Source organism: Mirounga angustirostris, unplaced genomic scaffold, assembly GCF_029215605.1.
Source record: "Mirounga angustirostris isolate CCGP_5_RB_7025 unplaced genomic scaffold, mMirAng1.0.hap1 SCAF_15, whole genome shotgun sequence".
NCBI lineage: Eukaryota > Metazoa > Chordata > Mammalia > Carnivora > Phocidae > Mirounga > Mirounga angustirostris.
This window is the reverse complement of record NW_026991723.1, coordinates 86,872,640-87,430,315: the sequence shown is the minus strand read 5'-3', so window position 1 is coordinate 87,430,315 and position 557,676 is coordinate 86,872,640. Positions and strand designations below refer to the sequence as shown.

Here is a 557,676-nt window from a genome sequence, read left to right as displayed (position 1 = left end):
TCGCTCGAGCCGGTCTCCGTGGCAACGGGCTCGCGGGGGGGAGGGGCCGGGCGGCGTGGGCTGCGGCGGCTGCTATTTCTGCCGCTTCCTGTTCCTCGCGGCCACGTCGCCATGGCAACGGTGTTACTCACCGCGGCCGCTTCCCGGCTCGGCTGGCGCGCGTGACCCCGGCCGCCCGCGCCCCCTCGTCTCTCACTTGCTGCGCTGCCGCTCCCCCCCCCCCGCCCCCCGGCGGCGTCCTCCTCCGGCACCCCGGTCCATCCCGCGCGCCCCGGCGCCCCATCCTTCCCCCTGCTCCCCGCCCCTCTCCGCCGGTGCCCGCGGCCCGGGAGGGAGGGCGGAGGGAGAGGCAGATTGATGGGGGACGCTTATTAAAAAACATTGTAACCGTTTCCGTTTTTATTACGTTGACAAGGGAGCGTTATTTACTGTTATTGTTTGCCGAGCGGGCCGCGCCGGAGCGCGGGCGGCCTCCCGGGAGCTCACCTTTCGGGCGGGCCCGGGGAAGTCGCGGGTGGGAGCGGGAGGCGGGGGCGGCGAGGGGGCGGCCCCCCGGAGGTCCTGCCCCTCGCCCTTTCCCCGGCAGCCCGGCCGACCCCCGCCGCGGGGCGTGTGTGCGCGCGGGGAGAGACTGCAGAGGCCGGGTGACTCGTGCTGAAGGAGAAAGGCAACAAAAAATAAAAAAGGAACAGATGACTTCATTCTCGGGAAGGCTCCGTCCTACGTGGACCAATTTCCTGGGGACACAGCTCGGCTGCCGTTGGAAGCACTTAAAACTAAACCAGATAAAGACCAGAAAATTCTCAGCATTGCCTGAGCCGATCAAGGGCAGGTTGGTGGCGCGTGAGCCCTGGGTGTGCAGGGAGGAGGGTCGCATTCCTCCACCGCCCCTGGGGCTTCGCTTCCAACACACACCTCCCCGCCTCCCCACCCATACTCCCTCCGCTACCCCGAGAGGGTGAGCAACTGCCCCAAGGTCACACAGCCAGTTTTTTATTCTGCTTGGACACCCGCAGGGACAAAACCCGGCGGAGGCTGGGGAACGAAAGCCAGTGGCTGGCCTGGGAGGCTTGGAAGAGGGTGAGGCTCAGCTGGAGGCCCAGCAAGGGAAGATTAACTCGGCAGGTCTAAGCTCTGGCAGGCCTGGCTCCTGCTTACCACACTGGAGCCTTCAGCTGGGGGGTTTGTGGGAGGTGTGTCCCCAGGGATCTGAGGGGCCTGAAGGATGCCCCCACCCCCCAAGCCCCTGCTGGGATGCTAATCTCATCCTGCTAATTAAAGTTTGCAATTCTGTCCCTAACTCAGCTCCCCACTCTTGAACGTTATTAGCTGAAAGGCAAACAATTGGTGCTCCAGACAGAAGCCAGAGGAAAAAGGCCTCTGCAGTTCACATTATAAAAAGGATTTTAAAAAAGATGTTTATACTTATAAACAAATGACTCCTAATGAACAGACCAGGTTTGGGAAACTTAATTTTCAGAGCACACCCCACCCCCAACCTATTTTGTGTTTTTATCCCCCTTCCAAGGACACGAGGCTTGGGATTTGGTCGCCGCAGCCTCTCCTGGTCTCTTGGCCTTAGATGATCGACCACGGCTTTTCCGGGCCCAGGATCGCCTCTCCAGACTCCCTGGAGTCTAAAGCGACAAGCCGCTTCCCGATTAAGGCCTCTGGGTCTGGGGCAGCACTGCAAGATAAAGTTATCTTCAGCTCTGTTCCCAGCAACCACCAGTTCTCAGCTTTGGAACCCTTCCTGAATGCATGAATCAAAAGTCTTGGGTTCCAAGAAAAGAGAGCCCCCAACCCCCAATCCTTCCCCAGTCCTTTGCTGCCAGCTCCATGATATGGGAAGGTAGCACCGCCCTCCACTCCTCCCCCTGCCCTGGCCTTCCAAGCAAAACTCATCTCTGGCCACAGGTTTAGAGTTTAGCTGATGTGAGAGTCCTGCCCCTGGGCATTGTGTGAATAGGACTGAGATGACAGATGACACCCAGCATCATCCAGAGGTAGGAGGACCTTGGAGATTATGCAGACCAACCACTCCTGCTTCCCTATTTTACAGGTGGGCAAAGTGAGGCCCAGAGAGAAGAGACCTGACCGAGATCTGCCACTGGTTAGAGGTGTTTTTGCCTTCCATTAGGGTGCTTCACTACCCCACTCTGATCCTTCTGTGGAATTATCTGTACGGATCATAAGTTCAGGAGCTGGGGGGCAGAAGGCTCTGAAGTCAGACTGCCTAAGTTCAAGTACTTACTTCCAAGTGAGACCTGGGACAAATGAATTCTTCTCTCTGAGCCCCCACAGTTAAGTGGGGTTGACAGCACCAGCCCTGGGTTGTCTTAAGGAATAAAGGTGGTCCAGGAAAAGTCCTGGGACTAACACCAGTACATACTAATACTTAGCTAATGTTGGCAATGATGCCGATGGTGGGGGGAGGGGGGATGCTGGTAGTTGTAGTGGGTTGAATGGTGGCCCCCTCCCCAAAAGATATGTCCACATCCTCCTCCCTGGAACCTGTGGAATGTGACCTGATTTGGAAAAAGGGTCTGTGTAGATGTCATGAGGTTAAGGATATTGACATGAGATCATCCTAGATTACCCAAGTGGGGCCTCAGCGACATCACAAGTGTCCTTATATGAGACAGAAGAGAAGAGCGGGACACCCAAGGGGAGAAGGTCAAGTGCAGACTGAGGCAGAGAGGAGAGGAATGCAGCCACAAGCCAAGGAACACCTGGAGCCACCTGAAACAGGAAGAAACAAGGAAGGATTCTTCCCAGGGTCTTGGGAAGGGGCACAGCCCCGAGGACCCCTTGATTTTGGCCTCCTGGCCTCCAGAAGTCTGAGAATAATCTTGGTTTCAGCTACCAAGGTTGTGGTCATTTGTTATGCAGCCCCAGGAAGCCAATACAGTGGGGATGCTGGCCAGGAGGCTGGAGTGGTGGCCGTGGTGACAGTGGCCGTGATGACGGCGGGGCTGGTGACACAGGAGGTGGCTGCATTCATTTCCTGGGGCTGCCTAACAATGTACAAACCGTGCGGCTTAAAGCAACTGGAATGTATTGTCTGAGAGTTCTGGAGACCAGAAATCCAAAATACGATGTCAGCAGGGCTGTGTTCCCTCAAACGTGCTGGGGAAGGAACTGCTCCGGGCCTCTCTCGGGGCTTCTTCAAAGGTGTCCACACTGCCCCTTTCTAGAAGGACGCCAGTCATATTGGATGAGGGCCCGCCCTGATGACCTCATCTTAATTTGATCACCTCTGTAGAGACCCTGTCTCCAAATAAGGTCACATTCTCAGGTGGGGTGGGGGGTAGGACTTCGACATATCTTTTTAAGGAGACACAATTTACCCCCGAACAGTGGTGCTGGTAGAGGGGTGTTGGGGTGGGGGTGGTGGTGACAGATGGGAGAGATAGAAATGGTGATGGTGATGGGATGAGGCCTTGGCCCTGGACCCCCAAACTCTGCAGGAGCTTCCTGGGATAGACCTGGTTGCTGAGAGTTGTATTCTGGGGCACTTCAGGCCTAGGGGAGGTCAGGGGGAGCAGGGGGCGAGGAAGGGGGGCTCCCTCTGCTTCTGCCTCCTCCCTCTCACAGAAGAGCAAGAGCCGAGTCAGGCCGGCCTGGCCTTTCTGCGGGAGCCCCTAGCAGAGGCAGACCCAGCCCCGAGCCCAGAAAGCCAACTGGTCTCCGGCAGAAGACAGGCAGGGTTAGGCCACTGGTGTTTTCCTTACCAGACACAATTACATTGCCTCCCTTCTCAGCCTGGCTCTCTCTGGCTTTCGAAGAGGAAGACTGATAATGGCCATAGCCCTCACTCATACTTCCGTGTGTCCACTTGTGAGCGTCAGGGAACACAAGCTCTTGCCACCGTCCCGTGCGCCGGGAGGCGGTGGGCAGCAGGACCGGCTTCCCACGTTTGCGCTGCTCACATTCTAGGGAAGAGAACGACAAAGAGCAAAGAGACAGGCCCATCCCAGGATCCAGGGAGGAAAGGAAAGCAGGGTGAGGAGCTGGTCTGGAGTTCCAAAACAGGGCTCACTGAGGTGAGGAGGTGACCATGGACCCGGTGCAGTGAGGGAGTGAGCCCCGGGAGAGGTCGGCAGCAGGGGGGGCAGCAAGTGCAAAGGCCCTGAGGTGGCGCATCCTGAGCCCTAAGACGGGGAGCAGAGTGCTCAGGTCACCTTGAAATCTCAGATTTTTTTCTAGGTAGGCCTAGAAGCCAATGCAGGGTAGAAGGCAAGAGCGAGCCCAGGGCTAATTTGTGTGGGGTTTTTTTGTTTTTTTTAAAGATTTTATTTATTTATTTGACAGAGAGAGAGCACAAACAGGGGGAGAGGCAGGCAGAGGGAGAGAGAGAAGCAGGCTCCCCGCCAAGCAGGGAGCCCAACATGGGGCTTGATCCCAGGGCCCTGGGATCATGACCTGAGCCAAAGGCAGACGCCCAACCTACTGAGCCACCCAGGTGCCCCTGATTTGTGTTTTTAAAGAATTTCTGGTTTCCACGAGCAGAACACAGACTACAGGGGCTGGAGAGAAGCTGATAGAGTCCAGGCAAGAGATGGTGGTGGCCGGGGACAGCAGCGGTGGGGAGATAAAAATGGCTGGATGTGGGGTGTATTTTAAGAAAAGCCGTCAGGATTTGCCAAAGGATGGGCCGTGGGTGTGGAAGGAAGAAGAGTCGAGGATGACTGCGTCATCGTGAACAGTGGGAGGTACCATTTCCGGAGATGAAGAGCAGTGGGGGTGTGGTGGGGAATTGAGAGTTTGCATTTCTGAAAAGCTTGTCTGATACTCCTAGAACGCACACTTAGGGCTCTCACACACTGCTGCTTGATCCACATAACCCCCGAGAGGCAGACTCTACGAGTAGCCCCCTTTCTCAGATGAAGAAACTGAGGCCCAGAGAAGCTAAGTAATTGGCCCAAGCGTGGGAGCTGGTAAGGATACCATCCAGGTAGTCCAATTCCAAAGCTCATTTTCTTTTTTTTTTTTTTTAAAGATTTTATTTATTTATTTGAGAGAGAGAGAGAATGAGAGAGAACACATGAGAGGGGGGAGGGTCAGAGGGAGAAGCAGACTCCCTGCCGAGCAGGGAGCCCGATGTGGGACTCGATCCGGGGACTCCAGGATCGTGACCTGAGCCGAAGGCAGTCGCTTAACCAACTGAGCCACCCAGGCGCCCTCAAAGCTCATTTTCTCATTTGTTCAAGTGTTCCTTCATCTGCTCATTCATTCATTCATTCATTCACTATTGTGGGTACTATATGCTAAGCCTTGTTCTAGGCTCTGATAATGCAGCGATTCTTTCAAGCCATGCACTGGGGAAGCACTGGGGAGGCACTGGGGAGGTGATGGTAAGCAAGCCAGATGCAGGCCCGACCTGCGTGGAGCTGACTTTCTATGGAAGAGATAGGCGGGTGAGGAGCAGAGAGAAGCGCGGTGACAAGATGCTCACAGATGGTGCTAAGCGCCGTTGCGGAGAGTGACCATGTGCTGATTCAAGGCCAGGAGACGGGCACACACTGCAGAGAGCTTGGGGCTGCCTGGGAGGAATGGAGACAGGTCAGGAGGAACGGTGTTCCCAGCAGAGGGAAAGGCAAATGCGAAGGATCTCTTGGTGGGAGAGTCAGGAGGGGAGAGGGCCAGGGAGTAGCCAGGGGGCTGAGAGACCAGCCACCGGGAGGAGGCCTCCTGGTCCAGAGGCAAGTGAATGGGGAAGAAAACCAAAGCAGAGGGGTGAGCAGGGCTGGCCCCACAAAGCAAGCAGCCCTGGGACTCTAGGAAGGACATGGAGGGAGCATTGACTGCCAAACCAGAAACGTGTGTGTGCAGGCCATGACCCCAGGGGAGACCAGGAGAGGGATGGCCCAGCCCCCAAAAGGGTGAGGCACACCCCCCAAGACTGAGCCCGGGTCAAGTCATTCACTTGCTCGCTCACTCATCAGACAACTAGTAACACCTCAGTGCATCCTACCCATCCTGGGATGCAGCAGGGAAAAAGCCCAGGTCCCTTCCACGAGGAGGGTGAAGATTTGTAAATACATGTAAAGTCAGAGAGAGGTATGGGTGCCATGGGGAGCGAGGAGGCACCGCCAGCCCAAGGAAGAACGGGTTTCCCTGTCGGAGCTAGAACAGTAACTCCAGCTTTGGGGACCGAGCCCTGTTGAATGCTCCTTAAGTCTTGGGGTCCTCCTAGCTCCTGCAGTCGTGGGCAGGCCCCTAGTGAGGAGGGTTCGCAGAGCCTTTGTCCCCCTACCCGCTCGTTCCCACACTCAGCCCTTCCTCCTAGCCCTTGGCCCTCCTTTCCTTGGTCAGCTGCCCATCGGGGGGCAAAGCCAGATCCGCAAGCAGAGCAACCTCCCAATGCCCAGGGGCTGTGTCAGAGCCAGGGAGAGGTTTAAGGTACCTGCCCCCAGCCATAGTCGGGGGAAGGCTTAGCTCCTGCAGGCCCTATCCCTCTCTCCTCCCCACTACCCCATCTTCTGTCCAGGCACACAAAGGGTTGGGGGGACAGGGCCCAGGAGCTCCAGGCCCCGGAGGCTGAACACTTCTTGTGGGGCAGAGGGCAGGGCTGCATATTTAAAAACACACTCCCGGCAGATAAAACAAAACAGCTAAGAACAACCACTCCCGTTGACGCCCTCAGCTGAGCTAGTATTCCCAGATGATCTCAGCACTGCTGCATCCCCATTGGGGTTACTCTCATTAGCCCCCTTTTATGGGGGAGGAAACAGAGGCTCTGTGGGTCCGGTGACTTGCTGGGGGGGCAGAGCAGGACTCCGGGCCGATGACACGCAGCTGGGGTTGGTGGAATAATGGGGAAACGGGGGCGTCAGGTGGATGGGCCCAGCAGCTCCCACAGATGCCCTCACAGCGGCCCTCGGGGCAGGCAACTGCGTTAGCCCCACGCTAAAGCAGAGCCCTGGGCAGGGGGCGGCGGGGGGGTCAGTTACCCCCGGTGTTGCACAACTAGTGAGAGGGGGTGAGATTCGAACCCAGAGCTGTCGGACTCCAGGGCCCCGGGAACCTAGAACAGAAGGGACGAGTGAGGTGATCGGCAGGCCTCACCATGTCCCCATGGTGCCTAGGTGCCCACAGGGCGTGGAGGACCAGGCACCTCCCTGGCTGCCCCGGTGGCCAGCACGGCTCCTCTCTCTTCACACCTTTTCACTGTAACAATCTATGCTACCCCAGCCTGGACCAACTGCCCTGCCCTCAGGGCTGCCCTCGATGGCCCTCGATGGCCGGTCCCTCCACTATGATGACCACCAGGAGGGCACTCTGCGGATACCGGCCTTCCAGGAGCACTGGCCTGTGCGGGGGTGCCCCTTGCCCCAAGGCCTCAGAAAAAGCAGCTGCCAAACCCCGGAGCCTACCAGGCCTAGGCTCCCACGCTACCCTGGCCTTAGCTTAGGCTGAGCCAGGAGGCGCCTCCAGGGGTGGGGACCCAGGGAAGGGGTATAGGGTCCCCTCCCACCACCTGCTCCTGGGGACAGCCCTCACCTGCATCACTGCTACAGTGAGGATGGGCTGCGGCCTTTGTGCGCGTTAGGGTGGGCAGGGTGGGCAGAAACAGCAGGATGGGAAAGGGAGGACGGGAAGGAGAGAAAGGAGAGAGAGATGGAAGAATGAGAAAGCTGGAAATCGGGAAATGCCGCTGGGCAGAGGGCCTCAGAGGGAGGGGAGACAACAGGGAAGAGGGGCACCAGGGAGGGGCCGGCTGGGGAAGGAGGATCCTGAAGGCAGAGCCCCAGGAGCAGAATGGGGAGAGAAAAGGCCAAGGAGAAGGGAGAAAAGAGGAGGGGAGGGGAGGAGGGTCATGTGCCCAGAGTAGAGCTGGGGGCCCTGAGAGGGGGCTGGGGGCTGAGGCTGGGGGGTCTTAGGGGGCCCAGATGGACAAGGCCAGCACATTGGCCACATAACATCCCTGGGGCAGCCCCCCTGGGGCTGGGGGGAGGCAGGTGGCCAAAGGTGGCTCCATCAGCACCACCCCCTCCTCCCCAACTGAGCCGGGGAGAGGACTGGCTCTAGAAGGGGGATAGCCAAGAAGGACATAGTGGGGGTCCCTCAGGGCCTCAAGCTCCCCGCCCTTGAGTCCCGAAAGCCCCAAACCACTCTTCCCCTGCACCAGCCTGGGCTGTGTGACGTTGGGCAGGGAATTTGCCTCTCTGCAAGGCCCTGCAAAGGTGCGGAGCTCAGTGTGGAGGCAAGTGCTCAGGAGTTGCAGGGGTGAGACCCGGATAGGCCTGGGAGCCGCTTAGAGCCGGTGGGCTGTCCGTGCCCGAGGTGCCTGGCCTCTCCGGGCCCCACAGTGTGGGATGATAGAATAGGGTCTGCAGCGCTCAGCTGCAGGGACGATGAACAGAGAGATGTGTAAACTGTAAAGTGCGGAGGACAATGGTTTGCTTATCTTAAATGGTCATCCACAAAGGTAAGTTTAGGTTTGTGCCAAATTGAAGGGGGAGGGAGGTGTGTTGAGAAGAAGCCCCTGAGGGACCCAGACCACCTGGGTCAGGAGGCCTCTGCAGCCTGGACCCATGAAGGGCAGGCTGTCCTGGGGGCTCCCGCTGGGCACAGGGGGTCCCACTGGGGCCAGGTTGGCCGCTAGTGAGTCGTGGAAAGGCATGAGCATGCAGGTGGGCCCCGGTGCAGGTTAACCTTGGAGACAGGGCCTCCAGGAACCCCCTAAACCCCAGGATCCCCTCACAAACCCCCACTCCTGTTGTCCAAGGACAGAAGGACGTAGGGACGGGGAGGAGGCTGAGGTCCCTGGTCCACCGGGGATTTTTCCCTTTTGCTCAAGGCAAGGAGGGGTGAGGGGAGAGGAGAGAAAGCCGTGGCAGGGAAGAGATGGAGCAGGGAGGCAGGGAAGGAGAGGAACAAGGAGAGAGGGGTTGGAACCTTGAGAGAAGCAGCCCAAGGAAAGGAGTAATGAGAAGAGAAGGAGGGAGCAGAAGCAAGAGGTGGCTCAGCCTCCCGCAGCCCATCTTCCAGAGACAAAGGCCCCCGGGGGCCGAGGAGGGGAGGGGGGGTGCAGGGAGAGGGAGGGAGGGCACGCTGCGCCTGGGCTCCAAACCACCGAGACCCTGCCCCTCATCCAGCTGAGGCTCTGACCCGGGGGAGAGGGAGAGCGCTCCAAACTTAAGAGGGAAAAAGTCTACCAGCTGCCCCTGGGGCTGTCACAACAGATAAAACCTCACCAAGCCTCCAGCGGGAGCGCCCCTGCACACTAATGCACAGCAGCGAGCTAAAAATACTGGCTTGAGTGGGGAGGAGGGTGAACAGGGAGGAGGGGGCGGTAGGATGGAGGAAGGAGGGAGGAAGATGGGGAGGAGGGAGGAAGGTGGGGAGGAGGGAGGAGGATGGGGAGGAGGTTGAGAAGGAGGGAGGAAGGTGGGGAGGAGGGAGGAGGATGGGGAGGAGGATGAGAAGGAGGGAGGAAGGTGGGGAGGAGGGAGGAGGATGGGGAGGAGGGTGAGAAGGAGGGAGGAAGATGGGGAGGAGGGAGGAGAATGGGAAGGAGGGAAGAGGGAGAAGGATGGGGGTGAAGGAGGAGGAGGAAGGAGGATAGGGAAAAGGAAGGATGGAGAAGAGAGAGGTGGGGGGAGGAGGGAGAGGATGGGGAGGAAGGCGGAGAGCAGGGCTGCAGGTCTGGGCTCAGGCAGCCCCGGTTTTCCCGAGTGTCCTAATGACCCAGATGTGCAGCATCAGGGAGATGCCTGCTTTGGGAGCTGCAAATCGCTGCCCCCAGCTGCCCCTCCCTGGGACAGGGTGAGGTGGGGAGGAGAAAACGGGAGAGGCAGGGAGCAGAGAAAGATAGGAGAGCTGAACTCTGAAGGGCTGGGGTAGGGGGGAACCGGGAGGTTGTGGGAGGGAAGGAGGGAGGGAGGGAAGGAAAGAGGAAGGAAGGAAGACAAGGAAGTGGAGTGTCCCTGGGGCTCTGGGGCACAGACCTCCAAGGGACCACACGCACCAAATCTCCGCCCTGTTCTTTGCTCCAGATACTGGGGAGCTTGGCTCTGGGTATCTGGGTTGATCAGGTGGGCCTGCCCCCAGCCCTGCTTCTGGTAGACCCCTCTCCTTTGGTTGCCTGAAGAACGTCCCTGGTCTGGCTCCTTGAAGAAGACCTGCTAGTGATGTAACCGGGGCCCAGAGCCCGGCCCCAACTAAGCCTTGACATCTGGTACCCAGAACATTCTAGAGAGGGAGGGACCCATGTTGTCCCCATTGGACAGACTCGCTCATTCATGCAACAACATCTAACGAGCACCTTCTCTGGGCTGCCATGTGCTGGATGCTGGGGGTACAGGGGAAAACAAGACAGAAAAGTGCCTGTCCCACATGGACAAAGAAATCCTTAGGCCCATAAACATGCAAGGAAGGGAGAGAGAGAACATCAGCAGGGCAATGACGGGGGAGGGTGGTCACGGAGCCCCTCCCAGGAGGTAACCCGGACCCACAACCTGAGTGGTAAGGGGGATACGGCCTAGCAAAAATCCAGAAAGAGGGGCGCCTGGGTGGCTCAGTCGGTTGAGCATCTGACTCTTGGTTTCTGCTCATGTCATGATCTCAGGGTGGTGGTCTCGGGGTCGTGGGATCGAGCCCTGCATCAGGCTTTGCACTGGGCATGGAGTCTGCTTGAGATTCTCTCTCTCCCTTTCCCTCTGCCTCTCCCCCAGCTTGTGAGCTCCCTCTCTCAAATAAATAAATAATTAAAATCTTAAAAAAAAAAAAAATCCAGGAGGAAACTGAGGCTGAGAGACACAGAGAGGTCGCTAGTACCAGGCGGGTTAACAACAAAGCCGGATTCAAACTCAGGCCCAGCTGACCCCAACCCACACTGGTAACCCCGGGCTCTCCTGCAGCTCCCGAGCCAGTGTCACTAAGGGCTGGTGGATGGGGAGCCAGGGAGGCCAAGGGACCCAGGGCCCAGGAGTCGTGGGAAGCAAGACCTCCCTCTCCTTGGTTCCTGAGCAACCTGGAGGTCTCATCCCCGTGCATGAAGCACAATCCCAGCACGCCACCATCTTCAGAGCTGTCCCTGTGGCAGTGGGCAGATGTCCCCGCACTGGGACAAACAGACACCACCAGGCCTTGAAGGGTCGGGTGATATTGGGAAAACCACCTCAACTCTCTGCGAAGCAAAGCCTCTTTGCTTGAATTCGCTGATCTTTTTTTTTTCATTCTGAGCTGCGTCCCCAGTGCTAGGAACTGTCCTGTGCCTTGTGTGGGCAGGGCGACATGGTGGTGGCCCCAGGAACTCAGGCCTGTCCCCTAACTTCTATGTGCCTCAGTCTCTTGTTCTCAAAAATGGGCTCCTGTGAGGCGTGGATGAGATGCGTGTATGTAAAGCCAGGCATCAGCCCAGAGAACACACACAGTCGGGGTTTGGCGGGGGCGGGGTGTGTATGGGCAGCTCAGCTCAGACACCCCCTCCCCAGAAATGCCTGTCCTGACCACCCTCACTCTGCCTCCTTGCTCAGTTCCTCAACAAAGCCTCCAGCTGCGAGGTTTACATGCAGGGAGCCTTGGGCAGGGACCTAACGGTCTAGGCCTCAGTTTCCCCATATGCAAAAGGAGAGGGCAGTGACTGCCTCGTGGGACCATGGTGAGGGGAGCTGCCTGGCACGAGGGGAATGCCCTTAGGCCCCGGGGCATCCTCACTCTCCACAGCCTCTCGCCTCCCCTGGGGGTGCCCGTCTCCTGAGCACCGGGCCTCCGGCGCCCTGGCCGGTGCTCAGCTGCTAAGTGTCCCAGTGGTGCTCGCTGAGCAAACGGCGGCTGGAGCTTCTCCCCCTTGCCTCGCGCGCTTCTTCTGGTTTCTCTGAATTCACATCGCTGACAGAGCGCACAGCCCAAGACCCTGCCCTGGACAACACAGTAGGACGCCAGCCTTCTTGCCCTCTCCTGCTTGCCCAGCAGCAACGGCCCAAGCCCCTCCTGTGCCCTCATCCTTCTCCGAACCTTCCAGGTCCCCTCTTCTGCCGCTGCCTGGGGCTCTGCCTCCCTCCCCCCTTGGACCCCTCTGGGTCCCCAGCAGGACAGCGACCCCTTGCAGCTGGGGTCCCCTCGCACACACAAAACACAGAGCAAGGGAGTGACCTGAAGAGGAACAGAAGGAAGGAGGAGGAGACAGAGGGTCAGAGAGAGACCCGAACATGATTTCCAGCAGACTCGGCAGCTGGACTTCAGTTATATTTAAGTTCTACATATCTGGCCTTTCCTTGGATTTGTATCCTACTGTCTTGCTAACCTTTTAATGCAGCCCCTGATTCTAAGAGTTTTCCCACCTTCCCTGTCCCCCTGGGCGGCCATGCTCCTCCTGCAACTGCAGCTGGGTGCGTGCATGCGTGCATGCGTGTGCGTGCATGCATGTGTGTGCACGTGTGTGTGTGTGTGCGTGCATGTGTCTGTGTGTACGCCTGGGGCCGGGGAGTCGAGGACAGCCCGAGCTTCTTCTGGGGGCCGGAGGCAAGGAGGCGTTGGCCCCACAGCTGAGCAGAGCCAGACAAGCGCCCCCTGTCCCCAGCACCCAGGGCCCAGCGGGGTTTTGCCAAGGTGACAGGCGACTGGCAGGCTGTGGCGGCTGTTTGTTTGATTTCCCCCTATTTCCAAACTAGTTGAAATTACACACCAAGCATCCATTTAATTAAGTTTTCCGGTGTGTGGCATAATTAGTCAGACACATGACTGGTACAGGGTGGGCGGTCCCAACCCGGCTCTTTGCCTGTTAGAATTCGCAGCCCTCGGGCCACAAAATATGGCAAGTTGTAATCTGGGGGCTGGAGGCGGCAAGCGAGCCAGCCAGAGCTGCCACCTTCCTCCCTCAGCAGGCTCCTGCCTCCGCGGGAGGGGAGCTGGGCAGGTGGCGTTGGCAGAGACCGAGCTCAGATGGGAGTCTGGGAGACCTTCACCTTCACGGGGGCCCCAGAGTCGGGCAGAGTCCGGCAGTACGGAGCCAGGAGACGGACTTTGCCCCTGCTATAGAAGCAGTGAGTTATCCATAACGGCCCATTTCCAGGACCTAGTCACCCAGGGCTTAATTGCCACCAGGGCTGCCCAGCCTCTTGGCCACAGCTGAATCCCAGATGCACAGGGACATAGGCACTGAGTCCTGTCGTGGGCAGTAGGGTGCTCCCTTCCTGTAGACCCCAGTTCCTCCATCTCTCCCACACATGCTGGCTGGACCTCGGGAGGACAGGCCTGTGGCCTGGCTGGCACTTCTCCATCCCTGACAGCAGAGGCAGGCCACAATGGCAGGCTCCCTCCCCATGGAGGAGAAAGTTCTCCCGCCTACTTGGATGAGGTTCGGCCATGGCCTGGTGGCCTGGTTACCGACTGAGCAAGCGAGAGACTGTCAGAGAATCTGCCCTATTTAAAAGCGCCTTCTATGGCCGCCTGGTCCAGCCCCTCACTCCCAGGCATGGACCACAGCTGTCCCCCTCACCCCGGCTCCTGGCTTCACCCCTCCTTCCAGCACTGGCACCCCCTGGAGCTGAGTGAGCTTCCATGGCTGCCAAGGCACTAGCCCTGTCCCGAGTGCCCTATGATACAGGCCCCGAGCCCCACCCCTAACTCACCACCCTCCCCGTTTTCCCCCTTCTCCCTCCCAGCTCAGGCCACCCACCGACCCTGCTCTGTCCCTCCTGAGGGGCAGGATTGATCACCTTGCTCAGGGCACTCTGAGCCCCTGAGGGTAGCCCCAGCATGTAACTTAACCACCATGGAAGACTGAGTTCAGGACACGGGATGAAATAATAGAGCAAACCTTTATTAAGCTCTTACAGTGTGCCAGGCTTTGTCCTGCCCAACGTGCTTTGCTTAATGTGCGAGTCCCAGTTTACGGCTCCTTGCACTGCCCCCCACCCCCCGCCAGCCTCCTATCTGGGGAAGTAGCTGGGATTGGAATCCCTGGGTCCATCATCAGAGCACACGGGCTTGACCACCACGTAAACAGCCTCCCCGCCATCCTGCCAGCCAGCCTCCTGTCCCGTCTTTATCCAGTCTGTTGGTCTTCCCAACCATCTCTCGTCCAGCTTCCTCTAACCTCCCATCACCCTCACGTCCATCCTCCCTGCTATTCCCCTGGCCAACCACCCAACTTTATCCCACCCGTCCTCCCAGCCTCCCGAGCCCCGAGCCTTCACTCAGGCTTTGTCATGTCCCCAAGCCTGCACTGGGGCTGTCCCCTCAGCCAGGCACACCCCTCCTGCCCTCCATGGCCTGGCCACTCACGCCCGCAAGGAGCTTTCCCTGATCTGCCCGGCACCCCCCACCCCTGCGCCTGGCCCTGCCCTGCAGCGCTGGCCCTTCTGCACCGCCCGGGGAGGGCACCTTGGTGCCACCACCGAGCCGGCCCCCAATTAGGAGCCCGAGGGCGTCGCTGGCCTGCCATCTCGCTGGGTCCTGCTCTCCGCAGTGGCGGGAGCAATGCCACCTCAGGGCGCATACAATGGGATGCGCCTTGGGGGACACAACTAATTTTAACAACAGCCTTAGGAAAAGACAAATCTGTCCCTTCTTCCCTCCTTGGGGAAAAGAGATGTATGTGTGTGCACACATGTGTTTATGCACACGTGATCCAGAGCATCACACACCAGAAGGCCGAGGCTCGGGCACCACCCAGCCAACATTGGCTGTAGCCCACGTGCGGACTCTTGGCACCCAGGGCTCCCCGGGCGTGTGCTCGGACACCCCAACTCCTGGCAGTGCTCGGGCGGGCCCAGCAGTGTCTCGGTGGTTCCTGACCCACCGGGGGAGGCAGCTGAGCAGAAAGGGGTGCAGGAGAGCCTGGCCACTGGCAAGCCAGGCGCCCTCGAGCCAGCTGGCGACCCCCAGGGACCTCAGCCACCGCCCCTGTCAACCGAGAAGGAGGCCAGACAAGGCAGGGAGCCCCCTGGGCACCCCGCTGGTGCCCCCCCCCAGCCTGTGTTCCTTCTCTCCACACACAGCTGGCTCCCCAGCCCAGGCCAGCTGATGGACACACAAAGGAGGGCACGCGGCCCAGTCTGCTCTGCCTGGACCCACCTTGGAGCTTGGGGTCTTCGCGGGGCTAAGAGGCATTTGGAAACTCTCCCCCGCCCCATCCTTCTCCCTTCCAAAGCAGGATCCGGCCTCTTGAAATTCTGCACACTAATAAAATTGTAACTAATTTACATCCGAGATGGGGAGTGAGTGGCAGCCGTTGTCATGGAGACCATCTCCAGGGCCCTGGCCGCCTCCGCCTCTTGGTGCAGATGAGAGATCAAGAGATCCTCGCTCCGGCTCTGCAGCTGGGGCCAGTCCTCCAGCCCCCCGGGCACCCTGGCCTCCTTCCCCCACCCTGGGCAGGCCCCGAGGGAACGGGATGGGGGCCGGCACCCTCAAACACACCCGCCAGAGTTGCAGACAGTTCTAAGCCAGGGCTGAGCATCCGGCCCACCCCGGCTTCTCTCACCCTGTGGGGCCCGCCGGCTTCTCGCACTTCAGCTGGAGGCCCCCAGAGGGACAGGAGGCCCTTTCCCTGAGCACAGTAAACAATGGCATTCAGAGTGGGGACAGTTTCCGGGGACAGAGGGCAGAGCAGCAGAGCCCTGAGCTAACCACAGACCCGTCCTCCACTTTGGGAGAGGTCCCATCCCGGACCCCGAGGGTCCAAAGATGAGGAGATGCACTCCCTGGTCTCACAGAGCCTGTCTGCCAGAAGGAAAGATGTCAAAATAATGAAGTGTGAACTCATTTAAACTTCAAGGCAACCCAACGCAGAGGAAAATATGTTAACCCTCAGCTTACCAATAATGAAAAGTTCTCGGAGAGGGGGGTGGACAACACCCAAGTCCAGGCCCCGGGGAAGCATGGGAATCAGAGGGAAAGCCACACTTTCTGATTCTAAAACCATGATAGTAAAGATTATAAACTGCCTCCAAGGAAGCAACTGAACAAAATAATTATGACCAAGCAGGGTACATGCAACCAAAGAAGCGGTGAGGGCACAGAGGGGCCCTGAGGAATCATGGAATCTAAACCAGGTTTTGAGGGATGAATAGGAGTTCTCCAAGGAGCTATGTGGGAGAAGAACATTCAGGCGGAGGGAACGTGTACAGAAGGTACAGAAGCGAGGACTTGCCTGGGACATTCAGAGACCAGAGGCTGGATTCAGGAGGGTCATGTGGAGAAGGGAGGGGGTCCTCAGGGGCCCAAGAGGAAGGGGGTCCTGAGGGGCTTTGCTCACCAAGCTAGGCCCCTCGGAGCTTATCCTACAGTTGAGGAAATAAAGCACTGAGGTCCAAGCAGGTCTACCCTGGCAGGTGTGGGACCCTGGGCAAGAGTACAAATGGAGGGGTGCCTGGGTGGCTCAGTCAGTTAAGCATCAGACTCTTGGTTTCAGCTCAGGGTATGATCCCAGGGTCATGAGATCGAGCCCCATGTCGGGCTCCATGCTGGGCATGGAGTCTGCTTAAGATTCTCTCTCTCTCTAGGGACGCCTGGCTGGCTCAGTCAGTTAAGTGTCTGCCTTGGGCTCAGGTCATGATCTTGGGGTCCTGGGATCAAGCCCCGCATCCGGCTCTGTGCTCAGCAGGAGCCTGCTTCTCCCTCTCCCTCTGCCCCTCCCCTTGCCTGTGCTCTCTCTGTCTCTCTCTCAGATAAATAAATAAGATCTTTAAAAAAAAAAAGAGAACAAATAGAGGTACACATACCAAATGTCTAGAACTTGACAAGGTTAGTGATCTGGCGAGAAAAGTGTGAACTGGAAACCTGGGTTCTGGCCACCCTCCTTGATAACCCTCTTTGATCACCCACCTTTGCACTGTTCTGGAAGGCCAGGTTCAACATTCATATCCTTGTGTCTCAGGAGTTTTGAGCCAGAACATGAGAATGCAAGTAGAGAGCCAGGCTCTGGGCCCCTGGCCCCAGCCCCAAAGGGGGACTTGGGAAATGTAGGTTCCTAGGCGCCCCCTCCAGACCCAGGAAACCATACTCTTGAGGCATGGGTCCCCATATGGTGACATTTGAACAGGTTCCCCAGGTGATAATTATATAGAAAACGCTGGAGAAGCCCCTGTTGAAGGTAGTAGGAGTCTCTAGGAGGGGGCGGGTAGCACGATCAGATGAATGTTCTAGAAAGAGAGCCCCAGCTGCCAGGCAAGAGAGGAGAGGCGGGAGGAGCAGGAAGGGGTGGTGGGAGCGGCATCCAGGGGAGAGAGGTCAGAGGCTGGGGCCAGGGCAGGCACAGTGGCAGGTTGGAGCTGCAGAGCGGGTTGGAAATTCAGGGCCTGGTGCTCATGAGGTTTAGGGGTGAGCAAAGATCCAGGGTGGCTCCTTTGGGAGCAGAAAATCTAATCAGGCTGCAGAAGGTCTGGACAGACTTCATTAGGCAAGAGGCTGCTCCCCTCTGCCTGACCCCAACCTCTCTGGGGCCCTTCGGTGTTGCACTGAGGGTCAACTCAAGGCTATGAGGGGGGATAAGAATTCCAAGCTGTCCCCCCAAGCCTGTGGCCCTGGAGGGGAGGCTGGAGTGAGCCGCACTGAGCCTCAGGCCACCAGCAGGGCACGGGGCCGGTGTTCCAGGTGGGGGTTCCAGGGTCAGGGTAGAAAGGAGGGGAGCTTCCTGCCGAGGGAGGACTGGCTTCTCTGTGGAGAATAGCAGACCCTCTCACCTTCCGTAGCCGGTGACACTGCTCCAGAGAGCGTCTTGGGAATGAGAATAATAGCCATGAAAACAATGCAGCAATTCTTGCCCCGATGGAGCATTTACAGCATGTGCCAGACAGAGTCACACAGCAAGAAAGTGGCAGAAGTGGGCCTGTTGGCCCCTGAGCCATGGGCTGCAAGCCAGACAGAGAGGGGATTTAAATTTAGCCCCTGCCCTCAGAGTGCTCCCAACCCATTTGGGGCTGAGACTGCTCTAGAGGCATCCCTGGGTGCATCTAGAAGGCTCTAGAAAGTCCATGCATCTCTAGGAGGCTCTGTTGCCAAATGCCAGCTTTTCAGACCATATGGGCCTAGACTGTATTTATCAGCAGCAGGAAGAGGAAGAGCTCATAGGAGCTGCTGGGGAGGCATGACTTGAGCTGGTTGCTGACACAGTCATCACATTTGAGCAAGTGAGAAGTGGAGAGGGTCTCCTGGGCAAAGGTGTGGGGGTGGGAATGCACTAGGAACATGGATAAGGTCAACGGGCTGGAATGACCAGTTATGGGAGGCAGGGACCCCAAGTGCAGGGCCAAAGACAGACACGTATCAGCCCAGGCTGGACACGTACCTTCATGCGTGTGCACTGTCAGGAGGATATAATAATGGGACACAGAGGCATTCATCATCATCAGGCCCAGATGGCTCCCCACTGTTGGGGATAGGTTCAATGACTTCCCAAGAACAAGAACTATCCAGGAGGAGGCATCATCATAAGAGGGACTGAGCTGAGGCTCTTGGGAGAACGGAGGCCTCTGATCCTTCCAGAATCCTAGGAGAAAAGCTCACATGCCCCGCACCCACCCCAACCAAGATCAACAATGTAGAGCCAGCCATTAGTTTGGGCCGACTGTCCCCCGCCTGTCTCTAGGAGAGGTTGGTAACCTAGGTTCAAATCTTCTTCTCTCCTTCACTGTGTGACCTTTGGCAAGTTTCTCAACCTCTCTGAGCTCAATTTCCTTACCCATAGGGTGGGCATCAAAACACCAACTTCTAAAAGTTTGTTGATTGGTTTTAGGAATAAATGAGACAATGCAAAGAAAGCACTTAGTGGAATGCTCAGTGCAGAGTTGACATGTGATGAGTGCTGGTTCCCTTACTCCCATCCTCAAACCCCAGACAGGTCAGGTATGACCACACAAGGCTCCGACTTGACTTACCGTTCACGCTTGCATATCTCACCACTTCTGTGTCATCCAACAGTGGGGCCAGATCATATGACATAGATGTGGTCACTGGTGGCCTTTCCATTTCAATTTAAATTTATGATCCATTGTGAGTTAATTTTTGTATAAGATAGGAGTTTGAGGTTCATTTTTTATCAAACAAATGTCCAACTGTTCTAACATCATTTGTTGAAAAGAGTATCCTTTTTCCATTGAATTGTATACAGTCTTGGCCTCCCCCACTTTGCTAGCCTTCCAACCTGCTCCTTTGTGCCTTTCATTCACTCATTTAATAAATACTGAGGGACAACTGGACATCCATATACAAGAAGAAGAAAGAGGAGGAGGAGGAGGGGAAGAGGATGGAGAAGGACAAAAAGGAAAAGGAGAAGAAGGTTGACTCTTACCTCATACCACATACAAAAAATCAACTCACAGTGGATCATAGCTCTAAATGTAAGATCTATAACTCCACAACTTTTAGAAAACAGAGGGGAAAATCTCTGGAACTCAGAATTAGTCAAGGAGTTCTTAGACATAATAATAAAGCACCATCCATAAAAGAAAAAACTGATAAATTTAACTTCACCAAAATTTTAAAAACTTCTGCTCTGCAAAGGACACTCTTAAAAGAATGGAAAGACCAGGGGGGCCTGGGTGGCTCTGTCAGTTAAGCATCTGCCTTCGGCTCAGGTCATGATCCCAGGGTCCTGGGATCAAACCCCACATCAGGCTCCTTGCTCAGAGGTGAGTGTGCTTCTCCTTCTCCCTCTGTCTGCCACTTCCCCAGCTTGTGCTCTCACTGTCTCTCTCTCTGTCCAGTAAATACATAAAATCTTTAAAAAAAAGGAATGGAAAGACCAACTGCAGGTTGCGAGGAAACATTTGCAAATCATACATCTGAGAAAGGACTTGTATCCAGAATATATAAAGAACTATGGAAATTTGACCATTAAAAAGCAATCCAACTTAAAAATGGGCAAAAGACTTGAACAGACAGTTGGTCAGAGAGGATACACAGATGACAACACATGAAAACACACTCAGCATCATTAGCCATCAGGGACGTGAAAGTCAAAACTGCAATGAGATCCCACTCCACACTCATTAGGATGGCTAAATAAAAAAATCCTGACGGTACCAAGTGCCGAGAAGCACGCAGAGCAACTGAAACCCTGTGGATGAGAATGCAGAATGGTAATGGTCCAGCCATTCTGGAAAACAGTTGGGCAGGTTCTTAAAAAGTTAATCCGATCTTTGCCATATGATGCAGCTGTTCTACTCCTGGACACGTATCCCAGAGAAATGAACACTTAGGTCCATGCAAAGACATGTGTGTTCAAAGACACAGAGACATGAATGTTCACAGCCGCTTTATTTGTAGCAACCCCAATCTAGAAACTACCAAATGTCCTTGGATGGGTGAATGGATAAACAAACTTAGTGTATCCATGCCGTGGACCATTACTCAGCAATACAAAGGAACAGACTACTGATACACACAACAGCTTGGATGGATCTCAAGGCCACTATGGAGAGTGGAAAAGGCCAATCTTCAAAGAGAGTCTACTGCATGATTCTGTTTTCTAAAAGACGAGATTAGAATGATGGAGAACAGATCAGTGGCTGTCAGGGCTTGGAGCAAGAGGACGTGACTACAAAAGCGTAGCATGAAGGAGTTTTTTTGGGTGACAGAACTGTTTTGTATCCTGCTTGGGGTAGGACTTACCCAAATTAATGCATATGATAGAATCCCTAGAACTGGACCCCAAAAGGAAGCCAATAAAAATGCAATTAAAAAAAAGACTATGGGGGTGCCTGGGTGGCTCAGCTGGTTCATCGTCGACTCTTGATCTCAGTTGAGGCTGGATCTCAAGGTCATGAATTCAAGCCCCATGTTGGGCTCCACACTGGGCATGGAGCCTACTTAAAAGAAAAAGACATGGATGTCCTCAGGTTCTCAGATAGCTTCTTTCTGCAACCCACACAGGCCACAGCCCTCCTTTATGGCTCCTTTGAATGGGTCCTAAGAGGCTGTATGGAATGCAGCCTGAGCAGAGCCCTCAGTTTTGCAAGTGGGGCGCTGGCTGAATTGCAGCCCCACTGGCCCCCGGAGCAGTAGCATTGTACAGTGAACAACCTATACAAATGTTCATGTGGGCCCAGAACCTTCTCGCCTGTTTCCTTCTTGGCTTCTGTTCTCTCCCCTACCCAAGGACAGAGCTTTGACAGGCAGCCCCCAGGGAGTAGGGGCGAGGGGCGGGCTGTGCATTAGCCCTGACTAGCCAGGCTGGGGCCTCTTGCTAATGGTTGCGAATGCACTTAGTGCTGAGGCTGCAGGCCGCTGCTTTCGGGCCTGGCACTTAATGGCTCACCTGCCAGGGGGAAAGAAGGATGGCCAGTTAGCCAGACACAGAGCAAGGCTCAGATGGACGGAGGGGGTGGGGGGACTCGCCCCAGCCTGGGAACTCCCTCAGACATGCTGGGTGGGTTGTGAGCAGGTGCAGGAAGAAGGACCTTGCTGGAGAGGCCAGGTTTGCCTGAGCTCGGGTCCCGGCAAAGCCTATCCCACAACATGCTTTCCTTGCTCATTGATGGTGGATGTATCACTCCGTTGGGCAGGTGGACTTCAGGTGGACCCAGCCATGCCTGCTCTGCCCCAGGGAGCTGGGGATGATTGGTCGGGGTCCTGACCATTCTTTCTGAGCACCTGCTGGGTTCCTGGCACAGTGCTAAGGGGTCTACCAAAGTGGCCATAATAACAAAGTCATCAATAGCAAGAACATGAATAACAAGTCATGTTCACTAAATGCAAAGGAGGGTGGGGCCTTGACCCTCCTAATCACCCCACAGGCTGGATACTGTCTTTATCTTACAGTGAGTAAGCTGAGGCTCGGGGAGACAGAGCCAGGGGCTCTGACCAGATGTCTGCCAAGTGGGACTGGACCCCTTGACCCATTGTTCACCCTGTGGGCTGTTTCAGCCTCTTCAATCCCATGACTGAACTGTTCTGAGCCTCGAGATTCAGTAGAGGTAAGAGGGCACTTTGCTTTCTCAGTTCTTTAAGATCAGTTCAGGCCCCATCTCCTCCAGGAAATCTTCCTTGGTCCCCTCCAGGCTGGGTCAGAACAAGTCTGAGAAATAAGATTCCTCACTCTTCCTCGGGAACCGAGAACAAGCTGGTCTCACCTCTGCTAGTGCAGGATGAGGATAGAATCTGGGACCCCACCAGCCATTGCTGCTACCCTCACTCGACCAGCTGACACCACGAGAAGGGCCGAGGGAAAAGAACTGCGGAGAAGCCAACGCAGAGCCTCCACATCATGAACCTCTGGATCAAACCATGCCTGAAACCCACAACCACTGCTGCATTGTTCTATCCCATGAGCGCATAATTCCTATTTCGATTGGATTTTCTATCTGTTGTCACTGAGAGAGTTCAAACCGATACAGAAGCTCACCAAACATGGATACTATTTCTGGGAGGCAAATAGCAAGGGGATTTTTAGTCTCTACTGTACATGTTTTCTATTGTCTGCAGCTTTACAATAAGCACGTGGCAAAATCAACGCTAGTTTCCAGCTTGAGCAAACAAGTTGGCTCTGAGCTCGTGGCTTGAAGAACCAGATGGGGGACAGCATCAGGGACAAAGGAGTGAACTGGGGGGAGAGATGGGAGGTTTGGACATGGGGCGTGGGAGGCCTCTGTGGAGCCCCCCTCATTAGGATTTCCAGGAGCTGGGGCTCAGGAGGGAGAAACTGGGGTGAAGGAAAGTCAAGGTGGGGGCCAGGTGGCAGGGCTGAGGAAGGTCACATGCCACAGCCCATGGCCAAGGCCTCACTCATCAGCGGAGGTGATGATGCTTCTTCCCCCGCAAAATACTCCCTTTGGGGGCTGTCACGGTGATTCAAGTACCCCCATTGTTAAAAGTGATGAATAAGGCCAGCTCTGAGCAGCAGAAGCCATCAAGCTGTACATTTGTTGGAAGTGGCCTTCCAGCTACCTCCTACTAGCGCAGGTGGCAGGGACCGCTCGGATCCAGTTGACAAGTTGATTCCTGAAGCCTGAGTCGAGGCTCTGAGGATGGGGATAAATCACAGCAGCAACACGCTTTCGTATGTGGCTTTCGCTGCTCAGAACGACGCCTCTCCCGCAATCGATGCCATCCTCCAAGGGCCCTGAGATGTAGGCCAGGCAGCCTTCTGCCTCCGTTTCACAGAGAAAGAGGCTTAAGCACGGGGTGGTCAAGCCACTCGTTCACAATTACACAGGGAGGCCGAATTTGCTGGAATTTGGACCCAGATCTCCTGCCTCCAGCAGTGGTGGAGCACGGAATTGTTTGGGATGAAGGTCAGCCAATGAGGCCTTGAAGAGACCTTGGGAGGGACAAGGGAGGTGGGAGCAAAGAGGCCCTTTGAAGGAGTGAGGGGAGAGACCCCAGGCAGGGGAACCTTCTGCCCAGTCCTCACATCGGCCCTGGGCCCACCACATGTATCCTCAGCGCCCAGTTTCATGCACTACATTGATCATCATCTTGAACCCTCAAATATCCTATTATGAGCCCATATTCCAGGCAAGGAAATGGAGGGTCAGAAAAATTAAATAATTTGCCCAAGGTCACTAACTTATTGAGGAGCCCAGAGCCTGTGCAAAGGTCCTGAGGTGGGACCCAGGAAAAGGGTGCACTTTAAGGCAGCCAGATGGCTGTGGCCAGGGGAAAAGGGGAGGAGGCCCCAGCCAAATCTTACTTTCTCAAACAAAAGGCTGGGGCCTCTGCAGGATGTGGCCTCCCGCTCAGGGGGGCGCGGCTTTCCCACTCGGGCGGGGGTGGGGGGGTGCAAAAGAGAGGCCTCTGGAGTCAGGAGAAGTAGCAGCGGCTTCAGGGGCGAATTGTTGTCTTTTTAATGACCCAAAATGCAAAGAAGTAGGCGGGGGCTGAAGGGGAATGCCTGCTCCCCGGGGCCTTTTCTCCTCGCAGATCCACCCAGGACCCGCATCTCCCGGAGCCACGCGGCCTGGGGTGCAAGCCAGGGTGTCGTCGGGGCGAAGGGGCAGGCAGCGCAGGGCGGGGCAGGCCGGAGCGCCCCCACCTCACGCTGCTCCAGGGCGCGGGGTGGCTGGGCAGTGTCGCGCCTGACGCCAGGGTTCGGGGACCCGAGAGCCCGTCCCGCGGGCTGGGGGCGGGATTGCTGGGAGCGGGCGGACACGCGCGCGCGGACACACACGCACACACGCGCGCGCGCGCGCTCCCGGGGCCGGCGGAGGAGCCGAAGGAACCAAGAAGTGACAGTGAGCAACCTCTAGTGAAAGAAACAGACATGCACAGACAGCCCGGGAACTGCTGCGCGTGCGGCGAGCTGGGCACGCCCGGGAGGCACACGCGGCGCGCTCCCGGCGGCCGGGCGCGTGCTCGGCGGTCCCCGCGGGCTGTCACTAGGCTCGCGGGCGTCCCCGAGGCCCTGCGGCGACAAGGCTCCCGCCGCCCCTGGTTCCTGCCCGCCCCCCGCCCCAGGCGCCTGGCCAAGTCGTGCTGCCCGGTCTGGGCGTTAACCTTGCGCCCAAGGGCCCTTTGGCGTTTGGGTCCCTCGGCCTCTCCTCTCCCCACCCGTCAGCACGAACTGTTCCTTCCCAGGGGTCCCAGGAGCGCCAAGACCCTGCGGTGGTCGTTGCTCACGTGGCCAGGGAAGGAACCTCCAAGCGACAGCCCTGGGAGGCCAAGGGCCAGCGGCGGATGGGAAGACATCCCTGGCAGTGGCCCTGGGGCCTCGGAAGCCCCCGCCGCCGCCACCCACCCCATCCCTTGCTGCCCAGAACCAGCTTTTCCAGCTCGGCAGCATGGTCTGGGTTCTGGCGGGTGTGGATTGTTTTCTACCCCTGGGGCCTGGGTGGGAAGAGTGAAGACAGGCTGGTGCCCACAGAGTGTTCTGGCATTCCCTCACCCCCTCCTCCAGAGGCACCCCAGGGCCCCCTCCCTGCTGAAATATACAAACCAGACCCTTCGCCACAAAAAAGGCACAGATGCCAGGGTTCATTCAAATAGGGCCTTTTGGACAAAGCTCAGGTGGAAGCCAGGAAGAGCTTTGTGAGTGTTGCTGAAGCTGGCAGCCCTTGGCAGAGAACAGCACCAGCGGTTCTCAAGACACAGGAAAGGCTGGGCCTCTTCCCCGTGGTGAGCAGATCGGTGGGAGAGTGGGAAGACCCATCCCAGACCCAGACTCGGGCCTGCAGGGTGTCCCCCACTAAGCTAGGATGCTGGGAGGAAATATCCCGTCCCAGCCTAATGGGAGACAGAGAAGTAAACATTCATGGGGTGGTGAGAGCTCTCCAGCTCCAGAAGAGGCCCAAGCCAGGGAGGCATCTCAGAGGAGGTGACATCCCTGCGGGGCCAGGGATGTGGGGGGCAGGGCAGGCTCAGGAGGCTGCAGAGCCAGAGAGTGCCAAGTTGCAGAAAGCCCGGGATACCATCCCATCAAAATGAAGGTGAGAATCCCTCAGAGACCTGGGCTGCCTTTCACTCTAAAGAGGGAGAAACTGGGGGTCAGGGAGACGGAGCAAGCTGCCCAAGGTCACCCAGCTAGCTGGAATTGGGGCTGGGCCCTTGCACACAGTAAGTGCTAAATAAATGGGACTGTGAGGCTTGAAATCCAGGCAGCCAGATCCATGTCCACCGCCCTTCCCTCGCTTTCTTACAGATCTGTATTGAGTACTTTCCACGTGGTGATTAAGACACAGAGAGCCCCATAAACAAAAGTGGTAAGATCATTGTAGCTATTGCTAAGTGGTGTGACAGTGAGTGACGGGGAATTCTTGAGAGAGCGTAGTTAGCAAGGGCCTCTCTGATGAGGGTGCCTCTGAGCTGAAGGAGGAGCCAGAGCCAGCCATAAGATGATGTGGGGAGGGGCAGGCAGGCAGAGGGAATGGCAAACGCAAAGGTCCGGGGGCAGGAACAGGCCTGGTGTGTGAGAACAGAAAGAGAGCGGGTGTGGCAGGAGCAGAGGGAGGGAGGGGCGCGCAGGCCTCGGAGAGGAGTTTGGGTTTGATTTCGAATGCATACCTCACACTCAACCAGCGTGGAGAGGCCAGAGGCAGCTCCGGGATAAGCACTTGGACTGAACATCTGCTCTTCACACCCCTGACTCCTACAGCCGCAGCATTTTCTGGAAGCCCCGTGACCAGGAGGGGGTGGTTATAGTCATCCACCCAGGGCAGAGTGCTGCTTTGGTTTGCCTCCCCAGTGACTCCGAACCCTGTGTCCTCTGGGTCACCCTGCTTTGCTGCCCCCGGAGGACAATCGCCACCGTATTGCGGTGGACAGCACCGTGGTGGCACCCTCACCATGGACCATGGACCAAGCCCTTTCTGTGTGTCTGTGAGCTCGGGGCCCACTTTACAGATGAGAAGACCGAGAGAGGCAAAGGCATCCGGCCAAGACTGCACGCTTGATGTGCTCTTGAGTCAGATTCAAGCTCCAGGAGGCGTCTGGGCCCTGAGTGCAGCTGGCTGGAACGGCATGACGGAAGCCTCGCTGGACTTAGAGTCTTTTGTGGGGGGCCCTGTAGGGGCTGGAGGGCTGGGGACGGGGGTTGGAGGACGCAGCAAGCCAAAAGCTGAGAGGCAGGCTGCAGGTCCAGGAGAGAGGGTAGACATGCGAGAAAGCTAGGTGGGCTCTTCCAACCCTGAGCGAGAAGCGGCGTGTGCACTCGGCACAGATGAGCGCACACGGGCGTAGACCGGCGTCTGGGAAAGCCTGCGCACACCCAGCACCCGGAACCCGCATTGCACCCACGACCGGGCACACAGGCCCGCACGCGCACCCCCCGCGTGGGTGCACATGTAAGCGCACCTCAGCGCACATGCACGCGGGCACAGAACCTCCTAGCAGACCATCTGCACAGTTCTCTCCTTAGCAATTAGCATGGTTCAGTCACTCACGCAACAAACATATGTTGAGCCATTTTCGGGGCCTGGCCAGGGGGGTGGGCACTGCAGACCCAGCCAAAAGGACCCACTGTCCCACCCCGACTGTCCCAGAGCTCCCAGTCTAGGCGGGGAGAAGATAGTCAGTAAACAGTGGACTCAAATCTTGCAGGACGTTTGTCCCTGGTGCAGGACAGGGGGCTGGGGTCCGGGCGGGTCTGGAGAGCCGGTTTGGGGGGACTGCCCAGAGGAGGCATGTTTCCATGTGTGAGGGGACCAGGGTTTGGTGAAATGACAGGTCAGAAAGGAGTTTGGCTGGGAAGGAAGAGGCTAGTGTGCTGGGGGTGGGGGTGGTGGAGAGGCCCAGGCAGGCCTGAAGGCATGGGTTGGGGGTCTGCGGAACCAGGGAGGCCAGCCTCAGGCCCAGGAGGGCCCCCACACTGACTCCCTTTCCATGGGAGCTCCCAAGGGTGGGGCCATGGTGGTCTCCAGTCTGTGCCCCACTCAGCACCCAGCACAGGGGCGTGCCCAGTCCCTTCATACAGGGTCCTGGCTTGCCTGCAGTCAGCAGCGAGGGGAAGGAGGGGAGATCAGGGGAGTGACCACAAGCAACACCCTATCTCTCCCTCCCCTTCCCTTCTCTCCTCCCCCTCTTCCTCTCCCCCCGCTTCCCCCATCCTCTCCCTTCCTCCTTCCCTCCCTCTTTCTCACACACACAGCCCTCAGTTTCTCTATGTGGGCAACTGGGTGGGTCCAGCACCTTCCTCACAGAGCTGGGGGGAATTGGCGGGAGACTGCTTCACAGAGGGGGCTTGGGCCGCTGCCCTTCATCTAGGCAAGGATCAGCCTGTACCTCACAATACCCTCACACCCTTACCCTGCACCCTATCATGCCCCATCGCATACCACACACACACACACAGCCCCGCACACCCCCTACAGCACTCCCCACGCCATGGACCACACGCCCCCCCCCCACACACACTTGGCCACCTTGGGCAGCCGGGCCAGTCACACCCTCTCCACCAGCCGACCTCCCCATCAAGATCTGGGCCCGTGACAAGTGCATGGCCTGCGGACCCCCCTGACCCCGGCTGCAGGGCTCTGCTCATTGATCCAAAGATGTTCTTTCCTTTCCCTCAGGCGCTTCTCTGAAGGATGGAAAAATCGATGCCCACAGAAGAGCGGGTGCAGGGAAGGTACAGCAGCGCTGGAGAGAAGACCGAGGGCAGGGGGTACGTGGGGCGCCTGGGGGTCCCCGCCGCTGGGGTACTGCTCCCCATCTCCCGGAACAGACTCGGAGGCGGGCGTGGTCAGCACAGGCCTGAGTGGTGTGGTTTGGTTTTGTAATATTTTGTTCTGATGACAAAAGCTACATGTATTCATTGTAAGAAATAAAAATCAGCCAATCCCTCCCCAGAGGTAACCTCCCTGTTAACGCACACAGTAAATCCTTCCAGCCTTTTTTCTCTGCACATTGGATGCACTTTTTATTTTTGCAAAACTAGGCTGTGCTCAACTGCTCTTTTTCACCAGCACGCTCCTGTGCCATTCCGGGTCATGGCATCATTGTGTCTGATGGCTGTGCCCGGAGCCGTCTCGTCTGATGGTGGAGGCACTGCTCAGGGCCTGGGGTCAGAATCTTGGCCCGTTGGCTATGTGACCTCAGGTAGGTGGTCTACACCCTCTGACCTGACCTTGGTCCTCTCTGTGTGGCTGCTGATGCCTGCCAAGAATCACATGAGAGAAGAGGCAGAACACACTCGTTCCACGCAAGCACATCGAAACGTTCCATCAGCTGGGGGTGGTGCTATTTTTTATCTTATTACACAGCCAACCCCTCATTATTTAGCCAATCCTCTGTTACTGACCATTGTGGTTGTTGATTCAATGTCCCTTAAAGAAGAGGCTTCAGTGAATATCCTTGCTAAGGAATCTTTGACAAATCCACAAGTATTAATTCCTGAGTAATTTCTAGGAGGAAAGTTATATACGTTTTAGGACCTGTGTTCCACATTTGCCCCACTGCCCTCCAGGAACCTTCTGGTGACACTCTTGTATGAGTTTCGTAGGGTGACAAATGACCACAACCTTGGTAGCTTAAAATCGCAGAAGTGTATTCTGTCACAGTTCTAGGGGCTCGAAGTTCAAAATCAGGTGTTGAGGGCAGGGCTACGCTCCCGCTGAGGACTCCAGGGGAGCTTGTGTCAGCTGCTTGCGCCCCTTGACGTGGGGCCTCTTCACTCCAACTTCTACCCCTGGTCTCCTCCTCTGTCTGTCTTCTCCCCTGTGTGTCTCTTACAAGGACACCATCCCGTAATCTGGCATGATCTCCTCATCGCAAGATCCTTAATTTAGGGATGGCTGGGTGGCTCAGTCATTAAGCATCTGCCTTTGGCTCAGGTCATGATCCCAGGGTCTTGGGATCGAGCCCCCCATTGGGCTCCCTGCTCCATGGGGGGCCTGCTTCTCCCTCTCCCACTCCCCCTGCTTGTGTTCCCTCTCTCGCTGTGTCTCTCTCTGTCAAATAAATAAATAAAATCTTTTTAAAAAAAGATCCTTAATGTAATGACATTGGCAATTTTCCCAAATAAGATAACATTCCCAGGTTCTGGGGATTGGGACATGGTCATATCTTTTAGGGGGCTACCATTCAACCAACTACACACTCCTACTGAGGAATGAAGGTTGTGTAGAATTCTCTTTCCCCTCACCATACAGGACATTCCCATCTTTTTGAAATGTTTGGCCAATTTAGTAGGATAAGCAAACAAACAAACAAACAAACAACAGAACCTTCATTTAAAGTGTCTTCCTTTGCTATTAATGAAGGGGAACCTGTTTTCAGAGGCCTTTGTTGGTCATTTGTATTTCTTATTTTCTTACTGATTCAGGTCCTTGGCCCAATTCCCTATTGGGTATTAGTGATGAAAGAAAATATTTGCCAACTTAAGCTGTCTTTCAGCTAAACTATCTTTCAAGACTAAGAGCAAAATAAAGACAGTTCAAAGACTAAGAAACTACCACTCACAGAGCTTTGCTGAAAGAACAAATGGAAGATCACCTAAGGAAGATGGAAACCAAGCCCTGTATCAAGTATGTAATGAGCCATGAGCAAAGATGTTAAAACGTGGGTAAAATCTAAATAAGAATTTACCATTAAAATCAATAATATTAATGACAAATATAGGCTCAAAACAAGTTCAATCCAAAATATGGGCAATCGTACATGGTGATTGGAAGGTATGGCTGGAGTTAAATCACTCTGAGACCTTTACTGTCTAGGACGAGGGTGGGCAGTATTGATTTAGATCATGTTGAGTCAATTATACATGCTAGAAATTTAAAGATAACCTCTAACAGGCAGAAATGGAATGTATAACTTTCACACCAATACAGGGAAAAAGAAAATAAAGAAAACATGACCAGTCTAACAGAAGGCAAAAAAGAGGAGGGGGGGGGAAGAACACTATTGATTTTTTGCATTTTTGTAGGATTATATGTTATTATTTAATAGTTTTTATCTGCTCCCCTTGGGTTTTCAAGTAGACAATTACATGCTCCAAAAATAAGGATAATTTTGTCTCCTTTTTAGTTGTTGTTCTTTATGTTTCTTGTCTTATTGCATTGTCTAAAAGTTTCAGAGCTATGTAAAATTATAGAGGCATCATTAAGCATCCTCACCTTATTCTGGACATTACTAAGAATGCTCCCGGTACATTACCATTAAATGTGATGTGGGCTCCTGGCTTGAGACAGATATTCTTTGTCATTGAATCAGTCAGGATAAGTTAGATTCGGCTGCAATAACAAATAATGTCACAACCCCATGGCTTGAGAGGGGTTTATTTCTTGTTCATATTAAGTCAGCTGCAGGTCCAGGCAACTCTCTCTCAGTTACAGCTGTGATTGGCTCAGCATCGTACCTCCACATCATCAAATGCTCACATCCTTGCTGCGGCAAGAGAAAGAGACTTCGAGAGTCTTGTACAAGCAGTGACGTGTTTCTACCTAGAAATGACACTGATTACCTCAGCACATGGCCCTGCCTAATAGTCCACTGGAAAGTGCAATCCCAGACAGGAAAGCATCGTAGATGTCACCATAAGCATATTAAGGAAGCATCCTTTCATTGCTGCTTTTATCCTTGGGACCCTGAAAGTCCACCTGAAAAGTCACCAGGTCTTGGCCGTGTCATGAGTAGCACTGGGGGCTGGTATAAAAAGGAAGTTGAAGTCATGCCTTCACAGGCTCTGACAATTCATGTCTCTGTCCGAGCCTGGCTGCATGTGTGACCCTTCAGTTCTGTGAAGTCTCCGAATCCTCATACCCCATCTCCCCTTTTTCCCGAGGTCGTTTGAGTGGATTTTGGTTTCTTACGACCCGCACAATGTTACCGGGATTATTGGCTGATGTTTTGTTTGGAATTTCTTTTTATTTTTTTTAAAGATTTTATTTATTTGAGAGAGAGAGAGAATGGGAGACAGGGAGCATGAGAGGGAGGAGGGTCAGAGGGAGAAGCAGACTCCGAGCTGAGCAGGGAGCCCGATGTGGGACCCGATCCCGGGACTCCAGGATCATGACCCGAGCCCAAGGCAGTTGCTTAACCAACTGAGCCACCCAGGTGCCCTTGTTTGGAATTTCTATCATATTCCTAAGCAAGACTGGTCTGTAGTTATCTGCCAACTCTTCGCGTTAGGGTTATCCTACATTCTTAAGATGGCTTAGGGAAGATTTCCATCTTTCCTGTGTCCCAAAACGGAATATTTGAAATATGTGAATAGTTGCTAGTGAAAGTATCGGGACCCCACACTTCTCTAGAAGTAGCTCTTTCCCTACCTTTTCAATTCACTCTGTAGTAATAGATTTTTTGGTTTTCTTCTACTTGTTGAATTGGTTTGGGTTATACATATTTTCCAATAAAACTATCTGCTTATTCATATTTTCAAATTTATTATCATAAGGCTTCACTTAATGTAATTTGATTTTTAAAATATTTTTGCTCCTATTGTGCATTCATTTCTCTCTGCTTATTATCTTTGGATCTGCCAGAAGTTTACCTAATTTATTAGACTTTCGAAAAGAACAAGCCATTGATTTATCTTTTATTTCTGGTGGGGTTTTTTTCTCTTCTCTAATTTATGGAACTCTGCTTTTTATTTTTATTGACTTCCACCCTTTCTTATTTAAGAAATTCACAACACTGAGCTATGAATTTTCCTCCTTATAACATTTTAACCACCTTCCCATCTGTTTAGATATGTGGTATTTGCAGTGCTATTTTTTTTAAATAGTTTATCATGTAGGTTCTACTTAGAGTTACCTACAAAAGTGGTGTTTAATTTTCAAATGGTTGGCTTTTTAATTTAAACTTTTGTTAATAATTTCTAGCTTAATTGCACGGTGGTCAAACAATGAGGCTTTTGCTATATCTGCTTTGGGGGTTATATTGAATTTTTCTTTATGGCCTAATATATGATCAATTTTCATAAATGTTTGATGGGGTCTGGCACACAAATGAGTATCTTTTATTTGTAAGGTACAAAGTTCAGTTATTAAATCAACCTCATTAATTCTATTCTTCCAATCCCACACAAATGTGTTGGGGGGATATGATTTAAAGATATCAAAGACAGAAGTGTGTTAAGTCTCATCTGGAGGGTTTTTTTGTTTTTCGTTCTATGTGTGTCTAAGTTATTTCTCCCCTGGTTGGGTCTAATGCTGTATAGGATGTAAAAGTTTGTGATGACCAGATCTTTATTCTGACTTGTACTCTTTATCAATACAAATGACCTTCTGTCTCATGTCCGGATTTTTGCCTCTGATTCTTTCTCTGCTATAAATATTACTGTTTGTCTCATTTGACTTGAACTTGCCTCGGATAACTTTGCTCCAGTCTTTGATTTTTCACCTTTCCGTGTCCCTTGGTTTGAAGCTTATTTCTGGTAAGCACCGTAGAGTTGGCTTTCCATCTTAGTTTTTGTTTTAATCAATCCAAGAGTCTTTGGTATTTTACTAGGAAAACATCACGCATTTATATTTGTAATTAACATCGACCTGGTGGCTGTGGGGCTTGTTTTGGCGAGAAAGCTGGTCTCAGCCTGATTCCTTCATCCCAGTGGCTGCTTCCCTTTGATTCCTGCATTTTGTTTTATCATTCTGAATCTTCCCTTTAGTCTTCTCCAGACTTTGGTCAGTAGATATTTTGTTTCTCATTGTGCTAGAAAGTTACCTCTATCTTGAAAAAGCCTCATTTGTAGCTGCCAGCTCATCTGAACACAACTGGAAAGGGCGCTTGGTGAATTCCTCTTATTTAGGGTGTCTTGGAGGGTCCCCGCCTGCCTTGGATCCATGTTGATATGACTTAAAGCTTCAGATCCAGATGGTTCGATTATTATTTTTCCATTCTATGATTTGTCATTTAACAATACCTTTTGACATTTGTATTTTGTCTGGAGACGATATTTACAATAATTCTTCCAACTTGCTGCTTTTTAACCAGTTTCAGTGCTAATGCCCAGACTTTTTAAGCCACGGGGTTATCATTCTTAGACTCCCAGCTGATGGGAGCGTATTTCTCCTTAATAAATGCTTCAGTATTTCCCCCAAACCTCATAAACAGGGCTTCCTTATCACTTAGCATCCAGTATAACACAATCTAAACCGGCTTGGGTTTATTCTTTCCTTCCTGGAGGCATGTACAAGTTGTTCTTATTTGCATAAGTCACACACTGAACATGCCTCGATAGAAGTCTCCATTTATTTTCCCCGGAATGCAGTGAACCTTTCCAGTCTGCACAGTCAGATCTTTTTCGTTTTATTTATTTATTTATTTATTTTTTAATCTTTTTTTTTTTTTATTCATTTGAGACACAGAGATACAGAGAGAGAGAGAGAGAGAAAGCATGAGCAGGGAGAGAGGCAGAGGGAGAGGAAGAAGCAGGCTCCTCGCTGAGCCAGGAGCCCATTGTGGGGCTCGATCCCAGGACCCTGGGATCATGACCTGAACTGAAGGCAGACGCTTAACCATCTGAGCCACCCAGGCGCCCCGATCTTTTTCGTTTTAAAGCACCGGTGAGTTTCCATTCATTATATTTCTCAGTCATCTCCTACTCTGGTCTTTTCTTCAAGTACCCCAGTTGTGTGTTCACTGCCTCTTCATCCCCGTGAACTTCTCATGCTTTGTTTTCGGCTCTCGTCTGCTGTCACACTTTTTAGAAGTGTCTCTAAGTTGGCCTCTCCATCCCTGATTGTGTTTTCTGTATTACAATTTCTGCTTTTTAATGCCTCCGTGTGGATCTGAATTCTGCTTCTGTGCTTTTTCCCTTCCTTGAGTCCTTCCTCACCCCATCTGCACCCGATTCCTAGGGCTGCTGTACCAGTTACCACAACTGGGTGGCTTGCAACAACAGAAATTCATTCTCTTGCAGTTCTAGCGGCCGTAAGTCTGAAATCAAGGTGCTGGCAGGTTTGGTTCCTTTGGGAGGTTCTGAGGGTGAACCTGTTCCATGCCCCTCACCTAGTTTCCAGAGGCTGCCAGAATTGCTTGGTGTTCCTTGGCTCATAGCCACACCACTCTCGTCTCTGCCTCGAATCTCCACGTGGCCTCCTCCCTGCATTTCTCGCTTTCTCTCTGTGTCTTCTCTTCTTAGATGGACACTTACCATTGGATTTAGCGCCCACCCAGTTAATCTACGGTGATCTCATCTTGAGATTGCTAATTATATCTGCAAAGACCCTTGCCCAGATAAGGTCACATTCATAGCCACCAAGGGTTAGGACTTGGAGGAATCTTTCTGGGACCACGGTTCAACGCAGTACACCATCCGCGCCCCTTCTCATATCCTGCGCTGCCTTTCTCGATTTGTCCGGGCTGCCCTGTGGTTCCTGCTCCTGTCTGGCAAGGCATGTCTTTCCATTAAAGTTGCCACACTGTTTCCTGACGTTTCCTTCTGGTTCCTTCGGGAAGCCTCTGCCCGATCTTCCGTGTTTCAGATGGCTGCTTCCTTTTCCACGTTCTGCACGTTTCGTCCACCATCTTTTATTGGTGGTGCCTTTTCTTCTGGATCGTCCCTCAAATACAGTTAACATAATCCTCACTCGGAGACTGTAAGTCGACGGGTGTGTGTACGTTGCCCATGTTCCTGTTCTCTTACCGCTTGGTGATGGCTAATTCCCATCCTCAGTGTTTGGTCTGGGCAACAGAATCAGGTGGGCTTTGCTCAGTCCATTTCCCCGCTCCCTACAGGTTTCTGCTAACTGCAACTCTGCTGAGCAAAGGCAGTATCTGCTCCTGCCCGGCTGTCCGCTTCTAGGCTATTCTGGACGGATGAAACAAGCAGAAGTCCCAGCATGCACTGCTACTGGGGGGGGAGAGGTTCCTGCTGCTCCCCCCGCCCCCCACATTCACGTTTGCTTCCCAGAATACCATGCACCATGACAGCCGCCTGCCCTGCCCACCTTCTCTGAAAGACATTACTCCAATAGCATCTGTGGGAGAGGGACAACTGTCCAGTTGTCAGACTGGCTCAGATTCCAGGTCTCGGAGTGGGGGACAAATGATGGAGGAGGTCTGAGCACCTTCACACATTTGTCCCCGATCTCTGTGTCCCTTGGTTTCTCTCCAGTACGGCTCCTCCCAGATGCTCGCACGAAGTTGGCAGCTATTCCCCACGCTGAATGGGGTTCTGTCTTTCTCTCTGCCTTCATGAGAATTTAATGGAAGAATAAGAACAGCTGTATCAGGGGGTTTCTCGTTAGATGCCATTTTATATGGAAGGCCACAGATTTTGTGTGTGTGTGTGTGTGTTTTTTTAAACCCAGACTCACTCATTCATTTACATTTATTTATTCCCAAAAAAGTGCCTTCACTGCTTGGCTTCATAGTGGATGTCAGGATAAATCAGCCAATAACCCAGAAGAGTTTTTGCAAAGATGCAGGAATCAAGGAAAGGCCCCGGCCCTCACCCCTTCCTCCCTCTGCTCAGCAAAGCTGACCTCCCCAGCAGCCCTTCCAACTCGGAGGCCTCATTCTTGTGCCCCCAGATCAGCAGTCTGTGAAATCAAACACATTTATTGAGCACCTAATTTGCTCCAGGCACCGAGTGGTTCTAGGGGAGAGGAAGAGAGAATCACCGGGTTCCTGCCCTGCAGTGCACGGATTCCTTCTTCCTGTTTTAGAGCATGGTATCCATTTGTTACGATGCTTTGTGATGGTTATTTGATTAAGGACTTCACTTGAGCCCTGCCAGACTTGCACCCCACGCGGACAGGGACAGCGTCCTTATCCTTGGTAGTTAAGCACAGCTAGGACGGGGACAGGGTTGCCGGGAGGAGAGACCATCGGAGCTAGGCTTTGAAGTGTAGATAGGAGTTCGGTGAAGATCAGGCAGGATGGGGGCAGGAAAGAGGGCTGAAATCTCTCTCTGGGGTCTCCTCAGTCCAAACCTGGCACTCCCTCTTGGCCTTGTTCTCACTGTGGTTTCTGCTGCTAAACAGAGAAGATGCTTCTCTGGATCTTCTGAGAGGCTGAACAGCCCTGGGATCTGGGTGGCACTGGGGGTGGGTGGGGTGGGCACGTGGGGAGGATGAGGTTGATGTTTGCTTCCTCTGGGTTCCCTTTCTTTGGCTTGCTTCCTCTTCTTTATCTTTTTTAAGCAGATAAAAGTGGTGCCCGCCCCACCGAGGAAGCCTCGGGGTTGTCATTACTTTTCCAACAGGCACGTTCATGGCTGGGTCTCTTGGACGTGAACCAAAAGCCATTTGCTTCAGAGGCAAGATTTGAGTCAGGCCCAGCTGGGTTTTCCCATCCTTTATTTGCCCGATCCTATTAATAATTAATGGTACAGTAATGAGAATTGCTTTTAATAGAATCTGCTGCCATCACTGCATTCTGTTCCCCGCCAAGGGTTTCCCCCAAAAGGATTCATGCTCACAAGGCTGAGTTTCCTGCCATGGGCACCCCTGGGAAGCAGAAGGTCCCCTGCTGTTGTCCTTCCCAGCCTCTCCTCTCTTCTGGGCCTGAGCCCCACTCCCACCGCCAACCTGGAAGCCCCTCTCGCTCCTCTACCATTTCCTATCCCCCTCCCTGAAGCCCCGCCCACCATCCCCTGGAGGTTCCCACAGCGGAGCAAGCCTGCCCCATCCAGCCCAGCCAAGCATGGCACTGTCACGCCTCATCTGTCACCAGGGCAAACTGGTCCCATTAGGCAGGGACAAGGCAGGCTGGAAGCTGCTGAGCACCCGGCCCAGGGCGGGCATGAGACCCACACTGTGCACACAGAAGCCTACATTCTGGACGAGAAAGCCCACCTCTAGCAAAGGCCAGTGGGATGGGTATGGGGGAAAGGTTGGGTCCTGGCTTGGCCACTGTTTGTGGCACCAGGGGACAGTGTTGTAGACCTTGCCCCAAGTCTCCACTTATTCATCTGCAGAACAAGGATGTAGATGGTCCCTACCCCTCACCCCCCACCCCCACAGAATGTTCTGGGGGGAGAAAGGGAGCAAATGTGGGGGAAGCAGAGTTCAGGGGAGCTCCTTAATATTCACGCCAGGAAAATATCCATGATGTGCCCAGGGCTTTAGCTATTCATGATGCTATTCATTGTGGTGTTATTTACGATATCACAACTGGGAAACCACGTCCATGTTCAGTAATAGAGGACCGGCTTAGGAAGTGTGAGCATAGCTACACAACAGGGCATAGGGCTGCCTTTGGAAAGGGGGGCCTTGGGACTGCTCCCCAAACTGTACCATGTGGAGGAACCCCCAGGAATGCTGGGAAAATGCATGTTCTGGGGGTTGGGGCTGAGATCCTGCACCTCTAACAGCTGCTGGTCCGGGAGCACCCTTTGAGTACCGAGGGGGCAGACTCTGGGTGTAGACGTTTGGGTCCTGCTAGTGGATGGAAGAGCCAGGTTGCAAAACAGAGCGTGTTCTGTGGTCCCCTCGCTGGGCTGAAAGCAGAGCCCATGCTTCACATTCATTATCAAGTCTGGAGGCTAGAAGCTCAAGCGCTCAAAGTGCTTCTAGATGGGTGATAAATTATAGATAATTTAAAATTTTCTCTTTGGTTTATCTTAATTTCAAAATTATCCACAATTAACATGTATTACTTTAGTAAATGGAGAAAAATATTATTATTATTTTTTAAAAGAACAAATGTTCTCTTCCCTTCCCTACAACACAATCAGGGTAATATTCAGCCTGGAACGATGGAAACCCTGAGAAGACGAGGATTCTGGCCTCGCTCCGGAGTTGGCGTATAGGGCTGTGGGCTAGACCAAGCAGGCCACCAGGCTCGGGTGGCCCCTCCTCAAGCGCTCAGCACATGCCTGACGCACCCATTGTCCCCCTGTCCCCCCACAACCCCTGGGAGGGGGCCATCACCATAGGGGCTGGTATTATGAGTGCCACTTTGCAGCCGAGGGAGCCAGCGGCCCTGGGAGGTAAGTGAGCCACCCCGGGTCACCCAGCTCCCCGTGGGGGACATGGGGGGAGCAGGGAGTGAGGGGCCAGCTGGAAGGAACCCTCTTCCACCTCAAATGCCTTTTTGGGCCACTAGTCAGGACAGCTTCACCAGAAAATCCAGACAGACAGGTGCTGAAGAGCTCTGGAAATTAGCTGGAGTTTTTATGTCCCAGGAGAGGCAACGGGGAGCCAGTGAATATTCCGCGTGAAGACGAAGTGGTTCAGTCATGAGCAGCTGGGTGCAGAGGGCTGCAGGGGAGACCCAGCCGCAGGCTCGGGGTGATCACAACAGGCCAGGCTGGGGGATGCCCAGCAGCAGCAACAAAGCCAACAGTGGACACTCTGTGAACTCCTATGCCGTCCAAGGACGTGAAATCACTCCTCACTGAATCCTTATACAGCCCTCGGATGGCCCTGCTGTCATTCTCCCCATTCCGCAGATGGGAGAACTGAGGCTCAGCACCACGAGGCGGCAAGGCAGGGTGGGCTCCCAGGTCTGTGCGATTTCAAAGTGGGTGCTCTTGATACAGTGCTCCGCTGCAGAGAGAACTGAGGGCCGGAAAGGAGCGGGGTGTGGGCAGGAGGGGGTGGATGGAGCCACTCTTCGCTGGCAACCCCAGTCCCTGGTCAGGACTTGGGGACCTGCAGGCCAGGGCCGCGGAAGAGGCTGGAGCAGCAAGCACTCCGGGCGGGGGGCGGGGGGCGTTGAAGGAGGAGCAGACAGGGCTGCGGGCAGGGGTGCGGCGCCTGTGGCAGAAGAGTGGCTGTGGCCGGGGGAAGTGAGAGAAGGAGAGGAAGCAAGGTGGCCAGGAGCCTCCGGTGGGCGAAGGCTTCCCGGATGGACAGTGAAGTGTGGGGCTTCACCGTCTGTGGGCAGCACGGAGGGGCTGGTGTCGGAGACCCGCCCAGGCACCCCCCTCTCTCCAGGGCGCCCTGGTGTCCCATACCCCAGCTTCGGCTGCCGGGAGAACTGGACCTGCCCCCCAGCTCCCACCCACGGGGCTCTGGCTGCGGTCCCTGACGGGGTGGAAGGCGCCTGCCCACACCATGTTGGAGCTTCCTGCAGCTGAGGCAGGGGCAGCATCTCACACAAGCCTCCCGCCAGCCACTCAAGGCAAGAGCATCACTGGGGTCCGAAAGAGGGGGAAACTGAGGCCTGTGTCCTGTGCCCAAGCTGGAGGGTGGTGGGATCCATCGGAGAGACTTAGAGACTGGCCCGACGACGACGACGGGCGGTTTGGCTGGTCCAGGCCAGGGAGGGAGGGGAAGCAGCCAGCTGAGTGGGGAAGGGGACAAAGCAGACCGCGGAGCTCATTGGCGGCACTCCCCTGGTCCCCCGGAAGGTCTGCAGACAGCCCACCCTGCACAGGTCATGCAGGCACTAGACTCGGCCAAAACTGTGTCCCACCCACTGGGTCCCTGCTGCCAGCAGCCAGGACTAGGCCACCCCTAGACCTTTGCGGTCGAGACCTTTGGGCTGGGTCTCCATCTCTTTTTTTTTTTTTTTTTTTAAGATTTTATTTATTTATTTGACAGAGACAGAGATAGTGAGAGCTGGAACACAAGCAGCGGGAGTGGGAGAGGGAGAAGCAGGCTTCCCCCCGGGGGAGGGAGCCCGATGTGGGACTCGATCCCAGGACTCTGGGATCATGACCTGAGCCGAAGGCAGACGCTTAACGACTGAGCCACCCAGGCGCCCTGGGTCTCCATCTCTTAATTCCATGCCTGGTACCCAGCTACTCCTCACCGAACCTTATGCGGTGGGTACCATTACGATCCCCATTTTACAGAGGGGGACACTGAGGCCCAGAGAGAACGACATGAGCCAGAGCCTGAAACTTGCTGGGTACAGGGCCTGCCTCCCCAGTAGACCTCCAGTGAAGACTGGCCCCTGGAGAAGTGTCTTCACACACAGCTGCTGAGAGGGGCCTTCATCGCTCTACATGAGTGAGCTGGAAACAGGCTCAGCTTCGGTGGAGACTGGGGCAAGGTCACACACTCAGGCAGCGAGGCCCCTTCACCTGCCCCCGACTAGGCCTCCACAGAGGGGAGTGCTGGGAGGCCCAAGGGAGGAAGCCCCTTTCTTCAGGGTCAGGAAGGAAGAAGAGAAGGGGGGGTGGTGATCCGAGGCTGTGGTCACCTGAGCTGGTGCGACCAGGCCCAGCCTGCCAGGGGAGATATAACCCTGGCTGGCAGGTGTCCCAGGAGGGTGCCAACAGCCACAGACAGACCCAGCTTCATCTCACCATATCCATGCATGGTACTCTGGAGGCCAGATCTGAAAGTTCTGGAGCAGTGTTGCCCAGAGTGGGGTGCTCAGAAGGAGCCTCAGGCCCCAAGCCTCCTATCTCCCACCCAAGATGTGACCCCCTTGGCCGTCAAACCAAAACTGGGTGGGAACTTCTGCAAGCTCCTTCCCTATATTGGAGCTGGGCATCCACATCAGCATGTGAACGCTCTGAGAAGTCCTGCAGGACAGAACCCTACTTGACTTTGCTTAATCCAGCCTTTCCTACAACATATTTAGCCAGGAACTCCACTTTTTCTGTGAAGTACGTATTAGCGTCTGGGGCAGGTCTAACAGGGCCACAAATTCTCTGCACTCCCATCATGGAGAGGTGGGACCTCCCTTCTCTCTGGCTGGGTCATGAGGCTCATGGAGCCTGGAGAAAGCAACACAGGAGCAGTTCCTTAACTGGCCTGGCAGCTTCACCTCCTGCTTCTCAGAACCTTGAGCTTTGACATAAGAAATCAGTCTAGGCTGCTGAAAAGGGTAGAGGAGACCCCGAGATGAGGCCATCTTGGGCACCCGGCCCAGTGGAGCCTTCAGATGACCCCATCTGACTGCAGCCGCAGGAGAGACCCCAGGCAAGAACCTCCCAGCTGAGCCCTGTCAACCCCAGCATCACAAGAGAGACAGAGGAACTATTGTTAGAAGCCACTGAGTTGGGGGCGGTTTGTCACACAGCAGCGGATCCCAGCCGATAACTGGAATAGCGTCCTGCAGGACCCCTCTGGGTGGACAGGAGGTGTCCGCCCCATCCTCACTGCCCGCCACCCCACACCAGGCCTTCAGGCCTAACGGCATTCAGGCACTCCCACGCTTCACCATGCCCCTGTTCAGGATACGTATGCCCTCGACCTGGAGTGTCCTCGGCCTCCTTTTCCACTTGGGAAGATCCTTCTAGAGTCAGCTCCTAAGAGGCCTCCACTTTAAAGACTTTTCTAATAGCCATCAAGGCAGCCGCATCAACCCAAGCCTGGGATCTGCCGGGGCTCACACTTGCCCGCTGCACGAACTCGGATGGGTGCCCGCCTCTATGGTCCCCAGCTTCTCACGTGCAAAGTGGGGATAACACTGCTAACAACTGCATGAGGCTTCTGCGCAGGATAAACAGCAACAGGGCTAGAGCAGAATAGATGGTGCTGAATAAATGGTGGCCATTACTAGCTGTTCCGGGCCTCCCTGGCCACAGCGTCTAGAGCTGGGGGTGGGTCATTGCACTCTGGCTCCCCCGAGACCAGGCCCACGCTCCCGCCAGAGTGGGGCCCCTCTACCCCCACGGCTCACCGCCCACTGCACCCAAGCACAGCCTTCGTGAGGTTACTGAGTTACAAGAGAGGTTTGGTGGAGGATGAAAAGACTCAGAGAATCCTCGACTATTCTACTTGGAAGGATCCTCAGAAAATAGGGAACACAGCCCCCTTATTTTGACTGAGGTCCAGAGAGGGAGAGGGCCTTGCCCGAGGTCACACAGCTCACCCTGGAACTGCATCCCAGGCTTCGGCTTCCGACCCCGTGCCTTGTTTGACAAGGGGAGCTCCGAGTCTCAGGGACAGGTCCTCTCTGACTCCCCTAAAATCTCTTGTGCCCTCCCTGCCCTTGGAGCGGCCTGGGATTCAAGTTGCTCCACAGTCTAATCTCTGGCTATGCCGTGGGACCCACTCACTGGAGAAGGCACAGCCTGACCAAGGGTCCTCCTCGCCTCGCTCTTCTCTCGCTTCTCTCCCATAGAGGCAGTCAGAGGCGTAAGCTGTCCTGCAACCCCCTAAGGCCTGGGGGAAACCCCAAACCAACATTAGGGAAAAGACGGTGGGATGTGTTCAAATGGCCCAGCCTGCAATGTAATAAAAGGGACCAGCACGGAAGGTCAGCCCCACGGGCAAGTGCTCCTGAGCCCACCCATTGTACAGATGGGAGACCTGAGGCTGGTGAGGTACGTGGAGCCTGGGCCCCAGAGATTTGACTCAAAGCTCAGCCACTCCTCTTGGTAGCTAGGGAATCTTGGGTGTGTTACGTCTCCCAGCCCCACCTTCCCCATCTGGGAAACGGGAGTGAGAACACTTCCACCAGGGACGAGCTCAAGCATGGCGAACCCTGGGCCACATTGGGCATCTAGACCCACTCCCCTCCTTCAACACCTGACAACCGCTCACCACCACATTTTCACCCTTTCTTCTGGTCAGTTTCTAGGTCAGTCTGGGTTCTAAACACACTTGGGGAGTCCTGGGGGCTCTGAGGGTATGTGGCAAGGAGCCTAGAACCTTTGAAGAGGGCCACAGGGTTCTGGAGAAATCCTTCCTGCAGAACAGCCGGAGTGGGCAGGCCAGGCCTCGGGTTAGGGGCCTGCAGGCTTCAGACACACAATGTGGTCCATGTGGGAGTGTTGGGGGAGACAGGATGAATTTCTGTGTTTGTTGCACAAAATGGTGTGTGTGTGTGTGTGTGTGGTGCATTTGCCCAGTATGGGGGGCCTGGGGACAGGGAGGGGTGGCCCTGCAGCTGTCCCCAGCCCTGGGAGAGCTCTGCAGGCCACGCCTGTCCCCACCACTGGAGCAACCCCAGGACCCTGATTTGGAAGGGTTCTGCTGCCGGATTAGAGCTACCAGCTTCAGACCCAGCAGCAGCCCCGGCAGTGAGGCTTAAAGGGGCCGCTGCAATTATCCAGAGCCACCTCGGTGGTGACTTGCCTGTCCTTCCTGGCGGGAGCATTCCTCCAGCCCCTTCACCATCTTCCAGTCCACCCACCAGCCAGCTTCAGGAGGGAGGCGCTGGGCAGAGCAGAGCTGGTGCTTGGAAGAGGCTTGTGCTCCCACCAACAAACAGGAGTTCACATATTAAATAACACACTTGGTTTGAAGTTGCAGGGAGTGGGGATGTGTCTCAAGGCCCCTTCCTGCGGGTGACCCTGAGGACGCTACCTGAGGATTCCTCCATTATTAACGAACATGCTTCCCTCTCCCCACCTCTCTGGAGCTGATGTGTCAGGCTCAGAAACAGCTTAAGCGGAGGAGGGTCTGGCATCCAACTCCCGGGTCTAGGCAACCACGCCATCCAGCTGGCTTCTCTGGGACTCAGTTTCCCCACACCTGGAGGAGAGGAGATAAAGGGAGCAGGTGATACAACACAAACCCAGGACCCCTTCGGGTGGGACGCTGAGTCAGGTGCTGTCAAGGGCGGGGTCACCTCTAGTCCAGGTCCCGCTCACGGAAAGCAGGCCCAAGCAAGGAAATTTTGTCGAGCTTGTTAAATGGCAGGTGACCCTCCCAGGTCCCTCTGTGACCTACAGGGGTTTCCCGTCTCAGGGCCTCCCTTTTCCATCTGCGAATGAAAGGGACGGACGGGGTGACAGTGACCGGCCCGGAGGGCGAGCGCTGCAGGCGGGGTGCAGGGACCTACTCGCTCAGGGACGCAGCGCTAGGACGAGGCCCAGGGGGGGATTAGAACTCAGTTTCCCCTCATTCCACACCCCCAGCTCTTAACTTCCGTTCTGTGGACCTGACTGCCCCACCGACTGATTAACTGATTGGTTAACTGATCGACCGATTACCTCCCGGCCGGACTCCCCAAAACCCCCTTTCGCCCCCATCGCCCCGGCAAGAGTCTCCGAAATGCCACCTCAGGTGCGCCCCCGCAGCCGAGCAGGGGGCGTGGCTGGGGCGTGTCCGGGGCGTGGCTCCCGCCGTTCCCCGCCCCCGCCCGCCGGAGTCGGCTCGTTAATCCGTCGCGGCTCCGCCAATCGGCCGCCGGTTGCCGGGGAAACGACCTCTCCCCTCGGAGCCTTCAAAGGGTTTCGCCCCCTCCCCACGAGGGTTCCCCTCGACCCCGCGGCCTCCTGCCCCGGGAGGGGCGGGGGCTGGGCTCCCGGAGCGGAAGAGACGCCCACCGACCCAGAGACAGCGAGAGACGGAGAGACAGAGCGAGAGACAGGGCTTAGAGACGCACGCAGGCAGGGGAGACTCAGGCAGCAAAGGACGGAGGTGGAGAACAGAGAGGCAGCCGCGAAAGCACACCCCCGCCCCCACCCCAGGCGCAGAGGCCGAGAGGGCGAGACTGGGAGAGACAGTCACGGCCACGGACAGAGACAGCGAGGGCGATCGTGGGAGAGACGGAGACAGCGCGGAGGTGGGGGGAGGTGGAGGCCCCCCCCAAAAGAAAAGACCAGGGCCAGAAAGGGGGGAGAGCGTCGGGAGGGGGCGAACTTGTGAAAATAAATATTTATAAATTGAGAGTTTCTAAATTCTTTTTGCATTTCTGTAGTAAATTATTCATCTGTGTATCTCCCTCCCTCCTCCTATCTGCTTGGGGAGCTGCCAAGGGGGGTGTTCCTTTCTGTGCTATTCCTCCCCCTCTCCCCCTCCTCTCCTTCCTGCCCCTTTCTGCCCTCCTACTCCCTCTTTGCCCCACTCCGTGTTCTATTCCCCCTCTCCCCGCTCCCCGCCTCCCTCTCCTACCCCCTCCGACCCTCTCCGTGTCCTCCCCTTCTCCATCCTGCTCCTCCTCCTCCTCCTCCTTCTCGGTGCCTCCCCCCCTTTTCCTCCCCCTGCTTCCCGTCTCCCCCCCTCCCTTTCCTGCTCCAGCCCGGGCTGGAGCTGGGCACCGGAGGCAGGCGAGGACGGGCCGCCGCCCGGAGGTGACCGGCTGCCACGCTCTGGCATTTTGTCCCTGCCTTAAATAAGAATAATCCTTTAAGTCAGCCGGGCTGGGATTAAAAAAACACTCGTCACTGGCAGTCTGGCACCCCCAACCGGGACCACGGAAATCTTCCTCCAGAGGACTGGGGCACTGGAGTTGGGGGAGAAGGTGGGAGCTGGGCCTAGGGGGTCTGCTGTCCCAGGAGGGCCTGGGCTGGAGTCAGAGGCCACACTGCTGCCCCTAGGGACCGCGACAAGTCCCTCAGCTGGCTGGGCCTCGCTTTCCCCCTCTGTAAGATGGGCCCAGGGACTGACCTCCTGTTCCCTAGGGCTAAAACCACTCTCAAATCTGTTTGGGAGTCCGGAAGATTTCAAGGCCCCTCTGACAAATCCCCACAGCTTATGAGGCACAAATGAGGAATGGGGAACTTGTCATAAAGGTGTGATGCCAGTTCTAAAAATCAGGCAGGGGTGGGGGGGAAATAGTCAGGGTCTCCAGTCATAGTGCGCTGTATGCAGCCCATATCCTGTCTGTGGCCTTGAGCAGAGTGCCTCAATTTCCTCATCTGGAAACTGGGCCAGTGATGCCTCCCTCCCCTCATCCAAGGACAAGGGGCTTCCCCATACTCCCTGCTACACACGGTGCCTAGGTCAGTGTCTCAGTGGCACTGTTCCCTGATCTAGCTCACCGATGCCGACTGTCCCTGCCTCCACCCCGGGTAGCCTCCTGGTGGCGCACAATACAGTGCAGCAGGAACTTCTCTCGGGGCAGGGAGTGGTCAGCACCAAAGAGCTCCCCTGCCCCTGTGACCAGCCCAGAAGTCGCTGGCAAGCCTCTGCAGGGGATCTGTATCCTTTCTTTCCATGCGATGCTGTAGGTAGAAGGTGGCCTCCACTCAACTAGCCTTCCCCTTCAGGGCACGGAGCCCTCGGCTTTGGGGCCTGAGTTCTGACCCTGCTGTTTGACCTTAGCCCAGTCCTTTCCCCTTCTGGGGTGAGGGTTCTAGATTCCTTTCAGCCCTCATTTGGGACCGCCCTTGCGACTGCTACTAACAAGTGCTAAGATCCGTTATTTACCAGGAGCCTTGCTCAGGGCCCCACGGCTCCTCTCACCGCCCCCCCCATGCCCCTCTCATCCGGGGCCCCATTTTACAGATGAGGAAGCTGAGGCTCAGAGCGGGGACTTGCTGCAGGTCAGGCAGCTGGAAGTGAGCTGATGGGGGTTCTGGCTGGGTCTGGTTTTGGCAAGGCAGAGGGGCGTGTCCTCACCCAGCTCCCCTGTACTTCCCATAAGAACTTTCTAGGCCATGTCAGTGCTGCTGGAGGGGAGATGGACCCTTGGAGTCAGGGCTGCCCAGCCGGTCCCAGCCCGGTGACCTCAGAAACACCCATCTCTCATCCAAAGACTTCCCTGACTTCTGTGGTCTTTTTACAGAAGCACAATGAGAAATGCTTTGGGAAAATGACCCCCTTCTGGGAATCTATCGGCCACTCTACTTCTGTGGCCAGTGATACTCTTGTTGGCCTAAAGCAGTTGTTTTCAAGCCTTTCAGAGACCCTTGGGGGCATTGGGACTGCGGGCAAAGAAAGCCAGGTCAGTGGGCTCTCAGCCCTGACCCCTGCTTCGTTGGGTAGCGATCACTTGGATAAGATTTATTTTGAGAAGGAATAAAGCACAAGGTTGAGACTGGAAAGTGGGGGTAAAAGCCCACTTTTGTAAATAACTAGGAGCCCTTTGGGACAGAGAATCATGGCTTCCTGAGGTCCCCCCGCTGATGTAACTCAGCGCCCCCCAATCCACCGCCCCAGGGGTGAGCAGACAAAACCACAACTCTAACTTCAGTGTTGGGAGGCCTCCCTGAGGACTCGCAGGGCCCAGAACATTGGACAAAGTCATTGTGTTCAGTCCCTACTCTGGGCCCACCGAAGTGGGGGCTCTTGTGCCCGGTGTGGATGAGAAATTGGAGCTCCAGGTTGTACAGCCAGTCCAGGCTCAACTAGGTCACCCAGATCTGTCTGACCCCAAAACCCATGCCCCCGACGCTGATGGCCCTCCCCTAAAGCGGTAGCAGAGTCACCCCTGCGTGCCATTGGCTCTTACCCTTGTCCTGCTCATGGTCATTGTCAAGCCGCCCCCAAGGGTTTCTGTGGGCCTCAGGAAGGACTCACAGACGTTAATGAGACAACTGTGGCCCCGGGCAGAGCACCTCTCCTGCGGGCACTGTCACACCATCCACATACCCACCCCTCAGCCAGGGGCACCTGCGTCCCCACTGGGGGTGACAGCCACATTTGCCACTCCCCGGTGGATGTTGTTGCCAAAGTGTCAGACCCTTTGTGCCTCCAAGAGGCCCCAGAGCTTGGCTGCTCAGGTCCCCCTGCACCTGTTTTCCTTACTCTCTCTCCCCATCCCATCTGTATTGGACTGGGTTCCAGAGCCACCACCACCATGCTGCCCTAAATCCGGGCTCCTCCCAGAGCAATAAGGCCAGGCCCCGGTCCTTAGCTGCGGCCCCTTCTTCCCTAGAGTGAAGGTCCTCCCAAGAGGGAGGTCTGACCGAAACAGCCTGGGGGCGGCCCACCCTCTCCCTTGCCAGAGAGACCCTGCCAGGGAGGACCACCCAAGCCCCAGCTGGGGCCTGGAGTGGGAGGCAGGACAACAAAGCAGAGAGAGAGCGCCTTGCCTTTCCACAAGGGAAAGACACAGAGGGGGCTGGGTGTCAGCCTCTTGCTGTCTGGAAGGTGAGGGACCGAAATCCCCTGCTCCCGGGGTGTGGAGGGGATGGAGCTCTCTTTGGAAGTTGCCCCCAAAGGAAAGAGAATTTAAAAATCAACAAGACCGAGCCTTGTAAGTAGCCATTCCCTCTTGCAAAGAGATGAAGCGGATAAGAAAACAAGGAAGGGGAAAAGGAACAGGCTGATGGGTCTGCAGCCGAGGAGCCATAGAACTAAACCCTCCCTGCGAGTCCCTGAGGAAGTGAAGATGAGTTTCAGAAACTTCCCAAAAGAAAGCTCTTGGGGGATATGAGTGTCTTTGAGAGGAGCCAGTAAAGAAAGGATCCGGGAGGTCTCCAGCGTGGAGCTGGGATCTTGGAACCAAGAGAACTCAGCCCAGGCTGGGACCGTGGCTCAAATGCTGCTCCCTGGGTGGCTGCGGGCAGGTGACTCAACTTCTCTAGAACTCAGTGGTCGCTATCTGTGAAATGGGCATGGCAGAGCACCGGTATTAGAACTGGGATCACAGAGTCAAGATGGAAAGGGCTTCCCCTCTTCCTGCTTCCCCTCCTCAGTGGCCCATCTGGAAACTCCTCCCCAGGACGGAGAACTCAGCCTGGTCCCCGGAACTCACTGGGCTCCATCAGCCACTATTCTTAAAAGCTCCTCCTGACCCCGGAGGCAGCACCTGCTGCCAGAGAGTTGTCAGATTGTTCAATGCACTTGCCCTTTGACCTAGCGATTCCATTTTTAGAATTTATATCACAGAAACGCTCACATGGATGACAAGGGAAGATGCACAGGAAATCCATTGCATCACTGTTGATAATAGCAGAACTTTAGAAACCACCTAGACACCCATCCAGGGAGACTGATTATATAAATGTGAAGGCGCTGCCCGATGCAAGAGCAAGAGGCCATGACAAACACCTGCCTGCTTCTTCAAGGAGGGAGAAAGAATAATAAGGCTTCCTTTGTATTTCAGGAGGGGCACCTCTATACACACTCTACTTGCAAACTCACGGAATCCACAGGGTAAGCGTGGTTGTTCCAAGAAGGGAGCTGGGGGCTCAGGTTGGGGAAGGAATCATTCCAGCTTTAAACCCTTTTCTCTTTGACTCAGTTTACCTGTGAGCATGAACTCCCACTGGCCTTCATCCCACTAGGATGGTGAGTAGTAACCCACAGCCATTTCCCTCCTCCTCGGGACCTCCCACCCTTGTGGAGGGGGAGGCGATGCGGCCAGTGCTGGCCAGTGAATTGAGGGAGGAAGTGATGGGATGATGCTGTTTTCCCTGCCTCAGTGACCCGGAGATGGAGGTACCGCAAAACAGAGGCAGCCTGGAACCCTGGGCTTTCACCTGGAGGGCAACTGCCCTGGAGAACCCCTTGGACTCATAGCAGACTGTGCTGGATACAAAATAAACTTGCGTTGTGTTGAGACACTTTGATATGGAGCTCCTTTGTTACCGCAGCATAACCTAGCCTTGCTAACCGATACAGATTTGGAAAACCACATTCTGGTTCCAGGGATGCCAACAGACCTTCGACAAGTCCCTTGACTCCTCCAGGCCTCAATTTCCCCACGTGCAGGGTGGGGCAAGCGGTCTTATTTCCACTGACCAGGGCCCGTGCTGCTCATATTCCCAAACCCCAAAGGCCTGAGGAGTATTTGCCAGCTCTAAGGGCTGCTGGGTGTAAAGTGCTCACTGAACACCGGCCACTGGGAGGATCATCTCGGGGGCATCATGGAATATCATGGAATCCTCAGTGATCCCAGGAGGGAGGCAACATCATTATCCACATGGCCCCATGAGGAAAAGTGAGGCTCAGAGAGGTGAAGTCACTTGCCCAGGAACACCAGCATCTGTGACTCTTAACTGCTTCAAAGACAACCCCCATCTAGTAGTTTAATTTTTTTCTTATAAATGCAGCTAAAAAGAAAGCCCACCGGTGACAACATGAAAGAACTTAGACTAGGGATTCTTTTTATTTATTTATTTATTTATTTATTTTAAAGATTTTATTTATTTATTTGGAAGAGAGACATAGCGAGAGAGGGAACACAAGCCGGGGGGGGGGGGTATGGGTGGGAGAGGGAGAAGCAGGCTTCCCGTGGAGCAGGGAGCCCGATGCGGAGCTCGATCCCAGGACCCCGAGATCATGACCCAAGGCGAAGGCAGACGCTTAACGACTGAGCCACCCAGGTGCCCTAGGGATTCTTTTTAAAGATTGTATTTATTTATTTGAGAGAGAGAGAGAGAGACAGCATGAGCAGGAGGGGCAGAGGGGGAAGGAGGGAGAGAATCTCAAGCCGACTCCACGCTGAGTTCAGAGCCAGATGCGGGGCTGGATCCCAGGACCCTGAGATCACAACCTGAGCCCAAACCAAGAGTCAGACACTTAACCGACTGAGCCACCCGGGCGCCCCAGGATTTTTTCTAAATTTGCCATCTTTGAAGCGTGCAGTTCAATAGTCATAAGTACATTCACCATCTTGTGCAGGCTTCACCCCCATCCATCTCCAGAATGCTTGTTAGGTTGCTGAACTCTGTCCCCATTAAGCACTCGCTCCCCACTCCCCCCAACCCAGGCACTGGGCCTCCACCATTCTACCCTCTGACTCTCTGAATTCACCCCTTCTAGGGACCCAGTACACGCGGAATCACACCGTATTTGTCCTTTGGTGTCTGGCTTATTTCACGTAGCATTATGCCCTCCAGGTTCATCCATACCGAAGCAGGTGCTAGAACTGCCTTCCTTTTTAAGGCTGAGTGATATTCCATCACATGGGCCGACCACAGTTTGTTTACCCGTTTGTCTGCGGAGGGACACTCGGGTCGTCTCTCCCTTTCGGCTCTGGTGCATAACCCTGATGTGAACACGCGTGGACATATATCTGCTTGAGCCCCTGCTTTCGATTTTTTTGGGTCTGTGCCCAGAAGTGGGATTGCTGGATCGTATGCTAATTCTATTTTTAATTTCTTGAAAAAACACCACACCGTCCTCCACAGTGGCTGCACCATCCTCCGTTCCCACCATCGTGGCACGAGGTTCCAGTTTCTCCACGTCCTCATCAACCCTGGTGAGCTTCTGTGAAGTAGTATCTCGTGTGCTTTTGATTTTCATTTCTCTGACAATCCCCGGGGGAATAAGAATTGTTTAAATGCAAAAAAAAAAAAAAAATGCCGCTGGTGAGTCCATAGTGGTCCAATCCTCTGGACCCGCTTCCACGGGAAGAGGAAGCAGGGGATTGGGGTGCTGCCCCATTCCTGGGGATACTGTAGCCGCGTCTCGAAGTCCTCAGCTCTGGAACAGGTGAGTGAGGCTCTGCTCCTGGGGATGCAGCGTGCCCTGCACCCCAGTGAACAGGCTACGACGGAGGCCCTACCCCCCTGGGGTCCCGACTTCTCCAGAACTCTGCCTCTAATGTTGTAACCTCTACTTCCCCCCTGCTGGGCCTGACGGGAACTGAGCTGGGCCTTTCCAGCGCTGGCTAACTCTGTGACCTGGAGTCTCCACCCTGGCCTGGGACACGGAGCAGAGTGGAGGAAACACCACAGCCAGGCATGGGGCAAGGAGGGGACAGGTATCATCTGCATGTCTCTTGGCCTTTCACATCCAGACAGGGGCAGCTTTGGGTGTGGGATAAGAGCAGGGCCTTTGGAGCCAGACAGACTCAGTCTGGGTCCATCTCTGCCATGCACCAGCTGCGTGACCTTGGATGAGTCACTTCCCCTTTCCCCCTCCAGCCCTCACTTTCTCCTCTGGAAAGTGGCTGAAATGGTGCTTGGCACACAGTAAGCACTCACTAAGGACTTTCTAGAATTGCCAGCATCATCCTTGTTGTCACAACATCCACACGAATGGTCAGGTCACGCCTGTGTCAAACATTTCATGGCTTCCCAGTGCCGGCAGGAGAAAGTCCACCACGCTCATGGACTGGTGGGCACTGCCTGGACTGACCCTGGCTGACATCTCCAACCTCCTCTACCCCTCACTCATCACATTCCAGCCACCTAGGCCGCCCTCCTGGCCCTCCGACCCCCAGCATTCCTTTCTGCCACAGGCCCTTTGCATGTGCTCTTCCTCCTGCCTGAAAAGTGTTTCCCCCACCCAATTCCACTCCCATCCCTTCAACAACAAACCTAAAAGACCCTGTCTCACTTCAAACATCACTTCTTCAGAGAACTCTTCCTGGACACCCCCCACCCCCATCCACTTGGGACCGCTTGCCCCACCCCCGACCGCATAGCATTTCCCACATGTGACTTGTGCAATTACTGGAGGAACGTCAGCCACCCCACAGGAGTTCCATGAGGCCAGGATCATGCCTGTTTTGTTCGTTGCTATAACGGAAGCTCCAGCAACAGGGTTGACCCGAGTGCCCCCCCAAATATCAGTCAAATTGAATTATTAATTTCCAGAATCTCCCTGACTTTGGAAACTCGGATTCTTTTCAACAAAGACAATCCATTCCCTACATAGCTAAATAAGCTTTAACTTTCATACCTTTGATGAGACAAATGTGAGAAAACCCTCAGCTACATCCTGTGTCCTAATTTCTCAGCTCAGAAAAATATGGTCACTGCACTCAGATCAGCTGCTCACAGTTCCTGCCGTGCCTCCTCCCAGTCCTGCCTCCAGCCACCCCTTCCTCCGAACACAGGGGAGGCTTCGGGCTGCTCTGCGGGTCAGCCCTTGCTTGGGGATAAATGCCAACCATGAGGAATGGCGGGTCGCAGGGGGAGATGCAGATGCATTTTCAGCCCCGTCAGCAAGATCAGCGAGAGTCTCGGTGGCCCCTTGCCCGGGGTGAAGGCCTGACTCAGCTGGTCCACACACAGCAGCCCCCCAACCAGCTGGAGAGTGAGGCGCGGACCCCAAGGGGGCCACAGGGCAGAAGCCCTTGTGTTGCCAAAACCCACGCGTGCACTGACTGGTCCATCCTCACACTTGTCTGTTGTGCAGCCACAACCAGGAGCCGGGTGCTCTGGGAGAGGCCCTGGTGAAGACCTAGGTCCCGCCCTCCTCTAGCAGGAGAAAGACCTCAACCTCAACAGGCCATTGCACAAACACACGAATTACTTCTCGGGGAGGCCGGGGCTCCACCTCTTTCCCCAGGCTCGCTACCCTTGCTTCTCTGGGCTTCCCCGAGCCTATGGGTGGCAGGGCTGGCTTTACAGGATGCTTCGGAAGGCCCCCAGGGAAGGAGGTGTTCAGACACAGGCAGTGTGCATGTCCATTCAAAACGCTCTCAGTGAAAGAACTTCCTTGACTCTGAGATGCAAACTAGTGCCATGTAACAATCCCCGTTGGCACCACAGTGCTGATGGTGGTTAGGGCCAGCTCAGGGAAGGGACATCCGCCCTGAGGAGACCTGGAAGAAGGGCGGGGTGTCTCAAGACAAAGGTACGTTGAGGGAGGTCTGGGGTCACTGCCTGGTTGGGCTCCGTGGTGAGGCCTGGGGGTGAAGGAGGCCCACCCACAGGGCAGACCGGGCCTGGAGGAAGGAGCTTGGCCTGGGGGTGTGGGGTGGGAGAGGGAGGAGGGCAGGAAAACCGGGATTGTCCTATTCCCCCGCTCACCCATACTCGCACACGCGTAGGCACACGCACAGACCCACAGAGGACTTCCTGCCCGGGGTTCCCAGGCTTACCCATCAGGCAGCAGACTCTGCCCATCCCCCCAGGGATCAAAGTCCTCAGCCAGGCAGAGCTTCGGGGGCGCTCAGCCTTTCTGGACCCTCGCCCCCTCATTCCTCCTGGCTGCCTGGCTCCGTGTCCTACCCCGGCATTCTGCAGCTGGGGCCACAGAGGCTTTCTCTGGAAAGGGGAGCAGATTCGGGTAGGGATGGAGAGGCAAGAAGCTGCATTTCCCGAGAAGGGAGGCCTAAGCCACGGGGAGATGGAAACCCTCAGGGAAACTGGCACCCCAGCTGCTTGCAGCCCAAAGACAAGAGTTCTCAGCCGCCGTCACATGGAGACACACACACATGCACACCGACACACATGTGCCCACACACGGTCCTCCCCTCGCACTAAGCACACACTGGCATGCAGAGGACACCCTGACACACCGACACAAAGCACCAAGGCCGACATGCGCGCGCGCGCACACCCACGCACACGTAACACTGTCAGTCGGTGTGCGGTCTGCTCCGGAACAGCCCCCTCTGCGAACCGCTCTTGTGTTCCCATGATCCTCCAGGCTGCCCCCCAGCTGCCGCATCGCCTGAAATCCTGAGAAATTAGGGAAGATTCTTTTGAATCTCATACCTCGAATCTTAGGCTTAAACAATATTTTGAAAAATTGGGGCTCAGTTCTCAGGCTCAGTCGGAGGTGATCTTGTGTTACCAGGCAGGAGGGGGCTGGTAGGAGGGAGGCTGGGGCGGGGTTGGGGGAGTGGAGAGCAACGGGGTGGGGGGGAGTGGAGAGCAACGGGGTGGGGGGGAGGGCGGCGGCAGACTCCATGGTTGGGGGGCAAAGGCCATGGAGCAAAAGATGGCTGAGGGTCATGGGGGTCAAGGACACGGGGGCCTGAGAATCCCAATCTGCTCCCCACTGCATTCACTCTGCAGTCCTTCCCAAAGCGCTTCTCTCCACAGAGCCTCAGTTTCCCCATCTGTACAATGGGTGCGACCTACCCCATGGGGCTAGTGCGAGAATTAAAGGACATCATACCTGCAAAGTGCTAAGCTTTGGAAGCCCCAGAAAAGAAAGTGGGGGTGGGATGGGAAAACCTCGCCCCAGTTCCCCCCCCTTCCCTCCGGCGAAACCAGGCTGAAAATAACCAGCATTTTACTTTTCACTGCGGCTGAAGCAGCGCTTCCCGTAGGACTGTGCCTGCTTATCAGGAGCAAAGCCGCTCTCTCCGCCAGAAGGTGACTGTGGGGGCTCCGGCTCCCCGTCCAGCCTCCAGCCCGACTCCCACGGAGGAAACGCTGCATTTTCTCCCGCGTTCAGGTTTCTCCCCCACCAACCCCCAAACAATTTTGCATATATTTAAATCTCCTCTGCTGTTTCCAGTCTGAGCCGCTCCCCCCCCGCCCCCCGAAAAAGAGAAAAAGAAATTACAAAGCCCGTCATTTGTCTCCGTCCCCGCACCCCATCTATCAGGGCCCGAGCCCGTCGCCTGGAAGGAGGCGCGCGCCCGGACGGCCGCTTTAATGGGGCGCCGCGTGTGACTGTGCGGCCGGGCGGGCGCAGCCGGCCGGCATTTGCATACATATTAAACGGAGCAGTAAAAAATGCAGACATGCAAACCATTTGGACGGGCTCCTCGGCGCAGAGCCTGCCAGGAAATCAATCTTCTGGTTTCTTAAAGGAAACCTGCTCGGGAGGAGGTGGCGAAGCCACGCAGCCCGCAGGCCCTGGGAGGGGGCGGCCGTCATCTGTCCATCTGTCCGCTGGAGCCCAGCCGGCTGTGGGGGTCCTTGCCCGCTGGGGCCCCGGGACAGGGAGCAGGGAGGGACGCGGAGCCCCCATCAGCCTGGGCGTGGGGCCTGGCTCGGCTGGCTGTGCGCCCTATGGAGCAAGAGGCTTGGCCCCTCTGAGCTCCCCTCACCCTCACCCCGCGGCAGTGATCCTTTAGCACAGCGCCTCCCCACCCCCAGTGGGTGCTGAAGATTCTTCCCTCACTTTGTGACTCTGGAGCTTAAGCGACTCAGCCAAGTGGCCCAGCCCTCTATGCAGGGCCAGGTTCCCAAGCCAGGTGTGAAGATTGGCCAAGAGCACAGGCTCTGGAGGCAGGTGGCCTGAATTCAAAGTCAGGCTCCACTCCTTCCAAGCTGTGTGACCCTGGGCGAGTGCATCAACCTCTCTGTTTCCTGGGGGGAAGAAAAATGAGGCTCAATCTACCTCTCTCTTAAGCATGTTGTTGGATTAAAGTAGGTCAGCCATTGCCTGGCATGAAGTAAGGAATCCATAAATGATGGCAGAACACAGTGTAGGAGGGTCCTTGGTGTTACTGGTGTGGTTTTCCGGGTTAAAATCCCTCTCTACGTCTGCATGGCCTGGCCGGTCACTGCTCTCTGGAGCCTCCTTACCTGTAAACAGGGTGTTTGATTCTCATAGGAATGTCTAGCTCACACAGATCACCTACCCTGCCCTCCAGACATGTATGGTCCCAGTACCTCCACTGCTGTTTCCACCAGATGTGGCCAAGGCAGCACCTCGGAGGGCTGCCGAGCCCATCATCCTCTGGCAGCTTAGGCAAAGCCCAGGGCCTGGATGGGGGCGGGGGGGGGGAACACCCTGAGCAAGCCCCAAACGGATTGAATGTCTGTGGGACCGGGAAAGGCAAGTGGCCCAGAGCCTTAGCGGAAACAGCCTGCTGCTGACCATTTCACCCACCTCTCCTTTAATTCCCTTAATTCCACTTTACAGAGAAGGAAACTGAGGCTCAGTAAGAGGTGCCACGGCTACGAAGTTGGAAGGAGGTGGGAGCTGGGATTCAAATGTGGTCTGAATGACTATAGAGGCCGCCTCCCCAGATGGTCCCTTGTAAATACTGTCAGCGGACGGAGCTCATTCTGGGGTGCCGGGGCTCATTCTGGGGTGCCGGGGCTCATTCTGGGGTGCCGGGAAATGCTGCGTCTCCCAAAGAAGGTGTGTGCTCGTGGAGAAAGAAATCCATTTTTGTGCCTGGGCGGTACCCGTGAAGGTCCTTCCTTGAAAGGGATGGGAATAAGGAAGAAAAGGGGGCTTTCGAGAACCAGCTCAAGTTTGCCCTCCATCCGTTCACTCCACACTCCCGGAGGTGAGGAATGGAGGTGACCAGTGTCCCCAGGACAGGCTAAGCAGTGGGCAATGCTAGAGCGGTGACGGGGGTGGGGGGTGCACCCAGGCCAGTGAAAGCCACCTTCCTCTCTGAGCCCCTAGGGCTTGAGTGAAGAGCCAGGCCAGGGCTGGGGTTGGGGGGCGGTCTTTGCCTTCAGTGGAGACAGCGTCCCATCTGAGTCGCATGGTGACCTCCATGCTGCATGGAGCTGTAGCCTGGTGCCATGGGGAAAAAAAGGCTGAATCCAGAGTGTGGTCCGGTTCAGTGGGGCCTCCCTGTGTGACCCTGGGCAAAGGCCCTGCCCTCTCTGGACCAAGGTGGCTGCGCTAACCATACTCCTTCTCTGTCTCTCCTTGGAAGCCCCTCCCTTTCGCCCCTGGCCTCCCAGCTCCCTGGGCCTCTGGCCCTCCACCTCCCTCGGCCGCTCCCGCTCCTGAGCACAGGCCGCCCCCACTGCCCGGCAGTTGCGGGTGGAGGAAGCCGGCAAGGCGGGAAAAGGCGGGAGGGGCAGGAGTTACAGGAACCGGCTGGGGCCCCAGCGATTGCTCAACTGGGGAGCCTGGCCCGGCCAGCCTCCACAGGCCTCCACCTCCACCAGCCCGCCCTCCCTTCTAGCTCCGCATTGCAAACATTCCTCGCCAACCTCGGTTGCTGCAGCCCTGGAAGAGGGAACTGCCTGCTGCAGACACAGCACGAGGCGGCCAGAAACACTTAACCCCTTCTGTCCTTGCAGGCGGAGCCTTCAGGCGGGAGGATGGAGCGGGGTGGCCACCGGGGTGCCCAGGGTCTGAGTGAGCTGGTCAGGTGAATCGCTGGCAGCCCTGGCTGGCCCTGGGTTACGAACCTTAATCAACAGGCTGTCTCCAGTCATGGATTCACTCAGCAGACATTTGCAGAGCTCTCCTGGGCACTGGACCTGGGTAATCAGACAGGGAGGTCCTCACGGAGCCCATGTTCTGGTATGGCGGGGAAGGGAAGAGGGGTCGTCAAATAAAGAGGAGTTTTTTTAGATCATTACAATGATGAGTGCTACAAAGGAGAAGTACAGGGTGAGCCTGCGCATGAACTGAAGTGGCTCAATGAGGCAGGGAGGGCTTCCTGGAGGACATGACATTTCGGGAGCCATGGAAGAGGAGAGGGAGTGTTCTAGGCAGAGGATGCAGCCCGGATGAGGCCCTAGAGAGAAGAGGGAAGGAGAGGTGGGCATGTTCTAGTCTGTGTGTCTGAAGGAGAGAGGGTAAAGGGGTGGAGAGCCCTCAGATGGGAGGGCTTGGCCTATGCCAGGTTCCAGAAGGCCTTAGGGCCACTCCCAGCCTTAGATGGTCTTCGGAAGGCAGTGAGAAGCCATGGATGGGTTCTACCTGGGGAATCATCCAGCTCCAGGCCCTATGATTCCCTCGAGTGAAAAACAGAATCTTCACAGAGAGAGGGAGCTAACATGTTTTCAAGTACAAACCAAATACACTCTAAGACCAGAACACCTGAACCACGCCAAAGTGCCACCAACAGGAGACATTTCAAATGGCAGCCTGGCAGCCGGGCCTGGCACTGGATTCTCCTGGGGCCTGGGTGGCCACTCCGAGCCGTGCTGTCCCCAGGCTGTCCAGAGACCACAAGCGCAGGCTGGCTCCTCCTACCAGGATGGTAGTTGGCCCCTTCCACGCCCTGGACACGGCTCTGCAGACAGCTGGACCTCAATAAATGCAGCAATTAGAGTGTCGAAGTTAAGAGGAGCTGAGAGATCATCCAGGTCCACAGCCTCGTCACTTCCCAGGTGAAGGAACAGACCCATGGGCAGCTTCCGTGAGAGGCAGGTGTGGCGGAGCTGGGCCGGCCGTGGTGGGTGTGCGCCGGGCCCAGGGGTGGAGGGGCAGGCATGCCCACAGCATATGTCCAGGGAGGAGACCAGCCTGCCCATGACCTTGGCACCCACAGAGGAGACCCCCAAACCCAGGAAACCGAGAACCGTTTGGAAATGGGCAGTCACTAAACCCAGCTCATGGAAGAGTCTACTCCTCTGCTCCCATAGAGCTTGAAGGAATGAGCCAGAGGACAGAGTAAGCTGGTAGGAAACTTCTGGACCGTATTGTTTTCACTGTGGACATGTTTTCTTTTCTTCTTTTTCCTTCTTCTTCTTTTTAATGAAGTACTACTTAGAACACTGACATACCAAGGAGATGAAAATGGGAGTTGCCCTGATTGGAGAGGAAGGGGGGGGTCCTTGGACTTAGCCCGTGCACACCCACGTGGGCTCTGTCTTCCTGGCCAGCCCCAGGCTCTTCAGAATGGACCGCGGGCCAGCAGGGGAGTCCATCCCCAGACTTTAGGGATGGAGAAACTGAGGTCCAGAGAGGCTGAGGCACTTGCCCAGAGTCACACAGCCCCAAGGGATGGAGCCAAGGTGCTCCCAGGTCAGCCTGACCCAGGCCTAGGCTGAGGGATCAGGAACCAGTGCCCGCATTTCGTTTCTCGAGAGTCCATGCCTGGTCTATTTGCTGGCACAGAACATGTAGCCAGAGCTCCCCAGGTCCTGCTCAGCGGGTTGAGATTTCTGGGGGGAAAACACACCCAGGATGCTCCCTCTGTTAAAATCATGCCCCAACAGGACAGGAAGGGGCTGGGCAGGCGCCACGCCTGCACATGCCCCAAACGGAAGGAGAGGCTGAGTTCCTTCCAGCCCTCTGAGGTTACCCAAACAACGGCTGATGTCTGTTTTGGGGCTCTGGGTCCACTCTCGGTCACAGAGCAGGGCTCCTTCCAGGCAGTGATGCTTCTGTAAGTGTTCTTTGAACCTGGGGAGCCACCAGCTTTGTCAGGGTAAACTAATCCAGAGCCCTCATGCTGGGCCAAGGATCATCTCTCAGAATCAATACAACCTGAGGGGTTCACCAGCATCACCCCGCTTTGCAGAGGGGAAACTGAGGACCCTGAAGTCACTTGCCTGGGGTCGCACAGCAAATAGCAGATGGGCAGGCCTGGGATGCAGGCATCTCAGGCACCCGGGTCCACGCTCCTGACCCCTCAGCCTCCCTGCCTCCCAGCCTGGAGATGGGACCGCTTCTCACAGCAGTGAGGCTCCGGTAAACCCAAGATTCCCCTGGCTCGTCTTGACCCTGCACCTTGTTCATGTACATGAAAGCAAGACTTTATCTCACCTCTTATTATCCATTTATCCATCCTAAGTTTACTCTCCACTCTTCTCCACATGGGTTCACCGGGGTCTCTGAACTTCCAGAAGGTAGACCCGCTTGTGTTACTATAGCCCTCATCACAAAATCATCTCATTTTAGGCACATCATAGAAAGGAGTGGCCTAATCTGGGGACACTAGTGGCACTTACCACTTAGGGACAAGGATTGCACAGTGCCATGATGCCCATGACACGCCCAGCACACGGAGAACGCTCAAGAAATGGGGCTGGATGAATACGGAGCTGTCGCTGTGTTGGTTGGTTGCTGTGCTCTTCCCTTCCCTAGATCACAGGTTAGCAGGTTCACCTGTCAGAGTTACTAATCGGCACTCAATGGTAAGACCCCAACTGTGTGAAGGAGACATGCTTCCTGGCCTTCTTGTACTGAAGTGATGGCGACTGGGCAGTCAGCCTTCAAGATGGTCACCAGACGATTCCTACCTCCTGCTGTTCACGCCTCCGTAGGCCCTTCCCACGGCGAATAAGGCTGCCCTGGGTGACCAACAGGATGCAGCAGAAATGACCCAAGGTTAGGTCCTAAAAGGCGCCATGGCTTCAGTCTTGCTCTCTGGGGTCGCTCAGCCTGGGGGAAGCCAGCCACCATGTTGTAAGGGCACTCAAGCAACCCTACAGGGAAGGAACTGTGGCAAGGAACTGAGCTCTCCACCTTGCCAGCCCTGTGAGTGCGCCATCTTAGGAGCCCATTGTCCAGCCCCGGTCAAGCTGTCAGATGATGCAGCCCCACCAGCACCTTGGCAGCCACCTCAAAAGTGACCACGAACCGGAATCATCTGGCTAACCCACTTCTCAATGCCTTACCCACAGAAACTTTGAGGATAAATGCTTATGGTCTTCAGCCCCTAAGTTTGGGGTGATTTGTTATGCAGCTGTAGGTAACTAATACAGGAACAGGGAGACTTGTTAGTTATGAGAGCCTTTCATTGACTTGCTTCCCGCAGTGTGCTCTATGGAGTACTGATCCCAGACTAGGCTCCGGAAAAACACAGTCTGTCCATTGTGGGCAGACCATGACTTGAGTCTCTTATTTGAGATTCCCAGTGCTCCTTGGCATATCCCAGCAGACCCCTCTGGGCAAGGAGACCTAGCCTTCTCCTAACCCTGCATTTCTCAGGAGTCTTTGTGGAACTCTGGCCTCAGAGCTTCAGAGCGCTCTTTGGGAAACACAGCCGAATTGTCACGACAGCAAGTTCCTTGAGTACATTAAAGGATTGTGCCCAGCGTAAAAACAAAACACCCCCAGCCTGACATTCAGAGTGTGGCCTATGGTATTCTACACAAAGACATGGTGGCCGGCGTGTCATGACAGACAGCCTGTCCGGGCCCCTTTCCCAGTTGAGGGGCTGGTTTGCCCTGGGTCCCGCCGGTCCCACCAGCCTAACACTCTGTGGTATTGGTCAGGGGTGCCAGGCCAGTGTCTGGCATGGACCTCAGACCATTAGGGGACCATTGAGGGCTCAGATTTAGTTCCCAAACTCTGCAGCGCCAGCTCTCCTGGGTTCCGTAGCCCCCCCGGCACGCGGGCCTGCTGTGCCCTCCCCACCCCTCAAGTGGGCAAGGGTCGAATCCTCAATGCCAAGGCCTCAGAGTTGGAGATTTCTCAGTGGGAATGCTACCCTGGTCTTAAAACACGAACTGCTGGAAAATAGCATTTGATATAGAAAAATTCATTTTACAGGCAACTTTTTAAAAGCGAATCCACCCCCTTCAGCGAGGGAAGCTGTGCTGAGAAAACCGCATTCTTTCGGGCCCCTGGGGCTGCATGGGGGTGGGAAGAGAGATCTTTCTACATGGTAGGAGGCAGAGGGCTTTTCTTTTGTTGAAAACATAATTTTACCCTCATGTTGCATTGTCTTTCCAGGCATGGACATTCTGGGGCTCTCAGGCCTTTCTGGAGCCATCTCTCCCAGATACCAGTGGCCTGGCCTCCTCCTTGGGCCAGAATGCAGCCCCAGCAGCTGCCTCACCTGGGAGCCCCTGCCCAGGCCTGCTGCATCCGAACCTGCATTCGTACAAGATCCCCAGGTGATCTGGGGCATATTAAAGTTGGGGAGTGCTCAGATGCTTCCCAGAACTACCATGTCCAGGTGCCCCCAGCCTGCCCGCTCCTGGGCTCCTCCCTCCCCTTCCAGGCTCTCCATCCCATCACAGATGGCTTCTCAGAAGGGCTCCAGGTGACTTCTACCCCTCTGCACCCGCTTTCGTCACAGATATCCAGTGACATGGTCAGGGCATGAGGGGTGGGAAGTCAGGAGACCTGAACAAGAGGTTAGGACAACAGTAAAGACACCCAGGCCTTATGGACCACTCACAACCCAGGAGGGAGGCAGTGAGACCCAGAAACTCAGAGAGGGAAAGCCATCTACCCAACGTCACACAGCCAAATACCAGCACAGTCACGATGCCCTGCTGCGTGAGGACTCCCTCCATGGGGAAGTGGGAGTGGCTGTGGGATTGTCAAAGAGTTACGCCTCCATCCTAGCTGGCTTAGCCCCACGGTTCCCAAACTGGGTTCCCTGGGGGGCCCTCAAAAGCTGTCTGCGGGGGCGCTCCATGCTGTTTACAGCTTCTTGCAATTTCCCATGGTCACCATGGCTTTACTGATGACCAGGCCACTGCGAGCTACACACGCACCATCCCGTTTCTTCACTTTGGGTGGGATTCTATCAACCCACCATGTTCAGACAGATGTTTGGACAGAGTCATTCAGACTCTCCAGGGGCGGGGGGGGGGGGGGTGCGGAAATGATGGGATTTGAACAGGCATCCTTGTTGCACCTGATTAACCTAAAATGTGAAAGGCTTCCCAAATGCAGTTTGCTTGTTGGACAAACATGGGCCTTGGGGCAAATAACAGCAGGAGGGACTTTTCTGGAGGGAGTGTAGAGAGCAAGAGGAATTCATTTAGAACTTTGAGTTACCGAAGAGAGGGCAAGTGTCTCCATTTCTTTGTTCAGCAGCGGCACCTGCTTTCCCATATTTTCTTTAAAACGAGGTGGGGGCCTCCCAGCCCCCTCCCAGCCCTGCCGGTCCTGGGGTGCTGGGGTGTAGGGACAGCCCCCATGGGCGGCAGCGCTGGGCCGCCTCAGGCTGCCCCAGGAAGCAAAGGACAATGGGGCGGGGCCAACCGTGCGCACATCCCAGGTCCTCGCTGGATGCTCTTCAGACCAAGTTCTCAGCGAAAGCTGTCCTTGAGGATGATGTGCAGGCTCTTGTTTGCAGGTTTTCAAGGGAGCATATTGGAAATCACCCACAGAGGAACGTGAATTTCTTGTAGAAAGCTGCAAGATGGGGCACGGACCTCTCAGTGCGGCTTCCCTCCACCCGGCACCTTCCTTCCCATCTTGGGCACGTGGGTCTGGGCTGGTGCTTCTCCTGCTCTTTCTAGGCTGACCCTTGCCCTCCATCCCCCATCCCCCACCTCCACCCCATACCCAGAGAAGGTGTGAGGCCTTGTAGGTACTAGCCAGGAGCACTCAGAGGTTGAAGACCCAGGGCTCTGAAGTCTGGTGGATGCAGAGGACTCGCAATCAACTGACAATCTCACCTTGCGGCCCGTTGCCAAGACCGGCTTCCCCCATCTGAAGATGTCTTGGTGGTGGGGGGGACCCCAGAGCTCAGGGCCACTGAAAGGTGTCCTTCCATCTGAGACTTCGGGCACAGGATAGGGAGGGGGAGGGGCACAGTGATTTCATAAAAATGATTGTCACATGTCTGAGTAACAGAAGCTGGAGACCTTAGTTCAAGACCACGGACTAGAACACTTGAGTGAATGCCAAGCAAACTGGGCTTCTCTCTCTCTTTTTTTTGTTTTTAAAGAAAAAAAAAGATTTTACCTATGCATTTGAGAGAGAGAGAGAGCAAGCAGGAAGGAGGGGCAGAGGGAGGGGGAGAAGCAGGCTCCCCGCGGAGCAGGGAGCCCGACACGGGGCTTGATCCCAGGACCCTAGGATCATGACCTGAGCCGAAGACAGCTGTCCAACCAACGGAGCCACCCAGGCGCCCCCAAACTGGGTTTCAAATACAACACAAGAGGAGTCTGTTTTGCGATATAAAAAATGCACCGTCGGCCTCAGCCACAGCAAAGGGCCTAGAACTCTGATGTCGATGCACCAACGAGGGGGCTTTTTAAAGCAAGGTCCCATGGGAGTTTTCCCAGTGGTTCTTTCTGGGATGGATCAGTAACCCAGGCTTGTGTGCCCCCTGGTCCGCCAGGTGTTTTCATTGGTCTGTCCTAGGAGATGTAGCTCCTCTAAGGCAGGGACCATCTCTGGTTCATCTTTATGCCCTAAAAGCCTGGTGCCCTACAGTCAGCACTCAAAGTCCTGAGGGTGTGTCTCCCCCACCAAACTGAGCCCCTGTTGGAAGCGGGGCTCTGTTTTATTCATTAAGAGCAAAGTGCCCGGGTGCCTGGGTGGCTCAGTTGGTTAAGCGACTGCCTTCGGCTCAGGTCATGATCCTGGAGTCCCTGGATCGAGTCCCGCATCAGGCTCCCTGCTCGGCGGGGAGTCTGCTTCTCCCTCTGACCCTCCCCCCTCTCATGTGCTTGCTCTCTCTCATTCTCTCTCTCTCAAATAAATAAATAAAATCTTAAAAAAAAAAAAAAAAGAGCAAAGTGCCCACATCCAAAGCCTGGCCTCTCAGTTTCTCCCAGCGGGATCTTCAACAAGTCACTTCCCCTCTCTGGGCCTCTGTCTCCTCACCCAGGAAAAGGTCATCCCGGGGGTTGTGTTAGGGTGGCCTGAGCAGGTGAAGACTTCCTTCACTCGTGCCTAGCATGCATGACACGCCCTCAAGTGGGATATCACCATCCAGTCTTCCAAGGGCCCAGTGCAATGCTGGGCACACAGCAGGGGCTCAGACATGTTCGGACAGATTTTTTTAACCAACATTTCTTAAAGTATAGGGATAAAAATTTTATGCTGTTTGTGGAAATTGCGGGGGGGGAGGGGCAGAGGGAAAGGGAGAGAGAGAATCTCAAGCAGGCTCCATGCCCAGTGCAGAGCCTGACACGGGGCTCGATCCCACAACCCCGAGATTATGACCTGAGCAGAAATCAAGAGTTCAACCCTTAACCAACTGAGCCACCCAGGTGCCCTGAAAATGTTTTTGGTTTTTTTTTTAAAGAGAGAGCTTGACCTCTTTCTCCCCACCTACAGACAGGCATGAAGATTGACACATGCACGTCCCCATTTTACAGATGAGGAAGCCAAGGCTCAGAGAGGTCAGATGAGGTTCCCAAGGTCACTCAGTGGTAGAGTCAAGCTCTTAACTATTAGCATCTTGGGTTTCTAACCCCTGGCCTCTCTGAGATGCTTGCTTAAACCCCCCAGAACCAGGGGCCCCATCCCAGAGATAAGCAACAGTGACCAACTGCACATATGAATTAACCTGGCCAGTAATCATATAGGAAGGCCAAATCCACTTCAAAGATTTCTCTGAGTGGGAACCAAAAGGACAAAGAAGGAAGGTTTGAATCAGGTCACACACAAAAACCACCAACTCTGGAAGAGTGCAAATTCCCTAAGACCGAGCTACCTCCGGCCAACTTCTGTCTGCTTCCTTAGGAAGCAAGGAAAAGGTGGGGAAGGGGCAGATTCAGTTTAGAAGGCTCCTGGGTTTCAGTACGAGACCTGAGAACAGTTGGTGGAGGGTGGGGGGTGGGAGGATCCGTGCTCTGTAGCTTTCCCGAAGGGTCTTTCAAGCAGCTGGGTGAGCTGGTGATGAGAATCCGGGCTCTCAAGCCACAGAAACGTGGGGGTCCCTCCTGGCAAGCTATGGGACCTCCCTGACCTTCAGTCTCTTCATCTGAAATGAGTCCAGCAAAGCTTTCCTGTCCTACTGCATCTTGTGGAGCTAGTCTGGGCGCTGGGGTCTCAGCAATATATGTCCATTGAGCAGGTGCCAAACACTCAGTCGGTGAAAGCAGCTCTGGTCGCTGGGGTTGCTGTTATGATCCCTGTAACCTGAATAAAACCGGGTGGCCTCGGGGCCCAGTCTCATCACCGCGGGGGTGGGGGGTCGTTCAAAAGAAACACCACTCTGACATTCCCAATCATTGGAAAGCGGTCTAAATGCTCCTAATCTCTCACAGAGACCCCAACGGAGAATTCCTAGGCACACCACCCACAAAATCATCCTCAAGACTCTCTGCTCCAATAACCTCAGTTTCCTCATCTGCAAAATGTAAACAACAATAGTCCTGCCTTCAAGGAGTCCTCATGGGCGCTCCGTGAGTTATGCCTTGGAGTGTCTCAGATGGGCAGACACAGCCAGGCTGGGAAGTATGAGTGCAAACCATGACAATCTCCTTCTCCTGCCCTCCCCCACCTGCCCTTTGCGTCCCACCCCAGTTAGGAGCTCTGGGCAGGGTCTCCTGCCGGGGAGTCTGGGCTGCCCAGGTCCTAGCACCCAGGCAGCTCCACCCACTGCCGCACAGAGCTCAGGAAAAGGACCCGTGCCTGCGTAGGCAAACTCTGAGGAGGGGGCAGCAAGGGCCAGGGCCCTGACATTAAGGTGGCATTCCCCCTCCCCTCCCTCCTGCGCGGAAGCAGCATCCCCTGGGTGTCACCTCAAATGTCAGTGCTCAGAGGGCCAGGCCAGGGGTTCCCCAGGCATTTGGGGCCTGCTGAGACAGGGGAGAAAGATGGCTCCCCACCGACCAAGGCCACTGATTGCCCTAAGCCTGGGCGGTGTGGCCCAAGGTGGCTGCCAGGGCCACAGGGTAGGCCCCACATCAGGGACCTGTAGGTCTCCCTTCTCGAGGGGCCCTGAACAGAAGGTGAGACCCCCAGGTGCGGCACAAGAGGACCAGCCAGGGCGTCAGGGAGGGCTTCCCAGAGGAAAGGCACAGAAGGGAAGGGTTGGAGGGGAAGGAAGGGAGTTCCAGGCAGAGGCCCTGGAGAGAGAAAGTGGTGGGCTCCAGGAACAGAATGAAGCTCTCTCCTACCATCACCTCCAGCGTCACCTCTACTCTCACCTCCGCCAGCCCATTTGGAGACCGTGCCCCCTTGGGAGGTCAGGGGACCAGAGCTCTTACTCTCAATTCACAGATGGGGAGACCAGTCCTAAGAGAGAAAGGGATCAACCCCGGCTGGGACTAGAGCCTGTGTCTCCTGGCTCCCAGCTCAGGCGAGAATCAAGACGCAAGCCTGGGCCCCACGCACCCCTGGATCTGCCACGGGGTCAGTGGGCCTGCTACCATCACCCCCATTTTACTGGTGAAGAAACTGAGGCTTAGGGACGCATCCCAACATCCCTCTAGTCCTGCCGTCTTTGTCTATCTCCGGGGATCTAGGACAAGCCGGAGGTGCCCAGATGCCCTCCCCAGGTGGGGCAGGAAACAGCCCCGAGTGGGTGACTCGGGGTGAGGATGGAGGGAGCCCCCCATGGGTTGCAGAAACCAACACCAAGCCTGGGAAAGGCTGAGGAATGTGGGTGGGGATGGGGTGGGCCTCCACAGGAGGCCGGTCTGAGAGGGGCCCAGGGCCCGAGGCAACCCCCTCACTCAGTCCCGGGTGAGACCCCGGCTTCGCGAAAGACACCACCCCCAGCTGGGCGGGGAGAAGGACCACCGCCTCCAGGCCGCCCAATCAGATGCACTCCCAGTCTGAGGGAGGAGGCAGCCAGGGCGGAGGGCTGCCGGGGCCTTCCCGGAGGAGCCCCCGGGACCTCCCCCGGACTCGGCGGCCCCCCGCGCCCCCGCCCACCCCCAGCCTCATTAGCGCCGACGCCCGTCGTCCTCCCCTCGGCTTCCGGTGGCTCCAGAATGTAAAGGTTAAATCCTAACCTCCTCTCAGCAGTTTCTCCCGGCTTTGCCTACCCAGAGCCAGTTGCTGGTAATTATATGCATCTCCGAGCAGCCAATCAGCTGTCAGACTGACAGATACTGATCTTTTCGTTTTATTTTTAGCTCTGTGCTTCCCCCTCTAGTTGCAAAAAAAAATTCTGTTTGTTCTGTTTGCTGCTGCCTGGTCCCAGCTCTGCAGCCGGCTCTCATCTCCGCCAGCCGGGCGGGAGCAGGAAGCCGCAGGGGCTGGAGCCTCCTGTCCTTCCAGAAATGGGGGAACAAAACATACCGGCTGCCCCCCAGCTGCGGACCCCGGGCTGCGATGGGGAAGGGAGGAGGCCGGGTGCTGCGCGCAGAGGCGCCCTCGGAGGCTGAGGGAGCCCGAGAGGCTCTGCACTTGGCGTGTGGCCTTGCACGGGAGGAAAGCAAGTCCTTACCTGCAGGCTGGGGGCTAGCAGAGAGAGGCAGACACAGAGCTAGACTGAGAAGGGGAAAGGGAGGGCAGTGGAAGGGAAAAGACAGGCTCTCACCCCCTGGAAATACTCTCCCCCCCTCCCCCAGAACTGAACAGAAGGGGGCAGGAATGGCTGCCGGCCTGCGAGCACTGGAATGGGAGTCAGGAGGTGGCTTTCCAGCCAGGCCTGCAGGGCACAGGCAGGGGGTGGGAGTGGGGGTACCTGGGCCGCCTCTCCCGGGCCTGGGTGCCTCATCTGCTTCTTGAAGGGCAAGTGAAGTGCTCTGCAGAGTCTGTTTGTGGGTCATTCTGAAAGGTTCTGTGGACCCCCCTGGGGGCACCAGGAAGCTGGCAAGTGTAGGCCGGCCAGCAGGAGGCCCCTATTCACATGGGGTCTCTGGAAGGAGAGAAGGAATCTGAGGGCCAGGCAAGCTCTTAGGTCCCAGAGTCACCCAGACTCTAGTCAAGGGCCTTGATCCAGGAGAGTGTCAGGGGGCTCCTCTTCTCCCCCATAGTTAGCCTCCGGCTGCAGTGACCCAGGGGCCGGGGGCCTGGCCAGGATCACCTCTGCTCTGATTGGCCTGTGGGGAGGGGAGGCAGTGTAGTCTAATGGTTTGGTCTTTGGGGCACAATCACTCAAGTGCAAGCCCCAGGGCTCCCTGTTTACCAGCTCTGTGAGCCTGAGTGAATGCCCCAAGCTCTCTGGGCCTCTGGGCCTCAACATCCCCATCAGGAAAGGGAACCCCAGGGCCACCCCCCACTTCACAGGATTGCTCTGCAGGGTGAGGGCACATCATATGGGTACTCACGGCCCTAGCATCCTTGTGAACGGGTATTATTAGCGTCTCTGTTGTGCGGATGGGGAAACTGAGGTTCATGTGACTCATAATTGGCAGAACAGGGACTAGAATCCCCCCCCCCACCTTGGCTTCCTTTTCTCTGACACCACAGATGGTGTGCTGAGAAAAAAGAGAAAGGAGAGCGGGAGAAGGGAATTAGGAGCCTGAGAGAGATGGAGGGGAGGCAGCGGCACCGTGATCAATTACTTGGGCTATAAATTTCTGCGGTTTTGCAAAGTGAGCACACAGCCTCGGAGAAGCCACGCTCGCTGGGTCTGCTCACGAGAAACGGAACAGCCAAGCCCACGGCAGACGCTTCTGATGGTGGGAGCCAGAGAGGGAGTGGGGCCGAGCTCCAGGGTGGGGTCCAACTGGCTGGTGGCGTTGGCAGAGGACGAGGACCCACGGAGAGGAGAAAGGAGGGGAGGGGCAGAGCGGAACCAGAGCGCCAGGCGAGCGTGGGAGCTGCCCCCGGGTGTCCCCTTGAGGCGGGGGGGGGGGTCACCTTCTTCGTCTCTTCCCAGCATCCCCCCCCCGCCATCCCCACCCCGGCTGGGCAGCCCTGTCCACCAAAACACACCTGGCCGGCCAGCCCGCTAACGCTGCTTTCTCTGCTGGTCTGGGGCTGCTGGGACAGCAGCTCGCCGAACTTCAACTTCCTCATCTGTAAAATGGAGACAGTGTGGCATCTGTCCTGTCCCTGGGAGTGAGGGATCAGGGTGGTCTAGGATGTCGATGGCTTAGCCTGGGACCTGATGCATACACAGCAAGTCGAGTTAATGCTGCTATTACTAGAAAGATAACCAAGGGCTTAGGTGGTTTGGAGGCCCACTGAAGTATTGAGAAGGTGGAGCCAGTCGTCCCTCTGAGGAACGGGGTGGAAAGGGTTGCCCACAGTGGGGATGTGACGGGCCCTGACCTGTCCCTCCATCTCCCAGCATGTAGGGGCCAAGGGCGGGGGCTGGGGTGCACTTTGTGCTTGGGAAATGGACCCAGATTCCCAGCCTCCACCTTCCTGGAGCCTTGCTGAGTCCATTTAGGAAATGAGACATAGGCAGAGTCCAGCGAACCCCTCTGGAATCCAGGTGCTCCAGGAAAATGGGATGCCAGGAACAAGCTCTCAGGCCTTCCACACTGTGGACTTGCAAAGACCGCAGCATTTCAGAAGCACCCCCTGCGTGCTCGTCTTCTGCTGTAGGCATGAGGAAATTCAGCAGCAAAGCATCTGGGCCCTGCCTTCAAAGAGTCAGTTTTCAGGGAGAAAAACAGATACAGCAGACCCTGAACCCTAGTCTTTGGACCCCAGACAATGGCCAAAGTAATGGGAGGCCATGGATGGAACAAGAAGACCATAGACTACAGACACAGTGAAATGAGCAAGGGTAGGGTGGAGGGCCTGAGGGCAAGGGGTAAAGGCCACACAGATGGTAAATCAGGGTCCTGATTTCAGGGGGGGGCACTGGGCACAGGACCAGTGGTCCATACTCTCCAGCCTCGGAGATTCCAGGCTGAAGGTGGTGGAGAAGCTTGCTGTTTTAAAGGAAACCTAAGATGGATGCCTTTAAAATGAAGAGAAGATCCTCTGGATGAGGATAATAAAAATGTTGTATCAGTCAGGTTGGGCTAACAGATGTAACAAAGAGCCCCCAAATAGTAAAAGTTTTTTCTTGCTCACATTAGTCTGCTGTGAGCTGGTGGAGGGTGGGGGGGCGGGGTTCTGCTCACTCAGGGGCCCAGGCTCCTTCATCTCCTGTCTCATCATTTTCTAGGGCCTTGTCCTCCTCTGCAATAATCTCGTGGAAGGGGAAAGAGAGTGTGGAGGATGGCAAAGGAGGAATTTTATGGCCCAGGGCGATGGTGGGGACGCATCACTTCAACTCACATGCTATTGGCCAGAGCTTAGTCATGTGGCCACAACGAACTGCAAGGGAGGCTGGGAAATGTAGTCCAGCTGCATGCCCAAGAGGTAAAGAATGAAGCAGGATTTAGTGAAAACATAGCGATGTGTACCACAAATGTTATCCTGTTTAGGTGGATGAACGGGTGCTCACAAAGCACCTCGTTGTAGGGCCCGGCCCCTGACTTGGGTGCCAAAGCTGGTCATTTGTCCTATAAATCCAGAGGCTGCTCTCCTAAGGGTCAGGCCAGGCATTTGAAGGCTGTTCCTCAGGAAACTGTGCATTAAAACCTCTCTCTCTCTCTCTCTCTCTCTCTGTGTGTGAGAGAGAGACAGGCAGACAGAGAGACAGACAAGAGATGGAAACAGAGACAGAGGGAGAGAGAGAAAGAGAAAGAAGAGACATGGATGGAGAGTTTTCTGGTTTAAGGGAGTATCCAGAGCTTTCACCAGATTCTCAAAAATTTGAGGCATAATGGTTTAAAGAGAGACAGACCACTCTGGTATTAAAGCAGCAGCTTAGCTGTGCAGTGCTGACTATGTTTGGGACTTAGCAGGGCCTCGGTACCAGGTGCATTGATCCTTCTGCCCCCCCCCCCCCACACACACACAGTAGGAGGAAGAACAAGGATTCTCCAGCCAGCATCTCCCCTCCCCCAAGCATGCCCCAGAGACCCCAGGGCCACGGCAGAGAAGGCCTCAGCTGAGCCATGACAGTGGAAGTGGTGCTCCCAGTCAGCTGCAGCGCCCAGATCAGCCATGGGGTCACAGGATGTCAGCACTGAGACAGGCAGGTGGAGGGACTGAGGCTCAGAGAGGGGACATCTGGCTCAGGGTCACACAGTGAGTTGGGGCAGAGCCCTTCAATTCCAGGCAGTCAGGTTTCTGTGATCGTAAGCCACAGCATCGGGCTGTTCACCTTGAGCGGAGAAGGGCTCAGTTGCCAGACTGAGGAGGAGCTCAGAACGGAAGGAGACGCAGGAGAGGCAAGCAGTCCCCAGTGAGGACACACAATAGCGGGCATCTTGGGGAGCAGGGGAGACTCAGTGACCACCCTCAGGGACTGGCCATCAGGATGAGCAGTGAGTCCCGCCTCCTCAGGGAAGGAGGGCTAACGACCTAGCCAGGGCTGCAGACCCGCCCCTTGGCAGGGAAGGACAGGGGCATCTGGACTGACAGCCCACTCCCCAGGCTGCGCACATGAGGCGAATTCCCCGTGAGGCAACCGGGGGGCTTTTGCCAGAAAGAGGGGCGTGGGTCCTGGACCGGCCAAAACAGCAGATGTCCGCTCCGGCCTCCCAAGCCAGAATTGTGCAATCGAAACAAAACAATCACGGGGCTGGTTTCCTGCAGCCCAGAGCTGCGACCTAAGCGGGGAATCCAGCCCAGAGCATGGCTGCAGGGCCCGCAAAACCCAAGCAGCCAGTGGGCTGGTGTTCCGGGCTCTGCTCGCTGCCCCAGGAGGCTGGTGGCTCCCTGAGGGCAGCGAGGCGAGCTGCTTGCTCCACGCCAGGCTGGGCTCATGTGGGGCTTGCCCAGGCTGGTGAAGGGACATTTCACAAGCAAGGGACATGCAGCTGGAGGAGGAGCTGGGGCCAAGGGCTGAGGGTCCAGGTGAGAATTCACTGCAGGAGAGCTGGGAGGGCTGCCAACCTCACCCCACCCTGGCAGAAGGAACTAGAAACCACAGACAGAGGAGGGATGGTGTGATGTCAGGATCAACACAGTCCCCAGTTCCTCAATCAAACGCTCATCTCTGTGTCGCCCGGAAGGTTCCATGTAGATGTGATTACAGCCCATAATCGGTTGCCCTGAAGTGAGGGAGGTTGTTCCAGACATTCTGGGTGGGCCCGCCTCCATCGCTTGGAAGACCTAGGGCAGAGCTGAGCCTCCACTGATGGGGAAGGAGTTCTGCCTGTGGGAGCTCAGCAGCGGCAGCCCAGGTCTCCCTGATCCCCCTGGGCCCCCCAGCTCCCCCAGCCCTGCCTTCTCTTCAGGTTCCCCCACTTGTCCGCCGCCCCGCCCCCAGCTGCATAGCCAGCGCCTTGCAATCAGTCTCTTCACACAGATCTGCTCGTTCTGTTTCTCCCGCTGAAGGCTGACTAAGGCCGATGGGGAGGGCAGGGTGCAGGGCTGTGAGCGGAGGTTCCCAGGCCAATCTCTGGATGGGGGAGGGACCCTCACCCCTACAGACAAGCGCTGATGGGGTCGTGTCCCTAATATAGCTGGGGAGCAAGGAAGTGCCCCCTGTAGGGGCCACACAGCCCCTTGGGGTCGGTGTTCAGAAAGATGGCTCAGAGTTCTGGTGCTGCTGGGACAGCCCTGTCCTCCTGTCCCCTTGTCCCTCTGACCCTCTGTCCCCCAGTCCCCCTATCCCCTTGTCCCCTTGTTCCCCGTCCCCCTGTCCCCTTGTGTAGCAGACTTATCACTGAGCTCTGGGCTGCAGAAGTCTGACACTGATTTCTCAGACTTCGAGAACCTGGAGGGCAGGGAGGAAGCACCGTCTCCTAGGAAATGAAGAGATGGGCCCAGATCACTGGTCTGGGGGCTCAGATGGTCACTGGGGTTAATGCTCTGTTTGGCATACCCTCCCCCAGACAAGGTGGGGACACAGGGGGAGAGGAGAGAAGGGGAGACGCCCCTGACTTGAACCACAGGCCTGCAGGCATTCGAGGCACACCCACGGGTGGGCAGGACATTTATTCATTGATGAAACATGAATATGGAGCCCATCACCCCAGGCTCTGGTCCAAGCCCCCGTGGTTGTTCTTTTCATCCTCACCAGCTCCCTGAGAGGTGGAGGAGCTGTTATCTCCACCATGCTCATTTTACAGAAGGGGAGACTGAGGCACAGGGAGGTTGACTTGTTACCCAAGGGCCCACAGCAAGCTCTGTTGCCCTCAAGCCCAGCCCCACTCTCTGATCCTGAGACCCGGCCCCACTCTCCTTTGTCTCTAGGCCTCTGGATAAACCTCCCCTAGGAGGCCTTCCCTCCCCTGGCACTGGCTAAAAACACCGAGTCAAGAGGATTCTGTCTGACTCCCATGATAGCACATGCCCGGCCCTGTCCCCTTCTCTTTCATCATGATGTTGGTTTGGTCTTTTGGGCTCCCGCCCCCCATTATCCAAGCAATAAACACTCAGATGGAGAGCTTAGAGACCTCACACCATGGTGTAATTGATCTGTCCCACGTCTGCAGGTCCCCTCCAGACCTACATACAGGGTCTATGTCATACTCGTGGCTGCTTCCGGGGGGTGGGGGTCCAGCCCAGAGCGAGGAGTGCCTCTGCCACCCACCAGGGCTTTGCAAATCTTGGGTTGGTTTGTTAACCCCATGCCTGGTGACATCCATCACAGTTGTCATCTGGGGCGTCTGTTGTGTGCCAGGACCAGGCTGAGTGCCTGGCGCCCTTCGTCCTCCCAGCCTTCGGACATGCTGTGGTCCCCACCCCTACTCTTCCGATGGGGAAACTGAGGCTCAGAGAGGCTGGGCCATTTGTCCAGGGTCTTGTGTCTGTGGCTCAGAACTGGAGCTTCGCAGCAGCCCCTGCCTCCCACGGAGAGGCATCCAGGGCCCCGTTAGTTACCTACCACCAGGCTTAGCGCAGACATGTTCTGCCCAAGACCTCACAATGCTAAGACAGAAACAAGAGGCTGCATTGAGCAACATCCACTCGCTACGTTAAACAGCCACAGGTGAGAGCCCCTGCCGCTTAATGCACAGGGCTGAGGCTGAAAAGCATTTTTACCTTAGCCGTGCTTCCAGAGGTTCTCATCAACCTCGTTTGCCTAAAGCCAGGGAAGCAGGGATTAACTGAGTCTGGGCGGTTTCCATGGAGCCCAGATGGTGCAAAAACGACATTTAGCCTCTCCGGGGGTGGGGGTGGGGGATCGCACCTTGGGCTGGGGAGGGAGTCACCTGGTCCCCCGAGAAGACACCTGGAAGATCACCCTGCTGCCGACCACCAGCATCAACAAGAAGATGTCTGGGTCCATGGACAATCCCAGCAAGTGACACAGGGGCTATTGGACACCATCCACATTTTCTGACACTTCCCCTTGCCCCAAAGAACACATTTTTCCTAGCACTCTGGCCCCTGCCCTTCCCAGGCTTGGCTGCAGCAGCTCTGCCCAGCACCCTGTTTCCCAAGTCCTGTCTGGGACCAGGAGACACCAAGGAGACAGAATGTCACTGTCAAGCAAGGAATCCCAATACAGTTATTCATCCATCCATCCATCGATTCATTCATTCCATGTATTCACTGCAAAAGCCTTAATCATTAGATCCTTTCTCGTCAGCACCTAGAGGGTTGGGAGCAGTCATCTCTCTCTCCCCAAATCCCCCCAACCATCACTGACCTTCCATACGCCAGGTTCACTGGCACTGGGCTGAATGGATGACATGAATCGCAGGAAACGACACCTTCTCTGGGCACCAGATTTGATTAGACAGTTCCTTCAGTAATAATAACAGGAACTGGTACAGAGCTCCTTACATGGGCTCAGGACGCCATACGTTATCCCATCCCAATGGCCCTAAGATGCAGGTGCTGGTATCGTAAGACGCTCTATTCATTATTGCAAGATAATGTATTCATTCATTAATTCTTCCAACAGATTCTTCTTGAGCCTGGACTCCACCCCCGACCCCTGCCCAGAGGGCCCAGGGAGACCCAAGGTGAATAAGGCAGGGCTGCTCTGAAGGAGCTTAAGGCCCTGGCAGCCAGCTTCCAAGATGGCCCCTCTGGGTATTCCCGCCTTTGTTTCGTGACCAATAAAGCCGAACGGAGCTGACCGTATGTGACAATACGTGACTTCCAAGGCTAAGTCGCAGCGGGTACTGTGCCTTCCGCCTCGCTCCCTTGGATTGCTCACTCCGGAGGAAGGTAGCCACCATGCTGGGAGGACCCTCAGGCAGCCCTGGGCAAGGCCAAGGGCTTGCCAGGCCTGCACTCGAGCCTCGCTGGATGGAGCTACTCTGGAGAAGGCTCATCAAGCCTTCCCCGACTGCTGTCCCTGCTGACACCTGACTGCAATCTTCGAAGAGACTCCACGCCAAAACCACCCGGTTAAACTGCTTCCAAATGTCTGACCCACACAAACAGTGAGATAATAAATGTTTGTTGTTGTTTTCAGCTACTGTGTGTTTGGGGGTTGTTATGTAGCAACAGATGAATACAGTGGTGTGTATGTGTGTGCGTGCGTGTGTGTCAGACTTGTAAGCAAATGAATCAAGTGCTAACAGAATGTAGGGGCTGGCCAGGGAAGGAAGGATGCGTGCTAGCTGGGGGAGGTATTCCCGGTGCTGCCCTTGGAAGTCCAGCAGAGGACACAGACAGTACGATAGTGATCCACGAACCATTCATTCATTCAAAAAACACAACTGTGCACTTGCTCTGGGCTCAAGAGGACTCCTGCCAGGGCTTCCGTGGGAAAAACACAGACTTAATGCCAGCCGTGATAAAGCTCTCATCCTGGTAGGGGAGACTTACCAGGTGAGGTCGTAAATAAACACAGAATCCCAAAGGAGATGGGGGCCAGAAGAGACAGGGCAGGCCTCCCTTAGAGCCATGCAAACTGAGACCAAAAGCATCTACACAAGTTGGCCAGGTGATGCTGGGAGGCGCAGGGAGACAGCACATGCCAAGGCCCCCAGGGGGAGACGAGCCTGGTGAGTCAGAAGAAAAAACTCCCAAGTCAGTATTGTGGGAACAGAGAGAGCAAAGGGAAGAGGGAGATGAGGTATGGCTGGCAAAGTTAGGCACAGGCTTGGGGGTCGGGCTAAGGCTTTTAGTCCTTGAGCTATGTTGGATGGAGAGTTGTTGATGGTTTTGGTAGAAGAATAGGTGTGCACTTGAACACTTTTGTTGCTACCCATAACAGAACACCTGACTCTGAGTGGCTTGAATCATAAAGTTTATTCAAGAACTACTGGGATGGGGCGCCTGTGTGGCTCAGTCGTTAAGCGTCTGCCTTTGGCTCAGGTCATGATCCCAGGGTCCTGGGATCGAGCCCCGCATCGGGTTCTCTGCTCCATGGGAAGCCTGCTTCTCTCTCTCCCACTCCCCCTGCTTGTGTTCCTTCTCTTGCTGTGTCTCTCTCTGTCAAATAAATAAAATCTTAAAAAAAAAAAAAAAAGAACTACTGGGATAAGGGGCACCTGGGTGGCTCAGTCATTTGAGTGTCAAACTCTAGATTTTGGCTCAGGTCTTGATCTCATGGCTCCTGGGATTGAGCCCCATGTCAGGCTCTGAGTTCAGCAGGGAGTCGGCTTGAGGATTCTCTCCCTCTGCCCCTCCCCCCTCTCAAATAAATAAATAAATCATTAAAAAAATTCCTGGGATAAGAAGTAGTACTGGGTCGGTCCAGTGGCTTAAGAGTGCAAGATTACCAATTTTTTTAGAGGGGGGAGGGGCAGAGGCAGAGGGAAAGAGAGAGAATCTTAAGCAGCCTCCACACTTAGCACAGAGCCTGACCTGGGGCTTGATCTCACAACCCTGAGATCATGATCTGAGCCGAAATCAAGAGTCACCCCTTAACCGACTGAGCCACCCAGGCTCCTCAAGAGTCAAGATTAAGACTTTTAACTTAATCACATCTTCAAAATTGCTTTGCCACATAGACTGACATATCAACTGGTGCTTTCTGCCCTTTAACTCTATTGTCCCTGAGGTTTTTTTAATCTCACAATTGTCACCTCATTATTGCAAGGAAGCTGCCACAGTTCCAGGCATCACATCCTCACCCACCAGCATCCAGAACAGCTCTCTATGAGTGTGAGGTTGGGGGAGAGGGGAGGGAATCTTCCCCAAAGCGCCCAGCAGACTTGGGTCACATGCTCACTCCATCCCATCATTAAAAATGGGGAACAGGATTGCCATGAATGGTTTGGACTGACAGTGATTGATCTCCTGGGGCTGGCCTCAGTGTCATCAAACAAGACTGGGATTCTGAGCAAGCGGAAGTGATAGGATTATGTAATTGTGGCAAGTGCTTTGAAAGAGGAGTACCAGACCTCTTCCTAAATCCTGCGCATGTTTGTCCAGCAAGGGCTGTGCCCGACGCCGACGCTGGGCGAGAGCGACACGAAGCTGAGCGAGGTCCTGCATCCGGGAGCCTGCATGAGGACGGAGGTTGTGAGCTGCCTGCAGGAACAAATGAGTCCTTAGAACCGTGTCCGCCTCCGAGCAGTTTCGGACCCTCGATCTCCCAGCTGGCTTCTGCAGCCATTGACGCCAGGCTCTCCCTCCTATTGTAGGACAGGAGTTCAGGGTCCCCAGCGACAGCTGCACTCCCTCTGTTCTCCCAGGTGACACCTGTCTCCCACCCCTGTTTCCCCAGCCCCCAAGGAAGCTTGGTGTTTCTGTGGGACATGGAGAGCTACAGGGTTTCCGAGGAAAGGAAAGGGATGGAGTGCTTCCTGAAAAGACTCATGGGTTGGCTAAACAAGGAAAAGGCATTCGTGGGAGAGGAAAGCCAAGAAGCTGAGATGCTCGCGAGCCATGCAGGTGGCAGGGCGAGGCTCCTGTGGGCTCTCCCATCCCGCCCGCTTGGACAGCCTGAATGCGGGCAGCGCACTCAGGCTGGGTGACTTCTCTGGGGGGAAGGTGTGCCAGCAGGCGCGGTGCCTTTGTTTCATGTGCAAGAGAGAAGCTGCGATTCTCAGGGGGAGGGGAAACCCAGACCCTACTGACAGCCCAGTGGAGGCGAGATGCCACCATCTCACCGCACAGCCCTGGGTCAGGTTGCTGTTCCTTCTGGTGCCTCAGTCTCCCCATCCTGTAAATGAGGGTGCTCTACGGGCGATCATTGGCGCATTTTAATACAATGAAACTCTGCATAAGTACAAAGCGGTCCACCTGGAATGACACTTTTGCCCTCTGGATTTTATTTTTACTTAAAAGTGCAGCAGAATTTTATCACTGTATGCAGGTGCCCGACTCACGATAAACAAAGGCTTCTTCTTTAGAGGAGCTCACGGAATTGTCATGTGCTGGTTGCCCAATTACTCTGTGTGCAAGCAGACATTCATCTCCAGAGCTACCTTCCTCTAAGGCAAAGAAGATTCCAGAAGTATTGGCCCATCACCTTCTAACCCATCATGGATAATCTGCTTATTATATATCGGGCTTATTGTTGAAGTCAGCGTTTTTGTTTCTTTTCTTTTTTTTTTTTTTTAAGATTTTATTTATTTATTTGAGACAGAGAGAATGAGAGACAGAGAGCATGAGAGGGAGGAGGGTCAGAGGGAGAAGCAGACTCCCCACTGAGCAGGGAGCCCGATGCAGGACTCGATCCCGGGACTCCAGGACCATGACCTGAGCCGAAGGCAGTCGCCCAACCAACTGAGCCACCCAGGCGCCCCAGCGTTTTTGTTTCTTACGGCTGCAGTAACAAATTCCAACCAACTCCATGGCCTGAAACAACACAAATTCATGATCTTGTAACTCTGGGAGGCTGTCTGAAATGGGTCCACTGGCCTAAAATCAGGTGTGGGCAGGGCTGTCCCAAGAACCTAAAACAGGGCCTGGCGCGTGGTTGGGGCTCAATGAATATTTGGTGGCTCATGAACGGACGTGCTCCGATTCTCGCAGGGAAAGGGCCACAAAGCTGTGACTAGAACCAAGGCGCCCCGTTTCCAGCCCAGTTCTGACTGGGGGGAGGGGGGAGCAGGCCAGCGGCTTCTCACCTGCTGGGGCCTGAAGGTGCCCAGGGAGAGGGTGACCGGGAAGTAACGTTGGGCTTTGGTAACGGAGGAAGGTTCATCCTCGGATCCCAGCTGCTGAGAGGCAAAGCATGGCTCTGGCAGGTGCCACGGGCCAGTGGCCACCGCAGGTGGGAGAACTTGGCCTCTTCCAGCAGGTACAGGGAGTGCAGCGAAGAACTCTGCCCCAGCCAGGCGTGAGGGTGGCCAAGAAGAGGGAACCAACCAACTGTGGGTTCTTTGCATACCTGGGGGACGTGTCCGCGGGGGCTGTGATTCTGCCGTAATGCCTGCTGACCGGTTTAGTGTCCTTTTGAATCTTCGTTTGTTTACAGTTCAGGGTGTTTTAAGGTAAAATGGACACATGGTGAAATGCATAAATCTCATGTGTACAATTTTATGCGTTTTGACCACCGCGGACACCTATGTAACCCACACCCTTATCAAGCCGTAGAAACTTTCCATCATCCCCCGAAGTACCTTTGTGTCTTCCCAGACGATCCTGCAGCCCCAAAGGCAACCAATATTCTGATTTTAACCGCGGAATATTTCTGGGCCTGTTCCAGAACTTCCTATAAATAGAATCATACAGTTTGTGCTTTTCGGTGTCTGGCTTTTTTCATTCAGCGTAATGTCTGTGTGAGTTCTCTGTGTTGTGTGCTGATAGTTCATTCCCATCTTACTGATGAGTAGTATCCCATAGTATTCTCCATTACATACAAATTGTGTTTGGACATTTGGGCTGTTAATGGACATTTGGGTTGTTTCCAGTTGTGGGGGGGTATTAAAGAGCTGCTATAAACATTCCCATACAAATCTTTTTGTGAACATATGCACTTATTTCTTTCGAGAAAATATCTAAAACTGGAATTGCTGGATTATAGGGTAGGTGTATGTTTTACTTTATAGAAAACCAGGGAAACTCTTCCAGAGTACTTGTAACATTTTGTGTCCCCATCAGCAATTTCTGAGAGCTGGTTGTTCCGTGTCCTTCCCAATATTTGGTGTTGTCCATCATTTAAAATGTTAACCATAAACTCTCCTAATCATGAAATGCCATAGTAGTATCTCATGGACTTTAATTTGCATTTCCCAAATAACAAAGGATGCTGAGCACTTTTAAATGTGTTCACTGGGGGCGCCTGGATGGCTCAGTTGATTAAGCGTCTGCTTTGGGCTCAGGTCATGATCCCGGGGTCCTGGGATCACTTAGTGGGGAGTCTGCTTCTCCCTCTGCCTCTACTTTCCCCCTGCTTGTGCTCTCTCCCGCTCTCTCTCTCAAATAAATAAATAAAATCTTTAAAAAAAAATGTGCTCACTGGCCTTCTGCATACATACTTTTGTGAAGTGTCTGTTCAAATCTTTTGACCATTTTTAATTGGGCATGTGCCCTTTGATTAGACTTATCTATATAATCCAGATACCAGCCCTTTATCAGATATATATTTTGCAATGTTTTCTCCAAGTATGTGGTTTCCCTCTTCATTTCCTTTTTTTAAATAACTATTTATTTACTTATTTAATTTTCTTTTTAAAGTAGGCTCCATGCCCAACATGGGTCTCGAACTCACGACCCCGAGATCAAGAGTTGCATACCCCACTGACTGAAACAGCCAGGCATGCCCCCCTTCATTTTCTTAACAGTAAGCAGAAGTTTTCAATTGTGAGGAAGGGAAATTGTCGATATCATTTATGGCTAATGCTTTCTGGGTCCCACCTAAGAAATTCTGGCCAGCTCACAGGTTATGAAGATTTTTTTTCCCTATGTTTTCTTCTAGAGGCTTTATAGTTTTGGTTTTTACATGTAGATCTATGATCCATCTTGAGTTAAATGTTGTGTATAATGTGAAGCAAGGATCAAGTCTCATTTTTCTCAATGTGGACATCCAGTTGTTCTGGCACCATTGGTCCAAAAGACTTCTTTTCCCCATTGAAATGCTTTGGCCCCTTTGTCAAAAATCAACATGCTGTGTAAGCATGGGTCTGCTGCTGGACTCACTAAGAGTTACATTAATCTGTTTGTTTTGCCTTGATCCCTTAGTCTTGAAACCAAAGAATGTGAGTTCCCCAGCTCACAGCAAGTTTTTGGCTCCTTTATGTCCTTTAAATTTCTTTTTTTTAAAAGATTTTATTTATTTATTTTTGAGAGAGAGAGAGAACGAGCAGGGGTGGGGGCGAGAGGCAGAGGGAGAAGCAGACTCCCCGCTGAGCAGGGAGCCCTATGCGGGGCTTGATCCCAGGACCCCGAGATCAGACGCTTACCCGACTGAGCCACCCAAGCCCCCTAAATTTCTATATAAATATTAGAATCAGTTTGACAATGTATGTGCTTCCCAAGGCTGCTGGGATTATAATTGGGATTGTGCTAAATCTACAGGTCAATGGAAGGGAACTGACCTCTTCACAACACTGAATTTTCCGACCCATGAACATACTCTTTCTTTCCATTATCTTAGGACTTCTTTAATTGCATTGTTTTAGTAAGTTTACTACCAAGCATTTTATGCTTTTTGTGTTATCATAAATGGAATTTGTAAACATTTCATTTTTACCCCTCCGCACCTATTGGAATGGCCCAAATCCAGAACATTCACACCAAATGCTGGCGAGGATGCGGAGCAGCAGGAACTCCCATTCATCGCTGGTGGGAATTTAGAATGGTACAGTCACTTTGGGAAACAGTTTGCAGGTTTCTTACAAAACTAAACACATTTTTGGGGCGCCTGGGTGGCTCAGTTGGTTAAGCGACTGCCTTCGGCTCAGGTCATGATCCCGGAGTCCCGAGATCGAGTCCCGCATCAGGCTCCCTGCTCGGCAGGGAGTCTGCTTCTCCCTCTGACCCTCCCCCTTCTCATGTGCTCTCTCATTCTCTCTCTCTCAAATAAATAAATAAAATCTTAAAAAAAAAAAAACTAAACACATTTTTATCATGTGATACAGCAATCGTGCTCCTTGGTATTTATCCAAAGGAGTTGAAAGCTTACAGTCCACACAGAACGTGCACATAGATGTTTATGGCAGCCTCATTCATACTTGCCAAGACTTGGAAGCAACCAAGATGCCCCTCGGTAGGTGAATGGATAAATAAACTGTGGTACATTCAGACAATGGAATATTATTTCAGTGGTTAAAAAAAAAAAATGTGAGCCATCAAACCATGAAAAGACATGGATGCCATAAAAGAAGGGAACACTTCCAATTCATTTTGTGAGTGCAGTGTTACCCTGATACCAAACCCAGACCAAGACGGAGCAAAAAAGGAAGACTACAGACCAATATCCATAATGAACAGAGATGCAAAAATCCTTAACAAAATATAAGCAAACAGAATTTGGGAAGACATAAAAAGAATTATATATCACAATCCAGTGGGGCTTATTCTAGAGATGTAAGACTGGTTCAGTATTTGAAATCACTGCAATCCAGTGTATATAACAGGCTAAAGAAGACAAATCGCATGAGCATAGTAATTAATGCAGAAAAAAACGCTTGACAGAATCCAACACCCATGAGAAAACTCAAAGAAAACTAGGAGTAGAGGGGGGCTTTCCCCACTCAATAAAGAATATCTCTCAAAAAATCTACAACTAACATTATACTTAATGGTGAAAGAGTAGGGCACCTGGGTGGCTCAGATGGTTAAGCGTCTGCCTTCAGCTCAGGTCATGATCCCAGGGTCCTGGGATCGAGCCCCACGTCGGGCTCCTGGCTCAGCAGGGAGTCTGCTTCTCCCTCTCCCACTCTGCCTGCTTGTTCACTCTCTCTGTGTCTCAAATGAATAAATAAAATCTTTTTTAAAAATGGTGAAAGAGTAAATGCTTTCCCCCTCTGGCTGGGAACAAGGAAAGGATGCCCAATACCAAAATCTATGCTTAGTGCTAGAAGCTCTAGCCAGAGCAATAACGTATGAAAAGAAAATAAGAGGCATACAGATCAGGAGGCAAGAAATAAAAATGTCCCAATTCGCAGATGACATGATTGTCTATGTAGAAAATCTCAAAAAAGCTACAAAAAAAAAAATCTCCCAGAACTAATAAATGAATTCATCCAGGTCACAGAGTATAAGATCAAGACACAAAAAATCAATCATACATCTATATGTGAGCATTGAACACATGGAAACTGAAATGTAAAATATAACACCATTTATAATCATTCCAAAAAAATGAAATCCTTAGCTATAAATAACAAAACATGTACAGAACTTATATGTTGAAAGCTACAAAACACTGATGAAGGAAGTTTTTAAAAATTTGTTGTTGTTGTTGTTTTAAATAGCTTCCACACCCAGCACAGAGCCCAATGCAGGGCTTGAACTCGTGACCCTGAGACCAAGACCTGAGCTGAGATCAAGAGTAAGATGTTTAACCAACTGAGCCATGCAGGTGCCCCTTAAAAATCTAAATAAGTGGAGGGAGAATTCTTGTTCATGGATTGGAAGAATCAGCACAGTAAAAAGTGTCAGTCGTCCCCAAATTGGTATGTAAGTTTAACACAATTCCCATCCAAAGCCAAGCACGATATTTTAAAAATATAGGCAATATTGTTATAAAATTTATATGGAAAATCAAAGGAATTAGGATACCTAAAACAATTTTGAAAAAGAAGTGAGAAGAATCACCCTCCCCCACTTTTAAAACAATATCAGCTACCATGATCAAGACTGTAGTGCTCGTGGAGGAAAAGACGCATAGGTCAGTGGAACAGAACAGAGAATCAGCAAAAGACTCACACAAATACATCCAAATGATTTTTTTTACAAAGGTGCAAACTAATCCAGTGGAAGATGGTTAGCCTTTCAACAAAGGGTGCGGGAGAAATTGGATAGCCACAGATGAAAAAAAAAAGAGAAAGAAAAACTGAACCTCACATGTTATACAAAAACTAAGTCTGAATGGATTGCAGACCCACACGTAAAATTATAAGACTTTTTTTAAAAAGGAGACCATAGGAGATAATGTCCAGTATCTAGGGCTACACAAGGAGTTCTTAGATTTATCACAAAAAGCATAAACTGTCATAGAAAAAGAATTGGTAAATCGGACTTAATCAAAATTTAAAACGCTTGCTCTGCCAAAGACCTTGTTAAGAGGATGAAAAGACAAGCTACAGACATGGAGAAAATGTTTGCAAATCAGCTCTCTAACCAAGAACCTGTATCTAGATCGTACAAAGGATTCTCAAAACTTAATAGCAAAAAAAAAAATCACAAACAACCCAAGTAGAAAATGGGCAGAACACCGAGGATATATTTCACTGAAGAAGATATATGAATGGCAAGAAGGCACATAGAAAAGATGTGCTATATCATTAGTCGTTAGGGAAACACAAATTTAGGCTACTATGAGATGTCACTACACACCTACTAGAACAGCCTAAATTAAAACAAAAAAAAACCCCCAGAAAACAAAATAGTGACAACATCAAAAACTGGTGAGGATGCTGAGAAACTAGGTCATTCCCGCATGGGTGGTGGGAATGAAATATAGTACAACCACTCTGCAACAGAGTTGGTAGTTTTTTTCAAAAAAACTAAGCACGCGCGGACTCTACAACCTAGTGATCAAGCTTCTGGGCCTTTAGCCCAGAGAAATGGAAACTTCTATCCACACTAATTCCTGCATGTGAATGTTCATGGAAGTTTTATTGGTAATAGCTCCAAACTGGAACTGACCAGAACACCTGTCAGTGGGCAGATGGTTAAACAAATAATGGAATAGTACTCAGCAAGAAAAAAGGAACACACCGCAGGCTGGATGGATCCCAAGGGCATCATGCTGAGTGAAAAAGGCATTTTGAAAAGATCACATGCTGTATAGATTCAGTTACATCACATTCTCTAAATGACAAAAGTCATTTAGAGATAGAGTGGTTGCCAGGGGACGGGGTGGGGGGCAGGGGTCGTGTGTGTCAAGGAAGGGGACTATGAGGGGGAATCTTTGTGGCGATGGAATGTCCTGTGTCTTGATTTCCATGGCAGTCACAGGAGTCTGTGTGTGTGAACTACATACTCGCGTCGTGCTTGGCGTACTTGGTTTTGCTATTGTACGACTCACATATCGCTATTGGGGGAAACTAACTGGGGGGACCCAGATCTCGCCATGCTATTTTTGGAACTGCCTGTGAATCTGTAATTATTTCAAAATACAAAGTTGTTTTTTTTTTTAAAGAGGAAGGAAAAAATTATTTCAACCCAAGAATTCTATATCTAGTAAAAAATACCCTCTAAGAAGAAAGGTAAAATAGTCATTTTCAGATTTAATTTTATAAAAATTTTAAAGGAGGAGGCTTTTTGACCAGAAGCCATGGAGCACAGGCAGTGAGGGCTAAGAGGGAAAGGGAAACTGCTTTCGTAGGCTGGCTTCCGGCCAGATCCAGGGATTCGGGCAATGTTTGCTGAGTTCCTCCAGGCAACACGGTATTTACTGAGCACGTACTGTGTGCCAGGCTTTTTCCAGGCCCTGGGGCTACCACAGTGAACAAAACAGACCCAGACCCTCCCCTGAAGGAGTTTACATTCTGAAGATGGGTTGGGGAGGGAGAGGTGGGGAGCGACAGTAATCAGTAAACATCATAAAAAATAAATAATAGTTTGTTAGAAGAAAAAGTGCTACGGGGAAACCAAGCGGAGCAGGGTAGGGGGTGGGGGCATGCAGGGGTGGAGCCGGAAGGGGTAGAGGGAGCAGGGGTGGAGCTAGCAGGAGTGAGGCACACAGGGTGGGGAGTGCGGGGGTGGGGTGGGCAGGGATGGGGCTGGGCAGGACTGGAGCATACAGGTGTGGGGTGGGGCGGGGGTGGCCCCATGCAGGGGTGGGGCTGGGCAGGTTGCTCTGGGTATAGAATTCTTGAAGAAGTGATGTTTGTGCCAAGCCTTGAAGGAGCAGGGGAGTGAGCCACCCTGATGTGTGGGGAGGGAGGAACTCCAGGCAGAGATAACCCCAGGAACAGCATGGGGTTGAGGGGTGTCTCCAGGGCCACCTGGGTTCAGGGAAGGGTAAGCATCACCCCCAAAGGCCACGCCCGGGCTCCGTCCTTCAGCTGTGGACGTGCAGGTGATCCGCCAGGTGAACCTGAGGCCCTCCCCCGTGGCTGAAGTCTCCCTCTGGCAGGATTTGTTGGGGAATCTGCTCCCCTCCGGCCCTGCTGTCAGAGCCCACCCCCTGCCTTTCCCCAAACCCAGGACCCTGGAACACACCCCCTAAGGGGCCCCCCCCGCCCAATGGCTTTGGAAAAAGTTTACTCCAGGTCTCATCTTTGGACACTTTGTTCCCACACCCTCCCTGTAGCCGTCAAATGGCCGCACAAGTCTTGGCCAGGCCTCCGATGCATCCAAACCCAGTTGTCCCTCCTTGTCACTCTCCCATCCCAGCAGAGCCCTGCCTGGGTACTGGACAGCCCTCACGGAGTCACCTTCTTCCTCGCCTGCTCATGTCCCTCCGGAGACCCCCTCCCACACACCTCCAGTGCCCACCTGATCCCCTGTCCCCCTTTGGCTGGTATTAGCAAGCCCCATTAAGGAGCATGCCGTATTTTACAGGTATTTGATATTCCAAATAAAATCTCGGCAGCCCCCGTGAACCATCTTAACTGTCGAAATGCCCACAGGACTTGGGATTAGAAGCTCTACAGCACATGCGAAATGAGGGGATTTTATTTAGTGTTTAGGATTTATACATGTATATGTGTGTGTGGAGGGGTGCCCAAATATGTATTTAAATCAAGTAACTTAATCCACGGAGTTCAAGGCTAAAACCACCACAGGAAAAGGGTATTTGCATATATTAATCTCTTAACATCCACAAAGGAGACTGTGCGGGAGAAAGCCCAGCGACCTGGAATTGGAGGGCCCCCGAGAACGTGCCAGGTGGTGTTGGCTTTCTGTTCTCACCTGCTCGGCGCCGGCCCAGCCCCGCCCACCCTCAGCCCACCCCTCGCACACCTGGCTGGACACAGGACGCAAGAGGGTGGGGGCCGTGTCCCTGGCGACACTGCCCTCCCCAGTGGTTCGTCGTGGGGTTTGTGAAGGAACGAATGAATGGACGAATGTGTGCCCTGGAAAGGGACACGCTAAACAAAAATGAGTTTCATGACGCAGCCCACTTACTGCTTCTTCCAGCAGACCCTGAGGGCAGGATGGAGGAGGTGCCATTCTGCCTGGGCGTAACAGGGAGCTGGGGACACCTCTCAGAGGACAGGGGAAGGGGGAGGAGGAAGCGGCCGCAGGGGAGAGGGAGCTCAGGTGGAGGGCACAGCCCTGGCGAGGGCGGGGGATGGAGGACAGGTGGGCACAGGGGCAGGGGCCAGCCTGGGGGCACCTCGGGAGCCGTGGGGAACTGCGTACTTCCTTCCAAGCACTTGTGAGGGACAGTGGTGACAGCCGGGAGAGCCGCCTTGCTGGAGACAGGACAGCCAGTCTTTCCTAGTCAGGTGATGAACTGAAAACATGGGGGGGCCCAGACTGCCGTCCCCCCTCCTTATCATGTATACCACACGCTCACACGTTCACACACTCACACACACACACACTCACACTCACTCACACCACACACGCTCAGTTGCAGCCTGGAAGGCAGGAGGGAGCCTCCAGCCTCGATACGGAGGCAGGTCAGAGGGAGGCCCAGCCTCTGCCTGACAGAGACCGAGGGGCCCTGGGCCCGAGTCACGGGCGGTGTTCCCTTCTCAGCGGTTCCCCACAGAGGAACCAGAGCCGACGTGCTGCCTCCGGGCACAGGGCTCCCCTCCCCGTGCCCTGTCCCTAATCAGCTCCAGTGGCAGCAGCGGGCACTTCATGGCGCTTTGGGGGGGGGTCCGAGGTCATTAAACTCCCTCTTTAGAGAGGTGCCCCTTCACCAATTACCGGCCACCTCTCTGCCTCACCAGGACTTAACTCAGCAGAGTGACATTCATTCAGAGCTCCTTAAGGCTGAATTCCTGAGAGGAGGAGAGTCTCCTTTGCACCAAACCTGGGGGACACAGGGTTTACCATGCACACACAAGGCTGATGGGAACTGGTTAACCTGGGAGGACAGATGGCTCCCACACTTCAGGGGGCGCATAAGCGGTCCCACAGTCAGGGCCCACCAGCAAAGGTCTCCATAAAGCAGCCCGTGCCTCTACGGTCCCGGTTCACACAGCCGGGGAGGCGCTGGGCGGCACCACCTGGGCCTGGCTGAAGAAAGACCTACGTGGGCTCCCGGCTGTGTGACCTGGGGCCAGGTACAACCCCTCTCTGAACCTCAGTTTCCCATTGAAAGCCTACATAAGAATGGCTTCCCCACAGAGCTGTTGTGATGTGTGTAAACACAGTGTGAGGCTTGGTGCCCGGCAGGTGCTCAGGAACGCACAGCTGCTTTACAATAATTAAAAAGTACATCTCGGTTTCCCCACTAATTTGCACTGGTCTTCACAGAAATCGATGAGAGTTCTGCACACAGTTCTCCCACCTGGCTCGGGGTAGGTTCCCCCGCACTCATCCATGGGTGTTTACTTGCCCAGCACCTGCTTCGTGTCAGGTTCTCTGCTGAGGGCTAGGCATCCAGCCGTGGCCTAGACAGACAAGATCCCTGCCCGTAGGGGCTCACGGTCTAGCTATTAAAAGTGCCTGACAAGGGGGCTAAGAGGCACAGGAGGTGGGAGGGTTGCCAGATGAAATATAAGATGCCAAGTTAGATTTGAGCTTGACATAGACAACACATTTTCAGTATAAGTATATCCCATTCAATGTTTGGGACATACTTATATTCAAAAGTTATTTCTGGCTTATTTTATTTCTGAAATTCATATTTAACTAAGTGTACTACATTTTTTTTACTTGCAAAATCTGGCAACCCTACAAAGCAGATCTTCTAGCATTTAGCAGCTCCTGAGCACCTTCTACAGAAGTCCCCCTCCCAAACGACCAGAACTGTGGGCTTCGGGATAAACAGAGGGACAAGCCCACAAGATAAGCACAGAGTGTGGTCTGGGAGGCCCCTCAACAAAGTGACCTTTGAGCTTAAGACCTGAAGCATGGAAAGGAAAAGAAAAGAATTCACATCCTAGGAAGAGGAGGAGGAGGTCGGAGGCATGGGTGAAGCATGGCCAGGAGCCACCAGCTTGGAGGACAGAGTAGGGGCTTGGAGGGGAAGAGATGGCAGGCTCCATGGGGGAGGCAGAATGGAACCGGACAGAAGGTAGCTGGACAGAAAGGAGGGGTACCGAAGGGCCCCAATTTGGGAAAGGGATGGTCTCCCCTCCCTGGTAACCCCGGCAGGAGGTCCCTGAGGGGCTCCATCAGCAAGGGCCTTTTGCACACAACAGGATGTTCAGTGAAAAGTACAAGATACAAGGGTGCCTGGGTGGCTCAGTTGGTTAAGCGACTGCCTTCGGCTCAGGTCATGATCCTGGAGTCCCGGGATCGAGTCCCGCATCGGGCTCCCTGCTCGGCAGGGAGCCTGCTTCTCCCTCTGACCCTCCTCCCTCTCATGCTCTCTGTCTCTCATTGTCTCTCTCTCAAATAAATAAATAAAATCTTTAAAAAAAAAAAAAAGTACAAGATACAAAACAGACAGCGGCTGTGGTGTCGCAGGGCTTGACCTGGACCAGCTGACCTAGGGTGTAGTAGGCGCTCAGGTAAGCGTGGGGTCAATTGAACCATAGTTTTCCTATTTGCAGACAAACTCAGGTAAGTAGAGGCATCGCAAGCCTTTTCATTCCGTTTTGAGAGTATTTTACGGAATGAATGAATGAATACATTGAGCAGACGTGAGGTTAATAGAACTCCATCCAGAAACCACTGGGCCCAGACTTAGAAGGTAATAAAACAAGACAAAAAGCCAGAACCTGTCTCCTGGTCCCCAGTGGGAGCCATGGCTCTGGAGTCCGTGATAATTAGTGCCTTTGCGAGTTCCTGCTCTCTCCTCAACCTGCTAGGGCTGTGAAGCCTCCTGCCAAGCTCAGCAGGAGAGATCGCCTCCCCGGCTTCCAACACTCCAGCCCTCCTCATGTTCTCAGCCCGCTGGGCCTGCAGAAGGTGTAAACTCCTGGCTCACTAAGAAGGGGGGAGCTGAGGCAGGGGGCATCCCGCACGTCCTGGAGGTCTCGCGCACCACTGTCCTCCTCTGTGTCCTTGGGGAAGTGGTTTCGCCTCTCTGAGCTTCCGTGCCCCCCTGCTCCGACCCCGTGAAGCAGGGATGGATGACAGTGATGCCACCGTTCACTGATGCACACGGGTTTGGGGAGAACCAGTTCCAGGCTGGGCGCTACACCGGGGTGAAGCTACGGAGCAAGGTCTTGGGACTCCTGGCTCCTGTTCTCCCGTGAACATCGGACACCGAACGAGGAAGGGCACAGCCCCCGAGATGAGCACGTGGGTGGTCTGGGGAAGGCCCTGGGACAGGCTGGCCTTGGAGCTTAGACCTGAAGCCTGGGAGGGAAGAGAAAAGGCAGGATCCCTCCTTTGCAGGCTGCTGTGCAGAGGGTTCCAGGCACCCAGCTCCCCACCCGAAGAGCCAGCTGTCGTGTTTAAAGGGCCCCTCCAGACCCCTCCAGCTTTTTAAGCACTTTATTATTAACAGTAACACATGGCTAATGTTTACGGAGCACTTCCTATGGGTCAGCCTCGGTGCTTTGAGGGGTGAGTGTGCCCAGACCACACAGCGAGACAGTGGGGACACGCGCCAGGGCAGCGCGCAGCATGAAGCGGGCACGCCCCGTGTGGTGCTGGCGCCTCGGGGGCCGCTCTTGAACAGAGCCGGTGGTGGGGGGACACGGTCCGGAGCCCAGGACAGTGGGGGCCCTTCCCACCGCCTCCCCACCCCATCAGACCACCGAAGCCCCTGCAGACACCAGGTCTCACCCTCCCCTTTACGAAGGAGAAGCTGAGGTGCCCCCGGAGACTCAGGTCTCCCCCCTCCTACTCCAGTGCTCTTCCCAAGCACCTAGGCCATTGGTCAGGCCGCCCCTGCCCAGCAAAGGTCTCCACAGCCAGGCCCAGGATGGCAGTGCGGTGTATATGTGTGGGTGTGGGGGAGGAGAGGGGCCCAAAGCTCTGCTCTGAGGCCCGAAGCGGGGCCTGGGTGCTCAGAGCCCCTCTAGGCCCACCCGGGAGTGTCTGGCCAGTGGGGGCTGATGCTGAGCACAGTGGCCTCTCCCTCCATGCCCCACCCCCACCCCAAGGTGTCCCGTTCAAAGCCATGTGTACCCCGGGGGCAGCGGTAGGAGGGGGCCACTGGGTCAAAGGGTGCCCCTGCAGAATGCAGTCGTGGGTGGACATCAGATCCAGTGACGGTGGGATCCCCAGGTTCCAGGCTCCCCCCAGTGACCTGGAGTGACTGCTCCTTCTAACGCACACACACACTGCCCAGACTCCTGGGCCTCTTTCTGTCCCCCAGTCCCTCCCCACCACACATTCCCATTGCTCCACACCCTCCCCCTCCTGAATGACCAGGATGAGGTAACCAGAAGCACCCCCACAACTGCTAGACCCCTGGCCAGGTGAGGTGAAGTTAGGCCTGCTCCTGGACTTGCTGGCTGTGTGACCTTGAGCAGGTCACTTGCCCTCTCTGAGCCTCTGCTTCTTCGCCTATAAAATGGGGGTCACATCAGCCCCTGCCTTATAGGACTCTGATGGGGGGAGGGTCCCAGAAGATGGACTCAGCATGGACCCAGAACCAAGTGCCTACATTCACTTGAGCACCACCCTGTGCCAGGCCCTTCTCTGGGCACTGCAAGGGCAAATGGGTATTTTCATGGCACACCATGAAAATACCCATCTGCTTAGGTCCTGCTTCCTTCCTGCAGGGGCTGAGGTGGCTCCTAAGGGTGAGGAAGACGTGGCCTCTGCCACCGTCTGTCTGTCTGTGTACATCAGCAATTCTCAAAGTGTGGTCCCAGAGCCAGCAGCATGAACACTACCCAGGCTCTTGCTCAGGCCTATGAACCAGAAACTCTGTGTGACCCTCGGTCTGTTTTAACAAGGCCCCCGGGTGATAGGTGCACACTCGGGTTTGAGAAGCACTGGTGTAGACCACGAGATCCTGGGAGGGAGGGTAACCCCTCTTACCCCCCAACCCTTACCCCAACTCTGAGCACAGTCCCACCAGTACCATGCTCTCCTAAATCCAGCCTCTCATCAGCTAGTCAACAGTCTGGGGACCCAGGTCCCTCAAAGCGTGGCCCTCAGAGCACCCGCACCAGAACCACTGGCAGCTTGACAAAATGCAAGCCCGGGTCCCACCCGAAACCAGAGTGTGACTCTTTAAGGGGGCCCAGGAGTTTGCCTTTGACCCCCTCCCGGCCTGATCCTAAGGCAGCCAGCAGTCCAAGAACGGTGTAGAAATAAGATGGGGGTGCACCTTGGTGGCGCAGTTGGTTGAGCGTTCGACTCTTCTGTTTGGCTCAGGTCATGACCTCAGGGTCATGGGATCAGGCCCCACGCTGGGCTCCGTGCTGGGCGTGGAGTTGGCGTAAGATTCTCCCTCTTCCTCGGCCCCTCGCCTGTGCATGCTCTCTCTCTCTCTCTCTCTCTAAAATAAATCTTTAAAATAAATAAATAAATCTTTTTAGAAGAAGAAGGAGGAGGAGGAGGAGAAGGGGCAGAAGCAGAAGAAGGGGAAGAAGGAGAAGGAGGAGGAGGGGGAGGAGGAGAAGGAGAAGAAGAATAGCAGAGAAGGCCAAGCCCTGAGGCGAGGTGGACGGGCAGGGACGCCAGGCTCTCCAGGAGTGCATGCAGGGTCCTGGATGCTTCCCAGACTCACCACAAACAGGACCCATAACAAGAGGGTCTGGGAGCCCCACCCTGGGCAGTGCATCGGTGGGTGGGCACCATTTGCGGGGCCAAGGATGAAATTTTGTGGGGAAAAAAAACACCATTCCCTGTTCTTTTTTTTTTTTTTTAAGATTTTATTTATTTATTTGACAGAGAGCACAAGCAGGGGGAGTGGCAGGCAGAGGGAAGGGGAGAAGCAGGCTTCCCGCGGAGCAGGGAGCCCGATGCGGGGCTCGATCCCAGGACCCTGGGACCATGACCTGAGCCAAAGGCAGACACCCAAAGACTGAGCCTCCCAGGCACTGCACCATTCCCTGTTCTAACCCCGACGGAACCTAGGAAAGACGGGGCTGGAACCCAGGGCAGCCGTGAGCAGGGAAGCTGAAGCGCCGTGACTCAAGCCCAGCCGGCCCCTCCCCACACCCATCCCGCGATTCCAAATACCTTTCCTTCCACCAGTGGCACGTTGGTGGACTTCAAAGTCCCCAGGCCTCGAGACCGCCAGGGGGCAGGTGGTGGCAGGTGGCAAGCAGCTCCTGAGACCCTTTGGCTGGAGGGTGGGGTGGCCCCAGGCAGAGAGAAGAAAGGCAACAGCCAGCCATGCCCTGGGCCTGCAGCCAGGCGGGGAGCCTGGCCTTTCCCAGTGACCGCTGACCGTGAGCCCACCACAGTGCCCCCAAGCCCGCCCCATACCTAGGTCCTCCCAGGTTGGGACAGGCACAGGGTGAGGACACCAGGAGAACCCCAGCCTGATCCATGTCCTGCCAAGGAGGCTGCCCAAGGCGCACCAAGAGAATAGTGGGCTGGGGAGCTGGGGGTGGGGGGACAGGGGGAGGTGTGTGCTACAAGGAAGGAAGCCTGCAGAAGGAAAAGTCTGGAATAATGTGGCCCTGGGGCCTTCCTGATAGGACCTAGGACTTTTGGGGGGAAAGCTACCTCAAAAGCCGACTCTCACTTGGAGACTTCTGCCTCCGTCTAGGGTTCCATTATGGACAGCAGGTCCTGGACAGGTTTGACAGGGGAGGGAGGGGGCCAAGGAAGAGTGGACAGGGCCCAAATCTCTCCCTGCCAAACATGTTACCACCTATACTTCCCTTTTCCATCAGAGCAAACCTCACAAAAAGAAATATCAAATCCTGAATCACAAAAGAGCAAAACCATCCATGGGTCTATCTGGCACCTGGTCTTGACCCAGCCCCTCAGGCACCAACTTCACCACATTTTGCCATCTGTATTTTACCCATTTTATTATTTGCTTAATATTTTTCTTTAAAAGAATTCGCTATTTTTACTTAAATCGATGTATCTAGCAGGGAACTGTATATGACCACTGCATGTGGAAAACTGAGATCACAGTGCCATAAATAGAAGATAAAAGTAAAAATAAATTACAATGAAAATAAAACAATGTTATTAAATTCTATCTGGCTTATTGCCGCCTGCCAACAGCTTTGTTATAGAAGGGTTGGGGAGTGTGAGCTTCTCCGGGAAACCAGATGGGCCAAGAGAGTGGAGAAGGGGATCACCCTCGTGTGGTGTGAGTCTGTGTGGCTTCTGAAATCTTTCCTCTCCTAGGTCACCAGGACTGCCCACCGTGCACTTGGGAAATCACAGCCAGCAGGTGAAACCCCAAGGCCACTGAACCAGGAGACGGGGCTCCCTGCAAGGTAGGGACCTCATCTCATTTAATACTGACAGGTGTTCTTACCTCTGGCGCGAGGCAAGCACCGCGATGGTCCCGTTACAGGTGAGGGCACCTGAGCCCCGGAGTGGGGGTGGGGGTTCGGTCTAGCCCATGGCCTCCTATCGGAAGTGCACAGACCACAGCCCTCAGCCCTCAGCTCCCTGCATGGCCAAATCTGTTCGCTACATATGCTCTGCATTTTTCCTGGTGCTCCTCTCTGCTGGTGCTCCTTGTTCAAACCCCCTCACCGAGAGGTCCCCTCTTCCAGCCCACAGTGGCATCTCCCTGAGCATCATGGTGTCTGCAAGGTTACTCTGCCATTTGGGACCCAGAACTCTGGGCAGGTGGCAAGCAGCTCCTGAGACCCTTTGGCTGGAGGGTGGGGTGGCCCCAGGCAGAGAGAAGAAAGGCAACAGCCAGCCATGCCCTGGGCCTGCAGCCAGGCGGGGAGCCTGGCCTTTCCCAGGTCAGAATCCTCTGACCATCGCCCCCCAGATGCAGCCTAGAGCTTTGGCCAGAGATGGAGGGGAAGGAGGCCACACCCCAAATCCTCACAAACCACCCCCTGATCTCCAAGTGAAGCAGGTAAGTTGGATCAAAATCATCCCATATGCTAACAATTTCCTCTATGAGAAATGCAATTATAAGTCGCAGAAAGGAATGTGTGAATTCAAATGGGCCGTGGTGAAGAAGGCGGGGAGAAACCCATGAGGGTGCCAGGACGGTCCCCAAACAATCCTCTGGGCGGGAGGCCAGCAAGGATGGAGGTGATGTTTCAGCCTCGAAAGGACTAGCAACTCTTTGTCACATCGACACGAAATAATGGTGAAGGCAGGCTGGTAGCCTGTCACAGGCAGTAAGTCTCACCTCCAACATCCCTTACTCTGGCCCCTGTCAGGACAGCAGCCTGGACGCTCTGATCAGGCCCAGGACACTGGGAGACCCCAGAGCCCCTCCATAAAGTGTGATGAGCCCTGCGTGGGGAGAAGGTGACACGGGGAGGTCTCAGAAGCAGTGACCAAGTCCTGCTGGGCTGGGGGCTCTCAATCTCAGCCCACGGGGGTGGGATGTCTGATCTTAGATCCAATCTGCAGAATGATTTCAGAGGTGAGCCCAGTCCTTTGCAGCCCAGAACAGGTGACTCTGGAAGTGAGGGTCTGGTCAGGGGCTATGGGCAGATCTTTGCATGCATGCAGACCCCTCCCCACATACATGTGCACCTGACAAACACTAAGTCCCAGAACCCACCCCCCACACACCGCCACCACCTCCACCCCCCGGTCCTCAGAGCCACTCTGCTCTGGTCAGGAAGCAGGAAAAGCAAGAGGGGCCCATAGTTGGCAGGGGCAGTCCCCAAGCATCCCACCCCACCCCTCAAGTCACCCTGAGGTAGGACCACCTTGACTCCTCTAGGTCTTCGCCCCAAGGTCATATCCAGGCAAGCGAAACAGGAGTCCTCCCCCCCCGCCAAAAAAGGGCTACCTAAGGCCAGAATGCATGAAAAGCAAAGGCAAGCTCCATGGCCAGATGGAAATTGGAAAGCATTTTTCTAAAATATCTAAGTGCTCTGATGCCATCAAGGAGAAGGGGATGGGGGGCGGGTGGTGGGTAGAGCAGGGGCTTGAGTGAGACCGGGACCTGGGTTCGAATCTCAGCTTCACCCTGTGCCAGCTGTGTGACTTTGAGCAAGTGACTTCCTCTCTGAGCCATTTCCTCCTCTGCAAATAGGCGTGAGAATAGCACCAGCCAAACGCAGGTTTTCTGTGAATTTCCATACATTCGTATGGAAAGCGCATGATGCTTGAGACATATAGATAAAGTTTGTCTAGGTGACAGCAATTATCAGTACTGAATGTCACATACAGACAAATATTGGCAAGCGTTAAACGTATAAGAAAATTTTAAGTAAAGAAACTTAAAACTGAGAATTTCTGAGCATTTATTCAATTCAGTCTGCAGATTGGAACAGATCCCTGCAGTTCTATTTCTGTTCAGCTCCTGGTGCAATGTCGTGTCAGAAGTGAGAAGCAGGGCTTGCGGCTATCTGGGGGAAGCACGTGCTGAACGGGCGCCGGAGTCCTGCCCACCGGCTGGGAGTTTGAATCCTGATACCTCAGCTCCCTGACTGGGACAAGTGGCCTCCCCTTCCTCAAAGCAGGGGCGAGGAGCCGGAGGACCTACTCGGGGCCTCCGGCTCCCCCTGCCAATCTCGGCTTTCGGCCGCGCGGTTGGTTAGAAGAGGGGCGTGGCCACAACGGGGCGTGGCCCTGGCTCTCTCGGCCACGCCCACCGGTGAGGGAGGAGAGGGGAGGGACCTAGGAGTGTGACTAGGACGGCGAGAGGAGATTCACAAGGATCTGGGGGCACGACAAAACCTTTGTCCCCGAAGCACCCCCTTTGCTGAGCAGAGTTGGCAACCAGAAGGAACAGCTCTTGAGGTTGCACATCTGGCCAAGGGCAAGGGGCAGGGGGCCAGGGGCAGGGCCCAGAGCAGGCAGGGACGGGAAGAGGCTGGGGGGCTCCAGTGCAATGTGGCACCTCCAAGGGAAGGTGTGGTCACCTGTCCTCACTCTCATCAGATTTGTACTGGTGGGTGGCCTGGGTGCGGGTCACCATTTGAGGGGAGACACGGGGCTGCCCTGCCCTCACGGGGCTCAAAAAGGGTCCACCAGGTGAGGGAGAAGCGGGATCAGGTCGGGCCTGGTGGGCCACAGCCAGGACTTTGGATCTTACTCTTCCTGCGATGAGAAGCCACCAGAGGATTCCCAGCTGGCAAGAGATAAGATTTCACTTGCATTTTGAAAGGATGGTTTGCTCTTCAGGGTGGAGAACGGACTGAAGGGGAACAGGGTGTCACAGGGAGACAGTCAGTTAATACAGAGGAGCGGAATGGTGCTGGCCTGCAGGTCCCAGGAGACCTGGAGAAGGGGCCAGGTTCCTGGTGTGTTTCCAGAGTTATCTGGAAAGATAACCCCAAGAGTTGTTTGTTTGTTTGTTTTAAGATTTTATTTATTTATTTAACAGAGCACAAGCAGGGGAAGCAGCAGGCAGAGGGAGAGGGAGAAGCAGGCTCCCTGCTGAACAGAGAGCCTGATGCGGGGCTCGATCCCAGGACCCCGGGATCATGACCTGAGCTGAAGGCAGCTGCTTAATCGACTGAGCCACCCAGGCGCCCCAACCCCAGGAGTTTGACCTGAGAAAATGAAAGCACGAAGTTTCCATTTACTGCTAGAAGAGCACGTTTGGGGTAGCAGGTGGAGGAGACACAGTTTGGGACAGGTTAAATGTGAGGAGCCATGAGCCATCCCCTTGGGAGGTGTTGGGGAAACCTGGAGTTCAGGGGAGGGGACAGGCTCCCCTGAGGCCAGGGGAGGCAGGGGGTATCCCCGCAAAGCTGGCTCTTAGCCCCATGAAACCAAGAGACCACCCAGGGAGAGGGCGACAGATGGGAGAAACAGAGCAGTCGGCACTGGCCGCCACGAGCTGTGCTTGGGTGGTGGCCAGAGCGAAAGCCTGACTGCAGTGGGCTTAGGAGATCACGGGAGGGAGGCGTGGAGAGAGACCATTTCAATGACACTTGCCAGGAAGCACGGCTGGAAGGGGGTCAGATAAATGGGGCAGAAGCTGGAGGGGATGGTAGGGTCAAGGGGTGGCTTTATGAAATATGGGAGACATTCCTGCATATTTATTGCATGTTGATGGTGACAGTCCAGGTAAGGAACGGGCCGCCGATGATGTGGGAGAGATGCAAACGGGGCAAAGTGGCAGAGACACTCTGAGAAGGTGCACAGGGGCCCCTGAACAGGACGAGACAGCTGATCCACTGATGGCCGTGAGGGCAGGAAGGCCAGTGGGTGGTCCAGCAGGGAGGATGGTGAAGGTAGGGCTGGTGTTAACCAGCCCCATTACTAGCTGATTGCTAGTGTTTTTTCAGAAATAAGAAGCAACAATGGTCTGGAAGCTTCCCTTGAGGCCGAGGTCATGAGGTGAAGTCCGTGGTCACGCTGGGTGGTTCCTCTGCTTGGGTGCTGGAGCATGAGAGGTAGCAAGCCGCGCTCAGCCAGGACAGCGAATGGGAGGAAAGAAGGGCCGGGGACCGAGGGTGTAGAGATTAGACTGTGACCGGGTGAGGAGAGGAGGTGGGGGAGGGAAAGGACAAGGAAAGAGGGGTCAAGGATCTCAGGGGGCAAAGAATTATGGGTGTCAAGGTCGCAGGGGGAGTGTGCAAAAAGACAGGAGGTGGGAGAATGGGAGGCTAGAGATGGAAGTTACACGGACCGGGGGATCTGGGGCAAAGCCAAGATCCAGCTGTGGCTGTTGGGGTGGGGGGGGCTCTGCCTGCTCAGTGGTGGGGAGTCGGGTGGGGGAGGTGGGAATGTTCCTGGGGGCCTGGCTCAGGCAGCAAACCAGAGGCTGCCTGGGGCCTCCGTGAAGACTGTCCTCGGTCCGGCTGAGCAAGGACATCCCTAGATGGTGACTTCTGGCAAAGACAGTCTTCAAAGGCGTTTTTTGTTTTTTTTGTGTTTTTTTTTTTTTTTTTTTTTTTCATAAAAAACAAACACATGGGGCGCCTGGGTGGCTCAGTCGTTAAGCATCTGCCTTCGGCTCAGGTCATGATCCCAGGGTCCTGGGATCGAGCCCCGCATCGGGCTCCCTGCTCAGCGGGAAGCCTGCTTCTCCCTCTCCCACTCCCCCTGCTTGTGTTCCCTCTCTCGCTGTGTCTCTCTCTGTCAAATAAATAAAATCTTTAAAAAAAAAAAACCAAAAAAACCCACATAATTTACCATCTTAACCTTCTTACTTGTTTATTTATTTATTTAATAACTGGAAGTTTGTGCCTCTTAACCCTCCTTCTTAACCATTTTTAAGTGTTACGGCTCAGCAGTGTTAAGTCCATTCACAATGTTGTGAACCAATCTCTAGAACTCCGCTCATCTTCCCCAAATGAGTCTCTGTACCTATTACACACTAACTCCCCACTCCCCCTTCCCCCAGCCCCTGGCACCCCCCCCCCCCACCCCCGCCTTCTACTTTCCATGTCTATGACCTTGATGACTCTAGGGTCCCGCATCTAAGTGGAACCATACAGTATTTGTCTTTTTGTGTCTGGCTTATTTCACTCAGCGTGATGTCCTCCAGGTTCAGCCACGTTGTAGCAGGTGTTCCTTTCTGAGGCTGGAATCATGCTCCGTGTGCGTGGCACATTTTGTCTCTCCATCCGTGGATGGCCACTTGGGCTGTTTCCACCTTTTGGCAATTGCGGATAATGCTGCTGTGAGCACGGGTGCCCACACATCTCTTCAAGACCCTGCTTTGAATTCTTTGGGCTACGTTCCCAGAAGTAGGATTCCTGGGTCCTGTGGCAATCCTCTGTTTGGTTTTCTGAGGAACCACCATATTGTTGCTACAGCCGCTGAGCCATCTTACTTTCTCACCAGCTGCGCACAAGGGCTCCCCCTCCTCCACATGCCGGCCAACACTTGCTAGCCATCCGTCATCCCAGTTTGTTGAGAAACATTGTCTCATTTGGTGAGGTAAGGGCATCCCAGGTGGAGAGGGACAGCCCGAGCGAAGCAAGGAGCCTGGCAACTGGGGGGCAGGGGGCACATCTGTGTGGTCAGCACAGGAGTGTGGTCAGAGGCGAGGCTAGAAATGCGGCTGGGGGAGGCCAACCTCGGAGACCCTCCGGTGCCCAGGGAGGAGCCTGGATGCCACTTGATGAGGAGCCCCTGCAGGGCTCTGAGCAGGAAGTGAAGGGACCACAGACAAGAACGCTGATGAATCCGAGGGTGAGGGGACAGGGTGGCTGGAGGGGAAGAAATAGGAGGTTGGGAAGCCATGAAAGAGATTCTTAGAACAGCCTAGAACAGCTCTGACTGCCGTGAAGTCTCACAGGGGCCCAGCCCCAAGTCAAGCAAGTCCTTTGCCGTCATCTTGGCATACCTGGTCAGGTGGGTATGTGGTCGCCCCAGTTTATAGATGAGGAGACTGAGGCTCCGAGAGCATAAGTAACTTTTTTTTTTTTAAGATTTTTTTTTAATTTTTTGACGGAGAGGGAACAAAAGCAAGGGGGAGTGGGAGAGGGAGAAGCAGGCTTCCCACCGAGCAGGGAGCCCGATGCGGGGCTCGATCCCAGGACCCTGGGATCATGACCTGAGCCGAAGGCAGACGCTTAACGACTGAGCCACCCAGGCGCCCCGAGAGCATAAGTAACTTGCCCAAGGTCTCAAAGTCAGTAAGTGGTAGAGCTGTGACTCAAACTCCAGTCTGTTTCTCATAATTCCACAAGGATTTATTGAGCACCTACCGTGTACCAAGCCCACTCTTTCAACAGCTCCTCAGCACTGGCTCAAACGGTGGCCAACCTCCAAGCTGCTCTAAGACGAGACACAAGAAGGTAACTCACCAGGGGGTGGAGAACCTGGAGAACAATTGGAAATGGGAAAAATCGGCTAACCCACCCAGGCTGTATTAAAACACACACGTGCACCCACCCATCGCAGAATCTGCCGGGCCCTGGAGGGTTGGTGGCCAACAGAAGAGAGGAGGGGGGTCCTAGAAAATTACAGACCATGCCCAGCCGCCCCTCCCCAACAGATGAGTGGATCATCACCTAGTAAAGGGGGTCTCACAAAAAGCAGAGTTTGGGAGGGCCCCAACCACAGGCAACTGTGATTCTTATAGGCAAGTCCATACGTTCAACCCAATACAAAATGATGTTGTATCACTTACCCGGGCTTTCAATCCTTCATTCAACATTTAATGAGTTCCCTCCAACGAAGTGCCAACAGAGGGAACACAGAGAGGAACAATACAGGTGTGGCTCCTGTCCTCATGGACCTGTGGCCACTGAGGACCACAGGTGTGATACACAAAGTCACCAGAGCACTGGGTGTAGGCAGGGCTTACTGGCAGCCTGTCGGGGATGGGGGGAGATAGGTGTCTGGGGCACCGGGGTCAGCTTCCCCAACGAAGTGCTGTGACCCAACGCATGGGTAGGAATTGCCCCAGCAAGGAAGCAGGAGGAAAGAGTCCCAGCAAAAGAAAACAAGGCCCAGGGCGCATTGAGGGAATGGACAGGGAAGTAGAACCAGGGCTCTCTGAAGGAGTAGACTGGCTGGCAGATAAAGGGAGACCAGGGTTTTCATCTGTTTAGACTTTCAAAGGTCAAGACAAATAGGGCTTTAACATCAAAAACATTTTAACAGGCGTAGAATCTTTGAAACGTTTCCTGCTGTGTTCTCCTTTTTGATAATTCAATATTTTTTCTCTCTGTCTAGCATCGCCACCACCATGAAACTTAAACCATGAGGCTTTTGCCCCATGAAGGGATGGTGGATAACATCTGTAGCACAGAGAAGGGAGGAAGAGGGCTCCGACAGGAGGCGAGTCCTGGTAGACAGTTCGGGAGAGTGGAGGACCCTTTCAAGGGAGGAGAAGACGTAGAGGAGGAAGGCCAGACCTGAGGGTCCCGGAGTAGTAGAACGATTCATGTAGGTTTAGGGGATGCGAGGACATCCAAGATGGTGCCTGTGCTCCCCAGGATGTGTCCATGTTGGGCCTGACACTGCACCCCACATGGTAAGGCTGCCACAGAGTGGAAATGGCTAAGGGTCCCCAGGCAGATGGGACTGAGGACAATCTCATAGAGACCTTTGCTACAGCTGACTGGAGGAAGCGCCCAGGAGCTGAAAGGATCCAGGGGTGGCATTATGGATTGAATTATATCCCCCCAAAAAGATATGTTGAAGTCCCATCCATGTGTATGTGACCTTATTTGGAAATAGTGTCTTCGAAGATGTGATCAAGTTAAGGTGAGGTCATTAGCGTGGGCCCTAATTCCATACGTCTGGTGTCCTTATACAAAGAGGAGAGAATGCAGGCTGAGGCTGGAATGATACTTCTACAAGCCTGAGGCCATCAGAACCTGGCAGAGGCAAGGAAGGAACCTCCCCCAGGGTCTTCAGAGGAAGCATGGCGCTGGCAACACCTTGATCTCAGACTTCTAGACTCCAGAACTGTAACAAATTTCTGTTGGCTTAACCACCCGACTTGGGGCACTGGGTTACAGCAGCCATAGCAAACCAACACAGAGGGGAAGAGGCTTGACTCTGAGATGAGAAGTTCAGCGCAAAACAAAGTCCACAGTCAACATCGGTGAATGCCTCCATGATGTCCAGAGACCTATGCCCACCAAACTGCTGCACCTGAGCAGGTACAGCGACAGCAAGTGGGACAAGACATCCCTCCTAACCCCTTAAAGCCACATAAGCTTCTCCACAAAGCCAGGCACCACCTGCAAAAGAAAACAGGAGAGAGACACCCTGTATGCAGAGGAACCCACCTTACAAGGTGTCAGGGCTTGAACTGACCAGATATTTGCTGGCTTTCAGTTTTATGGCCCCTGCCTCCTCCACCACCACAACATCAGGAGGAAAGGGAGCACAGGGCGCAATGAGATCACTTATAGAAAATCCAGGTTTTTCGCACAACGTACATTTCATCCCACTGCGCTCATTTTTACAAATGGGCTCTGTGGAATTGGGGCACCTCTTTAAGCCCAGATGGAGGACAGGCTCAGAGGCAGGAAACTGAGGTGGGGTGAATTGGTGCATCTCCAGATGGGGTGACCTGATTTACCATGAGGATGTTTGCTGGAGCATGATTTACAAAAGCAAAATGTTGGAAGCAACCTAAATAGCCAACCATATGGGATTGGATAAATACATAATTATAATGAGCTACCATGAAAATCATGGTAAGATTGTTTAACTAATATTGAAGAAAGTTATGATAAATGCTAAGTAGTAGTAGTAATGATAATAATAACAATAAGCCTAAAAACTGTACCTACAGTAGGACTCCAATGTTTATAGGATGTTACTCTACCAGGCCCACTGCAAACAACTCCCAGAGTTCAAAGACTTAACGCAATGAAGGCTTAGTTCATCCTCATGAAACTATCGTGAGGAGGTAGGGTCTCTACTGGGTCATTCGAGAACCCAGGCACATCCCGCCTAGTGGTTTGGCTGCCCCCTGGGTTCTTGGAGTCCTTCACTGAGTCCTTCCCACCTGTGAACAGCAAGAGAAGAAAAAGATGGATAAACAAGATGTGGTATATATATACAATGGAATATTATGCAGCCATCAAAAGGAATGAGATCTTGCCATTTGCAACAACGTGGTTGGAACTGGAGGGTATTATGTTGAGTGAAATAAGTCAAACAGAGAAAGACATGTATCATATGATCTCACTGATATGAGGAATTCTTAATCGCAGGAAACAAACTGAGTGTTGTTGGAGTGGGGGGTGGGGTGGGAGGGATGGGGTGACTGGGTGATAGACACTGGGGAGGGTATGTGCTCTGGTAAGCGCTGTGAATTGTGCAAGACTGTTGAATCTCAGATCTGTACCTCTGAAACAAATAATGCAATATATGTTAAGAAAAAAAAAAGAAGAAGAAGAAGGTAGTGGGAGAGGAAGAATGAAGCGGGGGAAATCGGAGGGGTAGACGAACCATGAGAGACGATGGACTCTGAAAAACAAACAGGGTTCTAGAGGGGAGGGTGGTGGGAGGATGGGTTAGCCTGATGGTGGGTATTGAGGAGGGCATATTCTGCATGGAGCACTGGGTGTTATGCACAAACAATGAATCATGGAACACTTCATCTAAAACTAATGATGTAATGTATGGGGATTAACATAAGAATTAAAAAAAAAATGAATAGAAAAAAAAAAGAGAGAGAAGAAAAAGAGCATGGAGGATCAGAAGATTGAATGGGCCAGACCCAGAAGTAGGTGACACCATTTCCTCCCATATCTCATTGGTCAAACTCAGTCACGTGCCACCCTACCTGCAGGGGTGGCTGGGAAATGTAGTCTAGCCGCATGCAGGAAGAGAAGGGAAATAGGATTATTTGCTGAACACATGAAATCTGCCACAACTAATATGCCTTGAAAAAAACACTGCAAAGAAATCATCAGATTTTCACAGTAATTATTTCTGGGTGGTGAAATTAAAGGCGTTTAAAATTGTTTCATATTTATGTTACTTGGAATTTTTCAAATTTTCTAAAATAAACATTTAGTGCTCTTACAGAGAGGGGGGAAATTGTGTAATTTAATAATTGACAAAATAGTCCCCAGGCTTCCTTTGGGATTTGGACAGGCTTGTTTAGTGATCAGGCTTTAGGGTCAGACTTACAGCTTACATGATCTAAGGAACATTACATCACCTTCCTAAGCCGTAAAGTCTCCATATTTGTAAAAGGGAAAATAGAAATATATGTCACATAGAGTTGTTGGGAAATTGAATGAGAACACAGGCACCTGTTATTCTTTCTGGCGCTCAGGCTTCCCTTCCCAATCCATTCACTCGCCCCTCTCCTAGATTACTGTTCTGTGCCTTCTCCCCACCCCCAGGCCATCAGCTGTCTCCCCTGACTCTCTCACCTGATGACCTGCCTTTCGTTTCAGAGGGACAGAACAATAAGAAGATTGCGGGACTGCCACCACCACTCCTGTCCCCCCGCACTTGACCTGCTCCCACTGCCCCCTCCTGCTTCTAGAGATGCCCACCCCTGCCCTCAAGGCCATGCCCCAGCCACCCCCTCTGTGTCCTGCATCATCAGATTTCCAGATTTCCCCTCCCTGCTGGATCCTTCTCATCCGCATAAAAAGGAGCTCTAGCTGCTCTCATCTTTACAACCTCTGACTGCACGTCTCTTTCTGGCTATCACCCCATTTCTCTGCTCCCTTTTATTACAAAATTTATCAAAGGAGTTGCCTGCTCTGACTGCTTCTACCCATCCCAGTCTCCCAGAACTTACTCCAAATGGGCTTCACCCCTCTGCCTCTCTGACATTGCTCTTCACGGTGACCTCCCAGTCGCTAACCCAATGGTCAGTCCCCGTCCTCCTCTGATTTGACCTGAACCAGCCCCGGCACTGACCATCACTCTCTCCTTGATCCTGATGACATGTTCTCCTGATTTCCCTCCCACCACCCCCGCTACTCTTCCCCAACCTTCTTTGCTGGCTCCTCCTCAGGTCTTTGGCCTCTTAACGTTGAAATGATGACTAAGATTCAGTCCTCTGGCCCTGGTAATGGATGGAATTGCATCTTCCAGAAAGATGCTTGGAGGAATATTGCCCAGCCTTCAAAGGGGAGGAGATTCTGACACCTGCTACAACATGGAGGAATCTGGCGGACATTATACTAAGTGAAATAAGCCCATCGCAAAAGATAAATACTTTATGATTCTGCTTGTTTGAGGAGTCAAGGTCATAGAGACAGACAGTAGGTTGTTGGTGCCGGGGCTGGAAAGAAGGAAAGAGTGTTAAATAGGGAGTCAGTGTTTAAGAGGTACAGATTCATTTTGCAAAATGAAAAAGTTCTGCAGGTGGATGGTGGTAATGAGAGCATAAAAATGTGAGGGTGTGGGCGCCTGGGTGGCTCAGTCGGTTAAGCGACTGCCTTCGGCTCAGGTCATGATCCTGGAGTCCCGGGATCGAGTCCCGCATCGGGCTCCCTGCTCGGCGGGGAGCCTGCTTCTCCCTCTGACCCTCCCCCCTCTCATGTGCTTGCTCTCTCTCATTCTCTCTCAAATAAAAAAAAAAAAATCTTTAAAAAAAAATGTGAGGGTATTTAATGCCACAGAACAGTACACTTAAAAATGGTTAGAATGGTACATTTTATATCTCATGTATTTTTCCACAATATTTTCGAAAGTTCATCTAAGACCATTTTAAATAAAATGTTTTTTGGGTTTTTTTAATTTAATTTAATTTTATTTAAATTCAACTAATTGACATATAGTGTATTATTAATTTCAGAGGTAGAGTTCAGTGATTCATCAGTTGCATATAACACCCAGTCCTCATTACATCACGTGCCCTCCTTAATGTCTGTCACCCAGTTACTCTAATTCCCCTGCCCCTCTTCGCTCCCGCAACCCTCAGTTTATTTCCTATGGTTAAGAGTCTCTTATGGTTTGTCTCCCTCTCTGATTTCATCTTGTTTCATTTTTCCCTCCCTTCTCCTATGCTCCTCTGTTTCGTCTCTTAAATTCCATATATGAGTGAAATCATATGATAATTGTCCTTCTGATTGACTTATTTCGCTTAGCATAATACCCTCTAGTTCCATCCACGTTTTGTTGCAAATGGCAAGATCTAAATTTTTTGATGGCTGAGTAATATTCCGTTGTGTGTGTGTGTGTGTTTCACATCTTCTTTATCCATTCATCTGTCAATGGACATCTGGGCTCTTTCCATAGTTTGGCTATTGTGGACATTGCTGCTGTAAACACTGGGGTGTACGTGCCCCCTCGGATCACCACATTTGTATCTTTGGGGTAAATACCAAAGTAGTACAATTGCTGGGTCATAGGGTAGTTCTATTTTTAACTTTTTGAGGAACCTCCATGCTGTTTTCCAAAGTGGCTGCACCAGCTTGCATTCCCACCAACAGGGTAAGAGGGTTCCCGTTTCTCTGCATCCTGACCAACATCTGTCATTTCCTGAGTGGTTAATTTTAGCCATTCTGACTGGTGTGAAGATATCTCGTTGTGGTTTTGATTTGTATTTCCCTGATGCCGAGTGATGTGGAGTATTTTTTCATGTGTCTGTTGGCCATTTGGATGTCTTCTTTGGAGAAATGTCTGTTCATGTCTTCTGCCCATTTCTTTTTTTTTTTTTTAAAGATTTTATTTATTTATTTAATTGACAGAGAGAGAGAGAGACAGCGTGAGGGGGAACACAAGTAGGGGGAGTGGGCGAGGGAGAAGCAGGCTTCCAGCTGAGCAGGGAGCCCGATGCGGGGCTCGATCCCAGGACCCTGGGATCATGACCTGAGCCGAAGGCAGTCGCTTAACCAACTGAGCCACCCAGGCACCCCCCTCTTCTACCCATTTCTTGATTGGATTATTTGTTCTTTGGGTGTTGAGTTTGATAAGTTCTTTATAGATTTTGGATTTTTTTTGTTTTTTAAAAATATTTTATTTATTTATTTGAAAGAGAGAGAGCACGAGCAGTGAGGAGGGGCAAAGGGAGAAGCAGACTCCCCACTGAGTGGGGAGCACAACTCGGGGCTCCATCCCAGGACCCTGAGATCATGACCTGAGCTGAAGGCAGACGCCAACCGACTGATCCACCCAGGCGCCCCTTAATAAAATGTTTTTTTTAAAGATATACTGATTCCTACCCCCCAGTACTTGAGAATGTGAACTCATTTGGAAATATGGTCTTTTCAGATGTGATTGGTGAGATTAGGTCATACGTGAGTAGGGTGGGTCTTTATCCAATATGACTGGTGTCCTTATAAGAGAAGGACAGAGGGGCGCCTGGGTGGCTCAGTCGCTAAGCATCTGCCTTCGGCTCAGGTCATGATCCCAGGGTCCTGGGATGGAGCCCCGCGTTGGGCTCCCTGCTTCTCCCTCTCCCACTCCCCCTGCTTGTGTTCCCTCTCTCGCTGTGTCTCTCTCTCTGTCAGATAAATAAATAAAATCTTAAAAAAAAAAAAAAAAGGAGGACGAGCCACACAGAGGATGCCAGATGACCCCAGAGGCAGGGCTCAGAGCGGCAGCTGCAAGCCAAGGATTGCCGGCCCCCAGCAGAAGCTGGGGAGAGGCAAGGAAGGCGGCCAGCCCCAGTCCCGAATCCTGAGGAAGCGTGGCCCTGCTAGTGCCCTCGTCTCAGACATGTGGTCTCTGAACTGTGACAGAACGCGTTTCTGTCGCCTACAACTTGTTATCTCGCCTTAGTTAATGGCTCCCCCTCGAGCAGATGACCCTGGCCAAAGCCTCTGGAGTCACTCCTGACTCCACCTCTTCTCAAAAGCCCCCGTCCAAAGCATCAGCTAATGCTGGCAGCTCCACCTTCCAAATCAAATCCCAAACCCAGTTCCTTCGCCTCTGCAGGCTCCCACCCCTGCTGGAGCACCTGCATCTCTCTGATGCCCCCCTGCTGTCCTCAAAAAGCCCAGTATGCTCAGTATGTGCTCAGTATGCCCAGCAGCCAGGAGGGTGCTTTTAAAATGTAAATCAGATTATGTTCTGCTCAAAATCCTCCCAGGGCGCTCCCCACCTCTCTCCTGGTAAAAGCCAAAGTCCCCAACTGGCTGATGGGGCCCCCACATACGCCTCTCTCCTCAGCCTCCCGAAGTCATTGCTCACCCACCCCCCACACACTCTGGCCACCGAGCTGCCTTGCTGTCCCTCAGGTCCCCCCTAGGAGACTTTGCACTTACTCTTCCCTCTGCTGGACACTCTTCCCCCAGATACATACGTACTTTGCCCTCATCATCCTCCACCCAAGCCTTGGCTCCAGGGACTCCTAATTTCACATCATAGACCACCTCCATCACTCCAGCCCTCCCCACCTTGTTTTTCTCCATAGCATCAATCACCTCGGATAAAGTGTATTTCTTGCTTACATCCACCTCCCTCCACTAGAATTTAAGCCCCGTGATGGCAGGATCTTTTGTCCTTTCCCCCACCCCGCTGAATCCTAGTGCCTGGAACAGTGTCTGGCACAGAGTACTGCTTAGCAGAGGATGGATGGGTGGATGGATAGATGGATGGATGGATGATTTTCTGAATAATGCTCACATTTTTTCATTGTCAATTTTAACTCCCGAAGGGGGCTGGTTGAGATGGAGGAGAAAGGAGGCTCCTTTTCTAGCTTGAAAGCTGAATTTAGATTTTTCCCCGTAGGATTTAGGGTCATCTCAGAGCCCACTGAACTGCCTCCCCTGCCTGATGTTTGCTCTTCCCCAGTCCCATTTCACACACCCTCCTCTCAGCGTGGGGCCACCACTTCCCCACCACGTGACCTTGGGCACAGCTTTCTCGAGCCTCAGTGTCTCCATCTGTAAAATGGCAGATCAGTGCTTCCTACTTGGTTCTAAGATGAAAACGAGATCTGACTGTCTGAGGCGTATGTGGGGGCCCCATCAGCCAGTTGGGGACTTTGGCTTTTACCAGGAGAGAGGTGGGGAGCGCCCTGTGAGGATTTTGAGCATTCATTTGAGATTCAGTGATCACCCAATAAGCGCCACCTTGTTTTTTTCAATTATTATCATAATGAACAAGTCTTTCAAGATGTTTATCCTTCCACACCCAACACCTATGAAAGTCCCATTAAGGTTTTTAATACTTACTAGTAATAATGGTGACCACAGGGCCCGGTTCCCCTTTACTAACCACTCCTGTGCCCAGCGCCCACCTCGCGACACCTGTCATCTCCCAGACCTCCTGGCTGCTCCAGCCCGCCTGCCTTGCCCTGCCCTGCACATGTTCTTCCTGTAGGGTCTATTCTTTGGAATCTCCTTCCTTCCTCTTTTCTTGCCCCCAACATCCAGGATGCCGACTAGGACTGTGGGATTTCCAAGGAGCTTCCTGTGGGCCCAGCCCTGCGGAGATGGTAGAAGATCCAGGAAAAATGAAGCTTGTCCCTGAGATCCTGAAACTGACGCGTAGGTGGAGTGTTGGGGGGCAAGTGTGCACCCAGAATGGCCGGGTAACAACTCAAGCCAAGGGCAGGAACGGGACAGAATTCACACTGGAGATGGCAAAGTTCCTGCTGATGATTCTGTCCGTCCCCAGCCTGGGCGTGGGGCAGATCCAAGAATTCTGTTGCCTTCCTCTTCCTCTCCCTCTTGCCTGGGGGTTAAATGCTCCTGAGAAGATTAGAGGGCAAAAGTGGAATTGCAGACCTGCCCCGCCCTTCTGCCAGAAGGATTCTGATTATGAAGGTGTCCAGGCTATGGGTGAAGCCCCAGAAAACCAGAATAGAAAGAGTCTTGCAGACCTTACGCCCCACCCAACTTTACAGAGGGAAACCTGAGGCCCGGGAAAGGGAGGGGACTGCCCCAAGGTCACAGAGGAAGTCAGTATCAGGGCTGCAGAGGGTGTCCACTGCCCACTGTAGCACCGAGAGGGAACATCAGCAGACTGGAGGGAATTTGGTTTTTGATGGTGGCCAAAATGCTAAATCCTCCCAATATTATCTCACCAAATGCTGTCACTGAACTGGAGGGGGCACTATCATTGTCCCCAGTTGTCTGAAGGGGACAGTCAGCAGCGGGAAGCATTTGCCCAAGGCTGGGGGGCAGTCGGGAGCAGAGCCCATTTTGAGCCCAAACTCCTAACGCTGGCCACCCTGCACTTTCCACCTGGAGGCGGATGGGGTTGAAACGCAGCCTCTCTACTTCCAGCCTCCGCGCCTCAGTCTATTCACCTGCAAAAGGGGTGGCCACCACTCTCCTGGACATTGTTTCCCCAGTGAAATGAGCATGCGTGTGGCCTGGCCCCTGGGAGCGTTGGGAAATGACAAGTGTACAACGGGCAGCTGATCTTCAAAAATTCAGCAAACGTCTTCTATTGCAGTACAATACACATCATATAAAAGCTACCATTTTAGCCATTTTTAAGTGCACAGTTCAAGGGCACGAAGCACATTCCCACCGTTGTGCAACCACCTACCATCAATCTCCAGAACTCTCTCATCTCCCCCAACTGAAACGCTGTCTTCCCCCTCCCCCCCCCCACCATGAACACTAACTCCCTCTGCCCCCTCCTTTACTTTTGAAAATGAGCCTCCTGGGGCGCCTGGGTGGCTCAGCCGTTAAGCATCTGCCTTCGGCTCAGGTCATGATCCCAGGGTCCTGGGATCGAGCCCCACATTGGGCTCCTCCCTTGCTCAGCGGGAAGCCTGCTTCTCCCTCTCCCACTCCCCCTGCTTGTGTTCCCTCTCTCACTGTGTCTCTCTCTATCAAATAAATAAATAAAATCTTTAAAAAAGAAAAAGAAAATGAGCCTCCTGCCTACACATCCTGGTGGGACAGGCCAGGGAGGGGAGGAGATGACAATAGGCTGGCAAACAACAAGGAAAAGGAAATCGGAAGGGAGAGGAAAGAAGAGGCTCCAGGGAAGCGCATCCAGGAAGCTGCTTCCGAGGGGCCGGCTAACCCCACCCGAGGCAGGGCCAGCCACAGCCCCCCTGCCCAAGGAGGGGCCGCCCCTCCATTGAAATAAGGAATGGGCAGATGACCACCAGACCACCACCCCCTCCCTTCCACACAGAAGCCAGGCCACCCTCCTGGCCTGGGGTCTCTCCAGGAGCCCGCTCTTGGTTAACCTCGGGAGCCTCAGGGTCTTCATCTATAAAATGGGGTTGCAGATGATGGTTGGTATGTCCCCAGACTGTTGTGAGAATTGGTTGACAAGTCCATAGTAAAGCACGGAGCAGATGCCTGGCATGGATCAGTCTTCAGTGTTGGCCACCTCGTCGTTGCTGTTCTAGTTTTCCACCCCACCCGTCAGAAGCAGGGCAAAGGTCCTTGTGCACCATGAGAGAATGGGCTTTTTCCACCCAACTTTTCCTTTGTTCCCAGAATGACCCAACTGGTCTCCTCACCATCCCCCAGACCGAGTCGCTGGACCATCCTGTGCTGGGCAGTGTGGCCAAAGTAGCTAGCCAGATGCTGCGTCCACCCTAGAGGGCTTGTTGGGGGAGCAGAGGTGGGGGGACACAGGGAGGCACACACGGGTCTGGATCTCTTGAGGCAAGGTGGTCAGTGATGAGCACATTTAGGTTCTGGGGAAGGATAATGAAAGGACCCTGAACTGGACCCAAAGGTCAAGGAAGGCTTCCTGGAGGAGACAAATAAAGATGGGTGGATGGTCCAGAGAGCTGAAACCACACAGGCAAAGGTCAGGAGGTGTCAACTACCCTGGAGTACAAAGAGAACCAGAAGTGATTCTGTATTACAGGAGCAAAGTGTGTGAGGTGGAGGGGGAAGGGGGGGAATGGGTCTGCAGGAGCCAGTCGGGTGGAGTGGGTGGGGGGCAGGTGGAGGGCCTATGTGCCCAAGTACAGAGTTTGGACCCTCACCCACAGGCGACGGGGGCCATGGAAGAGGCAGTGTCTGTATTTTGGAACATTCTCCCTGGAGACTGTGAACACAGCGAGCAAGAGAGATGAGCACAATAGACAGGAGACTACCGTGGGCATCTTGGGAGAGTTTTGGGGGGGCAGCCAGAAAGGGAGCCACAGGAGGAACGGAGAGGAGGACCTGGACCACAGAAAGATTTCCGAGGTGAAACTGTCAGGACCAGTGTGGTTGGCAGAATAATGTCCCCCAAAGATATCCACATCCTAACTCCCAAACATGAGACTATTTTATGTTACACGCAGGGAGAATAAAGGTTGCTGATGGAATTAAGATTGTTTCTCAGCTAACTTTGAGATGGAGAGATTATTCTGGATTATCTGGGTGGCAATTGTAATCACAAGCACTCTTACATATGGAAAAGGGAAGAAGAGTCAGTATCACAGAGGAGGAAAGACTCAGTTGGCCACTCTTGGCTTTGAAGATGAAAGGGGGGCACGAGCCAAGCAGCACAGGCAGCCTCTACACCTGGAAATACAAGGAAATGATTCTCCCCCTTGAGCTCCAGAAGGAATGCAGCCCAGGAGACCGCTGCCTCGGCTTTAGCCCAGGGAGACCCGTGTCAGACATCTGACCCATAAACTGTAAGAGAGTCGATTTGTGTTGTTTCAAGCCCCTGAGTTTGTGGGGAGGTATCACAGCGTCACAGGTGCATCTGGAGACGGAGTGGGGGCTGGGAGAGGGGGCCTTAAGGGCATCTGGCTTGGGGACTGGAAAGATGGCAATGCCACCAACCACAAGAGGCCACAAGACAATAAATACATGGGCACAGGAGGAGTCTGTCTGCTGCCCTGACCTGAGAAGCCCGGCCCAGGCCCTCGCTGGGCGCAGAGCCCGGGGACCCAGTGAAGAGCTAGCGGGGATGTGCCCTTACATCATCGCTATTGGAGGGAAGTAGCTATTGTAGGATGAACGATGGCAAGATCCCCCACAATTCCTTGGATTTCATTTCTCAAGCATCACAACAACCACACCGTTAGGCTTTCGCTTCCTCAACATGCCAGAGAAAGAGAATTTAAACCTCAAGGACAGAGGTCAAGGTGGGGTGACAAGCCCAGGGCTGGGTAGCGTAAGTAATGACGCTGTGGGTTCTCCGGGTGTAAATGATGCTGCGTACCCGGCTTTCCCCGGAGGAGGGAGAGCAGGTCGGACTGACTGGAACCCTCTCCCTCCTCGCTTTCCACAGCAATTCTTTTTTATTTTTTCTTTCCTTCAAAATACGAGAAGGCGGAGTTGGGGGGGGGGGGCGGGATGCTCCTGCTCGAGGGAGGAACACGGAGCTCATCCCTGCCCCGCCGCGCCGGCCTCTCCACGGGCTTCGTTCCCCGCCTCCCCCGGCCCTTTGTTTGGCTCCCGCGCTGCCGCGCACATGGTCCCCTGTCAAATTCCGGGCGGCTCCGGGGGACACGTGTAGGGAAGTCTGCAGCTCCACCGGCCCCGCGTAACCATGGAAACGGCGGCCAATGGGAAGCCCGCGCTGCCCGCGGGGGCGGAGCCGAGTGCGACCGGAGCGGGCGGGGCGGGGGCGGGGCGGGGGCGGGGCCTAGGCGAAGGAAATGAGGGCGGGGCCCGGGTCACACCTGCCAGACCCTGGGCGGTCGGTCTGACCTGCGCAGGACGCGCACCCGGGTTATCTGCACCCCGCAGTTTTGGTAACATCTCTACAGCGTTTCCTCGGCACTTCTGGGATTTTTTTTTTTTTCTGCCTTGAAGTAGAAGGTTAAGATCCTAGATTTCAGTTGATCTGGGTTCAGATCCTACCAGCAACACCTAACGAGCTGTGTGCCTTGCGCAAGTGACTGAACCTTTCTGTGTCAGTTTCTTCATCTGGTAAATCGAGTAATTGGAAACCTATAGAGAGATAACAAACAATTCCTGGCTGGCACCAGTGTGTGCTCGATAAACAGCAGTGACCCTTAAGACTGACGTCCTTCTCCTGACCCTCCAGAAAGGAAGATCCCATCTGAATGTGAAAAATCCACCCTCTCAGTCTGGGGCTCCCTGGGTGCTGACTTCTGACTCATTTGCCCAAGGCAGGTTCCAACAATGGTTTCAACGCGCCTGTCAACGAAGTGGAAAGATGAGCCTGGGGTCTGTCAGGGACCCCTTGGCAGCAGCCAGGCTGCCAAGTCCCTGGAGGCTGACACAGGGCTGAGCACCTCCAGGTGGGGGGTGGGAAAGAGGCAGAAAGAAAGAAAGGTTCAATGCCAAGGGCTGGGGGCCAGGAAACGATTTGGGCACTGCCGCTGACCAACCGGATGACCCACACAAGTGTTTTTACCTCTCTGGGCAAAAGCATCTTGTAAAACAGTGAGGATGGTACTTGCCAACCTCCCCCTCAGTGTGGTGGAGAATCTGCAATGAGGAAATGGATTCTCAAAAAAACAACAACAAAAAAAACCAAACCCTCTGTTTGTTTCCAAGTGAGCCTGGAAGAGTCCAACAGAAGCAGAAGTGGATGGCAAACTGCACGGGGAGAGACCCAGCCCCTCTCTCCTGGCTTCCCCGGGCTCAGCCCAGAGCGTGGGACAAACATCCCTGGCCAGGAGCTTCAGTTAGCAGGAATCTTTCTTTCACTTTTAGAAAGAAGTGGAAAATGCACGCGTGCCTTCGCGCGCTCGTCCGTTCATTCAATTGTTTGTTCAACGATGTTTTCTGCGGGGGGCTGCCGTGTGCCACGGGCTATGCTAGGTACTGGGGCTAGAGCAGTGAACAAAACTGTCCCTGCCCTGAAAGAGGTCACTGTCTGGCTGGGGAGACAGACATTATAGAAATAAACATGCAAATTAAACACATGGCCACAAACATCCATAAATGCCCTAAAAGAAATGCACAGGAGCCATGAGCACAAAGGAAATAAAAAACTAGTCTGGGGGAGAGAGCAGTCAGGGTGGGCCTCCCTGAGGAGGTGCCATTTCAAAGGGGCCTGAAGACTGAGCGAGAGTTGGCCTGGTGAGGAGGGAAGAAAGGTATTCCAAGCAAAGGGAACAGTGTGTGGTGCCTTGAGGCCAGAGAGAGCTCAAGGCCAGAGAGAGCTGAGGTGTTAGGGGAAGGAGAGCATCTCCGTGGCCCAGGGGCCAGCGGCTGGGGGCAGGGAGGGGGGTGGTCAGCAGGCACTGGCTGAGTCAGGCACGGTCACTCTAAGGATGTGAACTTCAGAACTTCAGAAAATGGCCACAGCATAAATTCACGGGGATTGACATTAAAATATACCTTGTTTTTCAGAGTCATCCCCTGGATTCAGCTGGTGTTCAACCTGGTCTCACCTGCCTTCTGCCTTTTCCAGTCTGAAGGCACTGGATGATTCAGAATCAGATGAGTTTCATTATTACTCAGCACACTTCACTGACTACGCCAGAAGAGGAGACGCATTTATGGAAAGATGTTTAACACGAAGGTTAGAATGAGGGCTGGGGTTGGGCTTTGGTTAAAGGTAGGGTTGTTACAGGGTTTGGGCTAGAATCGGGTTGGGGTCAGGATTAGGGTTGGGTTGGGGTTGGGTCAGGGTTCGGACTGTAAATTTGAGTTCTGTTACATATACTTCTATCACTAGCACCCAGTCGAAAATCTGGGACATAATAAGGGCCCAGTGGGTATTTTTGATGAATTAATTGCTGTGGTTTACTGTAAACCAGAAAGACAAAGTGGCCAGGCAGCCTCATTCCCTGGATATCCTGGTTATTTGCCTGTGTATTGTGAACAGACTGGTAAAACTCACCTGCACGCTAATTTTCTATTCTTCTAAGACAGCACCCAAAAATCATTCCCTTGTATGAAACAGGGAGGAAATGGTCTGTGCATGTTGATCTGGTGACCCAGGCAGGGGAACAGAGAGCCCAGGAGACCAGATCCTTCAAAAAAGCCCAGGGGTGGAGGAGGAAGTGGGTTTCTGCAGAAGTCCCAGCCAGGCTGAGGGGGAGTCAAGGAACTAGATTCGGGCCGGAAGATGGGGTTTGGATGAGGAGTTGGGAGAGGGAAAAGGTGAAGAGAGGAGCAGTAAAGTTAAGAAGGTAGGCAGATGGCAGAGCGTATGTATGTAACCCGTGTAGTTCTGGGGCCCCTTGTGGCCTGGGCCCTATAGAGTCTCCTTCAGGAAAGCTTGAGGCAGTAGTAACATATTACTCATGGGGGTTTGTAATATTTTTCGTCTCGCAAAGAAAATCAAGGAGGGTCCGACTTCTACCCCTCAGCCACACTGCTCAGTCCCATCACCTCTTCTTCCTCCAGGGCTCTTGTATCATGTTCTACTCCAGAACCCCTCACTGCAGCCCCCCCAAATGTGGCTTTCCTGCCCTCTCTGTGCTCACCCAGTTCATCTTTATACAGTTCAACTCAGCCTCAGGGACTTCTGCTCTTTGTTCTCTTTCTGTTCCCCCCACCTCACAGAGTCCCCAGGAAAGAAGAGCAAGTGCACACCCCTCCCCGGCTCCCCTGCTTGGCACTCCCACATCTCTCTGGAACCAGACGGGCAAGGATAGAGCTCTCCGAAGAGGGCAGAAGGAAGCGCTGAAACAGGCAAGGTCAAGATTCTCTTTTATGAGGCCTAGGTGAGTGGGGAACGTTCCTGGGACTTGTCATAGTATAAAGATTGCACCATCTCCACTGGGCCCTGGGGAGCCAGGGGAGGGTTTTGAGCCAGAGAAGAAAGCAGTCAGATTTGTGAGCAAATCTTCCGTGGAAGCGGGGCTCTGTGTGTGTTGTGGGTGATCGTCCACGAGCACCTGGGAGATCCTGGTTAAATATGTGACAAGGGAAGAAGTCAGTGATGAGTGAATGATGAATGAATGGATGAATGAATGAATGAACGAATGGAATATTGGGCTTCCTGAGCGTTCTGGATTTTCATGCAGGCCTCAAGGACCCCAGGACGATTGTGCCCCCATCACGGCTTCTGAAGTCCTTGTTCTTCACCTTTATGCCAACCAGCTGGGAGCTCCTGACAATGACCTCCAGGCTCACAGGGGAGAGGAGGCCAGGCTCCCCCTCCCACACGGTGGAGAATCTGGACTGGCTCCACCAGTCTGCTGGGAATGGCCCATGATCCCCTGGGCAAGACCCGCGACGCACGGGAAACCTCCCAGTGCTTTTGGCTCTGGCTGTAATTCTGGTTTCCAGCAACATATAAAAATAGCTTCAAGGACACGCAGGGGGCGGGAGGGGCGAGACCTGGTCCCTGACTTCCAGAAGAACCAGATACACACTCCCATCTCTCACTGTCTAAGGGCCCCCTGCCGCCCATATTAATCTGGATTTGAACCTGGGCCTGTATCTGTGGACCTCAGGCCTCAACTTGCCGAGTTCCTCAGTCAGCGGCCCCCATCACCCAGCTTGGGGCAGGGAGAGGCAGACGAAGGAAGAAAAGCGTCTGCAATCCCTCCCACTGACAGCTCAGGGCAGAACTCCTGCAGGGCCCTGATGCATGGCTGGAGACGGCAGAGGCTACAGGAACAGAGCCTGGGGGCACCGGGGAGCCTGGCTAGGGTGGGAGGGGAGGGGGCTGCCCAGCTGCAGGGGCTCTCGCGAGCCTCTTCCAGCTGCCAGTGTTGGAGTCCCCAGACAGTGGTGAGGCAAACGTGGGCTCACGCCCTGCAGAGCCCATCCTGAGGCCAGGCAAGAGCGCAGCAGGAGGAAAAGCCCCAGCCGAGGATGGGGGGACGTGGTCGTGTTTTAGGAACAGGTACATTTATGAGCACAGCCTATTCCAGAGGATGGGCATGCATCACCTGGAATCCTTACAGCCCCAGAGGGACTTACCATGATTTGTCCCCATGATACAGATGAGCAAAGCGAGGCTCCGAGAGGCACCGGACCAACCACACAGCTAGCTGGGACAGAGCCAGGATTTGAACCCAGGGGGACTCAGGAGCCTAGGCTCCTGCTTCTGCACTAAAGGAATGAGCTAAAGGTGGAAGCTAAGGGTGGGGGTCAATTTTCTTCCTTGCCTCCCCAAAGCCCCAAAATAGACCTGCTTTCCTGATGAAGGTCTCCTCCCCTCAGCTCCACAAATACCCATGTTCCCAGGCCGAACCCAGGGCGGGAGCCCACAGGAGCTCGCGCCCAGCAGGACCTATTTCTGGCTGCACAAACGGCCTTCTGTCGTGGCCTCAGCCACAGCCCACAGCCACGGCCCAGGCCCTGGCCAGGCCTCCAAAGGGCCCATTGTCCGGCTGCCTGGGCCGCCGAGCCTGGCTCCTGGACATCCGGAGCGGGGGGCAGAGGGTGACCTGGGCCCAGTGGACTGAGGGGCCTGTGTGCGAGCCGCAGCCGACTCGAATGACATCCTAGACTCCACCTTGGGATGGCCTCGGGCTGGCCTCAGAGAGGCCCTGAGGTCACACACACACATACCCCCCAGAGGTGACAACTGCAGACAACAGCCACCACCATTTCAGGGAACAAGAAGATAAGAGCCAGGGATTTAGAGCCGGGTGAGCTGGGATTGTAATATCAGCCGGCTGTGAGGCCTGGGCAGGTCATGCCCGCTCTCTGAGCCTCAGTCTCCTCATCTGTGAAATGGGACACACATGCGCCTATTTTACAGATGTGCAAACCCAGCTTCAGAACAGTGGCTTGCCTGAGTCTACCCCAGCAGGAGTTTTCCATATATACATATATATTAAAAAGGTTTTCGGGGAGCCTCACCGGCTCAGTCAGTGGAGACTGCTACTCTTGATCTCGGGGTTGTGAGTTTGAGCCCCACATTGGGTGTAGGGCTGACTTAAAAATAAAATCTAGGAAAAAAAACGGTTTTCATTAGGAGCATTTTCAAAAATACACAAAAGTACAGAGTATGATAAATCCTCACATCCCACCCTTCAGATTCAAAATTATCGAGATGTTACCACACCTGCTCTATCAACTCCTTTTGATTAATTTGCTGTTGTTGCTTGAAGTAAATTGAAAGCCAATCCTGGACACGTCCTTCCATCCTGACCCACTTCAGCGTTCCTCTAAATATGTGAGCAGGTTTTCATATAAACATAATGCTGCCCTCACACCTGGCAAAATTAAGAGCAATTCCGTGGCATCGTCTCCTACCCGGGGCATAACGGGGTTTTCCTGATATTCTCATCAATGTCAGGTTCCAGGTGATTTGCTCGAATTAAGATCCAGGCAAGGTCTACACGGGGCATTCGGTTGTTACGTCCCATGACTTTTTTAGGAAATTGATTTTTTTTTTTTTTTTGTCACTGGCTTATTGAAGAAACTGAGTCCGTTGTCCTGTTGAATGTCCACACCCCGAATGTATCTGTTTTCTTCTTCACGGTGTCATTTAACTTGTTTCTCTGTCCCTCTATTTTCTGTGAACTAGGAAGTTGCTCCCCTTCCTCTTTAACTGGCTGTTTTATGGAGATGTAATTCACACACCATAAAATTCACCCTCTTAAAGTGGACAATTTAATGGTTTTTAGTATATTCACATGCAACCACCACCATATCCAACTTCAGGACGCTTTCGTGAGGCCAGAAAGAAACCACATCCCCATTAGCAGTCACTCCCCGTTGTGCCCTCCTGGCAACCGCCAATCTACTTTCTCTCTCTATGGATCTGTCATATAAATGGAATCAGAAAACACGTAGCTTTTTGTGACTGGCCGCTTAGCATGATATTTTCAAGGTTCATCATGTTAGACCACGTATCGGTACTTTGTCCTTTTTTATCAACAAATAATATTCCATTGTATGAAGAGAGCATATTTTGTTTATCCGTTTATCCATTTATCCAATGATGAGCGTTGGGCTTCTTCCTCTTCTTGGCTCTTATGAATACTGCTGCTACAAACATCCATATGTGCTTGTGTAAATATATGTTTTCCATTCTCTTGGGTGTTGATACCTAGGAGTGGAATTCCCAGGTCATACATCACTCTATGGTTAATATTTTGAAGAACCACCACACTGTTTTCCAAAGGAACTAGGCCAGTTCATCAGCACACAAGCAATGCTCAAAGCTCCAACTTCTCCACATCTTTGCCAACACTTGCGATTGCCCATCTTTTTTTTTCTTTTTAAAGATTTTATTTATTTATTTGAGAGAGAGAGAATGAGAGACAGAGAGCACGAGAGGGAAGAGGGTCAGAGGGAGAAGCAGACCCCCTGCCGAGCAGGGAGCCCGATGCGGGACTCGATCCCGGGACTCCAGGATCATGACCTGAGCCGAAAGCAGTCGCTTAACCGACTGAGCCACCCAGGCGCCCGCGATTGCCCATCTTTTTTATTTTAGTCATCCTAGTGGGGGTGAAGTAGTATCTCGTGGTTTTGATGACAAATGGTGTTGAGCATCTTTTCATGTGTTTATTGTAATTTGTATGTCCTCCTTGGAAGAATGTCTATTCGAATCTTTTGCACATTTTTAAATTGTGTTGTCTTTTATTATTGAGTTGTAAGAGCTCTCTACATCTTCTGGACACAGGTCCCTTATCAGATACACGATCGACAAAATTTTACTGTCATTCTGTGGGTTATTTTTTCACTTTCTTGGTGTCCTTTGAAGCACAAAGTTTTAAATTTTGGCGAAGCCCTATTTATCTAGTTATTCTTTTGTCCCTGTGCTTTCAGTATCATATGCCTAATCCATGGTCATGAAGGTTTACTCCCGCATCTTATTCCAAGAGGTTTGTAGTTTTAGCTCTTACATTTAAGTTTATGATCCAGTTAGAGTTGACTTTTGCGTACAGTGTGAGGTAGGGATCCAACTTCATTCTTTTGATGTGGGTATCCAGGTGTCCCTACCGTTTGTTGAAAAGACTATTCTTCCCCTATTGAATGGTCCCATACCCTCGTCAAATATCAACTGAACATAAATGTATGGGTTTATTTCTGGACTCTCAATTCTATCCCATTGATCTATAGTCTATCCTTATGCCAATGCCACACAGTCTTGATTCTTGTAGCTGGGTAATAACTATTAAAATCAGAAGGTGTGAGTTCTCCAATTTCGTTCTTCTTTTTCAAGATCATTTGGCTTTCTGGGTCTTTCACATTTCTGTATAAATTTTAAGATGAGCTTGTCAATTTGTTGGCAAAAAAGCCAACTGGAATTTTGATAGGAATTGCATTAACTTGATAGATCTGTTTGTTGGACTTGCCAACTCTAAATTTAAACTTTGAATTGGATTGGACCCCAGTGATCTATAGTTCTGACCCCAAGCCTCCACAAAGACCCTGCCCTGAGCAGGTCTCAAGGGCTGAGGGGCCCATACTATTCTGGAGCCAACCCAAGACCCCCTGAGCTTCCAGGCAACCTGCTGTTAGGTCCCATCTACCCCCATCCTTCAATTGACTTTAGGAGTCAAAAATGCAGAAGTTAACATTTCCTTATGTCAAACTCCTTTTGTAAGTTCTGGATACCAGGGGAAGTCTTCGTGAATCTTAATTCTGCCCAGACAGGGAACCAGCACCTCCCCCAGCTGAGGCCCTACAGAGCCATAGGCCTCACAAGCCCTTCTCCCCGTCTGCCCACAGCAGAGACTGTTCTACTTTCTGGGTCATTCAGTCCTTGTTCTTCACCCACAAAGTCACTCACGTCTGAGGGGCGGGGGTGGGGGTTCCTAGGCAACAAAACCATCGATGCCTAACCTTTATTTCTCTGTCGAGTAAAACTCTCATTCAAGCATTCAGCAGGTCTATGACTGAGCTGTGCTAGGCACCGTGGGGACGGAAGACTCAGGTCCCTGCATCCAGAAGCTCCCAGGCCAGGGAGGTGACAAGAGTCACCATCTTTTTTTTTTTATTAAAGATTTTATTTATTTATTTGAGAGAGAGAGAATGAGAGAGAGCACGTGAGAGGGGGGAGGGCCAGAGGGAGAAGCAGACTCCCTGCCGAGCAGGGAGCCCGATGCGGGACTCGATCCAGGGACTCCAGGATCATGACCTGAGCCGAAGGCAGTCGCTTAACCAACTGAGCCACCCAGGCGCCCCAAGAGTCACCATCTTGACGCCTCTACTCTGTGCCTGGAACCATGTGCCCGGTTCCCCTGAAAGCTCAGTACAGCCCCACGAAGCATGTGTTGTCACTACTTCATGGATGAGGGTATATCTTTAACCAAAAAAATATTAATCGAGCAGCTGCTCAGTGCCTGGCCTGTGCAAGGGGATGGATGTTCAATGCTGACAAAGATTCCCCAGGTCCCCGCCTCCTTGGAAATGCTCCCCACTAGGAGAGACAGATGTAGAACGAGAAAGACAAGGAAGGGAAGGAAGGGGGGGGTGGTCACAACATGCAGTTAACACCACGGGTGACAAAACAGAAGAGAAAAGTAACAGGAAGGACCTACTGCAAGTATGTTCATTGGGGAAGGACCCTCTGAGGAGGCCATATTCACACCAAGACCTCAAGGATGAGAAGGAGCCAGACATGTGGAACGCGTGGAAAACCATTTCTGGTCGTGGAACCACCAGCACAGAACCCTGAGGTGGAGGCTGGACAAAAGGCTGGGGTGGCCGAGGGACAGTGAGCGGGGGTGTGGGTCAGGGGCGATGAGACCAGGAGGGTCAGGCCAGATCATGCTGGTGGTGGAGGCTATGCCAAAAGTAGGAAGGCGGACAGAGGCTATCGGGGGTTTAAGCAGGGGCATGACATGCTCTGTTTTGTGTTTAAGGCAATCACACAAGCCCCTCTATGGAATCTTCCAGAGGGAGATGATGATGACCTTCCTGGGTGGTGGTCATGGGGGTGGAGAGAGTTGTGGATTGACATGGATAGAGCCAATTGGCTGCGGTTGGATGTACATAGAGAGGAAAACAGAGGAAGCAGAGATGCCATCAGGCCTCTGTCCAGAGTGACGGCTGAATCCTAGAACAGACTTCCTGGCTCCAATCTTGTCTACTTCTTCCCGGGCCAGAGAGGCTTCTGGAACTTTAGGCCATGTCCACGCACGACAAGGAAGGTGGGCCAGCTCAAGAGGCAGGCAAACCCTCCCCTCCTCCTTCTCTCTCTCCTGCTGCCCCACTTGGCAGGGGACGTGGGGAGGAAACAGGGCCTCCAGTCCACCAACTAGCTGTGTGGCCTTGGGCAGTCACAGTCCTTCACTGGACTCAGGTCATTAAATGATCGGCCCCACCGTGTCCTCCGTAACTGACACCAGGTATAGAATGTAGAAGCAACTAATCTACTTTAGAGCACATTACAAAGTGCAAGAATGTTACCATCATCCTGCAGATCCCAGTAGGAAAGTGTGCCTCTCTGTCATACTCCGTCCCCAGTGGACTTCTCTGGGCCATCAGGATCCTCCCAGTGCCTAGCGGGGGCCCCATCACGTTCTCTTCTGTTGAAGGGGAACGGAGGCACCATGATCAGCCTGAAATCTCACCAAAATCGGGGTGGAGGAGTAGCCTCCCCCCGCCTCCATGCCACTACCAGCAGTCACCACGGAGCCCTCTCTGTGTCCAGCTCTGGGCCAGGGTCCCACACGGAGTGCCGTATGTCACCCCCATCACAGCCTGCCGGGAAGGCTTTATGGCCACTTGCTCTGTTTCTGGGGAGGTGGGTGGTCAGCAGCCATTCACGGCCCTCAGCTTAGACACAGAAAGAAGCAGAAGGTCCCGGAGCTGGAAGGAAGACTCGCGGGGAATCATTCATTCATTCAGTTCCTGCGGAGCCCCATCACGGGCCAGCATGTCCCCGGCATGAGGAAGCAGGCACAAACTCCCGCCCGCGTGGGGCACGCTCCGGAGTGCGGAGTTGACAGCAAATGAGAAAAACCCACCGTGCGGTAGACGCCAAGGAGAACAAGCTACAGAGATCTTGCTCCAAGCACCACGTGGTTGGGACAGAAAGAGCCGACTGTTGCTACAGGGCAATCAGGGTCATCCCCGTCTCCTGCTTCGTCTTCCCTCTGGCCAGGATTGTCCAGGTTCCCAAGACATGCAGAGAAACTGAGGCAGCCCGGAATGCCAAGGGGCTCCATCCACCATGGCTGCCGGGCGGGGCGGGTGTGGGAAGCAGAGGTGGGCCTGGGAGCTCTCCCACAGGCCCATGCCGTGCCTCCCTCGTCCCAGAGTAAGCATGTGATTAAGTAATCTTATTATGAAAAGTCCCACATGATCAGACACCCGGGCTACACTTTGAATGAAATTAATTCCAAGGTTCAACCAAGTCCCTGGGCATTTTCCTTCCAGGGAAGGTGGTGGGAGGGAAATGAGGTCTGTGTGTTCCAGAACCCCAAGGAACAGGCCCCAAGTCCCGATGCTGCTGGAGGCCCGGGGCAGGGGGGAGGGGGAAAAGGAGAGAGGTTCAACTAGTCATCGCTCACCCCCAAATCCCAGCCACTTTAGTGCACGTTCCCACTCAGATGCCCCAAATGTGCCTTGGCCAAAACTGGATTCCTCGTTGCCCTGTCCTCTGGGGTTCTTCCTCCAGGGCCCCTTGCTCTGCAAACAATTCCATCCTCTCGGCTATCCCCTCGGGGCCACGCTGCCCCGCAGCCCCCTCGTCCAACCTGTTGTCAGGTCCACCTGACCTCCAGATGCTCCTCAAATATCTCCCCTTGTCTCCATTCCTACCGCCTCCTCCTCAGCCCCAGCTCTGCCACCTCAAGCTTCCTTGCAGACGGTGCCACTTCCTGCTGCAAACTCTTCCTGGCCTCCCCCTGCATTTGGAATGGTCCCCCTTCCGATCCCCCAGGCCGGATCCCAAGCTGGACACAGGGGAGAACACATCTCCAGTCCTCAAAAGCTACCCCTGCCCTGCAGCCTCAGCAGGTGGGATTCCTAGGGGGAAAGGGACATGCCACATACACCCTACCTGAGTCCCAGCACCCTCCTCCAAGGGACAGCCAGGTATCGGGGGAGATGGGGACCACCACGAGACCAGACAGGCAAACAGCTTTTATAAGAGCCCTCATTCTCGGGGCGCCTGGGTGGCTCAGTGGTTAAGTGTCTGCCTTCGGCTCAGGTCATGATCCTGGGGTCCCGGGATCGAGTCCCACATCGGGCTCCCTGCTCGGCGGGAAGCCTGCTTCTCCCTCTCCCACTCCCCCTGCTTGTGTTCCTGCTCTCGTTATCTCTCTCTGTCAAATAAATAAAATCTTTAAAAAAAAAAAAAAGAGCCCTCGTTCTGCTGATGAGTCTGGGACACAGCCCAAGAACAAGAGAATGGGGCTTGCAATTCTTACTCATCGCTGTACACAGGAGGTGCTCAAGCAATGCTCTAAATGAATGTGGATATGCTCCACCCCATCCAGTGGCTCACATCGTGGAGGGTGATGCCAGCAAAGGCCTGCATGGATAAAAGGGGTCAGCATGAGCTCCCTGGCCTCGCAGGACAAGGCAGGTGTGACTTGTCTGGCAAGGGAGAGGGCATTCTGGAAAGGGGCACAGAGTCAGCAAAGACAGCAGGCAGGAAGGAACATGGATAGGACCTATTGAGAATGCCCCATCTGCCTGGCCCCTCGTCAGTGCTCTGAGATAAATAATACGGCCTCCTCTATCGTACAGATGGGTAGAATAAATGGTTAAATTCTTTCCTCCAGGTCCTACAGTCAGAAATTCTAACCTGCGTCAGAGACCCAGAGCCCTTGGATCATCACTGAACTGAACACCTCCCCACCTGGCTTTCTCTTAGCAGTGGGTTTTAGAATTTGCATGCACAGGAATGAACTTTACATGAAATAGGGTTTCCTGTAGTTTGAATTAAAACTTCCCCCTCTGGTATATTCTCCTATTACTGGGACGTACAGCCCCAATTTTTGATCTCGGGGCCAGGGAGAGAGGAGCTGAGCATCAAGGGAAGTGTGTGCTAGAAGGAGCCTGGGGCCATTCTGTGCAGAGGACTGGGCAGGTGAGGTGGAGGGAGAATGAAGAAAGGACAGTCCTTCTGTCCAGGTGCACTACCAGTTCAGTTGGGGGTAGGCGATAGGTCCCCAAAGAGCTGGAATTGACAATGACAGGGCAGGAGTGAGAAGTTATCCATCCATCCATCCATCCAACAAATATCGACTGAGCCCACAGTCAATGAAGTGACAAACAGGGCAGCAGGTAATTACAATCCAGTGTGGTCAGTGCTGTGATGGGGGATGTACAGGGCACTGGGGGAGTCCAGAGGAGGCACTAATCTAGCAAAAGGTTGTGGTGGAGAATCAGGGAAGGCTTCCTGGAAGAGGTGATGTCTAACCTGAGACTTCAAGGGCAAGCAGGACTTAGCCAGGCCAAGAGGTGGGAAACAGCAGGTCAGCCTGAAGGAACCAAACAGCACCTACCTATACTCAGAGGTGAGTGGCCTTTGGGGACCAGAACAACTCAGTGTGGCTGACGCAGAGGGCAGGGGGGCACGGGTGTGGCAGAGTGAGGAAGCATACATTTTCAGAGGAGGGTGTCTGGGGCCAGATCTGCCAGGACCTTGGGAGACACAGTTAAGAGTAGGATCTTTACTGAAGGGGAACAGGAACCTGTCAATGCTTCTTAACAGAGGAGACATGTGGCCAGATTTCCTGTTTAGAAAGATAACTCGGGCTTCTGATGAGAGAAGTCTGGGTTATCCTGACTGGTCTTCCAAGGTAACTTAACGTGAAATATCTATACCTAATATAGAGATACAGATATATTTGCAAAAGCATTAAACATTTACAAAAGAAGGAGAAATTTCCAAACCAAACCTAAAGGGAAAATAGGACCTCAGAGCAGGGAGTATACATGGTGGCTTCTTCTGCCTAAGGAAATTTTCCAAGCTCAGGGAAGCCTTCCCTTTGCCAGCTGAAAAAAAAAAAAAAAAAAAAGGAGGGGGGGAGGATGGAAACAAAAGCCCAGGGCCACAGTCTAACAAAAGACTCTTTCCCACAGTTAGCTGGGCCCCCCAGGGCCACATCCTCGGTGAGAGGGCAATCAGAAGCAGACCAGTCCTTCCGAGGAAATACAGCTGGGTTTGAATGACTCAGGCATTTCAAGCTTGGGTTAGGTGGACTCCGACAGGTAGGACTTCCAAGTGTGTGGTTGAGGCAAACAAAATCCTCTAGGAAGGCAAGTAACTTCATCCCATGCTCTAGACCATCCCTGTGCTTCATTTTTCAAATACTATGATCAATACACAAAGAAAACTAGGCATCCAAGGAAATAAGACACCATAAGAAAACAAATGGATGAAAACACTTAGAAACATGCCTGCAAAGTTTTCAGATGTTGGAATTAACATAAAACAACTGTGTTTACTATATTTAAAAAAAATTAGAAGACAAGCATGAAACATCACGGGAGAACATAAAACTATCAGAAGCAACATAGCTAACTGACCAAAGAACCAAACAGAAGCCCTAGGAATGAACATTATGATAACTGAAATTTAGAACTCAGAAATGTTAGGGGCGCCTGGCTGGTTCAGTTGGTAGAGAATGTGACTCTTGACCTCGGGGTCGTGAGTTCGAGCCCCACAATGGCTGTAGAGATGACTCAAAAAAAAAAAAAAAATCCGAGGCTTTATTTCTTGAACCTGTTGGTCATGGTCTCATACACATTGGTTTCCCATCATTCATTAAATTGTACGTTTGTTTTTCACTGTACCGCAAAGCTGTATGTTTATAATTTATGCATTTCATGCACATGTGCTATATTTTGAACTAGTGAGGCATAGAAAGCACTGGATGGATGGGTTTAAGAATGGATTCAAGGCAGCCAAAGAAAGAATTAGGTCAAAAGAAAGTATCCCAAATGCACTGCAGAGAGACGCAGAGATGGGCAAAAGGAGAGGGTAAGAGCGGAGAGGATAGGCAAGACAGAGTTTGATCAGAGCCCTAGAAGAGAGAGAAAGGAGCAGAGACAATGTTTACGAGACAGTGGCTGATAATTTCCAGAACTAATAAAAGACACCAGACCATAGGGGCACCTGGGTGGCTCAGTCCATTAAGCATGTGACTCTTGATTTCAGCTCAGGTTATGATCTCAGGGTCGTGAGATCGAGCCCTGCGTCAGGCTCTGCACTCAGGGGGGAGTCTGCTTGAAATTCTCTCGCCCTCTCCCTTTGCCCCTCCCCCTGCTAGCACGCTCTCTCTCTTTAAAATAAATAAGTGCATCTTTAAAAAAAAAAAAAAAAGACACCAAACCACAGATTCAAGACACCCAAAAAGTCCCCAGAGAGATAAAAAGAATCCATACTTCCATCCATCAGAGCGAAACTGCAGGAACCCAAAGGTAAGGAGAGAACATACCTAGCAGCAGTCAGAGGGAAAAAGCCAGACTCACCTTCCAAGGAAGGCTGGTTAGACTGACAGCCGACTTCTCCACAGCAATCATGGAAGTCGGGAGCCCTGGAGTCTTCAATGCAACGAAAGGGCACTCTGGTCTCTGGTTGCTGAGAGGAGGATGAGGTGCGGGGGCCAGACCAGAGGCTGGAAACCAGCCGGAAGCTGGAACAATGGTGGCCAGGACCAGATCAGCAGCAAGGGGGAAGGAGAAGAGTGGACAGATCTGGGAGAAGCTGAGGAGGCAGAACTGGGGTGACTTGGTGATGACTTTTTGTGATGGAGGAGGGCCAGGAGGAGGCAGGATGAAGGTCAAGTCTGGCTGGAGGGGCTGCTTGGCTGGAAGGGCCCCACTGCCCTGAGATGAAACAGGAGGACCAGGTTTGTGGGGTGGATGGGCTTAGTTTGGGAGGTGGTCGCCCCAGAAAATCAAGGCCGTTGGTACCCAAAGGAAGGGAGTCTCCTGAGCAGGAGACAGGAAGGATTCCCAGATGAAGAGGTGGTGCAATCAGCTCTTGAGGGCGGGTGGCAGGAAGGGGCAGCCTGCAGAGCTCCAGAATGTAGCGAGGGTGACGGGAGGCCGCGGAAGAGGGCAAGGCTGGGCAGGGAGGCAGAGCGGGCAGGCTGTTCCCTCCCGAAGCACCAGCAACCAGCAGAGCTTGGTTCGTAACAGGTGCTCAGCCCACACTCGCTGAAAAAGCCAAGTGATGGAGGCCGGCACATGGTCAGCCGTTGTGGTTGCTGTCAATGGTGAGGCCAGCACTTAGCCGATTTCCCTTTTCCGTCCTGGGCCAGAAAGCCACACCTGCTCCCCTTCAGCTGGGATTCCCAAACCGTAATTATGTCTCCTGCAAACGCCAGTATGCGTAGCACCAAGTGGGGAAACTGAGGCAGTCCCAAGCAAAGATTGCTTGGCAAGGTTGGGGCTTTTGGGGGTCTTTTTTGGTGGGTGGAGAAACCAAATACCCAGCCCCTCCTGCCTGGCTCCCTACCACCCCCACCACCTCGCACCCTGCAAAGGCCTTCCGTGGAGAGAGATGCATACTTTCCCTCTGTCACACACAGGAAAGCATCAGCTCAGCCTGGCTGCCATCCTCAGGGGTCCCACCTCCAGAGCTAAATGCACAGCCCCCCAAAGCCTGTGAGAGAGTGAGAACTGAAACTTCCCGGAGCCCTCCTGCTCCCGCCTGCCTCGCGGCTGCTCATTTCCACAGAATCTGTGGGCTGAGACTCTGGCGTGTGACTCACCTCGCTCCCCTCCTCTCCCTGAGTAAATGTCAAGTAACATTAGCTATCCCATCTCCCTCAGCAGCACCCCCCATTTTTGGTGGTGCTGTTTACCTCGGCTGGATCAATCAGCGTTCGGGGAGAAAATAGAAACCCTTTTAGATCCAATTAATGAAAATCAGGCCGCAGGAATGTGCCTGTTTAAAATTTCACCACCTGGGCAGGGAAAGGACTGGAGAGGCAGGGAGGAGGGCGAGAAGCCGGCTGGGCCCCACTGCCAAGCCCGGGCCTTCCTAGCATTCGGAAGAGAAACCCCAATTTCTTTTTTTTTTTTTTTAAGATTTTATTTATTTATTTGAGACAGAGAGAATGAGAGAGAGAGAGCACATGAGAGGGGGAGGGTCAGAGGCAGAAGCAGGCTCCCTGCCGAGCAGGGAGCCCGATGCGGGACTCGATCCCGGGACTCCAGGATCATGACCTGAGCCGAAGGCAGTCGCTTAACCAACTGAGCCACCCAGGCGCCCAGAGAAACCCCAATTTCTGAGGGGGGCTGGCAGCACCCCCAAACTGGGTCCCGGTCAAACACTGCCCTTGTGGGCACAGAGCCAGAAGCAGCCTCTTTGCTGCTTCTTTGGAGGGCAGGTGGGGAAGCGAGGAAAGAGACGGAGGGAGGTGGTTTCCACCTCAGATGAGAGCCAGGGATGCGGAGTGAAAGCCCTTGGGGGAGTCTTGGGGCCCTCCAGCTGCATGAGCAGCTCACACACAAGCCTGGCTTGGGGGGACCCTGCCTTCCTCTTGCCACCAGGACCCCAACTCCAAGGAGATACAGCTTCATTCCTAATCCCCCGTGTCCCAGGAATCATGCTGGGTGCTGGGGCCTCCAACCCCGGGCTCGCGGGCGCATCTGCCGCATGATGGTCAAGGGCAGACAGACCTGGCTCTAACCCCGGCTGAGCCACAGCCAGCTGCATGACCTTGGGCAAATGGCTGAGCCTACTGAGCCTTACACTTTCCATCTGTAAAATGGGGTCATATTGCACGCTTCATAGGGAGCTCCTTGTTCTTGGGGCATCTGTGACCTAGCTCGTGGGACCCTCCCCAAAAGACAGCCAAGGCTGTGACTTGCCTGTTATTGAGGCAGGAGTTCACACGGTTCGGCCCGACCCCTGAGCAGGGCCACCCAGAGCTTTGAGGATCACGAGGACTCAGCAATCCCCCTCGCAGGACCCAAAGCCACTGGGCAAGGATTCTCCTTCATTGTATTATGTCCCGTGGGCGGCAATGGACCCAGAGCAGGTGCACTGGCGATGTGGTTTGGAAGGACGAAAGGGTGAGTTTTACAGTCTTCCCAAGTGCTTACACATCCTTTAGGTGACAGTAGGAAGCACACAAGCGACATCTCTGGGCCGAGTTTGTCTGTCAAGTGGGAACTGAATCAGATGCCTCTTGGACCCACTTCGCATTCCTCCAGCTTCAGCTCTGCCCCAGGTGAGCTCCAGGTGGCGACAGGTGCAGGCAGGCTTAGACTCCGCACGTGGACCCTGTGGCCGCGGTGGGTCCTTCAGTTCTCTCCTGTACCCCCTAACCCAGCAGCGTAGGGCACCAGGGGGAGCCCTCCCAAAGGCATGCATAGCAGGAGTGCAGGGAACTCCCTACCCCCCTGGGCAACCCTCCATCAGTGATCGAGTAGAAGGTGCTGGGTAGCTTCTCATACGCCCATCAGAGGGCCCAGCAGGATAGAGGCCCAGCGCCTGTAGGGGTGATCGGCCCTGTAACCCCCAGCCCTGTGTGGGCTTCTCTGGGTCAGCTCCCTCTCCTGCCCCCTCCTGCAGACCCCTTGGAGAGCTTCACAGCAAATGATGCGCACCCGGGTCCTCACAGCCCAGGCTCAGACAGAGGCAAAAGCTCCCAGCAGCCTTACAAGCATATGTGGAGACCACGTGAGCAGTTTGGGACACACAGGGAGCCCAAGCACAGCAGAGGTGACAGGCCCAGCGTGTAGCAGGTGCTCAATTAACAGGTGCGGCTTCCCAGGGCCGGGGCAGGGGAGGGGGGGCAGGGGGCCTCCATTCATCCACTCCAGGCACTGTTGAGAGAGCACCCGTCCCGTGCGGAGCCAGGGCTCAGCTCAGAAATGGCACAGTCCCTACCCGCGAGGGCCTCCGTCTCCCAGGGCAGCCAGGCAAGTCGACTGGGGGGTGTAAAGCCCGGTGAGGGGGTGATATCAAAGGAGCAGAAGTGAGTGGGAGCAACGACAGAAGAAAGAAGGGCAGCCCCGGAGCCCCCTGGGCACGGCGGAGGAGAAGGGCCCAGATGCAGGGAAGGAGACGCAAGTACTCACCAGGCAGACACGGCAGGAAACGTCCCAAGACAGACGATGGCCTCAGGTGGTGGGGAGAGGGGGTGCGGGAGGGGCAGGGATGAGGCCGGGGAGGCCCGGAGCCACTGGGTGGCCCTGCCAGCCACTGGCCTTGGGGCCATGCCTGGCTCCTGGCGCTGGCAGAAGTACCTGGCCCTAGTGGGGCACAGATGTCCCTCCACCCTGCCCGCGGCAGCTGGGGCCTTTGTGAAGTGCCCGGCTCCAGAGCGGTGCGCGCATGGGGGACCCCAGCTGTGCCCAGGTTCATGCCACTCTGCCAGGTTCAGAAAGGCCTGACGGGAAAGGGAGGCTGCCCCGTGCCAGCCCCGAGCTGAAGGCCCTGGCACGGCCCAGAGGCCCCATCCAGATCATCCTGTGCAACTGTGCAGCTCAGCCCACCTCCGACGGGTGCAGGCAGCACGCACCGAGCACTCCCCGGGCTCCTGGGGGGCAGGGATGGGGAGCAGCGCTCACCCATCTTCACATGAGCGGCCGGAGGACAGAAGTTCCTCTCCCACCAACATTGCCCGGCCGCTGCCTGGCTCCACTCCACACGATCGCTCAGGAACCCAGGCCGGGAGGGGCTCCCCCATCTGGAAGCTCCCCATCTGGAAAAGGCGACCTTCGGGGTCACCAAAATAGAGGAAGAGAAAACAGGGAAGTCGGAGCTCCGGCCCAGAGGGGACACATGTCACTTCACCTCTCCGCCCATGGGCCAGGGCGCAGGTGTGAGGGCACAGGTAGAACGTCCCATGAGCGCGATCATCTCTGCCACACGCAGCAGTGTGACTTCTGAGGCTGGGTCCCAGCCCCGGTGGCCTTGGGCATGCAGCTCCACCTCCCAGAGTCTCGACCTCTTCGGTGGGAGAGGAGGGACCAGGAGGGGGTCTCTACCTCACCGAGCTGGAGCCGGGTTAGTTAAAAGGTAATACCAGCAAAGTGCGCCCCCCCACACCCCCGCACCTGGCCCACGAACGCATGTCCCCTGTGTCCCTGGTTCTTCGTCACCATCTTTGTCTGCAATAGTTATGAGTGGAAACTACCAAAACATGTTGTTGCATTTTCTCTTATTTTATAAAAATGAGCTGGAAAATGCAAGGGCAGAACCATGAGCCAAAAGGGAGGAGGGCTGGGTGTCGTCAGGGTAACGTGGCCGAGGGCAGACATCACGAGACCCACCAAAGAGCCACAGATCCTGACGCTCCTCTGGACGTGCTCCAGATGAATTCCGGACAACCAGGGTGGAAACCGTGAAGCGAAATGACAAAACTGAAACACACGCAAAATCCCTAAAAAGACAAGGGGATTTTGTTTTCCCGCTTTGGGGGAAGAGCCAGCCCCATTACGACGTTCAAGTCTGTGAGACATTCACACCCTCCCTGCCCATGAGTTTTCTTCAGGAATATATATGTCGAAAGGCAGGGATTCCTGTCACAGGATGTGCCCCCTCCCCGGCACAGAGGAAGGGATGACCAGCAACCAGTGGAAGCTGGCTTCACAATGCAGTAATATTTGGGGCTGACCTGAAAGAGCGACAAGGTCACATGCTGGAGAAGGGGTCCTCTCGCCCCCAGCCATTCCCAAGCCCTTTCTCCCCTGCCTGCCTCTCATCATAGAGGCTAAAAAGCCATGTGCTGATTTTCCTAGCAGGTCTTATAGCCAGAAGAAGCCATGGGACCATGTTCTGGCCAATGGTATACAAGGCAAAATCTGCAGGGGGCCTCCAGGCCTTCCTCCCTGATAAAAGGCGTGAAGTCCTGGAGAAGAGCACTCCCTCGCCACCCTCACTGTGCTTCCCATCACATACACACCCTCTCCCTTCCCACTTGGAGATGTGGCCCTGTGAAGACATGGAACCTGGGGCAGTGGCAGCCATCTTGTCACCATGAGGGTGATGCCTGGAGCTGTGGCAGCTATGTTGTCACCATGAAGAGGATCAGAGGCAACTCAGGGCCTGGAGTCTGACCCTGTGGCTAAATAAACCTGCAAACACCATTCCTGGTCTTCTTTTTAGGTAAACTCTAATCGGTCTTATGGTTTAAGCCTCTGGGGGTTAGGCTTTCTGATACCTGCCGCTAAAGGCATTTCTAAAGGATACAAGGTCCTGCCTAATAAGGAGCTCCAAACAACAAGCACACTTTGCTTCTAGAAGCCAGCCCAGGAATGGGAGTAAATTCCCATTTAGGCAAATGGGAGGCCACAGTTCAGGCCATGGCACCTCCCAAGCCGGGGGTACCAGCCTCTCGCCACCTAGGCTGCATTCCAAGGCACGTCTGTTCCAAAGCCTCCCTTCCGTCTCCAGCCCTGTGAGCTCCTGCCCCGTGCCCAGTACTGAGCCTGGCACTGGTGTGACAGCTGGGGACAAGACACGAGGTCACCGCTAGCAGGGGACAGACGTCTGCCCAGTGCCCACAGTTCACTAACTACTTATTTAACTGTGACAAAGGAAGAGATGTCAGACGCGGAAAAAGCATGCAACGGGGGAGCCAGCCTGGGGGATAGGAGAGGACCTCCCCAAGGACGTGACATTTAAACTGAGACCCCGAGGACACACTGATCTTCTTCCACTGGCTGAGGCCGTACAGGTCGGGGGGAGGTCTCTCCAAGCCTCAGTTCCCACCTCTGTGAAATGGGGGTCCTGGCGGGCCTCCCTCGCTGGGTCGGTGTGGGGCTTCAGTGCGGTGACACGGCGAAGCGAGGCCTGACTGTGTTAAGTGCTCGGCAGATGTGAGCTAGGACATTACTCTTCAGGGTGAAAGGGAGCCTGTTGGCCCCTCGTGACAGGCTAATTGGAGAAACAGCTTTTGCCAGAGTGTCTTCGGGCTCTGGGGGACCGTGGAGTGGCGGGAGCCGGCCCTCCTGTTTGACACTTGGGAAATGAGAGGTACCCCTCGGGCACTGCTCGCAATGAGACCCAGGATGTGGGGAGACAAAGCCCCAGGCCCGGGGCAGGCAGGCTGAGAGGGAAAGCAGGGGCCAAGCCAGGCCAACAGGAGGTCAGGAGTCAGGGGTCAGATTGGAGAGCCCAAGGCTGGGAGGGGCAGAGGGTCCTGGGATTGGAGTCAGACAGACCCAGGTGGGCTCCTACCCCGGGCCCCAGTCCCCCCCACCAGTGATGCTCACACCTCCGTGGCCCTTCCGGTCTGCCTTCAGTTTCAGGAAAAAGTCTTGAGGCCAAGGCCAGGGGCGGAGGCAGCCCCCAAGACATGCTGGAACCCCACGGCCGGCCTGTGGCCTCCCCCATTCGCTGTCTGCCTCTCACACCCTGGACTACAAGAGGTCAAGAGAAGGCTGGGAAAAGGTCATTCCCTCTGGGGTTGTCAGATTTAGCAAATAAACACATAGGATGCCTAGTTACAACTGAATGTCAGATAAACAAATAAAATGTTTAGGGCAAGCATGTCCCATGCGGTATTTGGGACATACTTACACTAAAAAATTATTCACTGTTTATCTGAAATTTAAATTAAACTGGATGTGCTCTATTTTATGTGGCAACCCTAATCCCGTGATGTCCTTATGTGATGCCCTCCCTTCAGATCCATCCGTGGCTCCCCAGTACCTTAGGCCAAGGTGCAGCCTGTTGCACACGTGACAGCAGAGGCCTGCGTGGGGTGGCTCCTGCCTGTGGCAGGAGAAGGCAGTGGAGCCCAGCCGACATGAACACGACCCCTCCGTGCCAGGCCCCATGCTGGGGACTGGGGACCCTCCCATTGTGGCTACCCGAGGTCCTCTCCATGAATCCTGTCCCTATCAGAGACTTCAGACTAAAAGGCATTTCTTTTTGGTTTTTGGTTTTGGGCTTTTTCCCCTGCCTCCTCCCCATTTCCTCTCCTTCACGGGTGGAAAACCCCTGATTTCAGATCAAAAGGACCCAAAAATTCACATGGCATTTCAAGTTGAACCCGCAGCTGAACCACGGACTTCAGAGAGTTCCCCAGAGCATCTCCGGGCAGAGCGGCCTGGGCCTCGCCCCAGCCTTCACCCTGGAGGCAGAGAGAGGGAGCAGGAAAGACACCCGCTTTCCAGAATCCCTGGAAAAGAAGGGACTAGCATTTACGGGGTGCCACACTCACACCCAGTCATTTAAGACTTGCTCCAGGTAGCCCTTCCTCACCACCACCACAGAAGCGGCCAGGTCCCCAAGTGACACGCATCCCGAGCACCCTGCGCCTTCCCGGCCTGGGGCAGATCTGTTTCGGTTACGTATTTGGGGACTGGTGTGCTCAGGGTCTGTCTCCCCGTTGCCGGGCCCCGTCAGCCTCACTGCTATTCCCCAGCACCCAGCACAGCACCTGGCGTCCAGTAGATGCTCAGCAAATATTTGTGGCGTGGAGGGAGGAGGAGGAGGAGGTTCATGAGCTCCTGAGAGCAGGTGCCTTGCGCAGCTGGCTCGCTGCTCTGTCCTGTGGGTTCCGTGCAATGGGAACGCGTGCTCTGGGAAGGTGTGCTGAAGCAACAAGGCTCCCTCCGTCAGCACCATGAAATTAGTTCCTAGAATTTAACCCACAAACCATCAAGAAACCGCAAAATCTGGCTCACTTGTTTCTCCTCCCCCTCCTGAGATGGTGGCCCTCGCCGGGCCCATTGCATAGATAAGGAAGTAGAGAGCCCCCTACTTCCTCATCACAAAAGGCAAACCTAAACCCAGGTATTTTTTTTTTTTTTACAGATTTTATTTATTTATTTTTTACAGATTTTAATTAATTTATTTATTTATGTGAGAGAAAGAGAGTGAGCGAGCAAAAGAGAGAGAGAGCACGAGCGGGAGAAGGGGCAGAGGGAGAAGCAGGCTCTCCATTGAGTGGGGAGCCCCGACACAGGGCTCGATCCCAGGACCCTGGGATCATGATCTGAGCCGAAGGCAGACGTTCAACCAACTGAGCCACCCCGGCGCCCCCAAAGCTGGGTATTTAGATATACATCAAGCTCTAAAGAAAGGCAGGGAAGTGATTTCTTCCAGAGTTAAGATGGGGGTTACCAGTAAGGGGAAAAAGGGGGTATGAGCAGTAAGGGATACATGGGGAGCTTCTCAGTGCTGGTAGCAACACTCTAAGTAAATTGACATCTCCGTGTGTGTGTGTATGTGTGTGTGTGTGTGTGTGAAAGAGAGAGAGAGAGAGAGAGAGTCCATGACCTCTCTAAAAACTTTGCCTGTGCCTGTCAGACTGTTCCTTTACAACCTGCCCCTCCTCTGAAGGACCTCTAAATGTCTGCTCCTTGGAGCTCTGGCCTGGGTGCTCTCCACACACACACACACACACACACACACACACACACTGATCCCCTGCCTGGCTGGCTTCAGCCTCATCCACGCAGTGCCCACTCCTAGTCTATCCCCAGCCCTGGCTTGCCCAGCTGTCCATCGAACAGCACGAGCTTCTTAGGGCCACCAGGACTACCAAGCTGAGACCTGAGGATCCAGTACCACCAGCAAGGCAACCAGGTCAAGGAAGAGTATTCTAGGAGAGGAAACAGCATGTGCTAAGGCCCTGGGGCTGTCATGAGCCTGACCCATTCCAGGAACTCCAAGTAGCTCCTCATGGCAGAGAGGGGGACTCAAAGTAAGTGAAACTGTGCAGGGGCATGATCTGTAGGGCCACAGGGGCACAAATGCCTGTGGGCATCTGACTCTAGACCCCCCCCCCCAGTTTCCCCACAGGTACCAACTCATACAGGTCTCCTGCCTGCTCCCAAGTGGGGTTTATAAAGCCTCTGCCCCACCCTGTCGCTGCCAGAACTCCCCCCTCCTCCGTCCTTCTTCCTTCCTACCCCCATCCTCACCCTTCCTCTCCCTCTGCCCCCTTCCTCCTCCCTCTCTCCCTCCCGTGTGCACACATTACTCATCTCAACAGGGAAGACAGGACCAGCACACGTTCTTCCCACCCCATCAGCTGGCGGAGCAGACCGGACAGCCCAGGACCCTGGGAGCCAGGAAGTATGGTTGGCCTCCACATCCAGTCTGGAAGCTTCTTTCAAGGAACAGCAGGGCAGGAAAGCCCTTGTAACCTCCTGCTTTCTCCTCACACCCCTCCTCCGGGGCACCCCAGCACACCCGTCCACTTCCTGTAGGGCTCCGGCTGCTGAGGGTGGTCGAGCTCAGGCCTGGCTTTCGTCAAACACCGCCCATCCCAAAGGCCACAGGCCCGTGCGGAGGAGGAAGGGGGTCAGGAGAGGGGGTGGAATTCTCCAGATTTTCTCCCAGCCTCCGAAGGGCCTCCAGAGAGCTGGTTATATAAGGTTTCTTTAAAAAAAAAAAAATTGTGGAAAGGAAATTTTTGCAAATATTAAGGAGTGCCACTCAGGGCAAATAAGGGGGCGAACACCCTTCAACAGACAGGACAGGTCCCGAGCCCAGGAACCCCAGGCGCTCCAGGTGGGCAGGGGTGCATCATCTCGTGGCCGCTGGTTCCCCGGGCCAAGCTCGGTGCCAGGCAGGAGGAGGCGCTCGGCAAATATTTGCAGATTTAGCGAATGAAATCAAGGGAAGAGAAGCCGAAAGGAGAAGAAATAGACCAGGGTTGGGGGTGAAGGGAGGGAGCCCAAGAGAGAAGACAGGAGGGTGGCTCCTGACTGGGAGGGGGCTTGGGCGGGGGGGGGGGGGTTGCTCAGGAATCAGGAAAACTGCTGAGTAAAAACTGTCTTTGAAAAGGCCCCAGATTATTCATCTAAGTCTTCATCTCGCTAAATTTCAGTTCAAGCTGCTGCAAATATTTGAAATGAGTAATTTCTCCTGATGAAGAGAGTCTGATTTTGATTCTGCCTAATTTATTTCGAGATTTAGGGGAGCACCCAGAGGAGAGGGGTTGAGCCTGTCGTCAAGCAGCGGCCACCCCCTCTCCCCCAAGCCGCCGCCTGGTCCTGCCCTGCCCCAACGTTGTGGTTCCGGGAAGAGGGGGGTGGGCTGTGTAGCTGGAGAAGGGGAGGAGCCCCCATCAGAGGGGCAGAATCTGAGCCAGGTGGCCCCAGGCCTCTGCCACCTCCTCTGGGCCTCCAGGCCTCTGGTCCACTCCGTCCCAGCTGCCAGCTCTGCCTATCACTCCCCTCCTCAAGTACCTTCAGTGGCTCCCTAGGACCCCCAGACTAATCATCCCTGAGCCCAGATTACTTCCCGGCCCCACCTCCTTCAAGGGCTTCTCCTCCTCCTCCACTTACCCAAGTGCCCCCAGGCCCTGGCACCTTCTCACACTCCACCGGGCACGAAGCAGACCCTGTTCCTCCTACAAGGCTTGAGCCCAACGTCACTTCTTCTGCGAAACCTTCCTTGTCCCTGGGAGAGGCAGGAGTCACGTGCGGCTCCCACCCTGCAGAGCCCTGGTCCCCTATGCGACCACCGTCTGGAGGCTTCCTTGCCTGCCTAAGCAGAGTGAAGGCCAGGGCCACGAGTGTGCCCGAGAAACGTGCAGGGGCAAGAATTCATCATAAAGGCACAACTGAAGAAGGGACAAGTGTACAAATAAACACGTATTAACACAGAGCCCACCCTGAACACAGAAGCAGCCACGGGGGTCCCTGGGAGAGGTCTGGCCTCGGCACCCCTCGGGGTCCACCTATCCAGACGTGGAAAAAAAGGCCCGGCTGTGGCCCTGGGACGCAGACAACTCAGGCACCTCAGCAGCCCCTCACCCGCGTGCAGAGGGGAGAGTGTGACTGGCTCAGGGCCATCTGTCCCCACCCACCGGGAGAAGGCCCCTCAGTGGCACCCAGCAAGCAGGCAGGAAACACTGGCTGAATGAATGGGAGGCTCCCTTTGCTTCTAGCATCGGAGTAAGGCACACGGGCCCGGGGGAGGCAGGCCTGGGTCTGAATGCTGGTTTTACCACTTCTTGGCCTTGAGCCCACATCAGGCCACCAGCCTGGGCCAGGGGGCTTCCAGAGTATCTGAGGTGCCTTCTGTCCTGGGGCCCCAGGACCCCACGGCCCTACCAACCAGAATAACGGTACCCGCCATTTGTTGAGCACTCTCCTGGCACCTGGCCGGTGCCAAGGCCCTTCCCACACCATGTGACCCCTGGGGGACCACCTTTGTGGCCCCCTTTCAAAGATGAGAAAACCGAGGTCCACAGAAGCAGAGCAACAGGTCCCAGTTCAGACTGGGAAAACACACACGCGAAAAATGAAGTCAGGAGAAGTGGAAAGAGCACTGGAATGTGAGCCCAAGGGCCTGGGTCCGGGCCAGCTGTGCCCCGGCAGGGAGACCCACAGCCTTGCGGGGCCACCTGCCTCCTGTCCGCAGCGGTGAGCCCACTGCCCCCACACTCTGGATCCAGCAACAGCCTACAAGGTGGGGAAAGGGGGCAGGACGGGGCAGAGCAAGCTCAGCCAGCGGACACCATGAGTCCTGGGGCCTCGAGACAGGAAGCCGAGACAGAGGCCGAGGTGTGCGGCCAGCAGGGCTGCGGGATGAGCTCGGGGGCTCTCAGCACGCAGTAGCTCTAGCAGTGGGGACGCGGCGGGCAGGCGTGCTGAGCGAGAGCCTGGGCGCCCCACGCTAGGTGCTTTCACTTGCATTTTCTCCTGGAAAGGAAAAGCAACCCGTGGGTGGGAGCAGAGGGAGCGTCATGGGTGTCAGTTCCCCGGGGGCAGCAGGCGACAGGCTTTACCCACATGAGCCACTGAGGCACGGGTTCGTTTCAGGCTGACCGGGCCCTCCGATGTGCCAGGCTCCGTCCTGGGAGTGGGGTTCAGGGCTGAGTAAGGGCAGGGGGGCCCTACCCTCGAGGATGAGCAGTGGGAGAGGTGAGACAACAGGCATCGTTCAGGGTGGACCCAGCATCGACTCCAAGGCCGATGGGGCTGGCGGCTCAGGTAGGAGAGAGCCCGCCACCGGGACCCAGCTTCTGGGGCAGAGGGGCAAAGCCTGACCCAGAACTCCGTCCTGGCCTGGAGACACCCAGCCCGGCTGTCTCCAGTCTTCCCGGCAAGGGCTGGGCTGGGCTTAGACCCCAGAGGGGAAAGGTTTGAGCTGGGTGAGTGGGTGGGATCCCATCCCCAACCACCCGGAATCCCAGATTTCAAGAGGCATATATTGCATAAGGGGAGGAGGTGGGGTGACGAGGAAATGCCTAGTTTAAAATGCAGGTTCCCAGGGCCCATCCCCAAAGGCTCTGATTCAGTCCATCTGGGCCTAGGCCCAGGAATCTGCATTTGACCACCAGCCCAGGCGACTGTGGTACAGCAGGTCTGGTGGGGGTCACTGCCCATCACTGCATGGTGGAGAGCCTGGGAGCTCTAGGGCCTGACAAACATGAGGGTGAGTCCACCTCCATCCCTTCCTTGCTGTGTGACCTTCAGCTAACTTTCTTTCTTTAAGATTTATTTATTTATTTGAGAGACAGAGAGAATGTGAGCAGGGGGAAGGGCAGAGGGAGAGGGAAAGAGAATCCTTAAGCACACTCCCCACTGAGCATGGAGCCCGGCACAGAGCTCGATCCCAGGACCCTGAGATCATGACCGGAGCCGAAATCAAAAGTCAGACGCTTAACGCTTAACAGACTGAGCCACCCAGGTGCCCCTTCAACTTTCTCTCTGCTGGTTAGTGCCCCATGTAGCCATTAAGAGAGGCGGGTGGGTGCAGGGTTTAAAAGCTCAGGCTCGGGCGCCTGGGTGGCTCAGTCGGTTAAGTGACTGCCTTTGGCTCAGGTCATGGTCCCAGGGTCCCGGGATCGAGTCCCGCATTGGGCTCCCTGCTCAGCAGGGAGTCTGCTTCTCTCTCTGACCCTACCCCCTCTCATGCTCTCTCTCTATCTCATTCTCTCTCTCAAATAAATAAAATCTTAAAAAATAAAAAATAAATCTCTGTAATGTTTAGGGTCGTTTAGAATGGTGCTTCTGGGGGCGCCTGGGTGGCTCAGTTGGTTAAGCGACTGCCTTCGGCTGAGGTCATGATCCTGGAGTCCCAGGATCGAGTCCCGCATCGGGCTCCCTGCTCGGCAGGGAGTCTGCTTCTCCCTCTGACCCTCCCCCCTCTCATGTGCTCTCTCTCATTCTCTCTCTCTCAAATAAATAAATAAAATCTTTAAAAATATATATAAATAAATAAATAAATAAATAAAAGCTCAGGCTCCCCAATCAGACTACCTGAGCTTCTGTCCCACCTCTGCTGCTCACTGTCTGTGTGAACTTCCTTGGCCTAATTAACCCCTCTGTGCCGTAGCTCCTTCAACCGCACAGGGGAGGAAATAATAGCACCTGCCTCCCAGGACTGCTAATGGAAAATACATGAGGGCCGGCACCCACTACACACTCACTGAACTATAGCTCCTGTGCATGAAGTCTCAACTTCCCAGCAATCTCCCTGCACCTGCCTCATCCCCACAGCAGCCAGAGGGATCCTATTAAAGCCTGTGCTCCATCGGGGCACACCCCAACTGACGATCCACAATGGCCTCCTGTCTGGTAGCCCTCTTTCTCACTGTGGCCAACCGGCCCCAGCTGCTCAAAGTCCAGCCCATGTCTGCACCCTCAGCCTGCCCACCACCCGGCCCCTGGCTCACTTGCCCATCCTCTGCCAGAAACTCTCCTTGGTTTGGCTCCTTCTCATTCAGGTATCAGTCCAAATGTTGATACCTTATTGCGTGCTGACTTTTGTGTTTGATTAAAATATTTGTATTTGCTTATATCTTTCTAAAGAAACTCTGAAAGATTCTTTAAAAACTAAGAACAGTGATTATTGGGACGGGGAACCAAACAGATAGGGGTGGAGGGAGAAAGGGGCTTTTCATCTTCTGGGTTTTGAATTGCGTGAGTGGCTCTATATGTTCACCAAAAAAAAAGTGTATTTTTTTTAAAGATTTTATCTATTTATTTGAGAGAGGGCGAGTACGAGTTGGGGGGGATGGGGAGAGAGAGCAGGGAGCCCAATGCAGGGCTTGATCCCAGGACCCTGGGATCAGCACCTGAGCCAAAGGCAGACACGTAACCGACTGAGCCACCCAGGTGCCCCCCAAAAATGTATTGATAAATGGATGAATGCATTTTTTTATATGTCAGCCTTCTTAGAGAGGTTCTCCCTGACCAAACTTACTAAAGCTGCCCCTTTTCCATCACTCTTCACCCTTCACCTGCTTTATTTTTCAAATCAAAGTGTGTATTTGATTGATTATTGTGTGTCCCTCCCATTGGAACATCATCCTATGAGCACAGAGCCATGGCCCAACCCAGGGCCATGTCAGAGGTGCTTAATGGAGCCCTGTGGAAGGAGTGAAAATCATCACAGAGCTACTCCCACCTGCCTAACTGGGCACACCTCCACACACTCTCCAGGGCCTACTGATGTTACACCGAGGACTGAACCTGGCATACCATCATTGCTCAATAAACGTTTATTGAATGAATAAAAGGCCTGTTAACAGATGGATACATAACTTCCAGAGGGACAAGCAAAGCTTTTTAAGAGGAAAACTTAGAAGTATTAGGCACAGAGAAGATGCTCAAAACATGGTAGCTACTATAATTATTACCAAAGTGTAAATGACTTACCTGGGCTTATTTCTGTGAGCCGGAGGAAGAAGTGAAGCCAGGAGAACCCTGATAAGAGGGAGGAAACAATTCCAGAGACACAAAATTCTTCTTTAGAGTTTTTCTCCAATAATTGTATCATTTCCCCTTACTTTTCAAAAAGTCTCTGCTGTAAGGTCTCTGCTTGCCCACCCTCCCTGCTGTAAAATGTCCCAGACAGTTTGAGGGCCAGAGAAACTATAGTTTTGGACCAGTGGTCAGGAAGCCCACAGCTCCCCAAGAGTCCAAGGGTGCCACACCTAGGTGCTAGGGGTGGGAGAGAGCATCCCCATCCTCCAACCCCACCCACCCCAGGGCTCCTCCAACCCCTCCTCCCAGCAGCCCTGAGAGGCCACAGACGTGCAGTGGAAAGAACTCGGCCTCTGGAATCTGACAGCCCTGGATCCTGTCCCAGCTCCTGACCTCCCAGCACATTCTATGCCCCAGTCACCTTACCCACTTCTTGATATGCCTGCTTTTATTTCGTCCTCACAACATCTTTAGGAAGCAGCTGTGTTGCTGCTGAATTTCAGAGCTGGGGAGGTCGAGGCCAGAGAATCACGTTCCCTCAATTACCCTGTAAGAGTGTCCCAAGCCAGGAGTCACACCAGCCTGTCTGTGCTCCCCCTGCCACCCCTCACTGCCTTAGGCAGGTGCTCCCACTCTGTGACCCTCAGTTTCCCTATCTGTAAAATGGGGGACTGGAGGCTTCTTTTCAAATTTATTGTGAACATTTAAGAACTTGAAAAGGGACTCACGGAGGAGTCTGACCCAGGAGGGGCTCATCAAAGGTTTCCTTCCCTCCCTGTTTCACTGGGCAGCCTCGGGCAGGTCACCTCCCTGGCCTCCCGCATGAGAGGGATGAGGATGGCCAGGGGGACACAGACAGGGCTACTGGCAGGACCTGCGAGGGCCCAGGGCTCAGCAAGCGGGCCCGGGGAGGGGCTGGGGCCAGAGAGAGGGGCAAAGACCGGCCCACCTGCCCACCGGGCACACCTGGTCACCACAGAGACGTGCCCCCGCTCCCTAGCAGAGTCCCCAGGGAGCTCACAAAGGAGGGGTGGAGAAGGAGAGGAGAGCAACCCCCTCCCATCTTTTGTTTCTTCCTTGCAGTGTTGTTTTGGGGGTTTTGTTTTTTGGGGTGTGTGTGTGTGTGTGTGTGTGTGTGTGTGTGTGTGTGTGTTTTAATCCAGCCACTCTGTGGTCCTGTCCGGGACCTCCTGCCTCCTCCCACCTCCTTACTGGTGACTGTCACACGACAGACATTTTTAGTGGTGACAGCTGGCCTTGTGGAACTCGGCTCGAGTACGGGAATGGTTTTTAAAAAAAGAGTGAGCCAAACCACCGCCACTTTAAATAGCAATGCAGCAGGGAGGAGAGGCGGGCTAGCGCGTGCAGGCAGGAGCTCCGGCTGGGTTTCCACGGGGCTGGTGGAGGAAGGGCCCAGCCCAGGGGACCTCGGGGCTCATCCTTCTCACCTCTGCATTTGCCCGAGGGAGAAACTGAGGCCCCCCGGAGGGCGGAAGTCACACCCAAGATCACAGGCTTGTGAGCGGAAGGGCTGTGACTCCACCCAGGTGTGTGCGGGCGACCCACAGCACCAGGCTCTCGGCTGCGATAAGGCCCCGCCTCCCAACGCCACCTGCCCTTTCCTGAACTTGAAGAGAGCCCATCGATGGGGGTGATGGTGACTGCTTCTGAGACCAGGGCTCCCAGCTGGGGGCACCATGAGGGCAGAGGTCCCTGGGCCTGAGACAGGCCCTGTCTTTGCAGGAACTCAGGTACCATTTGCAAAGGAAAGACAGGTACGGGCTAGGATTCCAAGGGGTCCTCCTGCATCCCCTGGGCCCTCACATTTGTAGCCTATTCAGCTCCCCTCGGTCCAGTCACACACCGCGTCCTGGCCACTTCTGTTCCCATGAATTCCCTTTTGTAGCTTGAACCTGACCATCATGGGGGTACTGACACCTTGGAAATTGGCAAATGCTACAAATCAGGGCTTCTCTTCTCCTGAGAACGCTGGGGGCGATCCATTGACCAGCACACCGCTGTCCAGGCCCAGGCACCCAGTTGTACCCATGGTTTCACCAACATCATAAGCACCAACTCTGGAGTCCAAGAGACCCAGGCTTCAGCTTTGCTCCTTCTGCAATTCACTGTGTGAAGTTGGGCAGGTCATTCCACCATGCTGAGCCTCCATTAGCTCCTCCATAAAATGGGTATATAAAGGGTAGCAGGATAGACCTCACGCTGAGAATAAAGGAGGAAAGACGTGTAGAGTGCTCAGCCCAGGATGCGCCTTCATGAATGGTGGCCGTTCTTATCATCACTGAGGGGATGTGGGCTCCCCGTCCCTCCACCATCCAGCCCTCCTCCTTCTAGACTCTGCCCTTTGCTTCTGTCATCACTAACGGGCAGCTGATGCTCAGAGCAGAAGAGCACACGTGGTTGGGTCTGAGCAGGGAGGAGGGAGGACGAGGCCCCCCTTCCTTGCTCGGGACATTGCATTTCTCTTTGTGTCACCTAAGAACAAATTCCCCAAGGCTGTCCGACCTCCCCATTCCCTACGCCCTTCCCTGCTTTGTCTCCACGACACTTACCTTCAACGCTGTCGGGGTTTGATGCCCATCTCGCCCCCAGAATGTGGGCTCCATGAGGACAGAGCATTTGCTGCGACACCTGGGGTCTAGACAGATGCCAGGCACATCAGGAGTGCTCGATCCACAACCGCTGAGGCACGAATACACCCTGAGGGGGCATCTCAGCCGCCCGACAGTTTCTCCATGCCACCTGGAAAATTGTGGGTGGGGGATGTTCACAATTCGAAAGGGAAACATGAAGCAGAAGGGGAAAGAAGAAAGAATAATCCTGCATCGCAAGAGGGAACCTCGGTTTACACACTACCTCCCCACGCACCCTCCTCTACGGAGAACCCACTGCATGTATCTCTTTGGATCCTCCCAACACCCTGGGAGATGGATTTTTTATTATCTCCCCTACTCCACTTTACAGAGGACACTGAGGCCCAGAGAGGTGAATCCACTTGCCCAAGGTCACACAGCACTAAGTGTGGGAAACCCAGAACCTGTGATCTTGCTATTAACAACCTATTAAAAATCTCCAGGGGCTCCTGGCTGGCTCAGATGGTAGAGCATGTGACTCTTGATCTCAGGATCATGAGTTTGAGCCCCACACTGGGCATGAAGCCTACTTAAAAAAAAAATAAAAATAAGGAGCACCTGGTGGCTCAGTCGGTTAAGCATCTGCCTTCAGCTCAGGTCATGATCGCAGGGTCCTGGGATCGAGCCCTGTGTCTGTGGGGCTCCCTGCTCAGTGGGTAATCTGCTTCTCCCTCTCCCTCTACCCCCTCCCCACCTGTGCTCACTCTCTCAAATAAATAAACAAAATCCTTTTTAAAAAAATAAAAAATAGGGCACGTGGGTGGCTCAGTTGGTTAAGTGACTGCCTTCAGCTCAGGTCATGATCCTGGAGTCCCAGGATCGAGTCCCACGTCGGGCTCCCTGCTCAGCAGGGAGTCTGTCTCTCTCTCTGACCCTCCCCCCTCTCATGCTCTCTATCTCATGCTCTCTCTCTCAAATAAATAAATAAAATTTTAAAAAAAATAAAAAATAGGGGCACCTGGGTGGCTCAGTCGTTAAGCATCTGCCTTCAGCTCAGGTCATGGTCCCAGGGTCCTGGGATGGAGCCCCGCATTGGGCTCCCTGCTCCGCGGGAAGCCTGCTTCTCCCTCTCCCACTCCCCCTGCTTGTGTTCCCTCTCTGTCTCTCTCTCTGTCAAATAAATAAATAAATAAAATCTTTTTTAAAATTTTTAAAAATAAAAAATTTTAAATCCCCAGCCCTGCATCAGGGCAAAGAGAGAGAACCTTCTTTACCACGAGGGAGATTCAGAAATTAAACAGGCTGGTATGTGAAGCAGGGAGCTCCTCATCGCGGGAAGGATTCAAGAAGAGGCTGAGCAACACTTAGAGAGGGACAGGGGGACCGGGTTCCTGCACTGGGTGGGGGTGGGAGTGAATAGACGGACTGGAGGGCCTCAGGGTTGAGACACTTGAGTCTGGAGATCCATATCCCAGGCTGTGAGCTGTGGTGAGTGTTTCTGTAAATAACACAGTTACTCTACATTTCGAGGCTTGGAAAAGAAAAAACAATGCTAGGAAGTTAAATAAATGTATCAGCATGTCATAGTATACATTGAGAAACACATTTTTACATCACAAAATCTTTGGTTAATAATATCTAATGTTTTTAGAGTGACCGTATGCCAGACTCTAACAAATATTTTAATATATTAAATATATATTTTTAAATGTTACCTTATTTAATCCCCACAACGATCCTGGGCAGCAGGTACTCCCATGATACCTGTGGATCGGTCAGGTTTCTGCTACAACACTGCTGTGTAACAAACATCCCCACCAATCCAGAGGCTTGCCACGTCTCTCCTCCCCTCTCATAGGTCTGCAGGTCAACGGTGCTGGCTCTGCTTCCTTCTGTGGGTCGACTGGATTTAGCTGGGCCACAGGTCAAATTCAGGTCGACTCCACGGGTGTCTCCTTCTAGAACCATCCGCTCCCTGGGCCATGTGTTCTCTGCAGCACATGGTAGAAGCTTAAGCAGCCAGGCCAAAAACCCAACCATATTTCAGCCAATGCTTCTGTCACATCCACTGATATCAAATTGACCAAAGCAAGTTACGTGGCCAAGCCCTCACTTTGGCAGGCGAGGGAAACGGACCCTGCCCGCGCCAGAGGGAGGGACCGCAGCGTCACAGGGTGAAGAGCATAGATGTATAATTCCCATTACAGGAAAGAGTGAAAAGTTACGAGTAATAATGTCCAATCTGCCCCCAACAGGTTTCACAGGTGAGAACTCAGGGCCTCACCTGAGGACACAAGTGACCCAAGGTGACGCAGCTGGCTATTGTGATTTCCCCCGGGATTCTGGCCCAGGATGTCTGACGTCAAAGCTGCTCTGGCCCACAGCTCGTCAGGCAATCCTGGTACATAAGTGGGGTTCAGGAAACGATGGGTTTGTTATCCAAGTGCACACTTCAAACAGGTGCGGTTTATTGCACGTCCGTTATATTCAATGAAACGCTGACGTTATTTCTTAAAAGAAACTTTTTAAAAAAGGAAAAAACAACAGTCAGTAAATGAAATGTTGGTACCTGGGACAAGACTTGATTCTGAAGAATATCAGCAAAGGGCTGGCGCTCGGCATCCCCGGGGAGAACCTGGCAGGCTCCAGGGACCTCCGTGGGGGGCCGGCCATGGAGAGGGGAGGTCAGGCCTACACGGTGTGGCTGCCCTGGGAGATTTCAGCAGGAGGCCTGGCTCTCCTCAAGAACCAAAGGCTGAGAGAGAGAGAGATTGGCCAGCCTGAAGATGCAGCAGCGGGGTGGAAGGGGAGAGGCAGATTCAGTGCTCCCTGGGGCCTACGCCGATTACCCCTCACACGGAGGCAAAGCGGGTGATGCCCCCGAGCCAGCCAGTGAGCACAGGAGGTCTATGGGATTCAGGGGAGAGGGTCAAGGCTCCAAGGTCAGCTCCAATATGACATCCGCCCTTTCATCTTTTGGTTTGCAGAAGTGATGGGGTGGGGGGTGGAAGGGAATAATGGGGTTCCAGCCCTGGGCCCCTGGGGCCCTTTGCTTTGTGACCCAAAATTCAAGTTACGTGATGTCTCCGAGCCTCAGCTTCCAACCAATTTATTTTTTAAAAGGTGTGGGGGGAGCCCTGGGTGGCTCAGTCGGTTAAGCATCCAAGTCCGGATTTCGGCTCAGGTCATGATCTCAGGGTTTCAAGATTGAGCCCCATGCTGGGCTCTGCAATGGGCGTGGAGTCTGCTTGGGATTCTCTCCCTCTCCCTCTGCCCCTCCCCACCTCTCTCTTTCTCTCTCCCTCCCTCTCAAAAAAAAAAAAAAAAAGGCGGGGGGAGATGTTCAATAAAAGGTAAGACTCGAGTATCTGCCCTACCTTCCTAGACGCCGTACCCCCTGGTGCCCAAACACACAGCAGGAACATCCCAACTAATGGGCGAAGAAGGAGTGACAGCATCATGCTATCCCCACCGGGCAGCCTGTCGTGAATTCATGCGCTCAGGTCGTGATGGGCGACTGGCTGCTGACCTCCCAAAAAAAGAGAAAGCAGAGGGTATTGTGCCTGGTGAGGAAACACCCCACACCCGTGAAGTTGTCGAACCAGAACCAGCGAGCCCGAACCAGGACAAGCCTCTAGACCCAAATGGCAGCTCACGGGAAATGCAGGGAGCACAGGCACGGTCAGAAAACACAGTGGGGACCCAGCCAGCCAAGTCCAGCCCGAGGGAGACTCTCCGGGACAAATCAATTGCAAGGAAAACAACACGGGGTCGAGGAGCCTATTTAAGAAGCGATTTAAAACACTTACCGATCTCCATGTGTGGCCCTTAATTTAGATTCTGGTTCAAATACAAATCATTCTCTAGGAATGCATGTTGTATATATGTCATATAATATGCAATTACATATAAAATACATAAAAACAATTATAGATTAAATGTCTAGCATATGAATACGCTAAATACTATCTGAAAAAGATATGTGTTTATGTTTTAAATATAAACAGAGGCCACTGGAAATTTGATGACACCACCAATGGTGTGTGAAATATATTTACACTTAAAAGAAATGCAATGATATTGATTGGGGTTTGGGAGCTATTATAGCTACGTGTTACATTTTGAAAGGCCTTGATTTCTCGAGCTGCATACTGACGTATCTCCAGATTAAAAAAACATAACGGCTGGGAGTTGCTTCAAAGTAAATCAGAATGGGGATGGGAAGCACTGGGGACAGAGGTGAAGGGATCTGACTGGGAGTGAGTGTTGGCGCCCCTAGGTGACGGGCACCCATGTTCATTATACTCTTCTCTCCGATTCTGGTAAGTGCTTGGAAAGTTACATCATGAGAAGGTGCAAGTTCCCACCATTAAGGGGCACCTGGGTGGCTCAGTTGGTTAAGTCTCTGCCTTCGGCTCAGGTCATGATCTGAGTCCTGGGATCGAGTCCCACATCGGGCTCCCTGCTCAGTGCGGAGTCTGCTTCTCCCTCTCCCTCTGCCCCTCCCCCTTCTTGTGCTCTGTCTCTCTCTCTCTTTCTCAATCTAATTTAATCAAATCTCAATTTAAATCTTTTAAAAAATAAAAATAAATGTAGGGCACCTGGGTGGCTCAGTTGGTTAAGCGACTGCCTTCGGCTCAGGTCATGATCCTGGAGTCCCTGGATCGAGTGCCGCATCGGGCTCCCTGCTCGGCAGGGAGCCTGCTTCTCCCTCTGACCCTCCTCCCTCTCATGCTGTCTCTCATTCTCTCTCTCTCAAATAAATAAAATCTTAAAAAAATTTTTAAAAAATAAATGTAGAAAGGGTTTTTTTTTCTCCTGATTTTTTTATGGTGGTAAAATACACATCACATCACATTGGCCATCCTGACCATTCTTAAGTGCACAGGCAGTGGCGGCATGAGGACATTCACACCGTCCGTCCCCAGAACTCTTTTCTGCTTGCAAAACTGCAATTCTGTCTCCGTTAACCCCCGGCAACTGCCCTTCTGCCTCCGACCTCTAGGAACCTGATGACCCTCGGTAGCCCACACCAGTGGGATCACACAGGATTGGTTCTTTCGTGACTGGCTTACCTCACTTAGCATCACGTCCTCAGGGCTCATCTCGAGGAGGCAGTGAGAGTCAGAATCACCTCCCTTTTGAAGGCTGACTAATATTCCGTCGTACGGATAGACATACCACGTTGCGCTTGTCTGTTTCTCCACTGGGGGACTGTTTCCACATTTTGTGGGCTGTTTCCGCATCTTGACTCTTATGAGACATGCTGCCGCGAACCTGGAGGACCAGGCATCCGTCTTGTCTATGTTTGTCTGAGATCACTGCAGCGGCTGTCCTTTCCAAATCAGAAGTGGGAGCTCAGGACCCACTGTTCCCACCACATTCAAAATAAAATACATCGAGCACTCAAGGTCAGGCGCTGTGCTGGATACACGGATACCACACTGAGCCAGATGGATGTCCTTGACCGTGGTGGCCTTCAGGGCTGGGGGACAGGGCCAGCGCAGCCTCCACTTTCTGGGGCTCTGGCAGGAAGGGGAGCTGAAAAAGGGGACAGGGCTCATCAAAGGGTATCAAGTTCACCAGCCAAGCAGAGGGCAAGGGCAGAACCATCAGGGGTCACCTCTGCTTTAATAGAAGCTAAGCCCGCAAGCAAACTTCTGGGGTGAGCTGGGGTGTCTCCCTCTCCTCATTGTTCTACTCAGTGCCCAGGAAACATGGTGGTTCTTGAAGTGGTAAGGGCTTCTCTTCAGAACCCAGGAAAGCTCGGGCAGTGCCTTCCCTGCACTCACTGTGAGCCCCCGCATGCCAAGACCTGCGTTTCAGATTTCTGCTCTCAGGGGGCTCTCTGGGAAGAGCCAGACACACCGATGGCAGGGCAACAAAGAGTGCCACGATGAGTGAGTGCAGGCCCAGAAAGGGCCCCAATCTCCACTGAAAGGGGGGACCTGGGCCTCCAGGGACTCAGAAGGGAGGGTGGCCCCGGTTCAGTGTGAGTCTGAGCCCCCAGAAGAGAGGCTGGGGGGGGGGGGCAGGGCCAGAGAAGGAAGAGCCTGTTAGCAAAGGAGAAGAGTCTGGATTTCACCCAGGGGCAATAGAGAGCCATTGAAGACTGTTCGATAATGCCCTCAAAGTTTCCATCACTCTGGCTGCTAGGGTGAACATGGGAGATGGGAGAGGGCAGGCTGGGGGAGGGCAGAGAGGTCGGAGGGTCCCACAGCCATCAGGCAGTGTCTCCATCCCCGTCCTGGGAACTGCCTGCAGGGCTAGCCCCCACCCCCCACACACCCCGGAAACTCCAGAATTCTCCAGGGCTTCGTCTTTGGCCTCCACCCCCACCTCCTGCCAAGGTGATCAGGAGGACATGGCTGAAAACGCAGAGCCCCAGAAGAACCCACATGGGCCTGAGTGGTTAAGAACTTGGGACAGAAGTCAGAGAGACCTGCTGGCCCCTTAGTGTTTGCGAAGCCTCGAGAAGGTTGCCACCACTCTGGGCCTCAGTTTGCTCACCTGTTAAATGGAAATATGCACACTTTTCCCCTACAGGGAGGTGAAGAGATCCAATGAGAAATAAGCACCAAGTGCTAGCACAGTGCTTGCTGGATAAATGTTGGTGACTGATTATCAGTAGTAGTACTGAGTATTACCATTCCATATGGCCCAACAGTCCCTAAAAGCCCAACCCTTCCCCTCCCCACCCCCAGCAGCAGGGTTCAAGCGTTCCTGGTCTTCTCTACCCGCCTTTTTCTGATTACTTGTGCTCTTAGTCTCTAACAGGTGAAATCCTGCCTGTGCCTCAAAGCCCTGCACAAAAGTCACCTCCTCTGGAAAGCCTGCCGGGATTCCCCCTCCCCCACAATGCAGGAAATTCTCTCACCTCTGTGGCAGCTCCTGGCTTCCCATGCCATGAAATCTTGTGTCACCTTGTCACCTGTTCCTTCCAACTGGGAGGGCTGGTATGGAACAAGAGTTGAGCAAACATGGGATGGAAGGGTGGAAGATGGACAGACAAATGGGTGAAACATGTTTTCTGCATCAGTTAGAGCTAGTTTCGGGAATAGAAACCCAACTCAAACTGCCAAAGCAGATAGGCGGGCTCAGGCAAGGCTGGATCCAGGTGTTCAAATGATATCATTTCTTTTTCTCTCTCTTGGCCCTGCTCTCTACTGTGCTGTCTTCATCTTTGCCCAGACTGTCCATGTGGTTGACCCTGGCAATCCTGGCCTTATATCCTAGGAGACTAGACTGCCAGCAGAAAGAGAGCCTCACCTTCCCAGGACTGCCTTGCCCTGGCAGGCCTTGGGTCACAGGATGGCACCCACCAAGCCCTCTGGCCAGGAGGATGGCCAGGCCAGGATCACATGCTCGTCCCCAACAGAGGATGGGGGAACCATGTGACCTAGAGAACTGACGGGCAGGGCGGGATACTAGGCAGGTAAAAAATACAGCTCACTCTCCCCCCCCACACACACAATGTTCCCAGTCTCACGCCCCGGGGGCAGACCTGCAGGCTCCTTTTGGGGAATGTGAAGGGTAGACAGGGGGCCCTCTTCAGAGAACTCAGCCCCAAAGAGGAAAGCAACAAGTAAACACATCACCAGGAGCCACACTTCCATCAGAGCCAAAGCAGATGGCCCACAGAAGGTGTCCGCGGAGGAGGCTGGCCCCTCGGCCCGGGGCGGTAGTCAAGGAGGGCTGTCCGGAAGAGGAGATGCCATGGCCTTGCCTCCCAGCCCTCCTCCCCCAGGAATACCTGCCCCCCCCCCCCGGGCAGCACCCCAGATCCAGAGAGAGAAGGCCTGACTTGGCCCTGATTCTGGAGGAGGGTTTCGGTGGGCGCACGAGGGAAGGACGTCGCACACAGCCCACAGTGCGTGCTCGGGGCAGTAACGACTGGAGTCAGAGGCCACACAAACATTCCAAAGCAGCTCTCCCTTCTTCCTCCCTCCCAAGAACAAGGGCAGGACAGTGACAACAAGAAATGCCCCGGATTGGGCACGATGCAGGCCCCATGCAACGCTGGGACACGGCTGATGTCATCTCTATCTTACAGACAAGGACCCGAGGATCAGAGAAGGAGCGTCACCCGCACAGTGCCAAACACTAAGACTGAGCTGGGACTGGACCCCAGGTCTGGGTGTTCGCAGAGCTGTGTCCCCAACACTTTGCTGCTTCCTTCCACTCTAGAGCAATGGTCCCCACACTCGGATGCCTGGCACCTCTGCCTGGAGCTGCTGAAAATCCCATCTTCCTGGGCCCCTCCTCAGACCCTCTGCAGCAGGGTCTCGGGCCCGGGGAATCTGCAGTAAACACGCTCCCGGAGATTCCAACACAGCCAGACCTACAGGCATCTGGGAACACCATTTGGTTTCCAGAAGATCAGCCCAGAAATCCCACCAAAGGGGCGAGGATTCAGGTGCAGATAATTCCCATTCCTCAGAAGCCCAAGAGTCCCACTGGGGAAGGGACCCCGGAGGTGAGGGACAAGTGCCACCCTTGTCCTTCCCTGCCCCTCCTCGTGGCCCCACATACCCTAAGTTTTTAACTAAGATATTCCAGTCCTTCCCCCTGTTCAAACACAAATGTACAGTCCCCAACAGGACTGGGGCGGGGGGCAGGGGGTCCTCCTGCCAACACTTTCTGTGTGTTCCAATCTCTTCATGGAAGAAGAGGCCCCCAAGCCTCTAGAGAGATTTTCCCCTGCCTTCTGAATTGCATTTGTGAAGGGGTAATTGATTTGCTTCCGCATTCTTTATTAATCAAAGACTAACCACAGCCAGCCAAGCCTCTGATCTAAGGAGTGGGGCCACACCGAGAGGGTGCCATCCTTACCCAGAGCACAGACACCCACCACTTCTGATGGGGCATGGAGCCTTCATTCCTGCTGAGCTTCCTTAAGTGTCCAGAACACTCCCCCGAAGTTGAAGGGCCCAGCACACCAGGTAGGAAGCTGGGGTTACTGGCAGGGAGGACAGATGAGTTGGCCAAGAACAATTTGCCAAGGTTACCGTGGAAGCAAAGCCCAGGTGCTGTCAGCCTTGAGATCTGGGCTTCCTGCTTTTCTCTTAGATGTGACCAGAGCCTGAGAGCATGTCCCCTGGAGTCTCTTGGCTGCGGTACCAGAGCAGTGAAAACAAGGCCAGCAACCCAGTTAGAGCTCGATTTCAACAACAGAGCTGCCAACAGGGCTGCCCTTACCCCAGGCAACTCATGGGGCCTGAGGACCTCCTGCTTCTGCCACATCTGGGATTGCGGGGGGTGGGGGTGGGGGTGGGGGTTGGAAATGACCCATCCTGATTTCCCACGGCTGGCTCCTGAGAGTTGAAGAGACTGAGGAAGAAAAGGCTTTTCTTGGATCTCACACAGAGGCTCACTCGGCAGAAATTTGCCAAGGGCCTCAGTTTCCCCTCTAAGTAACAAGGATGCCAAACCTTCCCTCATTCCCCATCTCCCTGCCTGGCTCCTGGGACAGCCCAGGACAGCATGGGGCCTACTCTTGCTGCAACCCTGCCCTGGGATGCCCCCTGCCCCTAGGGACAAGCCAGTATCCAGAAATAGGAGGGGGTGGGGGGCTGAGTCCTGGCCCTGCCACTGAGCCCCAGTCAAGCTTGCGGTAGCCATCCTGCCCAAGAAAGTCACACATTCGAGATCAAACAGACACTCCTCTCCACAGTTCCAGCTCCTTTAGATACCCACACGTGCCTCACCACCTCTCACACTGGCCCCTTCCCCACTGTTCTCTGCCTTCCAGACCCCCCTCTCGTGCTTCTCCAAAAGCCCCAAGTCCCCTCCGACCCCAGGGCCTTCCCCCATGCTGTTCCCTCTGTCTGGAACTCCTTCCTGCTCCTGATCTGCCCAGCTCCTCTGACAGCCTTGCCCAGGTATGGACCCCTGTGCCGCCCCCCGCCCCGACTCTGTTAGAGACACCTGATGTGTTATTGATGGTTGAATGTCTCTGATTCCCCTCTGCACCCACCCTGACCGTTAGCACTGTGTATCCACAGGGCCAGACACACAGCTGACAGTACGTGCTTGGCCAACGGAGAATGGAAAGGTGTCCGCAAGATCACGGGTTTTAAAGCAGGGCCGGGAGCGGGGGGAGGTGGAGGGGGGAAGGTGGTGGGGCGGGGGATCCGACGCCGCCGGGGGCTGACGGTACTAAGTGGAGAGTGGGTGAGTCAAGGCTGGGGCAGGCGCCCGGCCCCGCCCCTTAAAGGGCCCTGGAGAACGCGACGGAGCCGTCCCAGGGTCCCTGGGGTCGTGAGGTTTAATCCAAAGGGCCCTCCGCGAACCAGGACCCCACCCAGGAGGGGCACCTGCGCTCCTCGCCAACAGCGCACCCGCTGCTACGCGCACGTCCGCGTCCGCGGTGGCGCGCCCCTGGCCGAGGGCCTGGACTACAACTCCCATGATGCTGCGCTCCGCGGCAGGCCCGGGCGGAGCGATCCCCGAAGGCACCGCCCCTCGCGGCCTTCTGGGAGCTGTAGTTCCCCCTGGAGGGGCGCGGCAGGGGGACTGGGGCGACTAGGCTTTCTCTCCCGGAGGGAAATGCGGAGGCTATGCGGCCCGCGAGGAGGGAGAGGCTGAGGGCACTGGCTGCCTGCTGGCCCGGCTGAGGCTCCCTTCACTCCAGGAGCTGTCTCTCCCAGCATTGTTTCATAACAAGAACAGCGACTCAGTTTCATGAGCGCCTACTATGTGCTGGGCCCAGTGCTAATCTCTTGGAGGACAGAGGAAGACAGACATGGTCCCCGTCTTTGCCGGCGCACAATCCAGGCAGGGAGACAGACGCGGGACATTTAATTGCACAAATACTTAATTACTTGTGCTGGGTCCAGAGGAGTACAGCATGAAGCTGTAATAGCAGGAGCGACAGGGAGGGTGGTGGTAACTATTTTCCCAGCCAAAGACGGATGCAAAGAGAAGACAATGGACTGGAATCTTTGAAATTCAAAGGGTGAATTTGATGGGTAGGGTGAGAAAATCCAGACCTATCCCTGCCAACTCTTCATTATCCCCAAGAAGAAATTGTCCCAGAGAGATGAGGGGACTTGCCTTCACACACATGCCTCTCACCCAGCAGTGGGTGAGAGGAAGAGTTCCAGATGCAAAGACATCCAATGCCCAGAGTCCTCCCTCAATGTGGCAGAGCCCAGCCCTTACCCTGGCGAAGGTCTTTACCTCCCTGAGCCTGTTTCCCCAGCAGTGAACCTCATCGGGTAATTCTAGCAGAAAAACCAAAGATGATGGATATGCAACCAACATTTTACAAGCAGGAGAGGTGCCAGGGTGAGTCACTTTCCGTTCTGTGCCCCAATGCGATGCCGTGGGACAGCCAGGAGCCATCTGTGGACTGCTGCCGGGTGCCAGCCGGGGGACAGGCTGCCAGGGCTGGAGGTTCGCAAAGGAGAGAGACCCTAGGGGCTGGAAGCCCTTCTCTGAGGAGTTGGAGTTTAATCTGAGCCCTGAGGATGAGGACAACCCAGTCAAGTCTCCGAGGCAAGCATGGAGTATGTCTCCCCCGGTGACACGTTGCAGGTGCTTAGGTTAAACAGCAGAGCTTCAGTGCAAATCTGACCATGTCACCCATCCTGTGAAGTCATCCATGGCTCCCAGCAGCCATCCAGATGACATCCACAGCCCTTAGCCTGACCCTTGGCCATTCCTTGGCTTTCTGTTTCAGAATTCACCAAGCCCTTCCCCCCAAGGGGCCTTGGCAGGCCTTTGGCCAAAGCTAAAGATTGGCAACCCAAAAGGCATTTTAATGCCTTCTCCCTTTCTTCCCTCCACTATAGAGACAAGCAAAATTTAAAAACTCCATTTTCTCAGCCTCTCTTGAAGTTCAAGGTAGCCATGAATCCTGGTTCCAGCCAATGAGATAGAACAGAAGCCCATAGGGAGTGATCCCCTTTTTGAATAAAGAGATGGAGTCTGGCAGGCAAAGTCCTTTTCATCCTTTGCTCTTTGGCCTCTTGCTCTTTCCCTTCTTTCTGCCTGGAACACAGACACAAGGCAGGGAGGTTTAGCAGCCATGTTATTGTTATGAGGTAACAATGTGAGACTTCCACGCTGAGGTTAGTGAAAAGGAAGACAGAAAGAGCCAGGGTGCCTGGTGGCATCTGTAAGTCACTGCACACATCCCTTAGGGCTCACCTCGGCTAACTGCTGTCTAAGTCAAAATCCCTTGTCTGTTTAGGCTGCTGTAGTAGAATTTATCTGCAATGAACATGATGCTGATGATACACAGCATTGCCTGAGTGACCCCTGCTTTGCGCCTATCTTATTAGTCTCCTTGAAGCTAATTGTACTCCAGTCTGTATGCTAGCCTCTTTTGATTCTTTGACCAGGCTGAACTCATTCCTGCCTCAGGATCTTTGCACTGCCCCCATCTACTCGAGGCTGGCTCCTTCCATCATTGAGGGCTCAACTGAAGTGCCACCTTCAAAAGGCCCTCTCTGCCCACTGCACAATCTGAGGGAGTCTCCCCAGACACCTCTATCGCGGGACCCTGCCTATTTTTACCACCATTCCTTATTGCTAGCTGATACTCTCTGGTCATATTCATTTCTTCATTTGCTTATTATACAGAATGTGAGCTTCATGGGAGGGGGTCGGGATTTCTGCCTGTATTGCTTGCCCCTGCATCCCAGGGGCCTGGTGCCTAGTAGGCATTCACTAAAGGTTGGTTGGATTCATTAATTAGTCAATGCTGCGGTCTCTGCCTGATGTGCTGTCTGTCCCTCTTCGCTTGGGAACTCCCCTTCCTTAGAGCCGCCTCCTCCCAGGAAAGCCTTGCTGGTACTCCCGGACGTGGACCGGGTCAGGGCTGGTTCCCGCGCCCGTGACTTTCACTGTCTCTCCTCCTCTGCCCTTTCACTCACGATTGCAGGGTAGTGACAACTTCATCTGTTAGATGTCATCTCCCGCTCCAGGACGTGAGGTCCGAGAGGGCACAAACCGTCTTCTTCCCTGTTCCATGGCCAATGCCTGGCACAGGTGGATGTGTTTGTCGAATGAATGAATGACAGGATTGCTTGCTGACTGTGTGCCAAGCACAGGGCAAGGGGCTACTTCGGGGACTTGGTTCGCCGTCCCAGCCTCCAAGATCTTGGTCTTGAGAGCGGGGATCACTTAAGTCCCATCCACCCCCCGCCCCGCACCCCCTGCTACAGGTAAAACTAAATCAAAGCAGCATGCCCGGTTCAGATCCACCTTGTTCTGAACAAAGGGGCAGCTGGTACTTCTGCCCAGACAGGCGCCTGCATCAGCAACGCTAAGCAGACCCAGCCTGGCTGCACAGCCCAAGGGGCTTCAGGACTGTTCCTCAACAAGATTTTTGCCCCTTCCCTCCACCCCTTCCTCCTTCCTCACCCTCGCCCCCAAATAGCAGCACAAACCCTCAGCCCTCGCGTGGAATTTTTCATCTTCAAAGCACTTTTATAAACATGAGCTCATTAGTGTCTTCTGAGTCATAGCGCCAGAGTTTACCGACAAAAACAAGTTTTTCCCATAGAGCAAATGCGGCGCCACAGCCAAGATCACTGTGTCTCAGAAGAAAAAGGAAGAAGGAAGGAGAGACATGCTGCCTCTGGCTAGAACCAGCCCAGCCGAGCGCTGGGCCCCAGTGTCAGCTTCAAGAACCAGCAGAGCTCAGGGCACGTGTCCCCCCACCCCGCCTAAAGCCCGAGACCCCCCCTCCGCCCCCCAGGAGGAGTAAGTGAGGGTGAGTGCCCCCCAACAGCCCGACCCTTCTTCCCGCATCTCCCTCCTGCCCGACATCTGCCTCCCCACCTCCCACCCCATGCCCTCCCCACGCACACAGCCCCAGCCCAGCGAGCAGGTGACCACTGCGTCCCCATAAAGGAGCAGTGGCATCAGCCATCTGGTCCGGCGGGCGGCTGCTTTGGGAGTGACGGACCAGGGTTCGAATCCCAGATCTTCCACTCACGCACTCAGGGACCCTGGGTGAGCCACTGAGGCTCCATTTCCCCCTGGGAAGAACGGGGCCATGTTGGCATCATCTCTCTCAGGGTGGGTTGTGAAAGGTCTGCAAGATGGTGTGGGACAAGCACCTGTTCTCAGCAGAGGGTGCAGTTTCCAACCTGGCAGGCTCTAGGGCTCACAGAGGGGCTTCCGAGGCAAAGCCTGCCACATCGAAGCCTACCACAGAAGTGGGGGCTGTCGCCTGCTCCCTGAGAGAGGGCCTGGTCTGGGCCACCACTGCCTCCACACCCCACATCAGCTCATTTACGGGGGAGGCATTTGGATGAAGGCCCCGAAAACAACCCATAAACCACCACCAAAGCTAGACTGGCTCATGGGGAAAGTCCTGGGAATACAGCAGTCTAGACACTCGTCCTCTTTGTCCCAGCATATGCGGATGAGTCCTACTGTGCACCAGGACACCGCCTCCAAGGCTGGTAAAAGCGCTGAGGGCCTCTGCAGAACACACACCTGCTTCCTGCTTCGTACTACAGCGGGAGGTCGGGATGTATGAGGCCCTCAAATGTGGGCTCCTTGAGAACAGAGACCCTATTTTCCGACTGGGTGTCCGGTTCACCCTCTCTTCCCTCCTAACAGAAACTTGCTTCTCAAGTAGGCAAATACGCTCAGATAAAATATTCACCTCCCAGCATCCTTTGTAGGAATGAGGAGTCTCCTGCTGGGAACGTGCTGGGAACGTCCGGGAAATCAGTTGTTTCTCTGCTAAAAAAGAGAAAATCGTCTGGCAGGGGCCTTTTGTTCTTTGCCCTTCACTTTTCCCCAATCTTCGTCCTAATTTTCTTGCCTGGAATGCTGTCATGATTCCTGGAGGTGAAGCAGCCATTTTGTGCCATAAGGATGAAAGCCCCATGCTAGGGGTGGTGGAGCAGGAAGCCGGAAGAACATCTCGAGAGGCTGCCCCAGGTCTAAGTGCATCCTGCAGGACTATCTGGGTTCTGTGCTTAAGCCATCACAGTCGGGTTTCTGTGCCATGCAGCTAACAGCAAATCCTGACTCATCACCAGGCCACCCAGGAGACTCATGGTGCTCCACAGACGGGCCAGCGCAGGGTAGCTGCTTAATAAACATGGGTGAGCGCCACAGCGATGGATGGATGGGGCAGACCAGACCTTGAGGTGCCCTGCGCCTGACACAGCAGCACTTAACTGCAAAGACAAAAGGGGGGGACGGTCGGACAATCCCACTGGATTGAGGAGGCCTGGGTTCCTGGCCAGCCTCCCTTGGGGCCACGCTGTGTGACCCCAGGCAAGTTCCTACCCTTCTCTGGGCCTCAGTTTTTCTATCTGAAAAATTAACGTGTGGGACTTTGGGTGGGTCTGCAAAGACAGTGGTCCCCATGGTTCTTTCCTTTCTTTGCGGAGAGGGAAGAAGGGGGCTCCTCTTACCTTCGAATCCAAATTCCACAGAGGGGACAATAAAGAAGCTGCCAGGTTGGTTACTACCTGGGAAGGGCTGGCCTTGACGGAGCTTGCCCCTTGTGCCAGATGCCATGCATCGTCCCACTGAATCTTCACACCACCCTGTGAACCAGGCGCTCTTAGTACCCTGATTTAGCAAATGAGGACACTGAGGCTCGGGGGTTAACTAGCTTGACCTACTCTGCCGGGTGAGCCTGTGGCAAGGCCAGGACTGGTAAGCTGGAGGGATGAGGCAGGACAGAACCCTCATCCCCAGTTACGGGAGCAGAGGGAGGGAGACCCACAAGACATGAGGTCATTTTTCCCAAGGTCCCGGGGTGGGGGTGGGGGGAGAGTCAGCAGGCAGTCCCGAAACTGGACCCCAGGTCTTTCTGCCTCCAGAGCAGGTGTCCCTGATCACCGAACCACCCTCCCTGGAAGGGCTGGTCATGGAGGGCGGAAGGACAGAAGATCACCCAGACACCAGTGTGAACCCAGCTGCGCAGTGTTTGCGCCACATGTTTGCACTGCAGAGATGCTCAGAGCTGTGGGGAGGAAGAGAAGTGAAGGGTACTGATGGGGACAGTTTGAAGCGGTGGAGCCAGGACAGGCTTATACTCCTGGCAGGAGCGCTGGGCACTTGCTCTGCTGTGTTCTCTGCAGGTGGAGGTTGCTGACTGTTTCCCCCGTCAGACCATGAGCTCCTCTAGAATCTTCCTCAGGACTTAGCACAGGCCAGGGCCCAGGGGAGGGACAAAGGCTGAATGAGAGCCAGCAGGGTCCCCAAGCACCCCTCAGGGTGAGCCGAGGAATGATGGCAGGAGTTCTCACAGGGTCCTAGCGTGCCTTCCTCCCTGGTTGACTCTCACCTTTTCCCACCTCTCCCACGACTGCCACCCAGGCATTTTCTCCCTTTCTTCCCCCATCCCGCAGCCCGGCTGCCCCCCAGAGGCGGGAAGTGCTGGCTGGCAGGGGAGGCCAGAGAGGAGTCTGGGCAGGTTAGACTTACATTAGAGTCCGTGTGACCTTACCCTCCCTCCCAAGATTCTGTATGATTAACAAGCCCTCGGGGCAGTTCCAAGGCACAGCCAGGTTTGAAAACCTCTGACTTAACCAGCGCAGGTCTCAGTTTCCTTATCTGAAAAATGGGGGAATGAAAGGCCCCCCCCACCCCACCTCCTCCACCCCTCCATCCCCACAGCATAGCTGTGCAAACAGTGAGATGGCACATGGGAGCGCTTAGCATAGGAGAAGAGCCCTACCAAAAAAATGATGGTGATTGCTATTCCCCACATTTGACCAGTAAGCAGCCACAACAATGAGGCCATGGCCCTGACCTGTATGTGGCCCAGGAAACAGCCCAAAGACTGTGCAAGAACCGGAGGATCATTTTATTTGTGACAAGCTCACTGTGACCAAATAGTTGTTCAGTGTCTCCCAGATCATTTTTAAAATGCAAATTTGATCAACAAAGAGGAGAGCCTAATGCAGGAATTAGCAGAGGGGAAAAGCTGGAAAATGGATAAACCAGAAAACCAAAAATCAGCCTTCTGCACCCACCCCCAAACATGCCCAGCAGGAGTCAAATCTTAATTAACTGCTTCTTCCACCCAGACCCCCTGTTTGCAGGCTCTGTTCGTGTTTGTTATAACAAACACTGCAGGAGCCAGTCGACAAAACCGTCTCTCCAGAGGAGCCCAAAGTCGCCAACAGAATGGACACCTGGCTGGGCTGGTCCTTGGGGAGTTTTCTCTTAAAACAAATGCACCCAATTTTCAGTTATTTGTATGATCCCGAGGAGTGGAAGGGTGGTTACATTTACCAGGATTGTAAGTATTTGCAGATATTCAGAGCTGTCCAAAATTTGCCCTCTTGAAAATAACAATCGGGGCGCCTGGGTGGCTCAGTTGGTTAAGCAACTGCCTTCGGCTCAGGTCATGATCCCGGAGTCCCAGGATCGAGTCTCGCATCGGGCTCCTTGCTCAGCAGGGAGTCTGCTTCTCCCTCTGACCCTCCCCCCTCTTATGCTCTCTCTCTCTCTATCTCATTCTCTCTCAAATAAATAAATAAAATCTTAAAAAAAAAAAGAAAATAACAATCCCACAGAGCATTTAAGTAATGATTGTGGTATTAGGGCACAAAAACATATTCAACAAATTCCAAAGTAAAACACATTCTCAACACAGTGAAATAAGTTTTTAAATTAATAGCTAGAGGGTATTTTTTTTTTAAATCTAACTTGGTGGGAATTTGGAAACTCTATTCCAAAAAACTCTTGAGATAAAGAAGGAATTCAAAAGGACATTATATACTACTTAGATGTTTCATACTACTTGGACATTAGATGAAATGAGAGCACTGAATGCTAAAAGAGGATGCAGCCAAAGCAATACTCAAAGGAAAATTCATATCTATAAGTATACCTAAAACGTTCCTAAGAAAGAGGTCCCTTAAAAAAAAAAAAAAGTTGACTTATTCATCAGGCAGCCCTCAATAAGGGGAGAAACTTCTGCCTAGATTGTCTTGCCATGTTTCCTTAAAGCTCATTAAACAGAAAGAATGTTAATATGTAGTTTTCTCTCCAAAAACTCTCCATCTCCAGGCTTGAGAATGGTGATGAAGTTCTAGGAGTAGCAGAGATGTGCAGATATGTTCTGGGTTTACTATCTGCAGTAGACAGATAAAGAAAGCAAGCCAGAGAAAGTCTGTAATGTCTACAGAGAACCCTCACCCCCACTTCTGTTCTCATTCATGGCTGCCTTTGCCTGAAGCTTCCAGATATGCACTGGATAAGGAGTATAAGGCCAAGATTCTAGGCCCTGGTGTTTCCATTCATTAGCTATGTGACTTTAATCAAGTCAATTAACATTTATGTAGTCATCAGCTTTTGCCATAATGATGCCATATAACAAACAACCACAAACACTTATGCACTTGTTCTCACACGCATTGGTCTGTAGGTTGACTGCAATTTGGCTGCTCTAGGCTGGGCTCTACCAGGTAGTTCTTTTTTTTTTTTTTAAGATTTTATTTGTTTATCTGACAGAGAGAGCCCACGCACAAGCAGGGAGAGCAGCAGAGGGAGAGGGAGAAGCAGGCTCCCTGCTGAGGGCTCGATCCCTGGCTCCATCCCAGGACCCTAGGATCACGACCTGAGCCAAAGGCAGATGCTTAACCGACTGAGCCACCCAGGTGTCCCTCTACCAGGTAGTTCTGTTTCTTTTTTTTTTTTTAAAGATTTTATTTATTTATTTGAGAGAGAGAGAATGAGAGACAGAGAGCATGAGAGGGAGGAGGGTCAGAGGGAGAAGCAGACTCCCTGCCAAGCAGGGAGCCTGATGCGGGACTTGATCCAGGGACTCCGGGATCATGACCTGAGCCGAAGGCAGTCGCTTAACCAACTGAGCCACCCAGGCGCCCCAGGTAGTTCTGTTTCATGCTGTGGCTCAGTTGAACTTGGTCCCAGGCTGTGGGTTGGGTTCAAGTCTGTTTCATCTGTCCATTGTTCTTTTTGGATGAGAAGCTAAATGGGACATATTTTGTCATAAGGTATCACAAAGATGCAAGATGGACGGCAAAGACAAGCAGTATCTCCTGAGGTCTCTGCTTAAGCATGCAGTCTCTGCTCCCCACAGCCCATCGGCCAAAGCAGGTCATATGGCCAAGGCCAAAGTCAGTGGAGCAGGGAAATATGTTCTGCCTCGAGGAGAAAGGGATTGAATAATTGCTGAACAATAACTCAATCTATCCTACTTTCTTAGCCTCAGTTTTCTTATCTATAAAATGAGATTGATGAAAATTCCTACCTCATAGGGACAAAAGTCCTGAGCTCTGTTCTAAGCTAACCGTACCTGAACCGTGCACTGGTTGGCACTGGACTTGGGTTATGTCCCACTGCTGCCCGGTGGGGGGATGGGGCTGCGAATCCTGAAGATGGGATTGGAACCAAGGCCACCCAAACCACAGGGTTGTTCCTTGATGGAGCAGAGCTGGAACCTGAATTGGGAAGTTCACCACAGAGCCCACTACCAGTGCCACACGTGTTCTTGTTAACCATCAAATCTCGTTACTGCATTTCCCAAATTGTTTGAGTCTCACTAACACGCTCTCTACAGGGATCCCCTCCCATTATCAGGCCCCTTCTGGTGCTCCATGCAAGACTAGCAGCACTAATTCTCCCAGCTGCCTTTTTGGCTTCAACGGTCTCTGAGTCCCTCTGGCCTGAGACTAGCCTGGTGGGCGTCCTCGTCCAGAACCTTGGAGAGGGAGAGACTCATACAGACTCTCTTCACGATTGGGTCTCGGGATGATTCCCCAGTCAGTCCAGCCTCATCCTCAAAATCATGAGGAAGCCAAAGGCAGGAGAATAGAGTCGTGAAACATTTGGATTCTGGGAAGAAAAAACTTGGGTACAAACCCTACTTTGCCACTATCTGACTAAATTTAAGCAAAGCAGGTAAGCTCTGTGCAGCTCAGCTCCCTCATCTGGGAAATAGAGCTCATGACTACATCACATGGGCGTCTGCATGGGATGATGGAAGGATGATTCAGAACACGGGCTCTGGAATGGGACGGCATGGTGTTGGAACTCCAGTTCTTCTGATGAGGAATTCTAGAAAAGCTTTAGTCTTTTTGTCTGTAAAAGGGGGACGATACAACAAGCTGCCTGATGGGGTGCATGAGATCCCATGTTGTTGTCAACCACTGAGTGCAGTGCCTAGTCCATATTCAGTTCTCAACAAAAATGGTTCCCCTCCCTCCTCGTGATCCCCAAAATATCAAACTATCTGCCTTAATCAACATGGGACAGAACTAGTCACTAAATGTGGAATGATGGGATATATCATATGATGTGCTTTATGTTAATTAGTCCAGTGAGTAAAATATCCAGATTTCAGAAGTGTAAGGTACAGGGTAGAGAGTGTCTTAGAGAAGATTAATTCAGTGTTTGATATTACAGGTGAGAAATCAACTTGTGGTTTCATGGAATAATGTTGTCTGATTTCATTACCTTGGGGTAGCCTTGTCTCCCTGAGAATATGCATACCATTGGGGAACACACCGTCCTTTCCCCTTCTCTTATGTCCTGTAAAGGGTTTAGCACATAGTAGATACTCAACAAATATCTGTTGAAAGAGTGAATCAATCTATCCCTCATTCATCACAGAACCAATGAATGAATCAGTTCTTGATTTAAGAACTCCATTCACGGGCGCCTGGGTGGCTCAGTTCGTTAAGCGACTGCCTTCGGCTCAGGTCATGATCCTGGAGTCCCTGGATCGAGTCCCGCATCGGGCTCCCTGCTCGGCAGGGGGTCTGCTTCTCCCTCTGACCCTCCTCCCTCTCATGTGCTCTCTCTCATTCTCTCTCTCTCTCAAATAAATAAATTTAAAAAAAAACTTAAAAAAAAAAAAAGAACTCTGTTCACCACTAGGGGAAGGATCAGACGGGTTAAAACTTTTTTCTTTTCAAGAGGGACTTCCCTGCTACACTGATATTTAAATATTTTTTTGTACATAGCTGATACATGTGAAGCTAAAACACTTGTTCATCAGGATTGTTTCACACAGGCAATGTTTGTTCATTGAACAAACACTAACTGGACATGTTATTTGCTGGACACTAAGCCGCCAAGCACAGAACTTATGTCCCTGCCCTCAGTTTAGTCGAGAGGAGGAGACAGACACACATGTAAAAATAAATAAATAAATAAATAAACATTTGCTTGGTAGCTGTGGGATGGGTGATCCATGAATTGGTCAAAGCTCCCCTTTCTCTTTCATCAAGGACTTCGTGTCAGTGACAAAGCTGTGCATTCCCTGAACCTGTCTATTTGCCGGTTGAGCGCCCCTGAGGACTACATTTCCCAGCCTCCCTTGCAGCTAGGTGGTGTCACGTGACTCCATTCTGGCCAATGGGAGGGAGGAATGACGATTCAGGCTTTGCTATAAAACATCGTGCGGCGTCCTCCTACACAGCCAGCAAAAAAAAAAAAAAAAAAACTTGCCTGGTGGAACCACGTAATGGGAGGAGCCTGGAGGCTGGAGGAAAGCTGTGGATTGCAACGTGAGAAAGAAAGAAACTTGTATTGGGTCTACCCTCTAAGATTTCGGGAATGACTTCTTCCCGTAGCGGAGCATAGCCCAACCCCGAACACTGAAAACCAGTAAAATCAAGCTGAAAATATGAACCAAAACAGCATGGAAGTTTCACGGGTCCACACGGATGATCACAAGCCACAGCTCTCAAAGTCCTGGCGGCCACCTTCTTCTTCCTGCCAGGTGCCTCCCCAGGTGTTGGGTTAAACGAGCCGACCCTGGAGGCAAAACAGGCTAGATTCCAGTCGCTTAACCTCTCTGTGCCCCAGCCTCCTCATCTCTAAAATGGGCATGGTACTAAAAGTACCTCAGTCATAGATTCTATCATGAGGATTCGACAAGAAGATGCGTGTAAAGAACTTAGTGGCTAGTACACAGTAAGTGCTCAATAACTAGGCTAAGAAGAGCCAATGGGAGCCACCACCAAGGACACAAAGCAGAGACCCACTTTGCTGCACCCGCTGGGGTCCGTCTTGGAGAAAGGCTCTGGCCCCAGCACAGACCACAAGGCTCCACTCTCCTACCTGGGAGCCTCTCCCCTTCCTGTCCCTCTCAGCCAAATTAATCCAGCTCCTTTGAGGTTACAAGCAGGACTCCTGCTCACATTTCCACCCCACCTGAAGCCAGAGCTCTGTGTGTGTGTGTGTGTGTGTGTGTGTGTGTGTGTGTGTGTCGGAGGGGGTGGGGGAAGGCAGGTGGAGGCGAGGAAAGAGCTGGGTTTTAGCAGACCAAATGTGCATCCTGCCCCTTACTCCTCCACTCATTAGGAGGACCCTGCTCAGAAACTTCTTGTCCCTGTGCCTTGGTGTCCTCAATTGTATGACAAAAGTGATGATAGCACCTGGGTCCCCAAGGAGCTGGATGGGTTCACTGACGACGTGGATGTCGGGGGTCCTGCGGGGTGCCCTTTCACCAGCACAGGTCCAGAACTGAAATTCTATTTACCCCCTTGTTTTAAAAAATTAAGAAAATAAAAAGGAGCTCGGGAGATGAATTGAGGACAGATGATCGGTGCTCACTGGGCTGTCTCTCCCTCCCACACTCTTCACACTCACACACTCACACACACACTTGAAAAATGACTTTTTTTTTTTTTGAGAAATGCTCTCAAAACAAAAACAAAAACTCTGCTTTGTTCCATGTAAGCAGCATTAAAAATTCACCATTTGTGGGGAGCGAGAGGGACAGGAGTGCAGCCTGAGCTCGGCACAGATTGCTGGAGAGTTTGGACCAGTGATGCAGGGACTTGGGTTCTGGGGAGACCACCAGAGAGAGGGTTGGGATCTTGGGGACCCTCTGCCCAGGGGGCCTGTGAGGCTGGTCACTTTCCCCTCCCTCTAGTCCCTATCGCAAAGCCCTGTTTACTTCCTTTATCACCCTCATTGCAATCTTGTTTATCTATCTGCTTGTGTATTTCTTGTTTGCTTCCCATCTGGTCTGGAATGTAAGTGAGGTCCATGACAGCCGGGACTGCCGGGGTTCTAGGAGCTGATGCAGAGCCTCGCACACAGTAAGCACCTAATATTTGTGAAAGAACAGAAGGGTAAGTCCATAAATGAGCAAATGGAGGAATGGACAAGAGAGCAAGGGTGAGGCACAGTGGGTCAAGATGGATGAAGACAGCCTTTCCCAAGCTTGGACCAGGGCAGTACCCACACAGCACCCTGGGAATGTGTGGCCCCGGAACAATTCTCTGGGCCTCAGTTTCCTCAACTGTAAAATGGGGATGATAGTAATCCCTACCTCATTTGATTGTTCAGAGGATTAATGAAAAAAAAATCCATGTTAAACATAATTCTGTGTCTGGCACAACGATCTGTAGTTTAATTCACCGAGTGGTGAGGTGGAGGAGGCAGGCAGCCCACACGCTAGCTCCCACCACTCACATGAAAAAGAATTTGAAGATTCAGTTCCTGAGATCCAAGGAGCTCCTCACTCCTTAGAAACTCCCAGCTGAGCCCGGTGAGGGGACAAAGGTCTGTACTAAGTGAGTTATAAAAACAACTCCTAGCCAGGAACCGCTGAGCTGCCCCCGCACCCACACACCCACACACCCGCCCAGGACCGGTCCAGGATTAACTCTGGCCTGCCCAGCATGCTCAGCTTCTGGCAGGATTTTGAGAAAAGAGAAAAGAGGGAAGGGGGAAGTCTCCCGTTTCAATTCAATACTAATCCCTTCCACTCTTCAAAGCACTTTGGAGTCACTTGCTGCTCACAGGACCTCCTGGAGGAAGGTGACAAGAGAGGAGACTGAGCCCCAAGAGAAGTGATACAGGCCAGTCTGGAGCTAGCACCCATATCTCCTGAGCCCCCAGCCCCCACCCTGCCAGTGAGTCCACCCCAGATGTCCAAAGCCCTGAACGCACACACTCCATCCTCATCCCAAGAGCAGCTACCCAGCAGGTCTGCCATAAAGGCTCCCAGCTGAGCCCTTGGCAGACATCACTAATCAATTGGGGCACATGCCAAATCCCTTCTGACCCAGAGCTCCAGGCAGACACTACCAATCAATTGGAATTGGCCTGGGAGATTAAGAGGATCCTCAGCTCCGCTCTAGGCTGTGCGAGCTGCCTGGTGTTTTCCCCAGGGCTCAGCACAGCGCCTGCATGTTGGCCAGCATTTAGTCCATGGTTATTGAGTGAGTGAATGAATGAATGAATGAATGAACAAATAGACATCCAGCCCATCCCAGGTGCTTGGGCAGAGACCCTAGTTGAGAGATCACATCTGCCCTCTCTACACATTCCATCAATAAGTATAGGATTTGCTGGAAAGGCCAGTAAATCCAAAAGGAATAGCGGGGGTCTCCTCTCCTGCTACTCTGCTCATAGTACTCCCACTTCCCCAGAGCCCTGGGGTTGGAGTCCCTTCTTTCTGGTATGTGACCCCAGGCAAGTCATCCAAGTTCTCTGTGCCTCAGTGGCTCCATCCATAAAATGGGGATTATACCCAAACCTGCCTCAAAGGCTGGTGTGGGCACTCAAGGATATCACCATGAAAAGCACTGGGCCCAGTGCCTGGCACAAAGAAAGAGCTCTGAAAAGCCAAGTTTCCATTCATCTTTCTCATCACACTTAAGGACCTCGAACCCAGGGACTGCCATGTCTTTCTGCGCACCGAGCCTGATGCCCAGGACCATGCCGGGCAAACACTGACATCGGTGGGTTATTAGCATTCACCAGGAATAGTGACAGGGTACTGGTTCTGTGGGGCAGGAGGTGGGGGCTGTCTGGGCTCCAGGACCTAGCCGAGCTCCCCAGTACCCACGAACCACAGAACAGCTTTCCTGGGACGAGTACAGGGCTCCCACCTCCAAGTGCCACTAGCCCCTGGGCCTCGGAGAGGACTCAACGGTGATCCCTGAGGTCAGCAGCACCCCACCGCCTTCTCTGCCACTGCCTGCAGTCCCCAGTCTCAATCCCCATGGAGCAACACTCCAAATCTCAGAGACAGTGAATTGTGGCAGCCAGGCACTGGACCAGGACGTGGGACAGCTGGGTTCGAGTCCCAGCTCCAGGCCAACACTCTCAGTGCATCCCTCCTCTGGGTCCAGTTTACCCATGTGGGAATTAGAAGTGGGGGTAGCCTGGTCTCTAGGGCCCTTCTAACCCTAACGGTATCTTCTGCATACTTAGGTTCATTGACTGATTTAGTCCACAAGCATTTATTGAGAGCCTACTGTGTACCAGGCCCTGTGCTAGGCCCTGAGCTGTTCTCTGCTGGAAGGCCCCTCCCCATCCTTGGCCCCCAAGGCTCAGCTTTCCGCAGGAAGCCCTCCCACACCAGCTTTGGGGGCCCTCCCTTGCCCTCCTGCAGCCCCGTCCCTCTTCCTATCACAGACTTATCACGCTGTTTATCTTGTCTGCTTCCCTCTGAATCATGGCCTCCTGAGGACAGGATCACATCTTATCCCCTGACCCATTTGCAGGGATTCCAGAGGACAGTCCTGGAAATAACTCTTGGGCAAATGAACAATGAATGCATGAATTCTAAATCTCACCCCAACACAACACTTTTAATTAAGCTTCTTGCCTTTGCATCCCTTTTCCCTAAGCCAATCGCTAGGAACCCACCAGGCAGATCCCACTGCTGAGCAGGAACCTTCCTAGCCGTGCCTCCCTCCTGCCATCTGGGTAACCAGAAAGAGCTCACAAGGCACACATAGCACTTTCAAGGTGTTAACTGCTCCGACATGGGGCTGACGCCACTGGGGGTTTGACAGGAGCCCAGGTCCCCATGGGTTCTGTGCCCTGCTCCACGCTGTCCCAGCAGACACTCGGTAAATATTTAGGCATTAATTAACTTCCTCCAGGGAGCAGTGACTCAGTGCCAGATGTAATCTCCCAGCTCTGGGGGGGAAAGGTAAGTGCCCGAACCTTCCTCAGGTGCCCAGACAAATAAGGCCAGCTCTCCACCCTAAGAAGCCTTGTCTCACTTGGACCTTCCCTCCTGCATGGGGTGCAGGTCTGGGGTCCCTTCCTCTGCACATAGATGCGCATGGATGCTCACACACACAGCTCCACACTCACCACCCTAAGCAGTCTCCGGTACTCTGCTTTGAGCCATTGTGCATCCGGACAGAAGCCTTGTGTGTGACCCATCCATTCTACAAACATTTGTGAATCCCTACTGTGTGCACCCCAGCTTTACTGCTCCCCGGGGGCGCCAAATAGCTCAGCTGTTCCATTGCCTCCTTCAGCAACTGTTTTGTTACAACAGCTGTGGCAACTCCCCTGTCCCAGGCCACCCCAAAAAAGATCAAGGGTTTTTATGAAGCTGGACAACTGCTTTGCTCTCCCCACTGGCCCATCTTGATTCTTGAGAAGGAGAGGAAACCAAGTAAGTGTGGGCCCCGGACAAGAGGGCCCAAAGAACGGGGTCACACAAATGGACTGACCACTTCTTAGCTGATCCCCAGGAGTGAAAGAGCCTTAGCAGAGCTCAAACTTGCCTTGGAGCAGGGGTGAGTGGGGGACTGGGAAGTGCCAAGGGGAGCTGCCCAAGTGAGGGGCCTAGCCCTTGACCCCCTCCTGAGGTTAGAGAACCTACCTCCATTCCTATACTGATTCCCCATCTGGGCCCCCAGAGGCGTATTTTGGGGTGCAGCTCAGAGACTGGCTGTGCATGATGAGCTGAGGCTGAGACAGATACTTGCTTCTTTGTGATTCCTGCAGATGCTGGTCCCAGAGCAGTCGGCATGAAAGTGGCGGGCATTGATTACATCAAGGTCACGTTCACAGTGTGTGCACTGAGGCCTGGGAACTGGACTCAGATCTACCAAGGGCAGAAGTAAGCAGCTTAACTCAAAGAAGCTACAGTAAGTCCAGGCCTACAAACAGTCCTGGGTTCAAATCCTGCCTCTACCCCTTCTTGGCTGTGTGACGGGACCTTGAGCAAGAACCATACACTTAGTTTCCTCCAGTAAATTCTGGGCAAGGACAGAAGGAAGGCCTGAGATCAGCATTAATAATCCATTCTTGGACTCTTGCAACAAGCCAGACACTGTGGATCCCAGACTTGACTGTTGCATATGGAGTCCTCACGGCCAGAAAACCAGATAGGACCTCCCGCCTGTCCCTCCACCTGCCAGTGATGTCTCAAAGGTGAACTCCAAAAGTAAATAAATGAAACTTTTGTGTGTCTTGAAGACAGGCCCTAAGGAAGTAAGGGGCAATGGATTTTTTATTCCTACACACATTATCTCCTGGATAAATTCCACTCTTGTGTGTCCCTATCACCAGACCACCTCTTCCATAGAACGGAAGAAAGATGTCCTTTCTCTGAAGTCACCCTAAAATGTCCATCCTGGCATCTCTGGGTGGGGGTAGAGAGAGATGCTACCTGGTTGAAGGGCTTGGAGCAGACTGAGACAGCATGGGGAGGACAGAGTGCCCAATCTGGAGCTGTGGGACCTCAGGCAAGTCCTGTCCGATGTCAGTGCCTGGTTCCCGCACCTGAAAAATGGGGTAAATGCTCCCTAACTTTGTTTTCACCCTTGATGCCTGGCCCTGAGTAGAGCTGAAAAGTGTTTGTGGAAACAAATCTCAAGAATTCTTGAGACCAAAGAGAGACCCAGAAACTGGAGGATGGACTGGCTGGGTCTCTTCGCTCCCACCCAGGAACAAAATAGGTGCTGAGGACAATGGACCCAAGGAAAAGAGGGCACTCAGAAGAAGTTTGCTCCTGGGACCTCCACCCCCACCCCAGCCCGCACAAAGCCTGCCTAGCTCCAGCAGTCTCTGTGAAGCCCAGTCCTCCTTCACAGGGCCAACGCAAGGACCTCTTTGTCAGGCAAACCTCCTGGACCCCCCACTCAGCAGCAGTCACCCCCCTTCACACCTCCCCATCCAGATGGAGAGCCCCCAGAGATGGCAATCCTATCCCTCTGTTCTCTGATCTCTCAGTCCCCAGCTGGGAGGAGGTGGCCCATGGATGGTTTGAGGCAAAAGGGAAACAGTGTTAACAAAATTTAAGTTGGAGAGTTCCTGGGCCCTCGTTATTCGCCTCCCGTCTGGAGCTCACAGTCCTGGCACAAATCCTAGCTCTGCACCCTGGGAGCTGTACGATTCCACACGTCACCCCCCTCCTCGGAGACTCGGGTCCCTGCTCTGCAGGCAGTCACAGTGAGGGATGCAGGGTGTTTCTGGCAGGGGTCTGCCCCATACTAGGCACATAATAATAGTCCTCATTGTCATTATTATTAGTTAGGAAGGAAAGGAAAGGTTACAGAACCGGTGATAAGGACACTCGGTGTGGCTCAGAACGCCTTCGGACCTCAGCTGGTTTCGAGGCCATAGGCTCTCTAGGGCATGGCCTCTTGAGACCAAAATTCACCATGTTTTGGGTTTTCTCGTCAGACAAATGGGGGAGGACGGCGTTTCCCCGAGTATTTCCTAAGACCCCTTGGCCAAAACGTCAAGGGAGTCAGGCCCAATATTCTCTGCGGTTGAGGTACCTCCAAACCTTTCTCCCTTGAGGGTCCCCAAGGTCAGGCCGGCGGCCCCATTAGTGTCCTGCAGAGACCTGGGTCCCGCGGGTCACCCGCGGTCGGCAGGTGAAAAAGGAGGTGCCGCGTGGCGGGGAGTGGGGAGTTGCGCGCACCTGCCGCAGGTGAGCCCAGCCGTGCGGAAGGGGGAGGAGCCGTCGCCGCCGCACTCAGGTGAGCCGACCCCCGGCTCCCAGGAGCTAGGCCGAGGGCGGCTGCGGGCTCCAACGTGGCGGCTAAGAGGCGACCCAAGGTGCACGCAGCGGCCCCAGCGGCTCCGAGTCCCGCGCCGCACAGCAGCCCCAGGAGAACATTCGAGGCAGCGGCGGCGTTGGAGGCCCGGGGTCCGTTCGGTATTTGAATAGCACAAAGGAACCGCCTTGGTCTGATTGGCTGGCCGAGTGGCCCCGGGGCGGGCAGCGCCCGTCACTCGGGAAGCTCCGGGTACTCCTATTGGCTCATGAGGTGTGGGGCGGGGCCCGGACGCCCGGCTAAATAGCTGGGGCCGGGGCCGGCCGAGGCTCATTGCTTTGGCGCCGACTGGGGAGCACGAGCCCGCGGGTGGCGCGCAGCGCATGGTGGCGGCTCCTCTCGGAGCGCAGCCGACCCGCTGACCCGGGCTCCGTTTCCCCTGCCCAGCGCGCCCCGGCGACCGGCTGGAGGCCGAAACAACAGCAGCCTTAACAGCAGCAGCGGCCGCGGCTGCTCCGCCGCCACCGTCTCCGCGGGAGCATGGAGTGCGCCCTGGACGCCCAGAGCCTGATCAGCATCTCCCTGCGCAAGATCCACAGCTCCCGGACCCAGCGCGGCGGCATCAAGCTGCACAAGAACCTCCTGGTGTCCTACGTGCTCCGCAACGCGCGCCAGCTCTACCTGAGCGAGCGCTACGCCGAGCTCTACCGGCGCCAGCAGCAGCAGCAGCAGCAGCAGCCGCCCCACCACCAGCACCAGCCGCTCGCGTACGCGGCGCCGGGCATGCCGGCCAGCGCGGCCGACTTCGGCCCGCTCCAAGTTGGCGGCGGCGGGGACGCGGAGGCGCGCGAGCCGGCCGCCCGGCACCAGCTGCACCAGCTCCACCAGCTCCACCAGCTGCACCTCCAGCAGCAGCTGCACCAGCACCAGCACCCGGCGCCCAGGGGCTGCGCGGCGGCGGCCGGGGCGCCCGCGGGCGGCGCGGGGGCGCTCTCGGAGCTGCCCGGGTGCGCCGCGCTCCAGCCGCCGCACGGCGCGCCCCACCGCGGGCAGCCCTTGGAGCCGCTGCAGCCGGGTCCTGCGCCGCTGCCGCCGCCCGCGCCCGCCGCGCTCTGCCCGCGGGACCCTCGCGCCTCGGCCGCCTGCTCCGCGCCCTCCGCGCCCCCAGCGGCCGCCCCTCAGGCCGCTGCTGGCGCCTCCCCGCCCGCCTCCCCGGCCCCCGCCTCCTCCCCAGGCTTCTACCGGGGCGCGTACCCGGCCCCCTCGGACTTCGGCGTGCACTGCAGCAGCCAGACCACCGTCCTGGACCTGGACACTCACGTGGTGACCACGGTGGAGAACGGCTACTTGCACCAGGACTGCTGCGCCTCCGCCCACTGCCCCTGCTGTGGCCAGGGCGCCCCAGGACCCGGCCTGGCGTCCGCCGCCGGCTGCAAGCGCAAGTATTACCCTGGCCAGGAGGAGGACGAAGACGACGAGGAGGACGCGGGCGACCTGGGAGCCGAACCCCCCGGGGGCGCCCCGTTCGCCCCCTGCAAGCGCGCCCGCTTCGAGGACTTCTGCCCGGACTCGTCCCCGGACGCGTCCAACATCTCAAACTTGATCTCCATCTTTGGCTCGGGCTTCTCGGGGCTGGTGAGCCGACAGCCGGACTCCTCCGAGCAGCCGCCGCCGCTCAACGGGCAGCTGTGCGCCAAGCAGGCGCTCGCCAGCCTCGGCGCCTGGACTCGAGCCATTGTCGCCTTCTAGGGACCCCCGAGGGCACGGGGACCCGGGGCCCCGCGGGGCTGGGGCCAGACAAAGACTCGGCCAAGGGGTGAGAGGAGGGAGCGAACGGGCGCCTGGCCACCCGGGGCTGAGCTGGGAGCGAGCAGGGGGAGGCGGCTGATGTTTTATAAATTGTAAAATAAAAAAAAAAAAAAAATCTAAGATCTTGTACTTTATTTTTGCAGAGAGAAAAAGCGCCTATTTAAGTATGCTTTGTGTTTCTCCTACTCTTTTTTTTTTTTTTTTTTTTCTTTTTATTGTAGTGATTGCAGTGGTGTTTAGCGAGGAGACAGCCACGTGAGGGAGGGCTGCTGCCCGGAGGAGGTGCCGGGCAGCCGGGGGCGAGGCAGGGCGCCCGGGCTGCCGGGGCGCGCCGGGCACGCAGCGCAGGAGGGCGCGGGGCCCGGGTCGCCGATTCCAATCAGTTGTCAGACCCAGGAAGCCCGGCGCTCGGTTCTCCCGAGTCCCTCCATGGCGTGAGGAATGGGTCTTGTGAAATCCTGAGCAAAAACAAAGGCAAACTCTCTATCTCCGAAAGGGACGTTTGGGTCACATTTCCTCTCTGGGGGCGGCCTCCAAAGTTCTCAAAATGAGAAGGCAGAAATGAAAACACTTCAACTTTTTTTTTTCTTTCTTTCCCGGGGTTGGGTGTCTTGAACCCCTCCTCTCCCCGCCCCTCTGGCTTCGCTCTCTTCCCCTCCTCCACCCGTCTCCCGGACTCAGGGGTGGCGCCCGACACCCCGACACTCCCGGACACCGTTTGGGGAAGGGGTGGGGGGCGGGCACGGCGGACTACATTTCCCATCATGCCCAGCACTGCGGTCCTCACTGAACAAAAAAGGAAGTCGATTCCTTCACCTGGATCCCCGGCGGCCCCGAGGGAGGGAGGGGCCGGGACCGCCGACTGCGTTGGAGACTTTTCACTAAGTTCCCGGTCAGATGTGGTGTTTGTGTGTGTGCTTCTAAGTTGCACTGTCCTGGTTGAGGCTTCGGTTGCATTTCATGAAACCAGCATTGTTCGAGGCTGTGAGAACCCTGTCCTGTGTCTTCAGCTCGATAGATTTTGTTTAATTTAAAGCCTTTTGTTGTAAAAAGGTGGGGTTCCTCTGCAGCCCCTCTGGTTCTCTGCCATCAGCACCATGTGGACTCCAAAACAAGTTGCCAACCCTTCCTTTCTTGGCCCTTCTCCTTCATTCTTCTGTATTTTTGTGCATACTGAATTGTATATCACCGGGTGAAACTGTTCAGATGATTTGTTTAAATTTATAATCTTAATAAAAAGTCGATTATAGAGGATGGTGGTGTCTTGCTTTCGGATAGGCCTGGAGGTGGTGGGGAGAACAGGGGGAGGTAGGGAGAGACCCCTACCCCCATGCAAATCTCAGCTCTCCGGGGCCTGGGCGGGCTGGATCTGCCCACATCCGCAGGGCCGGGGGTGGGAGCGGGATTGGGAGTGGGGGAATGTTGGTTGCTGGGGATGCAGCTAGTGCTGTAGGCCGCCCGGGCCGCCCTCCCCAGAAGGGCCTGCCCCCCACGGGAACGGCCACCCCCGGGGTCTCCAGCAGGAAGCCGAGCCTGCCTTCAGCACATTTCCTGCCCAGCCAGGGTCGCAGGGCCTGGTCGGCCTCAAGTCTGAGCTCTCTGCGGCCGGGGAAAGCAGCCGAGGGACGCCGGGGGGCTTCTGGGCCACCCACGCTCGCCGCCCCGCGCCTCCGCCCGCTCGTCCGCACGTCTCGGGCTGCAACTTGGGGAAGTTTTTTCCTTTTCCTTTTTTTTTTTTTTTTTTTTAAGTTGAGTTTGTTATCACTGCTCGGTGCCACTTGGTGGTGTGCTGGCGGCGTCTCCCTCCCTCCTCGCGCCCCTCCCCTCTCCCTCCCTCCTCCCTCCCGCCCGCCTCTCTTCCCTCCCCAGTGGATGGAGGCAGGAAGGCTCCAGGCGCGCTCTCCCCTCTGACCACCTACGGAATGACCTCAGAATGGGAGAATGTGCCAAGGCCCCGAGGAAGCTCGCGTTCTACCCACTGGAACCAAATTCACATCTGGAGCCGTGGCTCAAGCCCGCGGGCGCGCGGGGTGGTTCCAGCTTTGCAAATAGGGGATAGGGAAGAAAGCCTGAAGGGAAAAAAAAAAAAAAAAAAGGCAAGAAAGAAAAGAAAAAAAAAAAGGCAAAGTGGCAGCTTGCTCTGTTTGTTTGACAGTGTCTCTCGGTGGCCCTCTGTCTCTGGCCGTCTCCCCAGTGTTCCCGCGCTCGCTTTCTCACCCCTGCGCTCCCCTTTCCGGCGCAAGCCACCCCGCAGGACGACTCGCGCCCCCCGCTCCGCCTTCATGCCTCCAGCAGCGACTGGAGGGGCCGCCGCCGAGAGGCCCCACCCCAGACTCTGCGAGGAGGACGCCTGCCAGTCCCAGGGGCCCGCTCGGCTCCGGGTCCCCGTGTCGTGCGAGGCTTAGTACTCGGGGACACTCCAGAGCGCGGGGGGCCGCGAAGGTCCGCGATGGGGGTGGGGAAGAGAAAGACTACGGAGGCGTGAGTTGCGGGGAGGAACGGCACCTTCACTCGCCGCCCCCCCCCCACAAGGGCTGTTTTCTCGGCCTCCCACGGGAAGAGTCTGGAGCTGCTGGGGAGGGGGAATAGTGTGTCTCCCCGCTCCCCATTTTTTCCCTGCAAGTACGAGGAATAGCTATTTAATGCACGGTTTTGCTTCAATCCACCAAGCCAGTTGCCAGAGCTCCCCCTAGCGCCACTTCCCGGGCGCTGCAGCGGCTGCGACTGGGAGTGGGCGAGGCACAGCCCGGGGCGGCGGGGCTGCGGCGGGGGGCCCGCTCTGCGCCCACCTGAGGCGCAGCGTCGCGTCCTATCCAGCCCGGGCTGGAGCGGGAGCCCGGGGCCACGTGCGTCCCCATTCCAGGCCTGCGTCGAGGAGGGGGCACGTGGTCTGTCGCCTTTGTTGGGAGCGCCGACCTGGGCACAGGAAGGGACCGGCCAAAGGGCTTGGGATCCCCCCATACGTCGCCCGGATGCCTACGGCAGAGGAGTGTGGGTGGTAAGCTGCTAAATAAGAGCTCTGAACCCAGCAGGACCCCGGGACCTGCGTTCCCCACCCTTTTGCCAGGCTAATGAGCTTCAGTAATGCCAGGAGACTCAGGCACATTGGGATCTAATTGGCGGAGGGATGGGAATGGAGGGCTCTGAGAGCATCCAAAAGGGAGGTACCCTTCCCCCTTCCCCCGTTATCTTTTCAGGGCCCAGACGTCCACGCAGAGGGTTAATGCCCTGACCATAATAATACGCAGTGACCCAAAACACAACCCACTGGCCATCTACATCGCACGCTAAGACATTCCGTACAAAACAGGAACACAGGCACTTGCTGCTATGCTGCATATCACACGGGGGCCACACCCGGCCACACTGTCCCCAACACAAGACACTCTAAGCAGCATCTTCATTCCACTCAAACCCCTAGGGTATCGCACAGCACGCAGCACGCCCACCCAGAACATCCTGAGAGACTAATATTCCTGTGCATAGCACAAGGGAAAGGCTGGGGGGTGGGGGTGGTGGAGGATTCCTGGCCATGACAGTCCTCGGAAGGATGGAAGGGGGCAGGCACTCAGTCCATCCAGAAGTCCGTAGACCCTGATCCACAGACAAATCCCTCTTTCTCCAGTAAAAAGACCAAGCCAGACCCCACAAGAGCCCCCAGGCAGGAGTTGGGATGCTGGAGGTAGGGAGAAGAGAAGAGATTGAGGGACCCAGGGAGTGGTGGGGGGAGCTTCCAGAGGACAGCAGCTCTGGAAGCCAGAACTCACTCATTCCATCCCCCCAGATTAACCAGCACTATCACCACCACCACCACCCCTCACACACACACACACACACACACACACACACACACACACATTTCCCCCAGCTCCTAGAACACCACAGGTCCTGCTGCCCTTGATACATGGTGTAGGGTTGAGCCAGGCTCCAAGCTGTGCTCCCAGCAATGTGGGGCCACTGGGATGACAGCCTGGATCCTCAGGGAGCTGCAGGCTGCCCTCCAGAGAAGCCAGGGGCTGGGGATGCCCTGGGTTCCCATGAGAGCCACTGTGCAGGGCGCTAAGATCTGAGTGCTTTTATCAAGTGATTGTGTGTGTGCACATGTGTGTGTGTCCATGGTGTTCCTCTGGTGCAGGGCATGCACATCAAGAGCTGTGTCTTTCTGCATCCCCACTCACTGGCCACATATATTTACAGAGCACCCACTTGGTGCCCAGCCTGTGCAGAGCACTGAGCTGACCATTGCAAAAGATACAGCAAATAAAAGAAGAGCAAATCCCTCTTTATGGACTCACTCGTTTGATTTTCTCTGAGACAGATACTATTAGCATCCTTGTTTTAGAAATGAGAAAACTTGCCCAAAGTCACACAGTTAAGAAGTGGCCAGTCGGGTGCCTGGGTGGCTCAGTTGGTTAAGCGACTGCCTTCGGCTCAGGTCATGATCCTGGAGTCCCGGGATCGAGTCCCGCATCGGGCTCCCTGCTCGGCGGGGAGTCTGCTTCTCCCTCTAACCCTACCCCCTCTTGCGCTCTCTCTCTCACTCTCTCTCTCAAATAAATAAATAAAATCTTAAAAAAAAAAAAAAAAAGAAGAAGAAGTGGCCAGTCTTCCTATTGGAGTGCAGAGTCTAGTGGGGAGGAATTTATAATATATTACACCGTGAGCCAGCAAAGGGCCCTGATGCGGTCTAAACAGTAACATTGCTAAGTTCCAGCTGAGCCTCACCTAGCAGGTTGGGCGCACCCCCCTCCTACCGCTTCATTGCTTTATGCTCTGGGACCCTGGGCAGTGCATCGACGGACACACAGGACCCACCTGTGTGTCTGTGTCCCACCCCGCCCAGGGCAGGGACTGACCTAGTCCTGGTATCTTTCAGGACCTTTAAGGTAGGGGACAGCAACCTTACTGGAACCAGCTTGGGCAAAAAGTGGTTAGAGATGACCGCTCCCCTCCTGCAGACCCACTTCACACAGCTGTAGACGGCAGCTCCTGGCTTCGCATCTCGTAGCTTTGCCACCCAACAGGGACTGTCCTCTTCTCTTATTCTTAACTGAGAAAATCTCAAGGAAGGATGCTGTCACATCCCAAGCCTGTGTCCTGTGCCAAACCTCTGGCTAGGGCTGGAGGGTGGTTGGAGACCCAGGGCACAGGCATGGCAGCTTCGGGGCATGGTGAGTAAGTGTAGCCAACACAGCTCCGAGGAAGGAAGGTTCTCCTTGCTCCTAGCCAGGATAACGAGGCTCCAGGGCCATCTGGCACCTCCCAGGTTTGCCACTCAGGCAAGGGGAGGGGAGGCTGCGGCCCCCAGGACAGGGGCGGGCTCCCAGCAGGCTCCACGGCAGGGATAGTAACAAGGGCCACTGGGCTGGAGCTCTTATGTGGCCCCAGAAGGCACTCCCAGATACAACAGCAAAGGCTTTGGGAGGGGGAAGCCGGGGTGATGAAGGGTGCTGGCCAGTGGGATGGAGAGGGAGGGGCCGTGCCCAGGTTATCGTGCCCACCTTTGTACCCCCAGCTGGTGCGGTCTGGGGACATCTGGGGTCACATTATCTCTTCTCATGTGCAGGTCAAAAAAGGCTGACTAGGAGCTCTAAAATACTAGCGATTATTACTAGGTGGGGACTTTCCAGACGACCTTTGCTTGGTCATTCATACATTTCCATATTAACCAAATTTTCTGCAATGAGCATGCATCACTCTTCTATTTAGAAGGAAAAATGAACACTACATTTTTCTGTGACGTGACAGGTGCTGTAATCGATGTACAGCCTGTTTACAGAGCGGGGGGTGGGGGGTGCAGCTCTATTCAACCTGTCTGGGGCAGGCTCAGCCCCTGAGAAACAGAATACACACCAAAAAGCCTCGATTCACCAGAATTCAGCCTCCTGCACTCTGTCTTTGTTAAAAGAAGCATGAGACAAAACGACAGCTCATCTCGAGGATGTTGTTGAGGAGGCATTCTAGAGGGAGTCTTGTTCATTCTCACCTCTGACCCCTGGCCCAGCTCCGCCCAGTCCTACCCATCCATCATCACCGAATGATTTGCTCTGAGTTGCTAGATTACCTGGCCAGGAGGGGAGTAAGAGGCAAATGTGCTTGGGAGAGGTTTTCAGCAACTTAGGCTGAAACCAAAGAGCAAGTTGCAAAGCTCAACCCAAAGAGCACTGGATTAGGAGTCTGGACACAGAGTGGCGGGTTCCGGCTCAGCCAGAGGCCTACCTACCTTGACACCTGAGCTGAGTCATGTTCCTCGCAGGCCCACATTCCCTCACCTGTTGAGACAGAGCAAGATGAGAGAAGTCCCCAAAGTGGAAAAAGTAGCCATAGCTTCCAGCCTTCTGACGATCTGAGGCTTTATGTCCAATCACAGTAAGAAAAATGCGGGAGGTAATTATCAGATTCTGCATCTACCTGTGAGCATGGTCATCTGCCTATCGCACTCACTCATTCAAGAAATCCATGCACTCAGGGGCGCCTGGGGGACACAGTCAGTTAAGCACCCAACTCTTGGTTTCGGCTCAGGTTCTGATCTCCGGGTGGTGAGAGCCCCGCATAGGGCTCCGCCTGGAGCCCTGCACTGGGCTCCGTGCCAGGTGTGGAGTCTTAAAATTCTCTCTCCCTCTCCCTCTGCCCCTCCTGCTCATTTTTTTTCTCTCTCTCTAAAATAAATAAGTAAATCTTAAAAAAAAAAAAAGAAAGAAAGAAAGAAAGAAAGAAATCCATGCATTCCAGACATTCAAATATTTATCGAGTATCTCTAGGTGTCAGGCACTGTGCTGGGCACCGAAGATGCAGCCACGACCGAGACCGACAAGGGCCCTGCCCTCATGGAGCTTACATTCTAGCAGGGGAGACAGGCAATAAGCAAAGGAACAAATAAACATTAAGTTAAGTGTCACAGGAACTAGGACTAGGGAGAAGGGGGTGGTCGGATTTGGTGGTCACACAAGGCGACGAAGTTTCAGCTGAGACCTGAACAGCTCAGCTCTATTCGTCAGGATAAGATAGGCTCTGCTGTCGTAACGAATTAATCCCCAAATCTCAGAGATTTAACACAACGGAGATCGAGTTCTTGACCACGCAACGTCCAGCTAAACTGACAACTCTCAGGGGCTACTGTCCTCTGAGAGGTGACTGGGTGATTCAGGAGTAGAGTCCCACCATCGGGAAGTGACTCCCCTCACTTCTACTTGCAGCCCTTGGGCTGGGAAGGAGAGGTGAAACACAGGTGGGGGGCGCTAGAATTCTCTACCATCAGCAGCTGGACAAACAACAGTGGAAGGAGGAGAGCTCTAGACAGAAGCAGCAGCAAGGGCAAAGACTAGACACGGGAGCTACTTTGGTGTGTTCGAGGACCGGGAACATGGCTGGCGTGGCTGAGGCAGAGGGCAAGGGGGAGAGTGGCGAGAGTTGGGACCAGAAGGGAAGGCAGGGAGAGGAGGATGCGGTTATGACCCATGGAGGAACCTCGAGCCGTGTCTGGCACACAGCAGAGCACTCAAGAAATGGTAGCGATTACTGGTGTTCTAGGAACTTCCTTTCCCCAGGTCGGTGGGGGGAGGGTGTCTGGCGGGCAGAGGGAGGAGACGAACCAGTACAACCACGGTCTGGGCCAGCTGCCCCAACCAGTTTCCCTGCTCATGCTGGGCAGGCTGGGGCTCCAGGCCAATTGGAGCTCTGTCCCTCTCTGCCTGATGGCTTGAGCCCCATAGACACACCCATCCAAGGGACCCTCAGCAAAGAGGGACGGTGGGAGGGTCATCCCAGTGCTGCACGAGGGGATATGTGGCATCCCCTCCCTATAAGTTGTAATATCAGATGAGCAAAAGTGGACCAGCGCACATAAGGCAAGCAACAGAGGGCTCCCCGGGACCACCCCCACTGGGGGTGCCTGTCCAAAGCCCAGCCCCGTGGTTCCAAGCTCAGCCTCCATTGTCACCCAGACCTGAGTGCGAAGTGGACTCTGCCACTTTCTGGGTAACAACAGGCTCTTCACTTCCCTCTCCAGCCCTCCAGTCCCTTGTCTACAAAATGAGGATGCGCATGAGTACTCACCTGAGCGGCGAGCCTTCTGCAGTACCACACCGGGCATACAGTAGGTGCCCAATAAATGAGAGTTCTGATATTGTCACCAGTCAGCTCTGCCCAGTTAATAAATCTTCACTGCAAACTACAGGACCGTTTTTCTACCGACTCTCTCCTGTTGAACAAAATTGATGACCAAAAAAGTAAGAAGATGCACCTTCTTCCAGAGAGATCCAATGAAGATCTGTTTTACTCTGGGGCTGGGGAAGGAGGGCAGAGGAAGTGCCCTATGAACGTTGTTGGATTTTTTTTTTTTTTTTCTTTTTTGGTCTTTCCATAATTGGCACTCGTGTTTTCAAAAAGGTTAATCTCCAGGAAGGTGTCTGGGTATCTTTAGAGCTTGGTTATGCCTGGCAGTCAACATTTACTCAGTGTGTGTTTAACAGTTTCATTCCGGACATATGCTTGGAGATAGAATGGATGGATGGACGGATGGATGGCTGAGTGAATGGGCTGTTTGTCCATTCCAAGGAGTGGTTTAAAGGCAAAAGAGTGCAGTGCCTGGGTGGCTTAGTTGGTTAAGTGTCTGCCTTCAGCTCAGGTCAGGATCCCAGGGTCCTGGGATCGAGCCCCATGTCAGGGTCCCTGCTCAGCGGGAAGCCTGCTTCTCCCTCTGCCTCTGCTTGCCTGCCCCCTGCTTGTTCTCTCTCTCTTTCTCTCTCTGTCAAATAAATAAATAAAATCTTAAAAAAAAATAAAGCAAAACCGTTGGTGAGAGATTACTTGCCTGCCTTCCCCAAGTCAGGCCCTTCCCACCTCCTTCCCCTTTAGTCTCTAACTCCTCCCCCTTCTTTCCTGAAGTTTCTCGAATATTCCCATGCACCCTTCCCACATTTATTCTGCCCCCCTCCGGCCCCCAGTTGCCCTCCAGGGCACTACACACACACACACACACATACCCCAGGTGGAACTTGAGGTTCTCCTTCAACACCCACATCACCCAGCCTGGGAATGGTGGGAAGGCCGAGGAATAAAGCTTTCCTTTCTCCCGGGAAAGAACTGGGGGTCTGAGACACATAAACGACCTGGCTGAGAACAGAAGAGGTCCACGTGGGGAGGGCAGTTAGATCTCTGACCTGCAGACATCCCAACTGGATGGACAGTTATAAAACTGTTTTAAGTCAGGAAGGGAATCCAGATAGCCAGGTTGCCAGGCCTGGATCCTCCCCTCTGTGGGTCCTGCAGCATTCAGGCCTCTGCAACTCAACTACAGTGGGCTTGAGCAGAGAAGACATTAGCCAGCTCGGGAACTGGGAAGTCCATGGGGTTTAGCCGTAGGCACAGCTGGACCCAAAGGCTTACATGATGTCACCCAGGCTTGCTCGCTGTCTCTGGGTGCTTCCTGTCTCTCCTTGGCCTCTCCCGAGGTTTGCTCTGAGGCGTGAGCGAGATGGCCACCGGCCAGGCCCAGCTTCACGGGCCTGTGACCAAGTGCAGTCACCCAGGGCCTCACGTTCAAAGGACCCCGTGCTTGGGGTTGAACGCTCTGCAGCTGCCATCTTGAAATCCATAACCGCTTGTCTTTGAATCTGTGTTTTGTGAGTGAAATCTGATGGGACAATGGAGCATGCGCCGAGGACCTGGACCTCCAAGCCATGTACTATTCTGCCTCTTGCCACCTCTCTGCCTCCCTGGGATGGGGTCTCAGCTCTCCCCCTACCCCTGGCACCCTGGCCCTGCCTAGCCTCCCCCTCCTCGTGACTACTACCACCTTCCACCGTGGGCACAGGCACAGGGAGGGTTGGGGACAGGGTATCACAGGGCAAGCCAGCAGCCATCAGCCCTGGATTGGCAACACCACTGCCTGTCTGGCAGGCAGCCAGAGACCCTGTCTAGGCAGGGGCGAGCCTGTCACCTACCCCCATCCAGGGCCTGAGACCCCCGGATCACCTCTGCTGTAGGTTGAGGTGGGGGCCTGCAGGAAGGGAAGGCGCCTGGTCATCTTTTCCAGGCCCCACCCCTAGGCCAGGGCTAGAGACTGGCAGTTGGTGGGAGGGGTAATTCAGCAACTGTCAGGCCCAAGGGAGCAAGGGAGCATGCACTTGGGGTACCCATGGCAGGAGTGGAGCTTTCAGTATCCCCAAGCCCAAAAGCACCCCCTCGCCCAGCTCTGGGTGGCGGAGGACCCACTCTTCCTCCTCCTCCTCCTATAACCTTCCTGAGTGCTCTGTGTTTGTCTTTTCTGGCCCGCTCCAGGCACCCTCAGGGAAAAGCCACACAATAAAAATTGTATAATTTGGGGGATTCTGCAAAGGAATGAAAGGCTCTGACATTTGCATTTAAAACTGGTACTGCGCAATATAGGGAGGCATGATAAAATTCATGCTAATCATTTAAACATTTTTATTTTTCTTTACTTAGAATGACATTCTATCCAATAGCTCCCAAAAGGAAGTACCAGGGATCGTACTCAAGGCCACAGCCTGGGTCACATGTTCATTCCTGAGCCAATCACAGCGGATGAGGAGGCAGGGGCGTGTCCCGATTGGCCAGGTCTGGGCGTGTGTCCATCCCTAAGAGTAGGGATTGGCCAGCCGGCCTCAGCCCTTACCAGTGGGTTCTCCGTGGGGAAGAAGGATTCTATTCCCAGAAAGGTGGGGGCTGCCTAGTCACCAACCGCCAATGTCCTTCCTCTACACACTCCTCATGCTTAGTTTAAAAAAACAAAAAACAGGGGCACCTGGTTGGCTCAGTCACTGGTAGAGCATGCAGCTCTTGATCTTGGGGTTGTGAGTTAGAGCCCCACGTTGGGTGTAGACATTACTTAAAAAAATAAATAAATAAATAAAATCTTAAAAAAAAAATAAAGAAAAGAAAACAGCTGGGCAGAGCAATTTGGTTCCACTGTCCTAGCTCTTATCTCTCCAGTGTCCTTTGCTGGGTCCTTCTCCCCTTCCTTGAAATGCTGGGGAGGTCCTGGCTTCTGGTCTTTATTCCCTTCTCCTTCCTTGCCACCTTCTCCTGGACAAGCTCATGTAGTCCCATCAACCCCTTGACAACTCTGTCCCCAGCTGGGACCTCAATGCTGAATGTGGCTCAGGGGTCCCAACCCCACTTGACCTCTCCTCTTGGGGTCCCGGGCATATCAGAGCTTCCCTGTCTCAACCCAGACCCCTGAGAGCTCCCCCACGCCTGCTTCTCCCTCAGTCTTTCCCATCCAGTCAATGGGGCCACCCACCAGCAAGTTGCTCCAGCCCCAAACCCTAGAACATCTGAACTCCTTTTTCCCATAAACTCATGTCCAGTCCTGCCCTCAACCCCTGGCAGCTCTCCTTCAGAAGAGATTCCCACCTGCCTTCTCCCTCTCCTCCCAGGCCCCTGGTGCCTGGATGACTGCCTGTGCTAACCCGCTCGCTGCTCCTCACCTCCTCCCTCTCATCGCCCTCCAACTGTCCCGCTTCCATTTGAAAACCTTTAAGTCAGATCACAGGATCACGGCACCACCCAACTCAAAACTTGCCAGGAGTGAAATCATTGAAAACCGGTTGGGGAGGGGCAGAGGTCATTGGGCACCGCCGCCCCAGCCCAGCAGCCCTTGCGCTGACCCCACACTTTCCGTGAGTTGGGGTGCTCCCGCATCCTGCGGCATGTCCTTCTCTCAGCCTTCTCCTGGCTAACTCTCTCTCCCTCGGGTCTCTGCCCCAGTATCACCCTGACTACCCATCTACATTTGTCCCCCTCTACCACCCTCGTTCTTCTCAGAGCCCTTGTGGCTGGCTGACGGCTCACTGTCCATTCCTTTGCACACTCATCTGTCTCCTCACTGGAATGTAAATTCCACCGGCCAGGGAGTTCACCGGCTCACTGCATCTGGAAAGAACGGTGCCTGGCACATAGTAGGTGCTCAATAAACTGCTGTTGGTGGAATGACCCCCCCCACTCCCGGTGGGGTCAGGCAGGCATGGGGAAGGTGGCTATGAATGAGCTCTGGCCCCCATCAGTGCAACAGAGGAGGCCCCCCGGGGAGGCCTGGAGGCAGAGAGGAGGCCAGCAAGGGGGGGCCTGACTGTTTCCAGGGGGGCGGGGAGTTTCAGTGCAGGATGGACACTTGCCCTGCTATGTCGGAGGTGGGGGGGCATCTCTGCATCACCAAAAGCAGGGCAGCAGCTCCTGCTTGGTGTCTCTCCTTCCTGCTCCGCCTCTCCGCCCTTGGGGGCGGGGGGTCTCCATTAAACCCAGCCTACCCAAGGCCAATCCACGTGGTCTGCCTCGATGGTGCTGCCTGAGCTTGGCAGTGAACCACAGAACCACAAAACCTGGGAGCCTGGGACACTGGGAAGTCATCCTGCCAGGCTGGCTCTCCGTGGGGCCCCGGAGCTCCCGCCCTGGAGCTGGGGGAGGGACGACCTGCACCCGGGGCTCCATCCAGCACCTGTTGTCCAGGGTCCTAGGATGACTCCAGGGAGTTCATTCATTCATTCATTCACTCAGGTATTGGGCACCTGCCCACTGTGGGGCAGTCACTGTTCCAGGCACTGGAGATTCAGTGGTGACCACAATAAACCTGCTTCCTGCCCTCCAACCGAGCTTACATCCTATTGAGAGAAGGGATGATAACCAAGTAAGCAAATTAATAGATAATAAGTTCTGATCACACTGAGTGTCATACAGGCAACTAGAACAGAGGGCAGGGTGGAGAACAGCTGGCCTGGTGGAGGCTCCCTCAGCAGCAACTCAGAGAAAGCAGGGAGGGCCCCTTGGAGGTGGTGGCATCTGAGCTGAGCCCTGAAAAACCAGACAAAACCCCTGCTCACCGTGAGACCCAAGCGATCCAAGCGGAGGAAACAGCAGGCACAAAGGCCCTGGGGCAGGAATGAGCTTGGCATCTGAGAGGGCCAGGGAGAGAGCAGTGTGACTGGAGGGCAGGAAGCAGGGGGAGGGTACAAGGGATCGGAGGAGTCAGATCACGTGGTGGACTGTTGTGCCAGCAGTGAGAATACGATGGGACTTAACTTCGAGCAGCTCATTGTGGAACCAGGGTTTGGAGGGCAGAGTGGAGTCAGGAGACCAGAGAGGAGGCTGCCACACTGGTCCAGTAAGAGCTGACAGTGGCTGAGATCGAGGCGGCCACAGTGCGGGTAAGAGAGGTGGACAGATTAGGGTTACACTTTGGAGAGGGACCCGGTAGGACCTGTCTGCGGGTTGAATTTGGAGAATGAAGGAGAGGCTAATGTGTGGATTTGGGGCCTGATGGAGGCTGTCCACTCGGATGGGCTGCCCGGACTTGGAGGACAACCGGGAGCCCACTGGCCAATAAGCAATTTCCACTAGAGCAGAGAGGTCTTCCTCTTGCCCTGGAAGTGACTTGTCATGCTGATGTAGGAGGCACGTCAGACAAACTCAGTTTCCATCCTGACTCACGGGGTAAGCTGGAGACCTCGCGCCATCCCCCCACCGGCCCCCCATTTCCTCTTCTGTACAACGGGAAAGTGATGCCACCACGAGGACTCCGTGAGGGCACAGGGACAGCATGTCTTGCAGGCTGACACGTGGCTACCTCCCAGAACTGTCACAACGGTCCTTGCGACCCTGCCTCTTCCTTGTCTTTGTGGGACTGGCCCTGCCTCCCGGAGAGAAATGGGGCTCTGGAAGCAGGTGCCTCTCAGACAGGGCCAGGGTCTGGGGCCCGTCCTGGAGAGACGGGCTCTGCCGCGGGAGGAGTAGGAGGGCTCTCGGGCCACCTGAGTGGAGACCACGCAAGGCAGCCAGGGCCACCCTGAGGTTTCAGGTGAGGCCCCAGGAGTGGGTGCTGCAGCAGGACAGAGACCAGCACCTCCCCGTGCAGCCAGTGACTTCACCCACCGGGGCCTCAGTTTCCTCTGTGAAACGGGGACACACTTGGCCCATAGTGAGGATGAAGGGAGACCTGGCTTTTAAGCACTTCACCCGGGGCCAGACACACAGGCTGGGCTCAGGAACCACCAGCTCCAAGGTCTCCTGGGGACTCCCGAAGGTCAGGCTACAGGCAGCTTCTGGGGCCTAGAGCAGCGGTGGCAGATGAGGACATGGGGGCCAGGAATGTGCATGCAGGACTCCCCAGGCCGGTGTGGTCCAGGCTGGAGGTTGGGCCCCAGGGTCAGCAGGCAGCAATGGGACGAGCCCCTCTGGCTACACCTCAGAGCCTTCCCTAGCTTGGGGTCCTTGTCCCACCACAAGGAAGCCTCCCCCGCTCCCTGTCCTCTTCAGGCCCCTTGTTCCCTAAAGGCTCTCATGTGTCGTCCTAAAACCTCCACGAGGGACCGAAGGCCATCACTGAGCTCAGTGGTGAGGATGTCTGTGTTGGGGCCTGACAGCCTGGGTGGGCATCCCGCTTACCAAGGCTGTCCTTACCCCTCTGTGCCTCAGTCCCTGCACACTCACCCATGGTGGCTGGTGATTTCATAAGATAATGCGAGAGAGAGAGAGAGAAATGCAGGCAAAGCCCTAATGAGTGTTTCCCCTTCAAAGCATCGTGTGGTCACCCCTGTAAGACCATGTTTATTTGTTCCCAATTAATACCTACGGAAACTGTGGCTCAGACAGGCTAAGTAACTGGCTCAAGGTCACACAGTGGGAAGGAGAGCCCACGCACACTTCGACCACTCCACTCCCCATCCCTTGCAGAGGTCTGCCCAGAGAGCCGACCAACCCCAAAGTCCCCATGTGGAGGTCTGAGCAGTCTGGTCCAACTGAGGCTGGACTCTGGTTATCTGGGGATGGGGCATCTGCACTGTGCCCGCCTTTTCAGTGTCCCTTTGGAACAGCCCCCACCTAGTCCCAAGCACATCAGGAGGGAAGAGGGATTTGTCCACACCCGTATCTAGAGGTCAGCAAAGGTCCAGCTGGAGAGGGTGCTGAGTGTCCCAGAGCGGTGGTAGTGGACAGGGGGAGGGCACTGGGACCCAAACCCGGGGCATGGCTGGCTGCCCAGGGAGAGGGATGCTCCTCCCGCTTCTCTCCACTCGTGGAGCACCGACTCGGGCCAGCATTGTGGACACTGTCTCAGTGCCATGGTTCTGGGCTGCCTGGGCATCGAAGCCCCCTGCTCAGAGGAAGGTGGTGGATGAAGCTGGGACTCCCAGCTCTGCCCCTTTGCTGAGGAGGGAAACCACCTGCCACAGTATCACAAGCATGGGGAAAATGGAACCATCCCTCCCTTGGTTTATCATCACGGCCACCCCCATTCCAGGCTGTGGGCGGGAGAAAGTGCACCTCAACTCTGGGGTTAAGTTCTGGACCCAATCCATGTCTGCTGGGATCCTGAGAGCAGCGACTGGCTCCCAGGGGTCACCAGCAGCCCGGGGAGGCTGCGGATGCCCAGATGTCCACCAGGGAACATGGCAGCCTTCCCTTGCTAAGTCCAGCCTGCTGGCGTCCTCATCGCTGGTCCTTTCCGATAGCTCTCCTCCTCCAGCAAGCCTGCCCACATATCTGAGTAGGGCTTCTCCTCCCTTCTGTCCCTCCTGCCTCCCTGCCAGAGATATACCAGACTCGGCTCTTTAGGGGAAAACCTTTTTTATCAGTTTTTTTTTCTTATTACAAAATAACATGTGGATATTGTAGACAGATTTTAAAAATCAACTATGAAAACCATCAGGCAAAGTTAAAACTTACCCACAATTACTTTCTTTTGTGGTTCACTAATGTTTAACATTTTCATAACCATTTTTGGGGAGGAAGAAAAGCAGTAAGGATCCCACCACCCAGAGATAAGCACATTACTACCTGAGAAACAGCCTCCCGGCCCTTTGCCCATGTAGACGGACAAAGGGACAGATGGATCAAAAACGTAGATTGTTGGGCGCCTGGGTGGCTCAGCCGGTTAAGCGACTGCCTTCGGCTCAGGTCATGATCCTGGAGTCCCGGGATCGAGTCCCGCATCGGGGTCCCTGCTCGGCGGGGAGTCTGCTTCTCCCTCTGACCCTCCTCCTTCTCGTGCTCTCTGTCTCTCATTCTCTCTTGCAAATAAATAAATAAAATCTTTAAAAAAAAAAAAAAAAAACGTAGACTGTTGCTGTTTTACGAAAAGGAGTTCTCCTTTGCCCACAGTCCTTGGAGCGGTTTTACCTGCTCAGCAACAAACAAGTCCTAAGCATCTGATGGCTCATTGTACAACTGTTCTGTCCTGCTTCTAATAAATCCCCAAGTGTTGGGCACACGGGGCATCTGGAATGTTTCATTAGGATAAGTCGTGCTAGAATATGCTCCAGGAGGAAGGGCTCCCGTCCGTCCCGTCACCGCAGCCTCCCGGCCCCCGGAGCAGGGCTTGGAGCAGAAGAGGCTCCGGCAATGTTGGCCGAGGCAGTGAGCCAACACCAGCCACAGGGAGCAGCCTGGCAGCTCAGCCCAGACCTGGGCCTTCCCGGCCCCACGAGGCCTCGGGGGCCTCAGCTGCTGTCGCCTTCAGGTGCTCCCGGGCTTTCCTCTCTCCCTTTCCTCTTGGCCACTCTAACCACACTCTCACTTCTCCCCAGCCCACCACACCTCTGCCTCGGCCCCGGTGTCCTCCACTCTGCTCCGAGGCCCCCACACACCTCAGCCTCAGTGCTGGCTGTCTGGCCTCCCTGCCGGGCTCTCCCGGGAGACATGGCCCACTTCTGCACCCCCACCAGGCCTCCACGGGGGAGGCCCTGACTCATCACAGCCATTCAGAGCTGCCCCAAGTCCTGCAGAGTGCGGCACCCTCCTGGGGGTGGCAGGAGAGAGGACAGACAGCCAAGGAGCAGCAAGGGTGGGTGCTGAGTGTAGGGGGTGGGCCTCAGCCCCAACCAAGGAACCCCAAATAAAGAGAAGCTGTGTCTGCAAACAGTCCCTTAACCACGCCCCACCTCCCAGTTTGGTGGCCGCGCCTCCGATATCCCCCACTAACCATCCTGGGGCCGCCGCTGCCACACATGTCGCCCCCATAGCCAGGGTATGCTGAGTGCTCAGAGCAGAGGATAGGCGGGGGACCACCGGAGGACTCTCAGAGGAAGGGAGGCCTCAGCTGAGCTCCGAAGGATGACCAGGGGTTCCCTGCGGGCAGAGTGCCAGACCCAACGGTTGGGTGGGCCAGGGAGTCTGAGGAACGCAATGGAGGCCAGTGCAGCTGGGACCCAGAGCACAGGGAAAGAGGGGAGCTGGAGCCCCGGCGGAGCCCAGGAATGAGAATTCCTGGAGGCTCCTGCAGCCCAGGCTCCCCTACTCCACTGGGACTTGGGTCTCAGCAGCCCTGCTGCCTCGCCATCAGCCAGGTCCAAACGTCCACCCAACGGTGCTCCTCAAACTCAGCAGCCACCGCTGAGCCCAGCCACCCCCACCCCAGGCACAGAGGGGCCGTCCCCAGGGTCACTGAGAACTCATCCCCTTTCCTCGGCACCAAACCCTACCTGAATCTCCCCCTGCCCAGCCCAGGGCTCTCTTTCTGCCCTGCACGGAGCCTTCAACATGTCTCACCTGGGCCAAGTCCCAGCCCCATTGCTGGCACCCAGCTTCTGACCCAGCACCCAGACAGCTGTCAGAGTGTCCTAAAACCCAGTCTGGGTGTCTCTCTCTCTCTCTCTCTCTCTCACACACACACGCACACACACACACACAGAGGCACCAATTAAACCCCTCTCCTGGTCCCTGATACGACGTTTACTGGGGCGTGCTGGGTGCCAGTTTGGCTGGTACTGGGATACAGCACCAAGTGGGCCCCTGTCGTCCTGTGGCCCATCGAATAGCGGGGCAGACAGACATGAATGAAGCACACTTGTTTTGCAGATAATTCAGCACAGTTGCATTGTGTCGAGAGGATGTGTAGTGTTATGGGAGTCTCGGCTCCGAGCCCTCTGCAGACCAGCCAGCCCCCCAACAGCTTTTCCAGCTCTGCCTCCACACACTGGCTCACAACAGGCCCCCACCAGAATGCCCCCCGTCTCTGCCCATCATCCCAGGTCCCACTCAAATGCCACCTCCCCAGAGCCTTCCCTGAGCTCCCCCCAGAGTCGATCATCCTGTGGTCCCCCTAGCTGGTTCAAGATCCCTCTGTTTCCCCCATTAGTTTGGAAGGTTCTTTTCTTTTCTTTTTTTTGGATTTTTTTAAGTCATCTCTACACGCAACGTGGGGCTCAAACTCACGACCCTGAGATCAAGAGCTGCGTGCTCCACGGACTGAACCAGCCGGGCACCTCAGGTTGGAAGTCGCTTCAAGGCAGGATTCTCCCTTTTCATCTCCACACACCTGCAAATGCTGTGTACGTACGGAACATGGGCTCACTGCTTGTCGGCCTCAAGAAGAACATGTCGCCCGACTTGGGTGCAAGTCTTGGCCGCGCCCGGCCCTCCCTTTGTTCGCCTTCCAACCCCAGTCCTGCCAGGGGTTCTGCTAGGAAAGGCCTCTTTGCGCCCACCCCCACGCACCCCTGTGAGCACGGCCTCGGCCCCCCCGAGCCAGGAACACGGGTGCAGAGCTCCACTTGTTCTCTGCAGCCTGTCTGGCCCCGGATGGTGGGCAGCCGCCGCTCCCCCCGCCAGCGCTGGGAGCCAGCCCCACGCTCAGCTTGCCTCAGAGCCCAGGGAGCCCCAGCCGGTGGACAGCACGGCAGCCATCCTCCGCCGAGCGCCCACCCCATCACCCGGAGCGCGAGCCGGCTTGCCAGCCTGCACAGAGGCCCTTGTGTCCAACTGTCCCCTGCACACCCCCAGCTCCTGCCCGCCCCACCCCACAGGCAGCTGGGGGCAAAAGGAAATCCAGAACAAGGCAGGAGGCACCAGTCGGTGCGAGGGTGCGCCCTCCCTCCGCGAAGAAGGGACAAGCAGGCTGGCGCCTTTTCAAGGCCTCGCTGCCGTCAGCCTCCCCTCCTCAGCACACAGTGGACAGAGCCTGCACTCCGGCCCGATCATCACCCCCGGGAGCCTTCCCTGACCTCAAGCCCCCCACGCACTCTGCCCATCTCTGCTCCCTTTACAGCAGAGCTCTGGAAGAGGGGAGGGAGGGGTGGTGCTAGAGTGTGCCTGGCAACCAGACCGTCGGGCTCCGTGTTCCTCCTCCCAGACTGGGAGGCTTGGACCGGGGACCTCACCTCTGTGCTTCTGTGAGCCCCTCGTGGGGCCTCATGAGCACGCGGGAAGCATGTGCACCTCCACGTCTGATTCCCATTCCCTCCCTAGCCCTCTGCCACCCTGCCACCCATCCCACCGAAGCAGCCCTGAGCAAGGCACAGAGACCCAGGGCTGGTTCCGTCCTCTTAGCCACGTGCCCAGGGCTCTGACCTTAGGGTCTCCCGCTCCACACCCTCCCCCACTGGTCTGCCCAGAACTAGCCAGCCCTCCTCTGGCCTTCATCCCCACTCCTGCCTTGGTGACCCTGGGGACCCGTCACTTGCTGACCACTCCCTAGGCTAGCAGCCCAGCCCCGCCCCTGGCTCGAGATCAGCAGACCCAGGTACCTACTCCACTCCTCCTCTTAAAAGCTAACAGGCACCCCCCGAGGCTCCCAGTAGCAAATCCCCCCTCCCACGTCTGCCCGACCTCAGGAAATGGCAAGAATTGGGGCTGCTCTGGGCTTCTCTTTTCCCTCTCACACCTTCCTTTCTGTTGGTGATAGCTCTAAACACAGCCGAAATGGGACCACCTCTCACTACCTCCACACTGAACCCTAATCCAGGCCACCATCCTCGCGCCTCCCAGTGTCCACCTCCCCTCTTGCCCCACATACCCCAGGCCCTTCTCACGGGCCAAACCCTCCACCAGCTCCCCAGAGGATCCTCGGAGACTAAATCCCAAAACTGTCAGTGAGGATCTGTGAGGACCCTGCCCTCCCAACCTCCCTGTGGCGCTGGGCTCCCAGCTGCTCCCCCTGCCCCGTAGCCTGCAGCTCTCTCCATGACTCACGGCCCTCCAAGGAGTCTTTCCCAACTGTGTCGCTCAAGCAAACCCCACCTGCCGCACTCTCAATTAATTGCTGGTATCTCCTTCATAATACCCACCACCACCTAACATTCTGGTATTTTGGGGCTGAATACACAGCCACTAACCATCTGTGAAATGACTGGGTCCTCACAATCCATGGCCGGAGTAGCATTATGCCCACTTTCCTGATTAGGAAGCCAGGCTGAGGTGAAGTCAACTCTGAGGGTCTCCCAGCTGGTAAGCAGTGCAGCAGGCCTTAGGTTGGCTCGGGTGGGCCTGACTCGAGGCAAGGCTCTCGGCCACCAGGCTCTCCTCAGCAAGGCCTCCGAGGCTGGGAGAAGGGCCGAGGGCTCATCCTCTGAGGAGACTCATCTGCAGACACAAGCCCACGAACAGGCGTGTCCAAGGAGGTGACCAAGAAGCCTCGGATACGGCAGCCCCCCAACTCCAAACTCCAGCACGAAAGGGAGAGGTGGGGAAGGACAGTATAGAAGGTGCACCCCTAAAAGCCGCAGGTGCATGGCTAGCAGCAAAGTCCAGTCCCAAGGTTCCCCCCTTCAAGTCCGGAGTCCAGAGGGGCTGCCTATATCTAGAAGAGCCGTGGGGACCACAGGCATTTGCTCTGTGCCAGGCCCTGGGCTGAGGAATCTCACATCCTTCACTCATTCCATTTTGCAGATGAGGAAGCCGAGGCTCAGGGAGATTCAGTAACTTACCCAAGACCTTCCAGCTGGGGGTGGGACAGCCAGGACCCGCCAGAGCCTGCTTGGATGACCGCTGCATGTTCACTGGCTGCCTGGGAAAGGCTCAGCCCAGACACCCGCTGAGCCGGCCCCAGCCCCAGACACCATGGCCCGAGGGAAGGGACCTGATGGGGAGACAAACAGGCATGTGGAGAAGGAGTAAACACGTGGCATGAAAAGACACACCTCACACGGGTGACAGGTGCAAAACAGAGGCTTTAATCCAAACAGCAATGAAGGCGCATGGGGCTGGGGGGGGGGTGGGGACAAGGTGGGCAAGGGCAAGAGGAGCCAGGAAGGCGGTGGTCTGGACCCTGGGAGGGAGGCCAGCATGAGGCCTCTCCTAGGAAAACGATTTCTGTGACTCTAGTGGTTCCTGTCTCGGCCTCTGCCCAGGCCATCGGCCCAGATGTGAGGGTCAAGCCCCTGAATTGTGCTTCTTGGGAGCTCCCCCTTCCCAAAGGAGATGTGGACCCGGATAGAGAGTGCGGGTAGTGGAGAAGGGCAGGCCTGGGCTTGGGCCAGGGAGAGCCTGCAAGAGGCTGGCCCAAGAGCAGCCCTAGAAGAAACCTCAGAACCTGGCATGCCAACAACCCCTCACCCAGCCCCGCCCCTGCCGATCTGCAGAGCCAAAGCCTGGGCTCGGCGGGGCTGTGGCTGCCTCATGCTGGAGAGCCAGTGGGTGAGTTCAGGGAGAGGGGAGGATGGGGGGGGTTGCTGCTGAGTGCTCCAGTGGCCCCTGGCCCACTGCCCTGAAGGGCAGGGAAATAGGGCCACAGGGCCCTGGAGAAGCAAGCAGCAGGGAGGAGGGAGCAGAACCTAAGATTCCAGAGGAACCCAGGTTCCCCACAACCACAGCGGGCCCCAGCCCCTCCCTGTGTCTCTGCCACCCCCTCCCAGCCTGAGAAACTTTAGAAAGGCAGGCCTCACCCAATAAGCCAGTGAGCAGGCCCTGCACCCAGTGCCTACCCAAAGGGCAGCTTCCAGAGGCCACCCTTGTAGAGGGCAACAGGAGTGGCTATGGCCAGAAAACCCAGCAGAGCCAAAGGTCAAAGAACAGGAAGCCAGATTGAGGCGCTGGACACAGGTGCCAGCAGGCCCAGAGGGCAGCCATGAAAAGAAGCTGGGAGGGTCACGGGCCAGAACACCCAACGCTTCTTGGTCCCCAACTCCCCCCGAGGCTGGCTACCAGCCTCATCCTCCAGTCTTCAGAACCCCAGACACCCACCCAAACATGGCTTAGGAAACTGACCCACCCCACGGGGAGCAACTGCTCCAACCCCTAAAAAGGCAACAGGACCTAGGAAAGGAAAGCAATGGAAACCGCAAACCCCTCCCCTCCCAGTGGTGCAGACCAGCCCAGGTCTCGTGCTGGACGGGACAGGAGAGAAAGGAGGAGAGGAAGGCCAAGCGTGGGGCTGGGGCCCGAGCACACCCTCCCGCCATGGAGAAACAGGCCCCCCTGTGGTCACTTCTCCTTTCACTTTGGGTCCTTCAGCCTTAGGCCCTGGGCCTCCCTCAACCCCACGCTCACCACCCACCCCAGCAGACAGCCTCTCAGCAAACAGAAAGAACAGAGGGAGGGGTCAGGGAGTGACCGGAGCTGGGGCAGGGGAGGGCAGGCACAGAACTGCGGCCTGGGTGGCCCTGGCTGCTCAGCCCCTAGCACGAGGTGACCGGATGGATGGGCAGCAGGCTCCCGAACTTGAAGTGCTGGATCACAGGAAACTTCTCCAAGCACTGTGAAGGGGAGAGGGGAGAACAGAGGTGAGGATGGCGCTGCACCCCTGTCAGGGCCCACTCGGCCTCTCAGGCCTCCAAGCAACCCCTGGACAACTCTGGAGCCTCGGACAGGCACGGATCCCAGAAAGTGTCCACCCAGGGCCCAGGAAGGGGGCCATCTCAGAGGGAGCTTCCGGGGCCTCCAGGGAAAGGAAAGGCTTCCTACCTGTTTCTGACCACCTCCTCCCATCTAAAGACCTCCCCCCCCGCATTCCATGACAATCAGATCCACCAAATAATGAGTGAGGAAGAGGGAGAAAGGAAGGGAAAGAAAAGGCAGCCCAACCTCACGGGAGAGTGGGGGGGTGGGGAGGTGGGGGAGGGCAGGGAGTTGGGGACCAGAGATGAAAAGAATCCTCCAAACCACAGGGGAGCCCCCAAGCCCAGGCCCCGATCCTGGAGAAGAAGTATGAGGACATTTGGATACAAGCTTGGGAAGGGTCCAAGACCCATTTTTCTGCAATTTTCAGTTCTCTGGGCTGAAAAGGGCATGCTGGCGAGCACTTCACGGTGAGACAGTAAGAACCAGTTAATGTCCCTAGACCTCCAGGGCAATTCCCAGCAGCCCTGTGCATGGGGCAGACGACAAGAACACTGAACAGGGGTATGGCCCTACTCCCTGAACCCAGCCCAGCCGGGACCTCAGCCCAGAATTCTGGTGGAGATGGGGAGATTGGCAGGGCCTACCACAGAAGCTGGCCTGGCCCACAGGCTGCTGGGCCCCAGGCCACATACCTCGACCCTCTGACCCAGGCACTGCTTAGCACCATACAGGACCAGGAAAAGGAAGGGGGCCCCAGCTCCCAGCCTCCCCACCCCAGTCCTGCTGTGCCTAACACAGGTCCTGGTCACTGGCTAGCTCTCTCAGGAAGTAGCTCCGGGCAAGGGAAGCTCCGCCTTCTCTCATACCTTTGACCACAGAAAACCACCAGGATGGCTGGGTCGGAACATGACTTACAGCTTCAGATAGGGCGAGTCCTGCTCTGTGACTGTGGTCTCAACCTCCTCCTAAACTTCGGGGCACAAAGGTGTGCCCCGACTGGCCCAGGTCCCCTCACCTCAACAACCAGGCGCAGAAACGAGGAGGTCTTGACCAGCTGTAGGTCAAGTGGGGGACAGTCAAGACCTGAAGGGGGCCCAGGAGGTGAGCAGGAAAAGGAAAATCTTTCTGTGTGATGGAAGGATGGAGAGCTAAGCTCCGAGAGGGAGCAGAGCTCCAGGCCACAGCCAAGCTGCTGGGCCTACAGCAGAGAAAGTGGGGAGCAGGCAGGGGCGGGGTCCCTCAGGGGGAGGAGGTGCAGAAGCAGCTCCAGCAGAGGCAAAGGCAGCTGCTGTAGTGCTTATGTCATCAAGGAAGTGGTGGGAGTTTGTAAAAGGGGCCCCCCCAGGGCCCTGGAATTCCAGAAAGGGTCAAAGGGTCAACCTGCTTCTAGCTCTCATTCAAGGGAAGCTGCAAAGGCCAGAGGCTTAGCAGGAGGGGGCAGGGGCGGTTCTCCGCACTCTGCCTTCAGGGACCCAGAACAAGTTTCCCCAGGGCCACGGGACAGGAGAGGGGCTGGGCTAAAGGCAAGAGGCTACTTGGGGCAAAGAAAGGCCGAGGCTTCAGGACAACAAGGGGAGGGAGCCTCTGGTCCGGCCTTCTCCCAGCTAGCTGTGCCCGGGGGTGGACTGGGCAGAGCAGCATCTTCAGCTCCGCCCACCCCACACAGACCCTTCAGCGGGAGGCCCGGATCTGCAGGCCCTTCCAGGTGCTGGTGTTTCAAGGGGGAGAAGGGGTTCTCCAGGCCCTGACAAGGCCCTTGGGAAGGGAGCACCAGCAATGACAGCCCTCGGGAAAGACAAGCCCCACCACCCACAAGGGCACCGAACACGTTTGCTTCCTCACTTCAGAAAGGTGGGTCCCAAATCCCAAGGCCACCTGATGCCAGGCCTGGTCAGGCCTCTGTGGCAGCTCAGGGGACCAACTCCCCTCCCAGAGCCAACTCTGACTAGTGGCCCTGGCCTTGCTAACCCTGTTCTGGACTTCAAGACTGGTGGGCCTCGCGGGTCTTCCCCATGGACTGAGAACTGACCTGAAAACACAAGTCCTTTTCCTTGGACCTCTGGGAAGGGAGTAGGTGATCCCACGGGCTCTCGGGGACCATAAGACCAAGGGGTACCTGCTAGCAACATCACCAAGATGCGGTGTTCCTAAACCCCCAGTCAGGGGGCTCCAGCGCTATCCTACAAAGAAGTCTGGCCGCCACCCAGCACCTGGCAAGGCTGCCAGCTCATGCTGCACCTGCGAGCATCCAGAGCTGGAGTTTCCCCCGTTTGGGGGAAGGGCACTTTGTGATCCCCTGGTGTTCCCTCGGTCTGGGCCTGAGCTGCGGTGGCTGTCCTCCCGCACCCGCAGAAATCCCACAACGGTTACGACTGTTCTATTCTCTTCCTGCGGCTGCACCACCATTTGGAATCTTAGCTTGCTCCTCCCTCACCCTGTCAGGCTGGAGCTCCTCCTCTGCAAGGGGCAGGTAGGGGAAGGGGGCAGGGGCTCCTGCTCTGCCCGAAGGGCCACTCCCCCACCCCCCAAGATAAGTTTAGAGTCATGCAGGAAGGACAGCACTTCAGACCCCAAGCAGGAAAGGCACCAGAGTCCTGCCTGTGGCGTCCGGGAGCGGGGGTGGGAGGCTGGAGGGGCCGGGCACTCCTCACACACTGCACACAGCCCCCCAGCAGTGGGGATGGGGTCCCCACCGGCACCCCCTGTGGGACTGGCGGGGGGTGGGTGTCAGGAACAGGACACCCCTAGGGCAGTGATCCAGGTGCTCTCCAGGCAGGGGACAGCTGGACTGGAGGGCCCAGTGGGCTAGCCCGGAAGGAGTCCGCGCAGCCCCAGCAAAGGCTCCTCTCAGATTAGAGAGGTATGTGGGTTGGAACCTAAACACAGGATGTGAAGTCCAGAGGAAGGGGACCAGAGGGGGAGGGGCGGAAGGGAGAGACAGGGCCAGGCCCGGTCAGCTCCAGCGCCATTAACCCCTTCAGGGCCTGCAGAGGAACAGGGCCGACTGGAAGCATCTGTGCTACCAAACCACACCCAAGCCTGCAGTACCCTCTCCTCCCTGCGCCCCCTGCCTCCATTGACAGGATCTGAGCAAGCTTGGAGGGTAATGAAGCAGACGCAGAGAACCAACCTCCCTCCCTCCGTGGGAGAGGGTTGGCCAAGGGTCAAGAGATGGGCACCCATGGGACAACATCGAAGCCCACCAGCCTGAGGGCAGAAAGAGGGGACTTTGGGGACTCGTTACTCTTGGTGAGGGACTTCACATCTAGGCCCTTCCGTGGCCAAGGTCACACAGCTCTCGCATTGGTGTGCACGGATGTGAAAGGAGCTGGCGGAAGGGACAGGATGGAAAGAAAATGTCTCCTCCCTACTTGTAAGAAAAAAAAGCCACCTCCTTGGTGGGGAAAAGGTGCCAAAGAGGAAAGAGAGCAGAGGACACCCTCAGGAGCTGGGCAGCTAACTTCCAGCAGGGGGAGCTCAGGGAAACCACGTCCTTGCCCTGCCTCTCCCATCTGAGAGCAGGAAGACCACCTGAAGTGGTTGCCAGAAATATCTGCTCCCAGAGACCTCCCACCTGCCCAGGGATCAGACCCACCAAAGTCTGAGAAGCACCAATTTGGATGGTGCCTGCAAAGCACGTCCACTTCTGTGTCCCCATGGGAGACATAGCTGTGAGGGGCCTCTGGCCATCTGACAGAGCCCTGAGCTGCAGGGCCTTGACTCATCAGTCACAGGGCAGAGCTGGGCCTCCGCCTAGTGATTCTTTGACTGCCTATCCCACAGACAGAGACTCGGAGGCCTGCAGTGTCAGAGGGGCTGGCCCAAGATTCGGAGCCAAGCAGCAGAGGGGGTGGGGTCAGCAGTCCCAGGACCAGCCCTTCTCACCTCGGCCTTGTACATACGGATCAGACCCTGGTTCACTTTGGACCAGGAGGGCACAGCGCTGATGTTCCACAGCTGGTTGGAGTGCTCTGCAAAGGGGCCTGTCTTCATCTGGAAAAGACAATCCACAGCTGGAGAGGCAGGCTACCTGGGAGCTCATCCCCCGGATCCCCATAGCAAGGTCACGCATATGTGCGTAAACACAAGTGCGCACGCGCACACACGCACAAGCACATACAAACATGCACACACGCTAAAGCACATATGTGCATGCATATGTACGCACAGACACGCACACGCATGCATGTATGCTTGAGGACTTGGCTGCATCATCTGGGGGAGAGGGTACACACACACACACACGCACGCACACACGCAAGCACACGCATAAGTACCAGAGACGGTCTCTCTTGGTCTGCAAGACCCACTGGGAAAATATAACCTCCAGAGCCACCCTCTTTCTTCCACAGCCAAAAAAAGGGGGCCGATTCCCACCACCACCACATTCAGCAGCCTCAGAAAAAGAAAATCTCAATCCAAGCCCTGGCTGGGACTCCCAGCAATTCCCACCCTCAGCCACCGAGCGCTGCACCAGCACAAGGACCTGCTTCCACTCAGATAAACAGCAGCAGCAGGCTCCCAGCCCTCCCCGGCCCCACACACAGGGTGGGCTCTACCGCCAGGGACTCGGGCTGAACCTGCCACAGGCAGAGCCAGAGCCAGAGCCAGAAGAGCGGGTTTGGGGGAAGGGCAAGGTGGGGAAGACTAAACCCAGGAATCCAATTGCCCTCTGCGTGGCAGGCAAAAGGGAGGGAGGAAAAGAGGGGGCAGATGTGAACTGTGAGCCAGGGGCACCTGCAGCAGATTCGGGAGGAAGGTCTGTTTAGAAAGCCTGACCCACTAGGCCAGGAGGTAAGGAAGGGATGGCATTCACAGCAGCAAGGGACAGGCCGTAGCAAGGAAAGCTCCATTCCTGTCCCTCCTCTTGCCGAGAGTTTGACACTCCGGGAAGGAAAGAGACCCTGCAGCAAGCCCAGTGAAGTTCCCATGACATGAGAAACCACGGCACTGAGACAGGGAGGCTTGTGCGCCTGCGTGCACCCCTCCGCACAAGGCCAGCACATCTGTGGCTAGCACGCATTTCAACCCCCCTCAACACTGCCCCCCCAAGCTTATAAACAGTACTGATGCTGGCTGGGAGAATGGGGTTCAGCACCCTGGGCCCCAGGCTTCAAAAGAAAGAGTCTGAAAGGCAAAGAGGCTAAGCTGGCAAAGAAGCAGAGACTTGGACCCTGAGTGGGTAGAAGGTTCCAGAAGAGGCTGTGAGAGGAGGCGGGGAGAGGGAGAGCTGTTCCAGGGAGAAAGGACGGGTCTAAAGCTCCCTCTCCATATTGGGCATAAGAATAGGGGCCCAGGAACTCATAACACCCCATCGTTTGGCTGTGGACTCCCTGGGTGTCCCACTCCCACATGCCTCTCATTTCTCCAATAAGGGCCTTGTACCAAACTGCAAGATTTAAGTCCAAAAAGCTGCCATTTACTACTGTCACCTCCTTCCCCTGGCTAAAGTTCCCCAAAAGCCTGTCTCAACCCCCACGTTCAGTAGCAAGGACAACAGACTCCTTCCTCCAGCAGTGAGGCCACAGCCTGAGGTGGCAGATGGAGACAGGACCCACCCTGGTGGCCGCAGGGCTTTTCCCGGGTTAGTGCCTACACCCACAGTCTTTCCCCAACTCTCTATTTCTAAGGCTCCCTCCTCCAGGATGGCTGCTGGTACCCAAAGCCTATGGGGCCTGGCCTTCAAGGAGTTTTGTTCCATCCATCCTACTCAAGCAGGCTCCACCCCCAACTACTGGCCCTCCCTCTCGCCCCACCCCTTCCCCAAAGCTCTCTGCCCCTTAGGGACCAGCGCCAGGCTCCAGTCCTCTCCTGCACACTTCCAGGCCCAGAGAAGTTCAGGGATCACTGGAGATGTGTAATCAGTTTCACTCTGGACAAGGCCCGATGAACAAACCATCCCAGAGGCACCCTGCTGGCTTGGTCCCACAGCATAGCTCCAGAAGCCTGCTCAGCAAGGGCCCCGAGGCCAGAGGCAGGAGATGATGCTGGGAAACCAGAGGCTCTGCCTCGTGGGCCAGCCTCACCCACTAGGGGCACGGGAGGGGACCCCAAAAGGCCTCTCTGGCCTGCCGGCAGAGCCCCAGTGGCCCTGCCCCTCCCCACGGAAAGGCCAGAGATGCTCTTTCTCTAGAGGAGCTGCCCCCCCCCGACTCCACCCCGCCCCCAGGCCTTCAGTGTCCCCAGGTCTCCCTAAGTCCTTCAGAAGGAGACTTTGCAACTCTGGGAAAGGAAAACACGAGGGGGGAAAAAGGAATCGGGAGCGAGAAGACCAAAAAAAAAAAAAAAAAAATTAGCTCATTCTAGCCACAAAGGGAGAAGAGAAAGAGCGAGAACGAGCAAGCAAGCTGCAGTCCCGCAGTGACCCCAGGGGAATCGTGTGAGTCAGAGCAGCCATATTGAGCAGGAAATTACTCACAGACGCTGCGTTCCTGCCTCTCCACTCCCAGGAGAATCGGCCTTTTGTAAATGGTTCCTCTGTCAGTAACTGAGGGGGGATGGGGGGAGGCTCTGCACAGCGCCTTCCTGTCAGCTCCTTCCCTTCCAGCTGAAATCTGATCCCTCCCTTCCCAAAACTCCAAATTTAGAAGCCAGATTGAAACTGAAATTCTTTTCCTGCCTGCCCTGGGCTCTTAAAGGCGCCAGGGCTGCATTTCCTGAGACAGCAGAAGCCCTGCAAGGTGGGGTCTCTCATCCAGGATGCCCAGGGCTACCAGGGCAGGTCCTGGGAGACGGGGAGGAGATACCCGGTTCCATTTCCAACTTCTTGTTGTTTTGTTTTTTCTCCTAGTTGCACCAGCCATCCTGAACCCCAGGTCTCCAGAGGCAACACCGCCCCCTTCCAGCCCGAAGCCCACGGAACTCTGCACAGGCCTCCAGATCCCCTGTGTCCCAGTGGCAGGCCTTCAGCCTCCCTTGGTCAGGGTGAGCCAGGTCAGGTCACTCATTACGAACTACGGGCGGCACGGGCGGCGAAACACTGTTGCGGAGTGGAAGGGGGCTGGGGTGGGCGTAGCCAGCACCCGCAGTGCCAGTTAGGTCTCAGCTTGGCCAGGTGGATGAAAGGGAGCCCTCAGCCCTGCTGGCATTCAGTGTTTACACCATGCCCAAGCACCTAGACCCAAAGTGAAAACCAAGCCTTGCAGATAGGGTGCAGAACAAGCAAAAACTCTAGGGTCTGCCTTTCCCCCAATTAAGTTACTAAAAAACCTTCTCAAAATTCAATGTGCCCTTAGCGCCACCTAGTGGCCACTGCAGGATTTCCTCCAGCAGAGGAACTGGGTCCCAAACTTTAAAAAGCTTTTGGGTTTTTAGACCAGCATAACCAACCAAACAAATAAAAATACAAAATTTTAACCTGGATTCAATTCCCATCTTCCCCGAGGCCCAGCCCTGGCCTTCTTCCTTGTTAGTCACTGACAGGGACCCAGGGGCTTGGCCAGCCACCAGAGGGGGCCAGAACAGCCAAGCCTTTTAACCCCCACGTGAGCAAAGCAATGGCTCAGCCTAGAATGTGTACCCCTTCTCCCCACCCTGCTCCTCCCGCTCCTCCCAGGGTCTCCCAGGGCTCCCCAGATCCTCGCATTCCATTCTGGAAAGAGCAGCACATGACTGGCTCTTGAGGCAGTGAGCCAGGCTGCCCCAAGTCCTTCTGACCTTGGGCCTGCTACACTGCTGAAGGCAGCAAATCCGAGACTGAAGCAGTGGCCGCCCAGCCGTCAGTCCCGGCTCCATTTGCTGACTTGGAAAAACGTGTCATTCCCCTCTGGCCTCTGGAGTTTGGCAGAGGTCTGAGCCGAATGCTGACCATGAGGAGCCTGGGGCAATGGCTGCTTAACCAGGCTTCTCTGTTCAGGGGCCTCAGAACCGGGGCCAAGAGAGCAGCCCCGGTGGGGAGGGGACCACGGCCGAGGCAGGAGCATCACTGGGCCCAGACGTGAATGTGGGCATTGGAAAGAGAATGGTGGCAAGACCCTCTCCAGATGGCAGAACAGGGTACCCTTTGAAAGTTTGGGGGAAGGGGGAGAGGTATGCAGCAGGGAGGATGAAAGGTCCTGAGAGAGAGGCCCTTGAGCAGTGAGTCCCCCAATTCCGTGCAAAGTCACCTGGCAAGTGTATTTAATACAGGTTCCTGGCTCTTGTCCCCCAGGATTCTTGATTCAGAAAGCTGGCGTTGGGCACAGGAACGTGGATTTTAACAAGCTCCCTGGGTGACCTTGAGGAAGTGGGAGACCCAGCCTTAGTGGGCAACAGCACCCAGTTCATAAACATCCCCTGCCAGGTGGGCTGGGGGCCCAGGCCTGCTTGGTTCACCTCCAGCACTTCAGCTGGCCCATGTCCTCAGGCACTGACAGAGATGTGTCCCCTCAGCAGAAATCTATCCCTGCTGTCCGCGTTAGTCTCTCCGCCTCCTGCAATGGTTGCATCCCACACAGCCACATGCATGTGCTGAACAGGCCTCATGGGCCCCACGCACCCCCTCAGACCTGCTGCATCGGTCACCAAGTGCACTAGTGACGGAGTCTCAGTCCCTCAGCTCGAGGCCCACGGAGTCAAGAGTCACCCCAGACCACTGATTTGGGGGAGGAGATCCTGGACAGTCAGAAGGTGGCTTAGCCTTTCATAGGCCTGGTGGGCCTTCCTTGTCAATAACCCACCTTCGAGGGCCAGCCCTGCTGTCTTCAGGCAAGAGTGCTGGCTCTTCTGTCCCACTCCAAAGCCACCAGCCCCAGTTCATCTCGGCCTGGAGGCCACCTGGGCTTCTCCCTCACCTCAGTGATAAACAGGATACATTCCAGGAACATGTAGTCCTTGTGGTTCTCATTCACAGCCTTCTCATCGACAAAGTGCCTGGGCTCCAAATACGGGTGGTCTGGGAACAGCAAAGAGCCCCAGGGTTCAGAACCAGACATCCACACCCACCGAGCACGTCAGCCCAGGGCAGTCTACACCCACCCTGGGGCCACAGTCCCACCCACATGCCCTCAACACTTGACCTTGCGGGAGCAATAAATGACCAGGGTGTGTATGTGCGCACGCACAGTTGCGCATGTATGTGTTCTAGTGGAACGAGCGGTGGCTTTGCCTTTTTCTAGCCGTGTGACCTTGAACCAGTGACTTCAGCCCTCTGAGGCTCGGTTTCCTCATCTGTACAGTGGGGCTATGAAGAGCACCTCCCTTATACTGCCTGATGGTTGGGACCACAGGAAAACCCCAGGCACAGCACCCGCACAGGTTAAGCATTCGTCAATGGTGGCTAGTCTCATGCAGGCAAAGACCCTTCCCAGGGTCACTGAGAAGGTTCTGGGAGATAATCTACCTAAAACGCTTAGAGCAGTGCCTGGCACAGACCAAATACGCAAATGCTTATGAATATTATTTTGTAGGCAGTTAATCCTACCCTGAAGCACAAGTCACCACCCGACCCTCACCCACCGGAGATCCCAGGGAGCCGCCCCAGCCTGGAAAGCAGTGGTCAAGCGAGGGGAGCCAGCAGAGAGGGCCCACAGGAAGCGGCTCACTGCCCCGCGCTGGGTGGCTGCTCCCTGATGGGCCCCCTTGCACACAGCTCGATAATAACGGCAGATGATGCCGGTCACCAAGTCAAAAGAGCCCCTCATTTTCAACATAAAACCCCGCAGTTGCTGCCAGGAGCTGGGGCGCATTTCACACCAGTCCATTATGCGCCAGGAGAGCGCCCCTGCTCCAGCCCGTGTCACTTCCTATTATCTCGGCACACTCTGCCTCCGCCTCCCCCGGCCTGCCTGCCGGGCTGGCTCGCAGCACAAGGTCGACAGCAAACAGCCTCCGTCAATAGCCGGTCTAATGCCTGCTTTATAAGCTGTCACTGTCTGCCCTGAGCAGCAGAAGTGAGGCGGGAAAGGAGGAGGGCGGACAGAGCACACACCCCGGGGCGGCGGGGGGGGGGGGGGGGGGGGAGCGGAGGGGTAGGCGCCCCTTTAGTACCTATCAGCTGCGAGCTGCCCCAGATGAAGGGCAGAAACTGAAAGTCGTCCAGGCCCCACACTCCCTGGCTGCCGGCTGGCTCCATTCTGTATGTCTTCTGGAGTTTACGCATAACCTCCAGGTACCTGCACAGGAGGGAGGGGAAGAAAGAGGCAGCAGAAAGCAGACAGACAGTCTCAACCCTTCTGCCACTGGGAGCTCACGGAGGCCAGAAATAACTACCTAAGAGTGTAACTAGTCTCTATTTTCAATGAAAACCTACATGCGTAAGTTATGCATCAGCTGGTACTCTCAAAATAATGTCGCTTTATTTTTTTCTCCCACGCTCAGCCTTCTTTTGGGCCAGGAAAGGGGGGTTTAGCGCCATCAACTCCTGACAATGTGAGACCCTGGGCAGGAGCCCCAGGCTCTCTAACTCTGGCCTGCCCATCGGAAAGCTGGTGGGGGACAGAGCAGATCATCTCCTGGGGCCTTCCGGCTCCCACCTTCCCTGTTCTCAGGGGCTGCGTCAGCATCACCAGAGTGGGGCCTGGAAAGAGAACGGGTGCTGTCAGAAGCCTCTGGTGGCTGCACCACACCTGTACGGGGGGGGGGGGGGCAGCTGGTTCGGGGGTGGGGTGGGGTGGGGAGCGGGTCAGAGCCCAACTGCAGGGGTTCAGCTGGCTGTGTGAATTCAGGGATCAGAAGACAGCTGATTTCTCTGGGCCTCCGTTTCTTCACCTATAAAATGGAAATGACTGGGGCGCCTGGGTGGCTCAGTCGTTAAGCATCTGCCTTCAGCTCAGGTCATGATCCCAGGGTCCTGGGATTGAGCCCCACATCGGGCTCCCTGCTCGGCGGGGAGCCTGCTTCTCCCTCTCCCTCTTCCCCTGCTTGTGTTCCCTCTCTCGCTGTGTCTCTCTCTGTCAAATAAATAAATGAAATATTAAAAAAAAAAATGGAAATCACGGTCACTGCTGCCTAGAGCTGTTGGGGGAATCTAGGGAGGGAGCTGCGCGTGGAGAGCTCAGGACGAGGCCTGACACGGCAAACACACGGAAGCATTAGCGGTCGGCACGTGACTTTCCTTCACTTGTCCTTACTTGGATCTGAACCTGTCAGAAGGCTTCTGGGACGCCCCGTCCACAGCCAGAGCTCGATCAGGACAGGCCAGAAGAAGCAACAGCCAGTCAGGAGCGCCCACCAGCATCCCGCCCCAGTCTGACAAGGAGAGGAGAACCCTGCTGCTCTTCTTCTCACTCACCGGTCGAACACCTTGAAGACGATGGCTATTTGGTCGTCTACCCGAAGCACCCCGATCTTGCAGAGGCAGCAGAGGAAAGCAGCAAAGGCTGCTTCATGTCCTAGGGAAGAAGAAAACAGCCGAGGTCGACGGTCTTCCAGAAAAAGGAGTGGGACTGTTCTTGGTCTCACCAGAGTCCAAATCACTGAGAACTGCCCCTCTACGGAGGGAGGTCAACATGGAGATAATGGGGCCTCCGCCCCTTCCAGAAAGACCCAAGCCCTTTTGAGAACTACCACTACTATAATTCTAAAAGGCCTAGAAGGCCAAGGCTGTGGACCTCTTAAACAGACATTTGCATTTTGTTTTGTAGGTTTAACTCACTCGTCAATTCCACGCTATCTATTGAGCACCTACTACAATGGCAGCCACTTTCCGTGTCAGGCACTAGGGAGACCACATCCATGCCTTTGCGTGATAGTTTATGATCTACCAGGATGACAAACATTAAACAGACAATCACTTCTATAATTTTAGCTCCGAAGGAGAAGGACAGGGTGATAACTGGAGGATATCACAGGGTGTTCAAGAAGGTTTCCCTAAGGAAGTAATATTTAATCTGAAAGATGAATAAGAGTTGGTAAAGCACTGGATGTGAGGGAAGCAAGAAGAGCAATCTAGCCAGAAGAAACATCATGTGCAAAGGTGCTGAGGTGAGAAAAACTGGGATATGTTTGAAGAACACTAGGAACGCCAGTACGGCTAAAGTAGAAAGGGCAAGGGAGAAAGCGTAACAAGATGAGGCCGGCAATCAGACAGGCCTTACCTGCTACGTAAGAAGCTCAGACTCAGTACCCTAAGAGCAACGGGAGCCACTGAAGGCTTCCAAGCAGGGAACAACACATGGTCACATTACAGGGTCAAAAGGCAGCCCCTTCCATAGGGTCCCTGGCTGGCTCAGTCAGTGGAGCATGTGACGCCTGATCTCGGGGTTGTGAGTTTGAGCCCCACGGTGGGTGCCGAGATTGCTTAAAAATAAAATCTAAAAAAAAAAAAACATGACCATTCCCAGTCATGTCAAATAGAAATGGTCAGCACTACAGACACCACCGATCAGACCCCAGACTGAATACCATGGTTCACAGTATTATAAAAAAATGTATTTGGACGGAGGCAGGAAAGAATACTTCAGCGACTTCCTGCCCATCTCTGTAGAATGAAGGTGTCTCCAGGGCCTGGGACGCTTGTGAGCTATTCCTCTCACCTGCAGTTTCTGATCTCCACCAGCCACGGTCCCAGCCACCATCACTCAGGGGCTCTGGCACACTTGACAGCAGAAGAAAAACCCACCCCTGGCTGACCTGGCCAGTCTCCCCTTCAGGGTCCCTCCCGGTCAGTCTCAGTCAAAACTCCACCCCGGGAAGTCTCCAAACACTTGATAAACCTGCTCCCCAGCAACAGGGGGAGCAGAAGACAACGCCTCCCCAGGACCCAGGTTCAAGGGGGCCCTTCTCCAGGCCTGCCAACGCGGCCTGTGCTTGTCTCGAGGAACCTGAGCCCCAGGTGAGGGGAAGGCCTAAGAGAGCAGCCTTGCACTTGCCGCTTCAGGGCACGTCAGAAAGGTGAGCCTACTACAGCAGGGTCCTCCCTTGCCGCCCACCCCCCACCCCACCCCCTGCCCCCGCCCCACCCACCGGCCAAGGAGACAACGCTTCCCCTCTGAGGTGCCTGCATGCGCCCTCTCGGAGAGAACTCAGCAGCCCACGGACACCGGGCTAGGAAGAGGGCATGCCACGATGCTGCCGGGCGCTACCGAGCTCTTTCACTTCTCAAGGCTCTGGTGCAGGGCCGCCTTGAGATACAGTAAGTGCTCAATAAATTATGCGCTGCAGGCGCTGAGCTCACAGACCCCGTCTTTACAAAGAACAGAAATCGGTGCTGCGCGGGGACACCACGCACGTGGCATCGGCTCCCCCTGGTGGACCAAGGCAGGGCCGCGGGAGGCGCAGCAGGCCTCGCAGCACCCCGGGCCCGGGGGGCACTGCGCCCCGGCTGGCCCCGAAAGGCTGCTTGCTCAGAGGGCCCGAGGCAGCCGGAGCAAAGAGGAAGCAGCCCAAGAAGAGCCTGCACCGAAGCCGAGTACGCAGCGGGAGCGGCGGGTACCAGTGCCGTAGTCGATGCGCGTCGAGTTCCCCACTGACTCCTTCAGGTAAACGGCCACCTCAGGCACGGCAGCGGCCAGATGGGTGGGGACCACTGTGGCCACCAAGTTTTCCGCTTCCTGATAACACAAGAGACACAAAGTGGTGGCAGCAGATTAGGCAGCATCCTGGTGGCGGGCACCCAGGAGCAGCATCTGGCTGGGGCCCGGTTGGCCACGCCAGGCCGGCCTGGCTCCCTGCTCTGACCGAAAGCTGAGGAGGGAGACGCTGACCCTTACGCCACAGAGCCACCACCCCGGGTGGCTTTTCGTCCGCTGGCCCTTCCTCCAGGGGACAAGGGTCTGGGACGAGATGGGAGGGAACTGCAAAGAAGCCATTCAACTCCCCCATCTGGTAACTCGCCACGGGCCTACAGACACCGTCTTTCTTCACAGTCCCAGGATACCAAGAATGTGTGCCGTATATCCACCCAAACGTGCAGACGAGAACGAACGTTCACAGCAGCATTATTCATAGTAGCCCAAATGTGGGAACAAGCCTCCACCGCAATGCCCACCGGCCACAGACCGTGGTGCAGTGAGGTGCCGGAACACGACACCGCAAGGCAAACGCTCTGCTGCTCCCCACAACATGGGGGACTCTCGGAAACAGAACGCTGAGCAAAAGAAGTCAGACGTTTATAAGAAGTTCAAAAACAGGTAACACTGATCTACGGGACGGAAAGCGGAAGGGTTTGCGGGAGGATATCAACTCGAAAGGGGCACCGGGGCCCTGCCGGAGTGCTGGGAAGCTTTAGAGCTTGATACAGGTGGCAGTGCAAGGGCCAAACATATGCTAAGATCCAGCCAGCCGCACAGCTGTGAGATGTTCACTTTCCTTTAAGTTTTAACTCAATAAAAATCTTTTAAAAAAGACCCTGTGCCCTCAGAGTCCAGAGGCAGCCCCAGGCTGCTCTTAGGCAGGGACAGCATTCTGCTGAGTCCCTGGGGCTCCCCTCTGCTCCAGGCGGAAACACTGGGCCAGAGAAATGAGGACCCAAGCTTCTCTAGGTTCAGTCTATAGACACCTGGCAGGAAAATCTCCTGGAGCCCTGGGAAAATCTGGATTCCTGGGCCCCACCCTAGACCTACAGACTGCTTTTCTAAGAACAGGGCCCATGATCCTGCATTTTTATTTTTTGTTTGCTTTGAACAGGTATCACTGCTATAGGATTCAAAAATAAAGACATTAAAAAAATAAAAATACACTGAATTCTACTCCAGAAACCAATATTGCACTGAATATTAACTACCTAAAATTTAAATAAAAATTAATAATTTAAAAAATCAAGAAAAAGAAGCGCAATACTAAATTCTTTGGGATTTGCCAAGAAAATATCGAAAAGTAAAAACGTAAGTAAATACACACATTACAAACGGGATGCATTGAGAAGTTTCTGTCCCCTTCCCCACTCTCCCCTGCCCTCAGAGAAGTCACAGCTTTATTAGCCTCTTGTACATCCTTTCAGTGATGTTTCCTTATGCAAACTGAGCAGCACAAACATATCTTTTCATTTTTCCCTCTTTCCTACCAAAAAGTAGCTCGCCATGTGTCAGACCCCAGGTTCCTCTTTAACTGAACAATAAATCCCAGACCACCTTCCCCCAAGCTCCTAGCGGGCTCCTAGTCTTTCTCATAGCTGCATAGCACTCCAGGTTAGATCTACTAGTCTATCTGACCGATCCCGTGCACATGGACACTTGGGACATTTGAATCTGTTGCTAATGCAAACGATGACCTAATTAACAGCCCCATGCAGAGGACTGGGCATCCATAGTGGCGATTCCCAGAAGATGGTGGGGGCAGAGGGCAAATGCATTTGTACTTTTGGTAAATGGAATCGCCATTTTAATAAACTCCCCAGTGATTCTGAGATGCCTGAAAGCTCCTGCACCCCCTGGCCCAGCCCCCAAGCACGTCCTGTGGCAGCCTCACCTCGTCGAGTTTGGCATACCAGGTCCTATAGGCCTTGTTCCCAAATCGAGAGGGCTGGTCCACCGGAGGAGTCTCATCAATCCACCTGTCCAGCGTGTTGAGAAGGGTGACCAGTTTCTCAATGGCCTGTAGTAAGCAAAATAGAGGGGGCCAAGCACAATGATTAGTGGCCCCCATCTAGAGCCACAGAGGGAAGTCCCAACTGCTGCTGGACAATGACTCGTAGGCATGGCATTAGTGGTAAGTGCTGGGGAGATCACACACTCCTACAGGATCAAGTTTTTAAATCCAACTGTCTGGGGGCACCTGGGTGGCTCAGTGGGCTAAGCGTCTGCCTTCAACTCGGGTCATGATCTCAGGGTCCTAGGATCAAACCCCATGTCGGGCTCCCTGCTCAGCGGGGAGTCCGCTTGTCCCTCTCCCTCTGCCCCTCCCCCCATTCATGCTCCCTCGCTTTCTCACAAATAAGTAAATAAAATCTTTAAAACACGGGCCCCAGGGCACACATTATTTTGTAGCCTGCTCAATTTCCTCATGAGCCTCATTCCACATCAACATGTAAACATAATTTTACAACAGCCTTCAGTAAGTTAATAGCATCTCATTGTGCCAACATACTATAATGTTTTACCTAATCCCTCCCTGTTAAATGTTTGGGTTATTCCCAGTTGTTCCTTCCCACAAACAGTCTGGGCAGCCCCCACCTGCAGAACTGCTGGATCAGAGGTCCGAACCTGTGTAATGCTTTGCAAGGGCCACAGCGTCGGGGAGCCCACCTCCCTACACCTTTCCCACAGTAGGCAGGAACCAAGGAGTGGGATCGGGGCCACAGGCCAGGGCAGCGTTAGTACACAGCATGTTACTCAATGAGGAAATAGGTGAGGCTGATGATCCAAAACACAGGTCTGGAAGGGCAGCTAGAAAAGGACTCCTGGGTGTGGCTTGTAAAAAAAAAAAAAAAATCGGCCAAAAAAATAAAAAATAAAATAAATAAATAAAAATTAAAAAAATAGGCCAGGGGCGCAGGGGTGGCTCAGTCGTTAAGGGTCTGCCTTCGGCTCAGGTCACGATCCCAGAGTCCTGGGATCAAGCCCCCTCCCCCCCCCCCCCCCCCCGCATTGGGCTCCCCGCTCTGCAGGGAGCCTGCTTCTCCCTCTCCCACTTCCCCTGCTGGTGTTCTCTCTCTGTCAAATAAATAAATAAAATCTTAAAAAAAAAAAAAAAGGCCAAAACGAAAGGCTAGCGGAAGGCACAAGGCAGAGAGAGGATGTTCAGAGGCAGGCAGCCCTGGGAGAGAAGACCTTGCCAAGAAGCAGGTTTTGCCTGTGTCTACTGGGCACGAACAGCACAAAGAGAGACCTCCAAGAGCCCCTGACACTGGGTCGGACCTAGCAGGGTGGTGCCCACATGAAAAGTTGTGAGGACGAAGGCAAGGCTCAGTCGAGTCCACTGCTGCATTGCGCAGGCTCCGTACAGGAGTGGTCCAAGAGCTGTGCGGGGAGGGAACTGAACTTGAGCTAATGGAATACCTATCAGCCAGTGCCCACCCCCACAGAGCTCCAGGAGGCACAAATCACACCAGACCATGTAAACGGCGCCTTGTGCAACGTGACAATGGCCTCAATGTTGCCATCCCTCACCTCCCCTTCCTCTATGCTTGGGGTGCAAGAGCGAGCAAAAGTTACCCGTAAGAGGGGAAATCTCCCTGTACACCTGGCTGAGGCAAAGGGCCCGGGTGACATAAAGCTGCCCAGTTGAAATGTGAGACAAAGTGCTGCCAGCTTTGTGAAGAACCAGGTCACCAGGAACTGATAAGGACAGAGCAAACCTGACCCCATGCAGCAACTGAGACTCAGGAGTGATGAGGCAGTAATCCCAGGCCCAGGAAGCACCAGCCAGGACCAATTCCCTGACGATCTCAGTCTTGGGCAAGGCGCTGAAGGGGATAAAGAAGGTGCGGGGAGGCCATGTAAGCCAGGCCCCAGCTGCCAGCTCAGCTGGAGAAATGAATAATTAAAAGGCTCCTAGCTCCTCTTTCTGGAGAGGGCTTTTTAGAATGCAGGGGCTGCCTCTATTGTCTGACTGGCTGGGGCAGAGGGGTTTGGGGGGGCTCCCCTGCTGTGGGCCGAACCCTCAGGAAGCACAAATAGTAATTTGAACTACCCTCTAGCTCCCTAAACCAGTGCTTCCTTTCGGATTTCATGGACCAGTAAAATTTTCTCCAAACCATTACTTGCCAGCGTTTTCTTTGTCTTTGCCCCCAACTTAAATAGGAAACAGAACAGCAAAAAAATAAGGTTCTTATCTACCCACATTTTGCAAAACCCCAAAATTTGAACCCCCAAACATTAAGACAGATATAATCTCAAACTGCAGAAGAGCCTTCTAAACATGGGTCTAGACAGTCTCACCACATTGCCCTTGCCTGTTCCCTTCGCTGCTGGTCTGGAAGCTGCCACCTAGGGCGGCTCTGTCTGCCCTCTCCCCAGCTGCCATCCCTGTAGGAGGAGGCAGGCGTGAGAGGAAGCGGGATCCCCAAGCAGCTGTGCCGGGGCCTCCCCGCATCTGTGGGCTGAGACCACATGCTGTGAGCCCTGCCTTCTGCTGCCCTGCCAGCCATGGGCAGAAGCTGGGAGACCTCTGGAGACCAAACTAGTCACCTCTGCCCACCAAGTGATCACCCTGGCACTGGGATGAAACCCAGCTCAGGAAGCGCCCCCAACTGAAGCAATCACACCACTACTGGAGGTCAGAACTGAAAAACAGCTCATGGTAACAGCTAATAATGATAAAGACATCCAGTATGTACCAGGTACTGTCCTAACAAGCCTACATGTAGGATCCCACTGACTCCTCCCCAGGGGCCATGAGTCAGTCTGCCAGCTCTGTCACTCAACAGATGAGGAGATAGAGGGTCAGAGGGGACGAAGCCACTCAGCTTGGAAGGGAGAGGTTATCCGAACCTAGTCAGCCTGACTCCAGAACCCAAGCACTTAACCATGCTGCAATCCTGCCAAGAGAACAGCTCCTGAGCTAAGACAACACCTGGCCTGCGTGGAGTCTACCATCAAAGCGTGAGCGGAAATTACTGGACCTCAGGATCTGCTGGGGTAATTAGAACACCCCCCTGTAATTAGCCTTCCCCCGCCACACTCCCGGCCCACTGAGGACAGCCGAGCCTCCCTCACCACAGGCTCAAGGACAAGCCCTCTCTCTCCCAACCCACAAACTCAATGGTGGGCCAGCCCCCAAGAGAAGGAGGTCTATCCCCAGCACAGGTCTGGCTCCCCTCTGGTGATAGAACAAGACCTCAGCCACCCCACAGCCAGTTGGGGCCCAGGAAGAGGCAGCTCTCCTGAGGCGGGGTATGAGGGACAGGTGGAGAGACCGGGCTGCAACAGGGCCAGGCCTTATCTAACAGGGTGGGATAAGGCACTGAGAGGCAGCTCAGGCCCTGGTGTCTGAGATAAGAGTCTCAAGGTGACTGTGAGCCAACTGGGAGAGGAACCCAAGAGGCCACTGGAGGCTTGGGACCCAGCCCTTGGAGATGGCATCCAGCAACAGCAAATAGCCTGCAAGCCCACACCTCCCCACAGCTCTTGTCCTTTCTCCACCAACAACCTATCTCCAGAAGAGCAGCCAAAGAGCGTCCACCCTGCAGTGCATGCCCTCAGCTCAGCATCCCCACTTCCAGGAATGATTCCTCAGGAAAGAGCGCCCACAGATCTATATGTAACGATGTTCAGAGCAGCGACATTTAGGGACACAACCTCAAAGTCCACACTTAGGGCTATTTAAACAAATGAGGGCCGGTTCAATGAGGCTGCCATTTACATAGTGGAGGGGCAGCAGGAGAGGAGGAGCTCAGAGGGCAGGTCTGGGTGACGTTCCCCAAACTGTTCCCGGGGCCGCCCCAGGGAGCTGGGTAGGAGGGGAAAGATAGGGAGAGGTCAGCTTTTTGTTAATACATTTCAGTGAAGCACACTTACTTCATTTGTAATCTTTTTTCATTTAAAAAGGTACATAAAAACACCAGTTAGCAAAAATGCAGGCTATAAAACAGCATATTTACCTTGATCCCAATTTTATAAATATACATCTACTGACAAATTGGAAAAAAAAAAAAAAAAGATTAGAAATACAAACACCAAGAAGGGCCTGGGTGGCTCAGTCGGTTGAGTGTCTGACTCTTGGTTTCGGCTCAGGTCACGATCTCAGGGTCCTGAGATGGAGCCCGGCCAGGATCCAGCCGCCGGGTCAGCTCTGCGCTCAACGTGGAGTCTGCTTGTCGCTCTCCCTCCCCCCACTCACGTGCATGCTCCTTCCCTCTCTCTCTCAAAGAAATAAATATTATTATTTTTTTAATTTTTTAAAAAATATTTTATTTATTTATTTGAGAGAGACAGAGAGAGTGAGAGAGAGCTCGAGCAGGAAGGAGGGGGAGAAGCAGGCTTCCCGCAGAGCAGGGAGCCCGATGCGGGGCTCGATCCCAGGACCCCGGGATCATGACCTGAGCCGAAGGCAGAGGCTTAACCATCTGAGCCACCCAGGTGCCCCTAAATAAATATTTTGTAAAAAGGAAAAGAAACACAAACACCAAAATGTCACCCGCACACGTGCTTAGGCGATCTTATTTCCTGCACTGGCCTGTTCGGGCCGCGAGGACAGGTGACTCTCTGGAGCTACTCTGGGAGCAGCAGCCTCCCCCGCCTGTGCCCACCTCAGAGACTTTGTACTCGAAGGTCAGCTTCTTCCCCTTCACACCTTCGTTGAGCGTGAGGATGAATCCGATGTAGTCAGCATACGCCTACCAAACAAAGTGGGGAGTGGGGACGGAAAGAGCGGTTTCAGACCCCTGGCCCTCCACACCCTGGCCAGCCCCCAGCTCCACCCAGTTCCCAAAGAGCTCCAAGCTGTCCCTGGACCCCGGCCTGCCAGCAGAAGTAGAACAATACCACCAAATACTCCACCCTACTCTCTATCCTGAACAGCTGGTGAGCCAACGACCACAACGACACCTAGACCTTCAGCCAGAGTTCACTGTGTGCTCACTACTCCCGACAGCAGCTTCTTTACACAACCCCACAAGGTAAACACTGTCACTGTCCCCATTGTATAGATGAGGAAACCAAGGCTTCAGGAGAGGTGACTTGCCCAAGGTCTCCTAAGACCAAGATCTCATTAGACGTGGAGCTAGGACCCCACAAGTCCTCCAACTCCACTATACCACCAGGAGTTCAAGGAATACCAGCAAGGGTTCCTCCCGCCAGTCTTCCAGATGTTTCCCCCACCAGACAGGCCAGGCTGTCAGCCTGCAGTGCAGACCCCCTGCTCCCAGGAGAAGAAACTGTTTTCTGCCCATGGCCAGGTCTCCCAGCACACCCATCCCTGGCTTCCAATTGGGCACTCTCTTCCCTGTTGAGTTGCAGGTTACAACCAGCACAGGGATGAGAAAGCACTAAGGTGTAGGCCCCGGGAGCAAGTGACTTGTTTGGTCTCGTTTCTTCTTCCTCTCTGTTGCCTCTCATTCTCTTCCTTCCTCCTTCTCCAAAATGCCAGCAGCAGCCACAGCAAGCCCTGAGAACTGACCATTCCGTATCTAGAAGGGAGCAATCCTGTACCAGGCCCTTGCTACAGCCCGTGGAATGGCCACAAATGGAAACAAGGGGTCATGGGGCAGGTCCGAGCCCTCATCCTGCCTGCAAAGCCACAGTCGTTCCTGCAAACTATACCTCGATGCAAAGACAGGAAGCAGCAAGGGGCAGTGTCACCCTCCACGGTCCCTGCTCCCACATGGGCCTGAGTCTCTTGGTGACTAAAGCTCAGGTCATTCTTACAAAGAAGACTGTGTGCAAAGTCTCCACCAATGCCACCATCCTCATCCCTGTAACAGTAACAACCATGCCTGCATCTCAGTACAGCTCACGAATGCCTAGCACTGGGCCAGGTGTTTTTTGGACTTTGAGTCATCTAAGCCTCCCAACAACAACATTTTACGGTAGAAGAAATAGGCTTGGCCAGCTTAGGCGTGCTGCCTAAGTCACAAGAATAGGAAATAGCAACCCTGGGCTTCAAGCTTTGACCTCTCTGATCCTAAGTCCACGCTCCTGGTTGCTGCACTTGGCAGCCTAGTGAAACTGTGTGGACCATGCCACAGAGTCACTTGTCGAGCCACGAACTTGAGCGGTGAGCTTCAGAGCAAGTGAAAGCCTTCTATCCAGTATCGTTCAACACATACTCCATTAGAAAAAGTAACCAACACTTCCCAAAAAGTGTTGGTGCCTACAGCAGGATCAACAAACTGCCTACAAAGGGCCAGACAGTAACTATTTTAGGCTCTGCAGGCCATAACGTCTGGTTCACAAATTCTCAACTCTGCCCAACTCTGCCAGTTAGTGCGAGAGCAGCCATGGACAATACATAAATGAGCCTTGCTGTGTTCCAATAAAACTTTATTTACAAAAACAGGCAGAGGTCCAGATTAGGTGAGCAGGCAGTAATTTGCTGACCTGTGGCCTAGAGCATAGTGGCTCAACCCATGGCTATCTAGAGACAGAGGACCTGGGTATGAATCCTGAATCTCATCCCAACCACTTGCTAACTGTGCCATCTGGCTAAACGTCTTTATCTCCTGGCCTCACGTTTCTCACCTTCAAAATGGAGATGACCACTGAGCCCACTTCCCAGAGTTTTTGTGAGGATTAAATGAGCTAAAAAATACCTAGCACGTCATAATCACCCCATCCTCCTTGGAAAACACCCAGGGGGAAAGCAAGGAACTAAAGCCACGTTTGGATTCAGCCAATCTGCAGGTTCAGGGCAGACTCGCGGTTCTCAGCCCAGGCGATTTGGTTCCCAGGCAACTTCTGACAAGGTCTGGAGACATTTTCGGTTGTAATACCTGGGGGATGGGTGCTGCTGGCATCTAGCAGGTAGAGGCCAGAGAAGGTACTAAACATCCTCCAATGCACAGGACAGCCCCCTACAACAAAGAATTATCCACCCCAAAACGTCACCAGTGCTGAGGTTTAGAAACCCTGAGGTAGAACAACCAAGATGACGAAGGGACTCAAATGTGTCCTTTGAGCAGCTGAAGGGACTAAGGTGTTTATCCTGGTGAAGATTCAGGGGGAGAACATAACTCAGAAAAGACATGATAACCATCTGCAAATATTTCGAAGGCAGGCTTATGAAAGAGGAGCCAGGAAGACTTGCATGGCCCAAGAAGAGCCACGGCCATTGCAGGATGTGGGCTCAGTGTCAGCACAGCGGACTCCCTAAAGAGAACCTGCCTTTCTGCACAAGTGACCCCCCCCCAGCCCCAGGTGAGCAGACCAGGTGTGGACACCTGGCTGGAGCTGGGACCAAGGCTTTCCCTGGGGATTTGAAATTGGCTTTCTTTTTCTTAGTCCCAATCTTTCCACAGCCTCTGCCAGAAGCCCAGGAGGTAGAAGCTGTTATTTCCTGCCCACCGTTGGACTGAGCAGCACAGAAAGCTGGTCTGCACTTCCCCTCGCTCTAGGTCCCAGTTCCTAGGTATTTTTAGGCCCAGCCACCTCCCTGGCCTAGGTTTCCATGAGAGTGATAACCTCTTCTCTCTGAGACACACTGGCTCCGAGACCAGCTGTAACTTCTCCCCCAGAAAGAGGGGGACAGTCCTCTCCCTAGCTTCTAACAGCTCTGGTTCCAAGAACAAGGAAGGTCAGGAGCTCACTGTCTTTGAAAAAGCCCAAGTTCTTCATCCCAGCTCTGGCCCTACACACTGGTACCTGAGAACGCTTCCATTTGCCCATGTCTGGAACTGTGTGGATCTCCTTTTTTGGAATGATGAAGTTCTGAGTGGCTGGAGGGATATCCTCCGAAGAATCTTGACAAAGAGAGTGAAGAAGCAAATAGATAAATAGAATCTTCCCCCTCAACCCAACTTTCTCTCTCTCTCTCTCTCTCTCTCTCACACACACACACACACACACACACGTTTAAACCAAGACTCCAACCCCCAGTCCCTAGGGTAAACCAGACACGTCCTCCCAGGACAATCAAGCCAAATCCACTGACCGCCCGCCTTTCCACCCTCAGCCAGGAGCCCCGCCGTACTGACGATGCCCTCAACAACTGACGGGTTCAGCTGCTCCGCGGTGCCCTCACCTCCTGCTCCCTCACCGGAGAATGGTTAGAAAAATAAAACGAAGTTGACCTTTTAGACAGAAGCAGGCAATTCAAAGAAGGAGGGAAAAAATTACAAACGACCACCCATAAACATTTGAAAAAAATTGCCAACCTCTGAGTAAGCACAGAAATGTAAATTAGATGAGATGGCTTTTCCAGATCAGGGTGGCAGATTAAAACCATCTGGCATCAACTGGGAATGGGGAAGCGGGAACTCTCCTGCACTGCTAGTGGGAGCCTTGGTAGAATCTGCTGAGGAGGCAACTCAGCACTGACTTTTGAAGTAAAAACCACACAGACCCATGGAGCCAACAGTTCTACTTGTAGGCATCAACCCTTTATATACACCTTTATATACACCAAGGTGTATATAAAGGCACTTACTGCATGGAAAAAAGGTAGAAACAGCGCATATATCAATTGACAAGGCAATGGGTAAATACTAATATGCTCACATAATGGAAATCTTCATAGTTTTTTAAAAAGAATAAAACCTAAATTACTGACATAGGAAAACAGCCTAGATATTAATAAGTAAAAAAAGAAAATTAAGCTATATTATATATAACATAATCTCATTATTGCAAAAATAGCTATACATACTCGTATAAGTAACATGTATATCAGCATATACACTGGAAAAATCTGAAGGATTAAACCCCAAAGTTAATTAATAGTCATCTCTAGGAGGTAAGATTTATAAGGGACTTCCATCTCTAAGCTACATATTGCTATTAAAAACTAGCATACAGTATGGGGCGCCTGGGTGACTCATTCAGTTGAGCACCCAACTCTTGATTTCAGCTCAGGTCATGATCTCATGATCTCAGGGTCATGAGATGGAGACCCGCATCAGGCTCCGTGCTGGACATGGAGCCTGCCTAAGATTCTCTCTCTCCCTCTCCTTCTCTCCCTACCCCCCAACATTCGCAAGCCTGAGCGTGCACTCGCACTCTCTCTCTTTCGTAATAAAAAAAAAAAAAAAAAGAATTAGCATACAGTAATTTTGTAATCAGAAAAAAAAAAAAAAACAACTTTTAAATGGAGTTTCTATATTTGCAGAACTTGGGGAAAGGAAAACACAGGGCAGTTCCATGTGCTGACCCAGAAGCAAACTTCACACCAAAGTGGACTGCTTAGTATGAGTGGCCTCTCTAGCCAAAAATACCTGGCCCACACTGCAGGATTCCCTTTACTTTGTGACACTGGGAAATACAAGCCTTCAGTCTCTTCTCCATAATTCCAAAATCCAAAAAGTTCTAAAAACCCAAAGTTTTTAAAATAAGTTTGGCACAAATTCATTTGGTACAAAACTTAAACCTAAACCAACGTGAGGACATTTATAGGCTTTGCAGATCCCTCTTAGGGAATTTAGGTTTTCCTGCAGAAGTATTTTTGTTTGATTGTGGGGTGCTCCTTTCTGAAATCTGGGGAACCCTGAATTCCAAAATACACCTGGCCCCAAGGGTCTTGGACAGGGGCCGTGCCTGAATCCACTACTGAAGATCTGTTGTATTAGTTAACACCTTCCTTTAAAAACCCAAACTCTCCAGAAAGAGTCATTCACGACATACGATAAATTTGTACCCCTGCTGTCCTCCTAAAATCTAGCTGACATTGCCTGCATGGAGAAAGGGGACATGGGCCTAAGATGGTTCTGGAACATGTGACATTTGGGAGAATGGAGCATGCCCGGAGAGGCCCCAAGGGAAGGGAAAGCTCTAGGATACCCGGAGACCTGAGGAGGAGGATAGAGAATCTGAGATGAGAGCAAGGCAAACCTCTGCCTAATTCAAAATTGAAACCAGAGCCCAAAAAACAAATCAGAAACTCTCTTCCTCCTCCCACCTGTTCTATAAGCCCTGTTCCCAGAACCCAAAATTGAGGCCCCTACTATTAGTAAATTACTACCTTAATATGCTATTAAATAGGGGTGCCTGGGTGGCTCAGTCTGTGAAGGCCTGCCTTCAGCTCAGGTCATGATCGCAGGGTCCTGGGATCCAGCCCCACTTCGGGCTCCCTGCTCAGCGGGGGTCTGCTGCTCCCTCTCCCTCTGCCTCCTCCCTCCTGTTCATGCTGTCTCTCTCTCTCTCTCTCTCAAAAGATTTTATTTATTTATTTGACACAGAGAGACACAGCGAGAGAGGGAACACAAGCAGGGGGAGTGGGAGAGGGAGAAGCAACCCTCCCACGGAGCAGGGAGCCTGATGCGGGGCTCGATCCCAGAACCCTGGGATCATGACCTGAGCCAAAGGCAGACGCTTAACGACTAAGCCACCCAGCGCCCCGATAAATAAAATCTTAAAAAGAAAAAAAAAAAAAAGACGCTATTAAATTAAAAGCTTTATAGGTCAGGCTGGTAACCTAACATCATTGTTTTTATGGGAAAATGTGTTCCACATTCCAAATAATCAACTTGCAAATGATCATTAGGAACAGAGAGCCCTTCTGTAAGTTCCCTGCCAGGAGACAGACTTTCTGAGTTATTTCACAGGTGGGAAACCGTCCAAGCCAGGCCTGGTACCAGAGGAATGGCTACCTTGTAGGAAGCATTGCAACAACCACTAATGAAACATACACACATGTTGTTACCAGAATATGCAATCTCAAATAAAAGAAACAAGCCTTCAAACCAGGGTCTTGATAACTGAGTCCCTCCGGCCTCAGACTCTATCTCTGACAAAGGTGTCACGGGACAGGTGGATACCCTACAAGCTCACAGTAAAAGATGGAAGTATCTAGAGTTTTAGAGATGTTCCCTAACCCCCCCCCCAAAGTATAATGTAATATCATCTATCATTTGAGAACCAGCCTACATGTTCAACCTGTACCTTTTAAAAGGACAACAGCAATCAACATTTCCTGACTACTCCCCATGCCCCATGTTTTGCCCACATCATCTACGGAACACACGCTACAACTCTGTTGAAGGTATTAACAGCCCCATTTTCAGAGAGAAGCAAGGCTCAGAGAATGTGATCTGCCAGGCAGAGCCAGGTCTGAACAACTCTAAAATCCAAGGTTTTCATCACTACCCTGTCTGAGTGAAGTAGTTCTTTCTCCTTTTTCCAAAATGTCCTGTTTCAAACTTCAAAGAAGGACCACCTCCTGGCACCTGGCTCTTTCCAGCCATAGATATCCTCCCTGTGCCTTCATCTCTTTCAGTGCGTGGGCTATCTCACCCAGCCACCCAACTTCGGAGACACATTTATCTCACTGAGAATTCCGCTTGGCTTCTATCTCTCACAGGCATTACCGAACTTCTAAGGGCACAGGCACGGAAGTTTTGTACTAAATGAAGTAAACGTCTGGTTTCAGATGCCCTAAGAGACCATACCCAGCTCTTTGTTCATCTATTTGGTGCGGGGAAGGGGATGCCTTTTTTGATCTTCATAATTTCTCCTTCCTGAGTCCTTTCCAGGGATCCCAAAATGCAAGACAGTTAGAAGGAATATCCAATGCGTTCAAAACATTAGCTGTGTTTGGCCAATCTACTCGCCCTGTCAGAATTTTAAATCATCTACGGTCGGTCCCTCCTAGCTCGGGTGCGGGAGGCGGGGGTCAGCAAACAGGCTTCCCCTTCTCCAGGAAACGGGTCTCTAGAAGATCCTTTCCCCAGTTACTGGACATGAACTAAATAAAGCCAGGCCACAGTGTAAATAAAAGTTACAGATCGTGGGCGCCTGGGTGGCTCAGTTGGTTAAGCGACTGCCTTCGGCTCAGGTCATGATCCTGGAGTCCCTGGATCGAGTCCCGCATCGGGCTCCCTGAGCAGCGAGGAGCCTGCTTCTCCCTCTAACCCTCTCCCCGTCATGTACTCTCTCTCTCTCTCATTCTTGCTCTCTCAAATAAATAAATAAAATCTAAAAAAAAAAAAAAAAGTTACAGATCGTGATGCCAGGGAGAGGCTCATCTTGCACAACCAGCTTTTTTAAATTAGTGGTTTGCACAACCAAGGGCAGTTTCTCTCAGTACATTTTCAGCCACTGAAACCCGCCTCCAAGAGGGAGAGAGGGTAGGCGGATGAGGGGTGCGCAGGGTGCGGAGGAGTCTGGAAGCCGGGTGGAGGCAGGCCCAGGCCCACAGAGCACCACCCCTCACCCCCTGAGCAGGGTCTAATAAAGAAGGCAGCCACCAGAATCACTTTCGACCCCATCCCTGGCAGCTTCCCCACCAGCTCAGGAGCTGACTTCAGCACAAGCAGCCCGGACGTGGAAAAGGCCTCCCCACGGGCCACGGCGCTGCCCGGGCTCCCCAAGTTCAGGTGTCGCGCCCCACCCGCCACCCCTTCGCAGCCCCGGGTTCTTGCCGGCTCCCCAGACACCCCCAACACGTCTTCCTCAGGGCCCAGCAGCTTCTACCACCCGAGTTCCTCCACCTCCCGACCCGCCCCCTCCCCCGCCGCCGAGCCCCCCCCCACCACCACACCCCTTCCCCGCCTCCGCGCCGGGCGCCGCCCCCGCGCCCCTACCCGACCCCGGCCGGGCCCGGCCCGTCCTACCTGGCGGCGACTGCCGCTCGCCCTCAGCCATCTTCCTGCCGCCGGGAGCCGGCCCGAATGCCTGCAGTCCCCTCTCACCTTTCACCTCCGCACCCCCTCCCTTTGCCCGGCTCCACCAGGCGCTCGGAGCTTTCTGAAGAGAAAGGAGCACCAGCCGGCTATGACAGAAAACCGAGACTTGAAATCACCCCCGTGAGGACGGCCGCCATGCTGGTGCGGGGCACTCAGGGAGCATGCCCAGCAACGGCCGGCTCGCGGCTGCGGCGCGCACGGGGAGGCGGCGGCCACGTTGGTGCGGGGCAGCTGGGAGCATGCGCGCCAACGGCCGGCTCACCTCCCGACCAGCCCGCGGTCGGCCGGGCTGTGGGAGCGCGGCAGCCATGCTTGTGCGGGGCGCTCCCCACCTGTCATCTGCGACCCTATCCCGAGGCATATTAGAGGACGTTCCCTTATTGACATGGTTGTGTAGAGCTCAAGGACACCAGATGGACCGAGAGGGGTGCACGCGACTGCCTCCAACAGCTTAGACAGCCTGTGGAGGTGGGAGACGGCGAGCTGGACAGCAGCCTTCTTGGCCCGTCTTCCTGGATTCCGCGGCCTCGCGGGGTCTCGCGACCACTAACTGCGCCCTCGGCTCCGCCCCCGGCCAGCCCCGCCCCGCGCTCGCGGCTAGCCGCCCGGGCGCGCAACCGGTTGGTGGCCCCGCCCCAAGAACCCTCCTCCCGGGGGCCCCCAGCCCGCCGCCCGCCCGGCCCGGTGGGTGGGCGCCGGGCCGCCTCCGGCGGTGACTCTGCAACCTTGGCCCGGAGACTCTAGCGGGGACCCACCGACGGCGGCGGAGGCGGAGGCAACGGCGGGGACTTTGCCCAGTGCGGCGGACGGAGCGGACTGTGTGTCCGCGGGCGGGCCCCAGAGATGTTGGCTTTCGCGGTCAGGACCGTGGTGAGTACGGCGAGGAACCCGGGCGGGCGGGCCCTGGACAGGACGGGCGGGCCGCGAGTCGGGCCAGACACGCAGCTGCGCCGGAACGGAGAAACAGGCCATGGAGGCGACGCGGCCTGGTGGCCACTGTCCTGCCCGGCCAACAGCTGCTGGGGTGGGATCCCCAGGTGGACTAACCCTGCTTGGCAGAGGAGGGGACGGAGGCTCAAGGTCAGAGATCCGATCGAACGCACGTCGTGTGGCTCTAAATTCCAGCCACCTGGAAAAGATAGTGGGGACCCTGGCTTCAGGCAGCACCTCCACCCTTAGACCCAGAGCCAAGGGGCTGAGGGACCGGGGGTCTTTCCCCCAGTTATTCCCTGACTCACACAACTGTCGCATACTCAGCCTGAGCCATCTATGCCCAGGCCAGAGCCACTTCTCCAACCTCATCCAGTTGGTCAGTCTCCTTGGGCTTATCAAATGGCCCCTGGGGAATTTTGTGTGGCCAGAGAAATTCATGTGGAGGCCTCAAGCTGGGCGGCTTGGAAGATCCTCTGAACCGGCAGGAGGCAGCAGTTGGCAGCCCCATACCCTTTGTCGCCACCAGTCCCTCCCCGCCAGCTTGTCCATGTCTACCCCAGAATCCTCCCCACAGGGCAGCAAGCAGTGCTGCCACTCTGATTTGAGTTCCTTTCCTCTCTCCTCCAAGCATATCTCTGCTTGTATCTCCTTCTGTCTATACCAAGAAGGATGTTCAAACAGACACTACCTGGCCCAGGGGGCTGAGGTTACTCATCCGCTGGCCCAGAGGCTCTTCCAGATCTCCCAGAACCCCAAGGCTCCATGTCACCCTTGCCACTGACACCGAGCAGTGCCCCCGTCTGACAGACAGCTTCTAGGTCATCCTCCAGGACCTGCTGGGTGGCCTGATCACTTTACGGCTGGGGAAACTGAGGCAAGGAGAGACTTGGCCAGAATCCCCCGGATCTGGTGACTCAAATCTAGCAGAATCCCAAAACCAGCTGCCTCCTCCTTCAGTTTATTTTTTTAGTGCCCGAAGTCCTCCACTCTTGCCCCCAGGTGACGGCTCAAGAGAAGCAGGCTTTGGTGGAAGGGAGGCCCCCAGAAGGGCTCCAAGGGTACTGGAGGAAAACGGGATGAGCTCTTAGCAGCCCCTGGCCACTTAATGGCCCTTTCCCAGTGTCTGCTGTCTTGCACCCACCCCAGTTTACAGGACTGATTTCACAGTTGTGGTGGAATCTCAGTGGCCAGGCAGTTTCTGCCTCCAGGCAAGTTTTCCATCATTAAACAAACCTACGCAGATTCCAACAGGTGGATTTTTAAAAATTCCTCCTCGCCCTGGCACCAGACCCACCCAGAGAAGAGAGGAGAACATAGTCCAGGTTTCCTCCTACTCTGGTGCCTACTACCAGCCCCTTCACCTGCTCCCTAATCCTCTACTTCTGGCAGCCAAGAAGGATGCCTGCCACCGCCACAACCCTAGATGCCACCCTAGCCACCAAAGCCATTGCCACTTCCGCCTCTGCGTCCCCCCTGAATCTTGGCTCTTGTCTTCTCTTTCCAGCCCAGGCAAGTGGCTGTCTCTTGCTAGGTTCTGCTCGCCCACTGGGTAGCACAGTTAGGCTTAGAGGCCCAGCCCAAGGCAGAAAGACAGGGCTCAGAACCTCAGTCCTGCCATGGAGGACGGGCAGCAGAAAGAGAAGGTATGGAACAATCCTCTGCCACTTGCCTATCCACTGCTGCCCACAGCCCCCGGATCTCCTATTTCTCTTTCTGCCCACCTCCAGAATCTCCCCAATTTTCTCTCTCTGCCACCTCCTACCCACCTATCAGGCCATTTAGCTCTTGCTTACCACGGCACTGCCCCTATGCTGCCTCTGTGCCCATCCCACAGACAGATGAAAACCAAGGCCTGGCCCTCGCCCAAAGGTGCTGTCGTCTTCCGGCTCTTTCTGACTTTCTCTTTATGCCTCTCATCTCCCAGCTTGGCAAGGGTGGGAGAAATGGAGGCGGGGACCCCTGGGTGGGAGCGGTCACCTCGCTGCTTGCTGGCTGGCTCATTGGGCTAGGGTGAAGAAGGTGGGGCCTTGTTGCTTCCAGACAGGTGACAGGTCGCTGTCAGCTCTGCCACCTCCAACAGGTGCCATTCATCCTGACTTGGTTCCCGGTTACCGGGATCAGTGGCCACACCCCTGCCCATCCCCCTACCTGCATCCCCAGGCCCCAGAGAGGTGGAGACACCTACAGTGTGAGGGCTGGGAAGCCAGGGAGGCACCACCCAAGAGGCTGTCTCTGACCCCAGGGATGGGCACATAAGTGCCCAGGACCAGAGCTTTAGGATTACCAGGGTCTTCCAGAGCCGGTGTGAGAATGAGCAGGATGTTCTGCTGCCTGCAGGTGAAGCCACTGGGCTTCCTCAGGCCCTCCTCCTTGATGAATGTCTCCAGCCGCTTCAAGGCCCACCAGGATTCGCTGCCCCGGTTGCCCGTGCCCGCGCTCCGCCAGTCCCTGGACCGCTACCTCAAGGCGCTGCAGCCCATCGTGAGCGAGGAGGAGTGGGCCCAGACCAAGCAGCTGGTGGAAGAGTTTCAGACCGCAGGGGGTGTAGGGGAGCGCCTGCAGAAGGGGCTGGAGCGCAGGGCCAGGAAGACGGAGAACTGGGTGAGTGGAGCTCCCTGTTCCCATACGGGTTGAGGGGCCTGGGGCCCTCTCAGAGGTTCAGGTCATGAGAGCATCCCTCGCTGTGGCCTGGTGCCGGCCTCATGCTGAATTTCCTAGCACCAGCTGCTCTGGCACATTCTTTCGTGCCACGGGGTTTCTTGAGCGCTTCCTCTGTGCCTCGCACTAGGCCGGTCCCTGAGCGAGCAAGAAGGACACAGTCCATGGTCCCTTGGGGCTGACATTCAAGGCGGGTGGGAAGCAAGGTGATTAACCAGCATACAGGTGAGTGGATGAGTTTCTTTCCGGCAGTGAATTTCCCCAGGAGAAAAAAGGGAGAGAGGAGAATGGCAGTGTCTTTGTTTTGAGTGGGCAGCGGGGAGGTGGCCTTGGATCTGAGACAGAGAACAACTGGGCCAAGGTGGCAAGAGCCTAGCATGTCCAACAGCCAAGGCTGGAATGTAGAGCGGTGGCCTGGGGCTGGGGGTGTGGGGCGCATCAGAGGAAGGAATCTGGGCTGGAGTCCCGTGGGAGGGGGCCACAGGATGGCTCCAAGTGGGCCATTGGTCCTGTTCAGTGACAGGTCAGGTCGCCCTGGTTCCTTGTCCCCATCTGTCATGCAGGTGTGCACAGCTCGTGAAACTGGGTCCACACTGATGCTCCGTGCTCTTTTCTGTGTGCATCTTGCACCTCAGCACGGTGGAAAAGGAACCCCCCCAACTGCAGGGAGGGAAGCGGGCGTGGGGGTGGGAGGCATGGGATGAGGCTGGCACTGGCACCCCAAGGGAGATGCCAGCAGGGAGAGGGCAGATGAGTCAGTTCCCTCTGTCCCGTGTATGTTCTGGAGGCAGCACCAGTGGCCCTTGCTGATGGGGGTTGTGGGGGGAGCCGTCCTGACCTAAAGCAACTGCGTGGCGGGCCAGGGGCCGGGGGGAGAGGGAGACTGGCCAAGACGGGGCGGGCCGAGGGGGGAGCAGTCTTGTGGGAGAGAACCAGAGCCGGGTTTCAGCCATATAAGGTGGGAGATGCTCTGAGTGGGGCAGGTGGAGGGCTGGGGGCTGCACACAGGAGCTAGGAGTCACCAACTGGCAGGCTGGCATGTACTGAGCCTTGGCAGGCACTTAGAGAGTCTGTGGTCTGGCGGTTTCCCAACATTTTTATCCCGGAACTCCTTCCCACAGAAGCTTCTAGCTGAAGAGGTAGGGGTATCCCCTTCTCCACTCACAGGGCCCTCGTGCCCAGCAGATTCTCAGCAGGGGAACGCCCACATCTGCAGGATCTCCCCTTATTTCCCAGCTCTGGCCAGAGGCCCTGAGATCCTAATGGAGTGGGGGCCCCTGGCCGAAGGGCAGCCCGGCTGCTCCCAAGGGGAGGGAATTCCTGTCTGCTCCTCCCTGACCCACAGATGAGGAAGCTGAGGCCGAGAGGGGTAGATTGAAAGCCCAGAGCCACACAGCTGCTCTCAGGGAGGCCCTGAGCTACACAGGAGTGTCTGGCCGACCAGGAGCCCTGTCCTCAGGTCACAAGTCAGCAGACAGACGTTCCTCCCCGGCCTGCTGTATAACCTGGGCACATCACCTTCCCTCACCCCTTGCCAGGGGCCCACGGCTGGTGGCCTGGTGCTGCAGGCCAGCAGTTCCCCAAGCAGAAACTGTTCAGTGAAGAGGCAGGTCCCACTGCCGTTTGAGAGGGGAGAGGAAACACAGTGGGGGTGTGGGGCACCTGGGATGGAGAGACCGGCCAGAGAGGTGTTTTAGACATGTGCTTGCAGGGGCAGAGCGAGGGGGGTAGTACAGTCAGCACGTAAGGCTCAAGGATGATAGTCAGTGATAGCTGCACAGCCTGGGGATAGGAGCCTTCAACAGCCTGTCCATGGCTGGTCCCCAGAGAGACTGCTCCCCCAGTGGAACTAGCGCCCCTTGGGCAGAGGATAGACCACCAGGTGGAGACACAGGATGTGGTACCCACATCTTGTCACTACGGCAGTGATTTACCCTCACAGGGAGCTTTCCCAAGATGGCCCTGACCTGGAGACCCAAGGGAGTGTCTGCACCCCAGTCTGACACCAACAAAACCCAGGCCACGGAGGACCAGGGTCCCAAGGGCTACACTGCACTGAGCCCGTGCGTTCCTGGCTCCCTGGAGAATGTCTCCCTGGGACAATCAAAAACACATTCATCAGACTTTATAGATTTTTCCCTTTTTCCCTTTTTTGTCTATCCGGCATATATATATATATATATATATATATATATATATTTTTTTTTTTTTTTTTTTTTTTTTTTGACAGAGAGAGACACAGCGAGAGAGGGAACACAAGCAGGGGGAGTGGGAGAGGGAGCAGCAGGTTTCCCACTGAGCAGGGAGCCCGATGTGGGGCTCAATCCCAGGACCCTGGGATCATGACCTGAGCCAAAGGCAGACGCTCAACGACTGAGCCACCCAGCGCCCCTATCCGGCATATATTTTTTTCTTTCTAAAAGTAGTAAAATCATTGACCAAAAGTGTGTAAGAGGGGTGCCTGGGTGGCTCAGTCGGTGAAGCGTCTGCCTTCGGCTCGGGTCATGGTCCCAGGGTCCTGGGATCGAGTCCCGCATCGGGCTCCCTGCTCAGTGGGAAACCTGCTGCTCCCTCTGCCTCTGCCGCTCCCCCTGCTTGTGCTCTCACTCTCTCTCAAATAAATAAATAAAATCTTAAAAAAAAAAAAAAAAAAGGTTTGTAAAAGAAAGGAAAATGATTCCCATTTCTGCCTCTGCCTCCTCCCCTCACCCCACTCCACCCCCACCCTCAGGTTTCCTGCCCGGTCTTTCTCTCTGGAATCTTTGGCTTGGCAATATTGTCTGATTTATCTTGCTAAGGTGGATTGCCTCAGGCGAAGGGGAAATGATGGGGTGCTGCTGGTGGGTTGAAGGGGGTGGGGGGCTCTGGATCTGAGCATTCACACTGAGGATCTGCGCTCTATAGTGGGGGCAGAAGGGGCCCAGCCAGCTCCCCGCCCATGCCTCACAGGCTCTTGTCTTTTTCCCAGCTGTCCGAATGGTGGCTCAAAACAGCCTACCTCCAGTACCGCCAGCCCCTGGTCATCTACTCCAGCCCTGGTGTGGCCCTGCCCAAACAGGACTTTGTGGACCTGCAGGGACAGCTCCGGTGAGTGGCTGCGACTGGGACAGGGCTCCAGGCATGTTCAGGGTCCTGACGTCCAATGCCTCAGGAGACTGCAGGGGCCCCAGTCCTGGTCATTATCTTTCATCCCCACATTCAGCCTTATGAAGTCGGGAGTATCATCCCTAGTTTACAGATGGGGAAACTGAGGCTCAGAGCAATGAAAGGGCTTGCCCAAGAGTACCTTTCAGGATTGGCTGATCCGGGCCAGAAAGCAGGGTCTTCCTGGCTCTACAGCTTTATAACTGGTCACCACACTGTGGACCATGTCTCCTCCCTCCCTCTAAACCTGAGGCTATCCCTCACATCAGTTCTGATACTTCACCACCCTCCTCTCTCACTCCAACTGGCCACAAGGGTGACTTTATACACAGTCCCCTTTTCCACATTTGGCCATGTCACTTGCCCTGGCCCCTGTTCCGGGACTACCAGGGATAAAAATACCAGTGACAGGGATCTCCTGCCCAAGGACCAGCCACCCAGGGCTACCACCTGTTTCTCTTAAAGGGACCAGGGTACCCCAAGAATTCTGGCTCAGACTCCAGCCCGTGGTCCACATGGTCCAGGGGCAGCCCAGGTGTCAGGCGTGATTGGCGTGGCCCAGACCATCCAAGGAGGAAGGTCAGGTTGAGAGAGGTGGCCTGGGAGACACAGAGGCCCCCAGACAGGAAGGTACCTATCAGAGGGGACACCCTGAGCCACTGCCCTCCCATTCATACTCCCTGTCCCCCAAGGTCCCAGGTCCCTCTATAACTGAGGTTTCAGAGAAGGGTGACCTCCTTCCAGGCTCCAGGCTGTGGTTCAGGGTTTCAGGCCCTGTGTGGGTAGAATCCACCAGCACTGACCAGTAAACCAGCTATAATCGTACCTCCATTCATTACACCTACATCCTGCCAGGGCTTGGCTGAAGCATCTCCCTGGGCCCTCTAAGAGCTCTCCCTCTAGAGATAAGAGAAAGCTGGCTCAGAAAGGCAAGCTGGGACTCAAACACAGGTCCTGCCCTTGAACTCCTTCATGCTTACTGCAAGTGGTGAATCAGAAGTGAAGCAATCTGTCTCCTTTGACTAGGCCCCTCCCATCAGCCCACGGGTGTCCCTGATCAGGGACCTCCCTCGAGGAGTCCACACAGCCTCTGATCTCTAATTGGTCCCCCCAGGTTCGCTGCCAAATTCATCGAGGGCGTGTTGGATTTCAAGGCCATGGTTGACAAGTGAGCAGCCCGCCCCACTCCCCTTCCCCCTCCCAATTACCACAGCCACTCCAGCCTGGGCCGGGGCAAGGCCAATCAGCAGACCGATGCTGGGCTGGCCCAGAGCTCCTCGCTTTCACTTCCTGTTGGCCCAGCCTCTGTTGGGGTTGGGGAGACAGAGTGTGGGGACTGGAACACCTAGGTCCTCTGCTCCCGCTGCTGAGTCCGCCGCCTGGTGACATGGTCCCGACAGACCCCTGGAATTGGTGTCCCAGGCAAACAAAGAGGACCGCAGAGGTTGACTCACTGCTTCATGTCTACTCTGGCAAACTGAAGCACAGAGGGGGAAGGGGGTTTCCGGGGTGACCCCAGCAGGGCCCAGCCAGGGTGGAAGACAGGCCTCCTGACCGCAGGCCAGGCCCTGACCCAGCCCTGGCTCCTGCTGAGTGGGGGTCGGGACACCACTTGTGTGAGCCCCCTTCTCAGCTGTGCCCAGCAGCAGCTTCCTGCCGGTCTTGTCCTCTTTCCCACTTACTTGCCTGGTGGCCCCCTCACTGGCCCTCTGCACCCCCCCCCCCCGCAGCGAAACCCTGCCCGTGGAGTACCTGGGGGGGAAGCCGCTGTGCATGAACCAGTACTATCAGATCCTGTCCTCCTGCCGCGTGCCAGGCCCCAAGCAGGACACGGTCATCAGCTTCAGCAAGACCAAGAAGCCGCCCATGCACATCACTGTGGTGCACAACTACCAAGTGGGTGGGCTCCCAGCCTGCTGCAGGGGAGGAGGGGGGCAGGGCCAAAAGTCAGCCGCCCCACCGCACAGGCCCCCGCGTGCCCAGGAGCAGGCACACCCTGGGCGTCTCCACCGGGTGCCCCGCTAGGCCCCAGCCTGAGGGCAGCCAGGAGGGGCTGCGGGCCTGCCCAGCCTGGGGGAGAGCAGTGCAAGGCCCTCCCCCCGCTCACACCCATGGCCTGACTTCGTCCCCTCGGCAGGACCTGGGCCAGCTGGCACTGGCTGCAACTTCTGGGTTGCCAAGGCCAGGAGGAGGCAGGGGTGGGAGGTAACTGCCGCCAGTCTGAGACACACACACACCCCTCCCATGCCTCCCTTCTCTCCACTTGCCTGTGCCCGGATAGTTTTTTGAGCTGGACGTGTACCACAGCGATGGGACACCCCTGACATCAGATCAGATCTTCGTGCAACTGGAGAAGATCTGGAACTCGTCGCTGCAAACCAACAAAGAGCCCGTGGGCATTCTCACCTCCAACCACCGCAACTCCTGGGCCAAGGCGTACAACACCCTCATCAAAGGTGCCCCTGGGTGGGGGTGGAAGAAGGAAGAGAGGCCCCCCACCAGGCCCTGGGCAGCCACTTTTTTCACTGAATCCTCTCAAGTCAGAGTGGGTGTTGTTGGTCCATTTCACAGATGAGGAAACTAAGGCTTGTTTGGGTTTAGTTTCCCTCTGTTAAGCAGCAAGTTACGGTAACAGTCGAAGTCCTCTGGCTGCAGACCCCACCTCTGCCTCCACGTTCCTTCCAAATCCTGTGTTGGTCGGGGCATTGTCCCCAGAGCCAGACCCCTGTGTTGGCCCTGAGCCACACTGGCTTTCCACGTGACCTGGGGCTTCTGTTTCCTCATTTCTTTTTTTTTTTTTTAGATTTTATTTAGTTATGCACAAGAGTTGGGGGAGGGGCAGAGGGGGAAGGAGAGGGACAGGCAGACTCCCCGCTGAGCCCCGGGGCTCCATCTCAGACCTCACGACCCTGAGACCCTGGCCTGAGCCAAAATCAAGAGTCGGGTGCTTAATTGACTGAGCCACCCAGGCACCCCTCTTTTTTTTTTTTATAAGATTTTATTTATTTGTTTGACAGAGAGAGACACAGCGAGAGAGGGAACACAAGCAGGGCGAGTGGGAGAGGGAGAAGCAGACCTCCCACCCAGCAGAGAGCCCAAAGCAGGGCCCGCCCGATCCCAGGACCCTGGGACCATGACCTGAGTCAAAGGCAGACGCCTAACGACTGAGCCACCCAGGCGCCCCTCCTCTTTTTTTTTTAAGTTTATTTTTATTTTGTTAGAAATCTTTACACCCAACTTGGGGCTCGAACTCACAACCCTGAGATCAGGTGTTGCAGGCTCTTCATGACCTGAGCCAAAGGCAGACGCTTAACCAACTGAACCACCCAGGCGCCCCTGTTTCCTCATTTCTAATGCGGGTCTGGTATTGGGCCCTGCCTCACGGGGTGCCAGGGGAGCCGCAGGGTCCTGTTGAGGGTAAAGCTCTGACGCCCACACCTAACACGAGATGAATGCTCTGGAAGCCTCCGAGGCCTCCCCGGGCCTGACATTCAGCCCCATCTCACACCCCTCCCGCCTGCCTCCACAGACAAGGTGAACCGGGAATCAGTACGCTCCATCCAGAAGAGCATCTTCACCTTGTGCCTGGACGCCCCCATGCCCCGGGTCTCGGACGATGTGTACCGCAGCCACGTGGCCGGCCAGATGCTGCACGGGGGCGGGGGCAAGCTTAACAGCGGCAATCGCTGGTTCGACAAGACGCTGCAGGTGAGGCCTCGGCGGGGCCAGGACGCACACCCAAACTTGGCCCACTGCAGCCTCAGGACTTCCTGCCCCTCGCCTGGGCGTCCCTGGCCTCCCAGCTAGTAAAACAGGTGGGAAGCCAGCAGGTGGACGTGGCTGTAATTACCAGGCGGGTAGCCTGTCATTAGCGGGCCTGGCCCAGAAACCGCTGTCGCCCCTGCAGCACATCAGAGAGAGCCTGGGCTGTGGGGCCAGGCAGAGCGACGCGGTCTTGGCCGTGACTTTCCCTCTCTGCGCCTGTAAAATGACCCCCAGGGAGGGTCGTGCAGGGACTCAGTGAGGTGTATGAGTATGCGATGTGCTTGCTGTGGCTTGGAATGGGCCCGAGGCCCCTGCTGAGCATTAGCTGTTACTAATAACAATCATAAGTCATCCCAACCCCTGAGATGGCTTCAGAGAGGCGCTTCCCACGGACCCAGCCAGCAGAGAGTGGCTCTAGGGCCCTGGGCCTGATGGGGCCCTGCTCCCCTCCATAGTTCATCGTGGCAGAAGATGGCTCCTGTGGGCTTGTTTATGAGCATGCAGCAGCAGAGGGCCCCCCCATCATTGCCCTTGTGGACCACGTCATCGAGTTCACGTGAGTGTGGTTGTCCCACCCTCCACCCAGTTCCCTAGCTCCCGGTGATAGGTGACACACATGGGGAACGCCCCTCTCCCTTGGGCCTGGGAATCTGTTTCTTCAAATGAAGCTGGAGGAAGGAAGGCCTGGGCGTAGAGTCTGTCAGACCTGGGTTTGCCTTCCGGCTCTGCCACTTCGCAGCTGCAGGACCTCGGACAAGTCCCCTCCCCTCTGCAGGCCTCCTCCATGTGGCTCCTAGAAAGCTGGGGCGAAGGCATTTTTCTAAGGAGCAAACCCAGGGTCTCCCTAGGCTGGCTCCCTCCAGCCTCGGGGACCGTGCCCCACCCCCACCCCAGGCCCAGGTATGGACCCAGGCTCCCGAGGCCTCCTCGTGTCCCATGCAGGAAGAAGCCCGAGCTTGTGCGGTCCCCCATGGTGCCCCTGCCCATGCCCAAGAAGCTGCGGTTCAACATCACCCCCGAGATCAAGAGTGACATTGAAAAGGCCAGGCAGAATCTCAGCATGTAAGCACCGGGCACAGATGGTTAAGTCAGGGTAAAAGCCCGGGTCCCTGGAGCCTGCCGGGCTCCTGTTCTGGGTCTGTCGTCGTACCCGGCTGCTACTGAGCCTGGTCTTGGGCCTTCCCTTGGGCAGCCAGGGGCTGCCAGATGCTGCCTGCCCCTCACCCAGCTCCCTCTCACCCCACCCCAGCATGATCCAGGACCTGGACATCATGGTGATGGTGTTCCACCACTTTGGAAAAGACTTCCCCAAGGCGGAGAAGCTGAGCCCCGATGCCTTTGTCCAGATGGCCCTACAGCTGGCCTACTACCGGTGCGCCCCGCCCCCACCCCGCCGGTGGAGGAGGCATGAGGCCTGGGGGTGGAGGCGGGGCAACCTGCCAGGGGGGTGCTCAGCCCCCTCTCCCACCCAGGATTTACAAACAGGCGTGCGCCACGTACGAGAGTGCCTCCCTGCGCATGTTTCACCTGGGCCGCACCGACACCATCCGCTCTGCCTCCGTGGACTCGTTGGCCTTCGTCAAAGCCATGGATGACCCCAACGTGTCGGTGAGTGGTCCAGGGTAAGGGTGGGCAAGCTGGTCTCCCTTCCTATACGTTCTGTCATCACACCATTGATTGAGCACCTCCTGTCCTTCCAACCCTTCAACCCCTGGGTGCTGGGAATCTCCCAGAAGGTAGAGTCATGATTTGGCCCTGAGCTTCCTGGCAGCCAAAGACTAAAAGGAACTGTTTGTTCATTCACTTATCTGCAGCGAGCTTCTGCCCTATGGGTCAGGCCTCGGAGAAGGACTGACGAGAGAGAGGGCAGTTCCCATTTCTGCTCTCAGAGGGCGTGGACTCCGGTGCTGGCTGGGAAGTGGGCTGCTGGGGTGTGGGCGGCAGGAACAGGGAAGGGACATACACTTCAACTCCCTCACCCCCTAGGAGCACCAGAAGGTGGAGCTGCTGCGGAAGGCCGTGCAAGCCCACCGAGCCTACGCCGACCAGGTGACCGAATGACCTCATTTCCCAGCTGTCCGTCTGCCTGTCCATCCCTGCAGCAAATGCTGCTCACCCTTAACACAAACCCCTCCTCCCCAAACCTTGGGGCACTTGGGGCACCTGGAGCCAGGCTGAATATTGCCGTTTTAAAGTTGGAGAAACCAAGGCTCAGCCCAGTGACTTTGTTGGTCCCGGGTTAGCCTCTGGATCTTGCTGGCTCAGCCCCAGAACCCTTGCGTCATGCTCTCTCCTCAGTGTCCCGGGAGCCCAGGACGCTGAGGGTTTGCAGGGTCTGGCCAACAGCAGCGGTCCTGCCCTCTGACAGCTTGGGCGGTGGTCAGGAGGGTGGAGGCCTGGGTTTCCATCTGGCTCTGAGCACCTGTGTGCGCCGGGTTCGGCCCACGTTCCATGCAGATGTCCATTTCGATTCACTGCCACCCTGTAAAAGGAAATTCAGTGACCATCCCCATTTTATAGATGAAGACACTGAGGCTCCAGGATGTAAGTGACCTGCCAAGGCCCCATAGCCAGGATGGGGCCAGGCCACCCAGCTGTAGGCCTGTGTTCTTAAATCCTGCCCTGGTCCCTCCCTGGACAGGTCCCTGGGCCTCAGTTTCCCCATCTGTAACGGGAGGGCTGTACTGCCTGGACCCTCTGGTCTTGGGAGTCCAAGGGACCACCGTGTGGAAGAGGCGCTGCTGCCGCAGGCCTTTGAGGAAGGTCAGGGGCACCCTCTGGGCCTGCAGCCGCTGCGCCTGATGGCTTCCCCTCTCACAGGCCATCCGCGGGGAGGCCTTCGACCGGCACCTGCTGGGCCTGAAGCTGCAGGCCATTGAGGACCTGGTGAGCATGCCCGACATCTTTATGGACACCTCCTACGCCGTCGCTATGCACTTCAACCTCTCCACCAGCCAGGTGGGCCACTGCCCCGGAGCCATCTGGGTTTTCCTGCCCTCCGGGCCCCCGCCACTGCCCTAGGTGCCCTGGGGTGGGATGGCACAGACCCTGCTGGAGCTGGACAAAGGCTCCACTGAATAGAGCCAAAGTCCAGAACATGGTCAGACCTTGGTGGTGGTGTGACCCATAGAGGCCACCCCATGTCCACTGCTGAAGAACTGAGTTCTGGTGGAAGAGCTGGAGTCAGGGGGCTGGGCTGCAGCTCAGGGAGGCTGAGAAGGAGTCAGAGATCCCCCCCCGCCCCCCACTGTGGGAGAATCACCTTCATTCATTCACTGGTCAGGCACGAAGGAACGTCTGAGTCATGCCATCCAGTGCTGGGCACTGGAACACAGCAGGGACAGACCACCATCCTGTGTCCCTGGGGGCTCACAGTGTAGGCTGGGAGCACAGGGACCAAGGCAGTGACGTTCCCCCCCCTCCCCGCCCCAGGAAGTGCTGGGGGTCAGGGGAGGCTCAAGGAGGGAGCACTTAAAGCTCCCTCGGGAATGGCAAGGACAGCTCCGTAGAGGGTTGACTCCAGAACTGCGCCCCAAAGGAGGAGGAGAAGGAAGGCATCTGCTGGAGAAGAGGAAGGGGCGTCTCGGGCAGAGCACAGTGCGAGCAGAGATATAGAAAGGCCGGCTGGTGCCACCGCGGGGCTGGAGGGGAGCCCGTGGGGTAGGACGGAAACCTCAGTCCTGTGCTGTCTCCAGGTCCCTGCCAAGACAGACTGTGTCATGTTCTTTGGGCCCGTGGTCCCAGATGGCTATGGCGTTTGCTATAACCCCATGGAGGCGCACATCAACTTCTCCGTGTCGGCCTACAACAGCTGTGCCGAGACCAACGCAGCCCGCCTGGCGCACTACCTGGAGAAGGCACTCCTGGACATGCGCGCACTGCTGCAGAACCACCCTCGGGCCAAGCTGTGAGCCCCCTGTGCTCAGGCCTGCCGGCGCCACAGCCACGCCCACCAACGTTCCGCTCCTTTGCTCCCTCCCCACCGGACCCTGCAGATCTGACTAATGCAGGGCCTGCAGGCCTGAGCCAGGGCCTTCCATGGGGTCATCCCCAGCATTTGCTGGGCCCAGGTCCTGGGCTGAGTTCAGAGGCTGAGTAGGACGGAAGGCCCTGGCGCCCAGCGCGTCACCCATGAGCCCACCTCCAGGGGAAGGAGCCCAAAGAGCCCGTCCCTCGCTAGGGCAGCAGACTGGGAAGTCCTTTTCTTGCTAGCTCAGCTCTAGCCAGCCCCCTGCCCTCTACACTGCTGGCTCCTAAGGATCTAGAGCCAGGACTCTCTAGAGCCAGGGGCTCCAGGCCTCCCCAAGGCTGAGGCCAGGCTGCAGGGTGTGCTGGTAAGGGAAACCCAAGGCCTCGACGCGGCCCACCCTGCATGGCAGTACTATCTTCCCCGGGGGGGAGGGGGGTTGCTGTGCTCTTTTGGATCATGTGGCCCCTGAGCCCCGACTCACTTGCTTCCACTCAGCTTGATTCCTGAACCATGTTGATGGTTGTATAACAGTAACATACAAGGTGATTAATTAATAAAGCAGAAATTTGTCGGTGGAGAGGTGTTTCAGCCGAGGGGGGAGGCGAGGTGGGGCAGACGCTTTGCCTTCTCTCAACTTGGCCTGCATCTGGGAGCCAGTGTCCAAGCAGCCAGCAGGCCCGGAGGCTCCCAGAGCAGCCAAGAGGAGGGTTCTCCAGCTTCGGCTGGGGAGCTGCAGGCCAATGCCGACCTCAGGGCACTTAGCCGGGAATGGCACCAGACCCAGGGCTGCAGTCTCCACTGACTTGGGCCTCCCTGTCCATGGGCTGTGGGTGGGAACGACTCTCCCGGTGGGGCTGGGGGGCCTCACAGCCGCAGCTGTGGCGGGCTAGGCAGTGTGGAGCCGACTCTCAGGGCCTCGTCCTGCCACCCCGACACACACACACTGAGCCGGCAGCGGCCACGGCCAAGCAGCCTTGCTCAGCCCGGCCCAGCCCCAGGTGCTGCCAGGGCCTAGCAGACACCACGTCATGCGGCCAGCTGATCAGAGCCCTATACGTGTCCCCAGCCACCCACACCTCACAGGGCCAGGGTGTCCTGCCAAAATCAAGTAGGCTGTTTATGGAGAGAAGAGTCTCCTACTCAGAAGGATACTGGCCCTAGGGAAGGCACCTGTGAAACTCCCCAGAACAGGGGCTGAGGAGGTGGAGGTGGGAGAGGTCGCAGAGCTTGTGAGTGAGGCGACCTGGCTGACTCGGGACAATCACGTGAGGGTAGATCCTCTGGCTTTCTCCATTTTGCAGACGCAGAAACAAGCTCAGAGAGGTTAAGGTCACCAGGCCACTAATAGTGGCAGAGAGACATTTCCAGAGGGCCCACATAGCCAAGCACCCAGCGCCAACACCACACCCACTCAGACAACCCCAGGGCAGCAGGTGGAGGAGAAAGGAGCCCCGGGTGGAAACCGGCCTGGACTCGGGCCCCTGAGCTGGTGATGAAGGAGGACAGAGGGCCCCAGCCCGGGAGGCACAGGAAGGCGCCAGCTGGACCAAGGCACTGACAGGTGAAACTAACCTGTGCTAGGCACTGGGGACCGTCCAGCCTGATGGGGCCTCCTCACAGCCACACAGGTGGGGACTCAGCGTCCCTGTTCTCTGATGAGGCTAGGACAGGGTGTGCCCCTTGCCCAAAGTCCCAGGGAGCAAGAGGGGCCCAGAAAACGGGGGGAGTGGGTGTTGTCCTAGGCCTGGCCACTCAGGACCCCAGCACGGCCAGTAGGGTGGGGTGGATGCCAAGGGAAGGGGTACGGGAGTGCCCTCGTCTTAGGGGCCGTGAGCAGGAAGGCCTGCCAGAGAACCCCACAGGACACAGCCTCTACTCCACCGCTGGAGAGCTTCGGCTGGCCCTTGGCTTCCCTGTGCCCGGGTGTCCTCGTCCGTATCATGGAGGTGGTGCTGCTCCCCCAGGGGGCTACTGGGAGTCTCGGGAGCAGGCCCACTGCAGGAGTTGAGTGAGTGCACAGGTGAGCCCTAGTGCTGCAGGGAGGCGCACACAACCCAGCCTGGGGCAGCAGGGGAGCAGCGAGAGGGATCCAGGCCGAGGACACTGCCTGGACAGACACCCAGGGCTCCGGAGGCTCGAGTTCTAAGTGCATGGGTCTGAATATAAGGCAAAATGATCCTTCAGGAGTGAGGAACTGCTACAGAGGCTCACTCAGTTCTCTAGGGCTGAAAGTACCATTTGGAGAAGACGCATTTAGCACAGATGACCCCAAGCAGTGTTAGACGGAAGGCTGGGGGTGGGGTGGGGGTGAGCGGAAGGCAAAAGAACACTGATTTAGTCATTATTCCTGAGGGCATGACATGTGACCTCACACTCTGCAAGTGTTGCATGGGGGAACAAGTGTTCTAAAGGTCTCTGGACACTGTGGGAGGTGTTGGGGAGATGACACACTCCTACAGGATCGAGCTTTTTTTGTTGTTTTTTTAAGATTATTTATTTATTTATTTGACAGAGAGAGAGAGAGGCAGTGAGAGAGGGAACACAAGCAGGGGGAGTGGGAGAGGGAGAAGCAGGCTTCCCGTGGAGCAGGGAGCCCAATGCAGGGCTCGATCCCAGCAGCCTGGGATCGTGACCTGAGCCGAAGGCAGATGCTTAACGGCTGAGCCACCCAGGCGCCCCAGGATTGAGTTTTTAAATCCAACTGTCTGGATCTTATTTATTTATAAAAATAAATAAAACCAACTGAACGTTATGCCAATGGACACTTGCATTTTGGGATAAAATTTCTAGGGATAGTGTCATGCGCTTAGCCAGTGGACCCAGAGGATTGTTGGCCCCGGGAGCCACCAGACCCTGATGCCAATGATGCAGATGAAGAACTTGGTTTGGGGGGTGGTGGTGGTTTTCTGTGGGTTTTTTGCAAAGTATGAGTGAAAAAGAATGGCTCTAAGTATATTTTGTACAGGGACGCCTGGGTGGCTCAGTCAGTTGAGCGGCTGCCTTCGACTCGGGTCATGATCCCAGGGCCCTGGGATCGAGCCCCGCATCGGGCTCCCTGCTCTGCGGGAGCTCCCACTCCCCCTGCTTGTGTGCTCTCTCTCTCGCTGACAAATAAATAAAATCTTTAAAAAAAAAAAAAAAAAAAGCTAATCTGAAGGTTAAAAGATACAAGTTGTAAATAAATAAATTTTGTGCAATACATTATTAAAATCGAAACTATGACACAATGAATGAATGAAAGATTACTTGTTTTTTACCTAGATCCCCTAAAAGTTTGTCCAGGTTGGCATGAACTTGCTTTGGGCTCTTTTCACTGGGAAAGCGCAGGGGCTGGAGCCTGCCAGGTGAGGTGAAGGCCAGACCACCTAGGGCCCCATACAGGGGGACTCTCCCAAGACAGTGAGAATGGTGTTTTAGGAAGATGCTGAGCAATGGGTTGAAGGGGGCCTGGCTGGGCTGCGGATGAGGGAGCCATGGGCAGAGGCTTCGCGGTCTCCAGGGAGGGACCTGGACCCAGAGCGGCCTGGCAGGTGGAACGAGACAGACATTTGAAAGATGTTTATCAAGTATGAAGTAGAGTCAGCTAGGCTTGGGGCCCAGACTGAACGGGACAAGTTGGGCTGCCTAAAGGTGGGGATGGTGGGCAGGGGCGGGGAGCTGTCAATGGGGGTAAAGGCAGCGAGTCTACCTGGGACTCAGGGAACCCCCAGAGTTCACTGGGCAACCCCTTTCCTTTCCTCTCTCCTCCCTGCCTGCTGGATCTTGTCCCACCTGTCCTCCAGCTTGCTTGTTCAACTGTGTCCAGTCTGCCTTGCACCTGCCTATTGGGTTCTTGTTTCTTAGCTATTCTATTTTTCACATTTGATTCATTTTAACATCTGCCAGATCTCACTTTAGTTTCCTGTCCCCTACAGATATTTTCAAGTTTGTCTTTTACTTCCTTAAAACAGTAGAACAATTTAGTCTGTGCCTGATCATTCCAGTATCATCCTGGTATCTATGGGTCTGCCTCCATCGCCTGCTTTCTGCTAGTTCTCAGTCATGGCCCCACTTCCTTTTGTACCTGGCCGTCTCGGTCTGTATTTTGTGCACCATAATTTAAAAACATTTTACACAGGGGCGCCTGGTGGCTGTTGGTTAAGCGTCTGCCTTTGACTCAGGTCCAAATTCAGGGTCCTGGGATCGAGCCCCGTGTCAGGCTCTGTGCTCAGACGAGAGTCAGCTTGTCCCTCTCCCTCTGCCCCCGCTTGTGCTCTCTAATAAATAAAATCTTCAAAAACTATGTACACAAATAGGTCTTGGATGAAGTTTCCTCCAGAGATTTGTTTGCTTCTGCCACATACCTGGGGTGAGGTCAACATAACTGAATGTCAAGGTTCTGTGGACCCAGCAGGGATCCAAACCCAACCTCCAGGCTCATGTGAGGACAGATAGTTCTGGTTCACCCTGACCCTGACTGAGGGTGGTCGTTCTGCATCTCTGCTGCATGGATCAAGGAAGGAGCAGACTCCCTACCACGGGCCAGCCCTTGGGGATGACCTGATACCCATGGCACTCCCACAAGGCCTCCAAACACGTGGCTCAGCCTGCAGCTGTATCTTCCAAAGCAAGACACTGAGTTAAACAGGGAGTGGAGGCGGCAGAGGCTTAGGAAGGGCACGCTTGCCCAGTCCTCAAGGGCTGTCCCACGGAGGGGGCAGTGAGGCCGAGGGCAGCGCCAGAGCCAGCCGGGACCACGCGGCGGGGTGGAGCAGGACCGCCAGAAGGGGCAACTTGCGGCTGAACAGCAGGCAGCAAGGTCTCCTCAGACACTGGTGCGAAATGTCACAGGGACTGTTCAAACCCCAGGTCTGGGGGCTGGAAGGGACTAGATGTCTTGGAGATGCTTATGATGTTAGCCATAATCCCTGCCCCTCAGGGTCGCATGTCCCCACGGCCACTCCCCAGTCTCCTCTCATGAGCTCAGGCAACATATGCTCGAGCTGCCAGAGTTCAAGGTTTTATTTTAAAACAATAGTAAACAATTTCATTGATTTTTCTTAAATCAAACCACCTCACACTTGGCTTGTCTCAGGCAAAAAATAAAAAATAAAAATAAGAAAGGAAGGGGAGGAAAACATGGGGACTGACCAACCTTCCCCAGAAATAGGCCCCTGGTCCTGGCATCTGGAATGGCTTTTGGACGCTGTCTTTAACAAATGAGAAAAGAAAGCACCGAAATATTGTGCTTCAGCAGCAGATTAGGAACCTCCACAAAGAAAAAGGGTCGGGGGCGGGGTATGGAACACAGGTCCCGAGCAGCCTGGTTCAGGTTTAGAAACTTCCAGAGTCTGGAAGCATCTCTTCTCCACAACTCCACTTGAGAGTGACTTCAGAGGTCGGGTCCCTTCGGGAGCAGCCGCCCCCCACACTGGACAGTGGGGACCTGTGCAACCACACCCCGGACACAGGCTTGAGGATGCCCGACAAGCGCCCAGGCTCTCGGAGGGTGTCAAGAAGGACAAGGGAGTGTTCTGAGCACACAGAGGGGAGGGGAAGAGAGGACAGAGACATCAGGCGCCCCCAGCTCCGCTCCCCTCACCCGGCTCCTGCTTCCTCTGCGCTCTGTCTGGGTAGAGTTTGACAACTAACTGCTACTGGATGGCAGGACAAAAAAAGAGCTGTAAACAGCCTGGGTTCGCTCACCCACATGTGCAGGCTCTTTTGTCAGAAGGGGACCATTGTCTTGGGGACAGGGGACCGGAGAAAGCCCTTGTGGTGCAGGGTCGGTACGGGTAGGGCACAATGCTAGCAGCCGCCAGATGCGCGCTCTCTCGGGGCCCCGCCCCCCAGACAAGGAAACACTGAACAAGGTTCTGGAATGGCATTGGTGGCAGGGAGGGCATGGGGGTGCTCCCCTCCACCGGGGCCCCCACGCCACCTCTCTGGCCCAGGGCGAGGCGGCGTGTCCCCTGGGCCCCGGGCGGGCTGACCTCGGCCCCTCCTCTGTTGCAGGCCAACCACGGCAGAGCAGGCAGCCTCTTCCGGCCCCGTCTCCAAAAGCCCATCTGCCTTTGACAAAACCCCAAAATAAATAGTATTTCTCACGCCACCTGGATTTCCTGGCCCTGCGACCAGAGGCGCAAGCCCTCCTCTTCTACACCACACCCCAGTGCCCAGGGCACTTTCCACCCGACCAGGGGCTGGCAGTAGCACAGCGAGGGTCTCTGGCCATGTGGCCCCCTGGCAGCAGGCCCCCCAGGGTCCTGGGTTGAGGGGCTGGCTCGGCCCTTTGGTCCACCTTGTTCATTAAAATTAAAATAAGAAAAAAAAGGCTCCACTTGGTGACTTGGGTCTGTAGAGGTCTCTGCTTCATCCCTCTGTCTGTCATTCTGTCCATCCTGCAAGGCATCGTGCAGGCCAGATCTGGAGGCTGGACCCAGCCACACTCACCGGTCACTGCAGTTTTGTCCCCAGCTTACGCTGTCTGTTCCTACAAAGCGGGGGTGGGGGTCAAATGTCAGGATGCTTAGGGGTCAAATGAGGGGACCCCTGGCATTCAGTGAGCCATGCCCTCAGGTGTCCCCTCCTTATCCATAGTCCCATCAAAATGGGTGATTGCCCACCCTGGACTCAAACTGGGCCAATCAGAGCTCCCTGCCCTGGCACCTGGGATTTGGAATCCCAGAGAGGATCAATGTCTCAGGCTGGGTCTGTAACCCAGATGTTTCAGTTCTGGAGTTCAGGAACCCAGTCAAGACACTGGGGCAGAGGTGGGCCAGGGATGAGGCCTGAGGTCAGAGGGACCTGGCTGGAATCCAACTAATGCTGGGGATTACAGATAAGCCAACACAAGCAGGGTTCTGTTATCATTAACCGAAACAGACAAAAGACAGTTCTCCACCTGGAGCTGTGTAGGCAAACGTAGAACTACTGATGGATGTTCTACAGGGGATTTGAGTATCTGGTTGGGGAAATGGCTATATCCACGATGGGCCCAGGAACTTGAGGGAAGCAAGGACAATCTCCCCCATTTTCTAGAGGGGCTGGCTGAGGCTCAGAAAGGAGAATGGACTTGTCTAGAGTCCCATTTAAAATTCAGAAATCTCGGGGTGCCTGGGTGGCTCAGTCATTAAGCGTCTGCCTTCAGCTCGGGTCATGATCCCAGGGTCCTGGGCTCGAGCCCCGCATCGGGCTCCCTGCTTGGCCGGAGGCCTGCTTCTCCCTCTCCCACTCCCCCTGCTTGTGTTCCTTCTCTCGCTTTGTCTCTTTCTGTCAAATAAATAAATAAAATCTTTAAAATAAATAAATAAATAAATAAATAAATAAATAAATAAATAAATAAATAAATAAATAAATAAATAAATAAAATTCAGAAAACTAACTGCGCCCACATGTCCTGCACGATGTGGCCCCAGTTTCATCCCCTGCTCTGTCCCCTTGTCCCCTGGGCTCCAACCACACCTGCCTCTGTTTGGTGGACTCACCAAGCTTTGTCCTGCCTTAGAAGCTTTGAGGGTGCTGTTTCCTCTGCGGAGAGCACACTCTCTGCCACCCCCACTTCAACAGGCCCACTCTTGCTCCACACTCAGGTCTGCCTCCTCCCCCGGGCACCTCCCCGCCAATCAGGATCCTGTCACGAGCTCCCAGGCCCAGGACACAGATTGCACAGACAGGTGCTTCATTCCTCATGTCTCCCCTGTCTACCGTGACTGTCTCCCTCTGTATTACCCCCTAGCACATGGCCTGGCCGAGAGCAGGTGCTCATGGAAATTCTGGTTGCTGAAAGCAGGTGGCGGCCAGCCAGGTGGGGCCAGGTGGGGCGCCCGGGCCAGCTGGGGCCCTTCCATCAATAATGGGCAATAATGGGATTGCCTGCCCTAACCCCCTCAAATCCCCTTTCCTCATGGATCCCAGGCTTTACCCTTAAGCTCATTAGGATAATTTGGACCATGATGCCCCAGACACATTTCCCAGATGCTACAACACAGGGCCCCAGCCTGCCCCAGGGTTCTTCTCACCAGCATGTCAGGAAACCTCCCAGGCTTACTCTGGAGTCTCACCTCACCTCAGCTCCCCCTCTGAACCTGGGAAGAAACGGGGCCTTCCCCAGCCCAGCTGGAACCCCACCCAGGATCTGGGGTGAGTGGAGAGGGAGAGCTGAGTCAGGAGGCTCCGAAGCCCAGCTTTGTTCTGACTTGCTATGCATCCATGGGCAGCCCCAACTCCCTGTGCCTCAGTTTCCCCATCTGTAGGAAAGTATCTGGACTAAACAAATCCAAGGAGTATCCACATTCAGCCACCCTGAGAATCTTAGCTGCCCAGCTCTCTCATTCTGGGCCACAGAGGCTAAAAGCACAGCTCTGGGCCAGACAGCCAGGTTCCCTGCCTAGCTCCCACACCCACCTTCTGCAAGTCCCCAGTCAAGCAACTCCTCCTCTCTTCTCTGAGCCTCACCTTCTCAGTTGTAAAATGGGACCCAGAGGAAGGTTCAATGAGGTAGTGCAAGAAAAGTGCTGAGGCAAGTGGCTGGCTATTGGGGAGCCCTCCAAACAGGGGGGCAGTGGGCGCTGTGGGGCTCTGTCCCACTGAGCCAGGACCCAGTGACTGCTGGCCCCTAACTCACCTGGCTTCTGCCCGGGTTACCGTGTACTCAAACCAGAGTACGTTGGGAATGAGGCTCGTGTCTCGGATTAGGAAGAACTCAGAGATAGGCCTGGAGAAACAGACATCCAGAAAGCCAGGACCACATCAGGGCATGAGCCTATCACCAAGCCAAACTCCCCCACCAGTGCCCAGGGCTGGCAATGCACCCTCCCCCACTACTCAGAGAATCTTTGCCTGGCCTGTGACCCAGGAGCCACAAAGAGACCCAGATGTGTCACCTGTGTGATACCCAGGCAGGGGCGCTGCCCCACGGTACACACAGCCCAGCAGGCCTCGGGCTGCTTCCTAAATCCCTGAGAGCCTAGGTGCAGAGGGTGGCCCCTTGGCTTCTGGGCCTGAAGAAACCCCTGGGGGAGGAGGATGCCAGGCAAGCAGGACCCACAGCCCATGCCCACCAGAGACGGGGACACTAGGGCCGCCCTCCCAGGGAGCTAGAGGCTGAGGGCAGAGGTGGGTGGGGCAGCCACAGGGCCAGGAGGCAGTTACCAGGCTGCTATCCTAGGGAACAGCGGGGTGAGGACCTCCTGGGTGAAGGCGAACCAGGCGACGGCCATGAGGCTCCCAGCAATGCCCCCATAGAGCACCTGGCTCCAGGTGTGGTACAGCAGGTAGACCCTGGGCCAAGGACAGAGGGAAGTTCATGAGACCCAGCTGGGCACAGGCCTGCACAGTCCCCCCATGCCCAAGCGCTGGCTTCCCAGGGACCTGTGCGTGCACACGGGGAGACACACACAGATAGGAGAGACTCCTATGAACACACAGCCTCCGATCTACTTTCAGAAGGAGATGCTCGTTCCAACAGCTGCTCCCCCAACCACAGAAGTGAAGGGATGGTTCGGCTGGGATTTGCCTCCCTTCTGTCCAGCCTTCAGCTCTGAGTTTGTCTTCAATAAGCTCCTCCGGGACACAGGGAACAGACGGCGGATGTGTGCAGGTGTCCCCAGAACTGTGGGCTCGGCCCGGAGGAGAGAGGAAGGACTGGGCTGGAAGGGGGAGCAGAGTCCTAGCCCTTTAAAATGAGAGGCCTGGGACCCCTTCCCCAGCCCTGCTCTACAGCCTCTGGGACTCGGGTCCATACGCAGGTCCAACAGGGACCACGAATCCAGCAGGACCCCAGTGGGCAGGGCAGGGGGCAGGGGCTCTCCCTCCCTCCGTACCTGCTGTAGGAGACTAGAAAGGCCGCGGTGAGGAGACCCAGGGAGAGCACGTGCCTCCACAGCAAGTCCAGGAACCTGGCGTTGTTTGTTTGGTGCATTCTGGGAAAACAGGCCTGTCAGACGGCCTCAGCCCCCAGCCTGGAGCCCAGGCCTCCCCACCAGCCCCTGGTCCCATCCAAATGCTGCCTGGGCACCTTCTCCTTGGCTGCAGCTCCTCCCACCCCGACAGAGGCCAAGCCCCAGGGGTGTCCAAAGAGCTGACAGAGAGTCCCTGGCAGAGGCCAGCCTGGGCCAGTTCAGGGCCACCCCAGCCAGGGCAGAACCTCACCTTAAATACAGGAAAAGGAAGGAGTAGACGGAGAAGAACCACATAAACTGGGAATGGCTGGAGGGCATCCCGTACTTGGTGCCCACTGCCATGTGGGGGCCTGGGAGAGAGAGAACAGAGCGGGATGGGAGGCTGCAGGCCTCCCAGTCATGTTCTGTCCGGGGGACGCCCCCCCCCCAGGCCCCACGACCCAGGCCCTACCTCCACAGGGCCGTGGCTCCTGAATGACGTGTTTGATCAGCCAGTTGACCCCCTCGTTCAGTGCCAGGCCCCCTAGGAATGAAATCTGCCAGGAAGATGTGTGGTCAGCTGGGCCTCTGTGTGCCTGCTGGTCAGTACCCAGGCCCAGAGACTGTGGCATCTACCTGAACCTCCCACCCCAACTAGTGAACAAGCCCGACCCGGCCAGGAAGCCCCGCACACCTCAAGAAAGGCAGGGGCAGGAAAGAGAAAGCAAAGCACCCAGGATGAAGCGGTGCAGCGCCCCCTCCCTGGCGTGGGGGCAGTGGAGGGCCGGGCAGGGCCGGGCAGGGACAGACTTACCGTGTGCAGCTCCCGCTTGAATATGATGAGGGTCACGAAACCAACTATGACGAAGACGGGGCTGAGGCTCAGGTAGGCAAGGAGGTGGCCAGAGAGATCCCCTGGGGTGGATAAAGGGAGAAGAGGATGAGGACAGAGCACAGCAATCAGAAGAGGGGCCAGCACCCAGCAAGTCAAGTGGGGCCTGAGCCAGAAAGGAGGCCCAGAAGGGCCCAAAGGGCAGGACCAGGCAGCTGTGGATGCCTCAGTCTACCAGTTGACCTCACCAACTCAGTCATGGGCATGATGTGCCAGTGTCTGTTCACTGGGCCCTCATGTTCATAGATCATAACTTTAAAGCTGGTGCCCTCACTGGCCCCATCCTGTAAATGAAGAAACTGAGTTCCACAGGGGTTGCATGATTTGCCCGAGGTCACACAGCCAGAAAGAGGTGAGATCTGGCCTAAAATCCAAGTCTCTGACCTGGTTCAGGTAGTAAACCCATCACCCTGCCAATGCAGGAATTTGAACCCGGCTTGGTCTGACCTCAGAGGCCAGGTCCCGTACCAGGAGGAAGGCCAGCGGGCACATGGGTGCCTCTGGAACACAGGGCTGTGCTGAAGCTGCCCCAGCCAAGTCCGGGGCCTCCGGCGGAACCTGGTAGTCTCTGGACACTGCAGAGCCTGACGGGGACCAAGTGAGGGGAGGGGACAGGCTGCTTTGCCCAGTATGGCAGCCTCTACCTGTTTCTACCCTCCTCAAGGCCCAGAAAGGAGGCCATGCGGGGATCAGGAGCCCCTTTGAGAGCTGAGGACACTGAAGCCAAAAGACAAGAGCCACGCTCCCCCTTGGTTAAGGGCAGGGCTGACACAGAATCCAAAGACTGCCCTCACCATTAGAGACAGGGCATCTGCGTGGCCGCTCTAGGGTCAGAGGGTACACATGGTGCATGGTTCAGCTCCTGTGCCAGTGAAGAGGGGATATTAGCACCCACGTCCTACAGCTATGGGAGCTTTGATGTGGCAAGACCCACGAGACCAGTTCAGCCCTGGCACCTAGGGATGCTTCCATGTTGGGAGAACCCAGCATGGGAATGGCCCACCCCACCAGCCTGGTCTCACACAGGGAGCAGGAAGGTGCCCACACAGGGCTGAGCCCAGATTCCAGTCTGAAGAGATGGTCACACACCTGGCCTCACTCACATCTACCCATGGTAGGACTGGCTGGGAACTGGCACGGGGGAAGGGGCCGGCAAACTAGGTACAAGTTGCCATTGCTGCCCCGGGCCCACCGGATGACACTGGGTGAGGCCCTCGCCTGTCACAGGCCTGTCTCCTCAGCCACATGATGGCCTGGTCCCTTCCAGCTCTGAGATTCTGGGTTTCTCAGCTGCCCAGCTGATGCCCCGAGCACTGGGTTGTAATGACAGGGAGTAACTTGCACCCCAAAACCTTTGACCATCTCCACGGCCTGGCCCACAGCCAACGTGACCTTGGGCCTTCCTGCAGATGCCTTAGAGACTCTGGCCTCACCACTCTCTGATCTAAGCCCCTGTGTGGCTCCCTCTGCCCTTGGGATGAGTCCCACCTCAGCCCAGCTCATCAGGCCCCGCACAGTCCTGGCCCTGCTTCCCTCCCACCTCTGCTCCAGTCCCCAGGAACAGAACTCTAGTTCCCTGAGTGCTCCCTGCCCTGTCCCACTTCTGGACCTTCGCACACACAGACTCCCCCAACTGAGATGCCCTATGGGTTAATGCAACATAAATTAAGCAGCCACCATGGTGGCAAAAAAAAAAAAAAAAAGACACATTCCTGCCACTGCAGAGCTCTCAGTCTGTGGGGGAATCTGTAACCAGGGCATGGCTCATGATGCACTCGCTAGTGTAGCTATGGGGCCGGTCTCTGTCTCTCCCTCTCCACAGTAGGCTCCAGGAGATTAGGGATGGGGTCGCTATACCCTGCTCAATCCCCCAAGCCCGGCACAGCACCTGGCACTTAACTAGGCTCAAAAACGACGCCACATGAGCAGAGAAGGGACGAAGGAAGCAAGGATAAGTGTGGTGAGGGCACAAAAGGGGCCACAGAAGAGTTAACAAGGGACCAGACCTCAAACGAGGCCCCCAGCTTCACCCAGGTCCCTCCTCCAGGCACTCATAGACCCTGCAAAGGGTCCCTTGTCACAGCCTGTGTCATGCAGCTCACGAACGCCAGGTTCCTTCTTCTGGTCTGTGAGCGCCCAGAGAAGCTACTCTGAGGCCAGGGAGGGGAAATACGAAAGTGCTGAGGCCTTCAAGTCCCTTCCCCTCTCCAGGCCTCGGTTTCCCTCCTGTAAAGTGGGGTTTTTTTCACAGTCCATAGGGCAGAAGTCTGTTCACCATTCTAAACCCAGACCTAGCTCAGGGCCTAGCACTCAGGAGGTGCTCAGTGAATACTGGCTGAATGAATGATGCATAAATGGTGGGCAGGCAGGCAGGGCACAGGCCTGGCAGGGCCACCCCACCCCCACTATAACCGAGAACACCTAGGGTCAAAGTTCCCAGGCATCCAGCCCTGGGGCCCTCAGCGGGGCCAGGTACTCATAACTCTGCGACCAAGAACAGCATGAGCAGGCCCTTCTCGGGGCAACCAGGGCTCAATGAGGGGCCCCCAGTCTCACCCAACACCCAATCATCCTACTCGGGGAGGGTGGGGTGGGCTTGAGGGGATCCTGGAAAGGTGAGGTGATATTCACTGCAGTTACATACTGAATGCTTACTGTGTGCCAGGCATCACACTCAGCATTTCTCACATCACCGCTATAAAGAAGGCACTGTGATCAGTCCCACTTTAGAGATGAACTAAAGGAGGCACAGAGAGGTGAAGTCATTTGCACCAGGCCTCAGCCTGAACTGGAGCCCAGATACTTCTGACCCAAAGGCCCAAGCTCTGCACCACTCTGCTAGCCTCCAGAATGGTCGCTAAAGGACCTCTCAGCTGGAAAAACCTGCACTTCTAGAGATGTATCTGATTGGGGAACTCCAGAAGTCAGATCCCACGGGCTGCCAGTCCCCTAACACGGCCCCCTCTGTTGTGGGGCAGTGCCCTGCTCAGGGCGTGGCACAAGTACTCAAACAACGAATAACTTCCCGGCCTCGGTTTACACACTCCCAGCAGTGGGGAGCTCTTTGCAGCCTAAAAGCGCTGACTGAAGGAAAGAAGCACTCCCTGCACGCCGAGGAGGGAGTCTGGCCTCTTGGCCTCCAGGGAGGTCAGGGAAGAAGGGCCCAGGTCCAGGCCAGTCATCCATTCCCGCCTCACGCAGACCCCAGCCCCATTACAGCCCACCAGCGTCCCGGGACCCGGGGGAGCGGCCCGGCCGCGCAGCCGCAGAGTGCGCGAAAGAGCCGCTCACAATTTCGCCCAGCTCATCGCCGCACTACTGCGCGTGCGCGGCGCGCGCGCCGGCCGAACCCCTCCAAGGCTCACTATTTGACAGTTCCCACCCCGGTCCCCCGGCGCCCCCTCCGCGGGCTCGCGCGGGCCGGAGCGCCCAGGGCTGACGGGCCGGCCCCAGGAAGGCGTCCTCCGAGGCGGGGCCGCCTTTTACCTGTAGGATATTCGACGTGGGTGAGGGTCACCGGCCGCCATGAAGCGGGGAGCGAGCACTGTCCGTCCGCTGCCATCTTACCCGGAGACCGGGCTTCGCCGAGCAGCCAATGGGAAGCCAGGGGGGCGGTGGTCCTGACCTATCACGCCGGGGAGGCGCCGCGTGCCCAATCGGAGGCCGATACAGGTAGCGGCGCAGCCATTTAGCGTGCCGGCCCTGAGGCTGACCCGAGCGGCGAATCAGAGAGCGGGGCCCCGGAGCATGCGAGCCGACCGAGCCGGCGCCCAATCCAGGGCGAGCACAGGTAGGAGCCTGGCCAATCAGAAAAGAGGGGGGTTCGAGCACACAACAGAGAGCAGAACAGCCAATCACAAGGCGAAGCGGGCTCAAAGTGTGAGCAGGGCGGGCCAATCAGGCGCTAGCTTGGGGGGCGTGTTGAAGTTTGGTGGGAGCTTTGGTTTGGCTGGGACCTGCGCGGAGTGGAGGCTTCCCCAGTACCCCAAGCCCGGCCGGGGTTGGCGGGAGCTGGGCTCCCGTCAGAACGCACCCTCGGACGGGGAGGCAGCCTCGGCACGTTGGGGTCTGAGCCGACCGACTTTTAGTTATGAGTACAATGAGGCCAAAGATCCGTTGGCACAAAGCCAACAACACTTGTGTTAAAAGTGTGTGGGGTGGAGGAGGGAACCCAAATCGAACCACAGTCGGTGCCCTAAATGTTTTACAGAATGGAAGCTTAGCTGAAGTTGAGGAAGATTCCTTCCTTCTTTCACTGAATTAACAAAGATGTTTTGATTCAGTCACATTTATTCTGCTTTAGGCATCTTGGGAGCATTTTAAACAAGAAGCCAGTTTTCCACCTACACCTGTTTCCCCGAAACATTTCTCTCAGTGGCCATAAGGCCCCGCGTAAACAGCCACACCTTCCCAACCGCCTCTCCGTCTCCTGCCCCCACTGTCTCTCCAGCTAGATTGAATTACTCAGCTCAGCCAAGATGCCCTGCCCTCTTGTCTCCTAGCCTTGGCACAGGCTGTTCTGCTGCGTGGAAAGCATCTCCCCTCCTGCCTCTTTGCCTGGCTCAGGTGTCTGCCCCAAGTCTGGCTCAAGTGTCTGTTCTCACTGAGAGGTTTCCATGGCCAGCTGAGAGGCCTCAACTGGGTTCCCATTGCATCTCCTCTTCTACCTCAGCTCTGATCATGCTGGACCATTTCTGGTTCCTTGTCTGTCTCCCAATAAGCAGTGGTTCTCTGACTTCATGCAGCACCAAGATCAGCTTGTAGAAATGTAGCTTCCTGGGTCCCACTGGGGCCTGGGTTGATCCAGTAGATCTGAGTCAGAGCCGTGGAGTCTGCATTTCTATGTGCTCCAGGGGTTCTAATATAAGTAGGTCCAGCCACACGTGGAGAAGCCTGAGCAACATGAAGACAGGGCCTGGGGGCGCCGGGGTGGTTCAGTGGGTTAACCATCTGCCTTCTGCTCAGGCCATGATCCCAGAGTCCCGGGATGGAGTCCTGCATTTGGCTCCCTGCTCAGTGGGGAGTCGGCTTCTCCCTCTGCCCCTCACCCTGCTCTCGTGTGCGCTCTGTCTCTCAAATAAATAAAATCTCAAAAAAAAAAAAAAAAACAAAACAAAAACAGGGCCTGTCACGTGTTTGAGCCTGGCCCAGACTAGCGCTAGAACAAGTGCTCAATAAGTAGTCTAAGTCCTTGTGAGAAGTGAGAATAAAGCAGAAGTTTTCACCGCCCAGAGTGGCTCACTCTGCCACAACCATGGGAGCCACAACCGTGGGCTGGGCTGAGGAGTCAGTGGTGGGGGGGATGGTGGTGGCTCAACCCACCAGCAAGCCAGGAGGGCCCCCAGGGCCCTCTCAACTGTACTCAGCTCCCACCCGGCCCAGCCTGGGCTTGTCTGGGTCAGCTAGCTCCATCTCCCTGTCACCTGCACTTTGCTCCCTCAGGCGCTGTCATTATTAGCCTGTGAGAAGCAGGAGGTGTGAGGAGGGGGCTGTGAGTTTCCCAGAATAATTCCCTGGCACAGGGCAGCCGTCCTGAGCCTGGCTGCTTTGCCCCTCCCTGGTTGGCAGCCATTTCACTGATGAGCAAATAGGCCTAGAGACACAGAGTCCCTGAAACCCAAGCCTATCTGACTCCAGAGCCCTCTCACCTCAGGGAGAGTGTTCTGGAGGAAGTGACAAGGGCAAGGAACTATAAAATGAGAGGGTGTTATCCAGAGTGGGATTTTCCTGGCAGAGCAGCATAAGCAAGTGTCCTGACCCCGGAGTGTGGCTGGGTGGAAATGGCAAGAGATAGGGAGGGGGACAGATGCTGGGAGAGGAGGACTGGCAGGGGCCTGGCCACCCCAGACTTTAAGGACCACCACCAGTGGTGAGGACAAAGCGGAGCTCTGAAGGGTGGGTGGGTTGTTTGGTTGGGCTTTGCTTCTTAAAAAAAAAAAAAAATTAAAATATTCATATAGGAAATTCCAGAAATCAGATGTGTACAGTTTGATGAAGTTTCACAAACGAAGCACATCTATGTAAGCAGCCCTCAGACCAAAAACCAGGACCTGAGGTGCCCCGGACACCCTGTCTAGTCACCCTAGGGTGACCGCCATCCTGATTTCTAACACCATACATTAGGTGGGTCTGAATTTTGTACTTTCTATAAGCAGAATCCTACAGGAGTTACCCTTTGCATGGGGCTTCTTTCACTAGCATTGTGTTTTCGAGATTTATCCATGCTGTGGCCTCTAGTTCTAATTTGTTCACTCTCGCTGTGTAGCATTCCATGGTGTAAACACACCACACACCACACTTTATTTTCCATTCAACTCTCAGTGGACATTTGGGGTATTTCTGGGTTTGGGGAGTGTGAACAGTGCTGCTCAGAACATTGTGCATATCTTTGGTGGCCGATTAGGACATTTCCGATGGAGATGTGCGTGGGAGCACATGGAAGGGTCCCAGAGATGGCAGAGGTGACAGGTCCGACCTGCCAAGTGGACAGGGGGCTGGGCAGCACGGATGTGCATGCTGCAAGGAGATGCACGGGAGACTGCAGGAACCACCTGCCTCCTCCCTGAGCTGAGAAGTGGACCAGCAGGGCCCCTGGTATCACTCTGAGCAAACTGGAAGGTGCCCCACTCTTAGTCACTCACCCTGTTGTCACAACACTGTGCAAGGCAGTGCTGAATGCCCCCAGTTTATAGCTGAGGACAAGTGAGGCTCTTGACTGTCCCCCCATTTGCCAGGGCACCGTACCCCACCTGCACTGGTTTGTGCTCAAAGTCCTGTAGGAAAATCTCCATCTCTGGGCCTGTTTCCCCAAAATGTATCTGCTGCTGCCCGCTGGATGAGAGGTTCATTCGTTCACTTTAGCAACGAAGTTCCCAGCCAGTGCCAGACCGGGAATGGGCATCAGGGATGAAGAGGGAACATGACCAGCGGTGTGCCGTCCTCAGGGAACTCATTCCAGTGGAGGCTGTGGGACTCCTGGAGCCCAAAGATGCCAGTTACAAAGACAGATGGTCTCAGGGCGCCCGGCTGGCTTAGTCGGTAGAGCCCGTGACTCTTGATCTCGGGGTCATGAGTTCGAGCCCCATGTGCAGTGTAGCGTTTACTCAAAATTAAAAAAAAAAAAAAAGACCAATGGCCTCAAACTAGAAGTGACATTTTGGTTGAGAGGAGCCATTCTAGAAGTCACGTTTTGGCTCCAAAACCTCTGGGAGGAGCCATTTATTGCCTGTCTCCTAGAACAGAACATTCTAGAAGCCAGAGTCTGGAGTTACAAGCACCATGGTGCCAAGTCCTCGAGACCAATTGTCTGGCTCATCCCTTGTGCTGGTGGCATTTTCTGATTTCCGTGGTGTGAATACTCTCCCCTGTGGCCACTTCCAAGCTACCACTGTGATGTTCCTGAACGGAGAGTAGAAAAGAGATACACAGGCAGCTCTCACATCTGCCATTGCCCGTGCGGTGCTGGGAGCAGTGCTTGGCACACAGCAGGTGCACAATAAATACTTGGTGAACAAATGAATGTCTTCTCACATTTGTGTATACGTCCTGGGGGCCATTTATATTGTAATTCAAACTACCATTTCTTGAGCACTTGGTGTGAGATCTCGCCATCTCGCCATCCGCACCCCTCCTCATGCTGTGCGGCAATCAGTCTCGTGTAACAGAAGCCCGGACGCTGATCATGAGCTGATGTAAATACAGACAACTCCAAGGTGAAGGACAGAGGGCGTGGCTTCAGGAGACCTGGGCATCCATCCCAGGACTGCCACGGACTCACTGTCCGTACTGGGGTGGTCACCCCTCCCCTTGCAATCTCCCCTTTGATCGACAAGGGGTTTGGAATCAGTCATCTACCACTGTCTAACAAGCCAGCCCCAAAACGTAATGCCTTAAAACTGTCACCATTTTATTGCTCAAGATTGGCCAATTTGGCTGGGCTCAGCTGGGCGGTTCTGCTGGGGTCTCTACTGGGCCTGTGTGGTCCGAGCAGCCTCCTCCAAGTCTGGGCCAGGGTGCCCACACTCTTCTCCACATGGCCTCCCGAGCAAAGGAGCCCCAGTCTCCTTCATGGCAGCAGCTACTTTCCAAGAGGGCAAGTCCCAAAGCTCCAGTGCTCAAACCTCTGCCTGCATCACGTTGCTCTTGTCCCACTGGCCAAAGTAGGTCACTCAGCCAAGCCCAGAGCTGGTATGGGCGAGGCCCATACAAGGACATGGATTCCAAGAGGCATCGTTTGTGGGGGCCATGATTGTAACAGTCTACCGTCTGCCACAGAAATGGGCCAGGGTTCCCCTCAGCCTTCCCAGCCCTGGTCTCTGGGATTCTGAGCTTCCTGGGACATCTTACACTGGGAAGGGAGTGCTTGAAGACTGATGGGGCAGGAGGTGTCAAATAGACCCAGGAGTCAGCTCCAAGGGACTCCTGGTGGTCAATTTTGTGACCATTTGAGCATCAGAAGAATGACTGCAAGTGACTATAAATTATGAAATAAATCAAAACTCGTGAATCCATCCTGGTGTGCAAAAAAGAAGGGGAAAAACTCACTGCAGAATGCTGTTCAGCAACTGAAAAATAAAATACTGAGACATGCCGTAAAATGGATGTATCTCAAAAATATGATTCTATATAAAGAAGCCAAGCACAAAAGACCACATATTTATGATTCCATTTACAGGAGATATCCAGAAAAGGCAAGTCGAGAGAGAAAATAAATGAGTGGGGTCCTGGGGGCTGGGGAATTTACTGCAAATGGGCACAAGGGGTCTTTCTGGGGTTATGGGACTATTCTAAAATTATATTGTGGTTACAGTTGCCCACCTCTATAAATTTACTTAAAAAAAAAAAATCATTAAAGTTGGGGCACCTGGGTGGCTCAGTCAGTTGAGCGTCTGACTCTTGATCTCAGCTCAGGTCTAGATCTCAGGGTCATGAGTTCAAGCCCCGCTTGGGACTCCACGCGGGGGTAGGGCCAACTTAAAAAAAATTTTTTAATATATATAAAAATTTAAAAAAGTAAAAAATCATTAAAGCAAGTCACTTTATAGCATACAAATTGTACCTTAATAAAACTGTTGAATGCAAACTTATTTGCCAGCATTGGAGGTACGGATCAGGTCAGCAAAGGAAACAATTAAAAGAAAGCATCTGTCCTCTTCTTCAGGTGGAACTGGCCACCTCCATTCGATCAGAAGCTTTTTTTTTTTTTTTTTTCAGAATCCTAGCAGATAATAGTTACCAATAATATTTTCCTAGGCATTATGGCATTGTGGTTATGCCGGAAAGCTACCTTATTTAAGATCTGCCTGTTCAAGTGTTTAGGGGTGAAGTATGTGTCTGACACTCTGAAATATTTTAGAGAAGAAATATTTACATTAAGTAAATATGGCAAAATGTAAATTAATGATTCAAGGTGTTGGTTTGATAAGCGATCTTTTTAGGATTTTCCTTTTAACTTTGCTGTACATTTAAAATTTTCAAAGTGGAGGTTTGAGTACCTTTCCAATAAACTTCCCAAGGCCTGTGAAAACATCTGATCTGGACAGCTTGGATCTGATCCATTCCTACCCATTCCAGGCTTTCACCCCGGCTCTACGGGGACTGAACCTGAGCCTGCCTGCCGCCCCCATAGCTGGTCCAACCACTGTATCCTACAGATGTGGACACTGAGGCCCAGAGAGAAGCGACCTTACCTAGATGCTGCCTGAGCTGGATCCACACCCAGGCTGCCCCCCATCTATGCCCTTAAGCACTGTGCTGATCACTCCCCCACTTGACCCCCCCATCCTGAGGGCCCTCCCTGCCTCAGGACCCATTGAACCTGCCAGGCTGCTAAGTGGCCCCAAGGGGGCTCCCAGGCCCCACCAGGCTTCCCTCCACCTTTGCCCTCTTGGAAACTCCACCCACTGCACCCCAAAGAGCGAGTCCCCAGGGGTCGCCCAGGAAGCAAATGACCACACATGTACCCATCAGCATGGCCATGTGGCAGGACATTGTTTTTCAACTTTTTTTTAAAGATCCCATCTATTTATTTGAGAGAGAGAGAGAGAGAAGCAGATCCCCACCAAGCAGAAAGCCCGATGCGGGACTCTATCCCAGGCCAAAGGCAGACGCTTACGCTTAACTGACTGAGCCACCCAGGCGCCCCGGAAGGACATTGTTTAAATCATTTATTTGGAAGTCGATGCACACACACTCTACCATACAAAAGTTGGAAGCTGCAACAAATCAAGTGCCCGAGGCAGTGCATGGATGTGTAAACAAAGACAAGATGAAAAGGCCACTCTGAGTGATCTGTGAGCAAATCAGAGTGGCCGGGGCCCAGGCCCAAGATGACATTCATAGCGCAGGGTAAGTGCAAATGAATGGAATGTGGGGCTGGAGGGGAGGAGAGCCACCCCAGGCCTTCCCACCCAGGAGGCTGCTCCTTCCTGGACACCAACCTCAGAGGGCGGGGGCTGTAGCCGGAGCCTTGGCTCAACACAGGGTCCCCCAGTCTGAGGAACAGGAGGGAGCGTGCAGGTAGGGGGAGTGAGCTCAGAGCTGATAGGCCGGGCCCACACCACCCCTCTCTGCTTCTCCTCTCTCTCCCTCCCGGGACCCCTCTGCCTTTCAGGGGAGAGGGGCCCTGGTCTGGGGAGCCAGTCCGCCGGAGTACGGAGACCAAAGAGGCCTCAGTGTCTCTGGGAGGCTTCTCGGCCTGAAAGGGGCAGAACCTCAAAATAAAGTGTTAAGGCAATAAATAAAACATCCAACCTCCGGTGAAAACACTGTGAGAGAAGTAAGTCTGCAGGGCTGATAGCACCCCGCAGACATGGGGACAATATGGGGACAGTGTGGGGACAGCTGTAGGACCAGCCACTGCACAGCTAGAGCATTTGTGCGTCGAGCCAAAGGCAAAGCGCCTGGCAAAGTTTCCTGTCCTAATGAGGGCAGGGGATTCGGTCCAGCCCTGTGTGTCCTCTGACCTCCCTGATGTGGTCCCTGGGCCCCCACCAATGGCAGCACAGGCGACGGGCCTGAGATGAGCCCTGGTCAGAGCCTCCAGCTCAGCCCTAGCACCACCCAGGGGGGTCCAGGCTCACAGAGGCAGGTGGGTGGGCGGGAGGACCAGCCCCACCTCCTCCGTCTTTGGTGGTGGCAAAAGGGGAAGAGAAATGACAGTCTTTGGCAGGATGAGGGCACGTCAGAAGACAGCATTCTGGTTTCGTGCTTGGGTTTGCCAAGGGCCCAGTCCCTGCCCAGACTTGAGCACAAGGGAAGCAGACCCGGCCTGTCCCACCCTTGGATGGTCCAGGCCTGCCACCTCCCAAGGTGTTCCTCAGGCACTCTGTGACCCCACCCTCCCTTTCTGGAGCTGCAAACTCTAGGGTGGTGGCAGGGGTGGGGGCCAGCGGGACTGGGCAGCCAGAGACCATCTAGCCCAGGTTCCTTCTAGCTCAGGACATCGTGGCCTTCACCCCAGAGCCCTGCCACCCCCATCTTCCACCTCTACCCTCCCAGCCCCCCTCATCAGCAGCCCTGGGGTGGGGGGAGGTTTTGGGGTCCCACACTAAGGGCATCCCGGGTCTGCCTGTCCCACCTCTCCTCACAATACCACCCCCTCTCTCCCACCACCTTCCTCTCCCTCGGGCCCCGCAGGTCACTGGTCCAGCTGCCGCCTCCCCCAGGGATAGCTGAGGGCAGTCAGGCGGGCTCCCAGGGGCTCCAACCCTCTCCAAGGCAGTTGGCAGGGATTCCCAAATGATGATGAGGGACAAGGTAAGGGGCAATCACCCTCGGCCGCCCAGGCCCAGATTCTGCCCCTGCTGATGGCCATGGATCCCCAGGCCATTCAATGCCAACCCAAAGGAGGGGAGGAGACGGCCTTCTCACGGCCACCCGGACGAGGCCCAGGCAGTCCCCTTCCCCAAGCCTGTACCCGCCGCTACTGCGTCTCCTCCAGGGGCCCGTTCTCTCGGGGCAGTGTCCCGTTGAGGCCCACGCTGCTGGCCACTGGCGCCCCCAAGTAGCCAAGCAGGATTTCGCTGCGGCGCCGGGACAGCTGCAGGATGTCGTCTGCCAGGGCCGGCACGGAGGTGTAGCGGACGTTGTCCAGGTCGAACATGTCCCTCAGGTACTGCACGATCTGGTGCTGGGGGGCAAGGCTGGCGTTGGCCGGGATTCAGGCCCCGTCCCCCCAGCACAGAGGCCCTCCAGACCACCCAGAGCCCCGCCCTGGCTACCGGAGCCCCGCCCCATCCACAGGCTCCGCCCTCCCAGTGTTTCCTGTGGACCCCTGTGGGCCGGCCTCCTTCCAGGCACCGGCCCCCCCACACCCCACCCCTGACCCGCGTGCGCCGAACAGCCCAGGCAGGCCACGCACTCCGTTTACCTTGAAGAAAGCACAGACTTCCGAGAGCTGGGGCTTGGGTCCGAGGAAGCCGAAGGCTAGGACGGGGCTAACGTGCTCCGATACGGAGTAGAAATGGGAGATGAAGCCATCGGGCACCTGCAAAGGTAGCGAAGCTGAGGGCTGGGACGCCAGCTGGGGAAGGCGGCCGGGCCCTGGGGGCCTAGCGAAGAGCTGGGCTTTGGAGGGAGGCCTGGCTCAGTCACGTGCTTGCTGGGTGACCCCAGGCAAGTGACAGGGGCCTCCACCTCTGCAGAATGGGGGTAACCTCGAGGTCGCTGTGAGGACTGCACGAGGAAGGGGCGGGGTGGGCTCAGCACCGGAAGTGCCCAGTGTACTTGGCAGTGGCAGCTGGTATTAGCCGGGCAGCAGAGCCTGGCTGGCAGAGGGGAGCAATGGATCGCACCCAGATAGAGCAACCAGTCCCCGCTTGGGAGGGCAGATAACAGCGGCCTGGGGGCGGGAGGGAGGCTGCTCTGCCTGCTCCTGGGGCACCCTGCCCCCACCAGATGCCTCTACCAAGCCAGCTGCCACCCCTTTGCGCAGGCCCTTCCTCCCTCAAGGATGCCCTTTCCCCTCTGAGCTCTTCCACATTTCCCGATGGCCCATGCTGTGCGGAGTCCTGGGGAGGAGACGAAGCAGACCTATGTGTGTCCTTGAGGTCCTCCTGGTCAAGGGACAGCTAATGGCAGGAGAGGTGGCCAGTGCTATGGCAGAGGCCAAGAGGTACGACAGGGCCTAGGGGCTTAGCAAGACCTCCCTGCACCAGCCCCATTCCTCTGCCCACCCCTCCCCACCCCACCCTGCCCCCAGACCAAGGGCCAGGGCATGCCGGTGGGTCAGCTGAGGTGGGTACCATGCCCGGGGCCCGAGGGGGTCACTCACCATCAGCAGTCTCCTCTTGGCTTTCAAGACTGACCAGCAAGCAGTGGCCAGAGCCTAAACCAAATATGGGACCCCACCCAGGTTTCAGCAGGACAGGCCGGGCCTGCAGCCTCTATCTGTGTCCCCCAGCTTCCACCACCCCAAGCAGAAAGATGCGGCTTGGTGCCTGAGCTCTGCTGATTCCCTCCCCTCACTCAGGAACCGGACACACCTAAACCTGAACTTGATTCTAACACTGCTCTGGGGCCCCTGGACCAGCCACTGAACTTCTCCAGGCCTCAGTTTCCTTCTCTAAAATGACCATGACCCCGCACCCCCACCACATTCAGAGGTTGTGGGGGTCCACGGTCACCGCCTGCAAACTGCATGAAGACCAGCCCCAGGTCACGCCTGCCCCACAGGGCCCCACACTCAACTTCCCGTGCTGTTCCTTTCTTTTTCCTGTTTTAACTCAGTACGATGCATTAAAACTGAGTAGAATTAACGGAGACCACAATGCAGAAGGACAACGCCCACCATGCAGGTTCTACAGGGGTGCAGAGAACAACGGGGTCCCCTGGGAAACGGCTGCAGAGCAGATGCCTGGTCTGCCCAGATTCAGGAGCCGCACATCACGCAGGGGAGAGGAACCCGCCCAGTGGGGTGACTGCTGCCTGCTGGGTGGGGGGCCCAGGCTAGGTGCCCAAAGGAAAGCAGAGGCTGGGCCAAGGCATGGGGTGACATGAGTGTGTGTGTTGGATGCGGAGGGCAGCCACCCACCGTCTCCTTGAAGCTGTCTGACAGCCAGCGGTTCCTCAGGACGGCGAGCACCGAGGATGGAGGGTTCTCCAGGTCCTCGAAGGCGTCCATGAGTATGAAGTCCAGCACAATATCGAAGAAGCTCATGCACACCACCTGTGAGAGGGCAGGGATGCTCTGAAGGCTGCAGGCCCACTGTCCAGATGGGAAGACCGAGTCCAGAGAGGTGCAGGTGCGTGAGGGCCTGGGTGGGAACGCACGGGTGAGTGGGCACATCTCCAGGCCACAGTGGGCTGCAGCTGGGGCTGTGTCCCCCACAGCCGGGGCCCACGGCAGGGCAGGGACCAAGGGCTCGCAGCAGCGATGGGCCCATCTCAGGCCTCGGAATCAAGGCAGAGCTCCGCACAGGCACCCCCCTCCTTGCTCGAGGATCTCAGGTACAAGGGACCCCACGGCACTGGGGCTCAGCATAAACCAACTCACCCCACGGCCCTCCAGCTCCAGTCGCGTGGTGGCCCAGGTCTCGGGCCGCAGGGCATAGACCATCATCTCCTCGTAACTCTCCAGGAAGCCTTTGGGGCTCTGTGGGGAGAAGCACAGCCTGTTCTGGTCATGAGAGAGGCTCTAAGACTCACTTGGACGAGATCCACAGGAACAGGCCTGTGGATGGACAAGCCAAGGCAGGGCTGAAGTCGATCCTTGAGCGGCGGCCTTGGAGAAAACCGGGCAAGAAGTGTCCTCTGCCCACAGCAACGTGCCTCTCAGAGACTGGGGCACGTCCAGGAGAGATCCGACAAGAGCACACCCCGCAACGTCTCAGACCAACTCACAGCTGAGTACCAAATGCCTCCCAAGAGATGCACACACACGACAGCATGAGCTCACTTTGCAAAGATGCGTGCGGACAGGAGGTGGAGTCAAGCAGCCAAAGATTAAAATCTCCATGCCCCTGGGTGTCACTGGTGAAATGGGAGAAGCTACGGCCCACACTCCTGGGCCTATTCTGGGGGAGTCAGTGAGCTCATGCTCGTAACACAATCAGCCCGGTGCCTGGACCTTGACGATGAATAGCGTTTAACACCTGCCGCTACTCGGCACACAGGATAGATCCTGCGCTCTCTGGGGCCGGGAGGTTCAGCTGCGGCTTGTGATACGCTGTGCACACGCGGATGTGCACTCACAGATGAGGGGAGCTGAGGGGGAGCCAGTGTCTGTTCTCATATGGATCAACACATCTAACTCATGCAGTACTAAGAGGGACAGTCCACTAGTACACCCACTTTATAGAAAGGCATACTGAGGCTTTGGGAGATCAGTGATGTGCCCAAGAGCCAGGGAGGATGGAGCTGACACAGAACCCTGGGTGGAGGGGCCACCAGACAGGTGTTCACCAAAATGTGAACATGGTGGAATGGGGGACAAGTTTTCTTCTTGTTTTTATGTGTCTGTTGGGTTTTGCTAAAATGAGCATGAATATTTTTGTAATCATTAAAAAACCCCCACCTATTTTCATTAAGTTTTAAAGAGAATTTGCTAGGATGAGCCCAGACCACGCCTTAATCCCCGAGCCTCAGTTTCTTCACATGTAAAGGAGGAGGATGAAGATGACGGCTGGTGGCCAAGCATGTCTGACACCATCTCATGAGGTCCCCAGAGACACGCCCACGAACGCATGAGGAGAGGCCTGGAGAGGGCGCAGGTCTGGCCCGTGGACACACAGCGACGACGGGGGCTGACCTCGCAAGTTCAGAGCCTAGGTGCTGCCCACAGAACAAGCACCCTCCCAGGGGGGCCGCCCCGGCTCCGCCTGCCTGCAACAGTCTGACAGGGCACTCATCCCTGCGCCGGTCCCAGGGCTGAGTGCAGGCTCCGCTCTCCAGAGCTGCTACCCAGCCATTCACGAAACCTACATCCCACACTGGGGTGGAGGCAGAGCGAGGACAGCCACATCTCCCAGGCCCCTTGGGGAGCAGCCACAGAGAACAGGCATCTGCTAAGCGCCTGACACCCACTTTAGCCTCACCTGCCCTTCCTTCACTTGTTTGTTCCTTCACTGTCTTGGGAGGCCACAGAGAACCTGAGAACAGGTCAAGGGCACAGCTGAGGTCAGGCCAACCTGGGTTCAAATGCCAACTCTGCCCTTCCCTCACTTAGGGATCCGGGCAAGCCCCTGGCCCTCCCCAGGCTCGGTTTCCTTATCTACCGAGTGGAGACTGCAGTCAGGACCAAAAGAGCTACTAGAAGTAAAGAAACGCGAATAAAGCGCCGGGTTCGTTGCTGGGTAAACAGCAGCTGCTGGAAGAATAATTGTGAACACTTACGGAGCACCCGCCCCACACCAGGCCCTGGGCCAGGCACACACCTGTGCTGGGGCAGCTGAAGTCCTGGCCCTCAGGGAGCTCAGCGAGCAGTGACAGAGAGCATCCTGTCAACAGGATGCCGGGTCATGGGGCCACGCTGGCGGGGTGAACCCAAAGGCTCTTGGCGAAGCCCTCCTGGGGACGAGGTGGCTAGCAGGGACTTAAAAGACGGGGAGCCAAGGAGAAGGGGAAGGAAAGGGGACCAGGGAGCTTCTAGACACTGGTATAAGTCCCACCTCCTAGCCTTGATGCTGGGTACACAGGGATTCACCTTTTCATTCATTAAATCCTATAGATATATAATTTATACTCCCGCGTGTGTATTTACAATATAGTAGTTGAACGACAACAGCATTGAGCAACAGTGTTCCAGGTGTGGAGGGACCAAGCAAAGGCCCAGATCAGGGAGAAAGTCTGGTATGGGTATACACTGAAAGCCTGAGCCCTTCGGGGCGCCTGGGTGGCTCATTCAGGTAAGCATCTGACTTCGGCTCAGGGTCCTGGGATCAAGTCCCGCGGCGGGCTCCCCACTCAGTGGGGAGTCTGCCCGTCTCTCTGCCCCTCCTCCCCCGCTCGCTCGCTCTCTCTCAAGTAAATAAAATCTTTTAAAAAAATAAATAAATAAAGCCTGAGCCCTTTAGTCTGGACAGGGCAAAGTGTGTGTGGCAGCCGGCCACGAAACAAAGTTTGGTCTTTACCTCAAGGGCAGTGGGAGCGAGGGAACGTTTCAGGCAGTGGGTGACGAGGTCAGAGGTGCGTTTTATTTTTTATTTATTTATTTTTAAAGATTTTATTTATTTGAGAGAGAGAGAATGAGAGACAGAGAGCATGACAGGAAAGAGGGTCAGAGGGAGAAGCAGACCCCCTGCTGAGCAGGGAGCCCGATGCGGGACTCGATCGCGGGACTCGATCCCGGGACTCCAGGATCATGACCTGAGCCAAAGGCAGTCGCTTAACCAACTGAGCCACCCAGGCGCCACCCCGAAGGCAGATGCTTAACCAACTGAGCCACCCAGGAGCCCTATTTATTTATTTTTGAAAGTTTATTTATTTGAGTAATCTCTACCTCCAACGTGGGGCTCGAACTCATGACCCTGAGATCAAGAGTCTCATGTTCCTCCGACTGAGCCAGCCGGGCGCCCCCAGAGGTGCGTTTTAGAACCATTAGTTGGACGGGTGAGGTGAAAAGGACTCAGGGGAGAGGCGTTTTCAAGGGCTTTGCGCCAACAAGTGACCAATAACATGAAAATTCATGCAGCCTTATTAATAATCAAAGAAACATGAAAGAACGGATAACACAGATTAAAAGGGTTACTAACGTCCAGTTACCGATGCCTTGCGCTTGGCGACATGTAAGGACACACACGATTACACCGCTGGCAGGCACTGTGGCTGTTAAGCCATTTCTGAGACCAGACTGGCAAAACCCAGATGTGCCCGAGACATGGGACTGCCACATCTGGGCTTTGCCCCACAGAAAACCACAGGTACCTAAAGAGGTCTGTAACAGGTGGATTGTAACAGCAGTGTGACAGTGGAAAATCAGACACAACCCAAATGGCCCTCCACTGCAGGACCAGATGGACCACAGCGAGCCTGCCCGAGGGAGTCCCACGCCATCGATAAAAGTGACTGCATCGGGGCGCCTGGGTGGCTCAGTCGTTATGTGTCTGCCTTCGGCTCAGGTCATGATCCCAGGGTCCTGGGATCGAGCCCTGCATCGGGCTCCCTGCTCGGCGGGAAGCCTGCTTCTCCCTCTCCCACTCCCCCTGCTTGTGTTCCCTCTCTCATTGTGTCCCTCTCTGTCAAATAAATAAATAAAATCTTAAAGAAAAAAAAAAAAAAAGGGGGCACCTGGGTGGTTCAGTCGTTAAGCATCTGCCTTGGGCTCAGGTCATGAACCCAGGGTCCTGGGATGGAGCCCCGAATCCGGCTCCCTGCTCGGCGGGAGGCCTGCTTCTCCCTCTCCCACTCCCCCGTGCTTGTGTTCCCTCTCTTGCTGTGTCTCTGTCAAATAAATAAATTTAAAAAAAAAAAGAAATAAAAAGCAATACAGACCCGTATTTTTCAGAATCAGCACAGGAAACGCCCCCTAAGCCTTTCCCAGCTCCTCTAGAGCCTTCAGGATGAAGTCAAAGCTCCTCAGCTTGATTTCAGATTTTTTTTTTTTTAAGATTTATTTATTCATCTGAGAGAGAGAGAGAGAGGGCACAAGTGCGAGCGGGATGGGGAGGGGGCAGAAGGAGAGGAAGCCCGGTCGAGGGTTCAATCCCGTGACCCGGAGATCATGACCTGAGCCAAAATCAACAGACAGACGCTTAACTGACTGAGCCACCCACGTGTTCCGGGCTTTTTTCTTTTTTTTTTTAAACAGAACCAAATAAAAGTTACAAAAATTAAAATTAAAAAAGGCAAGGTGGCGGGGCGCCTGGGTGGCTCAGTCGTTAAGCGTCTGCCTTCGGCTCAGGTCGTGATCCCAGGGTCCTGGGATTGAGCCCCGCATCGGGCTCCCTGCTCCACGGGAAGCCTGCTTCTCCCTCCTCCACTCCCCCTGCTTGTGTTCCCTCTCTCGCTGTGTTTCTGTCAAATAAATAAATAAAATCTTAAAAAAAAAAAAAAAAGGCAAGGTGAGAAGAAAACTTAAAAAAAGCTACCTTCTCAGCTTTGGTCATGAGGCCCGTCACCATCTGCCGGCCAACTTCTCCGAAGAAAAGCTGGTTGCTCTTGTCTTCTAGAAGACCCTAAGGAACGAGGAAGGGAGGGGAGCGAGCTGGCGGAGAGGTCAGTGGAATGGGGCGGGCAGGTGACCCATCTGAGCAGAGGAGCCGGTGTGGTAGCAGGGCCTGGCAGACCTGTCCGACCACCCCAGCCCAGGCTCTGTCCTCTCCAGGTGCCCCTGACACCCACCTCGAAGGCTTGCCGCACACAATGCAGCTTGGCCAGAAAGTCCTGGTCACTGTAGCAGCCCAGCAGCTCAGTCCTGAGGAGAAACACAGTCAGTCATTCCCCCTGGGACCTACCCAGCAATGCCCTCTGGGTCAGGGTGAAGCCCCGAGTGGCCCTACCTCAGCCGGGCAGTATGACCTTGGGCAAGTGCCTGCCCTCCTCTAGGCCTCGGTGCCCCCCAAACCCAAGGGAAGAGGCGGACCGGACGCTCTCTGAGGGTGTGTTGTCCTCAGTGGTACTGAGGGCAGCTGGTGGGTCTGGGCCCTGGGAGTCGGGCTGACCTTGGCCTCCTTCAGGCCCCAGCCAGCAAAGGACCCTCACTGGCAGAGGACTGGAATGACCTACCTGCTCCCAGCTATCACCCATTCTGGGGCACCTGCAGCGCCCCCCCCCCCCCCGGTCTGGCTCCCCTCATTCACATTGGTAACCAGGACTCTCAACCATTTTCAGTCGGTGAACTTTAAACACACGTACTTAAATCCAGAGTCATGGCCAGAAGCCAAGTTCTGAGTTTCATATCAAACGGCAAAATTGATTTAAGATAGATCAGAAATCTAAATATGCCACAGATGAGGAAGCTGAGGCTGAGGGGGGTTAAGCAACTCGTCCAGGGCCACACGCTCGGAAGTGACAGAACCTGGAAGGAATCAGGTTTGTGTCCCCCCCAGGGCCCAGCTGGCTTCAGGGCTGCCGCTAAGACGGATGACTTCAGGACACGGGGCTTTGGAAGAGAGCCCACTGTGTTTCTGTGGTTAGATCCCCGTGATAACTTAGAATAAGTAGAAACAATTATTATTTAACTAATTAATTATATTAGTTTGTGGTTGTTAGTTGTAGGCTTGCCTGTCTTTGAACTCCAGGCCTTTCTAGACTCTCCACGGCACAGGCGGGAGCTGCCGCCAGAGCACCGCGGTCCTCACTGAGCATTCCAAGGGGGACAGGGCCCACCCCACCTGCCCCTGCTCCCCGCCTCCTTCCCCACACGCTCGCCTGAGGGTCCGGCAGGGCACTTTCCCCTCCTTCACCAGCTGTAGGGCCTCCTCATAAGCGGCAGCCGGCCTGGAGAGTGGGATCAGGTCATCTCCTGCCTGCAGGGACTCAAAGAGCTGGGGGAGGGTGCACAGGAAGAGGAAGGTGGCGTCACCGCCTGTGTCCGCAGCATCCCAAGGGGTGAGGGTGCCTGCCCGGGGGACGCCCTAGAGGACAACCTCTCAGAGGGGATGCCAGAGGGAACACTGACCCAACAGGCAAGAGGCCTCGATCTGAGTCTGGCTCTGGCCCTCAGCATCCCCATCTCCGCCAGGGGCCCAACCCAAAGGGACCATCTACTGGACAGGTGCCCACATCTTCTCACGCCAGGCAGGCGGCTGGGCCTGACACACGTGGCCATGGCAGGAGACTAATGCCAAGAAATGAGCGTGCAGTCTAAGAAGGGAGAGGTCAGTGTGCGCTGGAGCCACGGGGATGGAGACCCCGACCCTCACCCACAGGACCCAGGACCCCTGGCTTCTCACACCTCCCTGTCCCTGGCAAGTGCATGGGGTCCCCAGGGAGCGGCACTTAGGGACTGCCAAATTCTGCTCCTCTCAGAGGAAATGCCTTCACTTTCCCATGACTGAGTACTCATGGTGAGAGTCCCACAGGGGCCCGGGCTTCACTCCACCCCACCCTCCATCTCTGCCCCTCGACCCCGCCCCCCATCACCTCGGTAGCAGAGAAGAAGGAATCCTCGGAGGTCAGGCTGTCCTCATCATCCGCCCGTAGACGCAGGGAGCCCTCGGTCAGGGGCAACATGAGGGTCTTCTCTGGGAAGAGCAGGAAGAGAAGGGCTGAGCTGAGACTCCAAAATCACCGGGCTTTTTGGAATGCACACATGCAAAGCGACCGACCGGATTCTGGGCCAGCTGTTGCCGCTGATCCCACAGCTCCTGTGTACTGAACACGTATGCATGAAGATTCTGGGCTCATCGCCCCAAATGAATGGCTTCTCTCGATGCTACAGCATCATTGGAGGTGGGCACAGTTAGGTGTGGAAGGGGGCTCCTGAGGGGGACTGCCCACGGCCACAGAGCTGCACCCCGAGGCCCGATGGCCCCTGAACTCTGCACGGGCAGGCTCTGCTGTACTGTGTGGCCCTGGGCAAGCTGATTCCCCTCTCTGACAAACGGAAACTTAGCCACTGATGACAAAGAGCTCAAGGGAACGCACCGGCCACTGACTCAGTGTTTCTAGACTCACCCGCTCAAGGGCTGTGAGAGTCTGGACCTTCAGAGGGCTCTCAGGAAAGGTCTGTCGAACAGATAAGCAGAGACCATGGCCTTCAAGGCCCCACCAGCCTTCTCTGCCACACAGGGAGGCCAGAGTAGGCCAGGGCTCCTCTTCAGGTAAAGTCACTTGGGGACAGGCCGTGGGAGGGTGTGTCGCTGTAGCCGGCCCCTGACAGGCCTGTGTCACCACCGGCAGAGCTGGGGAGCTGGACACAGGAGTCGGCTGACAGCACCCAAAGAAGGGTCCCAGGGTCCACTCACTGCAGGGGGTCTGGCACGCCGTGGGCACCAGGACAACACTGGCCATCCAGCTCACAGCTTCATTCTCTCTCCCTGATGTCACGCACCTTGACCTCAGTCGGGGGCGGGGGGGAGGGGGCAACAGCAAGAGCTATTTTCGACTAACCTCCATGAGCCACCCCTTCTGCCTACCTGGTGCCACAGAAAAGGGCTCAAACCAAAGGCCTGGAACCCAACAGGGGAGATGCTGACACACACATCTGAAGGCCTGCTCCCCAGGGGATGGGCCAAGGCACAACATCCGGGGACTTCCAGGGCCTCGTCAAGCCCTGCTCCTGCCTACTACATATAAAAGAACACCTTTGGGGCGCCTGGCTGGCTCAGTCAGTTAAGCGTCTGCCTTCAGCTCAGATCATGGTCCCAGGGTCCTGGAATTGGGCCCCACGTTGGGCTCCCTGCTCAGCAGGGAGTCTGTTTCTCCCTCACTCTCCCTCTGTGCTCTCTCTCTCTCTCTCTCTCTCTCAAATAAATAAAGTCTTAAAAAACAAAACGCCTAACCCTTAAGGCCTCAGTTTCCCCACCTACATATAAGGCACTGATCAAATGAGGTCCAAAGGCTCTGAGGATTCTGAGGGACCCATACCCCAGTTCTCTTGCCACCTCCCACCTCCACCCTGCCCCCACCCCGTCCCACTCCAGCCCGCAACCAGGCCAGCTCACCAAGGTCCAGCAGCATGCTGTCGGCCGGGAAGGTGGACCCAAACTCCTCCTGCAGGTGGTAAGCCCGGTGCAGCAGGGACTCTAGCTTCTCTGCAAACTCCCTTCGCTGTGACTCTGGCTGCCAGGAAAACAATGAACGTCAACCCAGGCCCTCCACACTCCCCAGGCCTACGGTCCCTCCTCACCACCGATGGGGGGAAAAGGGGAGCAGGCTCTGGGGCCCCGCAGCAAGAGTACATGTCTAGACCTGAGCTGCCCAATACAGGAGCCACCAGCCCCATAAAGCGAACAAGCAGCTGAAATGTGGTCTGTCCCAACGGAGATGTGCCCTAAGTACAAACACATGCCGGATTTCAAATACTTAGTACCAAGAAACCACAAACAAACAAAAACACTCTAAAATTTCTCAGGGGCGCCTGGGTGGCTCAGTCAGTTAAGGGTCTGACTCTTGGTTTTGGCTCCGGTCCTGATCTCAGGGTCGTGGGATCAAGCCTCACGTCAGGCTCCATGCTCAGCAGGGAGTCTGCTTGAGTTTCTCTCTCCCTCTGCCCCTTTCCATTCTGAGCGCGCGCATTCTCTGTCAAATAAACAAATATTTAAAAATAAAACAAGGGGCGCCTAGGTGGCTCAGTCGGTGAAGCGTCTGCCTTTGGCTCAGGTCAGGATCGCAGGGATTGAGCACCATATCGGGCTCCCTGCTCAGCGGGGAACCCGCTTCTCCCTCTCCTCCCTGCTCATGCTCTCTCTCGCTATCTCTGTCGCTATCTCTGTCTCTCTCTCTCAAATAAGTAAATCTTTAAATAAATAAAATATCTCAATGATGCTCCATGTTGATCACATGTTGATACGATAATATACTCCATATACTAGATTACATAAAATGTATTATTAAGGGATGCCTGGGTGGCTCAGTCGGTTAAGCATCTGACGCTTGATCTGAACTCAGGTCTTGATCTTGGGGTCGTGACTTCAAGGCCCACCTACTTGACATAAACAAATAAGAAAATGTATTATTGGGCGCCTGGGTGGCTCAGTTGGTTAAGCGACTGCCTTCAGCTCAGGTTATGATCCTGGAGTCCCTGGATCGAGTCCCGCATCGGGCTCCCTGCTCGGCAGGGAGCCTGCTTCTGCCTCTGACCCTCCCCCCTCTCATGTGCTCTCTCTCTCTCATTCTCTCTGTCTCAAATAAATAAATAAAATCTTTAAAAAAAAATGTATTATTAAAATTGATTTCACCGGTTTCTTTTTTGCTTTTTAGCATGGTCTATGGGAAATTTTAAATGAGCTATGTGGCTTCCTACTGAACAATGCTGACCTGGGCTCTGAGCCCAGCACCACCAGTTCCAAACGGTATGGCCTCAAGTAAATTACTTCCTCATTCTAAGCCTCTGTTTCCTTACCTATCAGCTGACATGAGAGTACCTACTTCCTAGGTTTTTAGGGAAAACGTGAAGGAGAGAAGGTATGCAAAGTCCTTCCCACAAGGTTGGCCTGTGCTGATGACCGGTAAGTGTTATGATACAGTATATAATAATCATTATGATATAGTACATAACACATATATAACACACAAAGTATATTATAATACACACAATATGTAACATGTAACATACATATACATATTTAACATAATGCGTACGATGATGATAATGTCATTATAATAAGAAGGCAGACAGGGGGGCGCCTGGGTGGCTCAGATGGTTAAGCGTCTGCCTTCGGCTCAGGTCATGATCTCAGGGTCCTGGCATCGAACCCCGCATCAGGCTCCCTGCTTGGCGGGGAGCCTGCTTCTCCCTCTCCCTCTACTGTTCTCCCTGCTTGTGCTCTCTCGCTCTGTCAAATAAATAAATAAAATCTTTAAAAAAAAAAAAAAAAGAAGAAGGCAGACAGGATCCCAGAAAGAGCTGGGTTCAAATTCCACTGTTACTATGAACCGTGTGTGCTTGGGAAAGTATTGTACCAAAGACACAACAGCCTGTGGTTCAATGACCTCCCCCTGCCCTTGGCTTCCAGGCTGGTATGTGGAAAGAAGGAGGCACTGCACCTTTGATCCCAGGAGCTTCTCGGCCAAGGGGCCAGGCACAGGTAGGCCCACCTCTGTTTTCTACCAAGGCTGCCAGATCCTGCACCTGTATGTAACCAGACCCCAGGGAGGAGCCGGGGGCCGGTTTAGGCCTGAGGCCACTGGGGACAGAGCTGGAAGAGCTCAGAGGAGGATAGGAGATGTGGTCTGTCCCAACCATTTCCCCAATGCTGGAAATGGTTCTCGCACCAAGTGCTCGCCCTGGACCAGGCACCTTGCTGTTGAGCCTTGCAGCATCCTTGAAGGCTGGCATGGCTGTGACCCCGATTCACAGAGAAAACTCAAGGATGTTAAGTGGCTCAGCTCACTCAGCTAGAGCCCCAGCTGAGCCCATGGAGCCCCGGGACCCACTATCCGATTTGCTCAATTCTCTGACAGGACCTGACCCCGTACGGTGTGGCTGGCACAGCCCCGTAGCTTTGGCAGAGGTCTGTGTGCTCTTTCTCGGTGAAGTGGTCTTGGGTTAGGGACCGGTTTCTTGGATGTCACACCCAAAGGGCAAAGGACAAAAGAGAAGAGATACACTGAGCTCATTGAAATAAGAACTTTTGTGCGTCAGGGGTGCCTGGCTGGCTCAGTTGGTTAAGCAACTGCCTTCGGCTCAGGTCATGATCCTGGAGTCCTGGGATCGAGTCCCGCATCGGGCTCCCTGCTCGGCGGGGGGTCTGCTTCTCCCTCTGACCCTCCTCCCTCTCACGCTCTCTGTCTCTCATTGTCTCTCTCGCAAATAAATAAAATCTTAAAAAAAAAACAAAACAAAACAAAACAAAAAAAACCCTTACAATTCAATACTAAAAAAACATAACCACTTGTCTGTGGATAGACACTTGGGTTGCTTCCATATCTTGGCTACTGTAAATGCAAGTATCCATCCACAGATGAATGGATAAAAAAGAAGTGGTATATATATACACCGGAATATTATTCAGCCATAAAAAAGAATGAAACCTCGCATTTGTAACCACATGGATGGATCTACAGAGTAGAATGCTAAGTGAAATAAGTCAGAGAGAGAAATCCCATATGATTTCACTCATATGTGGAATTTAAGAAACAAAACGAACAAACAGAAAAAGAGACAAACAAAAAAACAGACTCTTAAATATGAGTCCATTTATAGAAATGTCCAGAACAGGCCAATCTATAGAGATGAAAAGTAGATGAGGGGTGGGCTGGGGCTGAGTCTGACGGAGAGTGTCCGATGAAGCGTATGGGACTCCACGGGAACATGATGAAAATGTTCTAAAATTAATTGTGGTGACGAACACCCAACTCTGAATACACTAAAAGCCAATGAATTGTACAATTCAGAATTGAAACTGAAATGAATTTTATGGTATACGAGTAATATTCCAATAAACCTGTTAAAAATTTTTCTTAGGATAGAAAAATGCCCGGAAGGACACCAAGCGGTTGTGTCTGGATGAAGGGTTATAGAGATCGTTTATTGAGCACCTACTTTGCACCAGGATCCTAGGGCTGGCAGTGGCATCCCGCCAAGGGCCCCAGTGCTCAGGGAGGCCGAGGGCCTCATCATACAATATGAGCTGCCTGATCAAAGATCAAAGACTAGACGCTTTCCTCCCCCACTCTTTTCTATATCTGTAGTTCTCACTATTCTATGAGGAATACTTCATTGCTTTCACGATAAGATCAATGAAAGTTCTAGAATTTTAAGATGTAGTATTAGCAATCGATACTGTTTTGGAAATAGAGCTGTCTCCCTTCCTTTCCATGACCTAAAACCCTCCTGCAGGCCTCTACTGTCTGACCACAGATAGCAGATACCTGATGCAGCTGTGCCCTTGGGTCCCGGAGGCTTGGTCACCCTCTGGGGGCATTTCTCCGATGTCCTCCGTCCTGTAGCTACCGTGCTCCTGCTTGTGTGGCAGGCCCTGAGCTGATGTTCCTAGCTGGGGTACAGGACACCATACCTTCAAGTTGTTACCAGCTGTGCCAGGCATGTCCTCATCCCAGTGCTGCAAAGTGTTCCCCAGGCTCCCCTACCAACTGGCTCATGACCCACTGAGGCATTGGTGGAGGAAGCATGGGATGGGGCAATGGGCAGACAAACTCCCCTCCCAGTCCTGCCTCACATCGTATCACTGCCCTACCCCACCCAAGCTGAGGTGACGCTTGCCGGTTATCCCGTACCATGGTTCTAGGTGCTGCGAATCCTAAGCTCTGGACACACTCCTCACCTGTGCAACCAATTCCCTGGGTTAACCTCCCTTTTTAACACCTGAAGTTGATCCTGACGGACTCTCCAGATACTATCAGAGTGCTCCCCAAAGAGCCCCAACTTTGTCCTCGTTCCAGCAGAGGACAGGAGCTCATAGGGCTTTTTTTTTTTAATACATAAAAGCATAAAGACTAAAACAGAAACAGTCCACAATCCTACCACCTATATAAACCCTGCCCATAAGCATAGCTAGAAATTAGGAAGGCCAAACAATAAAGTACAATAAAAGCCTTTTTCCACCTTTCCCTGTCGAACCAATCCTCACAGATCATTGTTAACAGTTTCCTGAGTTATCTGTCCAGAGGAAAGTAAAAACGCACATACACACCACATTCGCACACGTATGCATGGATAGATGTCTTTCTGAACACGTTTACACACGGGTCACGCTATACACATTCCACATCTTGCTTTTTTTCACTTGATGACATACTGTGGAGACAGCAGCCTATCAGCCTATGCAGATTTCCCTAGTATCATACTCCAGATCCCTACGGATGGGCACGCAGATCGTTTCCAGTTTTTTCTGGTTTTTCACTGTTACAAGATAATGCTTCAGTAAACGTCCATCCAGGACACAAACATTTTTTAATGTTAGCTTTTTTTCACTTTATTTCTCTTTTCTGATATTGAAATAAATAAATACTGACAGTACCAAAAAAAAAAAAAAATGTCTAAAGAAAGGACAAGACAAAGGCTGTGAGATCCACTCAGCTGAACGCAGGCTACTTCCCGCCAGTCCTTCATAAAATGCACCTTCTCCTCACATAGTTGGGACTGGGGTGTGATCATCCCCTGGATTACTGAGTGATTACCACACGTCAGGCATGGTAAGGCACTAAGCACCTTACGTGTGTATTTTCCTTGGGTGGATTGACATCCTGGTGGAATGTCACCTGGTGGAACTGCCACCATCCAGGAGCACAAGGGACCACCCGGCAGAAGGCAGGGCTGCTACACTCCCTCCCAAAGGTTGGCTGCCTCTCTGCACCCCCTCCAACCTTCTCCATGGCTGGGAGCTAAGAAGGACGCGGGAGAGGAAAACCTACCTCAGACAGTACCTCCGAAGCAGTCTCGGGGTTCCGCAGGCTGTCCCCTGGTGTGGGGGTACTGCTGTCCCCTCGCTGCCCCACGCTCAGCGCCTGCTCCCACTTCTGCAGAGCCTCCTCGAACAGCTCCATGCCTGAGCACGGGCGGGAAGACAAGGGAGAGTCTGACCTCGGCAGAGGAGAGCAGCCAGGCCCCACACTCAAGATGGGGTCAGAAGGACAAGGAGGCAGGAGGACACGAAAGGACAGAAACGGTCAGGGCTGTGTGAGCCGGCTCCTAGTCACTTTTCCAAGGCGGCTCAGTTTACAGGCCGCCACTCAGACTGGATTTGTTCCTAGAGACTGTCCCCTATCTACAAATGGCTAGAAACCCTCGAATGAGGGTTTTGGGGTCGGGAGTGGGGTTCCAAACCAGCACCTGGGAAGGTGTCCTGAGTCCAGCCTGGGCTCCCAGGAGGAGACCATTCTTCCCCCAACTCTGCCCCAGAAGAGGCCCTATGGCTGGCCTCCTGGCCAGTACCTTGCATGTAGAGACTCTCCGCGTTGCTATCACCGGTAGTCACAGACTCTTCCATCCCTCTGGTGTCCCACGGTCCCGAGCACGCAGCCGTGGGGCTGGATGAGTTCACTGCTACCATCTGGGCACCAAGCAGCACAAGGACCCAGGGGCAAGGGGTAAGGCCCTCCCAGACCCTTTGTAGGACCCAAGTCCCTCCCACTGCCTGGTCCTATGTCACACACCCTCTCCTAAGACCACCCCTGAAGCCAGCCCCTGGCACGCGGCCAAGCCCTCAGCAGGGCCTGGTCCCACCAACTTTAAGCACCCGGCGGCACTTTTACAGAAACTGCAGAAGTGGGAGGAAAGAGACCAATGGCCATCCCAGAACCCAGCAGCTTCCTACAGAAGCCGTCCTGGGCCCGTTCCCTGCTCTGGCATTCTGTGACTGGGGGGACTAGGAAGACTGAGGGAGCTCCCACCACCACAGGACAGGGCAGTGCCCACGTTTGCCACACTTCTCACCCTGCTGGGATGTGGGCTCCTCCAGGGCAAGAGCCTGCTCTTGTTCACCCCTGGGTTCCCAGGGCAGAGCCGGGCTCAAGCTCACTGCACAAAGCGGTCACTAGATGAACGAATGAGCCCAAAGCCACTCCCCAGGAGAAAATATGCTTCTCTTTGTCTCATTTATCTCTTTGTCTTCAACAGAGTCCCTGGCACAAAGCAGACGCCTGCTCTGTGTCTGATGAATGAATGAATGAACTTTCATAGACAAGTCTCTTCCCCACAAGAGACCACCCACCTCTCTTCTGCCCCTATCCACCTCTCTCTCACCGAAGCCTGGCCCTCGGTTAGCGAGCAGTGACAATCTCGGAAAGCCTGTGTGGACAGATGAGACACCGAAGGAAATCTCTCCTGTCTTCCTTCCAGTCTGTCAGCTCCCCGAGGGCAGAGATTAGAGCCTCCTCGGTACCTGGGCCTGAGCCCAGAGCCCCTGGTGCCCTGCCCTGGCTATTTACCGAAGCCAAGCTGTGGGAAGAGCCTGAGTGCTTGCTGGGCTCGATGGAGGAGATGCCACTCAGAGTGTCGTTGCTCTTGCTACTGGGGCTCTGCATCCTCCGGCTGGAGTAGCCTGCGAGCAACAGGAGGGCAAGGGTCACGCAGCCTTCGAGTCCGGTCTTTGCACAGGCTGTTCCCACCTCCAGCAACCCTCCCCCTCCTCATGTGGGAGCTTGCCCTACATACCCTTCTAAGTCAGGGGGACGGCAGAGCGCTCACGTGCGTGCGCTTAGCAGAGCGCTACGCCCCTGCCTGTCATCCTGCTCACTACCGTATCCCTGTCGCCCAGCACAGGGCCTGGCCCAGAAGGCCCCGGACCTGCCAGGTAAGCCAGAGAATGAGGTCTGGCGACTTCTCCGCCTACTTCTCACTCAGTCTCCCCTGCGAAGGAATTCTCCTTCCAAAAAGAATTTGAGACAATGGCTTCTTTAAATACAAAACATTTTTTTTTAAGTGAGAAAAGTAGGGACGGGAACAGAAGGTAACACCAGAGGTGGTGGTGGTGGGACGGGTTAGGCAAGCCAGAGGTTGCCCACAGGAGCAGCTCCAGTTGTCCCAGGGGCCCGTGGACACAGAAACCCAGCTACTTCAGCGCTTCTCAGGGCCTGCTCTAGACTAGTCTTAAAACTTCTTTTTCCAGCTGTAAAGAGAAAACTTCCCTTTTGCAATGATAATTCACAACTAAAATTCATTTTCATTTAAGGGGATTTTTCCTTCTTCTTCTTCTTCTTCTTCTTTTTTTTAATGTAGGCTCCATGCCCAAAGTGGGGCTTGAACTCATGACCCTGAGATCGAGAGTTGCACGCTCTACTGCCTGAGCCAGCCAGGCGCCCCAACGGGAATTTTTGCTTCTTAAACCAGGTTTCTCCCAAGATGTGAGCCTGTGAGGACTTCCTGCCCAGGGAAGAGATCCATATGATATTCAGGCATGGCAAACAGTGGGTTGCTGGGTAACAAAATGAACAGGGTCTATAAGGGTTTTGAAAACCACACCAGCAGACAAAATGGCTCAGAGGCTACCAGGGGCTGGCGGGGGAGGAGAGAGGCACTGACTACACAGGACATGGGGACTGAGAGCATAGTGGGACAGTTCTCGATGTGGTGTAAATACAGGACTCTAGGTGCTACACAAAATTCCATAAAGAACTGTATGCTCAGGGCGCCTGGGTGGCTCAGTCATTAAGTGTCTGCCTTCGGCTCAGGTCATGATCCCAGGGTCCTGGGATAGAGTCCCGCATCGAGCTCCCTGCTCAGCAGGAGGCCTGCTTCTCCCTCTCCTACTCCCCCTGCTTGTGTTCCCTCTCTCGCTGTGTCTCTCTCTGTCAAATAAATAAATAAAATCTTTAAAAAAAAAAAAAAAGACCTGTATGCTCAAAAGGCTGAACTTAACTTTAAAAAAGGGGTGGGGAAGATGGAGAGAATACCATCTGGCTCAGGAACCACATGGCCCTTCTTGCTCCTGAGCCAGGGGGCTTCCCTCCCTGAGCAGAGGAGCTGCATCCTGCCACTCCCTCTGGACGCGGGTGTTCCCAAGGGGTCCTCAGATACTGAGAACTGCCGCCACCGACAGGACATGTGCATCTGGCTGCATCACCCACCAAATCCTTGACTTGGTGATGACTCAGGGAAGGGTCTACCACATCCCCACTTCCCGGAGGGGAACTCAGCTTGGAGACAGGACATCACTAGCCCGAGACCCGACAGTGACCAGGGGCCCAGCTGGGACTTGACTCCAGGTCAGGCCCTCCCCCAGCGCCTCACACCTACCTTTCTTCACCGATGGGACCTTCCTGGCCATGAGGATGGGGAGGGGCACTGTGCCCAGATATGCACCTCCCATCTCAGGGCCGACCTGCTTCTTCCTCCGCCGTCGCCTCTTCAGCTGATGGGCGGCCAGGGCCAGGGCCACCGTGCCCAGGGCTGTGGCAAAAAGGACCTTCCGCAGGCCTGGTGTCAACCGCAGCTGGGAGAAGGCAGACTGCAGGAAAAGAGGGAGGCGGCTGAGCTATATCTCCCTGGAGGAGCTGAGGTGGGCAGAGCTGTGCTGGGGAGCACCTGAGGGACACAGGAGGCCTCAGGCACTCGGGGTCCATTTGCTGACCAAGAATGAGAGGCAGTCACCCCCAAGGAGGCACTGGGCCAGCACCTCTGAAATGTGGACCACAGGGACGTAAAGAGGTCGGGGACAGCAAAATGGCAATGCCAAAGAGATCACATCTAGGGCCCAGTAGGTGTCCCTCACTCCATCGGTCGTGATTCTAACAGCTGCAGTGACTGAGCCCCTACTATGCCAGGCACGGAGCTAGGATTTTACCTGCACTCCCTGGCTGAATGCCTGTCCTTTTCCAGGTGAGACTCTGAGGCTCACATAGGTTAAGACACGTGCTCAAGGTGACGGGGAGTCAGAAATCGAACCTAGGTCTCCTGACCCCATTTCTTAATGACTCCTTGAAGTTGGTAACATTCCCTCCATCTAACTGCCCCATCTGTACAATTCCCTGCTCCTCACTCTCTGCCTGCTGAACTGGGAGCCCCTCACGTGGGGCTGCACCCCACACAGCAGACCTGGTCAGCCACAAACATCTGCGGTTGGCAGGAAGGGCATTATTGACCCCTTTGATAGACTGAAACACTGAGGCCAAGAGTTCACATAGCCCTAGCGTGAAGACCGGGCTTGGGACTCCAGACTCCTCACCTAGTCATTCCTGCTCTGCACAAAGAGAAAACCCCAGAAGCCTGGGGCAATAATGAGAGACAGGCTTTCCCAAAGGCTAGAAACCCTGGGATGAGTGGCTCAGTGTTTCAGAGGCCAGAGGGGTAAAGGCAGGACCACAACCCATCCCAACGTTTACCTGCCCAAAGGTCGTGTACAGGAACACAGGGATCTCGGCCACCGTCATGGCCAGCGCCTGGATCATGGACATGCCCTCGGTCCTCCGGAACGCCATGGCAGGACCAGCACCCTCGGGTCTAAGAGCTTCCAAGGAAAATGTCTTCAACTGGCTGCTGGCTGGGTCCCAGGCACCATCCACGCCTCGGAAAGATAGGGACACACATACCAGAGGGTCCTTCCACAGAGCTGAGAGACAGATGACCAAGTCAGACAAGGATATGCTCAGGTGAGCACAGCGAAATGCCCGTAAGAGTGCCCTGGGGGATGAGGTGGGAGCAAAGCCCACCTCTGGAACACCAGGCCTGGAATCAGGCCCCTGCCTTCTGCAACCACCAGCAGGAAGGCAGCCAAATGTCCCCCATACCCTCTGCCCGTCCTGAGCCCTAGGAGCAGAAGACTGCATCTCTGGCATGTTGGCCCAAGAACAGACCCAAGGCCTGGGAGATGGATAGGTCATTCTCAAACTTGGGGCTTTCTGCCACACTTGCACAATCTTTTTAAACCCGTGGTCCACTGGCTACACAAAAACTTCAGGCCACAAAAGGGTCAGGCCCCTGACTGAGAATCATTACATGTTTTTCACCTCCCACAAAGCCAAGAATGTTTTTATTTCCTGCGGACTGTATTATGAAAGCTGCAGGGTGCTCCCTCAAATAGCGAAAGCGACTACACTCTATGTGTATATTCTGCACTGGGTTCTTTCCATATGTTATTTCACAGGATCATTACAATTCTGTGAAGGAGATGCTATCTAGCCCCGCGCCCCATCTCTGCCAATTTCCAAAGAGGAAAGTGAGACTCAGAGGGGTTTTAAGTCAGGAGGAATCCACAGTCATACCGCTAGTATGAGGTAACATCAGGACTTGGACCAAGGTCTACTGGACTTTAGACTCTGTGCTCAGTACAACCCTTTAGCTAAACCTGACATGCAGCAGAAGTGGCAAGCCCCAGCAGAACCACAAACTACAAGAGCAACTTTCCCCATTCCAAGGTCAGTGAATAAATGGCTCGAGCACACATTGCCCAGTCCCCAAGATCCTGCAGAGCACTCCCCAACTGCCACCACAAAGACCAAGGATGCCTTCAAGGTCTCCTGGGACCTCAAGCGGAAGGAATACACAGGCCAGGACAGACCCTATCGACCTGGGACGGCGGCCAAAGTCACTGGAGCAGCACAAGAAACAGCTTATTCCCAGTGAGTGGGAAGGATGGACGATCCTACCAGTGTAGATCTAGCGCTGGGCTGCGTGCATGAGGGGGGCAAGTGGGGGAATACCCAGTCTAGGGCCAAGGAAACGGTCATGCTGTTAAGACAGGAGACATCGTGGGGCACCTGGGTGGCTCAGTCGGTTAAGCGACTGCCTTCGGCTCGGGTCATGATCCTGGAGTCCCAGGATCGAGTCCCATGTCAGGCTCCCTGCTCGGCGGGGAGTCTGCTTCTCCCTCTGACCCTCCCCCATCTCATGCTCTCTCTCTCGTTCTCTCTAATAAATAAAATAAAATATTAAAAAAAAAAAAGATAGGAGACATCGTGCCAGGAGGCTGTGAATTGACCACCACCAGTGGTCAGGGCCCGGGTTCGTATCATAAGCCGGCCCTCTCATTCCCCCAACCCGGCCCAGGCCTCAGAACACCAGAGGATCAGCAACCACTATTTCCCCAGCACTTACACTATAGGCCAGGCTTCCCACAAGCAAGCTCTGGCTGGGAGTCAAGTCACTCAGAGACAACCACTGCTTATGATGGGGAAACTGAGGCCATGAGACGTACGCAACCTGACTGACTTCGCTAACTGACCAAGCTGGGATGTGACCTCAGCTGCAAGGGATCCTGAAGCTATGGTGTTTCCCCTGAGGCTCCTGCTACAGCAACCGCGTCTCCCTCCTTGCCACACCTGAAGGACTTCTGGGCCCAAGTGAGAAGCCCACAGGGAGCTACAACAGTGAACCCGAACACGTGCTCCAGGAGTGAGACGGGGCTGGGAGGCCTGGTTACTTGCCTGCAGGAGAGTCAAGAGCAGCCTCTGCTGCTCCAGACGAGGAAGAGTGGCAAGTGCAAGGTGATGACACTGCCCCCAAGCCTGCTTCACTCCAGGGTTGGATCCAGACTCAGCTCAACCGTGCTCTATTCTTCCCCACTGACACAACCTGGAGAGAAGCCTCCTCTTCTCCACGATGACAGCCTGTAGCAACGTTTCCCACCCTGTGCACACTTCCAACGCCATTCCCAGCTGGGGAAGTCACCCTATAACCTTGGGCAGGAACCTCCGCGTTTGGCCCCCGTGTGGCATTTACAACACCCTCAGCTTGGATGCCCACACTTTCCACAGTGGCAACCTCCTCCCTTGCCCTGGGCAATCCTATTAATGACTCTGGCCTGAGCAGCCCGTCCTTCCTGCCTGACCCCAGCAATGTCCCGAGCCCAGGCACTCCGCTGAACCACCCTCTGCCCAGTCTCTCTTCATGGCACCCTACACACCTTACAAGTCTGACCAAGCACTTGTAATGCGTAACGGGCATTCCCGTACTGAACCTCAGCAATATCCCCTTCTTCAGAATCTGTTCATCTCATCTTGGACATCTCCCTGCGCAGCCCCAGTTCAGGCCCCCTTTTCTCTTGCCCGACCCCTGGAATATCCTTGAGGGTCGTCTAGGTGCCCACTGGCGCCACCCACGGCCGGCACACCTGCTCCCTCCATCTCGGGTACTTCCTAGCCCACGTTCGGGTACCTGCGACCCTGCCACGTTCCAGGCCCGGGCATCTCCTCACTGACCTAACCTGGTACCTTCCGTTCCACCTCTCGCGCCGCCCACGGCCCGGGTACCTGTTTATTCTAACCCCGGCCCTTCTAGTCCGTCTGAGCCCGGACACCTGCGCTCCCACCCAGATCCTTGCTCAGACCCGGTTCCCACCCGCTGCAAGCCTCAGTCCCGGGCCCTGCCGCGTCGCCCGCCGCACGAGCTCAACCCGGGGCGCCACTCACCCAGGATCCCATCGCTGCGGAAGGGCAGCGTCTCCTTCTCCGGCGCCCGCGCAACCAACCTCGCGGCCACCGCGGGGGGCGTGGCCTCACGCCGGGCCAACCCTCCTTTGCCCAATGAACGTCGCCGAATTCCGGCCAACGGGCCTGGTCACGTGACCAGCCTGGCCGCACCTCCCTCGGCCCCTGCTCCGCCCCCTAAGTGCGGTTGAGGCGCGGAAGTGATCTCCCCTACCATTGGCCGTCGGGATTCGATTGACTCCGGTGGCTGAGTGGGGCGGGGCCACCCTTAAAGAGGCTGAGGCGGAGCTATGAGGTCTCTAAGGGTCTTTCTGGGAGGGACCTGCGATCGGTTTGAGCCCTATTTGGCTTCGCTGCTCCTTCGGGTTCCCACACAAATTCGGCCCGCCCTTCAAGGGCCCATTTTCTTTCTTTCTTTTTCTTTTTTCTTTTTTTTTAAAGATTTTATTTATTTATTTGACAGAGAGAGAGGGAACACAAGCAGATAGAGAGGGAGAGGCAGAGGGAGACGCAGGCTTTCCGCTGAGCAGGGAGCCCGATGCGGGGCTCGATTCCAGGACCCTGGGATCATGACCTGAGCCGAAGGCAGACGCCAAACGACTGAGCCACCCCGGCGCCCCAAAGGGCCCATTTTCAAATGCCACTGCCTCTGACTTCCCACAGCATCTTAAACCAAACTTGGCACTCTCCACTTTCTTTTGGAGCTGTTTGCAAATCTCCCCTACCAGACATTGTCTCCCTGAGAGCTGAAGTCAAGTGATTACCTTCCTGCCGCCCAACGGTGCCTCGAACGAAACACTGGGTTTGGAATAGAGCTGACTTGAGTTGGAATCAAGTCCCGCCACTTAAGCTCTCTGGAGTTCACGCGGTTTACCCCTCTGTAAGTGGGTGTGGAATTCCTACCTTGCCCAAGTCACAAGGCTTTGGTGAGGTTTGGAGAAAATAGTGTGGCAAGTCCTTTCGCAACTGCGAAGAGCTGTTTGTCTGGTTTTTGTTTTTTACGATTTTATTTATTTGAGAGAGAGAGAGAGCAAAGGAGAGAGAAGGAGCAGAAGGAGGGGCAGAGGGAGAAGCAGACTCCCTGCTGAGCAGGTAGCCAGACATGGGGCTCCATCCTGGGACTCCAGGATCATAACCTGAGCTGAAAGCAGACGCTTAACTGACTGAGCCACCCAGGTGCCCCTGCGAAGAGCTGTTTTTAAATATAATTATCAGCAAGGTCACATTCCTTCATTCATTTGACAACTAATATATCTATGTGCGAGTGGTGGACAAGATAAATGGTGGCCCCAGGGAGCTCAGAGGAAGCAGATACTTAATTACAACCTTGTGTGATAGTTGCTCTGGTGGGAGAAACTCAGGAATGTGGGGAGACTAGGAGACACCTGGGCTTGCAGGGGGAGGTGAGAGACTTTGAAAAGAAAGGGATGTCCAGTTGCACACCTGAAGGATGAGCAAGAATTAGCTGGGTAAAGGGGAGAGGACTGAGCATTCCAGGAACAGCACAGGCTGCGACCCCAAGGCGAGAGAGAACCTGGTATCCAGTGAGCCAAGGAAGAGGGAGCCAGAGCAAAGACTAGTGGTCTCCACAGTTGGACTGCCTGGGTTCTGGGCTCAGTCTGACACTCTCACTCTGTGCCCTGTGACCTTGTGCAAATCACTTAACTTTTTGGGCGCCCTTGTGGCTCAGTCAGTTAAGCATCTGTCTTCAGCGCAGGTCATGATCCCCGGGTCCTGGAATCGAGTCCTACATCGGGCTTCCTGCTTGGTGGGGAGTCTTCTTCTCCCTCTACCTTCCCCGCGCCCCACCCCCGCCGCTTGTGCTCTTGCTCTCTGTCATGCTCTCTCTTCAAATAAATAAATAAAATCTTTGAAAAAAAAAATCACTTAACTTCTTTAAACCTCACCTTCCTCACCCCTAAAATGAGGAGGAGGATGGTTTCAGAGCTATTATGACCATTCTAGGTGATTATTCACTTAAAAGTGCTCAATGTTGGACTTGGCATGGTCTCAGGACATTTGGCAACTAATTGCTAGTAAGACAACTGCAATAGCCAATTGTAAACTAGTTAAATAGATGTAAAAAAAAATTCTTTTTTTTTTTTTTAAGATTTTATTTATTTATTTGACAGACAGAGAGCACAAGCAGGGGGAGCAGCAGGCAGAGAGAGAGGGAGAAGCAGGCTCACCAAGCAGGGAGTCTGAAGCGGGGCTTGATCCCAGGACCCCAGGATCATGACCTGAGCCGAAGGCAGACGCTTAACAACTGAGCCACGCAGGCGCCCCCCAAGGGTGGGAAATTCTTGCTAAAACTGGACTCTACAAGGACACAGATGGAAGTCCAAGGTCAACCTAGTTGAACAGAGGGCTCAGAGGAGCCTGATACAGGTTTGGTCAAGGAGAAAGTCTTTGTGAGCCAGGCACAATTTTAGGCACCAGGGTTGGAGAGGTAAACAAAACAAGGCCCCTTCCTTCTTGGGCAAACAAATATGTAACAAATATGTCAAGTGATGAGTCCTGGGAAGAAAAACACAGCAGGATAAAGAGGAGAGAGAGTGGGGCTCCGGGTTGGCTCAGTTGGTAGCTCATGTGACACTTGCTGTAGCTGTAAGGGTTGTGAGTTTGAGCCCCATGTTGGGCATAGAGTCTACTAAAAAATTAAGATAAATAAATAGATGAATAGGAGAGAGAGACAGTAGGTAGTAGTTATTACTTATACCTGTCCCAGTCTATATGCCTGCCTCTCTCTCTGTCTCTTATGAATAAATAAAAAAAAATCTTTTTTTTAAGTTTTTTTTTAAAATTTATTCATTTGAGACACAGAGATACAGAGAGAGAGGAGAGTGCATGAACAGGGGGAGAGGCCGAGGGAGAGGGAGAAGCAGGCTCCCTGCCGAGCCAGGAGCCGGACGCGGGGCTCGATCCCAGGGCCCCGGGACCACAACCCGAGCCGAAGGCAGATGCTCAACCATCTGAGCCACCCAGGTGCCCAGTAAATAAAATCTTTAAAAAAAAAAACAAACAGTGCTCAATGTGAGTTATTGAATGAGTGAACATATAAGTATATTGATAGATGGCTTTTGAAGATGTTAGGGCAGGATGCTGACTCACTGAATGATACTGACCACCATAGACAGACATGGGTAAATAAATGAATGATCAGTACAGATGAATAAAAGCACATAGTGATGGCTCCAAATAAGTAATAAACACAGACTCATTAAATGGATGCACATTAAGTCACCTGGAAGCTTTCCAAACTCCACCTTCCTGGGCCTCATGCATGCTAAGAGAACCAGTCTGGGAGTGGGTCTGGGGTCTGGATTTTGAACAAAACCCCAGGTGACTGAGCTCACCCCGCGGAGACAGGCTGGGGTAGGTGATGGGGAACTGGGGTTAGTATATGGAGATAAACAAGCCAGGCATCCAAAGGATGGAGCCAGGTAGGAGACAGCACCAGTTCGGGAAAAGAGCTCTCCACTGCATTAAAAGATGAAATCTACAGGTAGAAAGCAGAGAGAGGCGGAGATCGATAATAAGCCCTTCTAAGGTCCATGAAAGGGAGGATGTACCTGCAGGCCGTTCCCTTGCTTGTCCGGGACTGTGAGGAGGTAGGTTCAAGATCAGCAAGTGTCCCTGCCCGGAGCGCAGCCCATTCCACTACCTTGACCTCCCCACCTCTCCTCCCTCCCTTATAACCCCTCCACACCCCCTCACCCAACTTTGGAGAACCAGAGGGCTTCCAGGGAACAAACACCCAGAGGAGTCCCCAGCCAGCCTGTCCCCTGGCTCAGATGTCCTTAGTGTCACCAAGGTCAGCGTCAGAAGAAGGGGACTGGACAGGTCAAGGTGGTGGTGGTGGGCTGCACAGAGAGACCCAGGGCAAAAGAGGCAGAGAAATAGGAAGACAGAGGGCCTAGTAGATGAGTGGGGTGCGAATGGTCAAAGGGACATGAAGAGGCACAAATGGGCGGGGGCTGAGGGACGAGGAACGGAGAGAGGCCAGCCAGGTGACAGGCGGAGGCCTCAGGGTGAAGTAGCCAGTTGCAGCAAGACCCGCTACCTCTGGTCCCGCCTGGCCCCTAAGACTCCTCCCCCGCAGCCCCGCCCCGCCCCGCCCCGCGCGCTCCGGCTGGCTCCTCCCACGCGCCCCACCCTGCGCGCTCCGGCTGGCTCCTCCCCCGATGCCCGCGCCCCGCCCTGCGCGCTCCGGCTGGCTCCTCCCCCGATGCCCGCGCCCCGCCCTGCGCGCTCCGGCTGGCTCCTCCCCCGATGCCCGCGCCCCGCCCTGCGCGCTCTGGTTAGCCCGGCGGTGGCGGCGGCCGGCTGGCGAGCGGGCGCGCTGAGGGAGGGCGCGCTGAGGGAGGGCGCCCCGGCAGCAGGTGGGCGGGGTGCGGGCCGGCGGCGGCGGGCTGGGGGCTGCCGGGCTGCGCTCGGGCTGAGCGCGGCCGGCCGTGCGTCGCGCCATGGACTTCAACATGAAGAAGCTGGCGTCGGACGCGGGCATCTTCTTCACCCGGGCGGTGCAGGTGAGGCCGTGCGCCCTGGGCCTCGCGGCCCGGATGTGGGGCGGGCCGGGAGCACCCCTGCGGTAGAGCCGGGGGGCTCAGGAGAAGCCCCTGGAGGCTGCCGCCCCCCTCCCCGCTGCGGGGACGCCCTAGCCCCCCACATCCCTTGCTGCTGCGCTACCCAGAAGAAAGAGCCCGGGGCGGCCGGCCTGTCTGGCCGCACACTCAGCGGAGCCCGGGGCCGGGGACTGAGCCGGGCCTCGGCCCCGTTGCCCGGGGGGAGGTATCGGGGCCCACTGTTTGTTCTGGCTGGGTTACCCCGCTGCCGTGGCTCCCGCGCCAGCAGGGGAGAGAGCACCGGACGGCTCCTGCCTCCCAGCCCTTTCCCAGCAGTGACTCTGGCAGGCGTCTGGAGGCCTGAGCGCCAGGCCCGAGGACCATGCACCCTCCACGACCCCTTCTCCGAGCGTCAGTCTCTGCACCTGTGCAATGGGCTGGTGGTCCTGATTCCCTCAGGTCCTCTTTACACGCTTGGATAGTCGGTCCGGAAGCCAGGCGGGCTGGGATTACTTCCTTTCTGCTCCATGGGAGGCCCGTTTCCTCCTATTTCTCCAAGCCTGGGGGATGGGGACAGGGCTGAGGTCTGGCTGGGTGCCCTCCTTGGACAGCTGTCCAGGCTGATGATGCTGGGATTGGAACAAGTCCTATCCACATTCTGGGGCCAGGAGAGAAACTGAGGCATCTTAATGTAATCGTGAAGACCTGGAGGCAGCTATGGGCATGGATGCTCCCTCTTGTGACCTTGAGGAAGGGGCTTCATCTCTTGGCCTCAGTTTTTCGATCTGAAAAATGGGATTAGCAATCCCTCCCTCCCAGGATGGATGTGAGGGTTCCTTGGTACTCTGCATGTACATGCTCACTAAAGGCAAGCTTATGGGGCACCTGGGTGGCTCAGTCGGTTAAGCGTCTGCCTTCAGCTCAGGTCATGATCCCGGGGTCCTGGGATCAAGCCCCATGTCGGGCTCCCTGCTTAGCAGGGAATCTGTTTCCCCCTCTTCCTCTGCCCCTCCCCACCCCCACTCGTGCTCTCACTCTCTCTCGCTCTCTCTCTCTCAAATTAAAAAAAAATCTAAAAAAAAAAATAAAGGCAAGCATACTAGTGGTGTTAGTGTAGTTAGTATTGCATGCCTGTGCGGCATGTGACCTTGGGCAAGTCACTTTTCCCCCTTCTGTCAATCGGGTGTAACACCAGTCTGCCTCCAGGGGTGGCTGTAGACTTGGGGCTTGGCCTGTCGCAGTGCTCTGGGAGCTGGTCCTATTGTTTGTCCTTGCTGTTGTTGTCGGCTCAGTTTTCTGGAGGAGCCCAGCCCCAGACAGTCTCTGGGAAACCCATGTGCTCATGTTTACTAGAAAACCCTGTCCCGTGTCCCATTGAGGATTAGTGCCCCAGTGAGGATTTGCTGCTTGGTATTTCAAGCCCCGCAGGTGACCCCAGCCCTAGTGGGGTTGCTAGGACCCTGGAGCCCCTTGGCTATCCTCAGTTCATCTGGAAGGTGGGAATCCTCCCAGTGTTGGTATGGCAACCACTCAATCTCCCATATCTGGGAAGAACCTGATCTGCCAGTTTCCTGCTACTGTGGGGCCCTGGCACCTGACCTGGCCAGGGCCTGCAGAGCCTGGGGTGTGGGGAGGCTTGGGCCCTGTGGCCTCACTTCTCCTGGTGGGGCAGGCCCACTGGGTCACCCATACTGGAGTGGGAGCCAGCGCCCAGGCTCCAGACTCTGGGGTGGAGGAGGGAGCTGGGAGCTTTATAAATAGAGGCTTTCTCTGGCTCTGCACGCCCACCCCCTGCTGCTGCCATCTTGCAGGGAGCAGCCTCGGACTCTGCAGACATCAGCCCCTGAAGCATGGGGCCCTTCCTCTTGGTAGGGATGGGGCAGGGTGGCAGGCCAGAGGAGAGTGGTCTTGAAATGTCACCTGCAAAGGAGAGGACCCTCGGGACCTGCCTGGAGATAGGAGTCAGTCAGGAGGGATGGGAGGGAGTTCTTCATTATCAGTGTGTGGGCAGCTTCTCTGCCTAGGTGCCGCCTTGCCGTGTCCCAGGACATGCTGGGTACTCGGTCAGCCCCTCCCTGTACCGGGGACACCTTTTAGAGCCTTGCTCCACCCCCATCCAGTAGGCAACCTGAGCTTGACCCTAGGAGAGGAGGATCCCTTTTGCATGGGTGATTCGGCTGGCTTCCCAGTCCCCGAATTGTGCCTTAAAAGTCAGGAAAGGTTTATGAAGTTGGTCCAGGGGCTGGAAAGGCCCAGCTAAGGGCATCGAGGAAGGAAAACTAGGGTATATTGAGTAAGATATTACTTTATTAGTACTTTAATATACTTACTATGAGTAAGATATTAGTAGTAACGGTCGTAATAGTAAGAGTAGTGGTAGAACTAGTAATAATAAAGGCCAAGAGGAGGTGGTAGCGCTTTCATCATCTGAGCCAGCCAGGCAGGCAGCACTGGACATGGGATGGATGCCCAAGAGGTCAGGAAAGCCCCGTAGGACTTTGAACCTGGGTTGGCCTGGGGTGTGAGGGATGGGTACCCTAAGGCTCAGTGGGGAGTGGCTGCCGTTAACCTTGCACATTTGGGTGACATAGTCATCTAAAGTAGGGTGCCTGGTACCATTGGGGTAAAGGGGTTCCTAGGTAGCTCCGAGGAGGAACATGAAGGAGGCCTTCTATTCGTGGTGATGATGACAGCAGCTAAGGTTTATTAGGCCTGTGCTGTGTGTTTCCAAATATTCTGTAAGATAGGTCCTGTTACCCCCTTCGCCAGGGCAGGGAACTAAAGACCAGAGAGGTGACTTTGCCTCTCTAAGCCTTGGTTTCCTTATCTGGAAAATGGGGCTAAGGCTACCCCTAAGGGGCTGGGTGAGGTGAGGCCTGCTCAGAGCCTGGCTCTGGGAGGCCCCCAGTTTAGGGAATGTGAGGAGGCCCAGGAGTGGGGAGAGGTGGGAGGAGGCCAGGAGCAGCTGGTTCCCAGGTAGGGAGCTGGAGGCCTTAAGCCTGGCCCACCCAGGCCTGCAGCGAGAAACCCAAGCCCTGTTGCATAATTGATGGCTGCTCAGTGACTATCCGTGGCTGCCTCCCTCTCCCTACAGCTGGGCTGGAGCTGTTGTTGGCCTCTGGATGATTTATCGCTGCCAAGCAGTCTGGGAAGGGCCTCCGGACTCCCAAGCCCATAAGGACTCTGACTTGGGCACACTCTGCCCCTTGCTTAGCCTCAGGGGCATCATCTGTGACATGGGAAACTTGACCCAACTGTCTTGGAGGGCTCTCAGAGACGTGGTGGGCCATTGGTGTCAAATGCTTAGCCCAGGGTTGGGCCACCATGCAGTCAACAGTACTGCTATTACGTTATTACGTATAACGTAATAAATTACGTTATTACTATCGTTATTACTGATCTTACTCCTGCAGGTCTATGCCCTTTTGCTATTTGGCTATGACCTTGAACAGGCTCTTTCTGCTGGAGCCTTCTAGATCAGAAGGGCCAGGACTTGGGCCATTATCAGGTTGTTCCTGCATGGCCCACACAGCCTCTGCTGGCTCTGACCCGTAGGACATCCTGGTTCTTGCCTGGCCTTGGGGCGGGGTTGCTGAGCTTTCTAGGCCTTGTGCATGCCCAGCAATTGGCTCTGATGGGCCAGTGGTGTTCCCTGTCCACCGCACCAGGCAACCAGAGGCCAGCCATGTGGCTGTCCTGCCCACATACACTCCCTTTCCTTCCCAGCTGCCTCCCCACCCATCAGCTCTTCATAGCAGCGACACCTACTCCCTGCCAGACTCTGACCTTCATGTCTTACCCACATCTTTCTTTTATTTATTTATTTATTTATTTATTTATTTATTTATTTATTTATTTATTTTTAAGTAGGCTCCACACTCAGCTTGGGACTCAAACTCATGACCCTGAGATCAAGAGTTGCACACTCCACTGACTGAGCCCCTCAGGCGCCCCTTACCCACATCTTTCTTATTTCATCCTATTTCAGCTATGAGGGAGCTGCTATTATTTATGATTCTCATTTTTCAGCTCAGGAACCTGATGCCAGAGAGGCAAAGCCACTTGCCCAACGTCACACCGCTCATCAGTGATAGAACTGAGACTTGAATCAAGTCCCTCTGATTCTGGGACCTGGGTTCCTCCCATTCACTCCCCTGGCACCCCCTCCCCAGTGGCTCCCAGTCCCCCAAGGAGCCCGTGATCACCCCAGACTTTGCATTGTGCCCCATTTATTCCCTGAGCACCTGCTACCAAGTGCTTTGCTTCAAAGTCAGGCTAAGAGAACCCCTAGAAATATGCTCCCAATGACTCCTTATCCCTTTAAGTAATAAGCTAGATTTTGTACAAATGTGCATTTGGTGGGTGGCGGCGGGGGTGTGTCTCTAGCTTTCTGGATTTCCAAAAGAAGCCATGATCCCCAACCTCTGGTCCAGCCTAATTTTACAGAGGGGCAAACTGAAGCACAGAGCAGGGTTGTAACTTGGTCAGGGTCACAGAGCAGGTTAGGGGCAAAGCCAGTTTCTTGACCTTGGGCTTGGTCCTAGCTGGGGTGAGGGGAAGGGAGCGTGGGGCAGGGGTAGTCCCCACTTTCCCCCTTCTGAGCCCTCCCCACCCCTCAACCCTACCCCCCACAGTTCACAGAGGAGAAATTCGGCCAGGCTGAGAAGACTGAGCTGGATGCACACTTTGAAAACCTTCTCACCCGGGCAGACAGCACCAAGAACTGGACAGAGAAGATCCTTCGGCAGACAGAGGTGCTGCTGCAACCTAATCCCAGTGAGTGGGAGCCAGGCAGTACTGGGTGAGGGGCTGGAGGCCACCGGCAAGTGGGACTGGGTTGCAGGTGGGCCCGGGTGGCAGGCGGGATTTGGGTCAGGTTATTGGGGCTTCTGAGGCCTGCTTGGCGGGTGGCGGGGGGCAGTTAAAGAGAACAGCAGACTCAGTGATGGACTCCCAGATGCACTCTCTGGGGCAGCAAAAGTGTTAAGAGTTTTGCACCGAGAAGTTGAAGAAATGCTTGAAATTAAAACACGCTTGGGAGAAGAGGCAGTAAAAACATGAGCTGGGTCTTTGGAGAGGGCAGCGGGGCCCAGAGATGGAGGAGGGCTTGCCCAGAGTCACACTGCCGCAAGCGTGAGCGAGGAACACGCAGAACCAATGGGCAGGAGAACCGAGGGAGAGGGAGGGGTGTCTTGGGGTCCTGATGCCTATCTGCCTCTAAGTCTCCTGTATAAGTGGGCGTCCCAGGAGCTTTCTGGAACCAACGCCAGAGCATCGTCCATGTGCGTGTTAGGTTCTGTAAATCCATATCGTACGGAGGGAGAAGTGAGTGAGCCTTCACTTTGGGCCTGTCACCCCCAGCTATGTGACCTGGGGTAGGCATTTCATGTCTCTGAGCTGTGGCTTCCTCCTCTCAACAGTGAGGGGTCCTACAGGGTTGAGTGCCAGTTTCACTGGGTTGAAATGTGCACCAGAAAGAGAATATTCTGCCAGTCACCAGGCCAGGCACCCCCATGGGCAGGCCCTGGCCTGGATCTGTTTCTGTCGCCGTGGCTGCTGTCCTTGGGTTGTACTGAAGAGCCCCGTGGCTTTGGCTGCTGTCTCCCTGCAGGTGCCCGAGTGGAGGAGTTCCTGTATGAGAAGCTGGACAGGAAGGTGCCCTCGCGGGTCACCAACGGGGAGTTGCTGGCACAGTACATGGCAGAGGCGGCCAGTGAGCTGGGGCCCACCACTCCCTATGGTGAGCCAAGCCCCACAGCCAGGGCCAGGGGTCATGGTCTCTTGCTCTCAAATTTTCCTCCATCCCTCCCTTCCTTTCTTTCTTTGTCTTTTTTGAAGTACACAAATAATATCTACTTGTAAACATTCATGAAATCAATGAATGAAAATGAAGAAATGAAAAAACTTTGAAATTAATGAAAATAAAACAAGTGAAAAAATTCACTCTCCTTGTAAACACCTCAATCAATGCAGATGAAAACAATGAGAAATGGAAGTTTCTCTTAACCAGCTTCAGCTTGTGTGCATTTGTTAATGGGATCGTACTGTGTGTACCATTCTGCAACCTGATTTTTCAACTTGGTGTTGCATTAGCTACCACTTCACAGTGACTCTTAGAGAGCTCCCTCCATCTTTTTTTTTTTTTTAATTTTTAAAATTTTACGGAGATATAATTTACATACCATAAAATACACCTGTTTTAGGTGTGTAATTCAATGCTTTTTAGTGAATTTACAGAGTTGGACAAACATCCCCCCCAATCCTATTTAAAGAACATTTCTATCACCTGCACAAAGTGCCATGTCTGCTTGGAGTCAGTCCCCACTCCCACCCCCTGCCAACTGCTCATGTGCTTTATGTGCCTATAAATGTGTTTTTTCTGAACCTCTCGTATAAATGGAATCATATGGTGTGTTGGGTGTTTTTTTTTTTTCAAGATTTTATTTATTTATTTATTTACTTATTTATTTATCTGAGAGAGAGAGAGAGACAGAGAGAGAGCACGTGCTCATGAGCAGAGGGGGAGGGAAAAGAAGGAGGAAAGAATCCCAAGTGGACGCCGCGTGGAGCCGGATGCCGGGCTCAATCCCATGACCCCAAGATCATGACCCGAGCCGAAAGCAAGAGTCGAATGCCCAACCAACTGAGCCACCCAGGCGCCCCACGGTGCACTGGGTTTTGCTTCTGGCTTCTTTTACTGAGCATAGTATCTCTGACATTCATCCATGCTGTAATGTGTTTTAGGATTTCATTTCTTTTTATTATTGGATTGGATAGTATTCCGTTGTATGGCTACACATTTGGGTTGTGTCCTTATGAACGTTTTCACATAGAACTTTGTGAGGACATATGTCTTCCCTTCTCCTGGGCATCCACCTAGGAATGGACTTGCTAGGTCATATGGTAAACTTAAGTTTACCTTTTTAGGAAATTACCAAACTGTCTTCCAAAGTGGCTGTGTGATTTTATATTCCTACTAGCAGGATGGTGGTTAATTTCCATATATTTGTGGATTTTCCATGTTTCCTTCTGTTGCTGATTTCTAATTGATTTCGCTGTAGTCAGAGAACATGCTTTGTATGATTTTAATCCTTTTACATTTATGAAGACTTGTTTATGGCCTAGTATATGGTCTTTCCTGGAGAATGCTGGTGTTCACTTGAGATCATATGTTATGTTGTTGAGTGGAGTGTGGTAGAGACAACAGGCCAAATTGGTTGATAGGGTTGTTCTAGTCTTCTGTGTGCTTGCTGATTTTGTCTTATCCTATACATTATTGAGAAGTATTGAAGTCTCCAACTATTTCTGTTGAATTGTCTATTTCTGGCTTCGGTTTGTCAGTGTTTGCTTCATATGTTTTTGGAGATCTGTTGTGAGGTCTGTACGTTTATTATTGTTATATCTTCCTGATAAATTGACTCTTACATCATTGTAAAACACTGTTCTTTGTCTCTGGTCACATTTACATTAAAGCCCATTTTATCTGATAGTTCAGATACTCCTATTCTCTTATGGTTATTGTTTACATAGTATACCTTTTCCTGTTCTTCTATTTTCAACATATTTATGTCTTTAAATCTAAAGTCTTTTCTTCTATAGACAGTATATATTTGGATTTTTTTTTTTTTAAATCCCCCCTGACCATCTTTACCCTTTGATTGGAGTGTTTCATCCATTTATATTTAATGTAATTATTGATGTGGTTGGATTTACATATGCCATCTTATTATTTTCTCCATGTCTCAGATCATTTTTGTTCATCTGTTCCTCCTTTATTCCTTCTTTTGTGTCAAATAGGTATTTTCTAGTGTAACATTTTAATTTCTTTGTTGTTTTTTTTTAAGTTTTTTTATTTATTTGACAGAGAGAGAGTGTGCACAAGCAAGGGGAGATTCAGGCTCCCCACTGAGCAGGGAGCCCGATGCGGGGCTCAATCCCAGGACCCTGGGACCCAGGACCCTAAGGCAGACATGTAACAGACTGAGCCATCCAGGCACCCCTCTTTCTTGCCTTTTTAACAAAGTATTTCTTACTGGTTTCACAATATGAACAACAGTATGTATTTTAACTTATCCCAGTCTGCTTCAGAACAATACTGACTTAATTCCAGTAAAATATAGACACTTTACTCCAATATAACTCTATCTCCTCTCCCTTCCTTTGTGCTGTTATCATATATATTTCATTTCTATTTTGTATGAGCCCAGCAATACAGTTTTATAGTTATTATTTTGTACAATTGTCTTTTAAATCAGTTAAGAAAAGAGAAAAAATATGTTTGTATTGTCTTTTGTATTTGCCTATGTAACTACCTTTATTGGTGGTCTTTATTGCTTTATGTGGATTCAGCTTACCATCTGGTGTCATTACCTTTGAACCTGAAGTATTTCTTCTATGGCAGGGTGGCTAGCAATGGATTCTCTCAGTCTTGTTTCTCTGGGAATGTCTTTATTCTGTGTTCACATTTGTTAGACAGTTTTGCTATATGTAGTATTCTTGGATGAGAATTTTTTCCTTTTTTTGCTTTGAATATATCATTTCACTGCCATCTGGCCTCCATTGTTCCTTTTTTTTTTTCTTTAGGTTTTGTTTTGTTGGTTTGTTTGTTGTTGTTGTTGTTGTTTGTATCTTTTTTTAAGTAATCTCTACACCCAAAGTGGGGCTCAGACTCACAACCCCCGAGATCAAGAGTTGCATGTTCTACCGACTGAGCCAGCCTGACACCCCAGCTTCCATTGTTTCTGATGAGAAGTCATTTGTACATCTCATCATGGTTCCCTTGTATGTGATGAGTTGCTTTTCTATTGCTGCTTTTGAGACTTTGTCTTTGTCTCTCAGCAACTTGACCAAGATGTCCTGGCTGTCAGTCTCTTTGTATTCATCCTATTTTGGGTTTGTTGAGTTTCTTGGATATGGACATTAATGTTTTTCATCAAAATCAGAAATATTTTCAGATTATTCTTCAGCTATTTTTCTTATTATTATTTCTTCAGATATTTTTTCTGCCCCTTGCTCTCCTCTTCTTCTGGGACTCCCATTACTCATGTGTTGATTTGTTTCATGATGTCCCGTAGGTCTCTGAGGCTTTGTTTGTTGTTATTCATTCATTTCTCTTTTTGTTCTTCAGAGGAGGACATCCCTATTGATCTGTCTTTAAAGTGGCTCAGTTTTCCTTCAGCTAGCTCACACTTGGCAGTTGAGCCCTTCTGGTGGATTTTGCTTATCAGTTGTGGTGCTTTTCAACTCCAGAGTTTTCCTTTCTTTTTAATAGTTTTCATCTCTTTCTTGATATTCTTTATTTGATGAGTCATCATATTTTTCTTCAATTCTTTAAGCATTAAAAAAAAACCACATTTTTTTCTTCTGCTTAGAAGTCTTTGCTAAATCTGGGCTGCCTGGGTGGTGCAGTGGTTGGACATCCAGCTCTTGGTTTCAGATTGGATCGTGGTCTCAGGGTCATGGGATCGAGCCCCATGTCAGGCTCTGCACTACGTGGGGAGCCTGCTTGAGGATTTTCTCTCTCCCTCTCCTCCTCCCCCACACACACGTGCATGCTCTCTTTCTCTCAAATAAATAAATCTTTTTTAAAAAAAGTCTTTGCTAAATCTAACATCTGAGTGTCCTTAGAGACAGTGACTATTGATTGCTTTTTCCTTCTGCTTGTTGACCATACTTACGTGTTTCTTTGCATGTCACACAATGTTTTGTTGAAATCTGGACATTTGAGATAATATGGTAGCTATGGATTCGGAATCACTTGGGGTTGTTGTTGCTGTTCCTTTGCTTAGAGACTGGCCTGGGCTAATTGTTTAGAGTCTGTGTCCCTTGCAGTGGGCAGCGCCTGATGCAGCTGCTGAGTTCACAGTTTTTTGGGGTTTTTTTATCATTCTTTTTCTTTTCAAGCTAAGCTTCCTAGGTTTTACTCCTGGGTTAGCATATGTTAGTAGTCAGGCAATGATAGATCAGTCAGAGGTTGTGCTTAAACATTTGGCACCATTAAGGCTTTACTGATGAATTTGTGGGTGTGCTGGGGAATACATTCAAAGTTCACTCAGAGTTCAAGTAGTTTACAAGTCTGCCCAGCTTTTATTTTGTGTGCAAAGCCTCCCATTTGGTCAACAACGATGAGTAGATACCTAGGGTTCTCTCCAGTCTTTCCTGAGTGTGTCACACACATGCGTGTAGCCTTCCAGACCACCAGAGATACCTGGGAGCTAGTCAGGGCCCACGTGACTATCTCGTTTCCAGATCTCCTGTTAAATTTCTGGCAGATCTGTTCCAACCAGTATTCCCTATTCAAATCAGCTGTAATGTTGGTCTTTCTCAATTACTTGCCATTGGGATCACTATTGTTTTTGACAGGGTCCCCTGGATTTTTCTATGCTCCTGCCCAAATCAAGTCAGCCCCAATACCACTACCTTCCCCTGCAACCCATGCCCCAGCTTTGCCCACCCTCTAGCAGTGAGGCTGCTGACCTCAGGACTTGCCCCGCCTGAGTAGAACTACAACACCACAGAGCTGACAAGACAGGAGTTCCCCCCCACCCACACAGGCTCCCACCTTGTTCTTACCAAGTTCAGGAGTTCTTGAGTAAATATTCTCAGTTTATTTGCCTTTGGTCAATTTCCAGAGTCCAGAAATGTTTGCTTTTGACAGTGATATCCACTTTTACTATTGTTTTCTGGGGAACAGGATTTGTTGAGGTGCTTTCTGTGTTGTTCTGGAAGTCCCATCCCCACCCCCTATCCTTTTAATGCTGTGTCGTGTTCCACGTTTGGGATGTCCCGCTATTTATTTGTCAGTCTCCAGGTGACAGATATGCAGGTCACTCCACATGTTTCCAGGCCAGCCATTCTGCACTGAGCCCCCTGCGCTCACGCTTCCTCGGCATGCCTCTCCCTGGTCGCTCCCTTACTTCTGGGGGTCAGAGCAGCCTGAGCCTGAGCCTCTTCCTCACCCTTAAACTCCATCTAACCAGGGAAGACACTAATCAAGGTGGCAGAAGCTGAAAAGCGCCTGGGAGCCGCAGAGAGGGATTTTATCCACACAGCCTCCATCAACTTCCTCACGCCTCTGCGCAACTTCCTGGAAGGGGACTGGAAGACCATTTCGGTGAGAGCCCTGGGGCCGTCCCACTTCCTGGTTGCTGTGGCATCCTCCTCCTGGGAGCTGCTGAGCACAGGCTCTCCTCCCATGCTGGGAACCCAGCTCTCCCAGGCCTCCCCAGACATGGCTCTTATGAGCTGAGTGACACAGAGTGGATGACGTCCCCCTGTGTGGGCCTCAGTTTCCCCATCTGGACCTGATGGCCCTGTGGGCCAGTCCTGCCACAGCCCAGGATCTCCCAGGGCTTCCCAGGCTCTCACTCTTCCCTGTTATCTGTCCCCACAGAAGGAGAGACGTCTCCTACAAAACCGGCGTCTGGACTTGGATGCCTGCAAAGCACGGCTGAAGAAGGCCAAGGCTGCGGAAGCCAAAGCCACGGTAGGTGTCCCTGCTGGTCTCCCGCCCACCCCCCCCAGCTCTGTTTGGAGCCAAGGGAAGGTGAAGGGACCTGATGTTTGGCATGACCTTTCTTCCCTGTCCCTGCCTGGAGAGGTCTGCCTGGGGGGCACTGGTCCTGGCTGACCGCTTCAGGTCACGCCTCTTCCCTCCCCTTCCCGCCCCCCTTCTGGAACCCTGGCCGCCCAGAGCTCCGGGTCCCAGGGCAGACTTTTATGGGGTGGGCTGACCAGCAGTGCCCTGACCTGGGCTCAGGGCATGCCACAGCCTCCCCAGACAGACAACCAGTTGGAGTTTCTCGCATGGCCCTGCCCTGCCCTCCCTGAATGCTTGGCTCTGTCCCCCGGCTCTGCCCGGGCATGGCTCCCCCTTACTAACTCCCCCACCCGCTGCTCCAGTGCTGGTCCCAGGGTGCCCTGATAGTGTGAACCCTGGAGCTGGACCGCCCACCTGCTCAGGGACACGACCAAGGGCCCTCTCAGGGAGTCCCACGGCCCTGGGTCAGGCCGGGGCCTCTCCCTCTACTCCCAGCTCACTGAGGCCTGCTCAGCCTGGCCGGGCCAGTCGATACAGTGTGGCACAGTTTGACCAGGGCTTAGGCCGGGGTGGGGGAGCGGGCCTGAGGGGGAGCACACTCTGGCATGCCAGGCTGCTTGGGGGGGGTAGGGGCCTAGAGGCTACCTCACACCCGGGAACCCTCAGGTCGAGGGCAGCCGGAGGTACGGCCACCTTGCCTGCCCAGGCTCTCAGCTGCCCGTGAGGGTTTGGGCCCCAGCCCCTCCTTGCATCCCCTCCCACAGGGTGGCCCCTCGGGACCATGGAGTCTGGGCCTGTGCTGCCTCTGGTGAGAGCCAAGGGCAGGGTCTCAGCTCATGCAGGTGTGTGGAGTCCAGATCGGAGGCAGGGGCTCAGCCACTGGAGTCTTGTGGTGGTTGGGTAGGATGACCGATGGCCACAGGGATAACGTCTCTAAGTCACCTGGACAGGACAGTCTCTCTGGAGTACCTTGGCCAGAACCAGCTCATCCTCCATCAGCCAGGCCAGAGGAGCCTTTCCTTAGTCACTAGAGCGGCACGACCTCCTCTCTAGTTGTCTGGCCCAGACAACCTCAGGCCCTTGGGTTAGGCCGCGTGCCCCCTGCAGAGCTAGGCCTGCGGCAACCCAGGCACAGTGAGCACCCCAGAGGACCGCAGCCCAGCAGGTCGTCCCTGCCCGCCCCGCTGAACACACGCACACACGCATAGCAGGACTCCTTCCAGAGGGCAGGGCCGTCTGTCCGCCTGCCCGCCACCTGCTCTCCCCACCCCGCCATGGGGGGCCTGCTCCCGCCTGCGCTGTGGACTCACTAACCTCTTTGTTTTTGTTCCTTTCCGTTCTGCTTTGGGTAACTTGGCTCAGTGTGAGGGAGATGTGAGTATACCTGTCCACGTGCTGTGCTGCGTTTGGTTTGCCCATCCCAGCCTCGGGCCACAGTGGCGTGGCCGGCCCCGGGCACGTCCTGGGCATTTTGCAAGCAGCTGGTCTCCTCACCAGAGCCTCTGCCGTGCATAGCCTCTGGTTCAGGGGGGACGCCAGGCATTGGAGCCTGTGAGTCAGCTTTTTGCAAACATGGAAAGCCTGTCACCCTGTCCACCCATGCATCCATCTGTCCACCTTGTTGTGGGGGAGGGGCCCGGTCCTTTGCTGCAGGAGTGAGAGATGGGCCGTGGGGAGATTCTGGGATGGAGAAAGCTGGGGTCAGGGGTGATTTGTCTGGAGGACTGTGGCTCTAACTGGGGCATCTGAGCGGGGCTAGGGTCCAGGGAGGAGGGGGGCCAGGCCCAGTCTGCAACTCATCCATCAGACGATGCTCATCAGACGATGAGCAGACTCATCGTCTGCTTTCCTGGGGTCCCAGCGTGACCACCCACCTGGTCTTTGTCTGACTCTCTCTGTCCCCAAGCCCACCTCGTGCCCAGGAGGTTGGAGCAGGGAGAAGGGGTCCACGTGGTATGTGTCTGCAGCCTCCTGTCCCTGGGGCCGGGGCTCCTGGCCTCTCCCCATGGGAGACTCTGGGGCGGCGGCTGGCCCCGTGTGACGCCCCCTCCCCCCGTGACCTCTGTTCCCGCCAGACGGTGCCTGACTTTCAGGAGACTAGACCACGTAATTACATTCTCTCGGCCAGCGCCTCCGCGGTAAGCGCCCCACCCGCTGCCCCCTCCCTCCGCCGCTCAGGCGCCAGGAACACAGGCCGCGGCCCCGGAGCCGGGAAGGCAGCAGCCCCGCTCCTGGCCGCCGGCCTGCACCCTGCGCCCACGTCGCTGGCCTCGCTTCTGTCTGCGCCACGCTGGAGGTGGGGGCCGGCCCAGCTGCCCCAGACAGCGTGGGGACAGCGTGGGGAGCTGGGCGGCAGCTGCCCGTCTCCCAGGGCCCCAAGGTCTGCCCGCCACCCCCCCATCAAGGGCACTGCCCCCCGGCCCACCCCGGGCTAGAGGACCCCAGAGCTGTGACAAAAGGGGGGCACTCTTCATCCGGCTGCCTCTCTGGCTCATCTGCCCGGCGTCCTGGGAGCGAGGAGAGACCCAGAGCCCTTGCAGGGAGGGTGGGGACCAGCGGGCTGGGGGCAGGCCTGTCCGGAGGAGGCTTGGGGCAGCCGTGGGGGCCGAGGGCTCCGAGTGTCATGGGATCTTTTCTCCAGGCTGTGTTAGCTACTAGATGTTTACCATTCAGTGTGGGACACGGGCCAACCACACCTCTCCCATTGTGCCTGTCGCCACCACTACTGTGCCTTCTCTGCCTTCTTCTCTGACCTTCCATTTCCACCAGGGGTGTCGCGCGCTCGGCCAGGCCCTCTGGCTCTCTCCGCCCCCCCATCACGCCCGCAGGCCCCTCTCGCTGCATGTCCTCCAGCCGCGCGCAGAAGTCACTCCCCACATTTTGGTTTTCTAAATGGCACTGTGGTGGGACATCTCGGTCCACAGGACAGGCCTTGTTCTGCTTTCCATCCTTCAGGTCATCATCTTAGGATAGACTCTCCGCACTGGGCAGGAGAAATGGGTCTCCTAAGTCGTGGCGGGGGGAGGGGGGTCTTTCTTCTTTAGACTCTGGATGACACTTCCTGCCCCCCTTCTTGGGCCGAGTGGAAGGAGGAATATCCTGGAGGGTGGAGACCGCCCTGTTTTTTTCTTTTGCCATTGAACCCCAGTGTGACTCGGGCACGAGGCTGCCTTTCTCTGCCGAAGGACAGAAAGGTTCAGTGACTGGCCTAGGGTCACACGGCCCTGCGTCCCAGCCCACCAGCCTTAGCTGATTGTCAGGGTGGGATGGGGGACACTGGGTCTCCCATCAGAGCCTGGGGGCTTACGCTGTAGGAGAAACCCAAGCAGGACTTCCCAGCTGGCTGTCCCTGCCTTCCCTGCATGCGGCATGTTGGGCTGGACTGTGGTTGTCAGTGACCCCGCTCACGCCAGGCCGCATCCCAGCCTCAGCTCCTGGTTGGGTTATGGGGAGGGAGTGAAGAAGGCTCGTGGAGGGGGAAGGGGTGGGGTCTTGGGGAGCTGGGACAGGGCGTGGGCTCTGGGGTTCAGCCGTCCTCGCCCCACTCCCCCGCTGACCGGTGCCCCCTCCCTCCCCTGCTGCCCGGTCCTGTTGTGGTCTCCGAAGCTCTGGAATGATGAGGTGGACAAGGTGAGTCTGGGCTCAGGAGGCTTGGGGCAGAGGCTTGAAGCGGGTGGGGATGGGGTAGGGGTCAGATCGGTTTCTAGCTCTGGACTCTGCCACTGTCGGGGTATCACTTTCCTTCTGTGGGGAAACCGCCTCCACAGTTCCTCTGAGCACACAGGGGAGTGGCGGTGTCAGATGGCAAGGGACAGAGTGTCAAAGGTGGTGGCAGAGCACCCGCGGGTCTGTCTCTGAACCGCTCGCGACGGGACAGGTCCAGAGGGGTCCCAGCTAGGGGGCAGGGCTCCGGGCCTGAAGTCAGGGGTGAGAAGCACATCCCTGCCACCAGGATAACTGTCCACGTCCCCAGGGCGGACGTGTCGTCTGCATCCAGAGCAGGAGAGGAGGCTGCTCCTGGGCGGGAAGGCGGGGGCAACTGTTGCTGTCAGCCACTGTCCCCTCTGCCCTTCCCAGGCCGAGCAGGAGCTCCGAGTGGCCCAGACGGAGTTTGACCGGCAGGCAGAAGTGACCCGACTCCTGCTGGAGGGAATCAGCAGCACTCACGTGAGTCCCGCCCTGTGATGCCCATCATCCACCGACTCCTGCCCCCCGCCCTGGGTCCCCCACTAAACTCCTCCACAAGAGGCAGGCGATGAACTTGGATCTCAGAAGCGGGTGGCAAGGGGCAGTGCTTGAGCCCATGGTCCTCAGGGTGGAACTTTAGCTTTGGTCCCAGTGCCAAAGGCTGGGCAGCCCTCCCCCGCCCCAGGGAGCAGGTGGCTTGGGGTCGAGGACGGAGCGCTGAAGGCCAGGGTCTGCGGGGGGGGGGGCTTCTGGTCGGCTAGGACACCTCCCACTGTCGGCACCACCCTCCGCCCCCCCGCAGGTGAACCACCTTCGCTGCCTCCATGAGTTTGTGGAGTCCCAGACAACTTACTACGCGCAGTGCTACCGCCACATGCTGGACCTACAGAAACAGCTGGGCAGGTGCCCACTGGGGTCCCCAGGCTCCCCGGCCCCACGAGCGGCCCGCGCCCCCTCCCCCGGACAACAGCCTTCTCCCGAGGCTCAGCAAGCAGGGGGGGTTAGAGGGCTGCTGACCCTCAGTCGGGGCATCACACGCCTCTCTCGGTGACAGGGAGGTGGCTGGCCTGGGCGGGAGGATGGCAGGGATGGGGCGGGACGGCTCACGCTTCCCCTTGCCTTGCTTTCCCCCTCATGCTGCCAGCTCCCAGGGAGCCATGTAAGTAGCCGGGGTCTCCTTCCTCTGTGGCAGTGGGCCCAGGTGTTCGGCGGAGCACGTGGGACTCCCACAGGGACGCAGCTCCCGGCTGAGATGTCACCCCTCTCCAGATTCCCAGGCACCTTCGTGGGCACCACAGAGCCCGCCTCCCCGCCCCTCAGCAGCACCTCGCCCACCACCGCCGCGGCCACCATGCCCGTGGGCCCCTCTGCGGCTGGCCTGGCCCCTCCGGGAGAGGCCGCTCTCTGCCTGGAGGAGGTGACCCCCCCCGCCAGCGGGACCCGGAAGGCCCGGGTGCTCTACGACTATGAGGCGGCCGACAGCAGCGAGCTGGCCCTGCTGGCTGATGAGGTGGGCCTGGCGCCACGGGAGCCAGAATGGGGAGCCCCCCCGCACCGCCTTCAAGTGTCCGAGGGGCCCTGGGGTGGAGCTGGGGCTGGGGGTGCACGGAGGCAGCTGCAGCTCTGGGGAAGCAGTCTCTCCGTAGGGGGGTGGGGAGGCGAACTCCTGCCTCTGGGGGAAGTGCAGATGCCCGGGTCTCGTGGGGCCCTGGCAGCCCTGTCCCCACGCCCTCCTGCCCCCGGCTGGGGTGTGACCTCCCCTCTGTGCCCTCCTCTTCAGCTCATCACTGTCTACAGCCTGCCTGGCATGGACCCTGACTGGCTCATCGGCGAGAGAGGCAACAAGAAGGGCAAGGTCCCAGTCACCTACTTGGAACTGCTCAGCTAAGCGGGCCCCCCCCAGGCCCCTGCCCACTCTGGCCTGGGTGGGAGAGGACGGGGGGAGGCGGTCGGCAGCCCTGCCACTTGTCTGTTGGTGACTCAGCTGCTCAGGGTGGGGCGACGAGCCCCATTCTGTCCGTGCCCCCGGTCATCCGGCTGTGCGGGGGCCCCTCCCCCAGCCCCGCTTCTGGAGCCCCCCACCCTGCCTGCATCCGCTGAGCACCCCCGCTCCCCAACCCTTCCGGCTCCTGCTAAGGAGGGGGGTGGGGCTGGCCGCGGTGCCGCCCTAGGCACCCCGGCCCCCCGGCCCCCGCGGGAAGCCTGGGGTGCACCCTTGGCCAGAGAGCACCTGCCTTTCAGTAGCCAAAAGCAGCAAGGGGGGGGAGGCAGGCAGGTGTGCGGCAGCCCGGGGCCTGGGTGCCAGCCCCTCCGGAGGGACCGGGGCGGAGGGACTGGGTGCTGCCCTCCCCCTCCCACACGGACAGCTCCCGCCAAGTTCCGCGGTTCAGCCCGCACCTCTCCACACACACTTTTTAAACTGGTCTTTTTACTCTGCTTGTCTGCTTGCTCTCTAGCCAGTGACAAATAATAAACGAGCCTTCACGTGCATGTCGCCTGGGCTCCCTTCGGCTGCGGGCCCCCTGGGGCTGGCCCTGAGGGTGGGCAAGGGAAGCCCTCCCGGGCGGCTTCCTGCTCCCTCCTCCCCCGGCCGCCCTTCCTCCTGCAGGGCCTGTGCGGTTCCAGGGGGGGCCCTGTTCCTGCACAGGAGGCTGCAGGGGAGACATTTTGTCCTAAGAGAGACTTGCCTAAATGTGGGCCGAGTGGAGTGGGCTGTAATGTGCATGGGGGTCTCGGCTGGTGACCTGTGGCCGGTTCGCCTGTTCTCACGTCCTCCTCCCAGACACGGGAAGAGAACAGAAAGTCAGTCACCTCCTCAAGCTTCCGTAACTGGCAGGTGGCCGCGCAGGGACTCTAGCCCAGGCCAGTCTGGTTCTAGAAACTTCAGGTTTCAGGTGAAGGCCCCTAGCCAGGCCCAGCTCTCTGGTGAGGAGGTTCTGAGGCGGCCGGAGGCCAGCAGGCCCCATCCCGGGGTCTCTGAAGGGAGGGGCAGGGAGGAAGGCAGGGGCACCGAGCTATAAACAGCGGTGGAACTTCAGGAAAGGCCACACCCCACGAGAAGCTCGGCCAGCTGGCAAATGGGAATGTGGCAGGGGTGAGGGGTGAGGGGCTGGCAAATGGGAATGTGGCAGGGGTGAGCGGACGGGAGGAGAGCGGGGCGAGCCAGGGAAGGGAAAATTAAAGTGTCCACCTGGCTCCCCGGGGGGGATGTTAGTGGGTCAACCGTCAATAAATATCCTGCTTTCCCCAAACCTCCGCTCCCCTCCCCTCCCGGGTGCCTGGCCGAGGAAGACTTGCTCGACCCCAGGCCCTGAAGACACATCACCCATCTGTCTATAAACAGCATTTTAATATTTGTATAAATAGACCACAGTATTACCAAAAACTGCAAGAACAGAGCATGGAAAACATCTTCAGACCCGTGCACGCGGCCTCTCCCGGCCGCACAGACGCTGGCTCCCGGCCTCCACTGGGCCAGGGGCAGGTGCAGTGGGGAATGCTTGAGGGAAGGACCACACCCCTGGGACATTTTGAACTTGAGGGCGAGAGTGCAGCAGACTCGTAGCTCCCACCTGGCTGTGGACCTCTTGATCTATTACAAAAATAACGCCAGTGGGTGGGCGGCCCGAGTCAGGGCTGCTGGGGGCGGCGGGAGACAGGTGCTGCTCTCAGTCCCACGTGGGCCGTCGGGCCGGCCGGCAGCACCCCTGCTGCCCGGGGCGCCACGCGGGCTGGCGGGGGGGGGGGGGGGGGGCGGAGGGGGAGGGGAGGCGCGGGCCGCTGCCCTATCTTTGCACGTGCCGCACAAAGGCCTGCACTAGCTGGATCAGAGGCTCCTGGCTCTCCGGGCCGGCCTTGGAGAGAGAGGACTTGCCCTGAGGTGAGGGCAGGACGCCGGCAGCAGGGGAGCTGGGCGCCCCGCGGCGGAAGTAGCGGGAGAGGCTGGAGAGCAGCGTGCTCTACGAGAGAAAGGCACTAGATGAGGCCCTGAGCCCTTGGCTGGCCCTGGGAGGCGGGGGGCTGGGTGGGACCCCAACAGGCTCGTCCCCATCAGCCGCCCCCCTCTAGTCCGAGCCCTCTATCCGTCTGTACCAACTCCGAGCTGAGCTCCTGCTTCATCCGCTGTTTGTCCCGGGGATGCACAGCTGGGTCCCTAAGGTAGCGCACGGCCTGGGAGATGAGCAGGTAGAAGCAGTTCTCCATGGTGAACATCAGGAGGGACCTGGGGAGAGGGCAGGGAGGGCTCTGTTGCAGGGAGCCAAGCCGGCCGGCAGGAGGCACACCACCGAGCCAACAGGATGGCTGATCCACGGCAGCCCCGACCCCAGCTCGCATTCTAGAAGGAGGGCTTTTCTTACTTCAGCGTCCTGGTCCCTTCTGCCTGTGTGCTGAGCCCCACAGCCTGGGTGAGGGGCTCCTTTTTCTTGTCCAGCTGGAGGAAGAGAAACGGGTAAAAAAAAAAAGTAACAGTAATGGGTGTGACTCACTGTGAGCCTCCCACGCGGCAGGTCCTGCACTAAGCAGCGTTCAGCTACCTCACTCGGGCCTCACGACAATCCTCTCGGGGAGGCTCTGTCACACTCGTTCGGGAAGAGAACAGGCTCGGGAGGGCTAATAACGTGCTCGAGGCCAGAGTCAGGCCGCAGGAGACCGGGAGGAAGACTGGAAGCTGAGAGGCCAGAGTCTGACAGCCCCCAACTTACCTCTCCAAGCATGTTGAGGGCCACATTCACTGTGGCCAGAAGGGTCCCGAAGGAGGGGGCCACTTCAGAGTCAAAGGTGGGCGTGGTAAAGCTCAGGGCAAACAGGAAGTTGTATTCGGCGAGGTCCAGGGACTGCAAGGCAAGACGGGAGCAATGTGGAGCCCCGCCAGGACCCCAGACAAGCTCTCAGGACAGAGCGGAGCCCAGGAGAGCCTCGGCAGCTCACCGCGGGGAGGCTGGTGACCTGGCACTCGGGGTGGCCGGTACCTGATCCAGCAGGATCTGACAGACGTCCGGGGTGAAGTGGCGCAGGGCCGCCAGGGTCCTGCTGAGGATCTTGAGGAGTCCGTACTGGACTGTGTGCAAGGCTCGCTGCTCCGAGGCCTCCGTGTCAGCAGTGGGCTGCTTGGAGGAGGAGCAGGAGGGGGGCGCGGGGGCAGCAGTGGGTAGCCGCTGAACTCGGGGGGCAACAGCCGAGGGGATGCCGTCCCCATTTTTGCTCTGAGGGAGACACGAGACGGAGGTGGAGTCCCGAGACGCCGGGCGAGGCCCCGCAGGCAGCCGGGTGGGGAGGGCGCTCACCTGCAGGCAGTGCTGCAGCATCTTGCGGCTGTGCAGGAGGGAGGTGCAGGCCTGGCACAGGTAGCCCAGGCTCACCTGCAGTGGACACGGGGCGAGGCGGGGGGCGCTCAGCAGCAGCCCGACCGAGCGGGCCCCCCAGAGTCCCGTTGCGCTTCCTCCATCCCTGAGCTCCCACGGTGCTCACCTCCTACATTCTCGGGCTGCAGATCTGACAGCTACTAAGGACGCCTGCCTACGAACTGGGGCAAGAGGGGCCTGGGGGGTTTCCCTGGGACCCAGCTCGAGGTCTAGCACATACGATGGGTCCTAAGTAACACGTGAGATGGGGAGGGGCGTCCAGCTGCCTCAGTTGGTAGAGGACGCGCTCTTGATCTCAGGGTTGTGAGGTCAAGCCCCACACTGGGCGTAGAGATTGCTTAAATAAACTTTCTTTAAAAAGAAAGAAGATGGGGATCATTTTCCCATTTTACAGAAAAAGAAGGCCCAGAGACCGTGAAGTGACCTGACCAAGGTCAGACAAATGACAGATGCCTGTCTGACTCCAGGACCCGTTCTTTCCCTACCTCCCCTATTCCCTGCTCCGCTGGCCCATCCTTAAGGGATGTGAACCAACGTCTCTAACTGAGCCCAAGTTCTGAAGCTACAAGGCTGCCCTTTACTATGGAAAGAAAACTTCAGCTTCAGAGAAAGCAGCATGAAGAAACTAAAGCCTGTATTCGCTGAGCAAAATGCCCACGTTCCAGGCACGGGCCTGCAGTTCACCAGAGGTGCGCCAGACAGTGCCCACGGCCCCCACACGCAGGTGCTTCCCCAGACCCCCACCCAAGGAGCCATGTCTGAGGCCCCACCTGGACATCCCGCATCAGCTGAGGCAGGTGGAAGTGCCATTCCTTCATGAAGTTGGAGAGCTGCAGAATGAAGCCCACCGTGTGGTCAGCCTCCTCCAAGCAGGCCAAGCTCTGCACTGTCCTCACCGCACTGAGGCACTGGGAGGGAGAGACGGAGAGGGGGCGGGCTGGATCAGGGACCTAACCCACCTGCTCTTGCCCTTCTGCTGGGAGGACAGGTCCTGAGCGCACAAACGCAGAGGTGATGGCACAACAGGTATTATGCCTAAGAAGTTTCTGTATGGCCCAGACCGCGCCCCCATTACCCTGAGCCTCCACCCGTACGATGCTGGCAGCCCCTCACCTGTAAGGTCCGCTCCTGGTGAACCCCCACAAAGTCCAGGGCCTCGGTCAGGAAGTTGTAGCGCAGAGTTTTGAGGAGCCGCTCCATCAAAGACATGGATAGGCGGTAGACCCCTGGCCAAGAGGGGGCATCCACGGACTTCCGAGAGGTGCTAGGGGTCTAAGACACAAACAGCACACAAGACCAGGACACACACTGCTGAATCCAGCCGGCAGGCGCAGCAGGGCCTCCTTGTGACACAGCAGCTAAGGCAGCTGGGCTGCGTGGAGGAGAAAACCCGGAACGGCCACGGCCACGGCCTGGTGACCAGCAGAGCCCCAGGGGCCCTAGGCCGGGGACTGCAAGGGAAGAGCACTCGGCAGAGATGTAAGAACCCTGGGTTCTAGACTCAGGTCGGCCACTAACTAGCTAGGAATCGGGGTGGGGGCAGGGAGGAGTCCACACCATCAGTGCATCGGACAAGCCTCTGAAGAGCCATTCCTGGGCGAGTAGAAGACCAAAGGCAGGGAGGCCTTCCCACTGCAACTGTGGTCCGGCGCCGGCCCAGGCCCCCCGGCTCACGGCACTCACCTGCACCGTCCCGTTGGAGCTAAGCTGGTACACACTCAGGAGGGGCAGACAGATGCTCTGGGTGATGCCGGCTCCAGCTACTGCCGTGGCTCCCTGGAGGGAAAGGCCAGGAATGAGGTGGCACTTCCCCAGCCCCATCACTCCTGGGACCTGTCCCCTGCAGCCACCCTGCCCAGGGGCAGCTGGCACTCTCGGGCAGACCAGAGCTCCTGGGACCATCACACGCAGGGCAGCTCCCTTCCGGCCCTGGGCTTGCCCCCTACCTGCTGAGTGCGGGCCAGAGTGAGGAGCAGGTGCAGCGAGGCCTCGGTGAAATGCAGGTTCTGCTTCATGCGCAGGCTCACCTCCAGAGTGGTGAAGAGGGTGGGCAGGATGGGGAGCCTGCGAGTCACCTGGAGCCACGAGTCCCCATCCTCATCCACCTCACACAGCTCCTTGGCCAGGTGCAGGCCCAGGACACACACCTGCCGGGGCCCAGGGGCAGAGATGGGCAAGAGGGAAGAAAGCAGTGCAGGGGGGAAAAGGAGGAGGACGAGGAGGACAGGCAGCCCTGCACCGGGCCGTCCCAACCCTCACTTGGGTCACACATGTCTTCAAGTGAGCTCGACTCGAACAACTTGAGGTCTCTCCTGACCTGCTGGGTTCCTGCGTCCCCTCACAGGGCACAGCGACTCCATCCTCGCTAACGAGCCACCCCCCCAGCGACAGTTCTCGACTCCTCGCTCTCCCCTTACACCTGCTCACTGCACCCTCTGCCCCTCTTGCTGCACCACTGCACCCGCCTCCCAGGTGGTCCTCCCTCGCCCTCCCTCGCCATCTCCAATGGATTCTTCATACTAGTGACTTTTCAAGCTTATTTTTGACCATAACGGCACAGTAATAAATACTTTTTACACCTTGTCCCCGTATACACATGCTGATGTATTTTCCTACCCTCCATCCTGCAAAGCACACTGAACTTTCTTTTATGGTTTATCCTACTTCATTAAAAAAATACTGGTTGTAACCAAATGAGCTCAGTTTGAGACCCACTATAGTAAGTCATGACCCAGTTTAACAAATGCTCTTCTATAGCGCATCCAGGGTGATCTTTCCAGAGTCCAAATCTGATCATTTCTCTCCTTTGCTTTTACTCCTTGAGTCCTTTCCTCCTTCACTTGCAACCCAGATCAAAGATGCTGCTAAGGCTGCTGGTCATCCCACCCCCCCACCGCGCTCCAGCCTCACACCAGCCTCTCCTCCAGGGACCAGGGGACTCAGACCATGGCTCACCAGCCCTGTTCTCGCTCCCAAATCTTCCCTGCTCCCCGTGCCTGCCTGGCTCTGCCCATGCTTTAAGTCACGGCTGAAAGGGTGGTTTCTTGCTGAGTCCCTGGGTTAGGTGAGAACCCCAAGCTGTAGGTTCTCCTGGCATTTCTCCCGTGTGGGACTCGCCACGATGGAATCCCGACACATCTCTGCGTCGGCTCAGCTTTGTTAACGTCCTCCGCCAGGCTTCGAACTCTAAGTGCAGTGACTACGTGTCTTGTTCCCTAATCACCCCCAGGGCCTGGCACCGAGCAGGCAGGCAGCATGTACTTGCTGGATGTGCGAGGGCAGGACACACTACTCCCCAGGGTGCTCCCTCACCCCGTCACGCTGGTCCTTGTGCCGCAGCCGCGAGCAGTCATCAGTCTCCATGCTGTCCTTGTCCTCTGCAGCACCGCCCAACACCAGACTATGGCGGGTCTGGTCGAAGAGAGCAATCACCTCTTCTTGGAGGGTCTCACAGACGTTCAGCACCAGCTGGGAGTACTGGGGGATGTCACTCACTGCAGAGCACAGGCAGGGAGGGACACGGTCATGCTCACCATGTCAACTCTCAGGGCACACCGACGTCCCCTCCCCAGATGGGCAGAGAATGTACGGTGCTGAGAGGAGATCTGCCCAGGCTGTGGGACAGATAGGAGAGAAAAAGAGTGTTTTGTTTCTTGTGTTTAAAGATTTATTTATTTTGAGAGAGAGAGAGCACAAGCAGGGGGGAGCAGCAAAGGGAGAGGGAGAAGCAGGCTTCCCCGCTGAGCAAGGAGCCCGATGCGGGGCTCTATCCCAGGACCCTGGGATCATGACCTGAGCCGAAGGCAGATGCTTAACCAACTGAGCCACCCAGGCGCCCTGAAAAAGAGTTTCATTGACATGTGTTCCAAGACTGTCAGCTCAAACCACACAGCAGAAATGTGTGGCACAAAACCAGATGAAGGCCCGCCTGGCCGGCTGTCAGTGGGGCGGGGAGACCGCTGTCCCCACTCCCCTCTGCCCCTCACCTCTCATCTCCTTCATCTGCAACACTGTGATGAACGCCGAGAACACCTTGGCCTTGGTCTTCTCCATGAGCTGCTGGTCTGCCTGCAGTACTCCTTCTAGAATCTCCGTCAAGGGCCCAAGGATTTCATCTGCAGACCCTAACTCCCTAGAAACAATAAGGGGCAGAGAGGGAGGGAGAACACACCCCACGTAAAGGCGACAAAATGCCCCTGCTTCATCTCAGGAGGCCCGCCAGGCAGCCTGTCTAGCCCCCATCTGTTTGCTAGGTCAGGCCTGTTCCACACCCGTTTTCTCCCCTTCAGGAAAGTGAAGGGTCAGTAACAAGGGGAGGGCAGGCCCCCCACCCCCCCGGCACAGTGCTCACCCCTTCCACTTCCGGAGAAGGATGAGCAGCAGAGTGCACATCATGGAGCCGAGGCGGAGGCAGTTCACGGAGGCTGGCACCAGTAGCTGAGGGGAGACAGCCGACTGCTCAGAAGTCGGGTTTCCTGTGAGCCGCCATGGCTGGAAGATCTGAGCTCCGCCCACAGGACCCCCTTTCAGCCTCCTGCCTTTCCTTCCCAGCAGCGAGCTCACTGGCCTGGGCCAGAGGCGCGAGCCCATGGAGTGGCACTGCAGCCTCAGGCCTCCCAGGCCGCCCGAGGCCCTTGGCCCGACTGCTGGGCAACTACACACTCATGAGCTGCTCCTGGGCTCTGGGGACCTTCTCCTTAGAAGGAATGTGGAATCTCCCAGACACACTTACTAAGGCTTTGGTCCCATCAAGCACGTCAAGAAAGAGCTGGCTACGCACCGCACGGTCTGTCAGGTGCATTACCTCCGCCTACAAAGGAACAGGAAAAAAATGGCATTGGGGAAAATTTTCTAGACTTTAGAAGCCACGAAATGTAGGGTCCTCTGTCAGGCAATTAGCCACTGATAAGTCACAGTCTTCCTAATTGTCTCCCTGCTGTTTCTTTGTCCACCCTGAGATGTGGTCAAAATCGGGTCAGGTTCACCTCCTCCTCCTGACGATGTCCCTCTTCTGCTCAGACCCTTCAAAGGCTTCCTTCCCAGTGCTCTGGAAATACAAACAAGGCCAAGAGCCCCCTGCCCCCGAATCTGGTGCAAAGGATTCCAGTATCACTCCCACTTGTGCTCACCCCATTTTGGCCCTCCCAGTCTCCTTAGCTACCAAGAGCTACCAAGCTCTTTTCCGCTCTGGACCCTTGTACATATGATACCAATTGCCGAGACTACTCTTTCCCACAGGTTCTCTGCCTGGAAAGCGCCTCTGTACATACGGTCTCAGCTTGGCCATCGCCTCCGCGGAGATAGCCTCTCTGACGGCTCCTATCCTACTCAAGTACTCACTACCCTAGCATCCTGATTATTTCCCTCCTAGTGAATTATCACCTCAACCTACATTTCTTTAGGAATTTGTTTACCATTTGCTTTCCTCGTGGGCCACTCTCCACAACATCAAAGACCTTATCTGCCCTATTCACTGCTGTATCCCCGAGTGCCTGACACATGGTGACCATTCTGTTAATACCTGTTAAAAGAATAAGTGAATGGTCAGGATCCTAGACTGAATCAGATAGTTCTCCTAAGAGGAAAGAGGATGGCAGGACTTTCGGAGCTACAATTCAAGACCTGCTGCCTATCCTGTACCGCCCGGGAACATAGTTAAGAAGACTGTCCCAACTTTGGGTGGTAACGGACGGTCACCAGACTTATCGTGGGAACCCTTTCATGGTGTATAAAAATACTGAATCATTCTGATGTCCACTTGAAACCAACAGAACATATGTCAATTATGCTTTAATTAAAAAAAAAAGAGCTGCTGCCCAGCTAAAGCCTAAAGGCAGGTGACACACAGGCTACCCAAGCAGGAATTGAGCATTCCCCAGAGACCGCCTTGCCCTCTGCTGTGTCTGCAGTCTCTGGGGCCGCAACCACAGTGACACAGCAATGTCCCAAGGTCGTGGGCAGTCTGGTACAGGGAACGAGTCACTTGTGGAAGATATAAGAGTACGCTTGGAAAAAAAAAAAGAGTACGCTTGGAACAAAGGACATCCATTAAGCCCAAGTTATTCATGAAGTCAAGATATCAATCTGGATTCCCCAAGGAGGAACAGTTCAACACTAAGTCCACACTGCACAACATGACGGGGTGAAACCACACACACACAGACACACAAAGAAAAAGTGCAGACTCTTCTCAAATGCTAACTCTCTCTCTAAAAACCAACTCTCAGTAAACATAGCACACAGATAATGCCTCTGTTCTTTTTCTAAGACCAGGAAACGCAGTTTCTAGAAGCAATGAAAACAAACTGCTCTCTAGAGAGGGTGCTGCTGCAGCTGCCCCAGCTGCCTGCTGACCAGTCCACAAATATTTACCTAGTACGCACAGGTCACACACCTGAACGGGTGACATGACATGTGCAGGAGAAGCAGATGGAGGAAGGGGGCCCCTGAGACCCATCCAGGGCTGCAAGGGCAGCTCCAGGAGGCTTTTATGAATGTCACAAAAAATTTTAAATCACTTCTCTGCATTTTTCTTCAGGGTCCCTTGTTGCATCCAACATCCTGAACAGCCCACAGAAGCCCCCATCTACTGGCACAGAACTGTTACACTGTAGCTGTCAGGGAATATCCCTGGTTCATCCTTCATCCCAAGGGGCTGCATCTGTTAGGCATTCCGGCACACAGTTGTATGAAAGCCACTCCAGTGAATACCCAAGTGAAAACCACTCCAAGAGGCTCTTACGTGACTGGTGGCAATGATGAGGAGCATCCTCCAGGCGGAGACCAGCATCTGATACTCCACCAGGGAGGTGCAGCTGCTGCCCTCTGTGTCGGCTGTGTGAACTGCCAATGACTTGACGTAGCCTGACCAGTAGGCAAAGCGTTTCTCGCTGGAAAATTTCTTAAGCGTATCTTTTAATGACTGATCTAATGAGCCCCTAGAGTGTCAAGAAAAAACAAAACCTACAGTTACGTTTTGAAAACGGATGGAAATGTGATGGGCACAGACCCCTGTCCAGGCAGAGAAAGCGACCTCACTTGGGCTTAAAGGCAGACGGCTCCAGTCACCTCCACTGTGTGGGGCTCATACTTCTGCTCAACATAATGGGTTAGGTTGAGGCCTTTTCCAGGATTCCTCCTCCATAAAATCCCAGGCACATGGAGTTTGCTTCACCATAACTCTCTCTGACAATCATAAATGCCATCAATGGACCGGCCAGGGACACAACTCAGCGGCCCTCCATAAATGGCTCCAAACCAGCGCTCTCCTCTGTCTTGGCTCAAAGAGCCCCACACCCGGTGGCAGGCCATCGCGCACCCCTCACCCAAACCTTAAATTAAAATCTCAAAGGGGAAGGACTCACTTAACTACATAGTATATCTCCAAGCAAATTATCTTCATGATGAGGGCACAGGTTTCCAGGACGCTGGGCTGTGGAGGAGGAGAGCAGAGCAGACATCAATCATGAGGAGAGCCTCTTCCCCGGTGTCCCCGACGATGGAACAGAGCAGGGACCTGATACTTGGAAAACAAGGAAGCCCAATTTCTATCGGATGTGAATGGGCATCTGCAATGTCGGGTCCACAGGGTCTCCAAGTGAGCAGAGAAGACCACAGAGCCATCAACACAGAGCAGGGCATGCCACTTCCCTTCCCAAGCGAGAGATATCAAAGGGAGAGGAAGCAAACACGCCTCTGAGAAAGAAATTTCCAGTGAAGAAAACACTCCCGTTGCTTAATGAGGGGATGCATCATTTCCTACATCTCAGTCTCACCGCCCAGCCTGTCCTCCCAGGGACTCTCCTCCCCTGTCCCACCCTTCACCCTGGCTTACCTCAGAGGTTTCTGAGGGAGGAGAAAGGGTTCCAAACAGTGGACTGGTTAAATTCTCCCAAAACTTGGGTCTGAAAGGAAAATACATTTGGAAATCATACTTTTCTCACGCAGGCCTTCCCGAAGTTCTGTCCACCCGCTTCGGCTGGTTACTTGTCCGTACTGTACCCATCTCAATCCTAACATGAGTCACCTGCACCTACATAAATGCAACTGGTTCCACAGATAAAATTATGTTTTCTTGTTAAGAAGCACAATTGTATGTATGTTCTAGAGTTGACCAATAAAAATTCTGATTTGTGCCACCATACACTTTTCCCAGAGCCCCACAAAGAAGAGAGTGGGGAAGGAATAAGGACGCAGACTCCTGTGGTCAGCCTTCTGAATGTCCCTTCCCTTCGTGCAAACAGGGTCCTGGAGAATAGGGGGTTTCATTCAGTTCAAGGACTCGAGCAAGCCACTCTGATCTGAAGCTACTGTTTCTCAAGAATGATGGATTTTGAAGGGGTTAGCGAAAAGGGAAGAACGCACAGGCAGGACAAGGAGGGCACCCTCAGATAAACACATCTCTGCCTTTTGGTAAAGAGGACACGTGCCAGCAGCAGCAGAGAATGACTCAGAGTCACGCTCCCGCACAACAAACCAGCCCCTAAGCACTTCTCATGCGTCGGCCAAGTGAGCGGTCACAACGAACCTCCCAAGTATAAACTACTGTGACTCCCGTCTTGCAGACACGAGGCTTGGAAGGCAATCCCTCCCGGAGTCAGACTCACTTGGTTCTGAGGACCAGCATGGCACTGTCCCGCCGGTCCTGCCACAGGGCGTGCAGGAAGGCAATGGCTGCCCGATGCAGCAGGGGCGGACACCAATAGCGGTCCTGCTGCTGGGAATCGATCAGCTCCAGCACCGCGTGGAGGCAGCTCCACACGCCAAGGCTGAATTCCTGCAAGAGGGCCAAGCGAGAGTTCAGTCCCTCAGCCTCCACCGGCCAAGCGCACCCTCCTCCCAGGGAGCCGCCTCCCAGCTTCATCCCAGGCGCGGGCTCACCTTAGAGCCATCGCTGCCATCCTTCACCTCCAGATTCAGAAACAGCTCGATGAGGCCTGGCTGAGTTTCTACCGCAACTGTGAGGAACTCCAGAATCATGACTTTGATGCGCATGTCCTCAATCTTGCTCTGCAGCCGGGTCAGGAAGGCATCTCGAATGGCAGCCGCATCGTTGCCGAGGCAGGCATATACTGACATCGGGGCCACCTGGTGGAGACCCAACACACAGACGTAGGGCTCTACATTCAGAAAAACCTTGACAAGCTCCTGCAGAAGGGTACTGGAGAACTCGAAGAAAACGCGCAGAAAGGGAAACATCCAGATGTACAGCTCCGGGGTAGAAGGGACATTGCGTCAAACTACAGTACAAAACGCCCACCGATTCACAGAAGAAATAGTAATCAACATAAAAACATGCACGACCTCTCTCGTGGTTAAAGAAATGCAAGGTAAAAAACAAGATGAAAAAACTGATGGGGATACAAGACTTGGTGTTATGAGTACAAACTGTCGGGGCGCCGGGCTGGCTCAGCAGGTGGAGCGTGCGACTCCTGATCTTGGAGCAGTGGGTTCAAGCCCCACGATGGGTGTGAAGATTATGTTTAAAAAAAAAAAAAAAGAGCATAAACTGTTACAATCCTTTATGGAGGACAATTTAGAAATGTCTAAAAATTTTAAATGTTTACTAATACCTAATTTTTAGGAACTGAAAACAGAAGTTTATGGAACTCTAGGGACAACAGTCCTGCAGCACTGCCTGTAATAGTGGAAGATAAAAAAACAGCCCAAATCAATTAGGATGCATCCATTCTGGGGCACGCCATGTAAGCATCAAAGACAATAAAGTAGCCCAAATGTGCCCATGTGGAAAGACTGCAAGATCTGGTGTTCCGTGAAGAAAGCTAGTCATAAAACAGTATGTATGAGGCCATTCTACTTTTGTAAAGAACAAAAGAACACACCAAACATCCTTTAATACATAAGCACAGATAAAAAAAAATCTGCCTGGGTGGCTTAGTCCGTTGAACGACCGACTCTTGGTTTTGGCTCAGGTCATGATCTCAGGGTTGTGAGATCGAGCCCCGCATCGGGCTTTTTTTTTTTTTTTTAAAGATTTTATTTATTTATTCGAGTGAGAGAGAATGAGAGATAGCGCGAGAGGGAAGAGGGCCAGAGGGAGAAGCAGACTCCCTGCTGAGCAGGGAGCCCGACGTGGGACTCGATCCCAGGACTCCAGGATCACGACCCGAGCCGAAGGCAGTCGCTTAACCAACTGAGCCACCCAGGCGCCCCGCATCGGGCTTTTTAACCTGCTTGGGATTCTCCCTCTCCCTCTGCACATCACCCCCCACGCCCCCCGGTTCATGCACACACTCGCAAGTCGCTCTCTCAAATAAATAAATAAATAAACAAAATCTTTAAGAGTCAGAGAAGTCCAAGTTAGCTGTTTCTCTTGAAAGAAGGCAGGAGCAGTCTCAAGCACGAAGTTAGCTTTCTGGGGCTTTGCCTGATTAAGTGGGAACCTACCGTGGCCAGACGTTTCAGCAACTGGATGGCAAGACGTGGTAAAGCAGGATCATGTTTGTGGTAGATGTATTTGGCAAGAACAGCAATGAGGTTGTTCCCATGGGCACCTGAAGAAGCACAGGAAACAGGTTAGACATCAAGTGTGTCTGAGTCAAGCTCCTAAGAGAGGCTGTCAGTCACAACGGCCTACACACATGAGGGATTTTACTGCCCTCAAGTACTGGGAGGGCCAGAGCAAATCCAGGTGGCCATACCATTGTTTTTTGTTTTTTTTTGTTTTTTCCGTAGCCAAGGGGATACACAGGATTTGGAGGTAAATGGCCAATCCAATTCATTAAGAGCAGCAAGAGAGACATTTTGAAAACAACAGATTGTCTCTTAACAGGTTAGAAAAAGACATCACACTGAAGAACTGCACTGAAATGCAAAAATTATCAAAATCCCAAAATGATACAAGTAGAATAGGTCTTAGACATTACCCAACCACCTACTTAAGTGAGGAAACAGGGTCCCAAAGGGATTAAATTAATAGTGTAAGGCCAAAGAGTCAAACAGTCAATATTTACCACAAACTTTTCTCCATGATTCACAAGTAGTAATCTTACCTCCATTGTAATCTGATAAGGTAGGTACTACTATTATCCTCATTTTATAGACGAGAAACACGAGGCACAGTTGCTTAATAATGAGCCCAAAGGGACGCCTGGGTGGCTCAGTTGGTTAAGCGACTGCCTTCGGCTCAGGTCATGATCCTGGAGTCCCGGGATCGAGTCCCGCATCGGGCTCCCTGCTCGGCAGGGAGCCTGCTTCTCCCTCTGACCCTCCCCCCCTCTCATGTGCTCTCTCTCTCTCATTCTCTCTCTCAAATAAATAAATAAAATCTTTAAAAAAAAATAAGTAAATAAAATCTTTAAAAAATAGTAATTGCTGGGCACCTGGGTGGCTCAGTCGGTTAAGCAACTGCCTTCGGCTCAGGTCATGATCCTGGAGTCCCGGGATCGAGTCCCGCATTGGGCTCCCTGCTCGGCAGGGAGCCTGCTTCTCCCTCTGACCCTCCCCCCTCTCATGTGCTCTCTGTCTCTCTTTCTCTCTCTCTCAAATAAATAAAATCTCTAAAAAAAAAAAAAATAATGAGCCCAAGGTAACACGGCTGATTAGAGCCACAATGTGAAGCCAGGCAGTCTGACTGTGGACACGGATTCTTTACTATTCTGTCATCAACAGGAGGCAGAAGTGAAGGACATTCCAGCCCTCGTTTCTAAGTCCAGGATAGGAGCTGGTGATCATTCCCACATTCCCTCCAGGAATTAGTCAGACAATACTGCTGGCCTCTAACAACACAGCCTGAAGTATGTCCTTGTGGGTAGAAGCACTGCTGGTCGGAAGAGCAATACATACCATGCTGTGTGAGAGCCTGTTCCAGGGGGGACACCACATTAGAAGGCGGTTTCAGCCGAATAACATTGTTGGTGACGGAGAATGCCAGTTTCACTGTCTTGATAAGCAGCTGGCCCTGCCCCTGGCCCTCTGCCCCATCACTAGGGTGCCAAATGGAAACCAAAGTTGATTCAGACAACATGACTTCATTTGCAACATATGTGCTCTCATGAATTAGATTCCCAACAATAATCCCAGAGTTCAACAGCTTCTGTTAGAGGCCCCAGTCCAAACTAGGAGAGAGGAGGAGCAATCAACTCCCTTTGCTATGTGCCAGTCTACACAGCAGCCACTAGGGTAGAGAAAGGCTACGTCCTCGGGGAAACAAGACTGTCTTTAAAAAGCCACCACACATTAACTTACACTGGAATTCAGAGAACATGCAGGCACAATAAAGATAAATGGGGAAGGGGAGAGGGAGCCCTACCTTCGGGGCTGAGCAGCCATCACCATGTCGATGGTGTCCACACCGACGCCCATGATATTGATCACTGTCTGCCCTGCTTCTGTGTAGGCTAGGCTGCAAATGCAGAGAGACTGCAGGCTGGGGCTGTGACTGCAAGACAGACACGTTCCAAGTTACTAGGGAGCTACCAAGTTCATTACTGGAAGGGAAGGGCACTGTCCAAACTGAACCAACTGGACATCAGTGATACAGAGCAGCTCTCTGCCAGATGAATACACTCTGATCACTTTCCTTAAATAGATTTGATCTTAGGGGCGCCTGGGTGGCTCAGTCAAACGTTTGCCTTCAGCTCAGGTCATGATCTCGGGGTCCTGGGATTGAGCCCTGCATAGGGCTCCCTGCTCAGCGGGGAGTCTGCTTCTCCCTTTCCCCCCTCCCCACCTTGTGGGTGCACATGTGCGCTTCTCTCTCGAATGAATAAAAATCCTAAAAAATAAATAAAATAAATAGACTTGATCTTAGAAACCACCCTGAAAAGCTATCTTAATGTCTTACCAATTAATGGATATATTTACTGAAGTGAATAATTATTAGTCCATACAATGGACTGCACAGAACCATTAAACAAGACAGATCTGTATGAAGTGGCATGGAAATGAAATTCCAGAGCAGTCAGTACAAGCAGAGGAAAACACCAAGCAGAAAACATACTAACTTCATAGTCATCTCCAAGAAGCAGGTTTAGGAAGGGCGCTTTCTATTTCCCAATGAATATTTGTAACTTTTGTCAAGATCATAAAAAACAAATTCTGTGTGTGTGTGTGTGTGTGCACGCATGCACAATCTCACTGGGGGTAAGTTTGTTTCCGCTTCAGTTCTCTTCTCGACCCATAGGGAGAAAGGATACAGTCCAGTGGAAAGCAAATCAGAACCTCAAGAGTACTGAGTTCTGGGCTAAGGCAAACTGAGTTCTCTGGAAAAGGAGGGGGCTCCCCACAGCAGAAGCCCCTGTCTTCCCTTGGGGAGCGGTGGCACCCGGGCGTACCCAGCTCGAGCAGTCACACCCCGCCCCCATACCTGCCGTGTAGGTCTGCCTCGTGGCACAGATTCAGGATCGCATGAATCAGCTCCAGGATCAGGCAACCTGGACTCCAGAAAAGACACAGCAATGATGTGGCCTTGTGTGATGACCCTCACCCCAAGAAAGGGGAAGACAAGATCTCCAGGGAGCCAGGAGTCACTCAAGTGTTCCCTGCGCACGCCTTCCTTACCAATCTGTTCTCTCACACCATGGGAGTTGTAACGCCACTTGTGATAACCGGGAAGCATCTCCTTCAGCACAAACATGACACAGGGCACCAGCCCTTGGCTCTGGGTACTTCCCAGCTGCCCCTACAAGAAACCATGCTGTGAGAACTTACACCTTTTAAGTGTCGGCAGGAGGCCAACCTGAAATGTAAACCTAATTCTGTCAGACTCCAAAATCTATTTTTCAGACTGAGTTGTGACCCGTTAGTGGATTGTGAAATCAGCTTATTAGAAAATATCCGAGGGGCACCTGGGTGGCTTAGTCATTAAGCATCTGCCTTCGGCTCAGGTCATGATCCCAGGGTCCTGGGATCGAGCCCCGCATCGGGCTCCCCGCTCTGCGGGAAGCCTGCTTCTACCTCTCCTGCTCCTCCTGCTTGTGTTCCCTCTCTGGCTTTCTGTCAAATAAATAAAATAAAATCTTAAAAAAAAAAAAGAAAAGAAAGAAAATATCCGAATGCCTTTTGCATTGTCAGAGTAGTGCTGAATTGTGAAACTCCGCTTCAGGGGTCCACAAACACATGTGTATACTGAGTCATGATATAAAACATACATATTACCCTGGGCTACAGATAAAGTACCCATTACAGAATCTGGCACATAGTCAATACTCAATACACAGAAACCGTTAATGCCGTAACCTCAGGACAACTGGGGGGCCTGCACAGACATGAGGACTATAGTAGAAGAGAAACTATTTTGGATGATCTCATCTAACCAGCTCTTACCTTGACAAGAGTGGTGATCAAGCGCAAAAAGGCAACAGTGACCCCGTACTCGCCCTGGGGCTGCTCGCTGTTCATCAAGAGGCTTCCGTACCCTCCGGCATTCATCCCCTCCGCACTGGGAGAGAACAGAGGCAGGGGAATCAGGGTGGGGCAATCTCAGGGTTTCCAGAAACTAATCACAGAGCATTCTTGTTATTACCTAGATGGCTTGGGCCCCAAACAGGAAATCTCTACAAAAGAATTCATCAAATCTAGGCTTTCTACCCAAGGTGAACATTAAGAACATGTTTTATTGATGTACAACCTCAAGAGGTTTAAAGTAAAGAAATCAAATAAACATCCAAAAATATCTTTTTGTCTTACAAGTAAGAGAGGGCAAAGAGAATGCTCAGGTAGGAAAATGGAGCCTGTGTATTAACTGTCCAGCAGGTGAGCTCAAGTACCCATGAAACAAGGAAAGGTACGGAGTGACTAAGAAAGGGAAGCCAAGTCTCTGGATCTAGACACTTCTGGATTCTCTAGGCTGGAGAGTTAACTCCCATGCACCTAGGGTGGTTGCTCCTGGATGAGAAATACATCCATGGGGAAACTTCTTTAAAAAGAATGAAGCTAGTCTGGACCTGAAACGTATCTGGTGCTCCCCGGGAATATGCCCTACCCAACCTAAGAAGACCTGGCTCACCTAATCATCTGACTCATGTTGGAGACCTGGTGGGCCACGAATGGTAAAAAGCCTGTGTGACGAAGATCAGTCCAGACCTGAGAAGGGAAAAGAAGAGCCCAATGTCCACGTGTCTTCAGGTATCCACCAAGTGCACCCTTTTTTGGCTCTTAGGAAGACTTGGTGTCTCTCACCTTTGCTGGATTCCGGGCAGCCAAAACAGTCAAGCAATTGACACAAGAAGCAATGACGTCCACTGGTGGGGAGATCACTGTCGTTAGCCTGGTTGGAGAACAGTGCACTCTACTCGGTAAAATGAATAACATAACTTGTTCCACCACAAATATTTTCCAGTTCTCTCTGCCCAAGTCCCTCCTCCCAGCAGGGTTAGAAACACAGGAAGGCCCTCAGCTGGGGATAGTATCACGCCAGGGTTTCCCTCAGAGGAACGAGCGTGGATGTTAACCCAGCAGGTGTGTGACCAGATGCTTACCGCTGCAGCAGCATGTAGATGCGGGACGTGATGGGCAAGAGACAGTCTGCTATGGACAGATCTGTGCTGATGACCTTATGGACCAGATCAATGATGGGTCTGACCCGCTGGCAGTGCTGGATGACATCTGTGGGGAAAGAAAGCACACAATTCCTTCAAGATCATGGAATAGTCTCTGAGACCCAGATAAACACTACACTTATCCCAGTCTGGATGGTTTTCAATTTTATCTTGAGATTCTCTGTCTGTCCAAATCTAAGCATGGCCATTTTTCCTTCCCGTAGTCCTGTCTCGCCGAGTGGACCTTACCTGCAGTGGAAACGACATGCAGCAGCATTTCAATCTCGCAGGTAAAGAGGGTCCAGCTGCTGTAGGAGTACTCCCAGCGTACCAGGTAAGCCCTGTCGTCCAGCACTACTTGGCCCATGGTGCCCTGAGGTATGCGAAGGTTGGTCTGACCCCCTAAGGGAGAAAGGAAAGGAAATGAGTCTAATATCTGGGAATACAATAGGAAAAAGTGACTCCTACATCAGACACCAATATTTACTCACACAGAGAAGGACACTCTCTTCCTAGTAGCTAACACTGATAGACTGGTTCCACCCAAGTTACAGCATGTGTCAGAATTCCCTTTCTTCTCAAGGCTGAATATCCCACTATATATATGTGCCACATTTTATCAATTTCATCTGTTGGTGGACACTTATTTAAAATTGTTTTTGTAGGGGCGCCTGGGTGGCTCAGTCGTTAAGCGTCTGCCTTCGGCTCAGGTCATGATCCCAGGGTCCTGGAATCGAGCCCCACGTTGGGCTCCCTGCTCCGATGGAAGCCTGCTTCTCCCTCTCACACTCCCCCTGCTTGTGTTCCCTCTCTCGCTGTGTCTCTGTCAAATAAATAAAATCTTTTAAAAAATTGTTTTTGTATATGCCCTTTTATCCAACAACCCTGCTTTAGGAACCCAGTGTGCTAAAAATAAAAGCACCAGTGTATAAGGGGACATGTACCCAAGGCAGCATTGTTTGTAGTGGCAAAAACCTGACATGGCCTACATGTCCTTTAGAAGGAAAAAGATACAAGATTCTGGAACATCCAGAATAATTCTGTAGTTACTAAAAAGAATGGGTCAGATCCGTATATAAGAAAAGCAACCTCCAGGATGAATCTAGGAGAGCGTACACAGTATGTAAAAGGATGCACATCAGTTCTTAACACTGACTACCCAACAGACAAGTCTCAACAGGCGAACTCTGTAAAGTGTAGATCGGTGCCGTGTCTCTTGTTGCAATGAACATGCATTATTTTTTAAATAAAACAATCTTATGATGTATAAAAGGGAGAAATGCACTAAGTTATCAACAAGTATAGTGGAGAGAAGGAACTGCTTTAAAGGCAGCTTGCAAGAGCGCCTGGGTGGCTCAGTCGTTAAGCGTCTGCCTTCGGCTCGGGTCATGAGCCCAGGGTCCTGGGATTGAGCCCCACATTGGGCTCCCTGCTCAGTGGGAAGCCTGCTTCTCCCTCTCCCACTCCCTCTGCTTGTGTTCCCTCTCTCGCTGTGTCTCTCTCTGTCAAATAAATAAAATCTTTAAAAAAAATAAAGGCAGCTTAAAAAAAAAAAAAGTTAAAGCAGCAAAGATGAAGCCTAAACGGAGGCTGAGGAAAAAGAGCTACTGAACCAGGGTCTCTCCATCTTACCAAGAGGATAAAGGAGTTTGGATGTTTGCCTCCGCCAGAGAGTTCCATCTTCATGGGAGATCACATCATGGGGCTTGTGCTTATAAAGTTCATTGTAGAAAGACATCTTATCCAAGAAACTATACACCTGCCAACATGCAGAAAAAAATCCAGCCACATGTTTACCTGGGGGACGTGGAAGGAGTCCCACGTTCACTTCTCTGCTCTTTAGCCAGACCATGTATGTGGGGACTCTCGAACTTCGCACGAACCCGCCTCCGCACTCCTTGCCAGCCCTCACCATCCTCTTATGCTGAAGTCGAGGACCCCTCACAGCACAGACAGTTGGCTCTCCTGAACAGTGGGTGTTCACTGCTCAAATGACATTGACTGTGTGGCTTTATTAGGTACTCCCTCCTTGTGTCTACTGTTATTCTCTGCCAATGAGATAGTAAGAAACTCTGTATTTTGTCCTACTCCCACCGCACCTACAATAGTTACTTAATTTTATAGACTTGAGGCACTATCTCTGGCAACGTCCGTTCAACTTCAGACTAATTCTTGCTGTGGCAGTGGCACCCCCAAAATAGCTCCCACACTCTGAATTCAGGCATCTAACCGAACCACCTACCTTTTTGGCAGTGGACTTCCCTGATACGAGGGCTCGCAGCAACTGTAGGAGAGGGGAGAGGAGATGGGGGAACATCCCACAGACACTGTCCAGAATGATCCCAAGCCCGGAGGTTGGCTCCTATGGTGAGAGAAGTCACTGACCTTCATGTTATCCATCGATTAACACATCTCCAGACTGCCTAGCAATCATAAGAAAACCTAAAACAAATCCTTTCCTTCAGGCAGATATCATCACTCCTCCCTAACAATTTAAGACTTCCACATTTCCACTGAAAATGGCTATCAACAGCAGATTGTCAAGAAAAGAGAACACCACTGCCTCCAATGACCTCTTCCTGGCCATCCTCTCTATCGGAAGACAACGGCGTTCACCTCCTCACGGACATGTCTCCAATAAAGTGAAAAGCACCAAACAACATGCCAGCATTTAAGTCACCACACATGGGCAACAGATCCTCAACCTAAATATTGTTTCATACTGCCTTCTCCCAGAACAGTGTGAGTCGAGGCTGGATAGCAACTCAGGAAGAAGAGGTAAGACATACAGGCCTATCAGTCAGGCCACAGTACCAAAGAGAACAGATTTATTCATCAGCTAGACCCTGGGGCTTCAGGCTGCTATCAATGTTAAGCCTGAGTATTGGTGAGAAACTGTTCTCTCCAAAGCCAAATTCTTATCTAACCAGTTACAATACTCTGTCAACTCACCCCAATACCACGTTCAAGAGTTACAGTAATACTGGTGTCTGAGACTGTCAATGTGAACAAAAACTTGGTGGGTAGGATAGCGAACATGCTGGTTCATAATACAGGCTACAGACTCAAGTCAGCCAGAACTGCTTCCTGATCCTGGCTGTTTGTCTAGCTACGTGACCTTGGCCAAGTCACTTCACATCTCTGAGCATCACTTTTCCTCATATGCAAAATAGTGATGATAATAATTCTACCTACTTCATAGATTTTTGTAAAGATTAAATGTGAAAAGACATAAATGCTTAATATCAGACCTATCACAAAGTAAGTACTTGATAAATACTTTTCGCTATAAGAATATCTTAGCATAATTCCCTCTGACACACTTACTGTTCCCCAGAATAGTTCTGGAAGAGAAGGGTCTGCCAGGACTTCACATGCTGTGTCAATTACATCCTGTTGGGGGAGGGGGAAAAATAGCTTATTTTCCCTAGTTGAACCAGTCTTTTCTTTTTTTACTGTATCCTATTCAAATAAAAACACCAACAATACTTTCACATACTATGTCAGAAAGAACCCTGGGTTTAAAAAGTAAGGTTATACCCTGTCTAGGGTGTATGTTATAGCTGTTATATGGTGCTAGGCAAGTTAACTCATCTCCGAACTTCAAAATCTTTATCTTTATCTATAAAATGGTGATATTACCGCTTCACAGTACCACTGTAAGGACTAAATGAGATAATACATGGAGAAGTGGACTGTAAATGAGAGGTATTACCAGGCTCAGCTAAACTGTTCTCCTAGAGGGCAAGAATAATGCCTTTTTAAGTTTCTGAATCCTCAGCACCTAGCACAGCGCTTGGCACACATTGGGAATGACTTTTTTTAAACAACCCAAGTACTAGGACTCTTGCAGTCCAGATATGTTAATACTGATCCTCCAGGTATATTATGAGGTCCAAATGTGACCAGAATTTTGGCAAAAGATGCAAAGCTTACTCTGTGCCCCTAGAGCTTTGGAAATTGAGTTTCCAGTTAACACCAATTTCTTTTATAATGGTAAGAAATTTTCATTTTTAGCAACTTTACCAATTTCTTCAATTTCCAAAACAAGTCATTAAAAATGAATACAATGACTTAGTTATAAAGAACTCCTCAAATAGCACTTTCCACTGCAAGGAACCAGTTCCTTGGAGAAATAGCATATTCCAGGTCTGGGGCAAGACTCTTGCAAGATAATCCTACAATGGTGTGTCGTACCAGAAAACAATGGAGTTATCAAAGTACGGAAGTTTTGTGTCAGACACATTCAGAAGCTCATCAGAAAGAGTTCTTACTGGCCAAAGGTGAGGGATCGGAGCATAAGAATAGTAACTGCAGTGGATTAAAACACTGCTAATATGTTTATTTATACCCAGGAATCCACAATGACATGTAAAAATTTAAAAACCTCACTAACCACCTTTACAGGATGGTAGGGAAAACTAGCAAATACAGAAAAATAAGCATGTATAGTATTCTATACCAGAGTATCAGATAGCTAATAGCTAATGAGAGCAAATTTTTTTTTTTTTTAAAGATTTTTTATTTATTTATTCATTAGAGACAGAGAGAGGCAGAGGGAGAAGCAGGCTCCCAAGGAGCAGGGAGCCCGATGCGGGACTGGATCCCAGGACCCTAGGATCATGACCTGAGCCGAAGGCAGACGCTCAACCATCTGAGCCACCCAGGCGCCCGAGAGCAAATTTTTTTTTAAAGGATTTTTTTTTTTTTTTTTTTTTTTTTGAGAACGAGAGAGAGAGGGCACAAGCAGGGGGAGCGGCAGGCAGAGCAAATTTTTTTTGAGGTATAACTCACATATAATGTTACATTAATTTTAGATATGCAACATAATGATCTAATATTTGTATATACTATGAAACCTTTTCTATAGCAACGTTCTAGCCAATAAACAAAAGAGGAAAGATAGAATAGTGCCATTTTGTAACTCCCAAGGAACTAATGGATCTAGACAACCATCATCTAGACATTGATGTGGCATGTGCAGACTAAAACTTGACAGAGCTATCAACCAATAATGTATGGACCTTATTTATTTAGATCCTGATCAAAACAAACTTATAACAAATTTACAACATTTATAAGACAATTAGAAATTTAAATCCTGACTTGTTACTTGAAGATACTGTTTAGATGTGCTAATGGGGGGATGCCTGGGTGGCTCAGTCGATGGGGCATCTGCCTTCGGCTCAGGTCATGATCCCAGGGTCGGTTTTGGGGTCGAGTCCCACATCGGGCTCCTTGCTCAGCAGGGAGCCTGCTTCTCCCTCTGCCTACCGCTCCCCCTGCTTGTGCTCTTGCTCTCTCTCTCTCAATCTGGTATATAAATAAATAAAATCTTTAAAAAAAAAATAGATGTGCTAATGGTTGTAAAGTTTTACTAGCTCCTATTCTGGCTCATTGAATATTCATAGATGAAACTAAATGATGTCAGGGATTTGCTTCAAAATAATCAAGGAGGGAAAGAGTATCAAGATCTGCTGTCAGTTGATAATTTGGAAGCTGGTGATAGGACTGTTTAAGAGTTTGTTACCTAACTTTGTCTTCTTTGATGTACATTTGAAATGTTTCATGTTTTAAAAATATTGCAGAAGAATATTTATTAGCACCCACAGATGTTTGGGACAGTGCTCTATCCCAAAATGAGACTACAAAGCAGTATATACATTGTGATTCTGTTTTTAGAGAAGAATTATTATATTTTTAACATATATATATATATATATATATGCAGAAAATGTTTGGAAGGGAACACAACAAAATATTAACAGAGGTTGTCCTGTGTGGTGGGATTACACTTTTTTGTTTTTATCAACACTTTGATTTTTTTTTAAACTAATAGGTATCATTTGTATATACAATAAATGAAAAGAAACAGCAATAAATTAACACCTGGGGTATGTGGGTGTGTGTGATATCAGCTCCAAAGGGGTATCTTAGGGATATGACTGCAAAGCCAGGCAGTGTAGACAGCCTCACAAAAGCCAGATACTGACCTGCTGATTGCCCAGCGTGTGCAGCTCCAGCGACGTCAGAACGAAAGAAAGGAGTCCATAGACACACATGCATGCGGTGCTGGTGGTACACTGTAAGGGCAAAGGAGTCAGTGACTAATTCTGAATAACAAAACTCTTCCCCCAGATTCAGCATAGTCCTGCACGTTAATATAGTCTCTGTAAACAAATGGGAAGGGAATCCAAGGCTTTGTAATTTTCCTAATTTAGTCCCGAGATCAGGAAGACAAGGGGAGAAATGAGAAAGCAGGAACCATAAATATTACACCACCACCAAGAATAAAACCACATCCAGTCTAGAGAAAGGATAAAGAGTCTCTATGCACTGATATGAATGATGCAGCTGCCTGAAGGGTCACCAAGATAAATCACCCAGTGCCAGTCGGTGGGGCCTGCTGGCTGAGGTTTCCTGCTCGCATGTCAAAACAAGCTCACTAAACAGTGCCTCTGAAATTAAGCCCCAACACAGGACTCAAGAGAATAGCTAATTCATCCTGTTATGGTTGAATGAGTAAGCTCCCAAAAAAGATTTCTCCAGTCAATGCGGTCAAAGCTACCTTCCAGAATACTGTCCTGGCATAGTATCCTATACTGGCAAAGAGTCAGACACGATGGGTTCAAACCATACCTACCACTAACTGGCCGTTATTGTTCTGCCAGTAATTTGTGGGCAAATTACATCTCCCTGAGGCTCAATCTCCTAATATGTAAAATAGGATGAAAATCCCTAGTGCAACCAAGTGTTGTGATGAAATAAGAGAAAGTGCAGAAAGTGCTGATAACAGTGTCTAGTCATACTAAATGCTCTACAAAGTTAGAAACAACACTGTCATCATTATCCATGTCACTATCACAATTCTCATTACTACTCTCATGATTCATTAACAAGCCTCTGCCCTGCTCGCTGGCATTCTTACGCTCAGACACCCACAGCCCGAGCCTCACGTCATTTCCCCCACTGGCCAGTGAGCGGAGCAGTCGGGTCAGGTACTGAAATACATTCAGCTGGATGGCTGTGCCACCTATCTTCCGGACAACACTGCTTGTCTCTTCTGGATGCAGGGTATGACGGAGGAGAGCCCAGGCCAAAAGCACTGGGGCGTGATGTGGAATGTCCCCAAAGGTCAACATCAAACGGTCCATATCCTGATGAAAAAAAAAACAACAAAAAACAAAACCTCTGTCGCTGAAAAGAAAGAGTCAGAGCCCTCCACAGGACCCTTCGTCACATTTGGTATGTCTTCCATTTGCCCACAGTGGTCCCTTGTCCCACTGATATTCTACTCTTCCCCAAACCCCACCACCTCACTAGTAAACCCCTCCATTACTCTTCCCTTTCCCCACATTTTTTCCTTCTAATTTTAAGTAGTCTTAATGTAACATTATAAAACACATGTTCAAATGGAATTTTCTTTAGAAAATTTCTCAATCCTTCTTGAACTTTCTCTGATTTTTCCCCACTTTCTATCTAACCGTCATCCCATCTCAATGTGTTTCCCCTGTGCTCTTCTTGCACAAAGTCCATAAATGAAGACAAGCCCTCAGGTTCTGTCCTTGGGCCTCTTTTGTACTGGTGCGAACTCTCTGAGTGACTACTCATTCTCACAGACAACTATGACCTATGTGCAGAAAACTGAAATCTGAGATTTCTTCCAGATACAATTAACTTCTTAGCAATGTAGAACCTCAAATTCCACCACAGGGAAAATTTTATGTGGCAGTCTAGTTGAGTGGTTAAAAACATACTCCTAACTACAAATTGTCTAAAAAGAGAAAGGAAGCTATTCCAAGTTCACCTGACAAATAAGTCCATCCTGGGCAAACTGGTGCAGCTCTCTTCTGTCATCCAAAGCACACTTATGCAAGGATTCAATATCCATGCCTTCCACCAGGATAAGGGCACTGAAGTAGCTGGAAAGAAAAATGGTGTCATGGTGTCATATATGCAACTCTGAACCTTGCTGGAGAATAAGGTGAAATGGAAGGCACTTTAATATCAAAAAAATTATTAATGGTTTTTTCTGCATTTTTTTTTTCATACTAAGTCTTCTAAACCCTGTACATATTTTACACTTCCAGCACACCTCAATTCATCCAGCCACATTTAAAGTGCTTGACAGCGCTTGACAGGGGCTTTGCCTGCCAAAGCGCAGATCCAGTACTGAAAGTTTCTACAGCCACCAATTACATGTGACCCAGATAAACCATCTCACCACTCAAGTGTGTATCTTTGTTCAGAGAGGAAAAAGGCCTCAAAATGCAGATCTATCCATTTGAACCACTGTAACATCATCCTTTTTGTTAAACGCAGCTGAATCTCCTCCTCATAGACACAGATGCAAGCAGGCAGTTCACCCCAGAGGATATGCCAAGAACAGGTAAGAAAATGCTCAACGTCACAGATAACCAGGGAAAGGCAAATCAGTGCAGCAAAAGGGATCAAACTGAGGGGGAAGATAGATAACACGGGTTTACAAGATTGTGGGGAAATTGGTTCTTTCCTCCCACAGTCATGAGCATACATTGGTATGGCCTTTGCGGAGGACAACTTGGCAATATTTTATAACACAAACGCACACACCATTCAACCCAACAACACCATTTCCAGATCCTTTACAGCCATACTCGCCCAGATGTACAGACAGGCTTGTAAAGAGTGGTCTTTACAACATTGTTTGAAATATCCAAAATAGCTAACTGCCTACCATTAGTGAAATTGCTAAATAAACATCCATCCCATGTACTAATATGCAGCAGGTAAAAAAACATCCTGAGGTTAAAAAGAGTTCAGGACATCCAGTTATGTGAAAAGTTAAGTCGTAACAAAGTATACAATTTACATCAAAAAACAAAAAACACAAACAATATATTTTTGTATAAATGAAAAAAAGATGTGGATCTATCCATTGCCATAAAATTCAAAGTCCCATAGACGATAACCTCAAAGAGGGCAGGGGACACATTCGCCCTGTTGTCGTCTGAGCATTTGCACTGGCTTACCATAGATGCTCACCAATTTTTTTGTTGAATGGATGAACCTCTTAGATGAAGACAGTAAATACTAGAATGCAATATCTATTTTGAGAAAACAGGCCCTCTAATCCCAGTCTTTACTCCCTGTAAGACCTGGAATGTGGTAGTACATCGATCTGTTTCCCTACCAGCAAATGAAAAGTACATCTAGACGGTCCCCTCACTCATTCACAAGATCACTATAATATCAATGCTCTAAATATTGTACAAATTTTGTAGCCTCAATTCATTCAGACTTACCCAATCCGATCCACGAAAGGATCCATGGTCTCATCCACTAGGTGCCTGTTGGTCTGCCTACTACCAAATCCTTGCTCTTTAAACATCTTGGTTAATGCCAACAGGTCACTAGGTGCCATCTCGAAGTAGGCATAATAAAGGAAAATAATTTCTAGCAGCATGGACTGTTCCCGAAGGCACTGAACAAACCAGCGAGACACCTGGCGCTCAGTCTACACAACCAATGAAGAAAAAAATGGGAGAAATAAAGTCAGATTTAAAAACCTATTTAAAAATTTTTAAGTTATTTTTTATTAGATAATACATGTATAAAAATAGAGTAAAAACACGTCTCCCTCTTTGCCATGTATTAAGGAATCTGTTAAAAGCTTAAAGCAAAAGGCTTTGGGAGAGATACCAAAAAAAAGTCTCCCTCCCTACAATTCCCACTGCCCAGTCATCCTAACTTGTCCCCAGAGGCAACCACTGTTAGAGGTTTTTCTTTCCTTTTCCAGTAATATGCCATATACACTCATTCATTCTTTCATTCATTCATTTTAAGCTCCGTCTACATACCTACCTACCCACCTATCCAACCATCCAGCCATCCATCTCTAAATCAAATATACTGTACAAACTATTCTACGCTTTACTTTTCTCAACTAACAGTGTATCTTTTTTTTTTTTTAAGATTTTATTTATTTGACAGGGAGAGAGATAGAGAGAGAGGGAACACAAGCAGGGGGAATGGGAGAGGGAGAAGCAGGCCTCCCGCGGAGCAGGGAGGCCGATGTGGGACTCGATCCCAGGACCCTGGGATCATGACCTGAGCCGAAGGCAAACGCTTAACGACTGAGCCACTCAGGCGCCCCACTAACAGTGTATCTTACAAATCATTTCCTGTAACAGTACATTAAGAATTTCCTTATTTTTCATTACCAGTCCCCTCGTTATTTTTAATGCAGCACAGTACTCCACTGCATGGAAATGCCATATTTTTATTTACATATTTTGCCATAATTTTTTTTTTTTTAATATTTTATTTATTTGACAGAGAGAGAGAGACGAGGAGAGCGGGAACACAAGCAGGGGGAGTGGGAGAGGGAGAAGCAGGCTTCCCGCGGAGCAGGGAGCCCGATGCGGGGCTCGATCCCAGGACCCTGGGATCATGACCTGAGCCGAAGGCAGACGCTTAACGACGGAGCCACCCAGGCGCCCATATTTTGCCATAATTTAACCAGCTCCCTTGGATGTACAAACAAGTGCCATGAAGATGTGGAGAAAAATGACCCCTTGTGTACTGCTGCTGGGAATCTAAACTGGTACAGCCACTGTGGAAAACAGTATGGAGGTTCCTCAAACAATTAAAAAACAAAGAGGCGCCTGGGTGGCTCAGTCAGTTAGGCATCCAACTCTTGGTTTCAGTTCAGGTCAGGTCATGACTGCAGGGCCGTGAGATCGAGCCCCGTGTCAGGCTCTGTGCTGAGCGTGGAGCCTGCTTGGGACTCTCTCTCACCCTCTGCCCTCTGCCCTTCCACGCCCTGCTCATGCTCTCTCTCTCTAAAAAGTAAAAATTAAAAAACAGAAATGCCATATGATCCAATAATTTAACCACTGGGTATTTACCCACAGAAAATGAAAACACTAATTCAAAAAGACATATGCAGGGGTTCCTGGGTGGCTCAGTCGGTTAAGCGTCTGCCTTCGGCTCAGGTCATGATCCTGGAGTCCCGGGATTGAGTGCCGTGTTGGGCTCCCTGCTCAGCAAGGAGTCTGCTTCTCCCTCTCCCTCTGCCCCTCCCATTCTCTCTCCCACTCACTCTTTCAAATGAATAAAATCTTAAAAAAAAAAAAGATACATGCACCCCTATGTTTACTAAAGCATTATTTATAATAGCCAAGATACCGAAGCAACCTAAGTGTCCACTGACAGATGAATAAGGAAGATGTGGTAAACACGCACACACACATGTGCAGGTACAATGGAATACTATACCGCCACAAAAAGGATGAGATCTTGCCATTTGCAACAACATGGATGGACCTAGAAGGTCTTACGCTACATGAAGTTAAGTTAGACTGAGAAAGACAAATACCATACAATTTTACTCATATCTGGAATCTAAAAAAAAAAACAAATGAAGAAACAAACAAAAAACAGAACCAGGCCTATAAATATAGAGAACAAACTGATGGTTGCCAGAAGGAAAGAGGGCGGAGGACAGGCTAAATGGGTGAAGGGGAGTGGGAGGCTTCCAGTTGTGGAATGAGTAAGTCATGAGAATAAAAGGCACAGAAAAGAAAATATAGTCAATAGCACTGTAATAACAGTGTCTGGTGACAGATGGTAACTGCACTTGTGAGCACAGCACATGTAGAGATGGTAAATCACTATGTTGTACACCTGAAATGTGTCAACTGCACTCCAAAAAATTAAAATAAATATAATGTACAACTGACAGAACAAACATACCAAAAAATTGGCAAAACCACAGACCTAAACAACCTCGATCTGACTGGTACGTCTCACCAGCACACCCAACTACTTCCGAATACACATTCTTTTCAAGTGTATGTGGTACATTCACCAAGATAGATCATATAATGGGCTATAACCCACGGGATAGTAAATTTTAAAAGATCTAAATGATACAGAATATGTTCTTTGATAATAATGGAGTCAAACTGGAAATCAGTAAGATATCCAATGTTTGGAAATTAAACAGCACACTCGTATTAATAATACAAGGGTCAAAGAAAATCACAAGGGGAATTAGAAACTATTTTGAACTGAATGACAGTGAAAATATAACACATCAAAATTTTTAGGATATAGCTAAAAGCAATACTTAAAGCAACATTTATAGTTATTTAATAAGAATGTTCTAAAATCTGTTATCTAAGTTTCTACCTTAAAAATTAGAGAAAGAGCAAATTAAATCCAAAATAAATAAATAGAAAGAAACACTGAAGAGCAGAAATCAACATAATATAAAATGGAAGAGCTACAGAGAAAACTGAAGACAAAGCTACCATTATCAGAAATCAGGAGACATCACAACATTCTCCAGGGAATAAAAGCATAACAAGAAAATATTATCATGGGGCGCCTGGGTGGCTCAGTTGGTTAAGCGACTGCCTTCGGCTCAGGTCATGATCCTGGAGTCCCGGGATCGAGCCCCGCATCGGGCTCCCTGCTCAGCGGGAAGCCTGCTTCTCCCTCTCCCACTCCCCCTGCTTGTGTTCCCTCTCTCGCTGTGTCTCTTTCTGTCAAATAAATAAAATCTTTAAAAAAAAAAAAAAGAAAATATTATCAGCTTTATGCAAATAAATCTGACTTAGAGGAAACGGACACATCCCTTGAAAGACACAAATTACCAAAACTGACTCAAAAAGAAATAGCAAGTGTGAATAGCTCTCTAATCAATTACAGAAAACTGAATTCTAAATTAAAAACTTGTGAATGGAGGCGCCTGGGTGGCTCAGTCGTTAGGCGTCTGCCTTCCTCTTGGGTCATGATCTCAGGGTCCTGGGATCGAGCCCCGTTATCAGGCTCCCTACTCCGCGGGAAGCCTGCTTCTCCCTCTCCCACTCCCCCTGTTTGTTTTCCCTCTCTCGCTGTGTCTTTCTCTGTCAAATAAATAAATAAAATCTTAAAAAAAAAAAAAAGGTAAAGAAAAAAAAAAAAAACCTTGTGAACGCCCGGCTAACTCAGTCAGAAGAGTGTGCTACTCTTAATCTCAGGATCATGAGTTCGAGCCCCACGTTGGGTGTAGAGATTACTTAAATAAGTAAATATTAATTGACTAATTAATTAAAAACTTGCCCACAAAGAAAACTGTAGGCTGAGGTGGTTTCACTGGTAAATTCTGTCACACATTTAAGGAAGAGATAATACTAGCACTACACAAATTCTTTCAGAAAACAGAGGAAGAAGGAAAATTTCCCAACTTATTTTATGAGGCCAGTATTACGCTAATACCAAAACCAGACAAAGACATCACAAGAAAACTACAGACTAATATCCCTCATGAACATGGGCATAAAATTCCTTAGCAAAATCTTAGCAAGTCAAATCCAACAATATTATAGAAAACAAAATATATCACAACTAAGTGGAATTTATGCCAGGAATTCAAGACTGATTTGACACCCAAATACTCAATGTAGTTCACAATAGAGTAAAAGAGAAAAGTCATAAGGTTATTTCAACAGATGCAAAACAAAATGGACAGGATTTATTTATTTATTTATTTATTTATTTGAAGATTTTTATTTATTTATTTGACAGAGAGAGAGATAGCGAGAGCAGGAACACAAGCAGGGGGAGTGGGAGTGGGAGAGGGAGAAGCAGACTTCCCACCGAGCAGGGAGCCCGATGCGGGGCTCGATCCCAGGACCCTGGGATCATGACCTGAGGTGAAGGCAGATGCTTAAGGACTCAGCCACCCAGGCGCCCCAATGGACAGGATTTAACACTCATTTCTAATAAAAGCTAAAACCCTCAGCAAACTTAGAAGGTAATTTCTTCATTTTGATAAAGAACACTACAAAAATAATTTACAACTAACAACACATACAATGGTAAAGGACTGAATGCTTTCTACCTAAGATTACGAACAAGGTAAGAATGTTGGCTCTCCTACCACTTCTATTCACTACTGTACTAAAGGTCCTAATCAGTTAATAAGGCAAGAAAAGAAATAAAAGGCATACAGATTTGAAAAGAAGTTAAACTGTCCTTATTTACAAACATGATCATATATATTAGAAAATCCTATTAGAAAAAACCTACTAAAGGGGCACCTGGGTGGCTCAGTCAGATGAACGTCCAACTCCTGATTTCAGCTCAGGTCATGATCTCAGGGTCGTGGGATCAAGCCCCGCATTGGGCTTCACACTCAGCACAGAGTCTGCTTGACACTCTTTCTCCCTCTCGCTCTACCTCTACCCCCTGCTCTCTCTCCCAAAAAAATAAAATCTTTAAAAAAAGTAAAATAAAATAGTTAAAATAATAAATTTTAATTACATATTATTTTACCAGAATTTAAAAATCATAGTTAAAAAAAAACAAACTATAGTGACAGAAAGCAGATTAATGGTCATCTGGGGCCTAAGATCACAGATTGACTATAAACTTTCTAGGGGAGACAGAAATGTTCTATATATTGACTGTGCATATAACTATATACAACTGTCATAGCCGTACGCTTAAAATCAGTGAGTTTTACTGGATGGAAATTATACCAGAATAAAGCTGGGAGTGGGAATGCTACTGATTTGTCATTTACACAAGTTGTTTCACACAAGTGTGAATGTATTTATAGGATAAACTCTTAAACTGGAACCGCTAGGTCAAGAAATATGTGCTTTTCAATTTTTAAATATTGTCTTATTTTCCATTAAAAAAATACTGATTTATACAGCAAAATGTTGAGTACCCATTATCCCATCCCTCGGACAAGAGTGTTGTCATGTGAATACGTTTACTGCTTTTGCCTGTTTTTCCACTGGGTCTTAGTGATTTATAGGAGTTCTATTTTAAGAACCCTTTATGATATGAGTTTGTCTTACTTTGTTTGCTGCACTATTTTTTTTCCTTGCAAAAGTGTTGGATTTGTTGTTGCTGGGTTTAAAATTATTTTTCTTTCATGGCTTTTGAGTTTTACTTTAAAAAGTCTTCTCCAGGGGTGCCTGGGTGACTCAGTCATTAAGCATCTGCCTTCAGCTCAGGTCGTGATCCCAGGGTCCTGGAATCGAGTCCCGCATCTGAGCAGGGAGCCTGCTTCTCCCTCTGCCTGCCGCTCCCCCTGCACTCTCTCTCTCTCTGCTAATAAATAAAATATTTTTTTTAAAAAGTCTTCTCCACTCCAAACAAAACAAAACCACTTCCCATGTTTTCTTCTAATACTTTTATAGTTAAAAAAATTTTTTCTAAGTAAACTCTATGCCCAACATGGGGCTTGAACTCAAGACACCGAGATCAAGGGTCGCATGCTCTGCTGACTGAGCCAGCCAGGTGTTAAATTTTTTAAATTTAAATCATTGCTCTATCTGATTTTCTTTTGGTAGAAGGTAGGAGATAGAGATACAGTTCAATTTTTCTCCCATGGTTACCCAATAGTGACACCATTTTTTTTTCCTAGAGATTTTATTTATTTATTTGACAGAGAAAGATAGCAAGAGCAGGAACACAACCAGGCGGAGTGGGAGAGGAAGAAGCAGGCTTCCTGAGGAGCAGGGAGCCTGATGCAGGGCTTGATCCCAGGACCCTGGGATCATGACCTGAGCCGAAGGCAGATGCTTAACGACTGAGCCACCCAGGCACCCTTGGCTGAATTGTTTTAATATAAATACGTATTATTTTCAAAATAAAAAATGGCATGTTCTAATCTATAAATGCAGACGGCTTTACGATTTAGGATAAAATAATCAGGCTAGTGTCACATACTTAATAGATAACGATAATAGGGGTGCCTGGGTGGCTCAGATGGTTAAGCATCTGCCTTTGGCTCAGGTCATGATCTCCACATCCTGGGATCGAGCCCTGCATCGGGCTCCCTGCTTAGTGGGGAGTCTGCTTCTTTCTCTCCCTCTGCCTCTCTCTCCTGCTCATGTTCTCTCTCTCCCTCAAACTGACAAATAAAATCTTAAAAAAAAAAAGATAATGATAATAAAGATGAAATCTTGAGTTTAGAGTTCCATTAACCACTAAGAGAAGATTTTAGGTAAGAACAGAAAGTAAATTAACTGGATAGACAAAGTCAAGTGAAAATGTCCACAATTAAGTACCATTACTTAAAGTCAACAATGTTTTGATCCATGACATGTTTAAACTTTTCTTAAAAAAGATGATCTATAAATATTATAAGTTAATAAATGAATAAATAATTTAACTGAGAGCTCTATGCGCAAGGTTTACAATTCTCCTAAGAGTTACAGGAGGGCTCAGTAACCACATACCATGAGGTTTCCATGTGTCTCCCATGTTGGTGCTTCAGTTTTATAAAGCTCTTCAAACTGCTGTCTATATTTTGTAACTAGTTCCTTCTCCAATTTATCAACACAGTCTGCATATTCAACCTTAAAAAAAATAAACAAACCCAAAAGAGAGTAACTTATACCTACAATAAAAGGTAAATATTCAAATGAACGTGAAAATGAGTAACAAAATTATTAAAAAAGTGTTGAATTTTATAGGATACAAAGAACCACGAGGACTACATGGGCTTACCCTATAGGGGTGTCTTTCATCTTGGAAATAAGTGAGAAGGTGTAAGACACAACGAAGAATACAGGTTCTTTCTTCATAGTAATAATCTGCAATCTGGGAAGAACCCAAAGATGCAAAATCAGTTACTCACCTTTGCACAGAAGACACTCAATTTTAAATTTATTGATAAAGAGATCACTTAAAGATGAGAATGGAAAAGTCTGATTTCTACAAGCAATCACAGAAACAGAAACATTATGTTAGGCCAAAAGAAAGCAAAAGACCTTCATGAAATAGTATACAAGTAAAGCCATGCAAGATAAAAGGAATTATTTAAAAATATAAACAAGTTGTCTTGCAGGATTTCTCAGAGCATTCAAATAACACATAATACAGCTGTAGCTGACAGGCCAAATATATGAAAGCAAATATAAAAACACCACTTGTAGGGGCGCCTGGGTGGCTCAGTTGGTTGGGCGACTGCCTTCGGCTCAGGTCATGATCCTGGAGTCCCTGGATCGAGTCCCGCATCGGGCTCCCTGCTCGGCAGGGAGCCTGCTTCTCCCTCTGACCCTCCCCACTCTCATGTGCTCTCTCTCTCATTCTCTCTCTGTCAAATAAATAAATAAAATCTTAAAAAAAAAAAAAAAAACTTGTATATATCCTGCTTGTAACTAATGTACTTGGTTCTCGATAAATACCAAATAGGAAACTACTTCTGAAGTCACAAATTCCATTTTATATGAGATCCTAAATGAGAATGCTGCTTTGGTGGGTAGGGGGGAGATAAAGGAATGAAGAAATATAAATTGACCTTCTTGCATTTAGACCTAGAGAAAAAATACACATGAAGCAATTTTCACCCCCAGCAGCTGAAGAGTCTCCTTTGGAAAAGGTCTCAGCTGGGGCCAGTGGATAAAAAGCCTCTTGTTTCACAAGTATGTTACTAAGCTACTTTATTGAGACCTCAATGCTTACCCAACAAAAGAGTCCAAAGCCAGCAATGCCCAGGAGAACAAGGTCAGGAAGCCACCACCCAATTTCACATCAAAGAATGAAAACAGTGACTGCTACTCACCTTCAGGATTAAGGCCTGGCTCTGCCTCTCGTCTTGCAGTACCGTCTGAAGGAAAAAAGAACAGTCAAGCATCCATCTTATAAGCAAAGCTCAATTAACAAAAAAAAAAGGTAAACATCTTCACCTCACCTTTCAAGATTATAAGTGCGCATTCATTTCTGGAAATATTTTTTTACCTAAGTGTATCCAAATCTGTGTTCAAATCTCTGCCCGCTCCTCTGGACTCAAGTTCCTCATATGTAAAATGAGGGGCCAGACAAGCTAGATATGGTCCCAGGTCGTTTTAGCTCTGATGTCCTGAGATTCTATCATTAACATGTCAATCTTTGACCTCTCCTGAGAATCTCTGTATCTGATCACCTACATCTGTTGCAAAAAACCAGTACCAAAACCTTTAAACACCTATAACCAACAAGGAAAAAAGAAGGCAAGAGGAAGGAGCTGGACATAACTACAAACCTTTAGTGAGTCCCGAGTACCTCTATAATCCTCTTGAAGGTAACACTGGAGTAACTGCACACTCTGTTCTTCGTCAAGACCCTGAAATGCAGGGGTCATAAGTGAGGAACAGCCACCTTGGCTCAGGAAACACATAGGATGCAAAGCATTCTGGGGCGCCTGGGTGGCTCAGTGGTTAAGTGTCTGCCTTCAGCTCAGGTCATGATCCCAGGGTCCTGGGATCAAGCCCTACATCAGGCTCCCCGCTCCACAGGAAGCCTGCTTCTCCCTCTCCCACTCCCCCTGCTTGTGTTCTCTCTCTCCCTGTGTCTCTCTCCGTCAAATAAATAAATAAAATCTTTAAAAAAAAAAAAAAGAACGCAAAGCATTCTAAAGATTTGTCCTCTAGAATGAACACAGAACTTGAATAAACAAAAATCCTTTTAAAAGATTAAAAGACACAACATAATTTTACCCCAATGAGGAGAAAAAGGAGCCAGTCACAGATACGTCATTTACATGACAATTAAATTTACAATGTCAGAAACAACTGCGCTTATTTACCAAGCCACTGATCCAGTCACAGGCATGATCTGGGTTTCCAAAATTAAAAAGAAACAGCTACACATTTAAATACAATCTAGGCAATTTAAAGAACACCACATGCATGAAGAAGAAAACTGGATAATAGTAAACAGGTGTGGCAACTTAATTTGTGGCTTTGAACAGGAAGAGTTACAACTTGGATATTTTTGAAACCCAATATGCTCAATTTAATCTCCAAAACTGAAGTAAACTGAATTTTCACTAACAACCACTAACAATAAAACAATGCACATCCATAATGCAGGTAGTAAACTGAGCCCGTGCTAATTTTTACTCACCAAAAACTTGCTGATTCTTAAACCCAGTTCCTTCAACGGTGAAGCCACATCTTTATTAGCTTTCACTTTTTCGGCTGAATTTGGACTATGAAAAGAACAGTGAATCATTTCCTCATTCTCAATGACCCTCTAAGGATTTTAAATAAACATACTTAAAGATATTTTTACAACAGACCTTTTTCTGCCCTTTAGGTGCCTACAAAAATACACACACACACACAACAAGTTCATCTCTACAGACTTTATAACATAAAACTACTTATGCCTAAATAATAAATATGGTATATATCTGTTACAAACTATATTTATAATAACATTATATGTGGACATATTAAGTTACATTATTTTTGATCCCTACAACTACAAAAGGGAAATATTACTATCCCCATTTTATAAATGGAATTACTAATACTCAGAAACAATAAATAACTTACCAAAAATCCCACAGCTAATAAAAAGTTAAGATGAAATTTAAAACCAGGTCTGTTAGTATACATACATATATTACCTAGCTCTACTCACTGAGAAGGCCTAGAAGCTATAACACCCCAGTTGCAGTGAGCACATCCAGCCCCCAGATCTTGGTTTCTAACACCATTATCTAATAAAAGTTACCAGGACTCCTTAGAGAAATAGCTAATTCTAGAGCTGGGGCAGAGAAAATACTAGATGAGCCTGGAGCATCTTGTAATGCCAGAAAGAAAGGAAGTATTCAGAAAACAAAAAGATGGGGGAATGTCAAGAAGACACAGATGCCAACCCAAAAGAACTCCCAGTGACCAAAGCTAAAACAAGGTATGAGCAAAGTATAAAATAAATATACATGAGCCCATATAACATAAATAAATAAATAGGGAGAAGGGAAAAATCTTCCTTACACAAGAAGTCCAAATAATGTATGTAGATGCCACTCCCTTCAGGAAGTAGAGTTTATTTCCACTATACCCCCACCCAGAGAATGGGCTATGCTTAGTGACCTACTTTTAAAACACAGAGTAGGGAAAAGGGAAAAAGTGACTTTACAGAAGAGAAACTTGGCAAATGCCACCTTACCCAAGCGAGCAAGGTTAACATCACCAGTAATTTCATGGGGATAACCACATCCTCTGTTATGATAAGAATGGTATACTTCATTTCCGTACATTCTTCCCCAAACCCCACAACCCCAATCTAATAATAAGAAAAACATGAGACAAATCCAAATTGAAGACATTCTACAAAATACTTGACCAGTCCTCCTCAAAACTATTCAAGATCATAAAAATTCAGGGAAGACTGAAATGACGTGACAACTAAATGCAGTGTGGGATCCTGGACTGGATCCTGGGAAGAAAGAGGACATTAAAGAAAAGAAAAAAAAAAGGTTGAATTCAAATAAAGCCTGAAGTTACAAAAAAAAAAAGCCTGTTGGACGTCGAATATCATGCTACTTATAAAAGAACTTTTGTCTTTAAAAAAAGAAAGTAATGCCACAAGTGTCCATTCTGTGAACTACAAGCATGTTGTTGTTGTTGGATTTTTTTTTTTTAGAGAGACTCTCACATTTCACAGGAAATCCACAACACAAAGGCTAGATTAGGTGAAACAGTCAGTTCTGAAAGAGGCAACACAGAATGATGATTAAGAACACAGACACTGGAGGGGCGCCTGGGTGGCTCAGTCGTTAAGCGTCTGCCTTCGGCTCAGGTCACGATCCTGGGGTCCTGGGATCGAGTCCCGCATCGGGCTCCCTGCTCGGCGGGAAGCCTGCTTCTCCCTCTCCCACTCCCCCTGCTTGTGTTCCCTCTCTCACTATGTCTCTCTCTGTCAAATAAATAAATAAATAAATAAAAATCTTAAAAAAATAAAAAATAAAAAAAATTAAAAAAAAAGAACACAGACACTGGAGTAAGACTGCCAGGTTCAAATCCTGGTTCTACACTTACTAGCTGTGTGACCCTGGGCAAGTTACTTAACCTCTTTGTGCCTCACTTTCCCCATCTGTAAAATGGAAATGATAAAAATAAAAGTACCTATATATGATAATATAGTGATTATCTTCTTTTTTTATGTCCATGTATTTTAGATACAGGGTAGTTACAGATAAAACAACACGATGTCTGGGAGTTACTTCAAAACAGGTATGGGGGAAGGGTTAACGAACAAAAAAAAAAGTTCTTCATTAACCTAAGGAAATGAAGACGGAAGGTGAAGATGTAAAAAAAATCAGATATTCAAGAAGTAGAAGGAAACGAGGGTGGCTTGGCAACTACGATGCACCACAAAATGCAATCTGGACTAGGAGTTAACATAAGAGAGTCTAATCATACAAGATGTTTTCTTTTCTTTTTAAAACTACTCTATATGTTGTTATTGTTGTTTTCCACTGCCCAGTAAAAAAAATCTATATATTCAAGCACAGAATAAAAATAGTATCTATCTTAGTGGGCTTTTATGAGGATTGAATAACTTGCTATGCAAGCTCAGAAGAATAACTGGTACACAGTAAACACTCTGTAAGTGGTCAGCTGCTCTTATCACTGCTCACTGCCCTATCCCAGCACCTGGTGCCGACAGCACCTCACACAAACACAGAGGACCAAAATACACATTAGAACTATTAATTGAAGAAGAGATAATGATTCCTCAACCCCAGACACGAGGGTTATATAACTGGATTCAATAACATTGTATTTCTAAAAAGGAATTTCCCCTTCTCTCAACAGACATAAAAAATGTGCCCAACTCTCTCCCACTGGTAACCAAATTGTATTCTCTGTAATCTCCCTAAGCCAGCAGTACCATAAAATCATACACGAAGACGGTTTCACTACCCCAGCTTCCTCAGGGGAATTACTCTAACCAGACACATGGAATAGCCATACCTGGGTGGTTTATAGTAGGACAGCCCCTCTAAGAGCCGCTGCCAATGTTTATTCAGTTCTGCCTCAATCTGATTCTAGAAAAGAACAAAGAAATTATATAAGGATTTACATAATCCTGAGTCTTTAATGTTTTTCCCCACAGTTGAAATCATTTTGAAAAGAGAATTTTGGGGGCGCCTGGGTGGCTCAGTGGGCTAAGCAACTAACTTTGGCTCAGGTCATGATCTTGAGGTCCTGGGATCGAGCCCCATATCCCCGCTGAGCAGGGAGTCCGCTTCTCCCTCTCCTTCTGCCCTTCCTCCTCCTTGTGCTCTCTATAAATAAATTCTTTAAAAAAAAGAGAAAGAATTCTGTAGCCTCCTTTTCCTTGCTTTAACACTCTAACAATGATTTAACCTTATTATTTTTTTAAGATTTTATTTATTTGTGGGGTGCCTGGGTGGCTCAGTCAGTTAAGCGTCTGCCTTCGGCTCAGGTCATGATCCCAGGGTCCTGGGATCAAGCCTCGCGTCGGACTCCCTGCTCAGCGGGAAGGCTGCTTCTCCCTCTCCCACTCCCCCTGCCTGTGTTCCCTCTCTTGCTGTGTCTCTCTCTGTCAATAAATAAATAAACTCTTAAAAAAAAAAAAGATTTTATTTATTTGTGTTTTTTTGTGTTTTATTTAAAGATCTTATTTATTTATTTGACAGAGGGAGACACAGCAAGAGAGGGAACACAGGCAGGGGGAGTGGGAGAGGGAGAAGCAGCCTTCCCGCTGAGCAGGGAGTCCGACGCGAGGCTCGATCCCAGGACCCTGGGATCATGACCTGAGCCGAAGGCAGACGCTTAACTGACTGAGCCACTCAGGTGCCCAAGATTTTATTTATTTATTTGTGAGAGAGACAGAGAGCACAAGCAGGAGGAGCAGCAGGCAGAGGGAGAAGCAGGCTCCCCGCCGAGCAAGGAGCCCGATGTGGGACTCGATCCCAGGACCCTGGGATCATGATCCGAGCCAAAGGCAGAACGTACTGAGCCACCCAGGCATCCCTTAACCTTATTATGAAAATCTTGATAAACATCCTTTCTAGTGGTTGCATAATATTTTATCAAGTAGCTAGATAATAATTTATTTACCATGCCTCTAATATTAGATATACTTAAGCTGTGATTCCTTATTAATATAAATAACACTATCGTTAAGAGCTATATACACAAAACTTTCAGGATTTCTTTCTTGTAAGATACATTCCTAGAAGTAGAATTATCAGATGAAATCATATCAAAAATGTTAAGGCTCTAGGGGCTCCTGGCTAGCTCAGATGGTAGAGCATGTGATTCTTGATCCCACGGTCATGAGTTCAGGCCCCACGTTGGACGTGGAGCCTACTTAAAAAAAAAAAAAAAAAAAATTAAGGCTCTAAAAAAGGTATAATACTCATTATGTTAATTACCATAATAACAATAGTAATAATTGAACATCATCTTAACGCTTTACTCTCACAGGGTCAGAACACTCAAGGATCATCATGAAGAACTGTCCTTTACTATACTTGGAAATGTCCTAGAAACCACAGCCTCTGTGACCTACGGAGCTAGCAACATGGAAAAAGAGGAAAAGGAAAGTAAAGTAGGAGACAGAAAAGGACTAAGAATTTTCTTTAGCCTAAGGCAGCAAAATGGTATTTGTCCCCCAACCCTGAGCAGCCAGTCGAGCAACACTGGTATCTTTTCGGATAAAGAATCACCAAAGAACACAGAGAGGTAGAGGTTTGGAAACTTCAGCAGCTGAGCTAGAAGACACACCACGTTTCAGCAGAGAAAAGCAGGGAATGCATAATGTTTATAAAGTTTCAGGAATAAAAAAATGCATTTACTTCCTCCTTCAAAGACAAGGCAGTTTCGGGGGTTTATTGTAACACAAGCTACATAAAAACTATAAAATCCACTCAAGAACACCATCCACTTACCAGTTCTCTCAGAGCTGACCTTCCAAGCAGAATTGTCCACAGTTCCCTGCTGCTCCTGAAAAATGACGGAAAGCAGGGGTAATTTTGCACTTCATACAAATTCGACTATACAAATTCGACTGAGCTGTCTCGCAGTATCTTGTCCATTCTCTGAAACCAGGAAACTCAATATACAAAATAATTTGTTAAAATTCTGGACATTAATCCCATTACATTGTTCTTAGAAGTTTGATGTTCAAAATAAAAATTAAGAAATTGACACAGAACCTAAACCAAGCAGATGCTGTGTAAAAAATGAGGATGGCCACCATATTTTAATGCATTTAAGATGCCGTTAATTGCAGGATACATGATTATTTATGTTCTATCAGCCATCAATAATGAAATGCCTTGCAACATCAGAAGTATTAAAATATGAAGAAATGTATATTTTAGAATGTAATACAATAATTAATGAATTACCTTACATCTTCTATGCTAAGACGCCGCCTCAGTGTAGTATTTCTATCCCCTTCCTTTTTATTAAAATGTAGTGACCAAAAAGGAGAATGTAGAAAAGGACTATGTATATTTCAAGCCCCCTCATCATCTCCAGAATTTTTTTTAAGATTTATTTATTTATTTAAGTAATCTCTATACCCAATGTGGGGCTCAACCTCATGACCATAAGATCAAGAGTCAAATGCTCTACTGACTGAGCCAGCCAGGTGCCTCCAGAAAATTTTCTAAATGCATGATACGATTCACTTTCTCAATCAAGTAAAGTCTAATGGTCATTATGAGTGGTACTATATTCGTTCATTTATTAATTGCCACTAGGTGCCATGTCATGCAAGACACATAAAAACACATTATAGTCCCTGTCCCCTGTGAGCTCTTCAAATATACTCTCCACCATGTGCTTACCCAAGTTCCTTCCCTCATCCATGCCTTTGGAACTTCAGGAAACATATTATGGGGTTTTTTAAAGTCTAGAACTAAATTTCAAAATGTAACCATTAAGAAATTCTCCCAAGAGGTACCTGGGTGGCTCAGTCAGTTAAGTGTTTGACTCTTGATTTTAGCTCAGGTCATGATCTCAGGGTTGTGGGATTGAGCCCTAAGTCGGGCTCTAAGCTCAGCATGGAGTCAGCTTTAGATTTTCTCCCTCTCCCTCTGCCCCCCCTACTCACTCTCTCTCCGTCTCTTAAAAAGAAAAAAAATTAAAATTGCTTAGAAAGCCTGCCTGCAGAGAAGATGAAAAGATCTAAGAATATATACTAAACATTTAACAAAAAGGACACAAGCTCTCCTAACTATGAGGATAAGCTGAAAAATGTTTCTCCCATGAAAACTAACACCAAGCACTAGCTCTACTTAAAACTTTTCTTTCAGGGGGCATCTGGCTGGCTCAGTGGGTGGAGCGTACAACTCGATCTCAGGGTTGCTAGTTCAAGGCCCACACTGGGTGTAGATTATTTAAGAATAAAATCTTTACCAAAAAACAAAAACAAAAAAGTCAAGATTTTCCCATCAAGAGAGGTTTAAACACACTTAAAATTATAAATCTCTTGGGGCGCCTGGGTGGCTCAGTTGGTTAAGTGACTGCCTTCAGCTCAGGTCATGATCTCAGGGTCCTGGAATCGAGCCCCGCATCGGGCTCTCTGCTCGGCGGGAAGCCTGCTTCTCCCTCTGGCCCTCCCCCTGCTTGTGTTCCCTCTCTCACTGTCTCTCTCTCTGTCAAATAAATAAGTAAAATCTTTTCAAAAAAATTATAAATCTCTTTTCTAGGGGCGCCTGGGTGGCTCAGTCGGTTAAGCGTCTGCCTTCAGCTCAGGTCATGATCCCAGAGTCCTGGGATCAAGCCCCGCATTAGGCTCCCTGCTCGGCAGGGGGCCTACTTCTCCCTCTCCCACTCCCCCTGCTTATGTTCCCTCTCTCCCTGTCTGTCAAATAAATAAGTAAAATCTTTAAAAAAAGAAAAATAAAATGGATCTCTTTTCTCAAGGTTAATGCTTTTAACACTTGAGTCCTGGTGCATCAACAGACACCAGCTCCCACAATGGCTCTGTGGGATCGCTAATCATTTTTCTGATGACAAAACTACATTCACTATTCAAAAATCAGGAGATTAGACCTAGTTAATGAAACAAATAGGATTCTTTATTGACAATGTATATTAAAAGGTCTAAGTAAACCAAGCCCTAAGTAATTAAAAACAGAGGCAAGCTCACCATTTAAAGAAATTTATAGTAAAATTTTAAAGTAAGACTGTCTTTTGTAAAGAGAATAATTATCATCTTACTTGTTCAATTAGTCTGAATTAACAAAAAATTAAGGAAGGGCTTTATTTAAAATGGCATATACTTGAACTTTACCAAGGACAGCTTATGATTTGCACAGAATGTATTAGATTCCTACTATATAACACATAGCTAATAATGGGGCTAACAGTATACCAAAATTAATGGAAAGAAATTTATCATTAATTGAAGGCATTTGCATGCCTGAGCAAATAAATCAAATCACTCTGATCATCCATCTTCCAATTTCAAAAAGCCTGGACATCACTTAGCTTTAATTTATCCACATTTGCTTTCAGAACTTAGGTCTCTTGTTAGCTAGGTAGCAGTGATTCCCAGAAGAAACCCACGAAGACCCCAGCCCACACTCAAGGACCTGCTGCCGGGGCCCAGAATTCCTTGTTTTGTCAAATTCAAGCTATGGGTGCTGATGACACCAAAATCTATAGATTTTGGTGTTTTTGTGGGGTTTGTTGTTGTTGTTGTTAAAGATTTTGTTTTTAAGTAATCTCTACACCCAACGCGGACCCAAGAGTCGCATGCTCTACCAACAGCCAGTCAGGTGCCCCATGCTTCTTTCTTTCTTTTTTTTTTTTTTAAAGACCCTTTCTATGTTTAATGTTTGATACATTAGCCTTTTTTGGGCAGAGAGAGGGGGAGAGAAAGACTCTGCTCCTAAACAATATTGGAGATCACTGTCCTATAGTAAAGCAGTAACTTTTATACTTACTACTCAAGAAAAAAAAAAGTGTTCTTTAGAAATTAAAATTTTTATTGGCAAAAAAATTAATTTTTTTATTGACAAAACCATGTCCTGTTATACTCCTGCTGTTATGTCAAAAACTATAATCTCTATTGCAAATGAGCTTTTGATAATAAAAATAGCTAACATTAATTAAGAATTTATAATATGCAAACACTGTGTTAAGCATTAACATTAATTGAGCATTTATAATATGCAGGCACTGTGTTAAGCATCTTACACTTTGACTTACTGAATACTGACAACTCACTTATGAAGCTGATCCTCTTATTATCCCCATTACCTCATCAGGAAACTAAGGTTTAAGAGTAGTTAAATAATTTGTCTAAGGTCACAAAGCTAATATAGAATAGAGCCAGGGCTTGAACCCAGGTTTTCATGACTCCAGAGTTTAATCATTATACTGCATCAAGAGGCACTCAAGAATTCATCCTACATGCACGCAATGGTGGAGGTGAGGCTTTCTGTTCTACAATGGCAAAACATACCCCTAACATAGTGGCTGACACAGAGGGGCTCAAAAAATACATGCTGATGAAGTATCAAAGGAAAATGATAGGAGTCCCTTTTAGACCTGCAATGCCTGCAATCCAAGTGGTACAGAAAAATTAGAAAACCAGTATTATGTGCAGAAGTGCTAAGAGAAGGCAGAATAAAGGAGAAAACAGTAGGGGGCACCTGGGTGGCTCAGTCGGTTGAGCGTCCAACTCTGGATTTCAGCTCAGGTCATGATCTCAGGGTCATGGGATCGAGCCCTACATCAGGCTCCATGCTCAGCAGGGAGTCTGCTTGAGATTCTCTCCCTCCCTCCCCTACTACCCCCAACTCCTCTCCCCAAAATAAATAAATAAACAAATATTTTTTAAAAAGGAGAAAGAGCGGCCTGGGTGGCTCAGTTGGTTAAGCGGCTGCCTTCAGTTCAGGTCATGATCCTGGGGTCCTGGGACCGAGCCCCACGTCCAGCTCCCTGCTCAGGAGAGAGCCTGCTTCTCCCTCTCCCTCTGCCTGCCACTCTGCCTACTTATGCTCTCTCTCTCTCTGTCAAATAAATAAAATCTTTAAAAAAGGGGGGGTGGGGATGGTAATTTATCAGGAAGGAAATCCTTTCAAAAACAAGTGTCACTGGTTCTTCGATTCCTACACATTTTCTGGTCTAGGAATAAACGGGATACGAACAAATCTAAGACCCTCCTGATACTCATTTAGTGTTGGGAATGACCAAGGACGTTAAGCACACATTACATAATCAGCGAGAAAACAGAAAGTAATAAAAAGCATGATCCTAAGCATTAGACACTACAAAGGAATATAACCACATTAGACAGAAAATAGAGAGGAGAGAGATCACTGGGAACTGATCCAGGGACTGATGGAAGACTTCACCTCAAATCGGAACCTGAAGGTTTAGCAGGTGATTCTCAAGACATAACAACCATGGCCGGAACTGTGATGCCCAACCCAAAGCCTCAGGGAAACATCTTTTATATATATTTTCAAGAAACAAAATATGTACTACAGTATGTCTCATTTATTTGCACAATAAATTAAGTCTGAACTAAGTATTTGGAGGAGAAACCAAAGCACAGAAACTAAATACCTTGCCTCAAAGGTAAAGTTTTAAAAATTTATTGACTCTCAGCCCAATGTTCTAGCAGACAACATGGAACTCCATTCCTAAAAGAGCTGGACCCAACGGAAACTAGAAATTATCTTCCCTAGAGAGATCCATGTGGTTGGAAACCTTTGGGGGAAAGCTACTAGGAGGTTAGGAAGAAGAGCCTCTATGATGGAGTCCTTTTGGTAGAAAGCTGAGACACAGCCAACCTACTCTGAAATAGTTCTTTTGAGAAACACAGTTATAATCCACAGGGAGATAATAAATAAAAGCGGCCACTGTCCATGGATGCCCTGACTCCACAGATTAGGTACAAGCGTCTCGTGTGAACTGAGATGTAAGCTTAACAACAAGCTTTTGGAACTGCTGTTGTTGGTTTTGTTTTTGTTTTTTTTTAGCTCACGTACACCACTCAAATTTCTACGAACACATTAACTGAAGAACACAAGTGATACCTAAAAATGCCAATATTCAAACTGCCTGCCAAACCCTGTGGGACATTCCCAAAACCCTGAGTGATTTAATTAAGTGTATTATTCTATTTTTGACTAGTGCCAGCTCCTATCAACATAAACAAGGACTCTCCTACATGCTTCAGAACCACCTCAATACTACTGTGAAAAGGACTCATTTGGAGAAACAGGTTCCAAGGGTAAAGTGGACTGTCTGAGGTCACCTGCAAGCCAGCAGACACCAGGAATAAATTTTAAGTTTTCTCTTAGTCCAGACCTCCAGGCACTTCAAACGGAAGGCTGCTGCTCAGTATAATCCTGTTAAAACGTGCTTTCCAGTACAAAAAGAAAGATCACTCTAATACATGCTCTGAGCAAAGCGGTGCCTAGAAATCCTAGCGTCATTTCTTCCATCTTCAGGTGTGAGTTCGGTAGGTTCCCAGGGATGTCAAAGCATATTTCAAGCAAACCAGCCCCTTCCCTTCCCTTGTTCTTGTTCATTGAAGAGCGTGCCTTACCCTGCAGGAGCTAAACCTACCCAACCGCCACAATGACTATGAAATAAACATAAGAAAAGGCAGGCACCCCGACCACAATGATGCCAGATGAAACAGCTAAGGAGGAAAAAGTAAACTCCTCCCGGCAAAGTTCAGAAGCAGTCCAGTGGAAATTCCAAAGAAGAAAACCTCACTAGAGCCCAGAGGTGAAGTGAGTGGTAACAGAGAAGATGGGCAACGTTTGTAATAAATATTTACTGAGCGCCTATTATATGCTCCTCTGGGTGCTGAGGATACAGCAGCGCATCACACAAAAACGTGGCGAAAACAGTGCTGGCACAGTAAGTGACAGGCATGTTGAGTTTTAGGACGGAGGATGGCAGGGACAACGGAAGACACTTCAAGCAGGAAGGCGGAAGACGGAGATGCGGTCATCTGGTTAAAGCTTCGGAGTCGGGCAGACTTCGGTTTGAATCCTCACTTTACCAACCTAGCTAGTTCTGAGTTGGATTTGTGAGTCATCTGTAAAAGAGAAGGTGCCTCACGGGCTTGTGAGAATTCAATGAGCTAATGCACAGGAAGCGCTTCGCCAGCGTCTGGCGCTAGTAAGCGCTCTTTACATAAAGTAAGAACTGTCTCTTTCTTTTTAACATTCCATCTTCTCGTCCCCAAAGTCCAGTACGGGGCCTGGGATCGCCTAAAGGATTCGGGCACGTCGGCTGACGGAACCAATGCATGAGAAAATGAATAGCTGGATGAATGAAAGGCTGCGCGGAGAAAGAGGGCAGCAACTGCAGGGAGGTGGCTCGGCGACACACGGAACAGACCTCCTAACGGGCACATGCAGGAACCTGGGAACGTCGCGGGGCAGGGCACCCGGGCTGCAGCGGGGACCGAGGTGGGGGCTCCCCCGGGCGACCGCGAAGCGCCCCGTCGCGCCTCGAGGGAGCGTCACGCCCGACGAGGAAGCGCGGGGGCTGGGGGGGCGCCGAGGAACGCGCCCGTGGGGAGGGAGGAAGGGAAAAAGACTAGGTGAGGAGGTGGGAGGCCGGCGCTGAGGGAAGGGGTGAGGAGGCACCGGCCCCGTCTTGGAGAAATCGCCTGAGATCCCCGCGCGCGGGGACCGTTTGGACGTAACCGCCTCCCGTCTCGGCACCCGTCCACCTAGCTAGGCTTCGCCCCGCTACCGCCGCCACATCTCGCCCGCAAGTCCTGCCCGGCTTCCGCTCGCCTTCGACCCCGCGCCTCACAGCCACCCCCGCCGACTCGGCCCGCTCCGCACCTCACACACGGCCCGCCGGTGGCCGCCGCCATCTTCGCGCGCGCGCGCCCCAGCCCCGCCCCCAGACGCCGTGCCCACGTGACAGTTCGCCTCCGGACGGGCTGTGGATGGTGCTTTTTCGTCACGTGACGGCGGGCGGGGCCAAGATGGAGACGCCCGGAGAGGTGAGGAACCCGCGGCGAGAGCAGCCGGGGCTGTGAAGCGAGCGGCCGAGTGGCAACGTTTCCGTCCTGGGTGCGAGGCGGTGGAGGATAGCTGGGCGCCCGTTCCCAAGCCTCAGAAGGTGGTTTGCCTACAGTGGAGCTTCCCTCCTCGCAGCTGGAGAACGGAAAGAGAAGGTGCTGGCTGTGTGAAACTGCCGCTGTCGTCTTGGCGGGGCTTGAGGGACCCGGAGGCCAAGGCGTAGCTAGTCACCCCGGTTTCCCCGGAGCCCCAGGTCTAGAGACATGACCCGAGAGCACGCTCCCCCGGCCTCGGGGAACGGGGCTCCGCTGAGCGGGTCGGTGCTGGCGGAGGCAGCAGTAGTGTTCGCAGTGGTGCTGAGCATCCACGCAGCCGTGTGGGACCGATACTCGTGGTGCGCCGTGGCTCTCGCGGTGCAGGCCTTCTACGTCCAGTACAAGTGGGACCGGCTGCTACAGCAGGGAAGCGCTGTCTTCCAGTTCCGCATGTCCGCGAACAGTGGCCTGCTGCCCGCATCGGTGGTCATGCCTTTGCTCGGACTGGTCATGAAGGAGCGCTGCCAGGCAGTGGGGAACCCATACTTCGAGCGCTTTGGAATTGTGGTGGCAGCCACTGGCATGGCAGTGGCCCTCTTCTCTTCAGTATTGGCGCTGGGCATCACTCGCCCAGTGCCCACCAACACTTGTGTCATCTCAGGCTTGGCTGGAAGTGTCATCATTTATATCATGAAGCACTCACTGAGTGTGGGCGAGGTGATCGAGGTCCTGGAGGTCCTGCTGATCTTCGTCTACCTCAACATGATCCTGCTGTACCTGCTGCCCCGCTGCTTTACCCCTGGAGAGGCACTGCTTGTATTGGGTGGCATCAGCTTCATGCTTAACCAGCTCATCAAGCGCTCTCTGACTGTGGTGGAAAGCCAGGGAGACCCAGTGGATTTCTTCCTGCTTGTGGTGGTGGTCGGGATGGTGCTTATGGGCATCTTCTTCAGCACCCTCTTTGTCTTCATGGACTCAGGTACCTGGGCTTCCTCCATCTTCTTCCACCTCATGACCTGTGTGCTGGGCCTTGGTGTGGTCCTGCCCTGGCTGCACCGGCTCATCCACAAGAACCCCCTGCTCTGGCTTCTTCAGTTCCTCTTCCAGACGGAGACCCGCATCTACCTCCTAGTCTACTGGTCTCTGCTGGCCACCTTAGCCTGCCTGGTGGTGCTGTACCAGAATGCCAAGCGGTCATCTTCTGAATCCAAGAAGCACCAGGCCCCCACCATTGCCCGGAAGTATTTCCACTTCATTGTGGTGGCCACCTACATCCCAGGTATCATCTTTGACCGGACACTACTCTATGTAGCTGCCACCATATGTCTGGCAGTCTTCATCTTTCTGGAGTACGTGCGCTATTTCCGCATCAAGCCCCTCGGCCACACTCTGAGGAGCCTCCTGTCCCTTTTCCTAGATGAACGAGACAGTGGACCACTCATCCTGACACACATCTACCTGCTCCTGGGCATGTCTCTTCCCATCTGGCTGGTCCCCAGACCCTGCACACAGAAGGGCAGCTTGGGGGGAGCAAGGGCCCTAGTCCCCTATGCGGGGGTCCTGGCTGTGGGTGTGGGCGACACAGTGGCCTCCATCTTTGGCAGCACCATGGGGGAAATCCACTGGCCTGGAACCAAAAAGACTTTTGAGGGGACCATGACCTCTATATTTGCCCAGATCATTTCTGTAGCTCTGATCTTAATCTTTGACAGTGGAGTGGACCTAAACTACAGTTATGCTTGGATTTTGGGCTCTATCAGCATCGTGTCCCTCCTAGAAGCATACACTACGCAGATAGACAATCTCCTGTTGCCTCTCTACCTCCTGATATTGCTGATGGCCTAGCTGCTGTGCAGCAGTGTTGGAGGAAAGAGGGACATGGGGAGGATGAATGGTCCCCACAGCCGCCAGCCACTTGGGCATGAAGAGCCAAGGGGTGAGAAGCAGATTTGATTTTTCAGTTGATTCAGATTCAAAATAAAAATCAAAGCACTCCTGGTTTTAGTTTTGCTGATATTTAAAATGAAAAAAAAGGCTTAAGGAGAACACAGTAACACAAAGAACTTGAGTGTGGTTTAGGACACCCGCCGCTCCCCCACCCCCACCCCCGCTTCATCTTTTGATCCCTGGGGGTGGATCCCGATTGGACCCTGGAGGCAGTAGAGTGTAATGGTCACCACCTCAGGTTCTGGAGTCAAACTAACCTGGTCAGAGTCCTTGGCAGCACTATTTAACTGTGCAAGTTGCTTAACCACTCTGGACCTCAGTTCTGTCTGCAAGATGGGAATAGTAAGAGCCTGCACCTCACAGGTGAGGATCCAGGGAGGTGAGGTGTGTGAAGGGTCCAGCCCACAGCCCATGCGTAATGAACAAATAGTAAGGGTAAGTGCCATTATTAGCCAAGGCCAGCCCTCGTGTCAGCAGAAAGCCAGGCAAGCCAAGAGGTTTTATGGGTTGTGCTTGGAGACCAGCGTGACCTTACTCCCCTGGCTACATTTGGAGGAGAACCCAAGAGGAAAAGAGCCAAGCACATGTGCTTTCTCCCCTTTGGGCTAAAGGGGAGAGGTGAAATCATCTGTTGCTTGCATGGAAGGGCTGGACGAAGAATATCAGGCCGGGGCCGATTTCCTGTTTCAGCCAACTGCACTCCTGCCTCGAGGCCTCTGCTGCCTGGCTGAGCAGTGCTGAGGAAGGTCAAGCTGGATGGCACAGGGTCCTTAGCAGGGGTCCCTCCTGAGACCCTCTCACACTCCAGTCATGTCCAAACCTGTGTTTCTTCTCTTGGTAAGAAATTAGAGACCAGGGGCTGGTGGGGCTCACTGAGAGCTCAGAATGCTTCTGCTGTGGGGCCTGTGCTGTATCCTTGCTCTCTGCGAGGGCAGAGTCCAGGGCTGCCCCATTCCCCACCGTACCCCCCAGCGCCAGCAGAGCTCCGCACTGTAGCAGGAACCCAGTGGACATTTGCCGAGTGGAACCTTTCCCATCAGTGGGAAGATAGAATAGGGAGTTGCCTGAGGCTGGACAAGGTTCTCCCCTTCTCACCCAACCCAGCAGGGAGAGGCCTAGCTGGAAGACATGAAAACTTTGGCCCACCGAGGCCAGAAGCCAGGAGCAGAGCTCTAGCAACCTCTTCAGGCTAGGGATCTCTACCAAGCCCTGTCCCTCAGAGGAAAGTATTCCTTTGGGGTTCAAAGAAGACTTAACAAACCCTTCCCTTCCCTCCAGCAGCTTTCTACTTGCTAAAAGAGGCAGCAAAATGCCAAGGAAGTGCTTTGCCTCACCGACTCCCTGGGTGGACTTTGGGGAAGGGCTCTGTCCTCCAGGCCTCGGCTTATCCACAAACAGAGTGGGGACTGAAAATTAAGGTCACAAATTCTTATGGCTGCTGAGGCCAGGCAGGTACTGCGGTGGAGGACAGGGGAAGTGGGAAGTGAGGAGCGGAGGTGCCTCCAAGGAGGGTGTTCCAGCCAGGCATCACTGCGCTTGGCCATAGGCCCACAGTTGCTGACCTGCTCATTCAAGGAAGCTTAGAAACATGCATCGTTATGTGAAACCTCCCAGTTTTAAAACTTTTTTTTTCAAAAAACACTGAGGCCCAGAAAAAAACACATCTGTAGCCCCAGTTTGCAAACTTTGGGCCAAATCCTGGCTGTGCAGATCTTGACTGTCTACCACATTGCCCTTGCAGAAGGTCTGGGTGCCCGCCAAGCACGCCCACAGAGAGGGACCACAGAGGCCTACTCTGGCCCCTTGATTGTACAGGTGGCAAACTGGGCCCAGCCTGAGACCAGAAAACAAGTCGGTCACAAAGCCAGGACCAGAATCTGGGACTGGATTCCCAGCCCTCGTCTTCTCCTCTCCCCGAGCAAGAAGTACTGGGGAGCACAAAGGTGAGAAGCACAGGCTGAGTCACTAAACTGAACAGCCCTGTGACTGGAGCAGGTCACTGAAACTTCCCACACCACGTGTCAGCTTCTCCCGTCTGTAAACCCAGATGATAAGAGCACCTTGCTGGAAGGTGTGAGGACACAGTGAGACAAACACTTAAAACTCTTGGCACATGGGGTGCCTGGGTGGCTCAGTTGTTAAGCGTCTGCCTTCGGCTCAGGTCATGATCCCGGGGTCCTGGGATTGAGCCCCACATCAGGCTCCCCGCTCCACGGGGAGCCTGCTTCTCCCTCTCCCACTCCCCCTGCTTGTGTTCCCTCTCTCACTGTATCTCTCTCTGTCAAATAAATAAATAAATAAATCTTAAAAAAAAAAAAAAAACTCTTGGCACAGCAAACACCCACGGTGTTATTAAAATCGTGCAGACCTCGGGGCGCCTGGGTGGCTCAGTTGGTTAAGCGACTGCCTTCAGCTCAGGTCATGATCCTGGAGTCCTGGGATCGAGTCCCGCATCGGGCTCCTTGCTCAGCGAGGAGTCTGCTTCTCCCTCTGACCCTCCCCCCCTCATGCTCTCTCTCTCATTCTCTCTCTCTCAAATAAATAAATAAAATCTTTGGGCCGCCTGGGTGGCTCAGTCGTTAAGCGTCTGCCTTCGGCTCAGGTCATGATCCCAGGGTCCTGGGATCGGGCTCCCTGCTCGGCAGGAGGCCTGCTTCTCCCTCTCCCACTCCCCCTGCTTGTGTTCCCTCTCTCGCGGTGTCTCTCTCTGTCAAATAAATAAAATCTTAAAAAAAAAAAAAATCGTGCAGACCTCACCTGGCAGGGCTGGGACACCATCTTGAAAGCAAGGCAGTTTGGGAAAGAAGGGTCGAGAAGCTGCATTCAGAAGTCGCTTTTATTGCATGTCTTGCACCATAATAATCCGAATTGCATCTGAGAGAACAGTGGGAAGCCAGCAGAGAAGTGGCCAGAATGCTTTCACGGTGAGAGGCTGCCTTCAGGGGGAGGTTGAGGTGGGGCAGGGGAGAGGCAGAGAGGTAGAGGTCTCCGGAAGGCCATCCATCCGGGGCTCCTGCTGCCCATCTGCCACCTCCCACCTGCCTGTCTGCAGGGCTGAAGGGCACAGACCCCGGCAGGGAGAAAGTGCAGGGGGAAGAGATTCAACTTCCCCTTTGCAGCTGGGCAGCCAGGCAAGGCGCTGGTGTGTGCGGCCCACGGCTTCACCCAGAGGGGCCAGGCCCGGCCCAGAGAGGGCGTTCAGGTGTACAGTGGGGGAAAGGGCAGCTCAGCTGTTGGCTGGAGCCTGCGGAGAGAGAGAGAGATGACTTTGAGGCACGACTGTCACTGCTCCCTGCCTCCAGGACCTCTTCAGGAGCTTGTCCAAGGTGCGCACGCACGCACACACACACACACACACCCTGCCACCTACCAGTTCTCCGGGCTCCAGACGGTGCCCAAGCTCTCCATGAGATGGAAAGTGTAGGCATGGCGTGAGCGGTTGGAGAGGTTCTGCTCACTCTTGTGTACCACTTCTCCATGGATTAGGACGAGGTCCCCTGGCAGGAACGCACCAGATCAGGAAAACGCTTGGCAGGGAGGGACAAAGCCCCTCCTCCCTTGAGTGGTTCTGTGGCCTGTTCATCCCCCAGGGTCAGAGGCTATGCTATTGGCCAGAGGTTCCCCTGGGACCAAGTCCCCTCTGCTGTGACCTGTGCCCTTGGCAAGCCTTGGCAAGGGCATCCCCTTCTGTGGTGTTTGCAGAACCAGGCCAAAGTGTCTGTACTGTGCCAAGCAGCTGGGACCTCGCTATCAAAAGCTGGGCCGGGTGGTGCCTGGGTGGCTCAGTGGTTAAGCGTCTATCTTCAGCTCGGGTCATGATCCCAGGGTCCTGGGATTGAGCCCCACGTTCCTTCTCCCTCTCTCTCTGTCCCTGCCTCCTTCCCCCGCTCATGCTCTCTCTCTCTCAAATAAATAAAATCTTAAAAAAAAAAAAAAAAAAGCCAGGCTGGACATCAGGTTGCCCTGTTCTAAAAGGAATGGCCAGCATTCGTTCAGCATCTGCTGTGTGCCCCATCTTGTATGCATCCTCTATCTCACTGACCTCCCCACTTTACGTTTGGAAAGACTGAGGCTCAGAGAGGTTCAGTCATTTGCCCAAAGAGACAGCAGAGTCTGAATTCTAGCCTGATCCAGGAGGCCTTCCGGTTAATGGTGCGGCCCTCAGACTTCCCAGTGCCCTTCCAGTCCCACCTCCCATTCTGTGATTTCACGGCCCTCAGGGGAGCTGGGTGGTCGGAGCAAGCACAGACCCACAGGCACGGCCTCGGAGCCTGCCTCCCTGTCCTCTGCATCCCACCTACCTCTCCGCACTGGGGTGGGCACAAAGAGGCTGGCATCCCGGACAGGCTCTGACCCAAGGAAGCTGACATCAGGCTTCGAGCCAGCAGGGGTCCGGACCAGCCTTCTGGACACCCCACCTGCAGGCCAAGGTGGAGCCTTTAGCCTCTCTTTTATCCAGGCCTCTCTGCCAGTGGGGGGGAGGGATACGAGTGGGCAGGGTGAGACAGGTGTCCTTACCAGTATGGGAGCCTGGGATGAACCAGAGGCAGCCATTCTCCAGAGTGGCATCCTCCAGTGCTATCCATATGCCCAGAAGCCGGCCCAAGGGCTCCGTGTGCAGGAAGGTGGAGTCCTGGTGAGGGGCGACTGCAGCAGGCCACCCCAACCCCGGGCATGAGGAACCTGGCCCACCTCACCTTGGCCTTGTTCCCCACTCCCTGGTGCTCTCAGAGCCTTCCCGGGTCAGTTGGAAACCCACCACTTCCTGGCCTGGAGACTCAGGGCACGAGATTTCACCTCTCAAAACTTCCATTTCCTAAACCATGAAGTGGCCTCGGCAGTCACCTACCTCATAGGGTTGCTGGAGGACCCCACGACACGGTGTGTGAAAAGTGCTTAGTCCCGGGCTCAACGCTATGCGTGCTAAAAAGTGGCTGATGTGGTTTGATTCTAGCCAGGCAACTAAAGCCACCATCCTTTCCCAAACAGCCACCAGAGGGTCCACCGGGCGGCGTAAGACTGGGCAGTTGAGTACAAAAGGTGAGGGCGTGCGACTGGCCCCCATCCACATCTTAACCCCCTCCACCCGATGCTGGGGCCCAGCCAGGATGGAGGACCACTGAACAAAGGACTTCAGACTGCAGATGCCAGTCTCACTTCCTTCCTTCCCGGGGAACTGGGTGTTTTCCAAGCCCCAAACTTGAAGAGGGACTTGAACAGTCCAGACAGTGTCCAGAGGAAGGTGTCCTAATAGTGGGTGCCCCAAAGAATTTGGAGGAGGACCGACTGAAGGAGGTGGGGGTGCTGAACTCGGGGAGGGGCTGCTCATCCCTTCAGGAGACTGTCCTCAGGCTGAATGGTGGGGAGGAGCAGGCAGTCACAAGGAGGCCGACTTGGGCTCATGCAAGAAAGGAAAGGGCTGGCTGTGAGGGGATGAGCCCCCTGTCACAGGAGGTATTTAAGCAGAAGTAGATAATCGCCCACGAGGGAGGCTAGAAAGGGTATCTGTGCATCCAGAGGGGAACAAAAGTTAGCTTCTTCCTCTTGCCCATGGACACCTCAGCAAGCGCCATCCCTCCCTGCACAGACCTGACAACCACCAATGCCCCAGATCTCCCACCGTGGCCTTTGCTGGCCCCCACAGCGTGTTCTCAGCTCACCTTCGCCACCAAAGTGAGGTTGCTGCAAGAGAGAAGAAGGGCCAGGTGGGGCCAGGGGAAAGTGGATTGGAGCAGGGGCCGCTCTGAGTCTTGTGGGGTGCTCTAGCCCAGCCACAGGTTATCCTCTGAGGATTCCACGCCAGCACCCAGCTATGGAGTACCCACCATGTGCCAGGCCCAGGAGGGCTGCAGAGAGAGAAAGCGCCCTGCCCACAGGGTGCTCCAGGTCTGGGCACACGCATGCCTACCGAGAGCAAAGGCAGAAGCGAGGGGCAGCAAGAGTGACTTGGGCCCAGGCCTGAGGCTAAGCCTCTCAGCCCCACAATCAGAGATGGTCCCTCTCTTCCCAGGGGAAAACTGGAAGGCTTCTTGGAGGAGGTGGCACTGAGCTGGGCCTTGAAGCTGGGAGCAGAGCATTGCAATGGCAAAAGAAGGAAGAAGGGAGTCCTAGGGGTCTCCTTCCCTCCTGCCACAAAATTTTAACTGAGCACCAACTAAATGCCAGGCGCCTTATCCAGAGGAGACGGATTTTGCATGTTCTCCTTGCAACTTAGTAATTCCTCAGGGAAGCAGCTTTTGGCCCCATCGTATCACTTCAAGGTGAGTCCCCATGGTATGAGGACTCTGCCCATATTACAGAGGATAAACTGAGGCCTGGGGAGGACAGGGGAGCTCACCTTGAAGATGTACATGCTCTGCACGACCACGGGCATCTGGAAGCCCAGACTTTTGGCCAAAGCCTGAAAGGGGACAGAGGTCAAACTTCCAGTCTGCCCTCACTCACATCTGGGCCCCCCCCCCCCGACCCTCATCCACACCCCTGCTCACCTGCACCTTGGGGGAGTATGTGACACTCCTGAAGACAGGGTCATAGGCATGCAGAGCTGCAGGACAGAGGCAGGCTGACGAACCAGCCCCCCCGCCCTCACGCGTCCCTCCGTGCCTGGCCCTGGGTGCCCAGACACGGGCCTTACTATGGCTTCTCACCTATTTGTATGCATTGAGCTTTCTGCTGGTTTATAACCAAGAGATGGGCCCACAACCTTATTCTCGACCTGCAGCCATCTGGAAACCTCACTCCAGACCTGACTCAAAGGGGCCCCTAACTTGGTAGTAATCTCGGTCCTGCCACTTGCTCTGTGCTGATTCAGGTGACCATTTCTCTCCTCTAAGCCTGTTTCTCCTCTGTACCGCAGAACCAAACACCAGCCCTGCCTCTCAGGCTGCCCCAAGACTCGAAGGGCTAACACATGTGCGGTCTCAAGCCAGGGCCTGGCACCGAATACCTGATCACCTCATTATTATTATTGTTGTCATTACAAAAAGTGAGGGATGGCGGGCACCTGGGTGGCTCAGTCGGTTAAGCGTCTGCCTTGGGTTCACGTCATGATCCCGGGGTCCTGGGATCGAGTCCTGCGTCAGGCTCCCTGCCCAGGGGGAGTCTGGTTCTTCCTCTCTCTCTGCCCCTTCCCCTCTCCGCTCGTGCTCTGTCTCTCAAATAAATAAATAAAATCTTTTTTTTAAAAAGTGAGGGTTGGATATACTTATTGCCACTGAATTGTGTATTTCAAAATGGTTATGATGGCAAATTTTATATGTATTTTACCACAATTCTTTTCAGAAAGCTACCATGATATAACTTCAAGTTTAAAAATGAGTGGGGGCACCTGGGTGGCTCAGTCAGTTGAGCGTCCGTCCGACTCTTGATTTTGACTCAGGTCATGATCTCAGGGTCATGGGATCGAGCCCCTGCATCGGACTCTGCGATCAGTGGGGATTCCGCTTGAGATTCTCTCTCTCCCTCTCCCCCTCCCCCTGCTCACACACTCTCTCTTTCTCTCTCTAAATAAATAAATAAAATCTTAAAAAAAAAATAAGCGGTCTGCAAAATAAATTATAACGTATGATCCTGCAGAAAAAAAGATGGCACCCTAGCTTCATGTTGGGGTCTCAGAATATGGGCGATGCTAACATGTTAAGTGCTCCTGAAGGAGGCTCCAGGAAGCAGTGGGAACCAGGAGGCACCCCCATGCCTGAGGCCTGGATCATTACCAGGTCGGGCAGCAGAGGGTCTGCACACGTCCATCTGCATGGGGGCTAAGGTGGCCCCTCTTCCCAGCCCTGTGGTGCCAGTGTCTAGGATTAGCATCGTAAGGCCAGAGGAGCAGGCCCAGAAGGGGAACTGAAGCCAGAAATGCCTTTTGCTGGGCCACTAACTTACGGTGGTCCTTGGGTTAGGCCCCAAGGCTCTTCAGGCCTCAGTTTCCCTGTTTCCTTTCCCCCAGGCACCTGCTTACCGTGGCCAATTTTATTGACGGACTTCTCCGGAGGGACCAGGAAATTTCCTGTAGCACAAGGAACAGGTAAAGGCAAATGAGCTGGAGTCCACCTTCCCCTGAGCAACTGGCCTTGGGGGCCCCCCAGCTGTGCGGGGAGACACCCCAGTCCAGCCCTTCCCACACCCCGGGGGCCCCAGCTCCGAACCTTTCTTGTCAAAAACACCTTTCTCGAAGAAGAATCGAATCTTGTCGCCACTGCTCAAGAAATAGTCTTTGTCGCCCTGGCCCTGTGGAGAGGGGATGTCAGAGGGACTGAGAGAGCATCACAGGGTCAGAGCCGGGCCCGGCCAAGAGGGAAGGGGATGCTCATGCTTCCCAACCCCGCAGGGCTACAGACCCCCCTGGCCCTTCTCAAACTCATCCACTGAGGCACAGACCTCAGTGAACAGGAACCCCAAGTGCCTGGAAGTGCAATAGGAAGCCACAAGCATAAAACTTCTTGGGAACCTCTTAATAAGTCACATGATTCTTAGGCTCGGTACGGTGTGATTCTGAACCTAGGCACCGTAATCAAACAGGCATGGTTCCCAGGTAGCCTTGGTCACTTGTTTTACTGCTCGACGCCTGTTTCCTCATCTGTAAAGGGAAATAATAAAAGAACGGACCTCCTCTGGATTGGTGGAGGCTTCGGGCAGAGGCTGAACCTTTAGTAGTTGAGAGCACAGCCCATAGAGCTAGAATACTCGGGTTCAAATCCCAGCTCTGCCAGGCGGTTGCTGTGTGACCACAACCACAGTACTAAACCTCTCTGGGCTTAGTTGCCTCATTAAGTAGAGATGTGATTAAAGGTATCTCATAGGGCATTGTAGAGATTTTGAATTGGTATATACATAAAGCACCAGAACAGTCCTTGGAATGTGGAAAGTGCCGCATGAATATCTGCTTTTATCATCATCATTACTGCTGTTGCTAAACAAAAAACAGCCAGGGCACGGCTAAATGCTTGATGAATATAACCTATTACTCATCCTTTTCTGTTTTCTCAATAACCTTTCCTTGTTAATTTTAATATCATGTTTTGTGTTTCTTTTTTTAAAAGATTTATTTATTTTTTTTTAAAGATTTTATTTATTTATTTGAGAGAGAGAGAATGAGAGACAGAGAGCACGAGAAGGAGGAGGGTCAGAGGGAGAAGCAGACCCCCCGCCGAGCAGGGAGCCCGATGCGGGACTCGATCCCGGGACTCCAGGATCATGACCTGAGCCGAAGGCAGTCGCTTAACCAACTGAGCCACCCAGGCGCCCAAGATTTATTTATTTTAGAGAGAGAGAGGCGCACGCTGGGGGAGGAAAGGCAGAGGGAGAGGGAGAGAGAATCTCAAGCAGGCATCCTGCTGGGCACAGAGCCCGACGTGGGGCTCAATCTCACAACCCTGAGATCACAACCTGAGCCAAAACCAAGAGTCGAAGGCTTAACTGACTGCACCACCCAGGCGCCCCCATGGTTTACATTTCTTAGCGTCATATGAAAGTGACGCTTCAGGAAGATGCCCAGTGTTTTCCCTGTGATTTTAGCTGCCCTTGGCTACCATCATGTAGCACAATCTCCCTACCTTCCTGTGTGGTCACACGAATGGAGCTGAGGGTGCTGACCCCCCAAGTTCTCCAGGTAGCACTGCCCCCTGGCTCCCTCACGCGTGCACACCTGCTCTCACGTGTGCCTCGGGATCTGTGGTGACCTGCTGGGCCCTTTCACCACACTTCCCACTGAAAACTATACATTTGTTTTCCAACATTCATAGCTGTTCTGTATCAGGATCAGGGTGAGGGAAAAAAATCAGGGAAGCATAACTGATAATAATAATATTAAAGATAATGAAGCTGGGGCGCCTGGATGGCTCAGTCGTTAAGTGTCCGACTTTTGATCTCAGCTCAGGTCTTGATCTCAGGGTTGTGAGTTCAGGCCCCACGCTGGGCTCCATGCTGGGCGTGGAGCCTACTTAGAAAATAATAATAATTAAAGATAATGAAGCTAAACATGTCAAAGATTCTACTTGACTCCTTAATTCACAAGGGAACCAGTAAAATGTTCAAAGAATTCCAAGAATGCTGAAATGAATTTGCAGATGGATGGGACACGGATCGATCTACAAACGATAATTGCATTCTGCTGGACCCACTTCATACCCACTTCTGTGGACATTATTATCAGGTTTTTTTTTTAATTTTTTTAAATTTTTAAGTGATCTCTACACCCAACATGGGGCTCGAACTCACGACCCCAACATCGAGTGTCACATGCTCTACTGACTGAGCCAGCCAGGCTCCCCTGTTATTATCAGTTCTATACAACTTACAGAGTCAGAAAATAACTCAAAGTAAGCTGGAAGGGGATGATCTTTTTCCTTTTATTTTTTTAAGATTTTATTTAATTATTTGAAAGAGAGAGAGCACACGCTCATGCATGTGCGCACATGGGTGGGGGGAGGAGCAGAGAGAGAGGGACAAGCAGACTCCCCCCTGAGCAGGGAGGCTGACACAGGGCCCGATCCCAGGACTCTGAGATCAGGACCCTGAGATCAGGACCTCGAGGGTTAGGCTTAACTGAGCCACCCAGGTGCCCCTGATCTTTTTCCTTTTAATGCCCATTTCAAAGTCTTAATATCAGTGGTGAATATTGAGGGTTTACCGAGTACCAGGCACTGTGCTGAGCTCTTTGCAAGCATTATAAACCAAGATACAGACACTTTATTCTCCCATTCTCCACCCAACCCTTCACTGGTCTCTGGAACATTCTCAGAAGGCAGCTTGGAGGGCACTAGATTGGCCCCCCTCACTCTTTGGGGCCTTGAGTGACCTGTATCTAGGCACTGGATCCCCTTCTCTGCTGTCCCCACCTAGAAGGCGGGAGTGAGGGCAAATGAAACCCACTATTTGGAGGATATTATTCTGTAACCCTTAGTCCTACTGAAGTGCCCCAGCCGCGCTCTCCTGGTTCCGTCTTCTGGCCATTGTAATTCCCTTTATGACCACCAGATGGCAGGAGCTCCACAGCATGAAGGAGCTGTATTAGCAGGCAGGGACCACAGCTTTGGCTCAGGGGCCACGCCACAAACAGGCTCCTTTTTCCGTTTTTCTTTTCTCTCTCTCTCTCTCTCTCTCTTTCTTTCTTTCTTTTCTTTCTTTCTTTCTTTCCTTCCTTCCTTCTTTCCTTCTTTCCTTCTTTCCTTCCTTCCTTCCTTTTTCTTTCTTTCTTCTTTCTTTCTGATTGTATTTATTTATTTAAGAGAGAGCAAAAGCGAGAGGGCTCACAGAGGGAGAGGAAGAAGCAGACTCCCCGCTGAGCAGAGAGCCCGATGCCTGGGACAATGACCTGAGCTGAAGGCAAGACGCTTCATCAACTGAGCCACTCAGGCGCCCCCACAGACAGGCTCCTGAAGGGTTAAGTGAACTGTGTGGGAGAACCCCGAGTCTCAACTTACCCCATGTCAAACTGTATTGAGTCCTATTAAGTCATGAGGGGTGGGGGTGGAGAAGCTGTGTTTCTAGTCTCACTGGCAGATAAGGCTGACACAGGGCGGGGTCCATCAGAATCACTTGGCTCATTCTGGATTGCTGGCCACAAAAGAGGCCCTTGGGGCAGGAGAACCACTAAGGAAGTACAGCAGAGCCATGAACAGCCGATCTGGGTTCAAATCCCCATTCTACCAATTACTAACCACAGGGTGTGGGGCAAGTGAGCCAGGCCTCATTTTCCCCAGCTGTCAAATGGGGGTAATAACACCAACCTTATAAATCCATAGTGAGGGGATGCCTGGGTGGCTCAGTCATTAAGCGTCTGCCTTCGGCTCAGGTCATGATCCCAGGGGCCTGGGATCGAGCTCCGCATCGGGCTCCCTGCTCGGCAAGAAGCCTGCTTCTCCCTCTCCCACTCCCCCTGCTTGTGTTCCTGCTCTCGCTCGCTCTCTCTCTCTTCAAATAAATAAATAAAATCTTAAAAAAAAAAAAAAATCCATAGTGAGGAGCGAAGGAAATATGCAGATAAGGCACTTAGCCTGGCACAGGGAGGGCTCAGGGCCTGATTTGTTACCAGAACAAGCCCATGGGCCTCGGTGCCCTCCCTTCCAGGCTGCTGCTCTGGCTGGGGACTGAGCCCCCCATCAAAGATCAGATCCCATTCTCACCTGCCCCAGGCACTTACTTTGGTTCCCAGCTGCTCATCTTCCCGGGTGGAAAATTCTATGCGGCAGTGGGCAGGGACATCCATGGCAGCCACTAGCTCGCCAATCCTCTGTTGCATGGCGGCACATTCATCTGCAGATAAAAATCCTTCCAGCACCAGGAATCCATCCTCCTGAAACTGAAGGCAAGAAGAAAACTCAGGCTTCCCTCTTTCACACGCTGTTTATGAGGACTGACCTGACCCCTCCCTGAAACCCAAAGCTGTGTGAGGGCAGGACCAAGTGTCCTGTTCATTGCTCTGTCTCCCCCACACGCAACCCCACCCCAGCCACGGTGTCTGGAACCCAGTGAGGAGCAGCCAATATTGGTTGCTTGAATGAAGGGAGGAGGAAGGGGAGGTCCCCCCCCCATTCTTCCCCTCCAGTGGGCTTGGGTCACATGGGAATACAACCTCATTCATTTATTCAACTACAACTCACTGAGCATCTACCGTGTATCAGCATGGTTTTAGGGGCTGGAGCTACAGTAATGAGGAAGCCTGCCGTCCTGGAGCTTACAGTCTAGCAACGGAGGCTGACATCAAACAAACCATCGTGCAGAGAGATGTGCTGTCACAAACCGCTGCATGCAAGGAGGGGGAGGGCAGATTCAAGAGCTAAAGGCAGAGGTGTCTAATGTAAACCAGATGGGGGGACAGAGGAGTCTCAGGGCAGCAGCTCTGACATTTGGCATTTAAAGGGGCATTTAAAGGGGACCAGCAGGGGCATCTGGGTGGCTCAGTTGGTTAAGTGGCTGCCTTTGGCTCAGGTCATGATCTCCAGGTCCTGGGATCCAGTGCCATATCAGGTTCCCTGTTCAGCGGGGAGTCTGCTTGTCCCTCTCCCTCTGCCTCTCCCCCTGCTCGTGCTCTCTCTCTCTCTCTCGCGTGCGCGAATAAATAAAATCTTTTTTTTTTTAAGATTTTATTTATTTATTTGACAGAGCGAGACACAGTGAGAGAGGGAACACAAGCAGGGGGAGTGGGAGAGGGAGAAAGAGGCCTCCCGCAGAGCAGGGAACCCGATGCAGGGCTCGATCCCAGTACCCTGGAATCATGACTTGAGCTGAAGGCAGATGCTTAACAACTGAGCCACCCAGGTGCCCCTAAATAAAATCTTTTAAAAAAATAAAGGGGACCAGGAGGATAATGAGAGTTGGAGACAAGGATGAAAATTCTAGACCAAGGGAGCAGGATGTGTGAAGTCCCTAAGCATGGGAGGGACACAAGGAATTGGGGCCAGATGGAGCAAAGTGAGGGTGGGGGTAGAAGGGAGGCAGGAGGGTGGGGGGTGGGCAGGCCAGGCAAGGAGGTGGGCTTTGTCCTGAATGCAGTGCAGAGCCGGACAGGTTAAAACAGTGAGCTTATTCTGATTTGCCTCCAGACCTCTTACTCTGTGGCTATTGAGAGGCATGAGGAGAGAGAGAACATCTACATGTTTGCTTGCAGACCATTATAAAATCTTAGCATTGGAAGTCACCTCTTGAACCCACTGTGAAGTATCTGATTCCCAATTACTGACTCCCCCCCACTCCCTCCCTCACTCCCCCATGGATGCCCAGTTCTGGCTTCCACACGTGGGAAGTTGGGACATTCATGCTCACCCACCGTGGTCCCTTTGGTCTCTAGACAGCTCTGTGTGACAGATACTTAATCCTCGGGGCGCCTGGGTGGCTCAAGTCATGATTGAGGGCTCCTGGGATGGAGCCCCACGTCGGGCTCCCTGCTCAGCGGGGAATCTGCTTCTCCCTCTCCCCTCTGCCTCTGTCCCTGCTTATGCTCATTCTCGCTCTCTCTAATAAATAAATAAAATCTTTCTTTAAAAAAAAAACTTAATCCTCACATCAGTATCAAGCTGAACATTTCCTCCTTGGGAACTAGGTCACCCACAGCAAACTGTGTGTACCCCCGACCCAGCAGACACGCTGAGGCAAGAACTTGTTGAGGTAAAAACTTGGGGGCTCAGCAAATAAGGGAGCAAAGATGTACTAATGGGGATATTCACTGAGGCTGGTTGAATGAGAGCAATAAATGGGAAACAACCTAGATGCTCAGCACAAGGAGAGTCATTCAACAAAGTATGTTTGATCTATCTGGAGCACAACACAGCTGATAAAAATCATGTGCTAGAAAAATATTTACTGACATGGACATATGTGCCTGATACACTGTGAGATGGGGAAAAAAAAAAAAAAAAGCTGAACACAGATTAATATTTTAGCCAGTGCAAGATCTTGGGCGGCCCCCTTCCCTTTTTGGCCCTCAGACCATCAAGTCGGAGAAACAGTACTTCCTCCTTTATAAAACACTGGGCAGGGCGCCTGGGTGGCTCAGTTGGTTGAGCGACTGCCTTCGGCTCAGGTCATGATCCTGGAGTCCCGGGATCGAGTCCCGCATCGGGCTCCCTGCTCAGCGGGGGGTCTGCTTCTCCTTCTGACCCTCCCCCCCTCATGCTCTCTATCTCATTCTCTCTCTCAAATAAATAAAATCTTTAAAAAAAAAAAAAAAAAACGCTGGGCAAACACTCATAAGAAGTAGCTATGGTGATGGACTTTTAAAGATTCTAGGGCTGGCTACCAAAATACTAAGTCTCAGGGTGGCAAATTATGGGTACTTTTTCATTTTCTTCTTTGAGATTTTTCTGTATTTTCTTTTTTTTTTTTTAAGATTTATTTATTTATTTATTTATTTATTTATTTATTTATTTATTTATTTATTCATTTGAGACACAGAGATACAGAGAGAGAGAGAGAAAGCATGAGCAGGGAGAGAGGGAGAGGGAGAGGGAGAAGCAGGCTCCCCGCTGAGCCAGGAGCCCGATGTGGGGCTGGATCCCAGGACCCCGACATCATGACCTGAGCCGAAGGCAGACGCTTAACCATCTGAGCCACCCAGGTGCCCCAGCATTTTCTTCTTGTCATCAGGAACAAACAAGGGTCGCGTTTTTTAAGTCTGTGTCACTCTTAATTCCCGAGCGTTAGCCTTTCGCGTTTGACCGCTGGTGGGACCCGGCCGCCCTCGCCGGGCTCGGGGCGGGGGCGGGGCGATCCGCCCCTCGTTGACCCCGCCCCATCCCGGGCCCTGGCTCCTCCCCCCACCCCATCCCACCCCCGCCCGCGTTCCCCCCCTCTTGCCCTCTTTGCTCTCAGGGCCCACTGCTGGGCCTGGACTGGCCCATCTTTACTTTTTTTTTTTGTTTTAGATTTTATTTATTTATTTGCGAGAGAGCGCGAGTGCGCCGGATCCGGAGCAGGGCGGGCAGGCAGAGGCAGAGGGAGAAGCGGACTCCCTGCTGAGCAGGGAGCCCGGTGCGGTGCTCAATTCCAGGACCCGGAAATCATGAGCGGAGCCAAAGGCAGACGCTCAACCGACTGAGCCACCCAGGCGCACCTGATCTTTACTCTTTATTCTGGTTTCCATCACACATTCCCACCTCACCCCGGACCTGTGGCCCTGACGGCCCCCAGCTGTGTGTGCAGAAGTTAGGGGTAGTGATTGGACACTGACCACTCTGGGTTTCAGTTTCCTCTTCTGAAAAATGGCAGGGGGTCAGGTTGAGTTTCCCAGGGTCTACTAGAGGCGCGGAGGCACCCCCAACTCTTACGTCCCTCTCGGACCCCCACCCCACATGACCCTACCTTCTGGAGCTGGGAGGGGCTCGGGCAGGCCATGAGGATGAGACTCTGGGTGCTGCGCTGCTGGAGGCCAGAGAGGAGAAAATACAAATTAGAGTATGAAGTTCAAGTTCGGAAGTTCCTAGTACGGTGGGGGTGCAGAGTAGCTGGAGCCTGGGAGGCCCAGGAGGACTTAACCCTTGCCTACCCTGACGAAACCCAATCCCAGCCCCCAGCCCCCCCCTCCCCCAAGCACACACACCAGCCTGAATTACCCCCCCCCCCCATCACTTCTGTGCCTGGATGGAGCCCTTGCCTCTGACCCAGCTCAATACCCTGGGTCCATCCCCCAGTTAATCCAGGATTAGCCCTTTCCAATCTCCCTCATGATTTTTAATGACTCCCTCCCAGTTGCTTTGCAGAAACCACTCCCTTCTGGCTGCTAACCAGGTGCCTAGAAATTGTATTCCAGGAGTGTCAGTTGAAAGAAGCTGGGTAGGCAGGAGGATCCCGGAGTCCCAGTCCAGGCACCCTGACTCACTGTGACCTCTGATGAATGTCAGCCCCTCTCTGGACTTCACGCGTGGATTAGAAAGTCCCCAGGCCACCAGCATCAATGTGGGGTGGGGGTGGGGGGATACATATCAGACGGGTCAGACTGGGCCAAGTGGCTTTGTGTTCCAAAGGTGGAAAAGGTCCCTCAGAGAATTGTCTGGGCCTCTCCCAGCTCTGATCCCCTGAAACTCTGTCAGCCTTGGGAGGATTAGGGAAAGATGGAAGGGTCAGCCTACAGCTCAGAGGAAGACAGCAGGTAAAGGGATATCTTAGAGGCGAAGCGGCTAGGGGCACCTAGTTGGCTCAGGTGGAAGAGCATATATATGACTCTTGATTTCTGGGTCCTGAGTTCAATCCCCACATTGGGTGCAGAGATTACTTAAATAAATAAATCTAAAAAGAAAAAGAAAAAGGAAGAAAGAAAGAGGAAGAGGATATAGATGGGGGCTTGCGTCTCCAGAATGAGGGAGGGAGAAACCCTGGTTCCTGTTCCCCACCCACCCCCCAGGCCCAAGATGTTGGGTGTCTCAAATACAGCTGGCACAGTGGACACCACCAGCAAGGACAGAAGCCACCGGCCCTGCTCAGCAGCTGATGGGGCCATTTTGGCTGTAGCTCCTGAGGACTGGCCCCTGGCCTTCCCCAGAATGACATTTTTCTGAATGGCGAAGGGACAGAATGTCTTGGGAGTGAGCATGGGGACATGAGCTCAGCCTTCGGGAGCCTTGGCCCCAAGTCAAGTCGTGTTTTCTGGGCCCACTGCCCTGGGAGTGACTGCTCGGTGACGATTCCCGAGGGCCAGGGAGGGGGGTGGCCAGGCTCCTGAGAATGGAGAAGAGGTTCTGAGGAGCTCAGTTGGGGGAGAAGAGCAGGCAGAAGACAAACGATGCAGGAAATACAGTGAGACTAAGCTCACTTGAGGCAAGGCCCGTTCCCAGCAGTCCTGGCCCCATCTGATGAAACTGCCCAACAAATACAGGGACACCTACCATGTGTCAGGGGCACAGCGAGGGTCCCATCATGCTGGGCTAGCAGCTCCCCTGGGAACCCCCACCAAAGGCTTGTAGTGGAGGCTTAGTGAGGCAGACTGGGTTTGAGTCCAGGCCTGGGCCTTGCTTTCCCCATCTGTAGTTTGGGGATAACCTCTCATAAGGAGGAAGAGGAATGCTTTACTGCCTATAAAGAGCTTGGCACAGGGCCTAGCACTTACTACAAGTGCCTATCAGCTGTTCACCAAAAGTTAGCTGGGGCTGTTCTGGATGAAATGTGAGGGTATTTTGATTTTTGAACTTTCCCGTTTTCCAAACTGCTCTTGTCATCAGTGGAAAGACTATACCACTGAGGTTGGGAGTGGACAGCCCTGGCGGGTCCAGATGGGAGGAGGGGCTAAGCCTCCGAGATTTCCTCATGCATCCTGCTCAGGCTTTGGGAGGTGGGTTTGCATTGTGTTTTTTATCCCCCCCAAAAGCTAACCAGCTACAGATCCAACACTCCTGCTGCTGGTGGCACCGGGCGGCCCCAAGACTGGGGAGGGGAGTGGGAGTTGGTGGGGGGGTACCAGACCAGACAGGAGGGGAGGACCTCCACTGCGGAGACCCAGGAGTGTCTCAGAGGGGATCACAGCCCAGCTGCTCAGCCCTGAGGTCACCTGGAGGGGTCACAGTCCCATGGAGGGAGGAAGGACAGACTCTGGCCTGTTCCAGAGGAGATGCCCAAGCAGCGGCTAAGGCCTAATCACTAAGGCGGAGGTCAGACACAATGGCCTTTCTTCTTCACCAAAAGCCCCCTGCCCCTGGGTCCGCATGGCAGCCCAGCGCAAACCTCACTGGTCCAGGAGGAGGATATCAGTTATTGGGCATTAAGAGCCAACTATTTGCCAACTAAAAGGCAACTTCAAGTAAGCCTCAGAACAGTCCTGCAAGGTTGCCGATACCAGCCTGATGTTACAAACAAGGAAACTGCTTCCACATCAGATAAATGGCAGGGCTACGATTTGAAGGCAGCTCTGCCCATCGCCCTGAGCCTCTGCAATGGACCCAGCACCTTCAGCAGGCTCCCAAAGGGGCTAGGAGCCGGCTCCCCCACAGTGACTCTCAGCCCCACCTCTGCAGAGCCCGGGGGAATGGCTGCTGGGAATTACGAGGGACCTATGAGAGCATAGAGTGGAAACGCCCATTGCACAGATGGGGATATGGAGGCCGTAGGGGGGAAGGGGTCAGCCCAGCTTCATGCAGGGAATAATAGAGCTGGGACAAGAATGGAGACTACTGGCTCCCATTCCAGTGTCCCCCTCCCCACCCCGGCCCCCCGACCCATCAAAGCTCATGAAGGCTCAAACCACAGGTGACCAGGCCAGCGGCAGGACCCCCGGCCCATGCCACGCCTGACATGCAGCAGGCGTTCTGTCCAGCCCACGCCCAGTAGCGGCCTCCAAAGGGCAGGGAGAGGGGCAGTTACCCACCTTCTAGAAGCCCATCAGTGGCCATTCAACAAACCAGTCCACAGGGCCCAGCAGGACCCAGAGAGCTGAGGGTAGGGTCCCCCGCACGACACGGAGATCTCCAAAGGCTACTTTCTGTTACAGATTTATTTGATATTTGAACGGAGTCTACAAGTTCAGACCCTCATGTAACGGATTGCTTCATGGTTGTCAAAGGCTAGTGTGCATTATTTCTGAGGATTACATCTGCTGACATGACGCAGAAAACACAAATGGACAAATGGACATAATCGTTAAGACAAGAGACGCTAAAACGTGCCTTAGTGTCCAAGTGATTGATCTAAGGCGGGGAACCCTTCTAATGCAGGGACCCCGTGACTGATCTAAATTGAGGTGGCTTCTTGCCACCAGGCGCCGAGAGGGCTGTGTGTGCCTGGCGCCTGGGACAGAAATTGGAAACCCAAACCTGGGGAGCCTGCCCCTCCCAGCGGCGACCTCCCCACCCATGACCCCGCCTCCAAGTGTCTCTTCTGAAGGACCAGGCGGTGACAGGGCTGATGTCAGTGGTTGAGGCTAGGGGTGTCACTGGGCAAACTCATGACACATGAGGTGGGAAAGCAGAGTCCGGGCGAGGTAGCTCCTCCTGGCTCCTTAACACTGTGACGAGGGACGGATGGGGAGGATGGAGCACCGTTCATCCGGGGATTAGCCAACCCGAGTCTCCTCCTTTCTTGGCAGCTCCAGAACATTCCCTTTGGCCAACAGCCACAGAAATGAGTGCCTGCCAAGACACACGGAGGAAAAAGAAAACAAGACACCAAAAACAAAACAAAACAAAACAAAAAACCCCTCCCTGGAGAGGAAAGGAAAAAACAGAACTCCTGGACCAAGGTCTCACCAGACTCAAAGACATCCTGCAGCCCGCACCCCGGGGGGGAAGGAAACAGTTCAGTTTCTTGCTGCTCTGCTCAAGGGAAGCTGCCGTCCTGCCCTGAGACCCCAACTCACTGGCCTTCACTGTCTTTTGTGGGGGGTTTTTTAGTGTTTTTTTTTTTCTTTTTAATACCAAACCATCAATTTTCAAAGCTTTAAAAAAAAGTTCTTTTTTTTCTTTTTACTTACAAAAAAAAGAAATCTAAAACTGCTGAGACCAGCCCCAGGCCTGGCCTTTCCACCTGACGGCCTGCTGTCCCCTGGGCCACACTGCCAGAGCCCAGCCCAGCACCCCTGGGGCAACTGTCACGGCTGGCTCTCCCTGGACCCCTCTGCTCCAGTCTGGGTGGTACTGCCGGGGGCATCACCAAAAAAGGAAAAGGGAAACTGCCCACCCTTCCTTACATACCCCCGATCGGAGCTGAACTTTGTTGGGAATGTGTAAGTTATCCGGAGGGAGGGGATGCGAAGTGGAGAAAAATAAATACCAAGAGCTAAGTGGGCGTCCCCGGGCCTCTGGCATCAGCTCAGCCTCTAGGGCAGAGATGGCCTCCAGGGGGAAGGCCCTGATTGTCCAAATACTGCGCTCTAAGACACAGGTCTCTGCTCTCCCCGACAGGCGCCCGCCCTGGGGGGGGCATGAGTCTCAGAAGGAGGAAAGGGGCCAGCCCCTCAGGTACTGTCCCGTGGCCACAGCCCAGCCAACATCCAGCCCCAGGCTCCTGCCCTGGCTGAGGCCTGGCTGGTCGTCCCTGGGTGTCTGGGTCCCTGGGCCCTGAGGACTCCTCAGCGACCCGGTGCTCAGCTGTCCACCGGCGCTCAGGCCTGCTCCTTGTCGGCCCTCCACAGCCGCTCCTTCACCTCGGGTGGCAACGTGTTAAACAGGTCCTCCTCCACCACCAGGCCGCTGCGCTTGAGCAACGGACACTCGCCCAGCTCCACGGGCAGGCACTCCAGCCGGTTGCCCCGCAGCTCGATCTGGGTCAGGTTGGTCAGCTCGCCCACCCGTGAGGGCAGTGACTGCAGCACGTTGTTGCCCAGGTGCAGGGCCCTCAGCTTCCGGCACTGAAAGAGTTCCGGGGGCAGCGCCTCGATCTGGAAGGGCAGGAGCAGAGGGCCAAAGTGAGGGGCACAGCTCAGATCTGGGGCCTTGGCCAAGGCTTCTCCCCGCCCCCTCACCCCCACCCCTGTCCCAGGCACCAGCATCCCCTCTGAAGCCCATTTCAGCTCCCTGGGCCCAGGACGCAGCACCGTCTGGCCTAAAGCCTGGCTGACCTCCACCTGTATGGGAAGTCTCAGCTCCGCAGTCACTTTCTCCGGGAAGCTTTCCCTGACCTCCTGGGTAAACTAGGGCGCCCATGGCCCCTGGCGTCACCGATCCCTCCGTGGCGAAGCTGCTTGGTCACCTGTCACTCCCGGACCAGGCTCTGAGAAGGCAGGGCTGGGGCCCCCTGGTTCCCCACTGTCTCCCAGTGCTCGGCACCCGAAGAAGCATGTCACACTGGCCAGCTACTATCAACTCTGCCCCCTCCTCCATTGCCCAGGGCTCATCAGGAGCCAGGCTGTGGGGCCTGCCTGGTTTAAGAATAATTTATGAAAAAGAACGGCATGGTCTACAGCCATACCACCCTGAACGCGCCCGATCTCGTCTGATCTCGGAAGCTAAGCAGGGTCGGGCCTGGTTATTACTTGGATGGGAGAACGGCATGCTGAGAAAATCACACACCCCAGTTGCTGAGAACTGCGAGGAGCCCTCCAATAGGGGTGGGGACCCCAGCTCTGTCACCTCCCTGTCCTGGGCCTCAGTCCCCTCATCTGTCAAGTCACACCCTGATCATGAGTGCAGGGAGCCCAATATTGGCCATTCCCCTCCTGAGTTTGCAAAATTTGATGACGGGTGACATCCCCACGCAGCTTCCTACACAGCGGGCTGGCTCTGAGCACTGATGCTCTTACCTCATATACCCATCAGAACCCCCTGTAAATACCCTATAAACACTTCTTCTGCTTTCCAGATGGGGTAACATTTCACCGAGGAGGCCCTAAAGAAGCTAACCTGCCCAGAGGTTCATAGCTGGAACATGGTGGAGCCAAGATTGAACCCGGTTCATCAGCTCGTGCTCTGCTATCTGTCCACACCGTCGGTGGAGCGAGGAGCGTTGGTGGGGCCCGAGTGGGGACCTACTGTGTCTCTGACCACCTTCTTCCCTGCCCTTCTGCAAGGAGTCGACTACAAACCTGGGTTCTCACTGAGCCTATTTGCCAGAACAGTCTCCTTCAGAAGGCTGGGCAGGAGGGACCCCACGCGATCCCACGTGAAGATGATGGAGAGACTGTTTAATAACCCCTGTGAGGTGGCTCTGTCACTGTCCCCATTTTCCCGCTGAGGCCTGCAGAAGTGAAATGCAACATGTGCAAGACTGCATGGCCAGAAAGCTCAGGAGAGGACGTAAGCAAGCCTTACTTCCTCTGATTCAGAGCCTGCGCCGTGTTCCCATTCTGCCAAATATGGCACTCACTGGCAAGTCCCTTTCCCTCCCCGGGCCTCAGTTTCCCCCTCTGTAGAATGAAAGGTAGGACGAGAAATGCCTCTCGCCTTCAATGCTCTATGGCTGAGGGCCTCTGGGCAGACTTGGATCTTGGGTGACTTGTTTTAAAAGAGACCCCCAACCTGGGCCTCCAGAAACAGCCACTGTTGTGCCTAGCAGTCAGGGATGGAGCCAAGGTGGCCTCCAGGTGAGCAGGGCTGAAGGTCAGGGACACGAAGGTGAGAGGGCATGACAGGGCTCTGGCAGGACTGAGGGGCCTGAGCCTCCCAAAGAGCCCGCTCCCCCCGACAGTGGACTCCTCTGGTGGCTCAGAGAGGGGTCAGGGCAGCACGAAAGGCTTGACCCAGTGAGTGCCACAGCTGGGGTTCACATGCAGAGCTCCCTCCCTAAAACGCCCCCTCCCCAGTAGCCCCGGCCCTAGCCAGTGAGCTCTCTCCAGGTCCCACAGAGGAAAGAGAGGTGCTCCAATAGCTCAGCGCCCACCACAGCCACCCCTGTCCTTTGGACCTGTCCTCTTCCCGCAGACACTTCTGTCACTCGGCTGCCAAAGGCTTGGGGTCCTGTCCTATCACCCTGATCCTGCCCTCTCCTACCTCCCAGGAACCTCGATGGCTCCCCCATTAGCACTGAAGTAGCCTCAAGTCCACTTAGTCTTTGAAAAAAGAGACGATCCTCCCAGAAGCCTCTGGGGCTGCTCCATCGCCCTCCCCACCTCCCGACAAACCATGTGGAAAAACATGCTGTCTCTCTTCAGCTGTGATCCAGCTTCTGCCCTGTCCACCCCCAAAACTATCTGGCCAGAGTCACCAACAGTCCCTCCTAATCCACTAGACCTGAATCCGTTCCTTCACCCAACTGTCCCACTCACTGTAAGCCCACACTCCTGCCTGGCCTCACTCTTCCGCTTCAACCCCAAAGGCTTGAGCCAGACTCCTCTCTCTCTCCATCCTCTACCCCCGGTGATCTCAACAAGGACCCCTCTTCATCCAGGAGCCCAGGCGGGGATAAGGAGGACTCCTTGAGCTTCAGGCTGACTCAGTATGGTCCCTTGGATGTCCCAGGGGCTCCAGACACCCAACATGGGACATACACTCTCTTCTCTGAAAACCAGGGACTCCTCCTGCATCCTGTTTCAGTGACCCATCTTCCCAGGCAGCCAAGTGAGAAACCCCGAGTCACTCAGACCTCTCCCCTTCTCCCCCATCCAATCCAGCCCCATCCTGCGGATTGTCCCACCAAAGTCGCTCCACCCAGGGCAGCCTCAGTCCAGACTTCACCCCTGCTGATGGCTGCACCTGGGTTTTCTGCCAGCTCTTGACCCCTCTCATCTTGCCCCTCAAACCCACCCCCCTCACACTGCAGCAAGAACAATCTCTCCCAATGATAAGTTAGCTCGTTTCTTCATCTACTCAGAGAATTTGGTGAACATCTGCTGTGTGTCAGGCACTGAACGGAAAAGCCAAGATCCACGTCACCAGACGAGGGGAACAAAGGAGATCCGATGGAAACGAGTGGGAAGAACAGGACTCTCTTCCAGCCCTGGTCTCAGAGGAAAGTCCAAATTCCAGGGGCTGCTCAACTCACCGCTCCTCCTCCCACTGACAAAACCTACTAGACTCTCCACTTCCTCTTCATCTGGCTAACTTCCCCTCATCTTCAGGGCCAGGGGAGATGTCCCTTCCTCCAAGAGGTCTGCCTGCCCTAAATCTGGGGTGAGACCACTCCTGTGTGTGCCCAGGAGCCTCTAGATGGGCAGCCAGTGGGCTTTATTTGTCCCTGTGTCCCTAGCACCTTCCTCTACCCTAGGAGTGCACGAAAACCATTTGCCAAATCAATGAAAGAATGAATAAATGGATCTGTAGACAAATGAACGCATCTTTCGCGCCTATTCACGTGAGTTTAAACATGGGGAAAGAGCAGTTAAGGGCCTGAGCCGGGTCACACCCACCCCTCCCTGTTTACCTGCAGCCCCGGGTGGCTCACAGAGGAGGAGGGGAGGGGCTCCAGCTTAAAAGGATGGGCCTTGGGTGGGAGGGATGGGGTGGCTGGGTGATGGACACTGGGGAGGGTATGTGCTATGGTCAGCGCTGTGAATTGTGCAACACTGATGAATTACAGACCTGTACCCCTGAAACAAATAATACATTATATGTTAATAAAAAAAAATTAAGAAGTTAAAAAAGTAAAAATAATTTTTAAAAATTTTGAAAAAAAGGATGGGCCTGACAAGGATCAGCCCAAGTGAACTCTTTCCCTACAAAGGCCTCTGGCATTCCAGGGGCGGAGACAGGATGTGATTAAGCAGTGTGCTAAACAGGGCATGCAGAGGGTCTCCTTCCTCGGACAGCAAGCCTGTGGCCAGCTCCTTTCCTGAGGGGTGACCCCAGCCAGCAGGCGTGATGTGACCTAACAGGCCTGCTAGCAGTGAGGAGCTGGGGGTAGGGGACGGAACTGCGAGCCAGGCTGGATGCCTGATGTGCCCTCCACCAGGAAGCAGGGCCCAGCAAGCCCCGGGTGCCCGCAGAGCCCACACAGAGCCGGTGCAGAGCCTGTGGGCAGCCGGGACAGAGGAGACAGGTTACAAAGGGTCGTGAGGTGCCTTAGTCGGACCCAACTCCAGGGGCAATCTGGCCCCCACACTGTGCTCTGGGGGAAGGCCTTAAAGAAGAGGCTGGGGTCTGTCTGGTGCTCCCCACACGTGGCTTCCCCCTAGGAGTCCAATTTTCCTGATCTGTGGCCTGTCCCAGGCCCTGGGGGCAGATGCTCCCACGTGAAGCAATATGGGATCTGACCTTCGTCCTTGGCCACTCACAGTCATAATTTGGGGGAGGAAGATAGAGTTTGTGACTCTTCCATGTATCAGAGTCAAACTCTCTGATACATGGAAGAGTCAGGTTGGTTTGCAGTAAGAGAGGCTTAGGGAAGAGGGGAGGGGGGCCCAGACCCTCCAATCTGAGTGACGTTGGAGAAGGTGTGTCCCTTCCTGGGGCCGGGGGCTGGGCGGGGGGTGCATTTCAGGGGACCGCCCGCCTCTGCATCTGAGGCTGCTGGAGAGAGTTCCTGTCGGGAGCATCGTGCCCCGCACGGCGTGGGCTACTTCGTGCCACCGTTTGCAGGGGAGCTGCAGGGTGGTGTCTGAACCAGGTCTCCACAGTCCACACCCCGGGCTTTGGGCTCCCACCACCACCTGCCTCACTGTGTCTCCACCTTGAAAGTAGGAACCGGGAACGGGTTACCTTTCCGCAGGTCCCCAGGAGGGGTGGGCAGGGGGCGGTCCTTCCAGTGGCTGCAGCTCAGTTTGCACTACAGGGGCCAGACCACAAAGCCACAGGATCAGCCGGCCCTCAACCCCACCCGCCTGCCTCTGAGAAGGGGCCTGTGGGTGGGGGGCTTCCCTGGCCAGGCAAGGGGCTGGTACACAGGGCTACCAATGGTTTCCTGGGCGTCTCCCAAGGCGTGGCCTCCCATACTGCCGGCCTGAGATGGTTTGCACAATTTCCTCTCCAGAAAGGCAGGTGGTGACAAGCAGAGGGGGAAGGGTGTGAGCGGGGCCAAGAGCTGCAGAGACCACCCGGCTTGGCCTCGGTGAGCACCAGCCACCCACGGTTTCTGTCCCTCGTGGACCCAGACTGGCCCCTCGGCTCCAGATGTGGTCTAGAACAGGCTCCAGGCTAAGTCCTGCCTCCCACAACCCAGCCCTGGGACCTCTTGTCCCTGCACGTCCCTGCCTATGAGAAACCCACCCCAAGTCACCTCGGGGGACCGACCCCGCCTGACGACACCATCCCTCCCGGGAGGAGGACTCTGCAACATTCTGTGGCAAAGACAGGGTCCCCGGCCCAGAGATCCCGAGTCAACAGGTCGGGGCAGGGGGGCCCCCAGGAATCTGTATTCCCAACAAGCCCCTCCTGGATGGTTCTGGGAACCATGGGTGAGGACCCGACCACCCCGAGACGCTGCGCCTCCTGAGCAAACCGCCCACCCCCCTCCCCAGAGCCACGGCCAGGCCCCTCACCCGGTTGGCCGTGACAGCCAGGTTCTGGAGGTTCTGCAGGAGGCCAATGTCGGCGGGGAGGAAGGTCAGGTTGTTGTGGCTGAGGTCCAGGTAGCGCAGCTTGCGGCAGTAGAAGAGCTGGGTGGGGATCTTCTCGATCTTGTTGCGGTTCAGGTAGAGGCGCTCGAGGCTCGTGAGGTTGCCGATCTGGATGGGGATGTAGGCGATGTGGTTGTACCACAGCTTAAGGCAGGTGAGGCGGTGTAGGTGCTGGAAGCTGATGATCTCCTCGATGGTCTTGAGGTTGTTGTCCTTGAGGTCGATCTCCTGCAGGTTGTGGAGGCTGAAGATGGAGTGCGGGATCCGCTCCAGGTCGCAGCGGATCAGCTCCAGCTCAGTCAGGTTCACCATCTTCTTGAGGCTGTTGAGGACGATGAGCTTGGTGCCCTCGTTGTTGATGGACAGCTTCTGCAGGTGCACGCCCACGTCGGTGACCACCTGCGGCAGCTTGCTCAGGTTGCTCTTGAGCCGCAGCACCTTGAGGCGCTTGAGCTCGCGCAGCCCGTCGATGACGATGTAGCGGTTGTTCTCGGCGCTCAGGTTCCCCGTCAGGTGCAACTCCTCCAGGGTCTTCAGGCTGTAGATCCACAACGGGATCTCCTTGATGTCCGTGAACTTGATGTGCAGGGCCCGCAGGTTCTCACGCAGGAAGGCCAGGGCAGGCGCCTCGATCTTGGCCGCCGTGTGGTACAGCCACAGCTCCTTGAGGCCTGTGAGCTGGGCGATGCTGGGCGGGATGGTCACGTCCGGGATCAGCTCCAGCTTCAGCACCTCCAGCTCCACCAGGTCGAACACGGTGTCGGGGATGCCGCTGAGCATGAACAGGTGCAGCTCCAGCTTGTCCTGCGCGTTCTTGGTGAGCCGCTGCCGCAGCTTGTCCAGCGTCCACTCGTTGTTGAGGTTCAGCTGCCGTAGCTTGTTCTCGCTCACCTCCGAGAGGAAGACGGCGAAGCGCTTCGAGTAGAGCGGGTCGTACTGGTCGATGAGGTGCAGCATGAAGGCGAAGTCGTTCTTGACGTCGGGGATGTCGCTGTAGCTGCTCTCCTCGCGGATGGACTCGAACGAGTACTTCTTGAGAGAGCGCCGCAGCATCCACCACAGCGTGTACATGCAGATGAGCCCGTAGAAGATGACCAGGCTGATGTAGAAGGACGCCAGGATCTTGAAGAGCGTGGCCAGGGGGTGGGCACAGCGGTAGGTGCGGTAGCCCGTCAGGCTCTCGATGTCCACGGTGCAGTCCACGTCGAACTTGATGTTGTGCACGTAGTAGACGGTGTAGCAGATGATGAGGATGAACTTGATCACCTTGATGATGGTCTGCCTCATGTACAGGCGGTACACGATGTCCCCCTCCTCCACGTGGGTACGGAACTTCTTCACCTTCTCAAAGAGCGCCTTGGCCTGCTCCCCCTCCTTCTTGTCCAGCACACCCGTCTCCGAGCGGTCCACGATGCCCTGCTCGATCCGGGACTTGGTCCGCTGCAGCATGGGCACGGTGGCCTCCACGTCTTCGCTGACTGTCGATGACTTCTTGTCCATGGAGCCATTCATCTTGCTGAAGGCCGGCTTGGGGTCGCTCTCTTCCACCACCGTCTCGGACAGGGCCCGGGTGGTCCAGGGTGAGTCGAAGCACTTGAGCAGGATAGACACGAAGTGCTCCAGCTTCGAGCTGGTGCGTGGGAACTTGAACCAGAAGTTGCTGCAGGCCAGGAAGATGAGCGTGTGCAGAAGCACCAGGTAGGGGAAGTACTTGGCGAACCAGTGCAGGCGGTTCTCATAGCAGACGGCGTCCACGTAGTTGTACTGGTGCCGGTCCAGGTCGTACTTGATGCCCGTGGGGCCCGGGCCAGGGGTCGGCAGCAATGTGGTGTTGGGGTAGGTGGGCTCTGGGCCCGGGGCTGCCCAGCCCCGGAAGGAGTCATTGCAGGAGTCCTTGGTGACCCATTTACAAGGCAGGCAGATCATCTTGTCCTGGGTGACCTGCAGTGTGCCCCCGAAGACCGCGATCATCAGCATGACAATGGAGATGTAGTCGGTGAACACGTCCCACCATGGCTTCAGGATCCGGTATGCTGGCTGTGTGTCCGCAAAGTATCGGAGCTCCGTCACTGGAATCATGGTTCAACCTGAAAAGGACCCACAGGACAGGGTTACCACAGGGCGGCCTGGCCGACTGGGACCTAGGAGACAACGGACCCATTGTCCAAAATTCCACCTTGAGTCCAGCTGGGAGTCACGGCCTTGCCACTCACAGGGGGGCCCACCGATAGGCCTCTGTCCAGAAGCCATGTGGTCACCAGGTAGCTGGGAAACCACCACCGGGGAAGGCAGGCAGTCTCCCCATTTAACAGACACGGAGACCGAGCACCGAAGTCAAGAGCCACATGAACAGATTGCTAATGTGGCCTCCCTCTGCATTCCAGCGGGAGCATTCGGGAATTCCTGGCCAGACTCCATCCTGTTCATGATCAGACTGACCAGAGGGGCGTGTTGAAAACTCTCAGTTCACTTGGAAACAGCTGCCGAGACCCTGCCCCAGTGACCGGAAGAGGTTCCCTCAAAGTGTGGGAAATCTAAATGTACAAGAGGGGGCTCGATGTGAACTCACTTTTGTAAAACAAATAGGGAAGTTTAAAAAATTCTGCGAGGGTGCTTGTAATTATGTCCATATAGGATCCTGAGGGGAGAGACTCAGACACAGACACACACGTGCACACGCACGCACGGTAAGGGGTGGGGCCGGGCAGAGAAAGGACAAGAAAACAAGACTGGTCTCCGCCCCACGCTAGATGACATCACATTTATGATATTATCTCTGGCTGTGTGCATCCACACGTGTGTGTAAGGAGCAAAGCTCAGGGAAGTAAAGTCACCGGCCCAACGTCACTCTACTACTCTTCAGGGCAGAGTCAAGACCAAACCCAGGCTTGTCCCTCCACCTCCCCATTTGTGTCTTCATTGCTGCACGGGCCCGCTGTCCACCTGACTATGCCAAGAGACCACGCCCCGGAGTCCAGCTTCCCTGTCCCCTGGGGTTCCCAGAACTCAGGTCACGATGGGGCCAGCAGATGCCACCACCCGCCCTGGGCCACCAGCTCCAGCCCAGAGGTCAGCCTTCCCGGTGAGGCCAGGACTCACAGGCCAGGGTGAATGGCCACCCCACAGGAAGGCCCGGGCCTCTAATGACCAGCTGGCTCCTCATACCACCCACACTCCTGGGAAAGGGGCACTCCAGGGGAGGGCCCGCTGAATCATACAGCCGGCCTCCAGCTGAAAGAAACCCGGACACTTGTCCCTCCCTTCCCAGTTCCCCAAGTCCACATCCAGGCAGGCACCCAAAGGCTGGGGACAGGAAGGGAGGAGGGGCCAAGCCAGAGGGCCTGAGGGCATGCAACAGCCTGCCCCTGCAGTGTCCAGAAAGAGGACGCCAGACACCGGGGGCGGTGCACTTTATGACCAGGCAGGATGTGGTTACAGCCTCCCAGTTTTGGAGGGAGTGGGTGTGCCATCCCAGCGAGGACACTCCAGTGAGGAGTTGCCTCTGGGCCCCTGCTGACCCGGGGCGTTCTTTGCACATGTCGCCTCTTGACTTCCGAGGTGGAAACTGTTCACTGCTCCGTTTACAGGTGAGGGAATGGGAGGCTGAGAGAGGGAGGAAACAGCCCCATCCATTGTCTGTTCCGGTCTGGTTCGGCTGGCTCTTAGCCTCCCCCGGCCCCAAACACCCGGTCTCCAGCACATCCTGAACTCGCTGCCATCCCGCCCTTGGCTCAGCCCTCCGGGGACAATAAAAATGACCAAGGTGTGTCCACGCCTCAGGGGCCTCTCGGTCCAGTGTGAGCGTGTGGGCAGCAGTGGGAGAGGCAGAGCCTGGGACAGGGCAAGGGGCAGCTGGGGCTACAGCCCAAGAGACAGATGCCACCTCCCTGCTGAGAAGGCCTTCGTGGAGGTGTGGGGGACAGAGCCAGGCACCCTGGCTCGGGAAGGCAGAGCTGGGAGGCCAGCGCAGGACCCACCTTGAGGGGGTGGCCTGTCTGGAGGGTGGGGATCACCCTCTAGCTGCCCCGTGTTTCTGCCACCGACTCTGCCACCGACTGTGCAACTCTGGGACACGTCACCGCCTCTCTCTGACGGGGTTTTGGGAGAAAACTGGGAAGAAGACGCAGGTGCCAAACCCCAGGCCTTAGTCCGCAGGGATGCCAGGGAAGGGGCGCCTGCCCCGCAACCAGGCCCCCGAGAAGAAACAGCTAGGTGGTTGGGGCAGCCTGCTCTCAAGTAGCTCTTGCTGAGGATGGGGGGGGAAGCCAGGGGCCAAGAAGGCTGAGCTGGGTTCTGCCCGCCTTGACCTCACTGCAGGGCCTTGGGTGAGGACCTCACTGGCTCTCGGCCCCAGGTTCTGCACAAACACCTCACGGTGCTGCTGGGAAGCGTCCACAGAATTGTAGGCTTTCACCGTGCTTAGCGCAGAGTGGGACAGGCAGGCAGTTCTGGCACCTCCTCATCATGCCCCTTCAGGGCAGAAGTCTCCGGAACACGGTAGGTACTCAACAAAATCAGTGGGTCTCAAGAGAGGGCGTGAGAGGGGGGCAGGACAGGGCCGGGCCCGGGTGTGGCGGGGAGGCAGGGCAGCAGTGAGTTTCAGGTGGATGTGGGCAGGGCTACACATCCTGATGGGGAGGAAGCAGAGGTTCCCGGCCCTCCCAACCCAGAGGGCCCTGGGGAAGGAAACAGATCCCCCAGGTAGGGATCTCCACGCAGGGACCAGCTCCAGGAGCCAGTGACTCAAGGGCACTAAACACCCACGGAGGCGGGGAGCAGCTCCCGTTCCCAGACTGAAGACTCATAGCCAAGTCCAAGACATGCACATTGTTCTGGCACCATTTTTTTGTGTGTTTTTTTTTTTTTTTTTTAAAGTAAGCTCTCCACCCAACGTGGTGAATTCACAATCCTGAGATCAAGAGTCATGAGTCATGCTCTACCGACTGAGCCAGGCAGGCGCCCCCACCCATTTTTTTTCTCAAGATTGTTTTATTCGGGTAATATATACATAGCATAAAATTTACCTCTTTAAACTTTTTTAGGTGTATAATTCAGTATATAATTCCATTGTGCAGCCGCTACCACCATGGTCTCCAGGAGGCTTCCGTCTGGCTAAACTGAAACCCTGTCCCCAGGTAAACTCTAGCTCCCCATTTCCCCTTCGCCAGCCCCCGGCCACCACCATTCTACTTTTTTTTTTTTTTTTGAGAGAGAGAGAGAGAGAGATGGGGTGGGAGACAGAGGAAGAGGGGAAGAGAGAAAATCTTTTTTTTTTTTTAAGATTTTATTTATTTGATAGAGACAGCAACAGCGAGAGAGGGAACACAAGCAGGGGGAGTGGGAGAGGGAGAAGCAGGCTTCCCGCTGAGCAGGGAGCCCGATGCGGGCCTCGATCCCAGGACCCCGGGATCATGACCTGAGCCAAGGGCAGATGCCCAATGACTGAGCCACCCAGGTGCCCCAAGGATTTTATTTGTTTGACAGAGACACAGCGAGAGCGGGAACACAAGCAGGGGGAGTGGGAGAGGGAGAAGCAGGCTTCCCGCGGAGCAGAGAGCCCGATGCGGGGCTCAGTCCCAGGACCCTGGGATCATGACCTGAGCCGAAGGCAGACGCTTAATGACTGAGCCACCCAGGCGCCCCGGAAGAGAGAAAATCTTAAGCCGGCTCCACGCCCGGCACAGAGCCGGATGCAGGACTTGATCTCACAACCCTGAGATCAGGACCTGAATCAAAATCAAGAGTCGGACGCTTTACCCACGGAGCCACCCAGGTGCCCCTCTACTTTCTGTCTCTATAAAGTTGACTGCCCTAGGTACTTCATAAAGGTGGAATTGTAACAGTATTGGTCTCTTGATGTCTGGCTTATTTCAGTTAATAGAAAGCCCTCATCCATGTTTTAGCATGGATGTCAGAATTCCCTTCCTTTTTAAGGCCGAAATATTCCCCATACCCATTTTACAGATAGGGAAACCGAGGCTCAGAGAGAGAAGCCATGTGCCCAACTTCACCTGTAAGTGACAGAGGCCTACCTTCAAAGCCAGATCCACGGGGGAGCCCAGGCATGCAGCGCCTCCATGGGGCACGCCGCTAGAGCAGATCCCACATAGCAGCTGCCCTGGGACACAGCCGGTCCGGTCAGGAGAGCACCACAGGGAAACGGACAGACCCAAGGAAGTGGGGATCTTCCTTCCCAGTTACAGAAAGCACCCTTTTCAGGGCATTTCCTGCAGGCAGTGTGTTCATCCCCTCCCTGCACTGGGCCCTCCCTAACCGGTATGGCCTCCTAGCAGACGTGTGGAACAGCTTCTCTCCCACGGCCTGTTTCCCTGTCCCAGAGCAGAGACTCTGTCGTGCATGTGACCACAGTTTGCAAAAGGTGGTCAAGGGGGCGGCTGGGTGGCTCAGTTGGTTAAGTGACTGCCTTCGGCTCAGGTCATGATCCTGGAGTCCCGGGATTGAGTTCCGCATCGGACTCCCTGCCCGGCAGGGAGTCTGCTTCTCCCTCTGACCCTCCCCCTTCTCATGCTCTCTCTCTCTCTCTCTCATTCTCTCCAAATAAATAAATAAAATCTTAAAAAAAAAAAAAAAAAAAAAGGTGGTCGAGGTGCCCAGGGGCGTGTGATCCCAGGCCTGTGCCCACCCTGGATGCCTCCCTTCCGACTGCGTCCCACCCTGAGGTCAGCCAGCGAGGCTTGATTCTAGAGCTGCTGACGCCACCAGACATCCCCTTGTCTTGGCCACCCCTGCGTGTAGCCGGCAGGGAGGGAACAGCGTGTCCAGGAGCCAGGACTCCTCTCCTAGAAGGTGGCACATTGGTCTCCCCATCCATAAACTAGGGGCGTGGGAACAGAAACCCCGCCAAGCTTTCAAGACTATCAGAAGGCACAGAAATGGGCGCCTGGGTGGCTCAGTTGGTTGGGCGACTGCCTTCGGCTCAGGTCATGATCCTGGAGTCCCGGGATCGAGTCCCACATCGGGCTCCCTGCTCGGCAGGGAGTCTGCTTCTCCCTCTGACCCTCCCCCCTCTCATGTGCTCTCTCTCTCTCTCTCATTCTCTCTGTCTCAAATAAATAAATAAAATCTTTAAAAAAAAAAAAATTAAAAAAAAAAAAAAAAAAGAAGGCACAGAAATGAGGCTTCCCAAACTGCCTGTGTGTGGGCCCTGGGTCAGGTGGAGAGCAAGCCCTGAGCTACATGACGTGAACTTAGCGCTGGAGGGACGGCTGGGCCAGTCGGGCCTCTGCCCTGGGTGCTGGAGTGACCCTGGGCAGGCGTCTTCATGTCTCTGAGCCTTAGCACCCCCATCTGTGGAAGGGGGCTGAAGCAGACACGGGCCTGGCCCCCCAGAGCAATCCTGACTTCAACAGACAGTTAGGGGTGATTGGAAAGTGCACAGAACAGGACCAGAAAGGAAGGAAATGGAAGAAGCAAAGCACCCGCAGGGCCGGCAGACACCTGGCAGAGAAACAGGTAGGCGGGGCCTGGCCCACAGTAGGCGGGCAGTAAGCACTTCCTGCCACTAGAACGCACCGTGGCCTTTTCAATGGAACCAAGGAGCTCTGTTTGTAATACTAATGTGGAAAAAAGCGAGATCCAGAAAAATAAATAAATACAGTCCCATTCTGATAAACCCTTGACCAACAGTCCCTGCCCTGTGCGGAGGGACGCCCTCTCGGAGTGGGAATAAGAAACCGAATGAAAGGAAACTTTTTTTTTTAACCAGCGTGCATTATCTTTGTGATTGAAAAAATATCAGCGTTCCAAAGAAACAGAGAAGAAAGAAGAGAAGAGAAAAAGGAAAAGAAAAGAAAAGAGAAAGAGAAAGAAACCAAGCAGGCGCCTGGGTGGCTCAGTCATTAAGCGTCTGCCTTCAGCTCATGTCACAATCTCAGGGTCCTGGGATTGAGCCCCCGCATCGGGCTCCCTGCTCAGCAGGGAGTCTGCTTCTCCCTCTGCCCCTCCCCCTTGCATGTGATCTCTCTCTCAAGCTTTCTTTCTCTCTCAAATAAATAAATAAAATCTAAGAAAGAAAGAAAGAAAATAAGAAAGAAAGAAAGAATCGGCCCTCATGTGAAGCTCTGAGAGGGCAGTTTGGGGAGGGCAATGGGGAGCTGGGTCAGATCAGGTCAGGTCTCTGTCCCAAGAGGTGGGGAATTTGGAGAGGATCCTGAAGAGAGGACAAAGATCAACGGGTTGAACTCAGGCAGCTGAGAAAAGACAATAAGGCAATGTGTGTGCCTTGCTGTCCCCTGAGTTCTGGTCCAGCTACTTTTCCTTCTTCCGGAACAGAGGCCTCACTCTGAGCTGGAGACTGTGCCCTCCTAGAAGTCAGGGATTAACATCCACCAGTGAGGTGGGAGACCCCTGGCTGCACCCAAGAAAAGCTTGGGAGGCAGTGGGCAAGAGATCACCCAGGGGCCGGGGGCTCGGGAGGCTAGGAGTCCCACAGTGCAATGGCCACTCTAGGTTCATCCGGGTCCCTTATGCAGAAACCAGAATATGGTGGAGAGAAGACCTGCTGAACTGGGCGGAGCCCGGGAAGGACGCAGGAGGAGGGAGGATGCCAATTGTCTGGGAAAGATTCTAGGACAAGAATCAGTTACAGGAATGTTCATCACAGTGTTATTTATGCCCTAGGAAAATTGGAAACCACCCAGGTGCCCATTATGGGCTGACTGGTTAAATACTTATTAAATGATCAGATGATAGAATATGTGAAATAATAAAAACGCATTAGAGCAAGACACCAGATGACTGGGTGAGAAAAAAACCGTCTGGAGTATGTGACCTACAAAAGTAAGTAACAGGGGCGCCCAGGTGGCTCAGTCAGTTGAGTGTCTGACTCTTGATTTCGGTTCAGGTCACAATCTCAGGGTTGTGGGATCAAGCCCTGAGTTGGGCTCCACACTCAGCACAGAGTCTGCTTGAGATTCTCTCTCTCTTTCCCTCTGCCCCTCCCCCTGCTCACGTTCGCGCTCTCTCTCTCTCACAAATAAAATCTTAAAAAAAAAAAAAAAAGAATAGCTACAACAATTTGGAAGAACAAGGTGGGAGGAGACTTGCCGATGTGGTGCTAATGTAGGGATAGATGGATGGACCACAGGAACAGAAAAGCAAGCATAGAAACAGATGCTGCAATGTCCGGAAACAGGCATGACAGTGTTGGCTTTGCAGGTTAGGGGGAAAGAATGGGCATCCCTGAACAGAGTTGGCTGTCAGCTACTCACTTGAGAAAAGCATAGCCTCATCCACTTCCTTATATGAAAAAAAATTCCAATGAACTGAACACCTAAGCCAAAACCTGAAAATGTTTAAAAAAAGAGCTAAGAGATCAACTTAGGAGAGGAAAGGATTTCTTATTGGAAAAGTATGAATCCTAAAAAAAAAAAAGGAGAAGTATGAATCCTTACAGGAGAAGACTGCTACTTTGATCACATTAAGTTATAATATATGTGCATCGAAGAACGTAATAAGTAAAAAGAACCCACAGACTTGTTAGAGATATTTGCAATGTGCATAACTACCAAAGGATTACTATCCAGGACAAATACAGAACTCCTACAATTGTTTCTCGGCCTTTTGGCTAAGATCAAGTGTAGAACTCCTACAAACACAAGAAAAGAGACAATCCAATAGAAAGAAATGGCAAAATACACAAATAGGGCATCTGGGTGGCTCAGTCAGTTGAGCATCTGACTTTTTTTTTTTTTAAAGATTTTATTTATTTATTTATTTGAGAGAGAGAAACAGCATGAGAGGGGATAGGGTCAGAGGGAGAAGCAGGCTCCCCGCTGAGCCGGGAGCCCGATGTGGGACTCGATCCCAGGACCCCAGGATCATGACCTGAGCCGAAGGCAGTCACTTAACCAACTGAGCCACCCAGGCGCCCAGCATCTGACTCTTGATTTCAGCTCAGGTCACAATCTCAGGTCGTGAGAGCGAGCCCAGAGTTGGGCTCCGCGCTCAGCAGGGAATCTGCTTGAGATTCTCTCCCTCCCTCTCTCTCCCTCCTTCCCTCCCTCTGCCCCCCTTACCACCCCCCCATGAGTTCGTGCACATGCATGTGCGCTCGCTCGCTCACTCTCTCTCTAAAATAAATGTCTTGGAAAAAAAATGAATAGACAATCGTAAGAAAAAATGCAAATGGAAATTAATATATGAAATTAATTCCTAACCTCATTACTAATCAGGGAATGCAATCAGATGCCATTTCACTCCACTGGGACTGGCAAAATGCTGAATTCCTACCTGAGGTTAGGATGCACACATCCTACAATCCAGCCACTCCTCTCTGAGATCTCAGAGAATCGTTACACACACGTGGAGCCATGGACAAAAACGCTCACTGAAGAGTTGTTCCTAACAGCCCCAAATCAGTGGCCACTCATCCATCAACAGGAGAAAGGATAAATCATCATCATCATACAATGGAATGTGAAAGCAACGAGTTAATGATCTATACCTGCATGTACCAACGTGAACAGACCTCAAAACGATGCTGAGCCAGAAAACACGCTACAGGGTAATGCCTTATATGTTATGTAAGGGTTTCTATAATGTATAATCCAAGTGTTGTAAAGCTATAAAAACATGCATGGAGAGCCCCCAAATCAAGATAATAATCCCCCCCCTCCGAGAGGGAAGAGAAAGGGACTGTGGAAGAGGTTTCACTTGTGTCTCAAATATTTTGAGAAAGACTATATCTGAACCAGTTAATGCAAAAGATATTTGCCAAAATTTACCAAAATAATCATCCATTTCTACCCCTCCTGGCGGGTCCTCTCTCCGGTCCTCAGCCCTGCCAAGCTCAGCTGGAGGCAGCAGGTCTGGACCCATTGCCAGGGCAGCAAATTCAGCTCCTCCTTCCAACTGGCCTGCTCCTGACCAGCACGGCGGCCACACCTGTGGTCTCTTAAGGATCCCACAGAACGCAATCCCACCCCCGCCTGGAGCTGCCCTGCCCCCAGGGAGCTGCCCAAGTCGGTAGGAGGCAGCCAGACCCTTTTCCACTTGCAGGTGGGAAGAAGGGGGGCCGGGTTCCCGTGGTGAGGCCCTGGGTGGGGGTTGGGGGTCAGAGAAGCAACCCAGGGAGCCCCTATCTTCCCCTTGGTGACAGGCAGATCTCAGGGAGTGCAAACAGCAAGAGCTTTGGAGCTGCGAAGACAGGTTCAAAGCCAGCTCTCACCTGAAATCCTTCCATGGCCCCGGGGCCAATTACTAGCCTGAGGCTCTGTTTTTACAACTTTAAAATAAGAATAGTGCTCCCTACCTCATATCTCTGGATATAGGGACCCAAAAGATGTCCAGGTATTAAAAAAAAAAAAAAAAAAAGATGCTGTCCAGTAGAGGAAAATATAGGCTAAATACAGGCTCTGTGAAAGAAGCCAGTCACAAAAGGACAAATGCCGCAGGAATCCTCTCATATGCGGTAGGCAGGCAAATTTATAAACACAGAAAGTAGAAGGGTGAGTGCAGGGCTGGGGGAGGGGAGGGTGCGGAGCTACCGTTTAACGGGGACGGAGCTTCATCGATTTGTGTGCAAGATGAGCACAAATTCTGGAAATCACTGGTGGCTGCACCTTGATGTGACGGGTTTTTTTTTTAAGATTTTACTTACTCGACAGAGAGAGACACAGCGAGAGGGGAAACACAAGCAGGGGGAGTGGGAGAGGGAGAAGCAGGCCCCCCGTGGAGCAGGGAGCCCGAAGCGGGGCTCGATCCCAGGACCCCGGGACCACGACCTGAGCCGAAGGCAGACGCCCAACAACTGAGCCACCCAGGCGCCCCTGACGTGATGGTTTTAATGCTCCTGAAGCCATACTTAAAAATGGGGACGATTTTTAATTTTCCAGTTATGGGGATCAGGCCGCAATGTAATGAAATTAGGAGAAGAGAAGCATGATCTCATTCTTCTTCCAAAAAAATCATATCAGTAGCTTATTGCTGTATGCATCGAAAAATCTGGAAAGCTATACAGAGAACTATACGTAGGTAAGTCTGAGGGTGGGTAAGACTGTAGCTGGTTGTCCATACGACACACTCTTCTATCACTGAAGTTTGGTACTTTGATGAGTAGGAAAAGTACCTGGGGAGAAAAGACTTTTCTCACTGTGTGATTTCAGAGGATTGTAAAAGTTTATGAGAAGGACCTGCCATCTACTGAGTTAGGAGAAGGTGAGGCTGCCCTGCCTGCCCCACCCGGGTGACAGACACTCCACGGGACGCCGTCCTCACTGTAGGGAAGGAGCACCCAGGCTGGGTAAGCTCAGACCCTGGGGACAAACGACCTTTGCTCTGAGCCTCAGTCACCTCAACTGCAAAATGGGAATATTGCCAAACCTACCTCAGAGGCTTCTTGTGACTACTTAAATGACATAACGTATCCTGCCTGTGGCCCAGAGGAAGGTGCACTATGGTTACAACCCACCTGCCATCACAGAAAACCCTCCCGGAGCTCAGTGGGGGAAGACACCCAGGTGAGGGCTGAGCCACAAGGACAGGCACCTCCAAGCACAGACCAGACCACCTGGAGCCCTCCAGGACCTGACCTGTCACACAGGCCACACTCAAGAGCCTTGAACTTCTGGAGCCCCCGCCAGGCTCAGGACCCCAGTAAAGGATGGAGGTAGAGAGTTGGCGATTTGCTCTCAGAACCACCCCTTAGGTATCCCTCGACACTGTTGATTTCCCCCTGATGCTTCCTCCAGAAGGGGAAGGGAGTCAAAGAAATGACCCGCTGCCCACTCCAGCCCAGAGGGGGACCACCCAAGCATGCTCCAGCCCCCACGTCAGCCTGCAGACCTTTGGCTTTCACACTCGAGGCATGGCAGGCAGGCTGGGCTGCGGATAAACAGGGCACAGAGAGTCTTTTGTTAAAGCCCAAACAGAGATGCTGGGCAAGCTTCCCAGGCAAGAGGGGAGGCAGGAGGCTGGCGCCCCTCCTTGTACCACACTTGGGAAGGCAGTCTGTCCTTCTAACGCTCTCCCAGGGAAGGGAGAAGAGCCATTCTCCAGAGGCCTGAGGAAGACAGTGGGTCAGGGGCCCTGCCCCGGAAAGGCTCCGGGCCTGCGAATCTGCTCCTCGGTCAGCACCCCTGGGCCTCCTCTGGTCCCAGAGCCAGGACTGGGAAGAAAGTTCTCACCTCATCTTCAGGGCACACAGCCCCAACCTGCTCAAGAGCAGGGCATTGCCCTCCAGGCCCCCACACCCACTTGGGGTGAGTCAGCAGCAGCTGGGGGCACTGCCCGGCTGGGCACTCACCCCGCAGAGAAAGGCACACCCTCACTTCCCAGGAAAGGAAGAGGGGAGGCAGTCAGGGCAAGAGGGGGAAGGCGCAAGTTTCATTTCCAAACTGCTCTCGCATTTGGGCTGGGCCTCCCAAACAGGTCCGTCCTCAGGCAATCTTGCAAGGCTGTGGCCTACCTGACGGGTGAAGGGTGACAGGTGAGGGACACCACCGAGGGCTCCCATCCAAGCCCACAGAGCAGCAGGCCAGGCTGGAGGCCCAAGCCGCCCCCTCGCCCACCCAGCACTTCCTGTGCCTCAGCTGCCCGTCACTTCACCAGTGGGTGACCTTGGGAAAGTCACCTTACCTCCCAGGGCTCTGGTTTCCTCATCTGTAAAATGGTCATGCCTTGTAGCAAAGACTGAATAACAGAGTCCATGGAAAGGTCTGGCCCAGTGCCTGCCATGTATTTAGGACCGCCGTAGTAGCTGCTGTTCTTGTTACGGCTGCCAGGTTTCACCCGTCCCTTTATGGGAGAGAGGTTAAATGACCTGCCCAAGGCCACAGAGCTAGAAGGTGCTGGGACAGATCCCCACAGGGCTGACTTTCCATTGTGCCAATCTGCCTCAAAGGCAAGCAGGTCTCCCGGGCCCTACCTGAGCACCCAGAACCCCGCAAATGCTTGCTAGGACAAGACCCCTTCACTGAGGGGTATGTGGAATCAAGGCCGTTACAGGGAATCCTAGCAGAATATACTCAAATGCCTCTGGTATCTCGGGGATAGCTTTAAGGAAACTCTAGAAGGGAGCCCCACTCTGTTGGGTCTGGGCCCACAAGCCAGGTGCCACATCTGGGCCCTGGGGGCAGAGGGGCCTCGGTCTGCTATGAGCACCAGCACTGCGTGCCTGGACCAGTTATGGAATGGGGGCAGGAGCACCCACGGGAGGCTGCAGACACATCTGCTGAGACCCCAGGGGACCGGGACTGAGGCTAAGGTGGGCTGCCTATGGCCCGGCTCTCTGGGCTGGAGGGGGGCTGCCCCCAGAGATCGTGACGCAGGGTGCCAGGGGAAAGGAGTGAAGGGCAGGATCCCCGTGTGCCCAGCCCCTGCCCAGCACATCTGTCAATAGCCAATCCTGTCAGAGGGCGTGAGTTTGGTGGCGGCGCCTCTGAAGGTGTCCAGGTGGCACATGAGGGCTGTGGAATTTTACAGCCTCTTTTCCTCCAGTGGAACGTCGCTCCAGGCAGGCTATACGGCAGCAGTCCATTTAACTTTGAGGTTTTAGGCCCTCAAGAGACAGTTAAACATAGAACTTGCTACGCGATGCAGTAGGAACGCACTGGGAAAGATAGCAGGGAATGTTTGTGGCTGGGAGTAAAAGCCGTTCTAGAAACCTCAGTCCCACACATCCTTAAGGAGGGATGGTCAACCCCCCACATGTACTGGGAAGTCACTAGAACCCCCGGTCCTGAGGAGAGCTCGGCCCTGCTTCTACACTAAGGGCTAATCACAGGGACTCCCTGGCCACAGCGGGGACCAGGGCTGAAAGCGTCACCCTGCTCAGCGTCTCCTGGCACGGTCTGCAGACCGACCACCAGCCTCGCACCAGCCAGGGAGCATCCTCAAAATACAGATCCCTGCCCCCCAACCCCACCCCCGGCTCGGGCTCTGCAGGTGTGTGCTGGGGGGTCCCAGGGAACCCAGCATTGTAAGCAAGCCCCTGGGCAGCTCTGAAGTGCCTCCGAGCCTGAGAACCTGGAAAAGGAAAACAGAAGGTGGGGCAGAAAGAGCATAGGCTGCCAAGGTAAACAGATCCAGCTTCAAGTCCCAGCTTTGCCACCCGCAGCAAGAGCCCTCGTCCCTCCAAGCCTTGGCCTTGAGCCTGTGAAACGGTGGAACCACCTCACAGAGGAGAGCCACCATGTGTATGCAGTGACCCGGCACACCGCCCGCCCAGTGCTCGGACTGTGGCCGCTGACGACGACCGGGGACATGAAGGCCCCGCTGCTAGGAGGAGGGAGAAGGTGGAGAGGCCAACTCCTGGGGCCAGAAGCGTCTCGAGCGAGAAGAAAAAGAGACTGCAGGGAAAGAACAGGAGGAAGAAACACAGGTGAGGAAGACAGGCCAGTGAGCCCAACGAGGCCACCAGGTAAGGACGCCTCGTTCCCAGCTCGACCCTGCCAGACCACAAAACCTGGTGGTCAGGCCTGAAATCCCTCCTGCCCCAACAGAGCAGCTTTAGACCCAGATCACAGGGCAGCCTTCTCCTCACCTGCCCACCCTCAAGGTTACAACCCAAAAGGAGGGGCGCCTGGGTGGCTCAGTCGGTGAGGCACCTGCCTTCGGCTCAAGTCATGATCCCAGGGTCCCGGGATCGAGCCCCATGTCGGGCTCCCTGCTCAGCAGGGAGGCTGCTTCCCCCTCTCCCTCGGCCTCTCCCTTCCCCTCCTAATGCTCTCGCTCTGTCTCTCTCAATGAATAAATAAAAAAATCTTAAAAAAAACACCTGAAAGGAGAGGGGCACGCCTGGCTAGCTCAGTTGGTGGAGCATGTGATGTCTGATCTTGGGGTAGTGAGTTCGAGCACCATGTTGGGTGTAGAGATTACTTAAAAACAAAATCTTAAAAAAAACCTGAAAGGAGCATTCCAAAGGGACCAAGACGTCCCCGGGGAACTGCCAGGGTAAATGAGTCAGGGCCATACTCAGGCAACATAGCAACTCACGCGTGTCGCTCCCAACTCCCAACCTGGCCCCTGCCCTAGGCAGATAGCGGAGGCTGAAGCCTCTCAGGCCGGCCCATGCCGTTCCCTCCAAGCTGTCCCTGGCATGGAGGAGGAATTCTGATCTCAGATAAGTAGGACCTGCTGCTTCCTGCTCATCCCTGGCCAGAGAGACCTCAGCTCAGGCCTCCCCTCTCCTGTCAGGGAGGCAGAGTTCCTCAAAACCAACAGGAAACTCCAGCAGGGGAGGGCTGGGGTTTGCTGACCTTGTCCCAATAAACAGGAGAGTCAACAAAATCACACACCAGGCATTTCCTAACCCCCCCTGTGCTGCTGTAAACGCCCTCACAGATAGCTCCAAACCCCGGAATGGTGAGGAGGGGGCAACAGGAGTGTGCCGACGGGGCTCACATGCAGATCCACCCTTGCCTGGGAAAGGGGTCCTGGGGGAGCCCAGAAATGAAACGGGAGCAAACTGCGAACCAGCAGCCCTAACAAGACTTGACATGGGAAAAATAAGCAAACAGTAATAATACATGTGGAATAATACACTCCTCCCCATTCATATCTCTGGAGATGGGGATTACAGGAGACTTTCGCTTTCCATGACATCAAAACCAAAACATTATAAAACGGCTATATTGGTAATTACCAAAAAAAAAAAAAAAATTACTATTTCTTTTAAAATTCTGGCTGGGGAGGGCCAGGTCTTCCTTAACCAAAAGCCGAGGTGACAGGTAGATGCAGGGAGGCCTCGGGCAGAGAACAAAGGACCGTGACCTGGGATTCTAGGATCTGGTTCCAGTCCCACATCCCTCCTTCCTTCCTGAACTCTTGGGCAAGCTGCTTCCTCCCTCTGAACCTCAGTTTCCACATCTGTAAATAAGGGACAAAGGCCACTGCCTGAGTTTCCTCAAATGGCCAGAGGAAATCATTGATAAGGGTGTGTTTTATAAATTATAAAGTAGTCCATCCAATGCCACTCAGGTTATGGAACACGTCCTGGGACATACTCTGCTAAGTGCCTTCCCTCTATCAACATATTTAATCTTCAAAATACCCTACAGGGAGGTAAGGTGCTAAAATTATTGCCTTTTTACAGCTAAGGAAACTGAGGCTCAGAGAGGTAGGGTGACTGGCCAACAGTCCCTCACTGAACACATGACAGCGAGGCCTCAAACCCGGGTCTGACTATGAAGTCTGGGTCCTTAACCAGTGCACTCTCCTGCCTTTGGGAACTGGTTTCCAAAGTGCAGGCCAAGGAACCCTGGTGCCCAATGGTGTCCACGTGATCAAATAAGCATGGGGACACACAACATGCTGGCTCCCCCTCCGAGCCTCCTCAAGCTCACTCCGATGCAGTCAAGGCTGAGAAGTCCTGCAGCAGGGACAACTTGTTTCCCAGGGTTATCCAACCACTGTGACCACAGAAACTGGTGTTCCACGGAACACACCTTGGGAAATGTGGTCAGATCAGACGGACAAGATCTGCGCTGAGAGAGCAAAGAACAGAGGTGCACAATGAAACCTAACATTGGCATTCGAAGTCCAGCAGCCACATCCTCCTCCGCCGGCCACTGAGTCGGGAGAAGGAAGAAGCTTTCTGTCTCCTGCCACCTTTGCCCTAGATGCCCCGGATCTATAGTAAGAAGAGTAAAGGACTGCAGAGATGGATACTGCCCTTTGCCCCCTAAGCTGGGAAAGGCACCTGACTGGAGGCTGGCCTGGAGGGAGAGGGGCCCAGTCCTTACCCCGCGGACGGCTCTGCTATCTGCGTGTTGGCTGTCGGTGCTGAGGCTGGCCCACGTCTGTCTGGGCAGGGTCTTGGCATTCCTCTCGCTCCATGGAAGCCGCCTCCCTACGAGGAAGTAAGAACTACTGTCAGCAGGGATGTGTGACTATCAGAGTTACCTGCTGTGCTGCCAACATTTTCTGAGTGCTTGCTCAGTGCCAGGCCCTGGGCTGGGCTCTTGGAGTGACAAGAGAGAACCAGACAGGCTACTGGGAAATGCCAACAATTACCGTTGGCTGTGCGGAGCCCAGGGCTCCACTGGGCGTACCTGGCAGCTACAGGACATGGAAGAAGCACTAGACCCAGACTAGTGGGGTGAGAGAAGGCTCCCTGGAAAAGGTGTTGCCTGAGTTCACTCCTGAGGAAGAGAAGAAGCTGGAGAAAGAGCATTCCAGGCATAAGAAACAGCACAAGTTTGCCTGGAAGGGAGAGAACATGACATCTAGACAATGCTGAGTGGTTCACTCTGACTAGATCTCGGACTGGAGGTGGGAGATGGCTGGACAGGAGCCACAGTGGGGCGAGCTGGGTCCAGGCAAAAACATAGCCTCAGCCCAGACACACGAGTTTGACTCAAACACAAAATCCAACCAGCCCCTATTAGTCAGGGAGCATTTAGTGAGCATCTACTACCTCCCAGGCACTCTGCTCAGAACCATTCACAAGACTCAAAAGGACAAGTCAGCAGGGTGGGGAGAGAAGTGTGATTAGACCACAGTAGGGGTGGGGGCGGGGAGTATCTAAACCACTAGGAGTTGGGATGGTGGCTCAGCCACCGGGGAAAGGCCAAAGGATAAGCAGGAGTTAAGAGGAAGGAGGGAGTGCAGGTGGGGAGTGCACGGGCAGACAAAGGGACCTGAATGGCTCTGGGAGGCACTGTGGAGCCTTTTAACCACGTTTACCAGTAAGCATTTCATGCACCTACTCAGTGCTAGGCATCGCGCTGGGAGGAAAGAAGCAGAAGACAGTCCCCAGCCTTGAGGAGAGATAGGTCAATAACCTAGTAAACCCACACAGGGTGACGGCAACTAGCAGTAAAGCACCTAGAGCTGTATAGACCGGAGAGGCCACTAAGCCAGACTCTACCCCCACCCTGTGCTCCTCAAGGACGGGGTCCCCACTCAGGCTGGGTAGCCCAGTCACCTGCCCATGGCACAGCCTGAACCAGAACTCAGGCCTTGGGACTCCTGTCACTGATGCTTCTAGTCCTCCCTCTTCCAGGAAATACACACTGACCACCCCCAACATATTCACCCAGAGCTAAGGCCTTCTTCCTCTGTAATATTTCTATTATTATGCTGGCCACTGTGTCAGTGTTTTCCTGCATGCCTCTCCTCCCAGACTGCAGCTCAGAGGAGGCCAGGGACTGTGTTCTCTAGCATCATTCTTGGTCCAGGCCAGGCACCTACTAAAGAATGGCTCAGTGGATGAATGGACGAATGAATGACTAAAGGATCGAGGGATGGAGAGATGGTGTGCTGGGCTCTAGGGCCCCACACCTATCTCACCTGACTCCTCATGAGGTCTTAGACCATTAACCCGTGCCTCAGTGTCCCCATGTGAAAACCTGGAATCACCTCCACTCTCAGAGGAGAGGTAGCCAGGAACCAGGCTGATCCCTTCCCTCCAGCTCCTACAGGTGAGTTCCAGCCCAAGCCAGGCAGCAACCCAAGACCCAGCAACTTCCCCAAATTCTGACCCAATGGGGCAATCCTCAGGATCCCCCTCTGTCCAGAAAGGCCACTCAAAGTTTGCAGAGGAAACTGGTGGGTGTGCCCGAGGGATGGAGTACAAAAGCACATCATTGAGTTGGGGAGGAGGGCAGTCACAAACATTTCTTGGGCCCCTGCTCTGTACCCTGGAAGGCAGAGGGGCATTAGACCAGAACCCAAAGCACCTCTAAGACTGGGAACACAGGAAGACAGAGGCCGGTCATTCATGCCCCAGCATCTCTCCAGTCCGCCAGCACAAGTCATCTGTCCTTGCCTCCCCTCACAAGCCAGAGGAAGACCTGACCTTCATGAAGGCAATGTCAGTGTGACTGAGCCACGGGCACTGCCCAGTCCCTCTGAACAAACTCCCACTCCCCCATTCCCTCCACAGGAAATGTCACCAACAGCAGACCTCCTCCTCCTGCCTCCAGTCTGTCTGTCTGTCGGTCTGTCTGCTCCGAGAGGTTAAAGAAACTCCTAATGGAAAAGGTGGGTGAGGCCCATGGGAGCCTTTCAACTCACCAAATCCCTCCTCCACAATTTAGGCCCAAATTCCCTTTCCCTCACAAGCTCTCTCCCTCCTCATCCTCACACCTCATCCTCAAAAGGCTTCATGGGATAGAGCCGGGGAAGAAGCATGAGGGGAGTGTGGTCAGCCCCACCCTTCCAGCCAAGTCCTAATCAGAAGGGTGTCGGACACCCCCCAACCATCTCTCCTCCTTCCCAAAAAAGGCAGTCCGTAGTTGCATCAGCTGAGCACCAGCCCAATCTTGGTTCACTCCAGTCCAGACCAAGGGGAAAAAACAGTCAACAAATGAAGCAGAATCATCGTGAACCTCAACCACCCTGGCCATGCTCCTTCAGCCCGGGAATCAACTTTGCTGGATCTCCAGCCCGGACCTCATCAGATCTGGCTCTCAGGCCCGTACAGATGCACAGGGCATGGGCAGGACTCGGGGCCTCAGACCCTGAACCGGTCTTCCCGGGAACCCCAGTCCACAGGGGCCCCAAGATCTTAGCCAGGGATCCTGCCCCCAAGTCAGGGCACTGTTCCCGCTCGATCAAGAGGAGGGAAGGGTCCAAGGGAAGTCGAGTGGGCCAGGAGCCCAGGAGAAGAGAACCGGGGAAACCATTCAAAACGGAAAAAAAAAAAAAAAAAAAAAGCGAGGTTCCAAGGTGGAACCTCTAGGAAGTGGGGAGTGTGTGAGTGTAGGGGTTAGGATCTGGGGGAACCCAGGGGATGACAAGGGGACCTGGGGGAGACCAGGCGGAAACTCCCGGTATGTAGAGCGCAGGGAGGCACTGGGGTGCTTGGGAGGGGGCTCGCGCGCCGCGGCACCGGGAAGAGGGTGGGGCCCCGGAGACCTGGAGTACGGGGGAGCCAGGAGGGAGGCCGAACTGAGCTGCCGCGGGGGGCCCCCAGGGAGCCCGCCGCGGCGGGCAGAGCCCGAGCTGCCCGAGACGCCCGGGACCGGGCAGCTGGCCGGGGGCGTGTAGGAGTGGGTTTCGAGAAGTGACAGCTCGTGCCCCTTTCCCCGCCCCACCCGCTCACCTGGTCCCGCCCGGTCCGGCCGCCCAGCAGGCAGCCCCGCACCCCCGCCGCTCCGTCCCGCCGCCGGCCGCTGCGCCCCTCCGGCGCCTCCTTTTGTTTGTCCCTCACTGCACCACTCAGCCTCCTCCGCCCAGGAAGTGACGTCACCACAGGCGCGAGCGCTGCGGCTAGGGCGTCGCCATCTTTTTGATGGGAGCTCTTCGCGCCTTCACACCCTCAACTCCCGGGTCGCGCCATGTTGGTTTGGGGCGGAAGTAGCGGAGACCGGGCTCGGCCCCCTTAAAGGGACAGGGGCGGCTGTAACCTTCGGGGAGCGCTGGGGGACGAAGCGGTGAAGCCGCCGAGGCGGGGGTGAGTAGCTGGTCCCTGCGCGTTGCTGCCCCGAGGCCGGGTGTCGAGGCCGGAGGACATGGTAACCGGTTCCGAGCTCGTTTGTGCCAGAATACTCGCTGCGTTTGATGCTGCTCGTACGCTGAGTGGCTGCGCCGAAATTTTAACCCAGCCTGGAGCCGCCCGCGGGGATAAATTGCGCGCGCTCGACGCTGACCCGCACTCGAACGCTGGGACCCGCCAGGCTGTCCTCTGTGCACCCACACCCCGCACCCCCGTCCCCCGCGATAGTCTGTGCGGAGGAAGAAGCCCAAGGTAGCTTGGCCATTTATGGGCAGAGCCGGGGCTGGAACCGGGACACCGCTCAGTGGAGCCTGAGTCCTCGCAATTCCCACACTGACACTAGTAACGGAAACCACGTTAGGAAATAATCCGTACAATGGAATGCTGTGCAGCCGTTAAAACGAAAAATGTTCAATATGCACTGACATGGAACGACTTCCAAAGATACCTTAGATTAAAAAAAAAAAAAAAAGGAGCAAAAGAGCCGCGTTGATCGGCGCTACAGTTTGTGGAAAAGAACGTGTGTGAGAGTGTGCGCGTCTGCGGGTTTGCGCACCTCTGTCTGGTAACGTGCACAAGAAGTGGTTAACTGTGGTGGCCTCGGACAGGAGAACTGGAGTCCTGGGTACCCGGGCAAGGGGGGAGAATTTATTTCTTAAATAAGATGATGAAGATGTAAGGGCTCGGATCCGTCAAGACTTGAGCCAATGCCTGGGTTCAGCCCTCCTGCTGGAAGGTCTGATTTCCCCCTGTCGTTAGAGGACGGAATAAGGCTCAGAGATTAGGGATTTTAGTGATATCTCATGGCCAGGAAGGGGAGAAGCTGGAATTTGAGCCCTGGACGGTTTTACACCAATGGCCAGGGTCTCCTTATCCCACCTCCCACTGAGAAGCTTTTTTTTTTATCAACCACATGACACCCAGCGTGGGGTCTGGCACACAGGCTAATCCAAGTTTACTGTTGATTGGCTGTTTACTGACTGAACAGGTCGAACAGACCAGAGACAACGTGATGTGTAGAATGAAGAGAGGAACACTAGAGGCAAGAGCCCAGACTAGAGTCCAAGGTTTGCCCCTTTCCAGCCTGGAGACTGTGAACCTGGCACATGCCTCCCTGAGCCTCCATGTCCCCACCTATGGAACTAACAAGCAGGACCACAACGGCCACGGGTGCCCCCCTCCGTCCTACTTTGGGCTTTACATGCAGATGAGCCCCATTTTACGGATCAGTAAGTGAAGCACAGAGAAATTAAGGTAGTTGCCCAAAGGAGGTCCCCGCAGGGCCTGACTCCCCCACTACCTGAGAGAGATTGCTGGGCTCCTGGGTCTCCCTCCGCCTCCAGGGATCATCCGCACTAATGCTTTGGGAGACCTCCAGTCCTAGTTGAGCTGCCAGAGGCTGAGGATCTGGTAGAGAACAGGACAGACACACAGTTCCTGTCCTTGAAGTCTAGTGAGGGTGACAGACAATCCAGCGGTTAGCATCTCTGATGAGCTCTGTGGTGGGCAGAAGCTCAGACCTTGGGAGCACAATGGCAGGAGCATCTGGCTCAGCCCGGGTGGCGTCAGAGAGGGCTTCTCAAAGTAGGTAACTTTTAATCTGTGTCTGAAAAACGTGTAGGATACCTGGAAGGAGGAATGATGGCGCTGGAGACCCATGCAGAGGTGTGCTCATACCTGAAGGTAACTGACATGATCAGAGACCACGCAGATACGCAGGTTAGAAATGTTCAGTCTAGCATCTGCATGAATCACTCCTTCCTCCTGGAGAATGCCTTCCCATGCCAACATCTGTGGCTTTCCACCCTCCAGCCACACTTAACTTCTGTGCAAATTCCAAAGAGTAGGACTTCCGGATTTTATAATCCAGGTGGGGGCGACAAAGGAACACAGGAAAGTTAACAGCAAGGAGGAACTTCTTAACTGACACGCCTACCTCCCTCCTGGACACCCCCACCCCCACCCCTGAATACCTTCCCCCTCCAGATTGGCAGCCAACCTGCTAAAGCAGGAACTCTGCCCCTGTGAATCCAGGTGTCAGTACTGGTAGTTCCTGTCTTTCCAGCTGTTTACGCTCACATGGGTTCTCAGGTTGCCAGTGTGTTGGGACATCTAGTTAGTTCGGCATGACCCTTCCCTCCCCCAGTTCTGTAGCCAGTCACAGTTACTCCTGCTACAGTGAGAGAGGAATCACTGTCAGTACTGTCCCAACAGACGTGGGGCCACATCCCACTCCCAGATTGCGCTGCCAGCTCCTTGGAAAAATGAGCAAATGCTCATGCTACTTCCTCATTCCTGGACGATGGTGTAAGCTTTGGATTTGCTGCTGAGGCCCTTCTGTGCTTTTCTGGGACTTTGACTTCGGGTAAGTCATTTCCCTGCCCTGAGCCTTAGTTCCTGTAAAACAGATGTGACTCTCTTTAATGTTCTTGCCAGGCATTAAGTATATAAATGTATATATATTTTCCCCCATGTGTAAAACTGCCTTAAAGAGTGAGATTTCAATTTTGGATCTGGATCCTGTGCCAGGAGGAATACGAAGTGGGCTACCTACTAGGTGTCTCACTCAGGGTCTCCACTCACCAGCCACCACCCCTCTTACCCGGATACCTGCAGTCTGGGCTCCAGAAGTCATTTCTCTCTCCTTTGCCGATTCCAAAGTCAAGGGAAACTAGATGTAAGTCACTGTGCTTACTAGATCTCTCCAGACAAATTGTCGCCTCCCTTGGGGCAGAACAATTGACTCAAGTTTTCACAAAACATTTGTCTTATAGGGACTCTCTGGTTTTAGACTGAAAAAAGAAAGGAAGACGGAAAAAGAGAAAGAAAAATCAGGATTCATTATCTGGCAAGAGACTTTCCTGTATCGGCTTAAATCTTAACAGTTTTTTTTTTTTTAAGATCTTTTATTTATTTATTTGAGAGAGAGAACAAGCATAAGCAGAGGGGAGAGGCAGAGGGAGAGGGAGAAGCAGACTCCCCGCTGAGCAGAGAGCCCAACACAGGGCTGATCCCAGGACCCTGAGATCATGGCCTGAGCCAAAGGCAGACGCTCAACTGAGCCACCCAGGCGCCCCGTTTTAACAGCTTCTTATTGACAGGTTCCTGTGGGCCAGGACCTGTTCTGAATGCTTTCTGTGAATGACTGCATTGTTGTTATCCCCTTGGACAGACGAGGAAGCTGAGCCTAGAGAGCTTGCAGCATGGCGCGACCAAGGTCCCATAGCTGGTTCAGAGTGGAGCTCGGGACCATTCTATCCACATCCAAGCTTTCATTTTCTGGGATTGTTCATGTAACAAGCTGGTCTTGCCTGGGCATGGTCCTCCCCTCCCCGGACCCCTTCTCGAGAGGCACTATGGTCTGTGTCTTCTCAGTAACTAGGGGCACCTGACATTTTGAGCGCAGGGCATGCTAAACATCCTTCCAGACACCAGATAGATCTGCTCAGTAGAGAACTGACTCACCCCAAATACCATGTGTGCCCCTTTTGAGAAACATTAAAACCAACTCTCCATATTGCATAGACTTGGCTTAGATGGCATGGGGCTAGTCGGCAAAGCCAAGATTCTCTTGCCTGCCCTTGCAAGCTGCCATGTGGGGTGGAAGGGGCATGTCCGGTCCCCAAGGGCTGCTGGTCTGCAGGCAGGGGAGCTGATGAAGGCGGCTGCACCCACCTCCTGAAAAAGGGATGTTCGGGGAAAGCCTATGGACTATTGGAAACAGGCGAACCAGGATTTGAATCCCGGCTTGGGCTCTCAGCTGAGTGAGCTTTGTTTGTTCTCCTCTGACCAAGATAGGGATGATAATGCCTTCCTAGTAGGTTGTTTTAAAGATTAGGGAATTTAGCACAGGGGCCAGATGTATAGTAGTTGCCCTGTGAGTTCAGAAGAAGGCCCAGGTGGACACAGAGGCAGAGAGGAGGCAGAGCTGGGACTGGGCCCTGCTAGGGAGATAGGACTGGGAGGCATGCCAGGCAGGGGCATAGACGTCTATCCAAAAGCAAGCAAGGGGTGCCTGGCTGGCTCAGGTGGTAGAACGTGCAACTCTTGATCTCAGGGTGATGATTTCAAGCCCTACGTTGGGCGTGGAGCCTAAAAATAAAAAAGGGGCACCTGCCTGGCTAAATCAGTTAACTCTTGATATCAGCTCAGGTCGTGATCTCAGGGTCGTGAGATAGAGCCCCTTGCTGCCCGCACTGCGGTACTTCTCAGACTAATATTGGAGGAATAGCAATAACAATGATGATATCTGTGGAACACTGACTCTTTGCAGGGCACCACGCTAAGTGATTTTCATGTGTCCTCTCATTGACTTCTCATGACAACTCTATGAAGCAGGTGCTAATCATTATTCCGATTCAGAGATGATTCTCAGAAAGCCTTAATAACTTGGGGTGCCTAGGTGGCTCAGTCGGTTAAGCGTCTGCCTTTGGCTCAGGTCATGATCCCAGGGTCCTGGGATCGAGCCCCGCATCGGGCTCCCTGCTCAGTGGGGAGCCTGCTTCTCCCTCTCCTCCCCGCTCAGTGTTCTCACTCACTATCTCTGTCTCTGGCTCTCAAATAAATAAATAAAATCTTTAAAAAAAAAAAAAAGTATTGAAATTTATAAGACCCCAATCCCATCCCAGGGAAAGCCACTATTAATAACTGAGCAGTGTCCCTGGAGAGACAGCCTTATACATAATCAAGCCGTCCTTGCTTTGCACTACAGAATGAGTTTCAGGCACCAAGGTTCGGTTAAGTAACACCAGTCACTCAACAACACCGTTGCGATTCCAGCTGCGGTGTTCTGTTAACTATGAGTAATTGCACAAAGTGCGAACCTTGCTACTCTTTAGTCCACAGATCGCTATGGAAATAGCAGATGTGCTTTGTGATCCGGTGACTAATCACATCACTTCTTTCAAAGCCTGTCAGGGATTGGTCACTGTGCATGCCATTCAGTTCACACAAAGACACCAAAGCTCGGAGTTATGTTGCCTCCTGCCTCCCAGTGATAAACCCATGCGACAGGCTACAAAAATGGATCATCGGAAGAGGGAATTGGCCAACAACGACGAAAGTGCTGCAAAGAAATGCACAGAGCGATAAGACAGAGTGGGAAATTTGCATGGGACGTAAGTGGAGTGTTGAAAGAAAGCACTGGCTGTGGGAATGTGGACAGAGCAATCCTTTGCTGTTCCAGAAACTCCAGCTACGCAACCAGAGAAACTTAGTGAAGGCAGATTGACGAACATACATGACGCACGTAGTTCTAACCAAATGGATGAAGGTGTCCCAGAGGAAGGGATGCCAAGCAAAGAGGTCACATCAAAGGAACGCCCAGATATATTTCACAACAGTGAAAGCACAAGGGATGAAGGGTTTGAAGTTGATGTAAACTCAGAAAGAAGGATGTTAACTCATCAATGCTGAGAAAAGATGCTCGTTCCATATCCTAAGTTATGCGACTAGAAGGAAGCAAGCAATCACTGTTCACGCTACTCTGGATAATTTCCCCCCAGATTTATTGAGTTATAATCGTCATACATTTACAGTTTACAACGTGTTGAGGGAGCACCTGGGTGGCTCAGTCGGTGAAGCATCCAACTCTTGGTTTCAGCTCAGGTCATGATCTCAGGGCCATGAGATCGAACCCCGAGGTGGGTTCGCGCCGGGCCTGGAGGCTGCTTAAGATTCTCTCTCCCTCTGCCTCTCCCCTCCCTCTCTAAAAAAAAGAATTTTAAGGTAAAGTGCACAACGTGATGATTTGATATGTGTAGACATTGGGAAGTGACTCCCACCATCAAGTTAATTAACATACCCATCACCTTACAGAGTACCTTCTGTGTGTGTGAGAACGTTTAAGATCTACTCTCCTAGCAAATTTATTTTTTTTTAAGATTTTATTTATTTATTTATTTGACAGAGAGAGAGAGACAGCAAGAGAGGGAACACAAGCAGGGGGAGTGGGAGAAGGAGAAGCAGGCTTCCCGCTGAGCAAGGAGCCTAATGCAGGGCTCGATCCCAGGACCCTGGGACCATGACCTGAGCTGAAGACAGATGCTTAAAGACTGAGCCACTCAGGCGCCCTCTCCTAGCAAATTTAAATTCTACAATACGGTATTATCAACTATGGTCACTATCTCTATGCTAGGTCCTCAGAACTTCATCTTAGAACAAAGTTTGTACCCTTTTATCAACCTCTCCCCATTCCCCTCACCGGGTGGCCCCAGCAACCACCATTCTACTCTGTTTCTAGGAGTTCGACTTTTTTTTTTTTTTAGATCCCAAATATAAACGACACCCCACAGTATTTGTCTCTGGCTTATTTCACCAGGCATTACACCCTCCAGATTCATTCATGTTGTAGCAAATGACAGGCTTTCCTTCTTTTTTAAGGCTGAATAACATTCCATTGTATACGTACACAGACCACATTTTCTTTATCCATCCATCCATTGAGGAACATGTAGGATGTTTCCATATCTTGGCCATTGTGAATAATGCTGCAATGAACATGGGAGTACAGATATCTCTTTTTTTATTTTTTAAAGATTTTATTTATTTGACAGAGAGAGACACAGCGAGAGAGGGAACACAGGCCGGGGGACTGGGAGAGGGAGAAGCAGGCTTCCCGCAGAGCAGGGAGCCCGATGTGGGGCTCGATCCCAGGACCCTGGGATCATGACCTGAGCCGAAGACAGACGCTTAACGACTGAGCCACCCAGGCGCCCCTCCCTTGTTCCTTTTAATGGCTGGACAATATTCCATTGTATGGAACCACAATTTACTCACTCACCCATTGAGGGACATGTAGATTATTCCCACCTCTTGACAATTATGAATAACGTTGCTATGAACATCCGTATACGAGTTTCTGTGTGCACGTGCATTTCATTTCTTTTCAGTATATCCCTAGGAGTGACATTGCCAGGTTGTAAGGTATGTTTGGACTTCATACAAATTAAAATTCGTGCATCAAAGGACATTATCAAGAATATGATCAAGGTCATTGATTATTTCAATTTTTGTGGATTGGGTGAAATAGAGGTCAACTCCATTCTTTTGTATATGGCTACCCAGCTGTCCTAGCACATTTGTTGAGAAGACTATTTCTTCCTCCATTGAATCATTTTGGCACCCTGGTCAAAATCAGTTGACCAGGGGCACCTGGCTGGCTCAGTCAGTGGAGCATGCGACTCTTGATCTCAGGGTCATGAGTTCAAACCACATGTTGGGTGTGGAGATTACTTTTTATTTTTTATTATTTATTTATTTATTTTTTAAGATTTTATTTATTTGACAGAGAGAGTGAGAGAGAGCACAAGTAGGCAGAACGGCAGGCAGAGGGAGAGAGAGAAGCAAGCTCTCCACTGAGCAGGGAGCCCGACGTGGGGCTCGATCCCAGGACCCTGGGATCATGACTTGAGCCAAAGGCAGACACTTAATTGACTGAGCCACCCAGGCACCCCTGGAGATTACTTTTTAAAAAAGACATATAGGGGCGCCTGGATGGCTTGATGGACATTGGATTGTTTCCAGGTTTTTCGGTCTCACACACAATGCTGCATTAATCATCCAGAGGTATACCTCTTTGTGTATATGTGTGAATATTCCTGTAAGATAAATTTCTAGAGAGAGGAAGTATTTCTAAAGTCAAAGAGTAATGTATGTTGTTATTGTGAAGTTGCCCTCCAAGAGTTACACCAGTGAATGCTCTAACTTGGTGTTTCCCAGATCATGAATTATAACCTCTTAGTGTATGGTCGTATAAATTTGGTGAGTCTCAATCTCTTATTCTCTACGTAGCTGAGAGGCAGAGAATGGTGTTTCATTTTAAATTTGCATTTTGTTAATTATGAGTAAGGTTCGGCCTCTTTTCAAGTTTATTGACTATTTTCTTTTTTTGTGAATTTATATCTCTTGCCCACATTTTTTTTTCTGTTGAGATGTTGATCTTTTGTTACTGATTTATAAGAATTGTTTGTATATTGAGGCTCATACTAAATTAAAATGGCCTCATTACTCGTCTCCTTCATTAGACTGTGCACTCCTTGAAGAAAAGGAAGGTATCCTATTCACTGTTATATACCTGGTAGCATAGGGCATAGGCATAGCATGTAATAGAAGTGTAATAAATATTTGCTGAGGCGCCTGGGTGGCTCAGTTGGTTAAGCGACTGCCTTCAGCTCAGGTCATGATCCTGGAGTCCCAGGATCGAGTCCCGCATCGGGCTCCCTGCTCAGCAGGGCGTCTGCTTCTCCCTCTGACGCTCCCCCCTCTCATGTGCTCTCTCTCTCATTCTCTCTCTCAAAATAAATAAAATCTTAAAAAAATAAATAAATAAATAAATATTTGCTGAAGCAATGAAAAGATATGCATCTACTATGTGGCAGGCCCTGAGCCAGGTGGTGATGATAAAAAGATGAACAGAGGAGAGTCCTCGTGTGACCGAGCTCACTGTCTGGTGGGAGCAATAGACATTCATTCTCTCACTCAACAAAAGTTTCTGTAGCAGCTTACTCTCTGACTGGTGCATAATGTCCATTGGAAGAGCCAGCCTGCAGGGATGAGAAAAATGCCAGGACTGTGACTCAGGTGACCATGTCCTGGTGGAATCTGGGCTGGTCATTTCCCCTCCCTGGTCATCAGTATCTCCATCCATAAAATGTGAGTGACTGGACCAAAATCCCTTATTTCCCATTGAGTATCTGCCATTGAGTATCCATTTGTCTGTGCTTCTTCTTTTTTTTTTTTTTTTAAGATTTTATTTATTTGAGACAGAGAGAGAACATGGAGGGGGTGGGGAGGGTCAGAGGGAGAAGAAGAGTGAGAAGCAAGACTCCCCACTGAGCAGGGAGCCTGACATGGGGCTCAGCTGGATCCCAGGACCCTGGGATCATGATCTGAGCTGAAGGCAAACGCTTAACCGACCGAGCCACCCAGGCACCCCACCCCGATCTGTGCTTCTTTCTGGAAGTAGGAATCTGACCCAAGGGGCCATCACGTCACTGCTCAGAGCCTCCCCTTGCCCCACGTGGCAATGAGTATGGGCTTTGAAAAATCAGAGTCATGAGTTTATTTTTTTTAAGATTTTATTTATTAGAGAGAGAGAGCGTGCACGTGCGCACAAGCAGGGCGAGTGGCAGGCAGAGGGAGAGGGAGAGGCAGACTCCCTGCGGAGCAGGGAGCCCAGTACGGGGCTCTCGATCCCAGGACCCTGGGATCATGACCTGAGCCGAAGGGAGATGCCGGACTGACTGAGGCACCCAGGCGCCTCTCAGAGTCCTGAGTTTATTTATTTATTTTTTTGTGAGTAAAGCGATAGAAGTTTATTAAGTGAAGATACAGAAAAAGCTCTCAAGAGTGAGAGGGGTCCCGACAGGGCTGCCCCAGAGTCCTGAGTTTAAATTCCAGCTCTGCTACTTGCTAACTGTGGCTTTGGGTGTGTGACTTGGCCTCTTGATGGAGCCTTTCTCGTAGGTTTTAAAGTGATAGAACCTGTATGGTGCTGGCAGGCTGCCGGGCACAGAGAAAGTGTGAAGTCATTAAAAGGCCACTGCCATTACCCTTAGGACAGACCTCAAGGCTATAGTGCAGTTGGCCAGGGAAGACCTGCTTCCCAGAAGTTGAGGGAGAGGCAAGGGGAGTCGGAGGTGGGTTTGGCTTGGGAAAAGCAGCCTGCGGAGCCCCCAGGTGTTGTCAGAGAGGTGTCTGTGGAGGTCCCCGGGTCAGCCCAGGCAGTGGGAGGACTCTGGTCTGGAACGCCAGCAGTCCCACCGCACGGTAGGCCCGGACCAGCACCCTCCCCGCTGTGGGCCTCCTCTATGAAATAAAGCCACAGTCCCCTCTTGCCACGCAAGGGTCGCCCTGTGCCCAAATGTGTGGGGTTCCAGGGCCAGCTAGCTGGAAGTCTAGACAGAGCTGGTTCCGCGCGCCCCCTGCTGGCAGCATCCGGAACAACAAACCCCCAATCCCCTTTCTTCTCGAGCGCTCCACCTTGACACCTGCTGGTGTTCTGGATGAGAGCAACCCGCAGGGCCACCTGTGCCCTTCCTGGCCTCGGCTGGGACCCCCATGGCTTCTTCCTCCCCTTCAGATTTATGGAAACTGTTCCCACTACACCTGCATGCTTATAGACACAGAGATGTGTGCATATGCTCGTGTAACTGCTCATATTTACACGATATCATAACCACACAAAATTTACCTATGTTCAAGGTCACACTATACTTTCATGGGCCCCTTTCTCCATTAAAAAAAAAGTCAAAATTATATATTTGGCGGTGAGGGGCAGAGGGAAAGAGCGAATCTTAAGCAGGCTCCATGCTTAGCGCAGAGCCCAACACCGGGCTAGATCTCACGACCTTGAGATCATGACCTGAGTCAAAATCAAGTCAGACTGAGCCACCCAGGCAGCCCAATAGAAATTACATTTTACAACCATGTGTTATAAAGAATGAATATCATGCAGGCTGGATTCAGTATTATATATTCATCATTATTACATTCCCCCTTTTCCCCCCTTATTTTAAAGTAAATTAAAATTAAAACATTTTCATGGGATCCTCAAAGTATTGTGGGTCCTCAGCACCATGCCTGCGGAGGAGGCCTCATAGAGAAGTCAGCCCTGCCAAACATGAGTGAATTCACACACATCCAGCCCCACGTGTCATATTACAGTGATTCAATAGTATTCATAAAGTGCCCATTCTGTTATGAACATCTATCACTTACTGGGCACCTTTTATGTGCCAGGCACTAAGGGACGTGTTTTCCATAAATTATCTTGGTTTTTTTAAATAGTTTTTTATTTATTTAAGTAATTGCTACACTTCATGTGGGACTCAAACTCACAACCCCAAGACCGAGAGTTACATGCTCTTCTGACTGAGCCAGCCAGGAGTCCCTGAGTTACCTTATTTGTATTTATTTTATCCTTAGGAAAATTGACATTGAGAGAGGTGAAGTGACTTACCTCGACTCACACAGCCGAGGTCTGAGTGATACCAAGGTCTGTGTTCGAATCCTCTCCCCAGGGGACTATTCAGGGCCCAGTCCTTGCTTGGCAGGCGCAGAGCTTGGCAGGTGCAGAGCTTGGCAGTAGTAAGACAGAGTTGCCCCACAGATGGAACAGTGTGGTGCTCACTTCCATGCCCCAAAGACTCGCCCCGGCGCACACACCAGCCACCCCCTGCCTGGGCAGTCTCCTGCAGTGGAAGCCAGCTCCTGGTTTCCAGCTCCAACCCCAAGGCAGTGAGACTAGTTAAACACAGTCTCATCCAGCATGGGCTCTCTTTGCCCTCTGTGGAGCTGGTTACCCCAAGGCACCACCTCTCCCCAGAGCATGCAGTGCCCAGAGTGGGTGAAGGGCTGAGATTGTGGCGGAGGAAAGGGGAGGGTCATGAGCTGGGATCTTTTCCCTTCTGAGTGTGACCTTCTGCCCTGTGCTGGCCACTGGGTGAGGCAGACCCTCCTCCAACCTCCAGGAGTTCACTATGAGTGTTAGTTGTTATTTTATCATTATTACCAGTATCTTTGCCTGTTAATGAAGGTGAGGAAAGCACCTGCTTTCCGGGCTGTTAAAAGGATTCGATGATATATGGTCCTTAGCGCAGTGCCTGGTACAAAGTAAACACTCAGGAGATTAGAGCTGACCGCTGATTGCATTAATATTATTCCCACCACTGTAATCCAGTGAGATGATAAAGGTGTAATTTAGGGCAGAAGAGGTACAGTCACTTTAGGAGAAAGGACAGAATTCATAGACGTGGAATGATGTGGGTGAGGGTGTCAGAGAGAGGATCAGCCTGCTGGACATCCACAGATTTTGGTCAGGAGACAGAAGAGGGTCCCTCTGGAGGAGTCAGCAGGACATCGGTCCCAGAACAGGGGCAGCCATCCCTGCATGCGGCCAATCCGAGGAGACCAACCATCTCCATTTGCCCAGGATGGGCCCAGTCCCAAGAAACCCCTCAATCCTGGGCAAGCAGGACAGTTGTTCCCCCTAGAACATGCAGCAGGCACAAGGTGCCTCCTGTGACCAGCGCTGGACTCAGACCTGGCCACGGACTGACTTCATGTCCCCTGGCTGAGTGAGGCTGAGGCACACTGACGCCTTCCCCTCGATGTGACACACTGTGGAATGTCCCTCCGTGTAATGTCCTTCCTCAGATAGAAATCACACTACCCTCTGTTGTTCCAGGCTCTGGTTCTTAGCTACAGCCATCAGGGAGTAAGTACTTCCTGCAGGGTTCCCCTGGGAAGTGACTCAGTTCTGAGAAACTAGAGTGTAAACTCTAACCAGACTGACTTTTCAGCTCCTGGCATCTCCCAGCCCTCTTCCACTCCCAGGCCTTTGCACCTTCCTCGCTGCCAGGCGCACTTACCCTGCTTTGGGACTCTGAGCCAATGCCACATCCTCCAGGGAGCCCTCCCAAACTCCCAGGTCCCCAGGCAGGTGCCCAGAGCCCATTGCATTCATTTCCAGGAGCTGTTGGCACAAAGTACCCCAATGTGGGTGGTTTTACACAACAGGAAGTTTTTCTTTCACCATTCTGGAGACTAAACATCCCAAATTAAGGTGTCAGCAGGGTCATGCTTTCTCTGAAGACTCTAGAGGTGAATCTGTCCCGTGCTTTTCTCTTAGCTTGTGGTGTTACCAACCAACAATCCATGGAGCTCCTTGGCTTGTAGATGGCCTACGCCCCCAATCTCTGCCTCTGTCTTCATATGGCCTTTCGCCTGTGTGTCTGTGTCTCTTCTCCCTTCCTCGAAGGACACCAGTCATACTGGATTGAGGTCCACTCTAATCCAATATGACCTCATCCTACATGGATTACATCTACAAAGACCCTAGGTTTCCATTCACAGGTGCTGGGGGTCTTCAACATACACTTTTGGAGGACACAGCTCAAACCATAACACCTGTCTTTGTACTTGTCAGGAAATAGTTGCTGAATGAATGAAGGAGAGAGTGCTTGGGGGCATCTCCTCTCCGCCCCCCACCCCCACCCCTACCCGGGGACCAACAGCTCATGGTCCCTACTGTAGTCTCAGCCCTATGCCAGGGCCTGGCCCCAGAAGATGCTCTGGAGAAGCTGATAATTGAAGAACATAAGGACGAAGTGCCCCACCTTTGGACAGACGGCTGATTGTCAGTGCTCTGAGACGCTTTGGAAGACCCTGGGGGAAGAGGCTGGCTTGCGTCAGGGTTTAGGAGGGACTAGCTGGGTAGCTGCCTTGGTCAGGCTGAACTTACTTCTTATAAGCAGGTGCAAGCAGCTGTCTACTTCCAGAGTCTTCTAGAGTGGGCAAGCCTGACTAATGCATTATAAATTATTCTCTTTAATTTGTCCTTCATAATGAAGTTAGAGCATTCTATTGGTAGTGATAGAATTCCATGAACAGGCAGGTTACATTGGACTTCCGGTTTCCAGTCCTGTGCGTAAGGAGCTTGGAAGTCATCCCTCCATCCTCACAAGCGGAAAGCTGAACAAACCAAAAAATCAACACCTCTTCTTAGACCCATTTGAGAAGGGACGTCATGGGTCAAACCACTGCCCCCAAAATCAGAGAGACAAACCAGCAGATACAGAGAATCATGACTTAGCGGAGCAGAAACCTCCACGGGGACCAGTTCAGGGGGATGAAACCTAAACATAATGGACAAATTGCTGGAGGCTCAGTGTGGACACATCTGAGAATTCAAGAGGCTAGGAGGGCCCACAGTCCGACCCTGGTCTGCCACCAGAGTTTGTCAATATAGCGTTTTGTTGTTGTTATTGTTGAAGGTGGGTTTTGTTTGTTTGTTTGTTTTGTTTTGTTTTTTGAGAGAGAGAGAGAGAGGAAGCACAAACAGGGGGGTAGGACAGAGGGAGAGGGAGAAGCAGACTCCCCCCTGCAATGGTACAGCTGAGGAGCTGTGACAGATGCTGTAGGCCCTGCAAAGCCCACAGTATATACTCTGGCCCCATAAAGAAAAAGTTTGCTGACGCTGCTCTAGAAGGAGAGTGGATATAGGGCCACAAGTAACAGGTAGTCAGGAATGGGGAGTGTGGCTGGGGGGACAGCAAGCGAAAGGGACAGTGGCAGGAAATGACCTGGGACAGGTGGCCTTGCATCTGATTTCACAGGGCCTTCTAGTACATGCTAAAGACTTTGGATTTTATTCTTAGCATGATGATTTAGGAAGAGAAAAGCAGCCTCTGGAATCCAGGAGCTGGCCTGGCACCCACAGATAGGACCTGTGTTGTGTTGGACATGAACAGTTGCACAGAACATCAATATCAGACAAGGCCACGCTGTGACCATAATAAATCCAGAAGGAAAAAAAAAAAAACCACTCTGCGATCACGTCTGAACACAGATGGACGTGAACATTGTCGAAGCCACAGGAAACCCAGCGCCCCCCTCTCTTGGCACGCATGGTGGCTGCTTTTCCACCAAGTTCTAGCTAGCCTCACTTGAGCCTGCCTCCCTATAAATATGATTATTGTGGGGCACCCGGGCGGCTCAGTCGGTTAAGCCTCTGACTCTTGATTTTGGCTCAGGTCACGATCTCAGGGTCCTGAGATTGAGCCCCACCTTTGGGCTCTGTGCTCAGCGGGAAGTCTGCTTGTCCCTCTCCCTCTGCCCCTCCCCCCACTCATGCGCACACGCACTCTCTCAATTAAATGAATTAATAAAACCTTTAAAAAAAAAAAGATTAGTGTGATATCCAACCATAAAGTGATCCCTGCTTCTGAAAGCACCAATCTAGCTTCCCTGGACCCTCCCCCAAATCACTCCACCAAAGTCCAAATCCCATAATAAGTTTGAAGAGCCTCTCACTGAGACCCCAGAGCGCCCTGGCATTCACGTTCCCTCACTGCAACTCCGTCATGGCTGTGCTCCTGGTGGTTTGGGGCTGAGGGCATGGACAGGGTTTAGCCGTTAGGCCTAATTTCCTGTTAATGAAAGAGAAACCAAAATAACAGCAGCTTGAACAAGATCCATCCAAGATCCATCCCCTCCTCCCCACTAAGTCCAGAGATAACTAACTGATGGTTCCTCCACCATCAAGGGCCCAGGCTCCTTCCATGTTGTGGCTGTGATTTCCACCTCAGGCATGAGGAACATTCGAAATATATACAAAAGTAGAGCGTAGACTATACTAACCCCCCCCAGTCTCCACCCATGGCCTGGCTTACTTCATCTATTCCCCCATCCGCTTCCTACTTCCACCATCCGGAACGTTTTGGATTATTTTGAAGCAAATCCCAGATATTATGTCATCAATACTTCAAGAGATATCTCTAAAATAGAAGGACTGTTAAAAGGAAAGAAAGAAATCTCCAATACCATTAGCACAGCTAATAAATGACTGATTTCTTCATATCATACAATACGCGATGTTCACATTTGTCCCTCAGACTCACCCCTAACATTTGGGGACCCTCGAAGGAGCCCACACAGTGGATGTCTAGATATTTACAAGTCTAATGCAGCTTTGCTCGGGGGCATTCCCACCCTGGGGCCCACAGCCTGCTCTCCGAGGACCACCGTTGAGACACAGTGGCTAAGGATGCTGTGCTCTACCCAACCTTTCCTGCCTGGCACAGATTCAAACCCGAAATGAGAACTAACAAGTCCTAAGTAGTCAAGCTTGGAGGGGGGGGGTCTCAGGGAGGCTAGAGCACCATTACCTGGGGAACCTGGGGTGCCTAGCTCAAAACCAAGCAGCCTCTTTCTCTCTGGTTCCCCCTGGGGGTAGAGGTGGGTTTTCTTCACATGCAACCTCCAGGGTGTGCATGCTCTCTATCTCTCTCTCTCTATCTCTGGCTCTGAGCCCCACATCCTCGGGTCAAAGAGGTCCGGTTCAGCTCGTTCTTCCCTCTCCTGTAACCCTGCTTGCTCAATCAGTTGCCAAATTTTCCATACTTTCCTAAGAGATTGATAAGGAGTAAGCACTTTCGTGGGTTTTTGTTGAGTGCTTGCCCCTCGGGGCGCCCAGGATGGGAGGGGGGTACCATTTATAGCCGGTTTTTTGGAATCACAATCCCAGATGCCCATGCACTGCATTCAGTTGTCTCCTTTGCCTCTCAGCTTTCTGTTTTGCCAAAGTCAGACCTACAGAAAAGGTGAAAGAACCGTGCAGTGGCCACACGTCTGCCTAGGCCCCAGATTCAGCCCTCGCTCACGTCCACCGCCTTTGCAACGCCTCTCTCTGCCCTGCCCTTGTATATAAATGTCTTTGCTGACTCTTTTGAAAGCAAATTGCAGACATCCTGACTCTTCACTCCCAAATGCTTCACGTGCCTCCTAAGAATGCCATCCCCCCACATAAACACCCCTCGTTATCACCCCCAGAGAAATTGACCAGTGATTCCGTCATGCCCTCTGATGGACAGGCCACATTCAGATTTCTCCCGCTGTGCCACAGATACCCTTTAGGAACTTTCACTGTTCTTGTCACCAATCCAAGGGCTCATATGTTGCATTTGCTTACTGGGTCTCTTTGACAGCACCCCCCCCCCCAGGCCCCCAAACCCTCACCTCTTTTTCAGTGCTGTGATCTAACCCCCCTGGAGGAGAGAGGGAAGAAAGGAAGGCTGGAAGGAAAAAATCTCAGACGGCAGTGCAGTTCTCAGAAAATTTCAGCAAGGGCGCCTGGGTGGCTCAATCGGTTAAGCGTCTGCCTTCGGCTCAGGTCATGATCCCGGGGTCCTGGGGTCAAGCCCCGCATCGCATCGGGCTCCCTGCTCAGCGCGGAGCCTGCTTCTCCCTCTCCCTCTGCCTCCCTCTCTCTCTCTCTCTGTCTCTCATGGATAAATAAAGAAAATCTTTTTTAAAAATAAATAAAAATTTTAAAGAAAGAAAATTTCAGCAAAACCAATGGGAGTCCTTGGGAGTGCCCTGTCTCCCAGCAACAGCCTACCTCGCTGTCTTTCAGACACTGGCCGGCCGGCCGCCAGGAAAGCACATGGAAGCATGGTCTTAGTGCTAAGGACCTGGGATGTATTTCTGAGCACAGCCGTCTCCTCAGTCAGTTAGGCTCCTGCCAGTCAGAGAGAGACACTACTGAGGCCACCGCAAGGGTACTGCCTTTTTTTTTTTTTTTAACCTCGGTGATTTTTATTTTATTTTACTTTATTTTAATTTTTTTAAGTTATTTATTTAATTAATTAATTTATTATTATTATTTCTTTAAGTAGGCTCCGTGCTGGGCTTGAACTCAAGACCCTGAGATTGAAACCTGAGTTGAGATCAAGAGTCAGACACCTAAAAAAAGGAGAGGGGGCACCCGGGTGGCTCAGATGGTTGGGTGTCTGCCTTCGGCTTGGGTCACGGTCTCCAGGTCCTGGGATCGAGCCCCGCGTCCGGCTCCTGGCTCGGCAGGGAGCCTGCTTCTCCCTCTCCCTCTGCCTCTCCCCCTGCTCATGCTTGCTCTCTCTCTCTCTCTGTATCTCTGTGTCTCAAATGAATAAATAAAATCTTTTTAAAAAATAAATAAATAAATAAATAAGCAAATAAATAATATAAATAAATAAATAAAACCTCTAAAAAATGAAAATAAAGAGAATTTGTTTTGCCATGTAAGTTTCTAGCTGATAAACTTTATGTATCCTTGAAACACTTGTAATTATCCCTGATATTTGTTGTAGCCATCCTAGTAGGTGTGAAGTAACATTTGCCCAATGACTAAGGATGTTGAGCATCTTTTCACGTGCCTATTAGCCATTTATGTATCTGCCTTGGGGAAATTCAGATTTATGATTCACAAATACTTAGCCCATACTTTTATATTTTCACTTTCTTGATGGTGTCCTTTGAGGCACAAAAGTTTTTAATTTTGGTGAAGGCCATTGTATCTGTTTTTTTCTTTTGTTACCTGCACTTTTGGTGTCATACCTAAGAAACTGTCTTCTAGGGGCGCCTGGGTGGCTCAGTCGTTAAGCGTCTGCCTCCGGCTCAGGTCATGATCCCAGGGTCCGGGATCAAGTCCCACATCGGGCTCCCTGCTCTGCGGGGAGCCTGCTTCTCCCTCTCCCACTCCCCCTGCTTGTGTTCCCTCTCTCGCTGTGTCTCTCTCTGTCAAATAAATAAATCTTAAAAAAAAAAACTGTCTTCTAATTCAAGATCACAAAGATAGACTTCCTGTTTTCTTCCAGGAGTTTTATATTTTTGGCTCTTGTATTTAGGTCCATGATCCACTTTGAGTTAGTTTTGTGTATGTTGTGAGGTAGGGGTACAAATTCATTTTTTTTTTAAGATTTTATTTATTTGACAGAGAGAGACACAGAGAGAGAGGGAACACAAGCAGGGGGAGTGGGAGAGGGAGAAGCAACCTTCCCAAGGAGCAGGGAGCCCGATGTGGGGCTCGATCCCAGGACCCTGGGATCATGACCCGAGCCGAAGGCAGACGCTTAACGACTGAGCCACCCAGGCGCCCCACAAATTCATTCTTCTGCCTGTGAATATCCAGTCGTCTAAGCACCATTTGTTGAAAGAATGTTATTTCCACACTGAATTTTCGTAGCACTCTTGTCAGATGGCAAGTGACCATATGACCATTGACCATGGGAGAGTCTTATTTCTGGACTCTCACTTTGATTTCATTGATTTATATGTCTGTCCTTATGCTAGGGCCATCCTTTTTTGGTTCCTGTAGCTTTTCAGTAAGCTTTGAAATTGTCCATTAAGTCCTCCAACGTTTTTCTTCCTTTTCAAGGCATTCATTTTTTTTTAAAGATTTTATTTATTTGTTTGAAAGAGAGACACAGTGAGAGAAGGAACACAAGCAGGGGGAGTGGGAGAGGGAGAAGCAGGCTTCCCACTGAGCAGGGAGGCCGATGCGGGGCTTGATCCCAGGACCCTGGGATCATGTGGGATCATGACCTGAGCTGAAAGCAGATGCTTAACGACTGAGCCACTCAGGCACCCGCATTCATTTTTTAAATGTATGTCTTTTAATTCTCTTTTAATCTATCATGCCCTGGACCTTTTTTCCCTTTTACTTTATTTGTTGAAGAAACAGGGTCATTTGTGGATCACCTCTCCATGGTGTCATTTAACACATTCTTCTGTCCCTTGTGTTTTGGTAATCCAGCGGCCTGATCTGATTTAGATTTGGTTTTAGCACAGGAATAATTTGCAGGAGGTGTGTGTGTTTCCAGAGTCAGAACATAATGTAGGGTTGACTCTCCCTGTGATGTTAGGGGTCATTCATGATCTTCACCTGGACCTCCCCCCGCCCCCTTAGAGGTAATTTACATTTTGAAAGGGTCACTCTGATTGCCGGGGGTCAGGCGGCTATAGGTGTGAGGGATAATCGTGCAAGAAAGCACTTGTTGCCATGCCTGGCACAGAATGACCAGTCAATAAATATTAGCTCTTATTGTTGCTGTTGTTGTTGTTGTTAGAGCTGTGTGTGGGGGACCCACGCCCTGGCCTCGGAGCCATTTTTTGGCCAGAGCGTTCTCCTCCCTCTCCTCTGCCCTGGAGGAGAAGTCACCAGTGTCCCAAGGCTCTGGGAGGCATGTTCAGGAATGTGACAGCCATCCATTTGCACCTGGCCGGGGTCTTCCAGAGAAAGAAGGCTGGAACTTCTCTCGCTCGGTGCCTGCACCAGACTGTAAGTGCTCTAGCCCCATGTGTTTTGCTGCCCAACCCAGGGCCCCTGGGATCTGGCATGGGCCTGGCTTCAAAGCTGTGCATCACGCTCTTCTTTCAGGTTGCCTTCCCTGACTGTAGCCTGGAGGGGACCCTTGCCTTGCCTTGCCTTTCCTCTAAGGAGAACTTGTAGCTCTGCATCTGAATGGTCTGCATGGTGCTGTGCTGCCTCCCCATCATCCCCTAAGCCCAGCCCAGTGTTCAGTACACAGTAGGTGCTCAGTAGACACTGGCTGAGGAATACATTATACATAAGGCCAAGAGCAGGCCCTGTCTCCTCACGCGATTAGTGTGTGACATACTTGAAGGGGACACCTTTGAGGTCCCCCAAGTTTCTGTGGTCCCATTATATTTACTTCCTTCCTATTCTCATTCACCTCCATTCACCTCCTTTGTTCTCTCTCTCTTTATGCCTCTGTACCCCCTACCCCTTACCCCACCCCAACCTTCTCAAACTTCCCTTGCTCCAACTTGCATCCCCCATCTCCCCGATGTTCATCTTCATTTTTTTAAGATTTTATTTCTTTTTTTTTTTAAGATTTTATTTATTTATTTGAGAGAGAGAATGAGAGAGAGCACAAGAGGGGGGAGGGTCAGAGGGAGAAGCAGACTCCCTGCTGAGCAGGGAGCCCGATGCGGGACTCGATCCTGGGACTCCAGGATCATGACCTGAGCCGAAGGCAGTCGCTTAACCAACTGAGCCACCCAGGCGCCCCTTAAGATTTTATTTTTAAGTCATCTCTACACCCAACATGGGGCTTGAACTCACAACCCCGAGATCAAGAGTCACATGTTCTACTGATTGAGCCAGCCAGGCGCCCCTCTATTTTTTTAAATATGATGCATCCCCAAATCAAAAGTAATTCCTTATAGCATTGAAACCATGATGCCATCAATGTAAGATACACTGTTATTGTATGGACTAGTAAAGCGGGGCAGGAAATGCCAATTAGACATGCTAGAGATTCTGAGAAACATTTGAATTCAGAGAACATGCAAGGCAAAAAAAAAAAAAATGCACATATCAGAATCAATCCAATATGGTGTGATCTCCATACAAAAAAATTGGAACCATAGAAAAGCATACACATGGGGCACCTGGCTGGCTCAGTTGGAAGAGCATGCAACTCTTGATCTCAGGGTTATGAGTTTGAGCCCTATGTTGGGTGTAAAGATTACTTAAATACATAAACTTAAAAAGAAAGAAGGAAAGAAAAGCACACACATGAAATTAAATCACCTATAATTCCACCACTCAGAGAGAACCTTTGTTAACATTTTGATGTATTTCCCTTCCAAACTTTTTTTTCGTCTACTCATATGTGGTCATAGAAAAATGTACGTGTATACAAATATATAGTAGAGTATATTTTTTTACAAAACAAGCATACTGTACATATTGTTTTGTGGCCCGTTTTATTGATGTCGGCATATCCATTGATAGATATTTTTCTAAAATGTGATTTTCTTGGGTACCTGGCTGGTTCAGTAGGTAGACCATACGACTCTTGATCTCAGGACCGTGAGCTGGAGCCCCATGTGGGGCGTAACGTTTACTTAAAAAAAAATTACTTTTAAAAACGCGATTTTTCTCATCTATAAAATGGGCCCAGCCAGACAGTGCTGAGTTGAGCAAGGCCGTCCTAAAGGGGAGCTGCTGCAGTCCTGTTGGCAAGCTCTTGTCTCCCTCCCTCGGCCCCCCCTCCCCCTCCCCCTTGCCCGTCTTCCTCCTCAGTCCTGCCTAACTGGTCCGAATCTGGTCTGAGTCTACGGATACGTGGAGCCCGGTTCTTCGGGGGGGGGGGGGGGGGGGGGGGCAGGGGCGGCGGCCGGAACGGGGCGGGGCCGGGCCCGGAGGCGGACTGGAGCGGGTCCTGCCCTCGGAGAGTGCGGATCTGCACCTCTCCCTCAAGGGGGCGGGGGCTGTGGTCAATTAAGAGCCCCATCTCCAGCGCTCTGACCTTCTGCTTGCTTGGTCTCCAGTTCGCCATGGCCAAGCGGCTGCCGGCTCGCAGGCTGGACGGGATTGATCACAACCCATGGTGAGCTCGGCAGGGCTGGGGAAGCTTGCGGGTGTCCCGTCGGGCGTGAGGGCGGGACAGGGCTGCAGGTGCCTGGGTTTGCGGTAACACGGCGGTACCCAGGACGGCCACCGTGCCCCTGACTGTGAGATTTGCAACCATAGGCTGGGAGAGGTGGGACCGGGAGCAGCAGGCCTGGGTTCGAATCTCAGCTTCACGCCGCTTGGCTGTGGCGCCGGGGGGAGGGGGGAGACGCACCTGCTCTTACCCAGGCACCAAGCTCGGCGCTTTCCAAGGATTTTTTTTTTTTTTTAAAGATTTTATTTATTTATTTGACAGAGAGAGACACAGCGAAAGAGGCAACACAAGCAGGGGGAGTGGGAGAGGGACTCGATCCCAGGACCCTGGGATCATGACCTGAGCCGAAGGCAGTCGCTTAACCGACTGAGCCACCCGGGCGCCCCCAAGGATTATTTTATTTCCCACTTAGTACAGAGTAAAATAAACTAAGTAAGATAAGGTAAAATACAGGCAGCTCTGCACTGGAATTTGCTGAGGTTACTTTATTTTCTCTGTTGACTTGTTCTAAATATGAAAGAAGCATGTGCCCATTGTTACTACTAATACAGTGGATGCAGTGGGAAGGTGTGTAAGAGAAATGTAGGGATTTTTCCTGATCCCTCCCCGCCACCTTTGGCCAGCAGCACAGAGGCTCAAACTCAGAAGATAAGTCACATGCTGTACCCACTGAGCCAGCCAGGCGCTCCGACATCCCTGTACTTTCAAAAAAAAGGTGTTGGCTGTTTTTACAAAACATGAGACCATTTTTTTTCTTTTTCCTTTTCTTTTTTAGAGAGAGAGAGAGCAGGTGTGGTCGCACGGGAGGGTTGGGAGATGGGGGGAGGGGCAGAGGGAGCGGGAGAGAGAATCCTAGGCAGGCTTCATTTCCAGCACGGAGCGCGATGCAGGGCTCAATCTCGCAACCGGGAGAGCAGGACCTGAGCCAAAATCAAGAGTCGGACATTCAACCAACTGAGCCACCCAGGTGCACCGCCCCCATTGTTTTTTTCAAACCCCCCTCGTGTACAGCACTTTGTGTTTTGCAAAGATCTTCCACCTGTTGCTCCATGGTGTCTGGGACAGAGGAGCCAGGCCCAAAACTCTAGTGTCCAGCTGCCCCCTGGGTTGTACCATGTTCCATCCTGTCTGAGGGAGGCTGGTCAGCCTCGTGGGCCTTTGCAGTTAAGGTAAGAGTCCAACTCCAAGGGAGGAAATGACAAGGAGGCAGGCTGGGAGAGGTAGCAAGACTTTCCTGACTCACAGACCTGGCAGACTCTTGAACCCAACACCCCCATTATGCAGAAGGGGAGATTGAGGCCAAGAGAGGCCAAGTCTCATGCAAAGGTGGGGCAGGACAGAAGCAGGCCTGTGAAGAATGTACGGGACGGGGTGGGGGGTTGCCGGGGGATGAAGGCCAAGGTAGTCAGGACAGAAGGTTGGTTAGGGGCAGAGAAATCAGCCTTGGCTGTGTTGAATTTGCGTAACATTATTGTTCCATCTAAAATCTGTCATTTTCTCCCCAGAGCCCCACAATACCTCTGAAGTTGCTGAGGATCAGAGAGGCTAGTGACCTGCCCAGAGTCACATAGCAGCTGAGGGCAGAGCTGAGATGCAAAATCAGGTGGCGGATGTTCCATGGTGATTGGAACAGGGGAACCAGGCTCAAGTGCCCTACAGAGACCAGCTGCCCCCTAGGTTGGGTCTCTAAGGTCCCGATCTTCAGGCCACCACTCTGGGGTTAGCAAGAACTTGGGGCCCTTCTGTCCTGACTACCATGACCTTCATCCCCCGGCAACCCCCCACCCCGTCCCGTACATTCTTCACAGGCCTGCTTCTGTCCAGGCTAATGGTCTAGAGCATAAACTTTGCTTCCAACCGATGTTGAATCAAAGGCTGGCTGGGCCATGAAATACCTGGGAGTCCTTGGGCAAATCACCGCCAGCTTCAGCTTCTCCATCCCCATTGTGACTCAGGAATAGGACATATGTCATATGTATGGGAAGGTTATTGAGCACACATTTCAAACTGCGGTTCGTGAAATCCACTTAGGAAGTCTCAACAAATATTTCTAAAGAATGGGTAGGATAGGGGCACCTGGGTGACTCAGTCAGTTAAGCGTCTGGCTCCCGATCTCAGCTCAGGACTTGATCTCAGGTTTGTGAGTTCAAGTCCCATGCTGGGCTCCACGTGGGGCATGGAGCCTACTTTAAAAAAGTAGGACACGGGATTGGCACAGTGCTTGGCCCACACAATCCCAAAGCGAGGGCCAGTTTTGACCCTTACACAGCTCTCAGCAGGATCTCAGCTGGAGCAGATGCTGACTGTCCAGTTTTTCTGGAATGAGCCCAGTGCATTGTTCATCCTGCCCTAGAAATAGGTGGAAGTCCAGGTCCGGGTGGGCCGGTGTCAACTCTCCATTTGTTGTTCAGGGTGGAGTTTGGCAAAATGGCCAGTGAATATGATGTCGTGAACTTGGGCCAAGGCTTCCCTGACTTCCCACCCCCAGACTTCGCAGTTCAAGCCTTTCAGAACGCCCTCAGCAGTGACTTCATGCTCAACCAGTACACCAAGGCATTTGTGAGTCTCCCTGCCTCGCCTGGGGTCCTGGGACACAGGCCTCAAGGAGGCCTTGGGGGAGGAAGGGTCAGGCCTTTCTGAGCATCAGGCCCACATGGGTGTTAGGGTTCTGGAGCAGAGCCCAGAGAAGTCAGTGTGACTATAGTTCAGTGTTCACGGAGTGTCTCCTCTGTTCCAGGCCCTGGGACAGCTCATGGTCTGGGGAAAGACAGACAAAAAACCATGAGCTGGGAGCTCAGGGTCTAGTAGGAAAAGCAGACCAAAAAATAAATAAATAAAACAAAGGCAGAAAACAAAGGTATTGATATACTGTGATAGGGGAGGATGGGGTGCTGTGGAAGCAGGAAAAAGGGAATGAAATCTGGGGAGACCAGAGGAGGCTTCCTGGAGGAGGTGACACGTAAGCTGAGTCTGGAAAGACAAGCTGCTGACTGATCTGACTCTAAATCCAAACTCTTTATGTAAAGGTCACAGAGTAAATATTTGCCAGTCCTTGGTTTAGTAAAGCAGTAAATGGTTCTTAAACTTTGGTATGCATCAGAATTACCTGGGGGGAATTTCCTCCAGTTCCACCATCCAGAGAAAACCACGACCAATAGTTTGCTACTTTGCTGAGCGTTTAGACTTTTAAACTTTTTTTTTTTTTAAGATTTTATTTATTTATTTGACAGAGAGAGACATAGTGAGAGAGAGAGCACAAGCAGGGGGAGTGGGAGAGGGAGAAGCAGGCTTCCTGCGGAGCAGGGAGCCTGATGCGGGGCTCGATCCCAGGACCCTGGGATCATGACCTGAGCCGAAGGCAGACGCCCAACGACTGAGCCACCCGGGCACCCCAACTTTTAACTTTTTAAAGTGCTTGTATAAACGCACACACACTCACCCCTAACATAATGAGATTTGCGTTTTTTAGCACAAATGGACTTGTACTATAATGCTCTGTAACCTGTTTATTTCACTAAGCAGCATGTCATGGGCAACTTTCCATGTCAGGATAGCCTCATTCTTTTTAAGGGCCACATAGTATTCCCTTGCCGAGCTGTGCCATAATTTACTGAAGCAGCCCTGCACTGATGGGCTGGTTTGGCTATCTCACTATTATAAGCAATGGCACAGTGACTATTTCTGTGTCTGTATCTTTGTACACATGTGTGAGCGTTTCTCTCAGACAAATCCCTGGAAGTAAAACTAGAGAGTCAAAGGGTGCAAGCATTTAAAGATGTGATGGATGTTGTCAAACTGCCTTCCAAAAAGGTTTACTCACATCCCCACCAACACACTGGTCTCATACTCTTGCCAGCCGTGGGCATTATCATCTTTTTTTTAAAAAATATATTTATTTATTTATTTGACAGAGAGAGAGATAGCGAGAGCAGGAACACAAGCAGGGGGAGTGGGAGAGGGAGAAGCAGGCTTCCCGGGGAGCAGGGAACCCGATGTGGGGCTCGATCCCAGGACCCTGGGATCATGACCTGAGCCGAAGGCAGATGCTTAACGGCTGAGCCACCCAGGCGCCCCTTGCCATACAGAAATTTTTAATTTTTACATGGTCAAGTCTGGTTGAGTGAATTATTTAGTGAAGTTCTAGACCTTGGGGTTTCAGTCCTTTGGCTTAGTCTCGAGTGCTTTGTAAGTGTCCTCAGCAAACAAGTGTACAGATCCAACCTTCCTCTCAAAGTGGGGTGCTTCCATAAAGTCCTATTCCTGCACCTCAACTGTGCATGACCTTGAGCAAGTCATTTCCTGTCTCTGGGTCTCCGTTTTTCTACCTGTCCAGTGGTGGGGATCAAATAATACGTGTCTTGCGAGGTTACTGGGCTGAGCAGATGGTACGGATGTGCTTCTTAAACTGAGAGGGAGGGGGTTAAATCCTGCAGTTGCCACTGCTGTGGGGCTCTGTTGGACGGTACTCCACAAAGTCACGCACTCTGCCCAGTTCTCCACCAAATCCTAGCCCTGGACTTTGGGCCTGCACAGAACAGGTCTGATGGCCAGCGCTGGTGGAGGAAATGAAAGAACTCACGTACAGGAGCCCATTTGCCTCAGGAAAGCTCTAGAACTGCCTGAATGCGGCTGAGCAGGAGGGTGGGCCCAAGCTGAGCCAGGCAACTGACCGCTGCTGTCCTGGCAGGGTTACCCACCCCTGACAAAGATCCTGGCAAGTTTCTTTGGGAAGCTGCTGGAACAGGAGATAGACCCACTCAAGAACGTGCTGGTGACTGTGGGTGCCTATGGGGCCCTGTTCACAGCCTTCCAGGCCCTGGTGGACGAAGGAGATGAGGTGAGTGAGCAAGGCTCAGGTTGGGTAGGGATGAGGGGCAAGGGGCGATACTGACCCCAGCCAATCTGATCCTTTTGCTAGGTCATCATCATAGAGCCCTTTTTTGACTGTTATGAGCCCATGACATTGATGGCAGGGGGTCGCCCTGTGTTTGTGACCCTGAAGCCGGTGAGGATGCTGGTTGGGGTGTGGGTGGGCAGAGGGTCCAAGGAGTGTGTTGTGTTGGCCCCTGGGAGGTGGGAAGGAAGGAAGGAAGGAAGGAAAGGAGGCCGGTTGCTTCAGGATGGGGAGGCGTATCCAGAGTTCCAGAGGAGAGAGGGTGGGGACAGATGCCTATGAAGGAAGGCCAGATCCTTGGAGCTGAATGTCAGGTAGCTTATTAATTGCTGCCCCCTTCCACCTCCTCTTACAGAGCCCTACCCAGGATGGGGAACTGGATTCTGCCAGCAACTGGCAGCTGGACCCTGCAGAGCTGGCCAGCAAGTTTACCTCTCGTACCAAAGCCCTAATCCTCAACACACCCAACAACCCTGTGGGAAAGGTACCTGAGAGACCGCCTTTCAGCGACCCCTCCAGACTGGGTTCAAGTCCCTGCTATGTTACTGATTTGCTGCGTCAGGCCTCAGTTTCTTCATCTGTGTAATGGGAGGGCAACGTGTAATGAGCTCTGAGGACTGAGGCTCCCCAAAGTTCCAGGGACAGGGGCAGGAATCCCCTTGGAAGGTATACGTGCTGGCCGGTGGAGCAGACTGGGTGCTTCCATGACTCCCGAGACCCTGGGAATGGTGACCTCACCTCTCGGAATGTCTTCTCATATGTAAAATGGGAACACTACAGAACTGATATACAGGAAAATCTAGTTGTCCAACTGGGTGTCTCTCCCCTAATATGACCACTGCACTTAAGACACTCTGACTCCAGGTGTGGGGGCCCCACACCCGGCAATTCTGCAACACCAGCTGGGGTAGTATCAGATCCCGTAGGTTAGGGCTAAGTCCCACAAGGCTGCCCGCCCTTCAGATGCCAGCCCAGCTTGTCACCTCTGCTTCTGATCAATGGGGTATAAATCTGAGGTTCCCATCACGCCCTCCTCGGGTTCTATTAATTTGCTGGCACCGCTCACAGAACTCAGGGAAACACTTACTTAGGTTTACTAGTTTATTAAAGGAGTTGAGAAAGGACACAAATGAGAAAGGAGACAATAGCCAGATGAAGAGATACACAGAGCGAGGTCTGGGAGGATCCTGAGGAGCTGCGTCACCCTCCCAGTATATGGATGTGTTCACCAATCTAGAAGCACTCCAAACACTGTACTATTGGGATTTTATGGAGGCTTCCTCACATAGGCATCATTATTATAATTTTTTAAAGATTTTATTTGAGAGAGAGAGAGCGTGTGTGCATGAGCCAGGGGAGGGACAGAGAGAGAGGAAGAAGCAGACTTCCCACTGAGCAGGGAAACCGACACTGGGATCATGACCTGAGCTGAAGGCAGATGCTTAACCAACTGAGCCACCCAGGCGTCCCATGATTAATTATTATTAACTCCATTTCCAGCCCCTCTCTTCTCTGTAGGATGCAGGTGGGGCTGAAATTCCAAGCTTGTAATCGTGGCTTGGCCATTCTGGTGACCAGCCCCGATCCTGGAGCTACCCAGGTGCCACCCAGAGTCACCTTGTTAGAACAAAAAACACTTCTAGTGCTCTTTTCATTTAGGAATTTACAAGGGCTTCAGGACCCCTGTGTCAGGCGTCAAAGACTGAATATTAGAACAAGAGATGCTCCCAGCGCCCCTGTGACGGAGACATTTACAAGGGTCTTAGGAGCTCTGTGCCAGGAACCGGGGGGCAGAGACCAACATGTATGTTTTCTGTTAGCTCGCAGCAGACCTCCCAGGGTCAGTGTTGTAAGGGATTCAATAGGACGGGATGGAAAAGCCCTTAGCAGCGAACTCGGCGGTATCCATTCATCTCTCTGAGCAGGCCTCTCTGCTTGGTTGTGGTCCCCACAGGTGTTCTCCAAGGCAGAACTGGAGCTGGTGGCCAGCCTGTGCCAACAGCATGACGTGATCTGCATCAGTGACGAGGTCTACCAGTGGCTGGTCTATGACGGGCACCAGCACGTCAGCGTCGGTGAGCCATGCCGGCCTGGGGGCCTCCAGTCCCCCGGGCATTTGTGGCAGGGCCCTGAGCCCAGTCTGGGAGTCCAAGCAGGCCCCGTAATTAGGGCCCGTGGGTCTGGAGCCACACAGGTCGTGTGGCCTGGGGCAGTGACTTCTCTGCAAGCAGGAGGACACAAGGGCACAGCCTCCCGGGGTGGTCATGAACAGGAGCTGAGATGAGCCCCGAAATAGCTTAGCACATAGCAGGGGCCGGGGTGCCGAGAGCCCGAGTGTGTGCCGGGGGCCCGGCCACCACCCCTCCCCTGCCCCTCGCCCCGGTCTCAGCAGCTCCTCTCTTTGGCCTTGGGCAGCCAGCCTCCCGGGCATGTGGGAACGCACCGTGACCATCGGCAGCGCTGGCAAGAGCTTCAGCGCCACTGGCTGGAAGGTGAGTTGACAAGGGTTGGGGTACCGCCTCCCCCCATGATCCAGGGCAGGTGAGGCTGCACTGGGAATCAAGAAGGCGGGTGGCCGGGCGCCTGGGTGGCTGAGTTGGTTAAGCGACTGCCTTCGGCTCAGGTCATGATCCTGGAGTCCCGGGATCGAGTCCCACATCGGGCTCCCTGCTCAGCTGGGAGCCTCCTTCTCCCTCTCCCTCTCCCTTTGCTGGCGGCTCCCCGTGCTTGTGCTCTCTGCCCCACCCCCGCCCCATCAAATAAATAAATAAAATCTAAAAATATATATATATGTGATTAAACAATGTATACATAATATATAAATTTTGTTTTTAAAAATAAATGTGTGGGGCGCCTGGGTGGCTCAGTTGGTTAAGCGACTGCCTTCGGCTCAGGTCATGATCCCGGAGTCCCGGGATCGAGTCCCACATCGGGCTCCCTGCTCGGCAGGGAGTCTGCTTCTCCCTCTGACCCTCCCCCTTCTCATGCTCTCTATCTCATTCTCTCTCTCAAATAAATAAATAAATAATCTTAAAAAAAAAAAAGGGGGGGGGGCTGGCCAGGCCCTGAAGGGCCTCACCCCCTCCCCGTGTTCCCGGTCCAGGTGGGCTGGGCCCTGGGCCCGGACAGTCTCATGAAGCACCTGCGCACCGTGCACCAGAACACAGTCTATCACTGTCCCACGCAGGGTCAGGTGAGGAGAGGCAAGGCACCCTGCTGGGGGGGGCGGGGCCACCACAGAGCCGGTCGGATCACCCCCCCCACCCCACCCCCCCGCCGTGTGCACACCCGCCCTGCCCTCCGCAGGCCGCGGTGGCACAGAGCTTCCAGCACGAGCAACTGCACTTTGGCCAACCCAGCAGCTACTTTGTGCAGCTTCCCCAAGCCATGTGGCGCTACCGGGACCACATGGTTCGCAGCCTGCAGTCTGTGGGCCTGAGGCCCGTGGTCCCCCAGGGCAGCTACTTCCTCATCGCAGACATCTCAGACTTCAGTGAGCAGGACTGGCCAGGCTGGGCGGAGGGGGGCCGGGTGCTGGAGGCGGCTCAGGGCTCAGCGTGGCTTCTGTCCCCCAGAGAGCAAGATGCCCGACTTGCCAGGCGATGTGGACGAGCCCTACGACAGACGCTTCGTCAAGTGGATGATCAGGAACAAGGTGGGCCGGGCTCGGCCTGGGCCCCCGTGGGTGCTTTTAGAGGCCGAGCCCCAATCCAGCCCAGCCTCTGCCATCAGCCCTAGTACTGGGGTGCATCTGTGTCTGGAATTTGCAAAAAGATGCTGTGCGGGCTGGCAGGCATCCCTGGGCTCTCAGGGCCTCGGCCGTCTCATCTGTACAGTGCGGAGTTGGCGCCTTAACCCCGAGCTCATCCGGCTCTGAGCTCTGACCCTAAGGCTGATTTCTTCTCTGGCTCTGCCCTGACCTTCCACGTGGCGCTCCCCCCCCAGGCATCCACCACCTCCCCTCTGTACACAAGGAGGGACTGGGAACGATGCTCTGCCATTCTTTTCCCCTGACCTTGACCCAGCACTGAGAGGTACTGCACCGAAGCTAACTGTCCCTGCCCCAGCCCATCGTGGGAAACTGTCCCCCAGAGCCAGGGCCTGCCATGCTGTGGGGCGGTGTTGAGACGTGGGCTTCCTCCTCCCCAGGGCTTGGCGGCCATCCCGGTCTCCGTCTTCTACAGCAGGCCACATCAGAAGCACTTCGACCACTATGTCCGCTTCTGTTTTGTGAAGGTAAAGGACGGGGTTGGTGGGGAGAGAGGGCCTCCTCAAGCTCCCCATGGCCCACTGGTGGTATGGGGAGAGGGGTAGGACCTATCTGTGTTGGTGCAGGATGAGTCCACGCTCCAGGCCATGGACGAGAAGCTGCGGAAATGGAAGGATGAACTCAGGCCCTGACGCCGCCTGCTCATCCCGGCCCCACCTGGTTGCTGCATGTTCTTTGCCAGGGTGTCAGCCCTTCCCAGGCTGGGCGTAGACTGAGCTAGGGGCCCCCTTCTCTGTGACACAGGATATCCCCAGGGAAGAGCCCTCCTTCTTGGTCTTGGTGGATTCAGAAGCGCTTCCCACAGTACCTATATTCCTGTCATAGTGGTGAGGTGCACCTGACCTGGGCCTCTTCCTGCTCCTCCCTGGATTGGGTCATAGAGTCTTGGGTCCCCTCCGTATTCTGTAGTTGATGAACCGATATTAATACAGTATTATTAACTAAAGTCCATAGTTTACATTAGGGTTCACTCTGTGTTGTACATTCTACAGGTTTTGGCAAAGACATAATGTCATGTATCTACCATTACAGTATGGTAGACTTGTTTGGGACTCAAGGGACAGAGTCCAGCAGTGTACTGGCCTCGAGTCCCAGCCCTGCTCTGGTCCCAGCCTAGGCTCCCGCATCCCGCCCTTTCTTTCTCTCCTTAGATAACCTCGGGAAGTGGTCTTTAGGCTTGAGTCCTCAAGCCAGTACTTTTCACCCATAATAAAGCTTTAACTTATTTAGACCCTTATTGGCTGCTTCTCTCTGCTTCACACGGTGGTGCTGATCGCTGATGGGGCCTGGGGCGAAACAGAAGACACCTCAGTGAAACTTAGATCCCAGCCCCTCTTTGTACAAACGTGTTTTGTGGAGTAAAATGGAGGCCCAGAGCAGGGCAAGGCCTGGGGACTTGTGTGAACCCAGGGCTCAGAAGAGGTGTGGCTGTGGCACATTGTGCATGTGTAGGAGGTGGGGGCCTCCGTTGAGTGTCTGACAGGGAGACACGAACAGTCTCCTGTCTCACAGGGGTCAGAGTGCAGGCCAGGAGGGCCAGGGAGTTCAGGCAGAAGGGGAAGGAAGTAGCGCATTTAACTGTGCACCCCCCTGTGTCAGGGGCGTAGATGCCCACCATCTCATTAAACAAGCCTCTGAGGACGCCTGGGTGGCTCAGTTGGTTAAGCGACTGCCTTCAGCTCAGGTCATGATCCTGGAGTCCCAGGATCGAGTCCCGCATCTGGCTCCCCGCTCAGTGGGGAGTCTGCTTCTCCCTCTGACCCTCAAGATCTCTATCTCATTCTCTCTCTCAAATAAATAAATAAAATCTTAAATAAATAAATAAATAAATAAGCTACATACTTTGATTCCAACTATATGACATTCTGGAAAAGACAAAACTATAGAGATAGTAAAAAAAGATTAGTGGTTGCCAGGGGCTTGGAAGAGGGTAGGTGGAACACAAGATTTTTAGGGCAGTGGACTTATTTTGTACCATACTGTAATGGTAGATACATGACATTATGTCTTTGCCAAAACCTGTAGAATGTACAACACAGAGTGAACCCTAATGTAAACTATGGACTTTAGTTAATAATACTGTATTAATATCGGTTCATCAACTACAGTAAAGGTACACAGTAAGGCAAGATGTTGAGAGTGGGGGGAAATGAGTGGGGGAGAAGGGTTATATGGGAACTCTACTATGTGCTCAATTTTTGATAAATCTGCTCTAAAAAATAAAGTCTGTTAGTTAAAAGAGAGAGTAAATGAATGCATCCATAAAAGAACTGGATTAAATTCTAAGATCATTTCCAGCTCTGAATCACACTCCAGCTCTGGGCCTCAAGGTCCCCATGTAGAATAAAATCGAGCTGAGTTTTAAGTGTCGCGCTCCTGCGGAAACGGAGGGCGGCTCTCCTGTCGTCCAAAGATTCAGCACAGCACTGCACAAACTGCCCCTCTGGACCCTCGAGGCCGGCGACAAGTTCTGGCCCCCACGCCCTGCGCGGACCCTGCTCACCCACAACCCACGCGCTCGCAGAGCCGCCAGACGTGTAGGCCACGCCCCCGCATGCCATTGGCTCTCCGATTGGACGGCTCGGGGGGTGTGACCGGAAGAGGTGAGTCTGATTGGCAGGGCGTGGCCGACGGTGTGCGGGGAATATGGCGGAGCGTGTGAAGAAGCGGCCCTGCGGCCCGGTAAGTGGCGGGGGGTGGAGCCCCGGGGCAGGACAGGGGGTGGGGGCGCTAGAACGAGCCGCGTGGGGGCCCGTGGCGGGGTTGGGCCGCGCCTCCCGCTCCCTGCTTATGGCTGATCCGAGGCCGGAAGCCCCGAGGTGCCGCATGCTCGTGGCCGCGTGCGCCCCTGCGCATGAGAACCGGGGGTCAGTGCCGGGGTCCGAGCCAGGGCCGGGACAGCGTCAGGTAGCCCATTGCTGGAGCCCCTTGCGGCTACTCTGACCCGGGCGTGGATTCAGGAGGTGGCGTATCTTTCGTGGCGTATCTCTTCTGACTCCCAGGGCGACAGGAGGCAGATCCTCTCCCCCCGAGCTTCAGTTCCCTCTTCTGTCGTGTCAGACTCGATTCGACAACTTACTGAGTGCTTGCTATGTGTCAGGCCCGGTCCCAGGCCCTAGAGTGTCGCAGGTCTCCGCTCTCTGACGCTCTCCCAGCAGCAGCGGTGTGGGGGCATTCCGCGGTTTCCTCACCACCCCCACTGATAGGCAGGAAGTGGGACCCCCTCCCAGTTGTGATCCTTAAGCCTCACTCCGGTACCTCTTCCCATTCCTACTCTAGGGTGAACATGGCCAAAGGGTCGAGTGGCGAAAATGGAAGCAGCAGAGTAAGTAAGAGGCTGAAGGGGAGGGGATCTATTCAGCCTTGCCCGAGGCCACTCCAGCAGTGCGCTGCTGAACCTCGGGGGGAGCCTCCAGGTGTGTCCCTCTGGGTCCCCCAGCACCCAAAATGGGAAAGACCGGCCACGGAGGCTCCTCTGGCTGCTCAGTAAGCAGCACGGGAGAGGCCAGGCTGACCGTATTGGGAGGGCACCATCTTCTGGACTGCTCCATGTCCCTCTCCCTCCAAGTCCCTTTCCCCTCCACCAATCCGCATGTCCTCTTCTCCAGAGAAAGAGGAGAAAAAGAAGTGGAAGGATCTCAAGCTGATGAAAAAACTGGAGCGGCAGCTTGCACAGGAAGAACAGGCAAAGCTCCAGCAGGAAGAAGAAGCAACTGCACAGAGGGAGGACCAGGGTGAGCAGACTGGGTCCTGGGCAGGGAAGAGAATGTCATATCTGAAAGGGACCTTAGAGACCAGTGGGTCCAGACGTCTTGTCCTGAGGGAGAAACTGAGGTCCAGAGAATGGGGAAACCTGAGTCCTAACCTCCTACTTAGGTAGACTTCAATCCTTTGGAGCCTAAGCATTACATATCATAACTTTATACCTCCAGAACTCATCATCATAATGACAGGTTTTTGTTTTTGTTGTTTTTTTTTACTTTTTTATTGAACACTTTCTGTGTGCTTTAATGTAGTTGTTCATTTACTTATTTTTTTTTTAAGATTTTATTTATTTGACAGAGAGACACAGCGAGAGAGGAACACACGCAGGGGGAGTGGGAGAGGGAGAAGCAGGCTTCCCGCGGAGCAGGGAGCCCGATGTGGGGCTCGATCCCAGGACCCTGGGACCATGACCTGAGCCAAAGGCAGACGCTTAACGATTGAGCAACCCAGGCGCCCGCGTTTACTTATTTTGATTTTATTTTTTTAAGGAAGCTCTACACCCAACGTGGGGCTTGAACTCACAACCCTGAGATCAAGAGTTGAACGCTCTACCAACTAAGCCAGCCAGGCGCCCCTTATTTTGATTATAATAAGAATTTGTCTTTTTTTCTCATTAAATAATACCCGTTCAAAACATCCCCCTCCCCAAAATACAGAAAACTGTAAAGAAGAAAAATCCCAGCAAACATTGCAGTGAAAGTTTCTCCAGGTGTTACGTTATATCCACTTATGCATATGTAGAGTATAGAGATACAGTTTTACAAAAATGAAGTCACTTTATCCGTTAGCTTCTGGACTTGGTTTTTCTCATTCCACATTGTGCCCTGTGTGTCCTTCCACATTAGTACATCTGGATCTACCCTAACAGATTGTATCTTTTCTCCTCTGTCTAGACCCAAATGTCAGGAGGGTTAGGGTGTCATAACACGCCCTCTAAGCCCGTTGGTTACCAGTGATGATGTTGACAGTGGGGATAGCAATTGAGCATGTCAGTTGTTTCAGACACCAGGGAAGTCCTTCCTGGGTGTTCCCTCATGTGGCTCCCTTTGGGTGACTCTGGGAGGGAAATATGGTGGTCCCTCTGGAACTAGACAGCCTGAACCCGTATCTCAGCTGTCTTGCCTTTTGTGTGACCTTGTGCCACATGTTTGATCTCTCTGGGTCACAGGGTCCCCACTTCTCGATGGGGATCATAGTAGTACTTCTTAGGGTTATGGGGTAAATGCACACAGAAAAGGCCCTAATAATCTTAGCTCTCTTTATTATCCCCATTTGACAGCTCGAGAACTGAGGCAGTGGGGGTGGAGCCAGCACATGAACGTGGGCCAGTGCCTCTAACCACTCTCCAGTCTTGCCCAGTGGTGTGCCCTGTCCATGGGCGCCTCAGGGACCAGTAGGTCCATTTTCCTCCTGGGTAGATTGAGGCCTCGAAAGGGGAGTTGGATCTATTTTGCTGGCCTCAAAATTCCTCCCAGAGGAAAAGTTTTCTAACTCTGGGCCCTGGGATTAGAGGGAGAGAGGGGAGAGCTCGACCCTAGCCTCTTAGACTGCCCATGAACGCCCCTCCCCTGCCCAGGTCGGCCCTACACCCTGAGTGTGGCCCTGCCAGGCTCCATCCTGGACAATGCCCAGTCACCAGAGCTGCGCACCTACCTGGCTGGCCAGATTGCCAGAGCCTGCACCATCTTCTGTGTGGATGAGATTGTGGTGTTCGACGAAGAAGGCCAAGATGCCAAGTGAGGGGCCATCCAATAGGGCACCGGCACTCAGTGAGGAGGGAGGGACCGCTAGGACTGACTTTGCTTCATCCTTGTCGCTGCCTACTTGCCTGGGCGGAGAACGCTGCCTACAGTTTCCCCTGGTGAATCTGGTGGGAAGAGTTGCAAAGCAGGGGCACTGCAGGGGTCAGATTGGGTGGAGGAGCTCTCGAAGGGAGCACAGTAGGCTCTGGAAGCCCTATCTTTCTCTCTCCAGGACCGTGGAGGGAGAATTCAGGGGAGTCGGTAAGAAGGGGCAGGCATGCGTGCAGCTGGCCCGGATCCTGCAGTACCTGGAGTGTCCACAGTAAGGGGGTGAAGGGCAGACTTCCCTGAACGTGATGGGGAGGAGGAGGGTGGTCGAGGTGCAGGTCAGGCAGGGGACAGCCTCCCCTGGGAACTTCCTGAGATCCACGGTCTTTACTAGGTACCTACGAAAGGCGTTCTTCCCCAAGCATCAGGATCTCCAGTTTGCAGGTAAGGCCGCAGGGGGTGCTGACCCCATTTCTCATGGATCACCCCCCAGACCCTGAGAAATTGCTGCTCGGTTGAGAAAACAGGCCCAGGCAGGGCAAGGCCTCTGCCTGGTGGCAAACAGCAGGTCTGTGGCAGCCCTGGAACTCGGACCAGGCCTCCAAGGTTCCTGCCATACCACCATGTGCCTTTGCATCTCCCAACCCACAGGGCTTCTGAACCCCTTGGACAGCCCTCACCACATGCGTCAGGATGAGGAGTCCGAGTTCAGAGAAGGCATCGTGGTGGACCGGCCCACCCGGCCAGGCCACGGGTCCTTTGTCAACTGTGGCATGAAGAAGGTAGGGATTGGGAGAGCGGGTTGGGACAGACATTCCGGACACATCCGGCCATGGAGGGCAGGCAGGGTCCTGTGAGCAGGGAGCCCTGGACCCGGGCATCTGTGTAGATGACCCGGGCCCTACTGATGTAGATTTGGGCCAGAGAAGTGCCCCCAAACAGGGCTCAGTAGATAAAGCCAGGAGCAAATACACTGTTTCTTGTTGCACTTTTTTTTTTTTTTTTAAGATTTTATTTATTTATTCATGAGAGATAGAGAGAGAGAGAGAGAGGCAGAGGGAGAAGCAGGCTTCCCACGATGCAGGGAGCCCGATGCGGGACTCGATCCCAGGACCCTGGAATCATGACCTGAGCCGAAGGCAGACGCTTAACCATCTGAGCCACCCAGGCGCCCAAATACACTGTTTCTTAAAAAGTAAATGAACAGAGGTAGTCCTCACGCTCAGACCCAATCCACCCCAGCCAAAACCCTACAAAAACAAGTTTAGGATCCCTCTGGGGCAGCTCCGGCAGGACGCAGAGCCACGCTGGGATTGGCGCATTCATCTGCTGCCTGCTTACTCTCAGGGCTTCTGGATTCAGAGACAGAAATACTTCAAGGTGGAGGGTCCCCTCCCCTCAAAAAGAGCAGACCAGAAATGACGGGCTAACTGCAGACCAGGATGACCCAGACCCAGACGAAAGGAGAAAACAGGAGAAACCTCAGAAGGGAAAGTGCCCTATCCTGAATTCAGAGTTGGCACAAAACACAGACATCGGTTATCACTCGTCGCAGCTCCCGTTGACCTCACACCGGGCCCTGGGCTGTTGTGTGTGGAGGGTTTGCTGTTCGACAGCGGAGGGAACTGAGGCTCGCAGAGGTTAAGTGGCCTGCTCACACCGCTGTAGCTAGGAAGTGGTGTAGCCACATCTGTTCAGAACGTAGAAGACTGGGATTCCATCTTGCGAAATACTCCTGCCCTGTGCCAGGCCCAGGGCGTTTGTCTTTGCCCAGCGTCTGGTAGTTTTGCAAGAATGGTCTCTCTCTCTCTCTCTCTCTTTTTTTTTTTTTTTAAGATTTATTTATTTGAGAGAGAGAGAACCTGCACATGCTTGCATGGGGAGCAGGGAGGGGCAGAGGGAGAAGGAGAGAGTCCTCAAGCGGACTCCCTGCTGGGTGTAGAGCCCATCGTGGGGCTCGATCCCAGGACCCCGGGATCTCGCCCTGAGCCGAAATCCAGAGTCGGCTGCTTAACCGACTGAACCACCCAGTCACCCCACAAATGGTCTCTTGAGAGCAGGTCTGGCCTGGGTGCCAGAGAAAGGGGACAGAGGTTGAGCTGGACCCCTCAGGTACCTTGTGAGCCGCTCAGATCTCCCAGCATCTGGGAGAACAGTGACACCTGCTGGCCGTCTGGGGAACAGCACCCATTTCTCCTGGCTTCTCCCCAGGAGGTGAAGATTGACAAGAACTTGGAGCCTGGACTTCGCGTGACAGTACAGCTGAACCAGAAGCAGCTCCCAGGTATCTGGAAACTTCCCAGCCTGGCCCAGCCGGAGGGCTTGGAACCGCCTCGGCCACCTCCTGTCCCTCACCCCCTCTTCACAGCCTCCCTGCTTCTCTGCAGAAAGCAAGACCTACCGGGGAAAAGTCGTGTCATCGCAGGACCCTCGCACCAAAGCCGGTCTCTACTGGGGCTACACGGTCCGGCTGGCCTCCTGCCTCAGTAAGGACAGAGCTTCCTCCGATGAAGAGCTGGCCCCTCTCTGGGAGGCCGCAGAGAGCCTTGCTTGACCCAAAAGGCACACCAGCGTCCTTGGCCTGCCACCTTACTGGGTGTCCTTAAGCAAATACCTTTCCTTCTCTGGGACTTGGTCTCCCTGACTGCGCTGCTTGGAATACTGTAAAGGACTTCTGAGGAAAAGGATCGCGATTCATTAGTAACGTCTGCCGTGGGGTTGGGAATAGGACAAAAGGACCAGATAGGTCTAGGGTGCACTATGAATTCTCAGAGCTCCTTCCTACCCGCCTTCAGCTTTGCGTCCCCAGTCTCGCATAGGTGTGGTTTCTCCCTGCTGAGTCCCGGACTTCCCAGGAATGGTGGGTGTGTGTAGCTGGGTGTGACTCCCTTACCTGAGTCCCCTTTTCCAGCCCTTCTCCCCCCCGCCCCCATATGCAGACACACATAGCCAAGTGGCTCTGGCATTGGAACGGGACCCCCAGGGAACTGGTCTCTCGCCCAGGTGCTGTGTTTGCTGAGGCCCCCTTCCAGGACGGGTATGACCTGACCATTGGGACATCAGAGAGAGGCTCGGATGTGACCTCCGCCCAGCTGCCCAGCTTCAGGTGGGTACAGCCTGGGGCAGGGGCTGGGGAAGGGGAAATGGAGCCGGAAACCTGTTTGGTGGAGGTAGAGCTATACAGACTGGGCCCCTAACTGTGTCCCGGGAGGGGGGGCTGAGAGCTCTGGGAAGCTGCATTCAGTGTGGCCTTAGTGAGCAGGGACTGAACCCCTCCTGTGGGTGCCAGGCATGCTCTCGTGGTGTTCGGGGGCCTCCAGGGGCTGGAAGCTGGAGTGGATGCTGACCCCAACCTAGAGGTGGCCGAACCCAGTGTCCTCTTCGATCTGTACGTCAATACCTGCCCTAGCCAGGGCAGCCGCACCATCCGCACCGAGGTGAGCCTGCCTGCCTCCCGCCTGCAGCCCCCAGGCTGTTCTCAAGGTTCTACTGCCAGCCAGGGGTCTATCCAAGTGGGGGTGCAGCTCTGCCCAAGGCTGTCTCAAGCCAGCCTTCACTGGAGATGGTTTCCTAACGGCCTCGGCCTCTCACCACCATGAATTCCAGCAGGGACAGAGTAGGAGTGAGCTGGGAGTCGAGAATCCTGGGTGCTGGTGCCCATCCAGCTGTTCCCAGGCTGGGTAACTCAGGAGACCCTGGCCATCCCAGCTCTGGGCCTCAGTTTCCCCAGCCGTACGCTCAGTGATCCACTTCCTCCACGTGACCGTGGTGGGCATGGCAGCCCTCCCCACTGGGCTTCAGTGGCACCTCAGTCCTGTGGGGGGCAGTATGCAGCCAGCTCTGGGAGCCTCAGTCCTGTGCACCCATGGGACCGGTGGACCCACTTCTGAGGTCCGCACGCTCGAGGCACTTGGCGTCCAGTAGTCTCAAAGGGTGGTGACTACACAGGTGGGCAGCTCCAGTCTGTCCCTGAGGGCCCTCCAGGGGCCACACCCTCCCAGCAGGAAGCCCTGCACCCACCCTGTCCTGGGAGCTGAGAACACCCCTTAAGGAGCAGAGAGGCAAGGGCATGCAGCCAGCCTGTGGCAGATCGGTAGGATGGGGCTGAGCCTGTTCTTAACATCCTGGGGGCCCTGCGGAGGGCAGCAAGCCCCGGGGCCGGGGGAGGGGGTCTGGGCGGTCGAGCCCTGTGAGGCTGGGAGCTGGGCACCCGCCAGCCTCCCAGGCCCCAGCCCACGGCCACACTTCCCCTCCAGGAGGCCATCCTCATCTCCCTGGCTGCCCTGCAGCCTGGCCTCACCCAGGCGGGTGCCCGGCCCAGCTGAAGGTTCCGGCAGGCCGAAGACCGCAAAGCAGCGGCACGGAAGCCAGAGGCTCCTGAGGGGCCCCTGGGACAGACACAGCCGGGACTTCTGTCTCCAAAGATCACCACCTTTAATGCGACCCAGCCCCCACAGTCCGGCAGGGTACGGCCTTCACTTGGAGCCTGCAGTGATGGCCTTGAGGCTCCCTGCCCGCGCCAGAATATTTGGCACAAAGAGCAGCCCCGAGGCCCGCTCGATGCTCTCGATGGGCACCAGGAAGCGCTCCAGCGGGACCGCCTCGTCCACAGGAGCGTTGGGCATCACGTAGGAGTGGAGTTCGATTTGCCCGCCTGCTGCCTCCAGGATCAGCACCTTGAAGAAGTGGGTGGGCACCGCCACGTGGTTCTTGCCGATGACCTGGTACTTCACATAGGACTTGCCGTCGGCCTCCGTCCTGCGGGCAGACCCGGGCGCACGAGGCCTTTCAGAGCTCCCGAGGGTCTGCTCGGGCCCGAGGCTGCTCCTCCGAGAAGCCTTCCCGGCCTGACTTCCACCTTGTGTCAGCCTGTAGGACTGCCCCCTCAGCGGGAGGCTTCTGTGCCCTTCTTGGCTCCCCCAGGAGGCTGGGGGCTCTCTGCAGGGTAGACGCTCCCTCACCCTGTTTCCCTCAGGCCCAGCACCGGGTCAGGCAGGGTGGGTGGTGGCAATAAATGCGGCTGAGAGAATCCGGCCTTGTGGGCATTCACCTTCATTCGTGCAGACCCGACACTACCGCCTACCTCCCCCGTGGAGGGTGAGCACCACGTGGGCGAGGGCCTGGGGCCCAGAACACGGGATGGAGGACTTCGGTCTTCCCCTCGGCGGGGCCTACTCCATTCCAGCAGGCCATAGGAGGGACCTGCTAGTCATCCATGCCTCCTCAGCCAGCCCATGCTGAGCGCTTACTACAGTGACCTCCACCACCCGCCTTTCACCCTGAAGCAACCGCGAGGTAGGAAATGGCTATTATCCCCACTTTACAGGAGAGGATATTGAGGTCATTTGCCCATGGCACCCAGAGACCAGGTGATAGGGCCTGGGTTCCTTCTGGGGCCTGTGGACTCCAGAGCCAGTGGCTTCCCCACAACCCTTCACCTCCCCAATCTGTCTTCAGTGGGCCGGAAAATTCACTGAGCATGCCCAGGGGAGCTCAGTCCCTTCTACCTGGGAGGCAGGGCTGCAGAGGGACAAGAGTGAAGGCTCGGGATCGGGGAGATGGAGGCCAAACCCTGGCTCCAGAGGGTGAGGAGGGTTGCTCTAAGCAGAGGAAACTGAAAGCAAGAGCCTGGTGCAAGGCTTTCTATCTGAACAGAAAGGGAGTCGGGCACATGGCAAGAGGTGAGGAGAGAGAAGAACAGAGGCAGGTTTGGGGCCTGATGCCAGGGCAGAAGAGACAGTCTTTGTGGGTACCCCCACAGGCCTCTAGCTATAGAAATGCAGTTAGGGGGTCTGAAGCAGAGAACGGACAGTCTTGTCAAGAAACTAGACGATGTGACTTGTCACTGCGTGCGCACCCAGAGACTGAAGTGGGCCTGGATGGTGAGTGGCAGGAGGGGGCCTCTAGTGAATGGGAGGCCCTGGCATCCCCAGCTGTTCCCCCCCACCCCCACCCCAGTTCTAGCCTTACCTGGGCAGGAAGAGCGGCCCCGTGCATACATAGACATTTTGGTAGGTGCGAGTCAGGCTGCGGCTGTACTTCTCCAGGTTGTTCCAGGCGTTCTGGTTGAGATGGGGCACCTGGTTGGAGAGGTGGGGCTCAGACAGACTGTCAGATGGGCAGGAACTGGCACCAAGCCAGGACAGTCCGATGGGGAGTGGGCTGGGCAAGCATGCTGAGGTAACGGGTTCAAGGAAGGAGAGTCACCGTTAGGCCACCTGGCCGTGAGGGTGGAGCCAGACAGAGCTCGGGGGGTGCTAGCCCGCCCCCATCTAGAATGGGAGGACTGACATCCCAGGTCTCAAAACCGCTTTTCAGCTCCAAAGAGATGCACTAAGGAAAGGAGCACTTCTCCCTCTTCAGAGAAACAAGCCCCCCTCCCCCCCATCCCCGGGGCCTCATGGGAAGGCCAACTCTCCAGCCCTACCCTCTCCTTCCTGAACCGCGTGCAGAGCCCAGCTGGAAGTCATGTATCTGCTCTTGACTCCCCACTCTTGAGCTCTCCAGTGTCTAGTCAAATGGGCAGGGAACTGAGACGCTGGAAGAGCAAAAGTCAGATGGGAGGTTCAGACCCCCTGGGCTTCACCCAGAGCCCCAGGTCGTCTCCAGGCCCTGCTTGAACAGGGCTTGAAATAGAGCACACAGTGAGTTACTTTCCTCTGACTCCTGGGAGGCAGGCAGGGTAGGGACAATGGCTGAAAGCTCAGGCTCCTCTAGACAGACTGCCTGGGTCACCTGCTGTGTGACAATGGGCCAGTCACTTTGCCTCTCTGTGCCTCAGTTCCCTCATTACAGCTAATATGCGCTGAAGGCATGCCATGGGCCAGGAAGAGTGCTCAGTACCCTCGTGTGCCCTGTCTTCGCTGCGAGGAAACTGAAGCTCAGGGAGGTGCCCAGAGGCCCACAGTTAAGGTCGGACTGCAGAGCGGGTGCTGGGTGGCTTCGTGCTCGGTGCCTCCCGCCAGGGGCGCGCGGGGTGAGCAGCCAGGCGCCTGACCCGCGGCGCGGGCGCTACCTGGGGCGCGACGTTACTCAGGTAGAAGGTGTCCTCCACGGCCTTCTGGCTCCAGCGGTGGTTGGCGGCGGCGGCGAGGTGGCCGCGGTCGAAGCCACTGCCGCGGTAGTCGGCGTTGGTGGCGCGGTGGTACGCGTGCACGGAGTCGTCCTCGCGGAAGTCGCACGAGCGGCGGTCGCCGTCGCCGCGGAGCCGCTCGGGCCGCAGCTGCTCGACCACCCAGAGCGCGCCGCGGGTGCGCGGGTCGTAGCACAGCACGTACGACTCGCGGCTCTTGAGCTGCGCCAGCCCCGGCAGCCCGTACTTGGCCAGCTCGCCGGCGCCCGCCGGGGCCCCAGGCTTCGCGGGCACGGCGGGCAGTTCGGCCGCCGCGGCCACGGGCAACACGGGCAGCCGGCCCAGCAGCCCCGGCGCCACCCGCGCGTCCTCCCGCCGCCGCCGCCAGCTTTCGGCCGCCGCGCCCAGGCCCGCGCCCAGCGCCAGGGTCAGGCTGGCCCGCAGGGCCTGCATGGCGGGGAGCGCGGCCCGAGAGCAGGTGGAGGGCGGCCCGTGGCGCCCCGGGAACACCGCGACCTCCGGCTGCCGACCCGCGAGGCTCTTAAAGGGGCCGCGCCGGTCTGCGGGGCCCACCGCGGGGGAGGAGGCCGGGTAGGGGCGCGGGACGGTGGGCTGCCCGTCGCTTCCACTCGCGGACGCTTCGAAGAACTGGGGAACCCCAACAGAATGGGTCAGGACCGGCGCCGAGGGGACGTGCCGGCGCCCTTTCTTTGCCCTTTTAAGACGTGCACCCGGGAGGGGGCGGGACGTGCCCCTGGTTCGTGACTGGACGCCGCCGCCCGGCTCCGCCCCGCCCCCTCATTGGACTGCACGGGGACGCTCCGCGCCGCGGGTAGGAGCGCCTACTTATTTATGACTTACGAGCGCCGAGAAGTGTCAGGCACTGATCTAACGCGCTTTCACTACTTGACTTAATCTTCAAAAGAGCCCCGAGAGGAAGTTCCTAGTTGGCTGGACAAAGAAACAAGGACAAGATCCCAGGTCTGCCTGACACCAAAATCTACCCTTCTAACCATTACACCTAAGTCGAAAGTTGTAGGACGTTGGTAAATATTTTAACACCGGGCAAGAGGACAGGGATGCAGGCGGCTGATGCTAACGGCTAGATGGGACAGAAAATGGCACGATTCTAGAAGGCAGTTTGGCAGTATGTATAAATGCCTTAAAAAGGTTCATACCTTTCAACCTACTTAGAAGACTGAGCTGGGGAAACGAATCGGGAATGCAAGGATTTTAAACACGAAAGCTTCCCCCCACGGTATTACTTATAACGGAGGCTGAAATAAGCAAACTGTTCCAAGATAGGGGCTGGATTCAGACATTTTTAGCATATGAGAATACTATATAGCCCGTAAATATATTTTTAACATCATACAGCAACTTGCTTACCACCTAACCTGAGGGGGGAGACAGTACACAAAAGTGTATCAAGAAAATGACAATGTAGCAAAGACTAACATATTCTCAGTGATTTTCTCTATAGACTGTGAGTAGTACGGATTTTATTTGAAGTTTTGTCAATCTCAAAAATAACTTGCTGTGTAATCAAGTGGCATAGTACCTCTTTCCCTAGCCCACTGGCCCTTGCCCTCCAGCTGCAAATCGCAGTGGTTGAATGAGAAGACTTGAATAGACTCTTCCAACAAGAATTTCCCAGCCTTTTTCTTTGCCCACTCTGAGTCTCCTGACTCCATCCCTGCTCAGGCTTTTCCTTCTCCAAGATCTCAAAGGTTTCAGCCCATCACAGCACCAATGCCCATTGCAAAAAACACATGATTTATTAAAGACAACTTGTCATCAATCAACAGCACTGATTCAAGGAATAAAACTGATGAAAAGAACAAAAGCAGACTCACATTCTGACCCCGGAGTGAGACCTGCTGAGTTCATATAGCCCAATCTGTAAGTGTCCAAAGTCCTGGGGGCAGCTTCCCAATAGGGAAGCCTCAGACACTCTGGCTCTCAGGGCACCTCTCTGGAGAGTCTGGGAAGGGGGAATCACCAAGGGCCTGCCCTTTCCCCAGGCAGTATCCCACTGAGGAGTGCAGCCTAATCTGCACAGGGTCCCTGTGCTCGACCCTCATCCCAAAGTCAAGGAGAGAGCACTGGATCTAAACCTGCCACTGAGGCGAATCAGACGCAGTGATTCAAGTAGTATGGCCCCAGGAGGGAAGGCAGGGGGGGCAGGCAAGAGGGAATGCATCAGGTGTCCTGGGCAGAGTCTGCTGGGGCCCAGGCTGGGGCCCAAGCCTCAGGCTGTGAAGGGGTCAAAGTTGGGAATGAACCACCAGCTGACAAGTTCTGGGAAGAGGCCGAGCCAGGCTGCTGGAAGTGTGTCTCTGCGCCATGCTGGGGTCTTATGGTCCAGAGACGATACCAGCCCTCTCAGCAGCAGCCCTCCCCCGTCCCTTACCCTCAATTCCAGTACAGAGCTCACAGCCCTCCCAGCCAGGAACTGCTGGAAAATCAGGAAGGTCCCAGAGGCAGGGGGAGAGGATGCAGACTCTGACCTTGCAAAGACAGGAAGACTGTCTCCAACTGCTTTTTACCCTCCTGGCCCCACCCTTCACCTCCAAGTCAAGCATTAGCCAGTCTGCAATAAATAACCAGGGGTCTGAATAAATAGTAGAAAATCTCCCAAAGACTGTGTGTTGGGAGAAGAGGAGGCAAAAAGGCATGTGCATAACATCCCAGCAGCAGCCAAGGTACAGCTGGGATAGGAGCCATTGGCGGGCAGCTCTTCCCGGCCCACAGCCAGGCCTGGGCGGGCAGCACAAAGTCCTGGATGCCTGACTCGGGAAGGCGGTGGGGACAAGAGGGCCACCGCTGGCCAGTCTGAGGAGAGGCTGAGGACCCCCTGCTACATTGCCCAGCCTTCCAGACCCAAACCACCTGCCTCCTCACAAGAGGAGGAAGGGCTTGGTCAAAATAAGCCCACTCCTTGCACAGCCCAGTGGCAAGAGAAGCCAGTTGCTTCGCCCAGAGTGCCCCTGCCCCAAATCCTGGGAAGAGCCCAAGCAGGTGACCAGGGAAGGGCCAGCAGCTCCTTCACCCTGCTTGGGGGAGACACGCCTTTTCTGGCACCGACAGGATCCAGGGCTGTTAAACTCAGCTACCCCTCGCCCAGGGAGGCTCCCGCTGGCCCCACCTGCCCTTTATGGGCCTCACCACCCTGGGCCGGAACCTGGAAGCCACGGGAAGGACTACTCTTCTGAAGCACTTGGATCCCAACACCTGGCACAGTACCACTTTCCTGTCCTTTTCCTTTGGGAAACATGGGCCTTTAGGGGGAATCTCTGGAAGACTCAGCTCTCCCTCGTCTCCTTCTTCCAACCCTGGGCAGAAAGGAGGGTAAGGAGCCCAAAGCCTTGTAGGCCATCATTTCTCAGCAGCTTTTGTTCCCAAGATTTCTGTCGGGAGCAGATTCAGGGCCCTCTAGGGAGGCACTACGGCCTCCCTCCCAGTCTGTGGGACCCGGGGACCTAGGGCTGGGGATGGGAACAGGCCTCAAAAGTTGACCCCCAGGGACTTCGCCAGACTCCTCATTCTGTCTCTGGGGTTCATGGAATGGAGGGGAGCAGGAGGGGGAAGAGGCTGGGGATAAGGCACCCCAAGAGAGAAGGGCAGAGGGAAATGGAGAGAGGGGCAGACAGAACGAGACAGTCACACACACTCTGAGGGGAAGGGGACAGAGAAGAAAGACCTCAAAGGAGCAAAGATGCCCCCACCCCCCTCACACACACACTGCCCGACACCCACAGAGGAGCAGCAGATACCTGGGGGATGAGGACACACAGACACACCCACCCATGACTACAGACAGAAACACACTCAGTGGGAGAGGGACAGAGGTTGTGACCTGGGCCTGGCAGCTTCTTAGCTCCTTCACAGTGTCACCTTCCCCATGGAGAAGCCTAAGCACCAAGCCCCAGAAGAAGTGGTACTGGCTCATTTGCCAAGCACCTCCTGCAACCAGAGCCCAGAAGACCCGAGCAGGAGAGGGGGAAGGGAGCAGCAGAGGCAGGGAAGGACCCTTGCTGGCCCCCAGTGCCCCCAGTGTGCCCCAGCCCCAAGAAACTACCTCATGAGCTCCAGCCTTGCTCGGCAGCCTGGGCAAAAGGCCTCCAGGTCGAAGAGCAGGGAGGGAGCCAGGGCTGCGTGGTTAGAAAGGAGCATGGCACAGTGTGCCCCCAGCGGGAGCGGCCTAGGGTGAGGGAGCCAGATGAGGCGGCCTGGAGTGGGCCGGTCCTGCAGCTTCCCCTCGGGCTGGCTGGGATCCCAGAGGCTCTTGTGTGTCCCAGAAGCCAGGGCACAGGGGTCAGTGTCTTCTCTCCCAAACTGGGCCTCTTGCCAGCAGGCTACTTTGAGTCTTGGAGTTCCTTGGCTTTCTGTAGGATCTGGCAGACATCTGTGATGGGGTAATCCTAGATATGGGAAAAGTCAACAATATGCCTTTGAAGTCAGCTCACCCTTCGCCACCTCTGCCACACCCACGCCCTTCCCACTGGGCCCTGTCACCATGCTGGGCCCTGGGCCTCAGGGACAGGAACCACAGGCTACCAGGTGCCCCATTCTGCCCAAACCACTGCAGCCCTAACTGACCCAACCCAACCAGCACCAAAAAGTATCACAGCCCCTTCCTCAGGACCAGGACCACCCTCCCCCCATCTCTCTCCTGCCCTCAAACCCAAGTGCCGTTCATAACGAGCCTGAGAGTGGGCCAGACGTTGCTTATGCACTAGGTTCACTGGGTCACTTCATCAGTCTGAGGAGAAAGAGACTGTGACTAGGCCTCTTTTACAGACCCGGTCAATCCGATTACTGAAAACCAACCCCAGGCCAGGCACTGAAGAAAGCGAGGCCTGGAAAGGTTGTCACTTGGCTTGGGTCACGCGATTAGCACAGTGGCACCCAGAGCCGCTTTTGCGCCCACTTCTCAACCATTATGCCCCCCATCCTCCCCCAAGTCCGAGCCCTTGCACCACCAAGCGCTACGACGGACGAGGCGCCGCTATGTCCCAGCTGCGATGAACTCCTGTAGAGCGTCTGGTCCAGAGATACCGAGTCGTTCACTCAAGGTGACACCACACTCAAGTGGCAGAAGTGGGATTCAAACCCAGACCCAAACCAGATGCGCGTCAGGCGTCTGCACGCTTATGTCTCAGGGTCCCTGACCCCAGCTTGTAACAGCAGCTGGCGTGGGTGGCTGCCTGGTAAGTATGTGCCTCATGGCTAAAGACGGGGCTCGCCGCTCCAAACCCCATTACCTGTAGGAGCCGCATGTTTATGGTAAAGTCCCCTTCCAGCAACTGCTCCCGGATCAGTCTGAGGAAAACAAGCAGCGAAGGTGCTGGAACCCCGGGGCCGCAGACTGCAGGCCCAGCGGGCCCCTTCCCGCTCCCTCCTCCCCAGCTGCAGTGGCTCACTCCTCATGAGGGCAGCCCCTGCCCACCCCTCTGCTGGCGGTCACACTCACATGAGCATGGCGCAGCAGACCAGGAGGAGGAATTCGAAACGGTTGTCGTCGGCGAAGAGGGAATCCCAGATACGGATGACGTCGGGCAGCAAGAACTCCTGGGACAGCAGCAGTGTCAGCCAGCGGAAGGCGAAGAACTGGGGCTTGATGTTCTGCTCTTGCTGGGGAGACAGAGGCGTGGGGTGGGGTGCTCGGCTGCCACGCAGGGCGACGCGGCCTATCACACCGGCCGCATGTGCCCACCAGGCACGCTGAGTGGGCAAGGGCACTGGGGCCGGCCAAGGGGCATCCGCCAGCCAGTGCCGCCAGCTCTTCCAATTTTGCAAGAGAAGCCAGAAATCCAAGCTTTTATGTAAGCTCTCTAGATTTACAAACGATGGCTCTAATTCTTTTAAAATAGGGTACGGATTATAATCTTGGATTTAGAGGCAGACAGACCCATTATCGGGCACTTACTAATAAGCCTGGCCTTGTGCTTAGCATGTGAAATAGATCATTTATTTCCTCCACACCGCAGACTTACAGGGCCGTCATTCCCCAGAGAGATGAGCCCTCGGGTCAGCCCCAGTGAATGTTAACTGAAAAACTGTGACAAAACAGCAAAAACATAATTCTGTATCTGTTTAAAAAGACCTGTTTATAGGTATTTTTTTATTCAAACGATTTTTGTTTATACATACAGTTTCTCTTCACAAAACTGTTTTCTGAAATAAACAGGAATGCCACTCCATTAACTTTGAAGATCATTTTTCATTTTTAAAAATGATGTTCGTACTTTTTTCTCAGAGGACTGCTACCAGGCTCAAGTCATTCAGCGTATGGTAAACACCCTGCGCCGTGCCTGGCACACGACGGGCACCCTACCAACTTCCTCTTCACGCCCAGCCTGCTAAGCTCCCACGTCAACGGCTGCCTCAGTCTCCCAGCCGCACCACAGAGCTTGGGCCAGCACTCCCCAGCGGGAGCAGCCACTTTCCATCCCCAGACTCATGCCAGACCTTGCCCTGGGCCTGGGGTGCTCAGGAGGCCCCCTGCCTGTGCCCCTTCCTGTCTGTCTGCCTTGGCCCAGGGGTCCTGGCGCTCCTCACCAGTTTCAGGTAGAGTTCCATGTCCTTGTCCTTCAAGGTAGAGTACACCTTTTCCATCTTGTAAGTGATACCACATTGTGAGTCATCCAGGCTCTTGATGAAGTTGTCCCGGATCTCAGCCATGAGGTTGGTGAAGCAGAAAAAGGTGTCTGCCTCGGCGTGCTCTGGGCGACAGGGGCAGGGGGAAGGCAGCTGCAAGGGAACTGATGCTCGCCCGAGTCCCACCCCATCTCTCACGAACGTGGTAGCTTCCCTCTTTACCTCTGAGCCTCTCTAGGCCACCCACCCTTCTGGTCAGGCTCAGGCCCTCCTCTCTCCTTGACCATGCTCCACCCCCAAACTAAGGACATCGTGTCGTCTCATGTCTTCTGGCAACACTGTACTTTCGCTTAGCAACTATCACATGCTCTTCTGATGACATCTTTCCAATCATTATTTAATTCCTTGTCAATCATTCAGCTTCCTATATGTACATCTCATCTCCTCTACCACAATTTCAGTTACAAATACTGAGATCAGTAAGCTTCCAACATTCTAGAAAGCCTGAGCTGCCAAGGATCTCAGAGACCATCCAGGTCAACTCTTCACATCTGATGGAGGGGAGACGGAGGCCCAGAGAGGGGAAGTGAGTTGCACAGCCTGATAAGGCCCATTATCCTGGCTTTCCTTGGTCCATTTTTCTAGGGAGCCACATGAGGGATGTGGGCAGCCAAGAGCCCTTTTACCTTTCCACTCGCTGTTGGGGTCGGTGGCGAAGGTATAATAGAGGGGCCCCACGATCTCATTCATGCCCTGCACGTAAGCGATGCCAGGGTTGAGCTTGGCGTAGATGAACAGGATGCGCTCCACCACCTCCCAATGGGCCTCGCAGCCGTTGGGCAGCACCTCATACTCATTCAGGGATGATGGCGCAGAGTTCTTGTGTGGGGAGCTCATCTGCGGGAGGAGAGGAGCCGGTAAGGTGGGTGGCATGACAGATAATGTGTTCTCACCAGAAATGTTTTGCCATTCAGCCTAGACTCAACTTCCAGCTTATGGGGAATACATAGCAAAGCGGAACATGTCCAATACCATGAGGAGAAATGAGCAGACAAATCCAGAATGTGGGATATTCCACAAGACAGTTGGACTAAAGTCTAATTTATGGTGATAAAGGCTACAACAATGCTTACCTCTGAGGTGAGGGCGTACTGACTGGGAATGGACATTAAGGAACATTCTGGATGATGGAAACGTTCAGTGTCTTGATTGGGTTGGCAGTTACAAGGTATATACGTAAGAAAAAGTTCATCCAGTTGTATACTTAAGATCTGTGCATTTTACTGCATGTAAGTTATACTTTATTTTATTTTTTTTAAATTTTATTTCTTTATTTGAGAGAGAACGAAAGTAACCACAGAGGGAGAGGGATCACAGAGGCAGAGGGAGAAGCAGACTCGCCGCTGAGCAGAGAGCCCGATGCAGGGCTCGATCCTAGGACACTGAGATCATGACCTGAGCCGAAGGCAGACGCTTAACCGACTGAGCCCCCCCAGGGGCCCCATAATTTACTTTTTTAAAAAACCTTTAAATAGGGGCGCCTGTGGGGCTCAGTTGGTTAACCATACAACTCTGGATTTCGGCTCAGGTCATGATCTCGGGGTCCTGGAGTCAAGCCCCGCATCGGCTGTGGGTCAGACTCCTGCTCAGTGGGGAGTCTGCTTGTCTCCTTCTCCTTCTGCCCCTCCCCGACTCGCTCACATGACGTGCTTGTGCTCTCTCTGAAATAAATAAATCAAAAACAAAAACAAAACAAAAAAACCGAGAACAAACCTTTAAATATGTCAAAAACAGACAACTGGCCCAGACTCTTCAAAAAGTCAAATACTATGGTTGGGGGGAGAGTAGAGGCTGCCTCCAGATCAGAAGACTACAGAACATAACGTCCCAATGCAACACATACACCTTGACTGGGTCCTGGTTGGGAAGTCAAACAACAAAAATATTCTCAGCACCACGGAGGACATCTGATCATGGACTGGATATTGGGCGTTAGTATGGAATTATCGTTAATCTTCGTAGATGTGATGGTGGTGAGGAGGATGTCCTCATTCCCAGGAGACGCCTGCTGAAATACCTGGGGGTGAGGCTCAGGGCATGTGCAACTTACTCTATCTATAGAGAATATACCCACAAATCTGGCAAAAAGTTAACAACTGTTGAATTTAGGTGGAAAGTATATAGTTGGGCATTGTACTCTTCTTTCAACTTTTCTGAAAGTTTCAGATTCTCTTTTTTTTTTAAGTTTTATTTATTTACGTCATTTCTACACCCAGTGAGGGGCTCGAATTCACAACCCTGAGATCAAGAGTCACATGCTCTACCAACTAAGCCAGCCAGGCGCCCCTCAGATTTTTCATTAAGAAAAAGTTGAGGGGGGAGCCTGGGTGGCTCAGTCGGTTAAGCATCCAATTCTTGGTTTCAGCTCAGGTCATGATCTCAGGGTTGTGGGATCCAGCCCCGTATCAGGCTCCGTGCTAAGCAGGGAATCTGCTTGAGATTCTCTTCCTCTTCCTCTGTATCTCCCCTGAATGCATGCACATACTCTCTGTCTCTCACTCTCTGGCTCTCTAATATAAATCTTAAAAAAAAAAAAAAAAAGTTGGGAGATAAATATAAGAGGATCCCTGCTACAGCGGAGATCTTCATGCACCAGAGCCAAGGTCTCCAACAGGAGTGCCAGCAGAAGCCTCAGGGGCTCTGCAAAGAGTCAGGTGCCTGGGGTTCCCAGTGTGAGAGAGCTACAGGCCAACGGAGATGGGACAGCGTATGCTGCCATCCGGGAACACAGGGTCCTGAAGACAAAGTCCGTCTCCCATCATATACACGTGTGTACACGTGCACTCACACACACATCACCAACATTTACTGAGAGCTTTCTAAGTGCAGGACGGTGCCCTACAAGAATTCCGCCATTAAATCCTCTGTACAATCTACAGTATCTGCTCAACATTATTTTCAGGATGAGGAAACTGAGGCTCAGAAATGTTAGGTCACTCGGGGCGCCTGGGTGGCTCAGTCGGTGAAGCATCTGACTTTGGCTCAGGTCATGATCTCAGGGTTCTGAGAGTCTGCTGTTCCCTCTCCCTTTGCCCCTCCCCCTGCTCTGTGCTCTCTTTCTCTCTCACTCTCCCTCTCTCAAATAAATAAGAAAATCTTAAAAAAAAAAAGAATGTTAGGTCACTCATCAAGGCTCACATCACATGGTGGCACTAGGACTCGAACTCAGACTGGCTGACTTCAGAGCCTGAGGCCAAGACCTCAGAGAAGTGCTTTCCAGCCTTCCAAAAATCTGCAGAGTCACGACCTCATTTCATCCTCTTGGCAATTCAAAAGCCAGGAGAAGAGAAATGATTATGCCCAGTTTATAGAAGAGGAGACAGAGGCCCAGAAAGGTGAGCTGGTATTACTGCCCCAAAGTCAGATGGGTGTTCAACTTGAACTGTCCAACCACAGGCCCCAAGGTCCAGGAATGAAGCCTCTGGTCGGGTTCTCTGCCACCAGGACCAGATCAAAACCAAGTGGCTAAGAGCTTGGCTCTCAGACCCCAATTACTATAGTGAAATGAATGAAGTCAGGTCCCCACCTTGCCCTGTAGCTAGGATATCAGCAGTAAAAGAGCTGCCCACAAAACCAATCGTTCTGCGCCCTCCGGCCCACGCAACTCTGTCCTAGGCACAGGGCACCCTGGGATCAGCTGTAACTGCCTGTCACCCCTGTAGCAGAAAATGGCTGCTCTTCTAGAGACACAGAGACCTGATCACCATTCTACTTGGGGGGACAAAAGCTTCTGCAATATTATCTGTCACTAGCTTGTTGGAGATTACAGAGAAGGGTTTTTCCACTGTTGGGAGGACAATGGAAAGTTTTGAGGAACAAGTTGGGAGTTCCACATACCAAAGCATAGGTGTAAATTAAGGAATAAGGTAATATGCTTCATCTGGCTACAGGCAGCTTCTCAGAGTTACGGAATCTGCTAGAAGAATGGGATTCAAATGCTCAGCGTGACTTGGCCAGCACAGGTCCCATCAGTTCTAGCTCCTGGGGCACCTGCCTGGCTCAGTCAGCAGGGCATGTGATTCTTGATCTCAGGGTTGTAAATTTGAGTACCGCACTGGGTGTAGAGATTCCTTAAAAAAATACAATCTTAAAAAAAAAAATTCTAGGGCGCCTGGGTGGCTCAGTTGGTTAAGCAACTCCTTCGGCTCAGGTCATGATCCTGGAATCCCAGGATCGAGTCCCGCATCGGGCTCCCTGCTCAGCAGGGAGTCTGCTTCTCCCTCTCCCGCTCCCCTCTCTTGTGCTCTGTCTCTAAAATAAATAAATAAAATCTTTAAAAAAAAAAAATTCTAGCTCCTAAGTCCCTCAGCTCTACCCCCACCCCCCATTCTACCCTGGCCTTCACCTGCCTTTGCCTGGACAAGGCAGCTGCCTCCCAACCTCCATTCTACTCCCCGATCAATAGCCCCACAGGGACCACAGCAATTCTTTATGAAGGCAGACTCGAATCATGTTACTGGCCTGCCTAGAACGCTGCAAGGCTCCCAGCCCTCAGGACAAAGGCCCTAGGCAGCCTCACCACCACTGATCTTGCCAGCATACTCCAGGAGCCCCGCCCCTAGCCAGGCTGGACCCCACCATTCCCTGAGCACACCACGCTCTCTCCTGCCTGAAGCCTCCGCTATACCCTCCTCTCCGCCCGGAATGAGCTTTCCTCCTAGTTCTTGGACGCTCGGCTTAAACGTCACCTCCTCAGGGAAGTCTTCCTGGACACCCAGGCCCAATCAGCTCCCCACCACCATCACTGCTCCCACCACACTTTCCCATCAATGTGTAATTACTTTTTCAAGAGCCATCTCCTCTGCTGCTCCTTCACCACACAGCAGGGCCCTCCCCCAGCACCCCTTACACCCAGCTTTTGACACCTGACTTGCAGAAAGAGTCCCAGAGGCGGAACTGGCAGAACCATGTTACCCAAAGTTGCTGTGGGTAACTGCCAGGGCAGATGGTCACAGGCCTGACGGCCAGTGGCCAGGGCTCCACGGGAAGCATGGAGGAAAAGGCTGTCGCGGGGAGTCCCTGGGGCCCCCAGGTTGGCTCTCACATTTGTGACCCCACTCCGGTTCCGGGCCACTGTCTGGGATTTCAGTGTTGTCTGTTCCACCCGCTTCCGAAGGGTCTCAAACTCATTCTGGGGGTCCAGGATAAGGAGGCAGGGGTACTCGGTGGCTCTCTGGAAGAAAGATATGTCTGGGCACAACCTCCTGTCAAGAGGGAAGAGGGGAGAGTTCTGTTACTCAGGGTGGAGGTTTGGGAAATTCCATCAGCACCCTACTGCGGAGTGTGCTCCAGTATCCCAAAAGGCATTTTTTCTGTGTTTTTTAAAAAAATAACATTTTATTTTTAGAAGTTTAGTTTTTAAAGAGCAATACACTGAGGCGCCTGGGTGGCTCAGTCATTAAGCGTCTGCCTTTGGCTCAGGTCATGATCCCAGGGTCCTGGGATCGAGCCCCGCGTCGGGCTCCCTGCTCAGCGGGGAGCCTGCTTCTCCCTCTCCCACTCCCCCTGCTTGTGTTCCCGCTCTCGCTGTGTCTCTGTCAAATAAACAAAATCTTTAAAAAAAAAAAGGAGCAATACGCTTATTATATATGTATACACACACATACACACACACATGCAAAAATATACCCATATTCTTATGTGTTATCTGCAAATAGATACACACACACATATAAATTTTTTAAGTGTCCTTATGATCTTATAATCCAACTCTTCTCTTAAACCACAAACATCTCTCCACGTCAAAAATATTTATCTAGGGATGCCTCGGTGACTCGGTCAGTTAAGTGTTTGCCTTCAGTTCAGGTCATGATCCCAGGGTCCTGGGATCTAGTCCCACATCAGGCTCCTTGCTAATCGGGGAGCCTGCATCTTCCTCTGCCTGCCACTCCCCCTGCTTGTGCGTGCACGCACCCATGCGCTCTCTAACAAATAAATAAAATCTTTTTTTTTTTAAGATTTTATTTATTTATTTGACAGAGCGATATAGCAGGAGAGGGAACACAAGCAGGGGGAGTGGGAGAGGGAGAAGCAGGCTTCCCGCCGAGCAGGGAGCCCGATGCGGGGCTCGATCCCAGGACCCTGGGATCATGACCTGAGCCGAAGGCAGTCGCTTAACGACTGAGCCACCCAGGCACCAAATAAATAAAATCTTTAAAAAATTATCTAATATGCACAGGTGTTCAATGTAGTATGGTTTGAAATGGCCACACTGCATATTGTACAACAGGACAGCACATACAGCTGACACAGGAAGATGTCCAAGACAGAAGGAGAGGAAAAATCAAGGTGGGAGACAGTTTCTAGAACGTAACTGAGTTGGTTTGGTTTGGTTTCCGGTCTGAGGTATAACTGAGGTGTAACCAGGGTGAGTTTAAGGCACCAAGCTTTTCTCGTGTACGTACGGCAGCGGAGACATGTTCTCCAGACTTCTTACACAGAGCACATTGCCAACTTGCCCTCCAGAAACACTGGGCAGGGCGCCTGGGTGGCTCAGTTGGTTAAGCAACTGCCTTCGGCTCAGGTCATGATCCTGGAGTCCCGGGATCGAGTCCCGCATCGGGCTCCCTGCTCAGCGGGGGGTCTGCTTCTCCCTCGGACCCTCTTCCCTCTCGTGCTCTCTGTCTCTCATTCTCTCTCTCAAATAAATAAAATCTTAAAAAAAAAAAAAAAAAAACAGAAACACTGGGCAATGTGCTGCCATCGCTACCAGCATGAGGCAGAACCTGTTTCTCCAGAACCAGGTTCAAGACATGGTTCTTGACTCCCAACTGTTAAGATGCCTTGTGGACAGAAGCTGCCCCAACAACAGCCTGAGAACGCAGGGGACAAGCCCTTCTGCATCATGGCTGAGCGGCGCTGGGCTGGGTGCCCACGGGGGCCTTCTGAAGATGGGCCTGGGCAAAATGAGCAGAGACGGAGCAGCACCCAGGGTGGCGAGGGCCTGGGGACACAGCTAACACCCGCTGAAGGCGGAACTAAAACCAGGAAAACAGACTGCAGAACCCTGGCTCCAACCACTCAGCCCCACTGCAGACAAGCTCCCTTCTAGCTCCTCACGCGGCCTTGTGGGAGATCCCGCCCGCTGCCAGACCCACCAACCCCACAGGACAGCACAAGCGTGTTTCCACATTTCTCTGCCAAGTGGAAAAGCATACCCACATACACACCGTAGCTCACAACTTTTCAAAAAACACACATCTGACCCTGTCACTCCTATGCTTAACACCTTTGCACGACTGCGCCATGTCCTTAGGATCAAGTCCAAGGTCCAACCCCTGCCTCCCTGTAGTGTGGCTTTAAGAACACTGGCCTCCACACTGCTCCTCGAACGTGCTTCCGTGGGCTGCCCAGGGCCTTCCTGCAGGCAGCTGCCCCCAACCACGACCTTTCCCTCCCTCTTTCCCCAAGGCCTCCCACTCCTGAGACCTCACCCAAGGCTTCCCCCAAAGTCTTTTTTTTTTTCCTTTTAAGATTTTATTTATTTGACAAAAAGACAGACAGAGAAAGCACAAGTAGGCAGAGCGGCAGGCAGAGGGAGAGGGAGAAGCAGGCTCCCGGCTGAGCAGGGAGTCTGATGCGGGGCTCAATCCCAGGACCCTGGGATCATGACCTGAGCCGAAGGCAGATGCTTAACCAACGGAGCCACCCAGGCGTCCCGGCTTCCCCCAAAGTCTTAAAGCACCCTGAACTCTCCCCTCAGAGCATTTACCACAGATACTAATTACTCGGAAGATCTGTCTTGCTGAACGACTGTCTTCCCGTCCTCCCCACCAGGTTCTAAGCTCCTAAGAGGGATGATGTCTGTCAACTCCATGCTCAACCCGGAGCTTGGCACGGAGCCTGCCGTATAGTAGGGCCTCAGTATCTGCTCCAGGAATGGTCAGATGAACCCATACACGCCTGGGGCACCAATGCCACTGAGGCAGGGAGGAAAGAGCGTCAGGCACTCGCCTTGCTTGCCAGCCCCATTCACAGGCCGACATCGCTGGCGCCTGGACCCACCTACTGGATGACCCACCAGTTCCTCAAACACCCACCTGTGGGCGTGGGCCGGAAAGCACAGGACTGGGAAACTCCCCAACAGTCCCATGGGCCAGCCCCTGACCCCCAGGGCCCCGCTTACCGGACGTCTTTGTCGATCTGCAGCAGCACCTCGTTGTCCTTGAAGTACGTGTTCCACCGGCTCTCAGGGTTGGGGTTGAGCGGCTGTGGGGAGAGAGTCAGCTGCTCTGTCCCAGGTCCGACTAGGACGTCAGGGGGCAGACCCCAGTCTGGGGGCCTGGGCAGAGGCCCCGCTGAGGCTCTGAGACAACCTGTAAGCTATGCGGGGAGCCTCCCACGTCACGTCCAAACTCCAAGCGGAGCCCTGCAGTCTGCTCTGACGATATCCCTGCTGGCCAGGGAGCGTCCCTTCCATCTGCGGCTACCGCTCTCCCACGCCGCCCATACCAGGTGCTGCTCAACGCTTGCTGAGTGAATGCTCGTTGTATCACTAGGTCTCTTCGAATCTGATTCACCAACGCTCTGAATCGCTGATCCTAATCCTCAGAGCATGGGCCTGGGTCCATCCATCCCCACCTCCTGCCCACGGGGAGGGGCTCGGTATTGGAGGAGAGCATGAGGCTTCCTCCAGGCCACAGGAAGATAGTCTATTCTCACTCCTGCCCTGCTCTGACTTTCTTCAGCTATAAAACCAAAACCTTCCCTGGGGAACGGAGGTGAGGAGGAAAGGAGACAGAGCCCACACGGAGGAGCAGGCTCAGTGCTACGCACACACTCAGAGCCCCAGCTGTGACTTACATTCCTGACTGGGTCCGGGGCCTGGGAAACAGAAGGGAGAGACAACAGCCTTCACGGGCCAAGCAGCCCGAGGCAGAAAGGAGGGGACCCAGATTGGCTACACCTGTCCCCTGGGGTTGGGGGGACCTGCCAGCTCCAAAGCCTGCACCCCTCCCTACTCTGCAGCCTCGGTCCCTGCGGCCACCCTTACTCACATGGTCCTCAAAGGTTACATCCTCCCTGGACACACCCATGTTGGCCTTGGCAATGCCAGGCTGGATAATCATTTCCCTCAGGAACTGAGAATATAGCTCCCTGTGGAAGAGAAGAGGAGAGACGGATGATCCCAAAGGTCCCATCCAGGAAGAATGGATCAGAGAAGTAACAACAGGAGGCAAGACCTATTGTCATCCCCCTTTCTCATGGTCTCACCTCTGCTTGGCCAGGATGGAGGTCCATGAGGCTCTTTCCAAGGGGAGGTAGTTCAAGAGAATCTGCACAGAGGGAGAGGAACAAAGCTCTGGCGACTCTCCAGTTCAACCCCAGACAGTAGACGGAGGCTGACCAGCCTCAAGGAAAACGTCTAATAAAGCCCAGAGAAGACGAGATGGGCTGAAACCCACGAATGGAGGCGTGGGCTAGGGGTAGCCTCCCCGTTGCTCTCCACTGCCTCCCTCCTCCTTTATCCCAAACCAGCCCTTTCCACTGCTTTTCTTCACACCGACTCTTCCAAATGATAATAAAACCTGGTGCTCAAAGAGGCTGGAAACCCAGACACTGGGCTTTGGCTCCCACCTCAGCTAAAAGCCATGGATAGAGCATGGCCTTTTTTTTGGTCCCATGAAGCATCACTTCTGCTGCACTGTATGGACCAGGAAGAAGAGGCCTTCACTGGCACTACAAAGCATTCCATCCCCAAGGCGATCCTGGAGGGAATGCCAAGAAGAACAGAAAACCCACAACTTCCCAGAAAAGTTTCCGCGAATAAGCAAGGAAAGGCGCAGAACAAGAAGGGGCCGGGGTGGGGGCAGCCCATGCAGGAACCCAAGGACTCTTGGCAGAGCAGACGCCCCAGCCCAGCACACCCACCTTCCAGCAGAGGCACCGCAGTCCGCCCTCACAGGGGATGCCTGTGGACACAGCAGGCAAGAGTCACGCCCCAGGCCAGAGCCCCCGGACCCCCCAGTCCTCCACCTCAGAGCCAGTTGGCAGGGAATGGAGTGGGCAAGAAGTACTTCTTCAAGGATCATTTTCTGTCAGAAAGATGACTGGACTGGATGCTAATCCTGTGTATTTCTCCCTATGACCCCTGCCTCCAGCCCAGAGCTCCCTGTGTGTGGAATGTTCTTTTAACACCTTCTCATTCCTCAGAGCAGCATTTACCCACCACCACCTCTTCCCAGTCAAAGTCAGATCTCTTGTTACAAACCATAATGGTTCCGTGACTTCTCCTTCATAGTGTCCATCACAGTCGGGACTGTTTAACATAGTCTGTGTATATATTTAACATCTGTAACCTCGACCACTGGGTAAGCCCCAGAAAGACAAGAGCCATATGTGTCTTATAGTCCCTGTCCCCAGCACGGGGCACAGCACACAGAAGGCTTACCATAGATATTTGTGGAACATAAGTTAAGCTATAAATGGTAAGTGCTTGGTGCCTAATGGACACTACTTCACTTAATCCTCATTAGAACTCTAGTAAATAGGAAAGATTAGCACTGTTGTCCTCATCTTACAAATAAAGGAACCTATCTGTAATGACAGAGCACTCAAGGAGTCAAACACAGGTCTGTCTTAACTCTACAGCCCAAACTCAACCACTCCCCCGGAATGGCTCCCCTGAGGCCTGGTAGATTCTTCAAATACACATCCCATGACCCCTCAAGGTCTTCGGGGTCTAATACCACTCCTGAACAAAAAAACAAACTCCTCCTGTAATACTGTCAGGAAGCTTGCTAAAGCAGCTGTTGCTCTAGGACCCCGAATACCGCGATCAGGAGCAAATGCCCCCACCTCAGAATCTGTATGGGGAGGAGAAGAGCAACTCAAGAATTCCTTGCTGACAAAGTCACAAGGACGGAGCAGTTAACAAGAACCTGCACACAACACCTTAGGGTGTTTTAAAATACCTTAGGGTATTTTAAAAGATAAGCAAAAATCTCTGTGCAGGAAGGGTAACCAGGCTGGGGAGGGCAAAGTCAAACGTTGCTGAAGTTCAGCTCCTAGAGTCAGGGTCTCAAGGCCTTCACAAAAGTTCACAATTGCCTGAGTCAGCTTTGATCCCCAAGCCTGGGAGAGAACCAGGAACTGCTCCGCAGCTAACCAAATTCTACAACACAGGAAGTTTGCTGAGGAGTGAGGAAGACACTGCAGTGGCCCCAGGCTCAAGTCTCCTCCCGCTCCAGCTTCCCGCGTTCAGCCCTCTCCAGTTACTCTCGGCAAGCGGCAAGCAGCAAGCACCACTTAAACGCCAGGAAACATCCAGGGCCCACAGGCATGCCCTTGGTGGTCAGGGTTGTCAAGGGTTGTTTCAGAGTCACAGAATCTGGAGAAGGCCCCAGGAGGCAGCCTGGCCCCCAGAACTGACCAGGTGTGGCCTTGGGTACCTTCCCCTCCATTCTAACCACACACAATGTTGCTCTAGGGAAACCCTGAACCCGGAGAGCTGCCGCTTACCACTTACCACTAAAACTGAGTTCCCGAAGCTTTTCCAAGGCGATGGTGGGCTCCTTCAGGACATCGTGGAAATCTGCAATCCTAGAAGGCGGGATGGGGAGGCAAGTGAAGCACACCCAAACCCCACCGTGACAGACTTTGTGATCACTCCTGAAGCCCAAAGCTCTCATATCACCAGTCTTCAACTTGTTCCCCCCCATCCCTTCAGGACAGAAAAAGAGCAAAGCTCAGTCAAGGTCCTGGCCAAAGGCATCTTTGTGGGAACGACAGAACTACAGATCACTTATTCCTCCAAACCCAGAAACATAATATATTCTTGTCTAGAGGTTCTCAAATGAACATCATGAAATTAAACACATTTCTAATATATAGTGAGCTAGCATTTCTTGAGCACTTCCTGCTGGCCAGACCCAGCCCACAGGGCCACTATCTGAACTCAAGGAACCCTAAGAACCAGCAGTAACATGATCCCTAGACAACGGGCCTGTGTAATTGGCTCGCAGCTCTCCAGGCTCAAAAATAAAACCATTAGAAGACCTCTGGTCTCACCCGCAGGCAAGGACAAAAGGTTTAAAGAACAAGTCGTGGAGGAAAATTGAAGAGTGCGCAAAATTTGGCCGGTGCTGCGGGATTTGGCCTGGGGGAGGGGAGACTGGAGAATCCAGGTTCTCCAACTTGCCTTGTAAGAAACGGGCCAGGGGGACGGGAAGCATTTGGAGGGGAGGGTACTGGGGCAGAGGATTAACAGGGGAGACAAAAACGGGGGGGTGTGGGGGATGGGGAGCTGGGGAACAGGGCATCGAGGCCCTGGATGAGGAAGACCCGAGGGCAAGAGGGAAACCCGGGGTCCAGGATGAGGGAGAGAGGGATGGGGTGACACCGAAGCCAAAGAGGTGCCTCCGCTCCGTGCCCTCTCTGGCCCACAGGCAATGAGGTTGGAAAGTGGGCGCCCGAGACCCTCTACCGGGAGGAGGGGGTCCCCGACTCCTGGCGGCACCTGCGCCCCCCTCCGCAAGGCAGAGGGGGCGGCCTGACGAGGACTGGTGTGGCTGGGTCGGCCCCCGCGGCCCTTACCTGCTCTTGTGCAGACTCGACATGGTGTTGACTTCCGGATCCCCCCGCTGCCTCCGCCGCCTCCACGGTCGCCGCCGCCCCCTAGGGAAGCGGGGCTCTCCGCAAAGACCTCCGACCGGAAACGCAGCCGCCGACGCGCGCGTTCCGTCTCGCCCCGCCCCCTCGGCCGGGCCCCGCCCCACTCGCGTGCCGCCCCTCCCCCACAGCCGCGGTCGAGCCCGGAGGGTGCCGGGAGCACGCCCCTGCCCCAGCCACCGCCCCCACCGGCCCACGGGCCCCGCCTCCCAAGTTAAGGACGAGCAGACCGTGTGCCCGAGGCCTATTCTTTGCGCTTCCCTGGGCCTCAGTTTCCATCTACGCCGTATACCTGTCACCCTGTCCTCTTCCTTACCCGGCCCTCGCCGGCAATAAGCTGTGGCGTCATTGTTTCGGAAATGTGGACCTTCCCTGCTAAGCTATACAGGCCTCCAGGCGGGTCTTTTCACTGCTGAGTCCTCGACGCCTAAGACAGTGCCCACACCGAGCAGATGGCTCCATAACTGTGTTTCAGTAACTATCGGATGGACGAGCAGGACTATAGATCAGTGTTTCCTTGGCTTTTGGAGTTGATGAACATGAAATTTACCGTATCAGAACAATAGAAAAAGAAAGCCAAGATTTCAGGATCCTTCCTGAGAAAAGACAGTTGGCAGCCTCACAATGATTTTCTCTACACATATGTGTGCATATGTGCATAATTGTCTTTTTTTTTTTTTTTTTTTTTTTCTTAATTTATCCACTGATGGGTGAAAACCTTGTCCCTGGACTGGGAAACCTCAAACCCACCCTCCAGCTCTCGGGACTTCTCCGCTCCACGAAGCCCGCGCACAGATCTGTCCCTTTATTTGCCAGTCCCACGAATCCTCCTCCCACTTGTGTGCTAGATACTGAGCTAAATGTTTCTGTAGAATACAAAGATTAAGTTATTGTATGAAATACAAGAAATAAATAAATGTCATAATTGCACAACAGGAAAAAAATATTTTTCCAGATAAAAAGAGTATCAGCCAGGGGCGCCTGGGTGGCTCAGTCCTTAAGCCTCTGCCTTCAGCTGGGGTTATGGTCCCAGGGTCCTGGGATAGAGTCCTGCATGGGGTTCCCTGCTCAGCGAGGAGCCTGCTTCTCCCTCTGCCTCTGCTGCTCCCCCTGCTTGTGTTCACTCTATCTCAAATAAAGAAATAAAATCTTAAAAAAAAAAGAATATCAGCCAGCCCTGTAAAATGTTGGTTAGGAAGACAAGGAAAAACACAAATGGTATGTTAAGAAAATTGCAGGCAGTTGGCTATCATTTAAAAAAAAAAAATAGGGGCGCCTGTGTGGCTCAGTTGGTTAAGCGACTGCCTTCAGCTCAGGTCATGATCCCACGGTCCTGGGATAGAGTCCCGCATCAGGCTCCCTGCTCTGCGGGGAGCCTGCTTCTCCCTCTCCCACTCCCCCTGCTTGTGTTCCCTCTCTCGCTGTGTCTCTCTCTGTCAAATAAATAAATAAAATCTTTAAAAAAAAAATAAAGTCCTATTTCTATCTCACATCTGACACAAAAATAAATTCTAGATGAATTAGAGCTCTGCAAGGGGAAAATCTATGGGATTAGAAGGAATATATAGAAAAATGTTTAGGGCGCCTGGGTGGCTCAGTCGTTAAGCGTCTGCCTTCACCTCAGGTCATGATCCCAGGGTCCTGGGATCGAGGCCCACATGGGGCTCCCTGCTCGGCAGGAAGCCTGCTTCTCCCTCTCCCACTCCCTCTGCTTGTGTTCCTGCTCTTGCTGTCTCTCTCTCTGTCAAATATATAAAACCTTTAAAAAAAAAAAAGAAAAGAAAAATGTTTATAATCTTAGGGAAGAGAGACATAAGACCCAGAAGCCACGAAAGATAAGACAGATAAATAACTACATAAAATTTAAAATCTCGATGTGGCAAAGTAAAAGAAAAACATCAGTAGGGGAAAACATACACCACCCTTTGTGATAAAATGTGAATCTTCCTAACATATATGGAGTTTGTTTTTTAAAGATTTTTATTTATTTATTTTACAGATAGAGCGAGAGAGCAGAAGCAGGGGGAGCGGCAGGCAGAGGGAGAAGCAGTCTCCCAGCTGAGCAGGGAGCCTGATGCGGGGCTCGATCCCAGGACCCTGAGATCATGACCTGAGCCAAAGGCAGATGCTCAACCGACTGAGCCACCCAGGCATCCCAGGGTATTGGAATTTTAAATAGTGGGGTCCAGAAAGCTGCTCTGAGGTAACATGTAAAGAAACATCTGAAGGAGGTAAGACAGCAAAGCTTATAAACAGGCACTTCAAAGAAGAAATAATGTTTCACCAAAGCCTGAAATGACTTGGGCTTACGCTGAGATGAGTATGAATTGAACAACCATCTTCTTCCTCTTGGATGGCATTTATCGCACCCACCATCACTGGGCTGTGGAAGAATAGACCTCTCTCGAACAGGTTTAAAGTGAGTTAAACCGATACAGCTTTTTTCCAGAGCAATTTAACAAGTACTAATATGATTTTTTAATTTATTTTTAACTTTCCTTTTTTTTTTTAAGATTTTATTTACTTGTTTGACAGAGAGAGACACAGCGAGAGAAGGAACAAAAGCAGGGGGAGTGGGAGAAGCAGGCTGCCCGCCGAGCAGGGAGTCCGATGTGGGGCTCGATTCCAGAACCCCGGGATCATGACCTGAGCCGAGGGCAGACGCCACCCAGGTGCTCCTGTGTTTAACATTCTTTTTTTTTTTTTTTTTTTTAAAGATTTTTATTTATTTGACAGAGTCACAGTGAGAGAGGGAACACAAGCAGGGGGAGTGGGAGAGGAAGAAGCAGGCTTCCCGCCAAGCAGGGAGCCCAACGTGGGACTTGATCCCAGGACCCTGGGATCATGACCTGAGCCGAAGGCAGACCCTTAATGACTGAGCCACCCAGGCACCCCTATCTTTCTATATTGAAATACTATAGGTTTGGGCGCCTGGGTGGCTCAGTCGGTTAAGCGTCTGCCTTCGGCTCGGGTCATGATCTCAGGGTCCTGGGATCGAGTCCCACGTCGGGCTCCCTGCTCGGCGGGGAGTCTGCTTCTCTCTCCCTCTGCCTCCTCCTCTCTGCTCTGTCTCTCACTCTTTCTGTAAGATAAATAAATAAAATGTTTAATAAAAAAAATACTATAGGTTCACAGGAAGCTCCAAAGATAGTACAGAGAGATCCTTTGTACTCCTCACCCAGTTTCCCCAGTGGTTTCATTTTATTTTATTTTAAAGATTTTATTTATTTGACAGAGAGAGACACAGTGAGAAAGGGAACGCAAGCAGGGGGGAGTGGGAGAGGGAGAAGCAAGCTCCCCGCCGATCAGGGAGCCCAGCCAAGCAGGGAGCCTGACATGGGGCTCGATCCTGGGACTCCGGGACCACGACCCAGACCGAAGGCAGACACTCAACAACTGAGCCACCCAGGCGCCCACCGACCCTCCCCCACTGGTTTCATTTTAATACAGTTTTACCAGCTTCGAGATATATTTGATGTTCCATAAGCTGCCCATATTTAAAGTGTACACTTACATAAGTTTAGGCATATATATACAACTGTGAAACCATCACCACAATAAAAAATAATAAGCATGTCCTTTGCCCTCAAAAGATTCTTCCTGCCCTTCCAATCTTCTGTCTTCTTCCTCCTTTTGTACACTCTCACCTCCCCCCCCATCCAGGCAACCACTCATCTGCTTTCTGTCACTATAGATTAGTTTGCATTTTCTAGAATTGTATATAAAAGGGAACATATGCTGGGTGCTCCTTTTTATCTGGCTTCTGTCACTCAGCATAATTATTTTGAGATTTTGCATTCTGTATCATGTATCAGCACTTCACTACTTTTAATTTTTTTTATTTGTTTATTTTTAAAAGATTTTATTTTTTTCTAAGATTTTGTTTATTTATTTGAGAGAGAGTGAGCAAGAGAGAGAGACAGACAGACAGAAGGATCAGAGGGAGGGGCACAGAGAGAAGGAAAAGCAGACTCCCCACTGAGCATGGAGCCCAATGTGGGGCTCAATCCCAGGACTCCAGGATCATGACCTGAGCCAAAGACAGACTGCTTAACCAATTGAGCTACCCAGGCACCCCTAAAAGGTTTTATTTTTAAATAATCTCTACACCCAACGTGGGGCTTGAACTCACAACCCCGAGATCAAGAGCCGCATGTTCTATCAACTGAGCCAGCCTGGCGCCCTACTTTATTCCTTTTTATTGCTGTGTAGATTCCATTATATGAATACACCAATATTTATCCATTCACCTGTTGATGAGCATTTGGGTTGTTTCCATTTGTTGCTATTACAACTAAAGCTGCTGTGAACATTCATGCACAAGTCTTTATATGGACATATGTTTTCTTTTTTCTTGAGGTGGAATGACTGGATGAATTTTAAATTTTTAAAAAATGCCAAACCATTTTCCAATATGGCTGTATTGTTTTTCACCCACACCAGCAGTGTATGAGAGTCCCTATTGCACCACAACCTCACCAACACTTAGTGTGGTTGGTCTTTTGTTTATTTTTATTCATTTATTTTTTAAAGATTTTATTTATTTGACAGAGAGAGCCAGAGAGCACAAGCAGGGGGAGTGACAGAGGGAGAGGGAGAAGCAGGCTCCCCTCTGAGCAGGGAGCCCGACGTGGGGCTCAATTCCAGGACCCTGGGATCATGACCTGAGCCAAAGGCAGACACTTAATTGACTGAGCCAACCAGGCACCCCTGGTTGGTCTTTTTAATTTTGATATTCTAGTAGGCAAGTAGTGGTATCATATTATAGTTCTAATGTGCATTTCCTTAAGACTAATGATGTTGAGTATCCTTTCATGTGTTTGCCATTCATGTATGTTCTTTGGAAAAATTATCTGTTAAAATCTATTGCCCATTTTTTATTGAATTGCCTGCTTTCTTACTGAAATCAAGGTTTTTTTAAGAGTTTTTTTTTTTTTTTTAATTTATTTGAGAGAGCCCAAGCAAGGGGGAGAGGCGGAGGGAGAGGAGCCCGATGTGGGGCTTGATCCCAGGGCCCTGGGATCATGACCTGAGCCGAAGGCAGACGCTTACCATCTGAGCCACCCAGGCACCCCCTGAAATTGAGTTTTGAGAATTCTTTAGATTTTCTGGATACAAGTCTATTTGATTTTTATTTTTAATTGTGGTAAAATAAACATAGCATAGAATTGACCATCTTAACCATTTTTTTTTTATTTTTATTTTTTATTCACGTGACAGAGAGAGAGAGAGAGGGAATATGAGCAGGGGAGAGAGGCGGAGGGAGAGGGAGAAGCAGACTCCTCGCCGAGCCAGGAGCCTGATATGGGGCTCGATCCCAGGACCCTGAGATCATGCCCTGAGCTGAAGGCGGTGGCTTAACCATCTGAGCCACCCAGGCGCCCCCATCTTAACCATTTTTAAGTGTACAGTTCAGTAGTGTTAAGTACATTCACAAACGTGTGCCAACAAGCTCAGGAACTCTTTTCATCTTGTAAAACTGAAACTCTGTACTCACTAAACAACTCATTCTCTCCTTCTTCCCCATCCCCCTGCCCTTGATGACCCCCATTCTACCCTCTGTCTCTATGAATTTGACCACTCTAGATACACGTAAGTAGAATCATATAGTATTCGTCTTTTTATGACTGCCTTATTTTACTTAGCATGAAGTATTCAAGGTTCATCCACGTTGCAGCATGAGTTAGAATTTTTCCTTTCTAAGGCTGAATAATATTCCATTGTGTGTATGTATATACACACACATACACATTGTATATATCTGTATATACGTACATATACACATATGTATATACACATAACACAGTATATGTATATACATATATTATATACCATGTTTTGTTTATCCATCCATCTGTCGCAACATGGGTTGCTTCCACTTTTTGGCTGTTGTGAATAATGCTACTATGAAGGTGGGTATACAAATATCTCTTCAAGACTCAGTTTTCAGGGGCAGCTGGGTGGTTCAGTCGGTTGAGCATCTGACGCTTGACCTCAGCTCAGATCTTGATCTCAGTGTCGTGAGGGCAAGCCCCACATTGGGCTTCATGCTGGGCATGAAGCCTACTTAAAAAAAAAAAAAAAAAAAAAGACTGTTTTCAATACTTTGGGGTATATGCCTAGAAGTTGAGTTGCTGGGCCATGTATGGAATTAACATTCTATTTTTATGATTTTTTTTAAATTTTATTTATTCATTTGAGACACAGAGATACAGACAGAAAGAGAGAGCACGAGCAGGGGGAAAGGCAGAGGGAGAGGCAGACAGAGAGGGAGAAGCAGGCTCCCCGCTGAGCCAGGAGCCCAATGTGGGGCTCAATCCTAGGACCCTGGGATCATGACCTGAGCTGAAGGCAGATGCTTAACCATCTGAGCCACCCAGGCGCCCCAATTATTATTATTATTATTAAATATTTTGGGTTTTTTTTTTTTAGGTAATCTCTACACTTAACATGGGGCTCAAACTTACAACCCAAAGACCAAGGGTCACATGCCCTATGGACTGATCCAGCCGGGCATCCTCATTGTATTTTTTTTTTTAAGATTTTGTTTATTTATTTGACAGAGACACAGTGAGAGCAGGAACACAAGCAGGGGGAGTGGGAGAGGGAGAAGCAGGCTTCCCGCCGAGCAGGGAGCCCGATGCGGGGCTCGATCCCAGGACCCCAGGATCATGACCTGAGCAGAAGGCAGACGTTTAACGACTAAGCCACCCAGGCGCCCCCCAACATACATTTCTGAATTGTTTGGATTTTTTTTTTTTTTTTTTGCAAGTGTGTCTTCTTTTGGTAATTTGAAATCATCAATAGACTTTTCAAAGGATTCAAAATTGTACAAACATAGTTGTATACGGTGGAAGACTAAAGAGAAAAAACACGCGCAAAAGTAGTCACGGCATTAGAATTGGGGGGGCGGGGGTTGTGTCAAGAAAGTAGCTTCTAAACTGAGATTGAAGGTGGACGAAAGAGCATGTTGGCTACAGATACAGCAAGAAGTGTGTTGGATGTGAATATAGCAAGAGGAGCGTTCAGTTGGGAAGAAATTGTTTGAGCCTATAGGAGAGAAGGAGGACAAGAGGCTGGAGAGGTGATCCTAGTCGTCTATGTTAAGGGTTGTTAGCAGGGGAGTGCGCTGATCTGCTCCAAGTTCGGGGGCGGGGGGGGGGCGGAAAAACCCTCTGGGACTGTGGAGAGAAGGAGGGGAGGGCGCGTGAGGCGGCTGCCGCCGGGATGCAAGGAGGAGATGCTGGTGGACGGAGCCGGGCACTACTACTGGGGGAGGAGAGGCTGGTCCGCGCGACCGTCAGGACTTGGCGACGGGAAGCGGAGCTGAGGGGAACGCAGGGGCCAAGGCCGACTCCCACTGCCCCACGGGCGGCCCGTTAAGTAGCGGGGAAGCCGGCGCGCGTCGGGCCGCGTGGGAGAGCGCTACCTGCCGAGCACCCGCCGGGGACGTTCAATGGGGCGCCCGGGGTGGGGGGCGGGGGGCGTCCAGAGAGACGTCGGTGTTGACGCCGGAGGTGGAGTCCGTCCCGCCCGTCACCACTGCCCGGGCTCTGCCGGCCCGCAGGCCAGAGCGGGCCCCAAAGCCGGTGTCACACGGCGGGTCCCCCGCAGCCAGGGAGCCCCCGGAACAGCGTGCTCGAGGCCCGGGGGGGCCCACCTGCACTCCGCCGCCCGCAGACCGGGCCCCGCCGGGAGAGGAGCCGCCGCGCGCTCCGGAACCTTCGGCCGCCGCCGCCCGCGTTCGCCGCGGGACCCGTCGGGGGAACCCGTTCGCTGTTGCTAAGGGGCGGTCCCGGAAGTGACGCGCCCCGGGTTTGTTGACAGCGGAGGCGGCGGCGGCTGCAGGCTCCGAGCCTCAGGAGCCGGATCGGGGGAGGGGCCGGGCCCCGGAGCCAGCACCCGGCGGCCCTCAGCCCCGCCCGCAGCCCTAAGGGCAAGGTAACGGCCACGGAGTCCCCCCCCCCGGCGCGACCCCCTCCCTCGCGGGGCTCCAGTCCCCGGGTCCCAAGCTCCGCCCCGCCGACCCCAGTCTCCCGCAGACCCCGGCCCTAGCCTAGCGAGATCCCCTGTCTCCCTGGCGCTCTGGCCCCAGATTCCCCCGGGTCACATCCCCGGCTTTCCTCGCAGAGGAAGCAAGCATCCCGTCGGCTCCCGGTGCCGAGGGTATTTATCTGCGTCCTCCCCCTTTGCCTTCTGCCTCAGGCGCCTGGGCATCGCCGCTTGCACAGGTCCGTTTCGGCCAGTGGTGGGAGGACTCCTTTCTCTGCCCCTGCTGCCAGGTTTGAGAAACGTGCCTTTAAAACCGAGCTCCCTTCCTCCAGAAAGAAAATGACGCCCTGTCGGATGCCCCTACAAAATGGGGGATCGATATAGGGCTAAAAGGGCCAGCCTCTGCCCCTCCTACCTGTTGGACGAGCTTAAGTTTCTGCAAAGCAATGCTTAAAAGCTCAGGGACGGCTTGGATTATGGAACGGCTCCCAAAAGGGATGACAAGGTGTAAGAAATCCAACAGGATGAGAAAGGGATGGGCTGGGGTTGCAAACCTGAGGGCCAAGGGAGCCTGATAGGTGAGTTGAAAGTGAAACTGTCTGCTGGCCACTATAGTTCTGTGTGTGGAAATTGACTTGGCTGCTCTTAGGACCAGGGAATCCAAGATTTCCAGTCTTTGCCTGTGCTTGTCAAACGCGCTTGGTTTTTAAGGAAGGGAGGGAGGCCTGGTGCCTCCACAGGGAAAGACACCCCCTTTGATCTTTTCCACAGAATGTTTATCTTCAGGCTTCAAAATGGTTAGAATGAGCTTTGAAGACAGCTTTGGAAAGAGTAACAGGAGGCTATGCTTAGAGCAGGAGGTGGTTGCAGATGGTGAGGGGTCTCTGTTTCAGTTCATTGCTTCATTCAGAAAATAAGAAACATATAATATGTAGGGTGTCATGGAGAAAAATAAAGCAGGAAGGGCCATGGCAAGGGCCAGAGGGTGGGGTCACCTTTGTGGAGAAGTTGATCAGAGAAGGTCTCTAATAAGGTGATGTCTGAGCAAAGTCCTGAAGGGAGGGAGGGAGCAAGCCATACATCTGTCTACAGGCAGAGCATTCAACAGCAAGTGCAAAGGTCCTGAGGTAGTATACTTGATGGTTTTAAGGAAGGAGAGGACAATGGGACTGGAGCAGAGTGAAGGAGGGAAAGAGTGGGAACCAGATAATGGTGGGGAGAATGTCAGGGGCTGTCTCTGTGATGCAGGGTCCCAGAGTACCAAAGGAACCCCCTTTCAAATCTGTACAAATGTGGTCAGAGAAAATAGAGATTTGTTTTAGATGACAAATAGCCATTATGCTCTGGCCTGGCATTATAAGTAATCTTTTTCCATCTTTGTGATGACCATTGGTGGAATTAATACAAAAAGGACAGCCATAGAGCACTGTAGTTAAATCAGGTCATGCAGCTGCTTCCTGGTGGTGAGAACTTGGGCGAGGGGCCACCTCAGTGTCCTCATCTGTAAAATAGGGTTGTTGGGCTTAATGAGACATCATGCACTGAAGTGCTTAGTGCACTATTTAGCACGGATTAAGCATTCGGTGTCTAACAGTTGTGATGATAGCAGTGGCCATGATGAGGAACTGTTTGCATGTGTCTACCTCAAAGCCTTTCTTTTTAGCACCAGCTGGTGGTGCCACCAGCTCTGACTGCCTCCTGAGCTGGTAGAATTTTGGAGAACAGTGGGGGTGGGGGGAGACACAGTGGACACTTACTGTCACCCCTCGGGGGAACAATGTTTGCATATCCTACAGGGAGGATGGTAACTTGGTCTTGGCTTTCTTGACGCCACTAGAAGGTGATGGGGGCTTTTTAAAGAGAGCACAGCAAATCCCCATTCTACCACGTAAAATAGATAAAATGATGGTGTTGGCCTCAGGCATGTGGTTGGGGTGTGTGTGGCTGATCTGCTGATGGAGAGTGTTAATCTGAGAAGTACCCAGCAGAGGCTGAGACTTTGCAGCCTACCTTATAGGGAGCGGAACAATGGTTGATCTCCCTCCTCACCCCTCAAGCCTGGACTATATCATCAGGCCTGGGTCATAAGCTGAACAGGGTGACTGGGCCAGATGATTTAAAAAAGAGAAGTCAGAGCGCTTGGATGCTGAGAGCCAGCCTATTTGAGCAGCTCTTGTGGCTGGAACCTAGGACCAGCCACCTGGGGACCTGGGTTTAAGCCCAAGCTCTGCGGCTGGCTCACTATGTGAACTTGGGGGGCAAGTTCCATCCCGTCTGGGCCTTGGTTTTCCTATCTGTATACTAACTCTGAAGGCTGTTGGAAGGATGAAATGAAACCCAGGTCGTGAAAGCATTGGGTGCACTCTAAAGCTCTCTACAGAGGCAAAGAACAGTTCTTGGTATGACTACTGCCGTCAGTACCTTAGCTGTTCTTGACTCCTGAAAGGCCACTTCACGGATCCCTGATGGGTCATCTGTTTTGGGACCAACATTCTTTATCTGGCTCAATCACTAAAGCTGATTTTCCACCTTCCAAACGGACAGAAGGCTCTCCCCAGGCATGATTCCTAGGAGATCCCTCCATAATGATTGTTCACCACCTTCTTGGCATCTCCTCAGCAAGCCCACACAATGTGTTTGCAGCACATTGACCGATAAGGACCCTGATGAATCCTCAGGCCGACAAATATTGCTTGGGGATCTCGTGTAGGCGAGGCTCCTTCATCTGCAACCAGCCAGCCGTACACTCACTGTGTCATGGAGATGCCATGGATCACACAAGGTCCCCACCAAGAAGCTTTGAGTCGTGTGGCCAAAACGATATATGCTCATAGCACAGTTACCAGCAGTAACAGATCATCTGTGCTCGGTGCCTAAGGATACACAGAGTTTTAAGGAGTCAGTGAAGCCTCATCTGCAGAAACAAGATCGGGGGTGGGGGTGGGGGGAATAGTTCCCGCCCCTAGCGTCATGGGAAGGAGAGCCAGGCACTTTCTGGGGGACCTTGGGCAGGTCCTCACACATCTTTGAACCACAGTTTGCTCCTCTGGAAAACAAAATATGTCCCTCCTAGGTTATTTGTGCCTTCAGCGAGAACATGCATGGAAAGCTCGGCACTCTGGGTCTGGACCTAACACATACGTGTGTATGTGTTGCGAGGTACAGATAGACCCTTGAACCCATACGTAGTCCATGGCAGATTACTTCGCCACTCCTCAGCTGCCTGTCTGTAAGTTGTAGATTCTAATAACTCCTGCTTCATGTGGTTGCTAAGGGAATTAAATGACCTGACGGATATCGAGTTCTTAGAATATGTTGCTCAGTGTGGATGTGATCATTAAGTTTGCGTGTGAGCTGGGAACCCAGGTATTCCCCAAGGCCCCTCTGCCTCCAGGTGGCACCAGTGAGCGGGGAGGTGCATGCCTCCCTCATTACGTTTCTGCATCTTCTTAACATCACCCACTCTGTGGATTATGACCCCGTTGGGATGCTTTCCGCCCCTGGCCTGCACCCTGGCCCCCGGGAGACCCTGGCACTTGCCCTGACTCTCCTCACAGCAGCTTCCCACCCCCAATATCTGGACTGGGATCTGCTCCCTCCTGGAAAACTTCCAGCTTCTGTAAATAAGGCATTTGTTTGGATTCCCCCCCACCCAGCTCTTGGGTTAATATTTCACGGGGTGGGCGCTGCTCCAAGGCTCAAGCTTCTGGCTCCCCCATCCTCTCTGTCGGCGGGGTGTCAGGGCGCTGGTGGGGTCCCACGCTCCCTCTGGATCACAGTTCCTCTTTCCCCCCACCGCGCTGCGTGGACAGAAGACCCAGTGGTGCGGTGAGATGCACGGGTTTGGTTTGGAATCGCGTCCCCTGTCATCCGTTGTGTGATTTCAGGCAAGCCTCAGTGTCTTCCTTAGCAAATGGGGGGTAACAGTCAATAGTCAATACCTCAGCTGCTAGAGTGAGGTCAGGGCAAAGGCAAACCTTTATTCTGACGCGTGCCAGGCACAGACTGGCACAGAGGATCCGGGAGCCTGCAAGCAGACTGGGTTCCCATCCTCCCCAAGCTTGTGAGCTCACAGGCTGTGGGAAGGGTGTTCAGCAATTGTTATACAAATGTCAATTAGCTTCAAGTACCAGATCCTAGGGAATGTGGTTTGTTGGTTAAATAAGGAACTATATGCAGTAAAGCATGAGGGGCTCAGCGCCCCACCTGGAAGCAACCGGGATGGAGACTGTGGTCACTGCTTCTGTGTTCTGCCTTCTCTCGTCTGCTCCCTGTCACTCCCCCCCCGCCCCCCATGTCAGAGCTCAGGGTGGATCCAGTGTGAAGAACCTGCTAGAGAAGGGATGGAGGAAGACATGGGGTTCTTCTTACCGTGTGGTGTGCTTTCAGAACCAGAGTTCCCTCTGTCCCCGGTTGCCAGAATCCCAGATGGCCGGTGCCTGCTGCATGAGTGGGGAGCCCTTGGGGGTGGGGGTGGGGAGGGTAGAAATGGCAATCGCCTGGGGGCACCAGTGGCAGGGCGCCCCTGGCCCCTCCAGATGGCCCCTTCCTCCTCCAGCTCACCTCAACCCCAAGCAGCAGGGTCCCACCGCCGAAGGGTGGTTAGCAGATGGTACCATCTGCCTGGTTTGTCTTTGGGTGACCTTAGTGGCTGAAAGGATGGTGTTTCTTCCACCCGGGGAACAGAGTCAGGGCCGGGTGGGTACCTGGGTAACTGGGCTCAGCCCTGCCGAGAAGGCAAAGCCCCAGGCGGTGCTCTGTCGTTCAGAGTGGTGAGGGTTCCTCTGTGGCCACTGGGCCCTCCCACTGTCCTGGCACAGTAGACAGGGAGGATGCAGAGTGTGCCTTGTGCCCCAGGCACCTGCCACGTCTGCCACAACCTGCAAGTCCCTCTCGTCCCTGCCACAGGCCCGTGTTGAAACCCTACAATCTGTCAGGCCCACACAGGGTGTTCAGCACTTCCTTTGTCCAGCAAATTGTTGTGGAATTGGGCCTGTGGCACCAGCGTCCCACACTCTCTGGCCTTTCAGCCCGGGCACATCATTTCCGTCTTCCTGGAATGCCTTTCCCTTCTCTCCCTACCACCAGGGTTCACTGTGACTCCTCGTTTGGGTTGCAGCTGAAATGTCACTTCCAAGAAGCCTGCCCATGGCTCCCCAGTCCAGGGCAGATCCCCTAGCATAGGCACCCAGAGCCCCAGGTACCTCCTTCTCCTCCAGAGCACTGGTCCCCGGGACATGGTGCGAGGTTTGTGTGCTGCTTAGGTGGATGTCTGTCTCCCTCAGTCAGTTTGCTCCATAAGGACGCGGACCTTGTCTGGTCTCGCTCACCACTGAACCTGCAGTGCTCAATAGACAGCTGCTGAGTGGATAAAGAAGTGACCTGGGCTCAGCGCAGGGCGATGCCACACAAGACAGCCTGGTTCCTGTCCTCATGGAGCCGGCCATCTGGCAAGAAAGCCCGATCACGAAACCAGCATCAGTTCAAAGTGTTAGTTGTTCCGGTGGGGCCGTGGGCGCACACGGCGGGAGCACCCTGGCAGGTCAGGGAAGGCTTCCCAGAGGAAGCGATGTTGGTACCAAGGCTGGCGATGTTCAGGGACAGCGTTCAACGGTGGTGTGGGCTGGCGCGTGTGTGGGCGGGGATGCTTCCTGGAGGAGGGACACTGATGTGTTTTGGGGGTAGGAGTAGTATTTAGAATAGGAAGTGGATAACTCACTGAATTGGGATGCTCCCAGTTGAAAAAAAACAGACTGAGCAAAGGTCTGAAGGTGACCCTGTGCTTAGGGCCTGTTGGCAGTACCATGAAGGAGGCCAGGCCGGCTGCCGTAGGGGCCAGGAGGCCCCGAGTGGGCCAGCAGGCTGGCTGTGGCTCAGGAGGCCTTGAGTGACTGCTTGAAGAGAGGGGACTCGGTTTCCAGCAGGGTGCGCCTCCCTGTCAGCGGTGCTCCCCCGGCTCCTGTTGACCAGGGAAGATCTAGAAGAGAATGAAGGTAAAGGAAGGCTGTGCCCAGTGGCCCAGGCAGCCTGTTTATTGTGCCTTCCCTCAAGGGTGGCACACAGCCAGTGGGAAGCTGGCACCACGGGCCTTGTGGCAAGAGACCCAGACCTGGGGAGCACAGGACTACAACTGGGCAGGAGCAGACCCCGCTCTACTGGGGACCAGGGCAGGTGAGGCAGGAGAAGGGGATGGTGATGGTGACGGTGATAATCATAATTGGTTTTTTTTTTTTAGATTTTATTTATTTATTTGAGAGAGAGAGAATGAGAGAGAGCGAGTACATGAGAGGGGGGAGGGTCAGAGGGAGAAACAGACTCCCTGCCGAGCAGGGAGCCCGATGTGGGACTCGATCCCGGGACTCCAGGATCATGACCTGAGCCGAAGGCAGTCGCTTAACCAACTGAGCCACCCAGGCGCCCGATAATTGTAATTGTAATAGTAGCTTCTATTTATGAGCAATTACCACGGGCCAGGTGCCAGGCTAAGCTCTTCTGATATTCCATGTTATCCTCACACAGTGCTCCCTGTTTTAGAGAAGAAACTGAGGCACAGAGCGGTGAAGACACTTGCCCAGGTTCACCTGCTCTTAAGCGGCAGGGCTGGGACTAGAAGCTGGGTGGGCCTGACTCCAGAGCTCTCAGAGCACTGGTACCAGTAAGTAGTGGTGCCAGCACTTAGGCCTTGTGATCCCAGACGGCACAGGGCTCTGGGGCCGCCCACCGGATTTCTAGAGCAGCCCCGAAGGCTCACATATGGACACGGGGGCTCCAGGAAGCCAGGGGCAGTGCTGGGCCCCGAACTCCTTCAGAACTCTCCAAGGGGTGATATGATGGAGTCCGAGAGACCGGATTCAGATCCCACTTTGGACAGAGTAGCCTCTCTGAGCTTGAGTTTTCTCATCTACAAGATGGGATCATAAGCAACATTTCTTATGTACTCAGTCTCATCAAGCCTGAGACCAAGCATTTTCCCGACATCTCATTTACTCCAGCAGCCCTGTGAAGTGGGGATTATTATCCCCATTTTCCAGATGAGGAAACTGAGGTCCAGAGAGCTTAAGTAATTTACAGTGAATTGTAGAACTGGGTTGAAACATAGATCTATCTGACAACAGAGCCTGCGCTTAAAAAAAAAAAAAAAAAAAAAACTATTGAAGTATAACCTAGCTAGGGAAAGGCCTGGAAAGCGTGAGTGGACAGTTTGATGAATGTGCACCAGCAAACACACCTGTCCCCGAGGCCCCCCTGCCACTTTCTAATCACTGCCTCTCTGCAAAGGGAATTGATACCCTGACTTCTAACACCATGGATTCCTTTTGCCTATTTTCCCCCCTTTCCGATATAGACTATGGCAGGAAGATGGTTTGGGATTAATTCCTGACTTTCCTTAGTTCTATAAATGGTTGATTGTCTTCTATCTTGTTCATTCAATTCTCTCCGCCACCTCTACCTAAGGAGCTATATTCTCAGAGCATCACTTCACTGAACCCCAGTCCCTTCTAAATGTGGACCCTTTTTGGTGTCCAGGCCATTTTCTTAACTTTTATTGAATTATAATATACATTTTTAAAAATCATACCAGGATATACAGCGCCCAAATATTCACAAAGTGAACACACCTTTATATCCGGCACTCAGATGTGGGACTAGAAGCTTCTCAACACCCAGCCAAATCCCCAAAGTAGCCTCAGTGCTGACTTCTGCCACCACAGATCAGATTGTTCTGGCTTTTTTTTTTTTTTTTTTTAACTTAATGGAGTAAAACATGAATGGATTCATTCAGTATATAATATGATATATGCTCTTTTGTGTCTGACTCCATTCACTAAACTCAGGAGGTTCATCCAAGCTGTTGTGTTAACAATAGTTTGTGCCTGTTCATTGCCCTTAACATTTCATTGGTGAGTATACCGTACTTATTCATTCTAATGTCAGGGACATTCAGATTCTTTTCTGGCTTTGGCTATTCTGAATCATGCTGCTGTGAACATTCTGGTCTGTGTCTTTGGGGGAACATGTATACGTGCATCTCTCTTAGGTGTGTGCCTAGGAGTGGAATTGCTGAACATTGAACATATGTGCATATTCAGCTTTAGTAGACAGTGTTGCACAGTATTCCATTATACTGTCAATTCGCACCAATTTACACTCCCACTCGCAGCGTGGGTGACATCCCGTTGTTCCATCTTCACCACAGCACAAGCTTGGTAGTGCCTGGATTGTTTCCAGTTGAGCCATTCTGGTGGGTGGGAAATGGTGTCTCATTGTGGTTTTATGGATACTAATGAAGCTGAGCCCTTTTCCGTATGTGTCCATGTGTTCTCTATCCTTTTATGAAAGGATCATTAATCCCATTTATGAAATGCCTGTTCTAGTCTTTTGCCCATTTTTTTAGTTGGATGCTATGTCCTTTTTAAAACAGTTTGGGGGTGTTGCCTGAGTGGTTCAGTCGGTTAAGCGTCCAACTCTTGATTTCAGCTCAGGTTGTGATTTCGGAGTTGGGCGATTAATCCCTATGTGGGGCTCCATGCTCAGTGGGGAATCTGCTGGGGATTCTCCTCTCCCTCTGCCCCTCACCCTGCTCGCTTGTGCATGTGCATACATGCGCGTGCATACTCTCTCTCTCCCTCTCTCTCTCTCAAATAAATAAATCTTTAAAAAAATGATTTGGGAGAGCCTGACTGGCTCAGTCAGTGGAGTGCAGGATACTTGATCTCGGAGTTGTGAGTTTGAGCCCTGCCCTCGGTGTAGAAATTGCTAAAATCTTTTAAAAAATGATTTGTAGGAGGTGTTTATATATTCTGAATATGAGTCATTTGTTGGATATATTATTGGAAATATTTTCTAGTCTGTGGCTTGTCCTTTCTCTTTCTTAATGATATCTTTTGATTAACAGAATTTTACATTTTAAGGCAGTATAATTTTTTCTCTCTATGGTTTCTGGGGTTTTCTTGTGACCTGATTAAGAAATGATTGCCTGCTCGGGACGCCTGGGTGGCTCAGTCAGTTAAGCGGCTGCCTTCAGCCCGGGTCGTGATCCCGGGGTCCTGGGATCGAGTCCCACATTGGACTCCTTTCTCGGCAGGGAGCCTGCTTCTCCCTGTCTCTCCCTCTGCTTGTGCTCTGTCAAATAAATAAAATCTTTAAAAAAAAAAAAAAGAAAGAAAGAAATGATTGCCTACTCTAAAGTCACAAGATAGACTCCTGTATTATCTTCTAGAAACCTTGTTGTTTTACCCTTCACATATAGGTCTGTGGTCCATCTTAGATTAATTTTTGTGTATATATGAACAGAAGTTTCTTCACTTCGGTGCAGATTGGTTTATCATTTTTCCTTATGAGTCTTATTTAAGGAATCTTTACCTAGCTCAAGATCATGAAGACAGTAGAAGACTTTAGGGTTGCTTTTTTTTTAAGTTTGTTTGTTTTTTTTTTTTTTAGTGATCTGTACTCACGACCCCAAGATCAAGAGTCACATGCTCCTTAGGGGCGCCTGGGTGGCTCAGGCGTTAAGCGTCTGCCTTCGGCTCAGGTCATGATCTCAGGGTCCTGGGATCTAGCCCCACATCGGGCTCCCTGCTCCACGGGAAGCCTACTTCTCCCTCTCCCGCTCCCCCTGCTTGTGTTCCCTCTCTCGCTCTCTCTTTCAAATAAATAAATAAATAAAATCTTTTTTAAAAAAAAAGAGTCACATGCTCCACCAACTGAGCCAGCCAGGCGCCCCGACTTTATTTATTTATTTATTTATTTATTTATTTATTTATTTATTTATTTAAGTAGGCTCTCCGCCCAAGGTGGGGCTCAAACTCACAACCCCAAGATCAAGTGTCACATGCTCTTCTGACTGAACCAGGGAGGCACCCCCCCAACTTTAGTTCTTTAATAAGTTTTATTGAGCTACAATTCCTATACCATACAGTATACCTATTTAACATAGATAATTCAGTGGTTTTTAGTATATTTGGAGTTGTGTGACTGTCACCATCATCAATTTTAGAACATTTTTATCACCCCAGAAGAAACCCCGTACCTCTTAGCAGTCACTCCCCATTCCTCACAACACCCCAGCCCTAGGCCACCACTAATCTACTTCTGTCTCCACAGGTTTCCTATTCTGGCTAGACATTACATATAATGGAACCATACAATATATGGCCTTTTGTGTCTGGATTCTCTCACTTAGCATAATGTTTTCCATGTTGTAGCGTGTGTCGATACCTCATTCCTTTTATGGCTGAATAATATTCCATTGTATGGACAGACCTGTTTCTGTTTATCCATGCATCAGTTAATGAAAAGTAGTTTCCATTTCCTGACTATTACGAATAATACCACTGTGAACATGAATGTATAATTTTTATGTGGACACATATTTTCATTTCTCTTGGGAGGAGCCTTCACTCTTAATCACATACAATGAGATTCAATAACAACATGTCTATAAAGCCCCGGCATATACTGAATGTTCACACAGTGACAGCTATTTATAGGTTAGGTTACATACTAAGGGATGCCCCCGTGTAGCTGTTAATGGAAGCCCCTGTTATCCTCACCCCAGCATTGAGTCCCCAGCTTGTCTGCCCACAGACACTGCAAAGGCATAAAAATGCTTGGACAAGGCCCCCTGCTCTTTGCAGGTCAAATCACACCTCGCTAGTGGCATAGCAGAGAGGAGCAGGGAAGGAATCAGGAGCCTTGGGGCATGTCTCTGCTAAGCTGCTAATTTGAATGTGACCTCTGGGGCCTCAGTTTCCCTACTCAGAGAGTGGGCGTGGGGTAGCCGGTGGTTGTGGCTCTTATGTGTGGCTCACTTAGCTTCTTCCTGTTCCCCAGGTTGTGGTTCCGCCAATGATCCTGTGAGGGCTGGGGAGTCACCGCTGCCCCTAGGGGCCCCTGTCCTGGATTGGTCCACCTGCCTGCCGCCAGCATGGCGTCCGACACCCCCGAGTCCCTGATGGCCCTCTGCACCGATTTCTGCCTGCGCAACCTGGATGGCACATTGGGCTACCTGCTGGACAAGGAGACTCTGCGGCTGCATCCAGACATCTTCCTGCCCAGCGAGATCTGTGACCGGCTCGTCAATGAGTGAGCAGTGGGGGCGCTGGGGCACGGGCATGAGTCTTAGCATGAGCGCATGTGGAGGCTCTGGGACCATCGTGTGCACCATACGGGGATGTGGCTATGGATACACACGTGTGAGGAGGGTGTGCACACACTTGGGTATCTGTGGGTGCAGGAGAACAAAGTTACATGTGTGCATGTTGGTATGTGTATGGAGGTGTGTGCATGTGAAGGAATGGGTGTATATACACACATGGGTTTCTGCAGCATGGGATATGTTTGAGTGTGTAACCACAAGTGTGCATTACATCTATGAGAGGGTATAAAAACTTGCATATGGAGCACTTGGGTGGTTCAGATGGTTAAGCGTCTACCTTTGGCTCAGGTCAGGGTCCTGGGATCGAGCCCTGTATCGGGCTCCCTGCTCAGTAGCGAGTCTGCTTCGCCCTCTCCCTCTGCCCCTCCCCCACCGCTCAAGCTCTGTCTCTCGCTCTGCTCTCTCTCTCAAATTAGTAAATAAAACCTTTAGGGCGCCTGGGTGGCTCAGTTGGTTAAGCGACTGCCTTCAGCTCAGGTCATGATCCTGGAGTCCCGGGATCGAGTCCCGCATCAGGCTCCCTGCTCGGCAGGGAGTCTGCTTCTCCCTCTGACCCTCCCCCCTCTCATGTGCTCTCTCTCATTCTCTCTCTCTCAAATAAGTAAATAAAATCTTTAAAAAAATAAATAAATAAAACCTTTAAAAAAAAAGGAAGAAGAAAAAAGAAACCTCAAAAACTAATGATGTAATGTATGGTGATTAACATAGCATAATAATAAAATAAATAAATAAAAAGAAAGAAAAAAGAAACCTGCATATAAATGAAGGAGTTCTGTGCTGTTCTGTGTGTGTGCATGCATACCTGTGCCTACAAACACATGTCTGTGTGTGCAAATGGCCACAAACATGTTTATGCTCTGGTAAACAAATAATGGATCTATGCCCAGGAATCGAATCATTCAGAAAATCTTTATGTGGACCCTCCAGGGGACTCCCCACTATTAGAGGCTCCTAGCAATAGGATATGCATTCACTCACCTCAGGGAGTTCAGTCTAGATGCCCAGAAGGGAAATTGTTAGACCAAACAGTTGCACATAAAAGTGGGAACTTGTGGGGCACCTGGCTGGCTCAGTCAGTGGAGCGTGCGACTCTTGATCTTGGGGTTGTGAGTTTGAACTCCACATTGGGTGTGGAGTTTATTTAAAAATAAAATCTTTAAAAAAATTTTTTTTTAATATTTACTTATTTGAGAAATAGAGGGGCAGGAGGGCAGGAGGGGCAGAGGGAGCGGGAAAAGCAGGCTCCCAGCCAAGCAGGGAGCCTGATGTGGGGCTTGATCCCAGAACCCTGGGATCATGACCTGAGCCAAAGGCAGACGCTTAATGGACTGAGCCACCCAGGTGCCCCAAAATCTTTTTTTAAAAATGTATTTATTTATTTGAGAGAGCACAAGTGGGAGGGGCAGGAGGGAGAGGGAGAGAGAGAATCCCAAGCAGACTCCCCACTGAGCCAAATACAGGGCTCCATCCCAAGACCCTGAGATCGTGACCTGAGCCAAAATCAAAAATCTTTAAAGACTAAAATATAATAGGGAGCGCCTGGGTGGCTCAGTCGGTTGAGTGGCTGACTCTTGATTTTGGCTCAGGTCATGATCTCAGGGCCATGAGCTCGAGCCCCACATTGGACTCCACACTCACCAGGGAGTCTGATTCTCTCTCTCCCTCTCCCTCTACCCCTCCCCTGCTTGCTCTCTCTCTGTCTCAAATAAATCTTAAAAACATAAATAAATAAAATAAAATCTGAATAAAAGAAAGGAGAAAGAGTGGGAACTTGTGTGTGACCAGAGGACAGAGCCCGACTTGTAGTCATATTCTGAGCATTTAATGTGGGTCAGGTACTCGCTTGGACGCTTTGCAGACCAGAGTTATGTCCATTTTACAGATGAAGAAACTAAAGTCTGGGGAAGTTCCATTACTCGTCTCAAGTTGCCCAAGTAGTGAACAGCCAAGCTAGGATTTAGAGTCCAGAGTGTTTGACTCCCAAGCCTTTTCCATCAGACCAAGATTCTTGTATCAAGTGGCATCTCAAACAGGGTTTGGCCCTGCTTTGGCCCTGCACCCAGCTGGGAATGTTAAACCCCTTGGCTTAATCTTCGTGTTGGAAAGGGTCCTGGGAGGGGCCAGTCAAGGAACAGAAGCTGGGCCGGTCAAGGAACAGAAGCTGGCTTAAAATGAGGAATGTGGACGTGTGTGTTTGTTATAGATGTGTACGGCTTTGGGAGGAAGAGTTTGGGATTTGCCATTGATTACAGGCCCCTTCATCACCTTTGCCCTCCTGGTGCCTGGGGCCACCCTTCATCTTACCTGCAAGGGGGTCAGGATCCAAGCAGGTGCTCTTAGAAAGAGGGGCAGGGGACAGAGGAGATGGAAGCTGCTGATGGGTGGTGAGGGAAGGTTCCAGGGACAGGATGCCTGGAGCTGAGACTTTAGGGAGGACAAGGGTCCCCGGGCCCCTCCCACTAGCCAGGCTTTCCTCCCTCCCAGGTATGTGGAGCTGGTCAACGCCGCCTGCAACTTTGAGCCACACGAGAGCTTCTTCAGCCTTTTCTCAGACCCCCGCAGCACCCGCCTCACCCGGATCCACCTCCGCGAGGACCTGGTGCAGGACCAGGACCTGGAGGCCATCCGCAAGCAGGTGAGACCTGCATCACCAGCCAGGGGGTTGGCCATGGGGAGGCCGGCCAGAGAGGGTCAGTGAGTCAAGGGCCGGGCCGCTCACCTCCAGTACAAGAATCTGGTGTGCCCCCTCCTTATGCCCGCCCCTCCCCAAGCCTGCCTGTGGTCTGGGGTCAGGCCTGGGGGTCGCCGGAGGCGGGGGTTGGTGGGCTGTGGTGATGACGGAGCTGTGCCTGCTACCAGGACCTGGTGGAGCTGTACCTGACCAACTGCGAGAAGCTGTCCGCCAAGAGTCTGCAGACGCTGAGGAGCTTTAGCCACACCCTGGTGTCCTTGAGCCTCTTCGGCTGTGCAAACATTTTCTACGAGGAGGAGAACCCAGGGGGCTGTGAAGACGAGTGCCTCGTCAACCCCACCTGCCAGGTGCTGGTCAAGGACTTCACCTTTGAGGGCTTTAGCCGCCTACGCTTCCTCAACTTGGGTCGCATGATCGACGGGGTCCCTGTGGAATCCCTGCTCCGGCCACTCAACTCCCTGGCTGCCTTGGACCTCTCAGGCATCCAGACGAGCGACGCAGCCTTCCTAACCCAGTGGAAAGACAGCCTGGTGTCCCTTGTGCTCTACAACATGGACCTTTCAGACGATCACATCCGGGTCATCGTCCAGCTGCACAAGCTGCGGTGAGCTGCTGGCCCGGAGCTCACTGGGGTAAGGGTGGGGGTGGGGGGTGGCAGTCCCAGGAGGTTTGTGAGCCCCTGGCCAGGCAGAAGTGGGTTTGGAAGAGACAGTCCCCTTCCTTGAGCCCAGTGTTGTGGCTGCATCCTGGCTGTTCAGGGCCTTGGGGTGCCAGCAGGCTCTTCCCCAGAATGCCCTGGGGCAGTTGTGGCAGGGATGGGCCCTCCCCTGCCATGGGCTGAAAGAGCAGGGGTCTCCGAGGAAGCCCCAACCCGTGTCCAGCTCCTGACCTTTGGCCCCCACTCCAATCTCCAGACACCTGGACATCTCCCGAGACCGCCTCTCCAGCTACTACAAGTTCAAGCTGACTCGCAAGGTGCTGAGCCTCTTTGTGCAAAAGCTGGGGAACCTGATGTCCCTGGACATCTCTGGCCACATGATCCTGGAGAACTGCAGCATCTCCAAGATGGACGAGGAGGCAGGGCAGACTAGGTGGGGACCCCCCCGCCATGGTTGCCAGCAGGGTGTCACTCAACAAGCATTTACCGAGCCAAGTCCTGTGCTGGGTGCTAGAGATAAAGAAACGAAGCAGGCCCTGCCCTCTTGAGTCTGTACGAGCTAATGGGGACAGAAGAGTCATTAGTAGGACTGTGGTAGGGGAGGCACAGGGCTGTGGGGTTGCCCTGAGGATCAGGAAAGAGGAAGGAAGAATGGCATCCAAGCTGTCCTGAAAGCTCCTTCTGAGTTTGCCAGAGGAAAGGTGTTCCAGCAGAGGGAACAGCATACACAAAGACTGGAAGGTGCAAGCTTGAGGAGTGACCAGGAAATTAGGACACTCAGCCTGGCTAGAGACGGGTGGTGGTAGTAGGATGGGCCAGCAGTGTCCACCATGCATTAGGAATCACAGCAGATAGGTTGCTTCCTGGCTTGGTTGGTTGAGAGATCTGATTCAAACCCATCCAGCTATAATTGGCTCTAAGCCCTATTACCAGCCATACGTTCGTGGGGTTTGGTTGATGAGCATGTCCTTCATGATTGTTGGTAGAACTTTACATAAAGTGGACAAGTCCTCACTAGAAGGGCACATAGTATTTTCTAAAGATGGTTGCACGGTATCTCCCACCCCACATGTTATATAGTTTGACCTTGCCACCTTTCCGTCAAGAGGTGGGGGGCCTATGTCCCAAAAGATGAGGCAGGAAGGCCTAGAAGAGGGCCCCAAGTAAATGCCTAGCCACCCTCAGGGAGAAGCCCTCCTGAATGAACCCAGGGCAGCCCCAGTCCATAGGCCACTGACCCGACATCCTCTTCCCCCAGCATTGAGCCTTCCAAGAGCAGCATCATGCCTTTCCGGGCCCTGAAGAGGCCACTGCAGTTCCTTGGGCTCTTCGAGACCTCCCTGTGCCGCCTGACACACATTCCCGCCTACAAAGTGAGAGAGGGAGTCGGGGAGGGGAAGAATACGGAGCCCTGGGACAAGGGAAGGGGGTGGGCTGGGGGCCCCACAGTGTCTGCCGTGGGGCTAGAGATGGAGCTGGGATCTAGGGATCCTACCACTTGGCCTCTTCCGGGTGGTTCTGAGCATGTTTCATTCCCAGGTAAGTGGTGACAAAAATGAGGAGCAGGTGCTGAATGCCATAGAGGCCTACACAGAGCATAGGCCTGAGATCACCTCACGAGCCATCAACCTGCTTTTTGACATCGCACGCATCGAGCGCTGCAACCAGCTTCTTCGGGCCTTGAAGGTCAGCCTCAACCCCGGGGGTCCTCGGTCTCCTGCCCATCCCCAGCTGGCAGGTGCTGGATTTGATTGAGCCAGAGCCCCCGTCCCTCCTCTGCACCTCCTCCTCATCCCCAGGACACCAGCAGTCCTACCCCCAAACCCCAGGCCTAACTTGTCCCAGCACTGGCCTTATCCCAGACCTGTGGCCCTATCCTAGTTTCTGTCCCCAATCCTCACTTCTGCTCTCAGAGAACAGGATTGGGATAAGCTGTAGCCCAGAGGACCTATCCCAGCTCCCTGGCAGAGCCCTAGGCCTGGCCTTGCACAGCTTGAACGGAACTTGCCAACCCAGGCCTATCCTGTCTTCCTACAGCTGGTCATCACGGCCCTCAAGTGCCACAAGTATGACAAGAACATTCAAGTCACGGGCAGCGCTGCCCTCTTCTACCTGACCAATTCTGAGTACCGCTCAGAGCAGAGCGTCAAGCTACGCCGACAGGTCATCCAGGTGGTGCTGAATGGCATGGAATCCTACCAGGAGGTGACGGTGAGCCCCCTACCCACGACAGCCCTGCATGCTCAGGCCCAGCCCCTCCTTTTCCTGTGCACCCTGTGTCCCAGCCTCCCCAACCTGGTCCCTCAGGGGCCATCCTTGTTCTCACCTTTTTCCGCCTGGCTCTGTACTGCACCCCCCCTCCCTTATCCACAGCATCCCTCCCAGACTCTGGGACCTGGCATTCAGGACCCTGTATTCCGGCCCCACCTGACCAGTCCATCCCCCATGGCCATCCCCCACCCAGGGACCCTGTTCTGCCCCTGGGCCTCTGCTCATGCTGACTCTTTAGCCCTTCTGCCCAGTAACACTCTGCTGCCGGGGGAGGGGGGATTGTTTTCCAATAGCTGCTTCTATTATAAAAGTCACACAAATTTTGACCTTAGAAAAACTGTAATTACAGATAGAAAGAAAAAAAAAATACACCCATAATCCCACCACACAGAGATAGCCACTGTTGATGTTGGATACCTGTTCTGGATTTCGCCCGTGCATGTTTATTTAGTAGATGGGGTCATTCTGCACTTACTGTTTGCATAATGTGGATTTTTATTTCAACAGTGTCTTATGAATGTGAACATCTCCCAGATCAACAAACATTTTTACAACAGAACTCTTAAAATAATGTTTCTTTTCTGATTATAAAAGTAAGACATCTAATGCTTGAAAACAAACAAATTCAAGCACCATTGACCCTTGAACCACACGGGTTTCAACTGTGCGGGTTCACTTAGATGCAGATTTCTTCTTTAAAGATTTTATTTATTTATTTGAGAGAGAGAGAGAAAGAGTTGAGGGAGGAGCAGAGGAAGAGGGACAAGCCGACTCCATGCTGAGCACAGAGCCACGGAGCCACGGAGCCCGGAGCTCGATGGAGGGCTCGATCCCACGACTCTGAGATCATGACCTGAGCTGAAATCAAGAGTCAGATGCTCAACCTACTGAGCCACCCAGGCACCCATTTTTTTAAAAAACAGATTTATTTAGGGGTGCCTGGGTGGCTCAATCGTTAAGCACCTGCCTTCGGCTCAGGTCATGGTCCCAGGGTCCTGGGATCGAGCCCCGCATCGGGCTCCCTGCTCCGCGGGAAGCCTGCTTCTCCCTCTCCCATTCCCCCTGCTTGTGTTCCCGCTCTTGCTGTGTCTCTCTCTGTCAAATAAATAAATAAAATCTTAAAAAAAAAACAGATTTATTTATTTATTTGAGAGAGAGAGAGAAATCAAGCAGGAGCAGGGGGGAAGGGCAGAGGGAGAGAGAGAAACTTAGGCAGGCTCCATGCCTAGCACGGAGCCCGACACGGGGCTCTATCTCACAACCCTGAGACCATGACCTGAGCCAAAATCAAGAGTCTGCACACTTAACTGACTGAGCCACCCAGGCACCCCAGATGCAGATTTTATTTGACAAATAGAGTATACACTGTCAATGTATTTTTCTCTTCCTCATGATTTCCTTACATATTCTTTGCTCTAACTTACTTTATCTTAAGACTACAATATGTACCACATATAACGTGCAAAATGTGTTCATTGACTATTGATGTTATGTAGTCAACGGTAGGGTATTAGTTAGTGGTTAAGTTCTGGGAGGAGTCAGAAGTTATGCGTGGATTTTCAGCTGCATGGCAGTGGGTGGGGAGGAGGTTGGTGCCCCTAACTCTCAGGTTATCCAAGGGTCGACCATGATATGAAAATGTGTTGGGACGCCTGGGTCACTCAATCAGTTAAGTGTCTGACTTCGGCTCAGGTCATGATCCCAGGGTCCTGGGATCGAGTCCCTTGTCGGGCTCCTTGCTCAGCAGGAAGCCCGCTTCTCCCTCTCCCTCCGCCTGCCACTCCCCCTGCTTGTGCTCTCTCTCTCTGTGTCAAATAAATAAATAAAATCTTAAAAAAAAAAAAAAAGAAAGAAAGACTACAGAGTGAAAGTTGTCCCCAGTCCAGCTCTCCTCCCCCTCGCAGCTGGGCTTAACCGTTGTTTTATAGTTGTTGGTATCAGCACAGTGTTCAGCGTCCTCATCCAGGAAAGGCCGCTCTGGAGCAGACTGTGCACTGGAGCTGGGAGGCAGTGGCCAAGCCCCGTCCCCACAGAGTAGCAGGCCGGGCTGACCCACAGGCCCGGGCTACAGTCACTGAGTTAGCCCCTGTGGTTGAACATTTAGGTGACTTTTTTCTTGTGTGCTATTTCAAATAAGGCTTTGCTGACTCTACTCAATTGCTTATCCTTATAATACATGACTAAAAGGGGCATTGCTGGGGCAGTGAATGGGTAGGTGTATTTTTAAAGCATTTAGGACGTACTTTCGAATCATCCTCCAGAAAGTCTCTGTAGGGATGAGAAGGCCCGCTTTCCCACTGCCTGCCAACTCCAGACTTTAGAGCAACTGTTTTCTACATTGAAATTGATCTTATCATCAGGTAAAAGGGCTGTCTTTTTTTTCTTTTTTTTGACGAAAATGCTAATTGAAGACTCCCAAACAAATTAATAAACTCTATCAAAGAAATGGAAATTAAAATGATGAGATACCACATTTCATCTCAAGAGACCGATGATCCCCAACGTTGACAGAGGTCAGGGGAGAGTACTTTCACATACTTCTCACTGGTGAGGTATGAACTGTACCACCGTTTTGGAGGCCAGCTGGCAGAATTTGCCAAAACTGGAAATGCATTGATTTTGGGGGCCTATGTATTCCATAATTCAAATGTATTTTAGAGGAAAAAGATATACATACATCCGCCCTTTTTAATTAAAGATAAATTAGAGGAAACCAGAATGTTTTAGCAATAGGGACCTGGAAAAGTAACATACCCCCACAATGGGATATTATGGTAAATCTGTACATCCCTAATGTGGAAAGATGTCCACTGCATATTGCTAAGTGAAAAGTTTTGGACCAATATGTATAATATCTTTTTTTGCCTCACCTCTCCCCCAAATATATATTTGTATTTGCGTGATAGAAAAATTTGAAAGGACATGCACCAAACTTTTAATAGCGATTACTTCTGGGGAATAAAGTGTGAGACTTTAACTTTTTGCTCAAATACTACTATTTGAACTTTTTACAGTAAGTATTGGCTCTTATAATTTAAAATAAATTTTTTCTCAAATTAAAAAATGTATGTGTAATTTGGGGGGGGAAGTTAACTAAGGGGCTACCCTCTAAATTACGTAATTAATGAAGTACAATGATCTCCCAAAATCTAACGAGAAAGGATAGAAGGAAATTAAATTACAGGCAAATGCTCCAAGAACACTTAAAAAAAAAAACCCACAGACAACGCAAAAAGAAATCAAAGATGTCAAGGAGCATGAGGCCTCCTACTCTGCCAGTAGGACTCCAAACTGGTACAGCCACTTTGGTAAACAGTCTGGTTCACCTGGTCAAGTCGAAGACATGCACGCCGTGTGTGACCCAGAAGAAACCATGTGTGTGGACGCCAAGATGCATGCACGAGCATCGTTTGAAGTGCCAAACACTGAAGCCCCCTCAGATGTCCACCAACAGTGGGATGGGTGAATAAATTCAAGTACTGTAATGCAGTGGACAAATGAATGCTTTTCAGCTGCTTATAACAACATAGCTGATCTTGCAAACCTATGGTAAACAACAATAAGCAAGATGCTAGAGAATCTTTCGTGTAGACTAGCAGGGACAGTAGTTCTCTAGTGTGGAGAGGGGCTGATGACCAGGAAGGGACCTGTGGGGATTTCCGGGTGCTGGCAGTATTCTATTTCCTGACCCAGGCGGTGGTTACATGGTTGCCGAAAAGCTTGTTTGCTTCATAAATGCTCATAAAACTATACATTTGTGTTTTATGTCCTCTCTGTATGAAAATTGTATTTTACAGTTTTTTTAAACATTAAAAAAAAAAATAGCCTTGGAGTCTCCTCTTCCAGAAAGCCTTCCTGGACCACTACAGCTCTGGATGATCTCACGCCTCTAGAGCGCCCCTGGAGTCCAGCTCCCAAGTCCGACCCTGACTGTGCTTCCCTTGTCTCCTGTCCCGGCCCAGGTCCAGCGGAACTGCTGTCTGACCCTCTGTAACTTCAGCATCCCCGAGGAGCTGGAATTCCAGTACCGCCGGGTCAACGAGCTCCTGCTCAGCATCCTCAACCCCACTCGGCAGGACGAGTCGATCCAGCGCATCGCTGTGCACCTGTGCAACGCCCTGGTCTGCCAAGTGGACAATGACCACAAGGAGGCCGTGGGCAAGATGGGCTTCGTTGTGGTGCGTGCCCTCGGGCGGCCCCGCCTCCCCTCCCTCCCTGCCCGCCTTCTCCAGAGCCCCTCTGCCCCCTGAAGGATTTCAGCTCGACCAAAGGAAGAATCTCCTCACCATGAATGTAGCTTATGTCCCCGTAGATTTGCTCCGCCTAAAACATTCTGGCATCTTCTCCCAGCCGCTCCAGCTGCCCACTTGGTCCCACCATCCAAGCCACTCTTGGCTCCTTGGACCAGGTCCCCTATTAGGTCTTTCTCACTGGGGTTAAATAAGTATCTGAGGGACTGTCTGTTTAATGTCGGCCTCCCCACTGGGTTGTGAGTTCTGTAGGGAAAGACACCACACTTGTTCCTTCTTCCGTCATGACATCCCCAGCACTTTCTAGCATGGGGCCTGGCACACAGTGGGGAGAGTAAGTATTTGCTGAAGAGTGGAAGGAAAGAATGAGGAAGGAGCATCTGGTGTCCTCCTCTTACTTTAGCGCTGAATAGGCTGGAGCCCACAGAGGGGAGGGCCAGGCCCAAAGCTACACAGGGAACCAGGGTTGAGCCAGGACTAGCACCCAGGTCTCCCAATGCTAGGGACCAAGTCTGTGGGTTGCACTTCTTCAAACAGCCCCCCTAGACCAGATAGGCACATTTGGTCTTGTCAGGATGCATTAGCCAGGAGTAGAAGTGCTGACTCTCCTCTCTCCATCTTGGTTCTTGGGGGACACAGTAGCTCTTGAGCCCTGGCCCCCCGCAAGTTCTCTTCTCTGCCCACAGACCATGCTGAAGCTGATTCAGAAGAAGCTGCTGGATAAGATAGTAAGTTGAGCCTTCATGAAGCCACTCTGCCCCTCCCCTAGCCCAAGAGGGGTTGGTTTATCCCCGGAGGATACCCAGGTTTTGTTAGGGGGCACCCTCACAGGTGTCAGGAGCCTGCAGGGCCCTCTAGGCGAGCTGTGCTGAGCTTACCTCTCCCTTCAGTGTGACCAGGTGATGGAGTTCTCCTGGAGTGCCCTGTGGAACATCACGGACGAGACGCCCGACAACTGCGAGATGTTCCTCAATTTCAATGGCATGAAGCTCTTCCTGGACTGCCTGAAGGTACTGCCCATGTCCAGCGAGGCGGCCTCCTTGACCACGCACATGGCCACTCTTCTGTCCCCAGGCGTCCCACCACCCAGATCCGTCAGCAACCCCTCTCCCCATGGTTCCCACAGAAGGGCAGTGGGGGCCAACTTACAGGCCCACCCCTCTCTTAGAGCCCTCCCTCCAAGGGAAAACCCAGTCCCATCCTTCTCCACAGCAATTTCTCGGGCTGCCCACAGTCTGGCTGGGGTTCACTGGGATGTCAGCTGGATAGAATTCTGTCCAGGAGGATGGTCTTTTAAAAGTCATCCTTGGGGCACCTGGCTGACTCAGTTGGTAGAGCATATGACTCTTTTTTTTTTTTTAAAGATTTTATTTATTTATTTGAGAGAGAGACTGAGAGAGAGCACATGAGAGGGGGGAGGGTCAGAGGGAGAAGCAGACTCCCCGCCGAGCAGGGAGCCCGATGCGGGACTCGATCCAGGGACTCCAGGATCATGACCTGAGCCGAAGGCAGTTTGCTTAACCAACTGAGCCACCCAGGCGCCCAAGCATACGACTCTTGATCTCAGGGTCATGGGTTCAAGCCCCACGTTGGGCATAGAGCTTCCTTTAAATAAATAAATAAATAAATAAATAAATAAATAAATAAATAAATAAATAGTAGCGATTATAAAAAATAAATATAAAACTCATCTTTTATTTTCTTGCTCTAGTTTCTTTTTTTTTTTTTTTTAAGATTTTATTTATTTATTTGAGACAGAGAGAATGAGATAGAGCATGAGAGGGGGGAGGGTCAGAGGGAGAAGCAGACTCCCCGCCGAGCAGGGAGCCCGATGCGGGACTCGATCCCGGGACTCCAGGATCATGACCTGAGCCGAAGGCAGTCGCCTAACCAACTGAGCCACCCAGGCGCCCCTATTTTCTTGCTCTAGTTTCTACAAAGTTTCCCTTCAACTAATATTTGAGTTTTTGGCAAATAGAACCATGTTTGTCCTCTTTGGAGTTTTTTAGGTCAGATCTCCACTCAGCCTTTGATTTTGTAGCAAGGAGTCCCCACCATTTGAATCCCGTATGGTATGTACCCAGCACTGTACTTGGTGCAATAGAAGGTGTGAGGGCAGCATATTGCTCTCCCTCTTTGTCTAGTTGGAGTGGCCAGATACCCATAAAGTTTCTAGGTTAACAGTACCAGACACTTCACAACAAAACAGTACCAGACACTAATTAAGTCCTAATCGATGTGGCCCCAATGGCTCTCATTTTGCCAGGAATTCCCAGAGAAGCAGGAACTGCATCGGAACATGCTAGGACTCTTGGGAAACGTGGCCGAGGTGAAGGAGCTGCGGCCCCAGCTAATGACTTCCCAGTTTATCAGTGTCTTCAGGTTGGTATTTCTTTCCCTTTTTGCCTTGGCTGCCAGGATGCTCAGGGCTATAGTCTGTGTTCAGTTGCAGCAACTGCTCTCTGCCCAGGTTTCCATTAGAAATGTCACCTTCCGTCTACAAGTGGTTTCTCTCAAGCCTCCATAAATGGTCCTCTTGTAGCTGTGTCTTCAGCGACCTCAGATCTTTAGAATAGTCACCTGTGTATGGATAATAGATGATAAGTCAGCAACACCTCTGGCATCCAGTTTGTAAGCTGGGGCCCAGCAGCTGGTGTCTGAAGACGGACTTGGAGGGATTTTTCTCTCGCCTTCTTGGCAGCAACCTGCTGGAGAGCAAGGCCGACGGGATCGAGGTTTCATACAACGCCTGCGGTGTCCTCTCCCACATCATGTTCGATGGGCCCGAGGTGTGGGGCATCTGCGAACCCCAGCGGGAGGAGGTGGAGGAGCGCATGTGGGCAGCCATCCAGAGCTGGGACATCAACTCTCGGAGAAACATCAATTACAGGTGCGGAGCGGGGATGGCAGGGAGGAATGTGCGAGTGGGGTCCGTGGGCAGACAGGACGCTCGTTCCTAGCAAGGCCTTTCTTCTCGTCTCCTGTCAGCTCTCCCTGAGGGACAGCCCCCACACAGCACACATCTCACCCATAAAGCTGGGTGCATCTTTCATGTACATCAGTGTACCCAAAGTTTGCTGTTTACAAACATTTGAGACGTGTTTAATTGTGGGACGAAGGAAAAAGAGGAAAACAGCAACGCGCACTAGGGAACCAAACAGAAACCATTTGTGAGCTCGCTCCCCGAAAGAACCCCTGCCCACAGTCTGGCACCCCCCTCCCAGCACTTTCCCTCTGCACTGAGCTCGTTCTTTGCAGTGCAGCTGGTGTCCAGTCTTCCTATCCTGTGGCTGGATTTGTAGCCACAAGATACGGGTCTCCCTCCTCGGGTCGTGACTGGGTCACTTTCTGGGTGTGGATGGCCCATCTTATACTGTGACACTGACCTCGAAAACCCATACTGGGGGGGGGGGGGCGCCTGGGTGGCTCAGTCGTTAAGCGTCTGCCTTCGGCTCAGGTCATGATCCCAGGGTCCTGGGATTGAGCCCCGCATCGGGCTCCCTGCTCCACGGGAAGCCTGCTTCTCCCTCCCCCACTCCCCTGGCTGGTGTTCCTGCTCTCGCTATGTCTCTCTCTGTCAAATAAATAAATGAAATCTTTAAAAAAAAAAAAACCCATACTGGGGACACCTGGGTGGCTCAGTCGGTGAGGTGTCTGCCTTCAGCTCAGGTCATGATCCCGGGGTCCTGGGATCGAGCGTCGCATTGGGCTCCCTGCTCAGCGGGGAGTCTGCTTCTCCCTCTGCCTTCCCCCTGCTTGTGCTCTCTCTCTCTCTGATACATGAACAAAATCTTAAAAAAAAAGAAAAGAAAAGAAAACCGACATTGGGAGGAGCAGGCTCATGCTTGCGGCTTTGCCCAGGCTCCAGTGACTGCCGTTTCCAAGGAGACATGAGGTGGAGTCACCGGCCCAGGGGGGTTGCATTTTAAGGCTCTGGGGCCATGACTCCAGGTGGCCCGTAGAAGGCCATTATAAGAAGTGCAGTCTCATTTCTGTTTCTCACGGTACTTCGCCCTGCCTCCCCAAGACCAGCTCTCTCCTCCTTGCCGGGGTCCCCCGTTTCTGCACCGCCTGATCAACGTCCCTCCTGCCTCCCTTACGTGCCCCTGCTCTTGACGTCTCTGACAAGCGAGCTCCCTTCATGGAGCCTGCAGGGCCCGATGCCCCCGCGTCTGCTGCAACCTACTAGCCTGCTCGTGGGTTGTCTGTAGGACCCTCCAGGAAGGAGCTTTCCAGCAGGAGAAGATACACTCCCCCAACCCTTGGCATCAGAAGTCACCCTGATCTCTCTCTTTCTGCAGGTCATTTGAGCCAATTCTTCGCCTCCTTCCCCAGGGCATCTCCCCTGTCAGCCAGCACTGGGCCACCTGGGCCCTGTACAACCTAGTGTCTGTCTACCGTGAGTACCCACTTGCCCTTTGTTCAGACACGGGGCTGCTCACCAGGCTGCAAACACACTTGCCCCCAGGGAACTTATAACCCGGGTGCGGAGTACTGAGAGAGCTGGCATCAGTGTCTGTACCTGGGAACACAGCCCTCCACTTTCCAGCATCTGTGGGACGCCCAGCAGAATGGCTGGCCCTGCCCCCATCACCAGAAGCAAGCCTGGGAGGCCCGACGGCCCATCCAGAGTTCCCAGACAGCTTTCTTAATGCCTCCTGCTTCCATAGAAGTGAATAGTCAAAAATCTCCATGCCTTCTGCAGGACAGAGTAAGACCAACCCAAAAAAAGAACTAAGCCCCAAGGAAACAGCTTTCCAAGGGAACAGGAGAGAACTTTAACACAATTCTAACTTTATTCCTCAGAGAGCACCCCATCCTCCCATAGAAGAGCCTGAACCGTCCTCTGTTGGGTGGCTTTGGGGGAGGAGAAGAAGGGATAGCACTAGGAGATCTGGATGACAGGCCAGGATTGACCTTCATTCTCTTTCTTACTGGTTACGTGACCTCATGCAGGTTATTTAACCTCTCTGGGCCTCGGTTTCCTCCTCTGTAGAATGGGGACAGCGATAATGCCTACCTCATAAGATCGATGTGAAAAGAGAACCAGCACGAAGTGCCCAGCCTGGTGCCTGGATCCTGCTCAGTCCTGTTAACTGGCAAAATGGATCAGAGTGCGGGTTCTGGAGGCAGACATCTGGCTTTGAACCCTGGCTCTCCCACTGGCTGTAGCTGTGTTACTTTGAGCAGGTTTCTCAACCTCTCTGTGCCTCAATTTCCTCATCTTTAAAACGGGATAAAAATAGGATTGCTGTGAAATAAGGCATGTAAAGTGCTTGGAACAGTGCTTGGCCCATACCAACTCTTCAATAAGCATCAGCCTTGTTCATTACTACTTGAGATTAGTCTTACTAAAAAGTAGCACCTGACCTCAGAGAGGCAGTATAGTCCAGAGGGAAGAGCCCTGACCTGGGACTCCCTCGGACAAGCTTCCAGAATGACTTTGGGTGAATTGCTTCCTCCCTCTGAACCTCAGTTCTTTCATCTGTAAAATGGAGATCGTAAAAGTAGCTCTGACTACATAGAGCCACATAGAGGGGGTGGGGGTTGAGGGGTGGGGAGGGTCCACTGAAATGCCCGTGTTCTCCATGGAGCATAAAGCCCTGGATCCTGAGCACTAGAATATTCTTTATTGGCGTGAACCGTGAACCACCCAATAATAGGAAGGAATGCTGCTTCCAACCTGGCTGGCCACCAGAATCACCTGGTAGTATACTGTTAAAAATACAAATAAATACAGGTTCCTGGGTCTATTGACTCAGAATACCCAAGGGCAGGGCTTAGGAATCTGTATTTTTACAAAAACTTCTCTGAGAATAGAAGCCACTAGTTTGGGTGTTATTTCCCATGGGTGAGCTGTGGAAAGAAATGTGGTTGCGTCCCAAAGTAGCCTTTTCCAAGGACTCACCACTTGCTCCCCCAGTGGACCCCGGAACTCGGGCCCATGGGGCTGGGCAAACAGGCGGCTCCCAGGTGCAGCAGTCCTCACCCAGGCCTGCGTCTCCACTCCCCCCACCCCTCGGGGAGGGCAGCCCTCGCAGCAAGGGTGTGTTCTGGGCCACCGGCTGCTGGAAGACCGACCTGGTCACCTGCTGTCTGCCCCTCCCCGCAGCGGACAAGTACTGCCCCCTGCTGATCAAAGAAGGGGGGCTGCCCCTGCTGAGGGACATGATCAAGATGGCGACCGCTCGACAGGAGACGAAGGAAATGGCCCGGTAAGAGATGGGCAGTGTTTCTGCTTGCAGCCTCGGTGTGGGGGAGCGGGGGACACCGTGGGGGGCCCCCTGAGATTCGCGGGGGCAAGTCGGCGTGGAGTGTGGAGGCAGACAGCGTACTGCTGTCCAGCGGGGCCCTCCCTGAGTGTCATTTCGGCCACAGTGTGGCGGGAAACTAGATCATCCAGCTCTGCACAGAGCATCATTGCCCTCCTCTGTAAGCTTCATTTTCTCTCACTCCAATGAATTCCATCCTCTCCTCCCTGGCCCTTACCGAGTCAGGCCAGAATTCGTCATTTTTGGCCAAAGACCTTCCAATGAAAGAGGACACCACGTGGCAAAGTACATTCTAGAGAACTGGCGGGCAAGTGCAAATGGGTGTGCACATGTGGAGGTGTGAAGCCGTGCACAGGGCAGAGCTGCCAGTCCCTTTGAACATCTACCCCAGTCCCTTTGCACATCTCTGTAAGACCTGAGATGTGTATCCGAGCCAGCCGGCCTGCCTGAAGCAGGTGTGAGTGGCACCAAGAGGGAGCTCAGAAGTCACTCCACCCATCCCACTCCTGTCCCACTCTGGGCACCCCTTACTTCCTAAGAGGCAGTAGGCACCTCTTTAGCACACGGAGGCTGCAGTGAACACTGCCCCCTGCCCCCGACCAACCCAAAGGCCATCCAAGGTCCCAGGTGACACCTGACTGCAGTGGGGCAGCGGTTCTCAAGCGTCAGTCTGGAGGGGGGCGTAAGACCGGGGCTCTGAGCACCAGTGGTGGGGGTTCCCGAGACCGCTGCACCGGGCCTGGCCGCTGGAGGGTGTCAGGGGCCCTCATACTGGCACGGCTGCCCTGGCCCCACCTGGACCGCCTCGGGCCCGGGATCTCTGGGCGAATCTGACACGCAGGCCGTCTGGGGACCGCTAGTAGGCTGCCCAGGTAGGCAGGGGGAAAGTGAAGAAGGCAGCGGTACTCAAGAAAGGAGCAGGGAGGGTTGTGAAGGTCAGGCCTGAGCCAATTCAGGGGAGCCCCTAACCAGAGAGGCCCTGGGGCTGAGAGGTAGGGAAGGGGGGCCCGGGGAGGAAGGAGGAGGGCACAGGGGGCCTTTCGTATCGGTGGCCACAGGTGCCATGTCCTGGGCACTCGGCATGTGCCAGCCACCCCGCCAGCACCCCTAAACACACCTCCTCCGTCAGCATCAGCATCACTGCTGACATTTGCTAGCAAATCCAGCGGCCTCATGTGCCGGGAGGAGCCAGGCCCACCCGACCCAAGGCCGCCCTCTGATCCTCTCTCTCCCGTGGTCTCCAGCAAGGTGATTGAGCACTGCAGTAACTTTAAAGAGGAGAACATGGACACGTCCAGATAGAGGCCTCCGCCCCCACGGCCGCCACTGCTCTGGACCACAAGGCCTGGAGGAAGCTCTCAAGCAGCCCAGCGGGCGGACCCCCACCCGGGAGCCTCCCGCTGGATGAAGGGACACGGGGACTGTTGCACAACCGATGCTTTTCCTTAACATTAGTGAGATATATATATATTATATATATATATATATATATATTATTTTTTTTGGTTAGGAAGTGTGAAGTTTTGTGTGTATGATTTCTGTACAAAAACGAAAGAACACTCCTTGAGTCCCCGCAGCTTCCTTGGCCACTCTCAAGCCCCATCTCCAAGCCTTCATTGCTGCCACTCACTCCTACCCCCTTCAGACTCAATGCCTCTAACGTTTTGAGAGTCCGGGCCTTTCCCAGTGACCTCAGACCCTGGCCTCGCTTCCCATTAGGAGAGGCAGCGGGCTTCTAACAGCCCAGTCCCGCACCCCAACCCACCCGCCAAAGCCTGAGAACCCCCCTCCGGGCTCCTGGGTGTGGCTGATGGGGTTTGGGATGAAAACTAGCCCCACTGGGCCTCCCGAATGCCTTGGTGCTCCCAGCCGTGGGCCATCTGGGGCAAGGAAGTGAGTGCCCAGGCCCAGGCCGCCCCAGCCCCCGGGGATCCTCAGGGGCGGGGCTCCCAGTAGCCCCGCCAGTTCTCTGGCCAGGCCTGCCTGAGGCCACGCTGCTATGGAGGCTGCCTCCTGGTCTCCCACCAGGTCCCAGGCTACTGAAGGCCCCAGCCCAGGGCTGGTCAGAACTCAGGCAGATTCCACTGCCCCTTCTGCCAAACATATTCAGCACTCGCCCCAGCCCTGGGAGCCAGCACCGCTGGGGCCAGGGGCTTGCTCCTCACTCCCCAGCCCTTCCCCTGCCCGCAGCACCCATGGTGCCCAGGCACCCCACCAGCAGAACTGAGCCGGCCTCTTTTGCCCCTGCCCCCCCGCCCCGCTGCCCGGAGGACCCCACACGTCTCTCGGTGCGGCAGGAGGTCCCCGCTCCAGCCGGACCCGCAGCAACAGGTAGCTGCCTCCAGACCAGCACTGGGCACAGCCTACGGTGGCCCCGTTGGCCGTTCTGAGCCCCTCCTCCCTGCCCCCAGGCTTTACCTTGGGAACCTCTGTGCTGTGTTTCAGAGAAGTGTGAGCTGCAAATGTATCCTGAAATATCTTGTGGCCCTCCCTTGATGTAACTCCGAATTGCTTCTCTGGAGACAGGCGGCGGCGAGGAGACCCCCCCCCAGAATAGAGCGCTGGGGGAGCAGGGCCGACTCTGCAGGCATCCCCAAGGGGATGACCTTTCTTCCTTCTCCCCTGGGCCCGTGTGTGGATTCTGCTAGTATTTCTGCCTGGAGGCAGAATGGGCTGGATGAGCAGCCCAGGGGAGAGGCACCAGGCCTTCTCCCTCTGAAGTCTGTCCCTGCCAGCCCTGGGAAGGGGGCGGCTGCCCTGCGCTTCCCAAGCTTGGCAGACAGGCCACGGCTGCCCCACCCCTCCATGCTCACACGGCCTGAGCCAGACCCTGGGCAGAGCTCACATCGCGCTGCTTTACCACCTGGGGCCTGGGTAAATGTCTGTACTTTGGGATGTCACAGAAATACATTTTTGTGCAAAGTGGAAAGAGCAGAGTGTCTTTTTTTGCAGAAGGGATGGGGTCAGGAGAGCGGCTGGAGTCACTTCGGGCACTGGGCCTTGAATGAGGGTGTGCCCGGGTTGATTCGTGTGCCCAGCCTGGAGGGCCAGTCAACTGCAACCTGGGGACAGGTGGCAGATTGGGCTGAAGTACCTGCCTCCTCTCATTCTCCCCATACCCCCATGCCCAGACATTGGGGTACACCCTGCCTGGAGCGGTCCAGTCTGATGGTAGAGACGACATTCCATGTGAGATTAGGACCCAGTGGGCAGGGAGCACAGAGAGGGTGCCTGCCGTGGGCTGGTAGGAGTGGAGGGGGACCCGCACTTCAGCGAGGGCAGAGCACCCTCAGCGTGGAGGTAAGAGACAACACGGTGTCCCCAAGCAGGCAGGGAGGCTTCTCACGAGAGGAGACGTGTGAGCTGAATCCAGCAAAAGACAAGGCAGCTGGGGGGCGCCTGGGTGGCTCAGTCGGTTAAGCGTCCGACTCTTTTTTTTTTAAGATTTTATTTATTTATTTGAAGAGAGACACAGCAAGAGAGGGAACACAAGCAGGGGGAGAAGGAGAGGGAGAAGCAGGCTTCCCGCAGAGCAGGGAGCCCGATGCAGGGCTCGATCCCAGGACCCTGGGACCATGGCCTGAGCCGAAGGCAGATGCCCAACAACTGACCCACCCAGGCACCTCTAAGCATCCGACTCTTAATTTCAGCTCAGGTCATGATCTCAGGGTCATGGGATCGAACCCCGTGGTGGGCTCCCCATTTGGTGGGTACTCTCCTTGAGATTCTCTCTCTCCCTCTCCCTCTGCCTCTCCCCTCCTCTAAAAAAAAAAAAAAAAAAAAAGACAGGGCTGGCAGGCTTGGCCATGGGGGAGCCACGGAAAGAGCATGGAAAGGGCACCGCAGACAGAGGGCCCTGCTAGAGGGGCCTTCCAGGGAGAGCCAGGAAGCTGCCCCCTTAGCTGCAGCAGAGCAAAGGAACAAGGGCATGAGCAGGCTGCCACAGAGAAGCAGCTGAGCGTCCGGCTGTGTCCTGGCGTAACCGCCGACCGTGCCCTCGGTGCTCCTGAGGTACTAGTAAGGCTGCGACCAATCGAGGAGAGCTGTTCCCCAAAGAACAGTCTAGGTGCTGGTGGCCGATCAAAGGGGATCATTCCCCGACAAATGCCAGGCGGGTGTGTGCCCAATGCCCAGAGACAAAGACTCGCTCCTTGACCAAACTCTAGTCAGGCTCCCCTGGGCCCTCTTCTCAACTAGGCCTCAACCTGGGCCTATCAGAGCCCTACTACGGGCTCTCACCACAAGTGATTTTGTCCATCTCCCTCCCCTGCCTTAAAACAACCACTGGGGCGCCTGGGTGGCTCAGTTGTTAAGCGTCTGCCTTGGGCTCAGGGTCCCAGGGTCCTGGGATCGAGCCCCACATTGGGCTCCCTGCTCTGCGGGAAGCCTGCTTCTCCCTCTCCCACTCCCCCTGCTTGTGTTCCCTCTCTCGCTGTGTCTCTCTCTGTCAAATAAACAAAATCTTAAAAAAAAAAAAAAAACACTTAACCACTAAGGTGGTTTCTAACAGCTCAAGGTTGCAGCTCTAGGATGACCCCAGTCCCCCTCAAAGGGCCTGCCTGAGAGGGCTCAGGATGCCAAAAGGATTTACTGTTTATTTTAGCCACCACCTGACCAGAGCCCCCCCCCCACCACCACCACCCTGTCTTCGAGCATTTACTAAAAAGGGCTTACAGTTGGGACTCTTCCTCTGTCCCTTTCAAATGTATGTGTCTTCTACAATTCCGGAGACCTGAGAGCCATTCCTTCAAAGAGCAATGCTCAGGAAGGATCCGGCCTCCATCTCGCAGTCCCCCCGGGGAGGTCAGGCACCTAACTTCAACTGTTACCAGCTAGCACACACAGCTGGCCTACTCAGCATTTACACTGAACAGCCCTTTGTAATTTTTCACTTCCCTGAGTCTGTTCAAGCCACTGCCATTCCCTCTCTCCACTCCCTCCTGCTCCCGTTAAAACACCCAGTCACCTCTGTACAGAGTTGCATTCAATTTACACTGCAATAGCATGTTACTGATGAAAATCTGTCCTTACTACTTTAACTAGTGTCTGACTTTGTCTATCTTTCACACCAGCACAGGGCCTGACTCATGGAAGCTTCAGGATGATTTAAGTGTTTCCATTCAGCACACTAAGTCACCCATTGCAGTAACCAAGACTGAGTTGCAAGTGACAGTCACTCAACTCAAATACTTACCCAGGCTAGTCAAAGGTGGGAGGGAATTCATTAAGGGAACCTAGAGGTTAATATCAGCTTCAGGAATAGCTGGATCCAGGGGCCCAGACAACATTGCTAAGACTCTCTCACTCCCTCTTTCAGTGCTGCTTATCTCTATGACTCTGTGAGTTGGCTTCATTCTCTCCTGCTACAGTCTCCCTCCACATAGTGTAAAGACAGCTGCCAGTTACCCTTACATCCTATTCCTTATGCTTGAGTTGGGAAAGAACGTCCCTTTCTCTCTCCGCATTTATACTACTCTCCTAGAATGATTCTGATTGGCTCTGCTGAGTCACGTGTCCACCACCTAGGACCAATTACTGGGGGCATTGAGATAGGGAACCAGGTTTGGCCCTCTAGAGTCACATGCCCACATCTTGCCTCCTGCCATCCTGTGGAGTGAGGGACACAGTTCCTCCAGAACCACATGGGATGGGGAAGCGTCAGTTCCCCAACAGAAAAGGGGATGCTGAGCTGACAAAACAGATGCCAGAAGGGGCATCTGGAGGGGCCGGAAGGGCGGATCTGTCGGAGAAAGAAGGTGGATGTTGGTATCCGTGGGAAGTGTGGGTGGAAAGGCAGGACTGAATGGGGAATACCCTGGGGACACAGTTGAAGGAGTGTGAACAGTGAATGATGATGAGATTCCGTCTTACTCTTAGATAGCCCGAAGCCTCGGGCTGGACAAGTCCTTCCGGCAGGGTGAGGTGTTGGTTTATAGCGGGGGAGACGACAGTCGCGTGCTAGACACTGGCTGTACTTGCATTATTGAATCCTCCCGACCACCTGGGCGGGGGGGATGCTATCATCAGTCTTCACTACAGAGACAGAAAACAGAGCTCAGAGTGGTTCAGGAACTTGCCCAAGCTCACACTGGTAGGAAGGGGCAGTGCTGGTACTTCTGACTCTGACCCCACTTGGGCCCCTCCTACCCAGGATCTGCACCACGGACGACCACTTTGCTCTCATCCTGTTTGCAATATCTAAAAATGAATAGCAAGGCAGTAAGGGTGTCACCACGGAGCAACCGAGGCCGAATCCTTACCCTCTAGAGACCTCAGGCATCACACCTTTGAAACCGGCACAACACAAGCTGGAGTCACACCAAACACCTCGAACATGGAAGCGCCCAGGGAACTGTACGCATGCGCAAGGCCGTGGGGTTGGGGAGGGCGGGGTGGGCGCCCGAGGGGGCGGGGTCAAGACTCGCGCCTGCTCCTCGGCTTTCCCCGAAAGTTACCTGGCTGGTGGGGGCTGGGGTTGGGGGAGTTACCAGCTGCGCGCGCGCCGGCCCCGCCCCCAACCTCTTCAGGCACCTGTTGGCTCGAGGGCCACACTCAGCCGCAGCTGCCATCCAATAGCCAGCTTCCCCGACCCAATCAGGCCCCGCCCACCCCCAGATCCACCAATCCGCGCGTGGCCGCTGCCCCTCTCTCCCTTAAAGGGCCCGCCTCTCCAGGCACTTCTTCCGGGTGGGGCCCCAGGCGGAGGAGATGGCGCCGTGGGCGCTCCTCAGCCCTGGGGTCCTGGTGCGGACCGGGCACACTGTGCTGACCTGGGGGATCACGCTGGTGCTCTTCCTGCATGATACCGGTGAGCCGGACCCCGCGCGACCCCGGACCCACCCAATCCCGCGTGGTTCCCCAGACGTTTGGGTCTCATTGGGTCTCCTGCTGAAGCCCCAGAAATCCTGGGATTCACCCCATTTCCGCCAGCTCCTGAGCCTCTTCCCCATCTATCATTCCAAGAGCCACCTGCCTTCTGCCTAATACCCAGTTGATCCCTAATAAATCGCAACATCTTCCTGATCCCTGCCAGATGCCCTGTGCATCCCAGGACCCATCCGGTGCCCACCAGATCCGACGAGCGACCTGAGCCCCCATCTCCCCTGATCCCGGGACCCACCCGGTCCTTCCCAGGAATTGACTCCCAACCGTCCCTCCGTAAGATTACGAGGATCAAGTAGATCAAGGACTGGCACCCCGCCCATTTCCGTAGCCACTAGCTGCCCAAGTCCAGGCTCCCCACCCTCTGGAGCAAGAAAACACCGAGGGGAGTGGCCTGTCCCGCATTTCCCCATCCTCACTTCTTGCCCTGAGGTCCTCATCCACCCCACTGCCCCGACTCCACTAACATCCTTCCCCCTCTTTACCTGCCAGGCTGCCTCCAACCCAAGTTCTCACCCTCCCTCCCTGCCAACGAGGGTAGCCCCACTCCCCCCATCCTTGCTCCAGCCTCAACCCCTGGACTGGAGGTGTTGTCACTTTCCTCTCAAGACCTTCTCAAGCCTCCTCCACGGTCTTCATTCTTAAGCCTAAAAACCTGCTCAGTCTCCCCATCAAAAAGGAACCCCCAACCCACCTTCCCTTCTCTGCTCCTTTTCACAACCGCAGGGCCCCAGAGCTGTCCACACTTTGTTATCTAACTGTCCCATGCCCCTCACTCCTCGCCCCTACTCCCCCCCCAAATCCTCATTCACCCCCATGAGTTGGACAGTCCCTAGCCAGCCCCTCCTCTGTCTCTATCTCATGGGCATATCAGACCTGGCTGGTCTCCCCATCATGGAGCCGAAGGCAGGGACTCCTCCTCCCTCTCCCACCCATCTAGTCAAGTCTGGCCCCTTCACCCCCTTCCTCCTTATCTATCCATCCCTTTGTCTCCACTCTTCCTGCCTGCCTGTGCCCTTGTCTAGCTACCCTCCTCTCCCTCCCAGATAGGCTCTCTGCCTCCAGGCTTCCTCCTCCTCCCCCTTCCTTCTTTTCTCCAGCAGGAGGGTTTTCAGAAACAGATCTGACCCTGTAAGCTTACATGGTTCCCTATCACCCTTTGCCCTCCAGATAAAATGCAGATGAACTTTTTTTTTTTTTTTTTTTTTTTGCTGGGCCCAAACTTCTCCCTCCTGTACCCTCTGCAGTGGCCACACCTGCAGACTTGACCACTCATTAAACCCCATCTCCAGGCCTTTGCTCAGCCAGGGACAGACTCGCCACCTTCAGCTACATCCCCCTACACAGAGGGGGGATGTTCTCCTGTTCGCCTCCAGCCCCAGCCTCACTCTCCTTCTCTGGCCTCTCCAGCGCTGCGGCAGTGGGAAGAGCAGGGGGAGCTGCTCCTGCCCCTTACCTTCCTGCTCCTCGTGCTGGCCTCCCTGCTGCTCTACCTGGCCGTGTCGCTCATGGACCCGGGCTATGTGAATGTCCAGCCCCAGCCCCAGGTAACCAGGGGGCCCCTTGCTCCCACCAACAGGACACACAAGGCCCCTGTAACAGTCTCATGCCAGGATCTGGGCGGAGCGCTTTGCGGGGGGTACCTCAGTGAATCCTTAGTGGCTCTTGAACCCCCTCCTACAATGAGGAAGTCGCCAAGGCCCAGCGAGGAGAGACAACGGACAGAGGTCACACAGCTTCGCTTCACTCGGACCAGAGCATTCTGCCATACCCTCCCCCTCCAAGACACAGGGGATGGGCCCCCAACCGCGCAGACCCAGAGCTAAGCTAGCCCCCAAGGGAAATGCCCCCCTGTACCATCTGCCTCCCCAGGGGACCCTATCTTATACCCCATCTCCCACTTTCAGGAAGAGGTCCAGGAGGAGCAGACGGCCATGGTTCCTCAAGCCATCCCCCTTCGGCACTGCAGACACTGCCTGGTGCTGGTGGGTGACCAGGGACCTCCACGGGAGGGCGCGGGCGCGGGCCAGGGGGGCAAGGTGGAGACTCCCTGACCTCCTGCCCCCGTGCCGTGGCCTCCCCCTCCAGGAAGGCCTCCCAGATTGAGGCCCAGCCTCCTGACCTCGTCACTCCCCTCAGGGGAGCCGGCCTTGAGCCCTCCCCCTCCATGCCCACAGCAGCCCCTGCGGGCCCGGCACTGCCGTGACTGTCGCCGCTGCGTGCGTCGCTTCGACCACCACTGCCCCTGGATGGAGAACTGCGTGGGGGAGCGCAACCACCCGCTCTTCGTGGCCTACCTGGCGCTGCAGCTGGTGGTGCTTCTGTGGGGCCTGTACCTGGCATGGTGGGTGCCACTGCCACCGGGGGCCCGGGGGGGGCCGCAGCATGCGCCTGCAAGGCGGAGAGCGCCAGGACTCCCTCTTGGCGGCCTCGGACCCTCTCCCAAATGGCCTGCCCCCCCGAGGGCTCCCTGGGGCACCCCTGCCGTCCCCCCGCCTAGCTCCCCATCTCTGTGCTGCCCTGCAGGTCTGGCCTCCATTTCTCCCAGCCTTGGGGGCTATGGCTGCGGTCCAGCGGGCTGCTCTTTGCCACCTTCCTGCTGCTCTCCCTCTTCTCTTTGGCGACCAGCCTGCTCCTCGCCTCACACCTCTACTTGGTGGCCAGCAACACCACCACCTGGGAGTTCATCTCCTCGCACCGCATTGCCTACCTCCGCCAGCGCCCCAGCAACCCCTTCGACCGCGGCCTGACCCGCAACCTGACCCACTTCTTCTGCGGATGGCCCTCCTGGGAGACCCTCTGGGCCGAGGGAGAGGACGAGGAGGAGGAGGGCAGGAGCCAGGCTGTTTAGGGTCGCTGGAGGCAAGGCCGCCATCTTGTGCCTGAAAACCAGAGAGGATGCGCCCCGCTGGGGTCGGCCCTCAGAGGGCCTGAGGTTCTTCGCTCCTGCCCATTCCTCCCAGGCCTCAGAGCAGAGCTGAATGACAGGACCCCTGCCTCAGTGGGCAGTTCTGCCCTCCAAAGGAAGAAGGGGAGGCAGAGGACCTGTGCAGGGGATCGGGCACCAGCGACCTGGGCTTTGGAGACCTCCACCCCGCCTCCGACGCCAGGATGCCTCCAGAGGGCACAGTTTTATAAGTTTAATAATCCATAAAGCAAGTCAAGTATTAAAAAACCAAACCAAACTGCTCCTTGCCGTGCCGCCCTTTCTGGTCCAGGTCTCCCAGGGGGTGGGAAGCCCCCCACAGCAGCCCCGCCGCTGCCACTTCAAGGCCCAAGACCCCCGAACAACCCGGCGAGGCCCAGGCCTCCAGGGCAGGGCACGCAGCTGGGCAGACAGGGCGGACGTGCCAGAGAGGCCCTCAGGGCCCCAGGAATCCTTCTGACACAAAGTCGAAGTCTCGGAAGGCGGCCTGCTGGCGGGCGGTCAGGGGGCAGCGCGGGTCGGGCGGGGTCAGGGCCGGCGGCAGCCCCGTGAACTCGCCCTCGAAGTAGCGCAGGTCCGTAGGGCCACAGAGCGTGGGCAGGAAGGGGGGCTGGACGGTGCGGGCAAGCAGGGCCTGCCAGTCGGTGGTCTGGGGGCGAGGACAGAGCTGCCTGAGACGACGAACAGCGGCCCACGCGGCCCGACGCCTCCCACTGTGCCAGGCACCCAGCACCACTCACGCTGAAGAAAGGCTGGGTCTTGATCTCCTCCGCATCCTGCTCACCCGCCCCCAGGCGCTCCTCGGGGCACTTCTGCAGGAGCTGGGCAAGAGGACGGGGGGCTCATGGAGGGCACTCGGCCCCAGGCACTGCCCACCTGCCCAGGTCCCCCAAGTGAGCTGGGCCACAGGGCCCCCGAGAGTGGGTGGTGAGCCACGGCCGCTGTCCAGCCCGGCCCTGCCAGCCCCTGCGCTGATTACCTTCTGAATGAGCTCGAGACCTTGCACCGACAGAAAGCGGGGATAGGGGGCATCCGCGTTGACGATGCAGTCAAATACCTCCTCCTCTGTGTCCCCGGGGAATGGGCACTAGGGGGAAAGGGGGCTCAGCAGGGCGCCTGAGCCACCCCCGCCCCACCCCAACTTAGAGGCCCCGGCAGCCCAGGTCCAGTGCTCACCTCGCCCACCAGCATCTCATAGAGCAACACACCCAACCCCCACCAGTCCACAGCCCGTGTGTAGGCCTCCTGGGTTAGCACTTCCGGGGCCAGGAACTCTGGGGTGCCGCAGAAGGTGCTCGTCCGGTCCCCAAAGCCGATCCCTGCAAACCAGCATCCACACTGGTGCCGGCCCGATGTGTCTCATCCACATAACCTCAGTGGGTGTGAGAGTCAACAGCCAACCCTCATGACCTCGGGTACCGAACCCCGTGCCAAGCCCTGCCCCATACCCTTGGAGGTGGGAGCGTTTTTATGCATCAGACAGGAGGAAGCGGAGCCTCAGCCAAGCTCACATGCCAAGGTCATGAAGAAAAAGAACCCAGTGCCCTCTCCCACCTTGAGTACGGCCTCTCCCTCTGGCTGAGGGCAAGCTGGGGCTCTTTAAGAGCCTCTAGGGCTGGGAAGGAAAAACCAGTGTGTCCAGCTGGTCCCTGGAATGAGGGCTGGGGTAGGGGGGGCGCCCGGACCCTGCTGGCCTGGGCTGGGCGAGCAAGGCTGGAGGACAGGGGATCCTGGGCAGGAGGCACCCACCTTCCTTACACAGCCCAAAGTCTGCAATCTTCAGGAAACCCTGGGCATCCAGCAGAAGGTTATCCAACTTCAGGTCCCTGAGGGTGCGGGGGGGGCAGATCAAGGGGGCCCTGGAGCATCGCAGGAGGAGGGCAGTGGATGCTCCTTCACCACCCCACTACCCACCCCCCAGCACCTCCGGGGCAAGTTACCTGTAAATGATCTTTTTCTCATGTAAGAACTGCAACCCGAGGACCACACAAGCCAGGTAGAACCTGTGGGTGGCATGGGGGGAAGTTCAGGCCCAAGACTGTGGGGGGCAGGGCGGGGGGACACCAGGATGGCCCTGGCCCCGGCAGCCCTGGGTGGCCCAGCCAGAGTCAGGTTGGATGAGAGCCTGAGGGGAGCCTCCCGCCACGGGGAGGGCAGGGGAGAGCGGATGCTTCTCCAGACAGTGGCCCCAAGGCTGCTGCCCGCTGACAGCCTACCCTTCTTGGGCTCTGAGATTGTGCCAGGAATGAGGCCACGTGTCCTCACGGCTTACTCTCCCACATCCTCCCAGCCACCCGCAGCTGATACTCATCACATCTGTTTTTCAAAGGAGGATCTAAGACTCCAGGTCAGGGATGCACCTGGGGTCACACAGCTAGTGGCAGACCCAGACTCCAGGGCCTGCACTCTGCTGGGCAAGAAATAACTCCAGGGGCGCCTGGGTGGCTCAGTCAGTTAAGCGTCTGCCTTCGGCTCAGGTCAGGATCCCAGGGTCCTGGGATCGAGTCCCGCATCCAGGCTCCTTGCTCATCGGGGAGCCTGCTTTTCCCTCTGCCTGCCGCTCCCCCCTGCTTGTGCCCTCTCTCTCTCTCTCTTTCTCTCTCTCTGACAAATAAATAAAATCTTTAAGAAAAAAAGAAAAAAGAAATAACTCCAGCTGCTAGTCACTCACTAGTCACAGGTTCCCATACTCCACAATTTATAAACATTGGGTTCATCTACCCAACAAGCCTGTGAAATAGTTCTCATTCGCCCCATTCACAGCTCCGTAAACCGAGGCCCAAGGTCACAGTGCTGAGAGAGCTGAAGAGAGCTGACAACCAGGATTTGAACCAAGGCTTCCCTGACTCCACACCGTTCTGCTGCTGGGCACCCTGGGGGAAGCAGGGTGAAGGGAGTGGGCAGAGGGGACCGGGGAAGGCTTGCTGGAAGAGGCAGACAAGAAGGGTGGGCACCCACCGGGCCTGGGGCTCAGGGAAGACGTCCTCGTGGATCTGCATCATGAGGTCGCCACCGGGTGCAAACTCGGTCACGAAGCAGGCGTGGCTGGAGGTCTGGAAGCAGGCAAGGAGGGAGAGCAGGAAGGGGTGCCCCGTGCGGCCCACGGCCTCCAGGATGCGTTTCTCGCAATACAGGCTGCGATGGGGGAGGGGGGAGAGGGGGCGTTTGGAGGGAAGGAAGACCCCTGTTAGCTGAGCCCTGCCACCCACACAACAGCCCTGGCCCTCTGGGTCTTCAAAGTGCCAGGCGGTAGAATGATGGTTTCTACGTCTCAGGCACAGAGAAGAAGGGACCCGCCCAAGGCCACCCAATTAACCGCTGCAGGTGCTAGAGAGAGAACCCAGGACTGGCTGGCCCCAGAGGGTCACCTCTTCAAAGCCCCAGGAGCACTCAGCTGCCTTCCGGTGCCCCCAGCCCAGGCCCGCCATCCGGGGTTCCCTCCAGCGCCGGGTACCCACGGGCCTGACTACACACCTCTCCATCTCATCCCGGCTCAGCACCTCCTGCTTCTTGAGTGCTTTGATGGCGTAGTATTTCCCCGTCCCCTTGAACTGGACCAGGAGGACCTGGGGACCAGAAAGAGCTCGGGCTCCAGGTGGACAGCACGAGGCATTCTTCGCTCCCCCCACCCATGGCCCCATGGGTCACAGCCTCCTCCCAGCTCAGGGGCCTGCTCACCCACTCCCATGGTACCCTCCTCAGCCCACTACCTTTCCGAAGTGTCCCCGGCCCAGCACGGCCAAGCAGCGGAAGTCCTGAAGCCGGGGGGGGTTCCTGCAAGAGAGAAGGCACGGGAAGCCCCCTGAGACAAGAGCTGGGCCTCCATGAATGCCTGCTCCAAACCGTCCACACCCTGTCCTGGGCTGTCCCGTCCCCACCAATGAGGCTGGAAAGCCTGGGGGCGGGGGTGGGGGTTCCTGGGACAGAGGTCTCCCAGAGTCTAGAATGCAGCTGGAGCTCACTAATGTGGGTTTAGTGAGTAAGAACCTGAGCGCAAGGAGCATCAGATGATGTCTGAATGGACACGCGAACACCCAAAGGAGTAGGTAAATGTCTCAAGCATAAAAGTGAGCCTGACGGCGGTACCTGGTAGCTGAGGTGGGAGGAGGCGGCCCGAGTCGCGTCCTGGGCTCCATGTGGGGGCGTTTGGTGCGCTGCGAGGGCAGAGGGGCTCAGAGCAGAGCCGGGCTTCCTGCCCTCTTTCCCTCCAGCCCCGCCACCCCTAGCCCAGCAGCCCCCGGGGCCACAGCACCCCCTCACCGGGATCTCCTCGGGGGTCGGCTCCCGGGGCAGGTAGAGGCGTGGGGGCTTGGGCGGGGGCCTCGTCTCTTCTCCCAGGGGGCTCTTCTTGGGTGGGAAATTACTACGTGGAGAAAGCAGACACGTGGCAGGGCACAGGCTGATGGAAGAGCCATGGGGACGGACACACAGCAATGCCAGCGACAGACAGAGGGTCACAGGGTGAGCGACACCAGTTGCACCCGGAGAGAGGCAGAGGAAGGGGGCAGCCGAGGTGGGGTGGCTCCTCACCTGGGCGAGGCAGGGTCAGTAGCTCCCCGGGGTGTGGCCGGGCTCTGGGGGCACGCTTTCGGGGGGCTGATCGTGCTTGGGGAGCTGCAGGGGGGCAGCAGGCTCATGACTAAGCGTCCCCAGGCCGCCATGCTGAGGTTCATCTGCGAAGCCCTCAGGAAGTCCTGACCTGGGACAAAAGGGGGGCTCAGTCCCAAGGCCCCCAACGGCCCCTTCCCTGCCCCCTAACTGCACAGCCCTCTCCCCGTCCACACCTCTGCGTTTAGAGAAAATGCGTTTCTGCCTCTGCAGCCGGGGCCTCCTCTCAAAGACAGGGTCACAGAAGGTCACCTGCGGGGGCAGAGGGCAGGGCTGGAGACCGGTCCTCTCCCACCCCACCTACCACCAGGGCACCTCGCTGCTCTCCAGGATCCCAGCCTGAGCCTCCAGTGCAATGATGCAAGAGCCAGAGGGGCCCAGAGAGAGGGATTCAATGTCTGCCTTGGTACCAGTGGGGAAACTGAGGCCCAGAGAAGAGAGGCACTTGTCCAGGGTCGCACGTGGGGCTAGGCAGTCAGGACCAAGACGTGGGCCTCTAGACTCCCATGCAGTCCTCAGACAGGGGCTGGGGATCCTTAGATCCTGGAGACCTCCTCCCTGCGGGCCCCAATCTCCACTCCAATGTGCAGATGGGTCACCTAGTCTTGAAGGGCCTTCTAGCTCGGATGGAGCCGGGGCCCGTCCAGGGCAGGGCAGGGCAGGGTAGGGGGCACCTGGGCAAAGAGCAGTCCCTGGGGCACCAGACTGAGGGAGAGCTGGTGACAGGCATTGTCCAGGAAGTCCTCCAGCCGCAGGAAGGCCAGGCCACACAGCTGCCGCCAGTCCCTCCAGCGCACCCCGATCTCCAGCTCCCGGGCCTATGTCGGGGAGGCCAGGCTGAGGAGCGGGGCATGGCACGTGCCCCCACTTGGCCGGCCCTCCGCCCCGCGGCCTGAGGGCACACCTGCCCGCCCCGGGGCTCACCCGCTCCAGGGGGACAATAAAGGTCTGGTCCCAGGACTGCTTGGCCACCGGCCCCCAGCCAGTCTGGCCCACGACACGATTGTCCACCTTCAGCACAGCCAGCACCTCAGCTGCAGGGCCAGACAGGGAGTCAGGGCAGGCGAGGGGTGGGGGTCCTCTGCTGCCCCCAGCTCCCTGCGGCCCCCTACTACTCACTGGCCAGATCCCCTCCACCGCGCTGCGGCTTGGCCCGGCTCCGGAGCCAGCCCTGGGAGGGGCTCCCGGCCAGGGCCGCCGCTGGGGACCGTCCAGGCACGGCTGTCAGCAGCTGCTCACAGCCCAGGAGGTGGACCTCCAGCGTCCCTGCGGGGAACGTGACAGCGTCAGGTACCATTCTCCCACTGCCACACTCAGGTCTCCCAAAGATGGCCGAACCCAGACCCTGCCCACATTAGTTGGGGTGTTTAGCCAGGAGACAGGATATAAAGTGGCCCCAAGTAGCCAGCCGACTTCTAGGCCTTTTAATAAGCCATGCCCTGCCCTGCCTTCCCCAACTTGTCTACTTGGCCAACTCCCAGAAGGCCTTCAAGGCTAAGTGTAGACACCACCTCCTTCAGGAAGCATTCCGGATTCCCCAACACCAGGTGAGGGAGCGCATGCAGCCCCTGTCCTTCCCCTTCTCAGCTCTGCTCACAGTAGGATGTGGCCTGTCTAACCCTGAACGAGCTCTGACCGGGGAAGGGGCTGGGCTCTCTGGCTGGCCCTGTGTCCCGGGTAGGAAGTTCAGGGTTTCCAAAGTCAGCATGCTTAGATTATTTGATGATGATAATTCAGCTATAATTCAGACAAATCCAGCTCAGGGGTAAGAAAGGACTTTCCAGTAGTCCAAACTGCCCAGGACTGGGTACCACGGCCTCCAGGGCTGTGAGCTCCCCTAACACGGACGCTTTAACCATCGTCATGGTTACTCGTTTAAATAACAGCTTCGCTGCTTGTGTGCGGACCGTGCTGGCACTGTGCCTAGCGCTTCACACGCGACAACTCACTGAATTCCACAGCAACCCCACGGAAGTAGGTGCTGTCACCATCCCCATTTGACAGAAGCATAAACTAAGGGTCCAGAGAGCAGAAGTCTGTTGCCCCAGCTCACACAGCTAGGGGGCTGCTGGACCAGGGTTGAAACTCTTCTCCAGAGTTCTCCCCCTCTGTTTCAGGGTGCTCGCTGGGAGAAAAGGGGAGCCCGGACGTGGGAGGGACTCCTGGCTACCTGTCATGGCGGTGGGCTTCACAAGCACCCCTGAAGGCTGGGGGTCCCCAGACCCGGCGGTCCGCAGCTCCCGGGCCACTCGGCCGCGCAGAGGATGCGCGGGAGGCAGACCCTCCAGCAGCTGCTCTAAGGCCAGGCGCAGGAGGTCCAGTTTCTGGGAGGACTCCTGCAGCTGGGCCTGAGCCTGTGGAGCAGAAACGGGCAGGGGGCACGGGTCCATGAAGCACGGCGGCCAGGGCCAGTGGCTCGGGCCACCTGCCCGCAGTGAGGCCCCGCACGGCCCGGCCACAGTGCAGAGGCTGGCGTGGGGACAAGCAGACGCTCAGAGAGGAGCAGCAACGGGAGGGCACCCTGGTCTGACCTCGGCCAGCGCCTTCCGGTCTTGCGTTCGCCGGCCACCCAGCAGCTTTACCACGTTCTTGGCACCCTCGGCCACGGCAGCCTCGATGCGGAGCCGATGTCTTAGCTCCTCTGCCAGCAGCTCGGGACCTGGGAGGAGGGGTCAGCCCTCAGGCCCATGCCCTGCTCTGCCCGGCCCGGCCCCGCTTCCCCAAGCCTCACCTGGTTCCGGGGACCCACTGGCTTCCAGGCTGCTGATCTTCATCCGCAGCAGGGCCACCTTCAGCTGGCTGTCCCGCAGCATCTGCTGGGCAGCTGCCAGAAGCTTCCTCTCCTATGGGGGCATGACATATGCCCCCACCGAACCAGGGCCAGCCCTGAGCCTCCCTGGTCAGACCAAGGCTGAAGCCAAGCCTCCTTGGTTAGCCTCGGTCTGGGGCAGAGCCTCCTCCATCAGATGAGACAGGAGCTGGGGTCAAGCTTCTCCCAACCCATCAGGGCCGAGCTCCCCACATCATGCTGGGAGTTGGGGCCGCGGGTGGACCTTCCCTACTAGACTGGGAACATGGCCTGGGGTTTCCCCATTAGACCGAGTTTTGCCCTCTCTGTTAGATTAGGGGTTCAAGCCATGCCTTGCCCACCAAGCTGAGATTTGGGGGCTGTGCCTCCCCCATCAGACTAATGGTTAAGAATGGGTCTCCCTTATAGGGTCACTGGCCCGGTTGCATTCCCTCTCAGAACAGGGGCTGGGGCAGCACGTCCCCTAACAATCTGAGAGCCACATCTCCCCGCTCAGACCCCAGGAGCCTTACCTTGGGTGTGCCATTGGCATACGTGTGTGTCATATTCTCTGCCCCCTGCTTCACCTTCAGCTCCACCTGCAGCTGCCTCTGGAGAGCCTCCAGGTGCCGAGCCCTGGGCTGCGCTGCAGATGGCTGGGGGCCCGCGGCCACAGATTCTGTGCACAGGGTGGGGCCCATGAAGCCCTGACCCAGAGCCAAGAGCCCCCTGCCCTATGGCCTTGCTCTCTCCTCCCCTCCTGGGCAGGGGTACACCTGAAGAGGCTCTGAGAGGGCTCAGAGCCGAGGTCGAGGAGCTGGGTGGGCCCGGCACCTCCTGTCCCCAGGGGTCCGACCCCTCACTCACCGGCCAGGCCGGGCCCAGGGCCGGGCAGCAGGATGCGTGCATGCAGCGCCCTCAGCTCTCCGTGTAGCTGCTCCAGGCGGCGGTTGGAGGAGCGCAGGAGTTGCTGCACGTGGCCCAGGTGGCGGCGATCTGTGGCTACCCTCCGCAGGTTCTCTACACCCTCCTTGATTTTCAGCTCCTTCTGGATGGCCCGGCGGATCACCTCTTTCTCATCCTCCGGGGGCCGCTGCCGGGCCCCAGGCTGTGGAATAGCAGAGCAGTAATGCCCCCTGCCATCCCAGCCACCAGCGGCCTCGGGTCCCCCCAGACGGAGGGAGAAGGAGGTGTGCCCAGCAGCCAGGATGGACCCCCAGGGCTCGGGAGGCCTGACCTTCCAGCTAGTATCCCCAGGCCAGATGCAAACCCCGAAGCTATGCATTCCACCCATGTTCCTATCCTCTGCCACTAGGGAGGAGGGAGAGGGAAAAATTGGCAATGTTTACAGTCGACTCTTGAACAACACAGGTTTGAACTGCGCGGGTCCACTTATAAGCAAATTGTTTTCAGTAAACACAGTACAGGGCTGTAAATGTATTTTCTCTTCCTTACGATTTTCTTTTTTTTTTTTTAAGATTTTATTTATTTATTTGACACACAGAGAGATAGAGAACACAAGCAGGGGGAGCGGCAGGCAGAGGGAGAGGGAGAAGCAGGCTCCCTGCTGAGCAGGGAGTCGAATGTGGGACTCGATCCTAGGACCCTGGAATCATGACCTGAGCCGAAGGCAGATGCTTAACCAACTGAGCCACCCAGGCGTCCCTCCTTACGATTTTCTTAATAACGTTTCCTTTTTTTCTAGCTTCCTTTATTGTAAGGACACAGTATAGGATACACATAACGTACAGAATAGGTGTTAGTCAACTGTTGATGTTATCGGTAAGGCTTCTGGTCACCAGTAGGCTATTAGTAGTTAAGTTCTGGGGGAGTCAAAAGTTATACGTGGATTTTCAACTGCCTGGAGGGGAGTCAGTGCCCCAGACCCCTGGGTTGTTCAAGGGACAAAAGTACATGGTGTCAGGGTCTGTTCTGAGCTTTGCATACATTAATTTATCAATCCTCACAACAATCCCATGAGGTAAGTATAGTTATTATCCCCATTTTACAGATGGGGAAGCTGAGACACAGAGAGGTTAAGTAACTTGCCCATGGTCACAACACCGAGAAGGGGATGCCACCCTCTCCTCGCCAACCCATTGGGCTGCCCTCTCCAAGGCTGCAACTCCAGCTGAGATTTGGGGCCAGAAAGGAGGCTAGGGAGCCACCCAAGGTCACACAGAGAGGGCAGCCAGAGGCCTGAGTTGGGGCCAGGGATGCTCCCTCAGGTAGCAAAGCAGAGGCTCAGAGAGGGGCTGAGGAGGTCTCTGGGAGCCATTCCGAGCTCAGCTACTGGGAGGAAGTAGAGGTTTTCTCATACTTCACCCCAGGTGGGAGCAAGGAAGAGGAAAAGCTCCTTCTCAGAAGCCAACATTTCAAACCAACCAGTGCCAAAGCTGACCTCAGCCCAGGGTAACCCATGATGCCCCCCACTCCCCATGGACTCCTCTGGGGCCTCCACCTTACCTCTCGGCTCTCCATCTCCTGAGCCCAGTGTTAGGGGTGCCACCCCAGCCTCAGGGACGCCCCCACCCCAGGCCTGCGCTGGGCTGCTGGCCTGGCTGTCAGAGGGCAGGGGCGGGACTCAGGAAATCCTTTGAGGGCCCTAGGCCAGAGGGCCAGAGCCAAAGGCCTGAGCAAACAAAGATCCCATGGAGCGGGGGGCCCGGCCACCGGGGTCCTGACTCACCCAGCTGCCGCTGCTGGGCGGAGGTTCACAGGAAATCGGAAAATGTGTACAAGCCACTCCTGGAACAGGCGGAGGGACCTCCGGAGGAAGGGGGTGGGAGGGGGCAGAGGCAGCACTTAAGGTTGCCTGAGACGTTGGGTGGGGGCACTCGAGGAGTCCTGCGGAGGACACTTTGCCCTTGGGCATACCCCATGGTCCTGTCTGCTCTGGGTTGGAATTCTGCCAAGTACACACATGTCCGCCTTTCTGCTCTACAGCTGGGACCCCACCCCATTTGCTCTGGGCAGACCTCCACCCCTCCCTCCCCACTAACAAACACACAGCTTTGGCTGCTGTGTCCACCAGCACCTATTGCCAGGGCTGGCAGGAACCCCGCCGCCCTCGCCATTTGGACTAGAACCCTCTGTGTACCCGAAGGTTCCCGCCCAGGTACTGGGCCAGGCTCCCCCAATTCTGTCCAATTGTGTCCAACTGGATTGTGTCCAATCCCCACATGCCTTTGTGATCTGGGAAGGACCCCCCCACACAAGTGCACAGAGATTGGCCCCCTCCAAGTCCCTCTTCTTCCTGCACACACACACACACACATTCCTCTCCCCCCAGGACTGGTCCCAATGTGCCCCCACGGCCCCCCTTTGCTTTCCAGGCAGACTCCTACCGGTCTTACAGTCCCACAGGGAAGAACCGATTTGGGGAAACTTTGGAACCCATCCTGGTGGCCCTGACTGCGGATTCGGACGTGCTCCTGCGCTGGCCTGACTAGAGGCTCTGAGTCACTTGGGGGTGATTTGGGGACGTTTTCAGGGCACATGAACGACTCACCCCCATGCTCAGGTCTGCCCTGCGAGGTGTAGCGAAGCCCGGGGCCGGGGCTGAGAAGGGACCCGGGAGGGGCTGGGGGTCGGGTCTAGGGGACGCGGCCGGAGCTCGGGGCGCCCGCGGCGTGAATGAGACTTCCCGACCCCCTCGGCCCGCGCCCGCAGCCCTGCCTCTCTGGGCGCCGTTCACCTGCCGCGGCGCCCCCTCCTCCATGGCGCCGCTCCGGCCGCTCGGCCCCTCCTCTCGACCACTGTGGTTCCGGAAGCCTCGGCCCCACCGCCAGGACTTTCAAACTTGAAACTTCCCGGGAAGCCGGGCCGCAGCCGCGGGATCGGGCGCCCCCTCCCGAGGTCGGCTGGCCCTCGCGGGACTGGGATCAGCGCCGCCTCTCGGCTGCGAGAGGTCAGCGCCCGGGACCCTACTCCTCCACCCGAGGCCCCCGCGCATCCCCGGCTCCCACGTTCCGCGGGCTTTGGGCCCAGCGCCCCTTTCCTGAGGCCGCAGTTCCGGCTCGGTGTGACGCTGAAGCCCGCCCCGGGACAGAAGGGCAGGAGGGGACATTTCCTGGGCCGGGGTTCTCTAGCTGCCCTGAGGGGTGGCAGGGTGGCGATAGCGCCGCCTGCCGGCCGCGGGACACTGCCGGTGCGGCCGGCCCGCTCCAGCCCGGCTCAGCGCCTTCCCCCGAGCCCCACCACCTGGTTCCCGCCCCGACGTTTCTCGTAGTCTTAGATCCTTGGTGTCAAATGGGCTAATCCCAAACCTGTCTTGGCCGTCTGGAGTCACTACTCTAAGAAGGTATACGTCTCAAAAAAGTAAAGCCTCGCCCAAATCATGCCAAATTACAAAGGACAGGTGAATAAACCAAACATCTCCGGGCACCTGGGTGGCTCAGGTCATGATCCCAAGGTCCTGGGATTGAGCCCCACGCTGGGCTCCCTGTTCAGCGGGGAGTCGGCTTTTCCCTCTCCCCCTGCTTGCGCCCTCAAATAAATAAACAAAATCTTAAAAAACAAATAAAACCAAGTTATCTCTCAGGCCCCCACCACTCAGAGTGGAGCTTTCTGGGTTAGCCAGAGCCACTATTCTTCCCTTGCCCTAAAGAACCCATCCAAACAGAAGACACGTTTACATCTTAGGAAACAGCCACAACTTCAGGAAAGCCAATCGGTGGGCACTGACTGACCTGGCAGTGGCTTGCCTGGGTAGGAATTCTAGGATCCTGTGCTAACCAGCACTCTGTGCCAGGACTTCACTGGAAGGAGCCTGGTCCAAGGGGCTGGGAGTAGGGGTCAAATATTGAAGGTGGCTGATTTGCTGACTTGGAATAGGCACCCTCCAGTGCTTTTACTGAAGGAAATGTCACTTCCACTTTGCTCTGACCACCTCCCCAACAGAGTGGAGAAGGTGATGCTGACAAGCCATGGACAATCCTGGGTTGTCCTGCAATGGGAAATCAACCAAATGACACCAACATATGCGAAGGCAACTTGGTTCAGTGGGGGGCATGCCTACAGTTCATAATCAAAGGCAAGTCGAGACACTTTTACACATGGGCGCAGAGTTGCTGAGGGCTTAGACAACAGCACATAGTAGGCTCTTTTAAGTGGGTTATCATCAAGATGCGCTGAGCTGAATGTTAACTAAGCATAATTAAGCAAAAGGACTATCAGTTTCTGACTGCAGGTCATAAGATTGAGGGAAAGCACAAACAAGCGAGCAAAGCAGGTATCTCCCATCTTGAGGATCATTTATCTACTCCTACAGCCAAGAAAGCTGAATTATGTGGAAGAACTCAAAATGATTTTCCAACTTTACGGTGTTTCACTGCCTCACTGGTCAGTAAAGGAAAGGAGGTCAAAAGTAGCAGAATCCATAAACCCCAGGCTGGGCAAACCCACAAGGAAACCAAATCCTAGGCTGATGGAGGAGTCTGACCAAATAGCTTCAACTTGTCTGATACTTCATGAAATTGTAATTCTTAAAATTGAAGTTCGGGCGCCTGGGTGGCTCAGTCGGTTAAGCGACTGCCTTCGGCTCAGGTCATGATCCTGGAGTCCCTGGACCGAGTCCCGCATCGGGCTCCCTGCTCGGTGGGGAGTCTGCTTCTCCCTCTGACCCTCCTCCTTCTCGTGCTCTCTCTCATTCTCTCTTGCAAATAAATAAATAAAATCTTTAAAAAAAAAAAAAAGAAAAGAAAGAAAATTGAAGTTCACTTCACATTCAACATCCAGGAAATACTGAATGGTGCACAAACAACTCTCCTGCTAATTGGCTACTAAAACTATACAAACATCAAAAAAAAAAAAAAAAAAACCTATATAAACATCAACCCAAAAGAAACTTAAAACTTTCTGGCAGGGTACATTAAAAAAGTTTTACTTTCTTTACTTTTTCCTTCCCAGTATTGCAAACATCAATCCATCTATGTTTAGATTTGCCTCCCTTGGGTAGGAGGAGCATGTAATGTCACCAACTAATCAAGTTGGCACAACCCCCCCACTATTCTTGTTCTAATCACAAAACTGCAGTCCTTTGCCTTGGACCTGAAACTTCTAAGTCTTCATGAACACAGCCTCATGTTCAAAAGGGAATGGTCACTGCCGGGGTTGGGGGGATCGGGGGGAAGGGACGCACTAGTTTTCCAAAGGCTAAGATGTCCTCTTTAAACAACTGGAATGGCTATTCATCCATCTCCTAAAGAACTTGTCTTGATCTTCAGAAACTCTGGAAGTTTTCATCCTTTGCAACAGAATTCCATTCTTGAAATGGCCAGAAAGACTTCATAGCAAAACCTAACCAAAATGGCAGAAAAACTAAACCTATGTTTTAGGGACCAAGTGAAACCCTGAAACCAGTTGTTATAGAGCAGTAGTGATAAAAATGACCAAATTAGCTCAGAAACACAACTGACTAGGAATCCTCTGAAGCCCAAAAGGCCCCCAAATCCATCAAGTCAAAAATCCATACCTTTTGGCAGCCAGCCAGCTAACACAAGTGAAACAGGCCAGATGTAAAACCAATCGCAACCCAAGGAGAAAGGCAGGATTCTGTGGACATTTAAAACTCTACATCCTAGAGCCAGAGCTGCGTCAACCTGCAGGGCCTGTCACAGAGGTCAGGGAACAGTTTAAGTCTTTTAGAAATCAGAACATCCTTGGAGAAACCACCTCAACTGCAGGGATGGTCTAAAAAAACATACTCCTTCAGGTTTCAAATGAAACCTAAGGATACATTACCAGATAGATACATTATCCATACATTATCCTCTGTGCCCCAGTTCATGTAGTTTACTCCCTCATAAGTGGAGTTCAGCACAGCTTTGGCAGATGCCCTCTTCCCTGAGAAAGTACCTCAACAGCCGCCACTTGCCCTCCTTTTGAAATGTCCTGTACCGAAGGAGTTTTAAGCCATTCATCTGGCACTTTCCAATACACACTTGCCTAAGGGCCAGCAATTAGGCAAAGTGCACTTGCTACTCTAGCACTTTCCAGGACACTCACACTGCCACTTGCCAGCCTCACAGCCCAGCTCTCCTTCACAGGATTTGCAGGCACGTGGCAATCTCAAAGGTGATCTCAATAGTTGGAAGTTATCTTTAAGGGCTATTTTTTTAAAAATCACCTTCTCAAAAGGAACATTTTAAGATTGGGTTAAACTCATGGTGACGTATTATAACCTGACAGCGCTCTTATCTCACCAGCCCGTAGGAAGTCAGTTTTAGTAAGCTGTTAACTTTTGAGTAACAAAAATTACAGGCCTACTTAATGAGTAATAATTCAAGCTACTAGGGATATTTTGCTGGCCAAGAGTCCTTTAAACATTGAGACTTCAATGTTTAATTGAAAATATTCAATCCCTTCAGGAACTGACTACATTCCAAAGAAGTTTCTTTTCCATGACCTTTATACCTACCCTTTCATACAGACATGACCTCTGCTATACTGTACAATTTGAAGAGCAGTTCCCCCCCCAGTCACTATGAACACAAACCACACAGAAAAGCTTCCTTATGATCTCAATCCAAAAGCAAGTAACATGTCTCTACAAAACAAGGAGAATGACCCCAGTCAAAAAAAATCTTTACGTTCCTTTATTGGAGCAAGATTCCTGACCAGTATACAGTGATGTATTACTAAACAAGACCTGTGCAGAAATTACATACTATCCATCTAGACAGGTTTTCATTACACTTTGCCTATTGATGGAATAGTTCCATTTATAAAGTTTTATACATCAAAAAGCTTTGAATTTTGACCAGGCTGTCCATTAATTCATCTCTGAAAAAGTTAAGTGGCATTTAATTTTAGCTACTATAATTTACAGCATTAAAAAGCTTATGCATTAGGCAGCTTCCCAAAATGGTATCCTATGCACAATGGCATTTAGCAGAGCAGGGCCCGGCATCTCACCCGGATTCACACAGACAGGCCTCGCTGGAGAGCTATATGCTAAATAGCTAGTACTTTGAGACAAAAGTACTCCTGAGTTTCTTACCACCAATACGGACTTCTTACTCTGAGAGTCTGTCTTCTCGGCCAAATTTCATAGTACCAACGAAGACATGCCAGTAACTGCCTTGTGTGTAACTTGGCATTAGAGCACCAGGTCTGTCTGATGGTGGTAGCAGGCACTATTATATCCAGGTAAATAAAGGCCCATTTTTAAAAATGCCAATTTGAGACACAAATCAAGGGCACAACATAATCAGAACTGAGTTTTGAGCAATCTGGTATCCCGACTGATGTGAAGATTTCAGAAACTGACAGCAAATTGTACCCACAATGGCTCCTGGCTTTGGAGACATTACTACATTGATTCAGATCCCTTTCTCAGTCCACACAGCCCTGAGGTCACCCTGCAAAGTGCGTATCAAAAAATACGGAGTCAGGGTGACAAAGTTTGACAATACGTTATACAAGTCAAACTTGGAAAATCATATTAAATACACCTGTTCTGAGAGAAAAGCATCAAATCCTTTGTGTACACATTTAGTTTTATTGTAACAAAGCAACTTGTACACTTTTAACGTTTAAAACTGAGCATCATCTTTCCTTTCCAGTGAAACAAAAAGAAAATTTAAAAATAAACAGGAACAAAATTACAATAGAGAATGTCAATTCCAAATAAGATCCTACAGGTTCTGCTGATTCTCCCATCGAGTGGCAGGGCTCAAGTCATCATTAGGAGAGAGTTTTATTTTAAAAGTGTCATCTTAAACTGCAAGGATGTCCGTTAAACATCACAATTAAACATGCCAAAGGAGAAGCCATGTTGTCAAAATGCCCACTTAACCCACCCAAACATCTCAAACCCACCCTTCGCTGTCCTTCTATAACCCCATTTTTTTAAGTTTTTTTTTTCTTTTTTTTAAACAAGAGAAAGTAGACAGGTACATGTTGGTAAATGCTAACTGTCCATATTCACATAGAGACACAGTGTAATCTCTGAGCCCAATATACAGAGAAAGGAGGAAAAAAGCTAGAATTCTATGCACTACTACACAGGGGCCTAGCACCCTCCAGCTTCCAGCAGAGCTAAGGGAGCAGAAGGTTTTTCTTTTTTCCCACAGAGCACGGTGGTGTTGATTCCATAAAGTTTTTGTTGAGACAGGAAGGGATAAAAATGAATTTGGAACAGAAAGGGGTAGAGATTCTTTTCCCACTGTATTCTGCTCAAGGTATTTCCCCCCAAAATAAGTTGAGAACCATGGTATAAAGGGAGAGAAAAGAGACTTCAAAAAACAGGGCGAATGAGCACAAGAGGAGAAAAAAAAAAAAAAGACTGCAACTTGCTCCCAGGGACTGAAGAAAATTAAAAAAAGGAAGGTTGGAATCCATCAGTGTTCCATTAGTCATCTTCTCCTTCATCCTCCTGTAAGAAAAAAAGTGGGCAGTCAATCTTCAAAGGTTAATTCTAAAGTCATTCCCCAACATTCAAACACTTACAGACTTCCACAGAACAAACTACCACATTACAGGGACTTGTAATTTTACAAACCTACAAATCCGTCTGTATCAAATCTCAATTGCAAGACCCAGTGATATTGTTTCAGATAAATTAACTTTTCAGCACCCACCAAAATCACTCACCTCTTTCACACCAAATAATACAAACCAAAAACCCATCTATCCCAATCTCACTATAAGAATTTTAATGTTTGTCCAAAACATGCAAATCTGTTACTCAGAGATCTCAGAATTTGACCAGCGGCACTATCCGTATCACCTTCATTAAGTACTGGCCAGGGAAGGACAGGATGGAGTACTAACCACAAAGGCAGAACTAGTTACATAGTTAAATCATGGACACAATGACCTTATTAAAATCTTCTTCCATCCTGGACAATAAAATAGCTTGTCTCATCTACAAATCCTTCCACAATCAGTTGGCCAGTTCTATTATACAATATATTTAAACCCACAAAATAACAAGGTAAATCCTTTGAGATGATCTTTTTTTGGACTTAACCAAATTTTCTTTTACCTCTCCTTCCTCCCCCTCATCATCATCTTCATCTTCTTCACCTTCATCCTCATCTCCTTCTTCATCGATATCTTCCAATCCTTCTTCTTCTTCATCATCATCATCATCTTCTTCTCCTTCCCCTTCTTCATCATCCATATCGGGAACCTTAAAAAAACCAAGAGTTACCTGAGGAACTAATTTTCAAACAAAGGAGACAAATACAACCTGAAATAAAAGTACATTCTCAACTCACCAAGTAGTACTGTAATGGATTTGGCCAAATATCATCTTTGATGACCTCTCCTAACTCATCTGCACCTGCATCAGAATGGTCAGTAAACCAGGTGAAGAAGCTCTCTGGTTCCTCATGCTGTCTCTTCCTGCTGGCTTTATTCTGTGTTTGACTTGAACGTTTCGTCAAATCCTAAATGAAGACAGAAGAACTTCTGACACAGGTTTTCCACAACACCTAAATTCCCTTTATAAATTAAGATTTTAACCCAAAACGGGGGGGTGGGGGGTGTTTGTAACACCTGTATGTTATCTAAAACAAATCATAAAACATACAGCAGGTAAATAAAAGAAATCCCAGAATTCTAGGTCTGCAAAGACTTGTCAAATTTGTACAAGCTTTTCCTGAAAACGTACCATTTGGCTTTTTTACAAAATTAGTTCCATTTTGACAACCACTACCATAACACAGTATAATAATTTAACATGGGGGGCCCCTGGGTGGCTCAGCATCCTGTGATGGAACCGTGCATAGGGCTCTCTGCTCAATATGGAGTCTGCTTATCCCTTTTACCCTCCCCCTACTCATGCTTGCTCTCTCCCTCTCTGAAATAAAATCTTAAAAAAATTTTAGGGGCGCCTGGGTGGCTCAGTCATTAAGCGTCTGCCTTTGGCTCAGGTCATGATCCCAGGGTCCTGGGACTGAGCCCCGCATCGGGCTCTCTGCTCCACGGGAAGCCTGCTTCTCCCCCTCCCACTCCCCCTGCTTGTGTTTCCGCTCTCGCTGTGTCTCTGTCAAATAAATAAAATCCTTGGGGTGCCTGGGTGGCTCAGTCATTGGGCATCTGCCCTTGGCTCAGGTCATGATCCCGGGGTCCTGGGATCGAGCCCCGCATCGGGCTCCCTGCTCCGTGGGAGGCCTGCTTCTCCCTCTCCCACTCCCCCTGCTTGTGTTCCCTCTCTCGCTGTGTGTCTGTCAAATAAATAAATAAATCTTAAAAAGAAAATAAAATCCTTTAAAAATTAAATAAATAATTTTATATGGGTTCACCATTAAAACACAGACAAAAATGTAGCTTGGGAAGTAGCAAGCCATTTGAAAAAGCTGTCACCAATATGAAAATCAAAAAAATGTAGCCTGTTTCTTTAAAGACTTGCACTACAATTTGTAACAACAGTTCCAAGCCATTATATTTGGCTACAGTTTTTTACATTTTAAGGATCTGCATTGAACACATTATCAAAGTGGCAAGTATTGGTAAATGGTTCAACTAAACCAAAATACACAAAATGATACCTTCCCCCAACAATTCCTCAAATACCTTTCCAGATTTCCATTTGATTTCGGTGGACTTTGAAGATGGATCACCACTCTCATTCAGATGAAATTCTTTGGAGAGAACTTTATTTTCGAAGTAAGGGTTTTCATCAAAATACTATAATAAAAGATTGGAGAACTGGAAATCAATACAAACAGGTCTTCCAACCAAAGCTCCAATTCATTTCCACAGTGGCAAACAAGAGGAGTTACTGATACTTACAAAATCTATTCTGTAACCTGATTTAATATCTTCAAATTCTGTCACTTCAACTCTTGTCAAATAATGCAGCGCCTCTTCATCCTCCTCCCCAAGCAGTGCAGACACTAGATGAGCAAATTTATAGGTCAAATGAGTATTAAACAAATATTAACAAACAATTCAAGTGATGCCTTTAAAAATTTTCCAAACTTAGTGAGCATTTTTGATTTTATAAATCCATTAAGTGCAAACCAGATGGCTCAATGTCAGAACTGTCACTATCTTTTACCAAGTAATTAAAGAGAATTCCAAGTTAGAATATAGTCACTTCTAAAATACAGAAAGCTTGGGGCGCCTGGGTGGCTCAGTCGTTCAGCATCTGCCTTCAGCTCAGGTCATGATCCCAGGGTCCTGGGATCGAGCCCCGCATCAGGCTCCCTGCTCAGTGGGAAGCCTGCTTCTCCCTCTCCCACTCCCCCTGCTTGTGTTCTCTCTCTCGCTGTGTCTCTCTCTGTCAAATAAATAAAATCTTTAAAAAATAATAATAAAATAAAATACAAAAAGCTTTAAATGCAAGCCTCCCCTCTCTTACGTGTTTTAATCTCGTGTAACCAACATGTTGGACTAAGTTCTCAAGCCAAGTCCCTCCACTCTAACAAGCACAGACATCCCATACCCTGGAATAATGCTCTGATACAACGTACCTTGTGGATGGTTGACAAATGTTGTTACCCAAAAATTGGGGATTTTGGCGATCAATTCCGACCTCTTCTGAAAAAATGGTTGGCGGAGTTTGTTATATTTCTGTTCTACTTTCAAAATCTCCTCACTGGCTTGTTCATTAAGTCTGAAGCAAATGAAAAACAATGTTGACAATGATGGTATTTGACAAATACAAAAATTGCTGAAACTCCAGAATATTAGCTTTCGAAGAGTACAAAGTAATTATTTATAATGACCAAAACACCTAGATTTTTGTAGTTAGACATTCAAGTCAAAACTAAGATGGCAATCTGATAGGCTTCACCAACACACTCAATAGTTAAACAGTTCTTAAAGTGCCCAAACTGATCATTTTGGTAACATTGTATATTTACATCACCAACTCTATCACCAGGCTAACTTCAATTGTTTCAACCTCAAGCAGATGTTTAAAAAAAAAAAAGTGCTAATAAAGTAACAAAGTTATAACCCAAGTGGGAGCAACACTGATGCCATGATGCTAAACTATCAGAAGCCCAGGCACTGCAATTCAGACAACTTGTAGCCTTTGAAAGTAAACCAAAGCTTTACAAGGTCAATGTACTTTCTTCAAAAACTTTTTGGTCAACATATAAGTCTTTCACAGGAAATTAACACTGACCTTTCAAAATATTTCCAACTAAGTTAAAATCATCCCCACTTAGCCAGTGGATACAGATTTATTTGACCATAGTTTCAATGATTACCAGACTGTAAGCTGCATCTCAGAAAACTTCTGCAAAGTAAACTACAAAAAACTTTACCTGTCTATTTCATTTTGTACTTCATCAATATGTTCAATTGCTTCTTGCTGTTCTTTTTCTGTAAGAAAAAGGTGTATAGGACTCAATGCTAGTTACAATATGAAATTCGTTTTCTTGATGTTAAGAGTCTGTGATGTGACATATCAATAAAATAGTTTTAAAAAAAGAAACTGCCTACTACAAGGCATGCTCTCCACGTGTTCATGCCCGTAGTTGACAAATTACTTTTTAATTAAAAGACTATTCACAAATCATGCAATCTGCTAGGCTACTCAAGAATGTTTGCAGCACTTTTTCAAGAGTTTCCTTACAAGAAAGAGACCAGTTACTAAAGTTACTATTATGAAAGATAAGGAATAAGCCTTATTCAAAAATCCTTACGGTTATTTATCACGTTATATACCTGTTAACAGAATGATGCCAGCTGTTAACTCCAATACGGAAACTAACCCAAGACCATAACGAAAATGAGGACACCACCTATCTCAGTGGTAGAATCACTTCTTACACGAAGTTGAAAATACTGCTCAGTATCGATTACAATTAAAAGACATCAGACATGCCTGACAGGTAAGGCTCTTGAATCTGCCGGACCATCGTAAAAACACTGGACTTCACCTTCTTAGAATAAGAACCCTAGGATTCGACCCTGACCTTTCTCTCCCCTCCAACCCAATTTCAGGCGGGCTTATCTGAGATGAGGCCCCACACGATTCTGAAGCACTTACAGGGAGCAAGCATGAAGTCTGAAAACTATGAGCCACGGAAGGCAGAGGAAGGAAAGGGGTGTGCTATGGAAGAGGTGCCCTTTTGTCCGGTGAAGACTGCAGAACCTACAAAGCTAAGTGGGCGTGAAGGGGCCTGATCGCGCGGTTCATTTCCGGTAACCATCCCGGGTTTTGCAGCCCCCCTGCCGAGAAAGCCTTTGCGGCCAAGGCTGGGAGGTTTGCTGCGAGCCATCGTAAAGCCCCTCCGACTCGCTGGCCGCCGGGCCAGGTTTCGCAGCGCTCTGCCGCGACGGGGCGGCCACCCCACGTGGGAAGTGTGCCCGGGGCCGGCCAGAGCATCCTCCCGGGCGGGCCAGGCCCACTGCGCGGCCGGCCGCGTGCTTCCCCGCGCCCCCACCCCGCCCCAGCTCCAGGCAGAGGTCCGCGCCGGGGCCGGCCTCCGGGTGCGGGTGCGGGGGCGCCGCCCGCAGGCCGGGCGCGAAGGGGGAGCCGCGCGGAGGCCCGGCCGCGGGGCCGCGTCCGGCCGCACCATGTGGCGGCGGCGGCGGCTGATGGGAGCGAGGCATCATGGCGGAGCACAATAAAGAGAGGCTTCTCGGGAGGGAGGGAGGGGGAGGAGAGCGAGGGAGGGGGGAGAGGAAGGGGGGGTCTCCTCCGCCCGCGCCGAGCAGGCCGCAGCGCCCCCGCCTCGCAGCGCCGTCCGCCGCCGCGGCGCCACCCCGGCCCCGGCCCCGCGCGCACAAAAAAGGGCGCCGAGGCGCGCGCCGGCCCGTCCGCCCAGCGCCCCCCGCGCGCCCCGGGCCCCGCCGGCGGCCTGCGGGCCGGGCGGGCGGCGAAGATGGCGGCGCGGGCCGGCCCCCGCCTCGCCTGCTCCTCACCTGAGGTCTCGTCGGCCCCGTCGTGGTTGGAGTTGAGCTCCTTTTTACTGACTTTGGCCGCCGGCGCCGACATGGTGCTGCTCCGCGGTCGGGGGGGGAGCGGGGAGGGGGAGAGAAGGGAAGGCGAAGGGGGCGGGCAGCGGCTTCCCCTCACGCCACACGCGCGGGCGCTCGCTCGGTCCGGCCGCCTCCTCCCGGCGCTCGCTCGCTCGCTCGCTCTCCCTCCCCCTGGCTCGCGCGCGCTGCCCTCGCGGCCTGACGACGAGGGAGGGGCTGGGGCGGCGTGCCGGGCCCCGGCCCGGGCTCCTGCTTACGGAGGGGAGGCGGCGGCGGCGGGCGGGCAGGCGGCTCGGCTCCCTCACTCACGCTCCGCGGTCCAGCTCGCTGCTCGCTCTCCCCGAGCCGCCTCCTCCTCCACCTCCTCCTCCACCTCCTCCTCACGGCGAGGGGCGGGCGGCAGGGCGCAGGCGCGCCAGGCCCCGCGCGCACGCCCCGCCCCCGGCCGGAGAGGCTCGCGCCGCCCCGCCATTGGCTGGAGCGCCGGGACGAGGGGGCGGAGCCGCGGCGAGGAGACACAGGGCCTGGCCGAGAGGCGGGAGGAAGGAACGCCGCGACGTACGGGGCCGGCCCCCCGCGCCGCGCTCCCCTCCCCCGCTTTCCCCTTCTCCAGCCCGACCCGGGACATTTGCGCGCTACGGGCGCGCGGCGGCCCGAGGGGCGGGGCCTCGCCGGGCTGCGCGCAGGCCCCCCGGCGGGCGTGTCACGTGGTGGCGGAGCGGCTTCCCTTCTCCGCCGGGTGGCGCGGAGCGGGGTGTTAGAGCACCCCAGAAGTGCAGGCCTTGTTACAGCCTAGCTTCACACCGGGGGCCCAGAAATACACCCACCCCGGGTTAGGCGCCGTGGGACACTGCTGGGGCATCCCTCTTCGTGGGTGAAGGCAGGCGACATCTCCATCCTATTTTCCAGATGGGGAAGCCGCCCTTCGGACTCACTCAGGCTTGTTTGCAAACCCCGAAGCTGTCCAGTCCACTTACAAGGCCTTTTCCTGGCTTCTAGTCCAAGCTCTGCCCAGACGGCCGTGTGCACTTGGGCAGGTCACCTTCCCTCTCTGTACCTATTTCTGAAATTATATAATTCAAAAAGAGGCTGACAAAGGGGAACGTTGTGTGATTGGTGACTTTTAGGCAGGGCCGCGCCAAATTGGAAGTCCTCTGAAGGCAGGGAGATGGCCACGCTTATCTGCGCGTCTTTTTTGCCCAACTCGGTGCCTAACGTTTGCAAGAAACCGTGCTAGGAGCCAGTCCCAGCAATAGGAGTAGATCTCATTGAGGGGCACAACTCCGCCCGAAGGCGTGGGCGGTGTTAAATTCATTTCACCACGTCAGAGATAGGACCTACAAGACCTGCTTTAGCGGCCAAGACTTGAACCACTAAGTAAGGCCAATGCATTTCTGTTTAAATAATGTTTTTCAGGTAATGCAAATGCACCACTGTTCTACTCCCTCTTCCAGAGTCCCAAGAGGTGGACCACCAAAAGCCTGAAATCTCTCCCTGGGCCTTTGTAAGCAGAATTTGGAGTTGGATTATTTGCCTTCTAGCACTCATGTTTTACTATCGGCTCTTAAAACTCAAGCAGTGTCTTTAATGTTCAAGACAGTCCATTGGTAGGTGATCGATAAAGATAAATGTTAAATAAATGGCATACAGTCCATGGGTAGAGAATACAAATGTCTTCTTGGGACTCTCCCCCAAACCCAGAGATTCATCTAATCCTTTCCCTCCTGAGCCCAGCTCAATCCCACACCTGTCTCAGTTGGACAGGCTTTTTAAAGGAAGAATTACTAGCACCAGTGATAAACTGGTAAATGTTTGACAACCATCTCCCAGAAGAGAAAAAAACAAAACGAAACACCAAAACCCCTGATTTGTAGCATTTGCTGATTTCAGTGGTGTATAAATACTCTCATGGTCAATTTCCTGCCACCACAGTGATGTCACTGAACAGCGCTGAATTAGAACACCAGGCTCTAGTGCACTGCTGAAGAGTGCACCCTGGGCCACAGGCTGTGATGAAATACATGTGTTTTCTCATTTAATCCTCACAAAATACAAGGTAGGTATTAACACCCTCATCACAAAGCTAAATCCAACTTTTTTTGATGTGAGTAGCAGAACCACAATTCTAAACCATGCCAGTGGATAACAAGGCCCCTGCCCTAAGATTGTTTTTTTTTTTTTTTCCATTTTTTGACCTGACATTTGACATCAGGACTCCGTATACACCTGGACCCAAAATAATACTTACCCTTACTAAGTGTGATGTGCCTTTTAATTTTCTACTCTATTTTATTTTCTTTAAATGCAGGTCGCACTCCACTAAATTGATTTTGTGACCCATTAATGGGATAAAACGGTCTGAAAAACACTATGCTGAGGGCTGCTGTTTTCAGACAAAGCCTGCTTACAGGCTGTGAGTAGCAGTGACCCAGAGCATCTCCTAAGTTCCTGATCTACCTGTGTTTCCCACGCATCTGCAGGGGCTCCAAGTCTCCTTTCCAACCATCCTAGCCCGTAAAACCATCCCGCTCCTCTTCCTGACCTTTCCCACAACACTTCTCAAGATGAATGCAGGGAGCACACACTAGGAAGTGGAAGAGAAAGAGAAAGCAAAAGGGCAAGAGTTTCAGTAAACAAGGGAGCGGCATGGACATGCCAAGAGATAATTCACCCATGCTGAATTAGTCACTGTGGTCTCCCCGAATCTAAATCATCCATGAGCTCTGCATTCTCTCCTTGGCCTCTCACCTCCCTCCAGGAATTCCTCCCTCTCTTCTCCTTTCCTCTCCTCCCCAGCTTCCTTTGATGGAGAGCCCTGCAGCTTAAAGATTGGATGAGATGTGGGCATTCCCTACAACACAGCAGTGTCCCAAGATGACCAGGAAATCTTAGCTAGGATGGCCTTCAAAACCTATCCCCTCCACCTCTCTGAGCCTCCTTTTTCTGATCTGTAAAATGGAATTATTCACAGCTTCTGTTTTGAGAGCTGATGGATAAAGAAGTGCTTAGCACTGTGCCTGGCTGACCAGTGCCCAGGGGGTGGCATAAGCTGTCATTTGGATTTAGATGAACCACCCTGGAGGAGCTATGGTTGTACCTTCTAATCCCTCCCGGTCATGTTGATTCTCCCAAGGAGCTAAACAGAGGGTGACCAGGAGGACTCATCCACATTTTACTGCTCACAAGTAGGAAGAAATTTACCATCCATCAAGAGCACTGATTATGAGCCATTCGATGTCTTGAGTGTTTCATATCTATTTAAGCCACACAGCAAGCCTAACAGATGGGGTTCTGTTGAGCCCATCTTACAGAAGAATAAGGAAGCACAGGTTATGTCACTTGCCCAGCAAGGTCACACAGTCAGCCAGAGCCAGGTTTCGAACCCTGGCTGTCTAGCTTTACCACAGGGGGGCATCAGCTGGGCAGGTCTTTTGCATCTCATTTGGAAGGGGATGGACTGGGACCCATTCAAGTCAACTTGACACATCACCCTTCAGACCCACTGGAGCACCATGATATGGACTCTTCATCCAGTGCTCCTTCCACAAGCGTGGCTGAGTCTCAGCCATGTCAGCAAATTAGGAAGATTTATGGGCTCCCGAGCTGCTCCCCTCTGCACTTAGGCAGCCTGCTGTCACATTTTCCTAGGGCAGCGCTTTCCTGTCTTCTTACTTATAGAGATCCAGCTCCCTCGAAGTTCCCACAATATCCCCACTCCATCGGAGAGGCCCAATCACACAAACCACGTTGTGACTGTTCCAAGCAGTGTGTCTGGAAAACCCAGCCCTCATCTCTAAGTTAACAGTTAATGGGGAGGAAGGGGCAGACGTGAAACAGACAATGACAATGTAATGAGGTAAGGGCCAGGCTGGGGGGGGGACTCTGAGTGCTACAAGAGCAGAAGGGGGCTCCTAACACCCAGCAGCTGTGGCTCGGAGAACGCCTGCAAGAAGTGACTTATCAGCAGAAAGCTACAGGAGGAGAGGAGCACAGGTAGGGAGACAAGAGTGATCCAGGCAGAGGAAAAGTGGTCTTCCAGGCCCTGAGGTGAGAGAGAGAAGAGCAGTGAAAGGTGCCGCAGGGAGCAGGAACCTGGAGGGGCGGCCAGGAGCCAGGGGGACGCGGGGAAGTCACTTAGTCGATAGCTCTAGGGCAATGGGGAGGCAAGGGTTTTAAACCAGGGAGTCACGTGATTGGCTTTGCTACAGCTGGATGGGGGGTGGGGGGGTTGGAGGGTTGGAGGAGGAGGAGGAAGCTGGAAGCAAGAGGAGTGGCAGTAATCTGGCCAAAGTTGTGGGCAGGCAGCAGCTGCAGGAAGGAAGTAGATGGATAGGAGAGGTACTGAGGTAGAACCACCAGGACTTGGGGATTTGTCTGGATGTGGAGGGGTGAAAGAGAGGAAAGGGGTCGCTCATCGCCCAGCCTCAGGCTGGCTATTGGTGCCACTTACCAAGACAGGGAACCCAGGAGGAGTGAGTTTGGGTGCTGGGAGACAGCCCACCTTAGGTGTTGGGTTGGGGGCAGGGATGAGCTCCCACGTGCTCTAGGTCTCTCAGTTTCGCCCCTTCTAGTTTTTGCTTCACATCACCTAATCCACTCGCCCATCCTGGGCTGAAACCCTTCAGGGTGTTTGGGGTCATATCTCAAAAGGCACTGGGGGAAAAAAATCCCTTAAGTCTCCGATTAAGTGTTGTAGGAACATACCTCCCTTAGGCAAGTGCTGAGATGTCGACGTCTCCTGCGGCTTGGGGGCAGGAGGTAGTCTTGGTTTCTTCGTTTGAGGCGGGAGCGAAGACTGGCGTTTGGGGGCCATGCTGTGAGGAAACTCCACGAAACCAGGAGAGAGGAACGTCTGGAAAAAGCCCGCTTGCTGGAGCTGCCCCAGGTGGCGGAGGTTTAAATCTACTGGATTGGCAGCCAGGAAGGGATATTTACATGACAGTGGGACACCCACCCCATCCCCTCCCCTAGCCTCATCCCTTCCCTCCCACTCTCCAATCAAGATCGACTTCTTTTAGTTGCTCTCTGCAGTTCCCTACGGGGCATTCTCTGCACTGGGTGGGCAGGAGGAGGTATTTCCTGTGGGAGAAGTTCTTTCCTCTCTAGGACCCTCTTGGTAGTGACTGGAAACACCAGCAGCCTTTCCTAAATCCTCTAGATAGGCAGACCTGCCCCCACTGAGAACTTGTCGTCGCCGTCTTCTTCTTCTTCTTCTCCTTCTTCTTCTTCTTCTTCTTCTTCTTCTTCTTCTTCTTCTTCTTCTTCTTTTTTTTTTTTTTCCCCTTTGGCCTCTAGATTTAAACATGCCCTTGCCTTACCTCAGCCTGGAACATTCTTCAGGGCCATTAACTTCACCTCCATCTCCATGTCTGGCTAACTCCCACCCAAACTCCAGGTCTCAGCTCAGAGACATAAATGAACATTGAAATACAGGATTCCCAGTCAAGAATTACAAAGGAAGAGGGAAAAGAAGGTGCCCTTGAGAAGACTTGGAGCATTTCATTCTACACTCATTTTGGAAAAAGACAGGAGGTTGAGTTTGAAGAATCTTTAGAAGGCATCTTGTCTGGGGGGATGAAGGGAGGGGGGGTCACAAACTTCAGTGCCTCTTGCAGCCTGTCAGGTAATAACTATGTATAAGCAAGCAACTGGATTTCACCGCAGCTAGTGGAAGGCAGAGTGGTACAACCACTCTGGAGAACTGCCAACTCCACCCGAACTGAACTTATGTTCAGCACTTCTGCTCCTGGTTATATTCCCAACAGAAATGCTTACCCGTGTATTCTAATATGTGTGATAGACGTGTATAAGAATGGTCATAATGAGATTCATAATAGTAAAAATCTGAAAACGAAAATACCAATACTGGAATGAATACATTGTGAAATATTCACACAATGGAATATGATAAAGCATTGAAAATGAACGAACCACAACTGCATGCCATAATGTGGTTACAGCCTACAAATGTAGTGTTGAATGAAAGACACAAGACACAAAATAAGATAGGCTATGTGATTTCATTTATATAAAGTACAGAAACAGGCAAAACTGATCTATGCTTAGGAGAAGTCCAGAGTGTGGTTAACCTAGCCTTGAAGAGAGATGTTATTGAAAGGGGGCACGAAGGGCATCTGGAGTCCCCCTGGTGCCTGGTTTCTGGATCTCGGGCTTGCTACACCACTGTATCTGATTTGTGAAATCTGTGTTGTCAGGTTTCTGGTCTTCCTAAAGAGAAGCTAGAGGTACATTTTTTTTTAATGTGAACTCTCTGGATTTTTTAAAAATTAGCAACAAATTAAATATTTTATTTATTTCTTTGTTTTTAAATCAGAGAGAGAGAGAGTGAGCACAAGCAGGGGGAGTGGCAGGCAGAAGGAGAAGCAGGCTCCCTGTTGAGCAAGGAGCCCGGTGTGGGACTTCATCCCAGGACCCTAGGATCATGACCTCAGCTGAAGGCAGCCGCTTAACCGGCTGAGCCACCAAGGCATCCCACGAATTAAATATTTTAAAATACTTTGTGGACGAAATCAAACATGTTGGCCAGGCTACTTTCATTCTGTAAGCCATGAGTTTGTAACCTCTGAGATGATGCAATGATTTTCCATCTTTAAAAAAAGGGTTTGTTTTTCCCCATCAATTAATCTCTTAACAAAATAAATCTTAGGCATTGGGGTGCCTGGGTGGCTCAGTCGTTAAGCATCTGCCTTCGGCTCAGGTCGTGATCCCAGGATCCTGGGATCGAGCCCCACATCGAGCCCTGCATCGAGCCCCGCATCGAGCCCCGCATCGAGCACCTGCTCAGCGGGAAGCCTGCTTCTCCCTCTCCCACTCCCCCTGCTTGTGTTCCCTCTCTCGCTGTCTCTCTGTCAAATAAATAAATAAATAAATCTTAAAAAAAAAAAATAAAATAAATCTTAGGCATAAGTCTGTGATGTTAATATTGATAAAAAGCTCAGCTCTTTCTGGAAGAAGACCCCCCCACACACACACCACCACCTCTCATTCCCCTCCATCCCTCCATTCTTTGTCAGTTTCTGAGGGACTTTGGGCTCCTTCTAAGACATTTTGAAAGCCACAAGTATGTTGATTTACAGATAAACAAGCTAAGACCTGAAAAGTGATTTGCCTAAGGTCATGAGGAGAATAACTTGAGTTATAGCTAGAACCAGGGTCTTGGGGTCACTTGATCACAGGGATGCACCTTTTAACCAGCCTCAGTCTTGCTGTTTATACCTGTAAATTGGGTGATAATAATGCCTGCCTCTTTGTTTTAGGATTTTCAATTTGAGGATAAAGGGTCATCTTTTCAATGTTTTTACTACGGAAATTGTCCAAAAACAGTAAGGAGGAAAAAATGAAAACTCTCTTTTGATGAAACTGGGAGTCAGCTAAACCCCAAACCACAGAATAGGTGGCTGGCTGGCCAAAGCAGTGGAAAAGAAACAGGATGTGTGCCAGAAGAAAGGACAAGGCGCCTTGGCTAAGATTTCTGGGAGTATCAGCAAAGGACACTTCTGGAAGCTGAGGGGCAAACTCAAAATCCGTGGCTTATAGCAGCCACGACGGGGTGTACTGACAGGATGGTACACTGGATGGGTTCCTAGAACAAAGAAGGGGCTAAATGAAGAGTAGCCCAGAGATGCCTCATAAGATCAACACAAACTGGAATTTCCTTGAGATTCCTTTTTTTTTTTAACTCACCAACCTGAGATCCAGAAGTTTAGAAACACCTTACCTGGGAGAGGGTGTGAGGAGAGGTGCTCTCCCTATTAGTGGCAGCTTAAAGAGATATAGCTCCTTTGGAGGGCAATTTAGCCATCAGAATATCTATGGAAAGTGCAAAAGTACCTACCCTTGGCCCAGAATTTCTCCTTCTAGGAATTTATCCTACAGCTTCATTGTATTGCAGGGAGATGGCACCTGTATGAAGCAATTCATTTGCAACATTGTTTATTTATTTATTTTGAGAGAGAGACTGGGGGGGTGCGAGAGTGTCCACATACCATAGCTAGCAGGGGGTATGGGAGGGGGGCACAGAGGGAGAGGGAGAGAGAGAATCTAAAGCAGCCTCCACACTCAGCACAGAGCCTGACTGGATCTCCCGACCCTGAGATCATGGCATGAGCCTAAATCAAAGAGCCCTGGCTTCATGGACTGAGCCACCCAGACGCCCCTCCTTCGCAACATTGTAAAAGCAAACTATTGGAAACAACCTAACAGCTTCTTTAGGCTCCTGGAACCAAAGAATATATCCAAACCATGGAATGCCTTATAACCATCAAACCAAATAGGGAACCAGAGCCATGGCTATGTGAAATAAGCAAAATCCCATACCAAGTAGTTAGTATGTTACCATTTGCGTTAAAGGGGGGGTAGAAAAAAAATACATATTCACTTATTTGCCTATATCCCTATAATACAGCCCTGAAGGACTCCTATGAAGGCCATAGCCCAACCTTGAGGAGGGGACTGGGTGGTGACAAATGAGAGGATAGGAATAAGAGGGAAATGCTTCACTCTTTACTTTGTGGTACATTTTGAATTTTGTACCTTCTGAATATATTATGTTAAAAAAAAACAGGGACTCCCGGGTGGCTCAGTCCATTAAGCATCTGACTTCAGCTTGGGTCATGATCTCAGGGTCCTGCAATCAAGCCCTGAGCTGGGCTCTGAGCTCAGCAGGAGTCTGCTTGTCTCTCTCCCCCTCTGTTCCCCCCACCCCCGGCTTATGCACATGTTCTCTCTCTCTCTCTCAAATAAAATCTTAAAAAATAATAATAATAATAGGGGCACCTGACTAGTTCATTCGGTAAAGCAGGTGATTCTTGATCTTGGGGTTTTGAGTTCGAGCCCCATGTTCAATGTAGAGTAGTTAAAAAATAAAATATTTTTTAAAAAGATTTTATTTATTTATTCATGAGAGACAGAGAGAGAGAGAGAGAGGCAGAGGGAGAAGCAGGTTCCCAAGGAGCAGAGAGCCCAATGCGGGACTCCATCCCAGGACCCTGGGATCATGACCTGAGCCGAAGGCAGACGCTTAACCATCTGAGCCACCCAGGGGCCCAAAAATAAAATATTTTTTAAAAATGACAATAACGGGCGCCTGGGTGGCTCAGTTGGTTAAGCGACTGCCTTCGGCTCAGGTCATGATCCTGGAGTCCTAGGATCAAGTCCCCGCATCGGGCTTTCTGCTCAGCAGGGAGTCTGCTTCTCCCTCTGACCCTCCCCCTCTCATGTGCTCTCTCTCTCCTCTCATCCTCTCTCTCAAATAAATAAATAAAATCTTTAAAAAAAAATAAAAATAAAAATAAAAATGACAATAACAACAACCAAAGATTACCTAAGTTTCAATACTTAGAGTCACTCAGATCACCTAAATACAACACCCACTTGGTATAGGTCAGCTTACATTCAAACGTGCATGACCCCACCTTTCCTTTCCTATACAGCTTCCGAAATTTTAATTTCCTGGATTTCCAGAGGTGTTACTAGGCAACTGTGCAACTCTGCTTCGTTCCAGGACAGCTGCAGGCAAGGTGGGGGAAAGGCAAATGGCCTCCCTCCAACCCACCCAAAGGTTGACAGGCTCATGATGTTCTGTAACCCTGAGGCCAGGCTCCTTTTGGGAACCAGGAGTTTCCAAAATATCCAGAACTCCCTATTGTTTAGTTATCTGTGTGCACCAGAGGATAGCTATAAATAGCTACAATTTATTGAGTGTTAGCAGTATGAGAGGTATTCACTAAGCATTATCCTTTTGAGCCCTCCATCATCCTTGCCAGGACAGTATCATGTCTTTATTTTGCAGAGGGAGAATCAAACCAAAATCAAGAATCAATACTCAAAGAATCTGGTCCCAGAATCAAAGGGATAGAAGAGTCAGGATTCGAACTTCTGTCTTTCCAACTCCTCTATGCCACTTTTGGCACCAATGGGATGCAAACAAATTGTTACCCAGAGTCTGATTGCCATGTAAGCCCAAAACACACCAAGACTTATCTCTGAGACTCATAGAACCTCAGGAGATCATCTCTGGCCATCTCTTGGTAGGTTTTCCTTCATACTTCTCAGCATGGAGGGGGCACTTAAGACAACCTTTTTTCGGGTGCCTGGGTGGCTCAGTTGGTTAAGCAACTACCTTTGGCTCAGGTCTTGATCCCGGAGTCCCGGGATGGAGTCCCACATTGGGATCCCTGCTGAGCGGGGAGTCTGCTTCTCCCTCTGACCCTCTCCCCTCTCATGCTCTCTCTCTCTCAAATAAATAAATAAAATCTTTAAAAAAAAAAAAGACAATCTTTTTTCTTTTCTTTTCTTTTTAAGATTTTACTTATTTGAGAGAGAGAGTGAGAGAGAGAGAGTGCACAAGAGGGGGTAGGGTCAGAGGGAGACGCAGACTCCCCACTGAGCAGGGACCCCGATGTGGAACTCGATCCTGGGGCTCCAGGATCATGATCTGAGCTGAAGGCAGTTGCTTAAACAACTGAGCCACCCAGGAACCCAAGACAATCTTTTTTCTTAACTGAGTGCCAGGGCCTGAAAGTAACTTGGTTCTTCTTTCATTGCCCCCTCCCCCCATTCTGTGCTTTGGCTCCTTAGTACTCATTAAAAAGTTATAATAGTGGGGTGCCTGGGTGGCTCGGTCGGTTGAGCGTCTGCCTTCGGCTCGGGTCATGATCCCAGAGTCCTGGGATCGAGCCCCGCATCAGGCTCCCTGCTCAGTGGAGAGTCTGCTTCTCCCTCTCCCTCTCCCCCTCCCCACTACTTATGCTCACTCTCACTCATGCTCTCTCTCATTCAAATAAATAAATAAAATCTTAAAAAAAATAAAATAAAAAATAAAAAGTTATAATAGTATTTTTATTAAAATTTAGAAAATTAAAATAAGACAAAATTCTACACCAAGACATAGCAACTACTAATATAATCTACTCACATAAGATAACATTTATGTCACACAATGTAATATTCTTGCACATTTTTATTTTTGTTTAGATTTTATGTTTAGGTAATTTCTAAACCCATCGTGGAGCTCAAACTCACAATCCCAAGATCAAGAGTCACATGCTCCACCAAACGAGCCAGCCAGGTGCCCCTAAATGTGCTATGATTTATTTAAATGTCAGCAATGGAAATTTAAGATGTTCTTACTATTTTGTCATAAGTAAGTGGTGATGAACATCCTAGTGGCTAAATCTTGGCACACGTACATGATTATTTCTTAGAATACATTCCTAGAACTACAATTGTTGAGTGAAAATGTGTAAAATAATAAGAGCTTTTAACATGTTGCCCAGTAGTCCAGCTGCTGGGCTGTGTGCAGTGTTTGTATAATTCCCTGAACCCTGCCTCATTCTCTGAAGTTCGGGTTTGGTAGGTGAAAAGTTTTATCTCAGAGTTGGTATGCTTAGTGAGACAGAACAGTTTTTCTTATGCTTCTTTTCTGATGATATTTCTTCTTTTGTAAATGGTACATTCATATCAATTTACCCAATTTCCTATTGGGATATTTCTCTTTTCTTTGTTAATTTATAAGTGTATTTTATATATTAAGTATATAAACCGGGGTGCCTGGGTGGCTCAGTCATTAAGTATCTGCCTTCGGCTCAAGTCATGATCCCAGGGTCCTGGGATCGAGCCCCGCATCGGGCTCCCTGCTGCGCGGGAAGCCTGCTTCTCCCTCTCCCACTCTCCCTGCTTGTGTTCTCTCTCTTGCTGTCTCTCTGTCAAATAAATAAATAAAATCTTAAAAAAAGAAAAATTAAAAAAAGAAATAAATAAAATATATTTTTAAAGTATATAAACCTTCTCTCTTATATATAGCAAAATATTTTTTCCTAGGTTATTTGCTGCTTACTGTATTTTCACTGTATTTTTAGTGACTTTTTAATTCTGGGGAAGACTCACTAAAGTATTATATTTTTATGTAATCAAGGCTCTCAATTTTTTCTTTTCTTCTTGTCCTCCTCTCTTCCTCCTCCTCCTCCTTCCCTTCCTCCTTCCCCACCCCTCCCCCTTCTTCCCCTCCTTCCTCGTCTTCCCCCCTCCTCCTCCCCCTCCCTTCTCCACCTCCCTCCTCCTCCTCCCACTCCTCCTCTTCCACTCTTCTTCTTCTTCTCCTTCTTCTTCTTCTTCTTCTTCTTCTTCTTCTTCTTCTTCTTCTTCTTCTTCTTCTTCTTCTTCTTCTTTCAATGGTTTCTGCTGTTTGAGATGTTTAGAGAGACTCCTCCATCCCAAGATATAGCAAATAATCACCTGTGTTTTCTTCTTGTATTGGTATATCTTCCTTTTTAATGCTACAAGTTATAACCTATCTGAATTCATTCTGGAATATGATGTGAAGCAAAGATATAATTAGACTTTTTTCCCCAAATGATTGATCAGTTGATCCAACACATTTTTCTTTCTATTCAATATATATCAAGTAACTCTTTTTCATGAGAAAGCTCCAGTTAAAAGTGATGGCAGGGGCACCTGGCTGGCTCAGTAGGTAGAGCATACGACTCTTGATCTTGGGGTTGTAAGTTCAAGCCCCAGGTTGGGAACAGAACCTACTTAAAAAATTTTTTTGTAATTTTTAAAAAGTGATGGCAAACATAAAGATGGATATAACACACACCATCCCCCACCAAATAACTTTGAGGTTCATAGAGTTTAATTTTACCCAAATAAATGTTTACATGACACATTTCTTTCAGAAGAACTTGTGCTACAGTTCATAATGTTGACAAAAGAAATACTGGAATTACCATATTTAGAAGAAAATTTGCTTATATAAAATCACACTCATTCATTCACTCGGTCAATATTATTGAGTGTCTAATACATGCCAGGTAGCAATGACTACAAGGTCTATGAACAAAATACAGATAATAAGGTAAGACCTTCTTGGGGTACCTGGGTAGCTCAGTCAATTAAGCATCTAACTTTGGCTCAAGTCATGATCTCAGGGTCCTGGGATTGAGCCCCACATCGGGCTCCCCATTCGGCGAGGAGTCTGCTTGTCCATCTCCCTCTCTCTCAAATAAATAAATAAAATCTTTTTAAAAATAAGGTACAGCCTTCTTAATGAGCTGGCATTTGGACAAAAACCTTAAGGAAGTATAGAATGGGCATTGTGATCATTAGGGGAATAACATTCTAGACAGAGAAACAAGAAGGTCTAAGCCCCAAGGCAGGAGCATTTTCCAGGAGAACCAAGGAAGTCAGGTTGTTGAAATGAGGTAAATGGTGGGAGATGGGCTAAGGGAATGTTGGAGGCTTGTGGGGCTTGTGGGCTATGTAGGGCTTGTGGACTGTGTCAGGGTCTCTACATTTTTTCTATATTGGGCATACAAAATTCAAAGCTGATTAAGACATGCCCGTGTCCTGAGTATCTATAGTTCTTGTCAAAAACTGTAATAGAGGGGTACCTGGGTGGCTCAGTCGGCTAAGCGGCTGCCTTCGGCTCAGGTCACGATCCCAGGGTCCTGGGATCAAGCCCCATGTCGGGCTCCTTGCTCAGTGGAGAGCCTGCTTCTGCTTCTCCCTCTCCCTCTGCTTGCTGCTCCCCCTGCTTGTGCTATCTCTCCCTCTGTGTCAAATAGATAAAATCTTAAAAAAAAAAACTGTAATAGATATGAACAGAATTCTATTGGATTAGAGAAAACGGACAAATAAATCCATTGGCAGAAATCAAAGGTGAAGTTTAAGCTGCGTCGGTAAGAATGAATGGATGGCAAGGGATTTCTTTTGGGGTGATGAAGATGTTTTAAAAATTGATTATGGGGCCACCTGGATGGCTCAGTCAGTTGAGCGTCTGACTCTTGGTTTTGGCTCAGGTCATGATCTGAGGGTCGCGATATCAAGCCCGGCGATGGGCTCCGTGCTCAGCGCAGAGTCTGATTGTCCCTCTCCCTCTGCTCCTTATTCCCCCCTGCTTCTTGCTCTCTCTCTCTCTCAAATAAATAAATAAAATCTACAAAAAAAGATAGTTTCTAAAAAATTTTTTTCTAGAATTGATTATGGTGATTGGTTGCACGTTTCTTTGAACATACAGAAAATTATTGAATTGCACACTTTAAATGGCTGAATTTTATGGTATATGAACTTATCTCAATAAGGTTGTTAGAATTTATTTATTTATTTATTTATTTATTTATTATTAAAGATTTTGTTTATTTATTTAGAGACAGAAAGCACGCAAGCAGGAGGAGGGGCAGAGGGAGAGGGAGAATCTCAAGTAGGCTTGGTGCTAAATGCAGAGCCCGACACAGGGCTTGATCCCGTGCCCCTGAGTTCATGACCTGAGCTGAAATCAAGAGTCAGAGGCTTAACTGACTGAGCCACCCAGGTGCACCAAAGTTGTTAGAGTTTAAAGAAAAAATGAGTTCAAGGGGCGCCTGGGTGTCTTAGTCGGTTAAGTATCTGCCTTCAGCTCAGGTCATGATCTCAGGGTCCTGAGATCAAGCCCCATTTTGTGCTCCCTGCTCAGTGGGGAATCTGCTTCTCTTTCTCCGTTTGCCCCTCACCCTGCTTCTCTTTCTCCCTCTGCCCCTCACCCTGCTCATGCTCTCTCTCTCTCTCTCAATCGCTCTCTCTCTCTCTCCAATAAATAAAATCTTTTAAAAAACGAGAATTGTTGTTCTGAGCCTTTGAAAATTGCAAGGAATTGACAGCTCAGTCTTTTAGAGAATGGATATTATTTTTTTTAAAGATTTTATTTATTTATTTGTCAGACAGGGAGAGAGTGCGAGAGAGCACAAGCAGGGGGAGTGGCAAGCAGAGGGAAAAGCAGGCTTCCCACTGAGCACGGAGCCCAACTTGGGACTCGATCCCAGGACCCTGGGATCATGACCCAAGCCAAAGGCAGATGCTTCACTGACTGAGCCACTTAGGGGTCCCTAGAATGGATAGTATATGTTTCCAAGCACTGAGCTAGACCTTAAGGTTGCAAAGATTAAAACAATGTAGCTCCATCATTCAAATCTCATAGATGAGTGGAGTGTGTGTGATTGCAGGGTTATGAATGTACATCATTCACTGAAAATATAAGTATTCCATCCCACTCTGAAATGTCACCTCTGACATATCTTAAATATATACTTACATATATCTGGTTCTGGGTTTGCTATTGCATTAAATAGATATCTATGATTATTCCAATATCAATTCATGTTCTTTATATTATTTTTCTTGGACTATTTCTCTCTCTCTCTCTCTCTGACTTAACAGCTTTATTTAACTATAATTTACATGCCCCACATATTTCACTCATTTTAAGCATACAATTCAATGATTGTTAGTAAGTTTACAAAACTGTAGAACCATCACCACAATTGGATTTTAGAATATTTCCATTACCCCTAAAAGAAACCTCATGCCCATTCCCACCCCCAGCCCCAGGCAAACACTAATCTACTTTCTGTCTGTAAATTTGCCTTTCCTGGACATTTCATACAAATGGAATCATACAATATGTTGTCTTTTACATCTGGCTTTACTTTGTCTATTTCTTACTGTGTGGTGAGGCCTGGCTTCTTTCATTATTCTTTAATTTTAGGAAATTTATTGGGCATTCTTATGGGTTTATTCTTCCCAATGAACTGGAACAGAAGTCATGTTCACAACCCATTTTATAGATCAAAAGAGATCACTTTGCTAAGTCCCAACATAATCATTTATTTTGTCTCTGACTAAATCTTGACTCTAAAAATCAGGTCCATCTTTGGGGCCCTGGCTGGTTCATTTGGTAGAGCATGTGACTCTTGATCTTGGGGTTGTGAGTTTGAGCCCCACATTGGGTGTAGAGATTACTTAAAAAATAAAATCTTAGGGACATCTGGGTGGGTCATTCGGTTAAGCATCTGTCTTCAGCTCAGGTCATGATCCCAGGATCCTGGGATGGAGCCCCACATCAGTCTCCCTGTTCAGTAGGGAGTCTGCTTCTCCCTCGGCCCCTCCCCCTGGTCATGGCTCCCCCCCTCTCAAATAAATAAATAAAAATCTTAAAAAAAAAAAGTCAGACACTTAACCAACTGTGCCCCCCAGGCACCCCTATAGTTACTGTTTATTAAGCCCTTTCAGGTGCCAGATGCACTTAACTTTCACAATGACCAGGTATAGGAAGCGTCATTATCCTTCCAGTTTATGTATGTTCATTTAAGGTGGGCACACGTTTATTGATGACCTGCCGTGGGTGAGCACTGACCTGGCATGGGTAAAGCTGGGGCCAAGGGGACAATGGTTGCAGCGCATGGTGGAGTAGGAAAACACACATGGCAGAGCAGGAAACAAACAGCGAGCATAATACCAAGCTAAGAAGACAGCCAACTGGGGGTGAGATGGGGAATAATGAGGAAGACCTTTTCCAATCAAATCTTCAGGGTAGGGCGCCTGGGTGGCTCAGTTGTTAAGCGTCTGCCTTTGGCTCAGGTCATGATCCCAGGGTCCTGGGATCGAGTCCCACATCGGGCTCCCTGCTCAGCGGGGAGCCTGCTTCTCCCTCTCCCACTCCCCCTGCTTGTGTTCCCTCTCTCGCTGGGTCTCTCTCTGTCAAATAAATAAATAAAATCTTTAAAAAAAAAATCTTCAGGGAAATTTAGTCTAAGAAGAAAATCTTCACTCTCAGACTTAAAACAAAAAATAAAAAGGAGTCCACCCTTCACAGAGCTGGGAGACAAGCATTCCAAGCGGAGGATACTTGGGCACAGAGAGGGTCAGGAAAGGCGAGAGATTACGCAGTAACTGCACTGAAGAATCAAGATTTGAGGGGCGCCTGGGTGGCTCAGTCGGTTAAGCGTCTGCCTTTGGCTCAGGTCCTGATCCCGGATCCTGGGATTCAGTCCGTGTCAGGCTCCCTGCTCAGCGAGCGGGGAGTCTGCTTCTCCCTCTCTCTCTGCCCCTCCCACAATGCGCCCCCCACCCAGTGCTCTCTGTTTCTCCCTCAAATCTCAAATAAATAAATAAAATCTAAAAAAAAAAGATTTGATGGGGGTGCCTGGGTGACCCAGTAGATTAAGTGTCTGCCTTAGGCTCAGGTCAAGATCTCTGGGTCCTGGAATTGAACCCTGTGGTGAACTTCCTGCTCAGCGGGGAGTTGGCTTCTCTCTCTCTCTGCCCCTCCCCCCAGCTCATTCTCTCTCTCTCTCAAATTAATAAATAAAAATCTTAAAAAAAAAAAAAAGATTTGAAACCCTACTGCCAGATGCCAAATTCCCCTCCATGACATTCTAATAACTGGCCATTAATTGGCCACATGTTGGGGCTCAACTACAGCAGATCCTAAGAAAAGTCACCCTTGCTTGATCCTGGGCGGATGGATCAAGGCTGGGGCTCAACTTATATCTATGCTTGTGAGTGTGGGGAGGGATGACTGTCCTGTGCCTCAGCTGGGAAAGGGGGTGGGAGTTTTAGCCCATTGTCCTTCCCTTCTTCCTGTTCCCCAACTCCAGCTCTGATAAAGCTGTTTTAATTTAATTTAATTTAATTTAATTTAATTTAATTTAATTTAATTTAATTTAATTTAATGAGCCCCAGGGGCGCCTGGGTGGCTCAGTCGGTTAAGCGACTGCCTTTGGCTCAGGTCATGATCCTGGAGTCCCGGGATCGAGTCCCGCATCGAGCTCCCTGCTCGGCAGGGAGTGTGTTTCTCCCTCTGACCCTCCCCCTTCTCATGTACTCGCTCTCTCTCATTCTCTCTCTCTCAAATAAAAATAAATAAATAAATCTTTAATTTAATGAGCCCCACATGGGGCTCCATGTTCAGCACAGAGTCTACTGGAAAATCTCTCTCTCTCTTTCTCCCCATTTACCCCTCCCCTGTGCTCCTGCTTTCTCTCTCTCTCTCTCTCTCAAATAAATAAATGAAATCTTAAAAAAAAATAATGTTAATAACTAAAAAGTAGTGGGGTGCCTGGCTAGCTCAGAGGAGCATGTGACTCTTGATTTCGGGGTGGTGAGTTTGAGCCCCACGTTGGGTGTAGAGATTACTTAAATAAATAAACTTTAAAAATAATTAAGAAGTATTGGGGCGCCTGAGTGGCTCAGTCGTTAAGCGTCTGCCTTCGGCTCAGGTCGTGATCCTGGGGTCCTGGGATCGAGCCCTGCATCGAGCTCCCTGCTCGGCGGGAAGCCTGCTTCTCCCTCTCCCACTCCCCCTGCTGGTGTTCCCTCTCTCACTGTGTCTCTCTCTGTCAAATAAATAAATAAAATCTTTAAAAAAAATAAAAAATAAAAAAATAAAAATAAAAATAATTAAGAAGTATTAAGTACTGATAGCATACTAGACACTGCTTTGTGTACTTGCTCTCCAAGTGTTAACTCTTTCAATCTTATTTCAACTCCAATGAGATAGGCCCTATGGCCTCAGTTTTATAGACAAGATTGTTGAGGCACATAGTGCCTTATTTATTTATAAAGATTTATTTATTTACTTATTTTT

General features: G+C 53.2%; 18 protein-coding genes and 6 long non-coding RNA genes across 70 annotated transcripts in view; 11 read left to right on the top strand and 13 right to left on the bottom strand.

The window, feature by feature from the left end:
- LOC135362632 (uncharacterized) overlaps positions 1–2 on the bottom strand; it is a 12,317-nt gene extending 12,315 nt beyond the window's left edge. The window contains exon 1 of the long non-coding RNA XR_010407546.1: positions 1–2. This exon is cut by the window's left edge and continues 382 nt beyond it. This is a non-coding gene — a long non-coding RNA (uncharacterized LOC135362632).
- Positions 3–48,747: 48,745 nt separating this feature from the next.
- On the top strand, positions 48,748–49,265 carry LOC123849437 (uncharacterized). The gene is made up of 3 exons (XR_006792057.3): positions 48,748–48,890; positions 48,979–49,025; positions 49,160–49,265. It is a non-coding gene; the product is annotated as an uncharacterized LOC123849437 (long non-coding RNA).
- Positions 49,266–138,493: 89,228 nt separating this feature from the next.
- Positions 138,494–150,806, bottom strand: LOC135362677 (uncharacterized). Its single transcript, XR_010407625.1, has 6 exons — positions 150,165–150,806; positions 149,072–149,308; positions 146,767–148,778; positions 144,623–144,743; positions 144,149–144,196; positions 138,494–141,184 (listed from the first exon to the last, which is right to left on the bottom strand). It is a non-coding gene; the product is annotated as an uncharacterized LOC135362677 (long non-coding RNA).
- A 24,977-nt stretch (positions 150,807–175,783) lies between these two features.
- IER5L (immediate early response 5 like) lies at positions 175,784–178,371 on the top strand. The gene has a single exon (XM_045883309.3). The coding sequence runs from the start codon at positions 176,004–176,006 to the stop codon at positions 177,210–177,212; it is 1,209 nt and encodes a 402-aa protein (XP_045739265.1). The 5' UTR covers positions 175,784–176,003; the 3' UTR covers positions 177,213–178,371.
- A 19,778-nt stretch (positions 178,372–198,149) lies between these two features.
- Positions 198,150–228,375, bottom strand: PTPA (protein phosphatase 2 phosphatase activator). Of its 4 annotated transcripts, none has more exons than XM_045883307.3 (10): positions 228,177–228,375; positions 222,872–222,969; positions 219,823–219,909; positions 215,103–215,228; positions 213,130–213,247; positions 210,988–211,087; positions 209,745–209,869; positions 208,550–208,650; positions 203,664–203,771; positions 198,150–199,693 (listed from the first exon to the last, which is right to left on the bottom strand). In XM_045883307.3, exons 1-10 carry the CDS (start codon positions 228,229–228,231, stop codon positions 199,616–199,618), a joined length of 996 nt encoding a protein of 331 aa, XP_045739263.1. In that variant the 5' UTR covers positions 228,232–228,375; the 3' UTR covers positions 198,150–199,615. The 4 variants fall into 4 exon arrangements, with proteins under 4 accessions (XP_045739263.1, XP_045739264.1, XP_064435400.1 ...); XM_045883308.3 differs by lacking the exon at positions 228,177–228,375 and adding an exon at positions 227,773–228,062; XM_064579330.1 differs by lacking the exon at positions 208,550–208,650.
- On the top strand, positions 206,355–207,972 carry LOC135362694 (uncharacterized). The gene is made up of 2 exons (XR_010407660.1): positions 206,355–206,458; positions 206,569–207,972. It is a non-coding gene; the product is annotated as an uncharacterized LOC135362694 (long non-coding RNA).
- LOC135362695 (uncharacterized) lies at positions 224,239–227,642 on the bottom strand. The gene is made up of 2 exons (XR_010407662.1): positions 226,609–227,642; positions 224,239–225,571 (listed from the first exon to the last, which is right to left on the bottom strand). It is a non-coding gene; the product is annotated as an uncharacterized LOC135362695 (long non-coding RNA).
- Positions 228,376–228,415: 40 nt separating the features above from the next.
- CRAT (carnitine O-acetyltransferase) lies at positions 228,416–242,889 on the top strand. Of its 2 annotated transcripts, XM_045883305.3 has the most exons (15): positions 228,416–228,714; positions 230,282–230,420; positions 231,115–231,378; positions 234,404–234,522; positions 235,694–235,747; positions 236,310–236,475; positions 236,861–237,035; positions 238,109–238,287; positions 238,800–238,900; positions 239,287–239,406; positions 239,594–239,716; positions 239,817–239,952; positions 240,331–240,393; positions 241,165–241,302; positions 242,040–242,889. In XM_045883305.3, exons 2-15 carry the CDS (start codon positions 230,394–230,396, stop codon positions 242,253–242,255), a joined length of 1,881 nt encoding a protein of 626 aa, XP_045739261.1. In that variant the 5' UTR covers positions 228,416–228,714; positions 230,282–230,393; the 3' UTR covers positions 242,256–242,889. The 2 variants fall into 2 exon arrangements, with proteins under 2 accessions (XP_045739261.1, XP_045739260.1); XM_045883304.3 differs by lacking the exon at positions 230,282–230,420.
- DOLPP1 (dolichyldiphosphatase 1) lies at positions 238,900–256,787 on the bottom strand. 6 transcript variants are annotated; one of them, XM_064579332.1, is made up of 9 exons: positions 256,553–256,774; positions 252,989–253,089; positions 252,647–252,731; positions 252,446–252,545; positions 252,118–252,216; positions 251,447–251,575; positions 250,920–251,009; positions 240,767–240,826; positions 238,900–239,145 (listed from the first exon to the last, which is right to left on the bottom strand). In XM_064579332.1, the coding sequence occupies exons 1-9, from the start codon at positions 256,626–256,628 to the stop codon at positions 238,935–238,937; spliced, it is 951 nt and encodes a 316-aa protein (XP_064435402.1). In that variant the 5' UTR covers positions 256,629–256,774; the 3' UTR covers positions 238,900–238,934. The 6 variants fall into 6 exon arrangements, with proteins under 6 accessions (XP_064435402.1, XP_064435404.1, XP_064435403.1 ...); XM_045883302.3 differs by lacking the exons at positions 238,900–239,145; positions 240,767–240,826 and adding an exon at positions 247,301–248,786 and having other exon boundaries at positions 256,553–256,756; XM_064579334.1 differs by lacking the exons at positions 238,900–239,145; positions 251,447–251,575 and having other exon boundaries at positions 239,950–240,826; positions 256,553–256,783.
- Positions 256,788–263,215: 6,428 nt separating this feature from the next.
- MIGA2 (mitoguardin 2) lies at positions 263,216–288,522 on the bottom strand. 9 transcript variants are annotated; one of them, XM_045883299.3, is made up of 16 exons: positions 288,416–288,522; positions 285,392–285,618; positions 284,307–284,517; positions 282,500–282,612; positions 281,505–281,622; positions 280,985–281,118; positions 275,611–275,728; positions 274,088–274,188; positions 273,374–273,489; positions 272,345–272,417; positions 272,092–272,178; positions 267,561–267,659; positions 267,099–267,233; positions 266,340–266,393; positions 265,437–265,553; positions 263,216–265,196 (listed from the first exon to the last, which is right to left on the bottom strand). In XM_045883299.3, exons 2-16 carry the CDS (start codon positions 285,485–285,487, stop codon positions 264,990–264,992), a joined length of 1,779 nt encoding a protein of 592 aa, XP_045739255.1. In that variant the 5' UTR covers positions 285,488–285,618; positions 288,416–288,522; the 3' UTR covers positions 263,216–264,989. The 9 variants fall into 9 exon arrangements, 5 of the variants coding, with proteins under 5 accessions (XP_045739255.1, XP_054365429.1, XP_064436108.1 ...); XM_054509454.2 differs by having other exon boundaries at positions 285,392–285,573; positions 288,416–288,480; XR_006792219.3 differs by lacking the exon at positions 288,416–288,522 and having other exon boundaries at positions 265,059–265,196; positions 267,561–267,678.
- Positions 288,523–292,747: 4,225 nt separating this feature from the next.
- Positions 292,748–310,295, top strand: SH3GLB2 (SH3 domain containing GRB2 like, endophilin B2). The gene is made up of 11 exons (XM_045883296.3): positions 292,748–292,962; positions 297,633–297,774; positions 298,610–298,738; positions 303,978–304,111; positions 304,391–304,483; positions 306,613–306,675; positions 308,144–308,167; positions 308,615–308,704; positions 309,027–309,127; positions 309,494–309,734; positions 310,005–310,295. The coding sequence occupies exons 1-11, from the start codon at positions 292,900–292,902 to the stop codon at positions 310,110–310,112; spliced, it is 1,188 nt and encodes a 395-aa protein (XP_045739252.1). The 5' UTR covers positions 292,748–292,899; the 3' UTR covers positions 310,113–310,295.
- A 1,259-nt stretch (positions 310,296–311,554) lies between these two features.
- On the bottom strand, positions 311,555–359,729 carry NUP188 (nucleoporin 188). The gene is made up of 44 exons (XM_045883293.3): positions 359,665–359,729; positions 352,774–352,828; positions 350,828–350,901; positions 347,964–348,048; positions 347,101–347,181; positions 346,642–346,686; positions 345,585–345,677; positions 345,314–345,433; positions 338,372–338,583; positions 336,895–337,009; positions 336,044–336,244; positions 335,081–335,170; positions 332,415–332,480; positions 331,330–331,449; positions 330,720–330,846; positions 329,337–329,489; positions 329,028–329,154; positions 328,729–328,816; positions 328,556–328,632; positions 327,874–327,988; positions 327,109–327,229; positions 326,915–326,981; positions 325,859–325,987; positions 325,393–325,532; positions 323,995–324,101; positions 322,468–322,674; positions 322,194–322,363; positions 321,422–321,491; positions 320,952–321,019; positions 320,330–320,525; positions 318,320–318,397; positions 317,939–318,024; positions 317,574–317,719; positions 316,900–317,081; positions 315,534–315,734; positions 315,271–315,363; positions 314,701–314,859; positions 314,358–314,495; positions 313,510–313,584; positions 313,195–313,428; positions 312,928–313,059; positions 312,583–312,656; positions 312,317–312,446; positions 311,555–312,183 (listed from the first exon to the last, which is right to left on the bottom strand). The coding sequence occupies exons 1-44, from the start codon at positions 359,694–359,696 to the stop codon at positions 312,010–312,012; spliced, it is 5,253 nt and encodes a 1,750-aa protein (XP_045739249.2). The 5' UTR covers positions 359,697–359,729; the 3' UTR covers positions 311,555–312,009.
- PHYHD1 (phytanoyl-CoA dioxygenase domain containing 1) lies at positions 350,828–380,577 on the bottom strand. 2 transcript variants are annotated; one of them, XM_045883291.3, is made up of 14 exons: positions 377,936–380,577; positions 377,625–377,684; positions 373,969–374,127; positions 369,974–370,055; positions 369,787–369,834; positions 368,318–368,373; positions 368,167–368,229; positions 367,490–367,511; positions 366,348–366,476; positions 366,131–366,247; positions 365,200–365,326; positions 364,587–365,073; positions 352,774–352,828; positions 350,828–350,901 (listed from the first exon to the last, which is right to left on the bottom strand). In XM_045883291.3, the coding sequence occupies exons 2-12, from the start codon at positions 377,655–377,657 to the stop codon at positions 365,028–365,030; spliced, it is 882 nt and encodes a 293-aa protein (XP_045739247.1). In that variant the 5' UTR covers positions 377,658–377,684; positions 377,936–380,577; the 3' UTR covers positions 350,828–350,901; positions 352,774–352,828; positions 364,587–365,027. The 2 variants fall into 2 exon arrangements, with proteins under 2 accessions (XP_045739247.1, XP_064436077.1); XM_064580007.1 differs by lacking the exon at positions 377,936–380,577 and having other exon boundaries at positions 377,625–377,845.
- On the top strand, positions 360,111–361,880 carry DOLK (dolichol kinase). Its single transcript, XM_045883292.2, has one exon. It carries the CDS (start codon positions 360,111–360,113, stop codon positions 361,725–361,727), a length of 1,617 nt encoding a protein of 538 aa, XP_045739248.1. The 3' UTR covers positions 361,728–361,880.
- A 147-nt stretch (positions 380,578–380,724) lies between the features above and the next one.
- On the bottom strand, positions 380,725–409,306 carry LRRC8A (leucine rich repeat containing 8 VRAC subunit A). The gene is made up of 4 exons (XM_045883290.3): positions 409,178–409,306; positions 405,873–405,979; positions 388,093–390,257; positions 380,725–382,623 (listed from the first exon to the last, which is right to left on the bottom strand). Exons 3-4 carry the CDS (start codon positions 390,247–390,249, stop codon positions 382,348–382,350), a joined length of 2,433 nt encoding a protein of 810 aa, XP_045739246.1. The 5' UTR covers positions 390,250–390,257; positions 405,873–405,979; positions 409,178–409,306; the 3' UTR covers positions 380,725–382,347.
- Positions 391,564–394,219, top strand: LOC129046062 (uncharacterized). Of its 3 annotated transcripts, XR_010407876.1 has the most exons (4): positions 391,564–391,757; positions 392,525–392,667; positions 393,213–393,305; positions 393,655–394,219. It is a non-coding gene; the product is annotated as an uncharacterized LOC129046062 (long non-coding RNA). The 3 variants fall into 3 exon arrangements; XR_010407874.1 differs by lacking the exon at positions 392,525–392,667; XR_010407875.1 differs by lacking the exon at positions 391,564–391,757 and having other exon boundaries at positions 391,822–392,667.
- Positions 409,307–409,387: 81 nt separating the features above from the next.
- KYAT1 (kynurenine aminotransferase 1) lies at positions 409,388–441,196 on the top strand. Of its 13 annotated transcripts, none has more exons than XM_064580001.1 (17): positions 409,415–409,528; positions 411,192–411,253; positions 411,785–411,935; positions 414,480–414,687; positions 428,956–429,167; positions 431,189–431,247; positions 433,716–433,863; positions 435,992–436,141; positions 436,223–436,309; positions 436,554–436,682; positions 438,153–438,273; positions 438,614–438,690; positions 439,302–439,391; positions 439,505–439,691; positions 439,774–439,853; positions 440,348–440,434; positions 440,534–441,196. In XM_064580001.1, the coding sequence occupies exons 4-17, from the start codon at positions 414,504–414,506 to the stop codon at positions 440,597–440,599; spliced, it is 1,677 nt and encodes a 558-aa protein (XP_064436071.1). In that variant the 5' UTR covers positions 409,415–409,528; positions 411,192–411,253; positions 411,785–411,935; positions 414,480–414,503; the 3' UTR covers positions 440,600–441,196. The 13 variants fall into 13 exon arrangements, with proteins under 13 accessions (XP_045739243.1, XP_064436075.1, XP_064436071.1 ...); XM_064580000.1 differs by having other exon boundaries at positions 411,192–411,289; XM_064580002.1 differs by lacking the exon at positions 409,415–409,528 and having other exon boundaries at positions 409,546–411,253.
- A 1,010-nt stretch (positions 441,197–442,206) lies between these two features.
- Positions 442,207–450,551, top strand: SPOUT1 (SPOUT domain containing methyltransferase 1). Its single transcript, XM_045883278.3, has 12 exons — positions 442,207–442,649; positions 443,247–443,292; positions 443,576–443,701; positions 445,309–445,468; positions 445,707–445,796; positions 445,917–445,966; positions 446,174–446,304; positions 447,734–447,806; positions 447,910–448,008; positions 448,526–448,628; positions 448,812–448,959; positions 449,779–450,551. Exons 1-12 carry the CDS (start codon positions 442,614–442,616, stop codon positions 449,845–449,847), a joined length of 1,131 nt encoding a protein of 376 aa, XP_045739234.1. The 5' UTR covers positions 442,207–442,613; the 3' UTR covers positions 449,848–450,551.
- Positions 449,940–454,086, bottom strand: ENDOG (endonuclease G). Its single transcript, XM_045883281.3, has 3 exons — positions 452,538–454,086; positions 451,493–451,602; positions 449,940–450,280 (listed from the first exon to the last, which is right to left on the bottom strand). Exons 1-3 carry the CDS (start codon positions 453,045–453,047, stop codon positions 449,998–450,000), a joined length of 903 nt encoding a protein of 300 aa, XP_045739237.1. The 5' UTR covers positions 453,048–454,086; the 3' UTR covers positions 449,940–449,997.
- A 267-nt stretch (positions 454,087–454,353) lies between these two features.
- Positions 454,354–471,940, bottom strand: TBC1D13 (TBC1 domain family member 13). 3 transcript variants are annotated; one of them, XM_045883279.3, is made up of 12 exons: positions 471,792–471,940; positions 470,725–470,798; positions 469,128–469,168; positions 468,471–468,532; positions 468,254–468,353; positions 467,383–467,465; positions 464,302–464,461; positions 459,884–460,094; positions 459,159–459,322; positions 458,071–458,231; positions 457,862–457,919; positions 454,354–457,018 (listed from the first exon to the last, which is right to left on the bottom strand). In XM_045883279.3, the coding sequence occupies exons 1-12, from the start codon at positions 471,812–471,814 to the stop codon at positions 456,953–456,955; spliced, it is 1,203 nt and encodes a 400-aa protein (XP_045739235.1). In that variant the 5' UTR covers positions 471,815–471,940; the 3' UTR covers positions 454,354–456,952. The 3 variants fall into 3 exon arrangements, with proteins under 3 accessions (XP_045739235.1, XP_045739236.1, XP_064436076.1); XM_045883280.3 differs by lacking the exon at positions 469,128–469,168 and having other exon boundaries at positions 471,792–471,903; XM_064580006.1 differs by lacking the exons at positions 468,471–468,532; positions 469,128–469,168; positions 471,792–471,940.
- Positions 471,941–479,652: 7,712 nt separating this feature from the next.
- Positions 479,653–510,088, top strand: ZER1 (zyg-11 related cell cycle regulator). 2 transcript variants are annotated; one of them, XM_045883276.2, is made up of 16 exons: positions 479,653–479,807; positions 490,692–490,943; positions 493,501–493,651; positions 493,876–494,312; positions 494,623–494,799; positions 495,625–495,739; positions 495,906–496,052; positions 496,404–496,571; positions 500,600–500,815; positions 501,574–501,615; positions 501,778–501,897; positions 503,154–503,269; positions 503,589–503,777; positions 505,189–505,286; positions 507,000–507,102; positions 508,404–510,088. In XM_045883276.2, exons 2-16 carry the CDS (start codon positions 490,786–490,788, stop codon positions 508,459–508,461), a joined length of 2,295 nt encoding a protein of 764 aa, XP_045739232.1. In that variant the 5' UTR covers positions 479,653–479,807; positions 490,692–490,785; the 3' UTR covers positions 508,462–510,088. The 2 variants fall into 2 exon arrangements, with proteins under 2 accessions (XP_045739232.1, XP_045739231.1); XM_045883275.2 differs by having other exon boundaries at positions 496,404–496,577.
- Positions 510,089–513,806: 3,718 nt separating this feature from the next.
- Positions 513,807–517,230, top strand: ZDHHC12 (zinc finger DHHC-type palmitoyltransferase 12). 10 transcript variants are annotated; one of them, XM_064579688.1, is made up of 5 exons: positions 513,807–513,967; positions 515,452–515,588; positions 515,949–516,026; positions 516,222–516,385; positions 516,568–517,230. In XM_064579688.1, exons 1-5 carry the CDS (start codon positions 513,868–513,870, stop codon positions 516,890–516,892), a joined length of 804 nt encoding a protein of 267 aa, XP_064435758.1. In that variant the 5' UTR covers positions 513,807–513,867; the 3' UTR covers positions 516,893–517,230. The 10 variants fall into 10 exon arrangements, with proteins under 10 accessions (XP_064435758.1, XP_045739228.1, XP_045739229.1 ...); XM_045883272.3 differs by having other exon boundaries at positions 516,219–516,385; XM_045883273.3 differs by having other exon boundaries at positions 516,219–516,402; positions 516,557–517,230.
- Positions 517,167–528,614, bottom strand: PKN3 (protein kinase N3). 3 transcript variants are annotated; one of them, XM_064579680.1, is made up of 22 exons: positions 527,875–528,614; positions 525,231–525,471; positions 524,897–525,042; positions 524,307–524,418; positions 524,107–524,234; positions 523,746–523,929; positions 522,695–522,841; positions 522,500–522,609; positions 522,250–522,393; positions 521,752–521,827; positions 521,498–521,666; positions 521,228–521,366; positions 521,054–521,121; positions 520,678–520,741; positions 520,442–520,533; positions 519,926–520,102; positions 518,908–518,970; positions 518,717–518,793; positions 518,144–518,286; positions 517,947–518,054; positions 517,708–517,788; positions 517,167–517,616 (listed from the first exon to the last, which is right to left on the bottom strand). In XM_064579680.1, exons 1-22 carry the CDS (start codon positions 528,082–528,084, stop codon positions 517,404–517,406), a joined length of 2,892 nt encoding a protein of 963 aa, XP_064435750.1. In that variant the 5' UTR covers positions 528,085–528,614; the 3' UTR covers positions 517,167–517,403. The 3 variants fall into 3 exon arrangements, with proteins under 3 accessions (XP_064435750.1, XP_064435751.1, XP_045739226.1); XM_064579681.1 differs by having other exon boundaries at positions 517,752–517,788; positions 521,228–521,330; positions 528,061–528,612; XM_045883270.3 differs by having other exon boundaries at positions 521,228–521,330; positions 528,061–528,458.
- A 4,229-nt stretch (positions 528,615–532,843) lies between these two features.
- SET (SET nuclear proto-oncogene) lies at positions 532,844–539,660 on the bottom strand. Its single transcript, XM_064580075.1, has 8 exons — positions 539,199–539,660; positions 537,593–537,650; positions 536,792–536,934; positions 536,109–536,212; positions 535,890–536,003; positions 534,590–534,760; positions 534,355–534,501; positions 532,844–533,742 (listed from the first exon to the last, which is right to left on the bottom strand). The coding sequence occupies exons 1-8, from the start codon at positions 539,269–539,271 to the stop codon at positions 533,719–533,721; spliced, it is 834 nt and encodes a 277-aa protein (XP_064436145.1). The 5' UTR covers positions 539,272–539,660; the 3' UTR covers positions 532,844–533,718.
- Between the last annotated feature and the right edge of the window lie 18,016 nt (positions 539,661–557,676).

Coding starts and splice junctions, on each gene's coding strand:
- IER5L (XM_045883309.3), top strand. CDS start 176,004: ATGGAGTGCGCCCTGGACGCCCAGAGCCTGATCAGCATCTCCCTGCGC.
- PTPA (XM_064579330.1), bottom strand. CDS start 228,231: ATGTCAATAAGGGAACGTCCTCTAATATGCCTCGGGATAGGGTCGCAG. Junction 222,970..228,176: donor GATAGGGTCGCAGATGACAG/GTGGGGAGCGCC, acceptor CTCTTTGTCAAG/ATTCTTCGGAGGATATCCCT. Junction 199,694..203,663: donor TCCGTATGTACAAGGCCGAG/GTGAGAAGGGCT, acceptor TCCCCTTCACAG/TGCTTGGAGAAGTTTCCTGT.
- CRAT (XM_045883304.3), top strand. CDS start 228,688: ATGTTGGCTTTCGCGGTCAGGACCGTG. Junction 234,523..235,693: donor GACCTGCAGGGACAGCTCCG/GTGAGTGGCTGC, acceptor TGGTCCCCCCAG/GTTCGCTGCCAAATTCATCG. Junction 236,476..236,860: donor CTGTGGTGCACAACTACCAA/GTGGGTGGGCTC, acceptor GTGCCCGGATAG/TTTTTTGAGCTGGACGTGTA.
- DOLPP1 (XM_064579332.1), bottom strand. CDS start 256,628: ATGGCAGCGGACGGACAGTGCTCGCTCCCCGCTTCATGGCGGCCGGTG. Junction 253,090..256,552: donor CCACGTCGAATATCCTACAG/GTAAAAGGCGGC, acceptor TATCCACCCCAG/GGGATCTCTCTGGCCACCTC. Junction 252,217..252,445: donor TTCCTTTTCCTGTATTTAAG/GTGAGGTTCTGC, acceptor CTGTTTTCCCAG/AATGCACCAAACAAACAACG.
- MIGA2 (XM_045883299.3), bottom strand. CDS start 285,487: ATGGCGTTCCGGAGGACCGAGGGCATGTCCATGATCCAGGCGCTGGCC. Junction 267,234..267,560: donor TGGAGCTGGAGGGCCGTGGG/GTGAGTTGGTTT, acceptor GCCCTCTCACAG/GTGGTGTGCATGAGCTTCTT. Junction 265,197..265,436: donor AAGTCTGTGCTTTCTTCAAG/GTAAACGGAGTG, acceptor CTTGCCCCCCAG/CACCAGATCGTGCAGTACCT.
- SH3GLB2 (XM_045883296.3), top strand. CDS start 292,900: ATGGACTTCAACATGAAGAAGCTGGCGTCGGACGCGGGCATCTTCTTC. Junction 304,112..304,390: donor GGGACTGGAAGACCATTTCG/GTGAGAGCCCTG, acceptor CTGTCCCCACAG/AAGGAGAGACGTCTCCTACA. Junction 309,735..310,004: donor TGGCCCTGCTGGCTGATGAG/GTGGGCCTGGCG, acceptor CCTCCTCTTCAG/CTCATCACTGTCTACAGCCT.
- NUP188 (XM_045883293.3), bottom strand. CDS start 359,696: ATGGCGGCGGCCACCGGCGGGCCGTGTGTGAG. Junction 329,155..329,336: donor GCATGTCGTTTCCACTGCAG/GTAAGGTCCACT, acceptor CTTTCCCCACAG/ATGTCATCCAGCACTGCCAG. Junction 315,735..316,899: donor ACAAGGACCAGCGTGACGGG/GTGAGGGAGCAC, acceptor GGGCCCCGGCAG/GTGTGTGTCCTGGGCCTGCA.
- DOLK (XM_045883292.2), top strand. CDS start 360,111: ATGACCCGAGAGCACGCTCCCCCGGCCTCGGGGAACGGGGCTCCGCTG.
- PHYHD1 (XM_045883291.3), bottom strand. CDS start 377,657: ATGGCCTGCCCGAGCCCCTCCCAGCTCCAGAAG. Junction 368,374..369,786: donor CGTCAATAAAATTGGCCACG/GTAAGCAGGTGC, acceptor TCTGTCCTGCAG/CTCTGCATGCCTATGACCCT. Junction 366,248..366,347: donor CATCCCAGGCTCCCATACTG/GTAAGGACACCT, acceptor CTTGGCCTGCAG/GTGGGGTGTCCAGAAGGCTG.
- LRRC8A (XM_045883290.3), bottom strand. CDS start 390,249: ATGATTCCAGTGACGGAGCTCCGATACTTTGCGGACACACAGCCAGCA. Junction 382,624..388,092: donor TGGCTGTCACGGCCAACCGG/GTGAGGGGCCTG, acceptor CTGCCCTTCCAG/ATCGAGGCGCTGCCCCCGGA.
- KYAT1 (XM_064580001.1), top strand. CDS start 414,504: ATGCCATTCAGTTCACACAAAGACACCAAAGCTCGGAGTTATGTTGCC. Junction 431,248..433,715: donor GGGATTGATCACAACCCATG/GTGAGCTCGGCA, acceptor TTTGTTGTTCAG/GGTGGAGTTTGGCAAAATGG. Junction 439,392..439,504: donor ACTGTCCCACGCAGGGTCAG/GTGAGGAGAGGC, acceptor TGCCCTCCGCAG/GCCGCGGTGGCACAGAGCTT.
- SPOUT1 (XM_045883278.3), top strand. CDS start 442,614: ATGGCGGAGCGTGTGAAGAAGCGGCCCTGCGGCCCG. Junction 443,702..445,308: donor TGCACAGAGGGAGGACCAGG/GTGAGCAGACTG, acceptor TCCCCTGCCCAG/GTCGGCCCTACACCCTGAGT. Junction 445,967..446,173: donor TCAGGATCTCCAGTTTGCAG/GTAAGGCCGCAG, acceptor CCCAACCCACAG/GGCTTCTGAACCCCTTGGAC.
- ENDOG (XM_045883281.3), bottom strand. CDS start 453,047: ATGCAGGCCCTGCGGGCCAGCCTGACCCTGGCGCTGGGCGCGGGCCTG. Junction 451,603..452,537: donor TGAGTAACGTCGCGCCCCAG/GTAGCGCCCGCG, acceptor CTCTCCAACCAG/GTGCCCCATCTCAACCAGAA. Junction 450,281..451,492: donor GGGCCGCTCTTCCTGCCCAG/GTAAGGCTAGAA, acceptor GTCTGCCCGCAG/GACGGAGGCCGACGGCAAGT.
- TBC1D13 (XM_045883279.3), bottom strand. CDS start 471,814: ATGTCGAGTCTGCACAAGAGCAG. Junction 467,466..468,253: donor ATGTAACCTTTGAGGACCAT/GTGAGTAAGGGT, acceptor CTCTCCCCACAG/CCGCTCAACCCCAACCCTGA. Junction 459,323..459,883: donor CCCCAACAGCGAGTGGAAAG/GTAAAAGGGCTC, acceptor CCTGTCGCCCAG/AGCACGCCGAGGCAGACACC.
- ZER1 (XM_045883275.2), top strand. CDS start 490,786: ATGGCGTCCGACACCCCCGAGTCCCTGATGGCCCTCTGCACCGATTTC. Junction 496,578..500,599: donor AATCCTACCAGGAGGTGACG/GTGAGCCCCCTA, acceptor GTCCCGGCCCAG/GTCCAGCGGAACTGCTGTCT. Junction 500,816..501,573: donor GCAAGATGGGCTTCGTTGTG/GTGCGTGCCCTC, acceptor CTCTGCCCACAG/ACCATGCTGAAGCTGATTCA.
- ZDHHC12 (XM_064579682.1), top strand. CDS start 513,868: ATGGCGCCGTGGGCGCTCCTCAGCCCTGGGGTCCTGGTGCGGACCGGG. Junction 515,589..515,948: donor ATGTCCAGCCCCAGCCCCAG/GTAACCAGGGGG, acceptor TCCCACTTTCAG/GAAGAGGTCCAGGAGGAGCA. Junction 516,027..516,180: donor GCAGACACTGCCTGGTGCTG/GTGGGTGACCAG, acceptor CACTCCCCTCAG/GGGAGCCGGCCTTGAGCCCT.
- PKN3 (XM_064579680.1), bottom strand. CDS start 528,084: ATGGAGGAGGGGGCGCCGCGGCAGGTGAACGGCGCCCAGAGAGGCAGG. Junction 523,930..524,106: donor ACCGGAAGGCGCTGGCCGAG/GTCAGACCAGGG, acceptor TCTGCTCCACAG/GCTCAGGCCCAGCTGCAGGA. Junction 520,742..521,053: donor CCTCCCACCTCAGCTACCAG/GTACCGCCGTCA, acceptor TCTCTCTTGCAG/GAACCCCCCCCGGCTTCAGG.
- SET (XM_064580075.1), bottom strand. CDS start 539,271: ATGTCGGCGCCGGCGGCCAAAGTCAGTAAAAAGGAGCTCAACTCCAAC. Junction 534,502..534,589: donor ATCCATTACAGTACTACTTG/GTGAGTTGAGAA, acceptor GGTTTTTTTAAG/GTTCCCGATATGGATGATGA. Junction 533,743..534,354: donor ATGAGGGGGAGGAAGGAGAG/GTAAAAGAAAAT, acceptor TTTTTCTTACAG/GAGGATGAAGGAGAAGATGA.